This window comes from Lemur catta, chromosome 2 (assembly GCF_020740605.2).
Source record: "Lemur catta isolate mLemCat1 chromosome 2, mLemCat1.pri, whole genome shotgun sequence".
In the NCBI taxonomy this organism is placed as follows: Eukaryota; Metazoa; Chordata; class Mammalia; order Primates; family Lemuridae; genus Lemur; species Lemur catta.
Window position 1 is genome coordinate 45,242,861 of NC_059129.1, and position 538,758 is coordinate 45,781,618.

Below are 538,758 nucleotides of genomic sequence, written 5' to 3' on the forward strand. Positions count from 1 at the left end.
CCAAGTGTGAATTGCTGGGTTAAAGGGCATGTATATTTCAATTTCATTAGATACTTCCAGATTGTTTTCCAAAAAGGCTGTCATGAAACACATTTTTACATGAGAATGACATCATTTTCCCCACATTCCCATGAGCAATAGGTATCATTTGTGGGGTTTTTTTTTTTTTGAGACAGTATCTCACTCTGTCACCAGGGCTAGAGTGCAGTGGCATCATCACAGCTCACTGCGACCTCAGTGGCTCAAGCCATCCTCCTGCCTCAGCCTCCACAGTAGCTGGGACTACAGGCAGGAGCCACCACACCCGGCTAATTTTTCTATTTTTTGTAGAGACGGGGTCTCCCTCTTGCTCAGGCTGGTCTGGAGCTCCTGGCCTCAAGCTATCCTCCTGCCTTGGTCTCTCAGAGTGCTAGGATTACAGGCGTGAGCCACCGTGCCTGGCTGTGTTTGTGTTTTTTGTTGATCTCTGGGAATTTAATGATACCACGCTATTACTTTAATTTACATTTCCCTGACAACAAGTGAGTCTAAACTGTCTTTTCATTAGCTTAATAGACACATGGATTTGCTCTTCTGTGAACTATTTCTATCCTTTTCCTTTTTTCCAGTGGGTTATTTGTCTTTTTCGTACCAGTTTGTGGGAGCTGTCTGTATTCCCACAATATATAGTAGATGTGATCTCGTCTGTCGTGTGGATTGCAAATGGTTTCCCATTCCATTAATTCCCTTTTGCCTTTGGGTGAGGTATCTTCTGCCATGTACAATTTTAAATTTGTGTGTAATTAAATGTGTCTACCTTTTTTTCATAGCTCTGGCTTTCAGGTCTTGGTTTAAAAGGTCTTTCAGAATATATATTTTATATGTTTTGAATATTGTTTACTTTTATGTGTTTAAACCATCTGAAATTTATGTTCACGTAGTTTTGGCAAGATGTGGAGGTTCTGCCTCATTTTCTTCCAGCCAGTCCAATCAGCATCACTTATTAAATAAAGCGCCGTCCTCTTCTTACCGAACTGAAATTCCACCATTGTTATGTATTAACATCAACTCTGTTGGCATCTGTTCCTGTACTTTCTTCTGTTTCACTAACTTTCTTGTCATTTTCTTGACAATTCTTAGAAAGGTGCTGGCGGGAGTCCGAGTTCTGGAGATGTCAGTCTCTTACCACTCCTGGGCCAGACGGTAATCTGGCAGATTTGTGTAAGCCCCCGGCCAGCCCCCGGCTGCATACAGCGGGCGTTTCTGCACTGCATGTCAGAGGTACATCACTGCATGCCGGCTGCTCCCGCCAGCCTTGCCGGACTGGACTTGGCCGCAGACACCAGGCTAATCCCATTACTCTCTTTAGCCCTGTTTACACCGCTCACCCCAAGGAGCCCCAGATGCCCGCTCAGCCCCCTCCCTGCGTCTAATCCCCATCTGGCTCTGCTTCCCTTCTTCCAACCCCTGACTACTGAAACCCTCCACCAAGCCCTCTGGAACTTAGCCTGGGAGGGGTCCTCTTTGAACACCTCCTTCCCCTTCTAGCTCCGGGAGGACACTGACACTCACCAAGGACATGAGGACACGCTTCCTCCCCACCAGCTCAAATGCTGGCCTAGTTCTCTCCCTCTCTCCTCCTGCCACTAGGCCAGCAGATGGGGGTCGGTGCGACTCTTGCTCCACTTCCAGAATGCGACCTTCCCTCTCCCCACTTTGACTGTCATGCTGTTGACAATACCATTGCTGCAGACACTTGAGGACCTTGTGGTGACTCCTTCTCATTCCTTGAAGAGTTTAGCTCCGCACCCCCCGTCCTTCCCTCTAACACAACTCCTGCTGTAATTCTCGATGTGTTCAGCATCCACAGGTGACCCTGCCCACCCCCGGCCCCTCAGTCCCTCCTCCCATGGCCTTGCCCTTCCCCTGACCTCAGCACTGTCCCCTGTGGTCAAACCTGAGGCTTTGCTGGTGCCAAGGACAGGCCTGCCAGCCTTGAACCTAGGCTTTGCTGGGTCCACCCGAGACTGCGCAGCAGGCATCCTTCCCCATGCACCTCCCCCGTTTCTTGCTCTCCATTGCTTTGGGCACCCTTCACCCATCTTGTAGTTTGGGGCTTTAGCAATCTCCTAGTTTCATCAAAGATGGCTTTTCTGTCGCTGTCCTAGCTAGATTCATCGATCTAAGGTCACTTGCCAGGGACTCTGGGGGTGAAGTGCATCAGTTATCCATTGCTGTGTACTCAGTGACGTAGAGCAACCACCATTTTATTTGCTCATGGTTCTCTGGGCAGTGACTGGGCTTGGATCAGTGGGCAATTCTTCTGGTCTCACTTGCAGTCACTCATATGGTGACAGTGATCTGGTGGCTCGACTGGGGCTGGATGAATGACCCAAGATAGCTCGTTGGTGCTGGCCATTGGTGGGGACTGTCTCTCCATGTGACCTTCTGTCTTCCAGGGGGTCAGCCCAGGCTTTTCTCCTGGCAGTCTCAGGGCTTTGAGAGAAGGAAAGTGGAAGCTACAAGGCCTCTGGAGAGCTGGCTCAGGACACCCACAAAGTCACTTTCTGCTACATTCTGCTGGTCACAGCACATCCATCACAAGGCCAACTCTGATTTAAGTGGATGAAGTAGACCCCCACCTCCTGATGGGCATTGCAGTCCGGTCACATTGCACAGGGGCTGCATACAGAGAGGACAGGCATTTGTGGGTGTTTGATCTGCAGTCAATCACGGTATGTCAGCTTGTGTGGCTGGAAGAGGAGTGAGCAGTTTGCTTGGTTGACTGACTGTCATTTGGACTTGATGTGCCTGCCTCCAGTGAGTTGAGAGGCTAGCACTTTCCTGGAATAATGTAGACTAAGGAATCCAAAAGGAAGAGAGAAATGCAAAGTGGATTTATTGCACGTGATCTGCACGTCTCCTCCCCATTGCATCTCCTGGGATGTCCCAGGGGGCACACCCAGCCCCAGGCACTAGAAATACCTAGTGAGGGGCACCAGTATCCTCCTGCAGCTCTGCGCTGGCCAGACCCACCGCTGGATGGGCTCCCACATTTCAGTAGGAAACCTGCGATTCTAGAGTAGCAAAGGCCAAGTGTCTGCATTTAGTCAGCAGAGACACAATGGAGGCTGGAGAATGGAATCAGAATGTTTGACCGGCATGGTGGTGGCCAATTGTTCGTGGTATCCCTAGGAATAAAATAGATGAGCAGCCTACTAAAATATGACTTGATCTATAGAACTGAAAAATTCCATGTCTGGTGGCCAGAAACCTTAGTTTACATAATAATGGTCATAGTCTCTCACCCAGTTTTTGGACCCAAGGCATTTCATAGACCCAGAGCCCCTTAATTAGATTGTGGCAGGGACCCTTTGAGATAGGATCTTGCAAAGTTTCATAAGCATGCACTATACATCTTCTCTCAAAGGATGCTGCAGCCATTTACTAGGGAAACTGTCTCCTGGGGAAAGTGACAGTCTCAGACTTTTTGGAGGTTTGATTCCTGGAAACTAGACAAGCCAGTAGGGGCTTATAGTGGTCAGATGATAAGTGAAATTTTGGCTAAAGTCTAAAACACAGTGAGCCCAGTAGGACCACAGTCCCACCCTGTGATTCTGTCCCTAGTTCTTGAGTGGATTCTTGGCAGTGATGGAATCCTCACACTGGCTCTCAGAACCATTGACAAAGGCTATTATGGTATGCAGGATCCCAACAAAGGATCCAAGAACTCTCTCTCCCCTCTCTGGATAGAAAACCAAAAGCAATGCCCACACCCAGGGAAATGTCAGGGATGAGGTTGCCTGTCACATCCCCATTTATCTCACTGGCTTGGCTTGTGCAGAAGGCAGATGGTTTTTAGAGAATTTCTATAATTTATTGTAAACATAATCAGATAGGAACTTCAACAGCAGGTGCTGTACCAGATGTGATACCTTTTTTGAAGCAAATCAGCATAGCCTTGGTCCTCCAATACACCACTATAGAGCTGTCAAATGATTTTTTTCTCTGTAACAATTTGGGAGTATTACCAAAGCAGTTTAATTTCACCTGGTAGGCCCAACAGTTTACCTTCATAGCCTTGCCTCAAGGCTGAAAACCCTCTTGTTCTCTCACAATCTAGTCTGCAGGGTTTTAGTCATTTTACTGTCTCACAGAGCATCCCTGCATTACCATATATTGTTCTGACTGCACCTGGGGAGCAGGTAGTAGCAAGGCCCACGCAGGTTACAGGGTGGAGATGAGGCTGGCCTGTCCTCATTAATATAATATTCTACAGTAATAGAGTCATCGTTCTGGGGGACAGAGTGCTCTGCTGATTTCAGGGTGGACCAGCGGAGCCATTTGGCTTAGAGCAGGGCCAGGCAAACTATATCCCTTGGGCCAGATCTGGTCTGCCATCTGATTTTTCTTCAATTTAAATTGTATTTTTTGGATAGGTATTATATGCACATAGTAGAACATTCAAAAGGCAAAAACAAATATACAGTGGAAAATAATTCTCCCTCTTTTCCTCTCCCAACTACCCAGTTTCCCTCCTCAGTTACACTTACTCTTATGGAATTCTTGGTACCGTGCAGAGACGGTGAGATTTGATTCATTAAGTGTGTTTATTACCTAATCCAAGGTCATGAAGGTTTACTCCTATGTTTTCTTTTAATAGGTTTAAAAGGGCCAGGCATGGTGGTTCAGGTCTGTACTCCTAGCACTCTGGGAGGCCGAGGCAGGAGGATGGCTTGAGGTCAGGAGTTCGAGACCAGTCTGAGCAAGAGCAAGACCTCATCTCTACTAAAAATAGAAGAAACATAAGCTAGGCACTAAAAATAGAAAAAATTAGCTGGGTGTCGTGGCACGCTCCTGTAGCCCCAGCTACTCTGGAGGCTGAGGCAGGAGGATCGCTTGAGCCCAAGAGTTTGAGGTTGTTGTGAGCGAGGCTGATGCCACAGCACTCTAGCCTGGGCAACAGAGTGAGACTCTGCCTCAAAAAAAAAAAAAATAGGTTTAAAAGAAAAACATTTACCATCTGGCCCTTTACAGGAAAGTGTTTGCTCTCAAATCTAGGTCTTTGATTCATTTTGAGTTAATTTTTATATACGGTATGAGGTAGGGGTCCAACTTCATTCTTTTGCATGTGGAGATCCAGTTATTCTAGCATTATTTGTTGAAAAGTCCGTTTTTTCCCTAATGAATGGTCTTGGCATCTTTGTCAAAAATCAGATATATGGGTTTATTTCTGGCCTCTCAGTGGTATTTGATCTATATGCCTATCCTTATGTCAGTACCACACAGTCTTGCTTACTGCAGCTTTGTAGGAAGTTTTGAAGGCAGAAGTGCGAGTCCTCAGACTTTGTTCTCTTTTGCACTATTGTTTTGGCTATTCAGGGTCCCTTGCATTTCCATGTGACTTTTATTAATAGGATCAGCTTGTCCTTTTCACACACACACACACACACACACACACACACAAAAGCAGTTGAAATTTTGATAGAGATTGCATTGAATTGTAGACTAATTTGGGCAGTATTGACACCTTAATATTAAGTCTTTCAATCCATGAACACAAGATGTTTTAGTTTACTTAGGTCTTCTTTAATTTTTTTGGGTAATGTTTTGTAGTTTTTAGTGCACCTGTCTTGCACTTCTTTTGTTAAATTTACTCCTAAGTATTTTACCCTTTTTGATGCTATTGTGAATGGAATTGTTTTCTTAATTTTATTTTCATTTTGGATTGCCCATTTGCTAGTGCATAGAAATACAACTGATTTTTGCATATTGATCTTATATCTGGCAACTTTCCTGAACTTGTTTATTAGCTCTAATAGTTTCCTTGTGGCAGACACCTGATTTTTGACAGGCACATGGTTGCTGATAGTACGGCTCACACTTCCAGCTTCCTTTGCAGTTCGATATGGCCTAAGGATTAAGTTCTGGCCACTGAACATGAGTAAAAATGATGTGTGCAACTCCAATTTGTGCAGGCGCATCCCTTCTCTCCTCTTCCTCTTGACTGGAATGGAGTCAGCCAACTCGGCCTGCCTTCCAAAGATCTGCCATCTGTTTTTGCAGATGGAGTTTCAGGGGGATGTAGACACACTCACTCGTTTACGTACTGTGTATGGCTGCTCTCATGCTGCAACGGCCGTGCTGAGCATTTGCGACAGAGACCCTATGGCCTGCACAGCCTAAAACGTTTACCACCTGGTCTTTTATGGAAAAATGTTTGCTGACCCCTGGCTTCGAGGACCTCTCTGCAAACAGGATTTCATGATCTTGTCTTTCCAGCACTGGTTTTGCAGTCCCTGGTGTCGGAGGCATCACCATCTCTGGTTTTCCTTACATTCATTTCTGTTCCGGGCTGGCCAAGTGCTGCTTCTCCCCAGCAAGAGCCCTTTCGGCAGCAACAGCAGCGCACGCATTGTCCTGGGCTCTCCAATCATGGAGAACAACCGATTTCATTAGGTCTCTCTCTCTCTCCCCTCCTGTAATTCTCTTTCCTGTCCTGGAATTCTCTGCTTCGTTTTTTGTTTCCTCTGTAGCTAAGAGCTTATGTCCTCTCCTCTCATTTATTCTCTCTCTGCTGATGCAGAACTCATGTGTCTCTGTGCTCTGCCTCGAGGGTCCGAGCCCGTCCCCACCACCACTGGGCAGATTGCAGCTCCTGCCCAGCTCACGCCTCATCACCAGGTTTGCATTAGAAATGGTCTTTTTTGTAAATACAGTATATGACTTTTTTTTTTTTCTGAGACAGAGTCTCGCTCTGTTGCCCGGGCTAGAGTGAGTGCCGTGGCGTCAGCCTAGCTCACAGCAACCTCAGACTCCTGAGCTCAAGCGATCCTCCTGCCTCAGCCTCCCGAGTAGCTGGGACTACAGGCATGCGCTACTATGCCCGGCTAATTTTTTTCTATATATATTTTTAGCTGTCCAGATCATTTCTTTCTATTTTTAGTAGAGACGGGGTCTCGCTCTTGCTCAGGCTGGCAGTATATGATTTTAAATTGAGTGTAATTTACATACAAAAAACCACACTGCTATTAAGTTCCCTTTGATGAATTTTGACAATCATGTACACCTGTGTGATCGCCGCTCCAAATGAGGTAGAGAACGTGTCCATCTTGCAGCTCTTTCTGGGCAATTCCCACCTCTCCTCCCCGGAGGCAGCCGCCTTGGCTGTCGGGATTGGGATTTCTTGGCCATATTCTGCAGCATTGCTGTCCCTCAGCTTGTGAGAGGACCGCTCGCCACCCATGACAGGTGGGATCCCTTCAGGCTCATCCACCTAAGGTCTTGTTCTGCCTTCTCTGGTGGTCTGTCATTTCTCTGCTGGGCATGACCCTCATGTCCTTATTCACGGTTGTCTTCGGTTCCAGTGTCTTCCGGACGTCGTTGCTGGCTCCTGCATGCATCTCAGGAGCGGCCCGTGCAGGCGTGTCGGTGCCTGTCTGTACCTGGCCCCGGCGGCGTTACCTCCAAGCTGGTTCACACTCCTGTCTCACCTCTCAGCCTCCCAGCTGCAGATCCGGAGCAGGTGAGTTCCAGGCCAGGTAACTAGGACAGAAGCCAGGAGGAGGCCTGGGGAGATCTCATTGCTGGCCTGGGGCAGGGGCCAAAGACCATCTTTAAGGCCTGAGGAGAAGGGTGTGAAGCCAGAGAGATTGGGAGGAGGAGGAGGAGCTGAGGCCCCACCTGCATCATCAAGACCGGGTGCTGTCGTTATCTGGTTCTAGCCATCGGGCAAGTCTTTACTCAGTCACGTGCCTGCCTGAACAGTCCCTTCTCTGTCCTCTCCCCGAAGGGCACAGCCAGCCCTGTGACTCCCAGGGTAAGGGTGGCCCTCTCACCCTCTGCCCCCATTCCACTCCATCACCCTCCCTAGCTTTAGGCCACCTGCAAGCCTGCCCCATGACTATGGTTTCTTATAGTCTTAACTCAGCCAAGAGATCTCATCACCCAAAAAGGTTATACGGAATTTTTTTTTTTTTTGAGATGGGAGGGTGGGTCTCTCTTTATCACCCAGGCTGGTGGGTGATCACTCCAATTCCTAGGTTCAAGCAGTCCTCCCACCTCAGCCTCTGGCACCTTAGCTTCCTGAGTAGCTGGGACTGTTTGTGTGCCACGGGCAGGGCTCTACTATCTGAATCTTGGGGGGTTGGGTAACTAAGGGCGAGACAGTGGGCAGGTCAGCCCCAGCTGCTGGTAGTAGGGCGGTGATGGTCTGTAGAGAATTTCAGAACAATAATACAACTGATTAGCCCACCTGCTCTTTATTGTAAAACCTTATGCTGGCAACCCTACACAGTGTCAATGACAAAATGCTCCTCTCCCCAAATCTTTTGTTAGGATCTAAGTTCCATATATTTGCTTTGGTCACTGTTGAGTTTCAATTCAAAAACAAAACACTTGTTTGCTTCAAATTAGCACACTTTTATTACTTCTTATCCTTTTTTTTTTTTTTTTTTTTGAGACAGAGTCTCACTCTTTTGCCCGGGCTAGAGTGAGTGCCGTGGCGTCAGCCTAGCTCACAGCAACCTCAAACTCCTGGGCTCAAGTGATCCTCCTGCCTCAGCCTCCCGAGTAGCTGGGATGACAGGCATGTGCCACCATGCCCGGCTAATTTTTTCTGTATATATTTTTTAGTTGGCCAGATAATTTCTTTCTATTTTCAGTAGAGACGGGGTCTCGCTCTTGCCTCGGCCTCCCAGAGTGCTAGGATTACAGGCGTGAGCCACTGCGCCCGGCCATTACTTAGCCTTTGTATTCCACATGGAAGCTAATTTGGAGAATCCCCACCCCGACACACAAGCTCAGTCACTTATTTGGAAAGTAGGGCCCTAAAGTTTTGGGACCCTGTGCGCTCTCTTCAGGTGGCTTTTGTGTCTCCAGCCCTGTGGATCTACATATTCCTGCATTTAATTAGTGAAAATGAAATAAATGATGGCACACAGATTATGTAGTGGTTATATGCAGTGATTGTAAAAATAAACAGCTTGAATCCTTTCAATTCAATATTATTACTTAGAGTTTTTATTTTTGTTTTAAAAATTTAAAACAGCAAAATCGAGTGTAAACCACAAGGTCTAATTTTTTTTGTCACTGTAAATTTTAATTGGTACATATAATATTTTACTTTATTGAATAATATTTTAAATTATAAAGTAATTCTTTTTTTTTTAGTTTTATTTTTTTAGAGACCAGGTCTCACTATGTTGCTCAGGCTGTTCTTGAACTCCTGGCCTCAAGTGATCCTCCTGCCTCTGCCTCCTGAGTAGCTGGGACTACAGGTGTGCACCACCATGCCCGGCTAGTTATTCTTTTTAATTGTTTTAAAATTAAAGAATGAATAAGAAAATGTTTATTACCGATTAGAACGTGATTATTACTGAACATAATTTTCTTGCGTAGAAAAGGGGGTGTTAAATGAGCTGGCTGGGGCGTCACAGGCGTCGGCTGTGCTGCTGAGCACAGGTGTGGGAGCTCTGGGTTTGGACGTCTCAGGGCATCTGCTACACTAGACCTTTTGCTCTGGCTTCTCTTGGATGGCTGAGTTTCACCTTCTAGTGCTTTCCTCAGGAAGGGCTCACAAGATCAAAAACGCCTGGGCTGGGCATAAAGGTCTCAGGTACATTTGCTTCTTTCAGGACTTCCAGGCATTGGCTGCTCCCCAGTCCAGTGACACTGGATAATAGTCACGGGGATGTGTGAGTCTGGCCACGTTCTTTTCTTCTTATAGGTGATTTGATCTGTTTGCCTGTCACTTCGAGGGAGTCTATCTTTTTTTTTGAGACAGAGTTGCTCTGTTGCCTGGGCTAGAGAGTTCGTAGTGTCAGCCTAGCTCACAGCAACCTCAAACTCCTAGGCTAAAAGCGATCCTCCTGCCTCAGCCTCCCGAGTAGCTGGGACTACAGGTGTGCACCACCACGTCTGGCTAATTTTTCTATGTTTAATAGAGACGGGGTCTCGAACTCCTTAGCTCCAGTGATCTTCCCGCCTTGGCCTCCCAGAGTGCTAGGATTACAGGCGTGAGCCAGGGATTCTATCCTTATCTTTAGAGTTGGGTTACTTTGCTAGTATTTGGAAGTGTTGACCATTTATACTCACTTTTACTGGGATGTGGCCTTGCAAGATGTATAATACTGTATTCTCTCTGGAGAGAGAGTTGCTGAAAATGGTTTCAAGATTCTGTCTTTTAAGTCTGTTCTTTTGATTTGCTTCCTTAAGAACTACAATCATGTATCTATTAGCTCTCTTGCTGTATGTCATTTCCTTTGAACTACTTAGGAGACATAGTTTAACAGTTAAACATCCTGTTTATTTCCTTTTCACTTGCTCATTCTCCTCCTTTCAGTCCTCCAAATCCCCTTCTGCGTTTTCAGTAGCATCTGTGTTCCCTGTGATACTTGCAATTTTCTCTCTCTTCTGTGTTGCTTTAACTCCCTCCACCTCCACTCATTTCCTGGGTTTTGCCAGCTCTCTTTTTGTTCTCTTTTCTTGTCTTGCCATTCTCATTAGTCAGTTTTACTTTCTTCTTTGTGCTCTGGTTTTATGGAAGAGTTTCTTTCTTTCTTTTTTTTGGTTTAAAATGAAATATTGGATTGAATTTTTTACCTGCTCAGTGGTAACAATTTTCTAGTAAGTGTTCTTCAGCTTTTGTTTTGTTTTTCTTTTTTAAATCTAGAATATGTGGTTAGAAGGTTTCTAGGTTTAGCTTGTTCCTTTCCTCTTTTTTCTTCTAGTATCTCTACGTAGGCCCCCTACTGATTCCTCTTTGATTATTCACCTTTGACGGAAGTGAGTGGAGTAAGAGCCAGGGCCGTCTTCCAAGGAGAAATTAGACACCAAGGCAGTTGTCAGATCTCAGGCTGGTTGCTGGAGGCGTGTCCCAACACACACACACGCAGCCCCTTGGTGAAGACTGCGAGGCTCATTGGTTCCAGGTGATTAAGGAAAACTGTGCAATTATTAGCTGACCACCAAGCTAACCAAGAAAAGAGTTCATGGGTCATACACAACACGGAATACAGACTTTACAGAATTAGCTCAGAAAAGTTACTACACACACAACAATTACAATGAATAACAATTACAACAAACCCTGGGAAGGAGAAGAATCTTATTTCTAGTGTTGTCACATTATATTATTTAAAATGTTCATTTTTCAACAAAAATTATGAGATTTGTAAAGGAATAAGAAAGTATGGCCCACACACAGGGACAAAAGCAACTAATAGAAACATTGAATCTACTAGAAAAAAACACTTCAAATCAGCTATTTTAAATATGTTTAGCTGGGCTCAGTGGTATGGGCCTATAATTCCAGCTACTCAGAAGTCTGAGGCAGGAGGATTGTTTGAACTCAGGCATTTGAGACCAGCCTGGGCAAGACAGTGAGACCCTATCTGTCTCCCTCAACCCCACCCCCCAAAAAAAATAGGAAGAAAGAAAAGAAAAAAGAAAAAAATATGTTTAAAGAACTAAAGAAAACCATACATAAAAAAATAAAGTAAGAGAATGATGACTCATCAAATAGAGAATATCAACAAAGATAGAAATTATAATAAATAATACAGTAGAAATTCTGGAATTGAAAAGTACAATAACTGAAATGAAAAATTCACTGGGGGGCTCATCAATAGATTTGAGCAGACAAAAGAAAAAAATCAGTGAACTCGAAGATAGGTCAATTAAGATTATCTAGTCTGAGGAACAGAAAGAGGACAGAATGAAGAAAAGTGAACGGAGACTTAGATCTGTAGGACATCATCAAACATACCGATATACTACACAAAATGGTAGTCCCTGAAGGAGAGGAGAGGGGGAAAGGTGCAGAAGGAATATTTGAAGAAATAATAGCCAAAAATATCCCCAATTTTTGTAAAAGACATTAATCTTTTACTTTAAGCACGATAAACTCCAAGAGGTCCATATCTAGACACATCATAATCAAATTGTTGAAAGTCGGAGCCAAAGAGAATTTTTAAAGTAGCAAGAGAGAAGCAACTCATTACATACAGGGATCTGCAATAAGATTCAGAGGTAATTTCTCATCAGAGACTATGGCAGCCAGAAGGCAGAGGGATGACATATGCAAAATGCTGAAAGCAGGCCGAGCACAGTGGCTCACACCTGTAATCCTAGCACTTTGGGAGGCTGAGGTGGGAGGATTGCTTGAGGCAAAGAGTTCAAGACCAGCCAGGCAACATAGCAAGATCCTGTCTCTATAAAAAATTTTAAAAATTAGCCAGGCATGGAGTCACATGTCTGTAGTCCCAGCTACTCAGGAGGCTGAAGCAGAAGGATCAATTGAGCCCAGGAGTTTGAGGTTGTAGCAAGCTAAGAGGATCCCACTGCATGCTACTTGGGGCAACTCTGTCTCAAAAAAAAAAAAAAAATTAAGTTGACATTAATCTAAAGTATATAGTTATAAATTAAGATTATTTATAATTAAGATTATAAATAATCCTCAAGGCAACCACTAAATATATAACTAAAAAAATAAAAAGTATATATATGTAAAAAGAAAAAAATGACAAGGGAATTGAAATGTTACACTAGAAAATATTAACACTATTTAACGCAAAATAAGGCAGTAATGGAGAAATAGAGGAACAAAAAGGACAAGACATTAAGACATATAGAAAACTTACAAAATGGCAGATGTAAGCCCTACCTTACTCAAAATTACATTAAATGTAAATGGATTAACCATTTCAATTAAAAGACAAAAATTTGTAGAATAAATTAAAAACAACATATTTCAACTACATTCTGTCTTCTAGAGACACACTGTAGATTCAAAGACACAAATAGAGCTGGGTGTGGTGGTGACTGCCTGTAATGTCCCAGCTACTTGGGAGGCTGAGGTGGGAGGATTGCTTGAGGCCAGTCTAGGCAACATAGCAAGACCCTGTCTCTAAAAAAAAAAAAAAAAAAAAGAAAGAGAAAAAAGCATGGAAAGAAGATATACCAGGCAAACGGTAACCAAAAGAAAGGAAAACTGGAGTGACTATACTAATATCAGGCAAAATAGACCTTAAGATAAAAAATTATTTGAGACAAAGGACATTTTATAATGATAAAGAGGGTTAATCCGTCAAGAAGACATAACAATTATAAACATATTTGCACCAGAGACCCAAAATACATGAAGCAAAACTGATAGAATTGAAGGTAGAAATAGGCAATTCAAAAATAATAGCTAGAGACTTCATACTACATTTTCAATAATAGAACTAGACCAACAAAGCAATCCATCTAACAACATTCTTCAAGATAGTCCACATATTAGGCCATAAAACAAGTCTCAATAAATTTTAAATGATTTAACTCATACAGAGAAGCATACAAAGTAAGTTTTCCAACCATGATGGGGTGAAACTAAAAATAACCAGGAAATCTGGAAAATTCACAAATATGTGGAAATTAAATAACACACTCCTAAATAACCTATAGGTCAAAGAAGAAATCATAAGGCATATCAGAAAATACTTTGAGATGAAAGAAAACAAAAATGCAACATACCAAAGTATGTAGGCTGCAGTGAAAATAACGCTGAAAGGGAAATTTAGAGCTGTGAATGCCTATATTAAAAAAGGCAGATCTGAGCTGGAGCAGTGGTGGGCGCCTGTAGTCCCAGCTACTTGGGCGGCTGAGGCAGGAGGATCACTGGAGCCCAGGAGTTCGAGGCTGCAGTGAGCTATGATTGCACCTGTGAATAGCCACCGCACTCCAGCAGCCTGGGCAGCATAGAACCCTGTCTCTAAACAAAACAAAACAAAACAAAACAAAACAAAACAATTAACCTTCTACCTTAAGAAACTAGAAAAGGAAGATCAAACTAAACCTAAAACAAACAGAAGAAATGAAATAGTAAATATCAGAGTGGAATTAAATAAAATGGACAATAGAAAAACAATAGAGTAAATCAATGAAACCAGGAGTTGGGTTTTGAAAAGATCAATAGAAGTGACACTGCAAAGCTACTCTTCTTCTCTGATTGCACAATCTGATTTCTGCAAATACGGTGTTTCCCTTGTCTATTGCTGTGTGACAAACCATCCCAAAACTTAGTGGCTTAAAACAGCAGCGACCATTTATTTGTTCAAAATTCTGTGTTTTAGGCAGGGTTCCGTGGGTATGACTCAGCTCTGCCCTCCGTGGTGCTGGTTGGCATTGCAGTCGTGCAGAAGCTCAGCTGGGCCTGGAACTTCCAGATGGCCCACTCACCGGCTGGCCGCTGCTGCTGTTAGCTGGGGCTGTGGTTCTGGGCCTTTCCTGGTGCCATCTTAGGCTTCCTTACAGCGTGGCAACGGGTTCCAGGAAGTAGTGATAGTGGAAGCTGCTGGTGTCTTAAAAGACCAGCCTTGAGTGTCACACAGCATCATCTTGACACATTCTACTGATCAAAACTTGTCACAGAGCTAGTCCAGATTCAAGGGGAGGGGACAGACTGCAATTCTTCATGGGAGGAGTGGCAGAGAAACTGTAGCCGTCTTACTCCATCGCGTGTGGCTTGCCTGTGTGACTCCGCAATCAGCCCTTCCCCTTTGTCCCTCAGGACCAGAGCAGATCTGGGGATGTTCCTGCGGCAGCCTCTGGTCGGCTCCAGTGCCGCAAACCAGGTTTTATTTTTAGGCATTAGGGTGTGCCCCTCACCCTCAAGGCAGGCCCTGTGCTGCTTCTCGTGTGTGCGTGCACGCATGTACATGCATGTGCGTGTGTGTGACAGTGTGTAAGGAGATGGGAAACCAGGGGGCATAGGACAGAGAGATTATGAGCACAGACTCTGGGACCAGAGATGGCCTGGGTTTGAATTCTGCCTTCGCGGCCTACTGGCTGTGTGGCCTTGGGCGGTCATCCTCTTTCTGAGCCGCAGCGTCACCGTAAATGCTGCGTGGGCATTTGCTGCTGCTGTCTGGAGCCGCAGGTGCCCCGCAGTCTTCCTTCAGTGCCCCTGACTCTGCTGCTTTTGGTAGCCCACCCATTTTAGCACTCGGGATCTCAGGCAGCTTTTAGGTTTATTGGAAATGGACTTTGTGTTTCTGTATCTCATTTTCCATGTTGTTTCTGGGTGATTTTTGAGAGCAGGGAGGAAAATGCTAATTTTATTCTGCCATATGCAAACCAGAAGTCCAACAAGAACAATTCTGATTTTTTATTTTTATTAAAAAAAATTTTTTTGGAGATGGGGTCTTAGGGTGAAGTGCAGTGACATGATCATAGCTCACCGTAGCCTTGAACTCCTGGGCTCCAGCCATCCTCCTGCCTCAGCCTCCTGAGTAGCTGGGACCACAGGTGCAAGCCACCCCCCTCCATGGCACAACAAGAACCATTTTGAAGAAGAGGAATCTTGCTCCACCAGCTATCAAGACTTACTCTCAAGCTGTGGTGATCAAAACCACGGGCTTGGCACAGGGATAGCTCTGTCTCTCTCTCCATCGATCTATCCTAATTGAACAGAGCTGGCAGCCTGGAAAGAAATCCAAGAAATTTGGCTGTGGCAGAGGAGGTGTAACAGACCAGGAAGGAAAGGATGAACCAAGGAATCAGTGATGCTGAAAAGGCTAATGTCAGATCCTTCCTCCCACCATGCAAAGTGTATTCTAGGATTAAATACCTAAATAGCAGCCCTTTAAAAATGGTGGGCTGAACATACTCTTCCCCACTTTGGAGCTGTTCTAATATGAGAATAAAGGAATTTTAAAAAAGCGTAAGCCCAAAAGGATCAAGAGAATGAGCAGGACAGGAGAAAGCAGTGCACAAGAGCTGACAACATCCTGGAAGCAGGAAAGGCTGAGTGGTAACCGAGCAGGGAGAAGTGGTTCGTAACTATGCAGAGGTTAAGCCAGTGAGGGAACAGTGGGTTTGTAATACAGAATCCCAGGAAGGCGGCAGGTGTTTCTGAAGGGGGCGGGTCAGGGCAAGGCTGAAGGAGAAGGATTAGCCGAAAGTCTTCAAGAGACCCTTCCCAGTCCCACGCAGCCAGGCAGCAGCCCTTCCCAACCCCAAACGGAGGACTCGGCTCTTCTCCTCTGGCCAGGCTGTGCCTACACACTCTGGGCTGGGTGACCTTGGCCGGCTCAGACCCGGTTGGGGAGGGAGGGAGGCACAGCCCGGGAGCAGGCGGTGTGAGTGAGGCTTCTGCTTTCCAGAAAGGGAGCGGGAACGTTCCTCTCTGGGGAAACGGATGGCTCAAGAGGAAAGAGCCAGAGACTTACATGGGCTTCCCAGTGACCTTTCATATGACAAGATGCTCAGCTTTACCCACACTCAGGAACGTGCAAATCAAAACGACAGTGAGATGTAGTGTCTCATAAGATTGAAAAAATTAAAGATTTGCTAAAAGCAAATGTTGGTAATTATGTAGGAAACCTGAACTCGCAGGCACACCGGGGGTTGGTGAACCGGGACAGCTATCTGGGGGTCTGTCGATACCTGGTGAGGCTGCAGATGCTCGTACACCACAGACGCTGTCACACACGGACACCAGCAGACAGGTATACAGGGTAGGTATCGTGGCACTGTTTGTAATAGCAAAAACTGTCACCGAACTGGGTCCCAAGAATGGAATATAGTTTACAAATTGGTATAGTACGAACAGGTATAATAAATGAACTATATCCATTTGAATCTAAAAAAACAATGTTGAACAAAGAAAAGTTGCAAAGTGTCACTTTTTTTTTTTTTTTTTTGAGACAGAGTCTCACTCTGTTGCCCCGGCTAGAATGAGTGCCGTGGCGTCAGCCTAGCTCACAGCAACCTCAAACTCCTGGGCTCAAGCGATCCTTCTGCCTCAGCCTCCCAAGTAGCTGGGACTACAGGCATGCACCACCATGCCCGGCTAACTTTTTATATACATATATTTTTAGCTGTCCATATATTTCTTTCTATTTTTAGTAGAGACGGGGTCTCGCTCTTGCTCAGGCTGGTCTCAAACTCCTGAGCTCCAACGATCCGCCCGCCTCAGCCTCCCAGAGTGCTAGGATTACAGGCGTGAGCCACCGTGCCCGGCCCCAAAGTGTCACTTTTTAACAAGGTCCTTAATTGGTCCTGAACTCCTGGCCTGAAGTGATTCTCCTGCCTTGGGCTCCCGAAGCACTGGGATTACAGGTACAGAAAATGCTTCTGACTTAAGCAGAAGAAGGATTCACTGGGAGGATGTTGGGTAGTTCACAGAGTCACTGAGAGCTGAAGACCCCAGACCCAACCATCCAGGCAGTCCGGGCCCAGGCCCCCAGCTGCATGGCCATCGCTTGCTGTTTCTGGACAGTGACAGCAGAAGCTGCCCCTGGTACCGCTGCCTTTGCTACCCTGGGACCTGTCCTCACGGTTGACTCTGCCCTGGGCAGCCCCTGCTGTTCTGCAACACTAGCCCTGACTGTCAGGTTAGAGAGAGCAAGTCTGCCTGGCAGAGCCTCGGACTCGTGCCTGCCCCTCACGGCAAGGACAGGCAGGCAGCTGGCCCCTCAGACACTCAGCAGCCAAAACAATGACAAGTGGCCGCCTTGCTATCATTTATGGAGACTTCCAAATCCTCCAAGCAGCACAGTAGATTGTGGATAGATACACAGGTAGTGCAAGCACGAACATCTGTGGGGTGAGGTGTGCTGTCTCCCGGGGAGTAGGTACCGCTGAGGACAGAGGTGAAGGGAAAGGTGTGGGACTTTAGTTGTATCTGTAATATTTGTTTTCTTAAAAATAAAACCTCTGAACAAAGATGGCAAAAATGTTAACATCTGTTCGTGCTTGCTGGTAGATACATGGGTATCATTATTTTCTATGTTTATCTGTATGGTAGAAATATTTCCTAATTTCAAATGCGAAAAAATTATTTCCGTGCCAGGTAACTCAGGTCTCTGCAGGTGTCTCCTTGTGTAACTGTTGAAATGTAAATTAACCCTGTGCCACAGAGGAAGTGGAAAGCTGAGTTTGCCAGCACCCACCTGTCTTTCCAGTGATTTCCAACACCCATGTGCAGTCTCTGTCAACTGAGAGTTGGCAGGGACACTCAGCTGAAACTGTGAGACCGATTGATGCTTGGCCCAGTGCTGTTTACCGGGAAGGAGTGATTCATTTCATTATCGAAATTCCAAGCCCCTTACATGTCTCCCGAGAAGTCATCTGGTTTGGAAAATCACAAACAAAAATGGAAGAGAGAGGCCAGGCGTGGTAGCTCACGCCTGTAATTCTACTGCTCTGGGAGGCCGAGGCAGGAGGATCACTTGAGGTTAGGGGTTCGAGACCAGCCTGAGCAAGAGTGAGATGCCATTTCTACTAAAAATAGAATAATTAGCTGGTCATCGTGGTGTGTGCCTGTAGTCCCAGCTACTTAGGTGGCTGAGGCAGGAGGATCCCTTGAGCCCAGCAGTTTGAGGCTGCGGTGAGCTACAATGATGCCACTGCATTCTACCCCAGGTGACAGAGTGTGAGACTTTGTCACAAACAAAAAGGAAGCAAGAACAAGAATCTCAGAAAAGTGGGAAAGATTTTATCAAAGAAAGATTTTGTTTAGACATTGACTCTACTTGTGGCCAGTAGAAATCAATTAGTGAGTCTGTTTCTATACATAATTTCTAATAACAGGAAGCCAGTTGCCCCCATCCATCCCACCCCAAGAAATGTTTAGCAAGTATTTAAAGAGTATGGGTTTGAAAAGTTACCAAATTGTTAGCCTGCCAGGGTTACTGGTCTCAGTTTGGTCATTAGCATACTTTCTGGAATATACTCCGAACTTAATATACATTAGCTATGATTACTCAATGACAAAATAAAAAAAAGAACCCAAACAAAGAAAGGGCAAAAGACTTGAACACACATTTTTCCAGAGATGATACACAAATGGTCAACAAGCACATGAAAAGATGTTGAGCATCGCTAGCCACCAGGGAAATGCAAGTCAGAAGCACACCGTGAGGATGGCTACTACAAAAAAACGCTGAAAAGGACAAGTGTTGGTGAAGATGTGGAGAAACTGGAACCCCGGGCACCGCTGAAGGGAGTGTAAAATGATGCAGCTGCTGTGGAAAACAGTATGGTGGCTCCTCAAAAACATTAAAAATAGAATCACCATGTGATCCAGTAATTCCACTTCTGGTCATACACCCAAAAGAATTGAAAACAGGGTCTTTTTTTTTTTTTTTGAGAGTCTTGCTCTGTTGCCCGGACTAGGGTGCCGTGGCGTCAGCCTAGCTCACAGCAACCTTAAACTCCTGGGCTCAAGTGATCCTCCTGCCTCAGCCTCCCGAGTAGCTGGGACTACAGGTGTGCACCACCATGCCCGGCTAATTTTTTGTGTCTATTTTAGTTGTCCAACTAATTTCTTTCTATTTTTAGTAGAGATGGCGTCTCGCTCTTGCTCAGGCTGGTCTCGAACTCCTGAGCTCAAACGATCCACCCGCCTCGGCCTCCCAGAGTGCTAGCATTACAGGCGTGAGCCACCGCGCCCGGCCGAAAACAGGGTCTTAAGGTGATATTTGTACACTTGTGTTCATGGCAGCATTATTCACAGTGCCAAAAGGTGGAAACACCCAAGTATCCACCAACAGATGAATAAACAAAAGGTGATATGTACTACAATGGATTACTCAGCCTTCAGAAATGATATTTTTCTTGTTATAAACATCCTACAATGCATTAAAAAGGGGATTCTGACAGATGTTCCAATATGGATGAAGCTTGAGGATGTTATGCTAAGTGAAATAATCCACTGTGTCACAAAGAGACAAGTACCGTAGAGTCCACGTGTGTCAGATTCCGAGACAGCGGGATGGCGGTTGCCAGGGCTGGGGGAAGGGCAATGGGCGTAGTTTAGCGAGTACAGAGTTTCTGTTTGCAAGATGAGCAATTTTTGGAGATTGGTCACACAATAATGTGAATATACAATACTGAACCGAACATTTAAATGTTAAGATGGTAAATTTTGTTATGTTTTTTGTAATTAAAAATTCATAAAGTTATATAAATAGTAGCTGTTATTATTTTACAGGTGAGGAGGCTGAGACCCCGCATGAGGGAGACCTACTCCAGTGCTCTTGCCAAACGTTAGGGGCCCCAGGGTTCCCTGGATGGAGGAAGCCGTGTTTCGGAGCCGGCGCCCTGAGATCCGCCACAGGCACGTGCAGCACGGCCGGCATCGAGTCCGGCCTCGCCACCATCCGGCCCACTCGGTTGGTCACTTGGTTCTGAGGCCCAGACCGACAGCCCGAAGCTGGCACGGTCTGTTTGTTTACTTCCTGTCATGTTTGATAACAGCTGAAGGGTGCACAGTCTCTGCCCAGTCTCATTACAACCTGCCCCCTGTCCACAAGCCATAGCTGGGTTCAGAGAAGGCTTAGAAACCGTACAGAAGCCCGTGAGTGACATTTGCCAACCTGCTCTGCAGGGACAGTGTGCGGGGGCAGAGGCAGGGGGCTCCCCAGAATAGTCAGGGAGTTACACCTTTCTAAGAGGGGAGTCATTCTAATTGAGACACACCGAAAACACGTTTCCCTGAAACTCAATACTTCCTAGTGGCCATGCAGTAAACAAAGCGGGGCATGGCGTATCTGTCCAGTTGCCTTGTAAATAAAGGAAACTGGGCTGTTTGCAGCTGCAGTGCAGAGGGCAGTAACTGAAAAACAGACCTAAGGGCGTAGCTGCCTGCTCCAGATTTCTGCCCAGAGCGCCTCGTAAGAGAGAGGCTCTGCTCCAAGGAGACTGCAATCCTGCCACCAGAAGAAACTGGCTGGCTGGGCCCAGGGCAAGAGGGCCAGTGTAGCTCAGGGTGGGGCTGGGGTGTATTCAAAACATCAGGTTACTTTTTGCAGCCCAGATGCCAGGAGAGGCGCACGGAGGGGGAATGGTGGCCGGCTGGAAGGAAGGGCTCTCGAGGCAGAGCTGGTCTGGATGCCAGCCGTGGACTGGGCCTCCAGCGAGGCTCTGAATGGGCGGGAAGGCTGAAGAGGCAGAATTGAGTTTCCTGCCGTTCCCCAGGTTTCGCAGTTGTCAGTAGCAGATGGCAGATGCTCTGCAGTGGTACAGCCATCGCATACCTCATTTTCACTTGTCTGTGAGCCACTCAAGCCCAAAGAGCCCTCCCCTTCCCCTCAGTGGAACAGTGCCTGGTTCCCGACGGCCATAAATGCTAGGGGGCACCAGGACCAGGCGGGTGGTCCTAGAAACACTTCTAAGGAAAATGCTCCACTTCACATTTGATTAACTTTGAGTTTTAGATTTAGATCTAGATTGTTTTTTTTTTTTTTGAGACACAGCCTTGCTCTGTTGCCTAGGCTGGAATGCAGTGGCACAACCATAGCTCAGTGTAGCCTGAAATTTCTGGCCTCAAGCAATCCTCCTGCCTCAGCCTCCCGAGTACCTGGGACTACAGGTGCACATCACCATGCCCTGCTAATTCTTAAATTTTTTTTGTAGAGATGGGGTCTCACTATATTGCCCAGGCTGGTCTTGAACTCCTGGCCTTAAGCGATCTCCTACCTCAGCCTCTCAAAGTGCTGGGATTACACAGGTGAGTCACTGTGCCTGGCCTAGATCTAGATTTAAAAGATCAATATAGTCTGAAGACCACAGACTCATTTTGCAGTTATGGGCCCCCCCATCACTTGGAAAATTCGAAACACAAAATCAGGTTGCAGGGATAGCTACAGTATCATGTGGTCTGGCCTCCATGTCTCAAGAAAAGTTATAGGAATGAAGGGACGCTGAGAGAGGAGAGGCTGCCTTAAGAGAAGGGATAGGAAGCCAATTTATCAAGCACCTACTATGTTCTAGATTGGGGTTGGTGTACTAGGTGCCGAGGGTGGTGATGAGTAAGGCAATGAATGAGTTCCTGGATCCCTCAGTGGGGGGAGGGAGTCATGTTTTACTCACCACATTTGCTGGTGTCATCTTAGAAAGACTTTGGTATCTATTGAGGGTGACAGTATACATACAGGTTTAAGTTTTTATTTATTTTTTCCAGAACAACTCATGACATGTAAGGGGTTTAAGTTTTTAGACCAAAAAACTCAGGAGTCTTTAGTGTGGAAGCCTGGCTGTGAGCAAATAGAATGCAAAGTCATCAAATCATTTAGTAGGATTAGAGTAACTGCAACTCATCGCCAAATATTCATACTAATCACTAACTTTTTGTTCTTCCCACTTTATTTCCTTGGTCAGAAACTTTAAGGAGATAACTTTAAGTCAAGTCACAAGGCCTATACGAAGATAATGAAATGAAAGCACATTATCCCAAAGCAGACCCAGGCTGGAATTATTATCTATTTATTATTTGTTTATTTGAGTCTTCAGCTGAAATAGCAGGTGATTTACTGTATACTTGTTACACTTGGCCACTGCTGAGAGAACTAGTTCAGAATGTCAGGTCCAGGGCAAAGGACCAATGGGGACTGTTTTGGTATGAGCAGGATGGGTCTCTCAGAGGTGGCCTTGGCGATCGGATGGCGATGAAGTTCTAGATCCACTGAGAGGCAAGTTCTAGACAGTAGCATGCGGTCCAACAACTTGTACCAGCGTCCCCAGACTCTGGCCTTCCATGTGTCTGCTCTTGTGGCCTTCACGTGTGCAAAAGCAAGCGGTTCACTCAGACCTCTGCCTCATCTTTCTCCTTGTGCACTTTACTCTGCACATTCGCTTATTCCTCCACTTGGCTCTCATGGTGTGGAGGTTTCTAGAAAGATGGTGCTTAAGGCCGAGAGCCAGGCTGGAAATATTTAATACCTCAAGAAAGGCTTGGACACTTGGAGTATTCGTGATGTGTCAACAAAGCCACGTTAGAAATATATGCTCCAGAATTCCTTCCCTGCATAGTTATGAGTTAGCAAGGACCACATGACTGCGTGTGACTTGGAAGACTGCAGTGGCTATTCACAGGCGCGAGCACAGTGCACTACAGCCTCGAACTCCTGGCCTCAAGGAATCCTCCGGCCTCAGCCCTCTGAGCAGCTGGAACTATTGGTGTGCACCACCCCGCCCGGCCTTCCTGTATTAGGAAGGTCAGTGGAAAGAGTTAAGTGCCCAGCACAAGGGAGCACCATTTGGGTCCTCTCCATTCTTAGTACTCCAAGGCTCCCTCACCTCTAGAAGACAAGTGAATCCCAGCACCAGGGATTGCTCTGCCCTTCCCCGCCCTCCCACAGAGACCTCCACACCAGATGGGGAGGAGAGAAAACTCTGAAGGGAGGCACTGGGGGTCTCCCCAAACCTTTCAAGCCATCAGAGAATGTCCTTTTAGGTACTTTTGTCAGTCACTGTCATTCAAACGCGTAAGTAGCCGTTGATGGAAAAAATATACAGCTAAGCTGGGAAATTCTGAGTTTCAGGATTTTGATTAACCAGCTCAAATCCAACGGATTTTGCCCCTGTTGCTGGTGATAGTCTCCCAGGGTGCCGGTCTCAGGGAATACAGGGTTCTAATGCACCATGCCAACAGGAAGGAGTTCAATGTGCTGCTGAGAAGGCCAAGTAAATCTGGACGAAGCTCTGCACTGATACCCCTCATGCTCTGGAGCGTGTGCAGCTGCCTCTGAATTACCAAGATCACAAATTCACGGCTGGGAATCTCTCTCCGGCTCATCCTCAAGATCCCTAGAGTGATCGCTATTTGCTTAGGAAAAAAGCATGCAAATAAAGGGAATTATTTCATTACCAAATAATTTAACAGCAAAGAGGGAGGAATATAATTCAAATCCAGAGACGAGACAAAGAATTCAGAGGGAATAAAGGGAGCTGGAGCCTGCATCAACCTGTCTGTAGACCTCAGGGGTCCCACTGGAGCAAGGGCACCATCATCCCAGCACCGCACCCCTGCTTCCGCAGCATGAAAATCAGGATTCGCAGTATACGTGACATCATCTCCTTAGGCCTTCAGAGTCTGTGGCGATTGAGTACCCAATGGAATATGGCGCTTAAGCAAGGAAAGGCATGCTCAATACAGAACATTGCCTGGGATATGCTTACTTATGTTTTATACAGTTATTAACGGGCACCATTAAATTTTATTTAATTGAACTACCTTAAAATTAATTAAAAAGATAAAATATCCACTGGTTTATGAAAAAACAAAATCCTTTTATTTTTTGGATTGTTTGGTTCATTTTAACAAAGATGCATCATTCTACCGCCTTTACCCAAGTGTCGATTTCAAGTTGTGTGTTAAAGAGTGTGACAATATTGTCTCTTGCCAATTTTCTGATGTCTCATTTTTTCAAGTTGGCCCCCACTATAGTTTTTCAACCAAAACATCTTTCCCTGAAAATTACTTTAGTAAAACCAAAAACAATGGGAAATCACATCTGGTTTTTTTTTTTTTGGATTTATTTAAGGAACACAAAAAATTGCATCTAAATGATTTTTTTAAAAAACAATTTGTTTTTAATTCATCATGTGCTGACTCGCCAACCCATACGCAGTCTAAAAGGTGGTTCAAAGACATCTGATTTCAACACAAATTGTTTAACATTACTGAATTTGATACAAGAACATGTGAAGTTTCTTCCTGGGTGGTGACAGGCACCTTGATCTCATCTGCCTGGAACCACTCACACACCCTTCCCCACTCCCCACACACTCTTGCTAGTTCCCCCTGGTGGCCCGTAACACCCACCGGGAGACAGCTGGGATCATCTGAGTTTTGGAACAGTTTTGTTTGTTACCTGCAAAAATCTAACTGGCCTTTTTAGGATCAAATTTCAATCTTGGACTTTTTGGAATCAGGCTCTAGTCAACAGAGCTTCAAATACCAGTTTAGCACATAAGCAAAATCAACTTTTGCTTTTCATATATCCTAGGTGAGATTAAGGGCGTTTTAAAGAAATATTTCTTGAAAAAAAGACAGAAGCATAAATGAGAAATTAGAGAGGTTTTAGTGATCACTAAAGGGAAAAACTCACAATTTGATTCCATTTGTTCCAGGGAAAAGAAAACTGGTATGAAAGAAAATGACTTGGTTTTTAGGTTTTAAGGTGGATCCTAACCTAACAATGAAAGTGTTTGTCAAAACCACCACGAAAATTAAAACTAATCTAAAATATCACTGCCAGTGTTCTTTAGGATTTAAGAAAGTGAGATGTTCCAGGTTTAAGCGATTGGTGCCTAGGGTTGCCCAATGTGTTCCCACAGTGTCCTGGGCTGTGGGACAGAGTGCCATGCCCAATCTCCTTGACCCGTAAGGACTAAAATTCAACTCCATGTACGTATTTATTTTAAGACTTGCCCTAGTTCAATGCTCAAGTACTGGGGATGTAGGCTAGATGTACCTGCACGGGAAGCTGTTTTCAACTCTTTCAACTCACACCAGAACAGAGAAGGCATCAGGGCAGGAAAGAAAGCAACTGTATGTCAAACCTGCAGATAAAACCCTTAATGTAGAAGAGCAACTACTTGTTTGTCAACCCCACAGATTTTGTTTTTAAAAATTAAGCTACTTAGTAGTAAAAAGTCAAAATTTCTTTTTGCATGATAGAGGAGTGTAAATAAAGTTCCATAAACCAGTATATATTATATATGCTTACGAGCCAGTAATTTAAAAAAGAAGATAAAAAAGCTGCAACAGTCCTAAATGGATATGTAAGTAAATCCACTCCAGGTCAAAGATATTATAAGAACAAGTCTTAAATTCTTAACAGCAAGGATTAGAATGGAAGTAAGCTGAGCAGCAGCAATGCTAGCAGGAAGTACTGTGTATTCAACGTTATTTCCTAGAAGGAATAGAGGGGGAAAAGCACAATTCTGATTGTTCTTTTTGCATTTCAGCATCTCAGAACTTCATTCAAAACAGGAAAAGCTAATGCAGAAACTCCAGTCTGCTCATTATCATTGCTGCAGGGTGTTTTAGGAATGACAGAATTGCTCCCCCAGGGACAGGCTGGGCCTGGGGATCCTACTCTCCCCAGCAGGCTGCTAAGAAGGGAGTTTGGGAGGCGGCGAAGTCAGCAAGCAAGTGGCCTCTGAGGTTCTGGCTTTCAAGTCTGTGACACTGCTGTGGAACTGAGGGGATGGTAGACCCCTCTACTGTGGGTTCTGTTGGTTAAAATGCAACAGGTTGCATTCACAGCACTTTAGTCATTTAAAAAAACACAACTTCATCCTCCTTGCCCACCCCACCCACCTGTAGGAAAGGAGAAATTCATGAAGCATTTTTAAAAAGATTTCTGTAGTGCTATTAAAATTCAAATGTAAAACCTAACAGAAGCCCCAATTGTTAGGATTATCTCAAGGGACCCTGAATTGGATATTGAAAGTTGCCATAAGCTGAAATGAGCTGGACCTAAGCTGTTGGCTCCATCTCTGCGCACCGTCACTTCTGTGTTGTTCCGCTGGAGTGGTCCCACGCCACCCCCTCAATGAACCTACTGGGCAGCAGCAGGGTGGCTGTTTTGGGGAAGCTACTGGTTTTGCCATTTGCTTCCAGAATCACACAGACTATAACAAACTTTACATTAAACACTGTTCAGTCCTGAGTTGGGTGAAAGCCCGTCGAGGAGGGGCCGAGTTCATTAGGACTCTCTTCCCTCCTTGGCGTGGCGTCATACGTGGCCTTCAGGTTTCCCTTCTTCCATTGCTTGATTCTCTGTTTCTTTTTCATTGGTGACCCCTTCTAAAGGCTTCTTGCCCATGGCTCTACTGGCCTCTTCCTAAGGAAGAAACAGGAAATCAAGAGGCTTAGAGAAAAAAGAAGTGAAATAATTCTGGCTCCTCCAGACTGTCTGTCAGGTCTACGACAAGAGGACATTACAATGATTCTATTTTGGTCGCCCAGTTGGGTAGGTCAGGGCCCTGCTATCAACAGACTGTGAAGTTGAACTTTGCTTTGGTTAAAATTACTAGCTTGCTCCATGGGACAGCTGTTGAATAATTAAGTCCATATGCTAATGGGGTGTGGGGAGTGGAGGATGCAGGCAGGAGCAGAGCTGAACTAAGCTGGGGGGCCGACTCTCCGCAGACAGACGGCTCCGATCACAGTGCCCAGGCTGGCTCCCGCCCTAGAAGGTAGAGGGCACAGTGGGGGGGCTCTTATAATACCCTGTTTTTATGTCTCAAGGAATTTACTTTTCTCAGTCTCTTGCATGGACATGCCAAGGCCTCACACCTTGTACCTTTGGCCAGTGGACTGCCCTACTGAACCTCTGGATGCAAACCAGCCTCAGATCAGACTGGAAATCATGTTCCCTATTCTTGTGTCTCTTGGGCTGTTGAACTGTCCTTGTCCCCTACGCCTAATCCTCTTAGAACAAAAATCAAAGGGGCAAGGTCAGTTCTCAATCTAGCGGAAAGCAGTGGGTTCTGCACACACCTTTGCATCCTGCTCTGCAAACTTCTTGAACATGTTGGCGTATATCCTGCGGTCCCGCTCGTTGTGCTCTTTGGCCTTTTTCTGACACATAGAGATCTGCAGTCTTGCAGCCTTATTCTGAGGATTTACTTCCAACACTTTCTCGAAGTCACCCTTGGCTGACTCAAACTCATTCATGAGCAGCTGGGCCTCACCCCTCCTGTACAAGCCTTTCTCATTGGCACTGTCCAGTCCAAGGGCCTAGGAACAGATGGTCTGTAGTTTAGAAGGGATGAGTTTTAAAAGAAATTCAGTAAATAGCTTACCAAAGCTCTCTTGCCAAGTAAGATGGAAAAGGTGTATTGAAAAAATGGGGCTCAAAATAATTTTATACTACTGACGAAAATACCCTACTCAAATTAATTTCTATATTTAACATAATTTCTAGAAAGATCCCAAGGAGGCTCATGCCTGTAAAATCTTAGCATTTTGGGAGGCCAGGAGTTTATAACCAGCCTGAGCAACATATCAAGACCCTGTCTTACAAACAATAAAAAAATAAGCTGTACGTGGCATAAGTGCCTTTAAGGCAGCAGGTGTACCTCTAATTCTGCATATTGCTCAAGTGCTGCTGCTAAGTGCAAGTCAAATTGAATTGCTAGGACTTATTCTTCATTCAGGTGTTTTGTGGTAGGCTCGGGATTTAGAGTATGGTGTAGACTCTTAAGTAAGACTTAAGTGAACCTTATCACTACCACCTTGTGATACTGGACAAGATACTTAGTTTCTCTAAGCCTCAGTTTCCTCATCTATAATGTGGGGGAGGGACCAGATCAATACCTACTTCAAGGTTGTTGTGAGGAGTAAATGAAACAATACATGCAGAGCACTTAGGTCAGCGCCTGGTATGTACCTTCACTAAATATTAAATACTATCATAGTTTTATTATTAACCACTGCTGTGTTCCAGATGTTTATTAAGCTCTGTTAGGTTTTAAGTAGTGTTATAAAATAAATAGGTTATGATCCTGCTGTCAGATAGAACATGGCTGGCAATGGTGGCTTAGGCTTGTAATCCTAGCACTTCGGGAGGCTAGGCATGGATATGCATGCCTGTAGTCCCAGCTACTCAGGAGGCTAAAGCAGGAGGACCACTTGAGTCCAGGAGTTTGAGCCCAGTGAGCTAGGATGATGCCGCTGCACTGTAGCTCAGGCAACAGAGCAAGACCCTGTCTCAAAAAAACAAAAGAAAATAAAAAACTCATGACTAGAAGGATGACCTAAACAAACAAATACAATAAAAACAATGAGAGAGAGCTATATGATAGACCTATCAGATGCAAAAAGATGTCCTTACTTTATGAAACTATATATCTAAATCTATATATTCTCATTTAAAAAATATATAAACACATGTTACTCTATGTATGGAAAAAAGGAAGAAATATGAGCCACGTGTGGTGGTGCATGCCTGTAGTCCCAGCTACTCAGGAGGCTGAGGCAGGAAGATCACTTGAGCCCAGGAGTTGGAGGTTGCAGTGAGCTGTGATCACACCACTACACTCCAGCCTGGGTGACAGAACAAGACCCATCTCTTAAAAAGAAGAAGAAGAAGAAGAAAAAGAAGAAGAAATATGTATAAAATGAAATGACTGGTCCTGAGAGGGAGGGTCAACGAGAATTTTATGAATATACTTTCACTTTCTTGTATGTTTCTACAATGTTTGAATTTTGAATAACTATACTACTTCTAAATATAAAAAGCAGAAAGTTTAAAAATGTAATTAACCATAACATCCCTTTCTCAGGCAAAAATTTAGTGGGATGTGATGGCAATATACAAAATATACAAAATAGTTGCCGTTTGTTTGTTTACCTCTTTGTGTCTATGTTTAAGATGCAACAAAGATAAGGTTTTACCCATCGTGTAATACATACTGTTCACTCTAAGATATTTGAAATAAAAGCATCAGCTGGTGTATAAAAATATTAGAACAGCACATATGATAAATTGTCTAGGTATCAGAAAAATCTGACTATAATTAGAATTTTCTGAATTTCCCAATTCATACTGAGAAACAAATAATCCCAAACATACAAGTAAGTAACACAAAGCCAAATGAAAACCCTCCAACCTGTGGCTGAGAGGAAGAAAAAAGAAGACTAAATGTGGGATGGAGAAAAGACCTGGAATGTCAACATTCCATCTCTCAGGGGACAAGTTTACCTTATCGCAGCATTCCACGGCTTTGGTGTATTCTCTGAGCTTCAGGTAGCACATGGCCAGGTTGAGAAAGGCAGCGAGCAGGAACGATTCCGAAGCCTTGGACTCCTTTTCTGACAAACCATACTCCATCTCTAGCCAGGACACTATCTTCCCGTACTGAATCACCGCCTGCATGTACTTGCCTCCCTGGAAGACAAAAGCTAGTAATTACTTGTACTTGGCTCGGGACGGGCACAAAAGACAACCAGATCCTCAACCAAAGCAACCCCCCCCCCCAGCACACGAACCGGTGAGGATGGTCTATTTCTGTTCTCAGCAGCCGCAGAGGCTGCGACTGGCTCGGGACAGGGCACCAGCACTATCCAGTGCTGTTCTCCAAGCATCTCCATCCTGGCCTGTCGGCAGGTGTGCGTCAAGGCTTCTGGGCCATGTTCTTTGGTGCTAATATTCATTAGTCTTTCAAAAGGACTGTGAGCAGTGTTAGACTATACCACTAGTGCAAGCGAGGGGGAAGTTACTTTTCTCTTTTCTTCTGATGTTCAGCATTGCACAGTAAAGACTATATTCTAGCAAGTGCCACTCCCAAACACCGCGAATCTTATCTAAACCAGTCTCTGCTGCAACTAGTAAACTCTGTCATTTGTGGTACAAAAGCAGCTCTGGACAATATATAAGTAAATGAGTGTGGCTGTGTCTCAGTAAAACTTTACTTACAAAACAGGCACTGGGCCACATTTGGCCCACATGCTGTAGTTTGCTGATACCTGATCCATGGGCAATGAGAATATAAATAGTTCAATGGCAAAATCCAACATAAATAACAACTATAAAACAACATAAATCACACAGGTGTCAGGTAATTATGTGAGAGCAATCTTTTTCCCATTCATATTTTTGTTCCTATCTGATTAGTGGGATTCTGACAATTGTGATGATCACATGAATTATGTATGTGTGTGTGTACATATATGCTCTACACAAGAAACTCTGGAGTTGAACTGATATGTTTACTGCCATTTTAGACAAATGAAAGAACGCAGTGCTGGCTGGTAAATACACAAATAAAATGGGCGTGCCAGAGAGGGCTCCCTTTGCAGGGAGTGATAAGCTCAAAAACACAGATGACGCATCCTACCAGATGGCAGAAGAGCAGCCACACTTATAAGGACATTAAATTCAATGTCTAACCAACGAGCAGTGCCAAGACCATGTCATTAGGATTTACCAGAGTCACAGCAGTGACTACATCTCACTGTAGAGTTGTCTCTCCCTGTATATACTCCAACCCGCACCCAATGACTTTAAGAAGAGAAAAATCAAAGAGCAGATCTAAGAGAATGTTCTGTTCTACAGAACTTCAAGGGGGCGGCATAAGCAGTGAGGGCCGCCTGTGTGACGGGAGCCGCGATGAAGACGCCGGAGGCCTGTCCCCACTGGAGGGCTGGGGGCTAAGTGAGGCTGCACTGCATCCTCCGAACATCCTTCTCCACAAGGCACCTGTTTAAGAAAGGGGACTCACAGAGCCCATCAGTTCTGCTGCAGGAAGGCAGTGCAAAAGGATTCTGGGGTGTCATGAAGGAGAAGGGCATTAAAATCAAAATCTGTTACCCTCTGCCTCAGAAATTTGTGACACAGGTTATTTATAAGAATATGAAACCAGGCCCCTTTATTATACATGTTGAAATTCTTCTTTTTTTTGGAGACGAAGTCTCACTCTGTCACTAAGGCTGGAGTACAGTGGCGTGATTGTACTTCACTACAGCCTCCAACTCCTGGGCTCAAGCAATCCTCCTGCCTCAGCCTCCTGACTAGCTGGGACTGCAGGCGCACGCCACGACGCCCAGCTCAGTGCTGAAATTCTTGAGGAAATCATACTTGCTATGGACTGGATTGTGCCTCCCACACCAAATACATATGTTGAAGTCCTAACCCCAATGTGATGATATTTAAAGATAGGGCCTTTCGTGAGGCAATTAAGTTCAGATGAGGTCATGTGGGGCCCTCAGGATGGGATTTAGAGCCCTTGTGAGAAGAGACACTGGAGAGCTTCCTCGCCCTCCACCTGCGTGGACCTCAGGAAAGGCCTTGCGAGGACGTAGCAAGAGGGGGCTGCAAGCAGCCCAAAGAGAGGCCCTCACAAGACACTGATCCTGCTGACACCTTGATCTTGGACTTCAGTCTCCAAAAATAAATTCTGTGAGAAATAAATTCCTATTGTGTAAGCCACCCAGTCTAAGGTATTTTGCTATGGCAGCCTGAGCTGACTAAGACAATACTTATGTTCCGTCAGTCTTAGGCCTACCATCATTTTTTGGGCACTACAAAAAAATAAGAATAAAGTCCTCACGAGTTTCAGGGGTCGGCATTTTCTTTCTGTCACTGTCTTTTCTCTTGCTGGTTAATGGGCTCTTTGAGGACAGGCAGCATGTCCTATCCCTTTTGGAATATCCAGGATTTAACACAAAGAGGCTCTTAATAAAGGTTTGCTGAGTAACTATTAAAGTCAAAGGAATATAACTATGGCATCAAACCTTTTTATATCATTTGGAGCAAAAATGGAAGTGTGCATAGAAATGAAAAATGTGATTTCATTTCCATTAGGTGGGAAAGACAGGCGTTTCCCCGTCATGCCTACTTCCTTCATTTGCTCTCTCCTCCTCCATCGTTAATGTACCCATTACCTTTTCTGATCATCTCCTAATATATCGTTATAGAGAAAGAAAAGAAGACGCAGGTAGGACAAAGACCTACATCTTATCACTTCAGTAGGTTCTGAATAATCAGAATGGTAGAAGGCTATGGTTTCTAAAAATACAAATAATAGATTTAAGAGTTCTTTTACATTTATAAAGCATTTTAATTTTTTAAAAGCTCTTTCACATGTATCATATGTAACTTTATTTAAACTTCAACTTACAATGAGCTGCAGTATATCATATGTAACTTTATTTAAACTTCAACTTACAATGAGCTGCGGTATTCCTGCTTCTGAGGTACTGAAACAGTTCTCAACTGGGGGTGATTCTGCCCCCTGGGGGACTTTTGGCAATGTTTTTAGTTGTCACAACTGAGGGGAGGGGTGCTATTGGCAGAGGCCAGGGATGCTGCTAAACATCCCACAACACACAGGACAACCCATATAACAAAGAAAATCCAGCCCCAAATGTCAATCATGCTGAGGTTGAAAAATCCTGAACTAAAAGAATGAAGGCAGCCGGGCGCAGTGGCTCACGCCTGTAATCCTAGCACTCTGGGAGGCCGAGGCAGGTGGATTGTTTGAGCTCAGGAGTTTGAGAGCAGCCTGAGCAAGAGCGAGACCCCGTCTCTACTAAAAATAGAAAGAAATTATATGGACAACTAAAAATATATATAGAAAAAATTAGCCAGGCATGGTGGCGCATGCCTGTAGTCCCAGCTACTTGGGAGGCTGAGGCAGGAGGATTGTTTGAGCCCAGGAGTTTGAGGTTGCTGTGAGCGAGGCTGACGCCACGGCACTCACTCTAGCCTGGGCAACAGAGTGAGACTCTGTCTCAAAAAAAAAAAAAAAAAATGAAGGCAGGACAAAAAAGATAGGGTGGACTCTTCTTAGGAGTCTTGTTTTTAAGCCCAATTCCTTGAGTTATAGCTGGCTAAATCATATAACTGGTATCTTGGCTCAGCGAGGGTGGTCACAACATGGCAAAGCCCGGTTTGTCTGAAAAGCGTTCAGTGCATTGAATGATTCTCATTAACGAGCTTGCTTTAGAAGTGCTTTCTTCCAAGAAAAGCACAAGGGGGCGCAAGAACCCCACATCATTGCAGTGTCCTCAGACTTCTTGCCACTCTGTTGCCAAGTCAGAGAAAAGAGAAACACTCAGCAGGTGTGAAGTTAATGCTCTTGTCCTGCAGAGTACTGTCATCTGTGAGGGCAAAAACCGTGTGCGCAATGACTGGCATAATATCATGTTGTTACCTGTGCTTGATAATTATTTTCAGAGCCAAATGAAAGTCCCCTCTTATTTTTCTTCTCATTAGTGTTCAGTGGTTGAAATGAGGCTTTTACAATCTAAATGGCAAGATCATTCCCATTTAAAAGCTGAGTACAACTCAACTCTACTAAGGGGAGAGACTTTACCACTTTAGTGTAAACCAAACCAACAGGTCAATGGAGACAGAGCTCTAATATGCAGATAGCAAGAAATACAGATTTTCAATTCAGCCCATCTCTGCTCTCACCCACACATCTGGACTCTGTGCGTGCGCAAGATGTGCCAAGTCAAATACCCTGGAAGGACAGGCCTGGGAGGGCAGCATGGCAGATCAAAACCTGCCCTGGAAGTTTAAAAGGGAAGGGAATGTGTACAGAATCTATCTTCCAACCATTTTAAAGTCTTACAGCTGAAGCTAGGATCGTTGCTGGGATCTTTTACCTATAATTATAAAGGTGCCTCCAGGGATGTTTTTAGTGGTACAAAATGTTCAGAGACATTCTGGGAGAAAAGTCTTAGGTCAGTGGTTTTGAACCTTTCATTAATTTTTCCCCAATGGACTAATGTTTTGAAAGATTTCGTCTATCAAATTGCATGTTAAAAATAATTTGTTCCATATGTGTGACTGCTGATCCAGATTTTATCCAAAGATCAGTAATTTTAAGAAGGTTCATGATATTATGAAATACACAAATCACTGTTGCAGTTGTAATGCTAATAAGCAACACAGTTAAGTAACCATACAGACACTTGAGCTCTGCTTTCTGCTACTGCTCACTCATTCTCGCCATCTCTGTATGTATTCAGGACACAGCTAAGTGACACATGGCTTCAGAACAGCATTTCATTACCAACCAAGTTCTCTGAAGTTCTGTGTCATCAGCAACCAGAGCTTCTGAATAGCTAAACTGTTTTAGTTTTACTACACTGAGTTACTATAATTCTAGTCAAATGCCAAAAGCCTCAAACCCTCCCAAACTGTGAATTATTCTATTAAGAAATTTTGGAAAATGTATAAAATACAGTTAAAGATTTTTATGGATTTCATTTTCAGAAACATAAGAAACACTGTTCAGGACCGATGGTCTTAAGGGATTTTATAGAAAATTTTCTTTTTTATTCCAAGATATTGTATATTTGGGTATACAAATAAATAACACATTTGGAATCCTTCTTAGTTTAGAAGTATCCAATATGCCTCAATTAGAATTTTTTAAAAAGTCAAACTTGCTCTTGAGAGTTTAGAAATCCACAGAAATTTAGGGCTGGAAAGAAACTTGGGGATCATCTAGCCTAACTCCCTCACTTTTCATATGAAAATATAACTTTTTTGGACCTTAAATGACTTTCAGTCATTTGAAGAGCCACAAAGCCCAGTTTTTCCAATTTCTAATTCAGAACTCATTCCACCACACCCCAGTGCTTTCTGGTGATCGACACAATATTTTATAACATATAATAATTAGGGAAAAATAAATACATATAAGTATATAAATAATTACGTATTATCTAAACCTTTGATTTCAAGTTTGTTTGATTACTACCCACAGTAAGAAATATGTTCTAATTTGCAATCCAGTATCTACTCGAACACAACTAAACAAAAGTTTTACGCAACAAAACTTATCCTTATAACACATTGCAATACACTTCCACTGAATTGATTGCATGACCCAATAGTGAGTCTCAGCTCAAAGTTCGAAAAACAAAGACCATACGTGTTGCCCTCTGGCTGTGTTGATTATATACTCTCCCGTAATTCTCTAGTTGTTTCACCTGAGTTAACATTGCCACATTTACAACCTCCCGATGAGGTTGTAAACTCAATAACATGTTATATAGTAGACACTCCATAAAGACTTGCTAAGGTACATTTATGCATCACTGCGTTATACCGTTGAATAACATCACCTTATTTCTCTTCATGGATTGCAGTGGCAGAAAAGAAAAAGAAAAGACAAAAGAAAAAAGTCTTGACAAAACTCCCATTCTTCCCCTAATTCTCATCACCAAGCCCTTTCCTCTTGACATGGAGAAGGCATCTATTTAGGGGTGAGGAAGCAGTGGTTGTTCTGATTACAACTGAACGAAGTGCTGTTTCTTTTTTTCTTACATCTGGGGATTTAAGATCTAAGTGAGAAGATATTGCAGTCCTAGATGCCTACAAGAAAGGTTTTGGTTTTTTTTTTTTTTGGAGACAGTCTCACTCTGTTGCCCAGGCTACAGTGAGTGCCGTGGCTTCAGCCTAGCTCACAGCAACCTCAAACTCCTGGGCTCAAGCGATCCTACTCAGCCTCCCAAGTAGCTGGGACTACAGGCATGCGCCACCATGCCCAGCTAATTTTTTCTATATATATATTTTAGTTGGCCAGATAATTTCTTTCTATTTTTAGTAGAGATGGGGTCTCGCTCTTGCTCAGGCTGGTCTCGAACTCCTGAGCTCAAACGATCCACCCGCCTTGGCCTCCCAGAGTGCTAGGATTACAGGCATGAGCCACCATGCCCGGCCAAGAAAGGTTTTTGAGTAGAAATCTACGATGAATATCATTCAGGAATTTCTGAAGATTCCTCACAAAAGCAAGTGTGCAGGAATCATCTTGACCATTAGAAGCAATGAATACTCTCTACCTGTCAGTTTCTTTTGAAATCTGTGCATGTTTGCTTTCCTTTTGTTACATGCCCTAGTGACATCACCAAAACAGTGGAAAGGAAAATGATGTTAAACTTACCCCTGTGAATTCCATTACTGGCTAAGAATTATTCTATTCATTCCACAAACACTGAGCGCCAACTATGTACCAAGCAAGATGTTGCAGACCTTGAGCGATACTGTGATGGGTGGGTAAGCCAGACCCGTCTGCCTTTCTAGAGTAGAATGTGTAACAGACGTATTTGTATTCCTTTTTTTCACATTAATTCATTCTTTTCTCACCATTTCTTACACTGAAAATGACAGACTTATAAAAATTCTGGCTTATTCTTACCCAGAAGGGTGTTGATAGAATGCAGAGTAGGGACTATCAGCACAATTCAATGACACTTGAGTAAATTCTCTGAGGTGGAAAGGACTGTACAGGGACTCACACACCTTGAAGTATAAGGTTCCCTTCTCCTTGACAATGGCAGCCTGCTCCAATTTTTCTTTGGTATCCATCTCCCAGGATTCTTTGGCCTGTGTGTAAATTTGTGACAACAGTTAGATGAACAGAGAAGGAAAAGCATCAGTTGACGCCCATTAGAACAAAGCAACAGCTACTTCTAGAGTATAATCAAAACTAAAAACACCCTGGCTGTTGCAATTGTGTGCCACTGCCATTTGCTGCAAGGCTAATGCTCTTTATGCTGTTTTAAGAACTCACTTTCCATGATGACCAAGCTGCAGCTTGACCCATGTTGCTCAAGAGGGAGGAGGAGGCAAAAAACACAGGAAGGGACATAAACTGTTGAGCAGTGTTAAAAAATACATCTTCAGAATTATAAGGTGAAGCCACACAAAACTAGGGCTCCTTTCCCTCTTGCAAATCTCTCCACTAAGTTGTTTTTCTCTAGCCTCAGTTTTTCAACGCTAAAATAGGAACACTACTGTAGTTAAGTCACAGCTGTATATTCACACAGAATTTTCAACTTTCAGGTCAAGTGGTTCTCTTGCCACTCTAAAATAACCAGAAATACTAAAGCCTCTAAATTATATCAACCTGCAGACATATACTTGGGGAATTTCAAGTAAAACATAATTGGGAGGGTAAAGCTGATGCAAGAATCACTTCAAAGCCATAAACACATGACTGCATTATCATCTGCTAGTTTGTATAATAGTATGTGTACTATTAGTCTTCACCATTATAGATCCACATCTAGAAATAATTGCACTGCTGTATGAACAGCTGGATTTAGAAGGATCATAAAGAACCAAGAGAACTTGGGGTCCTTTAGGGAAAGAGACAAATGGGTGTGGTCAGTGCTATTTACTGCATATGAATTATTAAGTTTAAGCAGGTAACTGTAAAATTGTCCCTATTCAAGAGACAATTAGTGTGTGTTCCTGGTGTAATAGTCCTCCCCACCCGCAGCTTTTTTCTAAGTGAATAATGAGAGGGATTTTCTGGCAACCCACGTTGCTTCCTAATGTAGCAACAATTATTTAGCAACAAGGTAGCTCGATTATTTAAAAACCTAGTTACGGTTTGATCCTGGGTTTTGGCACCAACCCCCTCCCCCTGACCTAGTTCACAAGGGCCCTTTGTAATTTTTATATGCCTTCAGTCTTTATGGAGCATAATATATTCTTAACACTATAGAGCAGAGAATTTAATCACATTGCCTTCAACAACATCACACACCTTCATGTAGTTTCAGATACACCAAGCAGCATTGCATGAATATACTCTTAGAGCGATGATGGAGCACAGGCAAGTTGTGCCATACCACAGTGAGAATGCTCCTAAATAAGCAGTGTCCATTGGGTCAGGGGTGGGAAGGGGAAAGGGGTTACTTTATAAAAATGGAAATAGAGCCTGGCATGGTGTCCTACTAGCTCTTTGGGAGGCCGAGGCCAGGAGTTCGAGACCAGCCTGGGCAACCCGGCAAGACCTTGTCTCTACAAAAAATAAAAAAATTAACCAGGCATAGTGGTATGCTCCTGTAGTCCCAGCGACTTGAGAGGGTGAGGCAGGAGGATCACTTGAGCCCAGGAGTTCAAGGCTGCAGTGGGCTATGATCACACCACTGCACTCCAGTCTGGGCAACAGAATGAGACCCTATCTCCACCCCCCCACCCCCCAAAAAGTGAAAAGTCTACACAACCATATGCTAAAGATTATTTTCTCTCTCTTTAACAAAAAAAAAACACAAAATGTACGAAGACAGCATTAAAGAATCAGTGCTGAGCTAGCAGGCCTTCAGAAAATGTTACCTGAGGACAAGTGACATTCACCACCAGAGCATATGTTTGCTTTGGGGAACATGAAGTAGGAGGGGTATGACTAGGAACATTACCACTGGGGAAAATTCCAAAGCAGCTCTTCCCTCACTTTCTCAGCCCAAAGGCACAGGATCACAAGACAAAGATGTCCTTTCCAAGTCTAACAAAATATACATGGTCACATTTCTAGTCAAAAGCTTACTGCACAGAACATGAAGTATAGGAGCACTGTATGGGAAAATAAAGAAAGGAATACAAAATGCAGTCCTTGAGGAGTTCCACGAAGGGTGGGTCTGGGAACGCAGGGCCGCAGCTGAAGACAACAGCGTACCCAGCTCAGGCACGTGCTGTGTTTGTGCAGTGCAACTGTGGCTGGAGCCTCCGGAGGTGAGCCTGCGATGCAGACATGTTCAGGGAGACATACCATTTCTGGAACCCAAGGCAATTGACAAATTCTCTCTCTTCTCCACTTGGACAGGTATGAAAAAAAAAAGCCTAGGGTTGGCAGGTTTCTTTCTTGTATCACTGGGTCACAGAGCCTGGTGGCCCCCGTGGCCTTGCAATTGGGCTTGGAGCCACAGTGCAGGCTTCTTCGAGACTCCTGGGAAGGGTACAGCACATTCAGCACTGGAAAGCTGCACCCCACTCCCCCAAGGAGCTGCTTGGCAGAATGTGAACCTTTTTGTCCTCAATCCAGGAAAAAAAAAGTACAAAAAGAACAAGTCTAGGAACAAATAAGGGAACAAGTCTTGGATTCTACCCAAAAAAGTTAAAAAAAAGAAAAAAAGGCTGACACATAGGAACAAAATAAGAACACTGAGCTCCTCGGTTGTACATCAGCTGTGCTATGTCAGTTGTCCCATACTTCAGTAGCAGTGTTGGAAACAAGAGACAAACTTGGTAATGAAAAGCACAACATACAAATAAACCCCATCTACCTACACCATCTACTGATATAAAATGCTCATTCGCAGGAAGTGGACAGAGAAAAAAATCTACCATGATTTTAGAGAAGTTGGTATTTTCTCACCTTTTCGAAGCTCTTCAGTGTAACTTCATATATAAGCTCAGCATTAGGTTCAATGCCAAATTTAGGCTTCCCTGCCTCTCCAAAACCATATCTGAAATGGAGAGTAAAAAATAAAACTTTAAAAGAATTGGAGTATTTTCAGGCACTTCCTTCAGTATTTTGAGGCATCATATTAGCATAACATCATCATTTGTAAGCCACATATATCAGAGCCCTGAAGACAAACCAGATGTTGATCAGGAGATACAGTGCCAAATACCACTGCTGTGGTTTTCTTAGAAACCAGGCTAGATTTCGTTTTCTTTTCTCCTTCATATTCACGTGTAATGCAACACCTGTACTCCTTGGGACAGCTTGCTTACCATGATTTTAAATGCCACTGCCTTTTTCTCTGACTTTATATCTAGTTCTTTTTACAAAATAGCCATTATTTAGCTATGAGGAATTTCTACCTAAGCTTTATCAGCAGGAAGGACAGAGAAGACACAGCCACCGTGACTGTTACAGTGGGGTTCATTAGAGGTATGTTTTAATAAGCTTTTAACTTTAAAGTGCTGTCACCTTCCAGTCAGATAAACGTAGGGGGTGAGGCGGGGGAGTAAGACTTACACAACAGAAAAGAAATAAGTTTTTACAGTATTTCTCAGATTTTAAAAAAGCACACTAGGAAATACAAATAATATAACAGATATGGAATCAAAAATAGCAGCGCTAGCAAGCTCTAACACTATTGTGAGAAATACTCTTACGGCTCTGGACCTACCATATTATAAAATGCTACAACTTTAGCCAAAACTTATTGAATAAAATATCTGGGGATATATAAATTTGTTTTTTGGGGTCATTTAAGATCTCTAACAAATTAAATGTATTCAGGAAGCATATATTTACTAGAATGGAAGCCCTAGTGGAGCTCTGTCTCCAATTTCTCTCAGCAAAGGGACGAGAGTGGGAATACTCATATCTTGTCGCCTGTACCACTTTCTACATCCCTTGTCTGAATTTTCCAGGAAAAACAAATGCTTACTCACTCACCTCCGCTGTTACACAAGAAAATGGAAGCTGGAGCCAGAGAGAGCCAGAGACATACAATGAAAGCTGGTAGGAATGAGGTGTGGTGGTTTTAATAGCAGGGCAAAAGGTATCTTCAGCAAAGAAATAAAAAAGGACACAATTACCAGTGGCCGATTTTAGGAAGTGGTGCCTAGTTTTCTACTTTGAGCTCGTAGATCTATATATTTCCTATTTTGCTTCTGCTATCTGTTAAATAAAGACTATTTCTTAACTGCTAGAAACTAGATAGGTAGTGAGTCCTTACTTCGCACGTGTTTGAGAGCATGTTATATTTGGAGTCCTGTGCTAATAAGCAGGTATAGATGCAACAGATGATCTAGCACTTGCCTTAGACCAGTGGCTCTCAAGCAGGGTGATTTTAACACCTCCTCCCCCTAGGGAATGCCTAGAGACATTTCAGGTTGTCACAATTAGGGGGGTGCTACTGGCATCTAGTGGGTAGAGGCCAGGAACACTGCTGAATATCCTACAATGCACAGGACAGCCCCCCACAACCAAGAATTATCCAGTCCAAAACGTCAACAGTGCTGAGGATGAGAAAACCTGCCCTAGAGGAACTCACAAACAGGGCCGGTGGCTGGGGTGGGGAGTGTGAGGGTTGAGTCAAGGGAGGCATCAAAGTGCCCCGACTATTACCGATGGGATTAAAGAAGACCAACAAAGGATATTATTTCTACCATCTCTCCTGGATTAAAATGAAGCAATTCTGTCAGGATGCATGTGGAGCACATCATCCTGGAGAGGTGTCAGCTCACACCAACTGTCCTGAATTCCGTGTCATACAGAAAGCCATCCGACTTATGCCAGATCAGCCTGGGCAAAGAAGGAACCAGGGCACAAAATTCATCTAACTGAAATATAAAATACCACAAATGGAATTCTAGGACTTAACCAAAGATAAGCTGGGCTACAGTAACAGAATGAATTCAGTATTAATGTCCTTGAATTAACAATTGCCTCCAGAGGTTAGAGACACAAATAATGACTATCAATGACCATCAAGGCTTTATGTGCATACAAGAAGCACTTGTACTACAAGTTCTTACGGCTCCCTTTTTACAGATGAAGAAACTGAGGCTCAGAGAGAAGTGCTTCTTGAGAAGTCACATAAAGAGGCAGTGGCAGAGCCAGGATTTAAATTCATACCCTGTGTGTCCCCAGAAAATTGTTTAGTTTTTTGACCCACACTGCCTCCTAATTAGACACTATCGCTCTTGGCAGCCTGTGTTTTTGTTTGGGGTTGGTGCAGGACAGAAATATAAGGAAAGGAAGCAGAAGAAAAACATGAAAACTATCCACACTTTGACGGGCCAGCTAGTGCCTCTCTCAGGAAAGTAGCAACTTGGATTAAAATTGGGCATGTCTAAGGTCTTTGGAGGACAGGGGATGCTTATTTCCTCTGCCTTCCCTCAGCTGCCTACATGTGTACCACAAATCCCTTCAGGATAGATTTTGTCCTCTTATTCATATGCTGCAGTTGTTGTCTTTCTTGACATAGGCCAAAGGCATTGATGTGCAGCAGGTTTCTTCAGTCATCAGCTATGACCTTCCTACCAACAGGGAAAACAATATTCACAGAATGGGTCATGGTGGACAGTTTGGCTGTAAGGGTGTGACTATTAATATGGTGACAAAAGAAGACGAGAGGACTCTTCAAGACATTGAGACCTTCTACAACACCTCCATTGAGGAGATGCCCCTCAGTGTAGCTGATCTCATCTGAGAGGGGCTGTCCTGCTACCTAGCCCCAGCCAGGGTTCAATCCTGGGGGGCTAAGGAGCAGCAGGAGGGGGAGGGAAGGGAGCCAAGGGATGGACATCTTGTCATTTTTTTCTTTTTTTCCTTTGAATAAATGTCACTCTCTGAGACAAAAGAATGATCCATGAAAAAAAAAAAAAACAAAACTATCCACACTTTACCTAAAACAAAAAAGATTAATCAGCCACTTTATTTAAAACAACAATATAAAGAGAAGATACTGTCCCAATGAGAAGAGAGAAAAATGGGTTCTTTGGAAGTATTTTATGAATTTCTTACTACGAAAATATTCTGCCAAGGAATCTATCAGAGTGAAAGACAAGGTGTGCCTTGGAAGTTTGCTGGAGAATGAAATACAGATGACACTAAGAGCATATATTTCCAACAGTTATATTTGCAACAGTCATGTTATAGCAACACTCAGATGCAATGTTTTATGGAAGTGGGAATCTAAATAAAACAAATAAATTCATTGCATGCACTAAAAACATACTTGGTGTGTAGGAATTTTCTACATACATGTACAGTATTACACAATGCACATACAGTTTCATGGTGCAGAGGTTGTACTTTACATAATTCCTCAACATACCAACAGCTTGAGCAGAAAATATCATGTTCCTTTCTAACGTTGCTAAATTATTTCCATAAAACATGAAAAAACTTCTGTTATGAAAATTTGCTAACTAATTTTATGCCTGAAAAAATCTGAAGAATCCACCATTTATGTTAAAATGGGATTTTCAGCCAGGCACGGGGGCTCACACCTGTAATCCTAGCACTCTGGGAGGTTGAGGTGGGCAGATTGTTTGAGCTCAGGAGTTCAAGACCAGCCTGAGCAGGAGCGAGACTCCATCTCTACTAAAAATAGAAAGAAATTATATGGACAGCTAAAAAATATATATAAAGAAAAAATTAGCCGGGCATGGTGGCACATGCCTGTAGTCCCAGCTACTTGGGAGGCTGAGGCAAGAGGATTGCTCGAACCCAGGAGTTTGAGGTTGCTGTGAGCTAGGCTGATGCCACGGCACTCTAGCCTGGGCAATGGAGTGAGACTCTGTTTTGAAAAAAGAAAAAAAAAAAAAAAAAGGGATTTTCTTTTCTTGTGCTCTGAGGGTAAAATAGAAGAGAAAGACATCACAATAGCAATAACGGTTAATGTCCCAAGGGATTATGTATGCCACACACTTCGCTAAGTGCTTCATGTGCATTATTTCATTTAGTCCTTCACAACTTGACAAGGTAGATACTGTTATTCCCATTTACAGAAGGGGAAACTGAGGCTTAGAAGAGTTAAGTGACTTGCCCAAGTGCACACCACTGGTGAAAGCAGAGCAGAGTTTAACATTAATAATACAACAAATAGTTTAAAACTGCAAGGAACTATTCATGTTAAAAAATATAAGGAAAATTTCAGTTTCTCTTTGCCATTAAACTTGAGACATCTGTCTCCACAATTGCCTTCAGCTAGGTTAAAATGTAAGGAACTGAATCATAAAATACTATTTGCTCACAATACATAAAGAACTTATCCTTAAGGAGCTTAAATCTGAAAACATACATTAGACATAAGCGCTTCCCCATGAGTTTAGAACTACTGTAATTTTGGAATGCTGATTACAAGTAATTAGAGATTATATGGATACGGAGGAGATAGCCTTCTCCATGCTCTACTTGATTAAAAAAAGTTCCTTCTAGAAACAGAGAATCAGTTTCACCTGAGAATGAACTGCAACTATAGAGCAAATGTAAAGAAACACATGGAAGTGGGACTATGGTAGTGGAAAAGGAATAGGGTAGAGAAAAAAAACGTATGAAAGGTGCTTCAGTGAAGGCTTTAAAGAGCTCAATGTAGAGCATTTTGGAAGGATTTTCAAGTGGCAATGGCATGGCTAACACATCACCTCAAAAATATTCTGGATCAGGTGTCAGGGCACAGGTAAATTTGCCATTGGATTACTACAGAAGCTACACAAGGCAAAAGACTGTAGGCCCAATACTTCCTGTAGGCAAATGCAGGTCATCAAGATTCTTAATAACTCAAAATTCTACTGTCTGAAATCCATAGAGCCAGAGGGAAGGATACACTAGATAAGCAGATTTACTTTCATGCAAACAGAATCAAAATACCCTGGTTTCTCTCTGGGGTCCATTTCTCAAGATAGAAGGGTTAGATAAATGGTATAATTTTAGATCTAACAATAACACCAGACATGTTTTCACAAGAGAGAGACTGTCAGTGTCTGATAGTTCTAAGCTTGGAAGTGCTAATGGATATTCTTATAATGGGAAAAACTTAGGCAAAAAATGAGTCATCTCTGTTGTCTTCAGATCCAGGAAGAACATCCTTTTTCTTAGGCACTCTATAAGAACAGGTGGCACAAATTCAAGTGGTAGTAAATTATCCAAATGCTTCTTTGAGTCCCACCCTCCCATGTTTTACTGTTTCCTGCCTCATTTAAAGAAAAGGGAAGAAGGGTCAATAGCTGCCTGTCTTGGCAATATGGCAGACAAAACAAATAATCCCAAAAAGCAAAACTGGCCTATTCTTGACACACATCCATCAAGTAAAAATGCTCACAAACCTCCAGATTTACTTGAGGACGAACTATAGCCTGATTTAATTGTTTCCACTGTTGTATTAACTTCACTGAAAACGCCAAAACGTTGAATGAAAAACGAGCATATCCCTGTTCCTTAGGTAGCTTCACTGTGCTCTGAACTGGTATGCTGCTTACCGTGGTCCAAGATATAAAATACATTCTTCTTCCCGCTGCATTTTCTCCAGGGCTTTGTCAATTCCAATCGGAATGTCATGGTCTTCTCCTTCGCCAACAGTGAAAGCCACGTTTCTGCAATCAAACATCCTTTCACCACAGCGGCCTTCCAGGTGGACTGAGGGTGAGGAGACAGGACAGTCAGCAAAGGTGCTCCTTAGGACTCGCTAATTTAGTGAAGAGATAAATGAGTGGCCAACAATGTAGCAAATGCTATTTCCCCTTTCTCATTTCATCAAGAGACACACGTGGAATGTGGTGCTGAAGCTTAGTCCCCCCAGCCTGAAAGTTTAAGAGCAACCATATTTTCTTTCTGTTTTAAGTTAAACTTATGAGTACTGATAACTGTCTGTATCAGGAAGAAAGCCTAGGGGGTAACAGAACAAACTGGAAACATAGGTTTAATTTAAGCCTGCTATAAGACAGAGGTTTCCTCACCTATAACAAACACAAGGTCAAGAAATACTTGATTATTTACTAATAATTATTAAAATGCCACAAATTTAATATTAAGCATATAATGGCTTATAACTGCATCTTGGCTTCAGATGCTTCGGCAAGTAAAAACAACCGTGGCTATTTCCCCAATGACATACACACAAAGGTTAACTGAATACAGAAGCTCTTTAAGAGTCCTAATCTCATTCACAAATATATTTGAATAAGAATGGAAAATCCAAAGGCAACATCAATAACTAATTTAGCTATATTCCTTAGTATTAATAGAAATAATAAATGTAAAGTGTGAAAGAATCAATAGTCTACTATAACTTCACAAATCAAATTCTGCATACAGATATGCTTTCTTTCTTGATCAGTTACTTTTTTTTTTAGGAAAAGCAATTATCTGAAACTTTACAACTACTTTTAACATTAAGGATATTTATTCCTTTCCGCTTAGGTCTTTGACCCAATAAGAAAGATGGATAGGTAGGCCTGGTGCAGTGGCTCACGCTTGTAATCTTAGCACTCTGGGAGGCCAAGGTAGGAGGATCACTTGAGCTCAGGAGTTCAAGACCAGCCTGAGCAAGAGAGAGACTCCATCTCTACTAAAAATAGAAAAAATTAGTTGGGCATGGTGGCACATGCACCTGTAGTCCCAGCTACTTGGGAGGCTGAGGTAGGAGGATCGCTTGAGCCCAGGAGTTTGAGGTTGCTGTGAACTAGGCTGATGCCACAGCACTCTACCCAGGGCAAGAGTGAGACTCTGTCTCAAAAAAGAAAGAAAGAAAAACAGATGGCTTGTATGATAGCATAACAGTCACCAAGCAATATAATAATTTGTCTTTCATAAGAAAATTCTTTATTTCTATTTCTGTTATATAATGGCCTATATTCAAATCTATTTCTTAAAATGCTTCTTTTTTTAGACTGGTTGCTTTAGAGAGGCTAAAAATCACTTGTTCTGTTATACTTATTCCACATTCAGTAAGACAATTATTATTTTCCAAATAAAAGTTTGATTTCAACTTGCTCTACTTTGAACTACATGATCTCTGAAGGTCCTTGGAAGCTCTAAAATTCTGTGATTCTATGACCCGGTAATATAACTCTCAGTATAGCCGAGAAACCAGCTTCAAAGCTAATTCCTGTAGTTAATCATTTGATCGGATTACCTCTAGCCTGGGCCTGAGAAATGAGAGAAACTGAAGAGTGAAGAGCACAGGTATAGACACTAGGGCCAAAATGTCACCTGGATATTTATGCTCTACAGCTCTCTACTCTTTTCTAACTCACTAGGATTAATACCACCCTGATTTGTTCCCATCACAGACACAGAATGAAGTTTAGGAAGCCTGGGCCAAACTAGAGAGGGCCTTGACTTCCAAGTCAGCTCCTCCAAACAAGAGCTAGAGCTGGACTGGGTGGAGCTGGCATATGGCCTTTTGTTTTATGCCTCACAATCATAAATGCAGATGATTCTCTGTTATACCCACTTTTGGAAGACTCTATAGATAAAATAAAAATTAACTTGTGGCATATTAAAAGTTTGTGTGAATTACAAAATATTTTAAAAATAAATTCAACTTTATTATTTTCAAATATAGTCATGCATCACTTAAGAATGGGTATAGGTTCTGAGAAATGCATCATTAGGAGATTTCGTCATTGTGCGAACATCATAGAGTGTACTTAAATAAACTTAGATGGTACAGCCTATTGTTCCTGGGCTACAAACCTGTATAGCAGGTTCCTGTACTGAATACTGCAGGCAACTGTAACACAATGGCAAGCATTTGTGTATCTAAACATATCTAAACATAGAAATGGTATAGTAAAAATATGGTATTATAATCTTATGGGACCACTGTCATATATGTGGTCTATCATTGACCAAAATGTTGTGTGGTGCATGACTGTACATGCATACTAGAGAGGTTCTTCAGGGAGTCCAAGGTTTAAGATATTTTTACTAGAGTAAAAATGTTTCTCAAGGTGTTAAGAGTTCTTAAAAGTTTGCATTTCCAAATATTTTTAAATCTGCCCAAGAAATTTAGGCTAATGGATGACACTTGTCATTAAGAAAGACTTGCTGAGCAAAGTGAGCTTTAGTTCATATATTGTGGAATGTCTTAAGTATTGAGATGTATTATCCTAATAACTCACAACTTAGCTAAAAGGTCTTTTTGTCTGAGGTTTATTGTTAGAAGTATCATCTTCCTCCCTAAAGGAAAGTACATTTGGTGGGAGGAAATTATCAGTACATTTCTTGCGGCTTTTGGTTGATCAAGTTTGAATGTGTTTTCAAAACAGGAAATCCAGAGACTCTGCAAAGGATTCCTGCCTGTGTGTCAGTTTCCTAGGCTGGTTTTCAGCTTGATACAGGTACTTGATATTAAAATTACATAAATAATTTCAGAAGTTCTCTTTAGATGTGATAATGCATCATTAGGAAAAAAAAATTGGCTACTAATAAACATGTTGGGAAAGATAAATGAAGGAAGCAAGCAAAAAAAAAAAGGCCAAAACTATAACAAAGGCATAATTAAGAAGGCAAAACATTAATTGCAGCTAGTCTCACAGAGGCAATAAATGATAGAACCAATGTTTGTGGCCATCTAATAGGAAGGTAAAATTTTCGATGACTCTTACAAATACTTTTTAGTTTATATATGGACTCATCTGTTTTTCTGGAAAATCTAACTCTTCACAATTGGACCTGAACAAGCACTACCTCCAGTACCATAAAATCTCAAACTGATATGCATATACACACATACACCTCAGTTTATATGTGAATTTAAAAAAAAAAAAAACACCACCTTGTAATACAGACAATATCTGGAATGTCAGAGCAAAAGGAGGTTTCCTAGCCTCATGGTGTATACAGCCCATTGATTCTTTACATCTACAAATAGTAAAGGCTATTGCTGGGTTAACTGGTTTCTAAACTTGGGACACTGGTGTGACAAGTTCTACAAGACTGCTGACAAGAACTCACACCACTTGGAGCCACAGAAAGACTGCCCACTGCCACAGCAGGGCCCCCTCTGGGTGACAGAATGCAGATGTGCCTCGCTTCCACAGAGCCAGTTTTTCCTTTATATTAATCATCTTAACAATTGCTACAAAACAAAACCATGGCAGCTCTGGCTGTGGAAGACCTATGGTTACTTTTGACCTGGCATCTCTTAGTGCAAATACTCACTTAATAAATATTTAATAATAACCACCATGACTCACTGGGAGCTCAGCCTCTAGGGCTCAGGAGGTCTGCTGCTAATCCCAACCAGCATGATTTATGGGAAGTAAATCATCTATGACGTGCCCAAAGAGAATAAAAGTACATACAGGATGCTTCTACTTAGGGCTTTTCTGGTAGAGAAAGAAATAAACAAGTTAAAAAGAGACAATATTTTTTCTTGTCTTAAAGTCTATGTAACTTAAAGGGGGGAGGTCCTCCAAATTCCCCCCAAAGTCAAACCAAACCAAATTACCCAAGCTTAGCTGCGCAATCCGAGTGTAACCACATCAAGTGAGCTGCAAAACATCACTTAAACTGGAGCTCTGACTTATTGTTCTCTTACTGCCCTAGAGCAATTTTGTTTTGAAGAGCACAGAACACCCTGTTCTGAATGTGGCTGGCACATGAACTCGATGTGCTGACAGCAATTTGTACTCCGATTAAAATAGGGGGAAAAAGGAAAGAGAATGCACAGCAGTAACAAAAACTGGAATGCAAGAACCTCAAAACTGTAAAATCTGTATTTTAGGAAGCAAAACTGAGAAAGAGCCTCCATAACTTAAAAAAAAAGTGCTGTAAATGCTCCAGCCTAAAGACGTTAGCTCTGGTAAGTGTCTGTTTTTCCCTTTTCTAATTATAGTAGGTGGTGTCTGATAGCTTTGCACTCATTCTCAAAACAATTACTGGGTCATGGGGATCTGAATGGGAGTGTTGTAATGGCATTACTACTAGACAAGACTGGTCATTTGGCCAGAGAAAACCCGGTTGTGACAGGTTATTCCCACTAGGCAGGGTTTTCTCTGCTGCCTAATTCATGCCAAATGAGTTTCTCTCTGCCTGTGTCTCCTGTCTAATAGAGCAGTGCATCCAAGAGAGAGGAGGATCTTAATCACCCCCTGAAAAGGCAAGCAGAGATGGATTTCTGAAAGCAGGAGAGGCATATTAATCGCTGATTACAAGAGAAACAGTTCCCATCAGGCATGGTGGTCACACTTCCCCCAAACTGCCTATCTTCCTCCTCTGCACCATTTTGTACTACTTACAATGAACAAACACCACTCACTCTCAGATTGCTTATGGAACGGAGGGACAGATGCTAACTGAGAGCAGGTATAGAATAGAATAACATTTACGCAAATGATTTCTATTCCATAGTCCAAACAAGAAGCATATACTCAGCAATAAATTCCCCACCCAGGATGGGCATGGTAGTCCCCCAGCTACTCAAGAGGCTGAGACAGGAGGATGCCCTGACCCCAGGAGTTAGAGTCTAGCCTGAGCAACATAGTAAGACCTCAACTCTACAAATAAAATTAAAAAAAATTCTCCACTAATACAAACCCTTACCAGTCTTTCCTTCACACCAAGAAAGCACTTGAGTTAGACCTGGATGCCAGTCCCATTCTACCACTTAACAATGTGGCTTTGGGCAAGGTAATTTAAATTATCTGAAGCTCAGTTTCTTTATCTGTAGAATAGGGACACTACTACTAGCTAACTCACAATTGCTGAGAGGATTAAATTAGGTACTGAAGTAGAGCTTTTATCCCAGCCCCTGACATTCATTTGTTCATATGTTGGGGTGTCTACCATGTGAAAACACTGTGTTAAGTGTGGAGTTCACAGAGATGAACTCGAGGAATGTTAGCTATGACTATCTTCCTGTAATTAGTGGTACACTATACCAGATTAAACATGTTTTAGAATTCTGTATAATAAAACATTAATAGCTCCACACAGAAAGCTGTCAAAGTATGAATTGAATTCCTAGCAGGCAAAGACAATGTCTTCCACTTCTTTTGTGCCTCACAGTGCCCAGCACACAGTTCAGGGCCAGAAAGTAAATACTTGTTTAATGACTAATCTGAAAACACGGCTTTAAGAACAGGGTGGTAATTTTCAATAATTTATGGGAATTTTCCTTTTTGAATCTATTAGTACTCCTATTAAATTCCAGGAGGCTTTTCAAATTCTATACTGATATGAAGCTTTTGTTTTTTAATATTATTCTAAAATAAATGATCAATTGGCTGGATTTTTTTTTGTAACCAAAAAAGACTATTTTCTACTATGATTTTATTCTGCCTGAAGACTTGGAGATACCTTTTTAGAAGACAGTAACTATATAACCTCCCCCCCTTTTTTTTTTGTGAGACAAGGGTCTTACTCTGTCGCAGGGGCTAGAGTGATGTCATCATAGCTCACTGTAGCCTAAACTCCTGGGCTCAAGAGATCCTCCTATCTCAGCCTCCCAAGTAGCTAGGACTACAGGTATCCAATATGAGAATTACAACACCACACCTGGCTAAGTTTTCTATTTTTTAGAGACAGGGGTCTCATCCTTGCTCAGGCTGGTCTTGAACTCCTAGCCTTAAGTGATCCTCCCACCTCAGAGTCCCAAAGTACTAGGATTACAGGCATGAGCCACCTATACCCAAAATATGTGAAATAATAAACATGGACCATTTTAGACCAAGTGCCATACTACATTATTTTGCGAAAACACATAATAAAATGGGTTTCAAGCATTTGCGCTCTCTCCCTGGACTTATTTGCCTGGACATTCATTCATGAATACTTCAAAAGAATGTGAAAAACAAAATTTTAAAAACCTCACAGCTCGATCAGATTTTAACATGGGCATACACAGAATCTTTCCTCGATTTTCAATTTTTGGTGCCTTTTTGTTTTCGGCGTTTGATTTATAAAGAACATATAGCTAGATTTTGTTGTTCTCATTTTATGAGACCTTTTGCCTTTAATAGGTGACATTATACCATCCATATTTTTTGTAATCATTGATATGAGTAGCTTTATTCTTGTTTTAGGTTTGCTATACAGTATTTTCTTATTTTTTCTTTATAATTTTTGCTGAATTGATGAGGTTATCCTTGTTCTTCTTTTTCCTCACTCCACATAATGTGGTTTGGAAGTTCTACATGCTATTCTTAGTACTTTCCATTAAATTGTGAACAAATCACTTAAAGGTATATTTTTATCAATGTTAAGAATTAATGAACATAATCTCCCCTGGAGTAAGAAAATAATTTTAAGTAATTTTGCCTCCCCTCTTCATTTCCTTACTACTCTCACCAAATTTTGTTAAAATGACAAAGTACCTAGGTTCAGACTCTTATATTACTAATATTACTTTTAACATTACAGCTCTCCACTTCAGGGATCTTTTAGAATAAATGTATCCCATATGGGAATTACTTTTTTGCTCACTACTGTTTCTTATGCCTTCAGTTGTTACTTCTTGGCTTTTTTATGTTTTAGTATATCCTGCAGTATTTTTTTTAAAACGGGTATGAGTCTGCATAGTACAAAAAGTTAATGTTGTTCTCATACTTAAAAGAATAGTTTGAGCACAGAATTCTAGGTTCCAAATACTTATAGCTATAGACAATGCTCAAAAGCATTGTCTTCAGTATTTAGTGTCATGAAGATTCTCATTCATTTGCACCCATCTTGTTCCTCCCTGGAAGAGTTCAGAAACTTCTTTTAAGCTATGCAATATGGAAATTTTACCAGGAAGGATCTAGGTGAAAAAAAAAAAACAAACACTCCTAATTCCTACTTGCCACTATTAATTGGACCTTTCAATCTCAAGACTCTTCTATCTTCTCTAAGAAATTTTCTATTAGGTGTCTGACTAGATGCCTATTGTCTCCCCTAGATTTATCATAGATGTCTTCTAAAATTTCTTTTCCACCTTCCATCTTTTGTCCCCCTCTATGTTCTGAGATTATCCTTGATTATCTCTCAGAGCATCAATTCACATTTCAAGGATTGTCCATTTTGTTCTTCAATCTTTCCTTTGAGTTTCAATTTTGATAATCATATTCCTAATTTCCAGAAACTTTCTTGTTTTCCCTTTCCTTTTTCAGAAAAGTTGGGTTTTTGACTTATGAATTTAATATCCTGTTAACCATCTCTGAAGATAGTTATTAATAATTAGTATTTTTAAAGTTTTCTTCTATTTCTTCTGTTAGGCCATTTTAGTGCCTCTTTTCTCATGGCGTTTGCTGATGATTCTTTGTTGTCTGGCCATATTATAAAGGAAGGTTCCAGAATGATCGAACAATTATAGTTACCTGGCACCATTTCCTAAGCAGTTGGGCATGCTTCCATGGCAGGCCTCCTTGCAAAGGGAAGGCCGATTGTGGGGATCTATGGGTGAATATTCCACAAATATTGAGCACGGGCTTGCTACGAGCTGAGCATGATGTGCACAGGAGGGTTGGGACACCCTTCCCCACTGCTGACATATGAAAAAGTTTTACTTCAGGAGGAGCACACTTTAGCATTATTGACTGTTGTGAAAAGCTGCCTTTTCACTTTTTTCCCTTTAAATCTGTTTTAGAAGTTTAAAGATACTTTACATTCTCACTTTCTAGTCCTAGTCCTAACAACTGGAGTCTTCTGAGGCAGATCCCTATTTTATTTTAGAAATTGGCCGTGCTTGTTTTAGCCTGGGGTGCAAAGGTCACAATTAGATCCTAAAGTAGTAGTTTTCAGTCCTTGGCTCCAAACTAGAATCATCTCGGGAGTTTTAAAAAATACTTGTGCCTGGAGTTTCATCTTTTGAGATCTGAGATGCTTATTTAACTTATTTAACTGGACTGGGCATCAGGACTTGTTAAAGCTCCCCAGGAAATTCTAAATTCAGCCAAAGTTGACAACTACTGCGTTAGAGGTTTACTGGCCCAGCTGTTCCATATTGTTTTATAACAACCCAGATGACTGCTGCACAGTCTGCTTTGGCTCCCTTGCACCAGCCGACTGAGCTTGGAGTTCTGCCTGAGCTTGTTGAGAAGAACGGTATGTACCTCTGCAGAGGTCTTTACACCTGTTTTGGGTTGGCTTGGTGAGTCTAGTTTCCATCAGTCCAATTTCATTTACTTTGCATATTCCAGAAATTCTTCATAATTTCTGATGCACTTGTTGGATTCTTCCATATTCTAGCACTACTACTGATTTCTTCCTCTCTTTTGAAAATCCACCCCCATCCCTGCAGCATTTCAGTGGGATTTGGACAGGGAAAGGAGGTGAGGAGGAAGGGACGTATTTTAACAGATCACACTGCTGAAATTTTCACACTTAAAAATATTGCCAACTTTCTGCATTCTTTGCATTCAAATGTGGCTGAGAGCACTGAGAAGCAAGAGGACCACATATAGCCAGCATTTTGATGGGCCTTTTCCAACCACTACAGTTGACAAATCAGAAGATGTGAGAGTCTGGGAGTAGTGGGAAGAGGAAATGGTAGCTATTTAGAGACTTATGTCAGTAAGATTGGATTTTCTAAGAAAGCAAAGCTTAAAAGTAGCCATGTAGCCACGACTGGCAATTAAACTTAAGTATGATGACTAAAGCATCAGTCAGTCATAATCATGTCACTTACAGTACCTTAGAACACAGTGACTTTTTTTAATGGAAAGGACAATACTGAACAAAAATTTCAAGATGGTTATATTAATTGACACAGAAAAAGTACACTGGAACAGAGTCTAAAAATTGATTTGCAAGCATTCGGAGCCTCACATAAAGAGTAAAAATCCAAATTTCTTTGAGAAAGAATAAATCCTGTCAAACTAACATAAGTTCCCTCCTCCACACAGAGAAAAACAAATTATGAAAAGGTAGGGAAAGATCACAATTCAGTAAAAGTCTTTTTGACTCAGTCCATAATGTTACTCTTCAAAAAAACAAAAACTAGAGAAATATGCTTTAGATATTAAGAAGCTACATAATTAATTTGAAGACTGTTATTAGAAACAAATTACGTCAACTGTGGTAGAGCCAAGAGAATTTGCTGATGGCTTAGATGTACGAGGTAAGAGAAAGGGAAGAGTCAGGGATTTATTTCCTTAGATAAGTTAAAAGGAAGCAAAACAAATCATATAAATACAATATAGAGGGTAGAAAAAATAAACTAAATGCCCACCATGTGCTAGGCACCTTTCTTCATAACTGTCATAACAACCTGTGGGGGTAAAAGATTATTATTCCTATTTTACAGATAAGAAAGCTGGATGCTCAAGGTGGTTAAGTAACTTGTCTAAAGTCATAAAAATATAAGGAAGCAATTTGAAGATTCAAAACTCAAGTCTATCACTTCTAAAGCCTATCATTCCCCTCCCCCACACTACTTCATTGTATCTTTACACAGATATGACAGAAATTTAGTAACTCTTAGGTAGCTATAACAACATATTATAATGGGTGATCAGTGTCTATTATGCTCTTTCACTCTGGAGCTTGCTTTAGTTCCAGGTTTTACACTTGATTTAAAAAAATTTTTTTCTAATTTATTTTTTAATTTCAGCATATTATGGGGGTGCAAATGTTTAGGTTATATATATTGCCTTTGCCCCACCCGAGTCAGGACGGTGCACACTGCACCCATTATGTGTGAATATACCTCTTCCCTCCTCCACCCTCCCATCTGCCCAACACCCGATGAATGTTAATACTATATACTTGATTTTGAATCTAAGTGTATGCGTGATGCTATCAAGAAAAGGCAAGCCAGTAATGACTGAGAAGATTTTAAAAAGAACAAGGTGATCTTGGTTTTGGATAGGGATCACCTTTAAGGCAATCTCTATCCTCCTCCCCTACATAGCTAACTTGTTTAAAAGACAGAAAGCAGGACATCTTAACCTTGATAAATGAAGATACAATATAATAAATTTCTATAAAATTGACTTGTTCCAGAAAACCAAAAAGGGCTTTTGGGAGAAAAAGTAAAAATAAACCATTTACTCTAAAATTTCCCAGGAAAGTACATTCTAACAGGATGAGAGACAAAAGATTAGTCATTGCCCTTTCTCAATAGAGAGAGAAAAAATAAAATTACATAAAGGATTATTCAAATATATTTTAAAAATTCCATCCATTGCATGATAGCCTTCAGGAAAAAAAGAGAAGGAGATATAAAAAAATTTTTTAAAAAAATCATGTATCTGCTCATTTCTGCAAAAGGAAACATAATAACAAAATATAGGAAGAAAAAATAGAAGCTAATGATGTAAGTAATGACACTGGAGCAGGGTGGAAACAGTGGGGAAATGGGAACAGGTTAGGAGGGCTGATAGGGAATAACACTTCTGAGAATAACTTTTTTGTACAGTTTAGAATCATGGTAATGTTTCACATATTCCAAAAAAAACCAAATTAATTAAAATCAACCAGAGTGTGAGGGGAACCCCAAATGGAATACAAACAGTAACAAACAAACCCAATGGTGCTACAGTTGAACAACACAGTTACACTGACGGTGAGGAAGAAATCACCTAAGTTGCAAAAGTGTTCTGAATGTATGCTGTAAGGCTGATGACAAAAGAAATGACACACAAATATTTCCTACTTAGAAGTTTGTTTTCTACAGGGGTATGGGTTAGCAAGTCGAAAACCACTTTCGTATATACTAGGATTAAACAAGTAAGTAATATATTGTGGATAATGAGAGCCAGGTTTTTCACTGTTGATGAAAATTGTTTCAAGTGAGCAAAGGGAGAAGAAAAAACCTATGGTATTGGACTGGAATTGGAACTGTCAGTATGTATTCATGGGTGTTTTTTTTTTTTGAGACAGTCTTACTCTGTTGCCCGGGTTAGAGTGCCATGGCATCAGTGTAGCTCACAGCAACCTCTAACTCCTGGGCTCAAGCGATCCTCCTGCCTCAGCCTCCCGAGTAGCTGGGAATACAGGCATGCACCACCATGCCTGGCTAATTTTTTCTATATATATTTTTAGTTGTCCAGATAATTTCTTTCCATTTTTAGTAGAGATGGGGTCTCGCTCTTGCTCAGGCTGGTCTCGAACTCCTGACCTCGAGCAATCCTCCCACCTCAGCCTCCCAGAGTGCTAATATTACAGGCGTGAGCCACTGCACCCAGCCCATGGTTCTTTATATATATATAAATATATAAATATATATATACACACACACATACAGCTTGATATATTAATAGAAATACATATACATGTGTGTGTATGTATGCTGAGGTACATATATTTCCTAGCTCTGTCTGCTGAGAGGTTCCAGCGGCAATGATATCCATCCCGTAGCAGGAGAACACCTAGCACCCAGATCGTAGTTTCTAAATATCATTCTCCAATAAAAGGAATCAGAGCTCCTTGGAGGAATGGTTTATTCCAGACCTGGGCAGGGAAATTTTAAGATCAGCCACGAGCATCTTGTGGTACCAGAAAGTAAGAAAGTGCTAAAAAACAATGGAGGTATGTTGAAAGGACGTAAGAGCCAACTTAAAAGAGCTTTCAATGGTCAAATCTGGAACAATTTGAGCAACAATATACAAATAGTAATGAATAACTTACAAAAGAAATATCTATAAGTCCAGGTCTGTACTGAGATAAATTAACTGAATTAATATCTAGAGGAGAAGGGGCAGCTCTTCCTTACAGTGGAATTCGAATTAACAAATGTAGAAGGAACAATGGAAATAGAAAAATTACCATTAGTCAAATACCATGGTAATCGCTGTTGTACACAAAAATCATTAAAGGATGACAAGATGAGTATGTGAAAGTGTGATGTAAACCAAGAGTGTTTTTCTCCTAATGATTCTCCTAATGAGATACTTTGTAATTACAAACGGAAAATAGTAATGTTGCAGGAGAGAAACATGGCCAACCCCACCATAACCCACTGATCTAGTTAACATAATCAGTATGAGACATCAATATCAATATATCTCTTGATAATGATGAATTGAGAAGGGCACATCATCACTTGGTGGTATTTTCCCAAAATCGCATAACCTCAATCTAATAATTTAAAACATCAGGAAAACCCAAACTGAGGGATAATCTACAAAACAGTCAGTTGCCCTCAAAAGTACGAGTCATAAAAAACAAAGAAACATTGAAGAACTGTTAAAGACTGGAGGGGAATACTACGGAGACCTGACAACTAAATACAATGCTGGATCCTGAATTTGATCCTGGACCAGAAAAGGGCATTAGTGTGGTAATTGGTGAAATTCAAATTAGATCTGTAGAGTAGTTAATAGTATCAGATCAATGTTAATTTCTTGACTTTGATAAATGTACCATGGTTAGGCAAGATGTTAACATTAGGGGAAGCTGGGCAAAGCATATAAAGGAACTCTCTATACTAGTTTTGCAACTTTTCTGTAGTCTAAACTTATTTCAAGGCTGGGCACAGTGGCTCACGCCTGTAATCCTAGCACTCTGGGAGGCCGAGGTGGGAGGATTGCTCGAGGTCAGGAGTTCGAGACCAGCCTGAGCAAGAGCGAGACCCCATCTCTATAAAAAAGAAAAAAATTTTAAAATTTTAAATTAAAAATAAAAAAGAAAGGCCGGGCACGGTGGCTCACGCCTGTAATCCTAGCACTCTGGGAGGCTGAGGCAGGTTGATTGCTCAAGGTCAGGAGTTCGAGACCAGCCTGAGCAACAGCGAGACCCCGTCTCTGCTAAAAATAGAAAGAAATTATATGGCCAACTAAAAATCTATATAGAAAAAATTAGCCGGGCATAGTGGCGCATGCCTGTAGTCCCAGCTACTCGGGAGGCTGAGGCAGTAGGATCGCTTAAGCCGAGGAGTCTGAGGTTGCTGTGAGCTAGGCTGACGCCATGGCACTCATTCTAGCCTGGGCAACAAAGTGAGACTCTGTCTCAAAAAAAAAAAAAAGAAAGAAAGAAAAAGAGAAAAAAAAAGAAAATAATTTCAAAACAAGTTAAAAAAAATGACTCCCACCAAAAATATTACTAAAAGCAAGATTTGATTTAATTTAGCCTACTCCAAAGTCATCTCTACAGTGGTAGTTTTGTGGTATTGTCTATAATTGGAAAAAATTTTTCTCAATTTAGTTGGCAAAAACCTCCAGTTTTAAAATACAAATTGTTGAATCTAGGGAGTTCCTGTATCATAAGAATAAACTTTTGTATATATGCTTGAAAATTTTCATAATAAAAATTTAAAATACAAGTTATAGACAAACTTTCTAAGTACTTGTTAATATAGTGAAGACAACTGTCTATCATTCCTGTAACTTTCATAAACATTTCAAATTCTATCATGGACTTTTTAGGGCAAGTAGAACCTTAGAAATCAAGAAGTCCAACCCTCCTTCACGGCACAGGAAGGAAGCTAAAGCCCAGAGGTGAGGTCTAGTTAGAGCCAGCTAAGGCCAGAGCTGAGTCTGGGACCCAATACAGTAGTAGTATCTATAACTGCTTACAAAAACAAGAACAAAATTTGAACTAATTTGCCATACTTGTATAAATGAAATATGGAGAGAAAATAGTATGTATGTTAAGAATCTCAACTATTCTAGTTTACTGGTTTTTTAAATTTTAATTTTAACTTTTTTTTTAAGACAACGTCTTGCTCTGTCTCCCAGGCTAGAGTGCAGTGGTGTCATCTTAGCTCACTGCAACCTCCAACTCTTCAGCCCAGTGATTTTCTTGCCTCAGCCTCCTGAGTACCTGGGACTACAGGTGCGAGGCACCACGCCCAGCTAATTTTTGTTATTTTTCATAGAAACAGGGTCTTGCTTTTGCTCTCGCTGGCCTCAAACTTCTGGCCTCAAGCTATCCTCGTACCTCAGCCACTCAGAGTGGTAGGGTTCTGGGCATAAGCCACCCGGCCTAGTACTGTTTTAAATGAACTCTTTATTTTGCTCCTTTTTTTCTTTCTTTTTTGTTTACAGACAGGGTCTCACTCTGTTGCCCAGGCTGGAGTGTGCAATGGCATGATGATAGCTCACTGTAACCTTGAACTCCTGGACTCCAGTGATCCCCCTGCCTCAGCATCCTAAGTAGTGGGGACTATAGGCGCATACTACTGCGCCTGGCTGGGATTACCTTTTATTTATTTTTTAGTTTGTAGAGGCTGGTAGGGTGCCTGGCACGTAGGTGTTCAATTAGTATTTACTAAATGAAGTCATTATTAAATAAATGTTGAGTCTAAAACTATTCTTAAGATATGTTCAATATATTTATTTCTATAAACAGATTTTTAAAATCTCCATTTCATCCACATAAATGGAACCCAACTTTTAAGGACTAGTTCCCTCTCACAGCAATATTTACTTTCCACTGTTGCTCCTTCATTTGGGTTTGAGTATCCTTCTCCTTTCCGTTTTATTCTCCGGATAATGCCTCCATCTTCAAATAAATCCTCTCCTTTGAAATCAAGGAGCTCGATCTATAGAGCAAAAAGAAATTTGGCTGACAAAAGGCCAAATAAAGCCAATTTAACATATGTAAAAGCAAGGACAACCAATTCTTCCATTTTACAAAATAAAACTCTGTTTTTTAAAAAAGATATTTACCTATACATCTCAGTTATTGGAAAAGTAGGGAAAAAAGAACACTACACTTTTCAATATTTAGAAAAAATTTCATTTAATGATAATGCAAAGACAAGAAATACTAGGAAAACTGCCTTGTGGGCAAAAAGCCAGAGCTACAAGAGGCTGGTCTTGCAGAGTCAAAACCATTTCGTCTGACTCTGAGACCACCCTTTTCCCACCCCAGACTTACGGAGTTCCCTTCTTAAAATATAGGAATAAATCCTGTGAATCTGGCCTACAACTGTCTAAAGGCATATTTTACCTAGTTAGAGTGGTTCTTAAAAATCAGGTTTTTCCAATTGTGTAAATCAACACAAGACGAACAACACATTGTTACCACCGACTGCTTCTGATGAAGTGAGATCTGTGACATTTAAACACATTTATAATAGGAAAATACCTTGCAGCTTGGAATAGGCATAGTTTAACATTTATCTCTAACATTTCCATCCTGTCTTCAGGTCAGTTTTAAGTATGTCACACTCACAACACCACTAACCAGAACCGTTATTTGCAAGTCTAGTGTCTTTTGTTTATTTGGATACGATCTTTTCAAGCTAGAGACACATTTCTAAGAAAGCACTGGTACATACCCCTTGGGTTTATAGGAAACAATTCAGGAAGCCAAGCTTCAAAATAAATAAGTTGGATCTGATTCTAAATAGCAAGCTTAGCTCTCTTTCCCATTGCCTGTTGCTTCAAAGCCATTCCTACTGTAGAGCAGATGCTGACAAGGCAACATCACACACACACTTGCCTCAAAAAAGAGAGTCGCATTCGAGGGAATTTTAGGGAGACTGCCAGCTGAGCCATATGCATATTCTGGTTTGCACAGCAAATGGCAGACCTCTCCTTTCTTCATGGTGGCCACGCCAATGTCCCATGCCTTGATAACTTGGCCTAAGAGAAAGGAAAAGGTAGTTCCAAGTTATAGGCCATATTTAAAAAGACTTAACTTTCATAAAACAAAAGTTGAAACAAACTTCTAATTCTTTATACTATGTACTCAGCTAGAAAGTACGGGCTACAAGATGACAGAACTCAGTAAAAGCTACACACGAAGAAATAAGTTATGGTTTCTTTGAAGACTATCAGAGAAGATTTCCTGCTGAGGGGGATGAAAGTAATACTAATACTTTTTTTTCTTTTAAAAGCTCTGTATTTCTGCCTAAATATTAATTCTTAAACTACTCAAAGATTAAGTCTTTGAAAAGTGGCAGTAACATTATCCATGAAATGTAGCGGTGTTGCAATTGTTGCTTAATTTATCATTTTGACCACAATAATAATGAGTGCATGTTTTCTAGGCAGAGACAGAACAAAAATAGTATTGAAAAATAGAGTCTGTCCTAAGGAAGCTTATAATTTAGTTGGGTAGACAAAAACAACAAAACAAGAAACAGCCAGAAAAGTATAAATTGCATAAAAGGGTCCATGAAACAAATTCCTTCTCAAAGTTTAGAATCAGAAAAATGTTTCTTTAAACAAAAAGGTATGTGTCCTTTTGTCAAATCACAATAACTGCAGAATCAGAATATTTTATTTTTCGCCTACTTCCAGGAAACTAAAAGTTAAATTTACTGCTCAACTGCAGAACTATATTAGGCTATATAATTGTAATCTCAATATTTACAGTTCCTCTGATGTATATCATTAACTTTATCATACTGTAAGTAGTCTCAAATCCTTTGGGAAACAATAGAAAATTTAGGCAATTTAGAAGAATAAAATACAAATGAGGTGCTTTGTCAATCAAAAACAAGTATTCAAAGTGAGATCAGATAAGCAATGAACCCCAGACGAAGTGAATTTTTTTTTTTTTTTTGAGACAGAGTCTAGCTCTTTTGCCCGGGCTAGAGTGCTGTGGTATCAGCCTAGCTCACAGCAACCTCAAACTCCTGGGCTCAAGCGATCCTCGTGCCTCAGCCTCCCGGGTACCTGGGACTACAGGCATGCGCCACCATGCCCAGCTAATTTTTTCTATATATATTTTTAGCTGTCCATATAATTTCTTTCTATTTTTAATAGAGACGGGGGTCTCACTCTTGCTCAGGCTGGTCTTGAACTGCTGAACTCAAATGATCCGCCCGCCTCGGCCTCTCAGAGTGCTAGGATTATAGGCATGAGCCACCGTGCCCAGCCAATAACTATATATTACTCTATCTTTTGAATATATCATAATTTCATTATTCCCATTAATAAACACATAGGTTGTTTCTATGTTTTCACTATTATCAAGTTTTAATAAACAATTTTGTGGTCAGGCACGATGGCTCATGCCTGTAATCCCAGCAATTAGGAATTAGTGAAGCCAAGTTAGGAGGATTGCTTGAGGCCAGGAGTTCAAGACCAGCCTGGGAAACATAGTGAGACCCCATATCTACAAAAATAATAATAAAAATAATAATAATAACTTTGCACCTAAATCTCTACATGAATTTCTTTGTACAGTAAAAGTAAAGCCTCTAATCTGACATAAGCATAACTGGTTGGTAGGTTAATCAAAACTATTGCTCTAAGTGAGGAATCATAAAAAATAACATATACATACCTCAAATATTTTCGTAAAACATATTAAAGTATATTAATTCACTGTGTGTAGAAAGCCACAGCCTTGTCTTTGAGTGTGGCTCCAGTAATATGACACATCATCTTTACTATATAAATTACACTCATGATATACCATTTGCAATTTACAATGTGAGTTTCTTTACAATGAAGCAAGAACCAGAAGACACTTGTAAAACAATCAGTATGCAGAATACTTCTGGTAAAAATGTGTCCTGAATGGCCTATTTATTTTGCCTATATTTTATCCACCCACCCCTAATTCAATAGCCATTTTAAAAATGATTTTAGAATTTCACCTTAGCAAGTCTTTTCAAAACATTCAATCTGGTTTTCATAGAAATAATTCTTTCTTTTCATGCTAACTTCAGTGTTTTATATAACTAATGAAATTGTATAATTATGAAAAGTACGTGAATATAAATAGATTTCAACTGATTCTTAGTGATACTCTAAAAAAGAAAAAAGTAGCCTCCAACATCTGAAAACTGCTCAAACACTTACAGCTAGGCCTCAGTGTTGTCTGAAGCTGGCCTGGGGCTCACAGGGAGGCCATGTTATTCTCCTGTTGGACATAAACAATCTCACAAAATATCAACATCAGACAAGGTCACTCTGAGAGTGTGTTTAAGTGAGACAAAACAAGAACACTTCAAAATTTTGTCTAAGTCCAGAAAACACAAGGTCACTGTGCACCCTGCAAACACCAAACATCCCCCTCTCCTGGCTAATATGAGTGACTGCTGCTTCTCCACCTAGTTATAGCTTTAGTTTCATTCTAGTTGGCCCTCCTCCTAAGATGATTTCTTAAGATGCCCAAACACATAATCACCCCACATCCTAACAGCACTCAATCCAGAATGAAGTCCTGCTTTCTTAAAACTCCCCCAAATCACCTAACATAAGCCCCAACCCTATAAGCAGTCTCTTCCTAACACTTACCGAGACACTCAACAGTTTCCATAGTGTGCGTCCCCCCTCCAAGTAACCAACCAACTTGTGCAATACAGACATGCTCCCAGTGGTCTGTGGCTGGGAGGCATTGACAAAACCCACTCAACTGGTTGGAGTGTTGAGACCAGTAAGAAACCAGTCATCCCATTCAGTATATTTACAAATAGAATGGAGGGCATCAGTTAGTCTGGACTTGGTAAATCAAGCTTCTACCTCATATGCTTAAGCTAAATTCCTAAAAATAGAATTACTGGCCAAAAACACAAACAAATAAGAATATATATTTGTATATCATATATAATGTAGCTATCCCTAAATTAATTAATTAATTAACCTTTTTATTTATTTAATTTTGAGATAGGGTCTTGCTCTCCCTCCTGGGCTAGAGTACAGTGGCATGATCATATTAATAGCTCACTGCAGGCTGGGCACAGTGGCTCATGCCTGTAATCCTAGCCCTCTGGGAGGCCGAGGCGGGTGGATCGCTCGAGGTCAGGAGTTCGAGACCAGCCTGAGCGAGACCCCGTCTCTACTAAAAATAGAAAGAAATTATCTGGACAACTAAAAATCTATATAGAAAAAATTAGCCGGGCATGGTGGCGCATGCCTGTAGTTCCAGCTACTCGAGAGGCTGAGGCAGTAGGATCGCTTAAGCCCAGGAGTTTGAGGTTGCTGTGAGCTAGGCTGACGCCACGGCACTCACTCTAGCCCGGGCAACAGAGTGAGACTCTGTCTCAAAAAAAAAAAAAAAAAAAATAGCTCACTGCAATGTCAAACTACTGGACTCAAAGACTACTGGGCTCAAGTCATCCTCTTGCCTCAGCCTCCTGAGTAGCTGGGACTACAGGGGCATGCCACCACACCTGGCTAATTTTTTCTATTTTGGTAGAGACAGAGTCTCGCTCTTGCTCAGGCTGGTCTCAAACTCCTGAGCTCAAGCCATCCTCCTGCCTTGGCCTCCCAGAGTGCTAGGACTGCGGTGTGAGCCACCATGTCTGGCCTATGTATTTTTAAGAGACAGGGTCTCACTGTGTCTGTCACTCAAGCTGGAGTGCAGTGGCATGATCACAGCTCACTGCAGTCTCCAACTCCTGAGCTCAAGCGATCCTTCTGTCTTCGCATCCCAAGTAGCTGGTATTACAGGCATGAACTACCACACTTAGCTAATTTTTTAAAAAAAGTTTTTGTACAGACAGGGTCTTGCTATGTTGCTCAAGCTGGTCTTGAACTCCTGGCTAAAGTGATCCTCCCACCTTGGCCTCCCAAAGTACTACGATTATAGGCATAAGCCACTGTGCCCAGCCTATCCCTAAATTTAACTGCTTTTTATATCTATGCAACTGTAGACAATGGAAAAAATTTTAAAGTATACAAAGGCCAGTGTAAAAGCAGTGTACTTATACTTTTTCTTCCTTCTGTAATGTTATATCTTTTCTGATTTAAAAAATTATAAAACACACTTTAAGATATAACATTTTAATTTAATCACTTAACACTTTCATTTTTAGTAAAGACTATAGTGAATACTCTAGAACATCCTGACTATATAACTTTTTTCTTGATTTATAAAATGTTTAATTGTGGTAAAATACACATAAAATTTACCATCTCAACCATTTTTAAGTGTACAGTTCAGTACTATTAAATAAATTCACAATGTTGTGCAACAAATCTCTAGAACTTTTTCAAAATTGAAACTCTATATCCATTAAACAACTTCCCATTTCTTCCTTCCCCTGCCCCTTACAACTATCCTTCTACTTTCTGATTTTATGTATTTAACTAATCTAGATGCCTCATGTAAATAAAATCAGACAGTATTTTTCTTTTTGTGACTAGATTGTTTCACTTGGCATAATGTCCTCAAGATTCATACACGCTGTAGTATCTGTCAGAATTTCCTTCCTTAAGCCTGAATAATATTCAATTGTATGTAAATATCACATTTTGTTTATCCATGTATCTATCAATGGACTCGGGTTGCTTCCACCTTTTGGTTATTGTGAATAATGTTGCTATGAACATAAGTATACAAATATCTCTTAGAGATTCTACTTTCAATTCTTTTGGGCATATACCCAGAAGTGGAGTTGCTGGATCATATAGTAATTGTATTTTTAATTTTTTGAGGCACTGCCATACTGTTTTTCATAGCAACTGTACCATTTTACATTCCCATCAGCAATGCACAAGGGTTCCAATTTGTCTATATCCTCATCAACACTTGTTATTTTCTGTTTTTCTAATAGTACCCATTCTAATGGGTGTGAGGTTAATATCTCATTGTGGTTTTGATTTGCATTTCCTTAATGATTAGTGATGTTAAACATCTTCTCATATGCTTTTTGTCCATTTGTGTATCTTCTTTGGAGAAACGTCTATTCAAGTCTTTCGCCCATGTTTTTTTTATTTTTTTGAGACAAGAATCTCACTCTGTTGCCCCGGCTAGAGTGCTGTGGCATCAGCCTAGCTCACAGCAACCTCAAACTCCTGGGCTCAAGCAATCCTACTGCCTCACGCTTCTGAGTAGCTGGGACTACAGGCATGCACCACCATGCCTGGCTAAGTTTTTCTATATATTTTTTTTAGTTGCCCAGCTAATTTCTTTCTATTTTTAGTAGAGATGGGGTCTCGCTCTTGCTCAGGCTGGTCTCGAACTCCTGAGCTCAAGTGATCTGCCCGCCTCGACCTCCCAGAGTGCTAGGATTATAGGCGTGAGCCACCACACCCCGCCTTTTGCCCATTTTTTAATCAGGTTATTTTGTTGTTTTTGTTGAGTTGTCAGAGTTCTTTATGTATTCTGTATATTAACTCCTTATCAGATATATGACTTGCAAATCTTTCTCTCCCATTCCATAGGTAGATAACCTTTCACTCTGTTATAGTATCCTTTGATGCACAAAAGTTTTTAATTTTGATGTAGTCCAATTTATCTATGTTTACTTTTGTTGCCTGTGCTTTTTTTTTTGCCTGTGCTTTTGATGTCATATCCCAGAAATCATTGCCAAATCTAATGTCATAAAGATTTTCCTCTGTTTTTTCTATGAATTTTATAGTTTTAGGTCTTAAATTTAGGTTTTTGGTCCATTTTGAATTAATACTTGCACATGGTCTAAGATAAGAATCCAACTTTATTCTTTTACATGTGGATACCCAGTTTTTAAAATAGAATTTGTTGAAAAGACTGTCCTTTCACCACTCAATGGTCTTGGTACCCTTACTGAAAAATCGCTGACTATATAACTTTTAAACGTATGTTTGTACATGAAATATGAGTATATTTAATACACTGTAAGATGAAAGTTATGCAGTATCATACAGAAAAAAATAATTTTTCACATGGGTGTAGAAAAGGAAGGCAAGAAAGATAAATATTTTAATTGTAAAAGAATTTGCTTTCAAAATATAAAAGTTGATAAACACTTAAGGTTGATCACTAATAAACCTCAGATAAAAATGCATCTGATTTATTCCTGCTTCATTTTCATTGAGGGATTTCCAGGATCTCGATTTTAATTATTTGTATATTTGCTAATTTTTATACTTAAAAAACCAAAATAAAATCTCCTATCACTGGTAACATTGACATTCCTTCTTTTTATACTAAAGCAACTTACTTTTTCCTATATACTTTTTCTCATAAATTTTATTTAGTCTTATTTTAAAATGACTATAAAAGGGCTCTGATAATCATCCGCACTCCCTACCAACAGCATGCATCACAAATGGAACAAATTGATTAATGCATAAGATTCTTTTAGACTGTCCATATTTCTTATGTTACATTCTATTTTTGCCATTTCTCTAATTACTAAGAGAACTGATCACAGGATAATCAAACCCTATGCTCATGGCTTATAGTTTAAAAGACAGGGAAAGAAAACAGCTAAGGTGACATTATTTATCCTGGGACAGTCTTAAAGATCAATTCTGCCAGGCTAAATTGTTAGACACTTGAAGGCAGAGGTCCTGTCTTGATTACTCTCTATTTCCCTTTCCTTACAAATCCTGAATGCCCCTAAACTACATGTAAAAAAAGCAAACAGATATTAAGAATGTATTTGTGTAGCAGTAAGAGTATCAAAAGAAATTTAAAGGGAGCACATGGCTAAACCACCACCAACTCAGGTGAAGTTGGCTAGATGTTTACCCACTACTAGTAAGTGTATTTCACTAGTAGTAAAATAAGAGGCTTAAAGGTATATGACAAAAATACAATGCTTCAATTAAAAGACAACTTTTAAAATTGGAATTAAGCCCACAATATCAAATACATAATAACAACAATTTTGCTTTTGATAAACCTCATTAACCATGACATATCATTCCTGTGAGAAAAATGTCTTGTGTACAGCAGGGACTCAGTAAATACTGCTGACCAGGACCTACTTTGTTTTTGTATCTAGTTTGAGCTATGTTTTAAATCTTAAGATATAACACAACTTGAAAGAGACTGCCTGGGTTTGAATCCTGGCTCTACCACTTACTGTATATCTTTGGGCAAATTACTTAGCCTCTCTGTACCTTAGTCTCTTCATATGTAAACAAAAAACTCATACCACACCAAACCAAAACAAATACGGTTAATTATATTAATAGTAAATACCCAAACCATAAAAGAAGAAATTCATCAAATGGACTTATCAAAATAAAAACTTCTGCTCCTTGAAAGACCAATTAAGAAAAGGAAAAGGCAAGCCAGAGACTAGGAGGATATACTTACCAAACAAAGTGCTTGTCTTTTAAAGTATAATACAACTCAAAAAGACAAACGAGTGATTTTTTTTTTCCTTTTTGAAACAGAGTCTTGCTCTGTTGCCTGGGTGAGAGTGCAGTGGCATCACCATAGCTCACTGTAACCCCAAACTCCTGTGCTCAAGCAATCCTCCTGCCTCAGCCTCCCAAGTGCTGGTGCGTGCCACCACACCCAGCTAATTTTTCTATTTCTTGCAGAGACAGAGTCTTATGTTGCTCAGGCTGGTTTCGAACTCTTGGCCTCAAGTGATCCTCCTGCCTCAGACTCCCAACATGCTAGGATTATAGGTGTGAGCTACCATACCCAGCCAAATAACTGATTTTTAAAAAAGGGTAAAAGATTTGAACAGGCACTTTACAAAAGAATATATAAATGTCTGTTAAGCATAAGAAAAGATACCCTCAACATCACTAGTCATCAGGGAAATGCAAATGAAAACCAAGATGAGATACCACTTCATATGTACTAGAACAGCTCAAGTTAAAAAGACCAACTATACTAAGTGCTGGCAAGGATGTGAAAACATTAACTCTCACGCACTGCTGGTAAAGATGCAAAATTGTACAGCCACTTTGAAAATCAGCATGGCAGCATCTTATAAAATTAAACATATACTTACCAATAAGTCTACTCCTACGTGTTTATTTAACCAAAATCAATGACAACATAAATCCACACAAAGACATGTATGTGAATGTTTGTAACAACATTATTCATAGTAGCCCCAAAGTGGAAACAACCCAAATGTCCAATTTTGGAATGAACACACTGGCATTTCTATATTGTGGAACACTACTCAGCAATTCAACAGGCATAAATTTCAAAATCATTATGCTAAGTGAAAGAAGTCAAACCAAAGACAACATAAGATTCTATTTATATGAAATTCCAGAAAAGGCAAACCTATAGTAACAGAAACCAGATTAGTGACTGTCTGGGGCCCCAGGTCCAGGAAAGAGAGTGACTGCAAAAGGACATAAGAAAACTTTTTAGGGTGAAGAAACTGCTTTATATTTTGATTGTGTTGGTAGTTTCAGCACTATTACCAAAATTCATCAAATTGTATGCTTAAAAGGATGAACTTTATTATATGTAAATAATACATCAATAAAAAACATTCACAGAGGCTTAGACACAAATGTTAATATGACTAACAGTGACCAAAACTATACTAAATAAAGTGTATGAAGAATCCAAAAAGTAATTATAAGAGTGGTGTGAGGATTAAATAAAATAACACACATAAGACCCTTGGCCTGGCATTGCAAGTACTTAAAAAGTGTTAGCTATTAGTCTTCCAGCATGTATTTTCCTCCTCTGACCTCAATATTTAGTGGCTAACTAAATTAACAGGTATTTTTACTAATGATCATGGAACACAATGCAACAAAAATAAGATTATACTAATGTTACAAACAGATCACTGATATTCACTATGGTTTAATCTCAATATTAAGAGGGAAGTATAACTATGTGAAGAATCCAAAATTATTGGTTTATTTTTGTTTCTCTTACTTCTCAAATCTGGGGGGAGGAATATAATAAATAGGATTTTTATCTTCATAATTCCTAAGCATGTTAGTCACATACCAAGAGCATCGAAAACAACTTAAATGACGCAGCCTTCTATCTTTTAGAGGTGAGTGGCGGGGGGTGAGGCTTTAGTGCTCTTTGATTTACTTGTAATAACAAAGGTAGAAATATTAATAATTCCTTCATCCCCACATCTATCTCCCTCCTCCATTTTAGTGAAAATATATTTGCTGGATGGAGGGAGGGAAGGAGGCAGGGGAAAAGACCAGAACTCGTGTTACAGAAGTACATACAAAAATCCTTATCATTCTTACTTCAACTTCTTTTTAAATGCATTCGGAACAGTTCGAGGAATTCAGAACATATAATATTTAGTTAAGAAAATCTACTAAGGGAAACTATCACCTCTTCATTCTAATTTCTGTTACATATTCCACAGTTCTCTTAGATTGATTCAGTTTTGGTCTTTCCCAACTTTCTGGGACTAAAAAAGTTAAGCATTGTTTCAAAAGGTTTATATGCATGCGTAGAGTTAGGACCCAAACTGCTTACCATTCCATTATAAAGCCAGTCAATAATCCCAGTACTGTAATAACAGTAATAGACATCTGAGTGCTTACTGTGTTAGGCTGAATGCTAAGCAACAATGTGCATTATCTCAACGTAACAGTATACACTGTTATATAATAGTAAGTTATATATAATAATAGTATATTTGATTATTGTCACTTTAAATGAAGAAAGTAAAGCACAGAATTTAAAAGATGGTACAGAGGCTGGGCATGGTGGCACAGGCCTATAGTCCTAGCACTTTGGGAGGCTGAGGCATGAGGATCACTTGAGGCCAGGAGTCTGAGACCAGCCTGGGCAATAGCGAGACCCCATTTCTACAAAAAATTTTAAAATTATCTGGGTGTGGTGGGGCATGTCTGTAGTCCTAGCTACTCAGGAGGCTGAGGCAGGAGGACTGCTTGAGTCCAGGAGTTTGAGGCTATGATGATGCCACTGCACTCTTGCCCAGGCAACAGAGCAAGACCCTGGCTCAGGGAAAAAAAAAAAAAAAAAGATGATACAGAAAAAACAACAAACACATACAATGTGTGTGTAGGTATAACTTAAATTTATAGGTATACCTTATGGTATACGTATTTTTTCAATGTGATTTTCACAGACAGGCTCTTGTAACTCTATTTTAAGTACTGAAGTCATACTAGAATCACCAAATTAGCATGACTTCCCATCGCAATATTTCTCTTTATTCCCTGGGGAGAGGTACGATATAAGGGATCAAGAGACTTCAAATGCTATTTATGCTACTGTTCATTTATATTATTTTTCTTCATTTTCATACAGTAGCTACTGCTACAAAATCTAAGTATAAAATTATAAACTGCCTAACCAATACTTCTTGTTTTATAGGTAGCTGAACACATTAAGAGTTTTACCAGAGGTATATCACTCTACCCCAATATTTCTTTTGCTTTTCCTTCTTTTTTTTTTTGAGACAGAGTCTTACTCTGTTGCCCCAGATAGAGTGCAGTGGCATTATCATAGCTCACTGCAACCTCCAACTCCTGGGCTCAAGTGATCCTCCTGTCTCAGCCTCCCGAGCAGCTGGGAGTACAGGCATGCCCTGCCATGCCAGGCTCATTTTTCTATTTTTAGTAGACATGGGGTCTCGCTCTTGCTCAGGCTGGTCTCCAACTCCTGGGCTCCAGGGATCCTCCCGCCTTGGCCTCCCAGAGTGCTCGGATTATAGGCATGAGCCTGCAACTTATATTTAATATTTTAAAAAAAGGAACTCTGAAAATCTTTTTACTCTGCTCAAAATTCTAGGAAACATGAAAGACTCATTCACCATAGTGTTTTACTGAGAAAATATGTGTAGAGAAAGTGGCAATATAAATTCTTGATAATTCTTAATTGTACTTGCCAAGACAGCTGCTAAGAGATGACTTATCTTAAATCTATCAACTTCTTCAAGACAGAAATTCTAAGAGTAGAATAAAGATTTAGGGGCAGTGGGAATAAGAAGGTCTGACAAGGCCAGTCCCTCTGAGGTCATCTAAACTAAATAATGATGCCATAGCCATTCTAGTAGCCCTGGAGGTTCACATCCCTAAATCAACAAAAACGAAAAAAATTCTAAAATAACTCATAATTATCTGCTATGAGATTCTATATTTGATTTTGATTGCTATCTTATTCAAACACAAGATTAATATCACATGAGCCATTAACTCACTAAGGACCTGAAGGAGCACTGGAAGCAGCACTTGGAGCTGGAGTTTAGTCTTAAAGAACACAGCTGGATAGGAAGCAGAATTCACCACTATATGCAAATGATTATGGGTAGCAAAGAGTTTAACTCCTTAGTTCCTTGCTTGCTGTTTTCTTTCCCAGATCAATGCTTAGTTAGCAATTCACCTTGATACAGAGTCAGAAGGAGAAAGGAATTAAGTCAACACAAAGCCATAGAGGTGGTAGGGGGAGTACCTCTTTTTTTCCCACACTTAATCTAGGAATGGACTCGAAATGCTTGTTATGTCTGTGGCAGATAAGAATAAAAGATGTTATATAACTCAGCCACAGGGTTTACAAAGCTGATGTGTGGGCTATTATTCTTACAAGATTAAAAAAGTAAGAGGGCTGGGTGCAGTGGCTCACGCCTGTAATCCCAGCACTTTGGGAGGCCAAGGTGGGAGGACTGCTTGAGGCCAGAAGTCTGAGACCAGCCTGGGCAACATAGTGAGACTCTGTCTCTACAGAAAATAAAAAAATGAGTCAAGCATGGCAGTGTGCACCTGTTGTCCTACCTACTTGCGGAGGCTGAGTGGGAGGATCACTTGAGCCCAGGAGTTCAAGGTTACAGTGAACTATGACAACACTACTGTACTCCAGCCTGGGCAACAGAGCGAGACTCTTGTCTCTTAAAAAAAAACAAAAAAGGAAATAAAGTAAGAATATTAAATTAACTTATTAACTAAAGATAGTTAAAGGCATTTGAAAAGAAATTAGCAAAAATCACATTTTATATTTGAAAATATTAGTTCTCAAGCTTGTTTTCTCAGGCCTCCTTTACATCTTAAAAACTGAGGACTCTAAAGAGCTGTTGTTTATAGACATATCTATTGATACTTACCATATTAAAAATTAAAAAGTAGTTATTTAATAATTCATTTAAAAAAACAATTACCTCATGTTAACATAAACAATTTTATTTAAAAATTTTTATATTTTATATTTCCAAATGAAAAAGAGTCAGGAGAAGGATGGCATTGTTTAATAATTTTACAAATGTAACATATAATACAAGACAACCAGGTTCTCACATCTACTTCTGCATTCATCTGTTGCAATTTTGGTTGAAGTATATGGAAAATATCCAAACCCACAAAGATAGTTGGAAAAGGTAGGAACACTTTAATAGCCTTTTCAAATAATTGTGAATATACATCAAAACTGAACAAGTCATAAGTTTCATAAGGTCAGTTACAATGTGGAATCTGAAAGTATATCAATGAATTTTCATATTGTGTTACATTAAAATCCATTGGGCTAGCTTGTACTTTGAATGGACTGTTTATTCACACATGATCTTGCAACATCTTGCATTGGTCACTGGGAAAACATTGGTTCTGAGTTATAAAGATCTTCCAAATGTTGGCACATTTCACTATATAATATGTTAAAAATCACATTCATTAATACTTATTGATCTCATCAGAAAAGTCTTTTAAGTTTTGGAAAGCTGTCAAAGCTCACAATGGCAAATACAAATTCTCTAAAACTATAATTTTCACTTGAAAACTCAATGGCAGCCAGGTGTAGTGGCTCATGTCTATAATCCCAGCTACACAGAAGGCTGAGGCAGGAAGATCACTTGAGGCCAGGAGTTTGAGACCAGCCTGGGCAATATAGCAAGACACCATCTCAAACAAACAAACAAACAAACAAAAACCAACCCATCTCTATGGGAACAAACATTGTCAGTTGTTTTTCCTTGAAGTGACAGCTCACCCCATTCATTTTCAGGATAAAATACCTGCCAAATACTGCATAATCAAATGTGAATAATCAGTTCGCCCTTTCAAGTAAAAATGGTGTTTCATGAAAAAAAATGCAGCTAGTTCAGCTCTGAACTAAAACAAGCGCATAAGTGCTTTTCCTTGAGACCAGCATCATGCTTCCATATGCCAAAGAGCTCTAATGTGTGCTTCCCTTCCTGTCACAGAATATCAAAACGATGGGAAACTCAAGGATTGAGTTTTAACAAAATTAATAATTTTTACTGCCTTGTCAAGGACATTCTTAAGTGAATCTAGCTCTTTCCCCTCATGTAAACAGGGAATGAGTGGCGGTGAAAAATACCACGACTACTGGTATAGGTGGTGCCACCGCCTAGATGTGTTAAGCAGTCAGCAGGTTTTTTCTTTTTTTTTTTTGCCTTTTAATTTTTATTACTCAAAAAAGCTTTTTTTAAAATTTAGCTTTCTGACTCTGTGCTCCACCTTCAACACTTTCACAACAACTTTCTGCTCCTCAATAAGGAAAGCACACTTGATCCTGTCACGGACACATTTAGCACACATGGAACCACCACAGGCCCTGCTGACGTGCTTTTTCGTTTTGGACAACCTCATAAGAACTTTAGGTCCCACAGCACAAACTCCTTGAAGTCTGCCTGGGCACACGCCACACGCAGATTTCGGTGCTTTCCCAAACTTCTTGGTATAAAGGTAAACAATTCTATTACCAGGGGTTCGGGACAACCTAGTTCTGTGAGAGGATGTATTATAGGAATGCCTATGATGGTATGTCAAATGCTGGACCATTCTGAGTGCTTCTTGACAACAATAATTATTAAATAACTTCCTAGAAGAAGAGGGAGCAGTGTTTACCACTGTAGCTTTTGTGCCATCAGTGCAAATGTCAACACAGTAAAAAGGCAAATAACATCTCAAGTGTTTTTATGAAAATAACTGACATTATGGACCCCATAAAAAGATCTCAGGGAAAATGCAGGGACCCTTGGGCCATATTTTGAGTGCTAATACTCTCTTTTGGCAAGGATAGGATCCACTGCTCCTATATAATACAAATATAGCAATAAATCTAAGCAAAACACAACTCAAAAAATACCCTCTTACCTTTGCCAAGACTAAAGACAAATGGTTCATTTCTATCATGACTAGAATCAAACTTCTTTCCATTTGATAATTTTCCTTTGTAATGGACATAAACTTTGTCTCCAATCATTGGCATTTCCTCACTGCGCCCCACTCTTTTGACAATCTAGAAAAGACAACATCAAGAAAAAGGAAGTGAAACTTTTTACTTATAACCAGAGAATGAAAAAGTCACACAGTTCGTCCCAAGACACCCAGGCAGATCTGCAAATATACTACTATCCATCCTTTCTAGAGGCTTCCTTCATAGTTCTCACAATAACCCTCACTGTTAGAAAATTGTCCTTTACTAATATTTTTCTGTTATATTTAATTTTATTCCTGATCACACTATTTATTTCCTCAAAAGAATTAATCAATAAATCCTGCTTCATTGGGTTAATGCCCTATCCTTTTGACACTAAAATGCCTCAAAACGCAAACTTGTGAGCTAGTCCATATATAATCTGACTTAGACCAGAAAGACTGGTGGACTTTTAAAAACATTCAAAAAGAAGTATAGATTCCAAACATGTGATTTTATTTACTTCCCTCCTTTGCTAAAAATATTAGCTTCTGACTAAAGTTTGCTAGTTCGGTTTAATCTCAAAAAGTTCAATTTCCTGGTATAAAAGGTTATACTTCCTATTATTTGAAAAATACTCAATCCGTAACATTAACATCATCACACAGTTTAATATGATACTGAATAACTTGTTTTCTAGTAAAGGAAATACCAAAAAAAGCCTCAAGCTGAAAAGTATTCAGCTATCATAAAATCCAGTGTATTTACTTTGTTCTTGGCAGAGCAAACTGCTAATGCAGTTGGTCAGTTCTGGGAAAAGCAAATTAAATCCAGGCATGTGGCGGTTAATTGAGTCAGTCAATTATCTATGCCAAATGAATCATTTTTAGTAGGTAAGAAAGGATGGTAGCTAATATCCAATGTACATCTTTTTGGGGAAGTGTTTATGTTTTTATTTAAAGAATTCAATTATTTGCTCTGAAATTTTTCTTTGAATTGTGCCCCCCTCCCCCATACCCAACATAAACACTGTGGACTTAGATTCCACAACTTTCTTACTCATAAGTCCAAACACTTTTTTCTTTTTAAGAGACAGAGTCTCGCTTTGTCACCCTGGCTGGAGTATAGTGGCACAATCATAGCTTCAAACTCCTGGGCTCAAGCAATCCTCCCGTCTTAGCCTCCTTAGTAGCTAGGACTACCGGCATGCTCTATCACGGTCAGCCACTGTTTTAAAATTTTATTTTGTAGAGACTAGGTCTCACTATGTTGCCCAGGCTGGTCTCCAGAGATCCTTCCACCTTGGTCTCCCAAAGTGCTGGGATTACAGGCATGAGCCACCATGCCCAGCCCCCAAACACTCTCTAAAGGAAAAACATTCATTACTGCCCTTCTAGGACTTCAAAAGAAAAAAAAGTTTAAAAAAATTAATCTAAAAGAAATCACAAGATATTCTACAAGCACTCATGTTCATGAACTGCATGTGGTGTTTCGGAGCCTATGCCCAACTGTCAGCCTCACATGGAGGGAATCTGCATTTCCAGGACATAGACAAATAACTGGCCGTATGGGATGAATGGCTCCCAGGGAGATAGAGAGCCACCCACGTCACAAGTGGTACTGTGCTATCACTTCAGGCTTCCCCAGCAAGATGAACCTATGACTAGATCTGGAGTTGCCTTAAGTATACAATCTAGTCTCAGTTCATTTAAAAAATGTAAGCCCAAATGGTATCTTCCTATGATAGTTACTGACTTTCCACACCTACCTTAGGTTTTTATTTAAAAAAAAAAAAAAAAAAAAACTTAATAGGAGAGATTACTATAGAACAGGCACTGTGCTAAGTGCTTTACCTAATCCTGGTAAACTCTATGAGATTGGTAGTATTATTATTCTAATTTTATGAACAGGAAATTTAATCACACAGAGGTTAGACTAAATTACTCTAGATCACACAGTTACTAGACCTATTTAATCTTAATCAAAAGCCCCCATGGTGAAATTTGAGGCTCTACACAATGACAAATGATACGATTTACAGGGCTTCCAATCTCAAACGTTTCTTATGAGCCTAAGAATCCTGCTGCTAGATTTATTCCCTAGAACAAAGCAGGGTCTGAGGCAAGTTGAGGACCATGTTCTCTGGAATGGGCACTCTGAAAAGATGAAAGGGAAAGCCTTAAGTAGAGGTAGGGAGATGCTGAGGACAGCCTGCAGAATCTCCACTATCTCTAGGAGCGCCCTGGAATTTGGGATGAGTGTTGTTGGGATGAGCTACAGGCTGAGAAGACTTCTGAAAGAAGGTATCATGATATAAATCTGTAGCCTAAAACTCTTATTCTATTGATGCAAGCCTCCAAAATTTGGCTTGGCACATAGCAAGTGAATAGCAATACACATATATTCAGAAGAGATCTAGGCAAAAAAGAAAGGCTTTCAAGTAAGCAGTATTTTTTATAAGACAAAACAAACTAAAAAATTCTTATCTGTTCCTACTGACATAGGAGATGTTAAAATTCAGCATAGTGGTAATATTTAGAAAGCATACGATAATCTTTTCAGGAAAAGCAAAACAAAACTATACAAAACTTTTATGTGTAACAATAGCATAGAAGAAATAACTACTTAATGTGACTGAAGCCACTTAACCTCTCAGCTTCAGTTTATCCATTTATAAGAGGGAAGAATCAAGAGGTGCTCTGATTCTGTATTTTATTGGTATCTCACACCATTGTGAGATACGAATAAAAAAATGGGAAAATGATTAACTACAGAGTGAAAAAATACACACAATCATGCATCACTTAAGGCAGAGATACATTCTGAGAAATGTATAATTAGGCTATTTTGTCACTGTGCAAACATCATAGAGGGTACTTATACAAACCTAGATGGTACAGCCCACTAAATATCTAGGCTAGATGTATATTCTATTTATTGCTCCTAGGCTACAAACCTGTACAGCATGTTTCTATAGGCAATTGTAAATTAATATAATTGTAAGCCTTTGTGTACAAAGAAAGGTACAGTAAAAATATGGTATAAAAGGAAAAATGGTACAGCTGTATAAGGCACTTACCATGAATGGAGCTTGCAGCACTAGAAGTTGTTCTGGATAAGTCAGTGAGTGAGTGGTGAGTGAATGTGAAGGCCTAGGACATTACTGTACACTACTGTAGACTTTATAAACACTGTACTCTTAGGCTACACTACATTTATTTTTAAAATTTTCTTTAACAATAAATTAACTTTGGCTTACTGTAAATTTACTTCATAAACTTTTTAAAAACTTTTGACTCTTTTTTAATAACACTTAGCTTAAAATACAAACACACTGCACAGCTATATAAAAAATATTTTCTTTCTTTATATCCTTATTCTATAAGATTTTTCTATTTTTTAATTTTTTTTAACTTCTTAAACTTTTTTGTTAAAAATTAAAACACAAACATACACGCTAACCTAGGCCGAGGTCGATCACATAAGCAATATTTTGATCATCAATATCACTGTCTTCCACCTCCATGTCTTGTCCCACTGTAAGATCTTCAGGGACAATAAGATGCATGGAACTAGCATCTACTATGGCTTCTTCTGGAATACTTCCTGAAAAACCTGCCTGAGGCTGTCTTACAATTAACTTTTTTTTTCATAAATAGGAAATATATACTCTAAAATAATGATAAATCAAGTATAGTATAGTAAATACATAAACCAGTAACTCAGTCATTTATTATCAAGTCATTATATACTATACATAATTGCCTGTGACAGGCAGCGCACCGGGTATTTCACCAGCATCACCACAAACACGTGAGGAATGCACTGGACTGCCACACTACAACATTAGCAGGCGACAGGAATTTTTTGACTCCATTACAATCTTACGGGACCACCACTGTATATGCAGTCCGCCAACGACCAAAATGTCATTATGCCGTGCACAACTATATAGTGTTTTAATAAGTAGGAAAGCTAATTCAAAAGTAAGACATATTCACTGATGAAACCTCAAAAAATATCTTCACTGCACATAGGAACATTATTTCTATGTAAAAATAAGTCCTTCTGAACTTTGCAAGTTAGCTTTTTCCCTTTAAAAAAAGTCTTTAAAATTGTCATTAGCTAGTTTTAGCATACTAAAACGATACATTAAAATAGTAACCCATTTGTATACTCTGAGAATAGGGAGACAGAGCCCTTTAGAGTCAGCCATAACTAGGACCTGAACCCCAGGATCTGCATTAACTAGGATATATAATACTGGGCAAGTTAACTTACCTAGCCCTGCCTCAATTTCATCATCTATAATCTGAAATTAAAAATAAAAATCTCAGCCACTCGGAAAGCTGAGGTGGGAGGGCTGCTTGAGCCAGAGTGGGAAACATTGAGACACTGTCTCTAAAAAAATAATAGTAATAACAGGCCAGGTGCAGTGGCTCACACCTGTAATCCTAGCACTTTGGGAGGCTGAGGTGGGAGGACTGCTTGAGGCCAGGAATTTAAGATAAGCCTGGGCAACATAGCAAGACACCATCTCTACAAAAAAAAAAAAAAATTAGCCAGACGTGATGGCATGTACCTGTAGTCCTAGTTACTCAGGAGGCTGAGGAAGGAGGATTGCTTGAGTCCAGGAGTTCAAGGCTGTGGTGAGCTATAATCTCACCTCTGTACTCCAGCCTGAGTGACAGAACGAGACCCTGTCTCTTAAAAAAATTAATAATAATACTTGGCTGGGCGTGGTGGCTCACGCCTATAATCTTAGCACTTTAATAGGCCGAGGCAGGAGGATCGCGTGAGCTCAGGAGTTCGAGGCCAGCCTGAGCTGGCCCCATCTCTAAAAGAGCAAGACCCCATCTCTAAAAAAAATTTTAAAAATTATCCAGGCATCATGATGCACACCTGTAGTCCCAGCTACTTGGGAGGCTGAGGCAGGAGGATTGCCTGAGCGCAGGAGTTTGAGGTTGCACTGAGCTACAACGACGCCACTGCACTCTAGCCAGAGTGACAGAGCAAGACTCTGTCTCAAAAAAAAAAAAAAAAAAAAAAAGATAATAACAATGGTAATAATAAATAAAATAAATAAAAATAAAAACCTCAGAGTTATGAAGATGAAGTAAGAATTTATAGTGTTTAGCACTGAGTAAGCCTCAATAAACATTATTCATCCCCAGCTCCCCTCAAAGAAAGGTTTTATAAACAATCTTTCCAGATAGCAGATTTCCCTGTATGTCATTCAACTTTGTGGCCTCACCTTTAATACTCCTCTATCTTTTTTGGAGGTAATATCCTCTCCCTGTTCAGCAACAGTGGCTGCTGGGCTTTCTCCATTGTTCTTGGCACCTTCATCAGTAGTCATTGTCTTTTATAAGTCGGAAACCTGCCGAGAAGAAACATATTTTAGCTAGGAAAAATATCACTTCTTTATGCATCTTAAATGCCCCTAGGAACTGAGCTTTACCCAACCTAAGATTTACTTAGGGCCAATAAGGTTAGACACTGAAAATGAAAACAAAAGCATTTGCTATGAGCATGCACTGATGTCATCAGCTATGGAAATAAAACGTCATCCAATTCTTTAATTTCCCATCTAGTTCTGGTCCCAAATTAGAGAGTGGTACAAGTCAGATTTGGTACTGATTATATTCCTTAACACAAACACACAGTGACAAGCCGTCCTCTCAGAACTTTGAAAACATCCTTTTCCTACAGCCGTATTCTTGAGAGAATTAAGAACTTCTCAGGACATCTGATAAAAGAAGTGGCAATCTATTACAGTGGTCAACAGAACAGGCTACAGAAGCTGACAAACCTGAGTCTGAGTCCTAGCTCCAAGCTTCTGACATTAACTATTTATTTAACCTCACTGAGCTTTAGTTTCTCATTTGTAAAATGGACATAATACACTGTTCATAAGGTTACGGTGAAACATTAATGAGATAACATATGCTAAGAGATTAGCACAGAGTCATAACTTAAAAATATATTTATCATCATTAATGGGTCTTCTGCAGGGCCACATTTTTCATCTCCTGCCTTCCCTATGATATTCAAGGCCCTTTACAATCTGGCCCTAACCTATCTTTCAGTTCTAGCTTCCACTACTTTCTTCCATGAAACTCACGCTCTAGCCAAACTAGACCAATTCCACTCCTATAACAAGTCCAGTGCTTTCCCATATCCATGCTTTTGGTTACTCTCTCTTCTTCCCCAAAACATTCTCCCCTTTCAAATGCTACTTCCAACATGCCAACTGTGACCCTGTATTTGGAAGTCATTTTGCCCTTTTAGGTACTTCCTTAGCTCTTCCTCTATTTGTTGTCTATATTTATAAGAAGACATGCCTATGAGATTTAAAAGATTCTTCAGAGCAAGGGCCATGATTTGTTCATATTTAGATTCCCTAGAATGCCTCTTTTTGAAAGGTAAGACAGAAAGTGCAAGGAATTTGTGATAGAATTTAGGTGTTCTTTCTCTGCTCCTTCCAAGCTGTTTGTATGTTGGCTACTTTAACTTCTTTAAGACTTTGTTCCTTACCTGTGTAATTAGAATAAAAACATCTACTTTCATGGGTGACCTCCTAGATTAAGTTGTATAATGTACATTTTAAAAGTACACTATTCAAATGTTAGTTCTTATTGCTATTGTCGTCACCTGACAGACACTTTTTCATGCAAAGCAAAGCAATGTGACAAACAGACTAATCAACAGGCTAAACAAAACACACCCAGCCACTGCCATGACAAATTCCACACTGCTCCCTGATTGAGCAGGGAAGACCAAGAATCAACCACTTCTATAGCTATTCCATATTAGGCTAATAACAAACTTAAGGCTCACCTCCTGGGCCCTCTTGTCTACACTGTCAAAAAGAGCTATTTTGTACTTCTGAAAAATGTCTTATTGATACAACCAATAATTCGACAACTTAAACATATATATAGTGTTTTAACTCATTTCCAAAGGACCACTGTTGACTTCAGTGTCAACAATGAGACAAATCAAACTGCTAAGTCCAAAAATCTTCAAAGAGAACACCAAAAACCAGGGACTAAGCCCCTTTGCTTTAGTTTCTAGTACAGTTCATGCCAAACATAAGAGATCCAAATGTTTGGCTCAGGATAAGCAAAAGGCCAGAACAAATTGTTCTCAAACAAACAACAAAAATTAAGTACCTAGGCTCTACATGATGCTGGGCAAGATAATCAGGAAAATTAGATGAACAGGGATGAAACCTAATGCTTATTAACACACTTGTCTGATGCACAGAAACTTGTTGAAGGCACCTCAACAACAGAGGGAAAAGATCTTCTAAATATTTTGGGGGTATGGACTATATCCTTGAGAAAATACATGCACACAAAAAAATTTCCTGAGGCTTCACAGATATACTGACATCCATCAATAGACACCTGGGTAAATTCTGGTTTAAAGCATTGAACAAATTAAAAACACCAGGTGTAAGATTATTGGGGAAGGACAGCCACACAGTCCCAAAGTACCACCTTACAGATTACTATTAAAAATGGAAAAAGTACCTTTCCAATGAAATGATCTGACTGATATCAGCCTAACAAGCAATCCACATCACAACCAAACTCTGCAACAATAACGAGACAAATTGATTCTACTGTGTCTCCTGATGTGATGTAGTGGGAAGTATATATCACCTATGTGGTATTTCTACCAAAAACATTTAACCAGAAATTAATCAAGAAGAAAAGACAAAATCAGACTGTAGAAGATTCTACAAGACAATTTGACAGAGACTTCTGAAAAATGTTAATGTTATAAAGGACAAAAGAAATAAAAAAGGGATGGGGAAAAAAAGAGAGACAGGAGACCTGTTCTAGATTTAAGGAGACTACAGAGATATGATGACCAAGTGTAACCAGTGATATTTAGCTTGATGCTGGATTGGGGGGCAAAAACTTAATAAAAGGACATTTTTTTGAGAATTATAAAAATTTAGAAAAAACAGGCTTTATTATTAGTTTATTTTTATTGTATAATGTAAGATCTGGAGTGTTTAGAGTATTGTGGTTTTATGTAGAATAATATTCTTATTCTTCAGATACACATGCTTAAGTAGTCAGGGATGTCATGATGTCTGCCACTTGCTTTCAAATCAATCACTGAGACAGTTTGCACATGTGCACATGTCACAGAAAATTAAAAACAAAGCATTGAGCAAACATGATCACAACATATTCAAAGACAAGGCTTTCTTTCTAATGCTCATGATTTGGAGTTCAACTAAATTTTTAAATGAAAACATTATCAATAAAGAAACATTTTCTCTGGTTCTAACCTTACTGCTTTGGAAACAATGCCTTGCTTAAATTCAAATAAACAGGAAACTTGTATAAGTTGATCTGCTAGCTTTGTAAGTCCCATATGATTAAGGAACTTGCTCTTCATTTTTTGTTCCAGCACTTTAAAGGATGCAAGTAATCGTATTAATACTTAGAAAATTCAGTTCATTTCTTTATTTCTCCAGATTTATCTGCTTTTCAAAGTTCAGAAAAGTTTGTTTTCTTGTTGTTTTTATCTTTCTGTTTTAATTATTCACAGTACTTCTCTTCAGATGGACAAGAGCCATCCTCTGAGATTACTACGATTACTTGCATCCTTTAATATTTCCCCTTAATTTCAGTCAAGCCATTAGGAGTATAGGTTTTTGTAAGCAAACAAAACAAATAAGTAAAACTCTTTTTCCTTGATCGAGTGTTATGTGAAAAAGACAGTAAAAACAGATAATTCCTAAAAATCTTTAGGACACATTGAGAAAGTTTTACTGTTTTCATAAGAGAGACTTTTCTTCTTTCCCCCACCCTGGATTTAAAACCACTATGTAGCTATGGATATTAATCTATGATAAAGCTTACTGTGCTGAAGTGCCCAAAAGTGGAAAATTGCTACCTAGTACATCGGAAAGGGAACACGCAGTTTGTTCTGTTAGGGACATGCCAGATAAGCACAGACTCTCCAAAGTGCTAGTCAGCAAGCACCTGACACGTAACAGAAAAATGAGAATACGCTTGATATTTCATCAACATTGTACTAAAACCTTAAGTTAACATAACTAAATTATCAGATCTCCCCACATGAGAAGTCATCTTAAAGCCTTACCCACTAATTCCCCATGTATATTACTATGCTGTTGTTCTCTTTGTTAGAATATAGATATCTTGCATCAGATTATGTTACCGTCTAACAGGAGGGTTTTCAGAAAGACAATTCTTTGGTAAACTCACTTTTCTTCTCAGCACAAATAATCACTGAAGAAAGCAAAGCAAACAGACCAAATTTGCTTTAACTCTGACTGCTTAGTAGAATTACTGCTTTTAAATAAGCAGGAAGCGGCCGGGTGTGGTGGCTCACGCCTGTAATCCTAGCACTCTGGGAGGCCGAGGCAGGTGGATCGCTCGAGGTTAGGAGTTCGAGACCAGCCTGAGCGAGATCCCGTCTCTACTAAAAAAATAGAAATAAATTATCTGGACAACTAAAAGTATATATAGAAAAAATTGGCTGGGCATGGTGGCGCATGCCTGTAGTCCCAGCTACTCGGGAGGCTGAGGCAGGAGGATCGCTTAAGCCCAGGAGTTTGAGGTTGCTGTGAGCTAGGCTGACGCCACGGCACTCTAGCCCGGGCAACACAGCGAGACTGTGTCTCAAAAAAAAAAGAAAAAAAAAAAAAGCAGGAAGCAATGGGCTATATTATTATCAAAACAAGAAAACCTAAAAAAAATCACACAATTCAAATGTTAATGTTATGCAATAAAGAATGAACCTGAATATAGTTTTTTTCCCCTTTAATACGATTTTACCCTATTTGGCCTCAAAAAGACAGTACTAAGCCATCAACTTTCTCTAAGATGACACTGGGATGACAAGAAAAGGTTTTTAAAATCTGTAAAACCTTAACTGAGCTGGAAAACAAGAAAAGGTGTATATCACTGAACTAGAACCTGGGGGGGGGGGAATTCCTGGAAACTCGAAAGCAGATGAGATCAGGGTGCAGGAGAGAACAAAGAGCAAACTGCCTTCCAAACCCCAACTGCAGAACAGCTCTTCCCAAGGGAGCCCGGAGAAGCTCTAGGCCTGGGGTCAGCTAAGAAAGAGCAGGCATGGGCCAGGGGAATTAACTAGAGTGCCGCATTGAGGGGAACGGCAGCACTGTGCTTGGTTGGTCAGGCCAGGTATGTTTACTTCCCTCCAGAGTGCACACAGGGGCTTTCATCTTTCCTTCTCTGGAAGACATAAGAGTCTTCTTTATCCTTGGAGTTCAGACGTATCACAAGGATATGTTGAAATATTTGTCTTCTTTCCTTAGCTCCTACAGGGGTCTTGATATCCTGGCCCTTAATTGCTGAAGACAAGTCTTTGGGGAACTCCAGAAATTCTATTATTTCTTTCCCTTCAATGTCTCTGTCCTCTGCTTCTAGAAGTCTCATTAGACAGATTTTGGACATTTGGGTTTTTTTTTTTTTTTTTAATATCTGTTGGGGTTTTTTTTTCTGTGCTTCCCACTGGCCAAACCTAGGGACATTTTAGCTTTATCCTTCAGATTTCTTAAGTATTTTCCTAAACCTGGGCTAACATTAGAATCACCTGAGAGCCTTAAAAAAGCTACTGAAGTCTGGGCCCCACTCCCAGCAAGTCTGGATTTAATTGGTCTGTGGTGGGGCCAGAGCATCAGTGTTTTTAAAAAGCATGTTAGATGATTCTAGAGCACAGTCAGATATGGTGAGAACCACTGGGCTTTTCTCTCAGTTTCCCTCTTTGTCTTCCTGCTTTATATTCTGAGAGATTTTCTTTGATGAAATTTTTAGATCACCATTTGGTCATCAGCTATGTTGAATATACTGTTTAGTCTGCTCACAGGATTTTTTAAAAAAAAATTCAGTAATAATGTTTTTCATTTCTACATACTCTTTTATTATCTGATTGCTCAACTTTTCTTAACACTTAGTCTTTATTTTGTGGATGCAATTAACTCTCAAATCTTTCTGAGGACACTACTTAGAATAAAATGGGACATTTCCTAGGAATAAGGGTTTGGCTAAATGGTTTTTTTTTTTTAAGGAAAAAAACACTGACTTTTGTGTATCCTCTAGCATCTCCCAAGGGCACCAGGCAGTGGTAAACATTGAGAAGAACTGAAATTAAGAGAAAGGGAGCATATTGTGAGCACAAAAATTAAGCAGAAGAGGGATGTATAAACATTAGAAAGTGACAGGTGAGAAGTATGATACTTACCCTAGGATTATAAAGGGAAAACACAAAATTCTTTCGGTGAAAAAAACAGTGGAGAGCAAAGGCTTAAGAGGAAGTGATGAGGCCAGGTGCAGTGGCTCACGCCTGTAATCCTAGCACTCTGGGAGGCCGAGGCGGGAGGACTGTTTGAGCTCAGGAGTTCAAGACCAGCCTGAGCAAGAGTGAGACCCCTGTCTCTACTAAAAATAGAAAGAAATTAGCTGGACAACTAAAAATATATAGAAAAATTAGCCGGGCATGGTGGCGCATGCCTGTAGCCCCAGCTACTCGGGAGGCTGAGGCAGAAGGATTGCTTGATCCCGGGGGTTTGAGGTTGCTGTGAGCTAGGCTGATGCCACGGCACTCTAGCCCAGGCAAGAGAGTGAGACTCTTGTCTCAAAGAAAAAAAAAAAAAAAAAAAAAGAGGAAATAATGAGATGTGCTTAAATACATAGGGGAAAAGTCAAGAGTAGGAAGAATACATGCATAGATCTGTTCACGTAAACATTTACAGATTGCTTAGTCACAGCTAAATTAATTGTATAACTAAATAAAAGTATTTCAACGTTTTCCTCAAGAGGATGGTCATGTGAATGTTTAAATTAAATTTGGAAAATGCACACCATCAAAATATTATGTGGTCTTTGAAAAGGATGAGACAAAACCTGTATAGTAGACAATCATTTAGCTAAGAGTCTACTAAACACCAAAAACATCCAAACAATTGAATTGGGAAAGGATTTTGTAAATGTTCATCCATTAAAAAAGAATACCATTGTAATAAATGAAGTGTATTGTTATGGTGCATGGTGCCCAGTGATGAACTGGTCCTTTGGGCCATTTAAAAAAAAGTCAGTTGACGATGTCACAATGGGATAACCACATGATACAAACAGCTTGGTGTATCTTAATTATTTGAAGCAACCAACCATGGTTTCCAGTTGTGGATTTTGGTGGGTGCAATTATTTTAGAGCACTGGATTATAATTAAGAAATATCACATGCCAAAATATCTTTTTCATCATTTCCCCCTCAAGTTAAGACAGTTAAACTCTGAAAATATCACTAATATGGAACAGGTGAGGTCTTAGCCATTCCAGATAAACAATCTTCTAATACTGACATGAAAAGATGGAAAGATGTCCAAGACTTACTATTAAGTGAATGGTGAATTGCAGAACAATTTGTAATATGATCCTGTTTTCAGGAGGAGAAAAAGCATATTATGTATGTATATATTTGCTTATATATACAAGAAGTTTGCAAACATAACTCACCAAACAGATACTGTTAAAATAGTTGTTAACTCTGAAGAATGAGATTTGGGAAGAGTAGGGATAAGAAGAAATTTTTGCTTCTTAAATTTTATTTTGGTATTATTTAAATAGTTTAGTTGGGTGTGTTGGCACTTTGGGAGGTCAAGGTTGATCACTTGAGGACAGGAGTTTGAGACCAGGCTGGACAACATGGCAAGGCCTTGTCTCCACAAAAAATAAAAAATTAGCTGTGCGTGGTGGTGTGCACATGTAGTCCCAGCTACCCAGGAGGCTGAGATGGGAGGATCACTTGAGCCCTGGAGTTTGAGGTTACAGTGAGCTATGAATAGGCCACCGCACTCCAGGATGGGTGACAGAGCAAGGCCCTGCCTCTAAAAAAAATAAAAAAATAAATAGATAGGGGCTCTCTGGTCCTCCCGTTCGACAGACAGCCGCATCTTCTCGTGCAGCGCCAGCACCGTCTCCGAGACACCATGGTGAAAGTGAAGGCCGGAATCAACGGCTTTGGCTGTACTGGGCGCCTGGTCACCAGGGCTGCTTTTAACTCTGGCAAAGTGGATACTGTCGCCATCAATGACCCCTGCATTGACCTCAATTACATGGTCTACATGTTCCAGTACCACTCCACCCACGGCAAGTTCCATGGCATGGTCAAGGCAGAGAACGGGAAGCTTGTCATCAATGGCAATCCCGTAACCATCTTCCAGGAGCGAGATCCCACCAAAATCAAATGGGGTGAAGCGGGTGCTGATTATGTTGTGGAGTCCACTGGCGTCTTCACCACCCTGGAGAAGGCCGGGGCTCACCTAGATGGGGGTGCCAAAAGGGTCATCATCTCTGCCCCCTCTGCTGACGCCCCCATGTTTGTGATGGGCGTGAACACGACAAGTACCAAAACAACCTCATCATCGTCAGCAATGCCTCCTGCACCACCAACTGCTTAGCCCCCCTGGCCAAGGTCATCCATGACAACTTTGGCATTGTGGAGGGACTTATGACCACAGTCCATGCCGTCACCGCCACCCAGAAGACCGCGGATGGCCCCTCTGGCAAGATGTGGCGTGATGGCCGTGGGGCTCTCCAGAACATCATCCCTGCGTCGACTGGCGCGGCCAAGGCCGTGGGCAAGGTCATCCCCAAGCTGAACAGGAAGCTCACTGGCATGGCCTTCCGCATCCCCACTGCCAACGTGTCGGAGGTGGACCTGACCTGCCGTCTGGAGAAGCCGGCCAAGTATGACGACATCAAGAAGGCAGTGAAGCAGGTGGCGGATGGCCCCCTCAAGGGCATCCTGGGCTACACTGAGCACCAGGTTGTCTCCTGCGACTTCAACAGTGACACCCACTCTTCCATCTTTGATGCTGGGGCTGGCATCGCCCTCAACGACCACTTTGTAAAGCTCATTGCCTGGTACGACAATGAATTTGGCTACAGCAACAGGGTGGTGGACCTCATGGCCCACATGGCCACCAAGGAGTTAGAGCCCTGGACCACCAGCCCCAGCCAGAGCACAGAGAGAGGCCTCAGCTGCTGGGGTGTCCCTGCCTACTCAGTCCCCATCTCACTGAGAATCTCCCCTCCTCAAGACACAGCTTCCACGCCAGAGCCCCTGAAGCATGGGAGGGGCCTAGGGAGCCCCACCTTGTCATGAACCATCAATAAAGTTCCCTGTACTCGAAAAAATAAATAAATAAATAGATAGATAGATAGATAGATAGGTAGTTCGATATTAAACATATATTACTTTCATGATCTTTTTAAAACTTAGAAAAAAAGATGAAACATTTCATGATTCCATTCATTAGGACTTTTGATTCTTTCTCTTAATTTTAATTAAAACATTTTGGAGTACCTTTTACGGAGAGCAAGAGAACTCTAGCTGGGGCATGGTGAGCAAGGGGTGCTTGTGAAATATCCAGAAGGTAATCAGAGGGCCTGAGCTCAAGAGAGAAGTCTGGGCGACAGTTACAACTGAGGAGTCATCAGATTCTACATACTAATTAAGATCAAAGTATTGATGCAATTATGTACTACTAGGCAAATAAAACAGTGGTTCTCAAACTATTAATGTCCAAGTCTCACTTTCGATTAGGTTCAGCATCCCCAACCTGAAAATCCAAAATAAAACTTTTTTAATTCCAACATGATGCCACAAGTGGAAAATTCCACACACAACACCTTTGCTTTTAAATGGCTCAATGCACACAAACTTTGTTTCATGCACAAAATTATTTGAAATATTGTATAAATTACCTTCAGGCTGTGTGTATAAGGTGTGTGAATGAATTTTGTGTTTAGACTTGGTTCCCATCCCCAAGCTACTGCGTCTCATTATGTATATGCAATGATTCTCAAACCTGAACAAATCCAAAATCCAAAACACTTCTGGTCCCAAGGATTTTGGATAAGGAATACTTGACCTGTAGTACTTTTGGCAGCAGTTGAACAGTTTTAAAAACTCAAACCATCCCTAAGGAAATCAGCAATACTACTACTATAGATTTAAAAGATCTACTGCACTTAGAAAGTATCTGAAGTCACTGTTATATTCTTCTCACTGCCCTTCAGTACCATACTATTGTTCAAATAAAACCATTTACTGCTCTTTTATCTCCTAAGGCAAGCATCTGGATCCTGCTCTGGTACTTTCTTGACTTTATGCATTGCCTTCTATCTCTCACAAGCTGTATCTGGCTTCAAACCAAGTCATGAGACCTCAAAGGTACATCTGACAGACATCACTGTTAAAAGTTGTGGCAGACACTGCTAGTAATTAATTCTCAATATCCTTTTCTCCATTTCTTCCTTCAGTAATAAAACCTCTGCTTTTTAACTGGACACAAAGTTTCCCAGAATAAAGGCCCAGTTTCTTCCCTTGCAGTTAAGTGTGGCCACGTCACTAAATTCTGGCCAATGGGATGTAAGCCAAAAAATATCCTTAAAGGAGGAGGTGGCCAGCTCCATGAGACCGCTTTATGAAAGGAATATCTGAGTTGAAAGCTGAAGGATAAGTAGGAGCCATTCACCTATTTATTAAACAACAGAAAACAATTTCCTTCTCCGTGGAACTTACATTTTAATATGGGTAAAGACAGCAGGAATGAGCCTCTGCTTGCCCATGTTTTTGATAGAAAAGTCAAATTTCTACCTGTGATACAGTGGTAGATTATTAACTTGAGTTGATTCATTGGGGCCCAAACAATTTGGTTCCAAGTCTCCTGATGATTTGTAAGAATAGGCCAACAAGGTAACATATGACAAAAGTCTATGAATGCTGTATACACAGACAATGTGTTCCTATTCATTTTTGTACCCCCACCATCTCATATAAGTAAATGGCATATAAATAGCACTCAATAAGTGGTGAAATGAATTGTGATTTTCAAAAGCAGTCAATATAAAGATGGTAAAATATCATACACTAACAATCACTAATGAAATAACATTACAGGTTGGCTATATTCCTTTTCTAAATTTAATCTGAAAAATCTAATCTGGAGAATTACACTGTACCCAAGTGTTCAACTATAAAATAAAAATAAAATTCTCTTCTAATCAGTAGTAGTAATTAAGTAAACATAATTAAAATGTATCTCTGAAGTGTATTACATGTCTGTGCATATACAAAACAGCAGATTTATCTTACTGACTATATTTAGTTTAAACATGGACAGTCAAGAACAGAGAACCACAGCTACATGTCAATCTCTGAGTATACATCATCTAGCAACTGAAGGAAGAGATGGTTCAGAGTTGGGATGCAGATGGAAGAAACCTAAGACAAAAGTTTTGTATAATATTGCATCCTCTTGCAACAGTATTGTCTTATTAAAGCACTGTAATATAAATTGTTTCCCAAAGTCCATTATTTACCCAACAGAAAAACTGTATAAGAATAGCATTTTGGGTCTATGGATCTATTTGTTTATCTTCGTACTAATTACCACCCATACCATATTTTGAATTACTGTAGCTATAAGTTCTGGGAATCAGTGTTAAGTCTTCCATTTCTGTTCTTTATCAAAATTGTTTTGGGTATTCTAGGTCCTTTGCATTTCCACACAAATTTTACAACCAGCTATCACTTACTAAAAAGGGCCAGCTGGAACTTTTTTTTGGGGATTGCAATAAAAAAATTTCCTCTATATCTTTGGGGAAAACTGACAACAATACTGAGTCTTCCGATCTTTGAACACACTATCTCTCCATTTATTTAGGTTTTCTTTAATTTCTCTCAGCAGTGTTTTATAGCTTGCAATGTAGAGGTCTTATTTTTTATGAAATTTATCCTCAGTCATTTAATATTTTTATTTAAATGTAAATTGTATTCTTTTTAAATATCAACTTCTGGTTGCTCATTTGTTAGTATACAGAAATACAACTGACTTTTCTATATTGATCTTGTATCCTGCAACTTTGCTAAGCACACTTAATTGTTCTAGTAGCATTTTGTAGAAATCATAGGCAATCATCTATGAATAAACAGTTTTACTTCTTCTTTTCCAATCTGGAATGCCTTTTACTTCTTTTATTTATCTTAGCACACCGGCTAGAATCTCCAGTACAATGTTGAACAGAAGTGGTAATAATGGACATCTTGCCTTATTCCTCATCTTAGAGAAAAAGCCCTTCAGTCTTTCAGCATTAAGCATGATTTCAGTTATTGGTTTTTCATAGATGTTCTTTATTTAACAGACTGAGGAAGTTTCCTTCTTTTCCTAGTTTGCTGAGTTTTCATCAGCAAGGAATGTTAGATTTTATCAAATGTTTTTCTTGCTTCTACTGAGTTGATCATATGCTTTCTCTTTTTTACCTTGTTAATGTACATAACATTGATTTTCAAATGTTAAACCAACTTTGCATTCCTGGGGTAAACCCCATTTGGTCTCTATATTTTACTGTTTTTATATGTTGTTGTATTCAATTTGCTAATATTTTGTTAAGAATTTTGCAACTATGTTCATGAGGGATATTGGTCTATAATGTTTGTTTCTTGGAATGTATTTGTCTGGTTTTGGTATCTGAGTAATGCCAGTGTCACAGAATGAGTTAAGAAATATTCCCTCCTCATCAATTTTATGGAGGAGTTTGTGTAAAATTGGTATGACTTCCTAATATGTTTGGTAGAATTCATCAGGAAAACCATGTGGACCTAGGTTTTTTTGTTGGTTTTTTTTTTTGTGTGCGAATTCAATTTCATTCACAGATATAGGACTTTTCAGATTTTTTCTTCTTGAGTAAGCTTTGGCATTTTTGTATTTTCAAGGAATCTGCACATTTCATCTAAGTGTCTAATGTACGGGCTTAAAGTAATTCATAGTATTCTCTCATTTATCCTTTTAATAATTATAAGATCTGTAGCTTTGTTACCTCTTTCATTCCTGAAACTGGTAATTTGTGTCTTCTCTCTCTCTTTATGATCAGTCAGGCTAGAGGTTTATCAATGTTATTGGTCTTCTCAAAGACCCAGCTTTTGATTTCACTGATTTTCTCTACTGTTTTTCTGTTTTTTACCTAATTGATTTTGGTTTTTATCTTTAACTGATTTCCTCTATTTACTTTGGGTTTAATTTTCTCTTCTTTTTCTAGTTTCTTAAGGTGAAAGATGAGAGCACTGATTTGTGACTTTACCTCTTCTCCAATATAGGTATTTAATGCTATCAATTTTCCTCTGAGCACCTGCATTAACTACAATCCACAAATTTTGACATGAGCTTCATTCAGCACAAAATACATTCTAAATTCATCTTTGATTTTTTTCTTTGATCCATCGATTTCTTAGAAATGTGTTAGTTTCTAAATATTTAGGAGTTTTCCAGGTATCTTTCTGTTACTGAATTTTAATTTAATTCCCTTTTGGTGAGTGTATATACTTTATAATGGAAGTCACTTTAAATTTACTGGCACTGTTTTATGGACCAAAATGTGGTCTATCTTAGTAAATGTCTTACATGCAATTGAAAAGAATGTGTATTCTGCTTGTATTGGGTAGAATATTATATAAATGTCAATTAGGTTAGTTGGTTGATAGTGTTGTTCCAGTCTTCTAAATCATCTAATTTTTTTGTCTGTTTTATCATTAGTGAGAGAGAGGTGAGGCATTGAAGTTTCCAACTATAAATGTGGATCTATTTCTCCTTTCAGTTCTATCAGTTTCTGATTCATGTATTTTGAAGCCCTGTTAATTAGGTACAAGTTTAAGACTATTAATTTTATTTGATGAATTGATCCCTTTATGATATTCTTTATTCCAAGTAAGGTTCTTTGCTCTAATTTGTCTGAAATTAGTATAGCTATTCCAGCTTTCTTTTGATTGTAGTATTAGCATGGAATATCCTTTTCCAGCCTTTTACTTTTAGCCTATTTGTATTTTTATACATACGGTAGGTTTCTTGTAGGCACCATACAGTGGGTCTGGCTATTTAATTCAATCTACTAAGTTCTGTCTTTTATTTGAAGTGTTTAGACCATTTATATTAAATGTGATTATTGATATGGGTTAGTACAAATCTGCCATCTTGCTATTTTTTTCTATTCATCACATCTGTTCTTTGTTTCCTTTTCCCTCTTTTTCTTAGATCTGATGGTTTATAATTATCAAATTTAGAAAATTTTTGGCCATTTCACCAAAAAACTTTTTGTACCCTTTCTCTCTGCAAGACTATAATTACAAGTCTATTAGGCCACATGAAGTTGTCCCACAACTCACTAATGCTCTATTCATTTTTTTCCGGTCTTTTTTCTTTCCTCTTTTGAGTTTATATTGCTATGGCTTTAAGTTTTCTAATCTTTCCTCCCGCACTAATTTGCTATTAATCCTATACAGTATATTTTTCTTTTCACATATCTCTAGATTTCAATTGAGTTACATCTTTTATATCTGTATTTAACAGTCTCAATCTTTCCTCTACTTTCCAGAACATATGGAATATAGTTATAACTGTTTTAATGTCTTTGTCTAATGCCATCATCTGTGTCATTTCTGGGTCTTTTTCTATTGATTGATTTTCCTCTTTATGGGTTCTATTTTTCCCACTTTGCAGGCCTGATAATTTTGACCAGAGGCTAAATGTAAATTTTACCTTGGTAAGTGCTAGATATTTTTGTATTCCTACAAATATTGAGCTTTGTTCTGAGATGCAGTTAAGTTACTTGGAAACAGTTTGATCCTTTTGGGGCTTTCTTCTAAGTTTTGTTGGGAGGGATCAGAGTAGTCTTCAGTCTAGGGCTACATTTGCCCCACTGCAGGGGCAATACCCTTCTGAGTACTCTACCCCATGTCCTGTGACTTATGAGGTTTTTCTGATCTGGTTGGTAGAAACACAGACTATTCTTGACCCTGACAAAGAATTGGGGATTGTTCCCTCCAAGCCTTTTGGGTGATTCTTTCTCTGGTTTTGGGTAGCCTCCACACAACACATTCACTGATCAGTACCCATCTGAAAACTTAAGGAAGATCCTCTGCAGACCTCTGATGCTCTCTCTTTGTGCAGCTCTCCCCTCTCCAACCTCTCCAAACTCTAGCCATCTTAGCCTCCCTAGACTCCAGCTCCATCTCCTCAACTCAGTGAGAGTGTTGGGCTCTGCCTGGAGTCCTCCTTACCCTGGCAGCCTGGAACTCTCCCCAGGCTGTAAGCTAGTACATATAATTATAGGCTTCACCTTGTTTGTTTCTGCTTTCTCCGGACGACTGTCCTGTATTGCCTGTTGTTCAGGGCATGAAACTGTTGCTTCATCTATTCTGTCTGGGGCTTTTGTTTGTTTTGTGATTATAGCCAGGAGAGTAAATCCAATCTCTGTTATTCCATCTGTGCCAGAAGTACCAGTCCATGAGTACAAGGAAGAAACAGTAAAAAGGCACAGGTTTCGTAAGTGGAGTTTCAGTAGGGAAAACATTATCTTATAAAATAAACACTGTTTGAACAAATGTTGACAGTCTGAAATTTGAAAGGTATAGTTTTTCCATGATGCTACAAAAGTCAAAGCCTGTAACTAATAATTATAAATCTCTCTCCTGAAATGGCAGTTACTTTATTTTAAAACAGTAGTCAAAACTAAGGTTTTGTGCACATTTCTGAAAGTCTAACTGCAGCATCTTATTTTATTTCTTTAATGTATATAAAAATGTTTATTTTAAACTTTACTAGGAAATGAGAATGAAAAATTGTGATTTTACATTTCAAAAGGCCAATAATAAATACCATAATAAAAAATCTGAGTTAACCACTGTTATTCCCCTTCTTTTGATTAATTCAACTGAAAAATATGCAGCGGAAATCATCTTCAAAGCCACAATGCTAAAAAAGTTAGCTCTGGTTGACACTGGTATTAATAGACTTTAGCAAGTCTTTAAGTTTTTCTTTTGTTTTGGAACAAACCTCAAATGTCCACCTTGTTGCAGGTGCTGTCACTACAGAAAACTCTGCTTCACAAAGATAGGATGTTAGAAATGGAAGCAGGCTTTTCAGTGCTCTTGTGGCAATCTCTGGATATTCCACCCTGACTTTAATCCAGAATGTATGGAGATTTAAAAGTTGTCTCAAACATACTTTTAAGGCCACTATCATTTGCGATCTCAGGCAGTTGACCCTCTTCTAGCATAAACAAAATCAATTCACCTGGCTTATTCACAAATGGGTTGTGGGTCCATTCCTTCCCAGTTCGGGAGTCTTTTATGGTTGGGAAGTAATGCTCAAACTCTTTTTGAGCTGGGAGAAAGAAGGCCCTGGCTCAGTCTCTTTCAAAATCTCTGCTAATGTTTGAAACATGTCAAAAATCCCAATGTTCACTCGTCACCCCATAATTCCAGTTTGGCTTTGAATGCAGCCACTTCATCTGCCAATTTGAACACAGTTGTCATTCTCCCCAGAAGTGAAAGATTGAGTTCTTTGAGCAGGTTGAATATATCGCACAAGTAAGCAAGTTTTGCAACTCATTCTGTGCTGCCAGTGGTGACTATTTTTCTAAAAGAAATCTCTGGATCGGCTCTCGGAACTCAAAAACTGGCCAGCGATCTACCTTTAGAAAGTCATCTCACTTCTGTGTATAAGAGAAGATCTGTGTGCTCTGCGTCCATCTCCTCACAGAGCTGTGCGAACAGATGTGAGTTAAGGGCACGTACTTTAATGTGGTTGATAATTTTAATCACATCCTGCAAAATGTTGTATAGTTCAGGTGACATTTTTTCAGCTAGCTAGAATTTCTCTGTGGATAACATGGTGCGTTGACCCACATTCAGAAGCCACCTCCTTGACCCAAACAGTGAAACCAGAAACCTGTCCAGTCATGGCAGCCGCTCCCTCCCATGCATATACTGACACAAAATGACCAATTCAGTTTCCTGATATGTAACCATTCAAAGACTTGAATAGTTCTGCAGCTATAGTGTTGGTTGACAACAAAAGTCATATAACATATCCTCATGCACATCCTCCTGAAAAACATATTGTACAAAAACAAGCGTTGTTGCTTTGCTGTCAACACTGGTAGACTCATCAACCTGGATTACCTACCACGGTGACTCATTAATCCTCTCTAACAATTGTGCCTCAATAGCCTCTGCTATTTCATCAATTCATCTACTTATGGTGCTAGCCAAAAGAGGAACACATGCCACCTTTTGAACTGTAGCCTCTCCTAAAAGTTCACAGCAAATGTCCTTAGCAGCAGGCAGGATCAATTCTTCACCAATAGTAAAGGGCTTCTTAGCTTTAGCAATGGGGTTAGCCACTATGAATGATGCTCTCAGTGCAGACACATTTGATGAAGTGGTGGCCTTCAATAATTGCTTCTGTTCTTCATGTTCATGTTTTTTTCTTTTGAAAAACTCCAAAGGCTTGTCTTTTAATGCAGGGTGCTTGGTCTCCATGTGACAAAGCAGTTTTGAAGGTTTCATGGCTTCATTGGATAGCCAGTCACCGCATATTATACAAAGTGGGCTTGGAGAATGTGAATCACCTGTTGCAATAAACTCATAATTTAAGTAGGACTCTTGGTATTTTCTTTTAAATGCAGCTTTCATTTTGTTGGCAGTCTTAGAGTCTCCTGCTGTCTCATCATTGGGTCTTTCCCCCTTTTCAAAGAAGCTCTCCAGCGATGTCTGTTTTTTACTCATTTTTGCTAGGGTTAGCTTGTGGGCTTACCAAAACTTTGACTGAGACAAGTGCGCAGTGCGGGAAAGAGGCATGGATGGAAGTGACAAAAAAAATAATGGGCAGGCCCCTCTTGGACTAAAATAAGTGTTGGATTCTGACTTAAAGTCTGCCACCAGATATAGCTGTACAATTGAAGTACATCAACGCACGTGCCACTATAAAGCCTGCCACCGGATGTACCTTAATTGTCACTTGCCACTCACTGATAGGGTTTTTTTGTTGTTGTTGTCATTGTTTTTTAAGACAGAGTCTTGCTCTCTTTCCTGGGCTAAAGTGCTATGGTGTCAGCCTAGCTCACAGCAACCTCAAACTCCTGGGCTCAAGCGATCCTCCTGCCTCAGCCTCCTGAGTAGCTGGGACTATAGGCGTGCACCACCATGCCAGGTTAATATTTTTTTCCTATTTTTAGTTGCCTAGCTAATTTTTTTTTCTTTCTATTTTTAGTATAGACATGGTCTCACTCCTGCTCAGGCTGGTCTGAACTCCTGAGCTCAAGTGATCCTCCCGCCTCAGCCTCCCACAGTGCTAGGATTACAGGCGTGAGCCACTGAGCCTGGCCACTGATAGCGTTTTTATGAGAGTTTGCAAGCAATTGATTTATTATGGTTTCTGTGCAGTCAAACCTCTCTGCTAATAATTTGTATTTGCAGCAACTCCCCAGTGCTAGCATCACCGCCTCAGCTCCCCTTCAGATCATCGGGCATTTGATTCTCATAAGGAGCAGCAACCTAGATCCCTCGCATGCACAGTTCACAGTAGGGTTTGAGCTCCTATGAGAATCTAATGCCACCAATTGAACAGGAGGCGGAGCTCAGGCAGTGATGTAAGCAAGGGGGAGTGACTTGTAAATACAGATGAAACTTCCTCCTGCTGTGCGGCCCAGTTCCTAACAGGTCACAGACTGGTACTGGTCCTCAGCCCATGCGTTGGGGACTGCAGCCTTATCAAATATGTCTTTTGCAAATATTTTCTCTCAGTCTGTGGCTTGGCTTCTCATTCTCTTGAAAATAGTTCTTTTTAGCAACACTTTTTCATATACATTTTTCATATAGTTGCCATCAGTGTACATATTTTATATTCTGCTTCTCCCAACTTAATACTATAGGCATTTACTGCTGTCCTCATTACCGTAAGTTTAAATGACTGTATTATATTCTACTGGATGATCCCCCCAAACTGATCAATGAAATCCCTGCCAAAATCTGAGCTGGCTTTCTTGCAGAAATTAACAAGTTGATCCTAAAATTCATATGGAAGTGTAAGGGACCCAAATAGCCAAAACAACCCTGAAAAGAACAAAGTGGTAGGACTCATGCTTCATGGCTTCAAAACTTAACTACACAAAGCTACAGTACTCAAGACAGTATGATACTAGTGTAAGGACAGACACATAGAGCAATGGAATAGAACTGAGAGTCAAGAAATAAACTCTTACATGACACTGTTGTTAACATTTTTGTGCCTACCTTTTTATTATATCATATAATTAAGAGTATGGGTTCTTGAAATAGTCTGCTTGAATGACAATCAGCTTGACAACATGACCGTATGATCTTGAGCAAGTCACTTAACTTCTTTGTGCCTCAGTTTTCCCATCTAAAACACGAGGTTAATAGTATCAACACCTCTTGGGATTCTGAGAATTAAATTAAGTAATGCCCACAACCGGCTTTGCATGGTACCTGTCACATAATCAACTCTCAACATTAGTAGTAGTAGAGGCTGTTGTAATTGTCATTCTAGTTTGTATTATTTTCTTAAGATGACTTCTAGAAGTGGTATGATTGGGTCAAAAACCATGAATATTTATGCATCTGAATATATTTCACCAAACTACATCTCAAAATGGGTACACCAACTTTTCATGCCAGTAATAAGGATATGACAGAACAAGGGTTATTACTATGCTATCATCATTATATTATAGTAAATTTATTAACTTAATAGCCATCTCATTTTAAGTATGTATTCATTTTTGCTACTTTTACTCCTTAGCAGCTTGAAAGCCAATCATTTTCTAATTATCCTAATCAATCCTGCACATCCTGAATACCTACTGAATACGTTTTGTGTGCAAGACCCTCTTCTAGGGGCTCCAAAGGGAACTGAAATAAGTTAGCCCAAGGATTATTTGTGAGATAAGGCAAAGAAACATTTTAATTCAAGATAATTAGAGGCCAGGCGTGGTGGCTCACACCTGTAATCCTAGCATTCTGGGAGGCCAAGGCGGGTGGATGGCTCGAGGTCAGGAGTTCGAGACTAGCCTGAGTGAGACCCCGTCTCTACTAAAAATAGAAATAAAAAAAAAATTATCTGGACAACTAAAAATATATATAGAAAAAATTAGCTGGGCATGGTGGCGCATGCCTGTAGTTCCAGCTACTCGGGAGGCTGAGGCAGGAGGATTGCTTAAGCCCAGGAGTTTGAGGTTGCTGTGAGCTAGGGTGACGCCATGGCACTCACTCTAGCCCGGGCAACATAGTGAGACTCTGTCTCAAAAAAAAAAAAAAAAAAAGATAATTATGATTAGATACAAGAGAACAAAGTATTCATAAGGGTCTTTAAAAAAGGAAGAGATGGCAGTGTTTGAGCTGGTTCTTGAAGGGGGCATCATTTCAACCGGGAGGGGTGTGGCAAGAGTAAAATCAAGGCTGGTAAAAGGACACATTTCAAGACCACATGGCTTGAGTGCAAAGTAGCTAGGGTATGGAATGGTGAGAGAGCAAGAGCACGAAGAGGACCCTCTAAAACAGCCAGTGACCATGTGAGGGGAGGGGGAAGGTTTCTCACAGAGCAAACTGTGCCGAAAGACATGAAGACACGAATCATCATGACCCATCCAGGGAACTGAATGAGATCCAATTTGGCTAAAGTGAAGAGTACATGTGGGAAAGGAGCAGATGATGCTAAATAAATAGGCAGAGGCCTGACTGTGAAGGACCTTGTGTGCCAGAATAAAGCACTTAGACTTTATTCCAGAGGAAGCAGGGAACAAAAGCATTTTTAAGAAAAGAAGTAACAATAAGACTAGCTTCTTAAAAATTATTCTGGTAATACTGCAATGGCTTCTCACCTCACGAAGAATAAAATCCAAAGTCGTATGTTTAAAACTCCACAGATGCTGATCACTGGCTATCTCTGAAATGATTTATCACTCTCCCCTCACTCAGTGGCCTTCCTGCTGTCCCCTCCAATATGCCCCTCCTCAGGGCCTTTGCACTTGCCATCCCCTCTACATGGAACTCTTCCCCAGATAGCTGCACAGCTTGCTCCCTCACTTCCTTCAGGTCTCTGCTCAAATATTTTCTTATCAGAGAGTCTTTTCCTGTTACCTGACATAAAAGAGCAAGAAAAACTACTCTAATCAGCCCCACTGTTTTCTTCCTCCACTCTCCACCTGGCACACATATTTACAGTATTTGTCTCTTGCCTGTCTTTCCTTGCTAGAACGTAAGCTCTATGACGGACCCTTTAAATAACCCCAAAATATTGGAATTGTTATTACTGCCATGTCCAGACAGTGAAACTAAGGGACAGAGAGGTTAAGTAACTATCATGGACATACTGCAGTGAACAGTGGAACCAGACAGAATGAGTCCCGAGCCTGCACTCTAACCATTTCACATACTGACTCTCCAGCAGTGTCACAGGTCCCTGACTGTGATTCTACACAAACTTCCTGTGAACAGGCTGACAAGCACTAAGACAGCAAAAACCGAATTCACACTATGTCCTAAAAAGATTCTTATAATTTATTAGCCAAGTTTTTTAAAGCCAGGAAACATTTTTTAAACGATCAGCTAAAATGCACAAGGTATCTGGACTTTCATGTATCCAAAAATTAGCCATATTTTTGTTTTAGATCTATGATCTTCAAACGAGATGAAGAGATTTTTATGAAACTAGAAGGAATACAACATATGATACCAAAAGTACTTTTCCAAGACCCTTTTTCAAGTTTCATATTCAATTTCAAGAATACAACTTAATTATATCTTTAAAATAAACATCAACATTTTCTGAGGTGCCATTCCCAAAGAAAGAACATGGCGTCCACCAGGAAAACATCCAGTAAATACGGTATCACATGTAGAGTAAAAAAATGGAAGCGAGGTCTTGGTAACATTTCTCTTGATTCTTCCTACTCGTCAGATCACTTTCTTCCTTATCTTTCATCCCATCTTCCATTATCGTGAATATTCCCTTTTCAAAATGTTGTTCTGAATCAACAGCTTCTCCCCTGTCAACCACGTCATCTCAAAACTCATCCACTCGTAATTTCAACTACTACCGCTATTAGGATAACTCTCAAATCTAATCATAATTTCTCCCTTTCCCCTTCTCCAGTCTCTGATCTATTTCTAGTTGCCCTGGCTATAGGTAACATCAGAATCCTTTGATTTCACTATGTTTCTAAAGAAAAATTAACTTTTTCAAAATCAGCCCCTTCTCAATTTACTTTCCCTGGCTATAGGTAACATCAGAATCCTTTGATTTCACTATGTTTTTTTTTTTTTTTTTTTGAGACAGAGTGTCACTTTGTTGCCCGGGCTAGAGTGAGTGCCGTGGCGTCAGCCTAGCTCACAGCAACCTCAAACTCCTGGGCTTAAGCAATCCTACTGCCTCAGCCTCCCAAGTAGCTGGGACTACAGGCATGCGCCACCATGCCCGGCTAATTTTTTCTATATATATTTTAGTTGGCCAGCTAATTTGTTTCTATTTTTAGTAGAGATGGGGTCTCGCTCTTGCTCAGGCTGGTGATTTCACTATGTTTTTAAAGAAAAATTAACTTTTTCAAAATCAGCCCCTTCTCAATTTACTTTATAATCTGTATTTTCTGGCCATTCTCCAAGGTTTACAACTTTAATATAATTTTTATACATTTAATCAATAGGACCAACCAACTATTCACTGTGTTTCCTACTATCTTACTTTGCAATTCTATAGCTAGAACCCTATTCTGAGTTTTCTTCATTTCCTTCATGAACAGTTCTCCAGCTGACCTGCCTACCTTCAGCCTACTCACTCACTTCCACTCATCCTATACACACTGCCAGCGAAACCTCTCTCCCACAGTACACTCACCACATTATTCCCCAATTCAAGGACTTCAAAAGTTCCCCAGCACAACAAATCTAAACTTCTTGAACCAGCACTCAGGGCCTTCTGCCCCTGCATAACGTCACTAGTAAATGTTTATCTTAAATATTCTAAGATAAAGGCCTTTACAGAAAGCCAACATCTTGATCTTCCACATCTGAATCTGTGCAATGCACACTACAGGTCTGCAGAGGACACAGTATACCATCATCCACTTAATTTCAACTGATCACATCAGACAATGGAAATATAGTCCCCAACTCGCAATGGTTCACCCTAAAATTTTCAACTTTATGATGGTGTGAAAGCTAGAAACCATACTTTGAGTACCCATACAACCATTCTGTTTTTTCACTTTCAGTATTCAATAAATTATATGAGATATTCAATACTTTATTATAAAATAGACTTTGTTTTAGATGATTTTGCCCAACTGTAATGTAACACTAATGTAAGTGTTCTGAGCATGTTTAGGGCAGCTAGGCTAAGCTATGTTCTTTGTTAGGTTAGGTGTATTGAAAGCTTTTTTTTTTTTTTGAGACAGAATCTTGCTCTAGTCTTGCTAGAGTGCGGTGGCATCAGCCTAGCTCACAGCAACCTCAAACTCCTGGGCTAAAGCTATCCTCCTGCCTCAGCTTCCCGAGTAGCTGGGAATACAGGCACGTGCCACCAGGCCTGGCTAATTTTTTCTATTTTCAATAGAGACAGGGTCTCACTCTTGCTCAGACTGGTCTCAAACTCCTGATCTCAACCTATCCTCCAGCCTCAGCCTCCAAGAGTGCTAGGATTACAGGCATGAGCCACCATGCCTGGCCTTGAAAGCATTTTTGACTTAAGATATTTTCAACTTACAATGGGTTTATCAGGATGTAACCCCATTTTAAGTCGAGGAGCATCTGTATACTACTTAATCTATCATGTTCTGAGTATCTCCCTTCTAATCCACAAAATTAATGTCATCAGAAAAATAACACTATACATCCTTATGAGAGTACACATTGGTACAATATATTTTTTTTTTTTTTGAGACAGAGTCTCACTCTGTTCCCCGGGCTAGAGTGAGTGCCGTGGCATCAGCCTAGCTCACAGCAACCTCAAACTCCTAGGCTTAAGCGATCCTACTGCCTCAGCCTCCCGAGTAGCTGGGACTACAGGCATGAGCCACCATGCCCAGCTAATTTTTTCTATATATATTTTAGTTGGCCAGATAATTTCTTTCTATTTTTAGTAGAGACGGGGTCTCGCTCTTGCTCAGGCTGGTCTCGAACTCCTGACCTCGAGCGATCCACCCACCTCGGCCTCCCAGAGTGCTATGATTACAGGCGTGAGCCACCGCGCTCGGCCTGGTACAATATTTTTAAGGGTGAATTTGCCAATATCTATAAAGAGTTTAAGTACAAACATCCTTTAGCCCAATAATACCACTTTTAGGAAATGACCTGGAAGGTATTCTTACACAAGCAAGCAAAAATACATGCAGAAGGCTATGAAACACAATATTGTTGAAATAATAAAAGAAAATTTCCTTAAGAGACTGTTGTTATACATCTCTACAATGAAATATACAGCAATTAAAAATAAAGAAGCAGCTATACATGAATTGATATGGTAAGATATTTAAGAATAGCATGAAGGGGGAAAAAACGATTTCTAGAACAGAATGTAATTATTCTATTTGTATAAAGACAATGCATACGCATGTGTAAATGCAGAGAAAATACCTAGAAAGAAATATATTAAGCCATTAATAATAGCTAATTCTGGAGCATGGGATTGGGGGGGAGAAAAAAGGAATTTTCACTTTTTGTTTGATGTATGTATATACAGTTTACTACATTTTCAACAAGAAAGTAAAAAAGGCTGAGTACAGCGAAAGCTCTTAAACTTAGATGAATATAATTGATCTTCATTATCAACAGCACAGGAAACATGAGCTATTAAAAGTGTTTAACGAGGCCAGGCACAGTGGCTCACGCCTGTAATCCTAGCACTTTAGGAGGCCAAGGTGGGAGGATGGCTTGAGACTAGGGGTTCAAGACCATCCTAGGCAATAGTGAGTCCCTATCTCTAAAAAAAAAAAAACACAAAAATTAGCCTGGTGTGGTGGCACATGCCTATAGTCCCAGCTACTTGGGAGGCTGAGGCAGGAGGATCACTTAAGCCCAGGAGTTTGAGGTTGCTGTGAGCTATGACGATATTACTGCACTCTAGCCCAGGCAACAGAGCAAGACCCTACCTCAAAAAAAAAAAAAAAAAGTGCTTAATGAGAAACTCATCCATTCATTTGACAACTATTTATAGAAAACTTACTATCTGTCGAGCATTATGCCTGATAACCTAGTTCCTGCTCCCAAAGAGTTTACAGAAAGGCTTTTTGGTCTCTATTTTTCCTATTTCCCCTATAAGTCTGTGTTCTCACTATACCAATTATGCCTAAGGCTCCCATAAATACAAGTTAATAGAATTATTATATCAAAAAAAAGGCTTTAAAATGATTAATCCCTATTTCCTCCATAATTAATTTTTAAAGTTATTAGGAGCACAATTTATAGAAAGAGCAATTAAACAAGCATCCTTTCAAATAAACAAATAAAAAGAATAACCCAGATGTTAAATGAAATTTAAGGGAAATTAGCTAAAAACATTCAAAAAGGAAAAAAATTATAGGAAATTTTTATTTTCTTCACTGACATATATCTTTACTAAATTTTTCTATAATGAACATGTAATACAATAATAAAGTAAAAGTTATTCTTGAAAAGAACCCTCGATTGCAACAGCAGATCAGCTACTACATAAAGTCCAACTCCTTTTCCCACTATAACAGGCTCTTTATGGTCTGGCCTTACTGAAACTTCTTGTTTTTGTCAGCACAGAGACCATTCCCCTTTCTGCTGGAAACAGTATTCTGGGACTTTCCTCTGGGAGACCACTGCTCCTCACCTCCTGGGCCAGTGCAGCCTCCAGCTTTTGTCAGTCAGTGCTTTCTATCTCCTTGGCCAAAATAACAGTTCCAGGGGAACACATGACCCTAACAGATCCAAACCAAAGTCAACTCTGAAAAGAGACTAATTTTAATGAAGGTATTAAAATGATTTAAATTAATGACATAAAATTCCTAAAAAGAATTTTCTAATAAATAGAATTTTCACTTACTATAGCCTCTAAATGTTTTGCGTGACTATACCTTCAAATCATAACAACTGGCAGTGAAATAGTCACGTTACCTGTTTTGTTAAAATGTACAATGAAACAGCAACAAAAATACAATGAGAAAATTTCCATTTCTAAGAAGCTATTAAAACTCAATGCTTCGCCAGGCAGGTGGCTCACACCTATAATCTAACACTCTGGGAGGCTGAGGCGGGAGGATTGCTTGAGCTCAGGAGTTCAGAACAGCCTGATCAAGAGAGGTGAGACCCCCGTCTCTACTAAAAATAGAAAAATTAAGTGGGTGTTGTGGTCTGCGCCTGTAGTCCCAGCTACTTGGGTGGCTGAGGCAGGAGGATCACTTAAGCCCAGGAGTTTGAGGTTGCAGTGAACTATGATGATATGATGACGCCACTGCACTCTAGCCAGGATGACAGAGTGAGGCCCTGTCTCAAAAAAAAAAAAAAGAAAAAAAAAAAGAAATTGAAACTACTTTCCCCTTCATTAAAAAAATTTAAATCAATAAAAAACTTCATGCTTGTCCCAAAGAATAAGAATGTTAAATCCATATCTATCACATCCTATTAAAATAGATAAATATAAGCTGGACATGGTGGCTCATGTCTGTAATCCCAGTGCTTTGGGAGGCCAAGGCAGGAGGATACCTTGAAGCGAGGAGTTCAAAACCATCCTGGACAGCATACCAAGACCCTGTTTTAAAAAAATATTTTAAAAATTAGCTGGGTGTGGTGGTATGCACCTATAATCCCACCTACTCAAGAGGCTGAGGCAGGAGGATCACTTGAGCCCAGGGGCTCAAGGCTGCAGCGAGCCATCATCGTGCTACTGCATTCCAACCTGGGTGATGGAGTGAGACCCTGACTCAACCAACCAAACAAAAGAAACAGCTAAGTACAGAAACAGTAAGAAAATATAGATCTACCAGACATATATATTAATCATATCTCCTCTACCAGAAATTTTTTATAACTTCAAATATAAAGACTCATATAGTTAGTATTTTATGAGGCATCTCATGATAATGCCACAGTACCTAAGAAAACACTTGAGATCCACTTAATTTTTCAAAAAATTTTTTATCAACTAATCATTTTCTCAACACTAAGAAAACTACAGAGTATATTAATAAATCACAGGAAAACAAAGTTCAATTCAACTTAAGAAAATAAAACGTAACCATCAGAACTTCCTAAGTATGCAATGGGCTAGCTTGTACAACAGGGACCTCCCCTTCCTTGGAACTAAACTAAAATTCTGTAATTCTCTGAAAATCAGACATCCTTGAAGAATTCAACTGATGTGCCAGCTGTTTTATTTCTTGAAAGAGTATAGCTGAACACATATAATAATCTGTTCCATTTTTTTCCTAGCATTGCACAATGTTCCTGGCCTACAATGCACATACTGTATCCATTATATTTAAGCAACTGACAGCATTGTTCTAAGAATCCTTAATATTTATCTCTAATTAAATACATATATAAATTTTTCAGTCTTCAAATGATCATGGATTTCAGGAAAGAATCATATATATTTTTTCCACACAGTCTAAATACAATACATTTCCTGAACTTTTAGCTTTCAGTTTCCTGTTCGTCAATGGCTACAACTCTAGAGGCAATACATAAACACATCCTATCCATGGTATTTCCACTTTAACAGCAGTGGACATCAACTTACTATGACCAAATATAATTATAGTGCACATAATAGTACCTGATGGCTAAAACAGCAACAGCTGAAATTTTTTAATTTATAAAAATAGAAATATAAATTATGTTCCTTATATAAGAATTCATATAACAAACCTCATTAATAACTTAGGACTCAGAAAAAGTTTCTCTCTTCTGAAAAACTGATATGGTTTCTTTATCAGACAATAACCATAAAACCCATCCTGTTTCCTTTTTTCCTCTTTCTTGCCAGGAAGCTCAGAGCTAAATTTAATGTTCAAACACAAAAACTATCTTGCCTCAGATTATTGGTATAAAAATTTCTTCCCACTCCCTCATCCTCCTCATTATTTCTCAAGTGATTTATACTCATTTTCTAACTGTGTTTTTAATGTTCCTGTCCTTTTTTGTTTTAATTACAAACTATCAAATCATTTTCAATAGATTAATATTATATAAAGAAACTTAATGACTTAAATTTATATGTTCACATCACCGTATAACTTGCTTATGTAAAATGGGGGTTCTAAAATGTATTTTCCTCTTTTAAAGTTATTTCACATAATTCATGATTCACTTTTAGAAAAACCAATGACAATTTTTTAAAATAAAAGAATGAAAAAGTGACACAAGAATCAAAACTTAAATTACTAAATTAGAGGCACTCAATTAGGAAGATTAGAAATTTTTAAATGTTTTAAATCTACTCATAAAATTGGTCTGGCAAAGCTAGATAATTGTGATAAAAATTAACTCACAGAAGATGTATTAAATTCTCATGTACTGATTATCAGCATCCTTAGCTGCAAAATAGATAATAGTTACAAAAATGGTAAAATAGTCTAAAAATCTAAGAAAAAAGGGAAAAACTCAGCCATACTTGTTTAGAAATTATAAACACACACATACACATGAAAACGTTTAGTATTATGGTAGTACCAAAATGTTTGTTAAATGGAGATAAAAATGAAGTATCAATTAAGTGAACAAAAACAGTATGGAGATGAAAAGAAACTACAATCCAAGCTGACACATCTAGCCAACAAAAATATACAAATATTTTTATATACAAATATATAAATGAAAACATCATGAATTGAACAAAAAATCTAGACTATAATCATATTAAAAATTGAAAAAAATGAATATATTTTATAACAGAGACAAAAGCCTATAAGAATGCATAACATAGTATTAAAGCTCCTCACAAGCTTCAGGAGACACAAATAAAAACTAGAAAATGATAATAAATGACAGGAACAAGGTTGTCAAATAATACATATAAAATGAAAGTGACAAAAATCAACTGTCCCTTTCTCTCCCTCAAGGTATGAGAATTGTGGGGTTAATACCTAAAGAAGTTAAATCATAAAAAGCTTAATATTCTAATAATGAAGTTAACAAAATTTATTACTACATAAATTCAGAAGGACAGTAATCAACCATAAATACCCAGTTTAATATTTTTTTCCTCAAACAACAATAAAATAATTTAACATAAGAAAACACATTAAAAATAGAAACAGAAGTTCCAAAACATTACATCAAGGGGTTTAGAGAAATCTACACACACATACACACACTCACACACACACATACACACACACACACACACACATATAAATTCAGCCCTCAAAACAAAACCCCCAAATCTAATTTTGAAGCATTTCTCTTCCCTCTTAATAGTATAATTAGAAGATAAAATATGTTATAAAGGGTAATCATCCAAATACAAAACAAGTCACAGATCAGAAGAGGGGGGAAAAATCCCCTTCTCCCTTCAGAAAAATGAAGACAGGAAAAAGAAACCAAACCATGAGAAATATAAATAAGTGATCTGATACAAGGCATTGAGGATATGGAAAAAAATTTTTATATAGACATGAGCGGATTATACAACCTCACAGTGTTTAAAAATGATTTAAAAAATTAGTATTTCAGTACAAATGAATCTAATCCAAAAGCCTGTTTTGGAGGGAATGTGGCAGAATTTGCAGAGGTCTAGGGCATCTTCATGGTACTCAGGCCACTCTTTCCTTCTTTAATCATGGGGAAGAATACAGAACATGAAAAGATTACTGGCTGCAAAATAACTGCATGATGAAATTATGCTTATAAAGTGACTCAAAAGTATTTCCACACTATGCAAATTTTCAAAATGCAGAGAGGACATCTTGCCACATAAAAACAATACATTTCAAGGGAATAAAAGGAAGGGATATGATAGTGAATTGGTAATTGGGAACTAACATTTATACATGAGAAAAATTACCTACTCTGTAAAAAGGGAAAGGAAAATTTATTCAACTAGTGTAGCCAGACACTAAGCTTAGGACTTTATATATATTCTATCACATTGTATCTACATAGGAAAGTGAAGAAAATGCTTAAAGAAATTTCTCACCTTATGTGTGGCATATATTAAAATGTAAGAGACCGAAGACAGTTGGCATAAGCTCAGAGACTACCACTGCAATAGCAGAAGTGCAGGGCCAGGGACGGGGAGGTAAAGGCACAATGGTTCCCGACTTTTCATGCTAATAGGAGTATCCCATCCATAGCTCTGTAAAAGAACCTGTGTTCCATCATGATAGAAACAAAAACTCCACATTTTGGAGAATACTATTTATGTTCATAACACTATTATATTTATAATTTACAACTCCAGAAATGAAAGAAAGAAACCTTTTTCTTCTCAAAGCAGATTTTATAGTATTGGTTTTAAGCATTATTTTAAGAAAAATGATGTTCACCCAAGAAATGTAATCACGGGCTTCTCATTAATAAGGATGAATTATTATCATATTATTCCTGGTAGTAAATTTTTTTGTATTGGTGTTTAACAGCAATAGCAGAAAAATTATTGATAGTACTATAACAATTCCTACCCAGATGGCTGAGAATCATACCAAGATGACAGTAAAAAACAGCCCTATTTTAGCCCTGAAAGGTGCAGACCTGCTCATTAATTAGCCGTGGATCTTGTTGTGCATATGACTTTACTTCCTCTGCACCTCAATTTCCTCATCTGTAAAACAAGATGGCCAGACTAGGGGATATTCCCCTTGCTTCTTCCCTTTCTCCCTTTCCCTGGTCCTTTCTACTTTATGGCTTTGTGATTTAGGATCCAGACCGGAGTTTTGAGGCTACAAACAAAAACAGTAGCAGAAACCCACTAAATTTTGGAGAAAAGGAATAAGAATTATGTAAACAACCAGAATACAGAGAAAAAGAGAAAGTTAGCCAAACATGTTTACAAAAGGAAATGGACAAATTAAAGAGGTATGATGGTTCACAAGAGAACATCATGAGCTTCACTGTCAAAATTAGTTTGAATAGAGAAGTTTCAGTTATTTTGAAATCAAGAAAGATAGGGAGAAATGCTAGAGATGCAGACTTAGAAATATAATCTTTAACATGCAAGAGCCCTTGATGAATAACCCAAGAAATCTTCTCAAGTTCCCTCGGTATATGTGGAAGAGATGTCATACTCCCTGACTTAACTCTGCCCCAATATAATCATCCACTATTTTCCAACCCGTTATCCCTCTAGCCAATTTGGCTTTATCATTTCAAACAAACCTAGAATACCTCCCATTCATTATCATTCAAAGTTCTCTCTGAAATGCATTCTCCCTTCTCTCAACTTATTAATAATAATTTGCTAAGTTCTAACAGTGCTTAAGGAACCATTCCAAGTGTTTCACACGTATTAACTCATTTAATTCTCTCAACAATCCCAGGAGGGAGGTTAAGTAGCAGAGCTAGGATTTAAACACAGGCAGTCTGCCTCCAAGGAGCCTGTCAACTTGCCAACTAGTCCTTCAAAGCTCAGGTCAAGTCTGTCACCTTCCTGAAGTTCTCATCTTAGCAATTATTCCTGCCTCTTGAGCCCTTAAGTAAACCACTCATTTGCCACTTACCATGGTTTCTAGGTCATTATTTATCTTTTGTGCATATGTTTTATCTTTTCTGAGAACAGGATCGTATCCTATTTATTTTATAACATTACTTAAAACCTAACTAGAACTTAATAATTATCTGCAGCACAGCAGTACTTATTAATGAAACTGTAATAGTATTTAGTATTTATTGAAGACATGTATCAGGCGCTGACCTAAGTGCTCTACATGTATTGTCCCATTTAATCCTCACAACAACCTTGAGGTAGGTATTAATCTTGTCCCTCGCCCCATATTATAGATGAGGAAACTGAGGCTTAAGAGAAACCAAATATCTCCTCCAATATTACAAGGTGGTAGTGGTAAGATTAAGTCTTACTTAAGAGTTTATTACACCATACTCTTAATCCCCAGCCTACCACAAAACACCTTGAAGGAAGAATCAGTCCTAATAATTCCATTCAACTTGCACTTACTGAACGCTGAGGATTCAGAATGCTGACAAACACTTGCATTAGTGAACACTGAGGATTCAGAATTAGAGGTAAAGCTGCTGCCTTAAAGAAACTCACAGTCCATTAAGACTTCAGAACCAAACATATCACAGACTCATCATGATCATAACTTAAGACCTTAACTTATATTTTAGGGGTAAAATCAAAATAATCCTCGGGAATTCTCTTCCACACCATTCCTTCTCCCTGCAGGCTAGCCCACTCCCTTTTACCCTAGGATTCATCTCTCTAGTTGCTGTATTATAGAGTAGATGGGTCCCATTAATCCTAATAATTACTGGGATATCTGAATTTAAATCAGTGATAGCTTGGACTCAAGTGTCCATCTGATGAATTCCAGGCCCATAATGAAATATGGTAATGAAGGACAGCTGGAAAAAGCAGCAGCAAGAAGCAGCAGAGAAAGGAGATTAGAAAGTCACACCATAAAACAAAGATAAAATGAAAAAGCAAGAAAGTAGATACAAATAGAAGGTGAAAATAAGGGTCCAGAAAAAATTCAGTAGAGAGATATAGATAAATCCAACTCATTTTACAAATGCTGACTCCTTTAATCATTTCTTTTCCTAACCTCTAACGGAAACAGGAAAATATGTATATGAAATAGCCACTGGAAAATCATTAACTAGGAACAGCAAATAAATTAGGAGTTTTTTCCTGAGAAACCACCCATCTTATAATTTCAGAGCTGCAAAGGGACCTTAAGACACTATCTAATCCAACCCACTCGTTTTATAGAGTAAAACATACCCAATATTATACAGCTACTTAGCAGCAACACTTGTGAATCTCATTTCAGTGTCTATTCCTACCTCACCAGGCTTCCTAGAGATGGTATATTTTTCTGCTCTTTTTTCCACCCTTAATAATCATTAAGTCTATTTCTGCATAAGCATTTGGGAATCCCTGTATATTCTGTAGTTCCCTTAGAAGAAAATAATCAGATATTCTGAGTTATCTAGGGCAATATAGGATTCCATTCTCTTATCCCCAAAGTCAGTAATCTTAAATTGGGTCTTGGTTCCCATCAGGAGGAAATTCTAACATTTCCCAGAAAAGCAGAAAGAAAAAGATCTCTATAAGCTGAAACAAACAAGCCAAGTTGGTAAACAACCCCCTATCTGGAAAGGAATCGGGCCTGAGACCCCAGGAGGCTAGACACCCACTAGTGGGAAGTAGGATGGATATCATTGATTTTCTCCTTCCTATTTTATATCCTCCCAACTAACCTCAGGCTCTATCTTTCTGACAAACTTCAATTCCGGAAGCCTGTAAAGAGAAGGCAAAGTAATGAAATAGAACATCATGTCACTTTCAACAAAGGTGGATTTTTACCGGGAACTATCTTGGTCAGGAAGTATGGGCCAAGAGACAGGAGAAGAGACTTCAAGTGAACCCACAGACCTGTACTTTTGGCCATAAAAACCCTAGAAAGTCCTGAAAATGTGTTGTATACACTTACTTCAACATTTCCCCTACTACAAAGCACTTGCAGACTGGGCTGGCAGGAAGTCATCCTGGGCCTCATCTGTAGTCTAAGAAATTCTGCTGCTTAAACCCCTTGAAAAGCTGTGGGCCCTGCCAGCCACCATTCACCAGGTTACTTGAGCTGAGTGATTCAGCAACCGTCCATATCACCTTGGTTTAAATATAATTATTACCTAGGCCATAAAAATTATGCCTCTGCCTCTAAGGCTGACCGAAGCCTTCTCTAGAAGGGAAGAAATGTCCTCTTTTACTTCAGGAACATTGCTTAGTCTTAATATGTATAAAGTTTTTTACAGGTTAAGAATAACTTCCTCCTTTAATATGTTAACCAAATTAGGACAAGTATAATAGAAATGAAAGGGACAAAAAGATAAAGACACATTATAAAGTTAGAAACAAAAGGATTTAGTGACTCACTAAGCTTAAGAAGTAAAGGAAGAGTCAAAAATGACCCATAAGAACAATGGAGTCATTAATGGCTAAAGAGGGAAGTCAGGAAGAGCAGCATTTAGGCTGGGAGGTGGGGGAGGGGAGTGGGGAAGTGTTGGTATACAGATGCTACAAAGATGGTATTAATATTTAAATAAATTTCAAGACATAGGTTAAATTTTAGACCTCAAGTTTAGATAATGATGTAGATTTGGGGCCTAAAAGGAGTGACAGTTAAAGCACTGCAATGGTTGAGTTTTTAGAGAGGAAAAAAGGCAACAGAAGAATACTGAGACAACTGCATTCCTCCGATACTACACTAACCTAACTTTCCAGATGAATAAGTACCTTATTCTACAAATATAGAGTATTTGAACTAACTTATTCTAATGAAAAGCTTAAAAATTAATATTTCTTTTTCTTTTCCAGGCTATGAATTGACAAAAAGAAAATAAAGATAAAATAGTTTCATAATTACCATTTGTCCCAAGTCAATTCTCTGAGCTAAAACACACTGCTTTTTAAGTTTCTGTTTATAAAAAAACTTTTGAAAAAAAGAAAACAGAAAAATCTGGTACACCAATATTACCACTATTTTACAACATTTGTGAGAATTCAATAGTTTAAAAATCACACTAACCAAAATGTCAATAATTAATGAATCTGGGGAATGGGTACATGGCTGTCTCATTAATAAATCTGGAAAGCAGGGACATGGAGGTTCATTACACTATTTTCTCCAGTTCTATGTGTGAAACTTTCAAGATAAAAAGTCTAAAAGGCTACCTACAAGTATTTTAAAATTCTATCTTTATTTAAGGCTGACAATTCACAACAAAATTCTAGCAGACAAGTATTAACACATTTGATATGTTTTCTTCATTCTTTTTTTTTTTTTTTTACAGAGTCTCACTCTGTTGCCCAGGTTAGAGTGCCGTGGCGTCAGCCTAGCTCACAGCAACCTCAAACTCCTGGGCTCAGGCGATCCTCCTGCCTCAGCCTCCTGGGTAGCTGGGACTGCAGGCATGAGCCACCATGCCCGGCTAATTTTTTCTACATATTTTTAGTAGTCTGGACAATTTCTTGCTATTTTTTTTAGTAGAGATGGAGTCTCACTCTTGCTCTGGCTGGTTTCAAACTCCTGACCTCAAGCAGTCCTCCCGCCTCAGCCTCCCAGAGTGTTAGGATTACAGACGTCAGCCACCTTGCCTGGTCTGTTTTCTTCATTCTTGACAGACCAATGAAATCCATAATGAAATAGACTGTAAAGGGGAGAAAAGCCTAGTATGTCCTTTCAGTGAAACATGAACATGTTCATTAAATGAAAAAAGTTAGTACTTTTATTTGCATTCACTGGTATTAGACATCTGTCATTCTTCTCTTCAATGAAATTATGTTTTTGTTGAAAAATATATAGGCCATATAAATGTATGGTTTTGTTTAGTAAAAGCAAAATAAATGTTTATCTTGAATATCAATGATTAATTTGTGGTTTTTTGTTTGTTTTTTGAGAAATGGTCTTGCTCCGTTGCCCAGGCCTAGAATGTAGTGGCACAATCATAGCTCACTGCAACCTCCAATTCCTGGGCTCAAGCGATCCTCTTGCCTCAGCCTCCCAAGTAGGTAGCTCTACAAGCACAAGTCAGTATACTCAGAAAATTTTTCTATTTTTTTTTTTTTTGTAGAGACAGGGTCTTGCTATATTCAAGAATAGTCTTGAATTCCCGGCCTCAAGTGATCCTCCCACCTGGGCCTCCCAAAGGGCTTGGATTACAGGAGTGAGCCACTGCTGGCCTCTCAATGATTAATTTGTTGCAACATCTGATTAGCCTTCCAATTACTTCAAACATCTTTCACTGTACTAAATAAATAAACCACTTTCTGACATATATGAAGAAGAAGATTTAAAAAAAATGAACTAATATCCATTAATTATACCTAATCCTAAATTGTTAACAATACATATTAAAAATTATATAAAATAATAAGTAGAGGGGAAAAGTTGAATTTTTTTAAACAATTATCATTGTTTAAGCTATGATCTAAATAGATTTAATTTAAATCAAATCACACTATGGAGGCTATAGGAACACCAAAACTAGCAGACAGTGACAGATTCACTTTAGATTACCACTTACCGATGATCAAGAATAGTTTACATGTTAACAAGAACCAAACTTTCCTCTCTATGATAAACAGCACCACCCAAAAACAAAAACCTGATTTGTTTCCCTCTTCTTCTGTCTGGTAAGTCCCAGGATGGTAAAAACTATACATGTCTGTGCAAAACCTAGCACACTGTAGGTGTGCAACTCTTAACCGGAATAATCACCACCTTCAATTCCCAGAAAGCTATTGCTAGGTTTCAGTCTCATTCCCTAGGTGACATGCACAGGATAACAAAACAGCATTTCCTTGCTGGTAGTTCTACCTTGAATCATTTTCAGGTTCCTGTTTCTTCTAACAGAAATATGCTGTCATGAAACTTATGTATGTGGAAACAAATGACAGTCAACGATTCTCTTTTTCTGCATCATTGTCAAACCATTGGTTAATTCCTAATTGAGGTATTTCACTTTCTTCAGATAACAAGATCATTCTCACTTTAAACAAATTTAGCTTTTTTCCTTTATTAAAGTAAAATTTACATGCTGTAAAATACACAGATCTTAAGTATTCAATAAGTTTGAACAAATGTATAGAACAATTGGTAAGTCTGCATAGAGGTATATGGAAGTTCCTTGTACTAGTCTTGTAAATTTTCTGTAAGTTAAAAATTATATGAAAATAGGCCGGGCGCGGTGGCTCACGCTTGTAATCCTAGCCCTCTGGAAGGCCGAGGCGGGTGGATCACTGGAGGTCAGGAGTTCGAGACCAGCCTGAGCGAGACCCCGTCTCCACTAAAAAAACAGAAATAAATTATCTGGAAAACTGAAAAAATATGTATAGAAAAAATTAGCTGGGCATGGTGGCACATGCCTGTAGTCCCAGCTACTCGGGAGGCTGAGGCAGTAGGATCGCTTAAGCCCAGGAGTATGAAGTTGCTGTGAGCTAGGCTGACGCCATGGCACTCACTCTAGCCCGGGCAACAAAGTGAGACTCTATCTAAAAAAAAAAAAAGAAAAAAAAAATTATATGAAAATAAAGTTACCTGAAAAGTGTATAATTGAATTACTATTCCCCAGTTCAAGCTACAGAATATTCCATCACTCCAGAAAGTTCCCTTGTGCCCCCTTCCAGTCAACTGCAGTCCCTACCCAGAGGTAACTACTGTCCTGATTTCTATCACCATACCTTAAAGTTTTGCCTGTTCTTGTATTTTTCATAAATGGCATGATATAGTACATACTCATCTGTGTCTGATTTCTCTTGCTCCAAACCATATTTCTGAGCTCATCTATGTCGTCATGTGAAAGTTTTTCCTACTGTGAAAAAAAACCATGAACATTCTGTACTAGACTTTTTGTGGACATATAGTTTATTCCTCTTGGTGCAATAGTATTTCACTGGGAAAAAAAATAGTTTCACATATAAATAAGCCTGGGAAATAAGGCAGTATAGACAGATACGGTTATATACATACATACATACATAGCAACTATATATACAGTTATATAAAAATAGGTATTTGATATTTTTATATATACGGATATTTGTATGTATATATGTTCACACATGTATGAGCTTGAATAATTCTGATAAGTCTACTTAGGGCCAATAAAAATACTTTTAAAAAACTTATAAAAGTTCATAGTGAAAATAAATCTAAAATGGGAAAGATGATCATCCCAATTTTTCTTAGCAAGTTTATGTTGTAACCTAAGAATAATTCAAAAGAAACACAAATTTCTCTCCATGTAAATTACCATTATGCTTCAATGAAACACCTTTTTATAACAAATATCTCCTACCAAACGAGAATTTCAGAACATTAAATGTAACCATCTACTATATAATTTTTTGTGCTAGCAACAAAACCTAAAATATATATTAAGATTATAAGACTATTTTATTGTCTTGCTTTTTTAAAAAAAAGTTAAATATGAAAATAATTTCATTGGTTAATATTTAACATGGGTAAAGAACATTCCATGCTCACTCAGAATATATTCTGATAAAGACTCAATCTCTAGGATGTTTCCTCCATTCCAAAATGTAACTTACTGCAGCATTAAGTCTATGATTGAGATATGGTGACTTTCAAATTCCACTGTGTAACATTCAGCTGACAATAGAGGAGGTACTTTAATTTCCAGAGATAGGAACATTAAGAAACCACACATAAATCTGATTTTTGAAGAGATCAATTTGAAATTTGCAACCCTGCTTTTGATAATCAGATGACCACTGTCATTTAGCATTATCTATAAATTGCCAAGATTGAAGCAGAATGCTCCAAATGATTCTGGAAATTTACCATTGCCCACTTAGGAAGGGTTTGCAACTACAAATGGGAAAAAAACAACCCTCCTCTAGTCTTGATCTTTCTTCCTCTTCTAATCCTCCTTCCAAAAAAATGTGCAGTTTCAAAAACATACAATTCAAATGTACTACATTTTTAATCTTAAAAAACATTCTTAACATTTGGATGTTCCCTTACCTTCACCGACATGAGACTGTTTACTTAAACACCCACTATTTCACTCTGAAAATACATCATTTTCATTTTTCTAATAATTGTACCTTTTTCTAAAAGAAAAACAGCCTTGATTAAGCCTGGATTTTGATTATAAAAATGACTGGAACTCTAAACAGTTACAATCACCAACTTCAATATCTTTTGCCAGACTGTTTTTAAGAACTAAAATAAAATTTTATTCTTATTTTTAAAACATTTTGCTTCCAGACCAAGGGTAAAAAACAAGTACACCAAACGTATAAACCCCACACTCCCTCTGGTGGTCCTTTACTCTCATTAACCAAAAGTTTTCCAAAAGACTAGAAGTAAATACTAAATTAAGCATAAAATGTAGGTCAGTTCTCATAATAAACTACTCTAAGAGGTGCAAATTATTTTGAGTAATGGAATTTGAGTGTTCTAAATATTGCTAAAATATCCTTGTTAATCTGTTAGCTACAACCTGTTGGTAAATATAGCCCTACTATAAATTATTTTAACCTGTCTCATTTGGCAGAAATGTCTTTTACACATAAACACCTTATTTAAAAATTAAATCACTTAAGTGGTTATTTTTTAAGTCAATAGTCATGTAATTTACATACCATCATCCACCCAGTCTCTGATGAGTATAGACTTAATTTTCTTTACACTTCTGGGGAAACAACGTAAGAATTTTAAAATGTACTAAAATGTAGCGTAGAAAAGTTCGGAAATATAAAAAATACTAAAAGAACAAAATCTAATTACTAACCAGCTAGATTAGAAAGTTCACACAGTTTCAAAATTATAAAATGTAGATATTTAATTGTTCAGCATAAATTTATTACAGAATTGAGTGTGCCAAAAAATGCACAATACAGATTCTTCTTTAGGAATTGTGAAGCATTACATTAAAGGCCTATAGAGGATATTCTTAATGCCAGGTACAATATACATATTACAATTAAAGCAGTAATGTTTACAACAGTGTCATTTGATCTCTCCTCGAATTTAGCTGTTTTAATACGTCTTTGGGTTTTGTACCTTTATTCATTTAAAAATATTTACCACCACCACCATCCCTACATTCAAAAGGTCCCATACCTGAGGGTAAATGACTTAAAAACACTCCCAATGTTTATTGTGTAGTGTGAGAATTCAGCCTATGCTTAATTTTGAAACTGAAATGTGGTTGATAATTTTATGATATGATCTACCACAAGTTAAAGTACATAAAAACCAGTAATTAAAATATCTAAAAACTGAAGTTTAAAATGGGCTTTTGTGTACATAAATTTACACAAAAATATAACTTTATGATATGTGGCATGCTTACTCATCATCAAAAGATAAGGATCATAAACTCCCTAATTACAAATAGTAGTAGTTAATATATTCCTGTACGCTAAAGAGCAATTATATAAATGATCTAAAACAATGAAAGCCCCAGACTTATAAGATTCCTTACAACTATTTATATAGAATAAACCCACTCTACATGACGATGAGTCATTGTTCAACCAATGTACCCTCTCACTAAGCATCAAAAAGCCAACTCAGCTTTTAACAGCAATTAACTTCTACAGCTATACAAAGAGGATGTTCTTTCTTCCCTGGACTAATTCATTCTAAGATGAGAAGCCCTTAGAAAACTAAACTAAACCCAAAATACACATTCTTTTCCAAACCAAGAATAAACAGATAATTGAAGATTTAATCAGTTGCCTAATTCAATATTTTTAAATTTTTCATGTTAAACTGATCAAAATTATGTCTAAAAAAAATTCACCCCAAAGTTCAGTAACTAAAAAATGAAACATTTGTAAACATACTTGTTTTGTTAAATGTTGGAAAGAGAAAGGCCTCATAACACAAGCTTGTTGTTTTAGAGAAATAAAATAATTTTTAAGGTCATCTTTGATTTAAAGAAAAATCTCAAATAGTCACAACTACTCGTTCAAGAGTTCACCTTTCAACGGTGAACTCTTATTAGCTATTAGCTAACTTTAATTAGCAAAATAAATAAAATAACCATTCAATGAGCCACTAGTAATTAGCATAATTAAGTCAAAATGAGCAACTATGTTCTTAAGTTAAACTTACATCTCTGAAGTATAAATCATATCCAATACAGATATCAAACAACAACTCAGAAGAAAAAAATTTAGTACACTAAATCAAATGTTTCTCACAAATGATGTGTTATTAATAACTTTCATCTTTAAAATGTATTTTAAAAATATAGAATCCCTATATCTTTCTATAGAGTCCCTAAATTGGTCAGGGCCATAATTGTAGATTGTTAAGCAGAGGTAAGCTGGGAGAGAGACAAACAGAAAATGGTAAATGAAAGTAGACAGAATAAAAATTTCCCACCAGAATAAGAGTATCTGCAAGTCAATCCTTGATTTTTAATCCAAGCAGCTACTATAATTCTGCAAAAACCCGTATGAGGGGAGGGGGACAGAACTCCCAGACTATTAAAAATACTTAACCAAAGTATGGTTTAACTTTTCCCTTGGCCACAATCTAACAAAATGGTAAAACAATGAAAATAAACACTCCTGTCTACCCTCAGAGAGGCGAAGAAAGCTCCCATTCAATGCTAAGCCTTATTCCACTGGAAAACATACTCCTGAAAAGTAAATCCAAAACCACCAGCTCAAACTGCTTCATGCAGAATTTACTGAATGGCGGCCAAACGCTGTACACACTGTCCTGAACCACACTGAAGGATATCTAGAGTTCTGCATTCTCCACTTACAACTTGTACCTTGCCATGCTTTTGCCAGCACTGCAGAAAATGATTTTGGCAATGAGACTAAAATGTTCCTCCTGGTTCGTTAATTGAAAAAGGGCGATCTACACCCTGACCCTCCAATTTTTTTTTTTTTTTAGCAATATTGGTTTTTGACTCATATATTGTCGCCAGCACACCTTTTTAGACGATCAGTAAAGCAGCAGCTGTTTTAACGTCCCAAGACTAAACTGGGAACCCTAAAACAACTTTCGGCCGACTTTTATCTGGCACTGGAATAATTACAGAATGGCGCTGCACGGACGCCCTCAACAAGTGGCCGAGAGCGGCGATGCTGTTCCCAGTCCCAGGGCGGCAGGTGAAGGCGGGGAACGCCCATCCACACCCAGCAGGCGGCCACCCCGAGCGAGGCGGGCAGCGGCCGGTGGCTCCGTTATCCTCGCCCTCCACCGGCCCGCCAGGTGAGCACGTCCGCCCCGCGCCCGCGGCGTCCCGGCGCTCGGCGCACCCCGGGACCGAGTTCTCCTGCCGCCCGGGCCCTGGGAAGCGAAGTTTCGCTCCCGCCCGCGGCAGTGCTGCTCACACGTCGCCCGGCTCTCCGAGAGTCCCGCCGCCTGCTCCGGGCGGCCGCGGTCCCCGAGCAGCCGGGCCTCAGGCGAGGCGGGGGCCGCGGACGAGAGCCCGAGCGGGACCTGTCACCCGGGCGGGAAACAAAAGCCGAGTGAGGACGAGCGGGCGCGACCGACCTCGCCTCCGCGAGGGGGAGCGCGGCGGGGGCGGGAGCGGCTCCCGCGGCCACCCGGCTCCGCGCCTCCCGCAGGGAGGACTAGCCCCGCGGCCCAGGCGGCGCGGCGAGAGGCTCCACAGAGGGTCTGGGGCCCCCGACGCGCCCACCGCTGGGCATCCGAGCCCCACGCGCCCCGACGCGCCGCTCCGGGGCAGAGGAGCCGCGTGAGGGGGCGGGGAGGCGGCGCGGCCACGGCGGGACCGGGAAGGAGGGAATTCGATTCCCGGGACACGCGGCCCGCCGCCCCATCCCTGTGGCCATGGCGCCGGTACCTGTCGCCGTGGGGCTCGCCGGCTCTGTCTCTCTCCGCCTAGCCCGCCCAGCAGGCCGCCCGCGCGCCGGACACCGCCGCCCAAGACTGGCAGCGCCCGTGTGCCGGCCCGAATCCCCCGGGCAGCGCCCGGCGCTGTCCCGCCCCCACCGGCCGCAGGACCCGCTTTCCATAGGGCCCCGGGGCTGTCAGTCCGCCCCCAAAAGGCGCGCGGGCTGTCGCTCTGCCTGTCCGGATTGGTGGCCGCGCGCCGTCCATGGAAATAAGGCCCCGCCCCCGTTCATTTGCTTCTCCGCCTCTCCACGCCTGCCCACGTGTCTGGCCCTTGCCCTTTGTGGGGGCCTTAGAAAAGAGATGGAGGAAGCTGAGCGACATCCCCTCACAACACCCCTTACCTCCAGAGAAACTAATACTTAAACAAGCTAGTTGACTTCACATCAGTATCGTCCCTCTGAAGGCTCTGCCCCTCTTGTCTGCCCACCAGGCCTGCCCTGAGGCTGCAGAGGGGCAGGCCGGGCTGTTTGTGCTGCTGGGTTAGCCCTAGGAAGCAACCCCGGGACGTCAGAGATGCCCAGTCGGGACTGCGGAAATCCCAGGACCAATTTAGCACATAGCACCTCCCTCTGGACACCCAGTGACTGTGAAGACCATGTTTTCCCATGGCTTTCTACCTTTCAAATATGAGAGCCCAGGCGATTAAGACAGGAAAGGGCCTTGAAAATGGCTGCGTTCTCCTTCAACCCCAAAGGGGACACTGCTGAGCGAATGCAACTTCAAGACGAGCCCCCCGCCTCCAACTAGATGGCCACCTTTGAGTCACTCCCACCTGGGAGCACCAGGGCCTTAGGGAACCTCTAGCTCAACCCTTTCATTTTTGAGGAAACAGAAACCTAAAATCCCATAGCTAGTTAACTGTGGGACATCATAGTTACCTGTGGAAACCTGGTGTCCCATAGCCAGATTGGAACCCATGTCTCGTGGCTGCAGATCTGCTCTCTTTGCACTGTATCATATTTAAGTATTTATGAAGAGCCTCTCCCACAAATCACCATGCTGCCTTCAAGAGGTGGTGTCTGCAGAAAAGACAAATAAAGCCAACACTGAAGGGCAGGGGCTCTGTCTCAGTCATTTGTCTATTCTCAGTGCCTAGAAGCCTCCCTTTTTACCAGCTGCCAGGGAGAGTCACTGAAACAATTTATTCATGCATTAATTCAGCAAGACAACATAGATCAAAACTACTCTGCATACTAATGCCAGTTGATTAAGCATCAACCATGCCTAATAACAGGAGGTATTAAGCACTATGCTATGTACAGGGTATACAGAGGTGAGAAGACATTGTCCCAGCCCTCAAAAGATTCAGCCTAGGAGACAGTAACATCCACATAATATGTCAGTTTTCCTCAAGTTATAGGGGTTGTGACAGATGTCTGCATAGGGAAGGCAGGGAAGGCTTCATTGAAGAGGTCACCTGGCAGTAGAGCTGAGTTTTAAAAGATGGAGTAGGTCAGACATAAGGGTGGATGAGGAAGGAAAGGGACTCCTGGGTGGGAGGCAGTAGCATGAGCACAAAGCATGCAGACCTGGAAAAGCCTAGTAATTGAGGGAACATCAGGGAGCAGTGTGGGCAAACTGCAGAGAGCTGTGTGGACAAGTCACATGCTCTGGGACCAGGCTCTTCCAGGAGGAAGACAGAAAGGCAGGGGAGGCTGCCAGGCTGTGTTGTAACACACCGCAGCAACAACAGGCCCTGTAGATACAGCTACAGGCTTTTTTTTTCCCTGCACCAGAGTCTGTGGGGAACAGTCAGTTCCACAGTTCCAATGGCAGCCTGGCTAGCCCCACTCACTCCCCCAGAAAACCACTCGAGTCACTACACTTGCCCTTCTTGGCATTTGGAAACGCATGTGCTTGCATTTTCCCCAAACATTGCTGCCCTTCAGAATTCAAAGATGATGTGGGCCAAGGCTGTGGACACCTGGGTGTGGGATGAGCAGCCCTTTCCTAACATACAGAACAGTTCCTTGCAGGGCCTGTCACCAAGGCTGGCTTCATGGGCGTGTAACCTAAGCAGCTACACAGGGCCCCACACTTACAAGGGCCCTGTGCTTGGTTTAATGCTCTGCTGTCCCTGTTTTAATAATTTTTCAATAAGGTGCCCTGCATTTTCGTTTTGCACTGGGCCCTGCAAATTATGTGACCCTGAGCATGCTTGTGGTACTGCTCAAACCACATCTCATTTTTAAAGCATGTGGCATTCACTAGGTTTGTTCACATGCATTTCATCACATTTTCTCACAATGGCAATGAGGGGTAGGTCCATTTTACTCTTTATCCTCATTTGTTGAAAACTGAAGTTTGGCAACTTTGTCCAGGTGGCGCAGCTAGGAAGGGGTGGAGCTTGTTCTGGAACCCAGACCACCCAAGCCCTTTTCCACCCACTGTGAAGCCACCTCCATCTCGGCTCCTGAGTCCTTTCACAGGCCGCTTTGTATGTTCCAGATATACTGTTTTAGGAGTCAGAGCACATGGTAGAGTGGACATCTGTCATTTCATGGCTTTCTATCACCTTTTGAATAGTTTTTCATCAGTTTTGAACAATTCTCAGCCAATATATGTTCAAATACTGTTTCTGTCTGTTTTCCTCTTTCTTTCTGGGGCTCCAAATGAAACACATTAGACCTTCTCACTTCATCCCTTTCTTCTATATTTTCTATCTTTTGTCCTTCCATGCTTTGCTCTAATAAAGTTTCTTCTTCTGGTTTTTTTTTTTTTTTTTTTTTTTGTAGTTCACTAATTCTGTTTTCAGCTTTAAAAAAATTCTCTTCTTGAACTCAACCATTGAGCTCCATTTGGTTATTCTATTTTTTAGTCCTAGAATTTGTATTTGGTTCTTTTTCAAATCTGCTATGCCACTTCTTATATCCCCTAGTGCTCTGCCATAATTCTCAAGGTTCTCTCTTCTCTCCTTAAACATGCTAAGTGCGGTTGTTTTATGATCTGTGTCTGAAAGTTCTAACCTGGAGTCCTGTGGGTCTGCTGCCATTGTCAGTTTTTACTCCTGGTTCTTCCTCATGTTTTATCTCCTCATGTACCTGGCTATGTTTTGGACATTGTATTTAAAAAGTTACTTGAGGTAACAATGATAATATCTTCCTCTGGAAGGATTTCCATTTGCTTCTGCCAGGCATCTAGGGACGCTAGCAGTCTGCGATCACCATTATCCAATTGCAGGACTCCAGACTTTCTGAGCCACCCAAATGATTTGAAGCTGGGCTACAGCCTATGGACGAGTTTGTTTATTTATGGTTCTTCCTTACTCTCTTTGGGGTTCCAGTCTAAGACTGGGCATTCTTTTAGTTATAGATTGCTCCATAGCAAACTATCCCAAAATTTAGTGGCTAAAAACAGATGTCAGCAGACTTTTTCTTAAAGGGCCAGATAATAAATATTTTAGATTTACATGCCATGCTATCTCTGTCACAACTCCTCAAGTCTGTCACTATAGCACAAAGCAGCCATAGGCAATGCATAAACAAATAGCATGGCTGTGTTCCAATAAAACTTTATTTACAAAGCAGGCAGCCTGTCGGGTGGAGGATGTCAACCTGATAAAGAGCATCTATGAAAAACCCACAGCTAACATCACACTTGACAGTGAAAGGCTCGATGCTTCCCCCAGGAAACAAGACAAAGACAAGATAAGGATGTCCACTCTAACAACTCCTATTTAACATTGTACTGGAGGTCTTATCCAGGGCAGTTAACCAAGAAATACAGATAAAAGGAATCCAGACTGGAAAGGAAGACACAAATTGTCTCTTCATAGATGCATGATCTTGTGTAGGCAAAATCCTAAGGAATCCACTGAAAACTATTAGAACTAATAAACAATCTCAGCAAGGATGCAGGATATAAGATCAATAAAAAATCAATTGTATTTCTATACATTTGCAATGAACAATCCAAAAATGAAATTCAGAAAACAATTCCTTTTATGATAGTATCAAAAAGAATAAAATACTTAGGAATACATTTAAGAAAAGAAGTGTAAAATTTATGCTCAGAAAACTACTAAACGTTGTTGAAAGAAATTAAAGAAGATCTAAATAATTGGGAAAACATCCTATGTTTGTGGATCAAAAAAACTAACATTGTTAAGATGGCAATATATCCAAATTGATCTTCTAATTCGATGCAATCCCCATCAGAATCCCAGATGACTTCCTTATAGAAATTGACAAGCCGATTCTAAAGTTCATATGGAATTGCAAGGGACCCAGAATAGTCAAAACAATCTTTAAAAAAATAAAAATTAAGAAAAACAAAGTAGGAAGACTGCAAAGCAGTAGTAATCAACACAGTGTGGTATTGGCACAAGGATAGACATATAGATTAATAGAATAGAATTGAGAGTCCAGAAATAATCTCATACATCTATGGTCAACTGATTTTTGACAAGGGTCCCAAGTGTTGGTGAAATTAGAATTCTCATGTATCGCTGGTAGGAATGTAAAATGATGTGGCCTCTGTGGAAAATAGTTTGGCAGTTCATAAAATGTTAAATATAGAATTACCATATGTTCCAGCAAATCCACTCCTAGACATTTACCTAAAAGAATTAAAAATGAAACTTGGGCTGGGCACAGTGGCTCAAGCCTGTAATCCCAGCACTTTAGGAGGCCGAGGCAAGAGAATCACTTGAGAGCAGGAGTTCCAGGCCAGCCTGGGCAACATAGTGAGACTCCATTTCTACAAAAAAATAAAAGAAAAGAAAAATTAGTCAAGTGTCGTGGTGCATGCCTGTAGTCTTAGCTACCTGAGAGGCTGAGGCAGGAGGATCTTTCGAGCCCAGGAATTTGAGGTTACAATGAGCTTTCACTGGGCCACTGCACTCCAGACTGGGTGAAAGAGCGGGACCCTGTCTCTAAAACAAAACAAAACAAAAATAACCAGGGACTTAAACAGATACTTGTATACCAATGTATACATCAGCATTATTCATAATAGCCAAAAGGTGGAAAAGAATCCAAATATCCACCACCTGATGAATGGCTAAACAAAATGTGTATCCACACAGTGGAACATTATTACATTTTTAGCCGTAACAAAGAATGAAGTACTAATAGATGCTACAACATGGATTAACCTTGAAAACATTATACTAAGTAAAAGGAGTCAGTCATGAAAGACCACATATTTAGATGATTACAGTCATATGAAATGTCCAGAACAAGAAGACAGGAAACAATAAGTAGATTAGCGAGTGCTTAGGGGTGGGGGTGGAGGGGAAGGGAGGAGATAGGAAGGTGATAAGTAAAGGACACAGAATTTCTTTTTGTGGTGATAAAAATGTTACAAAGTTGACTGTGGTGATGCTTGCACATATCTGTGAACATACTAAAAACCACTGAGTTGTACACTTTAAATGAATGACTTGTATGGTATGTGAATTATGTCTTAATAAAGCTGTTAATAAAAATAAAAGTACGGGTAATCAGCCATGGGCTATAGTTTGCTTCCTGGCTTAAAAAAACAACTATTATAGTTATTTGCTCATGATGCTGAAATTTGGACAGAATTCAGCGGGGACACCTGGTGTTCAGTCTATGTGGCATTGGTTGGAGCAGCCAGGGCTGAATGATCCACTTCCAAGGTAGCCTTACCCACATGGAAAACAGGTGATGGTGGCCAGAGCCCTCAGCTCTTCCCCACGTCTCTCCATGAGGCTAGGTTGGGTTTCTCACAACGTGGTGGTCTCAAGGTAGTTGAACTTCTGAACTAGGTCCCTGGTTTCTCCCAAAGGTCAAATATAGAAACTGCCAGGACTTCTTAAGGTTTAGGTCTATAACTGACAGCATCACTTCTACCACATTCTTTTCGTTAAAGCAGGTCACAACCCGGTCCAGGTTCAAGAGGAGGGAACTAACAGTGGTGTGAATACTCAGATACATGGTTGACTGGAGGCCACCAAAGCAACCATCTGTCACAGTCCACCCCCTGTCTCCTAGTGATTCACTTGATCTCACATGTGAAATACACTCACTGGCCTTTAAGACCCCCCAAATCTCACCCTATTGCTGCACCAGGTTGAGCTTAAAGTCCATACTTGCCTCATCTAAATCAGATCGAGGTATGAATGAGGCTTCTCAATCTGAAGACCTTTGAACTAAAGAGACAAGTTATCTGCTCCCCACACACAATGGTGAGGCAGGGAAAGGAAAATCCCAACAGACTTTCCCATTACAAAGGAAATGGCAGCTACAGGTCCATGGCAATTCTGAAATCCACTTGGACACAAATCCTTAGTTAGGTCCCAGTTCTCAGGGTAGCTGGACTTATTGCATAGCATTTGGCTTTCACCAGAGCCAAAATGTAGACACTGCCTTCTTAAGGCTTAAGCCAGAACTGGCAAAACATCACTTCCAGTATGTTCTATTGATTGAAGCAGGTCACAGGGGCAGCCCAGAGTCAAGGGGAGTACATAGGGCATGAGTACCGGTAGCCATGGCTCATTTGGGACATTCAAAGTAACAGGCTACCATGAGGGAGGTTTATCTGGGTCTCCAACCTCAGTAGGCCCTGAACTTTAATTTCGTACCCCTTAATCTCAAGAAGCTTTGAAAAGTACAGCTCAGCCTCTCCGATGGCTCATTTAGATTGGCACATGCTCTTGGGCAAAAGCAGCCCCAAGCCCCGAGCTCGCCTCCCTGGTAGGGTTGTCAGATTTAACAAATAAAAATACAGGACATCCAGTTAAATTTGAATTTCAAATAAGCAATAAATACTTTTTAGTATAAATGTGTCCCAAATATTGCATGAGCATACTTTGAATGTGAAGAAAGTATTTGCTGTTTATCTGAAATTCAAATTTAACTGAGACAAACAGTTAAAAAATTATTCATTGCTTATCTGAAATTCAGACAAGAATTTAACTGGGAGTACAGTATTTTATCTGGGAACTCTAACCTCTCTGGACTCCTAGAATTTCCTGTATCTTGATACAATAATTCCTATCTCGTTAGGTTTTTGATACTTTTGAGATTTAAATCCCTAACATTCATCAGATGTTGGGCAGGAGGGAGGGGAGAGAAGCAGATGGATATATTCACACCTAATGGGTGTGGTGTGCACTGTCTGGGGGATGGACATGCTTGTACCTCTGACTTGGGCAGTGCAAAGGCAATATATGTAACCAAAGTGTTTGTACCCTTGTAACATTCTGAAATTAAAATATAAATTTAAAAAAATCAACAGGAAGGCCGGGCTTGGTGGCTCACGCCTGTAATCCTAGCACTCTGGGAGGCCGAGGTGGGTGGATTGCTGAAGCTCAGGAGTTGGAGACCAGCCTGAGCAAGAGTGAGACCCCGTCTCTACTAAAAAAACAGAAAGAAATTATCTGGCCAACTAAAAATATATATAGAAAAAATTAGCCAGGCATGGTGGCGCATGCCTGTAGTCCCAGCTACTCGGGAGGCTGAGGCAGTAGGATCACTTAAGCCTAGGAGTTTGAGGTTGCTATGAGCTAGGCTGATGCCACGGCACTCACTCTAGCCTGGGCAACAGAGCAAGACTCTGTCTCAAAAAAAAAAAAAAATAAATAAATAAAACTAAAAAATAAATAAATAAATAAATAATCAACAGGAAAAAAAAGATTTAAATCCCAACACATAGAAATGATAAATACTCTTGGTGATGGATACCCTAAATACCCTGACTTGATCATTATACATTCTATGTATGTGACAAAATATCACACATACCCTATAAATATGTATTAATATAAATATTATGTATCAATAAAAAAGATTTAAAAATATTTATCTAGAAGATGTAGTTGTCTTTGACTAGAATATTGGTCCAAATTCTGAATGGCTTTTCTATACTTGGGGAAATTCCCTTTTTGCCTCTCAACCTAGAAGTCAGAACTCAAATTCCCAGCCTCCCTTGCAGCTAGAACATTGACATGTGACCTAGCTCTACCAATCACACACCCAAAGGAGACTTTAATTCCAAAGTGCACAGCAGGAGGCTTGGTGGTCACAGTGGCAACAGAGTTGGTTTCTCAGGGGTTGTAAAGTCAAGTTCCTGAGGCAGAATTTGGCATTGGTGCTGGAGGCAGGAGTGGCTGTGCTAACACTAAGTTATTGGCATCAGTGTTCAACAGTGGTGGTAGCTACCATTTTCTCTGCAGTGTGGCTTTAGGCATTGTCCCTGGAAGCTTCACCTGGAATCTGTTTCTCTTATCCCTCCTTGTGATTCTGTGGGTTACCTAATAAGCTGAAATAAGCCCCTTTCTGCTCAACCTGGTCAGATAGGATTCTGTTGTTTGCAACTAAGATCCACTAATGATACGCCTGAGTTCTGAGTTCTGATCTTTCACTAAATAGCTGTGCTAATTTGAGAAATCCCTCTCTGTACCTCAGTTTCTACCTCTGTGGCGTGTGTGTATGGGGAAGGGCCATCTGGAAAAGTCCTCCAGGCTCAAAGAGTCTAGAGCTCAAGGATGAGTGAGGGCCCAGAGAGGCCTGTTGGCTACTGTGGTTTCCCAAGTGACCACTACCAGATCTGAAGCTGCTTCTTCTTTTTCTTCCTAAGGTGCTCAACTCTAGGGTAACACCTGCTGCCTTCACTTGGTTGTACCATTCCTGACAATCCAGTGATTGCTCAAGAGGAAAGAATGATTTCCCATCCTTATTGCTCAAAAAACTAGGAACGTGTCTGGGTGGCTGGATTTAGCTCCTGAGACAACCTCCCAATTGCAGAAGCTGCTTTGAGATACCAAGATCATTGATAGCCTCAGGAGGAGGGTTGACAGCTTGTCAGCATGTTTTTAAGACTTACTTAAATATCATATATCAGTTATAGTTCTTTGTTTAGAAACTGTATATTTTTGTAGACTGAGGTACAAAAATATTTACTGTTTGCAATCCCAATAGCAATATGATTTTTTTTTTGCCTTGACAAACTGATTCTAAAACTCATTTGAAAAAATTAGCATGTAAAAATTGCTAGGAAAATTCTGAAAAAGAATAGCATTGTAGTTCTAGCAAATATCAAAACACAGTATAAAACTATCACTAAAACAGCTTGACTCTGGCATATAAAATATAAATATATTTTAATGAAATCATATAAATGAAATAATATAAAATATAGAAATAGTCCCTAGCACTTTGGGAGGCCAAAGAGGGAGGATCACTTGCGGTCAGGAGTTGGAGACCAGCCTGAGCAACAGCAAGACCCCGTCTCTACCAAAAATAGAAAAAATTAGCCAGGTGCATGCATGTAGCTCCAGCTACTCAGGAGGCTGAGGCAGGAGGATCACTGGAACCCAGTAGTTTGAGGCTGCAGTGAGCTATGATGATGTTACCGCACTTTATCCCAGGCAACAGAGCAAGACACTGTCTCAAAAACAAAAGAAAAAGAAATAGTCCTATCTATGAACACTTCAGAGCACTGGGGAAACGTTTAAATATATTTATATTTAATAAATAATGTTGGGAAAACTGATTAGCCATCTTGGGAGCAGAGGATTTGGGGAGCTAGATCCTCACCTCATTTCTTACAACAAAAATATTCCAGATGTATCAAAGATCTGAAGGTAAAAGAGGAAACTATAAAGATAATATAAGAAAACATGGGTGAGTTTACTTCTTTTTTTTTTTGAGACACAGTCTCGCTCTGTTGCCTAGCCTAGAGTGCCGTGGCATCAGGCTAGCTCACAGCAACCTCAAACTCCTGGGCTCAAGCGATCCTTCTGCCTTAGCCTCCCGAGTAGCTGGGACTACAGGCATGTGCCACCATGCCTGGCTAATTTTTCTACATATTTTTAGTTGTCCAGATAATTTCTTTCTATTTTTTTTAGTAGAGATGGGGTCATGCTCTTGCTCAGGCTAGTTTCAAACTCCTGAGCTCAAACGATCCACCCGCCTCGGCCTCCCAGAGTGCTAGGATTACAGGCGTGAGCCACCGTGCCCAGCTGTGAGTTTACTTCTGAAAGCTTGTAGTGGGCAAGGCTTTTATAAGCAAGACATAGGAGGTCATAGAGGAAAAGATTGACAAATTTGGCTTCCTAAAAATGTAACACACCATAAACAAAGTCCAAAGACAAATTACAACCTTGGAAAATATTTCTAATACATATAACAGAGGGTCAATTCATTAATATATGAAGAACTCTTATAACTCAAGATAAACAATTCAAAAGAAAATGGGGCCGGACACGGTGGCTCACACCTGTAATCCTAGCACTCTGGGAGGCCAAGGCAGGAGAATCGCTTGAGCTCAGTAGTTCGAGACCAGCCTGAGCAAGAGCAAGACCCCGTCTCTACTAAAATAGGAAGAAATTATTTGGACAGCTAAAAAATATATATATATACACATATATACGTATATATGTGTGTATGTATATATATATATATATATATATAAGAAATTAGCTGGGCATGGTGGTGCATGCCTTAGTCCCAGCTACTCGGGAGGCTAAGGCAGTAGGATTGCTTGACCCCAAGAGTTTGAGGTTGCTGTGAGCTAGGCTGATGCCACTCACTCTAGCCCGGGCAACAGAGTGAGACTCTGTCTCAAAAAAAAAAAAAAAAAAAAAGAAAGAAAAGAAAATGGGAAGAAGATATAAAAAGGCAGTTCCCAGAGATAAAAACAAATGATTTGGAAATACATAAAAGGATACTTAGCCTCAGTCATAATAAAAATAATGCAATTTAATATTATGATACACCACTTTTATCTATTTGATTATTTAAAAGTTTGATAATATACAGTGCAGGTAAGGATGTGGGAAATAGGGCATAACCATTTTCATTTGTGGAAGTGAGGATTGTATAACCTCTTTGGCAGGCAATTTAGCAATGTTTATCAAATTTTAAAACCCACATACTCAATGACCCAATATTTCATTTCCAGGAATTTATTTTATAGCTACACTCCTACATGTTGGCAATGCTACATATACAAGGATGTTCACTGAAGTATTTGTAACAGCAAGAAACTAAAGACAATTCAATCATCCGTAGCAGAAGATTGTCTTTTTTTTTTTTTTTTTTTGAGACAGAGTGTCACTTTGTTGCCCTGGCTAGAGTGAGTGCCGTGGCGTCAGCCTAGCTCACAGCAACCTCAAACTCCTGGGCTCAAGCAATCCTACTGCCTCAGCCTCCCAAGTAGCTGGGACTACAGGCATGCGCCACTGTGCCCAGCTAATTTTTTCTATATATATTTTAGTTGGCCAGATCATTTCTTTCTATTTTTAGTAGAGACGGGGTCTCACTCTTGCTCAGGCGGGTCTCGAACTCCTGACCTCGAGCGATCCACCTGCCTCGGCCTCCCAGAGTGCTAGGATTACAGGCGTGAGCCACTGCGCCCGGCCTAGGAGATTGTCTTAATGAATTTTGGTTTTTCCATGCAACATATGAAACAATTTAAAAGAATAAAATATATTTCTATGTACTGACATGAAAGATCTACAAAATATATTATTAGGTGAAAAAACAAAGTATACAACAGAGTATAATGGAGACTCCTATTTTTAAAAAATTATATACAGAGAATAATATAATTAAAAAGTAGATACATACATGTATTGATACATTCCAATGGAACTATATGGAAGGATGTACAAGAAACTTTTTATTTTTGCAGACAGAATCTCACTCTTTTGCCCAGGCTGGAGTGCAGTGGCCCAATTATAGCTCTCTGTAACCTCGAACTCCTGGCTCAAGTGATCCTCCCACCTCAGCGTCCCAAGCAGCTAGGACTACAGGTACAGGCCACCATGCCTGGATAACTTTTCCATTTTTTGTAGAGATGGTGTCTCATTCTTGCTCAGGCTGATCTCAAACTCCTGGCCTCAATCCATCCTCCCTCCTCAGTCTCCCAAAGATCTAGGATTACAGGTGTGAGCCACTGCAGCCAGCCCCAAGGAACTCTTAATGGTGGTTCCTCCTAAGATGATGGGACCTGGCAACCTGGGGTAGGAAGAACTAGTTTTTATTGTATTTCTCTTTATATTGTTGTAATGTTTTGCCAGATACTTGAATTACATTCATAATTTAAATCACTGGTGAATATGAAAAGACACTCGACCTAATCTGTAATAAGAGAAATGTAAACTAAAAGCATTTTACACTTATCAGAAAGAGATATCATTTTCTCACTAAGAAACTGCTAAAGTTTTGTAACACAGTGGGTTGGTCAGGGTGCAGGAAAAAATATTATTGGTAAGAGCAAAAATTGATGAAACCTCTTCAGAAGAAAACTTGGCAATAACTCACATAGTCTTTGTTGCAATAATTCCACTTCTGGGAATTTAAACTACAGAAATACACCCATATATTCTAAGCAAGTATGTAGATATAAAGATATAGTTCATTGCAGAATCATTTGTAATGAGTACAAACAACTTAACATCTGCCAACTGGTTACATAAGTTATGCTTTTCGATGTAGTGGTCAGGAAAAAAAATACATAAATTATAGTACATTTATACAATGGAATTCTGTGTAGCATTTTGTAAAATGAGGCAAATCTATATATAATGTAACTGAGATTGTTTGTCATCCCCTAATGTCCATGTTCCTCTTCCCCTCTGATTTTTGAGTTGGGTACATGACTATCAGGAAAAAAGAATAAATTTCCTAGCCTCCCTTGCAGTTAGGTGTGCCCCTGTGTTCTGGCCAATGGGCGGTGAGCAGAAATGTCATAGGAATTGTCCTTAAGTGGAGGAAGCTCATATGCCTCTCTTTCTTTTTCTCTTTCTGCTGGCTAGATGCAGATATAATGACAAGAGATCAGAAAGCCATATTGGACCAGGAGGTAGAAGCCCCATATTGAGGATGACATAACAAAACCTGGGTCCCTAACAACTGTGGAATCCCAGTATTGCCTGGCTACTTACCTCTGGACTTCATTAGAGAGAGAAATCAGTGTCTAATTTTGCAAGGCACTGATATTCTGAATTTTCTGTCATTTGCAGCTGAACCTACTCTTAACTAATACATATAATAATGCGGAATGAGTCCTGAGATAAATGGTTAAATGAAAAAAGCAAGGTGCAGAGCAATGTATACAATACAGTACTATTTTTGGAAAAAAATACAGAAAGATATATCCATGTTTGTATATGGCAGCTTTTTCCACAAGGAGATACTGTTTGAATTTTTTGCCATGTGCAAATGTACTTATTCAAAAGCTAACTTTAAAAATAATCAAAAATTTAAAACCAATAATAAAAATGATTTATATTTTTAAGTCATAATAATTTGATGAAACTATGGTTGATTTTCTCTTTCTTTCTTGTTTTCCTTACACTTTTCATTTTCTAAGATAGTTACATGTAAAACAGAACAGCTCCAGATGATAAAAATAATTTATGCTTTAAATATTTCTGTTTTGATGATATGCATCCCCTTTCATTCCCAGGACCCCCACAGATTCAATATATTGAACATAACTCTTTGGACTTGCAAATCCATTCAACAATATATTGAGCACCTACCATCTATCAAGCACTGTTCTAGGTAAACAAAACATTCAGGATGCATTTGTTCATGGAGCTGATGTTCTCATGGGGCAGACAGGGTAATGTGAACGGTGTTGAGGACACCATTAGAGAGGGCAGTGAGGGAAGACCTCTGACGAGGTGACACTTGTGCTGAGACCTGAATGATGAGAATTCCAGAAAATGCTCCTAGCACGTTGTGCAGAAACAGGGCTGGTCAGAGTGAATGGGGAAGAGCATATGGCAGGGAGAGTAACTCAAAAAGGGTAGGAGGGACCAGTACTGTGTGCTTCAGGGAGAGATCAATACACGCCTCACCAGAAGTGCCAAAAATAAAAACACTGACAATATCAAGAGCTGGCCAAGATGTGGAACAATTGGAACTCTCGTACTTTGCTGGTGGGAACATACAGCTATTTTGGAACACAGTTTAGCAGTTTCTTTTGAAGTTCAGCATACACACATTTACCATACAACTTAGCAATTCTGCTCCCAAGACAAATAAAAACATGTGTTCACAAAAGAGTTGTATTAACACAAGAGCATTCATAGCAACTTTTTCATACTAGCCCCAAATGACAAACATAATTTCCATCAACAGTAGAATGGATAAACAAATTTTGGTATGGCCACACAGTGGAATAAAGCACAACAATAAAAATGAACAAACTACTAATACACGCAAAAACATGGACAAATCTCAAAAATATTATGTTGAGGCCATGGTTCACACCTATAATCCCAGCGCTTTGGGAGGCCGAGGCAGGAGGATTGCTTGAGCTCAGGAGTTCGAGACCAGCCTGAGCAAGAGCAAGACCCTGTCTCTACAAAAATTAGAAAATTAGCCAGGCATGGGTGGCACGTGCATGTTGTCCCAGCTACTTGGGAGGCTGAGGCAGGAGGATCACTTGAGCCCAGGAGCTTGAGGCTCTAGTGAGCTGATTGCACCACTGCACTCCAGCCTGAGTGACAGAGTGAGACCCTGTCTCTAAAAAAACAAAACAAAACAAAAAAAACATTATGCATTATATTGAGCAAAAGAAACCACATACAAAAGAATACATCCTGTATTATTTCATTTATCTGAAGTTCTAGAAAATCCAGATCTAATCCATATCGACAGAAAGCAGGTTAGGGGTTACCTGGGCCAGGCGGGGATTGATTGTTGAAAGGAACAAGGAAACTTTTAGAGGGAAGGTACTGATGTAAATTGTGATAGAGGTTACACAGGCAAACACATTTGTCATAACTCATCAAACTGTACACTCAAATGCATGCAATGTACTGTATGTAAATTATGTCTCTGTGCAGTTGATCTAAAACACGCAGTGTGTGTGCATACTTACTAGTCTGGTGCATTATCTTTTTGCTTCTTTCTGTATTTTCTAGAAAGTAGCTTTCAAATAATAGTTTCTTACCTGCTAATTTTTTCCCTTGATCCCCTGCACCAAAGTAAATTAAGCCTGTCTCTCAGAATTTTCAACTCTTAAGGCTGACTCCATCACCTCAGCCCTTGCCACAGGGGGATCTAAGAAAAGGCTTTTGCAGGATGGCGGGTATTAGAAGAAAGCCCCAGAAGTGGGTAAGAAGGGCAAGATTGGTGTGTATGGGGGGTGAACCTGGAAGTTCAAAGAGAATCGTTCAGGTCCTCACTGTTCGCCCAGGAGCAGCTAGCTGGGCCTGGGACCAGGAAAGGGCCAGGCTCTGTTCTGTAAGTCAGTCCCCTCACCACCCGCCCCTTCCTTGCAAGGAGCCAGATTTGTGTCCCGTCCCAGCCTAGTTCTCAAAGATCTGGGGGTGTCATGGCATAGCTGGATGCTGCTCTCACCCTATCGCGCAAACAACCAACGGGTCTTTCCCAAGCCTGGCAACATGCAGGGCAGTGAGCTGGCCACCCCTGGGGACATGCGGGGACACCGGTGCCTGCTCTTCCGGGACTCAGCTCTGGTGTCAGGAATCTGGCTGACCCTGGAGCTGAAGTTGGCCCAGTGCACTCCCCAGCACTATTTAGTCAGGTTTCATCACAGCTTCACTTTCCTGTCCTGGCCCTGCGGGCACAAAGCAAAACTAGTCTTATCCAGAGAAGCCAGTATCAGCATAACAGGCATAAGTGGGCAGTGGTGGGTGTGGAGGGTATTGCTCAGGTCAACAGGAACCACACCTGTGGGGAGAACCCTGGGACTAGAGAGGGGCAGCAGCCAAGGCCACACCTGTGCCCTGGAGGAGGGATAGCCTCGTGAAATTTTGCCACATTATGAAGACCCTTGGTTAAAGTGACCACATTAGCCAGTGTTGGAAGCTGGACCACGTTCTATATGTTTTGAGCGCCTTAACTAATTTAATCTTCAACAACAACCTTAGGAGGTAGATGCTATCACCCTTTGACAGTTGAGGAAGTCGAGGCACAGAGATTAGATGACCTGCCCGGCTAGTAAGCGGCGGAGCTGTGGCTCACTGTCACCGCCACGCCGCCTCACAGAAGTGGGCTTCGGAGGCTGAAGCTGCTAGTTGGTGGGTGGGGGACCGAGCGTTAGACTGGAGGATCAGCAAGCCTCCTGCCCTGAGGGTTCTCATTTGAGCGTTGCTCAGACTTAAATGCTCAATTTGCATAAAGGGTAGCAGAGAATAGGTAGGAGAAATCAGCCGCTTGTCCAAAACCGTGTGGCCGCCCAACGTGGAAATGAAGGCGATTTCAGCCACTGCCACTCCACCACGTGACTGGTACCTGCCTCTCTGACCTCACCACCCTCTCATCTTCCCTCTGTCTCTCTCCTGCCTTCCCACCCTGCCCTTCTTACCACCAAATCCTGGGGACCAAATATTTTGAGGACTTCCCTACCCTTCTCCCTTTCCTCTGATTATCAAAGTCTTTCAGGATTCAACCCAAATCTCACCTCTTCCTGAAAGCTCTCACGGACATGGTTAGAACGACTCTGTCCCTGGCCCAGGTTCTGAGGTGTGCTGCTCCCTTGGCATCAGTCAGAATTCACCTTGCCGGAGGTCACTTCTTGGGGGTCTGTCTCCCCAGGGGCCTAACGCAGGGATTGCTCAGTAGGTAGATGACAGTCCGTGGTTCAACAGGTTATTGGGGGGTTATGAGGACATCTCTCTTCCTTGATTTAAAACAACTTAGGCTTGGAAATTCATATAAATTCCATTTAAAAAGCCAGAAGATGTATGAGATTTTACTCTCAAGATTTATTTTCTTTAAAACATTCCATGTTCTATAAAAATAAAATAGCTTTGGCATGGCAGACATCTTACATAAATGAAGATGAGCCCTACTTTTTCATTCTATTCAATTTTGATGAGGTCATTCATTCATTCGTCAGACACTAACTAATACTGGTTGCTCAAAGCCACGTGAGTGGGCAAATACTTAGAAAAGTGAGGGGGCAGCACAGCTCAGGGGTTAATGGCACAGACTCTTGGGCCAAACTGGCCGTGAGCAAATCTCGCTCCACAACGCACTAGGTATGTCACCTTCGGTGAATTACTCACTTCAACTCTTCGTGTATCAGTTTTCCCATTTATAAGATGGAGATGATGATGATAGTAGCTATCAAGGTTGTTACTCGGATTTAACAAGCATATATGTATTTAAAAGCCAGCATTTCTACAGGCACACACCCTGCGCTGTCTGGCTGTCTTGCATATACAAATCATTATTACCAGCACTGTTATTAAATGAACTCTAACTGAGACCAAGAAGGACCCCCTCAATCTAGAAAGATGAGGTTTTTGCTAGGTGAAGGAGGGAAGGGCAATCCGGGAAACAGGAACAGCACCTACGAAGGCTCGGAGGCGTGCGACGGCGTGGCAAGGTGGGGGGACCGGGAGGAATTACATGAGGCTGGAACACAATGTGCAGTTGGGGGCAGGCTGAGAGTTGCATGCTGTGTGTGCCGTGCCAGGCATTTGGGCCTCCGTTCTGATCTTAAGGGGGAGCCAGAGAAGGGCTCTGAGTTACAGATGAGCTGCATGTTTGAGGCAGATGATTCTGGCAGCAGTGTGGAAGATGGCGAGGGGAGGATGGTATAAACCTGGAGATGGGATTCTCCCCTCTCCTCTGCCACTGGAATCCCTGGGAGGGAGGTGGTGAGGCCTGAGAGGAGGGGTTGGATGGGAGGAATGGGACAAGAATAGCCCGTGGGACATGAGGACTGATTGGATGGGGTGGGAGAGGGCAGATCTGGGGTGGCCCTCAGGTTTCTGCCCTGGGCTGCCATGTGGTGTTAGTAACCAAATAGAGAAGCAGGAAGATCAGGCATGTCTTTGTGCCCTGGGCACAGGTGACAGCCTCATTGTCTAGCCTGCTGTGTTTGAGTTCCACTCTTGGGGACTCTGCCTGTGAGATGTTCCCCAAGACACACACGCTCTCAGAGGACAGTTCCTGGGTCTTCCTCCTTTCTGTGTCCTCCCTCAGCCTCCCCGTCTGCCCCAGGACCACCCGGGCACAGGCTCTATGCTCAGGGACTGCAGCTGCATTGGGTTTAATGGAATCCAAGCTTCCTCCCTGCCCAACCCTCGAGATCTGGGTCACAACCCCTTTACCTGACTGGACTCTGGATTGCTGCTGCCCTGGAGGAGTCCGACAGAGGCTGCCCTTCCACTGGAGAGGGCCAGACTGCTTGGGACCCTGCTGTCAGCCCCAGGGCTGCCGCATCAACACTGTGACTGGGCCCCTTCTAAGCCTTCCCACCTCCCCATGGTGAAGAACCCGGGTCTGGGGCCTCTGCAGCGACGGGAAGAATGGATGGGATGGAGGGAGGAGTGTGGTGGTGAGAACAAAGAGAAGACCAGCCACACATTTACTGGTCTCACCAGACCACCCCTCCTTGGAGACATTTGTTCACAGAAATGATGGAATCCTTACCCCGCTCCGTCCACCGCCCAGACAGGGTGCTGCCCCAGAGTGCACCCACAGCTCTTGAGGCTTTTGCTTATTCCCAGAGGGCCATCTGTAAGGAAATTAATAGAAAAGACCCCATTCTGATATAAATCCAGAGGCAGCCAGGAGCCAGAACTGAGCGCTCTCCTCTTGCCACGTTCCCTGGAGCAGCCTCAGCTTGCTGAGCATGAGCTGGGCTCACCTGAACACCGAGCATGGAGGGGACCCCATATCATGGGAGAGCTTGTGGGTGTGTATGCATGTGCACCCGTGTGTGTCCGTGTGTCTGCGCGCCCGTGTGTTCATGCATGTGTGCGTGTGCTCAGTGTGCGTGTGTCTGTGGGGCTGCATGCCCAGGCATGCACTCGGGTTTCCTATGATGTACCCACGTGCATGTCTGTGTGCACCGTGTGTGTATGTGCAATGAATGTGCTTGCGAGGGTGGTGCCTGCCCAAGGGAGGGGCAGGGGAGCCATGGGAGCAGTGAGGTACATTTTTGCAAATGTGCTGGTCTGTTTGCGGGCAGGTAGCTAGGAGTGGGTTTGGGTGTGGCTGTGGGAGCGGGAGCCATGTGTTTGTCGTGAGGGAGGATTTCTGCCCAGGTGTTTGTGAATGAGGGCGGGACAGGTGAGGTGGGGCAGCCACTGGCTGGGGCTCTGCCTTCTCAGCCCTCCTGGGGTCACCTCCTGGGGCAGAAGTGCCCCAGTTTGATGCTCTAGCCTGGACTGGCGGGCCCAGCAGGGAGGCACAATGTCTTGGAGGCCCTGTGGAAGGATGATATCAGTCTCTGAAAGTTGAATAGGGGCATGTGGAAGTGTGGGGGTAGGGGGAAGAAATCCCTACAATTCCTCTACCAGTGGCCAAGCAGACCCCTTCCCTGTGGAAGGCCCCGCCCTGGGATGGGAGGCCTGCAAAAGGGGGGAGGCTCTGTCTGTTCTGGCAGTGGAGACCTGGGTGACACTCCCCACCAGATCCCCAAAGACTGCAGGGGGGGGCGGGTCTGGGGCTAGCATTTGAAAGTCCTAAATGATTAGGAGGATGTCAGAGGAAGGAAGTGGGAGGGGAGTGGGGCATACCAGGTGGCAGAAACAACTGAGCCAAGGCACCAGGCACCGAGGCAGGAAAATGCGGGGGATGCTCAAGAAGTTCGAGTACAAAGGACCCTTGAAGATCCCCTGGAAGCTGCCTCCTTCATGCTCACTAGAGAAAACCAAGGCCCAGAGCGAGGAAGTGCTTCTAAGACCTCGCGGCAGAAATGAGGTCTTCTGACTCAAGGTCAGTGCTCTTTCTGCTACTCCAGAAAGCTTGCAAGGGAGCCAGGCCATTGATTTTGCTTCCTTTGCTTTCGTATCCCCAGCTAGGGCTGAATCAGGAGTCCCTGTTCTTTGCCTACCTCTGCCAGCAGCTAGCTGTGTGATTCTGGATAAGTCACTTCCCTCTCTGGGCCCCTCATCTCCAATAGGAAGGAGGTATAAGGCCTTGCCTCACCTGGGAATGCCAACTCGGACTCCACAGTGAGCTAAAACTTGTCTTAGTCATCCTCCTATCCCCTGCACCTGGCAGAGCACCCACAGCCCAACATAGGTGCTTAAATAAGTGTTTGTGAAGGAAGGAAGGAAGGAATGGTGAGCTCTGTGATCTTCCCTACCCTCTACTGTGAGAGCCTCAGCCTCCCCCTTCCCCAGGCAGGACAAAGGGTGAAGGAGACTCAGAATCACAAAGACCTTGAAGGGGAAGGCAGGAAAACAAATAACCTAACTGGGAAGGGGCCCTGACTTCTCCCTGCCTCCCGTGCATGCCCTTGAGAGCACCCTTCCACTAGCCTTGGCCTTGCTGAAAACCGCTCACTGGTGAGGGGTTGCAGGAGGCCCTGGCTGGCTCCCTCCTTCTCCCTCCCCACTCACAGCCTCTCTGCTCCCAACCCTCAGGATCTGGGCTGGCTCTGAAACCTCCCGTTTCCCAGGCCAAGCATACATTAGTTTTTTCCAGTTCGAATAACCCTCCTTTTTTGAGGCTCCCTTTTCACGTTAAGAGTTTTATTGCCACGTCCCTTGTCTATGATAGCAGCTGTATTTCTTTTATCTTTGTAACACACATGCGCAAGCACGTGTGCGAAACTAATCTATGGTGATAGAAATCGGGATCAGTCACCTCTGGGGTGCGGACTGACTGGGAGGGAGCACGAGGGAACTTGGAAGTGATGACAACATCCAGCATCTTGATCTAGGTGGGGGTCACATGGGTATATACATTTGTCAAAATTCACCAAGCTGTACCCCTGAATCGTGCGTTTTACTGTATGGAGAATGTATGTAGATTATACCTGAATAAAGTACTGCTAGCATCTAAAAGACACACGTAGAGAACAATACCAGGAAGGTGTATGCTCAGTTTAATGAATCATATAGCCAGCGCCCATGTGAACACCACTCACAGTGCCGGTGCCCCACGTAGTCCACAGTGCCCATACAGCCACGCCGCTCCCAGGGGCTCCTCGACTCCAGACATCATGTGCCTCTTGCTCCCCAAGAACAGGGATGGGGCAGGGCCCATGGGCTTTGGAACCTAGAATTTCCCATCAGTCCAACCCCACGCTTGACTGAGTCTCCTGGTGAACTGAAGGAACAGAAAACACACCAGTTTCCCCTTTCTGGGAGGGGGGTTTCCGTACCGCCTCCCCCAGCGAGTCTTGGCTGGGGAGTGGGGGTTGTCTGCAGCGAAAGTCAAGGAGAAATGTGCCTTCCCTGCATCCCTGCTAAAAATAACCCCAGGCGGTGCTGCCTCGGAGCAGCAGGAAAGAGAGAGTCATGCTTTGCTTTAAACCTAGAAGCAGCTCAGCAGTTGGGGGCTAGGGCAGGGTGGGAGAGGAGCTAGGGATGTGAGAACCAGGGCAGTACTCAGCGCACCCCACCCCCAGCTGCAGCTGGTCTTCTCAGAGGTGCCTGGGAGGGGTGTGCGTGTTGCCTGCCTGCGATTGTGTGGTGACAGGGCCTCCCAGCACCAGAGCAGGAAGCAGGGGAAGGCTGGGGACGGGTGGGGAGGGGTCTCTGTCCTGCTAACTGGAGCATGCAGCTGGAGGGGCAGCAGTCACGTACTTCACGAGGTCCCTACCTCCTCTGAGAAGCGTTCTGTCCCTGCAGCCCACACCAGGCTCCCTGGGGGGGAGGCCCTAGTGCCTCCTGCAGCATGGCCGTCTGCCCCTCAGGGCCTCCTGGCACACACAGGGCTGGGGACTGTGGCTTCATAGTCCCTGTCTCTGTCTGGCTTCCGCTCTGCCCAAAGAGATCGGAGGTCCTCAAGGGCGGGTGCGGTCCAGCGTGAGGAATTTCCCTGGAAACGGGAAGTACAAGATGTGTCAATGTGGGATCCTAGCAGAGGAGCGAGAGAGGCTGAGTAAAGGGAAGGGAAGAGGCCCTCCTGGCCGCCCTCTCCTGCTCTCTCCCCCACTGCTCTCCCGCCTGTCTTGTGGTCTGGGCCTCACGTTGTTGGTCTCTCTCTCTCTACATGTCTTGGGTCCCCCACTCCTTGGGGACAGGATCGTTCTGCAGGTGGCCTCTATTTCCAAGGAAACAATAAAGAAGAAGCACCATTAATTGAATTTGCATCATGCTCTAGGCACTGTGCTGACTCTTACCAGGACCATCTCATTTAATCCTCCCAGCAAGCCTATCATATTGGAATTACTACTCTCCCTATGTACAGATGAGGAAACCGAGGCTTACAGTGGTGAAGTGCTAGCCTAGGATCCCACTGGTAGTACCTGATGAAGACAGGGCTTGAAGGCATGGTTTGGAACACAGAGAATGTCCAAGATAACTGTCCAGGGGACAATGAGACAGAATTTAAAAATTGGACTTTTGTAGATCATTTAGGATACATGGTTGCTATACTTGCTACTTTGGTAGAAAAAAGAACAATGGCTTTAGAACCAAAATTTGTACTACCAGTTGGCCAAGGAACTTGACCATTCTGAGCCTCAGTTTCCATTTGTACAAAATGGGTATAATAATGCTTGCATAGGATTGCTGGGGGTTAATGGATTTGAACCCAGCCTTTTTTCTAAACCTGGAAAACACCAAGCTCTTTTATGCCTTGAGGCCTTTGCATGTGCTGTTTCCTGTGCCTGAGACCCTCAGCCTCCAGATGTCCACGTGACTGGTTTGTTCTGTTCCTGTCATCCACGTCTTAGCTCAGAGCAGCCTTCCCCGACTACTCAGAGCACCCCGTCATGCTCAATTACCTCCCTGTTTTGTTTGCTTCTTTCACTTATCATGATCTGAGATTATCTTGCTAATTTATTTGTTTCATTTTTTTTATGGCCTGTCCCTCTTCCAACTGCCAAGGGTGTAAGTTTCTTGAGAGCTGGGACCTCTGTGGGGTTCAATGACCCATTAATGGTGCTCAGAGCAGTACCTGGCTAACATAGAGCTTGCTAAACATTATTCTTTTTTATGAATGAATGAAGGACTGTGCTTTGGAAATAGCATTATATTTAAGTGACTGACTCTTCCACAGGCCTTGCTGAGCCAAAGGGCAGTAAATGTGGGTTAATGGGGGATCAGAGGAGAGTGCGCTGGACCTGGCCCCGGCCCCAGCCCAGCCCTGAAGCTCCCGGGCTGCAGGGAGCCATGAGGCTGCCTGGGCTTCCAGCTGCTCCAGGATAAAGGTCAACTCTTTTGCTGGAACATGAGGTTCTGCACCATCTGGGCTGGCCTGCCTCTGGCCTCATCTCCCCGGCTCCCCAACCTGTACTCCATGTCCAGCCAGGCCAAACAACTCCGAGTGCCCGTCAGAGGACACGGGGCTGCTTCACGCCTGTGTGCCTTTATACACACTGTTCCTTCTACCTGGAACACCCTGCACCCCTGCTCTGCCTGGCGAGCGCCTCTCCAGCTGAAAGACTGGCCTCCTCCTCAGAGTCCTCCCTGAGCCTTCTGCTCTGGCCACACCCAGTCCCCAGCTTCCCACGCCATTAGAATGGTCTGGTTTTGTGCATTTTCCCGGTAGCCCAGGGGTCCCAAGGGCAGCAGCCACCTTTTGTGTCCTCAGGTTGTAGCACAATGCCTGGTGCTTAATAAAGGCTCAGGCACAGCTTTTGGACTTTGGTTCTCAAGACATTAACACAATTCCTGGGGCACACAGTAGGTGCTCAGTAAGTGCCCACTGAATTCATGAACCTGAACAAGCTGACACTGGCAGAAGCTTGGGGCAAGGTGAGGAGTGGAGAGTGTGGGTAGGAATGGAAGACACTTCCTGGAAACAAGATGGGGCCAGAGTGAAGAGGCAGAGGGGACCTCGGGAAATTTCCCAGGAGACTGGAAACACAAAAAACAAAAATAAAAAGTTAACACAGAAGCCTGGCAATGGTGAGACCCCAGCTCCACAAAAAATAAAATAAGTTAGCCAGGCATGGTGGTGCACACCTGTAGTCTCAGCTACTCAGGAGGCTGAGGCAGGATTGCGGGGAGTTTGAGGTTGCAGTGAGCTGTGATCATGTCACTGCATTCCAGCCGGGTCACTGAGTGAGACCCTATCTCAAAAAAAAAAAAAAAAAAGGAAAGAAAAGTAAACACAGTTGGATGGAGGCATATGAACAGACTCTCAGACAGCAAGGAGAGAGAAAGAGAGAAGGAAGGGTAAAAGAGGAAGAAGAAAGAACTTAGAGGAAGCAGCAGCAGCTCAGAAAGACAGAATGTGCCCATGAGAACCGTAGAGGACAGGAAGCCAGAGAACAGGACGGGCGACTAAATACAGGATGTCTGGTGCCCTTGCTTCATCCCCTGGGGGTAGATAAGGGTGGCATGGGCAGTGTGGGGCCGTGATCCTTCCTAGGGTGACAGCCGTGTGAAAGGCCACATGTTACCAGGTTTCAGGACATCTTGGAAAATTTTCCTCTCTTAGCTCGGGAGAGACCCTGTGACAGGAAACAAAGCACCCCAGAGAGCAACCACAAGCCAGTTTCTTGCCTTCGGGGAGCAACTGAGCTACTCTTGCCTCAGTTTTCCCAGCAGGAAAGTGGGTACTATTCCCCTTCAGAGGAACATTCTGATCATACTGAGTTTGATTTCTCTCAAAGCCCTGCTGTGAGCAGGTCCTAAGAGAGGCATGTTGCCATGTCACTGCGTGCCGCAGTCAGACCTGACTTCGGAGCCCTGGACCCAGGCTCCGCCTCTGGCGTTTGGATCCCAGTGCCAAATCAATACGAGGCAGTTGATTCCTGGGGGGAGGTGAGGGGGAGCAGGCATGCCAGCCAGCCAAAAACAAGCAGCACACACAGCCCGTGGGCCTGCCCCTCCAGCTCCACTGCTGACCGTGTCCTCTGGGGCCTTGCGAGCAGCTGGATTTCAGCCCCTCAAATGGGCTAAAAACGGTTTTCTAGCTGTCAGATCACACCTCAAGGCACATATGGGCTCCAAGAAGGCGGAGTTCCTGGAGTCACTTGAAGGGAGAAGGGAGTAAGACTCTGAGGCTTGAGAAATGGAGGATTTACGTTTTGAGTACATAATCTCAGCAATCTAGCAGACCATTTAGAAATGCTGGCTTCTAAATGCCAGCAGACAGACCTGAGTGTGAATCTCAGCTCTGTCTCTTCTCTGAGCCTCAGTTTCCCTGTCAAAGGGGGTTAAGAATAGCACCCACCCCAGAGTTGCTGCGAAGAGTAAATGAGCTTCTGTATATAAAGCCCTGAGCCCAAACCTTGGTCCCCAGTAGTGGGTCTCCAGCCTCCACAGTGTTTGGATTCTAAACTCTCACAGGGTGCAGAGAAAGCCCCCCATAAGCTGTCAAACTGAGCTATTGTTATGAATGATAATATCACATGCTCCTGGGGGAGGAAGGCCAGATCGTAAACGTAATGATCTCTGAATATCTAAGCCACTTTGAGGAGCTTCTATTAGGAACATGTAACTCCTGGGGCGAAAGGGTAGGTAGATTTAGCACCTGCCCCCACCACCAGGCCCCCACCCCTGCCTGTGTCCTCTGTGACTGAGGGGGAAGGGCCCCTGATTACTAGGTCTGCCAAGCTTTTGGAGGAGACTTACATAGAGCTGTCACTTGTCTGGGCTCAAGAATACTGCTGAAGTGCTTGGGAAACAAGGATGGCAAGGAGAGAGGGATCAACGTCAAGGGCCCAGAGGACCTTCAGACCCAATCTGGAGGCTCCATAGCTGTGGAGGCAGCCTCAGGGCTGGATGATGGCAGAGAGAAAGGGGCCTGGGGGACTCACCCTTCTGGAGTCCAACCTCTCCCCTCCAGAGCTCTCTCTGCACCCCACCCTCCCGTCCCCCACAAGCCTTTAGAACCCAAGGACTTGGGGGGGGTGGCAGTGGCAGGAGACTCGTTTCTTGACCCATGAGGGGGCAGGGGGCCCCAGAGGCGGTGGGCAGATGAGAGCAGGGGTAGCTGACAGCAGGACGCCACGGCTGGAGAAGGAAGTATAAATATAAAGCCGCCAGTGTAGGACTGGACAGAGGCCATATGAAACACACGGTACATTCCGGCCCCGGCGTAACAAACTGTACCAGCCTTTTTGAGAGCTGGGAGCACTGAGGAGGGGAGGGAAGAGAGCAGAGGTTCCTTCGAGGTTGGCCCTGCCTCTCCTCCCCCACTTCTCCCACAGCGCGGGCACCGCAGGGAAAGTCCCGATGTTCCTTTTGCAACCACAGGAAACCTACCATCCCTGCTCACACTCTGTACCCAGCGTTCCTCTCCGCAGCTCCAGACTGGGAGGGAGCATGGGTGTGTGTGCGTGGGGTGCAGACAGCCACAGCAGCCCAGGTAACACCAAGGGAGGTGGCAAAGATCACTTGGACACAGACTTACAGACTCACAGCCTGCAAGGGCTGCAAGGGAGGTATAGGTGACAGTAAGGAAGTGCCTTGCCCAAGGTCACACAGCCAGTTGTTCACCAGGGTGGGACCAGAGTGCATCCAGAACTGGGTAGTGCTGGGCAGCTCTCTTGGGTGTAGTATGTAGGAGTGGCAGGCCAGGGAACACGCAGTGCCCAGGGACTGGGGTGGGGAGCCCAGACCCAAGGCTGCCTCTGTGCTCTGATTGGCTCTGGGTGGGGCTGTCTTGGGCACTGTCCCTTTCAACCCTCCTAATCCTTTCCCCCCCCTTAAATAGTAGAGATAATGCATGTAAAGTGCCTAGCATGGAGGCTGTTTTGTGGTGATGTCAACCAGAATGAGTCACCTCTACCCCTCCCCTCTCCTCCTCCACAGACACACAGCTCAAGGCCCAGAACCTCCTGGGATCTTTCTCCCAAATCACCACCTCCTTCCTTCTGAGTCCTATAGCTGTTGCACACATTTGGTACTCACCACCTGCTGGCTTGGGTTATTATTTAACCTCACACCATGTGTTTGTCTCTTCAACCAGCCTGCAAACTGCCCAAGGGCAGGAAATCATTTCAATACACCCAATATTTATTGAACATCAATTCCCGGGCCAAGCTTGGCCTGTGGCGGATGAGTTGGAGGGGTGGGGGGAGGCCTCAAAGAAGAAGCAGACTTTGTTTCTGCCTCAAGGATTTTCTAATCTGGTTAGAAGAACAGGATTAGTAAACAGATCACTAGAATATGAGACAGGCCACACGCTGTGCCGTGAGAAAGGTACAAACCAAGTGTGCCGGGTGTTGAGAGCAGAGAGGAATCAGATTTGGCTGGCACTGTTTCAAGGCGGCTTTGTGAGCTGGAGCTCGAGAGATGCGTAGACAGGGAAGACTGGCACTCCTGGCTCGGTGGAGGTCGGAAGGAGGGAGAACAAAGGACCTCAGGAACTGTGCCTCACACTTCTAATGACACCCTTAGCAGCACCCCACACCGAACTTTCCATGTTGTAGGTGCTCAGTTTATAAATCCTTTGTCCCCTCCTTGGTTTGGAGAGGGTGGGACCTTCAGGATCAGCACTCAGTGATGTGTTTCTGCAGAAGGTTGGGTAAGGAGAAACCGTGGCTCTTAAATAAACCAGGCTTTGGGGCTAAAGGGAAGGGTCAGGTTCCAGGGGGAGATTGGGGTCGTCTTCCTTCACCCTGTCCTTCTTTCACTCGGCTGTCCACACCCACCCACCAGTGTCCAGGCTCTCTCTGCCCCTGGCGTCCTGCCAGGGGTTTCCCAAGCTGTCCAAAAGGGCTGGGCTTGGTCTGCCAGCCCCGGGAATCCCTGGAGTCTCCGTGCTCCAAGGCTTCTGTGAAGGATCAGGAAATGGGGGCTAGGAAAGGGGAGGCTCCTGGGGATGCTTGAATTGGCCCCCTCAACACAGTCTTCCGTTGTCACATGACTGCGTCCCATGTCTTGCAAGTCTGGGGCTGTCGTGCTCCCAGCTTCCTCCTCCCGACTCCTGGACTGAGAGCTTAGGGGACCTGGGCGGCATCCTGGGTGGTTCCTTCTCCTCCTAGAGCTCCCCAAACGTGCCCCTCCTCCCCAACTGTGCAAATCCAGACCCCGGCAAGCCTGGGGGTCCAAACCTGGGGGCAGATGGGGGATGGATAAGTCTGGGTGCTCCAAGGCGGGTGAGTGGGCAAGGCTGCGGGGGCTCACCCGCGCCGGGCGCGCGTCCCTGAGGTTGGGCGCCAGTCCCTGCCCCAGCGCACACTCGCAGGGTTGTGGCTGCCGGCCGGGAGGCTGCGACGGCGGGGAGGCTGCGCGCCGAGCGCAAGCCGCGAGCACAAACAGGGCGAGGAGGCTGGTGTGAGCGCTTGGGCCCGCTGCCAGCGCGCCGGGGCTGGAACACAATGTCCCGAGCGGGCGGGCGGGCGAGCGCGAGCGAGAACAGCCTGACTCAGCAGCTGGGTAAGTGGGTGTGCTCGCTCACCAGATCAACCGCTCCTGCAGCCTGCGGTCGGCGACGACCCGACACTCGGCGGCTCCCTGCAACGGGAGGGGCGAGCGCACCGCCCGCTCCTCGGCTCGCGCCCCAGCCTGCCGCGCGGGACCTCCACGTGGCCCGTTGGCGCACCCCGCAGCCTTCCTGCCCCTCCGTTAAAGTGTCTCCCGGCCCCCAGCCTGAGTAGAGCAGGCTCTGCCCACCTGACAGGGGCGCTCTCCTCACCCCACCAGACAGGTGTGGCCAGGCACACAGCTGCTGCATACGTGTGCCATTTCCCCCAAACCTCACCACTCTGGGACACCTCTGGAGGTCTCGGAATGGGAAGTGCAACTCTTAGTTGCAGACAGAGGTAGGAGTTTGTCCTGGGGTGGTGGTGGTGGGGTGTAGATTGTAGGGGAAGAGGATCCCAGAAGTGGATTATAGGGCAAGAAGATCTCCCTATCTCTGTCCTCAGCTGACCCAGGGTTCAGAGTCTCTTCCTGTCCCCTCCCCTCAAAACCACTAGGCCCCTAAAGATTTCCTCCTCTGAGGCAGGGAGACGCAGATGGCATGGTGCTTTGAAGCCTGAGACCCTGCTTTTTGCCTCACACACCCTCCCACCTGAAGCCACAGCAAAGACCCACGAATCCTGCCACCCAGCCGCAGAGTTCCTCCCTGGCCCTCTGCTGCAGCCTCCTGGGGTCTGGTGGGTCTGTGAGGATGACAGCAGCTCAGAGTAGGGCTCTTCCTGCAGGCGGGGGCCTGTCTTATGCCCCCGCCTCCTAGGGTGTCTGCAAGGTGCCCTGAGGGACGCTTTGTGCCTGGAGAGTGCCAGGGCAGGCAGGGAGGGGCTCGGTCCTCTGTGGTTCCAGTTCCGGGAAAGGCCCTGGCAGGCAGCACAGGCCTGGGCTCCAGGGCCTTTGAGGGTGGGACTGGGGGAGGGACCCCAGGCTGCTGAAGTACCTCCTCTGGGCCTCATGCCCCCAGGCTCATCAGACGGCATCTCTGGCACCTTCTGTAGGAGATGGAGGCCAACATAGGCCTGGGCCATGGACCACCTTCCCACACATACAGCACACTTCCCACACAGGCTGTCACTCAGCCAACACCCACCCCATCTCCCAGTCTGGAGGTACCTTCCCTACCATCTACTCCCACCTTGTACCTGACGCATGAAATCTGTCCATGATATCCCAGGTCAGTGACTGCTCTGAAACTGTGACAGGGACACTCTCTCAGAAGGCAGCCTACTACCCTTCTGGACTTCCCTATCTCCAAGTCCAGTCACCTACAGGACACCTGCCCTTAGATGTCCTAGAAGTGACTGAGCTCATCCTCAAGCCCATCACACCAGCCCCTCCCTCTTGCCCAAAGTGACGCTCCCAGTCCCTGAAACTCACTACAAAGGTGGATTTATTTTTAACTACTCTTTCTCCTCCACCATCCTATGTCTGATATGTTACCAAATTCTGCAGATTCTTCCCTTTGTTGCTGTTATTTCAAAACAACAGTATTATTTGTTCATTACTTTTCTCATTCATTCCTTCATCTCCAGCCCCATAGATTCTACGTTTGGCCCAAATTCCCACAGCCGCTGCCACACTGTCTTTTCTGACTCAGATTTTTCCTTCCTCCTACACACCCTACTGGAATAATCTTTCTCACACACCATTTATTGTGCATGTTATCAATGTCAGACTCCTCAACCAACACACTGGGTACACCAGCTACTAACCTGTGTGTTCTGTATGAAGGGAACCAAATTCATTCATAGCATGGCCAGGCTGCAGAGTCTAGCACAGTGCCTGCTGCACAGCAGGAAGGCAGCAAATGTTCCTCAAGTGACATCAACATCCGGTGGTGTGCCTTTCTCATCCTTCCAGTTCTCTCTGCTGACTTGGTCTCTCTGTTCCCATCAAGCCTATTGGCTTCCTGATGCTCACTCGGGCCCTTTTTGTTTTGAAGAGCCACTATCTTTCATTTCCCCAAAATCTTCAGAGAGGGATGGGGAACAGAGAAGCTGACATCCAAGTTGATATCAAGGAGTTTGTGCCAAATATCATACCAACTGCAAAGACCTGAGTGCAGAGTGGAATGAGTGCAGCTGCCTGCTAGGAGCCTCTGCTCCAATAAAACCACGGAGGAGGGTAGAAGGCAGAAAAGAGAGCAGCGAAGCAGTGGCTTTGGGGTTTACAAAGGGATCTTCTTGCCATTGAGAGATTCCAACCTGCCTAGCTCTGTCCCTGGTCTGATGCTCAAGACTGTTCTCCTACTTGGCACCACAGCTCATGTAGACACACACAAATACCCAGTGGTCCTGGCCTCATCACCACTTTATGATCCAGCTCAAAATCCACCTCCTGCAGGAAGGCTCTGATAACCACCCCACGGTGATCATTTGGTCATCAGTTTCCCTCTGAGCCTTATAAGCTACCTTCAATCTTTTCTATATTTTATTGCTTAGTCATGCCCTATAGTATTTTAACTACATATGGGACAGGTCCTCCTAGTTTATAAGCTCTTTCGTGGCAGGGACAGTGTCTTTTATTTATTTGATATCATCTATTTATTTTGAGTAGTAGGAATGAGGTACTTTGGAGGCCACACAACTTGGGTCTGGATCCCGGTTCCAAAACTTAGCTGTTTGGTTTTGGGTAAGTCTCTTAATCTCTCTGAGCCAGTTTCATCTCTGAAAAAGGAGCTAATGATACTTGCCTTGCAGAATGAGGGGCAAAGATTACAGAGAATACAAAGTGCCAGGAAAGTGTTTGTTGCATGGTGAGCATACAATAGTTTGTATTCTTTCCACGTACAGGAATTGGGGGGCGGGAGGGGGGCAAGGCCTTCTTTATCTACCGCCCATACCGGGAAACTTTAAGCGTGAAAAGGGACACTTAATAATTACGCCAGTTCCAGGGATGTAACCCGGACGCATGGCTACCCTCCCCTAGTTCACGATTACCAGCAGGGTTCGGATCGAGCACTGTATCCAAGTATCCAAGCATGGAGCCAAACATAGTTAAAACTCAATAAACGTTTGTTGAATGAACGAGCAAACATAAACTGTGCCTCACCCGGTTTCTTGGACATCAGTGAGTGAACTAGCGAAGATTGAAAAGCCCGCCCCCGGCGCGCCCCCACCCCCACCGCGTCCCAGAGCATCCGGCAGTCTCTATTCCCTAAGGTCTGTCCCTCTCCAGCCCACCGCCCCGCCCCCGGTTGCCTTGGAAGCAGTGACGTGCAGGCGAGGGGCGTGGCCTCTCTCCATCCTCTCCGCGAACCCTGGGCCCCTCCTTCTCGGAACCTGGGGGGAGGATGAGATGCAGGGCCCGGACCCTGGCCGCCCCCCGCGGGTCCCGGAGCTAATGCGCACAGCTCGCTGGAGCGCGGGCACCCCGCCCGCACCCGGGTGAGCTGGCGGGGGCTCCGGAGAGAGCCGCCTTGGTCGCTGTGAGCCCCTCCACCCCTCCGCCCGCCAACTGACCCTGAGAACCCGGGCCCCGCGCTCAGCGCAGGCCCACCCCTTCCCGGGCAGCCCTCGCGCTCTCTCCGCTTCCTGGGGGGGCGGGCGGGAAGGGAGGGCCCCCCAGGAGGCGCGCAGGCGCCGCAGGGCGAGGCAGAGAAGGAGTTAAACTAGGTGCCGGCGCCGGGCGCGGCGGGAGTGGGGGAGGGGAGCGAAGAGAAAGTGAGAGCGGGGGCGGAGGGGGGGGACGGGAGCGAAAGAACATCCTGTGCCCGTCGCCGGATGCGCGCGGGGGGAGGAGGTAGTCCGGGGAGGGAGAGCTAGATGGGGGGAGGCCCGCGGCGGGGAAAAGCGTCCTCCTCCTCTAGGGGCGCTGGCCCCCTCCGCTCTCGGTGCTTTCGCCCGGTGCCTCCGGTCCCCACGCCTTCGCCGGAGTTCCGAGCTACCCGGGGGCCCCAGAACCTGGTTCCCGGGCCGGGGTGAGCGCTAGCTGGGGAGGGGGTGACCTCGGGGATGCGGGATCCACGTCAGGCGGGGGCGGCCCCAGCCTTTCATCTCTGGGCGCTCCGGCTGTCTGCGGCTGAAGCTCGCACGTGTCGCGTCCCCTGTGCGCCGGGAGTCACAGCACATTCTCTCAGACCTGGCAGCAGGACTGCCAGGTAGTAGGTAGGTATTAATAGACTCTGGAGGAGGAAACTGAGACTCAGATTATGGAATTTGTTCAAACCCCAAGCTGCTGGGTTTTGAACCCAACCCGGTCGGACTCCAAAGGGCTTTTCATTGGAGTATAGAGTAGGCTAATTTCTCTTCGTCTGTGCGCACAAGTGCTGGGCGCCTGCAGGGTCGCCCTGGTAATGGCCCAGCAGGGTGTCTTTCTTAGCAGGCCCCCGACTGCTGGAGCTTCTCTAATTAACTAGGCTGCTACACCCATCGCCAGGGTACTAGTAAAGAGAATGAGGAAGTCGCCTTAGAGTGTCACAGGTGGTTGGTTGGTTTTTAAGAACAAAGTAGCTCAGGGGAATGGGTTGGGGTATTCGTGGGGACTTCAGACTGGGCTCCAAAAGAGCAGTTAAATGGGTTACAGGAGGAAGACAGGGTGAGAGGTACTGGGAGAGTGGAAGGGGCTGAATAATCCACTTTTCAGGCCAGGGATGCGCGGAGACCTACCATCTGTGCTCACTGCCTTCCCACAACCAACTTTTTCGTCCAGGTGAAAACTGCATAATGATTATGATTACGGTCAACAGTTGTTGAGCTCTGTGTGCTGGGCACTGCTCCAAGTGCTTAATCCTCACAGCACCATAAAGTAAGTTTTATTAGTGCTGTTTTACAGATGGGGAAAATGAGGCACAAAGAGATCTCTAGGTTGAACTGGTTGTGAACCCTGGTGGTCTGTCTGGAATCAACAGTCATTCACTAAACTACACTGCACCTAACACGGGGGGAACTTCAGCCTTGAAGGCAAAAAGCTGGTGCAAGTGGCACAGAGGTGTGTGCTTGGGCAGCCCACATCCTTCTCCCTGGTGAGGCCAGGTAAGAAGCTCATGGCTGTGTGTGTATCAACTCGACTTCTGTCTGGCCAATGGTTCCAGATTTCTGGATTTGACAGAAAAACAAAAGAGGAAAACAAATGAAGGCCAGGTTCCCATAAAGGGTTGCAGCTTTTCATTTATGCTCCCTAAGAACATTCAAACCACACCATGTATTATCGTCATTTCATAAAAAAATTTTAATTCTCCTCTAAACAGGAATGACATCTGAATTGAAAACAGTTATTCCCAAGGACAGTCATTGACTTTATACCGACAAATAGACATTCCTCTGTCTTAATTTTTTTGTGCTGTCGTCTAGTGAAAATGTCACCCTGGAGATGATGATGACTCTCCCTCTACTCTGAATCATCTGAGGGCAGAACCAGAAGAAATGGGCTTTAGATGTACCAGGAGGATGTTAGGTTACAGCCAAGAAAGAACTGTCTTTGGAGGTCTTTAAAGGACAGATGTCACCACATTTGCTTCGGGTGTGAGGGTTGCAGAATCAACTCCATGAGATGGAGGGGCTGGTGACTCTGGGTCCCACTTTGTAGAAGGGCAGAGCAGGGACCTTGTCCTGTGGGATTTAGTCTCAGCTCTGCCAGGAAGCCTTGGAACCTAAAACGACAGTTCCCATCAGGCAGCCGTTTCCTGCCCAGAGTTCGTGGGCTGTGAGCGTGGTTGCATGGCAATGGCGAGGCCTCCGTGGGCCTGTGCTCACCCCTCACTGCAGGCAGTCCCTGCAGTCACTCACCTTGGGGCTGAGTAGAGTGGAAGGAAAGACCCTTGAGGAGGGCTGAGGATGGAAGAGAGGATGGGAAGAGAACAACCACCCAGGAGTGTTGCCCATTTTCTGCTGCCACCTACGCGTGATGGGCCAAGGCTCTGACTGGGCAGGCCTGGCTGGCCACAGCATTGTTGGAGATACTATTTCCCTGTTTCCCCACTTCCCTCCAGCCCAGGTGCGGCCTAGGACCCAGAGCCTTCCGTCCCAGCTATCCCAAAAGGAGCTCAAAGCCAGGCTGGTGAAGCCTTGTTCTGGTACAACCATGCTCAACACCTGCTCTGAGCCTACCCCTAGCTTGGGGCTTGTGACTTTGCCATTCTGTGCCAGAGTGGGGCCGGGGGCAGAGGGTGGGTGGAAGGGTCTGGTCTCACCTGCCTCATCCTAGTGGTGGAGATCAAGGCCTCCGAAGGTGGGCTCCCATCCTCTGGGGTGGTGGCATTTTCTGACTCCAGAGGGGGTCTCGGGCCTCATCCCACTTGTGGGGAGGCTGAGAGGTGGTGCTCCCAGTTTTAGACCCACAATGGCTGAAAGGCACAGACCTACTCATATTTCCATCATGGAGTTTTAGAGCGGCAAGTCTGGATCCCTTCAGGTTACAAATGCAGAAACGGAGACCCAGGCAAGGGCAGTCCCTTCCTCCTCCAGGGTCGCTCTGGTTAGAGGAGCTTGGAGCCCCAGTTTCTAGACTCTGTCATCATTCTGCTCCCAGTCCTCAAAGAATGACAGAACATGCCTTAAGTACCTACTAAGTGCAGGAGTCTTTGCAGGCTGCTGGAGTTGCAAAACAGCTGCCCTCAAGAGCTTTTTGCCAAACATGTGAACTCCAGGGCAGCAGGCAGTTGCTGGCTTTGTCTCCAGACTCTGTGTACTTGATAAGATGCTCCCCTCTTCATCATCCAGTGGGGGCAAGGAGCCCTGCGGGAGGAAGCAGGGTCCAAGTGTAGCTCTGTGGTGGAAAGATCACAGATGAGAAGGCCAGAGAACCTGTGTCCCCTAAAGAAAAGGGGGTGCGAAGGACCCTCCTTCCCCCTGCCTTTTGATTCCCCTTGAGGTCTTGAGCTTCATCTCGTACAGCCTCTAAAGCTGAACCTTCTCTCTTTTTAAAAGGACCCCTGACTGCCCCATTTCCTGACCACCACCCTCCATCCCATGGTCTCCCCAGTTTCCTTTGTTGCTTCAGTTCCGATTCCGGTACCCTGGTTCCTGGCCCTGCCAGAGTTCTGGTTCCAGAAGGCACCTCCCAGGTGCCTTGGGCCTGCCTCCCACCCGGGCACAAGGCAACGCTGAAGACATGGGCAAGAGCATCCCCCAATACCTGAGGCAACTGGACATCCGCAAATGCGTAGTGAGCCTGGCCACAGGCGCCGGGGCCATCTACCTTATCTACAAGGCCATCAGGGAATGCATAAAATGCCAACCACCCCTCTGTTCCAACTCGCCTGTCTGTATCGCTCGTGAGTGTCCGGGCCCTGGGGAGAGGGCTCTACCCCAGGAGGCACCTGTTCCCGAGGCCTCCGATGTGGGAGAGCCCAAAGGTGACTCCTCCAAGTTCCTCTCCTTCCTGTTTCTCTTCTTCATCTTCCTTAGGCCCACCCTGCAGTGCCCTAGGCAAAGCCCTGCTAGAGATGCTAGTTCAGGGTCTCTGGATCTCATGCAAGTGGATCCTCAGACTCATCTGGCAAGTCTCCAAGCACTACATTTACTCTGGCTCCCAGGATTCCACTTCTTGGAAACTTGGCATCAGCAGCTCCCCCCATCCCTTTCTTGCCCCAGGAACTCGAGACTTTAAGGAAAGGGAAAATTGGAGGACCTACATGCCCAGAGCTTCCACTAAGTCCATATGGTTCTTTTGTGCAAGCAGGAAAATTCGCCCCTTCTGCAAGACTCTCTATTGCCATCTGCTGGAACATCGTGGCCATATACTTGTAGTGGTGAAAAGCTGCTTGTTACAGCCATATGCCAGAAAATTGTTAGATAGACAAGACTATGACGATATGCTCTGGACGATATAACATTAGACATGGTGCCCTTGTGTAGTACACGCCCTAGTCAACTGTGCATGGTGGTCCTGCATATAGGGAGGAGGTTTCTCTTCAGCAGAGGCAAGGCAGCCTTATCCCCAGGTCCCTGTCCCCTGCTTCCCAACCCCATTCTTTCATTGCTTCTGAGTCTACAGCCTGAACTGGGCTGGGTGGCTGTCTAGGCCTGGCAATCGAGCGAGAGCGGCATGGGCGGGACTCAGGTGAGCTCCGGAGGCTTCTCAACTCTTTGGAGTGCAAACACGATGAGTACGCCAAGAGCATGATCCTGCACAGTATCACGCGCTGTGTGTACTTGCTGGAGGCTGAGGTGAGGGAAGGGAAGCAGGAGGTCCCTCTTCGCTAGCCTGGCCCCTGGGGCTTACAGCTGATCCCTGTCCCTTGACTGGCCAGACAGCGTCCTGGGACCTGTCTCTCTCTGGCTGATGGTGGGAGGGGTGTGCTGAGGGATGGTGGTGACATGGGGGACAGTGGGCCCAGGACACCCGCTTTTCCTGCCTCTGCCGTCTCTCCCCACATACTCCAGGCCTCTGCTTGTACTACCGATGACATCATGTTGGTGGGCAGCATGCTGGATGACGAGGACAACAGTGTCAAAATCCAAGCTCTGAACTCACTTAAAGCTTTCTCTGGCATCAGAAAATTCAGGCTCAAAATCCAGGTGAGCCCAGGGCCAAGTGGTGGGGCAGAGCACACAGGATGTCCGTAGAATTTGAGTCCCTTAATTGGCACAGGATAAGTGCTCGTGTTCCAGAAGTTTGTTTGGATCTAAGTTTGTAACCCAGAAACAAGTGGGAAGATGGTAGTCAGATTCCCAGCAGAGTCATGAAAGCCTCTGAAGCTCGGGAGGAGACTGAACCTGGGGCACTGGTGATATCTCTGAACCTCACATAGCAGAAAGCCCCCTTGCGGTTCTTTCTGACACCAACCCATTCTCAACGCCGGCTGGGAATCCAACAACTCAGTTCTGACACTAACTACCCATAGTCCGCGCGGACGCCCAGGTTAAGGGCTCAGTCCCGCAAGACTGCCCCGACTACGTCAGACACCAGTCACAAGTCTGACTTCTGACTGACCAGCTATAAATTCAGGGGTTCCCACAACTGCCTCTTTAGGTTTGATAACTTGCTAACATGACCCACTGAACTTGGGAAGATGCTTTACTTTTACCAGTTTATTATAAAGGACACAAATTAGGAACAGCCAGATGCATGGGGCAAAGGGTTGGGGAAGGGGAATGGAGCTTCCAGGCCCTCTCTGGGCACCCCCCACTCCCAGCATCTCTTGGGTTCAGCAACCTGGAAACTCTGAACCTCATTGGCTAGAGGTTTTAATGGCAATGTTGATTAAATCACCAGCCATTGGTGATTGACCTCAATCTCCAGCCCTTCTCCCCTCCCAAAGGTTGGTGGTTGAAAATCCCAAACCTCTCATCATACCTTGGTCTTTCTGTTGAGCAGCCCTCACCCTGAAGCTACCCAAGGGCCCTCCAATGAGCTACCTCATTGGCATAAACTCTTGGTGTGACCAAAAGGGTTAAGAATAACAAAAGACATTTGTATCACTCAGGAAATTTTTAAGATGGCTGGACCACAGAAGCCTTCACCACCACCCTGTAGAGAAAACATTAAACCATCAGATGTCACCTCCCCCCATTTCCCACCGTAATGCCCCCGGCTCACCTGTTTCCGCACCTGTCCTCCCTGTTTTCCCGCTGGTGCCACGCAAACATGGCTTTCTCCCTGTCTGTGGTCGTGCTGATCTCAGGCCTGCACACAGCACCCCTCCTTGCTCAGCCCCTCTGCCCCAGTGGCCTCCAGGCTCCTTCCCATCCGCATCCAGCGTGCTCCAATCCCTCCTGTCTTCCAAAGAAAGCCAGAAAATCCTCTTCCTTGACCTCCTAGTTTCCCCCTAGCAAAATGTCTATCTCTCCCAAATTAAAAATAAGTAAAACATTTAAAACTTGCAAATACTATATACATGTAAGGTAGAAAGAATAACAATAAAACAAAACATGTACCACCAGACCCAGGCTAAGAGGGAGAACGTGGCCAATATGTTAGACGCCCCCAGATGTGGCCCCCTCCATTTCAACTGCCTCCCCCACCAGAGACAATCATTGGTCTGCATTTTGCGTATCAGTTCCGGGGTATAGTTTTACCATATATGCACGTAGCCCTGCATATTCTAGCAGGGCAAGGCAGATGATAAATAGGTTAAATATAGTCTGGGATGTTTTTAAGCTTTGTGTACACGGAAGTAGGTGGTTTGTATTCTTCTTCTGTGGTTTGCCTTTTTTTCCTCCAGCATTGAAAGATTCACCTTACTGGGCAGCTCTGTTTCCTTCTTTTTCACCACTCGCCCTATCCTATATTGTTTTACAAGTAACCATACCATTTGCCCATTGGTAGGCATCTGAGTTGTTTCCAGGTACTTGCTGCACGCACACCATGCCGTGAACATTCTCATGTACATCTCCCTCATGCCTGGGAGAGTTTCTCTAGGTGTGCAGGAGTGGAATGGCTGGGTCAGAGGCTATGCCCAACTTTTCCAGAAGGGTTGTATCAATCTACACCCCACTGTCCGAGTGTTCCTATTGTGTCATACCCTCACCAACACTTGGCAATTTCACACTTAAAAATTTTTTGCAATAAACTATTTTTGGAGAAAAAAAGTTTCTTTACATGTGCCCCCCCAAATACGTACAACTATGACATATCAATTAGAAAATACCAAAAAAATAAAAACAGATTGAGAAACACACAAAAAGTCTCTAGGTCTGCACTCGCTGGCTACATCCCTCAGCCCCTCTGTTTCCCTAAGGCTGTGGCCCGCAATCATGTCAGAATTGCCTGAAGAGCTGCTTAAAAGCAAAGAGTTGGGGGCCCACATCTAGAGAGTTAAGTTCAACAGGGAAGCTATGTTTTTCACAAGCCCCCCAGGAAATCCTGATGCCAGTGGCCTCATCTGCACTGTTCCCTTTGCTCCAGGGTAGTGTCCTGAGGACCTGACTCCCTTCTCTTTCCAGGTTAGTTACTCCCTGATCTCAATTTCCATCTAGATGTGTTCTTCTGGATCTCTGCAGCCTGGGGGCTCCCCTGATGTCTTCCCCGTGGCCAGCTGCTATTGGACGTATCCACTTAGATGCCCTAGAAGCCCTCTGACCCAACACATCCAAAGTGGAGCTCACGCCATTCCCTAAGCCACACCACACTCCCCATCTGCCTGCTGTCTTTCTGCCCCCGAGGCTGTCAGCATGAAGTGCATGGTTGTTGGTGGACTACACTTCCCTGCCCTAACCCCGGCCACTTACACTGTGTGCTTTATGCTCTCCCATGCCCTGGCCCTGGCACCTGCGGCTCCCTGCTCCTGAAACCCTGCCCCGGACCTACTAACTCCAAACTGTCCTTCAGGTCTCAGCAGACAGGGATGGGGGCAGGGAGAGCAGGGTACTAATGGGACACTTACTTCCAACCCTGGATTCTTGCTATTTCTTCCATAGCTCACAAAGGTACAGCTTGTGAGGTTCCCTGTCTTTGGCAATACCTGTAGGTCCAAGCAGATTGCATCTCAGGACCCAGGATCCATTCATTCGTTCAACAAATGTACATTGAACACTTACCTTGTGCCAGCACACTGTTCTAGGCACTAGAGAGAAAGCAGTAAACAACAGGAAAGACGCCTGCCCTTGTAGGATGTATATTCTAACAGGGTGAGGCATGCAATATACAAATAAGTACAACATACAGTGTGTTTCATGTAAGTGCTACAGAGAAAAAAGAGGGAGGCTAAGGAAGGCTGAGTGGGGGTAGGGAGAGCAGTTTTGAGTAAGAAAATCTTTTGGGACCTTGGGCTTGGTAAATAGCTCGTGGCACCAAAAGCATGATCTATAAAAGAAAAAAAATAAATTGGACTTCATTAAAATTGAAAACATTTGCTCCCAGAAAGACCCAGTTAAGAAGATGAAAAGACAAACTGCAGACTGGGAGAAAATATTTGCAAACCACGTATCTGATAAAGGACTTGTCTGTATTATGTAAAGTGCTCTCCAAATTCAACATTAAAGAAAACATGCAATCCAATTAGGAAATGAGCAAAAGACATGAAGAGATATTTCACTGAAGAAGATATATGGATTGCAAATAAGCACATGAAAATATTTAATGTCACTAGCTGTTAGGGAAATGCAAATTGAGACCACAGTAAGATATTACTATACAGCTATCAGAAGATCCAAAATCAAAATTAGTGACAATACCAAATGCTGGCAAAGATTCAAAGAAATTGAATTCTTTCATACATTGCCAGTGGGAATGTAAAATGGTACAGCAGCCACTCTGGAAAATTGGCAGTTTCTTTCAAAACTAAATATTCATTTACCCGCCAGCAATTGCACTCCTAGACATTTATCCTAGAAAAATTAAAACTTACATCTGCATAAAAACCTGTACATAATTGTTCATAGTGGTCTTATTTGGAATAGCCAAAAACTGTGGAAACAACCAAAGTGTCTCTCAACAGGTGAATGGGCCAGCACATGGTGGTGCCCCATAGCACAGAGTACGACTTGGTGATACCAAACAACTTGGGTAGATCCCAAGGGCATTATGCTAAGTGAAAAAAGCCAATCTCAGAAGTTCACATAAAGTTTGATTCCTTTTATATAGCATTCTCAAAATGAAAAAACTCAGAGAGAGGCCGGGCGCGGTGGCTCACGCCTGTAATCCTAGCTCTGGGAGGCCGAGGCGGGTGGATCGCTCGAGGTCAGGAGTTCGAGACCAGCCTGAGCAAGAGTGAGACCCCGTCTCTACTAAAAATAGAAAGAAATTATCTGGCCAACTAAAAATATATATACAAAAAAAATTAGCCGGGCATGGTGGCTCATGCCTGTAGTCCCAGCTACTCGGGAGGCTGAGACAGTAGGATCGCTTAAGCCCAGGAGTCTGAGGTTGCTGTGAGCTAGGCTGATGCCACGGCACTCACTCTAGCCGGGGCAACAAAGTGAGACTCTGTCTCAAAAAAAAAAAAAAAAAAGAAAAAACTCAGAGAGATGGAAAACAGATTAGTGGCTGCCAAGGGTCCGGGCTGGGGGAGTAGGAGGGAGTGACCCTAAAGGCGTCCCACGGGGGAGATCTCTGTAGAGGTGGGACAGTTCTGCGGGAATAATCTGTTGATCATAGTGGTGGTTACACACATCTGTCCATGTGATTAAAAGAACCTAGAACTAGGCACACGTACCAATACCAGTTTCCTAGTTTCAGTTATTGTGCTATGATTATGTAAGACGTAACCATCAAGGGAAACTGAGTGAAGGGCGCACTGGACCTCTCTGTGTTATTTTCGCAACTTCCTGTGAATCTATGTTAATAATTATTTCAAAATAAAAAGTTTACAGATGGAAAGTGTGTTACATGTGACAATGCTATGCAGGAATATAAAATAAAGATGGGGTATAAGGAAGGCTGGAATGGGGGTGGTTGAGGAAAAGCCTCCTTGAAAAGGTGATGTTTAAGCGAAGCCTTGCAGGAGATAAGCATGAAGTTGTGAGTCTCTGGGGGAAGGGTGTTCTGAGCAGAGGGAACAGCCTGTGCGAACGCCCTGAGACAGGTGTGTACCTGGCACGTTCAAGGAATAGCTAAGGAGGCCGTTGTGGAAACCACAGCAGCAAAGGAGAGAACAGGAGATGAGATCAAAGAAGCAGTGGAGGGAGGTGTAGATCATGGGGGACAATATGCCACCGTAAGGACTTTCACTTTTACCCTGAATGAAATAGGGGCTCGTAAGCGGATGAGTGACATGTCTGACATGTCTGCTGTTGTGAAAATAGATGCAGGGGGGCAAGGACGGCAGCAGGGAGACAAGAGGCTATTGCAGAAATCCAGGGGAGAGAGGATGTGGCTCAGAAGAGGGTGGTAGCAGTGGGGGTGGTGAGAAGTGGCTTGATTTTTGATCAAGTGGCTAGACGTTGAAGGGAGTGCCGACAGGATTTTCTGAAGGATTGGAAAAGGGGGTGTTGAGAGAAAGAAAGGGGTCAAGAATACCACAGATTTTTGGTCTGAGCAGCTGGAGGAAATGCATAACCAATCGCTGAGACGGGGAAGGCTGTGGAAGAAGCGGGTGTGGGGTGGGGAGAGCGTGGTGACTCTGAGAGGTCTATCAGACCTTCAGGGAGAAAAGTGCAGTTGGCAGCTGAATATATGAGTCTGGAGTTCAAGGAGAGGCTTGGGCTGGAGGCATGAACTTGAAAGGCATCACCATGTGGATGGTATTTAATACTGTGGGTCTGAGGATATCCCTACAGGAGTGCTGTAGGTAGGGAAGAGCAGGTTAGGCAGAAGAAGAACTAGGCAGAAGCCTGTGAAAGAGAAGCCAAATGAAGACAGATGTCCAGGGGGGTGGGAGTGGTCAACTAGGTCAGACGATGTTGAGAGCTCAAGTCTGGGGAACTGTCTGTTGGTTTGGCCCAGGGGTCACGGGTGGGGTAGTGAGGCGTGAAGTCAGAGGCTAGGGTAGTGGTGGGGATCACCGCATAAAAGCTGACCCTTCTTTCCCCCTCACCCCAGGAACACACCATCAAAGTCCTGGAACTGATCTCCACCATCTGGGACACGGAGCTGCACATTGCGGGCCTCAGACTGCTCAACAACCTCCCGCTGCCTGACTATGTGCATCCGCAGTTGCGACGGGTGATGCCCGCCTTGATGGAGATCCTGCAGTCAGACTGCATCCTGGCACAGGTGCCTGAGGACCGTGGCCACGGCCCTGCCTTCCTGACCAGCCCCAGCACAGCACACAGCACCAAGCAGGAGGAGCAGAAGTTTGTCTTCCCTGCTTGGGCCCAGACTCACCTTCCTCCCCATGCTTTACTCTTTCCTCTGTGCAGGTGCAAGCCGTACGGTTGCTGAGCTACCTGGCACAGAAGAACGACCTCCTCTATGATATTCTCAACTGCCAGGTGAGAAAGACACTGAAGAGGGGCTAATGGATACACCTCAGTTATTGGGGAGGGAAGAATCATGGCTTCTTCATCCAGAATTAGCCTTGATAAATTGTCTTATTCTTCCTGTCTCTGCACTAAATGCATTAAAAACCATCCCCTTGCTGGGCAGAGCGGCTCATGCCTATAATCCCAGCTACTTGCTCAAGAGGCTGAGGTGGGAGGATTGATTGAGGCCAGGAGTTCAAGACCAGCCTGGGCAACATAGTGAGACCCTGTCTGTACAGAAAATTTAAAAATTAGCCAAGCATGGTGGTGTGCATCTGTAGTCCCAGCTGCTTGGGAGGCTGAGATGGGAGGATCATTTGAGCCCAGGAGTTCAAGGATGCAGTAAGCTATGATTGTGCCACTGTACTTCAGGCTGGGTGACAGAGTGAGACCTCATCTCTAAAAAAAAAAAAAAGAAAAAGAAAAAGAAAAAGAAAACCATCCGCTCTCTTCTGTTCTCCCAATACGATGAGGATCCATTTTGTTGGGAGGAGGACTCTCCCTTGGGGGGGGCGAGCTTTCTGAACTCCTAGAGTTAGGAACATGAGACAAAACAAAAGTTAGTGTAGGTTATTTTAATATTAGTAAAAAATGACTTATGGTAAAGAACAGTATTAGGGATAGAAAGAGTTACTATGTAATAATCAGTGGTTCAGTTTACCAGAACGATAAAGCAACTCTAAACTTAGACGCACTTAATAACATAATCTCAAGTTACATATATGGCAAAACTTGATGGAATTATAAAGAGCTATTAACAAATCTACCGCCACAGTGGGAGATTTGGAAGATTTTAACTATTCTTTCAGCAATTGACAGATAAAAAAACTAAAACTAGTAAGGGTTTACTTGGTATAAATAACACAAATAAGCTTGAGCCATTATATTTACCTAGAATACTATACAGTTATTAAATGCACATTTAGCCAGGTATAGTGGTTCATGCTTGTAATCCCAGCAACTCAGGAGGCTAAGATGGGAGGATTACTTGAGCCCAGGAGTTCAAGACCAGCCTGGACAACATAGTGAGACACCATCTCTAAAGAAAATTAAATAAATATTAGCTGGGTGCAATGGCACATACCTGTAGTTCTAGCTACTGGGGAGGCAGAGGTGGGAGGATTGCTTAAGCCCAGCTGTGATAATGAAAGGAAAACTAAAAAATTCCTGTACAGTTGAGTCTGAAACTTGAGTATATTGGGCAGTTGAGGCACTAGGAGGATGAAAGAATAGGAATTTTAGAACTTGCCTCTCTCACCATTCCCATCACAGGTGCACCCCAACTTCCTGAATCTGTTCCAGTCCACCCAGCCAGGGAGTCTCCTGTTTGAGGTACTGGTGTTTGCTGAGCGGCTGAGTGAGGGCCGGAATGCATCCCATTACCGCGCCGTGAAATGGCATTACAACGAGCAGTCTCTGCACGAAGCCCTCTTCGGGAATGAGTCACGCCTGGCAGACCGACTGCTTGCTCTGGTCATCCACCCCGAGGAGGATGTTCAGATCCAGGCCTGCAAGGTCATAGTCAGCCTGCAGTGCCCTCCGAACTTGGGAGTCCGGCCCTCCTGCCAGGCCAGTCATTCCTACTTTAAAATCGGGGAATAAAATTATGGAGAGCCAATAAATGAGTATGGACAGAAGCTTGAAGCTTCTTAAAGCTTGTGTGTCTGTCCGTGGTCTTCCAGGGCTGGGTGGAGATTTCATTCAGCATAACCTCAGCCCCAGAGCACGGGCATATCTCCCAAAACACATCCCCACTTCCATATTTGGAGGACTGACTCCCCTCTTCTCTTGCTGCTTTTCAAACCTGAATGAGGAGCCAAAGCTTTCAGGTGATTGGGAGAAGGCAGCTTGGGCACTGATGCCAAACGTAATCAACAGGAGACACTTGGCCTTGGACTGGTCAGCATAGGCTGGGGTGTGCCACGGTCACAACCCCCATGTCTCCATGGCTTAAAAATGGCAAAGGTTATTTCTTATTCACACTGCATGCCCATTGCAGGTCAGCTAGGGGGTGGACGGGCAGGCTTTATGTCATCCTCACTCAGGGACCCAGGCCCAGGGAGGCTCCTTCACTGTGTTTCTACAACTATTAGAGAAGGAAAAAGAATGTGGCAATGATAACTGGCTCTTAAAATTTCCACCAAAAATGACACCACTTTTGCTCACATTTCATTGGCCAGAATAGGTAGGGAAGATCAGTGTTACCATCTGTCCAAGGAGAACTGAAAATATTTGGTGACAGCATTAATGACAGAGACATGCAGGCGTACTGGGTAAGAGTCAGAGCTCTGGAATCAGACTGCTAGGTTCAAATCCCAGCTCTGTCACTTACTAGCTGTGACCTTGGGGGAGCCTATTGGAGCCTTAGTTCCTTCATCTGTAAAATGAATGTAATGAGAGGACTTATCTCATGAGGCTGTTGGGAGAGTTACGTGGAGATTGCATGAGTTCGTGAACGGAAGGCAGGGTGCTCTGCATGCATTCCCACAGATGGGCTGTGAATGCTTCATTGAGAAAATGAAAGATAGCACTGGAGAGGTCCTTGGAGAGTGTTGAGTCCAGTGTTTCTCCAGTCTCTTCAGGTTACGGGCTCTGGGGAGTCCTAGAGTCCTTTATGAAGCTTCCTGAAATGCCACTGGAACTTAGCTTTGGAGACCAGAGCGATTGTGTGAGTCACATAAAACCATAATCATGAAGTCTCTCAGAACAAGAAGACTGTCGAACCAAATATGGTCACCCATTTTCTGATGTTCCCGTTCATTTGCATTTCCCACTTATTCATTCACTGCGTTATCTGTGAGTCCTTGCCGGCAAACACACAGTAGTGGCTGTTAATGGTTTAAGAAAATGTTATGGGAGAAAAGCCTAATGTTGGAGCTACTCACAGTCTGCCGCTGCTCTGTCTAGGGGGCAGAACGCGGTCCCACCGTGGGACCCCAGCATTCTTCAGAGCAGGGTTTGAAAGCCGCAATCTCATCCAGGGCCAACCCTGGCGTTTTATTGAAAGGTAAACAAACCCAGAGAAGAAAAATGACTTGCTCAAGGTCACAGGACCGGTCTGGGGCAGAAACAGGATTATAACCTACTAGTATTGGGCTTTTGTTCTTTCATATTCTTTGGCCTGAGCCTCGTGAGAGTGGGCCATGGATTCTAAGCCCAACATGTGGTAGTTGAGAAAGATCTTGATGCTTCTGGCTTTTACAGGCCAGTTTAGGACTGAACTACCTAAGGAAATCTGTCCCCACTTAATCCCTGACCCAGGGTCACGTCACTTGTGTGGGGTGAGGACCGTGGCTGCTGGTGAGGATGGGCTGATCAGAGAGAGCTGGTTTCTACAGGGGGACCAACTTCATAGCTATCTCCCAAAGTCGGATTTGTCACCCCTGAGTGGACAGTCACTACTGGATCTGAATCAACATTCTTTGTCTCTCTCTTGGGTTCAGGACTGAGGCTTCTTCTTCCTGTTACTTGGATACACTGCAGCCACCCCAGTGGAACTTGTCAAATGCCAACAGCACCCTACCCCCGCCCCCCCAACCAGCTCCCTGTGTGCCCACATCACCAGCAAGGGATTGGGCATCACGTTCAAATTCTCCTCCCCACTAATCCGCCCAGTCCTCCCATTTCTACTGCCAGTACCTGTCGCCCCACATCAGGACTTTTCCTACGTCTGGTCTCCATCCTCTCCAGCCCTACACATTCCAGGTGAACCTTAGAATCCCACATTGCACCATCCTCAAAAACCTTCAGGGACTCCCTATTACCATAGGGAAATTTTTCTCAGCCTCTAAGCAAAGTCACATGATCTAACAAGTAGAAACATACTCTCAGCAAAAGCAGGTTGAGTTTTGTCCTCAAAGATGTGGTCACTGGACCCCTTCTTCACATGATAGAGCCAAATGAATTAGCTTTGCATTCAAGGCCCTTTACAATGTGATCCTTTTGCCTGCCGCAAGCCTACTGTGCCAAAGTTACGCTCCAGCCAAACTAGAGTGAACTAATCATTGCTGCCTTAATCATACCATGTGTCGCCTTGCTTCCAAACTTCCCACACAACCTCCCCTGCCTACAATGCTAAAATGGCCTTCCTTCTCCTTTCTACTGGGCTGTGACTTCGAGAGTCATCAAAGTTGAACCATGCCCTACTGCAGCCTAGATCTTTCTTCCACTATACCAGCCTTTGGTACTTCCTATAGCACTTCTCATCTGAACCTCTCACTTGGCATTTGGCAAACTAAAGCTTGGATCCTATAAACCTTGTTTGTTTTTGTTTTGATTTTGCAGTAAAGCATATCTGACTGCTTATCAAAGCCTGAAGGAAGAGCCTGCTCAGGGTAGGCACATAGTAGCAACCGGCTGACGGTAGTGAAAGGAGAGTTAGAAGTGGGCAGAGGAGATGGGAGTGCTGCATTAGTTATCTGTTGCTGTGTGACAAGCTACACGAAAACATAGAGTGTCTGGGTCTGAGTCTGATTGAGAGAAAACCACGCAGTAATTTGAACAGAAAATTCTAAATTAATAATTAAAACAAGGGATTGGAGTAACAAAGAATTGGTTAGCAAGGAGTAATGAGAACCCTACAGAACACATGAATAGCAGACGTAAGGGGCAGCTCCTCCCTCTGGGGCTGAGCCAGAGCACCTGAGGAAGAAATACCACCCCCCCCTCACCTGGGGCTGAGATCCAGACCTTGTTGAGGAGAGCATCTAGTGGCTCACTAGATGGCAGAAAAGTCATGCCGGTGGAACTTGCCAGAAATATGCACTCTAGGATGCCAGGGAAAGCTCTTTGTGGAGAGACATGGAACCAAAGGCACTCCACTACAAAACCGCCTGAGTGGGGACACCCACTGGGTGTTGCTGGCCTCCATGTACCATAGGAGCTGGCACTGGAGAACCAGTGGGTGCTGCAGGAGCCTCATGTGGGAAAAGCCATATGCACACAGGTGCTGGGTGCTGGAGAAGGTGCAAAGGCTGCAGGAGGTGGAGGCATTCTGCTTACACTACAGCCCAGGGTGGGGCTGTGCCAGGAGGAGCTGCTAGCCACTGGGTGTCGCTGGAAAAGGTGTTTGGGCTGTAGAAGCCTATCAATCAAGCACATTGGAACCAGGAAGCAAAAACTTGTCCTCCTGCAATGTCCCTCCAGCTCCCATCCTCTTAGCAATTTAAAATATCAATAAGCATATGTTATCTCTTATAGGAATTCAGGAACGTCTTGGCTGGCTGGTTCTGGCTCAGTGTAGCTGCAGTTAGTAAAGCTTTTGCCTGAGGCTGCCGTTATCTGAAGACTTGACTAGGGCTGGAGGGTCCCCTTCCAAGATGGCGCATGTATGGGGCTTCCAAGTTGGTGCTGGCTGTTGGTAGGAGGCCTCAGTTTCTCTACATGTGGGCATCCCACACAGGTGTTTGAGAGTCCTCATGACATAGTAGGTGGCTTTCCCAGAGTGAATCCTCCAAGAGAGAGCAGAGCAGAAGCTGCAATGCCTTTTCTGACCTAACCTCAGAAGTCCTAGTTGCCACTTCCAACACATTCCATTCATTCTAATGGTGAGTGCAGCCCCCATTCAAAGGAAAGGGAATTAGGCTCTACATTTTGAAGTGAAGAGTGTCAGAGATTTGTCAATACTTAAAAACCGTCACAGGGAGCATGAATCAACAAGGACTAATTGAACACCTACTGTGTGCTCTGCAGCTAGATGCATCTGTCTCCCCATAGAGAGGTTCCCGGCCACGGAGAAGAGAAAGTTTTTAACCAATAGTTGCCGCCCCATCCCCTCCCTCTGTCTTCCTTGCAGCTGGTTAGCTGGTTTTCTTACCTACAGACTTGATTTACCTTCAGGAGATTATATTTCCAAGGAAACATCCTTTCAGTTGATTTGGAGAAAGCTTCAGAGAAGAGGGGCTTGAATTGGTTCTCCAGAGAGGAGAGAGAAAAGCTCTCCAGAATGGACGACTAGCTGGACTTTCCCAACAGGGAAACCAATCAGTGTTTCCCTCCGATGGGACGATGATGGGGGTAGGGCACTGGAACATGGCATTGGCCAGGCAGATGCCAGTTACACTGTAACTGATTGCTTGAAGGAGATAAATGAGAGACAGAGACAAAGGGAACTCCGAGCCCCCTGCACGGCTTCCACTAGGAGCCCAGCACAGAGTACTCAAGCAGACTGGGCTGGGGGTCTCTGGTTTGCCTTAAAACTTAAAGCAGGGCCTTCCCTCTTCTCTAAACTCACATGCTACCACCAACTGCCCTCTGAGCCCAAAGCAATAAGAACTCTAGAGTTGCTCTTATGAGTGAAAAAGCAGAGAGAGACAGAGAGAGAGAGAGAGAGAGAGAGAGAGAGGAAAAAGAGGAAAGAGATTGATTTAATTTTTATGAAACAAGAACCCTTTTATCATCAGCAAGTACAACTTTTACACATCTCTGATAATAATAGATGGCAGATGTGGCAGGCAGCCTTCTGAAATTATGCCACTTCCTAAATATGCCCTATTTAATTTGCTTCCTTTGAATGTGAGCTAGGCTTAGTGACTTGCTTCTAACCAATATGATATGGCAAAGTGAGAGAATGTTACTTTGGAGACTAAATTACAAAAGACTGTGACTTCCATCTTTCTCCCGTTCTCTCTGGCCCCTTCATCTGCTTATGCCGATGAAGGCAGCTGCCGTGCTGTCCGCTTCCCTGTGGAGAGGACTGCAGGGTGTGGAACCCAGAGGGTCTCAGGCCAACAGCCTGTGCAGAACCGAGACTGACAGTCCAGCAGCCTGCAAGGCCCTGAGACCTGCCAGTGACCACATGAATAAGCTTAGAAGCAGATCCTTCCCCAGTGGAGCCCAAAGATGACTCTTAAGATGACCGCAGCCCCAGCCAACACCTTTTTTTTTTCTTTTTGGAGACAGGGTCTAGCTCTGTCACCCAGGCTGGAGTGCCATGGCATCATCGTAGCTCACTGCAACCTCAAACTCCTGGGCTCGAGCGATCCTCCCACCTTGGCCTCCCAGAGTGTTAGGATGACAGGCGTGAGCCACCGCGCCTGGTCCCCAGTCTTGTGAGAAACCCAGCCTTGACTGCAGCCTTGTGAGAAACCCAGAGCCGGGGGCCCCAGCTCGGCTGTGACTGGACTCCCAACACACAGAAAGTGTGAGATGATAGTGATTTGTTAAGCTGCTAGGTTTGGGGGTAATTTGTTATGCAACAGAAGGTAATTAATGCAACAGGTGACTATTCCAAGGGTCCACGCACTGGGTCAGTTCTCTTCTTCCACTCAAGGATGAAAAGAAAAATAGCCAGTACTACATTCAAATGTGGGACCTTTAATGCCTGTGACCCCTGCCCAAAAGTAGCTATGGCCATCCACGCGTCCTGGCACAGGACAAGGATTCCTTTGAGAGAAACAAGAAAGGCATGGAGAGTGGGCTTCCCCTCAACAGCACCTCCTGCCACTGAGCCGAAGGATGAGCCAAAGCCCCGGCCAGGAGGTCCCCTCCTCTTCACTTTGCCTTTCCTCGAAAGCCTCTCCTTGCTCCTGAGCTTCTCAGCCACTGACACCTTAGAGTGCCTCTTTTCCATGGGCTGGCCAAGGAGTCCTACGGTCAAAACTAAGTGACACTTCTTTCCTTAATTGGCAGGAACAAGTTAAGTGAATAGATGATTTTCCCCACGTTTCCCCTAAGCAGCCGGCACTTGCTGCGGCGTATCTTCTGATGAGTAACAGAGGGCAAAACGAATGAGCAGGGAGCAAAAAGTCACAGAAAAACATACAAATGTGATTCCTTCAAATAGTTATGTATTATTATTGTTTGAGACGCAGTGACCTCGTTACACAGAATAGAGTGAGAAGAGGGAAGGAAGGCAGAGGAAGAGAGCTGAGTTCTCGAAGTGGGATTAAACCTCCTGCTGTTTCCTAGTGTTCTACCGAGCCACCCAGACAACTGCGAGAATCTCAGCTGCTTCCAAGGGTGTGAGCTGATTCTACAGACTTGACCCTGGGTGGAACCTCAGGGAAGATTCCCCAAGGCCAAAGGTGCCCCAGGTCACATCACTGGACAGTGGAGAGGAGGTGCTGTGTAATGTATCCTGCCTGCTAAGGCTGGAAACTATCAAAGCTGACTGCTGAGCATCGGTGACATCCTGTGGGCACATGGCTGGCACGTTTTTGGTGTATATAAGAGCTGTAAATGTGGGCCACTGTGTCTGGCACAGCCCTGCCGGTCAGGTGATGCAGGATGACAGAGGGAAATGAATTCTTACTATAGGATCTCTCCATAGTCATATCACCCTGGATGCTTGTATTTTAGGGGATGTTGGAGTGAAATGTGAGCCCAGGAGACAGAGAGGCCATGGAACGGAGATTGCATGGTTAAGGAGCTTAGAGACTCTTGGGCATAGATGGGAGTGTGGCTTGTGAAATTAGAAAACATACCCCGTACTACTCAAAGTGATCCGCCGATTCAATGCAATTCCTATCAAAAATGATATTTTTCATAGAAATAGAAAAAGTCATAAAATTTGTATAGAACCACAAAAGACCCCAAATAGCCAAAGCAATCCTGAGTGAAAAGAACAAAGCTGGAGGCATCACACTACCAGACTTCAAAATATATTACAAAGCCGTAGTAACCAAAACAGCATGGTACTGGCATAAAAACAGACACATAGACCAATGGAACAGGATACAGAATCCAGAAATTAATCCACATATATCCAGCCAACTGATTTTTGACAAAGGTGCGAAGAACATCCATTGGGGAAAGGACAGTGCTGGGAAAACTGGATATCCATATGCAGAATAATGAAATTAGACCCCCACCTCTCACCCTATACAAAAATCAACTCAAAATTAATCAAGGCTGGGCATGGGGGCTCACACCTGTAATTGCTTGAGGCCAGGAGATCAAGACCAGCCTGGGAGCTCATTTCTGTAAAACAATTTATAAAACGTAGCTGGGCATGGTGGTGCATGCCTGTAGTCCTAGCTACCTGGGAGGCTGAGGTGGCAGATCACTTGAGCCCAGGAGTTCAAGGCTGCAGTGAGCTATGATCATGCCACTGCGGCCCAGCCTGGGTGACAGAGCTAGACTCTGTCTCTATAAAACAAACAAACAAACAAATAAACAGAGAAAAAACCCAAAATGGACCAAAGACATAAATGTAAGACCCAAAACTATAAAACTACTAGAAGAAAATAGGAGAAATGCTTCAGTACATTGGTCTGGGAAAAGATTTTATGAGTAAGACCTCAAAAGTGCAGGCAACAAAAGCAAAAATAAACAAATGGCATTACATCAAACTAAAAAGCTTCTACACAGTAAAGGAAACAATCAACAGAGTGAAAAGACAATCTACAGAATGGGAGAAAATATTTGCAAACTATTCATCTGACAGGGGATTAATATCCAGAACATACAAGGATCTTAAATATCTCAACAACAACAATGCAAGCCAGGTGTGGTGGCACAGGCCTGTAGTCCCAGCTACTCAGGAGGCTCAGGCAGGAGGATCGCTTGAGTTCAGGAGTTCAAATCCAGCCTGGGCAACATAAAAAGACCCCATCTCTAAAATGAGAACAAGAAGAAGAAAGATGAAAGGAGGAGGAGGAGGAGGAGAAGAAGAATTCTATTAAAAAATGTACAAATGATCTGAACAGACATTTCTCAAAAGAAGACATACAAATGGCCAAAAATATATGAAAAATGCTCAACATTTGTAATCATCAGGAAAATGCAAATCAAAACCACAGTGAGGTGTCATCTCACCCCAGTTAGGATGGCTATTAACAAAAAGGGAAAAAATAAATGCTGGTGAGGATGTAGAGAAAAGAGAACTCTTAGATACTGTTGGCAGAAATATAAAGTAGCACAGCCACCATGGAGAGCAGTATAGAGGTTCCTCACAATATTACAAATAGAACTGTCATATGATCCAGCAATCCCACTACTGGGCATTTATCCAAAGGAAAGGAAATCAGTCTATCAAAGAGACCTCTGCGCCCGCATGTTTATTGGCACTAGTCGCAATAGTCAAGATGTAGAACCAGCCTAGATATCCAACAACAGATGAGTGGATAAAGAAACGGTGGTATATATACACCATGGAATACTATTCAGCCATAAAAAAGAATGAAATCCTGTCATTTCTGGAAACAAACATGGATGGAAGTGGAGAACATTATGCTAAGTGAAATAAGTCAGGAACAGGAAGTTAAACACCACATGTTCTCATTCATATGTGGAAGCTAAAACAAGTTGATCTCATAGAAGTAAAAAGTAGAACAGAGGACTCGAGAGGCTGGGAATGGTAGGGGAAAGCGGGGATAGGGAGAGATTTGTTAAAAGATACAAAATTATAGCTAGATAAGAGGAATAAATTCTAGTGTTCTATATCTTTGTAGGATGACTATAGTTAACAATGATATATAGTTTCAAATAGCTGGAAGGAGGATATTAAATGTTCCCAACACAAATTTTTGAGATGATGGATGTGCTAATTACCCTGATCTGATCACTATACATTGTAAGTATTGAAACTTCACTATGTACTCCCAAATATGTACAATTATTATGTGTCAATTTAAAAAATAAAATAAAATAAAGGAAGCATACCCCACCTCACCCTACATATTGTATTTATTTGCCCCCTACCCAAAACATGGCACAGACTGCTAGACTCTGGCCCGTGCCTGATTTTTATCTGGGCACATGGCCGCCTGGAATACACACCACATTGCCCAGCTTTCCTTGCAGCTAGGTGTGGCCACGTGACTATGACCAGTCAATGGAGTGGAAACGTCCTTAAAGGCTGCCCCTTCTTCCAGGTCCTCCATTTCACTGCGTGAAATGTGAGCAGGTTGGTAAGCAATCTTGGACCACGTTGAAGATGGCAACACCTGTAGATGCCAGGGCAACAAAATTAAAGAAGCCTGGACTGCCGAGGCTATGGAGCTGCCACATCCTCCCTGGACTGTGTGTGCTCAGAATGTTAGAATGTTACATGAAAGAGAAATAAACTTTTATCTTATATTAAGACATTTATTCTGTCACCCAAACTGGTGTGTGCAGTGGCGTGATCATAGCCAAACCTATTTGTATATCCTACAGCCCTGCCTTAGTAAATGAGATTCCATGATTAGTGATTTATTTATTTTATAATTTATTTATTTGACAGATATTTACTGAGTTTTGAGTACTCTCATTGCATCCTCTCTAAGAGGAGCTGGCAGGTGAGCAGGGAGCAGAGGTACCAGGGAAGGGAGTGAGTTTGGTCCATCAGAGGACTTGGAGAGGGGAGGTGAGTTCATGTATCTGCCGGTCTTTCCCGGAGCCATCTCTTGCCTTGGTTTCCCCAAACAGCAATTATTTTGTTTGTGAAGTTACTGATTTTAGGGAGAAGTACTACAATTACTATGGAGGTCTGGGAAGGGATGAGCAAGTTCCAGTTACCAGCGACTGAGAGAGGACAGAGAAGCGTATTCGTACTTCCTGGTCCCTGGGCACACTTTATTCAACAAAAGCTGGTGCCACAGAGTGGATGATCATTCTCTCTTGATTGTTGCTAGAAGAGGGTGACAAAGGATTCAGTAAGTGGAAGCTTACATACCAGACAGTGGACCAAGGTGGGTGCAAAAGTGCAGTGCAATTGGTGAGGGGCAAGGTTCCAATTCCCAGAGAGGACTGGAACCCTTGACCCTTGACCACTGGAAATTTGATTTGTGAAAAATCAACATATTCGATCTATATGAAAGAGAAGCATAGAAATAAAAAGCATAAGTTGGCACTCAAAGCTGTAAAAATTGAAAAGTTTTCAGACAGGAAGTAGAAACCTAACTTTACCCCATCCAGGTAACCTGTGCCACCTCCACACATTTATTTTGTTCCAGTGGCGGCTGCTGTGGCTGGGCTTGTTGAGCTGTTTTTTTTCCTTTGAGACTTTTTTTTTTCCTTTCTCTCACCCAAACTGGGCTGCAGTGGTGTGATCACAGCTCACTGCAATCTCAAACTCCTGGGCTCAAGCAATCCTCCTGCCTCAGCCTCCCGAGTAGCTGGGACTACAGGTGCATGCTACCATGCCCAGATAATTTTTCTATTTTTTTGTAGAGATAAGGTCTCACTCTTGCTCAGGCTGGTCTCGAACTCCTGGGCTCAAGTGATCCTTCTGCCTTGGCTTGTGAGCCACTGGGCCCAGAAGCATTTTTTTTTCCTCCCTTTCTCACTAACCAGCATTTTTATTTAATAAAAGATGAAATAGAATAGAAAATCTCAGAGAAGATCACATGTAGTAAATGTAAGTATTGCTTTGTGAAACTTTAGTTCCATACACACATCAACACATTGTGTAATTGTACACATACATGCACACACACATTTGCAGTGATAATAATCAAAATATCCAGCAACCAGCACGGCACAGATACCAACTAATTGAAACAGATGACAATAACAAATACTAGTTGTATGACACCTATATAAAATGTATCCTTTACTGTGTTTTGTAGTACAAAAGTGATTGAAATGCATTGGTCTGTAAAAGGTAGCTTAAGGCTTCTTGGGGTTGGGGGCTGGTTAGCACAAGTTTCCAGTGCCTTTCCTTTGGTGTTGCCCTGGCTAAAGGCTCATGTCCATGGCTCCTTCCTGCCTTCAAGGAGTCGTTCCTGAATCCAGGTCTGGTTCTTTTTTTTTTTTTTTTTTTTGAGGCAGAGTCCCGCTCTGTCACCCTGGCTAGAGTGCCGTGGCGTCAGTCTAGCTCACAGCAACCTCAAACTCCTGGGCTCAAGCAATCCTTCTGCCTCAGCCTCCTGAGTAGCTGGGACTACAGGAATGCACCACCATGCCCAGCTAATTTTTTCTACATATTTTTAGTTGTCCAGCTAATTTCTTTCTATTTTTAGTAGTGATGGGGGCTCTCGCTCTTGTTCAGGCTGGTCTCGAACTCCTGAGCTCAAAGGATCCACCCGTCTCAGCCTCCCAGAGTGCTAGGATTACAGGCCTGAACCACTGCACCTGGCCCAGGTGTGGTCTTAAAGCAGAACAATCCTCAGTGTGGCAAGTTGGGATGTCACAGACACCTGTAATTCTATTTGGCATCCACTTCCCATCTCCCTGGCTTTGGGAACCTGCCCTGTTCAGGCTCCATGAGGTTCTGCCAATAAAAGTCCCTGGTCCCCCCGTCTTCTAGGGTTTTCTATATGGGCTCTGAAGGGAGGTGCGTGGAGCTTTGTACAGCTTAGCCTCCCTTCCCCTCACTGTCCACAGAGAGGCAGTCTCCCTCCCAGAGAGGAAATGAGGCTGCCACAAAAGCCGGAGCTGCAGAGAGAGACACCTAGTGTCAACGTGTGTGTCTTTGGACTCCCGAGGCCAGCCTTGCATAGCTACTGACATAACACCGCTCCTTTTGGCTTTTACTTTTTAAATAACTTAGTTTGGCTTGTGTTTCTTTCACTGGCACCTAAAGGAGTTGAGATTACCCCACGGCTCCCTGAGGGGACCAAGGGGCCCTTACTGCCAGAGTGACCGGTACTAATGTGGCTCAGACTCAAGGAATGGGAGAAGGAAGAGCCTTGGGTCACCTGGTGCCAGGGAGTCTATGCATCCTTCCTGCACGTAGGCAGTGTGGGCAGAACGCCAGGTCAGGGCATCCTCCTGCTATGTCCTCCCTGGGGACATCTCTGCTGCACGAACGTTTCACCTGAACACAGAGGTTGAGGGGAGCCCTGCTCTGAGGAAGGCCTCGTCCTAGGCTAACCTGCTTGAGAAGCTCCATCACCTCCACGGGTGGAAGGCAAGGGGGCCGCACACCGGGCCGCCAGGTATAACTGCCCACTTCTGTCCTCTAGGGCCCAGGGCCTAAGGGCACAGCCAGGCCTGGGAAGAGGCTCCCCGGGGCCCTCCTCTCCTTCCAGGCCTGTCTTCCTGCCAAGCTGAGCTGATAGCCCCTCGCCAGGGCCAGCCTGTCCCGGGAAGAAATAAAATGAGAACTGTGTGTTCCGAGTGTGCGCGTGGGTGAGGAGGGGTGACCGGAGGCCGGGTGTGAGTTGACCTCCCTCAGGGCGTGCTGGGCCGCTCAGGCTCACAGACGGAGCAGGGCAACCCCCCTCCCCCTCCGCCTGGCTCACAGGCTAGGGTCCCCCTGCCCTGACTCCAGCACTGCCACCACCAGCCCAGTTTTCCTCTGAGGAGCCACCTCCACTGGGGTTACTCTCACGGTGCCCCAGGTTCCCTGGGGCACTGACTGCCCCGAGTCTGCGTCCCTCCACAAGTAGACACCCTCTCCTCGCTGTCCCATCCGCACACTCTGGTCACTGTCACTCGGTACCCCTGCTTGGAAGCCCTGAGCCTCTGCTTGCCCCAAGCCCAGGCCCCCTCGAGGCTTAGCAAAAGAGCATGGCCCTCCTGCTCAGCCCCAGGACATCCTGGGCGCCCTGCGTGGGAGCTCGGTGCCTCCACCTCTGCACCCCCCCACGTTTCCTCCCGCGGCTCCTCTTCTTAGGAAGCCTTTGCTGATCTGCCCGGCATTTCAAACTCTCAGGGCACTGACTTGTCCGTCACGCTTCCCAGGGGCCTCTGAGAGATCCTGCAGGAATGAACTGAGTCATGGGCAATTGCCACTAGGTCATTTGCCTCCAGAATTTTATCTTGGATTTCACAGACTTATAAAACTTCCAAAAAATTATGGGGAATGACAGAATTTGTATATTTGGCCAAATCGCAACATAGAAAATGAAACAGAGCTATAGTATCATTGCCATTATTTCCTAAAAGTGCATTTTAACACCAAAAATGGATGTAATTTCAGAAGGAAGAATTGCTCTTAAACTAAATATACTTACCTTTAACAAAAACACTACTGCATTACCTTTATTTTTTTCATTTTGCTGCAGACCAGTGAGAACACTGCCATGGAAACCACCACTTGGGCCACCAGGAAGATGCAGGAGTGACGAAGACACCAGAGAATGTCAGGGAGGGGAGGTGAAGGGACAGAGAGTGGGGGGCAGAGGTCCACCCTCGAGGTGCTCCTCCGCCCTCAACTGACCCTTGTTCTCCTCCTTGATGTCTGAGGTGGCCAGTTTCGGGGTCTGGCCAAGAGGCAGAGCTGGGGCCAGGCTCAGAGGTCAGGTGGTTCAGTGACCCCTCCCAGCCCCCACCCTGGACATCCTGGTGAGCTGGCTCCCACCCTGCACACCGCACAGGCGTCCTGGACCGGTGCCTGTGACCAGGGCAGGGCTGGATTTTGGAGACAGGCCATTGGTACAGAAGAACGAGCACAGGACTTGGAGTCAGGAGCCTGGGGTCTGGGCCTGGCTCTCCTACTAGCAGCTGAGTCACCTGGCGACGTCCCTTCTCTCTCTGGGCTGCAGTTTCCTCGCCTTAAAATAAAGGTTCTGCACCAGTCATTTCTGAGGAAAACTGCACCTCTCTGGCTTAAAGGGTGGGGGGAAGCCGTGCACACAATATTTTGCATAGAATTTCAGGGGCTTCACTATGCCCTCGGGCCTTCAGTGGACTTGCCAGGGGCTGCCAGCCCTGACACACAGCTGCCGGCCTCGTGCCCTCAAATTCGCCCTTTTCCTAGGCTGTCAGCAATACTCACCAAATATCCAACACTGGCAAGGGGATGGGCAAGGGACAGTGGTAAATGACACAAGGAAGTATTCACCCCGGGGTTCCTCTCCAGTTCTCAAGGGACACTGCACCAGCGTAAGTGGCTCTGACTGGGCCGGGAACTGGCCAATCAAGGTGGCTAAACACATATCTGAAGAGAGTTTAGACCGTGACTGCCGTAGGCAGGGGACACAGTAATGACAGGAATCCCACTGCGGGGGACAAAGACTTCTGGCTGCCCAAAGCTGTGTAGAACACTGGTGAGAGCTTGGACTCCATAGCTCGAATGCCTGGGATTTACCTTTGACTCTGCCATTTAGTCATGGTACGTGGACAAGGGACCTTACCTTGAGCTTTCAGGCTCCTTGTCTGTAAGCTAGAGGTGACAGTTACACAGCAGAAGCAATAGCACACATCAAATATTCTAAGAATCCCTTGAATTGTTCAGTCTGCCTTGCAGAAGTTTGGGTTCATGTGACTCGTTCTGGCTGATGGTCTGTTTGGAAAGGAAGTGCCACCTGGCTCAGGCACGTAGCGTGTCTGTGTGCTCCCTCCGTCTGTCTCGGCCCCTTCCACAGCAACCCTGGGGCCAGGCCTGCAGACAGCACCGCCACCAGGCGGAAGAAGGGTCTCTTGCCCCTAATCAGACTTTACATGAGTGGTAAATGAAGCGCTATTGCCACGGATTCTACAGTCTAGAGTCCTGCCTGCGGGAGGCCAGAGCCCTTCCTCCTCCCACCCTCCCCGAGGCGTGGGGGCCGCGGGCCGTGGCCGGGCGGGCGGTGCGAGCGCCAGACGTCCCGTCCCGCCTTCCTCCGCCTCCTCCCGAGGGCGGCGGGCGGGTCACTGGTCACGCGGCAGGGAAAGGGGCTTTCGCCCGCGGCCCCTGCGGATCCCGCCCGCCCTCTGCCACTCAGGCCCATGGCCGCTGCCTTCGTGCTCCTGGCGGGGGTCCTGCTCCCCTGCTGGGGCGGGCTTGCGCGGGATAAAAAGGTGAGCCAAAAGAGCGCTTCCCGAACCTTCTGCCGTGCGACAGGAGTGGCAGCCGGGGCATCCCAGGCAGTGGAGCCGAAGCGTGGGGTAGCTTTGGAGGGAGAGGTGGGGACCGGAACCACCCCCAAACTGGGGAGTTATGCCCAGGCTGGAAGCTTGGGGGTTCCCAAAGGGACTTCAAAGGCCATGTCACCTTCCCCTGAGGGCCTTGGGGGTGAGAGAAATTGGCCTATGACCAGCACCGTCTCTTCCCGACTCCCCCCACCCAGCGCCCTCCGGACGGTCTCAGCCCTGGGCTCACTTCCAAATCCTCCCCACCTGCTCCTGTTTCTCCCCCTCGTCCCTCTGTCCTCCCCCCACTGCCTAGTGACCCTGGGCACGAGGACTCTTTCTTCTCTTCCCCTTTCCCTCCCTCCCTTTCTGCCCCCGCAAAGTGTGACCTGAGAGTATCTGCTTCCCCCCACCCCAGCACAGGACACTCTTGGGACCCATGGAAGTGAGGGGGGCCCCAGCCCCGTTTTCTCATCTTCCCTGCTCCCCTGAGCCCTGCTGGGGGAGGGGTGTCGGGTGTGACCTGCGGGTGACAATCCTATGGCTTCTCTGGGATTGTCTCCAGCCTGGCAGACATCCTGCCTATCCCCACAGATAACCGGGGACAAGTGCTCCCACTACGCTGAGTGCTACACTGGCTGCTGCCTCATGGACTTGGAGGCTGGTGGAGCCTTCTGTGCCCCCAGGGCCAGAAAAACTATGGTCTGTTTGCCCCAGGTGAGGCGGGGGTGGGGCAGCTCCTTCTGGCCAGTAGGGAAGGGGTGGGGGAGGTTAAAAAAAAATGTGTCCCCACCTGCTTTTGTGCCTTCTACCTGGAGTGCTCCTCCCCTCTTTCCACCTGGCAAACTCCTACTCATCCTGAGTTACAACTCCAGCCACCTCCTCTGAGAAGCCTTCTCTCCTCAGAGCGCCCATGTGTTGGGCTCATCTCAGCGGAGCATGTGTCTCCCTGATTTGCCATGCCTCCCGTCCGCCAGCCCAATGGTTCGTGCTCTCTAAGGGGAGGGATTGCATCCTATTCATCTATGAAGCCCCTGCCCCCAGCTAAGTGCCTTCACATAGTAGATGCTCAACAAATGCTTGTTGAATGAATGACTATCTTTCCCTAACGTCACTGAGGAAAGGTAGGTGGGAAAAAACCTTCTTACTACCAGTCCTCATCTCCCTGCCAAAATGGCCTAATTTCTTGAGAGGAGTATGGCCTTGCAGCAGCAGGACCTTAAGCTTTGGAGTTGGACTTGAGTTTAAATCCTGGCTATTCTACCTCCTGTCTTTATGACTTCAGACAGGTCACCTGGGCTCTCTGAGCCTCAGTTTCCTCATCTGCAAGGTGGGGCTAAACTACCTACCACACCAGGTTACTGGGACCAGCACAGGTCCTGGCGAGGACAGTGCTCAATCAAGCATTGAGGTTAGTAGCTGGTAGAAACGCCGAGAGCAGAAGGCACAGTTCTTGTTCCTGCTCACCTGGCCCTGGGCCCAAACCTCTCTAAGGAAGATGGGCCCAGCCTCCGTGTTCCTGTCTGGGGAGCTGCCAGTGCCCTAAGGAATCAGCAGGGTCCCTGCCGTGGCCTGACCCTACAGCTGAAGTGGCTAGAGGCTCTTTGCATTACGGGCACTTATTTATCTCATGTCGTCTTCAGAACAACCCTGTGAGATATGTCACGCTTATTATCCCTGTTTCACAGATGAGGACACTGAGTTGGAGCCGCTCATTAACTTGCCTGAGCCCATGCAATTATAAGCTATAGAACCACAGACCCCGGGTCTGGCTCACTCCAACACTGGGCTCCTGCTCCTGGTCTCCAACAAATTTAATCCTCCTTCCTTCCTGCATACTGCTGACTCCCAACTCTCATACCCACTTCCTGCAGACCAAGGGAGCCACCAACATCATCTGCCCCTGCCTACTGGGCTTGAATTGCGTATCCAAGGACCTGATGTGTCCCCGTCGGTGCCATATGTTATAGAGGAGGACACAGACTGGTCACGGCTGCCCCTTCCTCCCTCCCTTGGGGCAGAGGCCCTGGGCGCCCCCCAGCTTGCTCCTGTGACATTAAAATCACTTCCTGGCTCTGGCGTCTGACTGCACTTTCTGGGAGAGGAGCCCTGGGGGCGGGGGGGGGGGGGTGTTCCAGTCTGTGGGAGGCAGAAGGGGAAACTGGAGACATGAAAGAGCTTCTCATGGAGTCTGGCCCCGTGGGAGCTCAGGGGGGAACTGCAGGAAGGGACTGGGGCAGGGAGGGTGTGGGGGACAGGGGGGTGGGTCCAGGCCAACTCCTGGCTTGGAGGGCTTCGGGGGAGGGCAGGGTTGAGCGTGCCTGGAGGGCGTATGTTGTGGTGTGGTGGATGGGTGTGTGGTGGGGAAGGACTGAGTGGGGGTATCTGAATGTTTTGTGGGGGAAACAAGGGTGGAGGTCCTTAGGGGAGTGTGAGAATGTGTGGAGCATAAGTGCAGAGCTCTGCCTGTGGTGGGGAAGGGACTTGGCGCATTGATGTCTCCGCTCTCTGGGGTATCATCAGTTCGGTTGTGTGGATAAAGAACGGAGGCTCAGAGGAGCTCCTGCCTTGCCCCAGGTCACGCTGTTGGGGGATCAGTGGGGATCTGCTTTAAGTACATGAAACACCAACCCAAACTGCCCAGGGATAAGAGAGTTATTGGTGGTCAGACATGGAAGTCCAGAGGCAGGGCAGCTCCACGGCCCTCGGGCTGAGTTCCTTCCCAGTAGCTACGAAAGTTCCAGGTGTCACCTAATAGCAGCTAAGGTTTATTGAGCACTTCCCATGTTCCAGACACTGTGCTTTCTTAACTGTCTTAACTCGTCTTACTGTCACAATGAGGTTGCAGCAGATATTATATTTATCCCTATTTTACAGGCAGAGTGTTGAGGCTTCCAGAGTACGGGGTGAAGCTGGGACCCGAGGCCAGGCTCTTACCCACAATCCCCCTCATACATCCACACCAGGCCTTCCAGAGAGAAAACATGTGTTCCGGAATTGTCATTGCTGACTCAGGAGGGCACCTATCTACATCTAGGTCCGCGACCAAGTCATGGCTTTCTTTTCTGCAAGAAGTGAAAAATGGCAAAATTTTCATGGAGAGTGAAAATAAAAAACAAAGGAAAATTATGAGTTTCTTCTCACAGAGCGACGTGTCTCCCCCTCCAAACATTTAAATCATACTACTCCCGGGCTTAATTGGTGGCAGGTATGACTGGCCCCCATTCCCCAAACCCCCGACAAGTTAAGCACCCTGAAGCCAGACCTGAGGAGTGGGAGGGGACAGAAGTGGGAAGAGACAGAAGCCAGGTGGGTGGGGAAGGAAGGTGTGCCAGTCCTCTCCCGTTCGCCCCACTCCTGCTCTGCACCTTATCCCGGGGAACTACGTTTCCCAGCCTCCCGTGTCCTCTGGTTTCTCTGTCTGGCTGAAGATTGCAGGGCAGGATAAGGGGGATGCCACATAATTCACCGCCCCCTTTGGTGATGTCACCAGCAGTCTCCTTGTCTCCTCCATGGCTCCTGCTCCTTTAGGACAGCCCCTCCTCTACACTGTGCCCCACCCCCAACTTCATGCACGTGGCCTCTCACATTGCTCCTCAAGCCATAGGTCATCGGGTGTCTGCCAGTGTCACTAATCTCCCAGTCGCCTCACCCTCCTGTCTAGTTTCTCAGCTCCTCTGTCACCCGTGTGATTGATTCCCTGTGGTAAATCCTCTGTGTTTAAATACCTGGAGTAGATGCTGTTTTCCTCACTGGCAGAGAAGAAAACCTTCCAAGGGTAGGCAAAACTGCTTCTAGAATACTAAGTCCTCCTTAAATGTGTAGAATTCATTTGAAACACAATTGTCTTGTAAAGAGAGCTGAGGCTGGTAGTGAATTATGAAAGGTCTTGTAAGTACTCTTTTATAAAATTAAAAACCAAGAAAGACTGAATATATGATAAAAGTTGTCAAGGGAAAAGAACCCTGTAAAATAATTTAAAGAGGTTGATTCTGAGCTGCATATGTGTGACCATGGCCCAGGGAGCCACGCCCAAAAGGCCTTGAGCAAGCGGCCTCGCCGCGGTTGGGTTACAGTTTGCTTTTATACATTTCAGAGAGACAAGATTACACGTAAAGTCATAAATCGATACATGGAAGGTGTACATTGGTTTGGCCCATAAAGGCAGGACATCTTGAAGTGGGGCATTACAGGTTATGGTGGGTTTAAAGATTGTTTAATTTGTAATTTGTTAAAGAAATGAAGCTTTGTCTAAAGGCTTGGAATGTTTTAAGATAAGGAAGTCTGTTAATCAGAGACAAGCCAGCTGACATGTACCCAGACTCAGTGATCTGTTCAGTAAACTGATAACCTGCAGGTGTGGTTTAAGCTTTGCCTTAGGCCTGTTAATGAGTTACGAAGGATATCGCCAAGAAGAGAGGGGGCATGTCGGGGCATGTTGAGGCATGTCTGACCTCTCTTCTCATGGCCAGCAACTCAGCTTTATGGTATTTCTGGAGTCCCCTTGGCCGAGAGGGTGTCCATTCAGTCAGCTGGGGGGGCTTAAATTTTTATTTTAGTTCACAAAGTTGTGCCAATGACACTTTACATTGCTTTAAATTAAACATAATGGTTAGTCCCTTTAAAATTCCCATTTGCCATATCATTTATGGATTTTGCAGGCCAAAGATCCACTGCTCCCTTTCTCTTGGTAACCCCGAATTTCCTGTAGGGAGACCATCCCTTCCATTCCTGGTCCATGGGGCTGAGTAGAGCTCTATTCACATCAGAACTCCGAATCCTCCAGACGCAAGGACTGATTCATTTTGTTGCCCTGAGCTTAACAATCGGTTTGGAGGGGCACATGACCAGTTTGTCCAATCAGATTGAAGCCTAGGATTTGTACAGGAGCTGGACTTGAACGTGGGAGAACATGGATCTGTGGTTATCAGCAGCCGTCTTATTACCACGTGGACTCAGAATGAAGCTAAGGCAGAGGAGAATAGGGCCAACAGGTTATAGTGTCTTTCTTTTAACTCCTGGAACAAGCTGTGCCTTAAGCCAGATAGCTCTATGCCTGCACTTTTAAGTTACACAAGCCAGTAAATTCACATTTTTCCTCAACCAGTTTGGGTTGAGTTCCTGTGACCTGCAATCAAGTCAGTCCTGACTGATTCTGTCCCTTGAAGACGTGAAGCTTCCCAGCATCCCCCTTTCTTGCTGTGGTGACAAATGCTTGTTTTGGTTTGTTTGTTACCCTGCAGATTCAGCAGCAGCATGCTTTTCTGCAGCCATGCATGCAAATGCCACTGTGTTCCCCTGGGTGTTAGAGATGTGGAGTGGTCTTGAAGTTGAAAAGGCAAAAGCTTAATATGTGTAATTATTATGTGCCAATAAAACAAACAAAAAAGACAAAAGTTCCAAGCCACCTTAACCAAATCTCCCTCCCCCATTCTGATGAGCCTTATTTCTGCCCAAAGGACTCTCTGCCCCTCCCTCAGAAGCCTATTTCTGAGGTGAGGTCTCCACCCCTTTGGCTTCCTTCCCGCCCCCCCCCCCCCCCCGAGGCAGAGGCTGTGGATTCACCAAGTCTCATTTCCTTTTCTTCTTCCTGGGCACCAGAAAGACTGACCGTCTTTCTGCAGGTGGCTTGGGCTAGTGTGAGTATTTCTGGCCAGCACGTAGAAGCGACGCGTAACTTCTGGGCTGAAGCAGAGAAGAGCAAATGTGATGTAACAATGAAGACTCCATTTTTGATGTTTGACCACTGACGCTTTCAAGCCCCACCGCTCCCCTTTGCCCCACATCTAGGCAAACCCAGGAGAAAACCACACGCTCCCTCCCTTGGCACTGGTGGGAAGTTCAAACCATACAAACCACACAAACTCCAGGCTACTCACGGGAACCTCAGCCTGGCCTCACCTCCTAGCCACAGTGAAAGTCAAAGCCACCTGTCCCTCCAACTCTTGCCACTCACACCTCCTTGCACCTGCCCTGTTCTCCCTGGAAAGTTCCATCCTGGGATTCATAAGCCTTTCATGTCTTCTTGGTATGTGTGGCATCTTCAGTCTCAATATCCAAACCAATTTTGGGTGGGGATTGATTTCACCCTCTGTGGAGCATCCAGAAAACCTTCAGTTCTCCAATTCTCTTCCCTTGCCTGGGCCAGGTGGTGAGATGAGGAACTGTGAGATGAGGGGTGCCTGGATCACCAAGTCCCTGCATGGAGGACAGCTGCTCTGTCCTCACAGCGTCAACAAGAAATCCGCGTTTCCTGTGCTCAGCCCCCACGATCTCCGGGTAGGTTGCGAGCACTGCGTCACCTGGCCTGCCCTGACTAACATAGAAATGTCTCTGTGTTACTGCCCATTCTTGCTCCTGAAACCCAGTTACTTTGTCCCGATCATCTGTTAGCACAACCGACTTGGCTGTTGTAGTTCTTGTGTTTGTAATTCTTGGGCCTGCCAGAAAGACCTACAGAAACGCATCCAGGCACATTTTCTCCAGAGAAGGAGTTATTGAAATTGTGATTGAAGGCCTCTAGAGGAAGGGAGTGGAAAGATGAAAACTAGAATGGAATCTTCTCTTACTTAAATGCCTTTGTGACCTTGGGGAAGTTTTCCAACTTCTCAGAGTCTTAGTCGCCTCATCTGAAAACCAAAATATTCATAATGCTGTTTACTAACAATAATCAACAATTGGATGGGATGAGAGACTCTTTTGAAATCCTTCCAACTCTGAGACCCTCTAATTCTAAAGGTAATGATAACAAAGCCTGGGCCACGTAGTGAGACCCTGTCTCTACAAAATATAGAAAAATCACCCAGGTATGGTGGCGTGCACTTGTTGTCCCAGCTACTTGAGAGGCTGAGGCAGAAGGATCACTTGAGGCCAGGAATTTGAGGTTGCTGTAAGCTATGATGACCCACTGCACTCTAGCCCAGGTGACAGAGCGAGGCCCTGTCTCAAAAAAAGAAAAAAAAGATGATAACAGCTTCCATTTATTGGGCACCTACTGTATGCAAAGCACAATACATGCTATCTAATTTAAGCACTACGTCATCCTGGTGCTGTATTATTCTTATCCTCTGTTTTGGAGATGGGGAAACAAAGGCTCAAAGAGATTAAGAAGTCTGCCCGAGATCACATAGCCAGTAGGCAACGGAGCTGGGATTTGAACGCAGATCTTGCTTGTACCAGAGCCCAAGTGCATAGATTGGGCTGTTCTGCTGGCAGCCAGAGGAGCAGAGCAATCAGTCTAGGATGTAGCAGCCATTCTTGGAAAATTTCCATTTCACCGGCACTGCTTGTTCCTCTTGGCTGAGAGCAGGAACTTGGGGCCTCTCTTGTTAACCCTAAGACTGGGCATTCACACCTCATTACCTCCCCTCCAGGCCTTGGTCAAGCCACTTGGAAGTCACATGGCAGGTGCTGGGTATGTACCTGGACCTCAGAAAAGCCACCACCACCTCTGGGCTAAGATGCTGTGGCAGCTGCTGCTGCTGCTCCTCCTCTCCTTTTTCTTCCTCCTCACCGGGGGCTCATTTTCCCAGGAATGAAAGAGAACTTTGGTAAGGAAGCCGGAGGGCCAGTCACTTCCTCCTTCCCTGTCCTAAGGCCTGTTCTGTTGGGGCAGAGCGAGTGGGTGTGGGAGCTAGTGTGGGAGGAAGCGGAAGTGGGCGGCAGCAGGGAGTGTTGAGTGCAGGGTGTCCCAGAGAAAAGAGAAAACACCCTCGTCCTGGGAGCTGCGCTGGGGCAGTGCCGGCTGCCGCAGCCCCAGAGGTGAATGTGACCCAGCTCCCCTGCCCATGCTCACATGTGGTAAGGGAGACACACATTCACTCATGCAGCAAATTTTACTGAGCACCTACTATACGTACGTTACTTTTCTACTTGTTAGGGATAGGGCCGTGGGCAAGACAGGTGAAAATCCTTGCCCTTGTGGAGCTGTCACTTTAATGTATGAGGCAAACAAGTAAAATGTAGAATATATCCCAGGTGATAAAACCTAGGGTGAGAAAAAATAAGGAAGGGGCGTCAGAAGTGGGGGTGTGGGAAAAGGTTGCAGTTTTAAATAGGGTGCTCGGGGAAACCTTACCAAGAAAGTGAATTTTCAGCAAAGACCTAAAGGGAGCAAAGTCTTTCCTCCATTGCAGGTGGAGGGGCCAGCCAGGGCAAAGGTCCAGGGGTGGGAATGTGCTGGCATATTTAAGGAATCGCAAAGAGGATGAGGGAGAGTGGAAATAACAGGCGATGATGTCACAGAGAGAAATGGAACAGAGTATTACAATGTCCGCATTCATTCAGCAGTTGTGCATTCGGCACCTTCAATGTCCTTGGGGCTAAAGACACAGTGAACAAGAGAGCAGAAGATCCTTGCCCTCCCAGAGCTGAGGTTCTAGCAGGGTGAGATGGATGTTTAAAAAAACTGCGGATAATTTCAGAGAGTCCTGAGTGTTGTGAATACAGTAGAACCAGGTGAAGGGGCCTGCTGTCGCTGTCGCTGGCGAGGTCTTCTGCCTGGGGCAGGAGAGGGAGGCAGCCAGGCAGAGATCACAGGCAGGGTGTTCCGGGCAGAGGGCCAGCCAGCGCAAATGCCCTGGTGTCAGGAAAGTAGTGGATTCAGAGACCCAGCAGTGGCTTTGAATCTGGGGAATGACATTGTAGGAGTTAACTATTAAAAAGACTCCTCCAGCTGTTCAGGGAAGAATTGACGGGAGGGGGCTGAGGAGGTGAGGGGTGGGAAAGTGGAGGTGAGAATGGGGGTATGGGTGGCTGGAGGGGGTCACTGGCTAGAGTGGAAAAGCAGGGAGACCAGGAAGAGGCTATAGCACTGAATCATACATACTAAATATGATTATACATAATATAAATAATTATTAATAATATCTATTTTATGTTAAGCAAAAATTGCATACAGTAAGGTGTCCAGATCTTGAGTTTCCATGAAGATCAATGGATTTTAATTACCCTGTGCAAACACCCTCACCACCACTATGAGAACAAGATACAGAGCATTTCTACACCCTGGAAGGCTCACTCATGCTCCCCGGCGAATAGCCCGAGAGGCGACGCTTTCCGACCTCCATTAAAGATTACTTTTGCACTTCGTATGATGGCATCACCAAGTACGTCTATTTTTGAACCTGGCTTCTTTTGCTCAACGTTTTTTCTGTGACACCTATCATTTCACTTCTGTCTTTCTTGTTTGTCCCCCCGCCCCGCGCCGCAGAGCTGTGCTTGTCTAACAGCGCAGTCGCCGGCCACGCGGACATCCCCGTTCACTGCACAGCGCGGCTCCGGCGCGTCGGCTCCGCCAGGGCAGGGGTTCCTTTCGTTGAATGAGGTGCTCAGTATTTGCTTGTTGAATGACTATTGAAGTTGTCCAGCAGAGCTGATGGGTGGCCATGATAGATAATTAATGTCTTAAGCCCCAATATTGGGGGTTATTGATGTGTGTGCGGGAGGGTGGCTGGGGACGTGTAGGTGACAGTCAAGCTGGGCTGAAAGGGTAGGTAGGAGTTTGCGGGAGAGAAAGGTGCCGCAGGAGGCAGTGCCCACCCCGGTGTGTGTGAGAAGCAACCCCTTTTGGGGACACAAAAAGTACACCTTTAAAAACTGTTCAGTCCCCTCTAGGCACCCTCCATCCGCACAGATGTACCCCGTCCCAGCTAGACACCGCCCTGCAGGCGAGGGTGCCGCTGGGGGAGCTGAGCTGGGGGAAAGCTCGGAGGGCCGCGGGGCGGAGGGGGGCGGTGGAGCCGGCGGGAGGGGCGTCTCTTGGCAGGATCTCAGGGAGTTTTGCGTCCAGAACAAGTCGTGCAAAAGTCAATGCTGCTGCCGGGAGCCCCATGGCTGCAAGTTCCACTGCGCCGAGAAGGGGTCCGAGGGCAGCTTGTGTCACACGCAGGTGGGTGTCCGCGCCTCGGGGGAGCTCACAGGGAGCCAGGGGAAGGGGGGGACCAGGGCAGGCCCAGTTCCTGGCAAAGGAGGAAGGGTAGGTGGGCGGAAATGACCCGGAGCTGGGGCTGCACCTCCAAGGGTATGGGGAGCCTTCCTGGGGGCTTGGAATCCCGAGTGGGGGGCGGGGGAGGTGATGCTTGACTTTGTAATGTGGGATCTCATTCTCCAGGGGTCTTCTCAGCAAACCCCGAAAGTAGTTTAGAAAATGGGTACAGTTAGGTGCAACCTCTGCCCTGGACGCCCCCTCTCCACCCAGCCCCAGGAGTTCTGCTGGGGCCTCAGGTGTTCCTGGAGGGAGATGGGCTGAGGCAGCCCCTGAGCCGGGTGTGCAGAGAGAGGAGTTGATTTGCCCTTGGAAGGATTTAAGGAGAAGAGATGGGGGCCTACCACAGTGTGTTCATGGATTTGGGACAGGCAGATGAGTCCATGACAGGCAGGGTAGAGCTGGGGGGGACACTGAGCAACTCCAGCATGGAGAAGGCAACCGGAGGTGCTACTCTGAGCAGCTGGGCTGCGGCCTTTTATCCCCAGCCTCCCAGCTGTGGGCAAGCAGATGGCCTTGGAGCTGGGCTAGGTGGGCCTGGGGCTGCCCATGGGGCTGAGGGGAGAGCAGCCCCCAAGGGCAAGGTCATAGTCCTGCCTTTCCCAGACTTTCGTAGGCCTGTATAACGAGTGTCCCTGCAAGCTGAATCTGACTTGTGTGTTTCCGAAGAATGAGAAATCATTTGGAATCATCAGAAAATTGAAAAAAAGAAGCCAGCTAAGAAAATGTTCTTCTAATGCCTTCTCTTTCTTGCTGCCTCTGCCACCCACCATCCTACCTACCCAGAACTATGTGTCCCTGCCCCTGGTCCCCAGAGCCTCCACCAACAGTGTACCATCATTGAAATAAAGAACTTTCAATGTTTGCTGCCCACAGAGCTGGGGCCTGGGTGGGCTGGGCTGGGTGGGTATGGTACAGGCTGCTGGGGGAGTGGGGTGGGGATGAGGGAGTGTTGGGTCGAAGTCTGAAATGTCTGTTCTTGGTGTGCTCTTGGCTGAAGAATGACCAGGCACACTGAAAGCAAGGTAAGCATGAAAATGAGGTTTACTGAGGAGAGAAAGATAGGGTTATAGAGCAGGAGCAAGATATAGGTTTACAGAGCAAGATAGATATGCCACAGATGACGACCAGACCCATTGTCGTAGCGAAAAAGAGACCTTGGTTATGGTCTGGGTCTTGTTTTATAGTGTCTGGATTGGACCCTCCTCATGGCTCAGACATCACCATGGAACCACTTTGACTGGGCAGTTGGGAGATATATGACCTGAGTCTTACTACGCTTGCAGATCTGCCATGAGCCTCTCTGAAAGCCCCTTTTGGGGGTGGACCGCAACGGCACCCACTTTCATCCCTAGGAGACCCGGAATCCCTCGCTGTCTACTTAACAGGAGGAAGTAGGAGGGGACACTGTTGGGCTTGAGGTATTTCCCCAGTTGGGGCATGAATGAAAGTCCCCCGAGGAGACCTAAGCTCCCCTCCCAACCCAACCCCTTTCTGGCTTCAGCCCACTCCGTAATCTACCCTCTGAAAACCCAGTTTATACCTGACCTCTCAGTTCCCCTGACCTTAAATTTCAGAAATGTGAAAGCAGGCGTACAAAACATACACGTGTACACAGCATTGTGGTGCTTACTGAGCACTTGCTAGACGCCAGGGGCAGCTCTAGATGCCTTACACACATGGCCTCATTATCCTACAACAAACTATGAGACTATGAGGGGCCTGTATTGTTATCGCCTGTATTTTATAGGTGGAGAAACTGAGAGGGATTGAGTAACTTGCTCAAGGTCACACAGTTTGAAAGTCATAAATCTGAATTTTCTTTTTTTGTTTTTTGAGACAGTCTCGCTCTGTTGCCTGGGCTAGAGTAGAGTGCTGTGGCATCAGCCTAGCTCACAGCAACCTCAAACTCCTGGGCTCAGCCTCCCGAGTACCTGGGACTACAGGTGTGCACCACCACGCCTGGCTAATTTTTTCTATTTTTAATAGAGATGAGGTCTTGCTGTTGCTCAGGCTGGTCTCCAACTCCTGGGCTCAAGCGATCCTCTCGCCTCGGTCTCCCAGAGTGCTAGGATTACAGGCGTAAGCCACTACACTGGTCCAAAATCTGGATCTTCTGGGAGGCAGGAAGAGAAGGGAAAGGAGAGTGAAGGAAAGAGAGTGAGGAAAGAAAGATTGGAGCACGATTGCGCAGGGTGGGCATGGGGCAGAGGGAGTCCAGAGGAGTTTTAGGAAGTTTTTCTGTATGTGGTGAGGCTTTTAGAGCCCGACGCCGGCCTGCTTATTTGTGTGCAGTTCACTCTCAGCAGAGGCAGGCCTCAAGGCAGCCCTGTTATATTCTGGTTACATATTGGAGTCAACTGTTTCAGATTTTGCACCTAAGGTTCCATACTCAACCATACCATTGATTAAAAGATAAGCCCCTAGAACTGAGCCAAGAGTGCCCTCCAGGATGTTGGGCTTATAATGCAAGAGCTCAGGAGTTCAGATATAAGCTGCGGTTGTGGCTGGGCACAGTGGCTCACACCTGTATTCCCAGCACTTTGGGAGGCTTAGGTGGGAGGATCACTTGAAGTCAGGAATTGAAGACCAGCCTGAGCAACATAGTGAGATCCTGATTCTACAAAAATTTTAAAAATTAAAAGAATTTAGCTGGACATGGTGGCGCACGCTGGTGGTCCTAGCTACTTGGGAGGTTGAGATGGGAGGATCACTTGAGCCCAGGAGTTCAAGGCTGCAGTGAGCTATGGATCATGCCACTGCACTTCAGCCTGGGCCATAGAGTGAGACCCTATCTCTAAAAAAAAGAAAAGAAAAAAAAAGCCATGGTTGTACTTAGAACAGCCCCTTGTAAGTCACAGCAAAACTGTGTAAACCATACCTTGGTAGAATACATTATCCTGTATTAAATGTATCAGACAGACAACCAGACTTCCATAGTGTTATGTGAGCTCCCCCTTTCAGAGAAAGTCTGTGAAACAGCCTTGCTAGGGGAGGTGGCAGTCTGGAAACTAACCTCCAAGGATACCCGATGTCTGGAGATGGGGTTGTTTCCCTGTCTATGTGGCTCAAGCTAGTCTCAGCCTCTGGGGCTCAGTCAAACTTCCCACCTCAGCCTCTCAAGTAGCTGGGACTACAGGCCAGCCACGGAGCCTGGCCCAATGTCTTAAGAAGTTAGAAGGGGGCCAGGTGCGGTGGCTCACGCCTGTAATCCTAGCACTCAGGGAGGCTGAGGAGGGCAAATCATTTGAGCTCAGGAGTTTGAGACCAGCCTGAACAAGAGCAAGACCCCATCTCTACTAAAAATAGAAAGAAATTATATGGACAGCTAAAAATATATATAGAAAAAATTAGCCGGGCATGGTGGCGCATGCCTGTAGTCCCAGCTACTCTGGAGGCTGAGGCAGTAGGATCGCTTGAGCCCAGGAGTTTGAGGTTGCTGTGAGCTAGCCTGATGCCACAGCACTCTAGCCCGGGCAACAGAGTGAGACTTTGTCTCAAAAAAAAAAAAAAAAAAAAAAAAAGAAGAAGAAGTTAGAAGCGGACTGGGAGAACAGAGAGCCCAGAAATAAACCCAAGTTTATATAGTCAACTAATTTCCAGTAAGGGCACCAAGAAGTCACCATGAGGAAAGGATAGTTACCTCAATAAATGATGTTTGGAAAACTGAATATCCACATGAAAAAGATGAAATTGGACCCTTATGTTATACTGTATACAAAAATTATTAATAACTCCTAATGGATTAAAGACTTAAATGTATGACCTGAAACCATAAAACTCCTAGAAGAAAATGGGGAAAACTACATGACACTGGTCTTGGCAATGATTTTTTGGATAGGACACCAAAAGCACAGGTAACAAAAGCAAAAAAAAAACAAGTGGGATTACATTAAACTAAAAGGCTCCTGCACAGCAAAGGAAACAATCAACAAAATGAAAAGATAGCCAACAGACTAGGAGAAAATATTTGCAAGCCATCTATCTGATAAAGGGTTAATATCCAAAATATATAAGGAACTCACACAACTCAATAGCAAAAAAAAAAAAAAAACAACAAAACCCTAAAAAACAAAACAACCTGATTAAAAAATGGGCAAAGGACCTGAATAGACATTCCTTCAAAGAAGACATAAAAATGGCCAACTGGCGTATGAAAAGGTATTCAACATCATTAATCATTAGGGAAATGCAAATAAAAACCATAATGAGATATCATCTCACAGCTGTTAGGATGGCTATTATAAAAGCAAAAACAAAAAAGCAACCCGAGAAATAACAAGTGCAGGCAGAGTGTGGAGAAAAGGGAACACTTGTACACTATGGGTGAGAATGTAGATTTGGTATAGCCATTATGGAAAACAGTAGGAGGGGCCTAAATAAATTAAAAATAGAACTACCATATGATGCAGCAATCCCTCTTCTGTGTATATCCCCAAAGGAGATGAAATCACCACCTTGTGCAGATGTCTGCACCCCCGTGTTCATTGCAGCACTTTTTGTACTAGCCAAGATGTGGAAACATCCAAACTGTCCATTGGCAGATGAATGGATAAAGAAATTGTGGTATACATACACACACACACACACACACACACACACACACAATGGTATTTACTTATTTTTTAATTTTTTAAGAGACAGGGTCTCACTCTGTTGCCTGAGCTAGGAGTGCAGTGGCACAATTATAACTCATTGCAGCCTTGAACTCCTGGGCTCAAGCGATCCTCCTGCCTCAACCTCCCAAGCAGCTGGGACTACAGGCACAAGCCACTGTACCTGGCTCTATACAATGGGACATTATTCAGCGTACAAAATAGGGAGATCCTGCCATTTGCAACAACATGGATGAAATTATAGGACATTATGTTTAGTGAAGTAAGCCAGACACACAAAGAAAAATGCTGCATGAGCTCACTTACATACGGAATCTCAAAAAAAAAAAATCGAGTACATAGAAACAGTAAAGTGGTGGTTACTAGAGGTGTGGAAAGTGGAGGGTGGGGTAGGTGGGAAGGGAAGATGTAGGTCAAAGGGTACAAAGTTGCAGTTATGTAGAAGGGAGAAGTCTAAGGAATCTAACATACAACATGAGACAGTGGTCAATTATATTGTATTGTATACTGACTGGTAATTTGCCACAAGAGTGGATTTCAGGTACTCTTAACCACTCACACACACAAAAACATAGGTAACCACATGCGATCATATTAATTTGCTTGACTGTAATATTCACTCTATGTATGTATGGCAAGGCAAATATATCAAAACGTCATGTGGTATACCTTAATTATAAACAATAAAAAAAAGATTGACTTGGGGAAGTTGTTTGCCATATTGAATGTTTTCATGTGGGAAAATAATAAGCCTTCTTTAAAAAAAAAAACTCAAGTTGTCGTTAATGTCCTTTAATGAAAAAGAAACAAAAACAAAGAGGAGCGGGGAAAGATATGTTGCTGACATGACGAAACTGGTTCCAGCGTCAGGGAGGAAAGGCTTTTCCTCTCCCCTGTTAGGTTCGGTAGTTGGAGGCCTGAGAATTAAACTGATGAAAGCCACAGTAGCAAGAGAAATGAGAGACTTTTATTGAGAATGTAGGGGAGTTCAGAGAAAACTGCGACTCTAGGAGGAAATTTCAATTTGGGGCTTAAATGCCATCTTAATAGAGGAAGGGGAGGAGGAGAAAGGACACTTACAGGAAAGCAATTTTGAGGGAAGATAAACGGGCCCATAGGAGAAGAGGTGGGAGATGCGACAGTTTCACGACTGTGACTGTTTAGTGTGGGGCCAACTTCTCTCCTCTCCTGTGAGTCAATCTTCCCTGGTTTTGAGAAACGCCAGGGGAGAGGGTTTATGACAATTGAGTTCTTCTGTAGGGCTCTGCTTTTAGGCAGATAAAGGAGTTCAGAAAAAAGCCTATTCTCAAATACCTTCGGCTCAAAATAATTTTTGTGCCACGGTGGCATATTTTGGATCCCTTCACCAGCCATGGAGATTCAGCTGCCCTTCTGGGACAAGTGGCCACTGATAGAGGGCACTGCTGCTAGAATCTAGAAAAAAGTGTGGGGAGGAAAGTACAGGTGTTCCTCAACTTACCATAGTGTTTCATCCCAACTAACCCATCGTAAGTTGAAAATATCTTAAGTGGAAAATGCATGTAATGCTCCTAACCTGCCGAACATCATAGCCTGGCCTAGCTTCAGTGTGCTCCGAATGCTTACGTCAGCCTACAATGGGGCAAACCATCTAACACAAAGCCTATTTTATAATAAAGTGTTGAAAATCTCATGTAATTTACCATTCTACTGAATGCATATTGATCTTGTACCATAGTAGGGTCAAACAATTGTAAGTCAAACCATTGTGAGTCAGGGGTCACTTGTGGGAAGATTGTCTCTGCCGTCCTGAAAGGCAGGTCTCCGATGCTGAAAAGCAGCAGAAACCGAGAGTCTACAGCAGCGCTGTCCAGTGGAGAACAAATGTGAGCTACGCATGTTATTTTAAATTTTCTAATAGCCATATTAAAAAAGTAAAACTAAAAAACAGGTGGAATCAATTTTGATAATCTATTTTGTTTATAACCCAATAAAAATATCATGTCAACATATGAAAATATTTGAAATATTACCTTTTTTTTTTTTGTGGTAATAAGTTTTCAAAACCCAGTTTGTAGGCCGGGCACGGTGGCTCACGCCTGTAATCCTAGCTCTCTGGGAGGCCGAGGTGGGCGGATCGTTTGAGTTCAGGAGTTCGAGACCAGCCTGAGGAAGTGCGAGAACCCATCTCTACTAAAAAAATAGAAGGAAATTACCTGGACAACTAAATATATATATATATATATATATATATATATATATATATAGAAAAAATTAGCCGGGCATGTTGACACATGCCTGTAGTCCCAGCTACTCGGGAGGCTGAGGCAGGAGGATTGCTTGAGCCCAGGAGTTCAAGGCTGCAATGAGTTATAATTGTGCCACTGCACTCCTAGCTCAGGCAACAGAGTGAGACTCTGTCTCAAAAACCCCCCCAAAAAACCCAGTTTGTATTTTACATTTATCTCGATTCAGATAAGCCATATTTCAAGTGGTCAACAGCCACATGTGGCTGGCTAAGAGCTACCACACCAGCGTATCAGACGGTGTGGGTCTACGGGGCCCAGCGTTAGGAATTTTTATGGACTCGAGGCTGCAAACACCCCTCCTTCTATAGCTGAATAGCTAGCAGATCTAGAAAGAAGTTACAAGAAGACAGGGAACTCCTGGGATTAGGATGTTAAGGTGGAAAGTGTCCGTGGCGAGGCTACAGCCCATAGGACATCCTTATGTGCATTAGGAAAGGTGACTCTGGGCTCAAGGCTTAGTGAGGAAGGTGCTTTTGAACAACAGCCACAACATAACAAAATGCTCCCCTTCTTCAGGCAGACTTGCATTAGCTGCAGTGTAGAAAAACAATCGCTCTAGGTATTTCAAGTAGAAAGGATTTAATACAAGGGAACAGATGATTGGGGTTTTGGCCACTTGCTTCTGCAAAGCCCAGCTCAATGCTCACTTCTGGAAACCAGGGACATTTTCCTTGTGTCCCCAGCAGTCTAACACACAGTGCTGGGCACACTATGGTCACTCAGTAGATATACCAAGACATGAATGCAGATTTCCCCCAGGCCTGAACCTGGGAACCAGGAAATATGACCCACCCCTGCCTTGGGGCCTGAATCCCCGACTGGGTTAAGGTACTGTGAGTCCCTCTCATCGAGCACTAACTCACTGGCGGACACTGTTACCTGCTTTCCCAACAGCCATATAGGGCTGGGAAACCTGTGGCCTTCTGATTTCAAGATTGCTCTTTTTTAAGCACCAAGGGAAGCAGAAAAGTTCATCTTTCTCTGCTTCACTCCTTTTAATAAAAGGATTTGCTCTGTAAAATTTGGATTCAGTCAAAAGGCCGCACTTAAGGACCTAGAAGGCCACATGTGGCCTTAAGGCCGCAGGTTCCCAGCCCTGCTGGGTGCTTTCCCAGCCTCCTTTGCAGGTCGGGTGGTCAGATGACCCAGTTCTGGCCACTGAAATAGGAAGAGAAGTCCACCTGGCGGATGTGGGGGAAATCTAAGAGGGTATGCAAGAAGAAACGCTCTGCCCCTCATGCCCCCATCCCACCTGCTCCCTGCCTTAGACTATGGCGAGAGCATGTAAGAGCAGGAGTGATTCCATGACAGGCTGGACCTCCTGGAATAGGCCTAAGTTTCGGTTTCCCCAACGCGGGTCCTCCCCTTCCCCGAAATGAGGCTGATAACAACTAAAAGGTCCCAAGACTTGGAACCAACCAATCAGAAGCCAACATGACCTTGGAGCCAACCAATCAGGAGCCGACATGATCAGCCACTCTTGAAGGAGCAAATGAACTAAGGGAGGGAGGGGGGATGGTGTGCCCAGCGTATGTAACCTACTGAAAAGTATCAAAGCTTAATTTTTACCCCAGGGCGGGGTCCTGGTTGGTGGAGAGGCCACTGCGTTGGTGCTCTGGGACTTGGACCCTAGCCCGAGCTAGCCAATAAACTCCTTTGCCTTTTGCAGCCTCGGTGACTCTGCCTCTCTGTTCCTGGGGCCAAGGGAAACCGGTTCTAACAAGCACACGATGTTGGGAGCTGCTGCTACGGCATCTGGCAACCGTGAAGAGGTCAGGAGAACTGCAGAGCCACCAGCCACCAAGCCACCAGACAAATACCCATCTCTAGACTTCTTGATTTGTGAGAAATACACAGTCCTATTTGTTTCAGCCGTAATCACTTGGGTTTTCGGCAACTTGTAACTGAATGCAGTCCTAACACATAAGCCTGTGGTTACTAAGGGTTCATCCATCACAGACCCGCAGAGCCCTGGGGCTGGGAGGACAGCAAATTTCATTCAGTGCACTCCCCGGCCCCCTTTGTGTGAATCTCCAGTCTCGCCAGGGGGTCGGCGAGCTTCCACCTGCACACCTTGACTGTGGGGGCCGCACGACTGCCTCAGGTAACTCATGTTTGATAGCTCCAGGGGGTATAACACTCTTATATTAAGCCAAAATTAAATTTCTTACAATTTCCACCCATTTTTCTAGGTGTGAATAATTGGGCAAAGAACAGGGACTCATAGAAAGGGTAGGGGGTGGAGTCAGATGAGTATTGTGGCAGCTTTTTCTGATCGTGTGCTATTGGGCAAGTTCCTTAACCTCTATGAAACTTAGTTTATCTGTGAAGCGGAGATGATGAATTCTCCCTCCTGGGATCACTGTGAGGATCGGGTGGCACACAGTAAGCCCACAGCAGTTGCTAACGGTCTGACCCGTAAGGCATGGGTGTGTCAGCTGGCTCTTACATCTGAAGCCTGGGCCCAGGGAAGGGGTGAGAGCCCAAGACCGAGACTGGTAAATTCTGATGCAGGGCAATGAAGACGAGTCATTATAATTCCCTACCAGAGGGTGTGTGTGTGTGTGTGTGTGTGTGTGTGTGTGTGTGAGTGTGAGCATATACGTACCTGCCTGTCCCTCTCCGAACGTGAGGGACAAGGAAGGGCATCCCAGGAGGTCTGACTGCTCCTCAGAAATGGAGGAGGTTCCAGACTGGCTGGGCCTCTTTCCCAACCTTGTCTCTATTCTCCAGTCTGTTCGGCCACACCCTCCCTGGCCCCAGACGCATCCCTGTTCTTCCCGCCCATTTGAAGCCTGCCCTGGTGGCAAAGGCTTGATGCAACCTCAAGGAGGATGCTGACGCAGCAAGGACATGCGGGAGGCCGGGCAAGGTGTGCAGGCGGGCTTTAATTGCCAAGAGCCCAATCAGAAAACAGAGATGCTGGTCAGGGAGGTGGCCAGCCAGGGAGAGGCGGTAGAGGAGGACAGAGGTGGCCCTGGACCTAGTGTCCCGCAGTGCGCTGGGCTGGGTGCAGGAGTGGGCGGGTGGTCTCACTGCTTGGAGCCCCCAGCATCAAGGCAGAGGCCGAAGTTGGTGTTGGTGATGGCGCCCACGATGGTCTTGTCCGCCTCACAGGTCAGGCCCCGTTCACAGGGACACTTGTAGTAAACCCCATAGAGTGACTGCAGAGACACAGGGGCAGTAGAGTTACAGGCTATCCGGGTCCACTCTGGGCAACACTTGCCCCCTGCCTGACCCAGAGAACCAGCAGACCCGCGTCTTGTCAGCGTCTCTCCCGATGGCTTCCCTGGGGGCACTGTGCGCCTGGGAGACCTTGGTTCTGGTCTCCACTCTGGCTCATTGCTCTCACTAACTTGATCTCTTTGTGGAGCCTCTATTTGCCCATCCATGAAATGGGGACAACAATCCCTGCCCCACCCATCTCACTGCTCAGCTGTGAGGGGCCAGAGAGCTGACGGGATGGGAAAGTACCCTGACGCCCTCTCTCCTCCACATTCCTCGTCCAGGCTGCCCCTCCTCCCTGATCCCATCCCCCACCCCAAGGGCCTCCTCCTCTGAGCTACCCCTCCCCGTGCTTCCCCACCCAGGCCAACTGCTCCGGCACCCACCTCGACGGAGCACTCGCTGTTCTCGGGGGCCTTGTGTGCGCAGCGGGCCAGGCTCAGCCCGCTCGTGCGGTGACAACACTGGCTCTTGCACTGGGCGCTGTTCAAGCAGAGCTCACCCTCATCCTGCGGGGCGCAGGGGCAGCCCGTCAGCCCAGGACCCCTCCTCTAGGCCCCTTCTCCACCCAGACCTCCACCCCACCACCCACGGCCGCTGACAGTGCCTCCCCTGCTGGGGGTGTGTGTGAACGAGTCCAGCCCCCGGGGTCTGGTGGCCTCTCTCCCTGCCACCTGTGTGAGAAGTGGGCATGTGGTGACAGAGGAGCAGCCCTAGGCTGGGTGCGGGTCAGGACCCTCGGGTTCTAGTACCGGCTGTACCACCAACTCCCCGGTGACCCTGGGCAAGGCACTGTCCCCCTCGGCCTCAGTGTTCCCATCTGGAATGTGCACATGTGGCCCCCAAATAGGCTTCCAAATCTCTCTGGGTCCCGCACTCCTTTGAGGAGCCTGTGAAAGTTGAGGATCATCTCCCTGCAAGACCCCTCCCTCCCGCACAGACTTTTCCCTGGAATCTCAAGGGGGTCCTGGACCCTCCAAACCCAGCATGGCCCTGAGTTAAGAACCTTTGTCCTGGGGGGCTGGCCGGGAGAGGCTTTCCCGGGAGCGGCGGGAGCGCCCACTGGGCCCGGCCCGCCCCCCGCCGCCCTGAGCCGCTTCCCTGCCGCCCTGAGCCGCTTCCCCGCCAACCACCCCCCCCACCCCCGCAGCTGTGAGGACCGAGTGCGTGAACATGCCCGAGGCATTCACAACTCTGTCTGGCACACAGTAAGGAAGGTGCGCGCGCTGGAATCCTTGGTGGAGCATTTTAAACCGCGGGACCTTCTGAAGCAGGGTTTCCAGGGCGGAGCCCAGGCCTCTGCATTTTTGCGTAGCTCCCTGGGCCGGCCTGAACCACTGCTCTGCCCATGCGCCGGTTGGCTCTGCGCCCATCAGTCCTTCGCAGCGCAGGCAGTGAAGGCAGAGACGCAGGTGCTGCTCCTCCCAGCCCGCAGGCAGCCCGGGTGGGGACGTCGGAGGTCAGGGGCCACGCTTACAGCATCCCCACCTGGGGACTCAGACAGCATCCCCCCGTTCCTGAAGACCCTCTTACCAGGTTGATGAGGATCCCCCGAGGGTCGGGAGCTGCATGGGCCACTGTCAGGGCAATGAGCAGGAGGACCAAGACCTTCTCCATGGCGAGCGGGACAGCTGGTGTGGGTGGCAGTGGCAGGTCAGATGGCAGAAGACGATGCCAGCTGGGGTGGGGGGCTATAAAAAGGCTCCTGTCCACATGTGACCCACCTTCTGCATCCCACAGGGCCCGCCGTGAGCAGAGGCACAGCTGTGGCCAATCTGCTTGGGGTCCTGATAAGGTCGCTGGGCAGGCACCTGGTGGCCTTTGGCACGCATGTGTGTCTGTGTGTGTACAATAACCATATGTTGTATCATGACTAAGTATGGACTCTCTGGTAATACAAACACACTAAAAAAGAGTGTGGACTCCAGAGCACTGGTAGCTGTACAAGTCACTAGCTGGGCAAACTTTCTAACTGTTCTCATTGTTCTCTCAGTCTCATCTGTCAACTGAGGATAATTTCAAGAGTTGAATTAGCACACATATATGTGTGTTACATGTATATTAACATAATGATGTACAATTATAAGAATATAGTTGTATCAGGTGTTCCCAGGTGCACACTGTCAGCTGAGTGGAGCTGCCCTGCCTCCTCACGCTTTGTGCACTAGGCACCTCTCTGCGGCACCACAGTTTGGGCCCTGCCTTTGGCCCCAGCCAAACCCAGGTGTGTAGCAGTATCAGGCTCAGGTCAGGAGGGGTCTCAGCCTCCCACCCCTCAGCCTTCCTTCTAGGCCCCTCGGGGGATTCTAGAGCAGGCCCAGGTCCCCAGGGGAGACCAGCTGTGCAGCTCCTGGCCGGAGGTGTGTGTTCTCACTCTGGTGACTCCCTCTCCCTCACAGCAGGGCGCTGCCCACAGGAGTGATTCAGGGACTCTTAGGGGGTCCTCCCCAAGTGATCCTCTCCCCTCTCCTTTCCACCTCATTCGGTACCTGCAGTTCCAGTGTCAAAGACGCAGCCCTTCAGTTAAGGCTTCCACTCGCCCTGCCCTCTACCCAAGGCCACGTGTGAGCATGAGCAGTTGCTAGTCCTGGCGGAGAATGAGGAGGGCTCATGAGCCTCGGAGGGCCCAGGGGCTGGAGGCTGGGAAGGGGACAGCTGCCGGAGTGTGCTCAGGCCTGGGAACAGAGCAGCTTGCCCTGAAGGTCTGGGCCCTGCAGCCAGTGTCCTCCCTCCCCCTCATCCCAGGAGGTAGAAGACAGCCCCACTGTGCGGCCCCAGATTGGGGTGCCCCAACCACAGCTCTGATCCAGACCAGCCTAGCTACATGACCTTGGACAAGGAATTTAAACTTCTTAAGCTCCCTGAGCCTCAGTTTCCTTATCTACCCAAGGAGATGACGGTTCCTATGTCATAAGGTCAGGACTGAATAAGACAATGTATGTGGAGCCCATGTGGAAGTGCCTGGCACATAGTGTAGAGGATGTTAGCAAAGGCATAAAGGCCTGGGTGAAGGGACTGTGAGAAAGACCGAATGACAGTCCTGCCAACAGGACTTGGGATATGATTGTCATCAGCCGGCTGCATACAGCAGGCTTTGGAATGTATGGAAGCATGACAGGTGTTGGGTCCCTGCCCTTTTCTTTATGGCCTTAAGGAACAACAAGGAAATAGCAAGATAATTGTAAGTTTAATGTATGTCACTAAATAGACTTGTTTGGAACAATATGTTTACTGCCACCAAAGATTTTATCTATATGTTCTTTACTGTAAACACATGTACCTTTCCCTATGCCTCCTTCAGCCTGAGATTGTGGTCTGGAGCATTTTTTGTTGTGCTGTGACACTGGTAGAGACGATCTCTACACATAGTAGGTGCTCAGCCCACATAATGCCACTCCCTTCCCCTCACCCTTGCATCCCTGGGTGTGGAATATAGCGGATCAGCTGGAGGATCCAGCCAAGAGACTCTCAAAATGAGAGAAACCCATCCTGCTCTAGGGATGCAGAAATACCGCTACTAAAAGAACGCTTTCCTCTCTGACTTTTATGGAAGTCAGCGTTTGAAACCACGTTTCCCCACGAGCTCGCTCTCATCTCTCCTCTTTCCTCCGCCCCAGTGAAAGGGCAGCCTTGCTGAAATAACAGGAAGATATCTGATCCCGCAATTTCCTAACAGCATCTAAGGACCAATCACGAGCTCCTCCTACTCTGTTGGTTCTCTCCCAAGCTGGCAGGCACCCTGCAGGGACTCTGTTTTCACACACATCTGGAAAGAGCCCAAAGACAGAAGGAAATGTAAATCTTTCTCTTTACATCCACCAGAAATGGCTTTTACAATCTGTTTCACAGCCTCGAGGTGTTCCTGAGAAGCTCGGGACAGACAGCGGGGAGGCAAACTCCAGGCCTTAGTTTCCTGCCCCAAACCATAGCTCAGGGGCAAAATCACATCCCCTGTGATAGGCCTGACTGCATCTCAGAGATAACCACGTCTCCAGGAGCAGAGAAAGCAAGAAAGACGGACAACCCACTGCCTGCTAATGACTCCACAACAATTACTACTTTTTCTCTTTCCCTTTGTCCCCATAAAAGCAGCAAGCCACTTGGCCTCTGCTGGCATCTCCCTTTTCTTTCTTTGGGCTGCCACCCTGTCTCCATGCTCTCTTCCCCCACCTTCCCTTCTCTCTCTCTCTCCCCTAAGAAGATAATGTAAACTTTTTTACTTTTATACCTTAATTTCTGCATGAGAAATCATTCTCCACCCACGACATAAGCACCTGCTAGGCTTTCCACCCTAACACCCAGGACCTCTGCGAGGCGAGCCACAGGAGAGTGAGCACTGTCCCATTCTCCCAGGTCAAGAGGGAGGCTGGGGGTGGAATCAATTTACAGAGTTGTGCTTTGAGTTTTTCTTTTTTTTTTTTTTTTTTTTTTGAGACAGAGTCTCACTTTGTTGCCCGGGCTAGAGTGAGTGCCGTGGCATCAGCCTAGCTCACAGCAACCTCAGACTCCTGGGCTTAAGCGATTCTACTGCCTCAGCCTCCCGAGTAGCTGGGACTACAGGCATGAGCCACCATGCCCAGCTAATTTTTTTTTTTTTTGTATATATATTTTTAGTTGGCCAGATAATTTCTTTCTATTTTTAGTAGAGACGGGGTCTCACTCTTGCTCAGGCTGGTCTCGAACTCCTGACCTCGAGCGATCCACCCGCCTCGGCCTCCCAGAGCTAGGATTACAGGCGTGAGCCACCGCGCCCGGCCTCTTTTTTTTTTTAATTTTTTATTTCAGCATATTACAGGGGCTTCATATATTGTCTTTGCCCCACCCGAGTCAGAGCTTCAAGCATGTCCATCCCCCAGACGGTGCGCACTGCACCCATTAGGTGTGAATATACCCATCCCCTCCCCCCTCCCACCTGCCTGACCCCCGGTGAAAATTACTACTATATGTGCACATAAGTGTTGATCAGTTAATACCAATTTCATGGTGAGTACATGTGGTGCTTGTTTTTCCATTCTTGGGATACGTCACTTAGGATGGGCTCTAGCTCTATCCAGAAAAATACAAGAGGTGCTAGATCACCATTGTTTATTGTGGCTGAGTAGAACTCCATGGTATACATATACCACATTTTATTAATCCACTCACATATTGATGGGCACTTGGGTTGTTTCCACATCTTTGCAATTGTGAATTGTGCTGCTATACACATTCTAGTCTTTTTTATAGAATGTCTTTTTTCCTTTGGGTAGGTGCCCAGTAATGGGATTGGTGTATCAAATGGTACTTCTACTTGTAGCTCTTTGAGACATCTCCATATTGCTTTCCACAGAGGTTGAACTAGTTTGTATTCTCATGCTTTGGGTTTTTTCCCTCAAAAAAGAGCCGAGTTGTGGTTCCTACATGCAACCATACAGGTAAATCTCACAGGCATAAAACAACACAGACAGAAGAACACGATTCCATTTACATGAGGTTCAAGAAGAGGCAAAATTAACCTACGGTGATAAAAGAGAGTGATTACTCCAAGAGGGTTATTGACTAGAAGGGGGCGCGAGGGAGCCTTCTAGAGTGTTGGAATTATTCTAAATCTTGATCTGGTGTATTGATAACATGTAAAAATCCAACTAACTGTGCACTTAAGATTTGAATACTCTACTGTATATCTTGTAGCTACTGTACCATAAAAGAAAAAGACAATTCTCCCTAGTCAAGTCCTACCACCTGGAATGGGGGTTGGGGTGGTGTCATGCCTCCCACTGAATAGGGCTGAGGCACAGTGGCTGTAGAACTCCTCTCGTGTGTCTCCCCGTCTCCCTTCTCCAAGATCTGCCCCAGATGCAGAGGATGAGCCACTGGTAGCCTTGCAGCCGTGTTAGTAAATGAGCTGTCTTTGCTGCCCACTGCAGTGGACTGAACAAGAGACGGACATCTGACCCAAGCCCCTCTCCTGGGCGGTAGACTTGTACCCAACAGCCTGCCTTCAAGCTGGTCTGAAACATGGAACTAAGGAAGCCCCACAAGACACTTTTTTTCGTGCTGGTGAAGAAATGGAGAAAGCTGATCTGTCGAGGGGAAGAAGAGTGGATCAGCCAGTCAGAGAGAAGCAGCCACAGCCATGTCCTAACTTCCTGATGGATTTGCAGGTCCTGGGGAGACACACACACACACACACACACCCTCCCTATAGTCAGCTGCATTCCTGACCCTGTGGGGCCTGAAACTCCCCTGCATTCCTGCAACACATCTCCCTTGCTTAGCCATAAACATAGACATCTCAGTTCTGCAAAGGGGATCACAACCCTGGAGTCAGAGCAGAGAGCAGCCAGAGAATCAAGTCAGAGATGCAAGTTCCCCTCCAGAGAGTCAGAGACTTAGCTGTGACACACAAACCCCTGCCCGTGACCTGCTCTGGGTGGAGCTCTGAGGTGGACAGCCCTCCGCTGCCCCCCTCCAGGCCTCGTGGAATAGGGAAGGGCACTTGTCCAAATAGAGTGGATTTTGTTACTCAAGAGGGAGGAAGGGACCAGGCGAGGTGGTTTGTAATGCTAGCACGCTGGGAGGCCCAGGCAGGAGGATCCTTTGAGCTCAGGAGTTCGAGACCAGCCTGAGCAAGAGCAAGACTCCGCCTCTACTAAAAAATAAAAAAACATTAGCTGGCATGATGGCTCAAGCCTGTAGTCCCAGCTACTCGGGAGGCTGAGGCAGGAGGATCACTGGAGCCCAGGAGCTTGAGGTTGCTCTTGTGAGCTATGATGATGCCACAGCACTCTAGCCCTGGGGTGAAAGAGTGAGACTGTGGACTGTGTCTCAAAAAAAAAAAAAAAAAAAGAAGAAGGAGGAAGGGTTCTGCGCAAAAACAACAATAGGTACACCCTCCATTCCATTTCTGGCTGCCCAGCCCATAAATACCTTTCCTTCTCCAAGAAGTAGGTTCATAGTATAAATTGGGGTGTGCGATAATTGTAACTTTTAAATTTTCTCTGACTATCCAATCTCCGTCTTGTTTAGGTGAAGGTAGAAAAGGAGATACGTAGCGACTTTCAGGTTGCCAGTCTGTTTAGTTCCACACTCAGCCTCGAGGGGTCCTCCCTCCTCCCTGTTCTCCGGACCAAGACTGATGAGTGTGGAGTGGAGCTTAGGTGGCTTCAAGGCAGCAGGGAGAGGGGTCTCTATGATTTTCTGGGCCCTCAGTGGCTGCTTTGAAGGTGTCCCTTATCCCACCTCATCCTTCTGGACCTGCTGGAATTATGGATGCTGAAATCTGTGCTCTGTCCTCTTAGTGCACTTCCTCCCTTTGGCTGGTCAGCACACACATGGACTCTTTTTCCCCGTACTTATAAACCCCACTCCGTGCCAGCGTTCCCTCCAAACACTGCGATCCTCTGTAAGACCTGAACACTAGGGACAGGGCTCAGTGTCTCATCAGTCACGGCCCCACCTCTAAGTCTAGGGTCTCTGTGTGAAGTCACCCTCTTCTACTTGGTCATGATCACATCTCAGTATGCTGTACCTTAAGGTTAAATTGTAAAGTTAGTCACCAGCAAAGAGGAAAGAAAAGAGACTTAGTAAGATAGATAAACACACCTGGTATATGTGTCCTGGGCCTGAGGCGGCAGGGAAGAGAATGTGGGCAGCGGCGAGAGGCCTGGTTTTTGCAGACACCACCTGGCTGCCCACGGCACTCACAGCCGTCATCCTCCATCCCCAGCCCAGGTTGCTTTCGCCTCCCCAGCATCTCTGATGATTGGGGTTCTTTACGCCTTAGAGTGACCCAGACCTATTCCCGAGCTCTCTGGGCCCTTCAAGGTTCTGTCTCTGTGTTGGTTTACTGACGTCTTCCACTATGTTTTACTCTGGACGTGGCAGTAACAAGAGTCAGTCTGGGCATCTCCTGAGTTCCGGACGTACCCCCGCCTGCCCCGCTGTGGGTCAGCATCCTTCCTGCCCTGACAGTCAGGATGAGGCCCCCACCAACACCAGTAGCCCCTCTTGTTGACATTAAGGCATCATCGGCACAGTGAAATTCACCCTTCTGGATGTGCACTCCAGTGAGTTTTGACAAATGCATCCATCACGTAACCACGATAACCACCACAGTCAAGATACAGAACACATCTGTCACTCTAAAAGTTCCCTCATACTGCCCCTTTGTCATCAACCCTGCCACCAGACCCTGGCAAGTACACATTTGTTTTCCCTCCCTATAGTTTAGCCTTTTCCATATGTAGTGTGGGTGAAGTCACACGCGCGTGCTGTTTCCTGTGGCCTGGCTCCTTTCACTGGGCGTGACGCATTTGAGGCTCATGCGTGTTGCAGGTCTCAGTAGCTGTCACTTCGTATTGCTGAGTCCATTGTACAGATGGAACCACAGTGTGTTACCCATTCACCACTTGAAAGACTTTTGATTGTTTCTGAGAGTTTTGGTAAATTTTCAATAAAGTGGCTATACACATTAGTGTGTACACATGTACAGATGTTTGTGTGAACACAAGTTTTCATTTCCTTGGGACAAATGCCTAGGAGTGAGATGACTGGGTCATGTGACAAATGCTTGTTTCAATTTCTAAGAGGCTGTGAAGAGGTTTTCCAAAGTGGCTGAACCAATACACATTCCTGCCAGCAACGTGTGAGTTCCAGTTTCTTCACATCCTCGCCGTACTTGGTGTGGCCAGTTTTGTTTTTTTTTTAATTTAGCCTTTCTAGGAGGTGTATAATGGTGTGTCATTGTGTTTCTTCTGCATTGCCCAACTGACTAATGATGTTGCACATTTTTCACGTTTTCATATTTGCCATCTACATATTTTCTTTGATAAAGTGTTTGTTCAAATCTTTTGCTTGTTGTTAAAATTGAGTTGTTTCCTTATTATGAAATGTTGAGAGTTACATTTTTTGGCTAGGGGGGGAACAGAGTCTCACTCTCTTGCCCGGGCTAGAGTGCCGTGGCATCAGCCTAGCTCACAGCAACCTCCAACTCCTGGGCTCAAGTGATCCTCCTGCCTCAGCCTCCCGAGTAGCTGGGACTACAGGTATGCGCCACCATGCCCGGCTAATTTTTTCTACATATTTTTTAGTTGTCCAGCTAATTTTCTTTCTATTTTTAGTAGAGACGGGGTCTCACTCTTGCTCAGGCTGATCTCGAGCTCCTGAGCTCAAACAATCCGCCCGCCTCGGCCTCCCAGAGTGCTAGGATTATAGGCGTAAGCCACCGCGCCCGGCCGAGAGTTGCACTGATGTCATAGCAGTGGGCTCAAGGTTTATTGGTATTGTTGGGAGCCAGTAGTGACTGTGGCTGTGTCAGTGTTGGTGGAAAATCCATACATAGTCTCCATCTGTCCCCAAGGGACACCCTGTTATGAGTCTCTGAGCCGGCACAGGGTGAGGGTGAGGTGGGCTGTGAAGAAGGGGGCTGACTACTTTGCACAGAGTGAGTGGCCACGTCATCCTGATCTCTCTGCCTTCATGGTCACATCGCCTTTTCTTCTGTGTCTATCTTCTCCTCTGTGTGTTTCTTTTTTTTTTTTTTTTTTTTTTGAGACAGAGTCTCACTTTGTTACCTGGGCTAGAGTGAGTGCCGTGGCATCAGCCTAGCTCACAGCAACCTCAAACTCCTGGGCTTAAGCGATCCTACTGCCTCAGCCTCCCGAGTAGCTGGGACTACAGGCATGAGCCACCATGCCCGGCTAATTTTTTTGTATATATATTTTTAGTTGGCCAGATAATTTCTTTCTATTTTTAGTAGAGACGGGGTCTCACTCTTGCTCAGGCTGGTCTCGAACTCCTGACCTCGAGCGATCCACCCGCCTCGGCCTCCCAGAGCTAGGATTACAGGCGTGAGCCACCGCGCCCGGCCATCTGTGTGTTTCTTATGACAGCACCTGTTGTCATTGATTTAGGGCCTACCCTGATAATCTGGCAAGATCTCCTTATTGGAGATCCTTAACTACATTTGCAAAGAACTTTTTTCCGAATAAGATAGCATTCGCAGGTTCTTGGGATTAGGATGTGGATCTTTTGGGGGTAGATAGTTATAGCATTTGAAGTCCTGCCCTCCATGAAGATTTCCCTTCCCCACTGTCCTCTCTGCAGCAGTCCACTGCCACCTGGTGCCAGCGTGCCAACCGAGCTCCCTCTAGAGCAGGCAGAGGAAGGGACCTCTGGCCCATTTGGCTTCCACAGTGAGAGACGAGGCCCTGGCAGGACTCTCACATAGCAGAGTGTCACCCCCAAATAAGAAGGGTTAAGATGCTGGTCAGCCAAAACCAAAACCAAACAAATGGCCACTAGGGACAGGAGTCTCTACCCTGCATCCTTTGTGTCATTGATAGTGGCTAATTCCTACAGCTCCCCTTGGGACATAATACTGTTTTTGATTTATGATTTGGGAAGTGAGAGGGAGCACTGGGGGCATTGGTTTAGCTCTTCATAGTATGTTAACTTTTAGCTCCAGGGTTGAAGAACAGGGTGAAGATTCTACCCATTCCCATGGTGATCTGGTCTGATCACTCAGGAGCACGGGATGGGTTCAGGCCTCACACACTCCCCGAATCTTATTCTAATGCTCTTCTGTCCTATAGCAACAACCCCCAACAGATTCTGTGAGCCATATCACATAACGGTCTTGAATTTTGTCTTATTCCTTGAATCAATAATCTAGACATTTGGTCTTATCTTGCCTGACATTATTCAATGTCATTAGAAGCAGCCACCCCACTCAGTGTTCATTTCTTCATTCCTTTAAATCTGTGTATGGCCGAAGCTACTCAGTTCCCCAGACCTTGACCCTCAGAGGGAACATGGTTATGGCGCTCACAGCTGATAATTTGATTAGCTGCTTTGTGTACTGCTGTTTTCCCAATTCTAAACATAAACAGGAGTCTCAGAGCCTTTTGCCCAGGCTGGAAACCCCCTTTTTTGTGCCAATATTTGGATCAGTTAGGGCTCTTTGGTGCCGATAGACAAAACCTACTCTGGTTAAGGAAAGCAAAAGGGAAAGAAATGGAAGGCTACTTGGTGGGTTGCAGAGTTGAAGAAGAAATAGGGCGACCTGTCTTCGGTGGGGCAGGAATCAGGGTGGCTCAGCAGTAGGAGCTCATGGATTGTTTCTTGAGGATATTGTATGGTCCAACTAAGCAACAACACTCTTTTCCCTCCTACCAATCCACCACCGATTCAGATTCCCCAGCAAGCTACGGAAGGCCTAGCCTGGGTGACCCACCAGCTCTGTGTCAAGGGTCTACATTCCCCATGATTGGCTGTTCCACCAGAACCCCAGGAAGGAGGGGAAGCTACTCTCGGAGGCAGGGGAAAGGTGTGCTGGGCAGGCCAAACAAGGAAAATCCACCAGCTCCTAGCCTAAGGCCTTTTCTGAGTGGAGGAAGATACAGCCCCTGCTCTGGGGAAGCTCCCACTCTGATGGCGACACAGGCTGTGCCCTCCATGAAGTCCCAGTCTAATGGTTAAGACTGGTCACAAAATCAAAGAAGAGATTTAAGAGAAAGAAGAAACACAGGAAATGGCACAAATATGTTCAAGGCGGGATTATTTTTAATAGTGAAAATGTGGAAACTACCAAAATACACCAAAGGGGAAATGATTATGATACGTACATACTCTGCATCATTACAGAAGCATTAAGATCATGTTTTTGAAAAAAGTAATATAAGACAATATTAATGGTATAATGCCAAGTGAAAAAAATGCATTCAAAACTGTATCTACATTATTATCTAACTGTGTAAAGCAGAATGCGCAGAAGGGAAATTCACCAAAATGTTAACAGAGGTTAGCACCATCATCAACATTTTTGAGCATTTTTATATGTGATATCCTAGGCCACATATGTTATTTTACATTTTACATGTGTTATTTTACCCAACATTTATGTGGTAGATACTGTAATTACCCACATTTTGTTAGCGAAGAAACAGGCTCAGGAAGGTTAAGTCCGGGGATGGTAACTTAGCTAGTAAGTACCTGACTCAGATCCAGGTCTGTTGAAAGCCAAAGTCCATGTTTTTAACATGATCTTGTCTCTCTTTAACTCTTGGTGTTGGGGTTATGAAGGATTTTCATTCTTTTATGTATACTTTTGTGAATTTTCCTAGTTCTCTATACTAGCCATGAATTTACCTATAAAATCAGGAGAAATATTTATATGTTTGGAAGGGAAAAAGAAATATGCAACTAATACATACAAATAAAGGAAGAAAGGCATTAGACAAAGTGGATGTTAAGGACTGAGAAGGCTCATAAAAATGTTCTTTGCTGTGCTTTGTAGTCGCTTCTGTCCCACTCTCAGTCTGCATGTAGAGGTACTACACATATGTTACATATTTACACATACATCATATATGTAAGTATCTCACTGTCTTTCAGCGCAGGGGCCTTGTTTTTATCTCTGTGGTCTTGCTTAGAAGACATCCTCCAACATAGGCTTAACACAGAGGATCTTAGTAGTTGTTGACTGAATGGCAGGGATGAGAAACCAGTGACCAGAAGACACAATCAGTGATGGCTTTGCTGTCCTCCGGGGTGCGGGGGGAGGGCGCGGGGCGGTGGCGTTGGAGGTTTCTGGAGGGCGACTGGGGAGCCAGGGAGGAGTGGGGTGTGGACACTTTTTTAAGAGGAAGCGGGTTTGCGACTGGAATTGAGAGGGGGGAATGTGACAGCCACACAATTCTTGTCATCCCCGCTCAAGAGGGTGAGGAGAGGTCCAGTTCCCTGCGGCGGGGGCGTGCGGTGGGCGGGCGGGCTGCTCCCGCGCCTCCGGGCCCGGCCGGCCCTCCCCCTCCCCTCCCCTCCCCCGGCCCTCCCCCCGGGCCCTCCTCGGCCCCTCCCCCGGCCCTCCCCCTCCCCTCCTCCGGGCCCGCCCCCGGCCCTCCCCCGGCCCCTCCCCTGCCCCTCCCCCGGGCCCTCCCCCTCCCCTCCCCCGGGCCCTCCCCCTCCCCTCCTCCGGGCCCGCCCCCGGCCCCCCCGGCCCCTCCCCCCGGCCACCGCAGGCCCCGCCCCGCCCCGCGCAGCCCCGGGCGCTGGCCGCGGTGCTGAAACGGCCTCTGCGCCCGGGGAGGAGGCGGCCGCGCGAAGGGGCGGGCTCTCCGCGGCCGGGAGCCGGCGACCCGGAGGGAGCAGGGCGGCACCGCGGGCCGAGACCCTGGCCGGCTTGGGAGGAGGCAAGAGACGAGACAGGCCCGGCCAGCGCGGACACAGGCCAGCTTCCCCTGACGAAGCCAAAGATGTCCTTGTGCTATTAAGCCCCTTCCCCTCACCTTGTCCCCTGACCTCCCCTCCTCCCCAACCCGGCTGGGGAGTGACCCACTTCTGGGCCTCCCTCCACGAAGCCAGGGACTTGCAGCCCACAGGCCCCCAGCCCGGGGCCTGCTGCCCTCACCATGGTGAAGTTGCTGCCCGCCCAGGAGGCCGCCAAGATCTACCACACCAACTACGTGCGCAACTCGCGGGCCGTCGGGGTGATGTGGGGCACGCTCACCATCTGCTTCTCTGTGCTGGTCATGGCCCTCTTCATCCAGCCCTACTGGATCGGTGACAGCGTCAACACACCGCAGGCGGGCTACTTCGGCCTTTTCTCCTACTGCGTGGGCAACGTGCTGTCCTCCGAGCTCATCTGCAAAGGCGGTCCCCTGGACTTCTCCTCCATACCCTCCAGAGCCTTCAAGACTGCCATGTTCTTTGTGGCCTTGGGCATGTTCCTCATCATTGGCTCCATCATCTGCTTCAGCCTGTTCTTCGTCTGCAACACCGCCACCGTCTACAAGATCTGCGCGTGGATGCAGCTGGCTGCGGGTGAGCAGGGATGGCGGGAGGGCAGGCAGGGGCCCAGCTGTGGCTGCAACGTGTCCCCTCTGTAGAGGCTCTGGGTGTTGTACTCAGCTGTCCTCCTGGAGCCCAGCTCTACTCAATACTCTGCAGAAGATTCTGAGGAGTAGAGAGTCTTAGAATGGCTGAAGCAGAAAGGACCTTACATGAAACCATTCAACCCCCTCGTCTTACAGATGAGGTACCGATCCCAGAGAGGGAAAGTGACTTGCCCAGGGGCACACAGCTCCTGGTCCTGACTCCCAGGCCACCACACCAGTTGTTGCAGCTCTGGGAGACAGAAATAAGGAAGAGTCCTCTATCAGCCGTGTGAGAATAGGACCCAACCCCAGAGCAAAATAGTGACGCCAGCCAGGCACATTCTAGATGCCTTCATTTCCCACTTCTGGGTATTTGTTCTTTCTCCTTTAAAAGTGCCTAGAACCCTGCCCTCACTCCTTCCTCCCACCTCAAACTGCTCTCAAGGAAGGTTCTAAGGTTACTCATTGATTTTGGAATGTTATTATTATCCTGGGTACGAATAGAAATTTGCATCTGAAGTCCCCGCTTTCATCAAGGAGTGAAAATCTATGTTCCTGATTATGGGATTCCACAGTTGAAGTAGCAAATGGAGTGATATTTTGTGAGGTGGGAGAAGCCACTCGGGGTCCTTTAAAACTAAGCAGAGCAGGCAGGACTTGTGTTGCCCTCAGGCAAGGCCTGCCTGCTCCATTTCCTGCTCCTGGCCCAGGCAGTCCTCTTGGTCCTCGGGCAAGTTGGTCCAGCTCTTTTCTGGAGCCCAGGAAAAGATGGCCCAAGACCTTGTCCTGCAACCTCTGGTACCTTGGTCCCTGCCCACCCCAAGAACCACACACAAACTGTCCGTGTGGGTAAGATGTCCAGTAGCAGTGCTGGGGACCAGAGACTAGAGTGAAATCGTCTTGACGTCATTGGTTAGGATGAGAAATAGTTCTCCTGAACACAGGGAAACAAGGATCTGAATCCCAGATTGACAAACACAGACTCAGGACTGCAGGGTTCAAGGTGACTCCAGAGAACTGTACCTCCCCCCAGCTAAGGATACGGCATCCGGGGCTGAGAGAGAGGATCAGCTGGCTGCTGAGGACCTAGAGAATTAAAGCAGCAGGTCCCAAGAGACTAGACGTCTTCCCAAGACATTTTTATTGAGCTGTCTATTTATATAAGTATAGTGATTTACAAAATACCTTTACATATGTTACCTGGAGGAGCTGCATCACAACCCAGCGAGGTGGATATTTCTTCATTTTACAGATGAGGTCCCCAGTGGGTAACTTGTCTTTGGGCACATAGGTAGCGAGGGACACACCTTTGATTCCGAGTCTTGCACCCAGTCCACTTACCTGGCTTCAGAGCCCCCCACAGAGCCCCTCGCTATCTGCCTCTTCCCTGCAGTCTCTCTGTACGGTACAGGGAGGGTGAGGCAGGGGTAAGGCAAGGCTTGCTGGGCAGTGGGCAGAAAGGGAGAGGACAGGCATATCGAGAAAGAAGGGGGGACGAAGATTTACCAGTTTTGTGCCGAGGAGGAGTAGAACAGACCCTGACATGCTTGCCAGCTGACTCTCTGTGTCAGGGTTGTGGGATACCAGAGACACAACGATCCCTCTCTCGTTCTCAGTGCCAACTGCCCCCCAAACACCCCCCAGCAGGTGCCATTTGTGAGCAAGGCAGTGCCAGGAGGGCCTGGGTGGGGCAGAGATGACACGCCATCTGTGTCAGACACTATCTAGGTCACAGAGCCGGAGACACTGAGAGCAGAGGTGGCCAGTTGCCATCCCATGAAACATTGATGTTGGGGGAGGCCAGGGTGGTGTCATGTTCCATCTTGCTGCACTGGGGAAGGAAGAATGAGCCAAAGGGAGTGATGAGGAGGGGGTGGGCCCCACATCCAGCAGCTGGGACATGCATACATTTCAAGAGGCCCAAACCAGTTAGCTGAACCTTGCCAAGAAGCCTGGGAGCAGGGAAAGGGCAGAGGGTGGGGAGAGGGGAGGATGGGTGAAAGGACAACGTGGGGCTGTGGCTTAACTTAACGCTATTAACTGAGCTTCTGGGTGCCAGGGGTAGGCTGAGTGTGGTCCCAGCTCCTAAAAACACAGGGAGAGCAAGTTGCTTGTCTGACTTTTGGTAACCTTACGTCTTCATCAGTTCTACCTACTTCTATTTCAGCAGGGCTGCTGTAACAAATTCCCACAAACCAGGGGTTTAAACAACAGAAATCTATTTCTCACAGTTCAGGAGGCTGGAAGTCTGAAATCACGGTGCCAGCATGGCATGGGAGCTGTGCACACTAGAGCTCTGGTGACAGCCCTCTTCTGGGCTGTAGACTGCTGACTCCTCGCGGTGTCCTGGCAGGGTGGGAAGAGGGCAAGGGAGCTCTCTGGAGTCCCTTTTATTCATTGATTTGTTAGCTTTTATTATTATTAATTGACACATAATAATTGTACATATTTATAGGATACAATGTGATACTTGATACATGTGTACAATGTGTAATGATCAAATCAAAGTAACTCGCATATGCATCACCTCAAACATTTATCATTTCTTTGTGTTGGGAACATTTAGATGAGATCAGGTGTGTTCAGGCAGGTATGGCTACAGACTGTGTTGGAAACATTCCAAATTCACTCTTCAAACTATTTGAAAATATACAATAAATTATTGTTAACTATAGTCACCATACAATGCTACAGAACACTAGAACTTATTCCTCTATCTAGCTGTAATTTTGTATCCACTAACCAACCTTTGGCTACCCTACCCGCTCTGGGGTCCCTTTTATAAGGGCACCAATCCCATTCATGAGGGCCCCACCCCTTGACCTAATCACCTCCCAAAGGCTCCACCTCCTAACACCATCACATTGGGGCCGAGGCTTCAACATCTGAGTTTTGGGGGAAACAAAAATTCAGTCCATTGTACCTCCCCTGTAGAATGTGGCAACAGTACCCTGTTTTGTGGGGTTCGTATAAAGATGGGATGGTATGATGCATGGAAAACACCTTGCACAGTGCCCGGCACGTGGTGAGTGCTCAGTAAATGTGAAAAACAGAAAACAACTTTACCTGTCAGGATGGGAAGTGATGCGACAGTAAGGTTTATTTATTTCTTGCTTATGGTACATGCCCATGGGGTCACCTGAGGGCTCTGCTCTCACTGCTCTCTCCCAGGACCCACACTGAGGGAGCATCAGCTGTCCTTGGCTGTCCTCAGTGCAGAGAGAAAGGAGCTCTTGAGTCTTCCACTGGCCTTTAGATGCTCCGGCCTGGGAGTACACGCATCTCTGCTCCCACCTGTTGGCCAAAGGAACATGGCCTTGTCCAACCTCAGGGGCAGGTGTGGGGCAAAGAGCAATCCTGCCGCGTACCCAGAATATTTGTGAGCAGTTCTAACAGCAGCCATGCCACCAAGATGGCTTCCATCTGACCCCAGCGTCAGGAATAATAGCAATGACTAACATTAATTGGCCACTCCCCATGTACAAGACCGTAGTAAGCAGTTTCTATAAACGATCACACTTAATCCTCGCAAGCCTTTGTGGGTCAGGTCTCTCACAGACAACACAATGGAGTCAGAAAGGGTAAGTGAACTGGTCTGAGGACATGGTGATGGCCGTAGGCCCTCGAGACACCACAGATGGGGTAGACTCCCACCATACCCAGCGCCATGGGCGATGGGTGGGGCGTTGACAGGGGACTGTGGTACCCACAGCCTGTTTCTAAGTCAGAGGCCCTGGGCTCTTTGCTGGAATCCCCTAGGAACACGCTGTGGAACCCCTTCGCAGGGGCCAGAGGGAGGCGCGATGGGGAGAATGGCGAGTCCTGAAGGGTAGGCAGCTCCTCTCCATGTCCACCTGTGTCCCCTTTAAGCTAGGGGCCACCTCAGGCACCGGAGGGCTGGACCGCACCAAGTGGGGAAGGGCCTGGCTACACAAGTTTTACCAAAGAGCTGTGGGAGGTTCCCGAACACTTCTCAGTTTGTCTCCAAGTCTGAGGTGTCACCACCAAATACTTTCAGCCCCTCGGAGAGATGTCCTTGTTTGGAGATGGAGGGAATGGACTTTGAAGTCAGAAAAGTCGGGAACAGAGAGTTCAGGTCTTGGCTCTGACATAGCAGGATGATGGGCAAGTCATTTGGTTCCTTTGAGCCCTCAGTTTTCTAATCTGTAAAATGGGGATAATGAATATCTGGCCTACTTCACAGAACTGTTGTACACGAAGTATTTTATGATCTATAAGAGAACTATATAAATGAGTTCCTCCCATAAAAATCAAAGGAAGTTGATAAACTGAGGCGGGGAGGTGGACCCTGATCTTCACATGTTACTGTGCCTTTGTTTGATCTACTCACCTTCCTTACAAGAACGAGCTGGGTCCAGGGAAGGTCATTTGAGGTCCTGTGAGGTGCTTTTCTGAGGGGTTCCTGGATAGGGCACAGCCTTGGGGCTAGAAAACCTCCCGGCCTGTGGAAGGAGGGCCAAGGGTGGGACGGGGCACAGGTAACGGGAAGGACTCCTGCCTGCATGGCAGTGGTGCTTGGGGTCACCCAGTCACATCCTGGGGTTATGTCATCTGTCTGTGCTTCACTCTAGTGCGGCTAAGGTGGGGGATGTGGTTTGATGGGAGGGATGGAAGAAGTAGGGGGAAGCAGGGATAGTAGAAATTGTAGCTGTAAATACCAAGTCAATGCAGGCGCGGGTGGGATGATAAGAGCTGACACTCACGAAGTGCCAAGTATGTGCCAGGCACTGTTCTAAGTACTTGTCCAATGTCAGCTCATTTGACCCTCACTGTAGCCATGACAGGTAGGGTTGTTACCTCCGCTTTATAGATGAGGAAACCGAGGCAGAGAAAGCTTAGGTAACCTGCTCCCGCTCACACAGCTAGTTAACGAAGAGCTGGGCTTGAGATCCCGGCAGCCTGGTCTAGTGTGTTCCCAGCTTTTCCTATTGAGAGAACCACCTGGAAGAGTGCTTTGCAAGACAGGGATTTCTGAGCCCAACCCTGGCCTGGGAACCAGTATTTTATTCTATTTTGGTGCATGTTATATGCAAAGAAAATGGCATTTTAAATAAATATTCTAGGGGATTCTTAAATTCAGGGACGTGTAGGCAACCACACCGTGCCGTGTGGTAACAGTGGGGAGGAAACTTGTTTGCTTAAGTGGAAGGTTCATGAAGGAAACAGCCAGGCATGGGGCTAGAAAGCCTTCCTGTATCCACCAAATCTAAGATACCTAAGTGGAAGGACACACCATTATACTACGTATTATAAAAAGAAAAAATACTGCTAATCAAACAATGGCCTGACATGTTCTTATCACACTTGTTTCAGAGGTGTCGACATTATGAACAGATGCACATGTTAAGAGAGACAGGTTCTCTGTGCTGGGACCAGGTACCGGAGGTCTTCGAAGCCAGGAGAGGCAGTGCCTCAATGAGTCTGAGGCGAGGGGAATGGCTGCGGGCCTGGGAGGACCGCCTGGTGCCGTGGCAGAATCTGCCCTGGGCTGAAAAACTCAGCCCTCTGTGCCTGCCCCGACTGCCAGGTACCAGAGGCCAGTTGTTTTAGCTTTTGGAGCCTCGGTTTCTCACCTGTGTTCTGCAAGAAGGATGGTAGGAGCTGCCTCTTATGCCCCTCGAGGCTACTATCACAAGGAGAAAGGAGGTGACAAGATAGCGTAGTGCCAGGTGGGAGTAGTGGGCTGGGCACAGCAGGCCTGACACCATCTGCTCCCCGTCCTGCCCTCTCAGCCACAGGCCTAATGATTGGCTGCCTGGTCTACCCCGACGGCTGGGACTCAAGCGAGGTGCGACGCATGTGTGGGGAGCAGACGGGCAAGTACACCCTGGGCCACTGCACCATCCGCTGGGCCTTCATGCTGGCCATCCTCAGCATCGGCGACGCCCTCATTCTCTCCTTCTTGGCCTTCGTGTTGGGTTACCGGCAGGACAAGCTCCTCCCCGATGACTACAAGGCAGATGGAAAAGGTAACCTGCCCTTCTCCATAATGACGTCCCCTGCCTGGAGAACCGGGGGATGAGAGTGGCGGCTCATCTTAGCCAGTCCCCTGAGTCTCCCCGACCCAAGGGATGGGGACACCAAGACCACTCAGACAGAGGCCAAAGGCCAGGGGAGGGTTGAAGCCGGCAGCAGTACGGCGACGTGTGGCGGGGCTGTCTGCGGTAGAGTCCCCCGGCCCCCTACACTCTCAGGGTCTACAGGGGAGAGAGCCCTAACCCAGCCTGGGGCCTAAGCGTGGGCTCCTCTAGAAGGAGGCACTAGGCTGGCCTTGAAGTAACGCTGGGAGTCTGCCCGTGCAGAGAGGAGCGGCAGGGCAGCAGAGGGGCTGAGCTGTTGGGGAAGGAGGGGGAAGGCAGGTTAATGCGTGGGACAGCCTGAGAACCCAGTGAGGGCACAGAAGTGACAGACCTTGGCGTGCAAGCAGTGGAGCCTGTGCCCCTGGGGTTAGGGCAGCCCGGGGTTGTCTGAATGTCCACCCTGTTTCAACTCCTCGCACCCAAGTCCCACCCACCGGTCACAAAGTGCAGCTGCAGCCCACCCTCGAGGCCCAACAAACCCTCCGGGAAGCCTCCCTGATGGCTTCCCACGACCTCGCTCCTTCCTAAGGCGCCTTCTGCTCCTGTTTCTCATTAGCCTCTTCCCCTGTCTGTCCTGAGGGGTTAATGTTTTCAGAGCATAAACTTCATCTCCTAGGCAGAGGGCAGGGCCTGTCTCACACCCCTGCGAATCCCACAACAAACCCTGTAAGAGGGCGAGGGAAGAAAGACATCTCAGCAGGGGCTGCCATGAGGGACCTGTTATACCTCAGGGACCTTGCCAGTCTCCCTTCCCCATGGTTGTCTTAACAGTGGCCCTTGCACCTGGACTAGAAGCAGCAGCCAACCTCCCCTACCCTCCATGACCAAGGACCCTTCCCACGTGAGGAACCTGAAGCCCAGACAGGAGACTTGCCCAGAGGGTCACAGGAAGGTGGTGGCAGAGAGTAGCCCAGAGCTCAGGTCTTCTCTGGCTGAGCCCAGGGCCCGCTTCCCCATGGGGAAGCATCTGAAACATTTCACCCTTCTTTGGGTGGAGCATGGAAGAAAAGAGACTCACACACTTGTTATGTGGTTAAAGATGGAAGCCAAATTACTGGAAAGATGTGGGCCAAGGAGGAGAGAAGAGGGAAGTTTCTTTTTTTTTTTTTTTTTTTGAGACAGAGTCTCACTCTGTTGCCCGGGCTAGAGTGAGTGCCGTGGCGTCAGCCTAGCTCACAGCAACCTCAAACTCCTGAGCTCAAGCGATCCTCCTGCCTCAGCCTCCCGAGTAGCTGGGACTACAGGCATGCGCTACTATGCCCGGCTAATTTTTTCTATATGTATTTTTAGTTGGCCAGATAATTTATTTCTATTTTTGGTAGAGACGGGGGGTCTCGCTCTTGCTCAGGCTGGTCTCGAACTCCTGACCTCGAGCGATCCACCCGCCTCGGCCTCCCAGAGTGCTAGGATTACAGGCATGAGCCACCGCGCCCAGCCGAAGAGGGAAGTTTCTTTCCATTGCAGTAGATTCCTGCAGCTCCTGGGCCAGGGGGATGCTTAGAGCCTGGGTCCCTTGAGGACCCCGTAAAGGGAAGAAGGACGGAGCTAGTATTTACTGAGCCTCTCGTATGTGCGAGAGTGATGGGAGGTTTTTTCATGCGGGCTGATTTTATTTAATCTTATGTATTGAAGCTGTGTGCGGAAGTGCCGGAGCGGGCCTTTTCAGCAGCAACCTGCACAGCCAGGGCTTTCTCCAGCGATGGAGTTTTCTCCAGGGGGGACGCGGTGGGAGCCGCTGGAGACATTTTGTCCAGCTCTCAGCCTCAGGTCAGGCAGGGCCACCTTAATATGTCTGGCTACACGCACCGAGTATTGTTATACTACTCATTTGCATTCTTCTTTTTCAGAAGAGATTCTTTAGTCAAAAGGAAATTTTATTCCCAAAAATCCTCTAAAGTTTTTTTTTTTTTAATAAAGAGATGGTTTTGTTCTGTTGACATTTTCTTTACTAACAAAATGTCAATTCCCTTTCCCTTCCTTCCTTGTCCCACTGCCTTCATGTCCCCTGCACCTTGTCTCAGCCTTTCCAGGGTCTTGTCTCCCCTCACTATTGCCCAGGGCTTGTTTTATCCTTCCTGTTTATTACCTTTGAGGAAACATCCACAAAACCTTTATAAATACATCTAGTTACTCAATAAAGGTCCATATTTCTTCTTTCAAAGCACAACATTGGGGTCAGGAGAGCCAAGTTCAAGTCCCAGTTCTTCCAGGTCTTTCCAGTAAAAAGGAGAACACTAACCCTGTGCTGCCACCTCCTCTATGTGTGGCATGACTGGACAAATGAAAGAAGAAGTGAAGGATGTAGTTGCTGGTTCTCTCTTTGGGGGTTAAGAAGGCAGAGGGGAATGAGTATGGGCTCCGGAGTCAAAACTGGGTTTAAGTTTTGGCTCCATTTTTAACTAGCGGTATGACCTTGCAGAGGCCACTTAACTTCTCTGAGCCTCAGTTTCCTCCAGCTTCATGGGGGAGCAGGCAGGTTTTTTTTTTTTTTCCATTTGTAAAAAAAATCCCTACTTTAAAAGGTTGTGCTTAGGAATAAGATAAGGGTGTCTGCTCTTGTCACTTCTATTGAACATCATACTGGAGGTTACAGCTAGGGCAATTAGGCAAGAAAAAGAAATTTTAAATATCCAGTTTGGAAAGAAAAAAGGAAAGCTATCTGTATTAGCAGATGACATGATCTTGTATATTGAAAATCCTAAATAATCAACTAAAAAACTATTAAAGCTAAACACGACTTCACCAAGTTTGCAGGATACAAGAGCAATATACAAAAATCAACTATATATGCATACACTAGCAATGAACAATCCAAAAATGAAATTAAGAAAACAATTTCATTTACAACAGCATCAAGAAGAATAAAATTAGGAATAAATTTAACAAATAAAGTGCAAAACTTGTACATAAAAATTACAAAACATTATTGAAAGAAATTAAAGGCTTAAGGGCCAGGTACAGTGGCTCACACCTGCAATCCTAGCACTTTGGGAGGCTGAGGTGGGAGGATTGCTTGAGGCCAGGAATTCGAGACCAGCCTGAGCAAGAGCAACATCCCATCTCTATCAAAAATAGAAAAATCAGCTGAGTGTGGTGTTACAGGCCTGTAATCCCAGCTACTTGGGAGGCTGAGGCAGGGGGATCACTTGAACCCAGGAGTTCAAAGTTGCAGTGAGCTATGATGATGCCATTGCACTCTAGCCTGGGCAACAAGCAAGACCTTGTCTCAAAAAGAAAAGAAAAGAAACAAAAAGAAAAGAAAGAAATAAATGGAAAGCCATCTCACATTTGTGACTGGGAAGACTTACTATTGTTAAGAAGGCAATAATCTCCAAGCTGATCTACAGATTCAATGCGATCTCTATCAGAATCCTAGCTGGCTTTTTGCAGAAGTGATGAGCTGATCCTAAAATTCACATGGACATACAAAGCACCCAGAGTAGTCAACAATCTGAAGAACAACACAGTTGGAGGACTCACATGTCCCAATTTTAAAACTGACTACACAGCTACAGTAATCAAGATGGTGTAGTGTCGGCATAAAATTGACAGTACAGAAATAAACCCAAGCATTTATGGCCAGCTGATTTTCAACAAGGGTACTAAGACCATTCAATGGAGGAAAGAATAGTCTTTCCAACTAATGGTGCTGGAACAACCAGATATCTACATGCAAAAGAATGTAGTTGGACCCCTACATCACACCATATACAAAAATTAACTCAAAGACCTAAATGATCAAAAACTAAATATAATATATAAAAATATTAAAAGAAAACATAGGTATAAATCTTCCTGAACTTGGATTAGGCAATGGTTTCTTAGGTATGACACCTAATATACAAGCAACCAAAAGAAAGAAAACAGATAAATTGGACTTCATCAAAATTAAAAACTTTTGTGTTTCAAAGGACACCATCAAGACAGTGAAAAAGGCTGGGCACAGCGGCTCACACCAGTAAACCCAGCACTTTGGGAGGCCAAGGCAGGAGAATCGCTTGCGGCTAGGAGTCCCAGACCAGCCTGGGTAACATGGTTTGACCTCATCTCTACAAAAAAATTTTTTTAAAAATTAGCCAGGTGGGCGTGGTGGCATGCACCTATAGTCCTAGCTACTTGGGAGGCTGAGGTGGGAGGATTACTTGAGCCAGGAGTTTGAGGTTACAGTGAGCTATGATGGGGCCACTGCACTCCAGCGTGGGTGACAAAGCAAGATCCTGTTTCTAAAAAAAAAAAAAATTAAAGAAAGAGAAAAAGACAACCCATAGATTGGGAGAAAATATTTGCAAATCATAATCTGCTAAGAATCTAGTATCTAGAATGTATTAAGAACTCCCACAACAATAAAAAGAGAAATTATGTAATTTTTTAAATGGGCAAAGGATTTAAATAAACATTTTCCCAAAGAAGATATACAAATGGCCAATTAGCACATGAAAAGATGCTCCATATTGTTAGTCATTAGGAAAATGCCAGTTGAATCCACAATATGTACAACTTCATGCCCACTAGGATGTCTGCCATAAAGGAGATGAACAATAGCAAGTGTTGGTGGAGCATGTGGAGAAATTGGAACCCTCACACACTGCTGGTGAAAATGTAAAATCGTGCAGCTGCTCTGGGAAACAGCCTGGTGGTTCCTCAAATGGTCAATCATAGAGTTCCCTCATGGGCAGCAATTCCACTCCTAGGTGTATACACAAGAAAATGGAAAACAAGTGTTCACGCAAAAACTTATACACAAATGTTTATAGCAGCATAATAGCCCCCAAAATGGAAACCACCCAAAGTCCATCTGCCGATGAAGGGATAAACAAAAGGTGTATGTCTGTACAACGAAATATCATCCAGCCATAAAAAGAAATGAAGTACTGATAATTGCTACAAGGTGGATGGACCTTGAAAACACATTAAGTGAAAAAAGCCAGACACAAAAAACTGGCTTCCATCTGTGCGTGTGTGATTCTATGTATGTAAAACGTTCAGCACAGGCAAATCCATGGAGACAGAAAGTAGATGAGTAGTTGTCTGCTACTGGGGCTGGGGGGAGGGGGAATTGAGGGTGATGGCTAATGGCCAGTTTCTCTTTGAAGTGATGAAAATGGTTTAGAACGAGACAGCCGTGATGGCTGCACAATCTAGTGAATATACTAAAATCCACGGAGTTGTATACTTTAAATCGGTAAATTTTATGTTAGCCAATTATATTAATAAAGAAATAAAAGATCGTGCTGAGGATCCCATAAAGCACTAACAATGTCTGCACATTAGAGGCGATTCATAAATGTTAGTTCTCCCCCTATTCTCTTTCCAGTATCTCTGCTTTTTGCATCACCCACCTGCCCAACCAGTAACAGCTCCTGTGCCCCAGACACCCGCCAACACCTTTAGGGGCTGGGGGTACAGTGGGGATCGAGGTCTAAATTGGAGCTTATGGTCTGATAAGGGAGACAATCGTGCAGTACAGAACTACAAGCCAATAAACGGTATGAAAGCTTTCTTGAGAGCAAATCAGGGGGATCTGATCTAGCTTGGCGATGGCGTAGTGTGCAGGCAGCTACCAAAAACAAGGCTTGGTTGTAAACACACACTTTTCTCCTTCCTTACAGAGGAAGTCTGAAGCAGCTGGAGGATTGGTGAGTAATTCTGCTGGAGAGTGGTCTGTGCGCCTTTGGAGGGTGTGGGGCGTCTCTGCTCCCTGTGGAATCCTCGGAGTTTGGAGTTTCGGGGATGACTGAAGGGGCTGGGGCTACATGCTGCCTGGGGAAACAGGAGCAAAACCCCCAGGGACAGGAGCTATCTGGCATCTGGGACCTTCACTGGGGAGCAAACAGGAAGCAAGAACAGGGAGACAAGAAATAACTTAAAACAGGCAGGTGGTTAGTTTCAGAAACGTATTTTTTTAGAGCCTGGCAAATAGGAACAGATTGTTTTTTAAAAGTCATTACCTGCAGATGCTGTGCGCTAAACTAAATAGAAAATAAGAAAAAAAAAATAAAAAAAAAAAGAATTAGAAAAATAAAAATAAAATAAAATAAAAGTCATTACTGTAATTTGGACCCTTATTTTCAGAGAGAATTGTAAGTGATTTGTAAGAAACACACTGGAAAACCTAATAAAATAGAAAATAAAAGTTATGGAGAGAAAAACAAATATTCAGGAAAGCTAGGCTAACAGTGTTACTGTATTGAGCATTAAATTTAGCTGTGCTTCCTGACAGCCAAAGCAAAAAGAAAAATAATGAGTTAACCAGTTTTAATGCTGGTTCAAAAAGAAGTGCGGCACATTAGTTTCTTTATTGTCCTTTATGTTTCCAAAATGTGACTTAACAAGAACATTAACAACTGCATTAAAAAAAGAAAAAGAAACCCCCCCAACAGTGTCACCTCCCTAACAGCTGTCATTTATTGAGGACCTATAGCGGGCCAGGCACTTTGTGTGGGTAGGAGGGTTTATCTCCATTTAAATGGTATTTATTTTTATAAAATACCTTCCAATTCCTGACCACAAAAATATACCTTTTTGAGTAATTATAAATAAAATTGTTACCCCTCCCCCTCCAGTTACGAGAGCATGATTCTCAAACTTCCACGTGCTGCAATCACCTGGGGCCCCGTTAAAGTGCAGCCTCTGATTCGGTGCCTGGAGTGGGACCGCAGATGCCTGGGGATGGGCTGCTAGAGCGCCGATCACACTGTGAATAGCAACGTTTCCGAGCACGACCTTTCTCCTCATGTTTTTGCAACGCTCATTACCACAGTTTGTTAAAGCCACAAATTCCACAGCGCTGATGTATCACTTTTTCTTAAACCAAACCTTGATTATTAGACATTTAGGGTTGCCATTATACATATTAACTTTTTGCTTCTGTTGATAAAATCCTGAGTGGCATTACCAAATCAAAGGGCAGCTGTACCTCTATGTCTGCCTTGTTATTATTATTATTGGCACTACATTTTAAAAGGCGTAAGTTTTTACTTGAGGGACAGTGAATACTACCTGACACATGAATGAGGAAATTCACGTCTGAGTAAAACCAAAGTGAAAACGTGAGCGTACATGGGGCTGTGGGGTTTTTTAATTGGTTTTTAAAATGTCAAATTTTATATTATTGTAATCTTCTGTTATTTTGCTTTTCTTATCTACAGGTCGCCTATGTCTCAGACATGGAAAATTAGGGAATCTAATTCTTCAGAGATTAAGAACTTGTTCCTCCCAAGCTTCCTTGTCCCTGGCTACCACAGGCCTGAAGCTTGAAGCCTTTTATGACAGGATGAAAACCGGACAGTCTCCTAAGACGAGACCTCCTTCTATATACTCTTTCAGGTGACGCAGAACTTCAGTGGCCCGCACGGAATAAGTATGTCCAGAGGCTGCATGGTGTGGGAGCGCTCACCGACTGGGGGCCCAAGTTCTCTTCGTAGCGCCTCACACCAGCAAACCACTTTGCCCTCTTGAGGCGTCTCCTCAGTCAAATGACAGCACAGTGCGAGTCAATCTCAAGGCGTCTCTGACAGCTGACACAGGCAGACATGCCCAGCTGCAGTGAGACGGCGCTGAAGAGGTGGCTGGAAGTGTGTGGGGTCATTTTACGTTCAGGTGTAGGGGGTCCTTTGCTTCTCCCTTCTCACATTTTGACAGCCATCAGAAAGTTTTATAAATATTGGGTGATAGGAGACTAATTACTCTTGGGACTAATTTGACGTTTTCCTCCTGGGAATCAAATATCACATTTCCTTATAAGTGTCCACACTGACTCAACCAAAACTGACTGCCGGCTTCAGAAATTTGTTACTTATGTTCAATAATTTGTTATAGGAATAGATGACATCTCTTGTCAAAAATTTTAGAGGATGCTGGTACTTTGAGACGGCAATCTGCCAACCTCCTCATTTGCCGGCAAATTAATAAACTCCTCTTTGGCCGGGCGCGGTGGCTCACGCCTGTCATCCTAGCCCTCTGGGAGGCTGAGGCGGGTGGATCGCTCGAGGTCAGGAGTTCGAGACCAGCCTGAGCAAGAGCGAGACCCCGTCTCTACCAAAAATAGAAAGAAATGATTTGGACAGCTAAAAATCTATACAGAAAAAATTAGCCGGGCATGGTGGCACATGCCTGTAGTCCCAGCTACTCGGGAGGCTGAGGCAGGAGGATCGCTTGAGCCCAGGAGTTGGAGGTTGCTGTGAGCTAGGCTGACGCCACGGCACTCACTCTAGCCCGGGCAACAAAGTGAGACTCTGTCTCAAAACAAAAAACAAACAAACAAAAAACAAAAAAACCCTCCTCTTTTTCCTCAAAAAAACACAAAAATTGGATTTGGCATACCTATCTCCCAGTATCTGTGGGGGATTGGGTCCAGAACCACCCTCAGGTAGCAAAATCCATGGATGCCCAAGTCCCTGATACAAAATGTGTGGTATTTTCATAAAACCTATGCATATCCTACCATATACTTTGAATCACCTCTAGATTTCTTATAATACCTAATACAATGTAAATGCTATATAAATAAGTTGTTATACTGTATTATTTGTATTTTTATTGTAATTTTCTCGAAGTATTTTCATTTGTGGTTGGTTGAATCTGTGGATGCAGAACCTGCAGATATGGAGGGCTGGCTACTAAATAGTGAATCTTCTGCCAGGTTGGAGAACTCAGCATTTCATCACAGCAAAAGCCAAGATAAAGATAGGTCCTTCAGGCTGTTCCTGCCTGGAGGATGGTGCATAGAAGTCTTGCTGACTGTCTGCAGTGAATGATCCTGAGGAGCAGGTGTTTTTTCTGGTGTCTTTCCATTTATAGTTACTCGGTAAAGAACTACTTGGGTGCACTGTACTCTTACAGGTGGAGAGAGGGTAAATGCTGAACAAAACTGTAATGAATCTTGTTGCTTGAGCAAGCAGCAATAACATGGGAACAATTTTCTTATCCGTGGCTGTGTGTGTTTGGCCAATGCACCCAAACAACACGCCCAGTGTGCCGTTTCCTCTTAAGTTCCGATTGGCTAGGAGTATCCTAGACTGTCACAGTTAAATCGTTGGTGGTGGGAACTGTTAGGAGATTTGACCTTGTCACTTGGTCCACAGTAACTGTTTTGCAAGAATGATCACATTCATATTTTCTTTTGCTGATAAAAAGTATTTAATTCATAGTCAGCTATCTTCTTTAGGCAAGCTTGATGAATGACAGAATTTGACAAATTCATTCTGCAGCTTAGTGACTTTTCTATCTATATTTGTTTGGTTATTTCTCACAACTTACTTTTTAAAGAGGTACAAGTTTCTAAAAGTCTCTCTACCCTCAAAACATTTCTCACTGAACTGGCAACTGGAGTGGTCCACAGAAGTTGCTCGGGTAGTACGGGGCTTAAGCCCTACATCTACAGCCCACACCTTGCTCTTGCCAGAAGCAGTGAGTTCACCAAAGCAGGATTGATGTTTGCTAATGACCAGTGCTGGGGAGGGACCTGCAAACCTGTCGGGCAGATGACCCAGCATTTCAGGTTTTTGGCTTTATCTTCAAAGAAACTCAATATTCAACCTAATAACAGTAATGATTTTTGTTCAGATACCTAGTAACTGTTCATCAGCTCTTTTAAAGTTATTTTACCTTTAAATTCTTAAAGGTATCTCAAATCTCATTCATCTTTGAAAGTACATAGAACAAAAATCAATAAAATCAGCACTCCTCTTACCAAGTCACCTCATTCCTTTCTCACTTCTGGCTTGCCTCTGACTTGGGCTAGGGCATAGAGTTGGTTGTGGCGCCCAAGTTTCACTGATAATAACTAGCCCTGAACAGAGATGGTTGAGAGAGTAAGGACCAGTCATTTATAGCTGAAATGTGGGCTTGGAGAGTATCTTAAATGCTTTCACTACTTTTCAACATTGTATTAGTGACCTATTGTTGCATAACAGATTACCCAGAACTCAATGGTTTAAGACAACATACATATATATATATATATATATATATATACACATATATATGTATATACATATATATATATAATCAGTTTCTGTGAATTAGGAATCCCAGTAGGGCTAAGTGTCTTTGCCTCAAGGTTTCTCATAAGGCTGCAATTTTGTTGTATCCATTTCTAAGCTCAGTAGTTTGCAGGATTATTTCTCACAGGTTGTTGGGACTAAGGGTCTCAGTTCTTTGCTGGCTGTTGGCCTTTCTGTAGGGCTACTCAGATGGCAGCTTGCTTCCCTAGAACAACGGTTCCAAAACAGCAAGACTGAACAAAAGAGTGTGCACACACAGAAGCCACAGCCCCTTTGTAACTGTCTCTCAAGTGACATTCCATCACTTTTGCCCTATTCTGTTAGGACACTCACAAAGCCCAGCCCACGTTCAAGGCAAGTGCGTTACTTGAATACCAGGAGATGGGAATCATTAGGGCCCTTTTAAAAGTTTCCAGCCAGGTGCGCTGGCTCATACCTCTGGAAGGCTGAGGGGGAGGATTGCTTGAGGTCAAGAGTTCGAGACCAGCCTGAGTAAGAGCAAGACCCTGTATCTACAAAAAAATAGAAAAATTAGCAGGGCGTGGTGGCACAGGCCTATAGTCCCAGCTACTCAGGAGGCTGAGGCAGGAGGCTCACTTGAGCCCAGGAGTTTGAGGTTACAGTGAGCTACCATGATGCCACTGCACTATAGCCTGGGTGACAGAGTGAAAAGTTGTTTTTCGGCTGGGGGTGGTAACTCATGCCTATAATCTCCTCACTTTGGGAGGCCAGGAGTTTGAGACCCCTGGGCAGCATAGCAAGACCCTGTCTCTACAAAAAATAAATAAAAAAAATTTAGCTGGAAATCCCAGCTACTCAGGAGGCTGAGGCAGGAAGATCACCTGAGCCCAGAAGTTGGACGCTGCAGTGAGCTATGATGAAGCCACTGCATTCCAGCCTGGGCAGCAAAGTTAGACCCTGTCTCAAAAGAAAAAGTTGCCTTTTGTAGTTATTTATAATTAATTTTCTGCTGAAATAGAGATTTATCAGAATCCACTCCTGGAACAAAGAGTAGATTCTGGCAGCTTTACATGCTGATGGATACATGGATACATGTTTGTTTTGTAAGTTGATGAAGATCAACTTACAAAACAAAAGCAGGACTCCAACCCTGAAAACTCATCCCACTTTTGTTATCAATCCTCAGAGGATTTATAGTAGGGGCCACTAAATTTATTTCCAACAACAACCACACTCCCTCCGTCTATACCTAGTGAATCCAAAGCAACCAATGCAAAAACAATGTCTTAGTGGCACAACTTGCAGGCAGCTAAAGGGCTTCTGTAAATAGTCCAGTTCTGCTATTTTGGAGGGCAAGTCTTGTTACTGTATTACAACGGGCAAAAACTAGATCTGAATTAAGGACAGAAGGGAGAGATTATGATAAAAAGCAAACTTGGAAGAATATAAATCAAATTGAACATCTATGTCTTAGAAACCCTCCTCCCTTTACAAGAAATGGGCCAGTCTATAAACTAGGTACTAAAGTAAACTTGCTTAATTCCTTGGTTAAAATTTCTAAACACTTAACACTATCTCAAATTGTTTGGCTTTTTAACTGGGGTATATCTCTGGTATCACAAGGATTTCATAGTAGGGATTAGTTTCTGTAAAGACTTAAATGCATATTATACATGTAGTTTTTTAAAACTCAACTTTAAAAAATGTCTTTAGGGCCACCAAATTAAGAATTAAAGGCCAGGCGCGGTGGCTCACGCCTGTAATCCTAGCACTCTGGGAGGCTGAGGCGGGTGGATTGCTCGAGGTCAGGAGTTCGAGATCAGCCTGAGCAAGAATGAGACCCCGTCTCTACTAAAAATAGAAAGAAATTATATGGCCAACTAAAAATCTATATAGAAAAAATTAGCCGGGCATGGTGGTGCATGCCTGTAGTCCCAGCTACTCGGGAGGCTGAGGCAGTAGTATTGCTTAAGCCCAGGAGTTTGAGGTTGCTGTGAGCTAGGCTGACGCCACGACACTCATTCTAGCCTGGGCAACAAAGCGAGATTCTGTCTCAAAAAAAAAAAAAAAAAAAAGAATTAAAGGTGGGGTTGTGACTCCATCTCAGTTTGTTGGTTCTTTTGAGATAGCTAGAAGCTCTCCTACAAGAGCATTAAGGTTTCCCCAAACGCTGGGAATTTTAGGTCCATACATTTAACACAAGGCTTGGAGGGCCTGCCTATGTCGCTCAGTCTGGTGAACATATTGATTTGATGAATCCCAATAGGTTGCATTTCGGTCAAAATTGTGAAAACACTGCTTATCTTAAGTATTACACAACTAAAACAAATCAACTAGAACAGTTTACATAGTTCAAGGGCAGGTGGGGAAAGGCTTTCTATGAATAACACTAAAACATCACAAATAAAAATGAAAAGCAAATTAAAAACTGCACGATATATGAAGCAAAAATGAACAAAATTCATTACCTTTAACACGTAACAAGTCCTGACCAAGTCCGCAAATCAGGAACTACTCCAAAAGAAAGCTGGGTGATTTTGGCAAATAACCAAAAAATACAAATGGCCGATAGAATCCATGTAACAAATCTCTGACCTCACAAGTAATCCAATACGAAAATTAAAACACGATACTTCCCTTTTTGGGGCAAACTGGCTATTAGGAACAAAATGAGATTACAACAGGCTCACTTGAACATTGTTGGTACACAGGAAAATAGTCCAGCTGTTCTAAAGGTAAGTTAGGCTATACTTGTTAAAAGCCTTAAAAATGTGCTTACTCTCTGGCTCAGACATTCCAAGAATTTATCCTAAGAAATAAATCAGACAGGTGTATGAAAACCTGTGTGTAATAGTGTTCACAATGCCAGTGCCTTATTAAGAGCTTACATTTCCAAGTCATCTGCATTTTACACACGCTGTATTCATAATTTGAGGGAAAAAAACCCCAAATGTACTTTAATTCCACCCAATCCCAATTCAAACCTAGTAGCAAAACTACAAACCCCACAAAATGGCAAGTGTTCAATTTGTAGTTTCATTGCATCTTTCAGTTCAAAAAGCATACTCAACCACCAATCCTTTCCTCCAACTGCTGGGGCAGACCAACTTGGGCAACAAATGAATAAAAATCTTCTGGACACATGTAAGTTATTAAATAATTTGTTTATTGTACTGCATTTACAAAGAAAACAGACAATGCATTCAGTAGAAAGAATAAAAATGTATTCAGGGTTTTATTTCTGACAGCAAATAGAAATCCTTTAGTGAGATAATGGCAATTTGACAGTATTATGATCAAGCTCAGTAAAGGTACTTGGGGTACTTGGAAGATCAAGTTTTACAGCTGCCTCTTCTACATCTTGTAATTCATCTGGCTCCTTTAGAGGAAAAGCCCTTATTTGGTTTGGAAACATTTTCAAAATAAAGTTACAGGTTCCCTCTATTAAAATTTCCTATCATGTCAATTGTTAAAATAGGGCCTTTTGTTTGTTGGTGTTTTTTGGTTATTTCACCTTAGTATCATCACCAGAATTCCTGTAATCCCACAGTTGTGATTTTACAATGCAGAAGAGAATTCAGTTCTAGTCTATTGCTTTAGATATAAATACAGCTGAAAACCCAAAGTGGATTAGAATTGCTAAAGGATTTCCCTGCCGTTCTTTGATAAAATCTATTCTCTATATTCTTGATAGGTGCATAGACAGCCTAGACGTAACATTCTTTCTACAGAAACATGTCTGATTTCAGGAGTACCCAATCAAGGATCCGATGAATGGCTGGCCAGTTACTCAGGGTAACATGCTCATGAGTTAAATGGACTGCATAATGGCACCACTTTTCCTTTGTTGCTGTTGGTGGATAAGCGACAAACTAGATTCCAATCTCCCACACAGAGAGGTGGCTACCCAACAGTCTCACTGGTAGCTTGCTAGCAGAGCCTCCAGTTGCACCTCCTTGGCTTTCTGTGCATTAGAGTCCTGTAGCTGCTTCTGGAGAATGCTGTCATCCCCAAGGCTCACTTGGTCCATGCTGAACAAGCAGCTGTGACCCCAATCCTGCCCCTTTTTTGCTTTTCAATATTATGAGGAATATGTAATGTCTACAGCAAGTCTAGGAGAGGCCCATCCTAAAATAAAATTCACAAAGCCTTTTCTCATTAAAAAAAAAAAGTCTCAAGTACATCTCAATCATCTCAAAATTGCAGTTAAGAAACTGACAATATACAAGGAAATAGCAGCAGAGAATGGCTAATCTTAAAAACAAATAAAACAACCAAAACAAAATCAACCCAAAGAGTGCCACCCCACCCCTCCCCTTGGTTTTTTAATCTGAGGTTTCACTAGAGACCCCAAATCTCTGAGAACATGAGAAAGGCAAAGCCACAGAGGGAAATTGCTTCAAGCCAGAATTTTGGGCAAGGTAAAGTAAAAGCTGTAAATAAAAGCAGGGACTATTTGGAAAAGAATCAGAACCCTAGGACATATTCTTAAACAGGAAAGCTCTGAAACCCAGATCTCTTTTCTAGAGTCATTCTGATTCTTTAGTTATGAGGCAAAAAACTCAAGTACAATGAGTAAAGTGCCAGCCAGGGATTAAAAAAACAAAAAACAAAACACAAACAAAACAGCCAATCAAAGTAACTGTGCTCTTAGGGTAACAGAAGACACATAGGAAAGGACTGTTTACAGAACACCTGAGGTTCTCAAGAAATTACTAGTCAATGGTTCCATTTTTGTTTACATTAAAAATCAGACTGAAGATTCAAGGATCTTAAAGTTATTAAAGAAATTCGACAGTGCTTTGAACAGTGATAAAATGGTACCCAAATTCGGTGTTTATATAGCTCATTAAAAAAGACAGTAGCTTAAAAGTTGCAGGGAAAAATGTGAACACAGAGAACAACAGAAACAATCCAGGAAGATGTTGCAGCCTGGATACAGCCAGTTTAATGTCTCTGCTGTACAAAGAATTAACACCCTTTCCCCTCCTCATCCTTATGCTGGCAATAAGATATGCATTACAAAATTTGACTCTTAGAGTCAGTGAATAAAAGGATGGGCTCATAGATCTTCATAGCTCTTTTTAAAAAGGACGCTTATCATTTAAAGGATGTCCTAGTGGAAAGGCAAGGGTACAGGGTGAGAGGCTGTTTCACATTTTAGTCCATTAGTCTTTGGCAGAGCCCAACCAAGGCCAAATTCACCTAGGATGCCCAGTGGCTGTGGGGATCTCCACATGGTCAAGTAAGCAAACCCAAATGAACATGTTGGATTAAAAAAAAATCTAGAAACCCTTGAAGGAAGAGCTTCACCCTGAAAAGGGAAGAGAAAAATGCTTGGAGGGGGGATGGTTAGAGGGTCAGTGTGTGATCTCTGCTGCAGTGCTGGGCAGGGGCTTAGGAGTTCAGCCAAGGGTGCCTAAGACACTCCGCAGCAGTGGCTCTCTTCTCAGGGATCAGCTCCAACATGGGTAGTAAGAAATCCGTGAAGCCAGCTGCCTCTTCCTGAGACCACTCATACTTCTCCACTAGAACCTCAAAAAGGCCCCAAGGTTTCAGCTTCGTGATATGTTTCAGGTCACCTGCAGTGAAGACAGTATAAAGAAAAATTTGACCAACATTGACAAGTGACAATTTCCTACTGTGGAAATCCAGGAACTAATCCAGGTAGTCTATAGGGAATCAAATTTGGTAAATCAGAATCTAATCCTCCATTCACAAAGCACTTCTTTTCTGATGTATTCCTCAGAAAGAAGTACCTCTATTTTTCATAAGGCTCTAAAAATTTAAGGTAATTTGTTGTCTCCCCATTCCAGGACTTTTTTTTTTTGTCCCAGTCAAACTGAGTATGCCAGTCAGGAACTAGGTATTCTATAAAATACAATTAAACGCCTGACTCAGCATGGTCTCATATGATGTGCAGACGCAGTCTAGCATCACATATTGAGAATAATTTGCTGGCCGGGTGCGGTGGCTCACGCCTGTAATCCTAGCACTCTGGGAGGCCGAGGCGGGTGGATCGCTCGAGGTCAGGAGTTCGAGACCAGGCTGAGCGAGACCCCGTCTCTACTAAAAATAGAAATAAATTATCTGGACAACTAAAAATCTATATATAGAAAAAATTAGCCGGGCATGGTGGCACATGCCTGTAGTCCCAGCTACTTGGGAGGCTGAGGCAGTAGGATAGCTTAAGCCCAGGAGTTTGAGGTTGCTGTGAGCTAGGCTGACGCCACGGCACTCACTCTAGCCCGGGCAACAAAGTGAGACTCTGTCTCAAAAAAAAAAAAAAAAAAAGAGAGAGAGAATAATTTGCTTGTACTCTTTTATCTGCTCCCCCCTCAATAGTCTAGTAAATGTTGCTTCAAAATTAGGCACTAATTTAAAAATAAAGAACTAATATCATGTCAAACATGTAATAAAAGCAACAAAACTGAAAGAACAAACCCTATACAGTTTTCCAATATGGCAGCACCAAACTCTACTATTCTGAAATGGTAACCTAATTGCTTCTTTAAAGGGGCAATTTTAAAAATATGGCCTATTATCAATGGCTTATTAAGGCAAATGCTGCTTAAATTTTTTTTCATATATGACACTTATCTGAAGTCTCTCCAGTGGGCTTTGAATGCCTATTAAATGAGCTACTTGGTAAACATGCATGCCTTAACCTGACTTTGCACTCTAGGAGGAACTCCTATGAAGCACTTCACCATTTTCTTGCTCTAAAAAAGGTTTAAGGGTAATGGTTCTGAGGATGCTCCTGTTAAGAGTTGAGAAAATTCATTTTTCTTTACACTTGTGCAGAGGTTGTGAGGAAAAGGGGAACCATGGCACAATGTGGAAAAAAAGGCCAGTTTTCTAGATCCTTCTTGGTCAGGTTTTCACATTTCAGTTTTATTTGGAATGCATAAGAAACACATTATTCCAGTCAAATGGCTGAAGTGGGAGTTTTATCTTTGTTCCTTTCATTAGTAACTAATAACATAAAGTTATAAAACTGAAAAGTGTAAAGTTACTTTGTGTGACTCATATGTTTTGAGTGATTGGTGACTGTTAGGTGTCACCGGGATACAAAGATGAGTGAGAAGTAGTCCTTGCCCATAAGAACCTTAAATTAAACTTCTTGCCCTTTGGTAGAGGCAGTTCTTAGACCTAATGCCATTTGCAAAAATTTGCCCATTTTTCAAAAGTGCTATAGTTGAAGCAATCAACCAACTATGTGTCAGACACTATACGCATATTAATAATTTAATATGAAATATACCTTCTTATCATCCCCATTTAGAAATGAACAAATTGAGGCACAGTGAGCTTATGTCAAAGGTTATACAGCTAGTGAAGCAGGCAGGATTTGACAGCCTGGGCTCCAGTCCCTGCTCTTGACCATACTCTTTGACCTCTCTGCTAAGTCACGCTTCAACATTCAAGGCAGGTATCCTTCTGGAGGAAGTTGGGAACGTGTAACTCACCTCTTTATTTTTAAACACCTTTGCACCCCTAATGTCTGGGAACAAACACATTTATTTTACCTTTTTTGGTGAAAAATTCCTTGGAATATTTTCCTGCCACAATGAGCTTGCGAGGCACCTTCCCCAGAAGTTCTATGATCAATGCAATGTGATCTGTATTTTTCAAACATTTCAAGAGAAGGGAAAAAAAGACATACGTAACAGGAGTAACAAATGCAGCTTTAGACAATGGCAGAAAGAGTAGCATGCACAACTCTTTGTAAAGCATCTCAGGCTTGCTTTCTGTCCTAAATGGGAAAGGAGGACTCCATCCTACTACTGGAAAAGCCACAAAATCATAAAAAATCAGGCGTCCACTCCAGTGGGACTTTCAGTGGTAACTAAAAACAATCTTGGTGTGAATGCTCTGCTTCCTGAAGTTGTATCTCTGGAGCCTAGATGAAAACTCATGTTAACAATACTACCTCTGCGATTGAAGAAGTCCTGTGAATACTTCCCACCGAGGGCAAAGCGTCTTGGAATTCTGCCTATCAGCTCTATAATGTATGCAATGTGGTCTAAAATAGAATGGTAAGAAGAACAGGATCAAGGACAAGCTGTAAAAGAGGTTTTTCTATGAATAGCTTTTTCAAGGACTAGCTGTTTAAAAGTAACTACAAATAAAACCCAGGATACTCAAGAGAAGACTGGGAAGGCCAAGCGTTATTTCAGATGGTGGATCACCTGATGGTAGCTGGCAAGTCCCATTTTGGATTATGGAGGCTTATTTACACCTTTACTTCTATTTTGTCTATATATCTGGGTTTAGGTATGTTTTTTAGGTAAGGCAAAAAACATCCCAATATGCTTTAGTCATTCTAGAACTCTTATTTATTTATGATACTGTTCTGGACTTCAAGCAATAAAAGTATCATCTTACATAAGAATGTTCATGACAAAGCATTCACATATGACTATTTGAGTTTTTATAATCACTCTGTAAAACAGGCCAAAGATTAAAACCCCTTTTTAAAGATGAGAAAATGGAACCTGAGAATAAATGGCCTACTTGAAACTTCAGGGCTAATATAAGATAGAACTCAAATGTAAACCAACACCTATCATGTCTTGTCTGGAGCTTTTTTTCTAAAATCACTTTTTAAAAGGTAAAAATTAACACAAAGATTTAAAAGTATAGCTACTTGACTATCTGTAAGCCATCAAAATGTCCAAGTCATATAATGACATAACTGTCATAGCATGAATATGGACTGTGAGCACTGCCAGGGAAGTGAGTCTCTTAGTCAGGAGGGAAGCCTGGGTCAGCCAGTACTCACACCTCCAGGCAGCTCTTCTGCCTTTTTCACTCTGCTGGTGATTCTATCAACTAAGAATATGAAGAGGTTTTTTTAAAAAAAATGGCTTCTAACCATTAAAAAAGCTTTATTAAAAAAAAACCTTTAATAATGTAGTTAGAGAATCATTAAGGTTAAAAGGAGTCATTTAAATATTTCCAGTTATGTATCTCACAGGGGAAATAACGTGCTAGAGACATCCATATTATCTGGGAATTTGTGAAGCTCTCAGCTAGTATCTCCTTTTCATGTAAAAATGCCAGTGATGTAATTTAAAAAGGACTTTATATTCATGACTTCACTACAACCTTTCAGCAGTTTTGACTGAATTTATGGTTTGGTAACAAGTACCTGGATGCTAAGAAATTTCTGCCAATTTTAGGCATGACCTGCAAATAAATGTCTTCATATAAATTACCATTAACAACAACCAAAATGAGAATATCAAGGAATAAAAATTAGACTATAGCTTCTCTTACTATAAATTTCTAAGTATAGTATTGGTTCTTTTAATATTTTTCTTATATCATGGAATTCCCTTGAAATCATTATTTTATATTTAATTGTAGCAACCTAACTCTGGCTTATCAATTAATTACAGGATTAATATACTTCATAACCAAAATTATTAAGTGTTATCCCAGTAGTTAGGGCTATGGAATGTTAACAATAGAGGACATTCTACTCCGGCTCCAGTACTACTATGACTTATAACAAACTATGCGTACATTTGTCAGGAGGTAAGGGTTTGCTTTTTCCTGCTCCTACAGGCCAAACTGCAGTAGAATAGAACAGGGAGGTTAAGGTTTGCTCTAAGGACTATTAGTATTGACTGGGACACGAAGGATTAAATTAGGATTTAAATCTCTACAGAAGACGGTTCTCCCATGTCCCCTTATTTGGGACTTTTCATATATATTTCAATTTTCAGGTTTGGTAGCATGAGGTCCTATTTTATACAAATCTAGCCACTATATGTGTTCTGTACCATACACTAATATTTATGGAAAGTCTAGGGAAGTATAGAGAAAAAAATTAATTACCTTCTAAACAAATATAGTACAGCATTTCTAAAACATTGTAAGCCTATAACCTCAAACTTATAATCCAAAAAGATAAGAAGCAGAGAATAGGGAAAATCAAGTATGTACACGGGAAGTAATTATAATATCTTCTAACATAGGGCTTATACATATGAAACATGTCTAAACTACACCTATCAAAATAGGCAATCATAGGAATTAGTTAGCATAGCATTTTCCAAACAGTATTTGTGAGGAATATTAGCACACCCTACTAACACTGCCTATTAATACCCCAGGGGACCACATTTTTGAGAGAGAACACTCTTGATTCCACAGAGCACAAAACCTAATTTTCCAAAGACTCAAGGAAAGCAAGGAAAGAACAGAACATATTCTCCACATTGGGAAGGCATGCTGCTAGTGATCTTTCAAAATAATCCTCATTAATCCTACAAACAAAACAAAAGCTGCCTCAACCGTACAGAAAAGGTAAAACATTTTTTCATTCAAAATATTAACTCATCTAGTTATTCAGACGCCACCATGACAGAACGATCACACATGTACAGCTGTCTGTTTTCACAGCTACTCAGCTGAAGTAACTGACACCTTGGGCTTTTCTATTGGCTACCACAAAATGTAAATCTATTGTACTTTGTTTTAAAATGAAATTCTAAATGTCAGTATCATTTAAAAAGGAAACTATTACAGCTTTAATTTTCAGAAAGAGGAAAAAGAATGCTAAATGTTGCAGAATTTATATAAATAAGATATAGTCTCTGCATTCAAGTAGTGTTTGGATATTAAAATTATTGACTTCCAAATGAAGTTGAAAGCATAACTAAGCAATAAGTTGATAAGCAAGTAAATTCAAACTGGATAATGAATGAATCATTGATATATACAGAAAGGAGGATAACTGATGTTGAAGAAAAAACTGCCTGGCAGATGGAAGTTTTAGTTCAACCAACTGTGGCCTTTTCTTTAAATACTCTCATAGAGCTCTTTAATAACCTTTATAAACCATCTAGTTAGTATATCTAAATGCCTAGTATAAAATACCTTTTATATTTCTATCTTTTTTGGGATTTATATATACTCCGCACACCAGTAGGACTAAGGCTCTTCAGTACTAACAAATGATGTTAGCCGCATGTGGGACGTTAACTACCACACACAAACATCCGTGGTGGTCAAGGGACTTACCTTCATCTCGAGTGTATTCTTCCCCTGAATGAGGTTCAAACAAATAATCACCTGTGGCCAGTTCAAAGGCCTAAGCAAAAGAGAACAGCATATGAAAGCATCAAAGAAAAGGACTTTGGAAAGCTTTTAACTAAATATTAAGTAATTTTTTTCCCTTAGGAAAACCTTCCGATTATTTTTTTAAATGTCTAAGATTATTCCTAAAGAGCTTTCCTTCCTCATCTGTATCTTAATAAAATGGAGAAAACAGCAAAAACTCAGTTGATACCAACATATGGGTTATTCCACGCCAAAACAAAACAAAACAAAACAAACAAACAAAAAAAAAAACCCACTCTAAAACTCAGCAATTTAGCCCTTTCGAGTTTCTCTTTTTGGTCAGAAAGGGGCACACCTGGATATTAAGGTGATTCTAAGTTATTATTCATGAAAAAAACCAAATCTTTCTTACATTATAATTTAACATGGCTAGAAACTGAGATTCTGTACCCAAAATCAAAACCAAAAAGTCGGGTATCCACCTGTAACTCTTTAGTGTTGGACAACAAGTACACTCTTAATTCTTACGTGGAAAGTACTCTCTAAACTGTCCCAGATGGAGAAGTCCCAATTCCTAGGTCTACAGGAAATCAAAAAAGATTAAGTGTAAATGGAGTCAAGAGTCACTCTATTCCATATGACCAGCAGCTCAGCAGCCCCCAACCAGGAAAAGAAAAGAACATGTCTCCTACAAGAGAAAAACCTCTTGCAAACAGTCAGTGTTTGAGAGGGTCTTAAGAGATGATTTCCTTTGGAATTAATGCCAAGCAGTATGGAAGGATAGTATCCAGGAAATGGGGCTACATAAATATCTCACTGATTACAGATAGAATTTTCAAAACTGATATGGCAGTTTTAAAAATGACCTTATTGACATGAAAGTACATTTATAAGCTAGTCATAGGTCATTTTGATTGAATCAATAGTACCAAGTAGTCCAGAAAATCTCAAGAACTACAGGATGAAGGATTTATAGTCAGGGCATATTCTCAATTTAGACCTAAGTTTAGGTCTTGGTGGCTCACCAATGTCAGTTTCTATAGTTTCATGATATAACAGCCTTTCTCAAAACTGTATTACCTGGCTGTACTATCATTCAAAGTGAAGCTATAAAACCAGAAGTTTCAGGGTAGTTACAGGAATCAAATACTTACTTGTAAAATGTCAGGGATGCTAGGCATAGCTTGTTTTATACTCCATAACTTCATTATGAAATTGAACCACACTGATAGAGCAAATACTTATTCTACTCTGAACTATCCTGAGGTTTATAGTACCAGAACAGCACAGAAAGAAATTATTCTTATTCATCAAAATTTATTAATCTTCTCTGAAACCAATACTTGTAAAAAATGTCAAGGTCTCATATATGGAAGTTTAGTAAAGATACTGAAATTAAAGCTTAAAAAACTACAGAGCCAGGCACAGTGGTGTGTGCCTGTAGTCCCAACTACTTGGGAGGCTGAGGCAAGAGGATTTCTTGAGGCTAGGCAGTTGAGGCTCTGGTGTACCATGATGGTGCCAGTGAATAGCCACTGTACTCTAGCCCAGGCAACATAGCAAGACTCCGTCTCTTTAAAAAAAAGTATACAGATATTATACAATTCAGAGTGATTCCTAAATTTCTAAAATTTTTTAGGCAGGTACTTACATCTCTTAGAGAACTTGGTAGTTCCTAGTGGTTAAAATTTTACAAGTAATAGAAAAAAACTACTGAAAATGAGCAGGAGCTCTAGATTAGAAAACACCTAGTTGGAACACCCTCTTTTTACACATGAGAAAACTGTAGCCAAAAGGAAAGGCAGGCCGGGCGGCGGTGGCTCACGCCTGTAATCCTAGCACTCTGGGAGGCCGAGGCGGGCGGATCGCTCGAGGTCAGGAGTTCGAGACCAGCCTGAGCAAGAGCGAGACCTCGTCTATACTAAAAATAGAAAGAAATTATACGGACAGCTAAAAACATATATATATATAGAAAAAATTAACCGGGCATGGTGGTACATGCCTGTAGTCCCAGCTACTCGGGAGGCTGAGGCAGGAGGATTGCTCGAGCCCAGGAGTTTGAGGTTGCTGTGAGCTAGGCTGACGCCACAGCACTCTAGCCTGGGCAACAGAGTGAGACTCTGTCCCAAAAAAAATAAAATAAAAATAAAAATGCCAGTGTAGTAAAACATCAAGACAATGGAATATTCTTCAGAGCTAAAAAGAAATGAGCTGTTAAGCCATGAAAAGACATGAAGAACCTTAAATGCCTATTACTAAGTTAAAGACGCCAATCTATAAAGGCTACATACTATATGATTCCAACTATACGACATTATGGAGATAGTAAAAAGATCCGTGGCTGCCAGGGGCTGGGGGAGGGGAGGGATGAATAGGCAGAGCAAAGAGGAGTTTTAGGGCAGTGAAACTACTCTCTGTGATGCTGTAATAGCAGATATGTGTCATCAATTTGTCGAACCCATAAAAGGTACAAAACCAAGAATTAACCCAAACATAAACTATGGACTTTGGGTGATGATGTGTCAATACAGGCTCATCGTTTGAAACAAACGTACCACTCTGGAGCAGTATATTAATAGTGGGGAAGGCTCTGTGTGTTGCGCGGGGTGGGGGGTGGTGGTGGTACATGAGAACTCTATGTACTTTTTGTTCAATGTTGCTGTGAACCTAAAACCACTTTAAAAACAAAGTCTATTAAAAAAAAAAATCCAGTGTACCATCTTTCCTCAACTTTCTCAATAGTATCACCTTTGAGAAAAATAGCTCCAGAAAATAGCATGAAATGCATGGAAAAATTTAAAAAATGACAACTTAAACAGACTAATATATTCAGATCCAGGAATAACTTGTAAAAGCTAGGTAGCAGAAAGGAATACTAACACAGCTTAAAAGGCAACCTAGCATTTCATGGCAACATGGATGTGTGGTCAAAGTGCCATGCAGTGATTACCCAACAGAAAATGAGGACTTCTTGGTAAGAGCTGTTTCTCTAAGATAACCTATCCCTCATCTGTATCAATGGGCTGGCCATTTTGTTGTCTTACACAGTGAGGAAGACAAGTCGGCGCGGAGTCCTGTTGCTTCCTCCCCTGCAGAGACCTGAAGCTGCAGATGTGCTCAGTGTACTAACTTAAGGGCCCTTATCTTGATCTCAGGTCTGACAACATTAGGAAGGGCTGAAGTGCTGAGAGTGTTATTCTGGAGAAAAGGTATTAAAAGACAATTCAAATTTCCTATCTTCAACAATTTCTATCAGAGGGAAGCAAAATTCCGGAGTAGAGCTAGATGCTGGAACAATAAAGTCTGTTTAAAAGAAAGGAAAGAAGTTGCCAGGGACTGGGAGAAAAGGGAAATGAGGATTCGTTCAATGGGTGTAGAGTTTCAGTTTTGGAAGATAAAGTTTTAAAGATATATTGTGCAAAAATGCAAATATAGTTAACAGTACTAAACTGTACACTTAAAAATATTCCATTCTCAACAAGCTGTGGAAAACAGCTTTGGCAATTTGATAGCCACTTGCTCTCCAGGCTTGTTTCCTGCTGACATAAACAAGTTACCGTTAAGATGGCAAAACTATGTCAATAGTTTAGGCGCATACTTTGATTAACTGGATTGCTTCTTGTTTGAAATATAATAAACTATACTTCTGATTCGAAATAGGACATTTCATATTTAATGATCTAATAAAATTTGGCTGGACACGGTGGCTCATGCCTGTAACTCCAGCCCCTTTGGGAGGCAGGAGGATTGCTTGAGGCTAAGAGTTCGTGACCAGCCTGGACAACTTGACAAGATCTTGTCTCCACAAAAAATTAAAACATTAGCCAGGTATGATGCCACGTGCCTGTATTCCTAGCCACTCAGGAGGCTGAGGTGGGAAGATCACCTGAGTCCAGGACTTTGAGGTTACAGTGAGCTCCAATTGTGTCACTGCACTCCAGCCTGGATGACAAAGTGACCCTGTCTCTAAAACAAATAAAAAAATCAACAATCTTTAGCCAGACTAAGGGAAGACTCAAATAAAATCAGAAATCAAAGAGGAGACATTGCAACTGATACCACAGAAACATAAAGGATCATGAGACTACTATGAATAATTACATGCCAACAAATTGGATAACCTAGGAGGAATGGAAAAATTCCTAGACAATGTAACCTGCCAAGGCTGAATCACAAAGAAATAGAAAAACCTGAACAGACCAATAACAAGTAAGGAGATTAAATCAATAATAAAAAGTCTTCCATCAAGGAAAAGCCCAGAACCTGGGATGGAGCTTCACTGCTGAATTCTACCAAACATCTAAAGAAGAACTAATACCAATCCTTCTCAAACTCTTCAAAAAAAAAAAGGAAGCGAATACTTCTAAATTCTTTTTATGAGGCCAGGATTACCCTGATACCAAAGCCAGACAAGGACACTATAAGGAAAGAAAACTGTAGGTCAATATCCTTGATAAACACAGATGCAAAAATCCTCAACAAAACACTAGCAAACCCAATTTGACAACACATTAGCAGGATCATCCACATGACCAAGTGGAATTTATCCCTGGGATGTAAGGATGGTTCAATACATGCAAATCAATACATGACATATCACATTAAGAGAATGAAGGACAAAAACCATATGATCATCTCATTAGATGTAGAAAATCCATGTAACAAAATTCAATATCCTTCTATGATAAAAACTCTTACCAAATTAGGCATAGAAGGAATGTGCCCTCAACACAATAAAGGCCACATACGACAAGACCACCGCTAACATTATACTCATTGGTGAAAAACTGAAAGCTTTTCCTCTAATATCTGGACAAAGACAAGGATGCCCACTCTCTCCACTTCTATTCAACATCATGTTAAAAGCCTTTGACAGAGTGATTAGGCAAGAGAAAGAAATAAAAGGCATCCAAATAGGAAAGGAAGAAGTGAAACTATCACTGTTTGCTGATAACATAATATCATACATAGAAAACCCTATAGACTCCACCAACAAACCATCTGAATAAACAAATAAAGTTGCAGGATTAAAAAAACAAAATCAACACACAAAAATCAGCCGCATTTTTATGTGCTAACAAGAAACTATCCAAAAAAGTCAAGAGAACAATCCCATTTACAATAGCTACCAAAAAATAAAATGCTTAAGACACAAAACTATAAAGCAATGATGAAAGAAACTGAAGACGGCACAAATAAATGAAAAGATAGCCTGTGTTCATGCACTGGAAGATTTAATACTTTTAAAATGTCCATACTACCCAAACAGGTCTACAGATTCAATGTAATTCCTATCAGAATTCACGTCATTTTTCACAGAAATAGAAAAAACAACCCTGAGATTCATATGGAACCACAAAAAAACAAAAAAACAACCCCCCGCCCTCCCCCCCAAATCCCAAATAGCAAAGGCAATCATGAGCAAAAAGAACAAAGCTGAAGGCATGAGCATCATACTACCTAATTTCAAACTATACTAGAAAGCTATAGTAATTTAAACAGCATGGTACTGGCAAAAAATAGACACAAAATAATATAGCCCAGAAATGAAGCCACACATGTACGGTCAATTGATTTTTGACAAAAGTGGCCAAGAATACACAATGGGAGAAGGATAGTCTTTTCAACAGATGGTGTAAGGGCAGGTGTGGTGGCTCACGCCTGTAATCCTAGCACTCTGGGAGGCCAAGGTGGGAGGATGGCTCAAGGTCAGGAGTTCAAGACCAGCCTGAGCAAGAGCGAGACCTCGTCTATACTAAAAATAGAAAGAAATTAGCTGGACAACTAAAAATATATATAGAAAAAATTAGCCGGGCATGGTGGCACATGCCTGTAGTCCCAGCTACTCGGGAGGCTGAGGGCAGGAGGATCACTTGACCCCGGAATTTGAGGTTGCAGTGAGCGAGGCTGACACCACGGCACTCTAGCCTGGGCAACAGAGTGAGACTCTGTCTCAAAAAAAAAAAAAAAAAAAACCAACCAACCAACCAACCAAACAAACAAAAAACAGATGGTGTTGGATATACACATGCAGAAGAAAGAAATTTGACCCTCATATTACCCCATATACTAAAACCAACTCAAAATGGATTAAAGACTTAAATGTAAGATCTGATACTGAAAAACTACTAGAAGAAAACAGAAGGGGAAAATCACAAGTCATTGGTAGGGGCAATGAGTTTTTGGATTTGACCCCAAAAGCTCAGGCAAATAAAGCAAATATAGACAAATGGGATTACATCAAACTAAAAAGCTCTGCACAACAAAAGAAACAATAGTGTGAAGAGATAACCTATAGATTGGGAGAAAATATTTGCATGCTATACATCCAGTAGGGGTTGATATCTGAAATATATAAGGAACTGAAAGAACTCAATAACAAGAAAAAAGAAACAATTAAAAATGGGCAAGGGTTTCAGGCTGCAGAAGATGGTGGTCTCCATGGGAGTTAGAGTTACTCATAATGGTCACTTGTTGGAAGAAGTTGAAGGAACAAAAGGAGTAGGCGACAGTACAGTTAGCTGGGGCCTTGAAGATGATGAAGATATGACATTTACAAGGTGGACAGGTATGATTATTGGGCCACCAAGGACAAATTATGAAAACAGAATACATAGCCTGAAAATAGAATGTGGACCTAAATACACAGAAGCTCCTCCATCAGTTAGATTTGTAACAAAAATTAACATTAATGGAATAAATAATTCCAGTGGGATGACGGATGGATGCATGGAGCATACCAGTGAGAGCAAAATGGCAAAATTCATACAGCATTAAAGTCGTATTTCAAGAGTTAAAATGTCTAATGATGTCCAAAGAAAATATGAAGTTTCCACAGCCACCAGAAAGACAAACGTACAACAATTAATTTTAGTGGATCTCAAACTTGTCTTAAATCAACAATCTTCTACTCATGTTAATGTCTTGATTAAATATCACACAACAAAATATCCACATATTAAGAAAAGAATTCCAGCTGGTAAACACAACCTGGACATTTGTAAGAACAGACTTAATATACGTATATCCATTATGTTTTCAGGTAACAGGAGGAACACCGCAGTATAATTTTTTCCGTCTTGTTAAGGCACTGTCATTTAAACGTAAATCTGGAGTACTTGAAATAAAATTCAGGTTTACAAGATGAAACCATGTTGAAAAGTGTCAGATGGTAGTGGAAGCATGTGTATTTATGAAAAGTAAAAATCTCAAGAAGGAAAACCAGAAATGGCATGCTTTATCCATCTTGCTTAGCCAAAGAGCTGCAGCTGAAATTGTTTAAAGTAGCAGGTACAATGAATGTTGTCATAAATTGTGTTAATTTTTGAAGTGATATGGGTGCTTGACTACTAGTAGTACCAAAAATATGTTCAGGATTGTTTTGATACCTTTATTTATAAGAAAAAATGTTGGGGAAGGGATGATGAGCTTCTGTTAAAAGCTATTCCTATGTATTACATTTAACACACATAGTAAATATCTGTTTACAGTCTTTGTTTAACAAATCATGCATTTAAGTTTAAGTGAAGTCAACAAAAGGGAATAGGTATATGGACATGTGATTTTGAGATTAAAGTTAGGTTTTTTTTGGGGGGGGGGGGAAGATATAAGGTCTTGTATTGCCCAGGCTGGACCTGAACTTCAGGTCTCAAACAATCCTCCCGCCTTGGCCTCCTGAAGTGCTGGGGTTATAGGCATGAGCTACCATATCCGGCCTAAATTTAGTTTTAAAATGTAAATAAAATGTGGAACATGGAAAAAAAAAATGAGCAAGGGACTTGAATAAAATTTTCTAAAAGACATACAAATGGCAAACAGATCTATTAAAAAATGTTCAATATCACTAATCAATATGGAAATGCAAATTAAAGCCACAATGAGATATCATTTCACAACTGTCAGAATGGCTTTCACCAAAAAGATGAAAGATTCAGTGTTGATGAGGATGTGAAGAAAAGGGAACACTTATACACTGTTGGTGGAAATGTAAATTTGTACAGCCATTATGGAAAACTATATGAAAGTTCTTCAAAAAACTAAAAATAGTTACCATATGATCCAGCAATCCCACTTTTGGGTATTTACCCAAAGATTTAAAATCACTTTGTCTGCATTTACATGTTCATTGCAGCATTACTCACAATAGCCAAGTTATGGAATCAACCTAACTGTCCATCAATACATAAATGGATTTTTAAAAAAGGTGGCATATATAAATTGTGCAGCCCTAATCTGAAAATCTGAAATCAGAAATGCTCCAAAATGTGAAACTTTTTGAGCACTGACATGATGCTCCAAGTAAATGCTCACTGGGGCATTTCCAATTTTGGATTTTAAGATTAGGGATGCTTAACCAGTATGTATTCTGCAAATATTCCAAAATCTGAAAAAAATCCAAAATCTGAAATACTTCTGGTCCCAAGTATTTCAGGTAAGGGATACTCAACCTCTAAACACACTGGAAATACCATTCAGACTGAAGAAGGAAATTCAGTCATTTGTGACAATATGGACAGAACTGGAAAACCTTATGCTAAGTGAAATAAGCCAGGTACAGAAAGACAAATACTGCATATTCTCACTTGTACATGTAATCTGAAACAATTGCACTCATAGGAGCAGAGGGTAGAATGGTGGTTACTGAGGCTGGGGGAAATCAGGAGACGACTGATCAAAGGGTTAAAAAAAAAGGGGGGGGGGAGGATTTGAGTTTTTCACTATAACAGTGTTTACAAGGCCGGCACAGCGGCTCATGCCTGTAATCCTAGCACCAGAGGAGGCCGAGGTGGGAAGATCGCTCAAGGTCAGGAATTCCAGACCAGCCTGAGCAAGAGCGAGACCCCCGTTTGTACTAAAAATAGAAAGAAATGATCTGGACAGCTAAAATTATATATATAGAAAAAAAAATTAGCCAGGCATGGTGGTGCATGCCTGTAGTCCCAGCTACTCAGGAGGCTGAGGCAGAAGGATTGCTTAAGCCCAGGAGTTCGAGGTTGCTGTGAGCTTGACGCCACGGCACTCTAGCCCGGGCAACAGAGTGAGACTCTGTCTCAAAAACAAACACAAAAAAACAGTGTTTACAGAAACATTAGAAGAGTACCTTATTGTTAGTGGTGAACCATACACTATCATGTCTCATTTCTGTTATGATCTTACATTAGCTATATGGTTAAATATGTTATACACAAATACTACATCATTTATATAAGGTACTTGAGCATCCATGGATTCTATATTCACAGAGGGTGCTGGAACCAATGCCCCAGGACACTGGGGACAACTATATATTCTCTAGTTTTTTTCCCCCTAATCATACTCTCTATTAGTTATGGGCCAACTTCTGGGGTGGACAAGGATATGCAATTCACCCCATTTCCTATGTATGTGTAGCTGCATTCACAGAGCCTCTCACAAGTACGAGTGGGAGTCCCATAAATCCTGCCCTGAATTTCAGAGAGCAAAAGATAAAAAAGGAAAAGAACAAGTCCCAGAAAGCAATCATTTCAAGAAAGGAATTTACCAGAAAAGGAAGACAACTGGGGATTATAAATATATTTCTCCACAGGGGGAGATAGAGGATGTTAAAAGGCCAGAGAGGAAAATATTCTCATCCTGCCAGTTACAGTCCTACCTGTCCTGACCCCGATGTTTGGTGACTATTAATTCTTAATGTTTTTCACAGATATTTTCCCCTTTCCCTTTTCATAACTGTCCTTCTAACTTTGATTGAATCACTAATGTGGTAGGCAATCTGTCAACTTGTCTCTGTACCTTGTAGAGTCTCAATCTTTCCATCAATTAATTAAATCAAATGTGGAATGGTTAATCTTTCCAGGCACTTCTGATACTCCAGTATTTATTTTTACTCTGAGTTTGACCAGATTTAAAGCAACATTTTTTAAGTCTCTTATCAAAATAGGAGAAATCTGGAGAACAATAGGGGTTCAAGTTTTTATGATATTGTCTCATGTCAGATAAGTGCTTGGTCAAGAAAATTCTGACACGTGAGTGAGTTCAGAACTACAAGGCAAGATTAATTTCCCCTTTATCTTTTTGCCGTACTTCTTAAGCTTGAGCTTAGAAATACTATGTTAAATACCAAGTAGGATCTACTGCCTTTAAACAAAATAGGAATATGGAATAACAAAAAGAAACCAAGGTCCTCATTTTCTTGTAGCAAACTAACACACTTCTAAGAACCACATCTTAAAGAATCCACATTTTCATAAATTAGATGCCATCTATGAACTAGCTATATTTGTAACTGGTGGCACCTCTATCACTTATGATTTTCTCTAGTAAATCAACTCCAATCACATTCCTCAAAATACAAATCTTTAAAGTGTGGCAAGAAAGAAGTCTGAGATTTTATTTCAATATTCTTTCATTTTCTGCAACAATACCAAAAAAAACCTTAATCTGTTTATTTATTTATTTGGAGACAGGGTCTCACTTTGTCACCCAAGCTGGAGTGCAGCGCTGTGATAGTAGCTCACTGCAGCCCCGAACTCCTGGGCTCAAGCAATCCACTTGCCTCAGCCTCCCAAACAGCTGGGACAATAGGCATGTGCCTAGCTAATTTTTTTTATTTTTTGTAGAGATGAGGTCTTGCTATGTTGTCCGGGCTGGTCTCGAACTCCTGGGCTCAACCAATCGTCCTGCCTTGGCCTCCCAAAGTGCTAGATTACAGGCATAAGCCACCTCGCCTGACCCAAAGTGCTTTATTAATCATGTCACATTAACAATATGGTTTTAACTCTACTACTTTTGAAGACAAGGTTTTTCAGAATATAGGTATCAAGAAATCCATGACCTAAAACAGGTTGGAACTGTTATCTAACCTCTCTTTCTCAACTTTCTCCCAGAGTTGCCTGTGAATAGTAAATGTTAATTGAAATGAGAATATACGTTTCTCTCATTCAATTGATGGCCCACAAATATTTACTGAGCACTACTGTATCATAAAGAAATTGTTTGGTCTCTGTCCTTGTTTCCTGGAAGGAAGCCTCTAAATCTTTGAAATTTCCAAGCCACAGGACTGTTTTTCTTATTCATAATGGGCCTTTGGACCATACCTGTTTATACTAACAAGGTGACTCATGGTGGGCCCCCAGATAGTTCCAGGATGGAAGCTGGACATGCACATGCTGCAGAGACCAACCATGTGAATAGAGGGTTGGGGATTTCCAACCTCCCAACCTCTAGGCAAGGGAGAGGGGCTGAAGATCCAGCTCAACCACATGGCAAATGATTCAATCAATGATGCCAAATTAATGAAATCTCAATAAAATAAAATAAATCCTGGGCACCTGAAGCTTGGTGAACTTCCCTGGTTGGTGATACACATCAGTGTGCCAGGGAGTAATGAGTCCTGAGGACACAGAAGCTTCACGTTTGGTACCTTCTCAGTTATAATACAATATAGTAAGCTTAGCACTTTCTGAGGAGGTACTGGAAACCCGCCATTTATAGTCAGTTGGTTAGAAGTGCAGGTGGCTTGTAGACCCCGAGACTTGTGGCTGGTATCTACAGAGAGGGCAACTGTGGGGAACTATGCCCTTAAGCTATGAAGTCTGTGGTAACTCTGGGCAGTCAGTCAGCCTAAGAAATGCACTGCAAGCACCCACGAAAATGTGTCAGGCAATGAATCCAGACACTTAGCTATACATACAGACATGATTCGTGACAGCATGGTGCTTATAACATAGTAAAAGAGAAACAAGTGAACAAATAAACACACTATTACAGATTGTGATAAAAGAAAGGAAAGATCTTAAAGAGTATACTCCATTTCAAGAAACAATGTAACACATTCTAACATGAGGCTATTAGCAAAAAATCATTTAGTATCAACTAAATCTGACCACTTAAGTAGTTGCTTGCCAGGGACAAAGCAGCAATTTATGAATCTCTGGATGATTGGGCTTCCCATCTCATGAGTCTCAAGGACGTCTGAGGAGCTGCTGAATTGTTCAGAATGAAGCAGTTTTTAAGGGTTTCTTGGTCTGAAAATAAATCAGTGCCAAAAGGGCAAGGAAACTTGTATGCTCCTAATCAAAACCAACACCACCTCATAGTAGTTGTTTTTAATTTTTCCTCCCAACAACCTGCAATAAGAAATATTTGGTTCCTTCAACTAACAGGAACTTGGCAGTAACCAAATGGAATGCCAGATGTTTATAACAGATTTTTGAATTTAGACCTCTCCAGACATAGGATTGAGAGTACCTGTGATGAATCACCTGCAATAAGTTTTTTCTGCTTGTTAATTTGCTGGCCTACTGAAATTGGCAAACAGGGTGAGATATGTAGCCACCACCTAACAAGGAAAGGTTAAGGGGAAAAATACATTACCATGCATGCCGTGCTCCAAATATCAGCAGGGGTATTATAGCCAGATCCTATTAGGACTTCCAGGGAGCGATACTGCCTTGTTTGAATATCTTCAGTGAAATGCTTGTGCTGAGTAAATGGAGAAGAAAATAGTATTCAAAAATTCACTCACTCTAAAAAGTAACAAGATTGCTTAATAAATGGAGATGAAAATAAATTCTCTGAAGCTTTTCCCAAACCAAAGTTACCATTTAGCTTATTTCATAAATATAATTTTGATGCTACTGGCTCCAAACAAGCCTTTGCTTTACACATGGCTATTCAAATTATTTTTGCAAACAAATGATTCTAAACTTAATATAGTACACAGATTTAGAAAAAAACAATAGCTTTTAAAGAAATGGACAACTATTACCCTAAACAAAAATTAAGTTGTTCATTTGTCTAAAATTAATAAATTGCACTTCAACAAATAAATGACACTAATTTAGGTTCAATTCAAACTTTTCCTTGCTATGTGCTCACTATGAGGAAATAAAAGATGTAGGTTTCAAGTTTAAAAAATCTTATAACCACTACCACCATCTACATAGAATTCTTGTCCTCATTCTCTCCTGCCCACCTTACTCCCTTTGAACTAATATCAAACAAGAATCTTTGGGAAACAGAGGACATTTTAAGCACCATGGTGATACAATCAGAAAAACAATCAGAGTTTTGTTAATAAATAAAATATATAAAGAGAGAAAAACTTTCATAGTATAAGCAATTCTGCATTCATGGATTTTGTTTGGATTCTGTTTCAAAGATACAAAATTAAGAAAATGTTTATGAAGATAACTGGAGAAACTGAATATTTGACACTAGAGAACTGCCAATTTTTTAAGGTGTGATAATTGTGTCACAGTTAAAAAAAATCATTTCTCAGAAAGCCATATTTATGAATGACAATAAAATACCCAGGACATACTTTAAAATAATCTGGGGTAGGTGGGCAGGATTGGGATACAGATGAAAATAGACTGGCAATAAGCTGACTACTGCTAGGTGACACTAATATAATGGCATGGGATTTCATTATTCTATTCCTCTATTTTCTTTTTAAGAAAATTAGAACATTATTCTGTTCTACTTCTGTATATATTTGAAATCTATAACAAAAAATAAATGAATAATAAAGGAAAAAAGAATCTATAGGATTCATATACAGGAAAAAATTCAAATAATATTAAAACATGTATAGAAAAGCATAGAAGACAATTCTCTAATGCTGTTGAAATTCAAAAACAAGGAACAATATTTGTGAAGAGGCGAAATTAGGCAGAGAAAGCTTCAGGTTGAAAACCAGTATAGACTAGGGCTCCAAAGTGTACTAAACTAAGTTTGACCAAAAGAGCAAAAATACTCCAGGTAGAGAGAACACCACCAATAAAGGCACAGAATGATGTATGTTTGTTGAAAGACAAATACAGCTAATTGCTAGGTTAAAGTGTTTGGATTTCATTTAGCAGGAATAACAGTACCACTGCATGTTACTGAATAAGAGAATGTACTCTTAACAAGACTGATATGACATCTGAGAACATCATTCTTATAATCTTTTTGCTGGTTGCCAGATTTAGGTTTGGCAATAAAAATATGAACAATGGTTGTGGAAACAGGAAAAGGAAGAGTTAAATCCAAGGACATTCACTGCAAGAATAAGCAGAATTTTAAAAATTCAATAGTTATGTGGGAGACAATGGGAAGATCCAAAAGCAACTTTTAAGGCAGAGGTCTAAAGAGTTGGCTGTCTACTGACACACACACACACACACACACACACCCCAACCCCCGCCACCCCCCCCCAAAAAGAGATGGAGAGACTTGGGGAGACTTGGTTTTACAGGAAAACAATGGGCTCAGATACCGAGTTTGAAGTGACTTAAACTGACAAAACAAAGAATGGCCAAGAAGTTGGAACAATAACATTTAGAAGTTGGAAAGCAGAAGGATCACTGGTAAATGTTTTAGTGGACCCATGAAAGCTGCTGTTGATGAAAGCTGAGAAGCACTTTGATTTATACCACAGTACTCCTCCCCGCAAGGGTCAGGATTTGGTGGGACCAGGTATCTCTGGAAGTAGGGGTAAGAGTGGGATTCAACACAGGAATATTGTTTCAAAACATCTTTTTAAGAAACAGAGCTCTAGGATACAAGGCACGATGCTGGCTAATAGCCCTTTTTCCCTGGCTCCACCAACCATTTCTCTGGAGTGGATAAAATAGGGTCTTTGGAGGACACTGACACACTTGAGGGAAAAACACCATTCTAAAAACAAAGAAATTAAGTGACCTTACTATATTTTGAAACACCCAATCTTCTTGTCTAACTTAGCTCCCAGAACACTGGTAGCCAGGCATTTACTTCCTGGGTAGGATATTGAGGAAGACTATATGGCAAATCTAAGAGAAAAGATCCAAAGATCTAGACATCTGAGGATGAAATTAAAGTGCTGAAATAGATCATTCTATAGTGAATAATCAACAAGATCCACCCAGGCACAGACGTTCCAAATAGCATTTTAGTACTTCATTCACATGGTCATTCTTCTATTTAGTGATCCTAAACAGAAAGAAGGCAATAAACACCATATAAGAACAGAATGTCAAAAAAGGAAAAATAATATCCTCTGAAAAACTTTAAAAAAAGATGTTTTTATGAAACAAGAACAGGATGCTATTTTTAAGAAACCAGAGAACCAAAGAGTGCTTGGAAAGTAAAAATATAATAGGAGAAATGAGAAATGATGAGGGCTACAAGTTGAGAACTCTCCCAGAAAATAAAGCAAAAAGGAAATGTTTAAAAAATAGAAGAGAAAGGTAAAGAAGACAACAGGACCTAACATTTGGAATAATGAGATTTCAGTACAGAGGGGAGACCAAAGAGAATTAAAAAAAAAACCAACCAAGAAAGATTCAAAACCAAAGAATCAGAGTTTCAATAGCGAGAGTACACAGTGAATCTTTAGTATAATAGACAAGAATAGACCTAGCTAGGCACATCACTGTGAAATGATGATCCTACAGACTTCCACAAGGGGAAAACACCCAAATTCTTTATGATACAAAGATAAAGAGTCAGAATGGCATCGGTCTTTAGGAGCATCAAGACTAGAAACTAAAAGATAAGGGTGCAATAACAAACATTCTAAAGGAAAATAATTTTTAACCTAGAACTCTACACACAGCCAGCACACAGAATAAAGACTATCAGACATGCAAGGTCCTCCCCAAATCTCATAGACCCTTTCACAGGAAGCTTCTGCAGGCTGCATATACTCCACAAAAACGATAAAGTAAAGTGAGAAAGAAGATAGGAAACAAAGAAAATGGGATATAAAGGGAGAGAGAAAATAATAATCTCCAGAATGATGGTGAAGGGAAATCCCAAATGGCAGTAATGTAGCAGACCTACAGGGCAACCTAATCAGATGAACACAGAGGAGAAGACTCTGGGTTCAAGGAGAGAGCTGTTTAGGAAGATGAAGTTGAAAGAATACCCAATGTATATGTATACATTAAAGTGCATGTATTTACACCACTGGGTAAAAGTATGGGGTTGAATTAAGTGATAAATAGTACAAAGCAAATGAAACATGATGTTATGTAGAAAGGAAAAGGAATCCTACTACAATATATGTTTTGTTCAGCTGAAGATAGCATTAGAGTCTCAATAATGTAAACATAGAATAATAATCATCTAGCCAAAAATTAGTATGATTGGGGAGGATGGGGAATTGGTGCAGTGATGGTTGATAAGTCCTATTTTCCAGGAGGAAGAAATAATACATAAAATTGAAAAAAAAAATAGGAATACAACAACCATGTTATTTATTAGCGATATGAAGGTAAATACCATCATGGGGAATGAAAAATTGGCAAAGGGAGGCAGATTTTTAAATTAAAATCTATATAACTGTCTATGTACATATGTTGTTTCATTATACCATTCTTTCTACTTTCATAAATATATTTGAACTTTTAAATAATGGTTAATAGAAAAAAGCAAAAAAACATGTACTAAAATATGAAGGGTCAATTTGGGCAAAGGATTACAAATGTTTTATTTTAGCGTAACTAGGTCCAAATTCTCTTTAATTCCCAGCCACTTCAATGCATAGCACTGAGACAAGTTTAACTTACCACCCAACAGGCATTTCCAAGATCAGCAATCTTCACCTTTAGCTTTTCTGCATTTTTTGGCTCAAGGGGATTAACAAGAAAATTTCCAGCAGTGGATTTTCCTACAGACAACAGGTACCATCAGTAAGACTATTCAATGAACACAGAAATATTCAAAGGGTAGTAAAGCTTTCTAAGGTAAGAGTAATACAGTCAGGTCCCCAACTGGCAACCTACAATAATTTTCTAAGGCTAGGCACAGTGGCTGATGCATGTAATTCCAGCCAGCACTTTGGGAAGCTGAGGCAGGGGGATCACTTGAGTCCAGGAGTTCGAGACCTCATCCCTACCAAAAAAAAAAAAAAAAAAAACCACAACCCTCTAATGATACAAAGAGCAAAGTAACACCTTGAATTTCTAGAATTAAATAATAGCACAAGTTCCTCATGGCAACAAGTGAAATGCTGTGCTCCTAGTACACAAGTAAAATTTAAAGTTAGCTACAGATCTACATATTGAAAGTAATTTGAGACACCTGGTGTAAAGCTATAGTTAAAAAAACAATGATACTTTTGGTTTAGATATTTGTGAATGTGTTGTGCGGGAAATGTTGGGGAAGTATATCTGCACAGGTACCTTTGTTGTCCAGTGGTCCATTATGTTCTTGCTCTTGTTCATCTTCACAGGGTAGCTCTGCCCGAATGCTTTCCTGAAGCTGGCTGATGTCCTGTTCACTGAATGACTGATCTACAGTTGAGGAAGACTGGCATAACATGGTATCTGACACCTCAGAGGTTATAGGTGTACAAGAGTCTGTTTCTTGAGATGTGCTGCTATCTCCATTTTGGGAGCTTAGGAAACTAGGTTCCTGCTTCAAATTTTGGATATCACAGTCATTAGCATTATGCAGATCCTCTTTAAGCCTCAATGTTTCATTCTTACTGTTCTCAGTATAATTAACGATTTCAATTACTCCATTGCAATTAATTTCTGCTGCACCACCCTCTACACCACGTTCCATAAGTGTTTGATCCTGGCCCATGGTACTTGATTCTTCTAAAGAACAAACAAACAAAAAAGGATGTATGTGTATATATGTGAGTGAAAGAACAGAAAAATCTCACAAGATTAAAACATTTTCTAGAACTTATACTTAGTGACATAAAAACATGACTGAACATCAAACAACTATTTATGGAAGGACAAAAATCTTTTTATCCTTAACCAATTAGTAATGAAGACTATGTTCCAATTCCTGAGAAAAGTTAGAAATTACATTCGAATGTTACCTGCCTAACATTTATGACAAGATCTGTATTCTTATAAGGACACCCCCAGAGATATGCTGTATGCATGAAACCACTATATTATATAACAATGATAAATTAATGTCAAAGTGTGTCATAAAGTAATTTTTGTGATGCTCTATTTATACCACGTTTTTCTTGGGTCATTTTATTAGGTGGGTTCTCTTTCAAGGGTCTTTCAACAGGACTCTCTGATTCTTCTTGCTTGTTTGGTCTTTTTTGCCCAGGGCCCGACTCTTTCTCCATTTCCTCAATTTCCTGCATTCGCTTCTCTAGTAATTCTGCCTGGCGCTTCTGCTTCTTCTTCAATTTCTTCTTCTTATTCTTTGACATTTTGTCAGCCTGGGCGGAGATTACAAACAGATTAAGCCTTCAGGTGGCTAATCCATTACCCCTAGTTGGAGATAACTGTTAATTTTAATTACTTCCTAATTAAATTTCACTATTTCCCTAACATAGCACTTAAGTTTTTCATTAATTTAAAAGATGCAAATACTCTTAAGAAACCAAATAAAAACAGAATCAACAGTCTTGGTCTTCTGAGCAGTCTGTGGGGCTGGTTTAAATTCAGACTAACTCAAATTTATAGAAGCTTCACCAGTACAAACTTGCTGAAGATGCATGGAAATTTATCGGAGAAAATTACAGAAGCGCAGGAATTTTTTCTTTTGGTTTCCAAACTCAAAAACCGTGATCATCCATAATAGAAGAACCCATGCTCACAGCCCACAGATCAGAATTAAATATATAAACACCTTATACTTACTGGTTTAGGTTGTGGAGCAGTACTGACTGAAAAGAAAAGAAAACCAAGTAAGAATCCTGGCATTCAGCAGGCAATATAAACTACAGCTCAGTTAAGACACCCTACCAGAATGAAAAGTCTATCTTATACAGCCTACATTGTAGAGAAAACTATAGTTTTTAAATGATTTTGGTAGAAGCACATTAGTAGTAGTAGCGGAGATGGTGTCTCACTATATTGCCCAGGCTGGTCTCAAAATCCTGGGCTCATGCAATCCTCCTGCTTCAGCCTCCTGAGTAGCTGGTTCAATAGGCATGTGCCACCATGCCTGGCCTATTACTATTTTTTAAGAAAATAATGCACATGTAAGTTGTCAAACTTAAAAAAAATTTAAATTAAATTGATGCCCAGGTAGCACCAGTATGTGTAACAGAATCCAGTTCCCATTTCTGGTTTTTACTATTAGTGCTGCTAAAATCACCTACTTCTAATTTCCATGTACTGCTTAAAATAGAAAGGGACAAGCAACAATCTCCTCATCCCTACCCAGGACACCCATCTCTAACTCTTCCCCTGTGCATTTGTCAGTTAAAGGGGGAATTTAGGTGACATCAAGAGCTATAGTAGTTCAGTCAGGTACAGTGTCTTGTGTATGTAGTCCCAAGTACTTGGGAGGCTGAGGATGGCTTTAGCCCAGGAGTTGGAGACTAGCCTGGGCAACATAGTGAGACCCAGTTTCTAAAGGGAAAAAAAAGTTATATTAATTTGCTGTACAGCAAGTCATGGATAATAGTTTAGCTCAGGTGGAAGGTGGGAATTTTCAGTCTTCCTTTCTTTTTAAAATATTTGTAACTGAGGTAAAAAACACACAGTATAAAATTTATCCTCTTAACCATTCTTAAAGGTACAGTTTAGTGGTAGTAACTATATTCACATTGTTGTGTAACAGATCTCTAGAACTATTACATCTTGCAAAACAAAAACTACACCCATCGAATAACTCTCCATTTTTGCCTTCTCCAGCCTTCCTTTTAAAAAGAAGTCTGATAACTGATATTTCAACTTGAGGATCAAGAAAGTTCCTCAAATGTGATTCAACTACCAAAATTAAAATCTGCATCTCAAATGGGAAAAAAATTCATCATAATCAAAGCAGCCATAATTGATTTAGCACACAATACTGTGTGGCACACTACTAACTGCTTTACCATGATATTTAATCCAAATAACTCCTACATGAAGGAAAATGAAGTCAAGTAATCCTCTCAGTCAATGACAAAGCCAGGATTCAAACTCAGGTCTGCGTACTACACTGCTTAAACCCGAGCTCTTAACAGCAACCCAGACTCTTAACAGCAATGTTATCTTGCCCCTCTGCAGATTGCTAATCCATAAGCAAGCATGTGTGATCATAGTAAGAGGTAAAAGCATCAAAAATGGTCATCAAATCACAAGAAAAAAACATTTAAAACAATACAAACTGGCTTTTATAATATACAACATATATGTACCTGAAAGACACAATATCTAGTTTTCTCCTCCCCATATGGGAAGAATAAAGAGAATAAAATAAGTCTCTTAAAGGTTGCTAATATTTCTTAAAATATTATGTTGTTAAATGAGTAGTATTTATTTAACTCCCTGGTAATAGAAGAAAAATAGAAATTTCTCTTAACTTCTAATGAGAGAAAAGTCTCCAAAAGAAAATATACCTGCAGATCCGGAAGGTGGAGGAGCTCCAGATCGCTGCCATTCTGTTGCTTCTGCAGCCAGCCTTCGAATGTACTGTTCATTCACTGACAGCAAGATGTTTTCTGGTTTAATGTCAGTGTGGATGATACGGCACTTGGTGTGTAAATAATCCAGACCCTGTAACACCTGAATGGAAATAGAGCAGAAGACTTATAAACACAAAATACAAGTCTTTGTGAAGAAAGAAGAAATCACAACACAACATTTTAAAAACCAATATGATAATGTTTTCTACAGAGAATAAAGCACTTTGTAAAGCACAAAGAAACTTTCCTAGAAAGAATTTATTGTAAACTATGAACAAAGGCAAGAATTTTAAAGTTCTTCTAAGTTCTACAAACCTAATTCTATTTGGAAATGTTCTTTATGTACATTATAAAGACTGAGAATAAATGTTCAACATACCCTTTAAGTGTTGAAATGTAGGTGACAATAGAGATTTAGATATCTTTTAATGCAAATTTCCTCATTGATTAAGAACTGAGGTCTCCTGCTGCCCAGTTTGGAGCTCTTTCCAAGCCACATTATTCAAACAAATTATCTGTCCCTTGAAGTATTAATAGTTTCCCTGATGGTAAAATTCTATGCTGTATATTGAAGGCTATTTAGAAAATGCCCATGAATAATGCGATATAAAGAGATGGTAATAATTTGACATAGCAATTCTCTATTAATATATAATTAATATTTTGCAACCAGAACTTTTGGAGCTCCAATTTTCCAAAGTCAGGTACCTTACATAGCTTCCTCTTCTAATAATTATTACAGGAGATGAACCTGGGGGAAATGGTTATGCTAAAATATTTAAAAACAAAATAAACACAATAAACCCTAACCCTAAGCATTGAACAACATATTAAACAATTTAAAAAATCTAGTTTTTAAAATAAAAATTCTATTGGAAGTAGGAAACTCCTAACACCTTGAGAATGTTAAAAAATTATCATATAGCAAAGACCAAGATACATACTTGCTGAATTATTTTTTTGACACAAGGCAGTGGAAGCCCCTGGTAGTTGGACTTGATGATCCACTTGAGCAGATGATGACCCAAAACTTCAAATACCATGCAGATATCTAGGAGTTCATTAAGGAGAGGAAAAAGAAGGCACAAAAGAAGAACAGGGCAAGACAAAAGGTGGATTCCACACCAATGAAAATGTTATGTATTATTTTCTTTTAGGATACAAAGATAGCGCTTGACTAAATAAATATGTAGCTATCAATATTATGAAATTCCAAAGTCTAATGCTATAGTCAATGATAGCATCCATGAAACAAAATTGTGGGGGTCTGGTTTATCAGTGAAATTATGTACACAGTGGTAAGAGGAAAAATGAAAACTATACATGCAAATAGTGAAAACACTAGGCTCAAGCTGTTGATTAAATTCAGATAAATTAGTTTCTTCCCTAATTATCAAAATTAATGTCCAAGGTAAAAACTCCCACTCTCACAGTCTCAAAACAAGAATAACAAATTCTTCCCTACATAGAAGACAATGTACAAAACTTAACCCAAAAATTGCAAATGCCAACATTTTTAAAAAATAGGAAGCTGACTTGCTTTATGCTCTATAGTTTACAAAACTAATCTTGATTCTACTGCCATCATGTGTTCTTTTTATGTATGAAAGTTCTGATCACACCACACAAGAATACTCTTTGAGCCTACTACTAGTGTGCAGGGCACTGCGGGGATGTTAGTAGTGTGTTGATGTCTTCTACCCCATAAGCTTCTACATATACTAGAAAGTTAAGACATACATACATAGTAACAATCTAGTACCCAGACTTTTTTGTTTGTCTGATTTTTAGAGATAGCATCTCGTTCTGTCACTTAGGCTGGAGTGCAGTGGCGTGATCACAGCTCACTACTCCTGGGCTCAAGTGATCCTTCTGCCTCAGCCTCCTGAGTAGCTGGGACTACAGGCACGCACCACCATGACTGGCTAATTTTTAAATTTTTTGTAAAGACAGGGTCTCACTATGTTGCTGAGGCTGGGCTCAAACTCCTGAGCTCAAGCAATCCTCCCAACTCAGCCTCCCCAAAGTTCTGGGATTATAGGTGTGAGCCACTGTGCCTGGTCAGACTTTTGTTTTAAATAAGATTCTCCACTAAAAGAAAGCCTGGGCTCCTTGGGAAAATGGCCAAATCCAAGGCTACTGGACAGGGAAAATACAGGGTGCAGTTGGAACACCTTAGTGTGCCAACACATAAGAGAACATGTCAAGAAGAAATAGGTAAAGAGAATGCCAGTGATCAAAGTGGAGACCATCTTAAAGAGTAAGTTATGAGTTAATATATGAATTAAAAACAGAAAGAGGGCCAGGTACAGTGTGGCTCATGCCTGTAAACCCAGCACTTTGGGAGGATAAGGTAGAAGGATTGCTTAGACCCAGGAGTTCAGGACCAGTCTGGGCAACGTAGGCAATAACCATCTAATACATGAATTAAAAACAGAATGAAGGCCAGGTACAGTGTAGGCACATGCCTGTAGTCCCAGCTACTTGGGAGGATAAGGCAGGAGGATCAATTGAGTGCAGGAGTTTGAGGTTGCAGTGAGCTATGATCACACCACTGTACTCCAACCTAGGTGACAACAATGAGACCCTGTCTCTAAAAAACAAAACAAAAAACCAAAAACCAGAATGAGTCCATACTGAATAAATATACAAGGTATGACAAACAGAAAAATCACCATTTTGCAATCCCTATAGTAATAGCTGATTCAGGTAAAAATCAGTAAAATATTAAAACCACTGTGTGAAAGACTTAAGGATTGTCACAGTGTCAAAAATATCACTCTGCAGATTGCTTACTAATTACAAAAAGAATAAGGTACTTTTACAACAGGGAAATCTGGAAGACAATGCCTTATTCAAATGATTGAACTTATTATTACCAATGATAAGAACAAATTCATGTGCTCTCTGATGCAATACATAGAACAAAACATCATCATGTAGTATATTTGACAAAATTGATTAATCTGAATTTAATCATAAAGAAATAATCAGACAAATCCAAATTAAAGCACAAAACTAGCCTGGATTCTTAAATAAACAAACAAAAAGAAAAAGGAAAGAAAAAATGAAAAGAAAAAGGTCAATGCCATGAAAATAACTGTTCTAAATTAAAGAAGATTGAAGGGACATAATAACCTCAATGAAACACAAATCAAAATTATAATATGTGGCTGGGCGTGGTGGCTTGTGTCTGTAATCCTAGCACTCTGGGAGGCTGAGGCAGGAGGATAGCTTACAGTCAGGAGTTCAAGACCAGCCTGAGCAAGAGCGAGACCCTGTCTCTACAAAAAATAGAAAAATTAGCCAGGAGTGGTAGTGCATGTCTATAGTCCAGCTCCTCGGGAGGCTAAGGCAGAAGGATTGTTTGAGCCCAGGAGTTTGAGGTTGCTGTGAACTATTATTGTATTATTGAGTCACTACACTCTAGCTGGGTGACAGAGCAAGAACTTGTCTCAAAATCATAAATAAAATTTAAAAAATCAGAATATGATACCATCTCAAACTCACCAGCAATGACTAAAATAAAAAAGACTAACATCATCAAGTATAGATTAGGATGTAGAACAATTAGAACTCATATTATGCTGGTATAAAATGGTACAACCACTTTGGAAAACTGGTTAACAATTTCTTAGAGTTAAATATAAAACCTGTGAACTTCTGCTTCAGCCAAGATTGAATAACAGGGGCTGGATTTACCCTCTTGCTTGAAAAATAAGACAAAATACATAAAACAACAGAAGACCCTGGACATCGGGCAACAGGGGCAGTGATTCCTGAAAAATAGCAACAAATGAGTTGAACCCTAAGATTGCCCCGCCTTATTGTCTTCAGACTTTCCAGGCAGACTCCGTAAATTGAAGAAATGGAGCTGAGTGTCTGGAGACAGCCAGGCAGCTACAGTAAATACAACAAGGTACCAGAGAAGACAGCACTGCAGAAAGAGAGAACTGGAGATCTGCAGAGGGTCCCCTGCAAGTATTCAGCATAGTATCAATAAGCACATGTATGTGAAGAAGCTGGCAGAGGCACAGGAAAAAAAAACCGTCTGAAAAGATTAGAGGGAACAGAACCCAGCATTTGCATAGGGCGTGGAACAGTATCTGTTCCCACGAAAAAGACTAGAAAAATTTGGTCACAGGAGACTGGATAGGATATTCAGAAAGGTCTTGCCTCAGAAGAGGGGAATGATTAGACCTACATACACCAAGCATTACTTTGGATCCACCTAACAAAACATAAAAGTATAATCTGAAAGGATCAGTTTCCAAGTAATTCCATCCCAGAACAAAGCTCAAGAAGATTTTTTATAGGATTACAAAACATCCAGCAGCAAACAAGGTAAAATTCACAATGTGATTACCAGGCAGCAAAATTCACATCCAAAATTAGAATAGTCAATCATCTGAAACTGACCCAGAACCAACATAGATGTTAGAATTAGCAGACAAGGATATTAAATGATTACGATAACTGTATTTAATATGTTGAAAAAGTTAAGTAGAGACATGGAAGATATTTTTAAAAAAGACTGAAAACTTCTAGAGATGAAAAAAGTACACTAAGAAAGATGAAAACACACTGGATGAAATAAATGGCAGATTAGACACTGTAGAATAGTTAACTTGAAGGCATAGCAATAGAAATAATCCAAAATGAAACACATGGAGGAAAAATAATCCAAACAAACAAACCTACCCAACCTACAAGAGGAAGCTGTAGGGGCAACTCGAGGGACTCAAAAAAAGGGAGGACAGGAAGGAGGTGGAAGTATCTGCTTTTTGCCATGAAATCAACAAATCATAAAAGGCAATGATCAACCCAGTAGCAAACCATACCTCTAGTGTTTAGATTCTTGATGCCATTTCCAACTAAAAAGAATTAGGGCTTCTTAGAGAAATGGATGACTCTAGGTTAAGTACAGGAAATTTATAAGATAAGCCTGTAACATCTTGATGTCAGATAATAAAGAAACTGCCAAAATTTCATGTGGATCCTGACTCAAATAAGAATAAACAACTAGAGAGGATTCCAAGAAGACAGTGGAGTATGAAGCCACCAGAAATCTGTTTCCCCACCTAGGCAGCCAATACACTGGGGCAGAATCTATCTAATGTGATTATTTTTGAACTCGAGAATCTATCAAAGGCTCACAACTTCCAGGGAAGGGTTGGGTAATAACTTGTTCTTAATTTCAGGTCAATCTCAGCTCTTAGCACAGTAGCAACTACCTACTCGTCAACCCCAAACCTACACGTAGCTTGCCAGAGACAGAGTGGGCAAAAAGGAGCCTGTCTTAATATCAGAGATCTGTGCTCTCTGATCCCCCATTGCTGTGAATCAAAGAAGTGCAAACAGGGGGGTGGCCATTTGTATACCTCCCCTCACATTGTTTCAAGCCCTTCCTCCTTTGGCTAAAGTGACTTCCAGAAGATTTAAAGGGCTGGTGCCTTTTTTCCTCTCCTTCGTTTTCTCTTTTTCCCCTTTGGGAGCCAGACATTAAAGACCAGGACATTCAAAAGCAACTGCATATACAGGGAAAATTAGAAAGTGACTGTGAATGCCCAGGGGGAAAGGCTCAAAAAAGATCTCAGAAGACTTTTAGGCTGGGTGCAGTGGCTCATGCCTGTAATCCTAGCACTCTGGGAGGTCGAGGCGGGATGATCACTCCAGGTCAGAAGTTTGAGACCAGCCTGAGCAAGAGTGAGATCCGGTTTCTACTAAAAATAGAAAGAAATTAGCTGGAGAACTAAAAAATATATATGTAGAAAAAATTAGCCGGGCATGGTGGCGCATGCCTATAGATAGTCCCAGCTACTCAGGAGGCCGAGGCAGGAGATCACTTGAGCCCAGGAGTTTGAGGTTGCTGTGAGCTAGGCTGACCCCACGGCACTCTAGCCCGGGCAATAGAGCGAGACTCTGTCTCAAAAAAAAAAAAAAAAAAGACTTTCAGTTTACATCTCAGGCAGATCCTTGGAAGAAACAGCTTATAACAACCCAAAAATTGCAAAACAATTTAAAAAAATAATGAAAACCAGCAAATGCTAGCAGAATCTGATTTCTAGAAATACTATATTAGATTCAAATGCCCAGTTTTCAACAAAAAGATCATAAGGCATACAAAGAAAAGAATGACACATTCAAAGGAAAAAACCAAATCAACAGAAACTGTCCCTGAAAAGACCTGATAGAAACCTATTAGACAAAGACTTTAAAACAACTGTCTTAAAGATGCTAAAAGAACTAAAAGAAAATTGGAGAAAGTCAGGAAAATGATGTATGGACAAAACAGAAATACCAATAAAGAATTAGAAAACCTAAAAAGAAACCACAAAGAAATTCTTGAGCTGAAAAGTACAATAACCGAAATGAAAAATTCAGTGGAGGGATTCAAAGGCAGATTTGAGCATGAAGAAGAAAGATCAACAAACTTGAAGTTAGGATAATAGAAATTATTGAATCTGAGAAACAGAAGGAAAAAAAATTGAAGAAAAGTGAACAGAGCTTAAGGAACCTGTGGGATACCATCAAGCCTACCAAACACATATTGTGGCAGTCCCAGAAGAAGAGAAAGAGGCAGAGAGACTATCTGAGGAAATAATGGCTGAAAACTTTCCAAATTTTATGAAAGACATACATATAAATACCCAAGAAGCTCAATGAGCTTCAAGTAAGATGAACTCAAAGAGACCTACACTGAGACACATTGTAATTAAACTTTTGAAGACAAAGAAGAAATTTTGAAAGCATCAAGAGAGAAGTGACTCATCATATACAAGGGATCCTCAATTGAGATTATCAGCAAATTTTTCATCAGAAACTTTGGAGGCCAAAAGCCAGTGGGCCAATATATTCAAAGTGCTAAAAGAAAAAGAATGTCAACCAAGAATCCTATATTTAGCAAAATTCTCCTTCAAAAGTGAGGAAGGAATTCAGACATTACCACTGGACATGTCCTGCAAGAAATGCTCAAGTGAGTCCTGCAAGGTAAAACTAAAGGACACTAGACTGTAACTCAAAGCCATATGAAGAAATAAAGGTAAACACATGCACAATTATAAAGCTAGTATTATTTTAACAATGGTTTGTAATTCTACTTTTTGTTTTTTACATGATTTAAGAGACTAATACATTTGAAAAACTATTAGTCTAAAAGCTAGTATTACTGTAACTTTGATTTGTGACTCCACAATTTGTTTTCTACATAATTTAAGAGTCTTACTTTTTGAAAGAATTGTTACTTTATGTTTTGTGGCACACAATTTATAAAGATATAACTTTGTAACATCAATAACCGAAAAGGATGGCTTACAGAGCTGCTAAAGGAGCAGAGTTTTTGTATGATACTGAAGTTGAGCTGGTATAAATTCAAATTACAGAGTGTTACAACCTTAGAATGGTAAATGTAATCCCCATGGTAAAAACAAAGACTACAGCAATAGAATACATACAAAAAAGGCTGGGTGCAATGGCTCACACCTATAATCCCAGCACTTTGGGAGGCTGACATGGGAGGATCACTTGAGACCAGATGTTTGAGAGTAGCCTGGGCAATATAAGACCCCCATCTCTACAAAAAAGAAAAAAGTGGCCAGGCATGGTGGCACACACCTGTAGTCCCAGCTACTTGGGAGGCTGAGATAAGAGGATAGCCTGAGCCTAGGAGTTTGAAGTTGCAGTGAGCTATGATCATGCCAGTGCATTTAAACCCAGGCAACAGAGTGAGACACAGTCTCAAAAAAAACAAACAAACCAAAAAAAAAAAAAAACCATCCAGGCATGGTGGCGCACACCTGTAGTCCCAGTTACTGAGGTTGGAAGATCACTTGAGCTCAGGAATTCGGGACTGCAGTGAGTTATGATCGCACCACTGCATGTCAGCCTGAGTGACAGACTGAAGCCTTGTCTTAAAAAAAAAAAAAAAAATATATATATATACACACACACACACACACACAGACACACACACACAAAATACACACACACAAAATACACACACACACGCAAAAGAAAATGAGCAAGATCAACTCAGCAAAGAAGATCATGATACAGGAAGTGAGACAAAAAAGCTACAAGCATACAGAAAACAAATAGCAAAATGAAAGATGTCAGCATCTCCTTAACAGTAATTACTTTAAATGTAAATGGATTATATCCTCCAGTCAAAGGAAAGAGATTTGCAGAATGGATAAAAAAAATATGATCCAACTATATGCTGTCTACAAGATACTCACTTTGTTTTGTTTCTTAGTTGTTTTTGGAGACAGTCTCACTGTTGCCTGGGCTAGAGTGCAGTGGTATCATCAGAGCTCACTACAACCTCAAACTCCTGGGCTTAAGTGATCCTTATGCCTCAGCCTCCCAACTAGCTAGGACTACAGGTGTGCACCACCATACTTGGCTAATTTTTTCTATTTTTTGTAGATAGGAGGTCTCACTATGTTGCTCAGTGTGGTCCTGACCTGCTGGCCTCAAGCGATCCTCTTGTCTTGACCTCCCAAAGTGCTAGGATTACAAGCATGAAGCCACTGTGTCTGGCCAAAAGACTCACTTTAGATCCCAAGACACAAACAAAGTGAAAGTGAAAGGATGGATAAAGAAATTCCATGCAAATAATAACCAAAAGAAATCAAGGGTCACTATATGAATAATAGACAAAATAGACTTTAAATAAAAAGTTACAAGAGACAAAGATATTATATATTAATAAAAGGCTCAATACAATAAGATGATAATGAGACATTTACTCTTAATTTACATACCACCAAAACATATGAAACAAAAACTGACAGAACTGAGGAGAGAAATAGACAGTTATAACTAACGGTAGTTGGAGACTTTAATACCATACTCTCAATGATGGATAGAACAAGCAGACAGAAATAAGGAAATAGAAGACTTAAACAATATAATAAACCAATGAGATCTGAAACACATTTTATGGGTATTAAGTCTCAGTTTTATAAGATGAAAAGTTATGAAGATGATGGTACTGGTCACTACAAAACATTATGAGTATATTTAATTTCACTGAACTGTACACTTCAAAATATTTAAGATGGTAAATTTTATGTTATGTGTATTTTACTACAAAAAAATATTAGATCAAAAAAAAAAAAAAACCTTAAAAGAAAAAAAAAAGCATGAGACACTTAGGGAGTCTTAAACATTGACTATAGAAACTTGTAACTAAAAAACTGGTCCCAAAAGCTGGGCGCAGTGGCTCATCCCTATAATCCTAGCACTCTGGGAGGCTAAGGCAGGAGGATCGCTTGAGGTCAGGAGTTCAAGACCAGCCTCAGCAAAAGTGAGACCCTGTCTCTACTTAAAATAGAAAAAAATTAGCCAGACTTGGTGGTGTGCGCCTGTAGTCCTAGCTACTCGGGAGGCTGAGGCAGGAGGATTCCTTGAGCCCAGGAGTTTGAGGTTGCTGTGAGCTAGGCTGCCACCATGGCACTCCAGCCTGGGCGACAGAGCAAGACTGTCTCAAAAAAAAAAAAGAAAAAAGAAAAAAGAAACAAAAAAAGAAACTGGTCCGAATTTTTATTTTTAGGTATAATAACTGTATTGAGAGTCTTTGTCTTTTAAAAATATATTTCAAAATAAATATGAATGAAATTATGTATCTACCATTAGCTACAAAATTATCAGGAGGTATAGACAAAATAAGATTCGTTATAGTTGATATCTCCTGAAATGGGTAATGGGGAGTCATTAAACTCTTCTACTTTTTTACAATTGAAACTTACCAAAACAAGATTTTTTAAAAATGCAGATTGCTTTAAAAAGGTAAACAAAAATTTTGAGCTATTCTTTTATCTTTCTAGCTTCAATCTGCTTAACTTTTATTTGTTGAGAGAAGCATTACAATTTGATGATGTTGTTTTAAATTTGTAAGCAGTGATATAAAAATGATCACATACTTAGTAGCTTAAATATGAAAAAGAACTGGACAAAATACCATAATCAATTAGTTACAGAGTAAAAAGGAAGAGCCAAATAGCTTGGGTGAAAGAGGACTGACAAATAAAAATCAGAAGGAGGAGTAATAATTAAAATCAAAAGGATACATGAAAAAAAAATCTATTGGGGAGATGAAGTAAAGAAAATAACAAAGCGCTGAAAACATTCTTGAGTAAGCAGATGTAGGGCACACAATGAATAAAGGAGCTAGCAAAAAAGAAAGTACAGAGTAGGGGAAAAAAGTATCCTAAAGACACAGGATAACATACAGGTTGCCAATCATTATTGGCATTACTTGTTGGCTAATGTCAACATTATATAGAGACCAGCTATCCCTTCTTAATCACTGTTCCCCCTCATCCCTCAAGGAATTAGAGCGAATCAGTTTATATTGAAGCCTACAGTAACTAACCTTCTAGTTCAGGGTCCTTATGTTTTAATATAAGATAAGACTGAGGTCCAGATAAAAAGCAGTATGACCAGACACACACAAAAATGTGGATGTAGAGCTCTGTGCAGGTATGTTGTATTGTGAAAAGGTACAGGTAGGGCAGGAGAATGACATAAACCATTAACCTTTAACAGTGAGCGCTCTGAGTTACATCCTTTTCAATCTCTAATGATAGCAAATAATGCAGTAGCTAAGACAGCTGGGAGACTAATACGATGAAGGGCAGGGAGAAATGGTTAAGGACAAGGTGAGAAAAGAATAACATAGGGAATCAATGGAGGGAAACAACAGAGACCATCTAGTAATGTTTGGAAAATATCTTGGAACTTGAAATTCAAACCTACTAAGATATTTTAATAGCAAAAAAAAAGCCTTCTTACTTAGGGTCAAATAAAGGTACTCAGCATTACTGAGGAGATTATTTAGGATAGTTCTACAGCTTTACTTATAACTTTCCTGAATTAGTAAAGAAATTTGGCACGACAAATATGACAAGATTAAATAATATGGAAACAGAATCTAATGACCATTATGATATTCTGTGTGGGATTTTTAAAATTTCTTGGTTAGCCACCTTCTTAAAACTTAGAAAACACACACATATACACACAGAGTAAACCATCTAGAAAGTGACCACAATAGGCACAAGATGCTGTATTAAGAAGGATATAGCAGTTTTCCTTAGAGATCTGGGGGTCTGTGATTTGTACCTCTCCAAGAAATGATTTAGAACTAACTTCAGAACAATAAATAGTCTTTTCACATCATCACTGGTTCTCTTTCCTTTCTCATCCTTTCTTCCTGTTTTTCTGTTCAAATCTCTTCCCATAGTCCACATGAAACTATAGGGCCATATGTACCCTGCCTCCTTAAAAAAAAAAAATCATCAATGGCAATTAGGAATGGGTGCTAAAAGAAGCTAAACATGCACAGAAAGTAGAATGATACACAGAATGTCTGTCTGTCTTTATTCTTTTTTAAATAGCTTATGAACAGGTAATTTTAGATACTCCAATCTGAGTAAGATTCTACTTCATCTTTTACTGAAAAGTCTGATAGGCCTTTATAAGCACAGTTGTTGCAATAACCTTTCAATTAGTTCATTGAATGTCACTTTGATGGTAACGTGTGAAGTAAATCAGCTTTCTACCAACTGTACAATTCTAAAAATCCAGATAAAAACATAAAACAAGTCAGTTTTTTCATGATAGAATGTGAACAATCATACCTATTTAGATTCCAAACCTAACCTACATTCACAGCCTCTTTAATATTGAGGCCTGATGAATAATAAAATCATACCTCAAATTCTTGTTTATCCAGTATTTTTCATAAAAAATTACTTCCCTTAGAATTTCTGTGCTAACTGAAAGATCACAGAACCTTTACTTATTAAATGAGGCTATTCTCTACAAGTTTCTTTTCACTTCAGTTTAATCTGCCTGGAAAGGGGACAAAAAGCCTAAAGCAACATCCTGGGGAAAAAAAAAAAAAACACACCACACAAAGTAGACATAATTCAGATCCATGGTTCAGAAGTGTACAAGAGAAGAAGGTAATTTTATTATAGTTTGTCTTGAGAAAAGACACCCCTATTCATACAAATCTGGTTCCTTTGTATGGGACAAAGTTATCTCATGATTTATTCTCAAAGAAGTTCTTAAAAGGATACGTGTTCCATTAACTCCTGATATTTTAAAGTCATCTAGTAGTTGAACAACCATTTCTCTATTTGGATCATTAGGGTCTGAATTGCGAACCTGTAGTGGGGAAGAGACAGTATTTAGCAAAAGACAAAGCCAAATGGGGGAGGAATACCTGCAGCAAATTAACTACAAGGAAAAGCTCATACAAATCTATTTTTAAAACATACTAAAATTTCAGTACCTCAAATATGGAAAGAACTTACATAGTTAGTTCACAAGAGAAAATACAACCAACAGAGACTTTTCTAATTCAACCATTTTGCTACTCAAAGTGTGGCCTCCAAATTAACTGTTGGTTACCAGACTATGAGGAATTCAGAGGCTTTTGCAGGATGCAAATCAACTACAGCATTAACCACACTGTTTATTCAGCTTTTCTTTTTCTTTAAGTAGGAAAACTTTCTCAATGAAGGAAGCAGTATGTCAATTTACTTTGGAGCACAAGGCTCCTTATCTTGACATTTTGAAAAACACTGCCTTAGAGATCTTCTGGTCCTACACTCTCACTTTAGGAATGAAAAATCTAAGGCTCTGGAGGAAAAAAATGATGAGACAGAGGACACACTGAAGTAAAGCTGGACCTAACCAGGTTTTCTAACTCTGAGTTTAAGCCTTCTAATGCAAGTCATGACATCTTCCTAATTTATAACAAAACTGAAAACAAATTTGACAAAATTTACCCAAGTTTCCAAGAATAAATGGGATCAATATATATAGTATTTTTACATTATGTATTTTATAACACATTTTAAAACATAAAATAGATGCTATATATTTACTTACACAACTTTCCTTTTAACTACAGTAGGAAAGAAAAACATTTATGGCAGTACTATCTGATGATGCACAAAACATGCTCAATGAACATTTTTGTTCATTTGAAGGGGTTTTTTTGGGTACATGTGTATAAGAATTCTAATTACAGCATATCCCACTAGTTCCCTACTATATTACATGCATAGAATGTGTAAATATTGTCTTCTTCCTTTAACTCTTTAAGGATATTAGAAATTAACAGAAAAAATTAGTCATGCTAAAGAATCTATCATTTTTCCAAGTGTCTTAATTCAATAAAACTTTATTATGCTTTGCAGTTCACACATATGACCATAATACTCACTGATTTCAGCAACCGGATTTCATCTAGTGCAGTTTCAGTATAATGTTCAGCACTTTTAACTACTTTCATTGCCACAAATTTCTTCCCCCTAAGAAACAAACATAAGCAATTAAGACTAAATATCCTACTTTTACTTTAGGAAGCTAAGATTTAGCTATAACGAAGAGACAGTGAGAAAGGACAAATATTTCATGTTTCCCTGTAGCCAAATAAGCTACTTCTAAGGAATCACTTGCATCTGTTAATGGCACTAACTGGCCAGATTTCATTTACAGGAAGAAGAAAATCTGTTCTCAGATAATCTCAGTTGCTGAACATTTATTTTCTCTAAGTTAAAATCCATCTTCTGCATATCTCCCTGAATCCTAAGCAAAACTGCGAAATAAATAAGAGGAAAGACCCCACCAACTCAGAAGTATCCTGTATATCTGTATGGCAAAAGCTAAAATGTTAAAAGCTATTAGGTTATTAAGTATGAAATAGTCCCATTTCCTTAAGCACTAAGTTTGACGGTTGATTATCTTTGACATTTCACTTTGTCACTTCTTGTTTTATTTTTATTGTGAAGGTACATCCTCAGTCTTTCAAACACATTTTGACTTGTGATTATCTTTCAAATTTTTTTTGAGAGAAATTTTTGTGAAACCATGTATAAGTCAAAAATCTGTGTTATTTTCAAATATGAGTTCCGTCATGGAACCAATGCAGTGCAGACAGCTCATAATATCAACAAAGTATTTGGGAAAGATGTGGCTAACGAATATACACAGTAAGTCAATAGTTTGAGAAATTCCGTTCTGGTGATTTTCATCTTGAAAATTAGCCATGTAGGCGACCAGAGACCAAGGTGGATAATGATGAGCTGAAAGCTGTAGTGGAAGCAAATCCATCTCAACATACGTATGAATTAGCAGCAAGGTTTGATGTTACTATTCCAACAATATTGGACCTTTTGAAACAAATGGACAAGGTAAAGAAGCTGGATAGGTGGGTACCGCATGAATTAAATGAGCATCAGAAAAGAAATCAGATCGAAGCTTGCCTTTTTCTTTGCTGTCACGACATACAGGCGAACATTTCTACACTATATTGTTACGTGTGATGAACAATGGATTGTTTTTGACAATCGCAAGAATTCGGCACAATGGCTAGATAAAGATGAAGGGCCAAAACACAGTCCAAAACCAAATAGTCATCAAAGCTAATGGTGTCTGTTCAGTGGTCCAAACAGACTGGCATTATTCAGTACAGCCTCATGAAACCTAGTCAATTGATTACAGTGGATGTCTACTGCAACCAGTTGGACAAAATGAGGATGCTTGTGATTAAGCAACCGAGATGGTCAACAGAGACAGGATAATCCTCTTGCAAGACAATGCTTGACCACATGTCACACAAACAATGCTGCTCAAACTAAAGCAGTTGGACTAAGAAACTGTCATCCACCATATTCACCAGACCTTGCACCAACTGACTACCACTTCTTTCAGGCTTTGGACCACTTCTTGCCAGGAAAAATATTCAATTCTTAACCAGCTGTGGAAAACACCTTTGGTGATTTCATCACCACCCTCTCTCCAGGCTTCTTCGCTGCTGGCATAAACAACTTACTGTTAAGATGGCAAAACTGTGTCGATTGTTTAGGCACATACTTTGATTAATTGGACTGCTTCTTGTTTGAGATATAATAAACTACACTTTTTGACTCAAAATAGGACATTTCATGTTTAATGACCTAATACTATACTTTCCTATAAGTAATCAGAAAAAATATCTGGGTGAAAACAAAATGACAAAAATCACAAAAAAAATCAAATGAAAAACCCTGAAGTGCATAGTTACCAATTACTGTTTCATCAAAGAGAGACAGAACATTTTTAGGTAAACATTCAGTTTTAAAGAGGTATTTTTATTGTCTATAATTTTTACGTACAGAAAAATTTTAGACTAAATGGTAAAACAAATCTGTTACAAAAATAAATAATTTCACATAGGTTTGTCTATGACATTATTTACTCCAGTGAGACAATGACTATTAATTTACATATCATTCTTCCACTGAATATACTTGGAATGCTTTGAATTTGGGAGTTCCAAGTGCTTTATTGATAATAATTTAATTAATCTTTTGTCCCTAAGGTGGAGAGGTAGACATTATTACTGATTCTGCATGAGAGAAAAATGATTTGTCCAGGAACACAGAGATTATTGTCAACCCCAAAATCCTGATCAAGTAATCAGGCTAGAGACAGACTAGATCATCTCTGGAAAATCAGACAAAAACATACAGGCATCATCTTACTAATTATTTTTCAGGACCACTAAAACTTACTGAATATCCCATGATAACCACACTGTTGAAAAGTGTCCCCAGCCCAACTTTCGGATCACATGATATCTCCCATTGAACAGATCTCCGATTTTCACAAGATGATAACCTCCTGGAAGAAACAACAGGAGGAATATAATCAGAAGGACCAGGATAAGAAATAATCACTTAAATAGTAAGAAAAGGTATACTACGTCCAATTTTCCAACATCTATAGACCTTTTATCAAATAAAGTTTCTTCTATAAAAATCAACAAAAGAAAATCTTTGATTGCTATTATCAAATAAAGTTTCTTCTATAAAATCAACAAAAGAAAATCTCTGATTGCTATCAAATCAACCAGAGTATTACTAAGCCCCTCACAAAAAAACCTGAATTAGAGTAATGAAAACTTGAATAAGATTAATGATTTAGATTAAGCAAGTGATGCTTCGTACGACAGCCTTAGCCACAAACAAAAATAAGGTTACATGTCACAATATTTTTGTCACTCAATAATCTAATAGATTTATTTTAAACCTATAAATCTATTTATAGTTCCAGTCTCAGGATGTTTTTAAGAGAATAATGAATCCTATTTATTTAGCTTAAAAAAACCAGGAAGATTTGGTTCTCTAAATAAAAACAAAAAAACAGAGAAAGGCCTGAAAAGGCTGCCTACAGTGCCAGGAATCCAGGTATTTTAGTATTTATCTTTGCCTGCTGAGAATAGGAAGGACCAAGTTTTTCTCCCAGATGGTACAATACATTCTGTTATATGTTCCTACCCAAGAAAAGATAACAGGCAACCTGATGACACAGTTTAAGTACCTGTAGTTTCAGTTTAACTTATCTTAGCAGCTGTCACTATGAGAAAAAATAAGAAGGTATTTTGCAAAAATCTACATACCAAGATGTTGTCACTGGTTACTTGTGGGTGACAGCATTGCAGATAGCTTTTATTTTCATTACTGTTTAATACAGTTCTGAAATTTTCTAAAGTAAACATGTACTATCATTTTTAAGGAAGAAGGTAAAAACATTTAATATAAAATTAGGCTTCAATAAATTAAGTCAAACTAAGAGCAAATACTATTTCCTGTATCTCAGAGAAAAGGAAACAACAAGCAAAACCATCAAAACTGTTTTTATGCTGATAGATCAAATAGCCAAATGAGAAACTGCAAATAAACAGATCATATCTTACTTAGTATCTCCTTCCAAACTTACCTTTACAATAATCATTGGGATCTTCCTGCTCATCATCATCAGATCCCAGAATCTCCTCTTCCTGCTCTGGCAGATCACTCTCAGAGTGGGGGGCAGAGCCTCGGTGTTGTGTTTCAGATCTACGAAATGATGCAAAAATACTCAGTCCACTTGGACAGAAGAAAATAGGACTTTAAGGAAACGTCATTATCAAATTCCACTCCCCCAACTAAACTTTCAGATAATATAAACAGAGTATTACCATGTGGCAGCCTACAAAAACATTAGGTATAGCTTTACCTCACGTTAGGAAAATACTACTTTTTAAAAAGTCAGTGATGATAGTTAAAACCTGAAAAAATATATAAAAATTAAAAGGGAAAAATTATTTGAATCTCAATAGCCAAACATAATCACTGATAAAATTACTTGATTTTCTTCCAGTATTTTGTTGTATCTATATAAAAACACTTATCCATAATCATACTTTTTATAAAACAAATTTATATCCTGCTTTTTCTATTATAAACTTTTTTCATTTCTATGAAATCTCTTAAATCTTAACATGCTTCCCTTAGAAATATCGCCACTTACTTTGGCACATTCTGCTCAGCAGGACACTTGAGATGTTTCTAATTTTTCACCACTAAAAAAATAAAGCTGTTGAATATTTTTGGGTAGTCTTTATTCTGTATTTAGGATTACTCCTCTAAAGTTAAACTATTAGATAGGAGTCAAAATATTCTCCCTATTTATAAAAATAACATGTTAAAATGTAGAAAATTTGGAAAGCACATGATTTAAGATACTCTCAATTTGAACAACTATTAACATTTTGGACTATTTCATTCCAGTGTCTGGTCATGAATGCTTTTAAGGATTGTTATGTAGTATGATTGTTTTCTAAAGGGGTTGTACTGTGTTATCTCCCCACCAGCCACACATGTGCTTCTGGTATTTAAGTACTACCAAGTTCAGAAAACTCACTTATTAGTTGCCTGTCTTCTAAGGGCTGTAAGCAAAAAAGGCAGGGTACATAGATAGCATGCTTTCAATAGTTATAGGAGAAGAAATTTCAATTTTTCATTTTTTGATATATATACATTTTCATCAACCTGTTTCATCAGATTTTCCCCCTAAAAGATTCAATGTAACAAAAAAAAATGTTAATAGCAAAACCTGTTACATGGTATTACTGAGCTATTGAAACGTAAGTAATATCTTGGTATGACTAATGATATAGATTTGTATTTTTGGTGGCCATTCCAACCTTCCTCAATTCTTGGTAGGTTTTTTTGTCCCCCAGGGTATAAAAATAGCTAAAAAACTGCATGATTTCAATGTTAAGTGAATTTTAAGTGAAAACATGTCTTTGGGAAACTTATTTAGCAAAGAACTGGTCTACTTTGCTAAGTGGAAATAATAAGTCTGAATAAACAACAGTACCAATTTTGATAGTAAGAACTACAACTGTGAAATTTTTGAAAAGCAGTGAAACACAGTACTGAAAAACAGATTTGGCAATGCTGGAATATTAGAATTCCTTAGTATCATGGGGATTGTAACATTAAAAACTATTTTTTATCCCCTGGTGTAACAGATTCAGGAAAAAAGGATAAAAAATAGGGAAAATATTAAAACCAAATAGAAGAAAACATAAATGAAGAGAAAAAATTATTTTTTAAAGATTCAAACCATTTTTGAAAGCAAATACTTTTGTGAAAAGTTGTTTGTCCTTATAAAACTGAACATAAGTAACTATCATTCTCAGTTAAGGGATTCAAGATTGAATTATAAATTGCAAGTCACAATGTGAAGTACAAGTCTCCATCCTGACATATGTTGGTACAGGAGAAAACCTCTTCTTATTCCAAACTGATTATCTAAACATTTGATTACCTTCAATATTTATTCTGAATAGATTAAAGGGAAAAAAGTCCTATTTTTAACTTTCACTTTAAATATAATAGTCCCAGTACTTTGAGAGGCCAAGGGAGGATCACTTGAGGCCAGGAGTTTGAGACCAGCCTGGACAACATAGTGAGACCCCATCTCTACCAAAAAAAATTAAAAAATCAGCCAGTCTTGGTGGCACGTGCCCATAGCCCCAGTTACTCTGGAGGCTGAGATAGGAAGATCACTTGAGCCCAGGATCACGAGGCTGCAGTGAGCTATGATGTGCCACTGCACTCCAGCCTTGGCAACAAAGTGAGACCCTGTCTCTAAAAAAACAAACAAACATATATAACAGCCCCCCACTTCCATGGTTTCCGTTACCTGCAGTCAATTGCAGTCTGAAAATATTACAATATTTTGAGAGAAACATCACATTCACATAACTTTTATTACAGTGTATTGTTATAATTGCTGTATTTTATTAGTTGTTACCAATCTCTTACTGTGCCTAATTTATAAATTAAACTTTATCATAGGTATGTATGTATAGAAAAAAAATACAGTGTATGTACATATATATATATATATATATATATATATATATATATATATATATATATATATATATATATAGGGTTTGGTACTATCCTTGGTTTCAGACATCCACAGGGAATCTTCGAAGGCATCCCCCACAGATAAGGGGGGTACCTGCTGTATATACTTAGTGTTGTAAGTGTCCACATTGCTTCTGTCTACATTACCATTAGTCATCTCTTTCACATGCTGCATGGTCCTGTTTCCTCAATCCCATAATCTCCCTCTTGATTTAATCATTTACACAGTACACATTTATCAATAACTTCTGGAGAAGAGTACATAGGAGGTAAATTTATTAAGACCTCTCAAATCTTTATTTTGGGTATAAAATACATTGCTCTGTTGCATTCTAGCTTCCAGTGTTACTGTGATAAGCCAGATCAATGCCTTCTGATTCCTGAGCCTTAAAATAGGGATTATTTTCTCTCTGGAAGGTTACTGTTTTACTTTTTTAGTATCTTCTTTTATCCCCATGTTCTGAAATTTCCTAAATGGTTTTTTTAAAAGTCTATCTTCCCAGGTACTTCATACAGTCTTGCAAATTAGAGACATTTAGTTTAGAAAAATTTCCTATATTTCACTGAAAATTTAATCTTTGTCTATTCTCTCTGGAACTATCTTTTCAGATACTGGACCCTGCAGCATACTCCATTAATTTTCTTACATTTTCTCTGTTTTTTGGTTCTACTTTTTAGATTTATCTTCCTAACTTGTGTTGTCTTATAAATTTCTAATATATTTTAAATTTCTCTTTTTTTTTTTTTTTGCTTTTGAATGGTTCCCATTTTATAGACTCCTATGTTGTTTCAATGATGTATTGTCTCCTTTTATGTGAAGGATATGATTTATAGTAACAGTTTTATGTTTCCTTCTGATCCTCGTATTGTTTCGGCTTTCTCAAACTACCCAGGCTTTTTACTAATGCCTCACTTTTATACATGATGCCCATCAGACAAGAAAAGCCTCTGTCATAAAAAGACAAAACTAAAAACAAAAAGAGAAATTTTGAGGAAATAGAGACAGTTACACTATTAGATCCTAAAAGTAATGAGAAAGAAAAGATGACATGATTAAAGAATTCAAGACCACTGTAACTTTGATGAGTGTTAAAAGGACTTAGTATAAAAAAATCTGAAGAATGCTATAGAATTTTCAGTTAATTAACATAATAAACTCAAGACCATTTTTTCCTAGAACAAAAAAGTAGAGTTCTAAAATAGTTTCAGTTTGTGCTTTTAGACTCTTCATACCTATTTCATGTCTCAAGTATTTGCTCTTTATGTTCAAAAGAAAAAACTGGGTATCAGCATCTTAATGTTCTCAAAGCATATAAAACTTAACCCAAGTACATCTACAAAATCTCTCTATAACAAACTGAAATGAACACAGATCAAATATTAATAGTGGTATGCTTTTAAAAGAGTCAAAACAATTTATAACCTGGTCAAAATTCCAGTAGTGTTGGAAAGAGAACTATACTTGGCTAGGTACAAAATGGGGCCATGGCAAATATCTGGGAGGAGGGCAGAAAGTTGTAGAAAAGCTTGCCATTCATTGCCAGTTTTTGCTTTAATTTTTTTTTTTTTTTTTGAGACAAAGTCTTGCTTTGTTGCCTGGGCTAGAGTGAGTGTCGTGGTGTCAGCCTAGCTCACAGCAACCTCCAACTCCTGGGCTTAAGCTATCCTACTGCCTCAGCTTCCCGAGTAGCTGGGACTACAGGCACGCGCCACAATGCCCCGCTAATTTTTTTTCTATATATATTTTTAGTTGTCCAGCTAATTTGTTTCCATTTTTAGTAGAGACGGGGTCTCGCTCTTGCTCAGGCTGGTCTCAAACTCCTGACCTCGAGCGATCCACCCGCCTTGGCCTCCCAGAGGGCTAGGATTACAGGTGTGAGACACCGCGCCTCATGCCTGTAATCCTAGGACTTTGGGAGGCTAAGGCGGGAGGATTCCTTAAGGCCAGGAGTTCAAGACCAGCCTGGGCAAGAGCAAGACCCCCATCTCTACAAAATATAGAAAAATTAACCCATCATGGTAGCACACACCTGTAGTCTCAGCTACTTTGAAGGCTGAGGTGGGAGAATGCCTTGAGCCTAGGAGTTTGAGGCTGCAAGTGAGCTATGATGAAGCCACTGTACTCTAGCCTGGGAGATAGAAAGATCCTATCTCAAAACACAAACCAAAAAAACCCCAATACAAAACAAACAAACAAACACTTGACACAGAAACTCTCAAGTATGAACAGAGAGATGATAGAGCCAAATTAGAGTGTTTCCCTTTTATCTTTAAAGTTTCTTTCAACTCAGAGTCCATTTCTGGTATAATCTTCAATCCTAACCACCCTTCATCCCAATCATCAATAACCCAAAAAAATAGTAAAGCCAAAGTATCAAACACAAACTTACCGAGAGCTGTTTGTGTGTAAATACTGTCTACTTATAATCACCATGAGGAATATGCCATTTATAATTTTTCACATAGGTTTCATGAATTTATACATTTAAATTAGCTATGTGAGCTACTCCCGCTCCCATTTTTTTAAATAAGTCTGTTAGTGATTCTCTAAATTGGTTTATAACCTACTAGTGAGTTGCTTTTGAAAAATGCTGTTTGGAAATTATTTTTAACATTTTTATTGAGATACAATCTATATATTATAAATTCACTCATCTAAAGTATATAATACAATGGTTTTCATACATTTACAGAGTTGTGTAACCTCATCATCATCTAAATTTAGAAAACTTTCCTTACCCCCTTAAAAAACCCAAACCCATTCGTAAACCCCAAACTCATTACCCACTTCTCCCAGACTCTGGCAACCACTAATCTACTTTCTTTTTCAATTGATTTGCCTATTCTGGACATTTAACATAAATGAGAAATATGTAGTCTTTTGTAACTGACTTCTTTCACTTAGCAAAATGTTTTCAAGGTTCATTTATGTTGTAGTATCAGCACACACTTTATTCCCTTTTCATAGCTGAATAATATTTCATTATATGATGTACCATATTTTACTTGTCCATTCATCAGTCAATGGGCTTTTGGGTTATTTTCACTTTGAGTTATCATGAATATGCTATGAATATTCTGTATTGTAAGTATGTGCAATCATGTTCACAGCAGCATTGTCTGTAATAACCAAAAGCCTGAAAACGGCTAAATGACCATCAATAGGAGAATGGATAAGTACATTATGGCAATTTGAAACAATCAAATATTATACCCAAGGTGAAAATAAATGAATGAGCTAGATGCATCAGCATGAATAAACTGCATAAACATAAAATGAAGGAAAAATAGAGAACTGCAGAATATGTACAGTATACCACTTAAATCAATTTTAAGAAACATACAAACTTTTATCTGTTGTTTAGGAAAAGCCAATATACAGTTAAAATTTAAAGAAATACAGAACAAATTTCAGGATAAGTATTAATTCTATAGGGGAACTATAATGTAGGAATATGATCAAAGAGGGGGTCCACATGAGCATCACCTATACGGTAATTTAGAAGCTATTTAAGTGTTTATTATATTATTCTTTATTCTTTTTCTGTACATCTCAAATATTTTGTTTTAAAAATATTGGCTATGATTGTTTTCAGGTTTAAGTAGGAATTCAACCTATGCCTGGCTCGTTAAGATTTCATCCTTGGATGTTTATAGCAGCACAATTCACAATTGCAAAGATGTGGAAACAACCCAAGTGCCCATCAATACATGAATGGATTAATAAAATGTAGTATAGTATACCATAGAGTATTACTCAGCTATAAGAAACAATGGTGATATAGCACCTCTTATATTTTCCTGGATAGAGCTGGAACCCATTCTACTAAGTGAAATATCCCAAGAATGGAAAAATAAGCACCACATGTACTCACCAGCAAATTGGTTTCACTGATCATCACCTAAGAGCACATTTAGGAATAACATTAATTGGGTGTCTGGCAGATGTGGGGGTGGGGTGGGCATATACATACATAATAAGCGTGATGCGCACCGTCTAGGGGATGGACATGCTTGAAGCTCTGATTGGGGGCGCGGGGCAAGGGCAATATACATAACCTAAACTTTTTTTTTTTTTTTGAGACAGAGTCTCGCTTTGTTGCCCGAGCTACAGTGAGTGTCGTGCGTCAGCCTAGCTCACAGCAACCTCAAATTCCTGGGCTTAAGCGATCCTACTGCCTCAGCCTCCCGAGTAGCTGGGACTACAGGCATGCGCCACCATGCCCAGCTAATTTTTTCTATATATATTTTTAGTTGGCCAGATAATTTCTTTCTATTTTTAGTAGAGACGGGGTCTTGCTCTTGCTCAGGCTGGTCTCGAACTCCTGAGCTCAAACAATCCACCCGCCTCGGCCTCCCAGAGTGCTAGGATTACAGGCGTAAGCCACCGTGCCCGGCTATAACCTAAACTTTTGTACCCCCATAATATGCTGAAATAAAAAAAAAAAAATATTTCATCCTTGGGAATCTTATTAACCGTATCTATCAAGTTATCTCAAAAGGTGGCTTCGTATTGCCTCTCTGAGGTTAATCACATAGTTCCCCTAAAATGCAAATGGAGGGGAAGCAATGCAGCTGCATGTTTTGTACAAATTCATTAAGAAATTTGTACCTGTACAAAAATTTTCTATAATCTACTTCTGCTTTATGGTCAATAACAATTCAAATAAATTAAAAGTATATACAGACAATGTGAATAACAAACAAGCTTGATCTAAATTGATTTATTTGTATGTATAACTTTGTATTTATTCTTCCCAACATAGAAAAAAAAATAACACAAAAATTCTATGCAGGAACTTGTACAGTGCCTTGGACATGATGCTATGATGTCACACATCATCTAGATTCCTTGATCTTTTAGTTAAACAAGAAATAAATACTAAAGCAAAAAAATTGTTAATCACTTTGTTAGTGTAAAATAAATGAACATAATTTGTAATAAATAGTAGCAATTAAGTAAATTATGGTATATTCTAATGAAAAGTTACTAATATGTAAAGCTCTCCAAAATACACCATTAAAATGAAAAAGACAAGTAGCTGAATAATGTATACAGAGTGATTCATTTATCATTCCCCCCCAAAAAATGTATATAGGTACATAAAGTTTTCATATTTTTATTGTATAATACAATTCTGAACAGCTGGAATCTTTTCCAATTAGAACTACTCATGAAATATTCACATCATTTAAAAAATAGAAAGGCCAGGCACGGCGGCTCACATCTGTAATCCTAGCACTCTGGGAGGCCGAGGTGGGTGGATTGCTCGAGGTCAGGGGTTTGAGACAAGCCTGAGCAAGAGCGAGACCCCGTCTCTACTAAAAATAGAGAGAAATTATATGAACAATTAAAAATATATATAGAAAAACTTAGCCGGGCATGGTGGTGCATGCCTGTAGTCCTAGCTACTCGGGAGGCTGAGGCAGGAGTATGGCTTGAGCCCAGGAGTTTGAGGTTGCTGTGAGCGAGGCTGATGCCACGGCACTCTAGCCAGGGCAACAGAGTGAGACTTTGCCTCAAAAAAAAAAAAAAGAAAGAAAATTTTTTAAAATATTATGCAACTTGTTGGGTTGGGAAGAGTGCAGGAAAACCCAACTGCTACTATTGAGTTTTGTCTTCTGCCTGGCATTATTTCATTTCAGGAATTGCCCTTCTACAACCTGGCAAGGCTGTCAACCACATGGCCTTGCCCACTTCATCCCCCATAGGGACAGACACATGATCCAACAAGATCAACCAGAATCTTTCTGGGGAAAAATGATGAATGCTGGGAGAAGCTCTATTTCTGAAATCTTAAGCAATCAGAGCAAAAGAGTTGCCAGAAGTTAATGATTGCTGCCAAGTAGGGAAAGGGAATGTCTGAGAATAAAGTCAAAATACAGGAAAATAAAGCTAAGACATTTATTGGCTAGAGGTGGAGAAAGACAGGTAAATCTACAGAGATACATTCAGAGCTCCCTACTACTTAATCTCCAGATATAGCCTAAGTGAGTTTGAATCTGGTTACATTCTAAATAAGACATATAGATAATTTGGCAATAATCACAATTTTGAATTATTTCACTTCTAAATATTTACCCTAAAAACTAAGATAACTATTTACGTAACTTATACCAATGCCAATTTCCTGGTTTTAATATTGCACTATATTACAACAGAAGTAACCAGTGGGGAAAATTCTTTGCAATTTCCTGTGAATCCTAAATTATTTCAAGATACAAAAAATTTTTTTAATCGTGGAAAAAATTAAGATATGCAAAAAGAAATCCACAAGGATATACAGAAATTCACAAGGATATATAGAAATCCACAAGGACAGGAAAGGAGTGCAAAGTTCTGGCAACCAAGAAAAAAGGGCAGGTGAGCTGAAGTAGAGGAAGGAGACAGGAAACATGTGTTGCCTGATAAAACTCTGGATATATAGGTATGATGGAATGCAGGTGTGAAAAGAGGGAGGGTAAAAAGGGAGATAACTGGTTTGTTGTTGTTTTCCGTAAGAGACGGGGTCTCACTGTCACCTAGGCTGGGGTATAGTGGCAGGATCACAGCTCACTGAACTTCTGGGCTCAAGTAATCCTCCTGTTTCAGCTAAGACTACAGGGCAGCACTACCATGTCTGGCTAATTTTTCTTATTTTTTTAGAGACATGGTCTTACTATGTTGCCCAGGCTGGTCTCAAAGTCCTGGCCTCAAACAATCCTCTCGCCTCAGCCTCCCCAAAGTACTGGGATTACAGGTGTGAGCCAACACACTTGGCCAACTTTATTCTTATCATGTGATTTTTTTCTCCTTTATTATTCCATTTAGAGATATTTAACTCATTCATGACTGTGCTATAATTTCAAAGTACAACAATCTTAAATAATCCCTTGACTTCAAATTATTACATTTTGCCTAAAACCTCACGGAAAAGGCAAGTGACAGATCCCATGTAGGACAGTTTCTGTATTCCAAGGAAAATACAGTTTAGAAATTTCCATGTATACACCATGTTATACTCCCCCTCCCCAAAGGCAGATCACCTTGAAAATAAGCAGTATCTTTAAACAAAAATATCAACTTTAAAAACTGCATACATCTAAATACTTTCCAAATTAGTGTAATACCAAAAAGATCAAGCTTCCTTGCCTTAGTCTAATTAAAAACCACAAAGATATTAAAAGTCTACTACTGCTTTACGTAATGATTATGTAACTGAGGAAAATTTGAGTATTCTACCCAAGTATGTGGGAATACAGAACAAAATTGCATTGCTGATCCAGAAATAAAGCCATTACTTCTCTCTACTTCTTTATGTGCCACAGTACTGAGAATCGCAGCCCAGGAAGAGAAAGTACACAACAAACGCAAAATCTGTTCTCCCATTTGGGGAATAGAAAAGCCATTAGGTCCAATACATTCACAAATTTTATCAAAAGGGATATGCACTGTAACAGAAAGTTTTACCTTAAACTATTTAAATCGCACGATCAAACTTCCCATTATAAATATAACATATAAAATACATATACGCTATATGAAGTACACAGCATCATCTTGAATATTCTTACCAAAACCTTTAACTGCAATCCAATCTATGTAAAATAGAGAAACAAGTTAAGCAAAGCTGTGATGATACAGACAAATCCAGGGTGTGAGATATTCTTTCTTTTTTTTTTTGAGACAGCGTCTCACTCTGTTGCCTGGGCTAGAGTGCCGTGGCCTCAGCCTAGCTCACAGCAACCTCAAACTCCTAGGCTCAAGCCATCCTCCTGCCTCAGCCTCCCGAGTAGCTGGGACTACAGGCATGAGCCACCATGCCTGGCTAATTTTTTCTATATATTTTTGGTTGTCCAGCTAATTTGTTTCTATTTTTTTTAGTAGAGACAGGGTCTCGCTCTTGCTCAGGCTGGTCTCAAACTCCTGAGCTCAAGTGATCTGCCCGCCTCGACCTCCCAGAGTGCTAGGATTACAGGTGTGAGCCACCACGTCCGGCCCCCCTTGCCTCTTAAACATTGACTTTTTGAAGAGATCAGACCAATTGTCTTGTAGAAAGAATATCTCAGCCACGCCATGGCACTCTAGCCTGGGTAACAGAGTGAGACTCTGTCTCAAAAAAAAAAAAAAAAGGCAAGGGGGAAAAGGGCAGGAGGCCTATTTCAGAGATAAGGAAACAAACAAACAAAAAACCTAAATATAACACGGGAACCTCGATTGCATCATGACTTTTAAAACACAAAAGATATTTGTGGCTGGGCATGGTGGCTCATGCCTGTAATCCTAGCACTTTGGGAGGCTGAGGTGGGAGGACTGCTTGAGGCCAGCAAGACCAGCCTGGGGAATAGCTACCTTTTTTGTAGAGATACAACCTACCTTTACAAAAAAAAAAAAAAAAAAAAAATCACAAAAATTAGCTGGGTGTGGTGTTGCAGGTCTCTAGTCCCAGCTACTATGGAAGCTAAGGCTGTAGGATCGCTTGAGCCCAGGAGTTTGGGGTTGCAGTGAGCTATGATGATGCCACTGCACTCTTGCCCAGGCAACAGAGTGAGACTCTGTTTCCAAAAAAAAAAAAAAAAAAGACATTTACAAGGCGACTGGAGATATATGAATATAAATTGTAAGATGATATTAAACAATTATTGTTAACCATAATACATTATTACAGCTAAGAAAAACATTCTTAAGAGGAGCAAGCTGAAGTATTTTGGGATAAGGTACCATGATACATGCAACTTCCTTTCAAGTTCAGCCAAAAGTATTAATACACATACATCTAACTAATACATCTGGATGGCTGAGTATACAAGTGCTTATTATTTATTATGGTATCAACTTTACTTTTGAGGTTTCTCATAATAAAAAATTGTGGAAAAGGATTAGGATTGAATCAAACTGTCTTTTGGGCTTTATATATATGTTTAATAAAAATATATATATATAAAACACAAAAATATATACAGCACAAAAAGACAAATATTCCACATATAAATGCATAAAATTTATTGCTACTTTGTTAGAAATTTAGATTATTTCCACTATTTCATAAGTAATTCTGTGACCAACAACTTTAAACATAAGAATTTGAAAAATAACTTTTCTATCACTGATCTGAAACTAGGCTATAATTTTCACAAGAACAGGAACTGTGTCTTTGTTTTTGTTTGCATACTGCCTTGTATTTCACAGGCATTCAAACGTTTACTGAATTCTACTGACTCATGTCTTTTGCCACATTAATAAATTATAAGCATCCTTCAACTTTACGTTAAGGCTTCATTTTATCTACTGATTCTATGAAAAGAAATGCTTTCTTCTCATTGACTGCAAGAAAAGAAATCTGATGTTTTGTCTAGTGCCCGCCATCTCTTCTCTACCTAATTTTTCTTGTCCACCACTGAATAGGTGCTTCGGCCTTGGAGGCTGCTTTCTAATTCTGCCAGTCACTGCTGCAGCTGCTCATTCCTGCAACCACCTCCCATCATCTGGGTCTGGTTTTCCTGGGTCAGGGGAATAGCCTTGTTGACCAACAACAAACTCACGAAACATCCACAACAAACATATCAGGTTAGGTTTTATACCATTTTTATTAGGAGAAGAAACTATATATACTAATGTGGACATGTTTTTACGTACATATTATAAAAAGCACATGTTAACCAACCTATCGCTTCTCAAGGGAATAGACCTGGAAGTTGAAGATTTTTTTAAAACCTTTATATATATATATATATATATATATACACACACACACACATATATATATGTATATATATGTGTATATACATATATTGTTTGTATTGTATGAGGAAAAAAAATCAAAAACAAAAGACACAGTATCCCCCTCACTTGCCCCAGACCTAAATGTAAATGCTAAAACTACAAAACTTATAGAAGAAACCATGAAAGAGTAATCTTCACAAACTTAGAGTAGGCTAAGACTTCTTAAAACACAAAAAACACAATGACAGGAGAAAAAATTGATAAACTAGACTTTGTCAAAATAAAAAACCTTTGTTCTTCAAAAGATACCCTTCAGATAGAGGAAAGGCAAACCACAGACTGAGAAAATACAATACATAGTATCTGACAAAGGAGTTGCATTCAGAATATAAAAAGAACTTACAACTTAATAAGACACAAACCTAATAAACAAATGGGCAAAAAAATTGGAAAGTTCAGTGAAGAAAACATACAAGTAGCCAGTAAGCATTCCAAGCACTTGGTCATCATGAAAAAAGAATTTAAATAGAAAAACCAAATTTGGAGGAATTGGAATTCCACATACACAAAGTTGTTGAACAGCCAAACCAATCTACAGTGACAGAAAGAAGATTTACGGTTGTCCAGGGCCAGGATGGGGAGAGGGAGACTGAATGCAAAGGGATAAATACACACACTGGAAGTCCCTGGAGTGATGAAAATGTTCTAGCCTTCAGTGGGGTGTTGGTTGCATGGATGCATACATCTGTCAAAATATAATGAACTGCAATCTTAAACTGAGCTCATTTTATTGCTTGTAAATTTTGCCTCAATAAAGTTGATTTTTCTCCCTTCCTATCTTTCTTTCTTTTTCTTAAAGAGACGGGGTATCACTATGTTGCCCAGGCTGGAGTGCAGTAGCTCTTCACAGGTGCAACCATTGTAGCATACTACAGCCTCTCAAACTCCTGACCTCCAGTGATTCTCCCACCTCAGCCTCAGGAATAGCTGGGATTACAGGCACACAACACTGCACCTGGCTGATGTTAAAATAAGGCACAACAGTCCCTCCCACTTCCCCCAGAAAAAATTAAAGCTATCCCTGGATTCATCCAAAGCCAAGGAACTAAAGGATTCTCCTTGCTTATTTAAAGTTTTTGCCATATGGCCAATGGCAGGAACCAACAGCTCTTCATAAGAAAGAGGCAATAACAGAAGCAGATCCGGGGACAAGTACTTAATTTGTAAGGAGCCCCTGAGAGAGCACAAAGTATGGGACACTAACTACGAGACCAGTAAAGAGCAAAAAAATGGGTTAGCCTAAGGTCCTGCAAAAACACCTTCAGGAGGATACATCACAGAACGCTTTTTCATTATCTTGTTTGGAAAAATTCCTAAGTTTGATATTCTGCTGTGTTTCTACGATTTCAGCGATTCCTTTCAATGAAAGCCACTTGAAAAACTTTCTATACCTAATAATTTTTAAAAATCCAAAATTTAGTGTCCTTTGGTCATTTGAAATCTCCCTGTCATCTCAGATGGATTCAAGCAGCAGCAATTCAAAGGAACTGTGGTATATCTGAATGTTTTTTTTTTAAAGAGACAGTGTCTCACTCTGTTGCCCAGGCTGGAGTACGGTGACATGATCATAGCTCACTGCAACCTCAAATTTCTGGGCTCAAGTGATCCTCTCACCTCAGCCACCCAAGTAGCTAGGACTACAGGCACACCCCACCATGCCTGGCTAATTTATTTTTTGTAGAGATGGGGTCTTGCTATGTTGCCCAAGCTAAAAAATGTTATATATCACTTAAGTATTTACTATAACCTAAAAGTGAACAGGCCATTTCTTTGCATGAGTGTACTGATTCATGTTCCTAGTTACCTTACTTGCATAAATCATACTTATGAAAATGTATCACCTATAATTTCCAGTTGGGGGTTTCATTTAAGTGAAGTAAGAACTCGAAAATACCTGGGAATCCGTAAAAAATAATGAAGATCTATAAGAACTCACATGGAGTGACTTCCAAGATATATTGTTTAGAGAAAAAAAGCATTATGCAAAAGAATATATGTGGAATGCCCAGTATCTTATGTATAAGAAAGATGTAAAAATAATACCCATATATACTTGCTTATTTTTACAAAAAAGGATAAATCAGAATTGAATGAAATCGTTACCTTTAGGTAGTAGGTAAGAACAGGGTAATGGAGACAAGGAAGACTTCTTGAACCATGTACACACGTTAATTAATGAAAGAAAAAATAATGAAAAAAGTAAACCCTAAAATTGAATACACATTAAAATATAAACCTAACTGTACTTTAAATTAGTAAGATAAACACCAAAAAAACTAATTCATTCATTTTGGACACCATTCTCTGACTGTGTACCCTTATGTGGGCTATAACCTGATGACTTAAAAGAACTACAAAGAAATCTTGAACTTAGTAGATTTGGTGTTGATATTGGCATGTAATCTTGAAACTATTTTGTATATATGATAGGAGAGAAAATGGAACTATTTTGTATATATGATAGGAGAGAAAATGGAATAAATATATAGTCACTGAGAGGCAAGAAGGATATACAAATGTGGAATGGGGGAAGAAGGTGAAGAAACTCTATAGTATATTTGAATTGGAAATACTGTGAACTATACATATATATTAAAAATATATACATTTTCTAGCTCTGTCCTCTAGGCCTGCAGAAAGGGCCTAGAAGCAATAGAACCCTAGCACCCAGACCTTGGTTTCCAAATATCATTCCTCCTTAAAAAGCAAAAAGGAGACTCTTTGGAGAAATGGGCAATTACAGTCTGGGATAGGGAAAGCATGTAGTAAGCCTGCAGTATTTCCTTGTACAGAAAGCTAAGAAGAGTTCGAAGGCTAAAGAGACAGAATCAAATTTAATGCAATATTAAATTTAATGACTAAATTCTGGATCCAGAAAAAGAAAAAAGAAGGTACAAAAGACATATTTTGGAACAATGGGGAAAAAAATCAAAATATGGTCTTAATATTAAATGATATTGAATTAATATTCATTTTCTTAAGTGTGACAATGGTATTGTTCTTAAAGGAAAATGTTATTCTTAGGAGATGTCTGCTTAAGTATTTAGGATGATGTGTAATGATATCTGAAACTTTCAAATGGTTCAGCAACAAAATTACTATATTGACAGCTTTATTCATAAAGGCCAAAAACTGGATACAACCCAAATGATAACCAAAAGGTGAAAACATAAACAAATTGTAGTATATCCACATACTGCAATACTATACCTTAATAAAAATAAGCTACTGATACAAATGAAACATGAAAGCATCTCAAAATCTGAGGGACAGAAGCCAAATTCAAAAGAACTGTAGGCCGGGCAAGGTGGCTCATGCCTGTAATCCTAAGCAATCTGGGAGGCCGAGGCGGGTGATCGCTCGAGGTCAGGAGTTCGAGACCAGCCTGAGCAAGAGTGAGACCCCGTGTCTCTACTAAAAATAGAAAGAAATTATCTGGCCAACTAAAATATATATAGAAAAAAATTAGCCGGGCATGGTGGCACATGCCTGTAGTCCCAGCTACTCCAGAGGCTGAGGCAGGAGGATCGCTTAAGCCCAGGAGTTTGAGGTTGCTGTGAGCTAGGCTGATGCCACGGCACTCACTCTAGCCTGGGCAACAAAATGAGACTCTGTCTCAAAAAAAAAAAAAAAATTGCATATTTCAAATGTATATAGAGGATGGGCACAGTGGCTCATGCCTGTAATCCAAGCACTTTGTGAGGCTGAGACACAAGGATTGCTTGAGACCAGGAGTTCTAGACCAGCTTGGGTAACATTGGGAGACCCTGTCTCTACAAAAAATTTTAAAAAATTAGCCAGGCGCAATGCCATGTACCTGTAGTACTAGCTACTGGGGAGGCTGAGGCAGGAGGATTGCTTGAGTCCAGGAATTGAAAACTATAGTTGTACTGCTGCACTCCAGCTTGGGTGACGGAGACCCCATCTCGATATATAAATAAATATTTTTTAAAAATGGAAAAGAATATTGTTAGTAGAATGTGAAATTAATGGTGGCACATGCCTGTAGTCCCAGCTACTCGGGAGGCTGAAGCAGGAGGATGGCTTGAGCCCAGGAGTTTGAGGTTGCTGTGAGCTAGGCTGATGCCACGGCACTCTAGCCCAGGCAACAGAGTGAGACTCTGTCTCAAAAAAAAAAAAAAAAAAAAAAAAAAAAGAATGTGAAATTAATAGATTAATTTAGGAAGAACTAATTATCATATAAATCTGTATCTTCCAAACCAGTGTATATCTTCACATATTCAAATGTTTTAAATTATTTATTACTCACATACGCTACAATAGGATTATTTTAAAAAATGGAAATATAGAGTTTCACTACAACAGTAATTACCATTGCTCCAGTATCCTACTCAGTGTAGGGCAATGCCAGAGGATGGGCCCAAGAATAATTATTATAGGTTCTGCCACCTAAGATTTTCATCAGAAATAAATCAGATGTCACAGAAACCCATTACAATGACCATGTATTGCCCAACATAAAATTTTAACTTAAAATCATACCAAATATTGGTTTCTAAATACCAATCTCATCTAAAAGGAGTCAGGGTTTCTTAGAGAATGAGATTCCAGGGCTTGGACAGGCAAAGCACAAGATAGAACCCAGACCATCTTGTGCCAGAAAGTACAACAGTGCGAAAAGAATGGAGACATGTCAAAAGGTCAAGGAGCCAGCTTGAAGGGACTCTCAACATCCAAATATGGAAGAATTTGAGCACCAAAATAATGAGAGCAATGGATTAAAACTCACTGAATAAAATAGACTCCATAAATTCATATTGACGATAATGACTATGATGATGAATAAACTAATGAGGCAAAGGGAAAGTTCTTTCTAATAATACAATGCTGATAATAACTATATAAGAAAATGGTAGAATAATCACCATTTTGAGTCACCACCTTAACTATGTGATCAAATGTAACATCACCAATACTGGGCCAAGTATCAAGTGACATGATGCACCAAGGATGGTACCATTTATTCCAGGCAGTGCTAACTTGCATAACCTGAATCACAAGGAAACAGACAAACCCAAATTGAGGGACACTATAAAATAAATGGTCTATAGTCTTTAAAAATATCAATGTCAGGAGAGACAAAGGCAGGCTATGGAACTGTTCTAGATTTAAGACACAAAAACTAAATGCGATGTGTGATCCTGGTTGGATACCGGACTAAAAAAAAAACCTTTCTATAAAGGGCAATGGGACAATTAGGTTGAATAAGATCTAGATTAAACATTTTATTGATTGATTGATTACGACAGGATCTTGCTCTGTCACCTGGGCTACAGTGCAGTGGCATCATCATAACTCACTGCAACCTCAAACTCCTGGCTCAAGTGATCCTCCTGGCTCAGCCTCTTAAGTAGCTGGGACTACAGGCAAGTGCCACCACGCCCCACTAATTTTTCTACTTTCTGTAGAGACGGGGTCTTACTCTTGCTCAGGCTGATCTCAAACTCCTGGCCTCATTTTCCCTTTGCCTCATTAATTTATTCATCGTAGCAATCCTCCTGCCTCAGCCTCCCACAGTACTAGGATTAGAGGCGTGAGCCACTGCATGCCCCAGCCTAAGAGCTAGAGTAAATAACATAGTATCAAAGTTTCATTTCCTATTTTGATAATTATATTGTGGTTATATAAGTGAATGCCCTTGTTCTAAGGGAATACATTAAGTATTTGAAGGTAAAGGGACATGACGTTTGTAACTTACTCTCAAATTGTTCATAAACTACGGTTTTTTCAGGCATCCGCATTTTCCATTTATAGGACTTAGCTGGCAACACTCTTTGGAGAGCCTGCTTGTTCGCTGGAAGGCTCACTGCCTGCATTTTTGATAAATAACCACTAGATGGCACTCTGTTTGTGATCTCTAATTCCAGCAGCCTAGGTTTCCACAGACAACTTATATACTTTTTTTAAAAATGGTGATTTTTAATAAAGCACAAATAGTAGGCAACCACTACACTCAAAACACTTTTTTTCCACAATGTCCTACAAGGCCTTACATGATCTGACTCTTCATTGCCCGCTCCAAACCCACTTCTTCACACTTATCTCCTTAGGCCTGTTCAACTGTCACCTTTTCAGAGAACTTCCATGACCTTCCTACATAAGACCATAGTCTTTGTCACATGCCCTCTGCCACTCCCCTTACCATGCTATTTTTCTTCAGTACTTGGCATTTTATTGTCTTCCTCTCAACACTCGCAGAATGTAAGTTTTATGAGGGCAGACTTTATTTTGTTCACTGCCACATCCTAAATAACTACAACAGGGATACATGCAAGGTATTCCTCTTTAGTTCTACTCCTCATTCTTCAATTAAAGTCCATTACACCCTGGCCCGTATTATCTCCTAATGGAACTAGATTGTGAAAGGCCTTAAATGTCAAGCATTGAAGCATTCTACATGGAAAGAAGTGGAGTCATCACAGTAACCCTACAAAAGGAGTGCTTTAGAAAGATTTCTTTGGCAAGAGGGTTTGGTAAAACATAGCCAAACCATATAGGAGAGACACAAGAGACATTGGTAGAGATAGTAGTTACAGCCAAAGTCTCTGGAGTCAGGAGACTTGGGTTTGATCCTGGCTCTGTAGTTTACCAGAGTTCCATGACTTTAGAGAAATTGCTAATTTAAGAAGCTCTTTGTGCCTCTGTTGCTTCATGTGTAAAATGAGGGTAGTAATTACATCTACTTCATAGGGAATTTACGAGGATATGTTAATCCTATGGTTAGTACAGTGCCTGAACATAAATGTTAGCAGTACATGTAGAAAATAAGGGAAAAGGAACTAGCAAATATGTGTTCTTTATTCAACTTAGTTTTACTGATTCCCAATAATAAGTATACCAGGCACTTTTCTAGGCACTGGAAATGTAGCTGAGGGAAAAAAAAATCTGAAAGACTCCCTGCCTTCATTGTGTTTACATTCGGGCATAAGGTGACAAAAAATAGCCCTAATTTATCTGAACCTACCTGGTTCTTGAGTTTAGGTGGTCAACAGCAAAAGTTGTTAGCAAAGTCCTATCTCACTGTCTCTTCAGGAGACACATGCTCTATAATATCAGGGTATAAAAGGGGCTATAGAGAAGAATTAAGTAGGGTGAGGGGACAGAATGTGCTCATGCTATTTTAAATAGTGTTGTGACATCTAAGGAAGGAGGCAAGAGATGCTGGAGTTTATCTGGAATGATTCAAAATGGTGGTTTCAAAGGTAAAATTGAAATTCAGGAGGGACTAATTTGTAGATGTTTGGGGTCTTAGAAATAATTTAGCAATGGCTTTAAAAGACAGACTAAAAGCTAACCAGAAAAAGTACCTTAAAAAGCTTAGTTTATTTACATGTAAACTTTAGTCTCTTCTTTCTGTCTTGGGAATGAGAAATTGTAAGATCTCCTAATGCAGAGGACTGTCTTCTGGGGCCTGTGTTATGGGTTGAATTGTGTTCCTCCTGAAAAGGTATGTTGGAGTCCTAACCTCCAGTAACCCAGAATGTGGCACTTTATGGAGACAGGGTCTTCAGAGATAATCAAGTTAAAATGAGGTTATTACGATGAGCCCTAATCCAATATGACTGGTGTCCTTATAAAAAGGGGAAATGTGGGTCTAAAGAGAGACACACAAATAAAGTGAAAACGATGTAAAGAGACACAGGGAAAACACGGCCATCTCTAAGGCAAGGAGAGAGGCCTGAAACAGATTCTCCCTGACAGCCCTCAGAAGAAACCAACTCTGCCAACACCTTAATTTGAGACATCTAGCCTCCAGAATTGAGAGAATAAATTTCTGTTGCTTAAGCTACCCAGTTTGTGGTACTTTGTTATGACAGATTGGAGAAAATCATTTTTGTATACTTATTTCCCTTAAGAAATAAGTCCCTTGAGGGAAAGGAATGTGTTCTAGTCATCTTTGTATCCTTTCTAGAGTATCACACTTAGATCTCTTGCAGAAATTTAACAAGATACTACTTTTAACTTCTAGCACCTACACACAATGAAACTCAGTAAATGCTAAATTTCTCCCACTACCTTTTCCATATATATATATTTTTTCTTTTGCAAATTGACATAATCCTTTACATTTCTAATTTTATCTCATCTTCTGAGACATACTCAAGTACTCTTAAGTTTCTCAACACAGAAATCCTAAATTGGAGGTAGGGTTTAGCAACAACAAAACAAAAATTTGGGTGCCTAATAGGTATTACACACAAACAGTTAAATATAATCCATTCCTGATCTTTAGGTGACTATACTCTAAACTAGACCTGATATATATACATATATAAAAATATATATGTATGAGATACCAACAGATGAGTTTCCATCTAAGGTAAGGAAAGCAGCACAAGGAAGAGAGCAGTCACCAGGGCACTTTACCTAGAGCTTAGTACTGGGTGGGGTAGGCACTCAAATGCAGTTGCATCCCCAGTAGCTCACCATCTATGGATAAAGCAACCCAGATTCAAAGAATTCAAAAGACATTGTCCACGTTCACCTAACAATGGTGTTAGAGGCAGGCTAAAATCCAGGACTGTGTGACTCAAAAGGACAAGCTTTTTTTTGGTAAACAGCATAAAAGCATATACCTGTATAATCTATCCTTCCACGTAGAAACATGAGTTATCTAATTTATCCCATTACATTTTTTCATACTGGCAAGGAAAAATGCAAAATACAATTCCTGTTAAATCTATTCTGAAAGGCCTAAGAACTTATAGAAGGGAGCTTGCCATCAAACTCATATGTTGACAGAATGAAAAGAACCTGGCATGTTTGATCAAACTGCTTGGTGAAAACATATCCAAGAAACATTCACAGGCTGAAGAGCAACATTAAAATTAAAAGCAAAGTGAATGACAGGATATGGTTGCCCATAAGGTACATTTATAATCAGTTACAAAATAAGGCTATCCTAATATTTCAAGACACAAAAGTTCATAAGACTAGTCCCAAAAGGACTGTTAGCCTTGTTTAAAATGCCTAGACACTCAATTTGAGTAAATTAAATAATATATAAAGGTTACCAATATGACTGATTGTACCAGTACCAAACTTTGCGGCATTAATGTTTGTTCATCACTACTGGTGACAATTCTTACGTGGCAATTAAAATATATATTAAATTTTCTGAAACTTCTTGAAATTTTACCCTAAAATACTCATCAATACTGTCCAAGACATTTAAGCCAATAAACTCATTATCCAGTAACAATGAATTACACCTGGACTTAATCTTCATCTACACAAATAAAGGCATGTCATGATACAAATGAACATGATACGTATGTGTGTGTGTATGTATATAGATATAGATATAGACTGAGACAGAGTCTTGCCCTAGGTAGAGTGAAGTGGCATCGTCATAGCTCACTGCAACCTCGAACTCCTGGGCTCAAGCAATCCTCCTGCCGCAGCCTCTCGAGTAGCTGCGACTACAAGGCACACACCACACCACACCTGACTAATTTTTCTATTTTTTGTTGAGATCGGGTCTCACTCTTGCTCAGGCTGGTCTTGAACTTCTGGCCTCAAGCAATCCTCCCGCCTCGGCCTCCCAAAGATTTGGAATCTTTAAAGATAACAAAGATGATATAAAATGAAAACAAAATGAAACAAATCAATCTGAGAAACCAGGTGGTAACATAATCACATAGCAAGGAACTAGTCCATGTAACTGTTATATAAAAGTCAGTAATTTGACTCTACATTCCTAGTGAAATATACCCTAAGAATAACAACAACAACAACAAAAAAAAAATCGTTAGCTGAAGTAATCATATTGTTGATGGTACTGCTGGCATTGTCATTCTGAGACTATTGTGAGTACACTGGAGGGAAAAAAAGAAAATGAGGAATCGTGGTTGAGAACTGGGATTTTCAGCACAGGAGAAAAGAAGAGTGATACGTATAAAAAAATCCCTGGGCCCTGTAACTTGATTTTTAAGTATAACACAAACTCATGGTTTCTTAAAAAACAACAACAACAACAACAAAAAAAAAAAACCACAACTTATTCCCTAGCTCTAAATCACAGAAAAGACCTAGAAACAATGACTAACTCCTTAGTAATAAGCTCCTTAAGCACTCAGATTATGGTCTCCAAATGCCATTTCCCACTAAAAGCCTTCTTGAGAAAGGGCTGTTTCCTGGCCTGGGGCATAAAATGTGCAAGATAAGTCTGGGCATACTGTCATACCAGATAGTAAAAAAGCTATCAAAGATGCCTCAGGCTGAGTCAAATAGACTCAAGACTCATCATGAAGAAACTCCAGCTGGCCAAAGAGAGGACATCAATAAAAACAACTACACATGCTACAACGTGCATGAAGATTAAAAACATTATGCTAAGTGAAAGAAGCTAGTCACAAAAGACCACATATTATATGATTCCATTTATATGAGATGTCCAGAATAGGAAAATCTATACAGACAGAAAGATTAGTGGTTGCCTAGGGTTGGAGGTGAGGTAGCATTGGGGAATAACTGCTAATGGGTATGTGGTTTCTTTTGAGGTGATGAAAACGTTCTAAACTTAGACTATAGTGAGGGCTGCACAACACTATAAACATACTAAAAACCATTGAAATGCACACTTAAAATGGGTGAGTTTTATGGTATGTAAGTTATATCTCCAGAAAACTGTAAGGGAGAAAAGCCTACTACAATGGATCCAACCACAAATAAGCTTAAAATCTTCAAGTTTATAATCAAATAAATCTTTGTCATTTTGGAGGCTGCTAGAAATCTATGAACTGCACCTCTGACTAACCAAAGTTATGAAGTGAAGTTTCTCTTTATAAAAGTATTACAATTAATAAATTAGGGAATAATAAAACATTACCATTTTGAAACCCTAAATAAATGAATGGATCTGTGCAATGATCAATAGTCATTAACATCACAAAAGAAGAGACAACCAGACAGTAGGTGCCTCCTGATGAAGTATACACCACCACCTATGAATTAAGCAGTTTGGTAAAAACAAATTTAGAAGGAAAAGAACCACAGAGAACCTGTAAATTAAAATACTAGGGGAACTTTTCAAACTAAGGACCTTATGAATCCTGATTTAAACAAAATTAGTAGGGAAATTAGAACCCTGATTGGATATTTTTAAAAAATTAAGAGTCCATATCTTATGAAATTATATGATGTCTGGGACTTGCTTTAAAATAAGATGGGGAAGGAAATGAAAGCAGAAGATACGGATGAAATAACATTGGCCAAAGTTGAATCGCTGAAGGTAAGAGGTGGATATATGAAAGTTTACCATGTTCTCTATAATTATTCTATAATAAAGCTTTTTAAAAGACAGTGCTGCCAATTCTACACATCATTGGAATTACTGCATTTCATGAATTCAATATAAATGTCTCCCATTATTTCACATCACCGAAATTATAATATAACACAGTTAATGGTGTGTCAGTTTACTTAGAAGGATTCTTTTCTTAGTGGTACAAAAAAATGGCATCTTTTAAAACTGACAGCACCTTAAAATAAATGAGAAACTTTAAGATTATAAGTCTACCTAGATGCATACTTTTCCTTAATTAAACTATTATTTGGGTAGTGTCTAAAGGGCTTCTAAAAAGCTGTCTTAGCTCTCTGGATTTTCTTACTTGCTTGGAATTAATTCAGTTACAGTGAGAGGAGCATTAAAAACACTGGTGTACCTTTTTTATTGTACTTTGTTTCATTGCACCTCGAAGATACTGCATTTTTTAAAACAAATTGAAGGTTTATGAGAACCCTGCATTGAGCAAGTCTGTAAAAGCCATTTTTCCAACAGCCTGTGCTCACTTTGTGTCTGTGTCACACTTTGGTAATTCTCATAATATTTCAAATTTTTTCATTATTATTATGTCTGTGATCACTGATCTTTGATATTACTACTTTAATTGTTTTGGGGCACCACAAACCGTGGCCAGTGAACTTAGATGTGTTTTGACTGTTCCACCAACTGGCTATTTCCCCCCATCTTTCTCCCTTCCCTTGGGCCTCCCTATTCCCTGAGACACAACAATATTGAAATTAGGCCAATTAATACCCCTACAATGGCCTCAAAGTGTTCAAGTGCAAGGAATAATTAAACATCTTTCAATTTAAATCGAAAGCTGGATTTAAAAAAAAATTTAAGATGGGATCTTACTATGTTGCCCAGGATGGCCTCAAACACTGAATGCTAGGGCTCTAGTGCCAGACAATTTTTTTGGGGCGGGGGGAGACGGTCTCACTCTTACTACACCCTGGGTAGAGTGCAGTGGCATCAACATGTCACCTAGCTAATTTTTCTATTTTTAGTAGAGACAGGTCGCACCACACCCAGCCCCAAATATCCAAACTTGTGAATACAAAGGAAAAGTTCCTTAAGGAAATTAAAAGTGTTACTCCAACTGGCCGGGTCAGGCCACTCATGCCTGTAATCCTAGCACTCTGGGAGGCCTGGGCAAGAGGATCGCTTGAGCTCAGGAGTTCAAGACCTGAGCAAGAGCGAGACCCCATCTCTACTAAAAAAAAATACAAAGAAATTAGCTGGACAACTAAAAATACATAAAAAAAATTAGCTGGGCATGGTGGCGCATGCCTGTAGTCCCAGCTACTAGGGAGGCTGAGGCAGGAGGATGGCTTGAGCCCAGGAGTTTGAGGTTGCTGTGAGCTAGGCTGACGCCATGGCACTCTAGCCCAGGCAACAGAAGAGTCTCAAAAAATATATAAAATAAATAAATAAATAAATGAAAATGCTACTCCAGTGAACACACAAAAAAGCAAAATACAAGACAAGAGAACAGAACAATGGTTATCAGAAGCTGGGAAGGGTAGCAGGGAGGGGAGGATAAAGTGGGAATGGTTAACGGGTACAAAAATGTAGTTAGATAGAATGAACAAAAAAGTGACTATAGTCAACAGTAAGTTACGGTATATTTTAAAACTAAAACAATGGAATTGAATATTCCTAACACAAAGAAATGATAAATGCTTGAGGTTATGGATACCCTAATTACCCTGATTTGATTAATAAACATTGTATGCCTGTATCAAAACATCACATGTACCCTATACCATTATGTACCCATAATAATAAAAAATAATTTAAATTAAAAAAAAATAAGGAAGCCAAAGAATCTTATTACTAAGAGAAAATTTTAGTGGTCTAAATGGGGGCTGGGGGAATCAAACTAGCCACAACATTCCCTTAAGCCAAAGTCTAATCCAGAGCAAGGCCTTAATTCTCTTCAATTCTAGGAAGGCTCAGAGAGTTGAGGAAGCTGCAGAAGAAAAATCTGAAGTTAGCAGAGGTTGGATCATGAGTTTTAACATAAGAAGCCATCTCAATAGCATAACATCACAGCATAAAAGTATAAAGTGAAGCAGCAAGCACTGACGTAGAAGCTGCAGCAAGTTTTCCAGAAGATCTAGCTAAGATCATTGATGAAGGTGGCTATACTAAACTGATTTGCAATGTAGATGAAACAGCCTTCTATTGAAAGAAGACTCTATCTTGGACTTTCCTAGCTAGAGAGAAGTCAATGCTTGGTTTCAAAACTTCAAAGGACAGGCTGATTCTCTTGTTAGAGGCAAATGCAGCTGGTGACTTTAAGTTGAAGTCAGTGCTCATTTACCATTCCCAAAAATTCCAGGGCCCTTAAGAATTATGCTAAATCTACTCTGCCTGTGCTCTATAAATGGAACAACAAAGCCTGGATGACAGCACATCTGTTTACAGCATGGTTTACTGAATAATTTAAGCCCACTGTTGAGACCTGCTGTTCAGCAAAAAAAGATTCCTTTCAAAATATTCCTGCTCATTGACAATGTATCTCATCACCCAAGAGCTCTGATGGAGATGTATAAAGAAATCAATGCTAACACGATGTCCATTTTGTAGCCCATGGATCAAGGAGTAATTTTCACTTTCAAGACTTATTATTTAAGAAATACATTTTGTGGCCGGGCATGGTGGCTCGCGCCTATAATCCTAGCAGTCTGGGAGGCCGAGGCGGGCGGATCGTTCAAGACTAGCCTGAGCAAGAGTGAGACACCATCTCTACTAAAAAAATAGAAACAAATTAGCTGGACAACTAAAAATACACAGAAAAAATTAGCCGGGCATGGTGGCGCATGCCTATAGTCCCAGGTACTTGGGAGACTGAGGCAGAAGGATTGCATGAGCCCAGGAGTCTGAGGTTGCTATGAGCTAGGCTGACACCACGGCCCCTTAGCCTGGGCAACAGAGTAAGACTTTGTCTAAAAAAAAAAGAAAGAAATACATTTTGTAAGGCCACGGCTGCCACAAACAGTGACACCTCTGAAGATCTGGGCCAAGTGTGGGGAACCTGCGGCCTTAAGGCCACATGTGGCCTTCTAGAACCTTAAGTGTGCCTTTTGACTGAACCCAAAATTTTACAGAACAAATCCTTTTATTAAAAGGTGGTACTTAAGGATCTAGAAGGCCACAAGTTCCCCACCCCTGGTCTAGGCAAAGTAAATAGAAAGCTTCTGGAAAGGATTTGCCATTCTAAATGCCATTCAGAACATTTGTGATTCATGGGAAAAGGTCAAAATATCGACACTGATACAAGTTTGGAAGAAGTTGATTCCAACCCTGATGGATGACTTTGAGGGGGTCCAAGACTTCAGGGGATAAAGTAATTGCAGATGTGGTAGATATAGCAAGAAGAACTAGAATTAGACCCTAAAGATGTGACTGAATCCCTGCAATCTCATAATGAAACATTAATGAATAAGGAGTTGTTTCTTATGGATGAGCAAAGAAAGTGGTCCAAAGCAACTTCCTAGGCTAAGTAATAAATTATTAGGTATGAAATCCCTTCTGGAATTGTGTTCCATAGAAACAATGTCAAAAGTAGACATAAACTGCTCAATTACAAAAGCTTATGACAAACAGATAAAGGCTCACAGCTGTTGGCATAAATACTGAAAACCAAATGCTCAAAGGGAGATAGATACAGCATTGTGTTCCTTCAGAGACATAAGACAGGGGGTCATGAAAGGGTACCCAAACCCCTAGGCATGCTGAGGTCCCTCATTCAGAAGCCTCTTTTCACCCAGCTTTTACCTTATTTGTCCTCAGACACACCTAAAGGAGCTGTTCTTTGGAGAGAGCATAACCAGTAACCAGGGATTTGGAGTATGTTAGACCTTGGCTAGCTTTTTAATTTTCTAGGGGAGTAATCTGATGAACCTCAATTTCCTTATCTGTAAAGTAAAACAGAGATGTCATGAACCAGTTAATGTTACTAAATAAAAGGACAGTGTCTGAAAAAGCGAAATGAAGAAGGAATTGTTCAAATAAGGGAAATAAAAATCCCAAGTCAAATCTTTGAGCACACTGAAAGAACCCAAAAGAAGCCCACTCTAAAGAATAAAGAACACTGAGCTGGAAGGCAGGAATTGTGGATTCCATGTTGGCTTCACTGCAACCAGCTCTATGATTCAGGGCACGTTATTTCATGTATGTGAGTTCTAGTTTTAAGATCTACAAAGTCAGAGGACTGAAAATCCCTCTGCCTGTACCATACTACGTATGACTAAATTATTAGGGATGCCATTTATTGTTATGCTTCCAAAATTTTCTAAAATTTTTCATTTAAATGTTTGGTTTTCGTACCTTTAGGTCCTGATCAGTTTTCATTATGACTGAGCCGCCAGTCATAATATAAAAAACTGTTTTCTTAACTAACTTGTCTAAGGTCAGATTGCTAAAAAGTAGCAAAATCAGAATTCAAAACCACATCTGTCTAGAAATATCAAACTCTTTGGCCTGCTTCTTCCTCAGACCTTCTTCCTGACCAATCTGGTAACTAGCAGTTTTGCCTCTGCAAAATAACCAGAAGTCATCAGGAGTGTACTCAACGGAACAGAGTCAAGTTACCTGAGTCAGGTGGGGCTTGAACTTCTGACACAGTACTCTAACCAAATTAATTAATTAGATATTTAAGCTACTTAAAAAGGAGGCTGGAGAAACAAAAAGGTAGGTAAAATTATAAAGAAAAACTATTAATTGATGACAAAAACAAAAATAAAGCACCTCTGAAATTACAAGTAAACAGGGCAGTTCATTCATATATATTTTCAGGAGATAAAGTTGTATAAAACGAAATATTCAATAAAATAACTGCTAGATTATCTGTAATTCATATTTGCAAATAATTAAGAACACAAATAATGCTAGGTTACCCATAGTAGTAAACGGAAGAGTAACAGATAATCCAAAGTATGCATACCTAACTTTAGAAATAAACCATATGGTCTAAAGAGATAATCTAAAATAATGAATATCTGGTGTTAAAAAGAAAGTATATAATCATCTATATACATTTACCTCCCAAATTATAGCTTGATTCAGGCTAATATCAAGATCAATTTCCAAGTAATAAGAGAGACCAAGACAGTCTGAGAAACCAAGACTTCTAAAACATATAGCGAATAAAATCACCACTTCCTTGTATCAGTAGAAAATGTTTTATAACACATTCATACCGGTTCTATAAGGAATAACAAAACTAAAGCACAGAAAAAAGTAACATTTAAATTTGTACTGCACACCAGAACCCAGTTAGCTCCCTGCTGTTTCCATTAAACAATCTAGGGTTAAAAACAGGTTTTGACCAATCCATGTATGGTTAATCAAGGGGTAAAAATACATGCACACAAACACATAAACTCACACTTACATGCCTTGGTCATCAAGCACTTACCAAATAAAAAAATTTCATAAGACATAATAGAAAATGGAGCAAGAGGTGAGGTCACCTACCACTTTAGTTCTATTGAAAGAAGTCATTATGTGCTCTCCCCAAACATTAGGCAGCCTCCAAAAAGAACACATACACACCCCAATCTGGTATTGTCATTCAGTAGGGTACCTAGGAAAACCTTTGAAATGTGTTTGTTATATCAGCTCAGAGAGAATTAGGCTATACACAACACCACAAAACATCAAATAAATGGAAAAGTATAAAGAAAATAACGCATCTAAAATAAGAACTAGATGTATAAGTTTGTCCTCAATACAAATTGTCTGAGAGCTGATTTCCAAGAGCCTTTGCAATTAAACATTAGTACAAGATCAAAATTCTTAAGTCTACGCCTCACTTGCCAAAACCAGCCACCTGCATTTCTACTAGGCTGTGCCCAACTTTTGTGCTCCCCACATTAGGGCTACACCAGTTATGCATCCCGCTGATGAAACTGGACCTCGGCACTTAATACACCAAACCAGAATCACCAAAGTTAGCTAAAGAACTCTCTCGTCACTACTGTGATGCCCGCTCCAGAAGGTTATCTGCATTTAGTGTGAGGACTTGAGGTTTAGGCAGAAGAGCAGTTAACAGACGCCGTCTGTATACACAGTAGTCAGCACCGACAGTGTAAGGAAGGCGATGCGCCTTGCAGGCTCAGGAAGTTGACTAACCAGGGGAAATCTCTATGCCCTCCTCTGTGAAAGGGAGCATGTAGTTGGTAGAACCAAAAGTAAACACGGAAAAATTCATTCAAGAATTTCCTGAAGGCCTACCGTGCAGACGTAGGAGGCAAGTTAAGACGCTGGGAGGCAGGTAAGGAAAAGAGACCAGAGTTCACAGACAGACTGATAATGATCTACCAGCTCCGGTGGGGGCCCCAACCAAGGGCCGCTGTGCCTCCTCTGTGGACTTGGGGAGGAAAGGTACCGGGCGGGCTCTGGTCCTCCTCCAACAGCCCTTTCCAGCAGGCCTGGGGCTAAGACCCAGGCCTGGCGTTCAGCAACAGAAGCTCTCTTCCACATGGTTGCTGGAGAGCGACCCTCCAGGCCGCCCAGAGGCCATGTGGCTGGGGCCGCAGGGTGCCCAAACCCGGTGCACGTTCAAGACAAGAAACCAGAGCAGGGAAGGTGCCGCAGGAAATCCAAAGAATGGGATGTTGGGGTACAAGACTCACTTCCTTTGGGCTTTGTCCTTCTTGGCCTTGGTCCTTTTCTTTCGGGCCTGGAGCGCAAGCACTGCAGGAGAGAGAGATGGATGAAGGGCGAATGTGGAGGAAAGGAGGCGACCAAGGTGAGGGTGGAGACCCAGCAGGGGCGCCAGGCCCGGCTGTGGGGCCTTCCCGAGGGGCAGCCGCGGGGCGAGCGCCCTGGGTCCGGCGAGGCGGCCGGCTGGGGGGCTGGCGGCCCAGGGGGCTACGAGCAGCGCCCAGGCGGGATGCGCCAGAGGGGGCTCGGGCCGCGTCAGGGAGCGGACGGGCGGGGGTCTGCTTCGCCCGCCGAAGGCCGGGCCCTGGAGTGGCCCCGAGGCGCGAGCCGGCCCGACGGAGAACAAGGGGCGGTGACCGCCGGCGCCGGAGGACGCCCGGGCTGAGGGGCGCGGACCGGCAGCCCAGAGGCGCGGGGTGAGGGGCGGCGCCACTTCACTGGAGAGACGCCGCACGCCCGGGGACCGGACGGCGGCGGTTAGGCAAAGCGCCCAGCGCTAACCGGGCCTCGCCCCGGCGGCCGTTGCCCCTCGTGGCGGAGGCCGCTGCACTGCTCACCTTTCCGCTCCATGGTGAGACCGGTAACCACCAGGCGCCTGCGCACTCAAGTGGCTGCGACTCCGGCTCCCGCCGCGGCCCAAAACCGAGCCCGCGCTCACCCCGCCCCCAGCTGCGGCCCCGCCCCCGCCCCACGCCGCCGCGCCTGCGCGCTGAGCGCGGAGCCTACCACCTGCTCCCGAGACGGGGGCGGGAAAGACGGGAGGGCAGTGGGAGGCAGGGTCGCCGGCAGAGAACGCCAGAGGGGTTTTAAGATGCAGGCTTGGAAGGCCAGCAGGGTTGGTTTTGCTCCACTTGCTGGACGATAGTCCCTCAGGAAAGGCGCAGAGCACGGGGTCTAGGGCTTCCCGCGTGCTGAGTCAGAGCTCCGGAATCAGCGGGGATCTGCCTCAGTTTCCTGGTCTATAAAATGGATTAACCTGGCACGTCCCATTTCTTTCCCTGAGCTATTGTGAGGACCAATTGAGATCCTATTTAAAGAAAAGCGGGGGGAGGGGGCGGCGGAATTACATCTGAAAAAGAAAAGGAAGTGAGAGCAACACAAAAAAATTGGAAGAAAGGAACCTGAAGCCCGATCAGCACTTTAAAAGTAAAAACTTCAAAATTGAATTTCCTCTTAAAATTTCAAGTTTAAATGAAAGCTGTAAAGGAAAGAAAGGAAAGGGAGGAAAAAACGGTTAGTGTTTTCTCATTTTGCCACTTTATCATTTCAATACATGATAAAATTGTCTTTATTTGTGTGATATTTTTGTACTTTCCTAAGTGCATTATCTCATTTAATATTCAGGACAACTTAAAGGCAAGGTAGTTACTACCTCATTACACAAAGAAACTAAAACTTGGAGGGATTGTATACTCGGAATCTTGGTGTGCAGACCCAGTGATTCAATCATCAGGCCCTTGTTGTATAGCAGTCAGCAAAGTTTTTCTGTGAAGGGCTATATAGTAAATATTTAGGTTTTGTAGATCATAAGATCTCTTTCTCAATTACTCTGACATTGAAGCTCAAAAGCAGTCACAGAAACTATGGGCTGTGTTCCTGTAAAGATTTATTTATGGGCACTGAAATTTAATTTATTTTTTATTTTTATTTTATTTTATTTTATTTTATTTTTGAGATAGGGTCTTGCTCAGTCACCCAGGCTGCAGTGCATGGAGTTTGGCGGTGCATTCATACCTCACTGTAACCCAGAACTTCCGGCCTCAAGCATCCTCTCTCTCACCTCAGCTTCCCAAGGCGCTGGGATTACAGGCATGAGCTACTGTGCCGGGCTTGAAATTTAAATTTCATATAATTTTCACATGTCATGAAATATTTTTCTTTTGATCTTTTTTCAACTATTTCAACCATTCTTAGCTCAGACCCTAGTTTGCCAATCCCTGCTGCAAAGTACTTGCAGCTGGACAGGGCAGAAGCTCTGAAGACCCTTGCTCTAAAAGTGGGACTCCAGTGGGGAAGAAAGACAAGTAATCAATTGACTGGAAAGGGAAGATGAGAGTGCAATAGTGCAGCACCATGGGGGCTTGGGCAGGACTTTTTTTTTTTTTTTAAATGGAACGCTCCACGAATTTGTGTGTCATCCTTGCGCAGGGGGCCATAGCTAATCTCTGTATCGTTCCAATTTTAGTACATGTGCTGCCAAAGCGAGCACAGGCAGGACTTATTGAGCAAAGTAATTACGTCCAGCCAGGGAGGAGGCAGCTTTTGAGCTGCGTCTTGGGAAATGTGTAGGATTTCCATAGGTGGAGAAGGGAGATGTCAGGCATTCCTGAATGAGAAAATCAATTGAGCAAAAAGGCACAGACGTGGAGACTTGTGGGTGGGGGCTGGGATTGGGGCTGGTAATGACTGAAGGGATGAAATGGAAGGTGAGGCAGGAAAGGTAGGTTTGCCAAATTTGAAATTTAGATAATTAATATCTGTTGCATGGAACCTGAATGATAACATGCTTCTGGGCATGTTGCAAAAGAGGACAGCACCCATTGGCCAAGGAAGACTGCAGCCCAGTCTCTTCCCTGCTCTAAACTAGAAAACAAAAGGAGAGGTGGGCAGACAGTGAAGCCTTTGAGTCAGAGGATTGTGCTAGCCCAGGAAAACCACATGTGGTTTAGAAAAGACAGGAGAGAGCTGGTGGCTAGGAAGAATCCCAGAATTGGGGAAGTACTGTCCACCAAAAAGTAAACTCTATGAGGGTAGGGACTCTGTCTAGGTTTTCCTTGATGTATTCTCAGTGCCTACAGTGTCTGGCACTTAGGAGGTGTTCACATATTTGCCTAATAAAAGAATAAATGGTCTGTAATTTATGAGAAACGTCAGGATGACAAAGAGAAAACAATGAGAGACAATATGAGAGCTGTGCTAAATCCAAATGGATTACCGCAGATGCGTCAAAAAGGAAATATGTTCAGCTTGGCATGATTCGGTCATACCCATTCTGACTCTGAGTGACTATTGCTTCTTTTTCTAAGAGCTTCCTAATGATCTGTTTAATGACTTATTTTAGAATTTTCCTAGAATCAATGTTAAGCTCACTGGACTGAGTTCCTAGAATTGACCATTTTTCCTCTTTTTCATGTTTTTCTCAATTCTCCCATCATGCTTAGGTTTTCCATACTTTTTCTAAGATCTCTGCAATTGTTCATGTAAATAAGTTTGTCTTTTCCCCCAAATTCACAGAGCTTGGCCTATTCGGGACTATACCCTTCCAGAAATTATTCTTAAAAGTGGTAGCTATTCTTTGGTATTCATTCTTACATACACACTCCTCCCCCAGCTGTTTTCTACAAGTCTTTTTTTTTTTTAAAAGACAAGCCCTCACCCTGTTACTCAGGCTAGAGTGCAGTGGCAAGATCATAGCACACTGCAGCCTTGAACTCCTGGGCTCAAGCAATCCTCCCACCTCAGCCTCCCAAGTAGCTGGGACTACAGGCATGTGCCACCATGCCTGGCATACTTTTCTTATATTTTTTGTAGAGATGAGGTCTCACTATGTTGCCCAGGCTGGTCTTGAACTCCCGGCATCAAGTGATCCTCCTGCTTCAGCCTTTCAAAGTGCTGGGATTAGAAGTGTGAGCCACCACATCCAGCCCTACAAGTCCTTCTAAAAGTGGAATTATTCAGAAAGCCTGAGATAAATTATATTTATGGCTGCTCATGCTGATTAATTCAGTGTCAGAATTTAATTTCTGAAAAGATCTCATTCCTCTTGAGGTAACTTACTTTTCTTTTTCTTTTTAAAACCAAACAATGCTGAAAAACAACTTACTTTTTAGACTGCCTTGGGATCTTCCCTAATGCTTCTTTGACATGCTTGAAATCTGAATGCCTAAAGTTGAGTTCACATGCTTCCTTGCACTCCACATTCTCTGCCTTGATTATCACAAACTGTTATGCTGTGTCCAGAGTTTTGTTCTGAATTAAATCCAAAGTAGCACATCCGTTTATGGCTTCCCCTACGTCCTATGAGATGAAATGGACAATAGGAGAAAGTGAAAATACATCAGATGCTTTATTTTGAATGATTTCAGATTTCCATGGATCTTAAATTCCACTGATTGAAAAAAAAAAAAAAGATTTCCAGTAGCTGTCTGCATAGTTGGAGAACCCCAACAAACTTTCTCTTGCCTTTTTGGTACATAGTTTTGTGAAGTGTATCAGGAAAATATATTTTAGGTCTGAGTATCGGGAAAACATGGCACATTCAAAAGGATAATTGACAAGAATTGAATGAACGGTGCAGGTGTGGATAGAGGTAAGGGAAACCAACGTGGGGTGGGGAGGCACCCAGGGCCTGGAGTTTCACCACCCATAGGCCTGACGGGACAGGGGGAGGGAGGCGTTACCAGAACCCAGTGAGAGCTTGTATTAGTGTGGCAGGGCTGCCATGATAAAGTGTTAATACCACAAACTGGGGGGCTTGAACAACAGCAATTTCTTGTGTCGCCAGCTAGAAGTCTGAAATCAAGATGTTGGCAGGGTTGGTTCCTTCTTAGGGCTGTGGGGAAGAATCTGTTTCAGGCCTCTCTCCTTGCCGTATAGATAGCCATCTTCTCCCTGTCTCTTCACATCACCTTTCCTCTATATGTGTGTCTATGTCCAAATGTTTCCCTTTTATAAGGACACTGGTTATACTGGATAAGGTAGATAAAGGCTTGTCCTAATAACCTCATTTTAACTTAATCACCTCTGCAAAGACCGTGTCTCCAAGTAAGGAGACGTTCTGAGGTACTGGGGGTTAGGACTCCAACATCTCTTTCTGGAACTGTAGCAGTGAGGAAGGGGGCTGCCGACTAGCTGTGTGCTTTGATGAGCCCTGCAGGAGAGAGCAGGGAAATAAAGTCCCAACATCCTCCTCTCCTCCTCTCAGGCCAGTGCCTCCCACTGACAAACCCAGCTGGAAGTTAAATGACAAAGAGGCCGCCCAGGACACAGATCAGGGAGGAGAAGGGCGGGAGAGTGGATTTGGAGGGCTGCACTGAGCATATCCAGCACAGCCTGTCTGGGCAGTGGATACACCCAAAGCAGCTAGCACTTTCCAAGCAGGTAAGTCCACCTACTGGGCTCCCTGATGCCTGGAGAAGCTTGAGAACCAAAACTGCTTGGAGATAACCCCTATTCTGGCTTCGTTCCATAAAAGCGTTAAGTTTCACAAGGAAGTTGTGCTTGGGCAAAAGGTTGGGGGGAATAGGTGGAGGAGATAAATGAATAAATGCCTCAGCTTGGTAGGGTGGGAAGAGAGGCTGTAGCTAGGAGGAACAAGGAAGTTGCAGAGATTGGTGATTCCCGAGGCAAGTAGGGGCCCTTGCTCTGCTCTCTGGAAGTGCTCTGGGGAAGCAGCAAGGTGTTGCAAACTGACCTAAACTGATCATGCCCGGCTCTTCATTCTTTTTGGCTGGGAACGATGACAAGGTGAGGATTTGCTTCCCCCACAAGCTCACCCCCAGGATATAAAGAAAACAAATTTTGTCTAAAATCTGCCACACACGCACATTTGTTCAACATTCATTAGCAGGCAAGAATGAAATGGCTCCTGTGGTCTGTTCTGTAAGTTCTATGGGGTCCCTACTTTCTGTCCTTTTGGATGCTACAGCTACAGCATGAATGAAAGGTCCACTCAAGGCAAGGGCAACAACATCCCAGCGTCAGGATTTGGTCACCCTCATAGTAGACATCAGGCAACCAGAAACGAGTCTCCCTTATACTTTGTTATTTTGTTCCAACCCGGATTCATGCCACAGGTTTTATCAGAAACAGGTTTTCACTGGTAAAAAGAGTTGCTTGTTAATTTGAAAAGGGCTGTCACTGGCAACATTTGTGGTAGTCAATTACTCTAAAATACTTTGTTGTAGCCACTTTGTGGCTAGAATATTTGCTAACCACTCTGGGCAGGGGAATTGCTGATCAGAACACATGGTACAGCTGGGTATAACTTTCAGTAACTGGCACCTATCTACAAGTGTCATTCTGTCTTTGCCAAAAGTTTTCATATGCCCAAATATTAAGAATTTTTTTTTTTTTTTGTAGAGACAGAGTCTTGCTCTGTCATCCCGGCTGGAGTGCAGTGCCAATCATAGCTCACTTACAACCTAAAACTCCTGGGTTCAGGCAATCCTCCCGGCTCAGCCTCCCATGTAGCTGAGACTATAGGCGTGCACCACCACACCTGGCTAATTTTTTTGTTTGTTTTTTTGTAGAGCCAGGATCTCACTTTGTTGCCCAGGCTGGTCTTGAACTCCTGGGCTCAAGTGATCCTGTTGCCTGGGCCTCCCAAAGTGCTGGGATTACAGGCATGTGCCACCACGCTCAGCTAATTTTTTTTATTAGAGATAAGTTCTTACTATGTTGTCTAGGCTGTTCTTGAACTCCTGGGCTCAAGTGATCCTCCCACCTCAGCCTTCCAAATTGCTGGCATTATAGATGTGAGCCACCATATCTGTCAATTATTTTTTTAAGAAGTAAATTTATTTCTTTAAAATGACAATTTTAAGAAAAGATAGAAGCAATTTTGGGATCCAACATTAGGGGAAAGTAAGAAAATTTTAAAGCACATCGCCTCTTGTGAGTTGTCAAAACAGAAACACACTGGATCCTACCTAAGGTACTACAAGTACCAGAAGAGCTTGCTCAAACATCCTTTCCTAGAATATGCTTCCCTTGCCTTGATTTGAAGAACGAATGCCAAAATATGTTAAAGTAAATTGTAAACGTCATGAGACGGTGTGCCCCTAGGAGCCCCCAGGCCAGGCAAAGATGCTCTACTATCCTTGGCATGTCCAAAGGGTCATGTACACTTGGACAATAAAAATAACATCTCACTTGATCTTTTCGATTTGATCTTATCAAAAGTCTTTTCCTTGTCTTCTGAGCAGTGTGTAAATCCCCCAGACTCTGATGTGAACCTAGAGAGAGGAACTCTATAATGACTGGGATTTAATTTTTCCAGTTTGGCAGGCTCAGGGTCACAGTGAAGTCAACTTAGGAAGCATATGGAAAATGGACAACATGGCTTACACATTTGAGATCTGATTTCTACCTGCTATGCAATGTTGAATCCATTTTTTCTTTTCCTTCTTTCAAATACTTTCCACCATGTTCACCCTCATGACAAGCATTTACACTCCAGGCATTGGACTAAATGCTGTGAGAAGCAGAGAAGGAAAAGGGTAGAACTGTAGGACTTAGCTAACTTTTATACAATAATTACAGTTTACTAGACACTGTTGTCCCTCAAACCCTATGAGATAGGTACTGTTATTGTCATCTGTGTTTGACAGATGAGAAAACTGAGGTACAACCAAGATCATACAGGCTAGTAAGAGGCAGTTTTGAATCTGGGCAGTTGGCCTATAGAATTCATACTCTTAACCACACATTATATTACCTATCTAGTTGGAGGATGAATATATAAATAAATAAACACAATGCACAATGGTAGATGCACAAGGTACCATGGGAGCGTGAAAAAGAGGCCCACTCAGCTCAGGAATTAAGGAGAGGTGAAGAGAGAGGCATCTCCTGGATGAGGTGACACCTGGGCAGAGTTGGAAAGTATGAATAGGCATTGGCTGCACACAGAAGGGAGGAAGGAAGACTCCAGGCAGAGAACACAGCATGGTATGTGGGGGAAACTGTAGACAGCATAATATCACTGCAGTATAAAATGCCTGGGAGGAGTGGTAGGAGATAGTTTGTTCTACAGATGTTTTCTGGGCTCCTTCTTTGTGCAGGCAGTGTGTTTGGTGCCGGGGGTACCAAATATCAGGGAAAGGGCATATAAGGAACTTGACCTTTCAAACATTTTGCTCCCTTACCCACTAAATTCTTTTTTTTTTTTTTTGAGACAGGGTCTCGCTCTGTCACCCAGGCTAGGTAAAATAATTGTTTAAAACTACCCCTATGCAAAACACTCAACAAACTAGGAATAGAAGGGGATTTCTCATCCTATTAAAAGGCATCTATAAAACACCCACAGCTCACATCGTATTTAATGATGAAAGACTGAATGCTTTCCCCCTAAGATCAGGAACAAGAGAAGCAGGTCCGCTCTCCCCACTCCTATTCAGTATTGTATTGGAGGTTCTAGCCAGGGCCACTAGGCAAGAAAATTAAATAAAAGATGCCAGGTGTGGTGGCTCACACCTGTAATCCTAGATCTCTGGGAAGCCAAGGTGGGAGGATCCCTTGAGGTCAGGAGTTCAAGACCAACCTGAGCAAGACTGAGACCCTGTCTCTACAAAAAATGGAAAAATTAGCTGGATGTGGTGATGCGTGCCTGTAGTCCCAGCTACTTTTGAGGCTGAGGCAGAAGGATCACTTGAGCCCAGGAGTTTGAGGCTACAATGAGCTGTGATGACACCACTGCACTCTATCTCAGGTGACAGTGAGACTCTGTCAAAAAAAAAAAAAGCATACAGATTGGAAAGGAATTTGAAATTTTAAAATAAATAAAACTGTTATATTACAGTTTTGAATGCCATCCAATGGAATTTAAATATTACAGCAATTTGTTATACACCATCCATTTCTATACATATATGAAGTAAAAGCACTCTTTTTAACTGTAAGGAATTTTACATTACTCCTTTTTCTCCTTGAACTTGTATTTCTATTCCATTTTACCCTCACAGAAGTTTATCCTCAGGTAATATGATTTATGCTTGAAAGTCTTTTATCAATCTTCCTATCATACTTCTGTGCCACACAAATGTACATTTACATAGAAATCTAGTTTATAAAATCGTTTCCTGGGATCCTAATCCTCTAAAAAATCCTTACCTATCATTATAAGTATTATTATTACATGATTAATCAAAGTAACATATAGCATCATGCAAATGAAAGTTTAAATGCATTTCAGTAAGTGATTTTTCTTGAGTCTTAAATCATTCCATTCCTATTTTTTTGGCTATGAAAAATTATTCACAGAAAATAAGTAGATGGGAATGGAAAGGGTTTTGCTATAGCAATACCATTCTGTTCTTTTGGAATTCCTTCCAAATAATGTGCCACAAATCACATAGTAATAGTCAAAATTCATTTTAATGACCCATCAGCTGACAACTCCAGGGGTCCTTATTTAATTTTGTTGAAATCAAATAATTGGAAGCCATCTGACTTACAAAAAGACTTGTTACCCAGTCATTAAATTTACTTTCCTCATTGAAACACCAGTATTTCAGTATGTTCCTTTGTTTAGACCCCTTGGAGATTTTGGTGCCCCCTGGCAATGCACCTGAGATGCGCTGGAGTGAGGGGGGAGAGGCCTTCGTTTTCCTTTGCCTGCTTGCTTGCTAGTTTTGTCTGCCCCACCACACCTTGGAATAATAGCTCCATAAAGACTGGGATGTTTGACTTTTGCTCAGTGCTATATCTCCAGGGCCTAGAAAGGTGTCAGATACATACTAGGTGCTCAATGAATACATGTGGGATGTTATGAACCGATGTAAAAACTGCCAGTCTCTGAGTGTGTACACTGGGGGGAAAGGAGAGGAGGCAAAGAGACAGAGGTGCCCAGGACACTGATGGGGATTTCTGGGTCCAAAAGCACCAAAAGGCCACCTTTCCCAGATCAAAGAAAGAGCACGGGGTAAAGGCCTAATCTTTGAGATCCGACGTGGGTTTGCATTCTGACAGTGACACTGAATAGCTGTGACTTTGGGCAAACTTCTGGTCTTAGATTTTTCTCCTGGATAAAAAGAATAATTGTCCCTACCTCAAGGAGAGGCAGTAGAGGAAGTGAGGATTAAATATGGTAATGCCTCTCAAGTATCTGCACCACCTTATGCACTCAGTAAATATGAGTTGTCCTTCATTCCATTTCTGCCAGCAAAATTGAATTTTCTTTTTAGTTTTGCATAAACTAATAATAAACCTCTAAATCCTGCCCAGCTGAAGTGTGGATTTTTTTAAAATACAGAAACAAAATTGGCAAAAATTGAACTAAGATTTACTTCTTTTCCACTTCTGGGATATAGTATGCAGCCATAGTTGAACAAGCAGTCTTTAAAAGCTGCTGTGAAACAAGCCAGCAGGTAAAAATAAAAGCTGCACCGTTATACTAAATTAGAGGTTTTTGAAAAATCCAACTAGTTTTCACCCTGGGCAGAGGTTGCCTAAATGTTATAGAATCTGATAAATTCCAAGAAAGTTTACCTTTGCTTTAGATTCTAAGTTCCTTATGTGATTTCTATATATGAATACATAGATGTTTGTAATGTTCTTTATTTGGAAATTTGAGATAATCAAAATACCAATATCCTGGCAATTTAAAGGTACATTGTAGAGCGGAACTTTGAGTTACTGTGCAAGATTTTTTTTTTCCCATGCTGTCATTTATAATATGTTTTGTGAGAATCCTTGGGATTAAAGTTTTGGTTATAAAAAAAATATAACAGAGAGAAAGTGCAAGTAAAATAAAAAGGAAAAATGAAAAAATAAATAGAGCATCAGTTTGCTATGGGACAACTTCAAGGGGACTACTATACATATTAGTGGAGTTCCTGAAGGAGAAGAGAGATAGAATAAATATTTGAAGAATGGCCAAAACTTTTACCAATTTGATGAAAACTATAAACCAAAAGATCCAAAAATGGTCCTTCCAAGTACTGAGATTCTATGACCCCAAGATTATTAACAACCTAGGATCATGCCATCACTTTCTATTTCTGCTGATAAATGAGAGTTGAATCTAGATCCAATATAGTCAAGTCCTTGGGCTTTGTGACACCTAACATATTTAGAGACAGCTACATTGGGTCACTTTATTTTTTGACTAGTCTTTTCCAAACCTACTTTTCTGCAGTTCCAAAGTTCTATGAATCAACTTAGATCTTCACGTATAAAAATCATACCCAGGGGAAGCTGCTTTGAGGGTTTTTTTTGTTTTGTTTTTTGTTTTTGTTTGTTTTAGTAATGGGGGAATATTTGTGCTAAGACATTTACTTTCAGATTCTGTCTTTGCCTGTTTTTAAGTCTTTAGACTTTTTAATTAGGAAGATAAAACCATGATGACCATGCTGTAAAAAGTGAGCTAACTAATTCAAACTGTACCATTTTGTAAAGTTTGAAAAATCTCTTAGAATTTCAGGTGATCTGCATTTTGAAAGAAGACTTAGCCTTTGAATTGTTCATCACTTTATCCTTTTTTTAATGCCATACTATTTATAATTGGTTAACCATTTTTCTTTATACTTTAGGAGGGGTTGGATGCTATGGGTTTATACCAGAATATATATAAATATATGGTGTGTGTGTGTGTGTGTGTGTGTATTTTTTTTTTTTTTGAGATAGAGTCTTGCTCTGTCACCCCAACTAGAGTTCAGTGGTGTCATCATAACTCACTGCAACCTCAAACTCCTGCACTCAAGCAATACTCCTGCCTCAGCCTCCTGACTAGCTGGGACTACAGACATGCACCACCAAGCCCAACTATTTTTTTCTAATTTTAGTAGAGATGGCATCTCACTCTTGCTCAGGTTGGTCTCGAACTCCTGACCTCAAGTGATCCTCCCGCCTTGGCCTCCCAGAGTGCTAGGATTACAGGTATGAGCCACTGCGCCCTGCTTAAGATTTGTTTTTATCCATGGTCACCACTCTTGGTTTCCCATTTGGCTCTGCCCTCCTAGTAGTCATTGGAACTTGGTTTAAGCCTAACTCCTACTCATCCTTCAGATCCCAGGTCATATGTCATTGCCACAGGAAGAACTTGTTGGACACCAAAGACTAGGTCAAGTCATCCCAAAGTATGCTCTCAGAGTTTCTTGTAATTTACCTTCAAGGTACTTTTCACAATTATTTTTGTCATTTGTTGTGTCTTTTTGTTGTGCATCTTCAGCACCTGGGACAGTGCCTGGCACATAGTAGGAGTTCCATAAATGTGTTCAGTGAACATGAAAAAAAAGAAGCTTGTGATCCGGAAGGATTCTTACTTCTTTTTGTAAATATGAGGTCACGTTGTATATGACTTTGGCCTAGTTACAAAACTTCTGAGTCTCAGTTTACGTATGTGTAAATTGGGATAATATTGTTGTATCTACCTCATAGTTTGAAGTGCTATGCATGTAGCAGATGCTTAACAAAAATTCTTGTAGAATGAGTGAATACATATGCTATCTCTATGATAAGAGACATCTATATTTTGACAAAGATTTCTTTCATTTAACAAACAAGAGAAATTGAGTACCCAAGCAGGAGGAGTCATGTTTATTGTGTTGGAAATAAAATTCGGATTTCATGTACTTTTGCTCAGAGGTCTGTATTTTTCTTCTGGTCATAGTTCATTACTAATACTATCCCTGGTGATCTAGTGGTTAGGATAAAAAAAAAGAAAAAATAATACTAGACATTTTTTAATGGGGGAGGGGGGAATTTTTTGAATGGATTTGGACAAAATTAGTAGTGATTGACTTTTCCAGCTCCTAGGGGGTTTGTGGCTGTCATAGATTTTAACTAAGTTTGTTCCACTAAAAATACAGATTCCAGATTGCCTATATCTTAAACACCTGCAAGAAAGAAGCAGTGGTGGATGCGGATCTGAAGACAAGAGAGGGTTCCATCAAGCTACCATCCCCATAAGTTGGCAAAGCTAATTGGCCTTATGAAACCACAGCAGGATAAGATCTTGATTTCTGGGAATAACAGCAAAAGTGCTTTCAGCTTAGCAGGTCCTCATACTACAAGCCTCACAGGCTGCCTTACCTTTGGCCTGGCTTAACCTGCCTATTTCCTCCCTGTCTCCATCAATGCAGTGAAGATACCTTGCATATAAAATACAAATGCTACTCAGTTTTCCTTTTTCTTGCTCATCTCTTCTCCACTATGTCCACTCCCTTCTGGAATCCCTCCCATTTAACATTTCCTTAGGGATACAGAATACAGAGAAGAGAGGAGATGCAAGAAGGATCCGAATGTAACTAAAGTTATATATTTTATTCGAGTCTCATCTCTCTGAAGAAAGGGGAACAGAGATGAGAGGTGTAAGTTAGAGATGGTCTGGCACAAACCCCAGAGATACAAGGTATGTGAAGAAGGAAACCCATCACTAGAATATATGCTGAAGGTGAAATGAGGGGAGCCTGGATAGGGAATTCAGAGATAATTTCTGGCAGTAATGGGATCTGGGAGGACGATCCCAGAGCCAAGCAAGGAAGAAGGCCACCAGGTGGAGGAGTCACAACGCAAGTACCGCCAGTTTGTATCTAGTCTAGGTCTCTTGAGTGAGCCACCCTTTTGGGTGGGAGGATTGGCCAAGGTTATCTGACCCCTTATTTTCAGTTCATCTGCCAGGCATCCTCATTGCTGTTGCCCTGAGATGAGTATGGATCCATATGGTGATGTCTCTTCTTCCCTGACCGTGTCTGAGGCTGAGACGGCGGGGAGGGAGCCATAGGCTGATACACAGGCCAGTATTGCTGCTGAGGCAAAGTATGAGCCCTTGCCCTGGATTTGGGCTCCAGCTCCAACTCCAGATCAGTCTTGGTCTCAATCGGGGGCCCGGTTTCGGGCTCTGGCTCTGGTTCCAGCTCCTGATCTAGGTAAAAGTCTAGATCCAGCTCAGTCTGCTGTTCTGACTCCATCATGCGGTCCAGCTGCAAATCTAGCTCCGACTCCTCTTCTGCTGGCTCCCGGGTCTTGGCAAAGCCTGGATTTGAATATTTTGAGCTTTCTAAAACACTCCTGCTCATTTTATGTCTTGATTGGTCAATCTGAAATACACACAATCAGATGGGTTAAAATTTCTAACTTTTGAGCAGTCAAAGAATTTCAGAATACAACAGGGCTTAAAGTATAAGAACTACGGGTTCCATGGGAGGCTGAGGCAGTAGGATCGCTTAAGCCCAGGAGTTTGAGGTTGCTGTGAGCTAGGCTGACGCCACAGCACTGTAGCCCGGGCAACAAAGCGAGACTCTGTCTCAAAAAAAAAAAAAAAAGAACTACGGGTTCCTGACAAAGTAGAAAATATTACTTGCCTAAATCCTCAATCAGTACCTAACTTAGATCTCTCTGGCTTTTCTAGCTAGGTTGGATTTTATGACAGAAATGGTCTCTCTTTTTTTTTTTTGGAGACAGAGTCTCACTCTGTCACCCAGGCTAGAGTGCAATGGTGCCATCATAGCTCACTGTAACCTCTAACTTCAAGGCTCAGGTGATCCTCCTGCCTCAGCCTCCTGAGTAGCTGGGACTACAGGCGCATGCCACCACAGCTGGCTAATTTTTCTATTTTTAGTAGAGACAGGGTCTCACTCTTGCTCAGGCTGGTCTCAGACTCCTGAGCTCAAGTGATCCTCCCACCTCGTCCTCCCAGAGTGCTAGGATTACAGGCGTGAGCTACCATGCCCGGCCAGCAATGGTCTTAACGTTCTTAAACATCTTGTCTTCTTGATCTTGTCTTGCCAATCCCCAGTGCAATCCTTGACAGGACATGTAACGCATTTGTGACCTGGCCTTTTGCCATCTTCTTTAGTTTTATCTCCAACTGTGGTCCCCACCCTTTATTTTAGCCATAAAGTTACCCACAGTTGCCTGGCTCCTGCTTACCTTTGCTGGTGCTGCTCTCTTTGCCTGCCTTGTCCTTCTCCATCTCGTCCACATACACTTATTCATCATTCCAGATCCAGATCAAAGATGACCAGCCAGGATCACAGCTTCCTCACTCACACTTCTATCAAAATATCAGTAGTGCATTGCCTTATTTATTCACAAACCTGCCTCTTACTAGCCTCTAAGCTCCTTGAGGTAGGGCAGTGCAGTTCTGGATGTCCCCAGTACCAGCCACTGAGCCTGTCACATAGCAGGTGCTCACAAACCTTGGTGGGTAACTCAGCCTTGCAGCAGCATTCCACAAAATTCACCATTTTCACCCTTCCTGAAACGTTTTCTTGTCATCCACCAGATGCCACTCTGCTTTTCCTTCTTCCTTCCTGGTTGCTCCTTCTTGGTCTCTTTGCTATCTCTTCTACTTCTGCCAGACTTCTAAAAGTTGGTATGGCCCAGGGCTTGATCCCGGGCCCCCTTTCTTCTCCATTTACACTCTACCCACTGCCCCTCACCTGTAGGTAATTTTATTTAGACCCATATTTTCATTACTATCTATATGCTGATGACTCTTTGGTTATAATGCTTCCCCTGATCTACAGCTTCATATATTCACCTCCATTCTTTTTTTTTTTTTTTTGAGATAGGGTTTTGCTCTCTTGCCCAGGCTGGAGTGCAGTGTCATGAGCATAGCTCACCTCAGCCTTGAACTCCTGGGCTCAAGCGATCCTCCTGCCTCATCATCCCAAGTAGTTGGGACTGCAGGCATGCACTACCACACCCAGCTAATTTTTAAATTTTTTGTAGAGATGAGGTCTCACTATGTTGCCCAGGTTAGTCTTGAACTCCAGGCCTCAAGCGATCCTCCCACCTTGGCCTCCCAAAGTGCTAGGATTACAGGTGTAAGCCACCACACCCAGCCCATACTTCCATTCTAGACATCTCCACTCTTACATGTTTCATGGGTGATCTTGAATTTAATACATACAAAATAGAACTTGCTCCTTTCCTAGTCTTCCCTATCTTAAATGCCAGAAAAAAAATTGACATATTTGATACCAGGTCTCAATATAAGTCCTGATAAGAATGTTGGTAAACTAGAAAAATGTTTTTTAAAAACAGAGTAAATAATGTCAATCTTAAACCATCACTACTAACCTTAATAGAACAAAAGCAGATTTTTTCGTTGAATTCAGGAATAAGATAAGACTCATCGCTATTACCTAAATTATTCTGGGAGGCCCAGCTAATACAATAATACATTGAAATAAGAATTCTAGCAGTTAGAAAATAAGAGATTAGTATTATTTTTAGAAAATATTTTCCTGCCTAAAAAACTCAGAAGAATTGACAATGAAACTTCTTAGGACTAGTAAACTAACTCACAAGGTGGCTAAATAATTTAATAAAAAAATCAGTAAGTTTCCTATTTGCTAGCAATTGTCAGTTAGAAAATATAATGGAAAAGAAGATTCATTTTAAAAAGAAATAAAAATGTAAAACATATAAAATATCTAGGATTTATTTATATGGAGAAGGTCACAAAACCTTACTATGAATAAAACATTTAAAAAGACAGTATATGTGGAGACAGTTCATGTTTCTGGATAAGAAGAATGAATACTATGAAGATATGAATTCTCAAGTTACTTTATATTTTTAATCTAATTCTAACAGAATTCCAAGATTTTTTGGGGGGATGGGGGTCTGACAAAAGATTTAAATGTTGGTTTGGAAGAATAAATTAGTGAGAATGACTTAGCAAATTTTGAAATAGAGCACTGATGACACAGGACTTCTTAACCAAATGTTAAAGTGTATTATAAAGCCACAGTGATCAAAACAGTGTGATACTGAAGCTATGCAGAACAATGAAACCAAAAACTGAGCTAGAAATAGACTTTAGTTTTCATAAGAATATAATATTTTATGAAAATAACATATCAAATCAGTGGGGGAAAAGAGGTTTATTCAATAAATGGTTAGATGGTGCCATGGTTTGAACGTGTGGCCTCCAAAATTCACATTGAAACTTACTCCCCATTGCGGTGGTATTAAGAGGTGAGGTCTTTTGGGAAGTGATAGGAATGGATGTGGGAAGGGATCGATGCCTTATAAAAGGGCTGGAGGGAACTAGTTCAGGTCCCTTTGCCCTTCTGCCTTCGCCATGGGAGGATGCTGCTGAGACAAGATGGAATAGCCCTCACCAGACACCGAACCAGCAGGCACCTTGATCATAGACTTCCCAGCCTCTAAAACTGTGAGAAATAAATATCTATTATTATAAATTACTCAGTCTCAGATATTTTTTATAGAGCACTAATGGACTATTAATAAGATAGATGGTATATAGCTTGAAATGATTAGCTATATAGATAAAAAAGCATGCACTGAACTACATTCTAACTAGGGTAAAGAGTATAACATATAAAAAATGAAAACATAAAAATCTAGAGGAAAATATGTCATTTTGTATTTACTTTCTAAATGGAAATGACTTTCTTTCTCCCCCCCTGTCCCGCCCCCCACCCCGAGATGGGAGGTTTTGCTCTGTCATCCAGGCTGGAGTGCAGTGGCGCAATCATAGCTCACCACAGCCTTCAACTTCTGGGCTCAAGGGATCCTCCTGCATCAGCCTCCCAAGTAGCTAGTACTAGAGGTGCACGCCACCATGCCAGGCTAACTTTTTTTTCATTTTTTGTAGAGACAGGGTCTAGCTATGTTGCTCAGGCTGGTCTCGAACTCCTGGACTCAAGCAATCCTCCCACCTTGGCCTCCTAAAGTGCCAGGATTACAGGCATGAGCCACCGCGCCTGGCCGGGAGTGACTTTCTAAATAAAAAGCAAATGGAGGCTGGGTGTGGTGGCTCATGCCTGTAATCCTAACACTCTGGGAGGCCAAGGCGGGTGGATCGCTCGAGGTCAGGAGTTCGGGACCAGCCTGAGCAAGAGCGAGACCCCGTCTCTACTAAAAATAGAAAGAAATTATATGAACAACTAAAAATATATATAGAAAAAGTTAGCCGGGCATGGTGGCGCATGCCTGTAGTCCCTCCCAGCTACTCGGGAGGCTGAAGCAGGAGGATCGCTTAAGCCCAGGAGTTTGAGGTTGCTGTGAGCTAGGCTGATGCCATGGCACCCACTCTAGCCGGGCAACAGAGCGAGACTGTCTCAAAAAAAAAAAAAAAAAAAAGCAAATGGAAAATAGAAAAGGAAAGATTAATAGACATAAGTTTATAATATGTAAAAACAAATATGTCAAGGTATCATACTCACAGATTAAAATAGAGAAACTTCCATTTATAGTAAAAACCAGACTATATAATTCAGACCAACCCTCTCACTAAGGACAACTAGAAGAGCTGGGTAAATTACTTAAAAAAGAATTTCTGCTTGAAGGTGCAGTAATGCTAAAAAGGTCATCAAGAATTATCAGGTCAAGGCCGGGCGCAGTGGCTCACGCCTGTAATCCTAGCACTCTGGGAGGCCGAGGCGGGTGGATCGCTCGAGGTCAGGAGTTCGAGACCAGCCTGAGCAAGAGCGAGACCCCGTCTCTACTAAAAATAGAAAGAAATTATCTGTCCAACTAAAATATATATTAAAAAAAAATTAGCCGGGCATGGTGGCACATGCCTGTAGTCCCAGCTACTCGGGAGGCTGAGGCAGGAGGATTGCTTAAGCCCAGGAGTTTGAGGTTGCTGTGAGCTAGGCTGACGCCACGGCACTCACTCTAGCCCGGGCAACAGAGCGAGACTCTGTCTCCGAAAGAAAAAAAAAAAAAAAAAAAGAATTATCAGGTCAAGATTTGGGAAAAGGCAAAATCTAAAGAGGTGAATCGGGCATGTGGGGCCACTTTTTGTCCTGGGGGCTATTTAATGATCTAGAAGTGGCACATATATGCTGAGCAATGGTTTTGACAGCTTTAAGGTTTGCAAAAATTGGGTTCCAGGGCCCGACAAAGGAGGGGCTATGGTGAACCTTCCCACAGACTGCAACTGGGCTTTGGGTCATCTGGATGGCCTGGAAACCTCAGCTCCTGAAATCAGATCAAAGAGGCCCTGGATTGCTAGTGCCTCCAGGTACCTGGCAGAATAATCAAATTCTTTCTAGAAGAAAAATATCATCCTAGGCCTCAAATTATTTCTATAAACATTTTCCAAATTCAGTGTCAGGCACACATCCAAAGATTACCAGGCACACAAGACTTTGATAGTGGGGGATGCATGTTGAACCACTAAGGCAGTAGTTCTCAAAGTGGGGTTCCTGTACCTGTAGCATCAACGTTACTTGGTAACTTGTTAGAAGTGCAAATTCTCAGGTCCCACTGAATGAGAAATTCAGGGGATTGGGACACAGAAGGGTCCAGCACTCTGTGTTTTAACAGCACATTTAGATGATTCTGATGTTTACTCAAATTTAAAAATCCGTGGAAGTCTCTAAGCACAAAAAGTTCCACTTCTGGTCAGAAAGATTGACAAAAGATTGCTCCACGAGGGGGTGAACCTAATGAGCCTTGAGGTTCCTGCCAGCTCAAAGGTTTTATGATTCTATGATTTTATAAATGGGAATGTAGTGTAGAGCTGAATGGAAAAAATATGTTCAAATGTAGCTAACAGGGAAAAAGTTGTTCTGGAAAAGCAGAGGCACAATAACGTGAGAATTTTCAACAAAGCAAGGGAAATAGTAATACATTAGTTTTTTTAAAAAAAGAAAAATAAAAAGGCTGTGTTTTATAAGCCTGGGTATCTTTTACTTCTTGGAATTTTTTAAAGACACATTACTGTGGTAATGCTTTTCTTGTCATAAAAAGTTCAAATGTTATTGAAATGTAGTAAGTCAAGGAATCAAGTGTTTAATTAAAAATGATTTCTAGTTATTAGACAATATTTTGGTGCCCATCTGTGTTTTCATTTACTTTTTGGGGGAAACCTTTAAACCTACACAGAGACTGATTTAAAATGCTAAAGTAGGCCTGAGTCTTAGTATTATTAAATGACTAAAAATTCTGATTCATATATCATTCTCCTTTGCATTTAGTCAGGTTGAGTAAACCTCTTACAATCCCAATATAAAAGTCTTACCCTCGCAGATATAAAGCTCTGCTAGTTCATCAGTGTTATTTTTCATCACAAGGGTGGGGTGGGGGTGGTTCGAAAGGTATAGCTAGGGGACATTTAAAATATTCAGCAATGGGTATGGCACAGGCACTAGCCAAGATTGCTGTAAAAGGATCCCTGAGGCCTCCACTTGGTTGGGTAAACCCACTCTTCAGCAGGGGAAGTGACCTGAATGGACCCAGATGCCATGGCAGTGGGGGCACTTGGTGGTTCAGGCCCACGGCTGTTTACCAACTGGTAAGGGAGCATTTCAACATCCCCAATTCTGGCACAGCTACACTAAAATACCTTTCGTGGACCTTGTTCATCTCTATGTGACTAGGCGTCTGCCCCCCCCATCCACCCCAACCCCACCTCAACCCCTGCCCCGAGCCCCGTGCTTTGTCTGTTTGTCCAACCTTGTCTGATTCTGAGTAGGTTTCCTGTATCACTGTCTCAGATTCGTCCACGCTTAAATCGGAGGGCTCTAGAAACTTCCTTGACAGGGCAAACAGCACGGCGTCATGGATGCTGAGGAACAGCTGGGCCTTGGTGATGCCAGCGTCAAAGAAATCATTCCTCTCAAATGCCCTGACCACAGAAGCTACAAACCAGACCCAGAACACACACAGTGTCAGACACCTGGGGAGCTGAGGACCCAGGGTGCAAAACATCCCTCTTATAGGGTGACGGATACTCACGGTGACACCCTGCAATGAGCACCAAAATGTTGGCGTTTTGGAAAGCATTGCACATCTGCAAGGAGAGAGTAAATCAGTGTCAGAGAGCTTCACACTCACTAGGAAAGGGCATTCTAAGTAGTTGAGTTTTAAAATCCCTTTGGCCATTCACTTGTCCAGGGTATGTGTACCTTTGCATCCCAATTCAGCCCTACAAACATTTGATGAGTGGATTTCTTTATGCCAGAAAATGTCTGAAGTGCTAGAATACACAAGAGAATCAGACCGTCTCACGTAGGGGTGGGGGTGAGAGAGGGCTGCTCATTGTCTCAGGGGGGAAACAGTTCACATCAAGAGATGTTCACGTGGGGAAAGCCCTAGGCTAGGGACAGGCACGGATGTGATGGAGATGTCTGGAGAGTTGTCAGGAGCAACGACATCGTCGTGTTATTGCTCAGGGTCTGCAAGTGACCCCCTTCTCGCTCGTATTCACTGAGCGGAGGAGGCAAGATGTGGCCCAGACATGGTCAGGGGATCCAATAGGGACTGGAATTCAGAAACCCTGAGGGTCACATCCAGAGCTAGTCTGCAAAGTTGAGTTTGACTTTAGTAAAACATCAGGTATTTGGCATCAGATTAGTAAAAATCAGATGCTGACCGCAAGTTTACCTCAGCCAGTAGATATGCTCTGGGGCAATAAATCCTGATGTTCAGTTCAAAGCCAGTCAATATCAGCCTTAACACTCCAAGACTGAGTGAACACCAACCCTGAGCAGTAAGTTAAAGCATCAAAAGAAACAAAACAGACTGCGCTTTTTTCAGTATTAAGTGGAAATAAGAAAGCCATTTTTGATCATGTGGTAAATCATACAGTCATTTTGTTAAGGCCACAATAGACACGTTCTAAATGACAAGCAGTGGGAAAGGGAAAGCCCATGAATTAGGAAGAAGCTTAATCTGAGTGGTGGTTTCCAATTAGAATAGACTGCTGGGGTTTTTCTTAGTAGATTTAAGTTTTCGATTATAAAGTAAACAAAACATAACAATTTCCTCCAATAACGCAATGTTCAGAATGCAGTGTATGGAACAATCACAAAGGGAATGAAGCAACCTGTATTTCTAGAGTGCAAATGTGCACCATGAATCTCTGAAGGCCGTAAGGCAGAGGTGTCTGGCATTGCCTCCATTTGGAGATGGAACACAAAGTCATCAACATGGGCCAGGGGTGGATGGGTGATGCCAAGGACCAGAACATAGGGTGCCTCTACAAAAAGGGGAGGCAGGACAGGAGAGAGAGCAGAGGAGGGCATAAATGTACTATGCAACGGAGGGAAAGAGTGATTAAAGTCAGATGCTTGAAGTTCAAATGCCAGACAGGCCACTTATGAGCTGTGAGCCTTAGACTCTTAGGAGAAAATATGGCTTATTTCTCAAGGCTGTTGTGAAAATTAAATGAGATAGTGTATATACACGTGCCCAACTCAGTCTGGCATGTAGCAGGTATTTGACAATGTGGGTTGGATGAAATCTAAAGTAACAACTACAATACAAGACTGGGAAAAGAGAACACAGCCGAGGACAATGACCTAAAATGGAAAAGTCCAAATGACAAGAGATTATCAAGATATTTGAGTCTGAAAATGGGATGGGAAAAAAGGATCTCATGGATGGGAGAGATCTTAATATTAATCTCTTCCAAACTTCTCATTTTATAGATGAGGAAACCGAGACCCAGTGCAATTTAGTAACTTGCTTTGGGTCAGACAGACAGTGAACAGCAAAGCCAGGACAAAGCACACATCCCAGACCACCAACCAGAGTTCTTTCTGCTATGAAAAGCTTCCTATTGCCTCAGACCAAAGAGGAGCTGGACTCAACTAAGAGATAATCATATTCCCCTAGGAATAAGAAAGTATGATAGAATAGGATCTGAGGCTAAAAGAAGGAAAGCCAGTCAAAAGAGTGTATCTCATACAAAAGTGGACATAGAGCAGAAGTGAGTGTTAGTGTTCAGGTGTTTAAACCTGAGCCACTGCCAACATGTGCAAGAGTGAGAGACAGAGTGCTGTAAACTGAAACAAGCTGGCTGAAAAGAAATATTGTATCTATGAGACATTAAACGATGAAATCGATATGATTAGTTGTGCACCTAAACGGTACTGCATAAGGAGAGAAATGAGAACTGTCATAGAAACAGTTCTCAGGGACACAGCTGTTGAAGGGAAATTCTTGTCTGTTCTTTTTGCCTGAAGACGCAGGCAATGAACAGGGAAGTGGGGAAGTCCCTACAGGTACTAGACAGGCAGCCCCAGGTTTGAGGTGTCACTTCATCACAACTTCTTCACATTTGAGTACAAGATAGCCCAGTGTCTTTCACAGTGCTTGGCACATAGCAGCTGAACAGTGGAGAATTCTGGTAGGAGGGGAGCTCCTGCTAAAGCCTCCCTAGGACTTACCTGTCTTAATATGACCAAAGCCCATGGATCCACATAATGCACCATGGAGAAATCCAGGATGATGGTGTGGGTGGGTGGCAGAAACTCATCTGAGCAAGGGATAAGCGATCTGCTCCTCCCCTGACTTTCAGCAGTGTCGTCCACTGGCAGGGAGCTGAGTCTGGGGAGTTCCTTCTCAAGGCAAACGTCCTCCACATCCCCATAGTTTTGCCCTTGATTTCTTTGAGATGAAGCAGAGACCGTGTATGGGACTTGGTCATCGGATGTACTTTGGCTCGTGTTCCGGCTATTGAAACGCGAGCAGCGAATCAGGTTAACGGAGGATGAATCGCGACCTGCTTTATTTTCAAATCGTTCTGTGTAAGCAATCTGGGACAACAGAGTTAAGGGAAGACTGTGATGAGACTCAAACAAGGGCTGGAAGTACTTGGCAACTATGCTGTTTCTGCTAGTTGACTTCCCTCTCTCTTAGGAACCCTCTCTCCAGGCTAGGCACTGTGCATGTTTTACTTGGCTATCTCACCACCACTTCAAGCTCATGACTAAAGCCACGTGCATCCTTCCTCCCCTTACACTCACAGCATCCCCCTCCCAACTTCCTATGTCCATCAATGACATTATCATTGTCCCAGTGAGCCAGACTTAACATCATCTTTGACTTATTCCTTTTCTTCATCCCTGGGTCTTAGTCTCTGGTGCCTACTAATACTTTGTATGAAGTATTCTTTTCCATCAATCTCTTTTCCCGGCACCTCCTTCTTTTATCAGTACAGCAGTCCTGTGTCCAACTTCCTTAAGAAGACAAAAACCACTCAAGCAAGGCTGTCTTTACCTCTCAAGCTCCTAATAGGCCTAGAGTGCCTGCTATAGCTTAAGGACAGTACCAAGGACCAGGAAGACCATGACATGCAAGATGTGAAATTGGACTCTGCATTCAAAGGAACCAGACTCTACCTAGGGAGAGTGCACATGTTCAGTAAAAGGATAAATATGGCTGGGCCTGGGGGCTCAATGCCTGTAATCCCAGTGCTTTGGGAGGCTGAGGCAGGAGGATTGCTTGAGACCAGGAATTCGAGACCAGCCTGGGAAATACAGTGAGACTTCATCTCTACAAAAAATAAAAGAAAAATTAACTGGCGTGGTGACGCATGCCTGTAGTGCCTGCTATTGAGGAGGCTGAGGCAGGAGGATCACTTGAGCCCAGGAATTGGAGGCTGCACTGAGCTATAATCACACCACTATACTCTAGCTAGGGTGACAGAGTGAGACCTGGTCTCTCAAAAAAAAAAATAATAATAATAATAGTAATAAACAAAAGGATCAATAATAATATATACGGACAAGAACTGTAAGGCACATGGAAAAATGAAAAGAATTTATTTGCTAGAGTGGTATAATTCTAGGTGATTTTTTTTTAAAAAAAATCTGTTATCAAACAATGTTCCTTGTGAAATAAATTTTAAAACTTTAAAAATAAAACTATACAATGTAGTATATATTGTACAGCAAAAAAAAAAAAAAAGAAAAGAAAAGAAAAGAAAGAAATAGTGGTGTGGACAGATGATCATAGTATAATTCAAAGGAGAGAGCTGTTCCCAAGGCTCCAAGATTACTGAGGCCAGGCCTTTGGGGAACCAGCGAAGGTTGGCCCAGTGGCAGGGTGTGAGCCCCTCCAGGCAGAGCGAATTCTCTGTGAGCTCTCCTTTTCTCTCTTTCATCTACTGCACATTCTTGTCTTTCTTGTAATCCCCTCTTGACGTGTCTGCCTGACTTTACTTCCTAGGCCAAGCCTCTTAACCTGAGAACACCACAAATTTCCACCTTGGTGTCTTTGTCCAAACCTATCCCTGGACTGGGAATCCTGTTTTTCCTACCCAACATCAAGTTTCTCTTTCCAGCTCAGCACAAGTCCATTGCTACCATGAATTTTTTTTGTTTGTTTTTTTAATGCCAGTAAGTGTCAATAAATTTCTCTGACTTTTGAGCTCTTGCCAATCTCCCCTTACCTGAAGTCTGAGAGTTGTTAGAATCTAAACACACAATTTAGAAGATAGCAATATACTGTATTGTATGGTTCACTGTCCTATTTTGTCCATTTTAAGATGCACCACTATTTTTTGTACTATCAAGGATGAAAGAAAAACGCTCTGAAAATTAAACTCTTGATATGTCATGGATTATGTGATGTATCCAAATTTCAGTGATATGAAAAAAATGTATATCTCAGAATTGATAAAACATAATAGCCTTATATGTCACATTAAGGCTACAGTACTGAACTGTATACTTCCTAAATTGATTTAAAACTCTATGAATTATTAGCCAGGTGTGGTGATAATGTGTCTGTAGTACCAGCTACTTGGGAGGCTGAGGCAGGAGGATCATTTGAGCTCAGAAGTTCCAGGTTATATTAATAGTAAGCTATAATCATGCCACTGCACTCCACCCTGGGCAACAGAGTGAGATGCTGTTTCTTAAGGAAAAAAAACTAACTAAAAACAGTCCATGAATTACTTCAAAGTAATCTTGTGATTTTGAGTGGTTATAAGTAGGTGGGGATCTAGATGAAACAAGATTGACTATGAGCTGATTAAGCTGATGTGGGACAGAGGTTCTCATTATATTACATATTGTCTCTACTTTTGTATATGTTCAAACTTTTCCATGAAAAAAAATTTTTTTTAAGAACTACCTGGATGAGGCCGGGTGCAGTGGCTAATGCCTATGATTCCAGCACTTTGGGAGGCTGAAGTGGGAGGATTGCTTGAGGCCAGGAGTTCAAGATCAGCCTAGGCAACACAGCAAGGCCTCATCTCTACAAAAAATGAAAAAATTAGCCAGGCGTGGTGCCCACCTGTAGTCCCAGTTACTGGGAAGGCTGAGCCAGGAGTATTGCTTGAGCCTGGGAGTTGGAGGTGGTTGTAGTGAGCTATGATGACGCCACTGCACTCCAGCCTGGGCAGCAGAGCAAGACTCTGTCTCACAAAAACCCCTACTTGGATGAACCTTGAGAATATTATGCTAAGTAAAATAATCCAGTCACAAAAAGACAAGACTGTAATCCTGTAGGATTCCACTTATACGAGGTATTTAGAATAGTCAAATTCATAGAAACAGAAAGTGGAAGGGAATGGTGGGTTGCCAGGGGCTGGGAGGAAGGAAAAAAGGGGAGTCACTGTTTAATGGGTATAGAGTTTCAGTTTCGTAAGGTGAAATGTTCTAGAGATGGATGATGGTGATGATTGTGCACCAACGTGAATATACTTAACAGTAATGAACTGTACACTTAAAAAGGGTAAATATGGTATATTTTGTTATCTAGTTTTTTTTAACTTCAATGAAAAAAAAAACAATGGAAAAAAAAAAAAGAATTACCTGAAGGCAGAGATCCTAAAACCCTCTTTTCCTTTTTCATAGTGTCATAGTTCTGGGCACATAGTTGGAGCTCAATGAATACTGGGTGACCCTATTCCATACTCTAAAGTGTATTTGCTAATGTCCCGTGAATGTTCTCTACAATACTCAGCACAGTGTAGATGTGAAATCAAATTAGATATAGTGTTTTGTTTTTTGGTTTTTGGGTTTTTTTTTCCTTAGATAGAGTCTTGCTCTGTTGCCCAGGCTAGAGTGTCGCGGCATCAGCCTAGCTCACAGCAACCTCAAATTCCTGAGCTCAAGCGATCCTTCTGCCTCAGCCTCCCTAGTTGCTGGGACTACAGGTACATGCCACCATGCCTGGCTAATTTTTTCTATTTTTAGTAGAGACGGAGTCTCACTCTTGCTCAGGCTGGTCTCAAACTCCTGAGCTCAAGCGATCTTCCCTCCTTGGCCTCCCAGAGTGCTAGGATTACAGGCATGAGCCACCACACCAGGCCTAGATATAGCATTAATTCTATCCTCTTGGCTGGGAAGTTGGTAATTTCAGGGAGCTCAGTAGAACCTATGCTGCATTATAAGGTGTTGGAAGAAGAGTGGACGCTCAGTATTTTGCAGGCAACTGCGTGGCGGGGAAGAGCAGGTGTTTGTGTGTATGTTGGGGTTGGGGGGGACTTCTCTGTGTGTATAGATAGAGCTTAGACTAGGTGATCACTGAAAGGACCTGGAGCTAGAAATGAGCAGTCTTGCTCTGGGGGAAAGAACTATTTAGACCAAGTCAAGGTTGGAAATAATGACCACTTTGTAACTCTCATCAGCTAAAATAACCTTCAGATTCTGTAAAATCCCCATCTGGAATAGCAACCTGTACTTGTCCCCACCCCACCCCCACTTTTGTCATCATTTCCTTGCTCATAGGCAGAAATCAGAAGACCCTGGCTTATCCTGGAGAAGCCCAGCAACCATGATTCTGCTTTAGTTGGAATCAGAAACAAATCTTTTAGTCACTTATTTTCAGAAATCTAAAGCTAGACAGCTAAAAGCCAAGGAAATAGGTACAACTATGGAATTACTGACAGTCTCAACAGGCAAACTGTACTCTTGTCACTGGCCATCCAGTAGAATTCAGAACATCTCTTCCTACCTATTTTCATGTCCAAATTTGAAGCTCAAAGGAGAACCTTGTGTCTTCATATCTGAGTAGAAATCTTTGATTTCCAATTCTCCATGGTTCATCTAAAACTCAAAATCCCTTAGAGGTTTTGATTTTTTGTTGTTGTTTTGTTTGCTTTTTTAAGAAACTACTAGTGCACTTCTTTATAAAGGATGGAGAGAAATGCAGGAAAGAAAAAGCATTTCTAACCCTGGGTGGTGGCTCCTGTTCATCACAGTCGCAGAAACACCTACAGATCTTTTCTTCCCGTAGGTTGGCATCACTTTGATTGAACAAGGCAAAAATTTCTTCTTCTTTAAGAGGCACCCTTTGCATATCAACCTGAAAGATACAAGAGGTGTCTCACACAGAGGATGAGCAGTGGAGAAGGCAAAAGGTGGACAGGATGCTTGTAGGGAGAGGGGCCAGGTAGAGGAAGGCAGGGCAGAAGAGCAGTGACCTCTTTTAGCAGCTTGTGTTTTAGGTGGTAAACATTCACAAATGTAACAGCATTGCAGCACTGGAAGACTTTTACCCCAGGAATGCTGATAATCTATAAGACAAAATGTGAAGTTGAAGGAAACTTCTCAGTTCTTTTATGGAGTAAGAATAATAAATCTTTAGAACCTCCTAGAAAATCTGAATTCTTCTGTATTAGAGATATGAACTAGAAAATTCTTTCCTCACATTTTCACCCCCTGCTTTTCCTGCTTTCTTCTTTTCCCCTTCATTTCCTCACTCCTCTTTCTTGGCCTTCCTCTCCTTAAAGGACATTTAAAAATTATCTTTAACTGGCTGCAGTACTATAAGGATTTGGCTACTTAAGAACCCACCTCTACCTTTGTGCTTTACTTCCCCCACCTTTGCTAATGTGTATCTGCAGTGCAGGAAACAAGAGCAAAGGGATTCTGTAGAAAAACTAAACTCCAGGCTTGGTCCACCCCAGCCCTTAGGCAGAGGAGTGGCACTGATTTGGATTCTTACCTCGCCATAGTCCAGGTTGCTTCTGTAAATGTTGGTATTAGGGATTTGACCCAGGAGAAGAATCTGAGTTCTGAAAGAAAACGCACTTGCCTTTAGGTCAGGGTTGCCTTACCTTGCCATGCCTAACCTCAGCCTCCTCTTACCTGAGACTAAGTACCTGTGTGAACGAACAGTGATGATGAAGAAAGTAAAAACTAATGAAATAAGTAGTCCAACGTCCAGTCCCAGGAAAATAGCAGATAAGAATGTCACTATCCAAATAGCCTAAGGGAAAAGGGAATGAGGGGGAAAGCAAGATCATGAAAATAAGCAAATTTGAGAAAATTACCAGTCCTGTCTCTCAGCTTGCCTTCCCTCTCTCCCTTCCTATACCTGGGATTTAGAGAAAAAATTCCTCAGTCACATGGACTGGTGCCATCACAAATAGCTGGGCCCTCAAGGCTGCCTAGCAAATCTTTTGTATATCCCTGGTTATCTCTCTCTTTAATTTTCTGTCAAAACTTCAGTCTCCTCATGTGCAAAATGAACATAATAATATCTACCTTATAGGCTTTGTTGAGATTAGAAGTACCATTCATACACCAGCCAGAACAGTTTGCCAAATGGTAGTTGCTATCTGAAGACCTATAGTAGTTGTTGCAAACGTTTACCACCCCCTACCCCACCACCCTCTCCATCATTCTCAGTAGGTAACCTTATCTTCCTCTTCACAGAAAAAAATAGGCTGAAATTCCCTTAAATATTTACTTCCCCCACCTCCTGCCACTTGTCAGTGTCTACACTCAACCCTTCCCCATTCTCTCCAGCCCCGTTGGAAGTGCTGTCCCTCTCCTGGGCAAGAGACTCTATCTGTGCACTGGGCCACAGCCCCTCCGAGCTCCTCAGGGATCTACCTCCACACGTTACACCCTTTTGTATTTCTCTCCTCTCCTGGGTCCTTCTCCTCTTATCACTTTTGTTTCTTGCTGTTTTCCGTTTCTGACAGCTGGTTTTGTGCCCTGGAGAGGAGGAGGGTGCTCCAGCAGTTATTCTGCCTGGCAAGACACCTCCTTCTCTAATTAGGATTGGTGTCTTCTTTCCTAAAATGTATTTACATTAATTGGATTAAAAGTCATTCAAATATGCAATGAAAGGCAAACCCTTTTTACTAGATTTGCATGTAGCAGTAGCCACTTAACTAATCCCTTTTATTTAATTTTGCATAGTTGGAATGAGGTCTCCATGTGTTCATGTGCCAACAACCTTGACTTTCCTTTTTTAAAAAAAAATAAGAGTCCTTGGCATCAAAGAGTTGCTAGTATTCTCCAGGTCCATGGCTGCCCTTTTGCTTTTTCTCCCTCTCTCCAACTTTCCCTCTGTGCTCCCCTTCCTCAGCCAGGGCATCTACACTCACACAGTCATATTGGTCCTTCCTCCATAGACTGGGTAGGTGGTAAATGGTTTCAAGGTAGGGAAGGACGTTGCTCAGAATAATACCAGCCAGCAAAGCCTGTGGGGGAAAAATTAACCCTGCTTCATTTACCCTTGGAGGGGTGGGGGAGAGTAAAACTCCCAAATCCCCACAAAGGAACCACAAAAAGTTAGCAAGCCTTGCCACCCAGAGATATTATGTGTTTTTATTTTATATGAATACCATGTCCATGTCCCAACTCACTGTTCAATCAAATAAATATTCTCTATATTTTTCTTTGCTCTCCTCCATAACTTGTCAGACTCACAAGGCAAGGTCAAGGCAAGGCCAAGACCTGACTGATTTAGCCAGTAGCACTACAACAGCTCCCTTTTAGATTCAGAGAGTTTATTACTCACATAGACAGTGAGAGGAAGATTAGCCCAAGTTACAGTCATCTACCCCCTTCCATTTCAGTGTTGTCACTTTTGGTGTGCAGGGCACCACCCACAGGGAGCTGACACCTTTGGCTACATGGCCTTGCCTTGTCTAGTTTGCTTGTCATGTCTCTGTTTCCTACATTGTCTGGAAACCATTCTCAGATGAGATGATGAGTTAAGAGAACTTCCACTCACAGAAACCCTAAAATAGTTTCTACTGGGCTTTTATTCAAGTTTAATCATGATATACTGTAATGATTTCACTAATGAGATACGATTTTTTGTTCATCAAGTTAAATGAGCAAATTAAAAACATTGGTAATAGCTCATAAACATGGTTGTTGAGTATAATAGGGCACTGTCCTTCTGGAATATCATCTGGCCATATATCAAAAAATGCTGATGTGGGCCCTGACTTCACCGTAATGCAATATAATAATGTAACAAAATTGCACTTGTACCCCATGAAGAGATACAAATAAAAAATAAATGGGAGTTCTCCTGCCTTCACCTTGGCTCATGGTCATCCCACCATGGCGCTGTCATGGGTGCTGCCCCAGAGAACTGGCTGAGGCTGTGGCTGGAGGCCAGGTGCTGGCGGTGGGCACTGACTTCTCCCACATCCATCTGACTGATCTGGATACTATTGATCTCAGCAATCTAAATAGGCAGTTTTTGTTTCAAAAGAAACATATTGGAAGATCAAAGGCATAGGTGGCAGTTTTACCCAAAAGCTAGTGTCATGCCTACCATGACAGCACTATGAACCCCAACTATAATATGGAATTTTCCACAGTTTATATCGGTTATGAATGCTTTAGATAACAGAGCTGTCTGAAACCATGTCAATAGGATGTGTCTGACAGCTGATGTCCCTCTTATTGAGAGTAGACCTGCTGGTTATCTTGGGTGGGTAACTACTATCGAAAAGGGTATGACCAAGTGTTATGAATGTCATCCTAAGCCAACCCAGAGAACTTTTCCTGGCTGCACAATTCGTAACACACCTTCAGAACCTATTCATTGTATCATTTGGGAAAAGTATTTGTTCAGCTAGTTGTCTGGGGAAGAAGATGCTGATCAAGAAGAGTGTCTTGATAGAGCTGACCCTGAAGCTGCCTGGGAACCAATAGAAGCCAAAGCCAGAGCCAAAGCATCCACTGAAGATGGTGACATTGAATGTATTTCCATTGAGGAATGCACTAAATCAACTGGGTATGATCCAGTTAAACTTTGTACCAAGCTTTTTAAAGATGGTATCAGATATCTATTAACAATGGACAAACTATGGCAGAAAAGGAAACCTCCAGTTCCACTGGACTGGGCTGAAGTACAAAGTCAAGGAGAAGAAACCAATGCATCAGATCCACAAAATGAACCCCAGTTAGGCCTGAAAGCACAGCAGGTTCTAGATGTAAACAGCTGTACAAGTCTTTTTTCAAAGAGAACTGAGGCATTGAGAATTCCTTTAGCAGAATAGGGGGGTGGAGCTGAGCTCATGTGGGATAGGGATTACCCATCTGCAATGGATTTTGTCACCTCTGCTGCAAACTTCAGGATGCATATTTTCAGTATGAATACAAAGAATAGATGTGATATAAAATCAATGGCAGGGAACATTATTCCTGCAATCACTACTGCTAATGTAGTGATTGCTAGGTGGATGGGGTTGGAAGGAAAATTGAAGATTTTATCAGGAAAAATAGACTAGTGCAGAACAAATTTTTTGAATAAACCACCAAGCCCTAGGCCAGGCACGGTGGCTCACACCTATAATCCTAGCACTCTGGGAGACCGAGGTGGGAGGATGGCTCGAGGTCAGGAGTTTGAGACCACCAAGCCCATGGAAGAAGCTCCTTGTGCCTTGTGCACTGGATCCTCCCAACGCCAGTTGTTATGTATGTGCCAGCAAGCCAGAGGTGACTGTACAGCCAAATGTCCATAAAATGACTGTTCTCACCTTACAGGATAAGATAGTGAAAGAAAAATTTGCTATGATAGCACCAGATGTCCAAATGGAAGATAGGAAAGGAACAATCTTAATATCTTCAGGAGAGAGACAGAAGCTAATAATCACAAGAAGTTGTCAGAATTTGGAATTAGAAATGGCAGCTGACTTCCTTCAGAACTACATTTATTGATTCACGTCCTTCATAGTGAAGACCTAAGAAAGGATGTTTAATTTGAAATTGTTGGTGATGCCTCAGAAAAAGTGGGGCCCAAACAAGCTGAAGATTCTGCCAAAAGCATAACCAATGGCAGTGGTGACAGAGCTCAGCCTTCTACCTCCACAGCACAAAAGCAAGATGACGTGCTCATAGTTGATTCAGACGAAGAAGGTTCTTCAAATAATGCTGATATCAGTGAAGAAGAACGAAGTTGCAAGAGGAAATTAGATAAGAAGGAGAATGTCAGTGCAAAGAGATCAGGTGTAGAATAGACAGAAGAGCTTGATGATGTTATAGCATTACATTGAATAGAAACGCCTCTTGACAGAGCCTCTTATTACATTGGTTTATCTGGGCAGAAAGATTGTTTATTATGTTCTTTGTTCCAAAGGAAAAAAACTGACACCAGTGACTTGAAAATGATTTCGCTCCCTTTGAAAGCATTCATTTTGCTAGAACTATTAGAAACATTGCAGTATGCTGTATTGAAAGTAGGAATATATTATAGTTTTAAAACCCTTTGAACAAAGTGATTGCATAACTAGTCATGAGATGAAACAACATGATACATGTTGCCTTTTTAATGTAAATATTCTTATGTATCATTTAATGGTTTCAAAATATTGTGGTTTGGGAAAGTTGATATGTGGTCATAAATATTATGCCTTTAGTTTTGGCTAGAAGAATAATTATTTTTAGCTTAGATCTAACCATTTCATACTCTCAACTGACTGAAACAGATTCAAAGAAGTAAATGTTAACTGGCACTAAGTATATTAATGTATAACAATGTTAATTTACTCAAGTTTTTGGCTTGTACTACCTGGTGTTCTGTGTAAGAAGCCAATTTTTGTGTATTGTTACAGTTTCAGGTTATTTATATTTGATGTTTTATAAAACTCAAATAAGACTATATTGTACTTATGGACTAAATAAATGGCATCTGCATACTTGTTAAAATAAATAAATAGATAGGAATTTCTTTTTTAATTCTAAAAATAAAGACATAGAACCCACCTCTCCCCCATGCTAGTATTCTTTCACACAAAAATTTTGTTTTACTTTTAGAAACTTTTCCTAAATAAAGAGAAGGGTAGATATACAAAATTACTTATTGTTGTATTATTTATAATAACACAAATGCAGACAACCTAGTTTTCCTATAATAAGAAAATGACTAAATGTTATAGCAAGAAATATTATGCTATGTATTAAATAAGACCAAGAATACAAAATTGTGTGTGCAGTTAGGTTACAGCTATTCAAAGTGGTATCCTTTCATAGAGAATTATATTGGTTGAATAGATGCTAAAATGTTAATAGTCATTTATTTGTGATTGTGAATGACATTTTTATCTATTATGGATTTTCCAAGGTTTTAAAAATGAGCATGTCTATTCTTCTATTGGAAAGCAAGCTTCCTAAATACAGAAAGTAATGATCTATACTCATAACAATATAAAAATTATCAGGGCTTCCAAGTAGAATCTAACCTACCTTAAGAAACATTTTTCTTGTGTTCATGAAGTCCCTGCATTGGTTTAATATTTCTTAGCCTATGCCTAGCTGTCCTCTCCTCTATAAAGTCTGCCTGGGAATTAGAACTCATCCTACCATCAGGAATGGCTGGGTCCAAGCTCACTCTGTCTTTCTGAGGATACCCAGTGACCAGTGGGACACAACAGTTAGTAGAGGAAGGAGGAGCAAAGACGAAGGCAGCAGAAATTACTTCCTTCCCACCATACCATCTTCTTTCCCATGATACCATCTTATTTCTAGTCAAGACTCTCCAAACTTCCTGCAATCTGCAGAGACAACTTCCTAGGGTTTTCAAAAGATTTTTTTTTTTTTTTTGAGATGGAGTCTTGCTGTGTTGCCCGGGCTAGAGTGAGTGCCGTGGCATCAGCCTAGCTCACAGCAACCTCAAACTCCTGGGCTTAAGCTATCCTCCTGCCTCAGCCTCCCGAGTAGCTGGGACTACAGGCATGCGCCACCATGCCCGGCTAATTTTTTCTATATATATATATTTTAGTTGGTCAGATAATTTCTTTCTATTTTTAGTAGAGATGGGGTCTCGCTCTTGCTGAGGCTGGTCTCGAACTCCTGACCTCGAGCAATCCACCCGCCTCGGCCTCCCAGAGTGCTAGGATTACAGGCGTGAGCCACCTCGCCCGGCCTCAAAAGATTTTTGACTTGAACCAGGGAGTATGGAGAGGAAACAAATCTTTTCATAAAACAATATATGACAAAATTTTTACTTTTCTGAATATTAAGGTAAAACATGCTCATTGTATAAAAAAGAATTAAACTTATACATAATTTCTGTCATCCAAGAGATAACCATTATTAAAATTTTGATATGTTCTCTATATTTTTTCCACACACAATTGGAATAATATTGAGTGTATTATTTTGTATCATGTTTTTCAAAATTTGTGTTGGTCCTCTTGTAATTAGTTGAGCTCTTAGCCTGGATACTTCATTAATGACTCCAATAAGGATTTTGCAACAAGCTATCTGCAATTTTTTAAAGAAGGAAGAAGTAATTCATAGTTTAATACTCATAGAACCTTATTGTTACAGTAACTCAGATATTCCATTGATCAGATTATAGTCATATCTGCTCACCCAGACACACATAGTAACTAACACTTACAAAATTAATATGACGTAGAATGGCTAGCCAAAAGCAAGGGCTATTCTGTCCCCAACACCTTTATAATAAAGGAGTGCTACCACTTTTATCATTACCCTTCAATGAATCCTGACAGTTTTTGTTTGTTTGTTTGGAATTTTTAAAATTCTGCTTCTTCTAGCTGTTAAGAAAAAATATCAGTGTTCAAAGTAAGTTAGTAAGTGGCCCTTCTAAAATAGATTCCTAGAGTTATAGCATCCAAAGTGCTATATAAACCACGTTTTAGAGATGATTTCTGCCGGGAATCTGAGGACAGCTTGTGTGTTCAACACAGCTTATTAATTGCACACTCCTTGCAGAAGATTCCATGCCTGGACTCCAAGGTCCTTAATTCATAAGAGCAGAAGGCAGCAGCAACCTTGTGGTGGTCCTGCTCTATGAAACCTTGTATCAACCAGGTGGAAGGGAAGTGTTTAGAAGGATGGGGACAACATTTACAGCCACTCCAGCTTCAGGGACAGCCACCTCAATGTGTAAGCAAGCTGCTATATCAGCAAAGAAACCTCCCACTTCCCTAAGTACTAGATAAAAATAGCTAAAGGGAACATGAAGAAAACTTCAAAAGGAAATGATGGTCTCTGAGTATGGATCTATACTATAACTTAGAACAAATTGATTACAGCCAGTAATTAACATACCTGGCATCTCTAAGTTCAGGGTGATCAATTTCACATAAAGGGAAGAAATGTCACATTCATATATAGAGGCATCCTAGCTGAATACTGAGTTAAAACTCAACTTTCAGACCTACATTCCAGTGTTGTGAACTAACCAAGAGGCAGTGCTGTAGTAATGGGAGGACTGAGTTCACACAAATGCAGAACAAGGCCTTCTGGAAGCAGCGTGGGAAACCAGATGGTATGAATGCACAGTGAGTTTCCAAGCCTGTGTTGGAACCGGGGTCTGGCATCTGAAATCTATTTTGGTCATTTTTCACTGAATACTTACTTATAAAGTTTACTTTAGAGCTTAAGCAATAAAACAAGATTAATGAGAATGATAATAATAATAACTAATGTTTCTTGAGCACTTACTAAAAGTCCAACACTGTTATATCATTTTATATACATATGTTTTTAATATATATTTTTTGTGCACCCAAATTGGATTTTTATTTTTTTATTTATGAGGACAAAAATCATATACCATGAACTCAATGTTTTTAAATAAAAGCATTATGTTAGTTACAATAGCATCTATGTTTCAAAAATAATTAATGCAACATCAGTGAAGCAGTATTAATTAAGAAAATATTGGGTACATAGAAGAACTCACAGATACCTGCTGGCAAGTCCACATGACCTTATAGTTTAAAATACAGGGCTTTTGATTGAAATTTGCTTTTTTTCTAAATTTCGAAGTCATATATATTATTATATACCTTATATATAAATATACATATATTTCTCTGTCATTTAACTCCCAACCCTGTAATGTAGATACTGTTATTTTAAATGAAAGGAACTAAAGATAGGTTGGAACAACCCCTGGGGACAAGCCTAATGCAATTCTCCTTAGAGATGCCCTGCAAGGTGCAATCTGGAGATTAGGTCTCTCTTGACTTAGTTATTTATTTGATCAGTTCTACTTACATTTGGCAGTTCTTGGAATAAGTGTCTCACCTTCACCATCAGGAGCAGCATCACACCTGCGCCTACCAGAGATGCAAACTGAGGAGACAGAGCCGGTTGGAGAGAAACCATCAGGAACATATTGGTCCCTGTCTGCAAGCAAGGCCTTCTGCTTGATGAGAAGCATGTCATTTTTTCTTAAAAGGAGGTGGGTGCAGCATAGGTGCATTTTTGTTGAACTAACATTTTCGGGTCTTATTGAGTGCCAAACATATACTAGTTACTCAATAAATATTTGTTGAATGAATGCATGAATGCTCTTTGAAAAGCTCCACATTGTCCTGGATGTCTGAATCTTTATTGCCACAGCTCTGTGCTGTGAATCTGAAGTCTCCTATAATCTCATTTGCATTCCCTCCTAATTTTAACCTCTCCTTGCACAACTTAGAAAAGCCCTAGTAGACTCCTCACTGACAGCCCTAAAATCCCAACCATCCTGCTTTGGGTATAAATATCCCACCCGTCACCCTCCTGTTTGGAGCTTGGATAACTTTCCATCTAACTGCTTCAGTGGTGCTTCATCTTAAAAAATACAATGATAATCATATCCCGTTTTCCTGCTTCAGTTTCCCTCTGCTTCAGTGTAAAAAAAAAAAAAAAAAAAAAGCTACAAACATGATACCAGGCTGTATATAGCAGCTCTGGATCCTATCCCAGCTGGGTTCACTACTCTGGGCTCAGTGTCACTTGGTAAGCAGTGATTCTCACTTGGCAAATAAAGGTGGAAAGCTCCCGCTATGAGCCCAAGGCTCTCTGGACATAGTCTTCAACTCACTGTATCCTTTATTGGTAAATTTCTATTTTTTAAGCTCCTAGTAGTAAAATAATATAAAGCAATATCATTTGCCACTGTGATGGGGAGTGGGGGATGGGGTAAAACTGTAAGCACAAATCAAAATAATGGCATATACTAGTAAGAACTGAGGGAGTCTCACAAATCCAATCTATTAAAGGACCACTCAGCAATGATTCCCTAATTTTCTCTTTATTTTTTATGTGGGGGAAAAATACCTTCCTACTGGGTTCTCTGTCACTACTCATTTCTATTTGCCATATAAATGTGTTGCTGAAAATAACAGCAGTGCATATCAATGTCCTACTTCCTTCTTTCCCCATCCCAGCCGACTTCCAGCTACTGTGTGTGGCCTGACGTGGACAAGCTGAGGCACACGAGAATAGTGCAAGCAGAAGGATTCAGGAAACGCATCAACTGAAACTTAGGAAGCTCCGATGGCAAACATTTCATACACTGTGGAACCGAAACAGGTAACTGAGCGCATCAGCCCCTCCAGCCGGTTCACACCAGCCTGTTTCTGGATCTAATTTACCGCTCTGGCTTCAGTTGGTCTTTGCTGGCACTATGTAAAAAAACTACTTTGATAAATGCAGGAAAATAAATCAGGCCTTTTCTTTCCTACTACTTCTTTTCTCCAACATTCTTCTGATTATTTTTAAGAAAATAAAGACAGGCAGGCAGCAAAATGAGTTATATAAAATCTAGATTAAAATGAGTACAAACTAGATACTGAATCCCATAAAAGTAGCTGCTCAGAGAGGGTTGGAGGCCTGCCAAGAGTTGCGTATTCCTCTCGGCTGCACATTCATGGGAGTGGGCTTTGGGATCCGAGGACCACCCTCAGTGGCATTAAGCCTCGGGAAGATGCTTGGTAGATCTCAGAAGCTCAGTCTCAGTGCCTGAACAGGGTCTAAAAACAGCAAGCGCTGTAGAACTGTATCTCATGCATGTTTTGCTTTCTTCTCTAATTTTCTATCACTTTTCCAGGCTTTCTCGAACAAAGACTGCCTTCTCTCCAGGGATTCAAAACCAATGGGAGTTCCCACAGCCATGGCCACTGTCGACATGCAGACCCTCAGACACCCCTTGCTCCGTATGTGGTGGGTTCCATGAAGTAGGACAGCAGATTGTTGAATGCCTGCCGGAGAACTAGGGACCTGGGGTAGAAGCTATGATTTTTGAATATCTCTTAAGTAACAGGCACTGTGTGGACACTATTAGTGTCTATTAAATCTCACGACGGAAAGGTTGGTTTTATCCCCATTTTACAGACGAGAACTGGAGCCTCAGAGAGCAAAAGTAATTTGCCCAAGATCATGCACATCGAGGAGGCATGGAATCAGGTTTTAAAGCCCCTGATCATCTGACTCCAAAATCCAGGTACTCTCCACTGCCCCATTTGCTTCCTCTCTCAAAAGAACATAACAAATTTCTCTCTTTTATAATAACCCATTTTTAAAGCAATTCTAGGGGCCTGGGCAAAAAAGCCAGTCCAAGGAAGGAACCCAGTCATGGAGAACAGAGAAGCACAGTAGTCAAAAATGGATGAGCAGGAGGATGGAGTGGGGGGCAATCCAGCTGGCCACAGGCCTAGGGCTTGTCACACCCCCCTGCTATGGGCCAAGCCTGCCTATGCCTCAGGCTGAGGCTGTGGCTAGAAGGGCCAGTAGGTTTTGTTGCAACCAGTAGAGAGAAATGAGTTCTAGCCAAGGAAAATTAAAGTGAAATCCAGACACATATACACAATTTGTACCTATGCCAGATAAAAAATAAAAATAAACTGACTGGTCATTTTTGAGAGGTTCAGAGCCAGCTCCCTACTTTTCTTTCCTGTAGTCCTGAAGAAATTTGAGGAAGTGGGGGCATTCTTAGGCAGACTAAATAGAAAGCCCTCAGAGAGAAGGAAGGAGTGGAGAGAACACGCCACTGCTATGAGAAAAAGAAGGCTGAAGGAGTCTCAGAGGCCTTTTCTGGTCCAGATCAGAAAATCAGGAGTGGAGTCTGGGCAGCTGCAGTGTGTAGGGCCAGGGGCCAGCGGCCAGCAGCATTCTCTGCTTACGCAGGGATTTGCTCTGGGCATATCAAGGTCTCAGGGAAGGGCTTATCAGCATCCCTAGGGACATGCCTCCCCGTGGAAGGCACTGCACTTCATTGACAGGTGTCACTAGTAGGAAATGTACTGCACAGGTGAATAAGGTGGCAGCAGGAAGCAGAATGAGAGCCATAGGCTGCCTTTGAGACAGGCCCTTGTCCAACAGGCTAAAATGGTAAAAAAGGGCTTGCTCAGAGGTTAGAAAGCCAATCATCTGCTGAGGCCCTCCCCAAACTTGGCCTTTCTATTCCCAGAATCAGTGAGTACAGTTGGTAAAGCTATTCTTCCTCCAGTCCACATTGCACGCACAGGATGGAGTCCTGCCTTTAGGCAACTCTGAAGTTGAACTGCAACCCTTCTTTCGCCTTTCATCTATACATATCCTAACCTCCTTTCGGAACTCCATGCAAGTCCCACTCCTCCATTGTTCTCCTGCTAGAAAAACTTATGGCGCTTTTTGTTCATTGCCCTCATTCTGCACTGAGTTTTCCTTGCACTTTGATTTAGGTTTTTCCACTTGTGTGCATCTTGTCTCCCAAATTTATGTTATGCTTATATACTGAACAAAGCAAGAGTGTCATAAAAAATTAGTAGAACTAAATCTCTGGAACTGCCATTTCCATTTCTTCTTATTGTAAAAGCTTCTCATTTTGACTGCGAAGTTTTTGCATGTTTGTATGGAACATCTTTCTTTTTAACATAGCCCAAATTCCTTCTGTCTGTCAAGCAGTAATGGAAAAGGCCAGTGGGTCTGGAAGAAGCTCTGTGACAAAACTCAGTCCATGTAAAAGTATATGATGTAGTCTTACTCTAGACCTGTGCTCTAGCCCCTGCCTAATCTTTCTGACTTTCACTAGCATTTACCTTATACTTCATCATAAATTCGCCCATGGACTGTGACACTTTATCTTTCCCCATTGAAATTTAGTGTCCATTCTTCTGACACATCAGACCTGCTACCTTCTTACTATGCTTCTGCAGCATAAGCTTGTCTTTGACTGCTGCCATTGCTTCCCTGCTAGCTGAACTAGTTTCAATTCTGATGGCTCTGTGACGTTTCATCACACTGCACAGCTGAGATGGGACACCTCTCTTGTTGTTATGTTGTAACTTTTGTATAAGCAGTTCAAAACTCATGGACATTGGACTTACAAAATCTCATGCCTGCAACTGGAGTTTGCCTGTAGTCTTCTCTGCTACCATCTGCCTTGCCCCCACCCCCTCCTCACCTAAACATTTAGGTTACTAATTCAGAATACCTGAAGAGAGGCTGACCTAGATAATTTTCTCTTACACAAAAGTGGAACAGTCATAAATTCCCTAGGCTCTCATAGACAAAGACCTGACTCCCTATCATGAAAGCCCTTTGCCATGCCCTTTGAGGAAGCCAGGAAAATTTTTAGTTTGCTGCCAGGGTGGAGAGAGTTGTATTAGTGCTTTCCTAGACTAGGTATGAGAATGCATCTTCCCATAGGAAAAAAAAAAAACAACAACGATGTTAATAGATGATAAGTTTAACTGAAATACTGTTATCCTTTAAATATGTTACATGGAAAATGATTTTTTTGTGGGCTAATATATGGAGACCTCTCACATATAATATTTCTATAGAAAATGACTTTTAAGCTTCACATTGATATGTAACTTTTAAGATAAAATCTGAGCAAAAATTAAGGCAAGCATGAAATCCAAATTCTTCCAAGAAGTCTTTCCCATCAAGCCTATCACTAAAACAGCAACAAGATTAAATGCATATAATCCCTTCAACAAATATACATACGAATTGACATAGCTTTTATATATTAGAGATCAAATCCTATTTCAACACACCTGTTGTCTTCCTCCAGATTTATTCTGAATAATAGTCCTGGCAGCAGCACCAGTAAACACACAAGATTTGAAAAATGAACTGACGACATTGCAAAGTCCAATGGCTAGTAAATCCTGTAAAGAAATGGCAGGCATTTTCAGCCCATTCTTTGTTAAAGAATGATGATTTGATTTTTTTTTTTTTTGAGACAGAGTCTCACTTTGTTGCCCAGGCTAGAATGAGTGCCGTGGCGTCAGCCTAGCTCACAGCAACCTCAGACTCCTGGGCTTAAGCGATCCTCCTGCCTCAGCCTCCCGAGTAGCTGGGACTACAGGCATGCGCCACCATGCCTGGCTAATTTTTTTTTTCTATATAGATTTTTAGTTGGCCAGATAATTTCTTTCTATTTTTTTAGTAGAGATGGGGTCTCACTCTTGCTCAGGCTGGTCTCGAACTCCTGACCTCGAGCAATCCACCCACCACGGCCTCCCAGAGTGCTAGGATTACAGGCGTGAGCCACCGTGCCCGGCCTGATGATTTGATTTTGAGCTAAAGGTATACTGTTCATTTCTTGTGTATGAAGACAGGGTTTACATCACTTTAAATAACAGATTGAAATATTCTTAGAAACAACAAAAGGATGGCAAATCTGATGTTCTAGATTAAACTGAATCTTCATTTCAGCTAGTGATCATTAGGAAAGCACTTTTTCAAGGTGAGAGGATGAGATTCTTGCCTTTTTCTTCTCTTTCACATGATCACAAGGACTTAGAATGACAGGGAGAAGCACAGTGCTCTTCTTCTGCCTTCCTTCCATACCATCCTAAGAGTCAAACTGGACACCTATTGCTTTCGTATTTCCCTCCTGAGTTCTAGGGAAAAGGCTGAACTCAGAGAAGTTGAAGATTTTCCCTAAAAAAAAAAACCAAAACCAAAAGACAAAGAGTATTTCTGGGAGGCCAACTTAATATATTAGTAGCCTTGGTTTTATATAAAATAGTCCACAGCATTTCTTATTGTACCTCAGTACGTGGTTGACTTCTAAGGCCTTGGTGGAAAGAAAGATAAAATTAAGAAAAGTAGAACTTTCCTAGATTTACAACATGATGCCAAATGTTATCTTCTTGCCTTGCTGCACCATGTCTGTTCCAGGGGAATAACCTCATGTTAATTCAAGTGGCTTCAAAGTTAAGTATCCCTCCCCTCTCAAAAATCCTTTTGTGATTATAGTCCAAATTATGGTCCAAGTGACTATCTGAGTAAAGAAGAATCCAGCCTTCATGTTGGCCGGAGACTCAGATTAGAGAACAAAAGGCTTAAGGGCCAGAGGAAGTAACAGTCCTCTTACCTGGTTGGAATTGACTCTGTAGTTATGAGTACTGGAAATCTTCTTGCCCAGAAAAATGAGCAGAAAGGAGCTCACCAAAGATAAAGAGATGGCTTCTAAAATGATCTTGGGAAGAATGCTGAAATCTGGCGTTCCAGGAAACACGAAGCTGGAATAAAATAGTGGAATTATTCCTAGAGAGCAGGAATCTTTTATTGGCACTTCACCCACTCCATTCTTCTCATATGGGGCAGGCCTGGCCTCCCTTTAAAAAAAAAATGACAATAAGGAACCAGTAGAGCAACTGAGGCAGCAGCCTGCCAAAATCGCCAGCAAATCAAGCCAAGTGATAAAAGCCGTTAAGAGAACATGCTCTGCTGTCTTCTAGTTTCAGGTTTCTGCCATGTAGCAACAGCAATAAACAGAGCAGGTAAGCCACAAGGATTCGTGGAAGGTGGTTTCTTGATACTGTCTGAGACCATATCAGTGGGTAAACAACAGATATCATATCTCATATGTTTTAGAGCTAAAAGGCTCCGTGAATTCCCTTCTATTCGCACTCAAATTCTTCATGGTATAACTTTAGTCATTGTCCTTTATACAGATTACTTCCAAATTCTACCCACACCTTCCCTCCTGTAGTTTTGAGGTCACCAGAATGTTGAGACGTTCATATTTTGCTGATAGACATGGTCATCTAATTCTAATCCAATACATTCTATTTCTACTAAGATCAGATCATATGCAAAACATTGCCAAACACCTATAAACCATGATCAAAATCTCTTTTCAGACATATCTCCCACCCTATTGTTAGCTAGGAAATTCTACTTGTTTAACACAATAAACTTTCTTCTTTGTCGTTTTTGTCATCGGATTGCTGTCCAGAGAATTGAGGTGTGTCCGGATTCTCACAGGAATGAATACTTGTCTATTCATGCATTGGTTTAGTAATTTTACTCTGTTGTCCAGAGCAATTTTTTTTTTTTTTTCGGAGACAGAGTCTTACTTGGTCGCTCTGGCTGCAGTGCAGTGGCATCATCATAGCTCACTGCAACCTCACTGCAAACTCCTGGGCTCAAGCCATCCTCCTGCCTCAGCCTCCTGAGTAGCTGGGACTATAGGAACATACCATGATGCCTAGGCTGATCGTTCTATTTTTTGCAGAAATGGGTCCTGCTCTTGCTCAGGCTGGTCTCGAACTCCTGAGCTCAAGCGATTCTCCTACCTTGGCCTCCCAGAGTGCTAGGATTACAGGCATGAGCCACTGAGCCCGTCCAGAGCATCTGTTGAGTCAACTCCTGTGTGATCAGTTTCAGGCTGTGACTTCTTAGAAGTCAGAGACTATGTTTGTGGTTCCATTTATATGCATGCAGCATAGAACCACCTGTAAATGTTTGATATTTTATTTTTAAAGTAAAAAATTTCCAAACAGTTACAAAAGAAGAAAAGATTGTATAATGAGCCCTTGTGTACTCCTCACTCACCTTTGACACTTAAGAATTCATGACCAATCTAATTTATCTGTATCCCTACCCAATGCCTATTCCAAGATTATTTTGAATCCAATTCTAGGCATTATATCATTTCAATTATAAATACTTTAGTGTACTTCTCTAAAAGAAGTACATCAAAAATTATTTCCAATTCTTAATATTATCTAATATCTAGTGTTCAAGCTTTTCCAAATATCATAAACATATATTTTACAATTTGTTCAAATCAGAATCCAAATAAGGTCCATACGTTACAATTGGTTGCTATGTCTCTTATATCTCTTTTAGGCTAGAGGTTCCTCCTCCATATCTTTTTTTTCTTCCTTGCAATTTTTTGGTTAAAGAAATCTGGTCATTGGTCTTACAGTGTTTCCCACAGTCTGGATTTTGCTGATTACATCCCTGTGTTGTCATTTAACATATTCCTCTGTTCCTTGTATTTTCTGCAAATTGGTAGTTAGCCCTTCAGGTTTGGTCAGCTATGGGACTGGTTTTTTTTAAACAGAAATACTTCATAGCTTTGCACAGTGGCAGTATCGTAGCCAATGAGGTTTATCCAAGGCACGATTGTTGCTAATTGAAACCTTTCCCAATACCCTACCATGATGACTTGCAATATAATTGGCATTGGCAATTTTTGGCGGTTCCTACGGGGACTGGATACAAATAAATAAATAAATAAATAAATAAAAGTTAAAGACAAAAATACTTCATAGGTGGTGATGTGTACTTCTATCAGGAAACACACAATGATTGACTCTTTTTGTGTTGTTAGCAGATGATATCCTAATATTCCTTAATGGTGATATTCTAATTCTGTAATTCCTTCTCTTCACATTGGCTGGAATATGTCTATAAAGTAAAATGTCTTGTTATCAACTATTTGGATGCCCAAAAGAGCAGTTCTTTTTTTAAATTTTAATTTATCTCTTGAGACAGAGTCTCACTCTGTTGCCCAGGATGAAGGATCATAGCTCACTGTAACCTTGACTACCACTCAGCCTCCCAAGTAGCTCAGACTCTGCAAGTGTGCATCACCACGCCCAGCTAATTTTTTGGGGGTGGTGGTGGTTAGATATAGGGTCTTGCTATGTTGTCCAGGTTAGTCTCAAACTCCTGGCTTCAAGCAATCCTCTCACCTTGGCATTCCAAAGTGCTAGGATTACAGGCATGAGCAGCCACCACGCTCAGCCTCAAAGAGCAGTTCCTGTAGGAAAGGCATGATAAATGCTTGATTCTTTCCCTTTATCGAACAATTTTCAAAATAATGAGTTTGTTCCCTACCATTTTCCAAGAGTGAAAAAATGAGTTTATTATCTTAGTATTTTTATATATTCATGTATTTAAACATATTTTATATATTTGGCCAGTAAGAGCATCAAAATGATCTACAGATTCAAATGCAATCCCTATTAAAATCCCAATGGTTCTTTTTGCAAATATGGAGAAGCCAATTCTAAAATTCATATGGAATTGCATGGTACCCTGAACAGCCAAAATAATCTCGAAAAAGAAGGACAAAGTTGGAGGATTTACATTTCCTGATTTTAAAACTTAAAAGCTACAGTAATCAAGACTGGTCTAAGGTACTGGCATAAGGATAGACATACAGATCAATGGAGGTCAGAAATAAACCTAGACATTTATGGCAAACTGATTTTCAACAAGGGTCTCAAGACAGTTCAATCAGGAAAGAACAGTCTCTTGACCAAATGATGCTGGGACAACAGGATATTCACATGTAAAAAAATGAAGTTGGACCCCTACCTCATAATATATACAACAATTAATTCAAAAAGGATCACACACCAAATTTAAAAGCTAAAATTATAAAACTCTTAGAAGAGAACATGGGGGTAAATCTTCATGACCTTAGATTAGGTATAGGTTTCTTAGAGATGACACGAAAAGCACAAATGACAAAAGAAAAAATAAATTCGACTTCATCAAAATTAAAAACTTTTGTGTTTCAGAGAATATATCAAGAAAATAAAAAGACAACCCACAGAATGGAAGAAAATACTTGCAAATAATATATCTGATAAGGATCTGGTGTCCAGAATATATAAAGAACTCCTACAACTCAACAACAAAAAGACAAACAGTTAAATTTTCTTTTTATGTGTGTTCATTTATTGATTGCTGGGAATACAGCCTATTGAGAATACATGACATGCATTTGGGGGAGAAATTAACTAAATCTGAAATGAAGCCATTCAAGAAGCCTGCTGTGAGTTAATAAGGTAGCACAGATTAGATCTAAGGACATGGTGGGGGCAACTCAAAGAACCACTTAAAGTTGTTATTAAGATGCTGGCAGCAAATTGTTTTTGAACTTATTTATTCTTAATTACTTAGGAATTACCAGGAAAGAGAGAAGATCAGTCTGCCTCTTTAGCTTAAACTAATGCTAAGAGGGATGCTGTGAGTCATTTAAGTACCCCCTCCAAATTATGCTCTTATTTCATGTTAAGGAAATTCCATTTTTACAAATTCTCCCATATCAATTTGTATGCCTCAGAATTATAAGCAGCTATGGAGACTTGGAAAAGGTTAATACAAACAGTTAAGTTTTTAACCCAGTTAAAAATAAGCAAAGGACTTAGACATTTCTCCAAAGAAGATATACAAATGGCTAACAACAGCCAGAATGATATACTATTTCTTAGTAGGAGGGCTATAATAAAAGAAGGAAAAAAACCCAGAAAATAAGTATTAGTGAGGATGTGGAGAAATTGGAATCCTTGTGCATCATTGTTGGGAATGTAAAATTGTGCAGCTGCTGTGGAGAACAGTTTGGTAGTTCCTCAAAAAGTTCAACACAGAATTACCATATGACCCAGCAATGCTACTCCTAGGTGTATACCTCAAAGAAGTAAGAATAGGTGCTCAAAAAAAACTTGCACATAAATGTTCATAGTAGCACCGTTCACAAAAGCCAAAAGATGGAAACAACTGAAATGTCCTTCAACTGATGAATGGATAAATAAAATATGTAGATCCATACAATGGAATGTTATGTAGGCATAAATAGGAGTGCACTGATACATGATACATGGATGAATTGTCAAAACATTATGCTAAGTGAAAGAAGCCAGACACAGAAGGCCACATATTGTATCATTATATTTATACGAAATGTCCAGAATAAGCAAATCTGGAGAGACAGAAAGTAGATATGTGGTGGCAAAGGGCTGTGGGGAGGAGCAATAGGGTATGACTACTAATGAGTTCAAGGTTTCTTTTTAGAGTAATAAAATGTTTTAAAATTAGATGGTGGTAATAGTTAAAAGAATACACTAAAATCCACTGAACTGCACATTTTCAAAGGGTGAATTTTATGGTATGTGAACTAGAATAGTTAGACAATATTATAAATAACCTTATGCCAATACATTTGACAACTTAGATTAAATGGGTAAATTCTTTGAATTACCAAAACTAAGGGAGTAGTCTCAAGAAGAAATAGACAACCTGAATCATAGATAATGATTATGTAATTTATTAATAGTTTTATTTAATAAATTACAAACTAAAAATTGATTTATACTTCAGAACCTTCCCACAATGAAAACTTCAGACCCAAATATCTTCATTGATGAATTCTACCAAATATTTAAGGAAGAAATAATGCCAATGTTAGAGAAACTCTTCCAGAAGTTGAAAATGAGGAAATACTTCCCAAATCCTTCTATTATGGCAATATACTCTCATGCCAAGCCAGACACAAATATTAGAAGAAAAGAAAACCTCAGGCCAACATCCTTCATGAATATAAGTGCAAAAATTCTTATCATTTTTGCAAATCAGTATGTAAAATACTGATAACCCCACCATGACCAAGTGGGGTTATCCTAGGATGCAGCATTGGTTTTACTTCAAAAATCAATCACAATATTAACAGACCAAAAAAGGAAAAGAAATCTAGGGGGGAGTGTTATTTTTCCACAGATCCATACTGGCATAATCCTTTAAACCTAATTTGGAAACACAAATATACTTTCTTTTACATTTCTCTAGTTTACTTTCTAAGTCAGAAAAAAAAATCTTCTAAATGTTTTAGATAAGGTTTGCTATTTGAAATGTTCATTCTTTTGGTCATCTTTTATCATTTCATCAAAGACAAATAGATATCACAATAGTTGATTTACTTCTGAAAAATTATGTAAAAATCCAAATTCAGTAAAATCCATACACTTGGAAAAAATTATTTTTAAAGAAATTTTGTGATATATTTTTCTGCAAATCAAATAATCCCTTATCTAATTATAATTTTGTATTAGTTCATGTATTTTAAATTTCTTTTTCCTGTAAGTAGAAAAAAATCTACTTTTGGCACCTTGAAGAGTTATCTCCTTCTATCTTCCCATTTCTCACCATTATTATGTGCATGAATCTAAATTCCTATTTTTTGAATATCATTTTCTTTACCACCCAATTATATCTAGTTTAATTCCCTATTTATAACTTGCTTTCCAGGTAATGAGCTAAATAGAAACATTAATGAATGCTCAAAGACAGATATTTAACTTTATGTCAAATTTCCCCTTCTTGTCCTTTTAAGAAGCTGGTAAGAATGTGTATGCAAAGTGGTACATGGTAAATGTAATTTATTACCCAATCTGTATTAGTAAAGCTTAAATATTTAGTATGATAACAACAGAAACTACTGTTTTTCCTTCTTATTGACCTCTGTAACATTTAATTCTTGTTAGCAAATTAGGTTAAAAGGGGACTGGGACACAGCAGGAGATAATTAAAATTGTTCAATTTTACCAGTTCCTCACAACTCTGGATAAATACATAATAATAATAAAAAAAGGAAGTTCAGGCTGGGTGCAGTGGCTCACACCTCTAATCCCAGAACTTTGGGAGGTCGAGGTGGGAGGATGCTTGAGGCCAGGAGTTCAAGACCAATCTGGGCAACATAGCAAGACCCTGTCTCTACAGAAAAATAAGAAAATTAGCTGGATGTAGTCCCAACTACTCAGGAGGCTGAGGTGGGAGGATTGCTTGAGCCCAGGAGTTCAACGCTGCAGTGAGCTATGATTGTGCCACTATATTCCAATCTGGGCAACAGAGTGAGACCCTGTCTCCAAAAAAAAAAGGAAGTTCAAAGCAATGTTTAAAATTGGATTTTTGAAATGCTCACTTGTCTATCTATACCCTTGAATCTTATGATAAAAGATAAGCAAATCTTGGCTGTGTGGTTTTTAAGTCATTAATAACAGAAGCACATAAGCCTAATACAGTGGTTATAATCATAGACTTTGTAATTAAGGAGAAATGAGTTCAAATGGTAGCTCTGCCACTGAGAAGCTATGTGATCTTGAATAAATCACTTAAACTTAGTAAGCCTTAGTTTCCTGAGCCATTAAAAAAAAAAGATATCTCACTCATGGTATTACTGTGAGGAGTAAATGAAATAAGGTAAATATATGGCGCACCCATCCCATTGTTGTTCTTGTTATTTTTTTCTGAGGACAGAGACCATGTCTTGTTTAGCTTCGTCTTCCCTGGTACTTAGGTGGTGTCTGCTCACACTTTTTAATTGACTGGAATTTCAGATTTCATTGAGAACTGGTAGGGTATGAGACTGATTTAATCTGACTGTGCCAAAGTAGCCCATGTTTTGTTACCCTGGAGTTTCGCCAGCATTCTTGACTCTGCAGGATTCCCCATTCTACAACACTACAAAATCGGCAATGCTCTTCAAAAGCCTGCCTATGATTCAAGAAACTGCAGTAAATTGCTTTTCTTAGCTAATGTGATTCATCTGATCAAGGTTAAAAAAGTTGTATTAATTTCCTAGCGGAAGCAAGAGTGACACCCCACAGTCACTGGTAGGGATTATAATTTAAATTGTGAGTCCCTAAGAACTCCATATGCCAATCTATTTCGAGCCAGAGTAAGAAAACGTTGTTGCTCAAGGGCACTGATTCAGTCTAAGTGGGTGAAGGCAGAAGGAACATGTATCTCCTGAACACTGAGCCACAGGACAGAGGCTAGGAAAACAGAGACGTCTCTTGTCCAACTCTTGAAAGTCAGACAGGTGCAGAGGTTGAGAAGGCCTGTCACGCACCATGAGAAAAACTGGAGTCTGTATGTGCTGTGTGTAGCGCATCCAGCAGTTTTCTTGGGTGAGGGGATTGGCTCAACTATGAAAAGAGAGACAGAGGCTGACCAGAGAGGAAACAAGGAGTTGTCCTAGCCCTTCTCCTTTCAGGAGCCTCTGTGCTCCAAAATAAATTTGGCCAGAGACTGCCAGTAGAAAATATCAATCAGGCTATGTGGTCGGAGGCTAGGAGAGGGTATCAGAAAGAGAAAAGCAGGTGTCCGTTGGGCGGTACACGGGGGAGAGGGGTACGGGTCCGCACCCCTTCTCTGCGCGCCTCGTCACCATGCCTCGGAAAATTGAGGAAATCAAGGACTTTCTGCTCACAGCCAGGCAAAAGGATGCCAAGTCTGTCAAGATTAAGAAAAATAAGGATAATGTGAAGTTTAAAGTTCGATGCAGCAGATACCTTTATACCTTTGGTCATCACCGACAAAGAGAAGGCAGAGAAACTGAAGCAGTCTCTGCCCCCGGGTTTGGCAGTGAAGGAGCTGAAATGAACCAGATATGCTGATTTGAACTGTATTAAAATTTTTAAAAATTAAAAAAAAAAAAAGAAAGAGAAAAGCAATATTGAAAAGTGGAATTACTGACCTGTATGGAATCATGTCAATGAGTGTCTTGCTGGTTTCTGTGGCCATGCTTATCCTGTTTGCAAATGCAGTGAAGCCAAGAATCTATAGGGGGTTAAAAAAAAGGCATATGATTATCTAAATATTATGCATCATTGCTTTCAGGGGTAGAAATGCCCTGTCTCAAAAAAACGAAACAAATCTTCTACATAGAGAAAGATGGAAATTCACAAACACTTAGCATAGACCTGTCATATGTTTGTCAGAAAGAAGAAAGGAGTAAATAACTGACAGTGTAGAAGTATTAATAGTAGTTGACTTTGGATGGTGCAACTATAGGAATTTCTTTTTCTTCCTTCCCCCTTTTTAAAAATATTAATGTTTTTCAAAATTTCTAGAATGAGCCTGTATTACTTTCATAAGGGGAAAAACCCCATATTTTTGAAATATTATGAGAAAGAGGCAACAGATAAATGTACTTAGAAAATAAGCATGTTTTGGGGGGAGATCTATTGTATAGTATGGTGATGGTTAATAAAGTATTGTAAACTTTGAAAATTGCTAAGAGAGTAGATCTTAAATGTTGTCACAACAAAAAATGATAAGTATGTGAGGTGATGGATATGTTAATTAGCTTGAATTAAACATCTTACAATGTATACACACATAAAAATATGTACACCATAAATATATATAATTTTTATTTGTTAACTATACCTTACTTTAAAAATGTTTTAAAAAAGGAAAATAAGCATGTTTTACAAATATAAGCATACATTAATATTTAAAACCAAATGCACTCAGCTTTCACATATTCAACATATGCTTTGTAAATGTTAACATTCTAATGTCATCTAAACCATGAATTCTGGGCATCAAAAACACCTACCAGAAATAATTCCATGGGAAACTCAATGGGATATTGATTGAAAGAAATTCTGATACATTTGTTGATTCTCAGAGCAACAATAGCAGTTAAAAATAGCAGAATGCTGGTGGAATTAGCTTTTGGGAGTCCCATACAATAATTAATAATGTTCTGAAAGAAAAATTACAGAGGCTTAGGATGGGGTATAATAATTGCCTAAATCTAGCAAATTGTCACTCTTTCTAGATTAGTTTAGAAAGAAGTCCCTAGGTAGAGTAGCTGGGAGGTCTTTATGGGCATTACTAGAACAGTGAGGGGGGGGTGGAGGGCCTTTTTTTAAGTTGAAAAAGGGATTAAAAGAGGCAGTAATGTTCAATAAGGATAGAATATACGCTTTGTATGTCTCAGTGTAACGGAAAGGACATAGGAGTTCTGTTTATGATAAGTACAGCATCTTCAAGGCCAAATTTTAATGTATATCATGTAAGTTTAAAAGGTTGGGCTGAAATGGTTAATGCAACTGAAAGCATGGTCTAAGTGGCATCTGCAATTAACCAAAACGCTACATCTACGAGACAGCGAGAGAGAGAGAGAGAGAGAGAGAGAGAGAGAGAGAGAGAGAGAGGGAGAGGGAGAGGGAGAGAGGGAGAGAAAGAGAGAAACTATTCCTAGGACCCTCTGGACTGAGCTGCCTACGGGCTGTGTCTCCTTTCAGAACAGGCAGGAGTTTCTCTACTGGGCCCACTTTCCTTTGGAGGCAAGGGGTGGGGCGCTTGTAACTCCGGGTGAGGGTTGAAATTACTCACGTAGAAGAAGGAGATGGGACCAGCGTGGAAACTAATCATAATCCCCAAGACGCAAGTCAGCTGGGACAGCATGATGTGCAGCGCCGTAGCGGCCAGGTAAGCACTGATTGTAGCCTCCGGAAGGTAAGTGCTAATTAAGCCCAAACCCATCATGCCCATTGATAGCTGCAGGGGGTTGAGATGGAAAAGAAAAACAGACCGGGGCAGAATGTCTTCAAACCAGCAACGACACCAATGGCGCTCGCCAGGGGTCCCATAGCCCCTTCTCAGAAGGGCTTCCAACAAAAAAAACGTTAGGGTAGGCCTTTGATAACTCCTGTGTCTCTCCTTCCCTAATGAACAGCAGTGGATGGGAGAAGGCGGGTCCTGGCGCGTTGCTCACCGGCTCCCGACGAGCACGGGCCCCCGTCTCTCCCTCCTCCCTCCCCAAGCCCGGTCCTCTAGGGAAATTAAATTCTTGCCCTGGAATCTACTGCCCTCTAGGTTGCTATGAAGGAAACAGCAACAGGCTGATCAGAACAAGCCTTTGCCTTTTTAAAGGCCTTTCATTAGAAATGTTCAATTTTTGTAATAAAAAACACGGTTGTTAGAGTGGGCAGATTAGTTAGGTGTGAGCGGGAGCAGGGGAGGCAAGGGACCTGCGCGCCTAAGACAGGGGAGGGGACTTTTCTTGGGACTCTCCTGATGCATCCTGAGATCTCAAGGTGACCTCAAGAGAATTAACATGTCATTAGCTTTGCATGTTTCCCCCCTAGCAGGGGATGGACGCCGTGACATCATGACATTTCCAGATTGAGGCCCTAAAAGGAGAAAATCTAGCCCCCACCCCCTCCCGTCACTAGGGCGGAGACAAGCCCTCCATTGGACAATTCAAATAACGCGGTCCTGCCTCACCAGGTGAAAACAATAAAAGTCCAGCGACAAAGAGCGCAGGGCCCAGAGTCCTGGTGGGCAAAGGTCTGCTCCTGCGCTGTGAAGTGTACTTTCTCTTCCTTTCAGCTTGCAATAAAGTCCTTTTTCTACCTATTTTCACTTTGCTGGTCGTTTTTCTCTACCTTTGCTTTGTCACCTGCTATCATTCCTTGGGGACAGGTAGTCAAGAACCAACCGATTCGGCCACAGCCGTAACACAGTTAGAAAGTTGATGGTTAGAGGATGAGTCCTCCTCCCCTTAAGAGGGGAGGTTAAGAAAATTGGCACAGCCCAGCGAAGGTAATTCAGTAAGTGGGGAAAGAAGAACAAAACGGTAGCCTTAGAGCCTACGATTGTCACACTTCACTCCCCACCGCACTAGAAGCTCTCAGAAAACAAACAAACTAGTTTGGACCTGCGAATCTTTTGGCTTTGAAAGCCTTTTATTTCAAAGCTTGTCATCAGCCAGGCACCACATCTCCCTGAATCTCCGGTCATAACTGCCGACACACCCTGTTACTGCAGTCAGGCCCATCTGCTTCCCATTTTTTGTGTGATTGGCTGAGTCCTACCTCTATGCTTGTGCATGAAGCCCTCTCTTTTCCATTGCTTCCAGTCCATGTGTCTCCTCTTTTTCAAGAGCTCTATAAAATTCCTCTCCTTGGAAAGGTGTGCAGAAAGAGCATGGTTCCCAGGGTTGGAGAACCTGGCTTTGGCCCTGGCCCTGCCTCTCACTGGCTGTTGAGTGTCAAGGTAACTAACTCTCTGAGCTTCAGTTCCCTCATCTTTAAAATGTGAATAATACTTGATACACAGTTTTGTATGGATTAAATTACCCAACACATAAAACACCTAGCTCAAATGTGAGAATAGTGACAGATGCAAATACGTGTTAGTCATTCTTCATGCCATCGTTTCCTTCCACCTTGTAAATGGCAAATGTCCTCAATTACCGCAGAGCTCTCTTCCCCGCAGTGGGGTGGCAGCAGATGCAGTGTTAATGTTAACATAACATTCCAGGCGGAGCTGACCTGTGAGGGGAAACCTACCTGCCCCTCTTACAGAAACCTTGCACTAAATGTTGAAGGAATCAAAGAAAGGACTCAATAAATCGTTTCTTTCCTAGACAACTCCAATTCAACTTAAGGTTGTTTTTTTACTTCATGTTCTTTCAGCACTGAACTCTTCACTTTTATGAATATTATCTTGTACTTTAGTAGAAAATAGAGCACAGATTCTGGAGGCAGACAACCCTGAACTGAATCCAGTTTGGTATCTTACTGGCTGTATGGCCTTGGGCAATTTACTTAACCTCTCTGTGCTTTTGTTTCCTTAAAGTACAGACCATAGTAATACCTAACTCATAGAGAGAGTCATTGTGAGGATCAAATGAGGTAATGCATGTAAAGTGCCTAGAATAGTGACTAGCACATGGCAATAAATGTTAGCTATTATCTAGTTCAGACTTTTCTTTTTCTTTTTTCTTTGAGACAGGGTCTTGCTCTGTCACCCAGGCTAGAGTACAGTGGCATCATCATAGCTCACTGCAGCCTCAAACACCTGGGCTCAAGTGATCCTCCTGCTGCACCCTCCCGAATACCTGGGACTACAGGTGCGCGCCACCATGCCCCAATAATTTTAAAAAATGTTTTTGTACAGATGGGGATCTCACTATGTTGCCCATGCTGATCTCGAACTGCTGGCCTCAAGTGATCCTCCTGCCTCAGCCTCCCAAAGTGCTGGGATTACAGGCATGAGCCACAGCACCCTGCCTGCTAGCTTATTTTATGACAAAGCTGTGGCAGAAGGGGAGGATGCCACCTTGTTACTTCTGGGTAGAGGTAGAAGTTCAGGTTCCCCACTTGGCCCGTACTGACACCTGAGGCAGTAGGGACTTTTGATGACTGCTGAGCAAGGCTGAGTGTTCTGGCTCCCAACTAGGCCTCCCATTGGTACCACCCTGGCTGAGAGAGGCAGGAATGCCTTTACTTCTTCCCACATGGCCTCCACTGACACCATAGCAGAGGGAGGTTAGCCTTTTTTTTTTTTCCTGAGAGAGAGTCTCACTCTGTCCCTGAGCTAGAGTGCCGTGGCGTCAGCCTAGCTCACAGCAACCTCAAACTCCTGGGTTCAGGCAATCCTCCTGCCTCAGCCTCCCGAGAAGCTGGGACTACAGGCATGCCCCACCATGCTCGGCTAATTTTTTCTATTTTTAGTGGAGACAAGGTCTCGCTTTTGCTCAGGCTGGTCTCGAGCTCCTGAGCTCGAGGAATCCTCCCACCTCGGCCTCCCAGAGTGCTAGGATTACAGGTGTGAGCCACCATGCCTGGCCAAGATTGAACTTTTTAACCACAGGAATTACATCTTATTTTAAATTTTTGGTCTCTTTTTAAGTATCAAATTCATTTCTCTGTGCTCAGTAATTATAACTTATTGATGCTTACTATGTAACAGGTTCTGGGCTAAGTACTTTGCATGCGTTTTCTCACTTAATTCTCATAAGAACCCTGAAAAACAAATATTCCCACCTTACAAATGAGAAAACTGAGGCCCACAAAGGCCTAAAAGTACTGAAGTTCATACAGCTCATAAGCATCAGGGCTGGAGTCCGTCCACTATGATATCCTGCCTTTGTAGACGCCCAATGAATCCTTACCCAATGAAAGACAGTCCCAGGGGATCAATGAAAAATCAATGAGAGAGTGGGTTAGTTGGGAAGAAAGAGAAATAAAGCTGGAAGTTGTGCCTTTAGTTTAGCTGGTGGTAGACTCTCAGAGGAAAATTAAAGACACTTCCAAAATAAGTTTTGGATTTTAATAAGTCATCATATTGTTGTCCTTTAGCTGTGGTCCTTGTCAATGCAGGTCTGACACTAATGCTTACTAACCCAAAGCATACTAGGTGGGCCTCTGAGCATATTCTTGTTGAAAGAATATAAAGTAATTTTTAAAAAGGTAAAATCAGGGATGGAACTCTGGACCCTCATCCCTAGGACCCTTCTTTGTCTTAGAGGAGAAGGACTGACAAGAATGTTCACCCAGTGGTGTGTGATTTCTGAGGAGAGAGACGTTTTGTCACTGAGGAGACATCCTATTCCATACATTCTATAAATTTTCAAAGAAAGACATCACAGAAGTTCCAAAAGTACCACAGTGGATCACGGGAGCAATTAAAGGAAGGGGCCCATTTATAGCCCCTTTATTCGGTTCTTTTTCAGGGGTTCCGAGGTTCAGAGCCTACCTGAATAATCCCAGCCAGAAAAGTTGTGGTTGCCACCACGCTCAAGGATTTATTATAGTTCGTAAGGAGGAAGGGGACAGAAAAGTCTTCCTTGACGAAAGTCCCCATAACCAGGTGACCACTGCTGAATGGGCTCACTTTCAGAACATTGATCATCAGAGCGCTCACGAGGGAGAAGGTACCTATAGGAGAAGATGTTAGAGGCAGGAGGTGAAGTTTCCAGTCCAGGTAACTGACAGATATTGACAAAAGCCAGCCATGGTCTGATTTGGTATTGTCCTTGATCTGAAGAACTTTTCTTATTTGAAAGTGGCCATTGGGAAGTAAGAAAGCAGGAGACAGAACTGTGGCTCCACATATCATGACCAATTCACAGAATTTAGATGTTGGCGGGCCAGGTATTTAGTCTCTTTGCATTATGGGCATATGGAGTGGGCTCGAAAGAGAAATTGACTGGAAATGGGTGTCAGGTTCAGCCACTGTGCCTGGTCTTTGAGAAGGTTGAAAGTGAGATGGTAATGAAAGGATCAGAAAACAAAGCTAATCAATAGCAATAGGAAGAAAAATAATACCCCACACTTCTGAAGGATTTACTATGTGCAAGATGACACTGAGCTAAACCTGTCTCAAACATTATTTCATTACATCCTCGTATTGACATACATACATAGAGGACCAAAGGCAAATCTTACCTTTAAACTTACTAAGACAAACAAAACTCTAACAGCCTTATTATCAGTATTTGGAAATAACTGTGAGGTGCCCTAGGAACTTAGAAATATGGGAATAAAACTGTTCTCTTGGAGCTCAAATGTAAAATCAACAAGTAATGGATTTGAGTAAAGATATATGATATTGCTCTTAAAAAAGGCAAAGTAGCATGCCACATCTAGAAGGATGCAATGCTAACCAGAACTGAATACACAAAACATATCAGGAGAAAGAGTGTGTTAGTCAGAATGGTCAATGTTGGTCAATTGGTCAGTTGTTCGGTGGGGAAGCCCAGGAAAAGGTACCTCGTTGAGTAAATGTTGGCAATGACCTTCCAAGCCTATTGGGGCATTGTGTGATTTGGTTTCTAGTCAGATTCACCTAGGTGAGGTAATTGTGCTGATTAGATGACTTTTAATGAGTCTGGTCCCTGTAAAAGTCATTCCTAATTATGAATTAGTAGATAGACTTTTGCCTCAGGGAAGAGAAGTACTTATCTTGTGGACTTCAGTGTTTTGATTATTAGGACAGCCTTTTCTCATTGTAAATTAATAAATCAGCCCCATGCATTATATTATAAATCAGCCCCATGGAGTTTGGTTATTATGGGTCCAGCTGAAAGAGCTACTCTAGGGGTACTGGTAAAATCATTTCTGGATCTTCTGTGTTGAGGGCACTCAGATTCCAATGTGTGGCAATTTCACCAAGGAAAGTATAATACCTCTGCCCTCTAATTCCTCTGGGAAATATCTTGCTGGCCTATTTTTCTGGTAGTGACATTAATAGTGACACACTAGGAGAAGTGGAGAAGTATTCATTTCTACAATCTGACCACTAACCATGTGGATAGAATGTCCATCTTCTGCCTCCTTTCTATCTTTTTTTTTTTTCCTTGAAACAGAGTCTTGCTCTGTTGTCCCAGGTAGAGTGCAATGGCGTTGATCATAGCTCACTGCAACCTCAAACTCCTGGGCTCAAGCAATCCTCCTGTCTCAGCCTCCCAGGTAGCTGGGACCACAGGTGTGCGCTACCACACCCAGCTAATTTTTCTATTTTTTTGTGGAGATGGGGTCTCCTATGTTGCTCAGGCTGGTCTTGAATTCTTGACCTCAACCTTGGTCTCCCAAAGTGCTGGGATTACAGGCATGAACCACTGTGCCCAGCCTAAAGATACTTTTATATTGGGTTCCTTAGCAGTAAAGTAAATGACTGAGGTGGAAACATCATCTACCTTCTGTGTATTTCAGCACTTAACTTACCAATGGACATTTGATGACATGATCCAAAGATTACATAAATTACCGAAGAACAGAAAGCTGCATAAGCGACATTGAGAGGAGGAATCAGTTGCCTTGCCAGCAAACTAAACGTCAGGCCTGAAAAGCAAGATAATTTAAGAAAAGGTAGCTTGGATTTTAAAAGTCATCTTAAATACAAACTGCAAAGAATATTTAAAATATAAATGATCCATGCATATAGCCGACTGAGTGTGGTAATAGCATCCCTTGACATACAGCCCTTCATTCATACTTTTTATCTCCTTTGGTTCCTATAATAGCTTCTCTTCCTATTTTGCCACATGCTTTTATACCTCAGTTCTGTATCATAGGCTGAAACACCTTTCACTGGGGCATCTTAATGCTAAACATGGAAAGCAAATACTGCAGCCATAGACCTCTAATTCCAACAGCCCAGAAGCGGGCCCATCCCTTTCCCTGGTCTAGCACAAGAAGGCCCTGGGAATTCACCAGGCCTGAAGGTAAAACTGAAGAGCAAGGCAAGAATCACACTTAAACTACTTGGCTCAAAGTTGATGTGTGTTTTTTCGCTTCCATATGCCAGGTACTCCAACCTCTTCCTTCAGCTCCTTCTTCAATACATACTTTCTTTCCTAAGAAGCACCATGAGAATTTGGAAATTTTGAAGCAAATGGATTAATGTGCATGGTGTCATCTTTGTTTTTTTTTTTCTTCCTTTTTTTGAGATAGGGTCTTGCTCTGCCACCCAGGCTAGAGTGCAGTGGTGTCATCATAGCCCACAGCAACCTCAAGCTCCTGAATTCAAGCAATCATTCTGCCTCAGCCTCCCAAGTAGCTGGACTACAGGCGCATGTCACCATGGCTGATTTTTTCTGTTTTTAGCAGAGGCAGAGGTCTCACTCTTGCTCAGGCTGGTCTCGAACTCCTGAGCTCAAGCGATCTTCCCTCCTCAGCCTCCCAGAGTGCTAGGATTACAGGCATGAGCCACTGTGCCCAGCCCCTTTACCACATATTTTCCTAAGCAAGGCTCTACTGATTGCAAGAAACAGGAAACCTGCTCAAATTAGCTTATGCAAAATAGGAAATTTATTAAAAGGGTGCACAGGGCAGTTGGGCCTCTTCAGAGACTGGAACCAGAACTAAAAAGCCATCAGGATCCAAGGTGGCTATTTCCCCATTTTTTTTTTTTGTCTCTAAAGTTGCATGGCATCCTGTCTTTGTTTCCAGCTTGGAGCCATTATGAACAATAGTGCTGTGAATATTCTTGTACATGTCTCCTGGTGCACTGATTTACAAGTTCCTCAAGATTATATACCCCGAATTATAACTTCTGGGCATTTACTAGATAATACCAAACTATTTTCCAAATGCTTGTACAATTTATACTTCCACCAGCAATGTATGACAGTTCCCATTGTCCACATATATGCTAGCACATGATGCCGTCAGATTTTTAATTTTAGTGTGTATGGTAACAACTCATTTCAATTTTATTTCCCATTCCATTAATTTCTAATAATGTTTACTATACTTATCTAATTTTTTTAAAAAATAGAGATAGGGTCTCACTTTGTTGCCCAGGCTGGAGTACAGTGGCCCAATCAATCATAGCCTCCAACTCCTGGGCTCAAGCAATCCTCCCACCTCAGCGAATTTTTAAAAAAATTTTTGTACAGGTGGGGTCTCGCTATGTTGCCCAGGCTGATCTTGAACTTCTGGCCTTAATCCTCTTACCTCAACCTCCCAAAATGCTGCCCCTCCCATCTAGTTGGTTTTTTTTTTATGGATTTCCAGGAGTATATATATTATAAATAACCCCTTTGTTGTGTATATGTATTACGAATATCTTCTCCCATTCTGTGATTTGCTTTTCAATCTTTGTAGTGGCTTTGAATGGACAGAAGTTCTTAAATTTACTTACTTCAAATATGTCAGTCTTTTCCCCTGGGCATTTCTTTTCATTTTTTGTGTTTTGTTTAAGAAATCTTTTTCTACCTCAAGATCATGAAGATATTCTGTATTATTCCAAAAAATCTTTGTTGATTTACCTTTTACGTTTAAGTCTTTAATCTACCAGGAATAGATTTTTGTGTATGGTGTGAGGTAGGGGGCTAAAATGTTTTCTCCATATAAAGACCCAATTGTGTCACATCATTTGTCATTAAAAATCCTGTCTCTGAAATGTTGGCATGGATGCAGAGAGATAGAAACATTCATACACTGCTGGTCAGACTGCAAACTAGTACAACCTCTGTGGAAAGTGATATGGGGATACCTCAAAGAGCTACAAGTAGAATTACCATTTGATCCAGCAATCGCATTACTGGGCAACTACCCAAAAGAAAAAAAGACATTCTATAAAAAAGACATCTGCACTTGAATGTTTATAGCCACACAATTCGCAATTGCAAAGATGTGGAAACAACCCATAAATGGATGAATAAAATGTGGAATGTGTATACCATGGAGTACTACTCAGTCACAAAAAACAATGGTGATCTAGCACCTCTTGTATGACCCTGGATAGAGCTGGAGACCATTCTACTAAGTGAAGTATCACAAGAATGGAAAAAAACAAGCACCACATGCACTCACCATCAAATTGGTATTAATTGATCAACACTTATGTGCACATATACATTGACTGTTCGGCAGGTGGGAGGGGGGAGGAGAGGATGGGTATATTCACACCTAATGGGTGAGGTGCACACACTCTGGGGGATGGGCATGCTTGAAGCTCTGCTGACTCAGGCGTGGCAAAGACAATATATATAACCTAAACATTTGTACCCCTATAATATGCTGAAATAAAAAAAATTAAAAGGCTGGGCGCAGTGGCTCATGCCTGTAATCCTAGCACTCTGGGAGGCCGAGGCGGGTGGATCGTTCGAGGTCAGGAGTTCGAGACCAGCCTGAGCAAGAGCAAGACCTCGTGTCTACTAAAAATAGAAACAAATTATCTGGCCAACTAAAAATATATATAGAAAAAATTAGCTGGGCATGGTGACGCATGCCTGTAGTCCCAGCTACTCGGGAGGCTGAGGCAGGAGGATCACTTAAGCCCAGGAGTTTGAGGTTTCTGTGAGCTAGGCTGACGCCACGGCACTCACTCTAGCCCGGGCAACAGAGCGAGACTCTGTCTCAAAAAAAAAAAAAAAAAAAAAAAAATTAAAAAATCCTGTCCTGTTTTGACATATATGATACAAATCATGTGATTCATACATGTGTGACTTTCTTCTGTTCCATTGGCCTAATTATCTGTCTCTGCAATACTACACTATCTTAATTACTTTTCTTAGTAATTAATTTAGTAATCCCCATTTTTATTGTGAAATATAACATACATACAGAAAATGCATTAAAATAGATGTTGAACTTAGTAAATATTTATAAAACAAACATCCATGTAACTACCACCCAGGTCTTTGATCACAGCTCCCTCTCTCCCTACAGAGGTATTCACTATTTTGACTTTTGTGATAATTTATTTCCTTTCTTTATATACCACTTGTGTACATATCCCTAGACAATATAGTTTAGTTTGGCCCACATTTGGACTTCATGTTAATGGAGTTATACTGTATACAATTTTACTTCTGCTTCTTTAGCTCAATATTATCTATTTATGAGTCACCCTCGTTGTGAGGAGTTGCTTTAGATTGCTCATTTTCATTCCCTGTAGTATTCTAACATGAATATATGAACACTTATTCATTCCACTTTTTTGGGGGGCAGGGAGACAGAGTCTCGCTCTGCTACCCTGGGTAGAGTGCAGTGGTGTTATCGTAGCTCACTGCAACCTCAAACTCCTGGGCTCAACTGATCCTCCTGCTTTAGCCTCTCTAGTAGCTGGGACTACAGGTGCACACCATGAGGCCTGGCTAATTTTTCTATATTTCGTAGAGATGGAATCTTGTACTTGCTAAGGCTGGTCTCAAACGCGTGGCCTCAAGCGATTCTCCCACCTCAGCCTCCCAAAATGCTAGGATTACAGGTGTGAACCATGCATCCAGCCCCAGGTTCTCTATTATGAAGTAGTGGAGCAGTTAATAAATATCTTGAGGGAGATACTTTGAAAATATGCAATCCTGTTTTATAATTTGCAAACTTTCACCCACTAATTTTAGCATCCATTCTTATGGATCTTATGGCCTAATAATTACTACTGTAGTTTGCCTAATGGTGAGTTTCTATTTTCTTCTTTAATTCTACATTTATACTGGAATTCTATTGTAAGGAAGATCTAGTACCTTTTTAATAAGGTCTTCACTGTATAGAATTTTTGTTTCACTTGAAGAAAATTATTAAATCATTAGGTACTACCTATTCAAATGTAAGTAAAACTTTTGAATTATTCACACTACACATTATTTCATTATTCTTAGTACTTAAAATAATATACAATCCCTTAGTCAGGTATCAAGAGTTGCTTGGATTCATTCATTCATATAGTTATGCAATCATTATTATTCAACAAATATCTTTTGAGTACCTACTATGTGCTAGGTGCTGTGGTGGATGCTAGATATACATCCTAATGCCATTCTTGTTTTGATATCAAATTATACTGATGACTCAGTAATTTAGCAATGTGATGTCCTCCAGCTTTGGCCATAACTGAAACATACGTAGGAATCAGTAGCGGACTCATAGTTAAAGCATCAATGCTAAGAGTTCAGCTTTCTCGTTGTAGCACCACAGGAATGCTCTACAGATTTTATTCATATAAATAAAGTGGCTATATTCATACAAATAGATCATTTTGGTTTGTAGTTGCCACATGGAAATTTCTTTTTTTTGCAGGAATACTGCTAGCACATATGGTGCCTTAGTGTGGATTTTAAAAGATACTGCTTTATTCTGGGAATGCAAGACTGGTTCAATATTCAAAAAATCAATTAATGGCCAGGCGCAGTGGCTCACGCCTATAATCCTAGCACTCTGGGAGGCCGAGACCGGAGGATTGCTCGAGGTCAGGAGTTCGAGACCAGCCTGAGCAAGAGCGAGACCACATCTCTACTAAAAATAGAAAGAAATTATCTGGCCAACTAAAAATATGTATGGAAAAAATTAGCCGGGCATGGTGGCGCATGCCTGTAGTCCCAGCTACTGGGGAGGCTGAGGCAGTAGGATCGGTTAAGCCCAGGAGTTTGAGGTTGCTGTGAGCTAGGCTGACACCACGGCACTCACTCTAGCCCAGGCAACGAAGCCAGACTCTGTCTTAAAAAAAAAAAATCAATTAATGTAACCTACCATATTAGCCAACTAAACAGAAAAACCACATGGTCATATCAATAGATGCAGAAAAATCACAAAATACAATATCTACCCATGATAAAAATTCTAAGCAAACTAGAATAGATGAAAACTTCCTCCACCTAATGAAGGGTATCTACAAAAATCCTATAGCTAACATCATACTTAGCGGTGAGAAACTGAATGCTTTCCCCCTAAGATCAGGAATAAGGCAAGAATGTCTATTCTCACCACTCTTAACCTCTAACTCCTGGCTGCAAGCAGACCTCCCACCTTGGCCTCCCAATGTGCTGGGATTACAGGTGTGAGCCACCACACCTAGCCTCACCCTCTGATTCAACACAGTATTGGGTATCTTAGCCAGTAAAATAAGCAAGAGAAAGTTAGAAAAACCATCTATATTAGAAAGAAATGGGCCAGGCGCGGCGGCTCACGCCTGTAATCCTAGCACTCCGGGAGGCCGAGGTGGGAGGATCGCTCGAGGTAAGGAGTTTGAGACCAGCCTGAGAAAGAACGAGACCCCGTCGCCACTAAAAATGGAAAGAAATGACCTGGACAGCTAAAAATATATAGAAAAAAAAATTAGCCGGGCATGGTGGCACATGACTGTAGTCCCAGCTACTCAGGAGGCTGAGGCAGGAGGATTGCTTGAGCCCAGGAGTTTGAGGTTGCTGTGAGCTAGGCTTACACCACAGCACTCTAGCCCGGGCAACAGAGCGAGACTCTGTCTCAAAAAAAAAAAAAAAAAGAAAGAAACAAAGAAATGTAACTGTCCCTATTCACAGATGATATGGTTGTCAATGTAGTTAATCCCAAGGAATCTGCAAAAGATTCTTAGAACTAATAAATGAGTTTTAGGATAAAGGATGAACACATAAATATCAATTTCTATATATAAACAATGAACAATGAGAAACTGAATTCCCATTGAAAACCCCAAAATGAAACACTTAACCATAAATCTAACAAGACATGTAGGATCTGTACCCTGAAAACTACAAAAGGCTTATGAAAGAAATTAAGAAACTTAAATAAATAGAAAGACATACAATAATCATGGATTGGAAGATTTAACATAATAAAGATACAAATTTTCCCTGAAATTTATCTATAGATTTAATGCAGCAGGATTTTTTATAGATATAGATAAGCTGATTCTAAAATTTATATGGAAGAACAGCTAAAACAATTTTGAAAACAAAAGTTGGAGGAATCACACTACCCAATTTTAAGACTCACTATAAAGATACAGTAATCAAGACGTGGTATTTGCAAAGGGATAGACACATAGACCAATGGAACAGAATAGAGAAAGTTCAGAAATAAATCCACAACAAATACGTCTATTTGATCTTCGACAAAGGTGCAAAAACAATTCAGTGGAGGATAGTCTCCTTTTAAAATGATGTTGAAAGTACAACAAAAAATCTTACATTAATTTCACATTAGTGAGAAACCTTGACCTAAACTTTACACCTTGTATAAAGATTAAACTAAAAATGGATCATAGATCTAAATATAAAACATAAAACTATAAGATGTTCAGAAAAAACCCTTTGTGACCTAGAAGCTAGTGGAAGAGGCCTTATATATGATAGCAAAAGTGCTTTTATGGATATAAAAGAAAAAATAATTGACAAACTGGACTTTATAAAAATTAAAATATTTTGCTCTGCCAAAGACACTGTCAAGAGAATGAAAATATAAGCTATAGACTGAGAGAAAATATTTACAAATCACATATCTGACAAGGGACTTATTTCTAGACTGCATAAAGAATTCTCACAAATCAACTATAAGAAAACAAAAATCTCAATGAAAAAATAGGCAAAGTGCTTGAATAGGCACCTCAACAAAGAAGACATGTGGATAGCAAATAGCACATGAAAAGATGTTCAACCTCATTAACCATTAGGGAAATCCAAATTAAAACAATGATGAGATACTACACTTCTTAGAATGGCTAAAATAAAAAAAATACTAAAAACTAGACTTTATCAAAATCAAAAACTTTTACATTGCAAGGATGCTATTAAGAGGATGAAAAGACAGGCTATAGACTGGGAGAAAATATTTGCAAAACACAAAAGACAAAAGGACTAGTATTCAGAATATATAAAGAATTCTTAAAACTCAATAGTAAAAATGCAAACAATTCAACTAGAACAAAAGCTATGAAGAGCCATTTTATGAAAATATTCAGATGACAAATTAGCACATGAAAAGATGTTAAATATTAATGTAATTAGCCATTAAGGAAATGCAAACTAAAACCACCATGAGATATCACTACATGCCTATCAGATGGCTAAAATAAAAAATAGTGACAACACCAAATGCTGGTGAGGATACACAGCAGCTGGATCAGTCATTAATTGCTAGTGGAAATGTAAAATGAGACAGCCACTCTGGAAAATAGGTTGGCAAGTTTCTTAAAAAGCTATACATGTAACTCCTATATACTCCAGTAATTGCATTCTTGGACATTTATCCCAGAGAAATGAAGATATAACATTCATTTAAACAACCTGCACATGAATATTCATAGCACCTATATTTGTAATAGCCCCAAACTGGAAACAACCCAGATATCCTTCAATGGGTAAATGTTTAAATAAACTGTGGTACATCCATACCATAAAATACTGCTCAACAATAAAATGTTATGAACAATTGATAAACACAACAACTTGGATGAATGTCCTGAGAATTATGATGAGTGAAAAAAGCCAGTCCCAATGGGCTATACACTGTATGCCATTTATATAACTTTCTTGAAATGACAAAATTATAGAAGTTAAGAATAGACTAGTGGTTGCCAGGGATTAAGGAAGGGATGGGGACAGGAGGCAGGTGGAGGTGGCTATAAAAAGACAACATGAGGGATCCTTGTGGTGGTAGAAATGTTCTGTATCTTGACTGTAGCAATGTTAATATCCTGGTTGTGAGACTGAACTATAGTTTTGCAAGACATTACCACTGGGGAAACTGAGTAAAGGGTACATGGGTTCTATCAATATCTGTAGTTTCTTACAAATACATGTGAATCTATAATTATCTCAAAATAGAAAGTTTAATTTAAAAAATACTGACAATACCAAGTGCTGATGAGGATGTGGGAGAAATGGAATTCCCATGCATTCCTGGTGGGAATGTAAAATGGCAGGTAAGCTACTCTGGAAAAGAGTTTGGCAGTTTCTTATAAAGTTAAACATATACTTATCATATGACCAGCAATCCAATTCCACCCTAGTGAAATGAAAAATATGTTCACGCAAAAACCTGTACATGAATGTTCATAGCAACTTCATTTGTGATAGCCCAAAACTGGAAACAAAATGTCCATCAACAACTGAATGGATAAACAAACTATGGTATACGTATATGATAGAATATTACTCAATAAAAATAAATAAACTGCTCATACACACAATAATTTGCATGAATTTCAGAGGTATAATGCTAAATGAAAGAAGCCAGCCTTCAAAATTTACATGTGTATGGTTCCATTTATATGATGTTCTCAAAAAGACAAAGCTATGGTGATGGAGAACAGATCAGTGGTTGCTAGGGGTTACAGATCAGGGGAGAATGTGACCAAAAAGGGATGGTGCAAGACAGTTTTTGTGATGCTGGAACAGTTCTGTATCCAGATTGTGGTGGCGGTTACACAAACCTATGCATGTGTTAAAATTCATAGACCTGTACACCAAAAGGAAAAAAAAAGCCAATTTTACTGTATAATTTATAAATAAATAAAAATTTAAAAAGTCATCCCTTTCCCCCAATTAACAGCCATGTGCCAGAGTTGGATTTCAGCCACGACTTGCCCATTTGGTTGACCTCTTTTGTGCCATGTACAACCTGCATGATCACAAACTTTCATCTGCCTGGTGGGCCCCAGAAGAATAGAGGAATGGAGGAGTTTAACGACTGTCTGAGGAACTATAAACTACTATGAGTAAAGGATTAGTAAAACCTTTTCTCTTTCTCTTAGACAAATTTGATTTTGGATTAATTTTCTAGCTTTGTTTCCCTGGAAACCTAATAATGGTAGAATGTCAGCTGTGTTACCAGTCAGAATTGCTTATGGTAAAAATGAGCCCAAATAGTACACGCCATCTGGACCAAGAGGACTGTGAAGGAATGATGACTATCCAGTTGGAAGGCCTACCTTTGGGTTTCTCTGAACATAGTGACTCTTGTAACTGGGCACGTCCCTTGTAGACTCTGGAACCAACACTTATGGGACTATTACAAGAGTTGTTGATTCTTATTTGGAAAATGAGTTTTCTAAAGCCCAGATAGCTCCCGCTCCTATCTGTGTGATCTTGTCTTACATCTGAACTGCCACTTGGGAGACTGCAGAGAAGACACTGGATTGCTTGTCACCCGCTGGAGAGACACTGGCATGCTGTTTCCCATCCTTCCCCTTAGCATTATACCTCTGAAATTCATGCAAATTATTGTGTGTATGAGCAGTTTATTTATTTTTATTGAGTAATATTCTATCATATACGTATACCATAGTTTGTTTATCCATTCAGTTGTTGATGGACATTTTGTTTCCAGTTTTGGGCTATCACAAATGAAGTTGCTATGAACATTCATGTACAGGTTTTTGCATGAACATATTTTTCATTTCACTAGGGTGGAATTGGATTGCTGGTCATATGATAAGTATATGATAAGTATATATACATATGTTATATGTAAAAGCAATGACAAGTGAGATGCATTGTAGTCATGAATATGAAATGACTAATGTAGGAAGAAATGACCAAGAGTGGGTGTTGCAAATACTCTGGAAAGCATTCAGGGGTCTAAACTAAACAAAGACTTTTAGAACCACTCTGGAGGGTTTAGAAATCTGACAGGTGAGGGAACAAATGGGAATGATGTGAACGAAATTCACATTTTTCTTTGTTCATCTAGCACAAGTAATTGTTTACCCTGGGCAAATGGACAGGGTCTGATATATTGTCTTTGGATGAAAAAAGCAGTTTTGTATCTTCCTTACCTTGGGGAACTTGCACAAGGCCAACACTTAAACCAGCAAGTAAGTCTCCAAGAAGCCAATCCTTGAATCGATACATACACATCCATTCTAGGAAGGGAAAGATTGTAAGCATGCAACTTAGGAACCTGTGCCATGAACAGCTGTGAGAGAGAAAAGCAGAGACTTGATTAGGTTCTCAAAAGAAAATGCCCATGTAGCCAAGAAAAGGCACGGTACATAATCCTTCTTCCCATACGGCAGTTTCTCATCAGTACTACTGACATTTTGCCATATTAGCCCGGATAATTCTTTGTTGTGGGCTGTCCTGTGCATGGTGGGATATTTAGCAGCATCCTGGTCTATACTCACTGGATATTAGTAACACCCCCACCCCCAGACATTCCCTGGGGGGAAATCACCTAAGGTTCAGAACCAGTGCTATGTGTACGGCGAGAACTAAGCCTTATACATCCAGCACACAATCAGTTGTATGTTTTTACAGGATGTTTGGAAAGAATTAAACCTACCAATTTTCCAGTAGAAAATGGATTGTTATTGCTTTCTTTTGTTAAGGACAGTGTTTTGAGATGTGATACTGATGGGTGGTGAGGTGGTTAACATATTTAAATCATTCCCATACACTAAAATTTTTACGAAACATTAACTCTGTCTGGCTTTGACCTGTGATATGTAGAAATTTATATAAAATATGGAATATGAAGTTCTGTGCTTAAGTAGTCATGTAAAGAAATAGCTTTATAAAATATTATCCTTGAACCCAATGAATCTGAACCAGGTGCAGTTTTGTTCCCCAGCAGACATTTGGCAATGGCCAAAGACATTTTTGATTCTCATGACTGTCATCTAGTGGGTAGAAACTAAACAACCCGTAATGCACAGGACATTTCTCCACAAGAAAGAATTTTCTGGTCTAAAATGTCAATGGTGCAGAGATTAAGAAAACCTGCTTCAACTTTTAGGTTATCTAAGACAGCAGAATCACCATCAATCAATCAGTAAAAACAATTTAGTTCTAAACTGCTTTTTGTTCTTTGTCCTTTAGCATGGGTTGAAAGCAGACGATGAAGATTTTTCATGTAGGAGCTGAGCTAGATAATTGGGATTTGACTATAACAACAAATATAACTGTAATATGCAGGGCTAAGATACGTGTTCAGAAAAGAAGTTATATCATGTATGTTTGACTCTCACAACTAGGAGCATTACTATCCCTAAAGTAATTAAGGCTAAATAAATGTGACTGTGCCAAGGTCACGGGAATAAGTGTGAGAAGAGCTGGGGCTAGAAACCAGGTCTTCTGATTTCTAGTTCAATGATCTATCCACTCTACTATCTCCACAATTCCTCTTAGCAGCTGATAAATTCTGCTCAGGAGCCAGGAGCGAGACCATTGGTTTGGAAGGAACTGTCACATTGCTATTCTTAGGAGAGTCCCCGGTGTGAGGCAGGTAAGCTATTCAACAGTAGGGTCATACAAAGTGTGTTCTTTCTAATTATGACCCTCTATGCAGCAGAGTAGAGCATGGCACGGGGACAATTTGTTCCTTCACCTGGTTCAGTTTCCCCTCCTCTCCATGTGTCACTTGGGCAGCAACTCGAGGCAGAGTCATCAAAGCTCCTAGGCATGGTTGAAAAATACAATGCACATGGAGTGATAAGGCTCTAATAGGAATAGGGAAATGGAGGAATAGAAGTTGAAGCTTATGGGGGAACAGTATTAGCATGTAGACACGAATCTGGACTTTAGTTGAGCCTTCTTAAAAGTGAGGAACATAAGAGTCAATATGAAAGCACAGGGGAGATTTTGATAAGAAAGGGAGTCTTTGTAGTTAGTTGCTAACTAAGAGGAAGAAAATGAGGAAAGAGATAAAAGGTTTTCTGCAGAAAGGAAGAGATGGAGTTAAAAGATTATTTACTAAAAAAAAAACCACAACCATTTATTTAGTGCTTTCTATTTCCTAGGTGCTTTACAAATACGTACTCTTTAAATCTTCACAGTCACTTGCTGAGGTAGGTGCCATAATCATGCTCATTTTACGGGTGAGGAAACTGAGACACAGTAGGATTGAAGAGTTTACCTAAGGTCATGCAGCTGGGAAGCAGCAGAACTGGGATTCAAAACCAGACAGCCTGGCTTCAGTGTGCTGTGCTACCTTTCTGGTTAAAATTCAGAAGTGGAGAAAACTGTATGATTTATTTGTTGATTTATTGTAGAGACAGGGTCTCACTATTATGCCCAGGCTGGTCTTGAACTCCTGGCCTCAAGCAATCCTCCTATCTCAGCCTCCCCAAGTGCTAGGATTATAGGCGTGAGCCGCTGTGCCAGCTGAGAACTGTATGTTTTAGAAGTAGGGAATAAGAACTGCTATAAAGCCCACAGGAGGCCGAATGGATGAGATTTAAGTGTCCAAGTGGCGAGGCTAAGGAAGGTAGAGGGGAGTTAGGTTGAAATTTCTATGTGAATACTTATTTATAATGAGGGTGAAGTTAGAAAAGTAAAGTAGTAAAGTTAGTAAAGTTTGTAGAGACAAAGCCAATGTGATCCCCAAATTCCCTCTCTGGCACAGGTCCTCTTACTTACCCTGCAGCAGAGGAAATGAGAGGACTGGGGAGGGACATCCAAGACCACAACTTGCAAAAGGCAGAATATGGACAAAGGAGAAAGCCTTAGGGAGGGGAAGGTCTGTGTGGAGGCCTTCCTCACTGTCACCAACACATGCCAATTGGGTGGCAGACCAGGGGACAAGAGGAACTAATAAATCAGTTAGTAAGGACAACTTGAGTAATTAGGGTTAGTGCCATGATGTAAGTCACAAAGGATTCTTAACCCAAGGAATCTGTAGATAGAATTCGGGGATGCATGTGAACTTAGATGGGAAAAGATATCTTTATTTTCTCTAACCTCTAACAGATATTTAGCATTTCCTTCAATTATGAATGTTGACAACAAACCACAGCGGTATCAGCAGAACTTGACTTTGTCACCAGTAGAAATCACAAATATTTTTTGTATTACATTACAATTGCTACAGATATCTTGAAATATTATTTATATTCATCACTACTTTTAAATTATGGTAGTTATTAGATCTACATTATTAAGCAACATAATTTGGGGATTTTCATATTTTGATAACTATATTTTAATGTAACTGGTTTCCCTTATAATACTATTTATTTTATGTATTAAAAAATTATTCTGGCCAAGACCATTTTAAAGGTAAAGAATAGTCTCTTCAACCAATTGTGCTGGGAAAACAGAATATCCAAAGGCAAAAGAATGAAGCTGGACCATTACCTTATACTATATACAAAAATTAATTCAAGATAGGTCAAAAAGCTAAACTTAAGAGCTAAAACTATAAAATTCTTAGAAGAAAACAGAGATGAAAATATGCATGATCTTGAATTTGACAAGTTTATTAAATATGACACCAAAGTCCAGGCAACAAGAGAAAATATAAATTAGATTTCATCAAAATGTAAAACATTTTTACATACAAAGGACACAATCAACGGAGTGACAAGACAGCCTACAGAATGGGAGAAAATATTTACACATCATATAAGATTTACAAACTCATATAACTGGTAAGAGTTTAACATCCAGAATATATAAAGAACTACAACTCAATAATTAGAAAGACGAAGTTAATTTTAAAAAAAGGCAAAGGAAATGAATAGACATTTCTCCAAAGAAGATATATGAGTGACCACTAAACCACATGAAAAGATGCTCATTTAGTCATTAGGAAAATGCAAAACAAAAACAAAAGCAAAAAACCACAATGAGAAACAGTTTCATACCTACTGGATTGGTGACAATAAAAAAAATGGAAAGTAAATGCTGGAGAGCATGTGGAGAAATTGTCAATTGCCAATAGGAAAGTAAAATGGTACAGCTGCTGTGGAAAATAGTTTGGCAGCTCCCCCAAAAATTATACATTGAATTACCACGATTCAACAATTTCACTCCCTAATCCTTTCAGGTGTATCCCAAAAAGAATTGAAAATGGATTCAAACAGATGTCCTATGCCAATGTCCATAGCGGCATTATTCACAGTTTCTAAAAGGTAGCAGCAACCTATGTGTCCACTAACAAATGAATGGATAAACAAAATATGGTATATAAATACAATGGAATATTATTCAGCCATAAAATGAAAGGAAGTACTGCCACATGCTAAAATGTGGATAAACCTTGAAAATGTTATGCTAAGTGAAAGAAGCCAGACACAAAAAGACAAACATTGTGTGATTCCACTTAAAATGAAATAGCTAGAATAGGCAAATTCACAGAGACAGAAAGCAGAAGAGAGGTTACTAGGGGATGAGGGGAGGGGGAAATGGGGAATTATTGCTTAACAGAGTTTCTGTTAGAGGTGATGAAAACATTTTGGAAATAGATAGTGGTGATGGTTGCACAACATTGTGAATGTCAATAATGTCACTGAACTGGATACTTAAAAATGGTCAAAATAGCCAATTTTATTTTACATATATTTTACCACAATAAAAAATAGTAATTAAAATTATTCTGAAAAGAGGTTCATTAGCTTCATCAGACTGCTGAAACTTCATAGCACAAAAACAGGTTAAGAGCCCCCGAACTTAGGCCCTAGCTAGTCACAGTGAGTATAAGAGGGGGTGGTGGTAAGTTCTACGTTTATGACCATGAATGCTCTGTGGGCACTGCTGAGATGTGTGGTTAGAAGAATTCTCTTTCTGCTACCATTAATTAATCCATCATGGCTGTCTTATTTTTGTCAGGAGACTGCTAATGGTGGTTAATTAAACAATGTATTTATGAAATTTCATCCCTAGATATTGTGGGGATAGCCAAGGTCTTTATGCCCAAGAAGTTACAATCAAAAAAGTGCTACAATGGCCGGGCGCGGTGGCCCACGCCTGTAATCCTAGCACTCTGGGAGGCCGAGGCGGGTGGATCGCTCGAGGTCAGGAGTTCGAGACCAGCCTGAGTGAGACCCCGTCTCTACTAAAAATAGAAATAAATTATCTGGCCAACTAAAATATATATAGAAAAAAAAATTAGCTGGGCATGGTGGCGCATGCCTGTAGTCCCAGCTACTCGGGAGGCTGAGGCAGTAGGATCGCTTAAGCCCAGGAGTTTGAGGTTGCTGTGAGCTAGGCTGATGCCACGGCACTCACTCTAGCCCGGGCAACAAAGTGAGACTCTGTCTCAAAAAAAAAAAAAAAAAAAAAAGTGCTACAAGACAAACCACAAAAAACAACTGAAGAAAAAAATTACACAATAAACTGCAGGGTTTGGATGACATGAGTTCAGAGAAAGAAGACAGAAGTGGGCACCAAAGGAGTCAAGTTGGGTTTCGGTCCTGCCTAGCTTGGTGGCAGCTGAATGATTGGACACACGTACCGGCACTGGACATGGTGTTTCAGGGTGGTGATGTTGATGTCCACGTTCCCAGAGGAGAAGGGCCTCCTTTTGTGTTCCTGTTGAAAGGTCTCCTCATTGTATACGTCTCGCTTAACATCATATATAAAAGAATTTTGCCTGTATTTAGAGCTGAGACCAGAAATGGCACTCCTCTCTCCTTGCATCGTTCCTGAATAAATGGAAAGAGGTCAAATAAAAACAATTTTGAAAAATCTAGATCCTTAGCACATTTTTAAGGAAATAAAATTTCTATGTAATGATTTGTGTGTGTGTGTGTAAGACAGAGTCTTGCTCTGTTGTCCAGGCTAGAGCGTAGTGGTGTCATCATAGCTCACCGCAACCTCAAACTCCTGGTCTCAAGCAATTGATCCTCCTGACTCAGCCTCCCAAGTAGCTGGGACTACCATACCCAGCTAATTTTTGTACAGACAGGGTCTTACTATGCTGCTCAGGCTGGTCTTGAACTCCTGGCCTCAAGCAATCCTCCCACCTCAGCCTCCCAAAGTGCTAGGATTACAAGAGTGAGCCACTGCACCTGGCCTAATATTTTACACTTGTATAGCATGTTTCAGTTTTACAAAACTCTTTCTCAATGCTGTACAATTTTCTGTGTATTATTCTCATTTTCCAAATGGAGAAATCAAAGCCCATAAATTTAAACAGTCTTGGCTGTCTATTATTGTAATAATTAGAGCCAAGACTAGAACCCAGCTGTCCTGCTGTGAAGCTTAGTTTTCTTTATATTTAACTGTGTTGTTGTTAGGTTGCAGGAAAATGATTAAGAGGTAAAAGTCAGTATTAATTACCAATTTTCACTGAAAATGCTAAGTGTTAAGTGCTCAATACAGAGTCTTCTAACTCCTTCTCTATCTAAAATGGCATCCATCATTATCCCTTAACCTTTTACTTTTCTTCACAGCACTTGCCAGCACCTGATTCAATATTTATCTGTTTGTCCACTGTCTGATTCCCCCATGAAATGTAAGCTTAGGAGGCAGGACTTTGACTGTTCATGGCTGTATTCCCAGGGCCCAGAACAGGGCCTTCTGCTTAGCAGGCCCTCAACAAATATTTCTTGAATGACTGTCAAGTATCCAGTTAGTGGTGCAAGGGTGTAGCAGAAAAAGCAGTGTATAGGACGTCAGGCTTATTTTCTGACTAGCTATATAATTGAGGGCAAGTTTCTTAGAAACTGAATTTCAGTTTCCTTGTCCGTGAAATGACATGGTTGGACAGCATCATCTCTAAGGGTCACTTTAAGCCTTTTCTTTCTTTCTTTTTTTTTTGGACAGGTCTCACTCTGTTGCCCTGGCTAGAGTACAGTGGTGTTACCATAGCTCACTGTAATCTCCAACTCCCAGGCTCGAGTGATCCTCCTGCCTCAGCCTCCCAAGTGGCTGGGGCTACAGGCATGTGCCACCACACCTGGCTAATTTTTCTGTTTTTTTGTAGAGATGGGGTCTTGTTCATGCTCAAGCTAGTCTCAAACTCTTGACCTCAAGCAATCCTCCCACTTTGGCCTCCCAATGTGCTAGGATTACAGGCATGAGTCACCTGGCCTCACTTAAAGCTTTAAAGATCTTTATTGTCTTGTTCTTTTAAAAGAATGATAAGGTAGAGTTAATGAGAGTATACAGGGATCCATCTCTGGGACACAGTAAAATCATTCTTAATAATCTGTGTTTTTGAATAATAAAAAAGGCATAAACTCTAAAATTCTTCCACATAAATATAAAAAAGTATATATATATCAAATACTTGTAAAATATATTGGTAAACACCCAAATTACATAGATTATACAAATAGTTCTTTTATGGGTGATGCTGGAAATAAGTTTAATGTGTTAGCAACTTTGTTTTCCTTCAGAATGATCATGTATCATCATCAGCATCATCATCACCACTGTTTATTGAGCACTTATATGCCAAGCATTGTGCTAGATTTTTTTCATGAATTTATTTGAATTTATGACTTTACTTCATTAAACCTTCACAATTAATCCCCCCCCCCATTTTACAGGTGATGAAACTGAGGTTTTAGACAAGTTAAGTAATTGGGCCATACTTACATATTTTATTTTTATCCTCAAAGCACTGGGTAGCAGTAGTATGCTGTATAACATCAATTAACTAAGGATCACAAATTCACTAAAGCAATGAGGAGGTGATTGGGGAACACAGAATAGGAAGGGAAAGGCATTTTACAATATATCACTTAAGAGAGTTAGTACCTTATGTCTTTTACAAAAAGAAAAAGAGGTAGAACTTTTTAAAAGAATTATAAGGAATAGTTTCTCCTTTCTTCCTCCATTCATAAGAATATTGATCTAATCTTCCTTACTTTCCCCATGTCATCTTCTAATGCACTTCCATTACTAGAGTGTATTTGTTCCTGGCAACCTAAAAGAGCCTAATTAACCTCCTAATTATAAAATTGCTGGCCAGACTCGGTGGCTCACACCTGTAATCCTAGCACTCTGGGAGGCTGAGGCAGGAGGACTACTTGAGGCCAGGAGTTTAAGACCAGCCTGAGCAAGAGTAAAACCCATCTCTACAAAAAATAAAAAAATTAGCCCCAGGTGGTGGAATGTGCCTGTAGTTCCAGCTACGCTGGAGGGTGAGGTGAGAAGATTGTTTGAACCCAGAGGTTTGAGGCTGCAGTTAGCTATGATCATGCCACTGCACTCTAGCCTGGGTGACAGAGTGAGAATCTGTCTCAAAAAAAAAAAAAAATGCTATCCTGGGTCAGATTGACGGTCTAGAATGCAGCATTTTGTTCTGAAAATGGCACGAAGGCAGGGTTGGTGTGAAACAGGCAACATATGAATTGAGGAGTGGCAGGAACAGTGGGGATTGGCAAAGGTGGCAGCAGCTACTTAGCTCCAGCCATTGTTACCCCAGTATGGCCAGACCTGGTCTTTTCTAAGGGAAGCCATAATGCTAGATTTTTATGTGGAATCTTATGACTTTTAAACATTGTTGGTGACTTCATATGTTTTTAAAAACACAGTACACAACTAACAAAACACCTCTCCAGGCTGGATTTGGTCTGAGGACCAGCAGTGTTTGACCTCCGTATCAAGGGACTTGTTGAAGACACAAAAATATCCTCATTTCCTCCCATTACAAATTATAGTTTAACTCCTAAGAATTTCTCTCTTTTGAAGTTGAAGTATTTATATTTTCTGTTGTTGTGCCCTTTGGAAGTATTATATCCCATTTGTTCACTTATAGAAAGTAGCATTTTGTTTTATTATCTTTAATTTACATTGTTTATATTTCAAGAGGTGGCCCCCACCTACTAGAGTAGGATTTGGTGAGTCTGCTTTTATTTTCACAATTTTATAAATTTCTATCATATCCACTCTTGGCCTTCATTTGTTTCAGACTGAAGAATGCTACTTCCCCTGTGGTCAATTAATTTAGTGTTCCACAACATTTGTTGAATGCTATGTATTCTAGGGATACAAAAGAACAAGGACTCTACAATTTGGTAAAATAAAAATACCAAAATATTATATAGTGCTGTAAGAGTTTAGAGGTGGGAAAGATAGGAATTAACATTTATTGCTGGCCTGCCATCTACTAGTTTTTTTCCATGCATCATCTATCTCCAGAGGTAGGTACCATCTTCCTAATTATGATTATATTCATTTTACCGATGACTTTAATGAGTTCCTCTGAGTCATACTGAAATTAAATAGGAGAGCTAGAATTTGGATATGGTCTTTCTGATTCCAAAATAGATGCCACATCCAAATACCATGTGACCTCCTACAGAGTGGGATTAATAAGTCCAGCCTGGAGGGATGGAGAAGGCCTACTGGGGGAGGTATGATTTGACCTTCATCTCAACTGGGGGCAAGGAAGAAGAACAGGTATTTCAGGGAGAGAACAGAATAAAATTACAGAGATAATGTAAGGCAAATAATTCAACAGACCTGAGTAAAGTTAGTGTTAAGCCCAAAAAAGAAGGTTGAGACCTATTCCTGGAGGACCTTGAATACTGGGTTGAACCTGGACTTTTGAGCTATTTGAAGTCTTTGAGCAGGAGCAGCAATATGCACAGAGATGCACTTTGGGAAATGAATTGTGTCAGTGCTATGGTCTAGAGCTGTGTTGTCCAGTGTGATAGCCATTGGCTACATGTGGCTATTTAAAGTTAACTTAATTAAAATAAAGCATAATAAAAAATTCCGTTCCTCACTTGCACTAGCTACATTTCAAATGCTCAATAGCCACATGGGCCTAGTGGTTACCTTACTGGACAGCACAGATATAAAACATTTCCATCATCACAGAAAGTTCTATTGCACAGTGCTGGAACTAGGAGAGACAGGGGCAAAAAGAACAGTTAAAGACCATTAGTGTTAACAGTAGTCTAGGGGAGAGGTTATCAAGTCATAAACTTCTGGCTCTAGAATGAGAATGCTAGGAGATGCAGGTGGAAACCTGTCCTTAAAGGACTTATCAAATGTCTGGGTAAAGGCAGCAAGGGAAAACACATGATTTCCTTATAATTTTTTTTTAGTAGTCTTCTCTAGAGTTTCTCCAATTCCACTATGTCTTTGTTGACTTCATAGAAACCCCAGTGGCTCATTTTCAGGTACTAGAAGGACCCTTCCCAACATGATGCAATGACCAGAAGCTCCTGCTGTCAAGTAGGCCCCACCTATCAAGACCTACTGAATTAGAAACTCCCGGGGGTGGGCCCCACAGTCTGTTTTAAGAAGCTCTCCAAGCTGGGCATGGTGGCTCACACCTGTAATTCCAGCACTTTGGGAGGCTGAGGTGGCAGGATCGCTTGAGGCCAGAAATTCAAGACCAGCCTAGAAAACAATTTGAGACCTTGTCCCTCAAAAAAAAATTTTTTTTTTTTTTTTTTTTTAACTGGGCATTGTGGTGAGCCTGTAGTCCCAGCTATTTGGGAGGCTGAGGCAGGAGGGTTGCTTGAGCTCACCGGGTTTGAGATTGCAGTGAGCTATGATGATGCCACTGCACTCTAGCCTGGGCAAAAGAACAAGACCCTGTCTCAAACAAACAAACAAAAAGCTCTCCAGGTAATTCTGATACAAAATAAAGTATGAGGAGCTCTTTCACCACTCTCCCCCCCAACTACCGTTATCTATCCATCCATCCATCCATCCAGATTCATTTAGAATATTTTAAAAACTAAGAAGAAAAAGGTTAAATATAATCCAATTTTCTGACATGACCCAATAGATGTGAAATTCTGAAAACTAAACTAATGTAGTTGCAAGAATATCTTTCTCTGATATTATCTTTCATATGTTTTCTGTAATCATGGAAAGGCAAAATTCACTTCCAAAATTTCAAAATAAGCATTTGTAATTCCATCAGAAACAACCCTTAGCCTGTTACTACATAGGTTTTTTATGGAGGATGTATTGGGAGTATAGAAAAGGCATAAGCAAAGAGCAATGCCTTTAGTATCTTTTAGTCACTGCCTAGTGGCTGGGGACGACTAATAAGGAGATAGTCCTCTAGCCGATGACCATAGGATACGTAAACACAGGAAAACTACCTTCAATGCAACGCAGTGACAGTAATGTCAACAAGGTGTGTTGGAGAGATGTTCATTATTGGGATGGGATGTTGGAGAAGGTTTCACAAGGGGACACGGGCTCATAAATAGCATTTGACCCGAAAAGAAAGGGGCAAGGGGATGAGGGGTGGGGGTTCGGTCAGAGGGAAGGGAATGACCAAAAAGCAGTGAGGTCTGAAAGGACAGGGAGCAGCTGGGCAGTCAGGCCTCAGGAGATGGGTGGGGTAGGTAGTGGGGCACGGGGTCCAGACCGTTCTGGGGCTTTTTACAACATAGACAAGCGAATGTGAAAGAATTCAGCTTGCAAAATGCACACACTGTCTCTTGTCATTGCCATTCCACAGGGCCTTTCAAAGTAGAGACAATACCTGAGAGAGAAGCTCTCAGGGACGACTGTCATTCATTCATTCTACAATATTGACCGAGCACCGTGCCTGGCCCTGCCCTAGGGCCCGCGCCGGAGGGAGCCGGGGACCCGCCGGGATCGCAGCTCACACCCCGCAGCTCCCGGCTCCCAGACGTGTCCCGGCAGTGGCTCACCTCTTTCCCCGACCGGGTCGGGACTGCGGGCGCTGGGGTCTCACAGGGCTCGGGTCAGGCTGGCAGCTCTGCGACGCGGACGCCGGCGGTTCCCGAGAGCCGTTGCAGCCGAACCTGTGGGCGTTCCTGGCCGGGCGGGAGGCAAGAGTTGGGAGGGGGCGGTGAGGAAGGGGAGCATGAGGAGTTGGGGTGGAGATCGGGGAGAGGGGTACCTGGGCGTCCTCCCCATTCCTGGGACATCGGAACCCCTTGGTACCTTGTGGTATACCTGGGTACCTGTGCCACCAGGCCCCTACTCTCTCTGAGGTTTTACCATTGATTGAGGGCCTATTTGGTCCCAGGCCTCGTGCCTGCACTGCTCCTAAGGCAATTCTGTTAAGTTTCCCGACACCCAGTCAGATCAGAAGAGGCGTGAAGAAATGGAAGCTAGGAGGATCACCGAGATTTCCAGCCCTAGGGTTTCTGCCCCACAAGCCTGGCTCTCCCCACTGGATGACACCCTCCTGCCCAGGTCTCCTGCTCTGTAGGCACACATACTCTGCATCCACCCCCTTTGTCCTCCTCAGGGAGGCTCAGTCCCTATCATTGTCTCTCCTTACATCCCGTAGTCCTGCTTGGCCTAGTTGCAGTTTTACACTCGTTTGTTTGACTAGTGTATTAATGTCTAACTTACTATTCACTTTATGTATCCCTTTTCGTAAATTGTCTCACCCCCATGAGGGCAGGGATGTTTATTTCTTGCATTAACTGTTATATCATCTGTGCCTAGAACAGTGTGGAAATATTCAATAAATTTGAGTTGAATGATTGCCCTCCTGTCGCTGGTAAACTCCACACAGGCAGCAATTTGTGGTTTTTACTCTTTTTTTTTTTTGAGACAGAGTCTCATTCTGTTGCCCAGTCTAGAGGGTGGCGTCAGACTAGCTCACAGCAACCTCAAACTCCTGGGCTCAAGCAATCCTTCTGCCTCAGCCTCCCAAGTAGCTGGGACTACAGGCATACGCCACCAGGCCTGGCACTTTTTTCTATGTATTTTTAGTTGTCCAGCTAATTTCTTTCTATTTTTAGTAGAGACGGGGGTCTCACTCTTGCTCAGGCTGGTCTCGAACTGCTGAGGTCAAACAATCCGCCCACCTTGGCCTCCCAGAGTGCTAGGATTACAGACGTGAGCCATCACGACCAGCCCAATTTGTGGTTTTTAATCACCTTTTTATCAGAAGTGCCTGGCACATAATAAAGTATTTAATATACATTGGTTGAATGAGTGAATGAATGTACTACATATTTCATCTTTACGCTTTCATTCACCCTCACCTCATCATCCTAATTTGTTGGATAAATATGTACATTTTTTAGGATTCCTACTTTTTTTTCTTTTTATTTATTTATTTTGAGACAGAGTCTCACTCTGCTGCTGGGGCTAGAGTGCCGTGGCGTCAGCCTAGCTCACAGCAACCTCAAACTCCTGGGCTCAGGCAATCCTCCTCCCTCAGCCTCCCAGGTAGCCGGGACTATAGGCATGTGCCACCATGCCCGGCTAATTTTTTCTATTTTTAGTTGTTTGGCTAATTTCTTTCTATTTATAGTAGAGGCGGGGTCTCGCTCTTGCTAAGGCTGGTCTTGAACTCCTGAGCTCAAGCAATCCTCCCACCTTGGCCTCCCAGAGGGCTAGTGGATTCCTACTTTCAGGCTTCCTCCTCACCCCTTGTATCCATCTACTCATTTCCTTGATTCCCCACTCCCACCCCTCATTTCTCCATAGTCATGTTTTTGCTCTCATGTGCCCCTTCACCCTCCATTACTTCTTAGAAAGTTCCCTAACCCACAAGTTGGCTTGGAACATTCTCAAGTAGCATGTCTTTCTAGGCAAGAGAATCCAGGCTAGGCCGGGCAAGGTGGCTCCCGCCTGTAATCCTAGCACTCTGGGAGGCTGAGGTGGGAGAATCAATAGAGCCCAGGAGTTTGAGGTTGCAGTGAGCTATGATGATGCCACTGCATTCCAGCCCGGGTGACAGAGACTTTGTCTCAAAAAAAAAAAAAAAAAAGAGAATCCAGGCTAAGTTACATTGAATCCCAAATCACCCATGGTGCTGTTTTTTGGTTTTATATTGTTTTCCTTGAGGAGAACCGAGGATTCTGTACTACCTCTTAAATTGAGATCATGGTCATTGTTCATAATTTTTTCAACAAATATTTATGGGGTACATTTCATATTCTAAACACCATGCTAGATGCTGGGACAAGATAGGCAAAGTCTGAGCCCTCCAAGGAATGTATAGCACAAAAGAGAATAATCATGGGAAGTGATGAGAAGTGTCTTGGCATTGGACCTATCTATTCCAGTAAGACAGAATCCAGTTCTGTTCATTGTGACAAGCTGTAGCATAGGCATGGATTGATAACAGTGGGTGCAGGTATGGGGTTATAATACCCTACCCATTCACATTTATTGTCTTGTTCAGTTTTTACAAATTACCCCATTAGGTGGAAATGTAGGGCAGGAATTCTCTTGCAGAAGCTGGAACTAAAGTCTAAGAAAGGTCAATTGATTTGCCTAAATGCGACATTGCAAGAGCACTCCCTGCCCTGTTCTCCTTACTCAGGCATGAGTTAAATGGTTAAGATCCTCTTCACTGGATGGCTCTTCAGGGCAGGAATCAGTTTCCAACTTTCAGTGTAATGGTTTTTAAAATGCTTCTCAAAGGGAGATACCAGAGATTTTCCTGAATTAGAACCATCTGGGACGTATTCTAAAAATACATTCTTGATGTCCACCTACCCAATTAGACTCCCTGTGGGTCTTGGGAATCTGCATCTTAAAGTCCCAGGGTTATTCTTCACATAAAAGTTTAAGAACTGCTAGGAGAGTTTGCGTGGAAAAACTCAGCTTTGATGCAGGGTTAATATTTTCCTTTGGGACATATTTCGTCAGAATTCCGAAGAGTAAGCAACAGCTTTCTGGCCGGAACCTGTTTCTTTTTTATGCAAGCGTTATTTGGAAATTGGGGGTTCCGCTGAGCAGGGGCTCCGCTGATGGTGAATACTCGCAGTTGAAAGATCTTTTGACTCTTTTCTTAACACCGTATTTGTCACTGTCGCTTTCCACCACGGAGCCAGGCATTAGCCCCGCCGACCACGGTGGGGCGCACGCGATGCGTGTAGCCCTCTTATCCCTTCCTTTCCCTGTCTGCCTTCGCGCCCTTAAGAACAGTTCCTGGGAGTTTCTGCCTCTGGTCTCCAGTTGTTGCTCTCTTCTCGCGAGAACTGTTTCTCCCATTCTCCACACAAACCCCCTCCCGTGGGCAGGTTCCATATTGGGTAAAATCTCGGCTCGCGGGGAGTCTCGGGAGCTGTTATCGCGAGAGTACGGCGGGAGGCTCCTGGTCGGGGCTCTGCAACCGAGACCACTGGAGCCTCGGCGGGTGCAGCAGCTAGAGGACGGGTCCAGCGACGCGGCCCGGGGCCCGGAGTCGGCCTGGTGGGAAGAGGGTGCAGGGGGGTTGCAGCGGGCGCAGCCTTGCGCCCCGGAGCGCGCCCCTGTCCCTAGCCGGGCTCGCCCGCCTCGCTGAGGCTAGTCCAGCAGCTGCAGCTGTCAGGGGCCGCGCGCGCGGGACTGTGCGGGGTCGCGGCAGCCGCACCTGCGCGGGCGACCAGCGCTAGGTCTCCGCCCGGCCGGGCGGGCATCGCGAGCCGGGGAACGGGTGCGGGTGCAGGCGGGGGCCCCGCAGGGCCACCTCCTTGCCCCGCAGCTGCCGCTGGAAAATGTCTCAGGAGAGGCCCACGTTCTACCGGCAGGAGCTGAACAAGACAATCTGGGAGGTGCCCGAGCGTTACCAGAATCTGTCCCCGGTGGGCTCCGGCGCCTATGGCTCGGTGTGGTGAGTGTCGTCGGGCCGGGGGCCGGAGTGGGCAGGGGTGGTACCTCGCGCCCGAAGCCCAGGCCTGCCCCCGCTCTGCGATGCGCCAAGCGGCAGGAATTTTCCTCGGGGGAGGGCACTGCTACCCGTTCCAGCCCTGCCTGTCCTGCACCCTTGCAGCCCTTAGACCCCTCACCCTGCACACGCAGGTGTGGTCCACCGGGTGCAAGGCTCAGGTCTGCTGTGGGAGGTAGATGGAGGTGCTGGAGTTCGGCTCTGGCTCCTACCCTGCACGTTCCCTTCTCGGAGGGTTGCTGCTCCGGGGGCAGGCACGGGGGAGGGACGGCTTCCTTGGGGGGTCTCCCTATCGGCGTGGAGCAGAGGGTCCCTCTCCCCGGGTGCGCCCACCGTGGGGCTCCGGAGCCTGCTCTCTGAGCAGACAATCCCGGCGAGTTGCCGGAAGAAGTAGAAGGGCAAAGCGGACCAGGGGACTGCGGGTCATCTGAACAAAACTGACCAGGAAGGACGCTCTCTCCGGGCTTTTTTGCAGACCTCTGTCGAAATCCCGTTTTGAGAAGCGTTCTTTTTGAATTCGCACTTGAATTAGCAGCGACCCATAGAGCTTAAAATACAGACTTTATCTCGGTTAGCACTGTGCCAGCTTGAGTGGTGTGTTTCCGATTCGGTTGAAAGCGTATTTCCTTTCCGTGGAGGGAGGGCGGTGGTAGTGCCTGCAAGAACACTGTAGCTTGAGAAACTGGCGGCCTCACTGATTAGTCACATACCACTGCTCATTTAAGTATTGTTTGACAAAACAATTTTCTCATTTGAAGCAAGAGAGATTCAGATCCGTTGGGCGCCTTCAAGATCAAAAAGTTATTAACAGTGCTGGGAGATATTATAATATTTTTTAATTGAGATAATTCCTGCGACTACTGTGTTTTTAAAGTCCCTTAGAGAGTTTGTAGGGAATTATTTACATTTGTGGCCTGAGGTACACGATGGTTTTCATAAGGATATGGAACAAGGAAGGGAAGAGATACTTTTCAGCTTTAATTTACGCTGTGTGTTTTAAATGAAATCGGTGTCATAAAATTTCCAGGCCTGGAATATTTGACTGTTCTCTAATTTGCAAGGTTTTACATACTGCATTTTAGCTTGTATATAATTTGAGAGCTCTTGATCTGAAACTAAATATCAGACTTAACTGTTAGCTTTTTCTGTATTTTAGTCATTTATGTTGTATGCATTGTGTGAAAAGGGGCCTGTGAAATGATTGTTTTGGAACAAATTCCAGGCTTTTGGATGAGTTAATCTTTAAATATGATTCCTGTGTTCTTTAAAGTCACATCATGAATTTCCTGTTTGGTAGAATCTTCTGGGTAACTGAGATTGTGCAATTGTGTCCAGCAATGGATCATATTGCACTTTCTAGTTCAGGCTGCTCAAGTTATGTTGCAGATGGCACCATACTTGACATCTTTCTCTCATTTTACAGTATGGCTGTTTACAAAAGGAATTTGTAGCATTTTACATTCATTTTATACATTATTGATTTGCTAATTTTCAAAGATGTATTTGGATCATTGTTCTTTTAATATTTAATAGCTCATTAATATCTTTCCATTTTTCTTTCTTGAATTGACACATTAATTTCTGTAGTATCAAGGTTTTTTCCCAGTGCTTTTTAAACTTTAATGGAGTGATACAGCAGAATAACCCTGAGGAGTTTGAGTGAACTTGAACAGAACTGCTTGCAAGGTTTCCCTATTCTTAGTGTGACTAGCTCTGCACTGGAACAGGAGATCCAGATTTGTAGTAAAATGCCATTAAAATTAACTCCACATTTCTTTCGTGCTATACTTTTCTGTGGTATGGACGCTAGTAGTAGTATCTGACACTTGACAGTACTTTTGTTAAACAGATTTTTAAGAATAGGTAATACATTGACATTGTATAAATTACACATGTGTAAAAGGATATTCAGGCTGGGCGTGGTGGCTCACGCCTGTAATCCTAGCACTCTGGGAGGCCAAGGCGGGCAGATCCTTTGAGCTCAGGAGTTCGAGAGCAGCCTGAGCAAGAGCAAGACCCCATCTCAACTAAAAAGTAGAAAGAAATTAGCTGGACAACTAAAAATATATAGAAAAAATTAGCCGGGCATGGTGGCACATGCCTGTAGTCCCAGCTACTCGGGAGACTGAGGCAGAAGAATTGCTTCAGCCCAGGAGTTTGAGGTTGCTGTGAGCTGGGCTGATGCCACGGCAGTCTAGCCAGGGTGACAGAGCGGGACTCTGCCTCAAAAAAAAAAAAGGATATTCAGTAAAAGTCTCCTTTCCTTTCTGTTCTCCAGCCACACTACTCTCTTCCTCAGACACAACCACTCTTAAGTATCTTGTATGTCTTTCCAGGGAGGCAGAGTTTTTATTTGCTTGTTTGTTCAGTAGTATTTTTACTAAAGGGATTTAAGATGTAAGCTGTAACATATTGCTGAAGGAAAATACAACTGAAATTATGTGGTAGTTGACTATAAACAAATGTAACCTATATTGGAATGAAAATACCAGAATTTAGATTTACAAGTAAGGGTTATTCAGAGCATTTAAGTTCTTTCAATTACCACCTTTTCAGCAGTGGCAGAAAAAATTTTTGGGAACTTCTGTTAGAATCCACTTTGAAGAATGTGTTACTTTTCTCCATCTTCATTCTTTGAGGCACATTTAATTTTAGGGAATAACAAAGTCAATTTGAATCTAAATAATTTAGGGAATTTAGACTCAAGTCTGATGAAAAAGTTTAGGCAATAAGATTGGTGATACTGTTTTAGGTCAGATAGGAGTTGTAACTATAAAGTAATGACAATTTTTTGTGTGACTTGTTGAACTTGACCTGAAGTCTATTCCAAAAAACCTGAATTTTAGTTGAAGAAATGCAACATTATTGAAATGTATTTTAGATTCTTAATTGTATTCCTTTAATTTGTGGCATAATTGGGTGTGTAACTTTTAAAAACATTTTATTTTAAGCCTATTTTATTAATTGTTACTAAGTGTAGTAAGAAAAGCAAGTAGCTGCCTGTGTAATAACCAACTATGAATCAGAGATCAAGCAATCAGACCAGAAATTTGAGAGTTGATAGTGTTTTACAGATAAGCCTTTCCTTTTGTAAAGAGTAAAGGGAACTAAACTGTCTTGCAGTTTTAAGGAACTTTATGCATTGTTTGTGAGGGGAAATGAAGCAAAATTGTTTAAGAATACATTGTTGCAAAGCATTGATTTTGTGGTTTTGGGACAGAGGGGAGAATCTTTGTGGTGAGTTAAAGGAAATATAAACAGGAACTTAAGTGCCTTTCCTCTGGGGTATGGTTTTTCCAGCCTTTTTTTTTTGCTGTTGATCAGAGGAGATGGGGCACTGGTAACTGTAAATGGGAATGAGAGTTGAGAATTACTTAGATCATATTCCACCATCAATTCAACAGTATTTAAATCCAACTCTGGGCCAGATAGTGGGCTAGGTTCTGGTACCTAGTGCTGAACAAGACAGACCAAGACAATCCATTCCCTCATAGAGCTTATAGCCTAGTGTGTTTAATAACTATATTTTGTGGGTTGCTTACTGTGTTTTAGGCATTTTGCTGCACTTTATATTTATCATCAACATATAAAGTATATAACAAAACCTTTAGTAAGAAGATGGCAAAATTTACGAAGAAATCAAATCCAACTTCCTAAATGTTTTGTGGCACAAGATTGTTCCAATAAATATAATACAAATAAATGAAGCTAATTTTTTTTTAGTATTAATGGCCATTCACCATTTTAAATCTTTTTTTTTTTTTTGAGAATGAGCCAGGGCACAATAAATAAAAATAAGTCATTAAGTTTACAAAGATGACTTTCTTGACTCCTAAACAGTGAGAAACACATGCCCTTTACTTTTCTAGTGGTGACAGTAGGTCCATGCTGATCTTTCTTCCCATTTACTTTTCTTTGTAATCAAAAGCAAGGTAGTTGACTGTGTTATCAGTGCCAGTCAATAAGAAGTTTTAAACATAATTAATGGCAAATATTTGTGTTATTGATGTATAAAGACTGTTTTAAGAATGGGTTCAGGTTGGGTACGGTGGCTCATGTCTGTACTCCCAGCACTTTGGAAGGCCAAGGGTAGAGAATTGCTATAGGCTAGGAGTTTGAGATTAGCCTGGACAACAGAGCAAGATCCTATCTCTACAAAAAATAAAAAAAATTAGCCAGGCATGGTGGCATGTGTCTGTAGTCCCAGCTACTTGGGAGGCTGAGGCAGGAGGATCTCTTGAACCTGGGAGTTTGAGGTTACAGTGAGCTATGACAGTGCCACTGCACTCTAGCCAAGGTGACAGAGTAAGGTTATGTCTAAAAAAAAAAACAAGCAAAAGGAAGAGTTCAGTCAAGTTGGCTATAAAGCCATAGTTTATTTATCAAATCCCATTTTTTTCACTAACAGTTTTCCACTGTTTCCCATTCAAAGTAAGAGTGTCCTGGACCTCCAGCTTTTCAATTCTGCCAGTTTAATTTCTTGACACTGATAAGTACTCTGCTTTTGATTTCCCTCTAGCTCAGCCTCCTAGATGATCTCTGTTGACTTTGCCTTTCACAGGGCAACAGTGCAAATGTCGCTGAGCCCCTGGGGCTTAGGATTCAAAGGCAGAAGAATTCATTGGGCTAGATCACTCTCACTTTAATATTAACTGACATTTTTATGGGTTTTTGCAGTTTATAAAGTGTTTTCATTCAAAGCATTATCAATTAGTCCTCACTAGCTCCATGAAGGCCAGTCTTTATTAACCCAGTTTTATAGATGAAGAGCTGTACTCATTCCTTAAAGGAATGGCATACTTGTCAGTGCTACTTTGGTTCTGGGGTTTCAACACTAGTAGTCTCCTTTTCTGTAGATGTGGGCTGCTGAGGTTGTGTGGTGGCACCTTCTTTGTACAGTTTGCCTCCTTTTGTGAAGAAAGGGGTTACTGAGTCACCTGCAATAGAACTGTGACTGTAGGAAAGCAATCCCACCAGTGTCATTGCCCAGCTAATCTGAAGGGTAATGGTTTAACCCATTAAAGCAATGTCTCTTCCTCAGAATTGATAAAACAAAAATGAACTCATTGCCCAGATTAAAATTTTTTTTCCAAAATAATTATTAGGCAGTGCAAATAGTTCATTCCTGAATTTATGAATCCTATTGGATTTTGAAATTCTTCAGTGTACATTTACGTAAACTTGAGACTGTATATATACATATATATTTGTATTATATAAGTATAGGATGTAAATGGAAATAACTGCCTCTCTAGGCCTTTGCAAATACATTAGATTTTTGCTCTTTTGTAGTAAAATTTTGTATAAAGCTTATTTGTTCCTATCCAAGAGGCAACTATAATGCTCAAAAAAACCTCATTATAAGGTGGATTCCCCTGACTTGGAACCTAGGGATTTCTTCTCTTGGTTGCCATGTACCTGGAAGTCATGCACATGTTTCTTCAGAAAATAAAAACACAACCCCTCTTTAAACTTGAAATGTTTTTAGTTAAAAGAAACTTTCAGTATTAGAAATAATTTGCCTTTCACAGTGCTTCCATAAATTAAGTACAGGCATACCTCGTTTTATTGCACTTCATTTTATTGTGTGCAATTCGCAGGTAATTGTGTTTTTTACAAGTTGAAGGGTTGTGGCAACCCTGTGTTCTAGCAAGTCTGTTGGCATCATTTTTCCAACAACATGTGCTTACTTCATGTCTCTGTGTCACAGTTTGGTAATTCTGGAAATATTTCAAACTTTTTAATTATTATTATATTTGTTATGGTGATCTGTGATCAGTGATCTTTGATGTTACTATTGTAATTGTTTTGGGGCACCTCGAACCATGCCCATATAAGATAGCAAACTTAATTGGTAAATGTTGTGTGTATTCTGATTGCTCTAAGTGACAAGCTGTTCCCCTGTCTCTCTCCCTCTCCTGGGGCCTCCCTATTTTTTGAGACACAACAATATTGAAATTAGGCCAGTTAATAACATTACAATGGCCTCTAAGTGACCAAGTGAAGGGAACAGTCACGTGTCTCTTTAAATCAAAAGCAAGAAATGATTAAGCTTAGTGAGAAAGGCATGTCAAAAGGTGAGATGAGCTGAAAGGTAGGCGTCTTGTTTCAAACAGCTAAGTTGTTAATACAAAGGAAAAGTTTTTGAAGGAAATTAAAAGTGCTACTCCAGTGAACACATGAATGATAAGAAAGTGAAACAGCCTTATTGCTGAAATGGAGACAGTTTTAGTGGTCTGGATAGAAGATCAAATCAGCTACAACATTTCCTTAAGCCAAAGCCTAATCCAGCAAGGCCCTAACTATCTTCAATTTTATGAAGGCTGAGAGAGGTGAGGAAGCTACAGAAGAGAAGTTTGAAGCTAGCAGAGGGTGGTTAATGAGGTTGGGTTAAGGATACAGGCTGTCTGTATAACATAAATGTGTAAAGTAAAGCAACAAGAGCTGAGCTGGTGGAGAAACTGTAGCAAGTTATCCAGAAGATCTAGCTAAGATAATCGATGACGGTGACTACACTAAGCAACAGATCTTCAGCGTAGACGAAACAGCCTTCTACTGGAAGAAGATGCCAACTAGGACTTTCATAGCTAAAAAGGAGAAGTCATTCATTGCTTGGCTTCAGAGCTTCAAAGGACAGGCTGACTCTTTTTTTTTTTTTTTTTGAGACAGAGTCTCCTCTGTTGCCCAGGCTAGAGTGCTGTGGCATCAGCCTAGCTCACAGCAACCTCAAACTCTTGGGCTCAAGTGATCCTCCTGCCGCAGCTTCCCAAGTAGCTGGGACTACAGGTGTGTGCCACCACGCCCAGCTAATTTTTTTTCTATTTTAGTAGAGATGGGGTGTGGCTCTTGCTCAGACTGGTCTCAAACTCCTGAACTCAAAGCGATCCTCCCACCTCAGCCTCCCAGAGTGCTAGGATTACAGGCATGAGCCACCTTGCCTGGCCAGGCTGACTTTTGTGAGGGGCTCATGTACCTGGTGACTTTAAGTTGAAGCCAGTGTTCGTTTACCATTCCAAAAATCCTAGGGCCCTTAAAAATTATGCTAAATCTATTCTGGTCTATAAATGGAACAACAAAGCACATCTGTTTACACATGGTTTACTGAATATTTTAAGCCCACTGTTGAGACCTACTGCTCAGAAAAAAAGATTCCTTTCAAAATATTAGTGCTTATTAACCTAGTCACCCAAGAGCTGTGAGGAGATATACGAGGAGATCAATGTTGTTTTAAAGCCTGCTAACACACGTTCATTCTGCAGCCCATGGATCGAGGAGTAATTTCAACTATAAGGCTATAACTGCAGTAGATGTAGATAGTTACTTCTCTGAACAATCTGGGCAAAGTCAATAGAAAACCTTCTGGAAAGAATTCACCATTCTAGATGACATTAAGAACATTTGTTCTTCATGGGTGGAGGTTAGAGTATCAACATTAACGAGAATTTGGAAGAAGTTGATTCCAACCCTCATGGATGACTTGGAGAGGTTCAAGACTTCAGTAGAAGGAAGTAGCTGCAGATGTGGTAAAAATAGCAAGAGAACTGGAATTAGAAGCAGAGCCTGAATTGTTTTAATCTTATGATAAAACTTTAACAGATGAGAAGTTGCTTCTTATGGTGAACAAAGAAAGTAGTTTCTTGAGTTGGAGTTTATTCTGGTGAACATGGGTGGGGAGGTGAGTACATTCCAAGGTGGGGGATTAGCAAGTACAAAGGCCCTGGTTTAACTAGGAGACCAGTATAGCCAGAGCTAAATGAACCAGGGGCCAAATATCGGGGGTGGGGTGGGGCGAAGTAGGTGAAGGGCTGTAGATGTTCGGGGGGGTCATGCAGGGTCTTATTTGTCTTTGTAAGGACTGTGACTTTTCCTCTGAGTGAGAGGAGAAACCATGGAGAGACATGGTCTAACTTATGTTTTAATAGATCACTGCCCTGGGGTCCCTGTGTTTTCATTTCTATTCTTTCCCTATTAGAGACATATTGTGGTTTAGGATAGAATGGGGGAGTTAGGTAAATTGGTGCAGAGCCCTGCCCCATACCCACAACTCAGATTCCAGCAGGCCCAGAGTGCCAGATCCAGTATTTTTGTTGGGCCCCAGAAATTCAGGGTACTCCAATCCAGTTCTTTAAATAACAAGGACTTACTTCATTTTTTCAGGTTTTTGTTACCAAAAGGAAGGGAGCAAAGAGATTAACTCTAGAGTTCAGCTGAAAAAGGAAGATTGACCTGCTGGCAGATTGAGTGTTTTTTAACTTCTTTGGCTTTGGGGGTTTTTCTTACTATTGGGTCATATTTTAAAAGTCATTTTTACATTCCTTCAACATTTAAGCATTTAAGATCTCATTTATTTTCTGTTTTATTTGGCCCTTTGTCTGCTTTACATTCCTATCCCTTTCCTCCATTATAATAATTTTAATAGGGGTTGGACTGTTGTTACCTGTCACTAATGTCCTGGCTACGAGGCCCCAGGGACTTCTCTGTTAACTTGAATAATTTTTAGATTTGAAAGATTCCATAGAAATGTCACCTTATAAAAGCCCACACTGTTTATTGTCCTCCCTGTCTTTATAGATGTAAACTCTTCTCCTCTTTCATCAAAGCTTTTCCCCTTTTACTGCTCTATCATCTGGTTGCAGAAAATAAGTTTTCCTGCAAATAACAGATTCCATGGCAACATAATAAAAAGGTAATAGAACAAATGTTTATTTTGTCTGGACCTGCTGAGTAATGTTAGACCCTGAACATGTTGGCTCCCGTTACTTTGAATGATGTGGTTACGGATTTCCTTGTTTTCCTACTCTTAGGCCTTGGTGGTATTGTCACCGTGCCTGTGACATGAGGGAAGCTGTATATGTGTGCCTTATTGTCAGTGTACCCCAAAGTATGCATTGATGGTGTTTGCAAGCTTATGGTTCAGACTGTAGACACCACACAACGCATGACCATGCCCAAAAGGAAAGCATACCAGTTGTCCCCTTTGTTTTTATAAATTCATTACTTTAGTATTTCCAGCACACTGTACTAGTTGTTATGTTTATGAGATTAAAGCAGCAAAAAAGCAGGAAAGCTCCTTGCTTTTGAAAATATCAGTCTAGAGGGGACATATTTATGTTTCCTCATAGATTGCTTTGGAAGTCCTTTGTAGCTTTTTCTTTTCTGCATTCGTTCAGCTTAAGTTGCCATCTCAAATCTGCCTTAATATTGCTAATCCTCTTGGAATCTTTTTAGATTCTTCTCTCTCTCTCTCTCTCTCTCTTTCTCTCTCTCTCTCTCTCTGTCAGATTTAGTGACTGCTATGGTTTGAATGTATCCCATGTGTTGGAACCTTAATCTCTAATTCAACAGTGCTGGGAAATGGGGGCTAATAAGAATTGATTAGATCATGAGGCTCTGCCCTCTTGGGAGGATTAATGTCCTTGTCAAGGGAGTGAGTGAGTTATCATGAGAGTAGCTTTGTTATAATAGTGAGTTCAGTTCCCTCTTGCTCTCACCCTCTCTCACCCTCTTGCCTTTCACCACTGGATGATGTAGCAAGAAGGTCCTTACCAGATGCCAGCACCTTGATAATGGACTTCCCAGCTTCCAGGACTGTGAGAAATAATTTTCTTTTTCTTTATTAATTACCCAGTCTGTGGTATTCTGTGATAGCAATACAAAATGGACCAAAACAGTGACAGACTGGCCACTCTTTACATCTAGGGCAATTTTTTTTGGAAGGATATATATTGGAAATCTGTGTCAGATAAGCCTTCCTGTCTGATGATTCAGATCTAGAAAGTGATGACTTCAGCATGTGCCCCACAAGAAGTCAAAACTTCTTCTTTTGATCAGCCAAGGGCTCAGGGAGGCTATTTTAAGAGAAAAAAGGGACTATGATGTTAAGGGTCCTCTAGATCCGTAACCCGTTCCTATACTTCCACTTGGGTAATGCCTCTGCTGTGACGGTCTTCTCACCTTCAATTATGTGCCCCTAATCATGCCCTTGCTCTTTACTGTGACACTCAGCTTGAGGTGTCTGGCTTATGCAAGTGTATATTGAACTCACCTTTCTTGTATTTCCGCATCTCTGTGGTAGGTCTAACTTGATTCCCAGAAACAACTGCTTTATTCTTAATATCTCTAATAGCTATTTCCTTTTTTCTCCCCTGTCAAATCCTTCATCTAGAGCTTTAACTGGCTTGAACCTTCTTGAACTTAGGCTTTTGAATAAATAGTTTATGGTTATGTTTTTTTTTTCTAGGCTACCAAATGCTGGTGACAATCTTAGTTCTTAGTTATCTTTCTCATTCAGTATTATAAAATATGACTCCCTCATGATCATAGTATTAAGTTGAAGTGGAATATTGATGGTGGCATCTTATATTGATATACTTCTTATATAATTCTCTCATTTGACATTATAAGATTGGCTTGCCTCATTTTCTTATTGTTAGTTTAGTACTCTAAGTACCGTATGCTTTGGGTGATCTGCTTTGAAATGAGCAATCTCAATATTGTATTGATGCTAGAGCAAAAGGAAAAAATATTAGCAAATTGAGAGAACAGGCAGTAAGTACTGTGAGCATCTATCTAGCTGTGTTACCTTCCCAAATATAGGAAAGGTTGAGCGTCCCTCATTCAAAATGTTTGAGACCAGAAGCGTTTCAGATTTTGGATTTTGAAATATTCATATTATACTTACCAGTTAAGCATCCTTTATTCGAAAATTTGAAATCTGAAATGCTTCAGTGAGCATTTCCTTTGAGTGTCATGTTGTCATTCAAAAAGTTTTGGATTTTGGAACATTTCAGATTAGGGATGTTCAACCTGTATAACCTGGGGTTATTCAACCTATTGATATTTTGGATGGGATAATATTTTGTTGTGGGCGACTGACTTATGCATTGTAGTATGTTTAGTAGCATCCCCATCTCCTACTAACTGGATACTAATAGCAATTCCCAGTTGTGACAACCAAAAATGTCTCTAGACATTGCCACATATCCTATGAGCTGGGGAGGGGGATCACTCTTAGTTGAGAACCACTTATATAGCCCTATGTATTTGGATTGATTGGCTCTGAGTAAAAACTGTATAGGATAACTTGAACCTTCTACCTGCAAAAAGATAGAAATGCTATATTTTCTGCTTTATACATTGCGGCCTCTGTAAACATGATTTTCATTATTTCTTGGAGAGTGACAGCAATCCTAATGGTCAAGGTCTGAGCGATAACCTGGGAGATTAATGGATGGGAGAACTTGCACAACATGTTTGTGAAAGGCCAAGTATACCACTGGCACAATTGAGAAACAACTAATGATAGTAAGGGAGACCTGATTTTCATCAATAGTTGATTTTTGCCATTGTCATAGCCCAACTTAGGGCACTGAAGGTTTCTGGAAATGAAAATTGTTTTAGGATATAGTATATAGTCCAAATTGGTAGGTAGCATTTTCCCCAGTGTCTCTTGTGGTATTCTGTTCTGTGTCCTTTGTCTCCTACCTTCTTTGGGTATTTAGCCTTTTTAAACTACCAGAAATACAATGCTGTTTAGGAAATCACAAAGAGCTGCAAATAAACTAAGGAGCAAGAAGTAGTATATTGCAAATTCATTTTTTCTACATTTTTTTTTTTTTTTTTTTTTTTGAGACAGAGTCTCGCTCTGTTGCCCAGGCTAGAGTGAGTGCCGTGGCGTCAGCCTAGCTCACAGCAACCTCAAACTCCTGGGCTCAAGCAATCCTACTGCCTCAGCCTCCCGGGTAGCTGGGACTACAGGCATGAGCCACCATGCCCGGCTAATTTTTTCTATATATATATTTTAGTTGGCCAGATAATTTATTTCTATTTTTAGTAGAGACAGGGTCTTGCTCTTGCTCAGGATGGTCTTGAACTCCTGAGCTCAAGCAATCCACCCGCCTCGGCCTCCCAGAGTGCTAGGATTACAGGCGTGAGCCACCACGCCCGGCCCATTTTTTCTACATTTTTAAAGGTTCTTGCATCTGGGAAGGCTTTTCTTAGTTTTTAAAGTAGACTGAATTTTTGAAGAATCTTGTGGATCCCAGGTACAATAACTCAGGAAGATCAGCCTTATTTGATTCAGAATGTGTCATTTAGATACATTATGTATGCTATTCTAATACCTTATAAGATATAAAATTTCCTGAATTATCTGTGGTACTATGTTAATAACTTTGAGGTTGTGAGGCAATGATTTTAGTGTCACCATATGCAAATTTTAATATTTAATGTGCTTTATATTTTTTTCAGCTCATGAATCACTGAGTATGTGCTCTTTTTTTTTTTTATAAACACCTCCTTAAAGAACTTTGCTGTTCAGATTTTTCCTTGTGTTTCTCTAATTCTCTTATTTCATCCTTTGGTCAGTTTTTTCTTCCTTTTTCTGCTCCATGATCTGTTCTTAAATTCTCTTTTCTCTTTCTGGGCATATTCTTTTTGAATTCATTATCTGATACAGTCTCAACAGTGGCCTTGTTCATATACTGTACTTTCAAATTTGTACTTTCAAACCTAATCCCAGGAATAGTTACCCTTTGGATTACAAATCTATTGAAATGTAATGTTTCCAGGGTTTCCTTGATTAGTTTCCTATACATTTCTTGAGGATACTCTTAGAGATGTAGCGCTAACTTCCCTTGGAATTGATTCATATTAAACACTTGTATGGTTCATCCTTAGATACATGGAGTTGGTATCATCATTAGTACTGAGAATGACAGTGATCATGAAAATTGCAATCAGGGAATGAGCCTAAAGATTTCTATAACTCTAGGTATTAAAGCAAAATGATTTTGAAAGTTTGAAATATATCTGTATATATATTGATGCTTATGTTTTAGATTTACTTTCGTGAAAGAAATTTGTTAGTGATCCATTAGACAGTGTTAAGTGCCCACCAATGTGTAAAAAAAGACATAAAATATTAGTGAACAGTATTAATAAGAAGGTGTTGATGTGTATAGTGTTGTAGGTTACAGTGGTTAGTATGGTTTCATGGAGGAGGAAGGATTTTAAGATTATTTAGAGGGATGAGTAGTATTTGGAGAGGAGAAAGGGAAAGATTTTTGGATAACAGGAAAAAACATAAACTAAGAGAATAGATATAAAAATGACTGGCCTAATAAGAGGAACATCTCAGATAGGGTGAACCCAATTGTGATTGTCATTCAGGTTGTGCTTCAGAATCACTTGTGGAACTTTTAAACAGACAGATACTTAGGCCCTACCCCTGGAAATTAAGAATGAGATCTGGAGTGTGACTCAGGCAACTGCATTTCTAAAAAGTTTACAAGAGGTTCTGCACTACAAGTTGTTCTGATTTGCAGAACCACTTTAGTCAGTAGAGAGCTGTTAGAGTTTCTTGAGTTGTGAAGTGGCAAGAAGTATTTTAAAATTGGTCTGGCTAGAGTGTACAAAATGGATAGGAGGAAGCAAATGTGTTGCTTTGTAAAAGTCTTTGGTAATTTGTTTATGTGTGCCTCTGTTCATTCTGGCTCCTCAGGTAGATTTCTCAGTTCCTCAAGGTCAGGAACTATCTATTTTTTGTTATATGTTTATTATTCTTGCATTATGTGCTAGTCACTGGGCTAGATTCTGAGAATAAAAACATAAATGTTAACTATAGCTTCTGCTCTCCCTCACAGTCAAAATTGGGAAACAAATACATAAAGGAATAATTGTTTTCAGTTGCATGTCTAAAGTACTGGCTACATTATGTTACTGATTGGTAGTGGTTCTTAGGTCCTATTAATTGGTGAATAAATGTGCATTTTAACCTATAGAAACTGTATTTTAGTTATCCACAGATTGACAACAAATGATCATGGATTTGGACCCTCAATATTTTTTTAAATGATCTGTCCTCTTTTACTATTATTTTAGAGAGATGCTCAACCTCAAATTTGAAAGTAAGAGTTCTAAAAATATATTTGAGGATTTACTATGTGACAAGCCCCCATGCTGGAAGTTGCAGGTATAGCATTGACCATGGAGTTATTTTGTAATAGTACTGTGTGATCATTTTGACTTGGAATATTGAAAGCTACCTGCCTTTTATAGTTTATAAGGTGCTTTCACATGATTACCTTGTTTGAGCCTCAAAAGAACATTGTAATATAGGCAGGGCTGGTGACACCCTCATTTTATTGATTTGGAAACAGGCTCATAGAAGCTTTGCCAAGATCACCTGCTAGAAAGTGCCAAAATCAAAACTAGAACTGAAATCTTTTGAATACTGGTCTATTCTTCTCCATGCCACACTGCATATGTTTATGCTTAATAGAATTTGTTGAGATCAGGTCACCAAAATGCAGAAAACAGAGACTGTTCGCTGGGATGCAAGGGGGTAATTGCCCTCTGTTGAGAACTGCTGCTTTAGGGGAAGCCAGCTGTCATGTTGGAAAGATACTGAAGTAGTCCACATGCGGAAAACAGGCCTTTTGCCAACAGCCACGTGAGTAAGCCATCTTGGGAATGGAGCCTCCAGCATCGGTCAAGCCTTCAGATGACTGTTGCTGTGGCCAACATCTGGACTGCAACCTCGTGGGAGACTATGAGCCAGAACCACTGAGCTAAACTGCTCCTGAATTCTTGACCCACAAAAACTGTAAGATGATAAATCTTGGTTAAGCCATCAAATTTTGGGGTAATTTGTTATCCAGCATAGGTAACTTAGCATTACCATGAAAATGTATGTATAATACATTAAGATGGAGTTACAGGCTGACAAAATAGCAAATCTTGTGAAGACCTGTTATGTACATACATAGTCATGTTCACAGCATGTATTTGAAGAGTGCTTTTCTGGATATGAAGCCTATAAACACTAGTACTATAAAAGCCTTTTAATTGTAGCAGCAAGGCAAAGTTGATTGATGGTAATACTAAGTAGTCACGATGTAAGATATGATTAGTCTATTTAATATTTCAGATTTGCTTGAAAGGAGTTAAAAATTATTTTGAAGTGGTAACTTCAAAAATGTTTGTTGCTGGGCATTGTGGCTCGTGCCTGTAGTCCCAGCTACTCAGGAGGCTGAGGCAGGAGGATTGCTTGAGGCCAGGATTGCTTGAGGCCAGCCTGGGCAACATAGTGAGACCCTCATTTCTAAAAAATATACATATATTTTTTAATTAGCTGGGTGTGGTGATACGTGCCTGTAGTCCCATCTATTGTGGAGGCTGAGGTGGGAGGATTGCTTGAGCCCAGGAGTTTGAGACCAGTCTGGGATATATATGAAACCTCATCTCAAAAAAAGGGCAAAAAAACCCCAAAAAACATTTGTTATTAAAATTTTCAAACACACAAAAGTAGAAAAGGTGTACCCATGGTGGCAACATTCTAATGAGGCTTTGGAAAATAATTCCTTTTAAAAGAGAAATACACATGTGATATTTTTGCAATCAATATAGGATAGCCATTGCTCTTGATGCAGAAATGTATCACTTCACATGGAAATCCAAAGAAATATGTTAACTAACATGGACAGAGAGTTCATGCAGTTAAAAAAAATAAGAAATATATTAACTGACACTACTGTAGCTTTTAAAGCTTTAATGAAGAAATATCATATAAAATCATTCTCCTTTCCAATGAAACTTGCAGCAAATAAAAATTAATTGCATTTTACATTTTGATTAAAATGGCTTTAGATTTTTAGATTGCAAATCTAGGTGAATTTCCACATTGTTCGAATATCAGTTTTCATGAGCCTTAGTAAAAATTGAAGCAGTTATGAAAAACAGTTTTGCTTCAGTAGCTTAGAAGCTTTTGCAGCAGAAATTGGACCAGATCAGGAATGGCAAGTATCATTCCCTGAGTCCCAGTCCTATGACTAATGTCCCTAATAAATCTTATCACAAGTATTTTTTCCTATTTGAATGATATTTTCCTGAAAATACTTAATTTGCATAAATGTTCTTGAATTATAAGTTCTGCAAAAATAAGTATTGATTGTATTTTCCATTCTATGCTACTTATTTATGGATAAGATTTGTCTTATGTCATTTAGGTTTTAAGCCTCTTTGAGGGGAAGTTTTGGAAACTGACAGACTAGAGATTGGTCATATTGTATGTACTTGTAACAATTGTATTAATAACATCTTATGTTCTTCCCATAGAGTGAAAAATTTATAGTAAGAAACAAAGTTCCATTAAGAAATATTACTTGAGCTCAGGAGTTGGAGACCAGTCTGAGCAAGAATGAGACCCCATCTCTACTAAAAATAGAAAAAATTGGCTGGGCATGGTGGCGCATGCCTGTAGTCCCAGCTACTTGGGAGGCTGAGGCAGGAGGATTGCTTGAGCCCAGGAGTTTGAGGTTGCTGTGAGCTAGGCTGACGCCACGGCACTCTAGCTGGGGCAGCAGAACAAGACTCTTGTCTCAAAAAAAAAAATAAGTCGTTGGTCGGCGCGGTGGCTCATGCTGTAATCCTAGCCCTCTGGGAGGCCGAGGCGGGTGGATCGCTCGAGGTCAGGAGTTCGAGACCAGCCTGAGCGAGACCCCCCGTCTCTGCTAAAAATAGAAATAAAAATTATCTGGACAACTAAAAATATATATAGAAAAAATTAGCCGGGCATGGTGGTGCATGCCTGTAGTCCCAGCTATTCGGGAGGCTGAGGCAGGAGGATCACTTAAACCCAGGAGTTTGAGGTTGCTGTGAGCTAGGCTGACGCCACGGCACTCTAGCCTGGGCAACAAAGTGAGACTCTGTCTCAAAAAAAAAAAAGGTCATTGATTAGGACATTTTTACCATATTATTTAATGTCTCCTTCATGAACATACACAGAAGGAACTTTTCCCTGGTTTTATTACAGGAATAATTATTCCTCTCTTCAGTTCTCCTGAATACCTGGTTTGTTTTTATGATATGGCTCCTGTGACTCATGTCCTAACTGGTTGTATTCTCTTTGTTGATGGCTTTAGTGGACTTAAAGCCAAATTTGAGGCCCACCTGTAATGGGTATGTAGAAAGGACCTCATGATCTATGCTAATGTCACATGTAGAGACTTTATTATTTATTTTCCCTTAATTAGTAATATTACTGTTTTTTAAGGTTACATATATACAATTCCAGTCTGCTTTAAATCCACTGTGGAATAGGGTATACATAAATAAATTTAGAAGTTAAAAAATTATATTAGGATATATTAAGAATCCAGTAAGCCAGTTTTTTTGATGGTGCAGAGGGAGGCAGGTGTGAATGTGTAACAGAACACTCAACTTTATTTGATGATTATTATTGTGTGCGAGACCCTGAATTCACAGCAGTAGATATGACAGTGACATCCTAATATTGTAATATTAATGATTGCTTTTAATGAATCATATATTTCTTCTAGTAATTTTTAAACGATATCAATGATTTTATAAAATGTGTATTAATTTTATAACTTTGAAAGACTTTAAATGTGAATTTACAATTGGGGAAAAACTTGTTAAACAATATATAATGAATTTTAGTTTGGACAACCTGCTTATCATAAAGATAATTGCATTTCATAATGATGTTCGTGAAAATGAGGTTTTACTTAATTAGCTCTAGTTTTTAAAATGTGATTGGTTGGGCATGATGGCTCACACCTGTAATCCCAGCACTCTGAGAGGCCAAGGTGGGAGGATCACTTGAGCCCAGGAGTTTGAGGCTGCAGTGAGCTATGATCATGCCACTGCACTCCAGCTTGAGTGACAGAGCAAGACCTGCAGGACCTTGCCTCAAAAAATAAATAAGTAAGTGATGATGAAGACTCTTCCCAACTGGTAATACTGGATAAGTGAATCATTATAATAAAGACAAAACCAGTAGCCATTCCTAGTGTTTTCCTCATCCATGGCACCAGTGTGGCATCCTGGGAGAAGAGTGAGCATTGAAATTAGACAGATATGGGTTTGAATCCCAACTGCATACTAGTTATATGACCTTGAGTGTGTTGTTAATTTTCTGACCTTTGGTTTCTTTTTGGGGGAAGTAAATATAGCTACCTCATGGAAAAATTGTAAGGATTAAATTAAATAACAGATATATGATATAATCAGGTATTCAGTAAATTTGAATTTCTTCTCTCTGAGCATTCTATTGGTTTTATCAAGTGATTTATGTTTTTTTTAAAATACATTTTTTAAAAATTTAAAATATTTCTGCTTTTGATAATTATAATTTGCAATGTAGGACATAATGTAATTTCCCTTCTCTCCAATTACTGCTTTGTTCAGTGGTATATGCAGGAAGCTAGGGAAGAGCATTTAAAATGCTTAAAGAGGTGAGGGCAGGGATGGATCATATATTCCTTGCTTTAGCAACTTTTGCTGTAGGGATTACTAACCAGTAAGTAGAGAGCAGTTTCTTTGAACAGTTCCTGCTTATTCTCTTATGCAAGTAAAAGAGTGTTTTGAAAATGAGAGTATGTGTCTTTTGAAGTAAAAATTAGTCTCTTTTGAGGAAATCATGCAGTTATGGAAGAAGCAGTGTGCATGAAGATATCCGTTTGTAATGGTATTTATATTATGTGTGTGTGAATGAATGGAATAGCCATAATATCCATCAATAAGAGAATGATTGAATAGATTATGGTACATATAGGTAATGAAATTATTATAAGTGACGGAATTGAAAATTGTTTAGTAAAGTGGAAAATGCTTATGATTTAGAGAGGAGGATACAAATTTATATACTATACTCAATAGCCATGTGTCATTTCAAAAAAATATGTTAATAGCAGTTAAATTTAGAGTACCTCTTTTTGTTTTGTTTTAGAATGACAGAACATCACAGATGACTTATGCTTCTAACTTTACTAATGGCCTTATTAAAGGATGTAAGCTCATATTTTTAAAAAAACAAAGGACACAAATAACTATATATAAAAGGCAAAAATGTTAAAAGTCTGATGTATATTAGGCAATACATGTATGAGTATACATTTGAATCACTATTTCTGAAATGTACTCTTTTTACCATCAATAATAAAATGTACATATAAGTATGTGGAGATTCTTGTTAATGAATGCAATATATGGGACATGAGATTGTACCATTATTTATTTCAAACACTCCCTATTGGATGTTCAGGTAGTTTCTGGTTTTGTTCTTGTGAACAGGCTGCAATGAACATTTATGTATTTTGAACCCAACTTATACAAAATAGATATAAATTTTAAACCCAATTTCTATATTTTTGAACCTAACTTTTTACATGTTGTTATATGATTTTATTGGGCATTCCTTGCTTCATGTATATTTTATCGTCCCAATTAGATGGTGAGTTCTGTGACATCAGGTACTATGTTTAATATTTCTTTTGTATCCACAAAGAATCACATGAAGGTGTTACTTCAGGAAATACTTACGAAGTTATATTTTGGTATTTGTGAGAAACCTGTATGACATCATTGATTCTTTCAGTGTTTTAGATTCACAGGGAATAGTAGAACTTTAGGGAGTGACAACTTACGTTTAATAAAGTTATATATGTAGAGTCAAAGTTCTTTCTTATTAAGTCCTTTTCATTGATACTATCCTGGGTTCAGTATAAGATCGCAGGGAAAATCTTTTTCCCTCTGAAGTGCAATTAATTGTAGTAGGAAGCATTTTAGAAAAGAAGCAGAGTTCATACAGTTAGAATATTTTTAAAATGGACTGAACTGTTAGTGAAGTTGAACTTGTTTATCCATTATGGTGTAGTGGTTAAAAATTCATGTTTAAAACATATTACCTGGATATGAACCTCAGCTCTGCCATTTTCTGTCTATACCCTGGGCACATTACTTAACCTCTTTGTGCCTCAGTTTGCTTGTCTGTAAAATGGGAATTATAATAATGTCTTCTCGTAAGCTGGTTGTGATAATTAAAGGTGTTCATATATGTAAAGATTTAAAACAGTGCCTGTGGGAGGCTGAGGCAGAAGGATCGCTTGATCCCTGCAGTCAGAGGTTGCAGTGAGCTATGATTACACCACTCCACTCTAGCCTGGGTGACAGAGCGAGACCCTGTCTCAACGCAAAACAAAACAAAAAACAGTGCTAGCAATAAGTACTCAATAAATATTAATTTTTAACATTAATATCACTTTCATGTTGGATGCTATGGAATTTATAAAATTTGAGAGCCAAGTGATGTAGTTGAATTTTTCTTTCATATTTTGAGATAGCCACATTATAAAATACTCTGTTATGCTTTTGTTAAGCATTTATTGAGAATGTATTATGTGCCATGCATTATGCAAAGTCCTATGTAATATAGTGTTGAATAAAACACACTTTCTTCCTTCAAGATGCTTAGGATAAGTGGGAAAGGCAGACATTATTAATGTTGGATATTTGAGCTTTACCATGGACCAGGCTCTTTGCTAAACCCACTATAAAAGTTATTACATTTAATACTAACAAATACCCTGCAGATTAGATATAAACATAATCCTCATTACATATATGAGGCTGAAAGTACTTAATTAATTTCCTTGAGATTATATAGCTATTAAGTGAAAAACTGGAATTAAAATCCAGGTAGTCTAATTCCAAAGCCCCAGTCCTTATTTAATCATTCTGCTGAATGGTAAATAAATATGATAGTAAATTGTGATTGTTGGAGTCTCTAGGATACTGATTAATCCTAGCCTGCTTTTTGCTGAATAGATTCAGGAGTCAAATAGAGATTTAAAAAAATATGTACTTTATTACTAGTAAGGCTGGCATGGAGAATAGCTTGGTTGAGTAAGTCAAATGGGCTTCTTATTTCGTCCCTAGTGAATTGAACTTACACATTCAGACATAGGCAGATCAGTTAGAAAACTGCTGGCATTCCTTGCTGCCTGGCAGGTTTACCATGGAGGAGAAGAGACAGTGCTCAGCCTGCAGATGGCAGGCAGACTCTGACGTGGAGAGTTGAAGAAGCTGGGTCACACAGGAGCAATGGCAATATTTCCAGTCTCACCAGAGCTAGTTTAAAATAGAGTATAAATTTACTTGCTGCTTCTGAGAAGGAAGAAGTTACTAATTTATGGGTTTGTAGGAGTAAGGGGAGTAGAAGAGAAGAGAACCTACTTTTCTTTATGTGGGATGAGGAAGGAGTCAATGAAGGTGTTGTGACAAAAAGTAACTGCTTGGGACCTCTTAGATACATCTCTAAGGAGGAGACTATTTAAGCTAATACTTGAAGGATAAGGATTTAGCAATGGGGTGAAATGGGTTGAAGAAGAGAATCCTAGGAACCAGAAACAGCCTGTCTGAGTAGTTAAAGGAACTGAAAGGAGCAGTATGTTGAGAGCGTGGTGGCTGAGAGAAGGAAGGAGCACAGGGGCAGGTTGAAGTGATCAGTGGTGGTCAGATCACCTGGGCCTTGTAGGCCATGATAAGAAATTTTCATTTTATTCTATATACCAAGGAAATTTTTTGAAGGACTTTAAGCAGGGGAGTAGTGTGACCTAATTTTTATTTTTATTTTTTTGTCTAATTTGTATTTTTAAAAGACTGTTTTGGATGTTTGTGGAGAGTATATCAGAAGGGGGCAAAATAGGAGGCAGGGGAGACCAGTATAAGAATGTAGGCTGATGATGAGGGAGGATGACATGGACTAATATGGTAGCAGTGAAATGAAGAGAAAAGTTGACTTTGAGATGTATTTTGGAGGTGGGAACCACAAGACTGGCTGACAGATTTGGTTAGGGCCCAGAAGACTGAAGGAAATGGAGAAATCCAGGATGAAAATCAAGTGTCTGGCTTGAGCAACTGTCCATTTATTGAGATAACAGAGACAGGGAGAGGATAGTTCTGGGTGTGGTGAACTTGCTGAGTTTAAGGTGCTTGTGTGTCTTTCATATGGTGATGTCAGATAGGACTCAGTGAGAGACATAGATTTGGGAGTTTTCAATATATGGATGGCATTTAATTTAATGTCATAGGTATAGATGAGATTATTTAGAAAGAGAATTTTTTTTTTTTTTTTTTTGAGACAGAGTCTCACTCTGTTGCCCGGGCTAGAGTGAGTACCGTGGCGTCAGCCTAGCTCACAGCAACCTCAAACTCCTGGGCTCAAGCGATCCTCCTGCCTCAGCCTCCTGAGTAGCTGGGACTACAGGCATGCGCCACCATGCCCGGCTAATTTTTGCTATATATATTTTTTAGTTGTCCAGATAATTTCTTTCTATTTTTAGTAGAGACGGGGTCTCGCTCTCGTTCAGGCTGGTCTCGAACTCCTGACCTTGAGCGATCCACCCGCCTCGGCCTCCCAGAGGGCTGGGATTACAAGCGTGAGCCACCGTGCCCGGCCTAGAAGGAGAATTTGGGAGAGAGAAGGAGGCCCAGTGCCATGCACTGAAGATCTCCAACATTCAGAGCTTGAGTAGAGGAAGCACATGCAATGGAGACAGAGACGGGGCTGCCAGAGAGGTCTTAGAAAACCAATAAAAGTGTTGATACAGACTCCAGGATGGAGAGGGTTTAGAGAAAGGGGAATTAACCATGTCAATTACTAAGTGGCTGTGGATTTGGTAATAGCAGTCATTCATGACCTTGAGAAGAACAATTTCAGTGGAATGGATTGAGGAGAGAATGGGACTTGTGTAGATCTGTGCTTCTCAAACCTATAGAGAAGTATATAAATCACCTGGAGATCTTGTCAAAATGGCCCAAGGTCCTGCATTTCTAATGACCTCCCAGGTAATGCCATTGCTGCTCGTCCAGGGAGCACACTTTGAGTAGCAAAGGTACAGATTAGTGGTTCTGAAACTTTAGTGGGTGTTGGAATTACTTGAAGGGCTTGATATAATACAGATCACAGGACCCACCTCAGAGTTTCTGATTCAGTAGCTCTGGGGTGGTACCTGAGAATTTGCATTTCTTATAAACTCCCTGGTGATACTGATGCTGCTGATCTGGGAACTACACTTTGGGAACCCCTGGTGTAAATGATAATTTGGAGAACTTTAACTGTGATAGAACACAAGAACATCAAGGGAAGTCTTCTGTTTGTTTGTTGAAGATGGGAAATAACTAGAGCATATTTATACTGGGAAGAATGATCCAGTAGATAGGAAGAAACTGATGATCCAAGAGAGAAGGGGAATGAAGAAGTGAAATTCTTGAGAAGATGAGAGGGCAGCTCCAAAGCATATACTGAGGTCTTGGATTTTGATAAGGAAGGGGCATGTGTCTTTAGTTACAGCAAGAAGGAAGGTGGAGAAGATGGGTCCAAGTGCAGATGGATTTATAGATTTGGTGGTAGGCAGATGGAGCTCCCCTTTGATGGTTTATGTTTTCTCAGTGAAGGCAAGGGCAACTCTTGAGACAGGAGGATGAGTTGGAGATTTCAGAGATAACATGCAAAACGATCATTTTGGAGTAGGAAAATGAACTTACCAGAAAAAAGTGGCAGCATTGAGAGCCAGTTTGAGGGTAAGGTCAGAAATTAAAAGTGAAACCAATCTGTCTGATTTTGCATTCATTTTTCTTCAACAAGTTAGGTCCATGGATTCATACATGGAGAATTAAATGGTCAAGATCAACCAAGGTTAGTCTTTATCCAGCTGAGTACATCAGAGACAGAGGGTGCAAGGGAGTGATTATAGTCATGGAACATGAAGGGAAATCAAGACCAGAGAGGGCTGAGGGATAGACACAAGCAATGATGATGAGGTCAACACATCAACTTGTCACGGTCCAAGTAAACTAGAAGTAAACTAGGTTTGTGATGGAAAGTGAGTGCTGGCATTCAAAATTATTTAGGTGGGGCAGTTTTTGGTGGGGATAAAGGTCTAGGGTGTGACTGTGAAGGTAGCTGGATATGGTGGAGTTTCCAGAGAAGTCGGGAAATGAGGATGTTGGATATGCCCTTCAGCTGGACGTTGAAGTTGCCAAAAACGATGACAGAAGTTGGGAGTGGAGTCAGATAGGAACTAACTTTTCAGTGATTGATGAAAAATTCCACGTCAGTGGATGACAGCAGCAGAGAGGGAGAGAGAGTTTATCAGGGTTGTGAGCAGGGGCTTTTATAGAACAGATGGAAAGTATGGTCTTGAAGTGGTAATGGTTGGCAAGGATTCCTACCCGACCTACTGGCAGTGAGGTACCTGGGCTATGAGAGAGAGGTGCCTTCTAATGGCAGGGCTGTGAGAGAAGCAGTGTCTTCTAGGTGTGACCTAGTTTCCCAGAGATGGAGGGAAGGTTTGGAAAGGAGGTTGAAAATTTATAGGAGTTTATAAAAAATTGGGAGTTGAGAGTGAGGGCATAGCGTAAGGGTTTGGGAAAAGAGGGGAACTGGAGTAGGTACAGAGCCGTAAAAGAGGCTTTGCTGAGGGAAAGAGAGTTTGGTAATAAGAGATGACCAGAAAGCCTTAGTTGTTCATTAGAGACTGAGATAAACAGGAGGATGAGACGTGATGGAATTTGCCTCAGACAGTTTCTAAAAATAAATAAAACACACATCAAATTTTTTGTGGTAGATGTCCTACATCGGGGATCCCCAGCCTTTTTGGCACCAGGGACCGGCTTCGTGGAAGACAGTTTTTCCATGGATGGGGAGGTGGGGTGGGGGTGGGGTGGAAGATGGTTTTGGGCTGATTCAAGCACATTACATTTATTGTGTACTTTTTTCCTATTGTTATTACATTGGAATATATAATGAAATAATTCTACAACTCCCCGTAATGTAGAATCAGTGGGAGCTCTGAGCTTGTTTTCCCACAACTAGATGGTCCCATCTGGGGGTGATGGGAGACAGTGACTGATCTGACAGGAGGCGGAGTTTATGTAGTGATGCGAGCCATGGGGAGCCATGGGAAGCAGCTGTAAATAGAGATGAAGCTCACCTGCTGTGCAGCTCTGTCCCTAACCCTAGTCCTACATGATCTAGCCGCTGCCTGCGTCTCTGACCTCATCCCTTTCTCCTCTCCCTTTGCTCCCTGTGCCTTACTCACATAGGCCAGCTTACTTTCTCTCACTCACTCCAGCATGCCATACTTCTCCTTCTTCTGCTGCTTTTTCCTTTGTTTGTTTGCACTTATTGTTCTGAGAGATAGCAGAGCCAGGCAGTTAATAGCACAAGCTCTGGATCGAGACTCTCTGCTTTGCCACATTTAGCTCTGTGACCATGGGCAAGTTTATTAACCTCTCTCTGCTTCAATTTCTTTGTGTGTAAATGGGGGAATGATAATAGTACTTATTTCATAGGGATGTTGTAGGATTAAAATAGCTAAATTAAGAAAAATTAATGTAAAGGGCTTAGAACTGTTCCTTGTATGTGGTAAAGACTCAATGAATGTTAATATTAACCATTATTATTTCTTCTGCCTGAAACATTTGCCCCTGTATCTTTACATAGTTAAGACTTTCACCATTCAGTTCTCTACTCAAATATATGTCCTCAAGACATCCTAGCTAAAGTAGCACAACTCTATTAGCTTTCTGTCACTCTTCATTCCATTACTCTGTTTTATTTAATCATAGCGTTCATTCATCAGAATTAGAAATAATTTTATTATTTTACTCTTCCCCTCTCCCCCCCTTTCCCTGAGGGTAGGGATTTGTTGACTTTTTTCCTACTGCATCTCAGCGTCTAGAAACTGCCACATACTTTGTAGATGCTCAAGAAATATTTGAACCAACTCACTGTCCTGAGAATATGGTGGTTTCCAAGGCCTCTGCTCTGTTCAGGCAGCATGTGGTGGTAAGGTGATAGTGAGTCTACTCTAGCCAGGGCAAACAGACTCCAACTCTATGTTTATCAATCTATTGGCTCATCTAGATCAGGCAGCTGCCTGTTTTTGTAAATTTTCTTAGAACTCGGCCACACTGATTTTTAAACTTTTTATCTGGTTGCTCTCCTGCTACAACCACAGAGTTGAGTAGTTCTGACAGAGAGCTTAGGGCTTGCAAAATCTGAAATATTACTATCTGGCTCTTTACAGAAGAAATTTGCCAACTTCTGATTTAGAAAAGTCTAGGAGGAAACACCAAAAGTAGTAACAGAGGCTTTATTTAGATAGTGGGATTATAAGTCATTTGGTTTTTATCTTTATACCTTTTTTGTATTTTGTTATAGACCCACTTATTAGTCATTTGGAAATGAACTAGCCTTCTAAATACTCAAAAATGGTATTTGAAGCACTTTATTTTTATTTTTTTTAAAATTTATTTTTCTTTTTTTTTTTCCTTTTAGTGCTGCTTTTGACACAAAAACTGGGTTACGTGTGGCAGTGAAGAAGCTATCCAGACCATTTCAGTCCATCATTCATGCCAAAAGAACCTACAGAGAACTGCGGTTACTTAAACATATGAAACATGAAAATGTAAGTTATTTATGCAAGGAAGAATACATTTTGTTTTTGAATAAACTGGAAAAAAAGTGTTTTAATTAATTACTATAAATGGAAATACATTGGAGTTTGTCAAACTTTGGTCCTTGCTTCTTGTACTGGGTACATCTTGGAATAAAATGGTACATCTTCCTGAAGTTCTAGTTTTACTCAAAGATTTTTAGAAGGGAAACATTCTTTAAAATTTTAAAATAAAAAAGAGTATTTTATGCAGTATAATACAAAATTCATAAGAATTCTCAAGAGAAAATATTAAAGTAGTAAAAAGAAATTTTGTATTCTTTGCCTAATTTGCCTGTGTTACAAGTTATTTCAGTGGAAAAATTTGGGGAAGAGTGCCTTAGGCTCATTGAAAATCCTATCAAAGATGGCTATTATTTTATGTTTACTTTAATAATAATTTTTCTTTTTAACCTTCTTGAAGAGACAGCTTTTCCAGATTCAGGTATTTTATTAAAATATTTATTAAACATATCAGAGGCATTGTTTAAGTTAAATATAACTTTTTCTTTCTTTGAGACCCCACCTGTACATCAGTGGATACACATATACATGCAGGCTTTCATTCCTAGCTCTGCATAATATCAAGATGACCTGGCAGCTAACTGATATGTCCATTAATTTGGTAATTTAAGAGCAATGCTATTCTGCAAAGGACTACTTACAAATCCTAATATGGTAAATAAATGATATAATTGGAATATTAATTCAAAGTAAAAAAACAATTGACTAAAAACACTGATCTTTCTGAATTTCAAAATGAAGTTAAGAAGAATTTCTGTGACTGCTGTATGAAAGGTACTGTGCAATTTGTAGCATTATAGAAACAGTGGCCTTAGAGATTTTTGAGTCCCTTGGTCCTACTGATTGTTACTGTGTAGAAGAAAATTCAAAATCTGTGTACTAATTACTTGACTATTCAAAGTTGTTCTTTTTTTTTTTTTTTGGAAACAGAGTCTCGCTCTTTTGCCCTGGCTAGAGTGCCGTGGCGTCAGCCTAGCTCACAGCAACCTCAAACTCCTGGGCTCAAGCGATCCTCCTGCCTCAGCCTCCCGAGTAGCTGGGACTACAGGCATGCGCCACCATGCCCAGCTAATTTTTTCTATATATTTTTAGTTGTCCAGATAATGTCTTTCAATTTTTTTTTTTTTTTAAATAAAGACGGGGTCTTGCTCTTGCTCAGGCTGGTTTCGAACTCCTGACCTCAAGCAATCTGCCTCAGCCTCCCAGAGTGCTAGGATTACAGGCGTGAGCCACCGCGCCCGGCCCACCCTTGTTCCTTTTTAATAATTGAACGTTTTTCCTCCATAGTAAGAAAAGAAATCACAGATTCGTGTTTATTAGTGTAATTAGTTTAGTGCAAGTTTCTTCTAGTTTGAGAACATTAAAACTTAAATTTGTAATTGGATAATGGATATTATAATCGTAGCTACACCTTTTTATTTGTGTTTTATTTTGATTGCATACTGCTGAGAAAGTCCGTTTTCTACAGATAATTTCTATTCCCAAGTGTAATTTTACGTGAGCAGCTATGTGTAAACCTAATTTTTTGGTTTTTTTTTCTTTTGAGACGGGATCTCACTAGATGGAACTCCTGGGCTCAAGCAATCCTCCTGCCTCAGCCTACGGAGTAGCTGGGATTACGGGTGTGAGCCACCTTGGCCGGCCAAACTGAGTTTTAGAAAAGTGCAGTGCAGAGCTGCAGCCTTCCTAATCAGTGACATGTTGACAAGAAGTTGAGAGTTGAGTTATGTGGAAAGAGCGGGCAGGAGAAACTTCATTCCTAGGTCTGCGTAAAATCAAGGTGGCCTGGCAATTATTATAAATGATGTGTTTGCACTTGATTTTTAACACATCTGAATGCGTATGCTGTTTTTCATTAATAGATGTGACAGGCATTGTCACTGCTTTTTAAATATAAAGAATATTTTCAAAACGGAATGCAAGCCAAACATTTATGGAACCCCAAAGCACCTACACTGTATTGTTTTGTTTCTCTTCATTAACAATTTAAGCAAATATATTCATCAAAATTATTTTGAGTCACCTGAATCCATGCTTTGGCTTTTCTAAACAACCATGTTTAGTTTTCTGTGCTTTAAGTTCCTGTAATGAGATATTTTGAGATGTCTTATATGGTATTGGGCTGGTTACATTTGGGCCATTCTGTGCTTGTAGAGCTGAGCAGGATGCAGAATGATGAATACAGTTGTTTCAATTTAGGAAAGGCTATAGGACTGTTTTAAAAGAAGGATAATGGTATTAGGAAAAAATAGTATTTTAATTTACATAAACAGTTTTTTAAATAGCTTGCTTACTAGCAGTCCATCTTTTCTTATATTATTATTAGATGTTTTGGTGCTAACGGTAGAGGGTCACCTAGATATTAATGATTTATTTGAACAAAAGAAGGCACATGGCTGAAATCTCTGTTGGCAAATGTTTGAAGAGGGAATGAGAAGGGGCCAAAAGGCTTGACTCGATGTAGAAAAATCCATACATTTCATCCTATTCTATGAACATTTGTTAGGTGCTTACAATGTAAAAGTAGTTTTACGCAATAAAGAACCAAGACTTCCAGTAAGTTTAATTGCCGATTTTCAGAGGAATTCCTCTATTTTATTGTCCTCTTGCTCTTCTTTTTTAAAAAATGATTTTTTGGGGGTCACCATCCAATGTTTAGCTAGCTGCCAGGGCTCCAAAGGCAGCAACAACATTAACTTAAAACTCTTGATGAAAATTTTAAAATGTTGGTAACAGAATTTTTAGGTGCCAGACTGCACATATGCTCTTTTACGCAAAAATGCCTCTGATGCACAATCAGTAGTTCATCTTGTTATTTCTTCTATTAATGATAATGAATGATAGATACACATTCATTAGGTGGGTGACTGGAGCTAGGGGATGTCCTCTGTGACTGTGAGAGTTACACTGGCCCATTCCTGATCGAACTAGTGACCTTGATCTCATTAACCCTGCTCTAAGGAAAGATTGAAGGGAGGCTGCCGGCTGCATCCTTTTGCTGTCGGGTAGGCGCTGCAAAGATCCCCAACTTACAGGTCTGGAGATCTGCATATTTTGAAATTAAAAAATGATTAAGGGAATTCTTTCATAAATTTTATTTGGGAGCCTTGGATTTAACTTTACCATGACAGACCAAGTGGTTGTTTTACAGTGCTTGTGTTAAAGACATTAAATATTGTCTTTAATTGCTTACTGAGTTAAAGTGGTTTTTTTGGTGTGTGGCAATTTAATAAAAATGTATTACTGATATTTGTCAGCCTTTGGACCATTGTAGGAAAATTATTGGAGATATTTGCTGCTTATTTGTCTTATAAATGTCTTTTCTAAAAATTTGATTCTTGGGTTACTTTTAGGTGACTGAAATCATATAATGGCAGAAGGAGTAAGGAAATAGATTAAAATATGACTTAAATTAAAAGGAAATTTCCTAAGAAATGAATAGATTATGGAATATTCCTAAAATATTCCCCAGATCTATTTTAATGCTGAGAAATATTTATTTTATAGTATTTTCCTTATGATTAATATTCCATAAATGTGATTAATGGAGGTAAGGGTATTTTGTAAAAGCCCACAAAAAATTTAAAAATACTTTTATGTAACATGGGTGGTTTTAATCTCATAAAATTTTGGGTTTTGGTGTGCTTATGTTAAATACATTAAATTTTGCAAATATTTCCCTTTTTAGGAAATTAAAATTTGGTAGGGTCTTTACTAGTTTGCTTTTCTCTATTTATCTCCCAAGTTAATTTATTGTTCTTCTTGTGCCATGCTTTTTAATCATTTGAATAATTTAGTTTAGCTTTATGTCTCAAATTCTGCTATTGGAAGTAGCTGCTTCAAATGTTATAGTTTGCTTATGTGCATTGTAATTTATAATTCTTTATAAAACTCTACTGGCTATGGTCACACTTCTTTTGGTGATCCACAGTGGGTTAGTCCTTCGTGTTAGACGTCTTCAGGTACATTATCTGTTCAATCTTCCCCACAGTACTTTGAAAATAAGCAATGATATCCCTGTGTTTTTCATACAAGGAAAATGGAGCTCAGAGAAGATACCAAATTTATTTGCCAAATATAATTTATATACCAAACATTAATTGAACTCCTGCTGTATGCCAGGCACCATTCCAAGTGCTGGTGTTATTGGAGTAAAGAAGATAAAAGCTCACGGATCGAAGAAATCACAAACTGATAGTGGGGTTCAAACTTACAGTTGTTTGATTCTAAAATGTCTGTTGTGTTTTCAAATTGAAATTGGAGCTTTTATTTGAAAATGCTTTTGACTTGTTTTGCTTTTCTTGTCTTTGAGGTAACTCTTGCATGTGTAAATCACATTTCTAATAATTTAATTTTGATATCAAGATGATTTTCACAATGAAAAGTGAAATAATGTAAAACAGGGTAACTTGTTTTAGACTTTTCTTGTTATATTGAGGTGATGGGGCACTTCAGATAACAAGAATGATTGGTTAGAAAATATTGGAACAGGGAAATAAAATTGGCTTCTAGATCTCAGCTACCTTAAGTAGAAGTGGGCATAGGGGAGAGTGAATGAAAGACCAGAGATCTTAAGCTGGAAGTGTACCAAACTGAAGGGAAACAATTATGGTTTAGATGGAGGAGGAAAAAGAAAATGGATTTGATTTAAATTTAAAGCACTATTCATTGGGCCCCATTATGAGGTCACAGATACACTATTGGCGTGATTGTCGGTTAGTCTCACCTCTATGCAGGACAGTTTGACAATACTAAGATCCTTAAATATATTGGTGTCCTTTGATACTATAATTCTATTTCTTGGAATTTATTTTTTGGAAGAAAACATGAGATGTGCAAAATATATATATATGTGTGTGTGTGTGTGTGTGTATGTGTATATCTTACTGTATTCCTTAAATGTCTAAAGATAGGCAATTAGTTAAATTATGGTATACACAAATGATAGATATGATATATACAGATATTACTGAAAAAAATAGCTAAAGACAGGGTAATAGTCGTTATATGTTAAGTGAAACGTCAGGATGTAAAACTGTATGCACAGTATAACCCCAATTTAATTTATGTGCATCAGAAGAATCAAAGGAAATATAACTCAAAACGTTAATGATAGTTATAATAATGGGTGGTATAATTATGGGTAGCTTTCGTTTTCTTCTATATGGTTGTCTGGGTAAGGATCTGAAGGCTGACTGTCTCTTCCCTTTGGAACAATTTGCATGGACCTGAAAAGCTATTCTTGAATTCCATCCCACACCTCCCAGCTTTCTTTTCAAATTCAGGCTGTATAATTGAAGTTGCTTTTAAAAGTCTGATATTTGGATAAGCGGAGTCATATCCTAATTAGGAGATCTCTTTTTCATGATAATGTTTTGAGAGTTAATATATCTTACTTTTAGAGCTGTGTGTTTAACTTGTTTAGAGCAGCATGTTAGTGAGGCCATAGTCATGGGCTCAGTTTCCATGAAGGTCATCTAGCTTTTGCTTGTTTCATATCCAGATACCCTTAAATCGGGCTAGCCATATTATAAATGAATTATAATATTTCTTATTTGCCTTTTTAATGTGTAACTTTGTAGAAATGTATGGTCTAGATTTTAAGGGGAACTGGGCAGAAGGTGGGGCAAGGAGGGTGCTATATGTGGATAAACTGGTATCAATTCATGATCAGAAAAGCTGCTCAAAGACCATAGATTACTGAGTATTAAGGGGCTCTTTGCTTTATCCTTGTGTAAAGATAGGCTTTTTTTAATTTTATTTTTAAATCATCTAGTTTAAATACCTTATAATGACTAAGAAAATTATCTTAACGACTTTTAAGAGAATAATATAAAGAATGTACTGTGAGAATATTTGGAGGCTTTAAAAACCATCAGTTTTGAAAGCTGTGCAGTAATATGGAAGTTTTTCCTGGAATACATTTTAAAAGCAAAATACTATGTAGAAGTGTGACTTTTGTTTTTTCCTTTTTGTTAATTCATTAGACCATTAGTGCACACATATGAATTAGGCAGAAACTCTAAATCTTTTTGCCTTCTGGTTAACTATTGGCTTTATATGACCAAATTCTAAAGAGATAAAGAATTTTAATAGTAAAGCAGGTTATTATGAGAATTGATGTTAACAAGTAAAAAACGAAAGCATAATTTGGGTAGAAAATCAGTTGGAATTATTAAGTATTTGATGTTGTAATGTTATTATATGGAAGTAGCTGGATTTGTAATTAGTTCCTATTAAAATGATTAAGGCCTGATGGGTACTGCAGTAAGTTCAGTATTTATTTACTGTTTGATTTTTTATGTTTTCTTATAGGTGATTGGTCTGTTGGACGTTTTTACACCTGCAAGGTCTCTGGAGGAATTCAATGATGTGTGAGTAAATCTTTTGCATTTGTCTTCCTGAGCTAGAGGATGAAGATTAGCAGCCTGTTTATATTCCTGAATCATTTAGCAGCATACAGACTTCAAAAGATTCCTTATTCCTATTGTCCAACTCTTGGGGGTGGGGATGGATAAGGAAGTTGTATATTGTGGATGGTACATGTTAGTATTTCCATCATTTCAGGCACATTATACCCCATTTGAAGTCAGTGTTGAGTCCCTACAAGAGTTCCATGGGGAAGAGAGTAGAGAGAGTTTTGACTATGGTTTTCTTCTCCACCCCATGCTTCTGGGAAATGATACTAGAACTACATGCTTATCCTTGAAGTATTAGATTTTTGCACTAGGACAAGGGTAAGCCCTATATGTTGAGAAAGGCTTCTTCTCACAGCTTTGTGACCACCTCTATTGTTTTAGCCCGGGATTTTTAGGAACCAGCAGTGGGGGGCTAGGGAAAATGAAATGGGGAAGGAGAGAAAACTACTACAAGCGTTTGTTACTGAGTTGGTCTCCACTGTGGGCAACTGGACTGAAAGCTGCTGAGATCTAAGAAGCTGTACAGAATGCACCCTGGATGGGAAGCATTTATCCACTGGCTCATGATCCCACTGGGATCGTTCCCCATGGGTCACTAATGCCTTCACATGTCCAGGTTGCACATGTGTGAGTGCAAGACATATTCCAGCAGGTGTTTCTGTGCATGTATGAGCCCTCTGCTGTAGTAGCTTTTCTAATACCTAATTAACATAGCTCCCCCCCCTCCTAATTCACAGATACACTATAGCATAAAAGAGAAAGAGCACTGTAAATACAGAGTTATACATTTGGTCCTGTTGAAGTTTTGTCATTCCAAGTGGAAAGGGTTGCTATTATGAAAGACAGAATGGCTCTGTATACCGTGGGTGTTCTTCCTTAACCTCCACCTCCACTCCCCATTGTCCCCAGTGCTGTACCTAACCAGTTCCTCCCCACCCTTATCCTGGGTTTAGTTTCTGTTACCCTTATCCTGTGCTGAGGGCAAACACCATTTGCTGCTTTCTCATAGAACACTCATGGGGATATGTTTGAGTTTGTATGTTCTGCCTAAAGGAAAGGGGAGGGAAGAAATAAATGAAGAAACTTAAACAGAAAGAGACGGAGAAAGGTAGCAGAGACTTTCCCTACCATGTGAATTTAGTTGAAACATGGTATGGCTGAGAGTGGAAGTTGGGAGAGGAGATTTGGTCCAAGTACAAGAACTCCTTGGCCACATTAACCTTGATCTTGCTAATGAAAGTTTTAAGAAACAAGAAACAAGCAAAGGAAAAAAATAGGCAATAGCTAAGAACAACTGTGCTTCCTGCATTCCTACTTGGTACTAGAATGTGGAGGCTTGTAGATTACTGGATGCTACCCAGGGGCATGTGTATTGTAAGTTGTTGAGCCTTACTGTAGGCTGTGCTTGGAAAAGAGAATATTGCAGAATGATGGTTTTTGACACACAAAGCCATTTCTTCCTAAATGTAGAAGAAATGCCGAAATAACTTATTTGTGAATTACTTTGGAAAACGTTTGAGTAAAGTCTGAGCTATATCCCAAAACTTTGGGTATAATGAAGATGGATTTCTTTAACAAAAGAAATGATGATTTGCCAACTTGGGCAAATGCTGTATTTTGGCTTAATTGGGAGTTCTGGAACTGGATTACAAACCTATTTTTCCAATGTGAAAAATGCCTTAATGAAGGCTAGTGTCTGTTTAAAAGGTCAAGTGTTATTGATTGTAGTGCCTTTGGCATCTTCATTCATATGAGGACTCACCAACTACAAGTCTACCCACAGAACTAAAGTTGCATTTATTTCTTCATTCATTCATTCATTCTACAAATACAGTGGCTGTTGAGCAGGAATCTGTTCTTTCTACTTAACTCTAGCTGGTTTAATTTTTAATAAATAAGAACTGAGTTCATCTCTTGGAAGCCAATCTCAGTACTATTTGTTGACTACTTACTGAGTACAGAACACCCAGCAGAGTATTAGAACAGGCTCAGAATAATTAGAAACACTAGCCTTCTCTTTGATGAAATCACAATCTGGTTGGGGGAAACAAATCCAAGACACTTTTGTATCCAAGTTATCGATTGGTTGTATGACCTTGGATAAGTCACTTTACCACTGTAGGGCAAGTCAACTTCCTGTAAAATGATGAAAATTGAGGTAGTTGACTTCATAGAAAGTCTCAGTAAACAGAGTGATGAACCTAAGTATGCTCTTAGGAAAATGTTTCATTGTTTGCTTTTTTGTGATGTGTGTGTTACTGAAAAAATCAGCACATGTTCAGGACTATAGTTATTTCAGTGTTTTCCAAATTCATTTTGGAATATGCGTGAGAGACTAACATCTTCACCTGCAATTGCAGGGTTTGCAAATTTAAATACCTGCAGAGTCACACAAGTAGCATAAATGAAGTTCAGTGTTATACAACTGGGAGTGGCGGAGTCTGTGGTAAAACATATCTGCACCTCCTAAAAGCATTCAAATTCACATTAAAACAAAACAAACAAAAAACCCGTTCTTCTGGCCAAACCAAACGTGGTGAAGGCTAGGGTGTTTTTTTATAGGCTGCCATGATTAGAGCATGCTGTAATTTTGAACATGAATTTTTCATGGTAATTAGCAAAATCTCTATTTTTCAGATTTACAGATGACATTTAATCGTGTGTTATGCATATTTGTGCAATTAATTAGTTTATTTTAAGGCAACTGTTTACAAGCCATGTGCCTTTGTGTTTCATTAACACTTTTCATTTATCATATACAGTCATGCATTGCTTAATGACCGGGATACCTTCTGAGAAGTGTTTCAGTAGGCAATTTTGTCATTGTGCTAATATCATAGAGTGTACTTCCACAAACCTAAATGGTATATCCTACTACATACCTAGGCTACGTGGTACAGCCTATTGCTCCTAGGCTACAAACCTGTACAGCAGGTTACTGTACTGAATACTGTAGGCAGTTGTAACCCAATGGTAAGTATGTTGCATATGTGTGCATATGTCTGCTGCAAATATTTAGTTACAAATAGAAATGCAAAAGTCTTAAATAGCCAGTATTTGAACCTAACCCCAGAGCAAGCTGCAACTTAGTGCTACTATGGTATTGCCTTTTCTTAACTATAGTGGTTCTCTGATCAAGCTTTGTGCGCAATGAGGAATTTTTGAACCCTTCCTGGGAACTATTTCCTCAAATTTCAGGAAACTGAATTGTTCTGGGTTAAGTCGAAATTAGTCTTCTGACACTTTTTCCTTTATTTTACAACTTCCCATGCTGGGTTTCTTACACTGAATTACTTAACTCTGCTTCATTCTTGAAGATGGACATGGAAGTGGGGTTTTGGATTCTACTGTGATCTAGCGGGAGACCTGCAACAGGGTCAGTCAGCAGCCTTTGTTTTAATGAAAGCCAGTGGGCAAATGATCAGCTAGCTTAGCCTTCCATTTACTAACAGTGATTGTTTAACTAAGTTTCACCTTTTATTTCAACATAAAAGGAGCTGAAGACACTGAATTGGTAAAGAGAATTTCTGGATTTACTTTTAACCTGACTTTGTTCAATAAAATGAATCTCCACCCTGTGCTAGGCACAGTACTAGTCTCTGAGGAATACAACAATAAATACGATAAACATGATCCCTGATTGTTGGGTTGAGACTCTTAATGGCAGAGAAGAACAATTTAAATGATCAAACAAAATACAGCGTGGTAAGATCTGAGAGGTCCTGCATGATTTGGTCCTGTGCACTGTCTCGTCCAGCCTCACCCAGCCCTTTTTCACACTCTCTTTTCATCCCAGTCCATTGCTCTGGCCTCTTGTTCTTCCTTGAATACAAACAGCCACTTTCCCAATCTGACCTTTGCACTGGTTTCTGATGATTGACCTGGAACACTTTCCCCACATACCCACGTGACTGGCCTCTTCATTTCCTTCAGGGCTCCACTCAAGGCTTTTCTCATCAGAAGCTCTTTTCCGTTTAGCCCCATAAGGGAAATAGTACCCCCACTGCCACTCTCTGCTCCATACCCTGCTTTGTTCTTAGCAAATTTTACCATCATGTATTTGTTATTGTCCGTCTTCTCCCTTTATTTGTAAGCTCTATTATAGCACAAAGTTTGTCTTCTTCTTTGCTAAGTTGTTAGTACTTAGGATAGTAATGTGGAGTCAGTTGTTTGTTAAACAGGTGAACATAAGACTTGCGATGATAGGGCAGGTACATAGTGCTAAAATACCACATAGAATGGCCACCTAACCCAGACGTGGGGCGTCTTCAGAGAAGGCTTTGCATAAAAAGAGATGTGTACACGCAGCGCTTGAAGGATGAGTGTGAGTTGGGAAAGTGGAGAAAATGCAAGTTCATCCAGGGGCTGAGAGAGAGCTGAGGGCAGAGGTGGTGTGGTTGGTGTGAATAGAGGTGTGTATGGCAAAGGATGAAGCTGGAATGGGGAGGAACTAGGTCATTTGGGACTTTAGAAGCTAAGCCTTAATAGGTGGTTGCCAGAGAGAAGAGTTCAAAGAGTATTGGACACTGAGGTGGGATTGGAAAAAGGATGAAAGGTTTTCCTTTTATGTGGGATGGACATATTTACAACTGTCTTTCCCTTTCTCCCCATCCAAACACATTCCATAATGTGTGAGAAAAAGATTTTGTTTTATCAGAGGCAGTTTTTCTCCTGGATCCTTACACTTTTAGGCAGTGTTTTAGATGAGCATACTAGTTGAAAATCTGAAAAGAATTTAAGACTTTTCCAGGAACTTAAATTTATGTAATGATGCTTCTCATTATTAATATCTGACTTTAATTTTCTTTTGGTTTGAATTCTTGCCAACGTTACAACCACATCCTTTGTTTAAAAATATGGCCTTATGCATGTGATTGAAACTAAAAAAAAAAAATGTGGGTGGGCAGCTCTATAATACTAACTTCATTTCTTTTTTTGGTAGCATTTTACAATGTACAAAGGACTTTCACATAAATTTTCTCATTTAACACAATGACCCTGTGGAATAGATATTATTATCTCTAATTTTCAGATGAGGAAACTGAAGTAAAGAGAGGTGAACTTAATTGTATAATATCACACATAAAATTGCATCTCTCCCAGGTATTTTGACTCTAAATCTGTTTCTCATCACATTTTTCTTGATCCAAGGCTATGATTATTATTTGAAAGTCTGCTAATCCTTCTTGCTGAGTAAATACTGTGTTAGGTCCTATGTAAGATGCCAAAGCTAAAGGCCTGCCTCTGTCTTCCAGTTGCATATGGTCTTATTAAAGAGAGAAAACATAAATGCTTACCCAAAATAACTAAAGAACTGAGTCAAATCTATAATGTCTAGACAACATACAGGGTGCCGAGTGAACTCAGAATACTGGAGAAGCTTAGTGGAAGAAAGCCTCTAAAGAAGGTAATAACTGTGTCCAAAGAAACAGATAGGGATGGGACGTGGAGGTTATTTATTGCAGATGGTCAAAGAATGAAGAAAATATATAAAGCGTATAGAAAAGAGGTTTATATGGAATGGAAAGTGTTAAATGGATAGATAACCATTGATTCTTCTTTTATATGTGGATAAAAATAGTACATTAATGAATTCTCGTTTTTTTGGTGTGTGTATGTGTAGGGTTGTTTTCCTAATTTAGTTAATAAACATCATCTGCTTGGAAATAATGCCTTCCAGCATCACTGAAAGAAATACCCAGCCCAGTTTGGGCTTACAGAAGTATTTCTGTTCTTTGAAACTAGGATGAGTGCTCAAGATAGGGAATACGGGAGGAGACACAGTCTTGGAGAAAGATGAATGAGTTAACTGTATTAACATTTATGTTTATAATTTATTTTCTTATCAGAGAGGTCTGCTGAAATGGGGATGGGTGGGTGGTGAAGCTCCTTGTAGATGTCTTCACAGACTCACATTTGAAATCTAAGTACATTACACATCATTTAAGAAAACACCATTTAGTTTTTGTCTGACATGATAAGATGCCACCTTTTTCTCAGATCATCTGATTAGAAAAGGTAAAGAAGCTTCAAGGCCTAGCTTAGAGTTTGAGTGCTTTAAGCAATCCCTAATTCGTTCCTTCTTAAGTCTGTGCTGGGGCCCTACCCTGTGTGTTCTCCAGCACGCTGGTATCCCCCTCTGATCATGCTCTGTTGTGATTATATATTCACATATGCCTTGCTCTCATCTAAGTGCTGCATCTGTCTGTTCCACAGCGTCCCCTGTGCCCAACAATAAATATTTGTTGATGGAGTGGTAGAATGACCTTGTACTATCGCTGTATATAACTGGTTGATGAGTTGTTTGATAGCATGTTCTGTGCTTTCTCTCTTGACTAATTTTTTGTTTTCATCCTGTAATGTAGACCACATGGTAAAATGCTGAGTCTAGTTTGGTTGATACAAGTAATGCTGAGGGCACCTTTTAGTAATCTTTGCTTCAAGTGGCAATAGTTTATTGTGAAATAAGCTTGCTAAGCTGCCTGCGTGGCTGCTGAATCCTTCTTCTACCCCTTACATTAGAACAGTCTGCCTGCTTACTAGGTAAGATCTTTGGCATGCATATTTCAATACAGTGTGCCCTTGCCTTGTCTTACCAGTAGTGCTACATGAGTTGTCCTGAGTCATTCAGTTCAATTCAGCAATGAGTGCCCACTGTCTGTCACACACTGTTCTAAGTATTTTAAATACCATAGGGAACTAAAAACTAGCCCTGTCGTCCATGAACACTGTACAGGTAGATAACAATAAACAATGAACATACAAAAAAGGAAACTATATAGTATATTAGCAGGCAATAATGCTAGAGATGAAAAGAAAAGGTACAACAAGGGAAGAAGAAGTAGGAGTACAAGGGTAGGGGAGATGGAATTTTAAATGGAGTGGTAAGGATAGGCCTCATTGAGAAGATAAATTTTGAGCAAAAATTTGAAGGAATAGAGGAATTAGACCACGGATATCTAAAGGAGGAGCATTACGGGCAGAAGGAACAGTCAGTACAAAGGTCCTGAGGTGGAAGGACTGCATGCTGTATTGGAACTAGAGCAGTGAGGCCATTGTGGAGCTGAGTAAGAGCAGGGGAGAGAGAGTAGTAGACGATAAAGTCAGAGCAATAATTGGGGCCAGGGCACTGGATTATATAGGGTTTTATTGGCCATTGAAAGGATTTTTATATTTTACTCTGAGTGAAATAAGGAGCCTTTTGAGGAAAGGAGTGACATGCTCTGATTTTTACTTTTAAAGAATCACTCTGTCTCCTGTGTTGAGAATAGTCTGTAATACGTCCCAAGGATCACTGGATAAGCTGCAGAAGCTTGTGGTTACAAATTGGTTACAAATCGTCAATCCCTGTGATTGTTTTAAATACCCTGTTTAAATATGGAAGAAATACTCTTTGCCTTTTGATAATTGCTTTGAATAGGGCTGATAGTAGTAGAGATGCTAATCTATAGGTATAGAAGAAATTTTTTTCTACATGGGTTCTTTCTGATTGTCTTAATGCTTTAAGAAGCAGGAAGTTGGGGGGGGAGTGTCTTGACAGTTGGGTGTTATCCAAGAAGTTCTTAATAAATGAAGCTCTAGAATGGGGTGCTGTCTAGAGTACTGAAAACCACTTATTGCAGAGTTCTGCCTTCTTGCCAGTATAGTACATTTTACTTACAACAGTTACTTTGAGAAATGTGATTGATTTATGCTCTTTCCATTTTGATTAAATTTACCTTCACAAGAAAAGTGAAAGAGATTTGTATCAGACCATGAAATTATCTTTTCAGCCTTTAGTCTAATAAAGTTTGACTGACTTAATTTCTTTTTAAAGATGGGAGAACTAGATAGCTTTCCAACTGTACTCATGTCAAATCTCCCTTATTTTAGGCATTATGTATATTGACAATATTATGTGTGTCTTTACTAAAATGTAATTAAATATTGCTTCGCAGAAACACAGTAGAAATTCTGTGACTCTCCATTAATGCCCCTTTGGGAATTGACTTATTTGAAAAATTTGCTTATCTATGTTCCCAACCCCCATCCTTTTCACTATTTTTAGAAGTTGGTGTGTCTTCCATAAACAGGCAATAATTTTTAGTGATGCTTGCTTTTGTCCCCTGTTGCAAGATTTATTTTGGAAATCTTCCTATATGGGAGTAAGAATTTGACAATTAGTGCTCATAAATGGGTTTTTGGGCCTCATGGAAACAACATACGGTGATTAGGTTAGTACCTGCAAGACACTTCGGCATACATAATGCCTTTTCAGTCCGTCTCATTGTAGCCTAGTAGCAATGCTTGATAGTTATTACTCTATAGATTAATTAAATCTTATATACTTAAATAATGTTTTGGCAGTCTCACTCTAATTCTGGAAATTTTAGTGATAAAATGGATGTGACCTCTGATGGGGAAGGGATTTGAGAGGAATTACACAGTGGTGGAATATTCTGACTAAAAGCACACTCTTTTCCTTAGGCTGTGCCATCAGTTGTCTTCTGCCTGTGTAAGATTTTTTAAGATTTCTTCTATTTTTAGAAGTTGGTGTGTCTTCCATAAACAGGCAGTAGTTTTTAATGATGCTTGCTTTGGTACTGGTAACCATTAAAACACAACAGTTGTACTTGAAATTGCTATGGTTTCATTAGTACTATTGACTAATGCCTTTGTGAACTAGCTCAGACATATTAGGACTTTTAGGTTTTATTTCAAGACAAATTATGTTTACTTCTTCTCCTTAAAATTATTTAGAAAAGTTGAAAGAATAACTCTTTTATTATCCAATGTCATAAAATATAATTATTTACAAAGCAGTCTTAAAAGACTGAAATTGGATTCTCTCTTCCTCAGCTTATGTGCCACTTTGGTGTTAAAAAATATGGTGACTATGATGAGGACAGGATATTGTTATGCTCTTGACAGCAAAAAAAGTTCTTCATTAGTTCAGGATTAACTTTGATAACAAATACAATATTGAGAATTTAAGGAAATTATCAGAGATAATGCTTCCCTGATGATTGTGTCATTTATAAAACTTTTTTTAAAAGGTCATTCTCTTTATGTAAATTATGTGTCAACTGGAAGAGTTTTTGGACACAATATGTGCTATGATTAAGATCTTAGTCTCTGAGATCAAACAGTTTTAGATTCAACTCCTGACATTACTACTCCTTTTGGCCTTGAGCAGATTACTTATCCTTGTTCTGTCTGTTTCCTCATCAATGAAATGGGAAACTTACAGAGTTGTTGGGAAGAGTATATGAGACGTGAACATAGTGAACTGCTTACTGCAGTGCATGGCGCAGAATAAGAACTCCCTGCCTCTGATTATGTTATATTGACACTGGAACATCTCTGACATCCCAACTACCTTTACGAAAAGTCTAATTTACTCTTTAAATTACATTTAGAGTCCACCCTTTCCTCAAGGCAACATAAACATGCAAGTTTTAAAAATATAAAGTGCCAAAAGCTTACTTAACGGTTACAATGAGGCTAAGCCCTATTGGTCTTCAGAAATTGAGAACTGATCATGGCAGCCTTACATGGAAATTGTGATAGATGAAAAAAATTTAATTCCTTTTGGAGGAAAGAAAGTAACAAATATAGTGTGATGGCTTGGTGTGTGTGTGCTTGTGCGTGCGTGTGTGTGTGTGTGTGTGTGTGTAAAGAAAAGCCACATTTATTCATATAGTACTTTAATAATAGATCTAAATTTACTGGTCTGCTTTTCCCCAAATTTATAAAAAATAAAAATAGGAATGAAATGAAATCAGCTTTCTTTATAGCTTAACTGATACTCAGCCTCAAGAATGGGAATGATTCTTAGTAGATGAAATCTACCCTAATTTTAAAAAATTCAACCTCTTTAATACTGATCTAGTTTTTATGTTTCCATGGCTGTGTAGTACAGTAATGAGTTGGGTTAAGGCATTCTATCTAGAATATCTGTGTTGAACCTGTTGGACTGGAATGTAATCCTCCCCTAATCTTAGCATGTAAGGATGAGATTAATAGCCAGCACCACACCCATGAGGAGAAGTTCTGGAATGCCTCATCTTGCGTAGAGATAAAACATGTCCCTCCTTCCTTTAAGGTAAATGCAGGAATATTGTCAAAGAACAATATTCTTTTACCAGTCATTCTTAAAAATGAAGAATTACAGTTTGAAAATCTAAAGATACTCCTATTTTAGAACCTACACTGTGGAAGGTTTATATTAATAATGAGGTGAAAATACAATGGTGGATTTAAAAATACAACATACTTTATTATGGCCATGCACTAAGTTATGCTGTATATTTCTCATGCAAGAATAACATTTTAAAGAAAACTAATAATGACACATACGTCTTTCTAATCTCCATCTTTGCTTTTTTGTTTTCTTTTTTTCTTGAGCAAACCTGAGAAAAGGTATATCAAGTAAGAATGAGTGTAGAAATTTTTAGAACAGATGGCAGGTAGTAAAGTTAGGATAACGTTGAAAATGAGGTGTCCCCAGCCCCACAAATGAGTAGTTGAGCTTTTAGCCATCATTGTGGTATTTACTAGGTGGCCTTTCCTTTAAAAACTTTGAAAGTCTTATGAAGATAAGAGGTTTTTTAGGGATTCTGAATTATTGAATAACTTTTCATTAATTTCTAGGTATCTGGTGACCCATCTCATGGGGGCAGATCTGAACAACATTGTGAAATGTCAGAAGCTTACCGATGACCATGTTCAGTTCCTTATCTACCAAATTCTCCGAGGTCTAAAGGTACAGACAATACCACTAATATTTTGAGAAATAAATTCTCCCTTTCCCTCCCCACCCTTTTAAAAGGACTTAGAACAAACAAGCAAACTACTTACAGAAAATTCAAACACAAAATCACAGGTAAAGATCATAGTACAATAAACCATCATGTTTACTTAGTGACCACAATTACCAGCATGTGGCCAATCATGTTTCTTTTGATTTCCCAAGCCCTGCATTATTTTAAAGCAAGTCTAGGCATCATATCATTACCGCCCATAGTTACGTTAGTATGCAAATCTGAGAGATGAGGACTCTCCACTATTACATCTAAAAATTAGTAATTTCTGATATAATCTGAAACCTGATCAGTGTAATGTTGAGATTTTTAAAAAATCCTTAAGGAAGGCTAATTTATTTGTGGGAGGGGCAGATAAACAGTGTTTTAAAATTAAATCATCTTAGATGTTTAGCAGCTTTGAGTCCTTACTGAGTGCCAACAAGAAAATAGATTCAAATCTCAAGTGAGGGGAGTCAATGGCTGTGGAAATTATAGTTATGGTAAATGTGCAGAATCCCGACAGTTACTTGTTCTGATTCTATTCCCACTGTTAACACTAGCAGTTCTTACTGATTGATGAAAATATACAACAAATGTATAATATGATAGTGGGAGGTTGGAAACAACTTTCGTTTAACTGGCTTTTTTCTCTTTCACAGTATATACATTCAGCTGACATAATTCACAGGGTATGTGTATCATGACTTTGGTTAAATTATTTTGGGGAAACGGCAGGGAGGTGGAAGAATGGCATTTAGCCAAGATCCTAATAATGTAGACTTGCTTTAGCCATTGAAATATTGATTGATTGCAACTTTGTTGTATATTTAGACTGATTAAAGAAAGAAGATGTATAGTTTATTCTATTTAAGGCTAATTTGGACTAGATACTGCATATAGGATGGAGATTGTCTGTTGCTGGCTGGATGAAATCTTACTATTATGTCTGGATCCTCATTATTAACTGTAGGGAGGGAATCATCATGCATCATAAGGTTGATCCTGTCTTCTCTGTGTTTGCTTCCTAGGACCTAAAACCTAGTAATCTAGCTGTGAACGAAGACTGTGAGCTGAAGGTAAAATGAAGAGACAGTAGTAATTGTTTGCTTCACCCTGAGATTACATGTTTGACTAATCAGCCAAACTTTATAGGGAATAGATTTATATTTATAAGCTATGACTTTTTGTCTGAAAATTCACATTGTCCTTAGGAATATCAGACTTTGAAATTTAAGCTATTTCTGAGTAAGCTGAGTGACACTGAAAGTGGCATCAGTTGTCTTGTTTTCATTTAAAAATAAAATTAGAAAATTAATATATTAATCACAGTAAAAAGAAAATTATAGTCTGAATATCAAATAAGCAATCCTGAAGAGGTAATTAGTAGATTAAATAGATTCTTAAGAGGAAAAATGGCAGAAACCAGCTCACTCAAAATAATTCAAATAAAAGATAAGTGAACTAATTGTCTATAAAGAGCAAGAAGCTCTGGAACATTTTTTGTTTAATTTCATTCTTTTTACTCAACTTAAAAAAAAAAACGTAATTTACATCTATGTAACCACCACATTTATGATAAAGAACATTTCCTTCACTTCAAGCAGTTCCCTACGCCTGGTCCTAGTCAATCCCTACCCCTCCACCCCTAATTCTGACTCCAGGCAACTGCCAATCTGCTTCTGACACTCTAGATTAGATTTCTCTCTTCTGGAGTTTCATATAAATGGAATCATACAATGTATATTTTTTGTGTCTGGTTTTTGTTTAGTATAATGTTTTTCATTTGTATTGTGTATCAATAGTTTCTTCCTTTTTATTGCTGAGTAGTAGTATTTTCTTTTATGAATATACCAGAATTTGTTTATCTGTTGATGGACATTTGCTTCAGTTCGGGTTTGAGGCTATGTAAAGCTGCTATGAATATTCATTTGCAAACCTTTGTGTGGACATAGTTTTCATTGCTCTTGATTAAATACCTAGGAGGGGCTTTTTTGTTTTACTTTTTGTAGTTTTAAAGTTCTTGTTGTGTGTTTACCATGTATTCTATGCATGGACCAGGAAATCTGTTTATGAAAGTACTATATTGTTCTCCTTTTTAAGGCAATGGAGCTTTTTTCCTGCCTGCTTTCTAAGTCTTAGCAGGTTGTTCCAGTGCCTGATTTCTCTTCTCTCCCTTAGATCCTGGACTTTGGACTGGCTCGGCATACAGATGATGAAATGACAGGCTACGTGGCCACTAGGTGGTACAGGGCACCTGAGATCATGCTGAACTGGATGCATTACAACCAGACAGGTATTGCTTGCTTTGGCTATTTAGGACCTTATTAATACCATGCTGGATGTATTTGGGATTCTCAGAAGTAGACATGGTGGGAGTGGGAGGAAATATCTTTTCTTCCCTCAATGATCCTTTTAGAGCCTACAGATAGAAAATATTTCTCTTGCTCAGATGGGTAAGTGGAATTTTTATACATAGCTTTTAAACTTTGTGATTTAGCAGTTGTATTTTTATTTATTTAGATTTTCAACATATTCTCCGAGTACTTCTACCTGAAGACAATGGATTCATAATCTTAACCCCTCAAAATATTACTTGGATATAATCCACCATTCTACCAATAAGAAACTTTTGCCCCTTTTTAAACAGCTTATTTTTCTTAATTTGTGTTTTGACTTATCCCACCTATGAACAGCCTTTTAGGGGATTGAAGGGCTTCCTTATTTTTATAAAAATGAGTGTGATTGTTGAGCTGCAGATGACTTAAATATTCATTTGACTATTTCACCCCTTGTTATGGTTCCATTTGTGGCCAAGTACAATAATAGTGACATTCCATGTACTTTTATTTCTCTTTAATTTTGCCAGTTGATATTTGGTCAGTGGGATGCATAATGGCGGAGCTGTTGACTGGAAGAACATTGTTTCCTGGTACAGACCGTATCCTTTAACAAGTTTTGGATTCTTGTTTCTTATTTGTATTCCAGTGTCCATGGATGTATACTACCTTTACTTATCTCTAGGGAAGGCTCCCAGTTACTTGCTTTGATAGATCAGATGTGCATTATGAGGTCTTTCTTTTTGCTGAGTATCTTGCCTTGCCAAGAAAGTGGCTTCAGTTTACTTTTGTGAGTTGGAAAAATTCCTCATAAGCTGAAAAACACTTTAACTCTTTCATCTGTCATCTTTTTGCAGTGAGTCCCTTGTTACATTAATCTTCTCACAGCACTTCTGAGACCCAAGCATACCCATGAGAAGCTCCAGATCCCAATGACACGTTTAGTCTACTTGTACAAACACTTAATGAGCACAAGATACCCATTTATAAATCAAGGGCATCTTGCCGTTACGTTTGTTTTATGTATTAAAAAGGCTATGTTTGGTCCTTGTAATGATGTAACTGCTCACTCTTGTTATGTTTGTTGTTTAACAGCAACTGGTAAAAGCAAGAAGTGATAAGGTCACCCTGTCATGTACCTTTTTTTTCCGGCACAACTTTATCCTTGATTGCAGCCAAACCTGACTTTACTCCGAGACTCACTGTCTAGTTTATGGTTTATCATAACCCCTGTATTTTAGCCCCTTTCCTATCTGCTGTATGCTTGTCTCATAGCTTAATAATAATGTCATCAATTGTGGTTTGTTAGAACTCTCATCAGTTCCACTTGGGGAACATGTTTTAGGTGAGAAGGAATGTTAAATTATTGTGTCTAGAATTAGTTTGGGGGATTTTTATAGAATTCAGCTGACTAGCCTTTGAATGGCTTTGGTTGGGCTTTTAGATATACTTCTGTTCTATCATGCTTAGAGATCTAAACACAGTTTTAGCCCCTCACCTAAACAAACTCATTGAGTTTATAAGCCAGAATGTCAGTTCACTTGCTTATAGTTTGGGATATACTTTTACGGTGACTGTGATGTTCATGCTATCTATCCGTGTATTCTGTCTTTTGCTAGAGTGAATGTACTTGCCTTGTGAACTGAAAAACATCTCTTAGGTAAAGCTGTTTGTTTCTCCCTGAATATTGCTGGATTGATACTGAGTTCAGTCTCTCTATACTTAGTTCATTTTATTACTCCCTATCTCTGGATTTTAAGTTTGTTTAATACCTAGCATTTCTCCTTTGTCCTTTCATTCACCTTTTATCTGTTTCTTAGAAATTTGGCATATATATTACAGACCCAGTTAAGAGAATTAGGGAAAATTTATGATTCCCCCTTTCTTCAGGTACAGATCTCAGAGTCCCATCTTCGATTTTCCCTCTGGAGCAGATGCTATCCTGGTACTGTTCTCTGTTCTCCCTCCCCTTCCTCTTCTTGTTATCTGCATCTCCAGCTATCAGTCAGTCAGTCACAGACACTCATGTCTCCATAGATACACAAAGTAGCAGAGAGAGACAGACAATATAGCCCACTGGTTAAGAGCACATACTCTGGGATCAGACTTTCTGGGTTTAGATCTTAGCTCCTTTACTTCCAGGTGTGTAACTTTGAGCAAGTTTCCTTCCTCCCCCCTCTCTCCTACCACCTCCCTCCTCTCCCCTCTCCCCTCTCCCCTCTCCTTTTCCCTTTCCCCTTTCCCCTTCCCCTTCCCTTTCCTTTCCTTTCTTCATCAGGCGAGATCTTGCTCTGTTGCCCAGGCTGAAATGCAGTGGCCTCATCATAGCTCACTATAAGCTCAAACTCCTAGCCTCAGGCAATCCTCCTGCCTCAGCCTCCTGAGTAACTGGGACAACAGGTATGCGCCACCACACCTGGCTAATTTTTTTCTATTTTTTGTAAAGACACAGTCTCAGTCTTCCTCAGGCTGGTCTTGAACTCCTGGCCTCCCAGAGTGCCAGCGTTACAGGTGTGAGCCACTGTGCTTGGCTGAGCAAGTTTGTAACATCTGTGTTTCAGTTTCCTTAACTATGAAATGATAATAATAGTGTATACCTCATAAGGTTATTGTGAGAATTCAGCAAGATAATATCTTGAAAGTACTGAGATTGGAGCCTACCAGTAAATATTAGCCATCACCTTTAATAATGGCCTTTGGGAGACAGTTTCCCACTTTACCCTCCCCCTTTATTGTCTACCTATGAATCAGTAATGGTTATTTTTTTTTTTTTTTTAAATTCTGTCACAGGTAGTAAAGGATAAATCTCCTTGGCAGGCTAGTGGTAGAAAGTTTTCAAAGCAGCGTAGGTTTAGTGTCCTCATGGTTCCATCTCAGATAGCTGTCTACCCTTGATGGCATGATCCTTTAGACTGCTTCAGCCTGCAGGAAATCTTCCCTTTGTGCTTATCTCTTTTTCTGCTGTGTACTTTAGATAAGCAACCTAGCATTTAAACATTTTAATAGGGGATTCATTTTTTATTAGTAATATATGAGAATTCATTTTAAAATTTTGATTTTAGTAATGCACTGTTTCTTTTCTGTTTGGCTCTTTTTTTAGAAAAGATGTTCTCCTGGATTGTAAAAACCAAATGCAAAGGATTTATATTTGTAAAATACTTAACCTTCCTCTTGTCAGTGCCTGTCTGTATAGATGTACCTTTGGTTGCCTGGCAGGAAGAAAAGAGGGAAGTGTTCCCCATTGTTTTTTGGTGGTTTTTTTTGCCTGAACTGTACAATCACTCATGTTGTAGCATAGTGGTTTGTAACCCTCATTATGTGTCAGAATCACTTTGGGAAGCTTTTAAAAACTAGATGCCTGGACACCACTCTAAAGACTCAGCTTTGTTGGTGTGGGTCAGAGCACAGGCTTTGGTATATTTTTAAGTCTCCAGGTGATTCTGGTGTACAGCCAGTGTTGAATACAACTAGAGTTTTAACCATGGCTGACCCTGAAAGTTATTTAGTTAACAGTCTTTCCTCATTTTTTTAAAGGTACCAATGAAATCAGAAAGTTAAGAATTAGAAAGCATCTGGTTGAATTCTCTGTTTTATAGATGAGGAAACCAAGAACCAGAGAAGATAGATCCAAAACTGTCCCTTAGGCCACAGTTTCTTTTGAATATTCTATTCTTTACTATTCCTCTAATTTCTAGAATTCCTCTTTTTAAAACCTTTGGAGAATGTGCTGGCCCCATACCCTCTTCCTTTGGCCTGAAGGGCATGCAGCTACTACTCATTTGTGACTTTTAAATGGAACTGATTGCTGAGGCAGCCCGTAAAGGGTATTCTTTATTTGAATTAATCACTTTCCGTTTGGAATTGGTGGCTTTAGCTTCTAAATAAGAACTATCTACTAGAATACTTTGCAGATGTTTTATATCTGTGCTAGTGTATCTAGCTGGTTTTATATCTGTAGCTAGTATAACTTAGAAACTGAATTGAAAAACATTTCATGAAAAACATAAAATTTATTAATACCATTTTAATTTTTTTATTGTCATAAAATACATGTAACATAAAATTTATCATTTTAACTATTTTTAAGTATGCAGTTCAGTGGCATTAATTACATTCAGTGTTGTACAATCATCACCACTTTCTATTTCCAAAATTTTTCATCACCACGGACAGAAACTCTCAACCTATTAAACAGTAACTTCCCATTCTCCTCTCCTCTGAACTTCTATTCTTTCTATTTCATCTAAGTGGAATCATACTATATTTGTCCTTTTGTGTCTGGATTGTTTCAGTTAGTATTAATGTTTTCAAGGTTCATCACATTGTAGCATGTATCAGAACTTCATTCTTTTTGTGGCTGGATACTATTCCATTGTATGTCTATATCACATTTTGTTTATCCATTCATCTGTTGGTGGACAGTTGGGTTGTTTCCACCTTTTGGCTGTTGTGAATAATGTTGCAGTGAACATTGGTATACAAGTATCTGTTTGAGTTCCTGCTTTTGATACTTTTGGGTATATACCTAGGAGGGGATTGTTGGATCATATAATAATTCCATGTTTAGCTTTTTGAAGAGCTGCCAAACTGTTTTCCATAGTAGCTGCACCATTTTACATGCCTACCAGTGATGTATGAGGGTTCCAGTTTTTCCACATTTTTGTCAACACTTAGTTCTTTCCTTTGTATTATTATAGCCATCCTAGTAGGTATGAAGTGGTATCTCATAGTGGTTTTGATTTGCATTTCTCTCATGACTAATGATGTTGAGCATCTTTTCATATGCTGATTGGCCCTTTGTATATCTTCTTTGGAGAAATGTCTATTCAAGTCTTTTGCGTATTCTTAATTGGGTTGTCTTTTTGTTGTTGAATGGTAGGAGTTCTTTATATGTCTTGGATACCAGACCTGTATCAGATACGTAATTTGTTAAGTATTTTAACTTGTTCTGTGTGTTGTCTTTTTTTCTTAATAATACAGTCCTTTGATACACAAAAATTTTTAATTTTGATGACGTTCCAATTTATCTGGGTTTTTTCTTTTGTTTCTCATGCTTTTGGTGTCATAGCTGAGAATATATTGCTAAATTCAAGGCCATGCAGATTTACCCCTGTGTTTTCTACTAAGAGTTTTACAACTCCCAGGAGTACAAGAGTGTTAAGCAAAGAGTTAGGTCTTTGATCCATTTTGAATTAACTTTTATATATGATATGAGGTAGGGTTCCAACTTCACTCTTTGCATGTGGAAATCCATTTGTGTCAACACCATAAGTTGAAGAGACTATTCTTTCCCCCATTGAATGAACTTGGTACCCTCTTAATTCTCCTTTGTTTTTTGTTTTATTTACTTTCTGTTTCTTAGAAATCTGTTGTATATAATTAGCAATAAATGGATGGGTTTAATTCTGGACTCTCAGTTCTGTTCCATTGGTTTATATATCTGTCCTTATGGCAGTGCCACACTGTTTTGATTACTGTAGCTTTATAGTAAGTTTTGAAATCGGGAAATGTGAGTCCCCCAACTTTGTTCTTCTCTTTCAAGATTGTTTTGGCTACTTGGGGTCCCTTGTAATTCCATATGAATTTGATGATTGACATTTCCACTTCTGCAAAAAAGGCTGTTGAAATTTTGGTAGGGATTGTGTCAGATTTTTAGATCACTTTGAGTATGTTGACATCTTAATAATACCAAGTCATCCTCTCCATGAACACAAGATATAAAATCTCTTTCCATTTGTTTAGGTTTTTAATTTCTTTCAGCAGTGATTTATAGTTGTCAGTTGTCCAGTCTTTCACCTCCTTGGTGATATTTATTCCTAGGTATTTTATTCTCGTAGCTGCTATTGTAAATGGAATTGCTTTCTTAATTTCATTTTGGTGTGTTCATTGTTGGTATAGAAATGCACAACTAATTTTTATTTGTTGATCTTGCACCCTGCAAATTTGTCCACTTTATTTATTAGCTCTACAAGCTTTCTTGTGGATTCTTTGGGATTTTCCATATGTAGGATCATGTCATCTGCAAATATAGTTTTATTTTTTCTTTCCAATTTAGATGCTTTTATTTCTTTCTCTTGTCCAGTGGTTCTGTCTAGAACTTCCAGTATAGTGCTGAATAGCAGCAGTGAAAGTGGGGATTCTTGTCTTCTTCCTGTCTTAGAGGGAACACTTTCAGTCTCTTTGCATTGAGTATGATGTTATCTGTTGTTTTTTCATAAATGCTCTTTATCGTGTTGGGGAAGTTCCCTTTTATTCAAATAGTTTTCTGGTGGTTTTATCTGAATTTTAAATGTCATTAAAATTTTATTTAGATTAGTTTTTTGTTGTTGTTTTTTTGAGTCAAGGTCTTGCTATGTTGCCCAGGCTGGAGTGCAGTGGCGTCATCATAGCTCACTGCAACCTCCAGCTCCAGTGTTAAGTGATTTTCCTGCCTCAACCTCCTGAGTCGGTGGGACTACAGGTGTGAGCCACCTCATCAGGCCTTTAGATTACATTTAAATTTAATTACCTGTGGCTAGTGTTATGGATTGGATTGCCCATTTTTAGATCTCTGCAAGTTGTCTTCCTGTTCTACCTTTTTCTCGGGTTTTTGATTAGTCTGCTTGAGAGATTCTTTTGGTATTGGTTGTTAATAATCCCTGGAGTTCCTTTAAAGATAAAAGACATACTGATTTTTGTTTTAAAGCTAATTATAAATTATTCTTGTTTGTGACTTTGCATAACTCTTCCATCTGGCTTAATAATAGTATTGTTATTTTTTTAAAGAATGAAGCCCTCACTTCTAAGCCTAGTTGACTAGGTATATCAAGTGGACACAGCTGACAGAACTTTATATTAGAAGGGAGAAAGGACACAGAATATCTCTTCAGGTATAGTACTAACTTATTTCAAATACTATTGATTTTGAAATGAGTGAGCCAGTTAGAAAATGTTATTACTGTTGCTTAACATTCTGCAACTTTAAGAAGAGAGAAAGTGAGTTTCATAGCCCTGTTATGTGTCAGTTACTGTTTTTTCTACCAGAGAGCACAGTCTTGGCTTGCTATTGTTTTTCTTTCCTGCATGATCAAGTACATTTACTTTGTGCTTTTTAAAACGTCCCTCTTTTTAATAGAAGTGGTTCTCTTGAGACATGAACTAGGGGATGATGGGGCTGCTGAGTTACAGTCCACTTGCTACCAGCTGCTACCCTGCTCCATATGAATTTTCTTAGCATATTACATTTGCTCCTTAGTTCTACTTTTATTCATTTCTTCTTTTGATCTTTTTCAAACATGTCATGAATATTTGAGACATACTACAAGGCAAAGAATAATACAATGGACACCTATGTTCATACCACCCAGATTGTGAGATAAAACTGACAATAGAGCTAAAGTTTCTGGAAGACCCTTCTTGTCACATCTGCTGCTCACTTTCAGTCACGGGTACAAATATTCTCTCTCATGTTTAAAAAGCAGTCTTACTTTAGACACTAAAAGCAAGTGCCCTAATAAATGTTGAAGAAGAAAAATATCTTATTAGATTATTTGCCCTTTCTTCCGTAACTTGAAAATATATTTTCCCAGAGAAGGCAGAATTCCCAGATTTGTTCACAAACCGAGGGAACCTTAAGAAATTTTCTTTGTGTGAGAGTGAAAATGACTATTTTGACAGCCTGGAAGAGAAAGAAGTGGGCTAAATCCCATTCTCATCCATCATGGCTGTCAGTGTTCTGCTTTGCCTGTGTGTGGATTTTTTTCATTGAAAACTGCTGCTCATAGGCAGGTAGGTCCTGCAACTGGTCCTTTATTCATCTTCGACTCTCTGGTCTGTGGAGGTGGTCTAGGAGTTGGCTAGAGCACTTAGGAGTGACTAGAATATCCCTCTTTTACTTTCCCTCTAATTATCCCATTACCCTTGTTTTTTTTTCCTTGCCTGTTCAGCCTGACTGCCTTTTGCTTCTATTAAAGAGGACTTGGTCTAAAGAGTAACCTTAGACTTAAGTTGTCCTTTCCTTTGTTTTAGAACAGTTCAGAAGATTTATGATTTAAATTTTGACATTATGATCATTACAATGAAAACATTTTAAACTAATAGTAAAAGTATCTTCTACCTAAGAGGATAAAGAGGTTAAACTTATTGTGAAGGATGGCTCGCTGTGGAAACTAATTGTCATGATATGGTAAATTTTGCTTTGTTCTGCTTATCTAGCTACTTGAAGGTCCTTCTGGTCTTAACTGCCGGGACAGATTGTAGTGGTCTTAAGGTAGCTAGTACTGTTGGAGGACTGGCCTGTATTTCAGTGGATTTGCCAGCTTTTGGAGAACCTGTGGTGATTTGCATGCTTTGATTTCCTTCATGCAAATGCTTTTAGCTACTAAGTAGATTTTTATTTCATATTATGTGGTTTTCCATAGAGTATAGTTATTCTGGGTTTTGAGGGCAAGGTGGAGGGATGGAGCTGAATTGAAAAGCATATTACAACTACTAGTCTTTTCAAGCTACTACGTGGAAGGTGCTAGGGATAAGATGGTACCTGTCCTTAAAACCAGAATGATCAGACTCAATGAGTTATAGGGGTTACTTGAACAAGTGTCTACCTCTGATTATAAATAAGATAGAATGATAAAAAACACTGTAATAGAGGTATAAATAAGTTATTGAAAAAAAAGTAGAGAATTAATTTGAACTCAAGATATCCAGGAAGACTTCATGGAAGAGTTCTTGTTTGAGCAGGACTTCGAAGGGTAAATAGGAAGAGAGAAAAAAGGCTTAGTAGGAGGGGAGAAGAAAGGTATTCCCGTTTGTGATTTGCATAAATAAGAACTTGAAAGCTTAGAAGTGTCTGGAATATTTGGTGTGAGCCGAAGCATTGAGTGCATTAGGAATAAAAATTTGAGGCAGAGTCAGAAAAGCAGCTTGATGTCAAATCATGGAGGGCTGTGAATGTGAGGCTGGGAATTAGGGCTTGATTCTTTATAGGCCTGAGATGATTGGATATGGGCGCGGGGAGAAAGACAAGGAGTCCGCAGCCTGTTGTAAGCCCCTGGCTAGTGAGAGTTGCGTGTTCTTTAGATAGGTTGGGGTGCAGTTAGGGCAGTTGAGAAAGTCACAGCTCAGAGAGTCTTTTGTCTTTCTTGGAGTATAAAACTTGACTCTAATTTTCAGTAGTCAGGAAAAAAGTCTCTTAAGAGTACCGAGTCTCAACAACTTTTACCGATTAGTTTTGATACATATGTTATAAATCCACCTGTTAGAGAGTTGAAGTAGTCTAGTTTTTCTCATATGTGATATACTTTATTTTGTGGTAACTACCCAGTTAAATATGATCTGGAAGAGAGTGGGTGTGAGGGAACTAAATTTTTATAAATTGAGTCATTTTAAGTGAGCAAAGAGGACTTTTACTGATTTCTATTATAATGTAATCTGGTTATTTTAGATGAAAATAGTATCCATCCTATTCCCACTCCTGCTCTGTCCCCATAAACATGCTTTAAATTTTTTTTTTCTTGTCACTATCTTGAACTAAGAAACCAGTATTAAAATTTTAACTTTCAGGATACTGATTTTGTCATTTGCAGATGACAAAATTCGCTACTATTCTTACAAATAACTTATGTGAGTGGACTTGTTTCTAATTTATCTTTGTTTTCTATAGAACACAAGTTAAACAACTTGGATGGAGTTCACACCTTTTCTTAAAGGACCAGGTAGTAAATATTTTAGGCTTTAATCACGGTTTCTGTTGTAACTCTGCTTGTTGGGAAAGCAGCTATAGACAGTACATAAATTAATGGGCATGGCTATGTTCTAATAAAACTTTATTTATAAAATTGGCAGTGGCTGGTATTTGCTGACTCCTGTCTAGAATTTTCTTCCACTTAAGCCAGTTTCATATCTGAAAAAAAAAAAGAAAGGCAAGATGCCAGTCATATTGTATAAGTAATTCCTATAACTTAGGCAACTACGGCTTGCAGAAGGCATTATTTTTAAACTATGCTGTATTGCCTTTATATATCTAATCATAAGCAAAAATCTGTTCTCTTCATCCTGTTCTACGTTTTCCTCAAATATTAATCTTTTGAGCGCCATTTACCAGATACTAGGCTAAGCACTGGGGATAAGTGATGAACAGGCAGAGTGGCACCTGCCCTCCTAGAGATACAGATGAGGCGAGGTAACAGACAATAAGCAAAGTAATTCTAGCTTGTGATAAAGCACTATGATGTTATCAAGCGTGGTGCTGAGAGAGAGAATAAGGGAGCGGGGTGTTATGTGTGTACAGTGTTGGGGGAGGCCTCTCCTAGGAGGTGAAGTTGAAGTTGAGACCTGAAGGATTATAGTGAAAAACCTGACAGGGGTCAGAAGACAGTCATCCTTCCCCCCCCCCGAGTATCGGTATAGTGCATAAACTATTTTATAACATTTTTTCTCTCTTTTTAACTTCCCTTTTTAGGTTAGCACTAAAAGCAATTAGAACACATGGGAATTATTTTGTCTTCTGGTTAATAGACAAAAATACATTCTGAGTTGAAGTATTGGCTATCGGAATAAAGGTTTGGGCATTGTGGCCTGTTATTTAGAGCCTTTGGGATGTGTGGAGTTTGTTAAGCATTCTGTATCCATTTTGCATTTGTAAGGTCTAAGCCTCCTATGTTTTGCTTTATTGTGGTGCTCCTGAAAGAACATGCAGAGGGAGAGTGCCCTCTGCTGGCCGACTCTCACTCACACTTCTCTACCTTCAGAAGCCCGTGTAAGAGGGAGAGGTTTGCGAGAGGGCACGCTCAGCTGTTCAGGCTTTGGGATCTAGGCAGGCCTCCCTCTGTGATATTACAAGCTCTTTAGGTCAAGCCTTAGGGGAACATTCACAGATAGCCTTGTACACTTCCAGTTACTACGCTCTGCTGCTTTTTTCTTATTTGTGGCCTTCTGACTACCAGTGCTCTTTGCTTGACTGGCTACTGCTGCTTTGGTGGAAGGTCAGGAGGTGTAGACTGAGCATATGGACTGAGTGAAGCTTTTGTATTTTCATCTGCTGTCTTTGGCAGCTAAGAAGCCAGCTAAAGTTGTTTCACTTTACTGATGATATGTGACAGATGCACATAAATGGGATATGTGTGTGGTAGCATTTTGAATCTTTGTACAGGAGGAGCATGTCCTGCTTGAAGTGACCATCCTACAGATGCCTTGACCTAGATGAATTCACCATGTTAGCTAGGTTTGGGGTTTTTAATTTTTGTTCTTGGGATGTTTTGTTTGTTTTTGTTTTGTTTTGTTTGTATCGTTTGTTTTTCATTTTTATTTTGTCCCAACATTTTCCTTTATAGTCCACCATTAGATATTGATCAGTTGAAGCTCATTTTAAGACTCGTTGGAACCCCAGGGGCTGAGCTTTTGAAGAAAATCTCCTCAGAGTCTGTGAGTTGATGCTTTGATTGTAATTATCTGCCCTGTTGGGAGCCTCTGCCACTTTTCTTCTATCAATCTGTACTTTGTCCCGAGTATGTGTGTGAGCATGCATGCCCTTTGTGTGCTGGCTTCCGGGATGAGGGGTGTGTGTGCGTGCACACATGTGCCTGCTTGCATGCGTGAGCGTGTTTTGTTCTCTCTTTATCTGGGGACATAGATCACGGGATCCTTTACTGGGCAGTAGCATCCCAGTAAAACAATGAGATTTGAGATTCTAATTCATTCCAAGAGATTAATGGAAATTTGCTTCTCTGTTTCACATATACTTAAGATTTCTTTTCACTTTTTTTAGTGTTTGTTCTCAAAGCATGAGCTTCACCATTTAATAATCTAACTTCACTAAAGGAATGAAAAGTGCATTGTCTGCACGCTATTACCCTTTTCCAGAAGTCACTTGCTTTTTATTGCTTTAGAATAGACAACTGACACATCCTATGTAAGGTACCTGTTTCCTACAGAGGCACCTTTCTACTCCGTCCCCATTCCACTCAGAGGAAACACCTCCACTTCTGATACCTCAATCCACAGGAGTGTGGTTATAAATCCTTCCTCCCACAGCCTGCCTTTCTCATTACAAGTTGAATAACTTGAGAAAAGACTTTGGAGCTACTGCTTTCCTGGAGGGATTTAGACAGAAGCCTTGGAAATGTGACTCTGGCTTTCTTTGGCTATGATTCCCTGCTGTTGATCATTTTCTTGAGCTAGAGGCATGAGAGAAACCATGAAAGCCAGCTTTTCTACCTTTTTTCCTCTATCTGCCGCTAGGCAGGTGGACAAAAGGGAAAAAGCTATGGAGCCAAGCTCTAGTTGTGCCTTCCTGGATTCTCTTCCCAGCATTTCTGACCAAAGGGGCCTTTGCCCAATTGGGAAGACTGCTTGGTAGCTGGAGGCAGGCATGAGCAGGTGAGTTTGAACTGTTTATCATCTTCCTGACAAAATAAATACCGTGATCTAGTATGTATATGGTACATTTCTTAAAAGGACCACAAAGTCCAGTATATTTCTGAATTTCCACTGTGAGGGTTATATAATGCTGGTCCTATTTCATTTTGTATTGTTTACTTATTTAAGATGAGGAAGCAAAAGCACAGAAAGGCAGGGCTGAATATAGATCCCAGATGTTCTGATAGCATGATCTAAAGTGTAATCTCATGTGATTACACACTGTTTTGAAAGTCATTGTCAGAATTACTGACCACAACGTCAACCTGAAGAAGTGTTTCCTTTTGCATCATGTTATGAAGAAACTGGATTAGAGTGAACCAAAGAAGATATCAGATGATGCTTAGAAAGGACAGTGCTTTTTTAAAAAAATGCATTTGCCTAAAAAGATTGGCTAGTAAGAGGACATGCGGGCAGGGAAAAAGCCCCATGGAGGGCTGGGAAAAAGCTCAGTTAATTAATGAATAGTGATAATGAGACTAAGATAGTAAATTCATTTCCTGTCTGGGAATGACTGCTAGCAGCCCCTTCTCAGTTCCCTCTTCCATCCCAACCATCTGCCCTGTAGATATATGCTATTAGTCACAAGAGTTTCTAAAAGACAAAGTGTGGGTAAAATAGTATTTATCACTAATCCGTCTTTTTTTTTTTTTTTTTTGAGACAGTCTTGCTGTGTCACCCTGGTTAGAGTGCAGTAGTGTCATCATAGCTCACTCTTGGGCTCAAGCGATCCTCCTACTTCAGCCTCCTGAGTGGCTGGGACTACAGACCCGTGCCATGACACCCAGCTAATTTTTCTGTTTTTAGCAGAGATGGGGTCTCGCTCTTGCTCAGGCTGGTCTTGAACTCCTGAGCCCAAGCAATTCTCCCTGCCTGGGCCTCCCAGAGTGCTAGGATTACAGGTGTGAGCCACTGTGCTTGGCCAATCATTTATTTTTAAGAAAGAAACTATCCGGGCTGGGTGTAGTGGCTCACGCCTGTAATCCTAGCACTTTGGGAGGCCGAGGCAGGAAGCCTGCTTGAGGCCAGGAGTTTGAGACCATCCTGGGCAATAGTGAGACCCGATCTCTACAAAAAATAAGAAAAATTAGCTGGATGTGGTGGCACACACCTGTAGTCCCAGCTACTTAGGAGGTTGAGGCAGGAGGATAGTGTGAGCCCAGGAGTTTGAGGTTGTGGTGAGCTATGATGATGCCACTGCACTCTAGCCAAGGTAACAGAGTGAGACACTATCTCAAAAAAAGAAAGAATGAATGAATGAATGAACATTGGGTGCACATCATACATTTCAGCAGCTCTGCTATAGCATTGGGCATGATGAAATTGAATATCAGAATATAGAACTTAAAGAAAGGATTTTTTTCTACATAATTGTGGTGAGTGGACAAAAGTAGTTTAAATATTCTAAAGGGTAGACAAGCTGAATTTGATGTTAGTGACACTGCCCAAGTACCTGTTTATCTTAAAAGCACGTGGTGTGTGAAGTACAGAATGGAAAAGTAACAAAGACAGGTGAGTAAAATCGTTTGAAGATTTTAAAAATTGGAAACAAGGCTTTAGTGAAGGAATTAGTAAACAGAAAGCCAACAACTATTTTCATTACTCCTGAAAAGTAGTAGTGATGCCAGCATTTATGAAGAAGTTTAATCAGCAAATTATAGGACGTTCTAAGTAAGAGAACGCAATAATGGATTGAGAACATACTAGGGTTGCCATAGAAAGAGGATAAATGGGTCACGGATGGAGGCCTAAGGATAGAGAATTTATTTGGTTGATAGCACAGTACCTATAGTAGTAATCAGTGAAAGTACCAAAAAATCACATTAAGAAAGCAAAAGCCTGGCTCATTCACACTTTTTTCTAGAAATACCAACTCCCTAACTTCCTGACAGGAAGGGGATTGTTTTACTAAAGGAGACACAAACAGAAAATGTGCAGGCCAGGTATTATTCACAGAAGGTAAGGGAGAGGCGGCAGAATTTTAACACTTTAAAACCCCACTGGTATTTTGCTATTGGTGGTTTACTTTGTGATCCCGTTTTGTTATTTCTCTTGGCATGCAAAGTGCCATTTATTATGTAATTTGTTAAAGGTAAATCTAAACTCTGTTGTGAGAATGTTAAAAGAACTTCATTCCACCTTTTGGATTTGCTGGCCTCTGTCTTCAGCTGTGTGGGGCTCCTGGCCCCGGCTCTCTCCCATGGCCGGCCTTAAACGTGCATTAAACAGATGCTTGCTAGGTAGTCTGACTACTGGGGAGCTCAGTTCAGAGAATGAGCTAAAGTAAACAAATAATTCAGCGACGTCACAAAGAAGTGAAATTACTTGGCCACAGTGCTTATTGAAAATGATGCTTCAACTGAAGGAGGGAATTAATAGTTAACAGGAAAGGGAACAGAAAAGGGTTTACTGAATTATGTTGAGGATTTTAAAAATGCCATCACTTCTGCTTTTTGTAGGTACATATGATAAACTAACAGTCCTCATAGTATTTTAGAAGAGAGGGAATTGTGTTAAATTGATCGGACAGTTAAAAGAGAGAAGTTGGGAGTACAACTTATATATATGCTTGCACATATGGAAAACCTCATAGTTTTGCCCTTGTCAGGTAATTGCAGTGTTTCAAAAATGTCCTCCCAGCTGTTTGTCAAGTGAATTTAGTCTGTTTACTTGTTAAAGGGACTAGTAGAAGAAACTGTGGCATGCCATAATACTAACTGCAGACTGTGACTTCTGTTTTGCCTTTGCCATTAGCCTCTAACTTTCTCCCCATCTCCCCTTTCTTCATTTACCAGTTTGTGCTTATGGCAAGTATTTTCAATGTACCACTACTAATGTCTTTGAAGTTTAGCATTGCTTATCAACCCACATGCCCACCTGTGTCTTAATTTGGAGGGCTGGTGCCTTAGAGAAACCTGTGCCGCAAAAGTCTAGACTCTTCCTTGAATGGATATACTGGATATTTTATTTTGTTCAGAGTTGAGTCACAATTTTTGAGTCATTTATATTTACCCCATTGGCAAACAGGTTTTGGCCATCAATACTTGAAAACAGTTCTCTGGCTGGCATCCTGGATCAAGGGGCAGTCTATTTCCAGGGAACCTAAAATATTTAATGTTAAAGATGATGCTAAAACCAAGAAAATCAATTTTTCTTACCTGCATGGCCAGTCACTGGCTACATGCCTGATAACTCATGCCATACACTGAAGTGTACTTTAACATGCAACCTCGGGCTCTTGGGTAGGGTGGGGAGAAGGTTTTTTGTTTGTTTGGGGGTGGGTTTTTAACCTTTTTAAAAACTTGACTTGAAAATTACTTTTTGCACTGTATGTTTAATAATGCCCTTGACTAGGCATCTAAGATATTAACCAGCTTCAGCAGATTATGCGTCTGACGGGGACACCCCCTGCTTATCTCATTAACAGGATGCCAAGCCATGAGGTGAGAACGAATAGACTGTACAGGGATGTCTGAATCAGAAGGCCGCATTCTCATTTTATTGCCACTGTATAACTGACACAGTTGTTAATATCACTGAATGCCTGCATGTGCCTTGAGGCCTGCTAAGGCAATGACTGCCGACGTTCTGTTGGAAGATGTTGACATTTGGGATAAAATGTCATCCAGTCCTGTGAGATCAAGAATATAATTTATAGGGTTGTAAATAGAAATAATGTAACTTTTATATTTGGTTTTGTGAATTTAGCGTTCATGTAGCTGTTTCTTTCTTTCTAGGAACTCTGCCGGTAGCTAGGGTATGCTACCCTCTGATGACCTTCATCAGAGGTGTGGTTAACTGAAGTCCATCAGCATGCTTTCCTTTTCACCTATTCTTTTTAATGACCAAAAGAGGATTCTTCATTTAAAAAAACTATAAAATACCCAGCTATAGTTTTTTTCAAGTACTATATTTAAAAGGAAATACACAGATAATATAAAATAAATATGAACACTTAGGTAGAGTTAGGTGCCACCTTTACCGGTTTTAACTATTTAATCTAACTCTTCTGTTATCATTCAGAGGTGATTGGGGCACTTCTTCCTAAGGTAGCCTTAATTATTTGAGGGAACGGGTGGCATCACAAACGGCCCTTCCAGCAGCTTTGTTTCTACTTCAGCGATATTCAGGTAGGCTTTTTATTTCTCCTCACTGAAGGTGGGATGGCTGTTTCCTGGATGAGGCAGTTCTCTTACCTCTCCTTTCCCTTCATCTTTTTATTTATGTGTTCAGATAGAAAGTGAGTACAGCCATGCATATATGTAATTCCTAGAACTTTCTTTTTAAATCAAAAGGATTCTTAACTGCTTTTCAAAGCAGACCTCTCCTGCTCACTCCACATACAATGAATAAGAAGATAAAGTTGCCCCAGCAACCAGAACTTTTTATAACCTTGTGTGTGTGTATGTGTGTACATCCATAAACATACATACACACTTCACTGTTGAACTGTATTGACACAGGACTTGTGAGGAGGTGGTTAAGATAGAAAGCGCACTTTGCTTTCTAAAGGCGACAGTGATAGCAGATGATATTTACTGAACTCTCACTTGGAACCAAGTACTGTGCTAAGAAAGTACTTAATTTGTTATCTCTAATCTTCAACCCTGTGAGGTAGACACTTATTAATCCCATTTTACAGATGGGGAACCCAAGGATTCAGGACAATAATAACAAGTAACTTGCCCAGAGTGATAAAGTCAAGATTCAAACTCAAGGCTGTTCCACTCCAGAGACCAAACTTATAACAACTATGCTGGTGATATAAATGTTGCTTATATCAGAATTTTAGTTTGAGATGCCATCATGAGTTTTATCTTGCCTAAATATCACAATAACCATATGACATAGGCAAGCCAAATATTAATATCTAACACTAATATTTTACAGATGAGGTATTGATATGCTCCTTGAGACTTTCCTAACATAGATGTAACTTACAAGTGGTAGGGAAAAGATTTCTGGCTAGGCCATGTAATCCACTATTTTCACTGCCCTTATTAGATTGTTTTTAATACTTTTAAAATATGTTTGAGTCTCTTAGAATAATATGTTAAGCTTTATGTTTACTTTTTTGTTACCAATATTACTTTGCTAGCAAGGCTTAATATTGATACCCTCTTGATGTACTAAGAACACCTACTGAAGTTGGCACCATCAAAAGACTGCTGGTCCTAGCCTTTCTTCAGGAATACCAACCCCCTATGCTACTTTTAGCTGTTTAGGAAGACTGTCTCAGAAAGGGCACATCTTAGACATCTTGACCTCAATTTTTAAAATTCTGATCCTACGAATAGAAAGCTAATGAAGGAGAACTTGATTGGTAAGCATTCTCATTTACTTGAAATTAAACTGTGAGAAGCCAGGCATGGTGGCTCACGCTTGTGATCCTGGCACTCTGGGAGACTGAAGTGGAAGGATCACTTGAGGTCAGGAGCTCGAGACCAGCCTGAGCAAGAGTGAGACCCCGTCTCTACTAAAAAATATATATATATATTTTAAAAAATTAGACCACTAAAAATAGAAAAAAATTAGCCAGGCACAGTGGCGTGTGCCTGTAGTCCCAGCTACTCGGGAGGCCGAGGCAGGAGGATCTCTTGAGCTCAGGAGTTTGAAACCAACCTGAACAAGAGCGAGGCCCTGTCTGTACTAAAAATAGAAAAATTAGCAGGGCATGGTGTCGCATGCCTGTAGTCCCAGCTACTCGGGAGGCTGAGGCAGGAGGATTGCTTGAGCCCAGGAGTTTGAGGTTGCTGTGAGCTAGGCTGATGCCACGGCACTCTAGCTGGGGCAGCAGAACGAGACTCTGTCTCAAAAAAGAAAAAAAAAAAAGGAAAAAAAATATATATATAAACTGTGAGAGATGGCAGTAATAAAGATGATAATCATAAATAGGGAAGTTAAGATGGCAATAAGAGAAGTCTTTAATGAATATCAGACAGTCATAAACTTTGGACTGAGTGGACTTTGTCAGTTCATACTTGTTTCTTAACAGGACCGGAACACTTTGAGGGCAGTAATGTTATGGAACAAAGTCATTCTGAAAACCCTTGTTTTTACAGGCAAGAAACTATATTCAGTCTTTGACCCAGATGCCGAAGATGAACTTTGCAAACGTATTTATTGGTGCCAATCCTTTGGGTAAGTTGACCATATCCTCATCTCATGGATATTGAATTGATTATAACATCAATTAGAGATTTTAAGAAGAGTTTTCATTTTGACCAAATAGGGTATCATTAATTAAATCTTGGAAGGTGATAAATATGGCATTTATTATCTGTGTTTGTATTGCCAGGTTTTAAGAATATCTCATGACATGCTCATATATTTATATGATCACAGAATTTGGTAGGGGAAATGGACTGGTCCAGTGAAGAAAAGAGAGAGAGTAATGAGAATGTTGGGAGGAGAGATTGGGCGGCAGGAAGAAAGAGGTTCAGAAGAAAGCCTGTGACTTGTTCACAGCTGCGGCTGATTTATGGTGTCCCAAGCTGAGGGTAGAAACAACTGAAGGACGGATGGGTGTTTAGAGGACCCGCCGGGGAGCTCCCTGCAGTGTGCTCTGCTCTGCCTGTAACTGCCCAGTGAGTCCTACACACTCGCATACTTCCTGCCCCTGTTCTTCCCCTGCCTCTCAGAGGCTTAACCATCCTCTCTTCTTTGTGGAGCTAATTTGCTACCTTGGACTGTAAGGAATGGCACCATTCCTTCCTGCTACCATCACCTGCAGGATCCTTGACAGAGGGAAGTGACAGTGGCAGCTGAGGATATGCATTGCCTTGACTGAAAAAGAAGCTGCTTTATTCTTGAAAGCTGGGGGCTGAAGAGTGCTTCACATGGCCCTGAAGCTGCTTTGCCCGGGGCTCCAATGCCCTGACTCTAGGAGGGTGCAGTGAACGGTGCTACTTCACAGCAGACACAGAAGGTTCAGACCAAGGCCTCCCTCCAGGCAGGAAGGGATGCGATGATAACTAGCATAATCAGCCTTCTCGCTTTTTGAAGACTGTATTGTAGTAGCATGTTGTGAAATCTCATTGCATTTCTTTTAATCTGTGTGGGTCATCTCTCTGCTTATGAGTCCCGGCATCTGTGCCTCAGGTCTAGTTTTTTCCCTTTTGAGGGCCGACAGCCATGGTGAACTCTTCAGATGCTGAGGTGAAGGCTTAGGTGGTTTTACCTTTTTAAGTGCTTGATCCATAATGCTTATGGAGAGGAGTTTTGGTGTTGCCGTGCGCTCATTCTTGTAATAGCAGAGATGGTCGCGCTCTTTGAAGTATTGGGCAGTTATGGATGAGTTCATGTCAGGTCTCAGCTGGGTCACTCTCATGTCCACGGATGAATCCACAAGCTCCTCAGGGGGTATGTAGGATTCTCCTGGTGTTGGTTTCGGTTTGTGTCTTCCCTGGCATGCTCTCATTGGCTTTCTGTGATTTATTTGAGCTGTATTATCTAGTTCAAGGATCTGTGAGAAGCTCTCTATGAACCTAAGTATTACAGGATGTTGGGAAAATATGTTGTATGCTGGTAGCTTTCTCGTCTGTCATTCTGTTCTGAATTTTCTTCATCTTAGCCCTAAGTTTTAGACATGACAGTGTTTGACTCTCTGTTAAGAGACACAAAAAGATTTGTTAATTCATTTTTATTGGGGGAGGGGAGATGTGTGTGTCCCAGCAGCGTATTTAGGCTGCATACTTCCTGATAGGTGTCTCCGTTCTCTGGAATCGTGACATATAAACATTCTAAAAAACTAGGTACCACTTAGCAGTAGACTGCTGATGAGTTGAATGGAGGCTTTGGTCCAGCTGACGTTCAGCACTGTGCTTCTCAGAGCTTAGACGTGGCTAACAGGCTGTTGCCAAACAATGATGTCATATAAAGAAGACTCTCCTCTTGCTTGGCAGACAGAAACGGTGTTACTGATCCTGAGCTCGTGCTTAGCATACTAACTGAGCAGGAGTGCACCAGCAATATAAATATTAACAGCTCTGTTTTGTCAGCCACTAACTTTGCTTCACTGCTATTCCAAAAACGTGAATTAAAACTAAAATTACCCTTTTATGTTAGTGTATATATTTATATCGGCCAACATCTTTGAGGAATCTTCTTCTTACCTCTGACCTTATTCCTCATCAAGTTATTGGTTATAAGGACATGGTACTTTTTACTCTAAGGGTGGCAAAGGCTTATATAATCCATGTTCTATTATAAAACTAAGAGCTGATAAGATTTCATTTTCTAAGAAGAGAAGACCATCAGAGGAATGTATATCCAGGCAGTTCGCCCAATACTGTACTTTAAAGCTACAGTCCCCAATCCCTGGGCTGTGGCCCAGCACCAGTCTGTGATCTGCTGGCAACCTGGCCACGCGTCACAGCCTGAGCTCTGCCCCGCCCCCCCACAACCCCATCCCATGGGAAAATTGTCTTCCATGAAACTTAGGAACTTAGCCTCACAGCAGGAGGTGAGCAGCAAGCAAGCGAGGAAAGCTTCATCTGGACTTATGGCTGCTCCCCATTGCTCACATCGCCACCTGAACTCCAACTTTCTTTCCTGTAGCCACACTCCACCCAACCCCCGTCCGTGGAAAAATTGTCTTCCATGAATCTGGTTCCTGCTGCCAAAAATGTTGGGGACCACTGCTTTAAAGTGTAAACTTATGAAATTGAATCGACACATGAATATTCATTTTGTTTCCATGTCCCCATGAAACCTGTATTTCTCCTGTGGATTGCTTTAAAATTCAGGTTGCAAGACAGGAGTTTTTTACAGCTTTCAGTGTACACCGCAGTAGATCTCTTCTGGAAGCCGTTCTCTTCACTACATGTTCCCCACCCCTCCACATTTAAGAAAGAATTTGCAGGCCAGGGGCTCACACCTGTAATCCTAGCACTCTGGGAGGCTGAGGTGGGTGGATTGTTTGAGCTCAGGAGTTCAAGACCAGCCTGAGCAAGAGCAAGACCCCGTCTCTACTAAAAATAGAAAGAAATTGGCTGGACAACTAAAAACATATATAGAAAAAATGAGCCAGGTATGGTGGTGCATGCCTGTAGTCCCAGCTTCTCAGGAGGCTGAGGCAGAAGGATCACTTGAGCCCAGGAGTTTGAGGTTGCTGTGAGCTAGGCTGATGCACGGCATTCTAGTGGTGAGACTCTGTCTCAAAGTGAGACACTGTCTCAAAAAAAAGAAAAGGGAAAAAAAGAAAGAATTTGCAAAGTCTCAAAAGCCTTTCTATTTCACCACAGTGGTAACTATGGTCATGGCACAGTTCATGGCAAACTTCCCAAATGTTACCATGCTAAAACTCAAAACATCCTCCTTTGAAAGATGGAATTAGAAAAATCACCATTTTATAACCCCTAATGAAATAATTGCTTTTGGGAAAGAAAATCAATGGATGTGAAAAGCTGTAAGTGAGAGGAACTAATACTCACTTGGTGCCAAAATATCCCACAGATAACTGGCTTGGGGCAAAGGGGAAATGGCCCAGTGATCAAATTTAGCATCATTAATAGTGGAACAAATGGCTTTAATGCACTAACAAGTACACAGCATTACCTATGAAATATTTTTGCCAAAAATGCTTAACCTGATTCTTACAAAAGTTTCAGATCTAACTTCTGTTTTTTGGGAAGTACAGAGGATGGAGGAAAGCAAGGGTGTAGATACATAATAGCACAAAGAAGCCTCAGACAGGTTCCTAATGATGGGCATTCTCAAGACAACTGGCAGGTCTTTTCAGGTCAAAACTAGGAAAAAACAGGGGTTAGAGGTTATTCTAGATTAAGAGAGATAAAAGAAACCCGATCAAATGCAATGCATGGCCCATAATTGAATCTTGATTTGCACAAAACATTTCTAAAAGACAACTTTGGAATAATTGGAAAAGTTTTAACATGAACTGTATTTTAGATGATATTTGGAAATTATTTGTCAGATATGATAACATTATGATTGGGAAGGTGTCTTTGTGCTGAAATAATTTGGGGGGTAAAGTGTCATGTCTATAATTTTATTTTTAAATGATTCAGAAGAAAAGACACACAAAGAATTGTAAAATGTTGAATCTGCATGGTGGGCATATGAGTGTTCACTTTAGTATTGTTTTTATTTTTCTGTTTCTGTATATTTGAAATTTTTCATAGTGAAAAATTTAAAAATTTCTTTCTTCCAAATACTATGTCTTACCCTCATCCCCATGCAAAACCCTGAATTTGTTCATTATTTACAGACCTTTTTGTCGAATACTAATTGCCTTATGTTAATAAATAAACAGTGAGGGGGGACAAAAAAAAACCCGGAGTGAAAAACCAGCCCTACATACCTCTTCTAGATTACTTTCTCTGTAAGCTTTCACTTTGGTACAGTTTGACTACAGTGCTAGCAGCTTGACATTGATATTCCATAAAAGCTTGTTCAAACAGAATCCCAGTTATTTTTTAAATTCTTTTTTAGTAATGTATTCTTAAAATATACAAAATATATGTACATACACACGTATAAAGGAGAAAAAATAACATCCTAGAGTAGATATTTTGGAGGAGAATTCTTTGGGTACGAAGGGTCAAAACTGTGTTTTCTTGATAAGGCTTAATTTTTTGTAACATGTTAAAAAACTCTCCTTCTTTCCTTTGGCTGTGTAATACTGATAGCTGTCGACTTGCTGGAGAAGATGCTTGTACTGGACTCAGATAAGAGAATTACAGCAGCCCAAGCCCTCGCACATGCCTACTTTGCTCAGTACCATGACCCTGATGATGAGCCAGTGGCCGACCCTTACGATCAGTCCTTTGAAAGCAGGGACCTTCTCATAGATGAGTGGAAAAGTAAGTCCTAAGGTCAATTAGCATCTATCTTGAGAACTTAGGTTTTAAAATCTGGCCTAGGTGAACTGCTAACCAAAAGCTGTGGGAAAAATAAAAACTCAATGGTTGTAACTTGCTAAAACTTGTAGTTGTGGTCTCTAATGCAGAATGAACATGTTCCTCTGATAGAAACTATCTGTTGTAGATTATATACTTTCTGGGCCTTTGAGGTGCTTATGCCTGGTCTGGTTTCGTGTACAGCCCCTCATAAATATGCATAAAGCTTTGAGGTTCTCAGAGTCTTTGCATTTACAACACCCCTCTGAGATAAGTAGGGAATCAGGGCATTTTTACAGTTTTACAATTGACAGAACCAGGGCAGAGAAAGTTTGTATCTTATCTATTACCTTACACCTAGTTAGGGACACAGCCAGGAATGGAACCCACGTCTCCTATGTCCAGTCTCATCATACTCTTTGCGTAAAACGCAAGTTCAGAGCTCCAGTCACGTCCCAGAAGACTATTTGTTGAAATTGGGAAGCGAGAGTGCTCTGTTATTCTTGAGCACCTTCTCCAGAGGGCTTTAAAGAGAGGCACTCAGCAATGAAAGAAATGGGAAAAAATGTCTTTTGTATGTATCCTTGAACTTCTGTGTAATCCTATGTTCCGTTAGGATATCCCACCCAAGCAACGAGGCAGTTATTTGAAGTAGCCCATCGTAGCATGATCTGGACAGGCAGGAAGGTTCTTGAGCTGAGAAGTCAGAGTACTTGCCAGCAAAGAGAATCGTCTAAACTCTCACATCTTACCTTTCCTTCCCAATGTCTAGGCCTGACCTACGATGAAGTCATCAGCTTTGTGCCGCCACCCCTTGACCAAGAAGAGATGGAGTCCTGAACACCTGGTGTCTGTTCTGTTGATCCCACTTCACTGTGAGGGGAAGGCCTTTCCATGGGAACTCTCCAAATATCATTCAAGTGCCTCTGTTGCGAAGATTTCCTCCATGGTGGAAGGGGTGTGTGTGTGTGTGAGTGTGTGTGTACGTGTATGTATCTGTCTTTGTGGGAAGGTGAGAGAATAATATGAGTAAACTATGATCACCGTGACTTTACATGGAATTGCAGATGCTCCATGGCAGCCTCCACTTCTCCATTCTGAGAGTCAGCTCAGGCAGACGAGAACTGCCGTCTTGTTAGGACAATGTTAAATGCAAAGCAAAAAAAAATTAAACATCCCTATCGCAGTCATGCTTTTGCCACTTTGGCTTCTCCTGTGGCCCCACCTTGACGGTAGACAGTGGCATAGAGCGGAGGCTCACACCTTCCGGTTGCTTCCGACTGGAAGCCGCCCCTCAGCGATGCGTACAGCCGGAACGGACCAACTGGCCTGTTAACTTGCTTAGTGTGGTTCTCAGAACTTGACAGGTGTATTTGAAACTGTAAATATGTTTGTGCCTTAAAAGGAGAGAAGAAAGTGGCGGCAGTTAAAAGACTGCCGCTGCTGAAGCTCTGAGCTGGGCAAGGAGACAGGGCTGTCGCATGGCTGCTGTGGGCCCGGCGTAGCCAGGCAGCCCTCAGAGGCCGCCATGTGTGCAGTGTGCGCATGCATATATGTGCATTTCTCTCTCTCTCTCTCCCCCCTCACCTCTAGGTGTTGTTGCCATTTCTCTGCTTACCCCTCACCTTCAGTGCAGAAGTTTCATGCGTATTGGCCGCAGTAGTCAGAACCAGGTTCTTGCTGTCGGTATACTTCCTGTGTGCTCTTTATTTCTAGCAGAGTGGGGATGTGTGCTGCACGTCTTGCTATCTGAGCATGCACAGCTGCTTGTCCTGTTCTCTTCGGGAGGCCCTGGTGCCAGGCAAGTCTGCCAGCGATGACTTCTTGGATAGTTCAGATCCTGTGTCACGTCAGCTGATGTTATGGGCAAGTGACATCATCCTCTCTTCAGCCCCCAGTGCTATTTTGTGTTGAACACAATTGATATACTCCAGGTGCTTTTGATGTGAAAACCATGCAAAAATGGAACAGATGGATGTATAGCATTTTCATTCTTGCCATCTTTCAACAAACTATTCTGGGGAAGCTAACATGGGAAAGATCAGGGCTTTCCCCAAGAATATCCCAAACTTTGGAAAACAAGTTGTTCTCTTTTCTCCCACTAACCAATGCCAAGAAATGCTGAAAATAAATGTGAAAAATAAATATCATGAGGCCAGAAACTCCTTTTGCTATCTTTCTCTAAATGTGGTTTTAAAAAAGAATTGTAACAAGGTGTCTTTTCCACTCCTCTATGGAAAAGAGTCTTCTTGGCAGCTTAACATTGACTTTTGGGTCTTGGTTTGGGGAGAAATAAGTTTTGTTTCAGAATTTTATATAGCATAGGAATCCTTTGAGAATGTGATTCCTTTTGATGGGGAGAAAGGGCAAATTATTTTAATATTTTGTATTTTCAACTTTGTAAAGATGAAATATCCTCAGGGGTGGAGAAGAGTTGTTTTCATAATTTTCTGAATTTTAGGCATTTTGTGCTACATGAGGGCCCACATATTTAAGTCTTTGTGTAATAAGAAAGTGTAAAGCCACTTCCAGTGTTGGCTGTGTGACAGAAATCACGTATTTGGGCCAATGTGTTTCCATTTCTTTATCAGTGCAGTGATGCATGCACTCCAGAAGGCCAGGGTAGGACCCCTGAATCAACTGGAGCAAGAAGGAAGGAGGCAGGCTGATGGTGAGCCCACCTCACCTGGGATTCTTCCCTCTTTCAAGGAAAGTGAACGTAAAGGCCTCATCTCCTTTATATGCACTTCAAATCCTCACCATCCACAGCAAGATGAATTTTATCAGCTATGTTTGGTTGTAAATGCTAGTGTGATTTCCTATAGAAATACTGCTCTGAATATTTTTTAATAAAGGTCTTTGCACATGTGACCACATACGTGTTAGGAGGCTGCGTGCTCCAGGAGCCTGGACTCTAAGCTGGAGCTCTCGGAAGAGCTCTTTGGTTTCTGAGCACAATGCTCCCATCTCCTGATTTCTCTGAACAGACAACAAAGGAGAGAATGAGGGAAACTGCTATTTTATTTGTATTCATGAACTTGGCTGTAATCAGGTATGCCATATAGGATGTCAGACAATACCACTGGTTAAAATAAAGCCTATTTTTCAAAATCAGTGAGTTTCTCTCATTTGTTGTATTTTTCTCTTGATTGTTTTTATTTAATGCGCAATGTGGCATCGTATCAATGTTCTTTCAGTTGTGGCCTGGCATGTTTCTGACAGATCTTGATACTACTCTTAAAATTTAGAAGACGTTTGTAATGCTCCTTACTTGTACATTTTATGGTGAGGAGAATCTGGGTCTGTGATGTGAATGGGTAAAGCAAAGAGCAAATAAACAAGGTGTCATGTGGCAGGGTCTGTATCGCCACATGTGGGTGTGAGAGTGGCCTAGGACAGGTGTCGGCAAGCTGTGGCCCGAGAGCAAAATCCCAGCTACCACCTGTTTTGTGTAGCCTGCTAAGAATGGTTTTTACATTTTTTAATGGTTGGGGGAAAAAAAAAACAAAAGATGAATAGTATTTTTGTAGCATATGAAAAATAATGTAAAACTCAAATTCCCATGTTCATGAATAAAGTTTCATCAGAACATAACCACACTTATTTGTTTATGTATTGTCTGTGGCTGCTTTTGTGCTACAGTAACAGAGTTGTAGCCTCAACAGAGACCATAGGACCTACAATATGTAAACTATTTACCATTTGGCCCCTTAAAGAAAAAGTTTGCCGACCCTTGACCTAGGGCTTCAGTTTCTTCATCTATAAAGTGAAGTTCAAGTTCTTTTCAGCTTTGGCATTCTAGACTATCTATAAGCAGTGTATTTTTATTTTAAAATTGCCAAAGAGAAGGTCGGGTGTATACGTATATGTGTGCATTGTTTATAGGCTTATAAGCAAATGTATTTGATGACTGTTTTGCCTTAGCTGGCTATGGCCTTCGAAAATGCTCTTCAAAACTGCTGAATTACATCCTGAGATTAAGGAGCCATGAGGTCTCCCAGCTCAGCTCAGAGGAATGTTGTGCTGGTGTGCTTCCTTTCTCAGTGCCCTGGGAATGACACCTGACAGGTGTCCCAGCGTAGATTGTGAGGCCCAGCCTGTGAGGATATTCAGAGCACGCAACTGGGGTTTTGTCCCGTGTTGGCTGGTCCCTGGCTGGCAGCTGGGAATGATGAGAGTGATAGAAGGCAAACCAAGCACAGGCTTCTTTCGTGTTGTGACTTCTTAACAGGGTGAGAGAAAGGGGCCCCAGTTGTCACATGGGGTACTTTAGCTCCTGCAAGGATCACACAGTTGCAGGGAATGTTTTGCTTTCACATACCAGACTTGAGCGCAGCCTTCCTCCTGGGTTTCTGAGTGGAGGACCTGCTTAGCTCAAGGAGAGTTGACACCAGATAAAGCTCACCTAAGGCAAATCCACTTAAAATGGGGACCAAAATTTCATAGTATGTCGTGGGGATGGAGGGATCGGGAAAGTCTAATTGGGGCTTTAATCACAAAAATGGAACAAAATATTATAAAAGCATGTTCATAATTTCAAATGTATATGCTTAAAATGAACAAAGAATAAATCAAGTTTGTTTTTCAAGTGAAACTGTGATTTGGTATCTTACAATATCCTTTTCATTTGATCTCTGCAGTGTAATCATAGAGGGGACTTCAGTGAAAAATATTTGAGGGCTTCATCAGTTTTCCAGGGGCTTCTCAGTATTTTCATAGTCATCTTCATAAATATCTATTGTGGATATAAATATCACCTTATCACCTTTCCTTTCATTGTTAAGTGGCCTCAGTCTGCCAGATCCACATTTCTCAGTGGCTTTGCTTGCGATTTGAGCAGTTTTCTAGTCTTTATTAGCTTCATCAAATCCACCATCATTTGCAAGATTTGTGATTATTGCAGTTATTCTGCATTCTGTTTTATCATTTGCCATATGCTTACAATGTAACATTAGAGACTAACAGAAGACTAGAATACAGCAGTCAGGAGAGATACTTCGGGTTCAGATACTTGGGAAGCAAGGAGGGACTGATTTTATAAGTAATCAGCTCATTAGGGAATGTTTTCATGTGGTGACTTTCACTTCTCTCTACAGTCTGGTAGCTGCAAGGACTTAGGTAATGAATATGCAAATAATGAAGACCGCTTTTACTTACAATAGAGATACATTTTAGTAATATACATACCCTTTGAACTTAGCATTTACACTTCTCAGAAGTCCTCACAGGTACACAAACAAAAGAGTAAAAGGTTGCTCAGTGCCACATTCTTTGTAATAGCAAGACATTGGAAGTACCCCACACATCTATCAATAAGGACTTGATTAAGATGGCCATCTGTGCAGTGCAGTGCCATATAGCTAGGCATGGATAGATGTGCAACATACATTGTGACGGAGGAAAAGTGGCAGGCTGTTAGTATACTGTCCCCATTTAAGGATAGATAATATATGGCTGGGAGAAACCTAGAGGAACACACTAAACTGTTGGCAAACAACTCTGGGAAGTGGGATTGTGGGCTCTAACTTTTTGTGCTATTTCTATAATGTTTACCTTTTTTATGCAGTAATTTTTTTTTATAATCAGAAACTTTGTGGTTGATGATGAGAAAGATTTTTAAAGTCTCTGTGCCCTGGGGAACCATTCTCGAATTTCAGCTTTGCCGGGGGTAGAGCCCAACTTTTCAAGGCAGGAGAACATTTGTTGGAAAGAGATTGCACCCAGCTGTCCGGCCTCTGGCAAGCAGAGCTCCGCCACTACTTTGTAGCAGGATCTCCACCCACCAGGACTTGGTAGTTTCTCCCCCCCAAGAAGGGTATATTTTAAGGATCTGAAGCAGGATTTTTCAACTTTGCCGCTACGGACATTTTGGGCCACATAATTCTTTGTTGTGGAAGCTGTGCTGTGCATTGTAGAGTGTTAAGCAGCGTCCCTGGCCTTTACCCACTAGCTGCCAGTAGCACACATGCTCCCTTCCCCCAGTAGTGACAGCCAAAGATGTCTCCAGATGTTGCTGAATGCCCCCTGGGGGGCAAAATCATCTTGGGTTGAAAACCTCACTAATCTAAAACTGTCGCTCCCAATATTGCAGAATACCAAAGCCTCTTCTCTTAAAAGAAATAAAGGTTAACACTTACTAACCTGTTGTAACTTAAAGACGTGGCTTTGTTTCTCAGAGGGAAGGTATACGTTTGAAAGGCTTTCTTAGAGTCGTGCATATCCTGCAGGGGAAAAGGAAAATATGAGGTAGTTGAGAAGAAAATAAGTTCAGGACTGGATTAACACTATTTCATTTCTCAAAAAACAAAACAGAACAGTGGAGGTGGACGTTAAGTGAATTAAGTTATCCTTTGTTCAGAAGCTCTGGCTATTATCCACAACCAGAAAATCTAGTGATGATGTAGGTAAGGCTACAAGATTTTTTTTTTTTTTTTAATAGAGTCTCGCTTTGTTGCCCTGGCTGGAGTGCAGTGGTGTGATCACAGCTCACTACAACCTTGAACTCCTGAGCCCAAGCGATCCTCCCACATCAGGCTCCCAAGTAGCTGGGACTGCAGGCATGTACCACCATGCCTGGCTAATTTTTCTCTCTTTCCTTTTTTTTTTTTTTTTTAGAGGTGGGGTCTTCCTGTGTTGCCCAGGCTGGTCTCAAACTCCTGGCATCAAGGGATCCTCCTGCCTCAGCCTCCCAAAGTGCTGGGATTAAAGGCGTGAGCCACGGTGCCCAGACTCTGAGTAGTTCAATTTAGGAAAAGTCCTTTGTTTAGAAGTTACTGAGAATGAAATGAGGAAATAACTTTAAGCTCAATTTTGCAACTAAAAAAAAAAAATTATACCACCACCTTTTGAGTGTCAGTTGCAGCAAAAAATAAAAAGATATAAAACCATAGGCACAGCCTAGATCCTTGACAAAGACGAGTAGTTTTAAACTCTTACCAGATCCAATACCCTTTGCATAATTAATATTTAATAGCATCCCTTTTATAATCCTCAAGTGAAATCCATAGATAATTCACATACACACAATTTCAAAGAAAGTCTAATAACCTAATATAAATGATGAATAAAGGAAAAATTCAAATACATTTCAATATGTAAATGCTCAATCATAACTACATAAAAGACATACTGAAGCAGTTAGATGCTTGCACCTATACATAGAATCACCTTGAAGGTGACAGTTGCAAACGCAGACTGATATGGTTGTGTTGTCTTGGCAACTCAAATACCATGACTGCTGCCAATCATGATTTTCTGAAAGTGGTATACAATTCTTGGTAAAATTTCAAAAAAAAATATTTTGATTTATTCAGTTGTGATCCTGGGAAATTTAAGTATATTAATATGCAAAAAAAGTAGTTGTGTTTTATTTGTAAAACCAAGTTACAGTCTAGGCTCAGATGATCATAAACAGGGTTTTCCACCTCTCTGAATGTTCAGCAGGGTGTTTGTGATAGGAAACGATTCTTGTTGAGAATCCCACTCTGTACGGTAGCCCCTGTGTGGGAAATATCAGTAATACCCCTGGCCTTTGTGACAACCAAAAACAACCCTACATATTTCCAAAGTGCACCTGTTGAGGACTCACAGCCTAAACGACTCAAGTGATATATGGGGCTCTAAAAAGTAAAACCTCCACACTGAAGGACAGACCTGACTTCCCATTGTCCTTCCTTCACCCCCTTCCCCCACTTTCCCTCACTCCCTCCTGAAGCGCAGTCACGTCACTGTCACATCTCTGGACTGCTACTGTACGTTAGGCAGTTCACATCCGTGCATATCGATACGAGTAATGTCTCATTCTCGTACAGAGTCACGTTACAACTGAGGCTGGATTCAACAGACCATCCTGCTATCAACGTTGAAAGAATTCTGGTTCCAGAGAGTTTTATAGCATTGACATTAAGACATACTTCTCTTGGTTTTCCAAAGAAAATCAAGAAAAATATTCATTCAGCGTAATTTCTCTATGGACTTTCTAGCTACTGCCGGCCAAAGAGGGGAGGCGTCCATGGCAGCCACAGCTGGGCGCTTGGTGCCGTCTGTCATCACACACACGGGGCCCCTCTCCCTCTCCCCTCTGTACTCCTCTGGGATGCAAGTGCTCCTGCAGTCTTCTGGAGAAGCCACTTTTTCCCTCCCTTCAGCCAACAGGGCTTAAGCCAACATTCTTACTGTGTCTCCTAGAACAGGGGTCCCAAACCTATGCTGAGTTGTATAATTGTATATTACAATGTATTAATAATGGAAACAAAGTGCACAATAAACATATTGCATTTGAATCATCCCAAAACCATCCTCCTCTCCCCAGTCCGTGGAAAAATTGTCTTCCATGAAAACGGTCCCTGGTGCCAAAAAGGTTGGGGACCACTGTCCTAGCAGATTAGCATGCTTCCCTCTGGTTCTCTGTGGCGCTACTTGAAATGTACGAGGTCACTATGTGCTCTTATTTTCTCTCCTGGCCTTTGCGTGTGATAGTCCCTCCACCTAGAACCCTTTTCTCCTTCCCTGTTCCTCTGAGCTAACTTATGTGTCCTTCCATTCAGCCTTGACATCGCGCCCTCTGTAAATCCTCCCTGACCATCCCCAAGCCTGGAGTAGGTATGTCTTCTGCGTGCACCCTGTGCTCTGCTGGGTTGATCAGTGGTGGCCCCGATTGCTTTGTCATTGCCTGCTGTTTGTACCACCTGCTCAAAAGGAAAAACAAAGGTTAAGGATGCAGGCTGTGGAACCAGTCTGCCTGCCTAAGTTCAGATCATAGCCGAACTACCTCCTATTGATGCCATCTTGAGCAAATTGTTAAATATTTCAGAGCCTATCTCACAAGGTTGTTGTGAGACTAAATGAGTTAAACATGTAAAGCCCTTGGCATATAATAAACGCTCAATAAATATCAGCATAAGGCTGCATGTCCTTGAGGGTATAGGTTGTGTCTTGTTCACTATGTGTCCCTATCACCTAGCGTGGCACCTGGCACACAACAGACATTCAGTCTCTATTGACCAAGTCAGTAAGTGACTATCATCTTTTAATCCCTTGCAAATCATCTTGTCTTCTGCTTCTTGGTTTTACAATCGGCAGTCTTTAGATGTAAACACCATCTAAAGAAAGCAACCAAATATGTACAGATTATCTGCCCTGCCTAAGAAACGGCACTGTGTGGAAGTTCCTTGTTTAAGAAAAGACAGTGTTAAAATTGGGTTCTGATTCTCTTTGCAATGCCTTGCTGTGCAATTCAAGTTGGATGCACAGCAATTTAGTGAATTAGAACTGGAATCAACAGACTATTGAAGGTAGCTGATGCCATGACCCAGATAATTCCTACTGTTTCCCTATCTATCTGCCCACTTTAAAATGAAAATATCAAGGAAAAAGAAAGGGAATTGGAAGTCATTATGGTATCTTGTACTCTGATTCAACCATTCTGCAAATGTCTATTATGTACTTCCCTTGTGTCAGGCACTGGGAAGATGGGAAAGAATAAAAATCAAATTCCTGCCCCATGGAGTTGATGTTCTGATGGGGGGAGACTGGTAAACAATGCACCATCTCCCTGGTACCCCAAGAACAGAAGTTGTGAGCGCCTGTTGCTGGAGGCCATTTCTGGGCCAGGTGTACCTTTGATCCCCCTCCCTGGTGCTCAGCTGACAACGGGATTGTGCGTGGGAGTCCAGGCCTGCGTGTCCTCTTAGGTTACCCTTGACCTGACCAGCTGGCTCCACCATCTATCTCCAACGTGAGGTGTGAGGTCGTCATCTGCTGCCATTACATGACGACCCATTTCCCCTGGGCCATTGCTCAGGCATGACAGAGCTGCTCGTCCCGTATGGAAAGCGCAGCCGCCCACAGCTCTGCCCAGTGACACAGAGGCAATGACTATCTCATAATGGTTGCTGACAAAGTGCTGTGGCAGGGAGTGTCCCATCTGGAGGCAAACAGCCGTGTGGCTGCTTTGCCCCCAGTGAGCCCCACCCTGCTCCACGGTTAGGAAACGTCCCCCCACCCCACTGATGTCCCCAGCCTCTGGCCGAGCCAGGTGTTTTTGTAACTTACACTGAGCTTACTAGTGTCAAAGCACAAACCACATTACTTTTTCTATTATTAATCCTTCATGACACAAATAAAACTTGTTTGTTGTTGAAAAAAATTTAAATGTAACTAGATAACATCCATTATCTCACCACCTAGAAATAACAGCTGTTGACAGGTTGATGTAAGCCCTAGAAAATTTCGTAAATCTGTAAAAATACATAACTTTAAAAATGAATGCATAAAAATGCATATTTATTCGATGATCTGTGTTGATATAAATGGTGCTGAAACAACTGGCTAGCCACTGTTCTTCAGCTACAGTCATTCCCAGACAGACCAAAGATGTAAGTGGAAGACAGCTTTCAAAGCATGTCACAAAACCAGAAACCACACAGGAAAAGGCTCATCAATGATTTTGCCTACACAAAAATTACAGAACTTCCATACACTGGAAGCAGATTGGCAGGATTTGGTAAGGGTAGAAGCTGCACATAGCCTGTGACCCTGCACTTCTACTCTTAGGTAATTACTCTAGAGAAACTTTCTCATATGGTGACAAGGAACTGAGTACAGAGACTTTTCTCTCTAATATTCCACTGCAATAGCAGGAAAAAATGGGAACAAACCTCAAAGTCCATCAAAGGAGAACAGGAAATAAATTGTAATGCCTTCATACAACCAAATGTTATACAGCATGAAAACAAATGAACTAGAATGATTTTGCCTCCTCCCTGCCCCCAATTTTATCTGTGCCCCAGAGGCAACTGCCAACATCTGGAGACATTTTTGGTTGTCACACTTGGGTGACGGGGCAGCGGTGACCATCTACTGGGCAGAGGCCAGGGATGCTGTTAAGCATGCTGCAATGTGCAGGATGTCTCCCACAACAAAAGAATTGTCTAACCCAACATGTCAGGGGTGCGGAGATTGAGAAACCCTGAGTTAGATGACTCAACGTGGGCAGACCTTACCAACGATCTTAAGTGAAGAAGGAAGTTGCAGAATGACCCAGTCTGATGGTGTTTACAGATACGTCCTGATATGGTACAACTAGAAAGCAGATATGGGACCAAAGCACACCAACCTGAGGGCAGCAGGCACCTCCAGGGAGGGCGAGCGGGCAAGGGGTCAGGGAGGGGTATAAAAGGGCTTCCGTGGGCACAAGCCAGATGAATCCCAGTTCCACCACGTCCTTGCTGTATAACCTCGGCAACTTGCTTAATCATTCAGGGCCTCCATTATCACATCTGTAAAGTGGGATGATACTAATCATAGTACCTTCTTCACAGGGTTGCGGTGAGTTAACTGATGTAGAACAGTGTGTGGCTCATAGTAAGAACTACGTAAGTTTTGGCACTATTTTCATAATGATTCTCAGTATCTATAATGTTTTGCTTTGAAAATATCAAAAGCAGATATGGCCTATGTATGAAAGAGCTCAGTGGCCTGCCTGGAAGAGGACCTTCACCCCTCCTGCCGCCCCCCAGCCAAGTGCATTTCTTCCTCCACACTTATTCTGTATTTTTAAAGCCACGCCATCCCAAACATACCCTCCAGATCTGGGACAACCCATCTAGGCATTTCTCCCTTTTCCTTTTTTACCCCTGATGCTGGCAACTCTCTTTATTGATACAGATGATGAACAATACGGTAACAAGTATGTGTTTCAATTTGTGTCATTAATTAGATAGCTATGGAATTATCAGGGTACATGAGGTGCACATTGCTACCACTTTGGGTTGCCCAACGGCTCTCCTAAAAGCTGGCACCAGTCTACGCCCCCACCTGCAGGTGACAGTGTGATTTTTCATTTCCTTTTGCCTCGCCGACTAGGGTATGAGCTTCTTGAGCATGGAGACTGTGACATTTGTCCATGTATTTTCAACGTCTTGATAGGTGCTCAGCAAAATGTGGTTGAATAGACTAAGGCTTTACAACACATTGCTAAGGAGGTACAGAGGGTAGAGAAAAATAAGACACTCATGCCCTCAAGAAACAATTTATGTTGGTTTGAAAATTGCAAGTCTAAGGGCCTGCTATGCCACAGATCCTCCAGGAGTCTGAGGAGGGGGGAGATGCTAGAGTGCCCGGCAAAGCCGGCTGTGGCCAGTTGTGAGGAATGAGGGTCCTCCCCGTCCTTGGCAAGGCAGAGGAATGGCTTCCCGGGCAGGCAGCAAACAGCTCCAGCAATGCGTGGCGATGGGGATGAGTAAGGACATTTGTGGGGTGGTTAGAGTGGAGGTCGCCAGTGTGTAGACACCGTGGAGGATCTGATTAGCAAGAAAGGCAGGGCCTGGCCGGGGCAAGGCTTGTCCAACAGGCTAAGACGTTTAAACTTTATCCCGGAGGCAACGGGGAGCTCCCAGGGGTGCAGCCAGGAGGAAAGACCGCTCTAGACGGGAAGGTTAATCATAGCCGGTTGCTGCCGGCTGCCTGTCACACCAGAGCTGTGCTGCTCTCCTGCTGCCTAGCTGGTACACCCTCTTTCCGGGTGACCAAAGCTGGATCCGGATGCCCTCTTTGCTTAGGAAGGGCGGCCTCAGGCCCGGGTGAGGGAGTGGAGACAGGCAGGGCCTGTGAGGCAGGGAGAAGCTGTGTGTAATGGAAGCGTGGTCACCAGGTTCGGGGGACCAGCTAGTGGTTTGTACCCACCACGGCCCCTTACTCATCCCTGCTGCCACACCTTTGCTTGGGCTCTCTGGTGACTCTGGAGATCTGACTTTGTGCATCTCTGTGCAGCTGTGTGCTCAGTGACGTCAGGCTGGCAGCCTCAAGTCGGCCATGGTAGGACTATTTACACCACAGCAATCGAGACACACTCTGCGGCAGGGTCCCCATCCCCAGAGCCAGTTTTCCAGCACACCACTGGCTGTTTCCTTCTGGAAGTCGGAGATTCCATGATTAGTTTTGGAGAAGGGTGGGGAGGATCTTGTTTAGGAAAGCCAGATGGAACTTTCAGGAAGGCAAGTGTGTGGCTAAGTAATGGAGGCACTGTCAGGAGAAGTAAATCCCGATTCCTAAAAGGCAAGGGCTGGCCTTCCACGGGCACCATCCAGTACAGCCCGGCACAGTGTTACCGACGCTGACTCTGGGCAAGATCGTCTGGGCTTGAATCCCAGCTCTAGTACCTACTAGCTGTGTGGCCTTGGGCAAGTCGCTTTACCTCTCCGTGCCTCATTTTTGTTATATGTAAAGTGGGGGAATACTATTAACTCAACTCAGCATTCTTAGGAGGATTAAATGTAAAGCTCTTAGGACAGTTTTTGGTAAGTCGCTAATGCTCTGTCAATGTTTGTTAAATACATATAATAGAAAACTGATGTATCCAGAGAGGCGATCTGACTTACCCAAGGTCACACAGCAGATTAGAGGCAGAGCTGGAATCACAGCCCAAGCCTCTGCCATGGCAGGTAGCCCTGTGGGTTTTGTTTGGATGTCTCTGATCCTGACAAGGGTCTGTGCGGCTCCTGGGGATGACCCATGTGTCCTGACATTGGAAGTTTACAAAGGAGGGGTGGGACAGGCAGACCTAGTGGCCTCTTCCCTGAAAGGGCAGGTTGGTAAGGTGGCCTCCAGGGAGCATAGCCTCCCCTGCCTGGGGCAGGCCACACAGAAGCCCAGGCGGGACTGTGGCCCATGGAGTTAGGCAGGTCATTTCAGCTGGGAACTCCTCCAGGAACGAAGATGAGTTGGGCCTACTTATCGGGGCAACGACAGCTTCCATTTACAAAGCCCCTGCTACATCTCTGCTACTCAGTCACCATCTGCCAGGCACTGTTCTAAATACCTGGAATTCAGTGACCAGTAATATAGATGAAATCCCTACCTTCATCCACTTCATGACATTCTAGCAGAGGGGGACAGATGATGAGCAAGTATATCAAGAGATATGTGTGCATGCTTAGGCAGCACATATACTAAAATTGGAATGACACAGAGAAGATTAGCATGGCCCCTGCGCAAGGATGACTTGCAAATTAGTGAAGAATTCCATTAAGAGAGAGAGAGAGAGAAAGATAAGGGCTTGAAGGAGGACATGGCCAGGGAAGGCAGGTGGGGCATGGCTTGTGATGAAGTCAGGGAGCACTCTCAGAGGAGGTGACTTAGGAGCAGTCCTGAAGGGCTACGGGAAGCATTGTGCACAATGCCTGCAACCGTGCATGTGTCCTTTCATTGAATCCTCCTGCTGTCCCTGGTTAGGTGGCTGGTATTCTATCTGCCTGATAAGGAAGCTCAGAGCACACACGCACCTGCTCACGTGCTTCCACTCACAGTCAGGCAGCGTGACATTCAAACTCAGCTCTGTCTCCCCATCCTCAGCTACCCCCCACTGGCTCACGGAAGCACCAGCAACCCAAGAACGTGGACACCGCGAAGCCTGGGTGTGTGGAGGGTGCAGTCTGGGTCTTGGGGAAGGGAGGGCGTGCCTAGGGGTCTTGGGGTACGGGTCTGGCGTTCACTCTGGAACAAACACCTTGAAGAGGTGAATGTAGAGTTGAACTTGGAAAGAAGGGATGCAGGGAGGGAGGAAGGGACGGAGGGAGGGCAACTCCAAAGGGAGAGGGTCTGGCTTACCCACAACTTCAGTGGGAGCGGGGAGGGTCCTGCTTTGGAATGGAAGTTTGACGCAAATTCAGGGTGAGAGAAGAGACCCCAAATTCAGGTTGTACACCCTGGTTCTCTTACCACCACGACACACAGGTCCAGCCTCCTACGAGCTGGAGGGACACAAGCATAACACCGTAGGCCTTGCCTCAGGGAGCGCGGGAAGAACAGAGCAAAGCCAAAAATACCCAAAGACGTATTGTACCAGAGTGAACAGCGACCACATCCCAGACACCCCCCCCCCCGCCCCGGTAGACCTGATTTCGAGCATATTCCCTCTGCTATTGCTCCCTCAATTCCGCCATTTGGGTCTTCAAGCCACCTCTCCCTCCTGCCTCGTGCGCCCATTCATTCATTCCGAGTCTGTGTCGAGCAGCGCCCGTGCGCCCGGCGCGGTGCGGATGGCTCAGCCGTGGGCAGAGCGCTGCCCGCAGCCGCGCAGAGGCATGTGTGGTGGGGGGGATGGACATGTCACAGGGGCAACGCAAACTAATTAATGTGATGATGAGTGCCACCAAAGACCAGGCAGACAGCAAACGGAGCAGAGGCCTGGGCTCCACACCTTCCCCCGGCCACATCGTCACAGGACGGGGTCGAGGGCCCGTCCCTGGGCTGGGTGCGGGGAGGGGTGCCGGGGTGGAGTGGAAATGGGAGCGCGGCCGGAGTGGGTGTCGGGCGTGGAGAGGACAGGCCTGTCCCCCAGCCCCGGAAGACTGGCTGGGAGGCGCTGGGAGGCAGAGCTGTCCCCGCCCCGGCCGCCAGCAGGGGGCGCCAACGCCGAGGGCGGGGGCGGGGGGCGAGGCCGCGTCGTTCCCTCCCGGGATGCGCGTTCTGCTCAGGCCCCAGGTCTGCTGACCAGCCCCGGCCCCAAGAAGGGGAAGAGGCACTGGGGAGAGCAGGAGGGGACGACGGCCGCGCGGGTTTCCAGGGGCCGGGAAGGCGTCCCCGGCTCCGAGCTGGGCCCTGAGGGACTTCCGGAGGCCGCTGGCCTGGGGGAAGGGACGGGCACCGGGCAATGACGCGGGGGACACCCTGGTCTGCAGGGTCGTGTGTCCCTGTGGGGCGGGCTTTGGAAGGCAGACGCCTGCTCTTTCCACAGATGCCGTCGGGCTAACTCCCTGCCCATCCAGGGTTGTCCAATTGTCTCCTCGGAGAGACCTTCCCTGACCGCCCCGTCTAAAATAGCACTGACAGTCCTTCTTTAGAGCCTTCCTGCGCCCTATTTTCTTCTTAGCACTTAATACCATCTGCCGTTACCTTGGGTTAACCACATGAAATGATTAAATTTCACAATTTTATATGGTTCAGCCTGGTTCTATACAGTTGTTCATGGGTTTTTCCTCTGTCTCCCCGCTAGAATGTCTTTTTTTATCTGTACCTTTTGTTACATTCCTCATACCCAGACCAGTCCCTGGCACATAGTAGACACCCAATAAATAAATGTTGAATGAACGGGCGAATGAATCTGTGGGTATTTGGCAAAAAACTTAATAAAGGAGCTAGATGTGAGTTGGAGTGGATTCCACCCAGGGGAGCCGCTTCTGGTTAGGCTGACTACATGCCAGGCACCAAATTACACACTTCTCCTGTCATCTCTTTTAGTCTTCGTGGTGGCCCTGTGAGCTGGGTATTATCACCCACTCCCATTTTACAGATGAAGAAACTGAGGCTTAGGCCAACTAACGGGCTGCCTTGCCTGTTCCACCCCCGGGGACTCCAGGTGTGTCGTGCTTTCTCATTTTTGTGGCAGACTCGTGGCCAATGGTGGTGAGGATGTGAGTGCTGGCCCTGCTGTTTGGGACGGAGAGGGCAGCTTATCATTTGAGGAGCTGCTGTATTCCTGAGGCAAGATGGAGTCCAGGGGGCTGGGATGGGGGACATGACAGCCTCATACTCATGTGGGACTTTTGTCTCAATCTCAAAGAAGTCCTCAATTCCCAAACCAGGCGACTGCCCTCCAGAGGCTCACAGCCTAGCTAGGAAGACACACTACAGCGACAAGCCACTTGCAGGTACTCGTTGGGCATCAGGCATTCTAGTCGGTGGTTGTATGTGCAGACTCAGGAGGCAGACACGTGGTTTGAAGGTCATATTCATCACCTTCTTAGTTATGTGTGACCTTGGGCAAATTACTTAACCTCTCTGAGCCTCAGTCTCTCCATCTATACTAGGATATAATAATATTGGGACAGACCAAAGTAGCCCTGACACATGGGAGCTGCCCGGTTCTACCAGCCAGGACGTGCTTGCTAAGAGCTGGCCCTGCACAGCTCAGTCTCCGTGTGCTTCTGTTGAACGCAGACGATTTCAAAGACATCAGCATCAGACAAGGCCATCTGTGACCAGCGTGGATCAAGACAAAAACCAGACTACTAGATAATCACATCTGAACACAGAAAAAACATGAATATTGTTCAAACCACAAAAATGACCCCACATCCCCTGTACAGCTAATCTGAGTGAAGGCTGCTTATTTAGTAGTTGTAGCTTTTGCCTAGTTCTAGTCTGCCCTCCTTCTGGGTAAGATTTATTAAGATACGCATAGTATCACCTTCACTTCCTGACAGCACGGGATCCAGAACAAAGCCCCGCTTCCTTAAGCCCTGCCCAGGTCACCTAACACAAGTGCAAACCTTGTAAGTTCTTTCTGATACCCCCGTCCTGAGACACCCATGAGCCCCACGGTGCACGCTCGCCCTCACCGCAGCGAGCAGTAAACTCAGTGTGTTCCCCACGGGTGTGTTTCCAGTGCTCTCTGACGGGAGGCATTGAAGTCCCTCCCTCACGGGGTTGTGGTGAGGAATATACTTATACTGTACTTGGATTGATACATTCCTCAGACTCTCTAAATACACTTGTCATACTTAAATATTTTCTGCATTTTACAAAGAGGACACTGAAGCTCAGAGAGGGGAAGGAACTTTGCTCAACATCACGTAGCAGGTGGTAGCAAGAGCCAGGAGGGAAATTCAGGTCTCATTCCAAAGTTGGTTTCTGGAACCCCTGCCTCGATGTTAATAGGGCAGAAACCAACAGGCAACACTGGGTCAGGGGCTGGGGAGGAGAAGAGCAAGGTGACCTTGAAGCTCTGAGAGAAGAGTGGGAGCCGGGGGAGGCAGGGCATCCAGGACTGCTGAGCGATCCCCTCCTCCCACTCTCCCGTTTCATGACTTCCCTGACTGAATCCTCCGAGGCTGCCTGGCAGCTGAGTAAACACAGACTCAAGGTAGGGGTCAGTGTCAGCAGCTGAGCCCTGAGTCACTTCCTGACTCAAGAGGCATCCAGAGCCACAGCCAGAGTGACCAGCTCGTGCCCTCGAAGGATTGCACCCACCTGGGCAGTGAGCATTTCCTTGGTATTCCTCACGCCCTGGGCTCACCTCTGCCACGCACAGGTGTTAGAGACACACAGTAGAGGCTCCAGCCCTGACCTGGTGTCTGGCTCAAATCCCAGCCCCTTTCCTTTCTAGATCCTCAACCCAGAAGGAAACTCGAATCTCTTGGACAACTCTCTCTTGCCTGCGCCCAGCCCTAAAATCTGGCCTTCTGATTCTGAAGTTGAAGGACTCTGCTTCAACTTCAGAATCAGGGTAACTTCCACTGGTGCCACCAACCCCAAAGGACCAAAACTCCTGCAGGGCTCCCAGGCATGTAAACCCTTCCCTTCTCCTCTCACGGAGTGTCAGGGCCGGAGTAGGGGTGAGGCAGGGAAAAGGGTGGGGAATGCGTCAGATACCCCAGGGCAGGATGTACTGAGGGACACAGGGTTTGATCATGGACACAGGGTAGACATGTCCTTATGATGTGGGCAAGGCCATGTCCTTTAAGGAGCAATGCCCGTCAATTTGGAGACACTGCGCATCCTCGCAGCCAAGAGCACGGACTCCAGAACCAGGCTGTATTAACTTCTTCACCCAGCTCTGCCCTTACCAGCTGTGCGACCTTGGACAAATTACTTAACCTCTCTGTACTTCAGGTTCCTCATCTCTAAAATGAGGATAATAATAGTACTGATTCACAGGCTTCTTACTGGGATTAAGTGAGTTGTACATGTCAAGCACTTAGAATAATGGCAGGCACATGGCAAACACAAGTGTTTATTAAATAAATATTTTTTCACTTCTAATGGGCTGACTCTTCCATTCATTCTCCACACATGTATTGATATCCTACTTGTGCTAGAGATGAATAAGACTGATTCCCTGCCTGAAATCCCTGTTGGGCATTTTTGTATGATCCTGCACCCTACCCCCACTCCAGAATGGTCTTCTAGGCTGTGCCTGATGCCGCAGGACTGCGTGGGAGGGACTGGGGTCTGCAGACGCCCTAGTGCAGACCCCCAGCTTGTTGCAGGCCCCTCGCAAGTTCCTTTCCTTGTTCAAGACACCTTTTCTGGCTTTGACAAAGTGAAGCAAGAGGTCCCCCCCCCCTCCACAGCCCCATCCCCAGGCCAGAAAGGGGTTAGATAAGTCAGGAAGAGCATCCAGTGCCCTTGCAGCCATTTTCTGCCCCTCACCTTGTTCCTCAAGGGCCTTTGCGATTTAATTTGAGCACAGAATCTGCTTCAGGCTGCATGAGCCACCAGACTCACGGGTCAGAGGGCCCTGATTTGCCGTTGGCCTCACAGGGCATTAGGAAGGCAGCAAAAACTGCGTTTAAAAGTGAACATTTAAACCTGCGTGGATATTTGGTGTTGTAGAATTAGTGCTATTAATTTTAGGTTTAAGAATGGTATTGTGGTTATTTTTTAAAAATCTTTATTTTTTAGAGATACAAAAATATTTATGGATGAAATTATATGATGGTTGGGTTTTCCTTTAAAATAATATGGGGAGAAGAATGCAGATGAAATAAAATTGACTATGAGTTGCTGCAATTGCCGAACTGAGGAGTTGGGGTCATGGGGTTCATCAGAACCGCCCATTAAAGTGTGGTCCAGAGGCCTCTGAGCCTCGGAGCTGGTTAGAAATGCAGACTCTAGGCTCCACCTACTGAATCCGAATCTGCATTTGAATCAGCTAAAATTCTCAGGGGATTCCTGTGCATTTTCTTTTTAAAATTTTCTTATTTATTTTATTTTACGATTTTATGTATATATATTATTTCAGAATATTATGGGGGTACAAACTTTTTGGTTACATAAATTGCTTTTGTACCATTTGAATCAAAGTTATTAGTGTACCCATCTCCCAGATAGTGGGCATTGTACCCAATGTGTGAATTTACCCCCCCACCTGCTTGATTTCTGATGAATGTTATTTCCACGTGTGCACTTAAGTGTTGATTGATTAGTTCCAATTTAATGGTGAGTGCATGTGGTGCTTGTTTTTCCATTCTTGTGCTACTTCTCTTAGAAGAATGGTCTCCGGTTTCATCCAAGTTAATACAAGAGGCGTTAGTTCACCATGTTTTTGTGGCTGAGTAGTACTCCATGGTATACATACACATGTTATTACTCCACTCATGTATTGATGGGCACTTGGGTTGTTTCCACGTCTTTGCAATTGTGAATTATGCTGCCTGTGCGTTTTCACGTGTGAGAAGCACTGAGCTATTCTGTTTTCCTCTGCTTGAAATTTTCCATGATACAAAAGTTACGGGGTTTGTTTTGTTTTCCTAGATTGTCTTCAAAATCCCTGCTCATCCTATGGAGCCCAGGGCTGGAGGGGCTGGGAGGCCGCGTCCTCCGTCTCCGCCGTGGGTCTCAGCGGCCCCACCGCCCGCGGGCACGCGGCCGGGCGGCTCCCCGTTCCCGCAGGGCGGCCTCTGTTCCGGGCCCGCACTCGCGGCCGCGTCGCCGTCGGCTCTCGGGGCCAGGCACTGGGGCCGGGCGGAGACGGGCAGCGCCGGCTGCCGGGCGGGGCGGCCGGGGCGCACCTGGGCGAGCCGCAGGTGGGAGCGCCGCGCGCCGGGTCCGCCCTCGCGCAGGGGAGGAGCGGGCGGCGCGGGGCGGGCACGGCCGGGGCGCGAGTGTCGGGGCTTCCAGCCGCCGCGCCGGGGCCGCCGAGACTGGGTGCCCGGGATGAGCCTCAGCCGGAAAAAGGGCTTCTACAAGCAGGAGGTCAACAAGACCGCCTGGGAGCTGCCCAAGACCTACGTGTCCCCGACGCACGTCGGCAGCGGGGCCTATGGCGCCGTGTGGTGAGGCCGGGCCGCGCGGCCGCTGGGGGGCGCGGGGGGCGCCGGGCGCTTGGGCCGCCCCTGGCCGGCCCCTCTCCAGCACCACCTTGACCCGGGTCCGAAAGGCCCAGCGCCCTGCCCTGGGCTTGTCCTGGGCCGCCGTGGAGCTGGGAGCGAAGCGGAGTCCGAGTCAGGAGCCTCCAGTCGCGGCGGAGCTGGCCCGGGCCACTTGGGCGCCATCTCGCTTTTATCGCTGGGTGGCTGTGGGGGGTCCTGGGGGTTGAAGTGGGACTGGGTTTGGTGCTCCAGGACGGTAACCTTGCAGGGACCCCAGGGTTCGTTGGGCAAATCCCCACTGTTACGGATGAGTACACTGAGGCCCAAGAGGGGGAAGTGACTCGCCAAACTGCACAGAGAACGAGACTCCTGCCCTGCTGTGGGTCCTGGGCATTCAAACGTCCCTGCCCTGCTGCAGGGCTCCGCTCTCAGGGTCTGCCTGGCTCCCCACCCTCCCGCGGCTCTCCCGCGGCTCTCCCACGGTCCAGGCGGTGGGCGTCCCTGGGCTGGCCCCTGCGCCTGGGGTTACCAGCCAGCGCCTGGAGTGGGCGCCGCCCGGGAGGAAAGCCGTTGCCTGCTGACCAGCCTGTGCCCCTACAGCTCGGCCATCGACAAGCGGTCCGGGGAGAAGGTGGCCATCAAGAAGCTGAGCCGGCCCTTCCAGTCGGAGATCTTCGCCAAGCGCGCGTGCCGGGAGCTGCTGCTGCTGAAGCACATGCAGCATGAGAACGTAGGCCGGGACGCGGGGAGGGGGCCCAGGGGCCCTGACCAGGCCTCTCCCAGGACAGAGAGCTCAGGACAGGGGCAGGAGGAGGAGAATCTCCTCCCTGCCCCACCCATCGGGCTTCTCACCTCATTATTAAAAGGAGGGGGTGCCAGAACCTGCCCTGCCCACCTTCCAGGAAAGGTACAAAGGAGTATTTCTGGCAGCTTGAGTTTTGTGAGATACAAACTTACCGTAATCTCATTGTTAAGAGGAAATAGGCACCGAGGAACTTTGTAATTTGTTCCATATCCAAGAGCTTATGGTACTAGAATCCTGGTTAATGTTGTTTCCACATGTGACCCTGGTAATAATAACAGTGGCAATAACAGATACTTAATTGAGCACTTACTATGTGCCAGGTACTGTTCTAAGAGCTTTGCATAAACTAACTTTAGTTCTCACAATATCACATGAGGTTAGTATGACCGCCCCCATGTCACAGAGGAGGAAACTGAGACACAGCAAGGCTCCCAGGTTATGTGGTTAGTCAGTAGCGGAGCTAGGGTTTGAATCTAGGCAGCCTGGAAGCATGACCATTACAGACTGTCCTGCCCGACAGAAACAGCCGGGAAAACCAGGGACCCTGCTCTGGGCCAGGCAACCAGGCTTTGCTCCAGGACACCTAGATTGGAGGGGAAACATTTTAAATAATGATTTCAAAATATTCTGCACATTTTAAGCCCCAGTGGTGTGGCAGGCAAGGATGGATGTGGCTAGAGACTCAAGGTCAAGGGCAGGGAGCCTGCCAGCTGGAAAGCTCCCTCCCTGTTCCCTCCTTTTTCCCCTTCGACCCTCCCCTCATGGTTCCCTGTTACGGCTTGAGTTGAGAGTGGGTTTGTGCTGCTTGCCCTGAACACCAGACTTGGGAGCAATGAGCACACCCCTGTCTCCGCCTCCCCTTCTCCCCAGCCTGATTCTCCATCACTGTTTGTTGCAAGCTCCCTCCCAATTGTGGGGGTTCCTCTGCCCCTTTAACTGCTTCCAAGTAGGCTGGGGACCTGCCTCCTGCTGGAAGTGGTGTATTAGGAAAGGGTGGGTGGTCCTGCGCATGGCTGGAGCCCCAGAGGAGGTGGGAGGAGGGGGCAGTGTCTGTCTAGGCCTCACTGGTGACCTCTTCCCCAGGTCATCGGGCTCCTGGATGTCTTTACCCCAGCTTCCTCTCTGCGCAACTTCCATGACTTGTGAGTCGGGCAGCACTGGCTTCTGGGGCATTTGCAGGCCTTACTTGCCACTCAGGAGCCAGTTGGGGAGGGTCCAGATTCTCTCTTCTGGGTAGGAGGGCCCCCCTTCCCTGGCAGTCCCTGTGCCTTTGATCTGTCAAGGTATGATTCTCTCTGGAGAGATGCTTTCAGCCAAGGGTGGAGAGAAAGACAGGAAGAGGCGGGATGGGCTTCGTGGGGTGTGCTTGCCTGGCAGGGAACTGTCTGCACAGCTGCTTCGCTCTTTGCCCAGCTTGAACACCGCCAAGACATGCCTATCAGTGCTCACGGGGTTTACACCAACGCCCCTCACCTTTCCCTAGAGGCCCAGGTGTGGCTCTGGACCTTGGGGCTCTTTCGAGCGTAAAGCAAGGATCAGGAAGCCTTGGCTGCCTGTGGCCAGTGGAGTGTTTGATAGACTTACATAGAACCAGAAAACACAGTCACTAAATGTAGGGCTTCGCCAGAGTGGCACCTAAGCCACTGGACTGTGTGCACATTTCAGGAAGTTCAGGTTGGTGAGTGGAGGCCAGCAGCTGGTTTGGTCGAGCTAAGAGTCTGGACTTGATCCTACAAGTAGCCCCAAGTCCATGGGGGTTTTGAGCAGGGAGGTGATGTGGTCAAATGGGATTTTGGGGGTGCACTCTGGCAGCTGTGAGAAAGGAGCACGGAGCAGCTCTGGGGAGGAGGGAAACCCCGAGGGCCAGTGTTAGTGACCCAGACCTTGATCTAAAGTAGAGGTGGCTGGGCCTGGTAGCACATGCCTATAATCCCAGCTACTTGGAAGGCTGAGGTGGGACGATCACTTGAAGTCAGGAGTTCAAGACCAACCTGGAGGCCGGGCATGGTGGCTCATGCCTGTAATCCTAGCACTCTGGGAGGCAGAGGCGGGTAGATCGTTTGAGCTCAGGAGTTCGAGACCAGCCTGAGCAAGAGGGAGACCCTGTCTCTACTAAAAATAGAAATTATATGGACAGCTAAAAATATATATAGAAAAAATTAGCCGGGCATGGTGGCTCATGCCTGTAGTCCCAGCTACTCGGGAGGCTGAGGCAGTAGATCGCTTGAGCCCAGGAGTTTGAGGTTGCTGTGAGCTAGGCTGACACCATGGCACTCTAGCCAGGGCAACAGAGTGAGACTCTGTCTCAAAAAAAAAAAAAGAAAAAGAAAAAGAAAAAAAGACCAGCCTGGGAAACATAGCAAGACCCTGTCCCTAAACAAAAATAAATTTAAAAAATAAAAAATAAGTAGAGGTGACAGACTGCTGAGAGCAGACTTGAGACCCACTTGGGAGGCAGGACCCACAGAACGTTGTGTCTGTTGGGAGGCAGGGGCTGAGTGAGGTGGCAGAGGTGGGGGATGCTCAGGTTCCTGCTGGGAATACGAGGTGAAGGGAGAACAGATCTTGGGGGAAAGACAGCTCCATTTTGGACACTTCATTTTTGAAAGAGTGTTCACGCATTCAGTCAGCAGTTGCAAATATAAACGAACCTCAGCAGAAGGAGGTCGAGGTGAGGGATCTGGGCTGAATCATCACCTCTGGGTGACAGCTGAATCCGGGAACAGGGAATTGTAGAATGTGACAAGATCGTGTTGATTCGGACGTCCACACATCCACCTTAAGGAGAAGGTACAAGAGGATGAGCAGCTGAAGAAAACTGAGAGCCTGATCAGGGGCAGAGGAGTCTGGCAGGGAATTTTAAGGGAGTGTCAGATTTTGCAAAAGGCCAAGAAAGGGAGTAGTGCTGTTTGTCATGTGGTTGCCGGTGACCTTGAGCCAAGCAGTTTGGCGGTAGGACGGAAGCAGAGACCAGGTTATGGGGACCTGGGAGCTTAAGGCAGTGGAGTCAAGGAGCGTGGGTTACCCTTTCCAGAAGTTTGGTAGTGAGAGGCTGGAGTGGCCACTTGAAGAAACCAAGTCAAGGGAAGGCAGTTCTAGCACAGCGAGGCTTCCAGAAGTTTGTCTGCCAAGAAGAAAGAACTGAGGTCCATGTAGGGGTGAAAGACACAGGAGGGGACTGTGCATGGAGTGGGCCCGGGTGGCGGGGGATGGTGTGCTTGGGCAGAAGGCTTCTGGAATTCAGAGACTCACAGAGATGGCCCCCACCACATCCTTTTTTTATAAAAAATATTTATTTTATACTCTTTATTAGTTTTTGTTCTGGATTTCGGCGTTACTACCTTGAGTAACAGTTACATTCGCTGACCTCGACCTGTTTTGCAATCCCGTAAGAGGGTGCAATAGCCCAGCCTCCTCCTCTACCCTCCTGGAAATTGTTTTATTGTATCCTTCTTGGAAGGGCAGGCCTGTTGTCTGTTTCTGGCGGAGCCTCGCAGCCAGGCGTGACCCTCTGGGGGAGAAAATCTTTGGACAGAAGCAGAAGGAAATACTGGCAGATGTTCCTACCTCCCAGCTGTGGCCCTCCCAAGTGAGGGCAAGGAGAGGGTATTTTTGAAGAGCAAACACAGCTCCATGCGGTTTTCCTAAGCACGCGACAGCTGAAGTGCTTACCCTGAGCTCTGCCGACTGGGCAGCCTGCCGTGGGGAGGCGGGCAGCCAGGAGCCTGGAGGCCCATGGGGGCGCCGGCTGGCTGGGTGGGGCTGGTTTTTGCACACTTGAGGTCAGCTCTGAAGCCTCTGTTCTGCCCCACCCCCACACCCCTCCTCTGAGTGCAGACCTGACCTGGGCTGGGTGGGGCTGGGGACTGTTCCAAGAAGCCCTGTGCCTTCCAGCTACCTGGTGATGCCCTTCATGCAGACGGACCTGCAGAAGATCATGGGGATGGAGTTCAGTGAGGAGAAGATCCAGTACCTCGTGTATCAGATGCTCAAAGGCCTCAAAGTGGGTGGGGGCTTGGAGGGCGGCAGAGGAGGTGCCTTGGTGTTGAGACCTGAGGTTTGGGGGAGGGTTGAGGGGAGTGTGTGGTGACAGGACCGAGGTTCTCGGCCCCGAGCCAGGCTGAAATGCCTGGTGTAGAAGCTGGGCGATGAATTCACCCTCTCTCTCCCCCGACAGTACATCCACTCAGCTGGGGTCGTGCACAGGGTGAGTGTTTTCTCTGCCACAGTCCTCAGAGGCCCTGTCCCACTCCTGGGTTGGGGGTTCTTTGGCAGTCAAGGAGTGGGGAGAGGTGGAGGAAGGGGACAATTCCAGGAGCATGGAATGTGGATTTCTGAGACCCGGCCTTGGCCCAGGGAGGCCTGCTCAGACGAATCTCTGTGTTCTGGGGAACTTTCCAGGGAATTGCTGCAGACAGAGTGGGCCCTGAGCTGGGTGTTTTGGGCTTCAAGAATCAAGAACATTTAGACCCGGATGGGCCTGAAAGGACACCTGGTCCAACCCTCATTTTACACATGAGGAAACTGAGGCCCAGAGAGGGAAGGGGCCTGGCCGAGGGCACACTGCTGGCAGGGCAGGACAAGCTCCTATGTCTGCCTCTCAGCCCAGCTGCTCGCTCTCTGTCCTCCCACCCAGGACCTGAAGCCGGGCAACCTGGCCGTGAATGAGGACTGCGAACTGAAGGTGAGTGGGCCGCAGTGGGCTCGGCCGGGGCAGGGTGGACCCTCGGCCTCCGGAGCCCTCCAAGCACTGCAGGAGCCTCTTTTCAGCGAGCTCCTTCTCCCCATGTTTTCTGAGCCATAGATCCTGGATTTTGGGCTGGCACGGCACGCGGATGCTGAGATGACCGGCTATGTGGTGACCCGCTGGTACCGGGCCCCCGAGGTGATCCTCAGCTGGATGCACTACAACCAGACTGGTCAGTGGCCGGCTGCCCCAGAGGCCGGGGGCTGGGCACTGCTCGGGCAGCTTCTCTGGGGCCCCCTGGTTATTCCGTGCTGACTGATCGCCAGGTCCCAGACAGCCTGGGTGACACTCCCCTCCCTCTGCAGTGGACATCTGGTCTGTTGGCTGCATCATGGCGGAGATGCTGACGGGGAAGACTCTGTTCAAGGGGAAAGATTGTATCCTTTGCCAGAAAAGCAGACTCCACCTAGGGATTCATTCCTTCAACAGACTTTTTATTTAAAAACTCTTTCTTTTTAATGTGAGAGTGATACATGCTCCCTGTAGAATAATTTTTAAATGCAGGTAAGCAAAATGGTGAAAATGAGTCAACTGTTAAGTCTACACCGTGAAGACCATGCTTCGCCTTTGGGCACCGCACACGTTAACTGAGCTGAGTGCGGGGTACTGTGAGGGTGGGAGGGGGATGAGGAAACAGGAAGAGGACAGTGGGGTGCGAGGGCCAGAAGTGCACACGCCGGGAGCGTTTGTCAGGGAGGCGTGTTGGAAAGGCCTCCCGAGAACGAGTCCTGCAGGAGCAGCCTCCTCTCCTGAACGCAGGAGGTGGCTGGTCACCACGGTACCTGGGTAGAGTGACGGTGGGGCCGAGGGACAGGCAGCCTGAGACCCACCAGCAGAGAGTAAGGCCAACCCTTAGCCTGCTGCCAAGACCTGGACCAGTTGACCCAGATCCTGAAAGTGACGGGGGTGCCGGGCACGGAGTTTGTGCAGAAGCTGAACGACAAAGCGGTGGGTGGCAAATGGGGCCTAGGCTGGCTCAGGCCATGTGCTCGGCCAACCAGGGCCCAGGTGGGCTGGGGGCCTTTGGGAGCAGGGCCCACCGGCACCTTCCCACAGTGTCCCTCTGCCCTGGCAGGTGCTGTTGACTTGTCCTGCCTCGGACTCTGACCTGAGCCTTCAGCCCGGCTCTGTACTCTGAGGCCGGAGCCCTGAGGGGCTACGATGCTTTTCTGTCTTCCAGGCCAAAGCCTACATCCAGTCCCTGCCACAGAGTCCCAAGAAGGATTTCACTCAGCTCTTCCCACGGGCCAGTCCCCAGGGTGAGTCTGAGGGCCTGCGCCCCGGGGCCTCTGGGTCCCTGCCAGCGGGCGGGCTCCCTGGGCCCGGACTGAGGCTCACGCTCTGCTATGCAGCCGTAGACCTCCTGGAGAAGATGCTGGAGCTGGATGTGGACAGGCGCCTGACAGCCTCCCAGGCCCTCGCCCACCCCTTCTTTGAACCCTTCCGGGACCCTGAGGAGGAGACGGAGGCCCAGCAGCCATTCGATGATTCCTTGGAACACGAGAAACTTACAGTGGACGAATGGAAGCGTAAGAGCCGGGCCCTGGGCTCCTCCCCTGTCTGCCTCCTTCGCCTCCCGCCTGGCCCTGGCCGCCCGAGCTGGAGACTTCTGCTCCCTCTCTCTGAGTGGGGCTTATCTCCTGTGTATTTTTTCTCCTGGAACTGACTTCCCGCTCCACGTTATGTCTGAAGCAGGGGTGGGCTCTCTCTTGCCCTCAGCACCCCCTTGCCCACCTTGAACCTCTTTGCCTTCCTTAGAGCACATCTACAAGGAGATCGTGAACTTCAGCCCCATTGCCCGGAAGGACTCGCGGCGCCGGAGTGGCATGAAGCTGTAGTGACTTGTGCAGCCCGACCCCGACTGACTCTGGGAACTGCCACCTGGCACCACTGGCCAGACACTGTCCAGGGGCCAGTATTCATTTGTCATTACCAAAGTCTCAACCCTTCTCCAAATACAGCCTTTCAAGCAGAGGACAGAAGGGTCCTTCTCCTTGTGTAGGAAATGGGCCTGGTAGGTGCAGAACTCAAAGCTGTTGGTTGGGAGAAAATTAGCTCTGATCATACGGCCGTATTAAAATGCACATCTGGAGAATCACCCAAGTGTGGGGAATCCTTTCCTTCCTGGCTGTGGTGGGGCTGACAGGGGTGCTGAGCTGGGCCAGGGGTCTGTGGCAGTGATGGTGTGTTAGTGTCCTAGAGCTGCTGTAACAAGTTACCACAAACTGGATGGCTTACAGCAGAAATCATTCTCTCTCCATTCTGGAGGCTAGAAATCTGAGATCGAGGTGTTGTTGGCAGGGCTATGTCCCTTTTGAAGGCTCTAGGAGAGAATCCTTCCTTACCTCTTTGTAGCTTCTGGTGCATTCCTGGTGCTGCTGCATCACTGCAGTCCCTGTAACTGTATTCACGTGGCCTTCCTGTGTGTATCTGTCCTCCTCCTAAAAGAGCACCAGTCATTGGGTTCAGGCCCCACCCTGACCTGGTAGGATCTCACCTCGATCCTTACTGCTTCCATCTGCATATACTCTATTTCCAAATAACGTCACATTCTCAGCTTCCAGGTGGACATGCATTTTGAGGGGACATTATTCAACCCCCTGCAGATGGCCATGAGGGGGCCCTTTCCTGGGCCCTGTGCTCAGGCCTCGTGGGCTGTTATGGAGCCAAATGTGTTTGGCTGCTAAATTAAGAGAGCTGCAGAGAGAGCTGCAGCTGGTGAGACATTGCGCTCAGGTTATTTTGGGTGAGTGATAAGCAATCAAGATAGGAAACGCCAGCAGGCTTGTCGCTGGGGAGCTGCACGAGGCAGAAGTGGGCTTGTTCCCGGCTTTGTGGCAAACTGTTCGCGCCTTTCCCGGAGATGGCAAGCTCTCCAGAGCTTTCACCTGACAGTGGTTAGGATCCTTCTGTTTGGATTTGTGGTCGAATTTCCATTTGCACAAGCAGCCAGGGGCATAGGGGGTCTCAAACAGCCCCGTGTACCAGGGGACTTGTTAGTTAGGTCAGATTCCTGGCCCCACCCCAGGGATTCTGATTCTGCAGGTCTTGAGTTGAGACCCTAGAATGTGCATTTGAATGAGGACCTTTCTCCCTGACCCAAACCCTGTGGTTCTGATGGATATTGGACTGTATTTAGAGACATTTTGCTGATTTCAGCACTACTAAATTTGTCAGGAGGCCTAAATCAGAAACCTCTAGTGGAAGACCGAGGGGCTGCAGATGAGAATCACACTCGTTTTACAGCTGTTAAAACTGAGGCTCGGCCGGGCGCGGTGGCTCACGCCTGTAATCCTAGCATTCTGGGGGGCCGAGGCGGGTGGATTGCTCGAGGTCAGGAGTTTGAGAACAGCCTCAGCAAGAGCGAGACCCCGTCTCTACTAAAAATAGGAAGAAATTATCTGGCCAACTAAAATATATATATAGAAAAAAATTAGCCAGGCATGGTGGCGCATGCCTACAGTCCCAGCTACTGGGGAGGCTGAGGCAGTAGGATCGCTTAAGTCCAGGAGTTTGAGGTTGCTGTGAGCTAGGCTGACGCCACGGCACTCACTCTAGTCCGGGCAAGACAGAGAAACTCTGTCTCAAAAAACAAAACCAAACAAAACAAAAAACTGAGGCTCAAATGGCATTTTGAAGGCAGCAAAACTCTTCTGTATGATGCTACAATGGTGGACGCAGGACTGTGCGTTTGTTAAAATCTGTAGAGCTGTACAACACAAATAGTGAACCCTTGAGCAAACTATGGACTTTAGTTAGTAATAACATATCAGCGTTGGTTCATCAGTTGTAACAAATGTACCACTAGTCTAAGAGTTAGTAATAGGGGAAGGGGGGAAGTAGATGGGAACCCACTGTGCTTTCTGCAAACCTAAAACTGCCCTAAAAACAATGACAACAAATACCCTGAGACCCCAAAAGACTCGGTGAGATGCCCACAGCTAGGGAGTGGTGGAATGGGGATTTGAACCCAGGCAGGCTTGACCACTGTGCCCAAGGCTCTTACCCCAAACTTGGATTCAAGGGTTGTCCGGCCTTTTCTCTCCTCTTGTGTATCTCTCTGAGCTTCTTTACTACTGTCCATGGACTCTGTTTTCTGTCCCACAGAGGGGCCCTGCTGCCAAGGAGTGGGGGAGTCCTTGACCAGGACTGGCCCTGACCTTGCTGATTACTAAACTGCCCCAGGCTCCCTGCATCTAAATCCTTCTAAGTCTCCTTTGAGATTCCTCGCTGGCCCCAAGGAAAGAGTCTAGCCTTCTTGGCCTGGCATTCAAAGCCTCTTGCAGTCTCTCTAGCCTCGTCAACCCCCGTGCCTCCCACATCCCTGACTCCGGCATGGCCTGCATGGGACTCCAGTCCTGGGATCCACCCTGGGGCTTGTTCTGTGCAAAAGCAGGTTAAAAGCTCTGATGAGTCCTGCAGTAAAGAGACCTGTTCAATATTGTTTAGTCCACAACTTCCCAAATGTACTAAATGGGACCCCATTTCCCCCCAACAGTGTCACACACAGCCCTCTTTGCCCCGTGCACCCCAGTGCCTCCGCCTAGAAGGCCCTGGGCCTTCCGTCCCTCTCCACTCAGGAAAACCCGCCTCATCCTTCAAGACTACCTCAGGCCTCCCTCCAGGAAGCAGTTCTCCATCATCCTCCCTCAGGGAATGAATGGCTTCCTCCCCTGTCCCAGGCCCTCTGTGGGCAGCACTCCCTCCCCACTGCCCACCGTGGGCCCCTGTTGGGACAGGTATCTGTGAGTGAATGAACGACTGATGACCCGAGGTCCTACCGGTCATTTCCACGCCCCGACCAGACCAGCATGGCCTCGAAGGCAGCAGAGAGCACAGGAAGCAGAAGAGGGTGGCCCTGGGCTGCACCTTCGTTTTGTTCCCCTGAAAACCTCTAGGCTCTCAGACTCCCAGGCCTCACCCCGTCACCCCTCAGTGTCCCTCCAGATCATCCCCCAGCCCGGAATTAAATGTCAGTCCCTTCCCTTACAGTTGCTCAGACCTGGGAACTTTCTTCAAAGGGAGGCGAAGGAGCTCTGCAGTGTGAAGGGGTCGCAGGCCGGGCCTTAACGAGTTGGGTACGTGGCCTGGGTGACCGGAAACCAGCCCATTCTCTGGCTGGGGGCAGGAGGGCTGATCTTGGGGGATTTGGGCTCAGCTGCTCTCACTGTTGGCCTGCAGGACCTGGGGCAGGTCTCGTGTCCCCGGACCACGGGGGATGAGGTTGGGCTTTGCCCTGCAGTGCTGGGGTGGCTCGGAAGGTCTTAACAGAGATGAGAAAGCCAGACTCGGAGATGGGGGACAGTTCCGTAGCAGCATTTGTGCCCTGAATTTGCTCCGCTTGAAATGAAGGGTGTGCTTGAACATGGTGCAGCTCCTCTCCCAAGGCCGCTGGGTCATGCATGACAACAGTAGGCGTGTTGTCCCAGGACAGGGCTTGCCTGGCGTGAGTAGGGCATGGCACCGCTCCCAGTGAGGGGCAGCACACGGCGGGGCAGACATCGAGGAGCTGCTCTTACAGGGACAGCCCGCCGTGCACCGGCGCCCCCAGCAACCTGCAAGGCTGGAGGTGAGTTTGAACAGGGGTGTGGCTCAGCTCTCACCTGGCACATGGAAATAGCTTTTGCTGTCCCCTAGGGTGTGGGGAACTGTCCCTTAAGGGCCCAGAGTAGCACTGCAGCCACAGCTGAGGAGGAGGGAGTCTCCCCTGCCTCTTCTCCCACTCTTGGCTTTTGCGTCCCTAAGTTCAGCTGAAGCAGATCTTAAGAACCAATGCCGGATGCTCCCCTTGCTTTGTCTGCAGTGCCCCTGGTGCTCTATGCTCATTCTCCCTAAATCCTCCTGTGATTTAAGGGAGGAGGCCGGTGACTTCTCCTTTTTCACAATGGGCAGCAGAGGCCCAACGCCATTCAATCAAACTGAGGATCCCAGTGAGTTGCGGCTGTCTCTGTCGAGCCCCCGGGGATGTCCTGGGGTGGGGGTGCTGCCAGCTGGAATCCTGCTGAGGTCCTGCTGTCAGAGCCTCTGCCCCCCAGGCCGCTCCCTCTCGCTGGGCAGGCCACACCTGAGTGTCAACAGGGCCCTTCAGCCGGGGCCCCTTGACCATTTTGTGTGCCATGGATCACTTCTCAAAATAATATTTTCATATGCATAAAATAAAATGCACAGGATTACAAAGTAAGCTAGTTGTATTGCTATATAGTTGTCAAAAGACTTTTTAAATGTGTAATGTGGTAATATGTCATGGGTTTCTTTATTAACATATTAAATAAGGTCTAGGAGTGGGCCACTTAACCTACTGTAAATTGAAATGGAGATGCGTGTAAAGGACATTTCAGGACATCTGCAGCACACTGCACAGGGATAGGAACAGCTCTGTGAGTCCCACTGGTGCTGCAAATACAACTGCAGTTTGGTACCTTTACTCATGACTTAGGAAATAGAAGTGACTAAAAATGAAGTCATATTTTGCAATCCAAGTTCAGAGACCCCTGAATTCTCTGGTTTGTGGACCCCACCTAAGAGCTCCTGTTCTAGCTAATAAAATATGACTTTCAGTATCCTCTATTTTTTAACTCCGTATGATCACAGAGGCAGATTGGAAACTCCCAGCTCTGCACCTGATGCCTACAGCACGTATTACCCCTATTCCTCTGGGCCTCCCAACCTCACCAGCCCGGGCGGAACGGGTTTGATGGGGGCATCTTGCCAGGGAATTGGTGGAGGCCTCTATATCTAGTTTGCAAAATGGGTGGGATCTCCCATCCCTGTCCCACTGTGTTCCCTTTAAACGATTTTACTGATGACATTTAGGCCCAGAGCAGGGACTGGGGCCCAGGTCTCCGACTTACCAAGGCACCGTTCTTCCTGTGCAGCAGCGGCCTAGTCACTTACAGAGATTAATTTTTGTTGTTTTCTTCTTCCCTGTGTTACTGCCCCTGTGACCCCAACCACCACAGGCACAGAGGTAGCCAGGCCTTGGGACAGGTTTTTGTTAACTGTCAAAGAAAAGAAGCTGCCAGCAAGACACTGTTTTCCCGAAGGTCTCACCATCGAGAACATTTTGCTAGGACTCCAGGATGGGAAAGGGGGGGAGGAGGCTGTTAGGTGCACCCAGGGAGGCTGGACCCTAAGCACAGAGCTCCTGGTCTTGGCTGAAATTTCTGTGGCCTGGGGCAGAACAGCCATGGACCCCTAAGAGTCCTGTGGACTGGGAAAGTGGTCTTCTGTGACAGACACAGTGGTTACTTATCTATCAGCCATTACCCTGTTTTCTTAGAGAACCCATATTTTGTTCAGGCTACAACTTGCTCAGAAAGGTGGGCCCTTCCTCCAGCTCCAGGGAGTGACCCATGATTGCTATAAACCAGGTATGCTAATTTTCCCTTTGGTGGTGAGTGATTTAGGACTCAGTTTTGGCCAAGAGCAAGGAAGGAGATACAAATGGTCTGCACCTGCCCTGAGTGAGGATGGCTTTTGTGAACTCTGCAGCTCTGGCAGCCATTGTGTGACCATGAGGTAGCAAGCTTAGGGTAAAACATCCACACATTGAGGATGATAGAATGGAAGGATGGAAAGATCCTGAATGCCTGGATACATCAGGGAGCTGTGAAACTACTCTGGGGACTGCCTGCCTCTAGACCTCTTGTTACGTGAAATAACTAAATAGCTTTTTTAGCTTAAGCTACTATCAGGCAGGGTTTCTCCTATATATAGCCCCCACATTCTTTTTTTTTAAAATCCCCACCCTATTTCACAGCCCCCACATTCTTAACTGGCACAACATCCAGTGATTTTTAAGTACAGACTGACCAACAGAGGGGCTTTCTGCAGGTTGTGGGGTCCATAAGATTGTAGAACTTTTGTAAAATTTCCAGGAGGAGCCCCAGTGAAACAGCAGTTGGATTTCCTCCAGCCCAGCAGGATGGGGCATTGGCTTTAGAAACCCAGGCTTAGTTTGGCCTTTCCTTTTTATACTCTGGTGAGAAAGTGGAACCTGTCGCTAGCCTTGTTCCCTCCCTGTATGGTATATTATAGCAGTTAGGTGTCGGGCTCTGGGGACACCTCTGCTCACTTAATTACTAAGTTGTCTTACAAGAGGAGTCTGTCTGTCACCTCTGTTTCCTTACCGCTGCCTAGTGAGCACCCTTACACCTGCCTTCAGGATCTCCCACATTCTCCCGCTGTCTCTGATCAGCAAGTCCCAGCGTCCTCAGGCCCGTGCCCACACTGTGCCCACCATCACCTTCTACCTCTGCCTTGGCAGCATGACTTCCTCCCCCTTACCCCCTATGGTCTTTCAGCCGGATCTCCCCAATTCTGGCTGCTGGTCTGCCTTCTCCCCACTTCTCACCTAGCTTGGAGAGCCAGGTCCTCAGCCTGCTGCTTTCCCCTCTCTGCCAGCCTGCCAGCCCCTCTCTGGAGCCTGGATCCAACTCCATCGTCTTTCTGTGGAATCCTTCCACTGGGTCACCCCATCTCTTCCCACTTGACCTTCCCAGGGTAATGCCCTGGGCCAGCTCTCCCACCAGGTTCCCCAACTCCAGCCCACGATGCCCTCTCTCTCTTGGCCATTTGGCTGAGCCACCTTACTGGCCTCCCCCTGATTCCTCCTTACTTCCTTGTTCACCCCATGTCTTAGGGATCTCTCCGTGATAATGTTCCTTGCAGCTATTCCATGCTGACCATCGTAGGCCCCTTCACACCTGTACCGTTATAATAGTGTCCACCATAATTTCCTCCCTTTTCTTAACCATTTTGCTGCCAGATTCTTCTTTTTTTTCTTTTTGAGACAGAATCTCACTCCATTGCCCTGAGTAGAGTGCTGTGGTGTCAGTCTAGCTCACTGCAACATCAAACTCTTGGGCTCAAGCCATCCTCCTGCCTCAGCCTCCCGAGTAGCTGGGACTACAGGTGTGCACCACCATGCCTGGCTAATTTTTATATTTTTAGTAGAGACAGGATCTCGCTCTTTCTCAGGCTGGTCCCAAACTCCTGACCTCAAGCGATCCTCCCAGCTTAGCTTCCCAGAGTGCTGGGATTACAGGCGTGAGCCACTGCACCTGGCAGATTCTTCTTTCTTAATGCAGCTGAGACAGCTCATCCTCCTGCTCAAAAGCCAAAGATAGCCCCCTCTTGCCTGCAGGAGCAAGTACCATAAGCTGCCTGACTGTGTTAGTTTCCACAGTAAGAACACTGCCCGGTCTTAGCTGCACTTGCTTATGTACAACTCTAGTATTTGCAGCCTCTTGTGCAGGGTCTAGGGTGGCAGCTGAGTGTGGAGTATGGAGTTAAGAGCCTGAGCTTTGCAACCAAAAATACCTGGAGCTGAGTCCTGGCTTTGCCATTTTTTAGCCACATGTATCAGCCAGAGAAACAGAACCAAGAGGATATTCACAGAACCTATGGAAATCTATCTATCTGTCTATCAACCAAGAGATTTATTTTAAGGAATTGGCCCACATGATTGTGGAGAATTGGCAAGTCTGAAATTTGTAGGGCAGGCTTGCTGGCTGGCAATTCAGGTGAGAGTTGATGTTGCAGTCCTGAGTCCGAAATTCACAGGACAGATCAGGCAGGCTAGGAACTCAGGAAGGATATCTATGTTATAGTCTTGAGTCAGAATTCCTTCCGGAAACCTCAGCCTTTGCTCTTAAGGCCTTCAACTGATTGGATGAGGCCCACCCACTTTATGGAGGGTAATCTGCTTTACTTAAAGTCAACCAATTATAAATGTTAATCACATCTACAAAATTTCTTCACAGCAACATCTAGATTATTGTTTAACCAAATAACTGAGCATGTAGCCTGGCCAAGTCAACACGTAAAATTAACACCATGTGTTTGGGGCAGGGTATTTCAATCATCTGAGCCTTATTTTCCTTCTCTAAAACGGGACCTTAGAACTGAGTGTAGCTTGCAGGACTGGTGAGTGTGAAGTGCACGCCCAGAGTGCATAGCATATGTCAGCTATTTCACTGTCGCTGTGGCTGTATCAGTAGGTGCTCAAAAACCCCTGTGGACAGTGGTGACACTCTTGGGAGGACCGAGGAACGCAAAACCCGGCTGCTGCTCTCCAGCTTTCAGAGGAGCCGTGTGGGCAGGACACACACCCAGGGAGGTGAACCGCGCTCATGCCAACTGACTCCCCGCCCCAGCAGACTGGTTCCGAACCTTTGGTTCGTGTAAAAACTCCCCAGGAAATGAAATCTTCCAGAATTCTTCATGTTCTTTGTGGAGTGAGAAAGAAAGTTTTGCCACTGGTTCTCTTCATCTTGGAGACAGGGGTGGGGGAAACTTGGATCAATGTGTCAAAACGAATTAAATTTCTGTTTTTCAGCAGCCATTTCACGTTTTGTAAGAACTGCATATTCATGCCAGTAAACAGCCAAGTAGGAACCAGATGATAGCTCAGTTTTCCTGGAAATCAGGCAATCAATCAAGCTGAGATGTCTGCATTGTGAAATACTGCTTGACATCCCCAAAAGCTGTTTCAAATAAGCATAATTTTTATAAATGGAAATATTCTCTTCCTCTCTCTTTCTCCCTCCCTGCCTCCTTCCCTCCCTCCCTTTCTTTTTTCAAACCAGTGTTGCCCACCGTTTGACTACGTCTAATGTGTTCAAGCTCAGGCACCAGTTTTTAAAAATAGGTGGGATGGGATTCGGGTTTCTCTGCTTCTCTCGAGACCCGGCCATTGTTTTTGCCCAACTACGTGGCACCTCCTCTGCCTGTCCCGGGGTTTCGTGCCCCTGCCGGTGCCGGCCTCTCTTGTTTTCCTGCCCTTTTTTTACAGTGAAATCATTACTTCAGCTGCCTCTTTCTGAACCAGGAATAAAATGATTTCAAAAAACCTCTATGTACAGTATTAAGATTATATATACATTTTTAATAAACCTTTAATTTTATGTTTATAGAATAGCTGCCAGGAGGATGCAGAGGATTTCCGTATGCCCTGCACCCAGTTTCCTGGTTATCAACATCTAACATTGGTGTGCTACATTCGTCAATTAATGAACCAATTCGATACATTATTATTAACTAAAGCCCATACTTTGTTCGGATTTCCTTAGTTTTTACTTAAGTTCTAAGGTAAAACTTACTTCCTAAGTTTCCACCTGATGTCCTTTTTCTGTTCCAGGATGCCACCTAGGATGCCACGTTACATTTAGTCATCATGTGTCCTTAGGCTCCTGTTTGGCTACAACAGTTTCTCTGACTTTCCTTGTTTTTGATGACCTTGACAGTTTTGGGGATTATGCTCAAGGATTTTGTAAAATGTCCCTCAATTGAGGATTGTCTAATGTTTTTCTCAGACCCGGACTGTGGTAGTGTGTTTTGGGATGAAGACTAAAGAGGTAAAGTGCCATTCTCATCACACCATATCGAGGGAATATCCCATCAACAGGATTTAGCACTGTTGATGTTAACCTTGATCCTGTGGCTAAGGTGGTATTTGCCAGATTTCTCCTCTGGAAAGTTATTTTTCCTCCTTTCCATGCTACAGTCTTTGGAAACAAGTCCTTAAGCACAGCCCATCCTTAAGAAGGGGGAGTTACACTCTACTTCCTTGAGGAGGGAATATCCAGATAAATTATTTGAAATATTTTTGTATGGGAGTTTTTTAAAAAATAATTTATATCTATGGGCTCATGGGTGTTTATTTTATACTTTCGGTATAATCCAATAAATAATATGATAAAGTAATAATAATGAAAAGCTTTGTCTTTTGACTTGATTTGTAGGTTTTCTTCCTTTTGTGTGGCTTCAGTCCGTATCCCTGAAAGGACCTGGAGGTGCTGCCCACAGCCAGAGAGTCCACCATGCAAACACTTGGCATCCTGGGCTGGGTGGGGACGGTTTTCACTTACCCCATTTGGATGTTGGTCAATCCAGAGTCCACTTTGGATGAGCATCCCAAAGGCCCTTGCCTGTCTCATGTATCTTCTTCCTCATCCACCCTCTCTGTCTTCTCCATCTCTACTCAATCCACTCCTGGTAAAAAAGGTGGGGGATCTTCATTCTCTTTGCATGGAATAATAAAGCTAAATATAATAAATATCATTCATAGATAGTATAGCTATCCTTTTGTTGCATATTTTTTTTTTATGTATACTCTTCTGGGTACTTAAAATATATCATTTCTAATCTTCCCACTAAGCAAAAGGTAATTATTGTTTCCATTTCACAGATATGGAAACTGAATCTTTGACAATTTAAAAAAATTCCTCCTCCTACCTCTTAGTGTTTTTCTCTCAGTCTCCTCCACCAGCTCCTCTTCTCATCCTGGTCCTAATGGTGGAGTCCCCGTTGCTCTGTCCTTGGTTCCCTTTTCTGTTCATGCTCCCCTCTTAATGGTCTCTTCTATTCTCACAGCTTTACATACCATCTACATGTTGATGAATACCAAATGTATATCGCTACCTTGGATCTTTTCATTAAATTTTCAGACAAGTCAACATCTTCACTTGAGTGTTTTAAAACAAAAGTTAGAGGTCTGCTTCCAATAGTGGTGGAGTAGCTTGTATTATGTATTATAATAATTACAGACTATGGACAAAATAAAAAACAACTATTTGAAGGCACTGGAGAGAATAAAAACAGGCAAGAGGGAAGTCAACCACTGAAAGAAGGGAAGTGCAATGGAGAAGATTTGCACTTTATAAGGCTTTTGCCTGAGGGTACTCTTCAGACCTGGTAGCATAGGATGGCCAGAATTTAAGCATAAAGGTGCTAGGCTTACTGGTTTGACAAGTCAGAGATGGGATTTAGAAAGAAAATCCAAGAAAGCAAAAAGCCACAGCGGCTTCTTAAAAGGGCATATAAAATTTGACCATACCCTTGGCTGACTGCTGACCTGTACATGGGTAGGGAATCCTTCAAGGAACCCAACAGAAAACAAGCAGGAAAAAAACAAAAACAAAAACTGCTGGAAGTTGAAAGACCTGAACAGAAATTTTAGCTACTGTCCATCTCAGGGGACACAGAATTTGGAATTTTATGTCTGCCAAGTTAACTGCTTGGGAAGAAATACTCTTTAGAGAAAGATAACAGAATTCAGATTCTCGACATTATATCATCTACAATCCTCAGTATAAAAACAAATCTAATTCTAAACTTGAAAATAAGCAGGAAAATGTGATTCATAGTCCAAAGAAAAGCAGTGGAAACCAATCCTGAAGTATCTCATATGCTGGAATTAGTAGACAAAGATTTCAGAGCAAATGTAAATATGTTCAAGGACTTAGAAAATATTAATACATTCATAATAAATGAAAAGATGGGCAGTTTCAACAGAGAGCTAGAAACTATAAAAAAAAAAAACAAATGGCAATTCTAGAATTAAAAAGCACAATATCTGAAGTTAAAAACTCACTAGATAGGCTTAACAGAATATTGAAGACAGAAGAAGAAAGAGTGAATATGAATAAAAATCAATAAAATTTATAACAATCTGAAGAACAGACTGAAAAAAGTTTGAAAACATAAGCAAAGCTTCAGTGACTTGTAGGATAATATAAAATCATCTAACACACACAACTCAATTCCTAGAAGAGATAAACAATGAGACAGGAAAATTATTTAAAGAAATAATGGCCAAAAATTTGACAAGCTTGATGATAAATATAAACTTACAGATCCAAGAAGTTTGACAAACCAACAACAATTTAATAAATACAAAGAAAACTAATCCTGAAACACATCATAATTAAACTACTAAAAATTGGAAAATCTAGAAAGTGACCAAGAAAAACAACACAGTACATACAGGGAATCAATGGTAGAAAAATTAGCTGACTTCTCATCAGAAATAATGGAGGCCAAAAGACAATGGAATACTCTATTTAATGTGTTAAAAGTAAAACCCTCTAAGGCCAGAATTACATATAAAGTAAAAATATTCTTCAAAGATAAAGATGAAGTGGAGATATTTTCAGATAAGAAAGAAACTAGAAAAGTTATTGCTAGTGGATATGCACTACAAGATACATTAAAGCTAGTTCTTGAAGGGGAAGTGCCAACAAGTGCCAACATTTGAATCTATAGGAAGGAATTAAGAACATTGGAAATGGTAAAATGTGGGGCATATTTAGAAATATATATTTTTTTCTATAAAATTATATAGAGATATATTCATATAATTTCTTTAAAAGTCATATGTATATTTAAAGAATATACTACTACATTATGGAGTTTATAACATATATTTATAGAATATATATGAAATAATAGCATAAAAACAGGTTGGGATAAATGGAACCGCACTGTTGCAAGATTCTTATATTTTATGTGACCTGACACAATATTAAACCTAAGCAGGCCGGGTGCGGTGGCTCACGCCTGTACTCCTAGCACTCTGGGAGGCCAAGGCGAGTGGATCGCTCAAGGTCAGGAGTTCGAGACCAGCCTGAGCAAGAGCAAGACCCCGTCTCTACTAAAAATAGAAAGAAATTATCTGGCCAACTAAAAATATATGTAGAAAAAAAATTAGCTGGGCATGGTGGCACATGCCTGTAGTCCCAGCTACTCGGGAGGCTGAGGCAGGAGGATTGCTTAAGTCCAGGAGTGTGAGGTTGCTGTGAGCTAAGCTGACGCCACGGCACTCTAGTCCAGGCAACAGAGTGAGACTCTGTCTCAAAAAAAAAAAAAAAGCCTAAGCAGGCTATCATAAGTTTAGGAAGCATATTGTAACCCCTAGAGCAACCACCATGAAATAATATAAAAGAAGAATTGAAATAGAATGATTAAAACATTCAGTTAACCTAAATGAAGGCAAGAAAGGAGAAAAGTAAGTGGCACTGTTACGGAAAGCTTAGCACTTGTCCACAAGGCCACATCAGAACCAGGAGAAGTGGTTGAGGAGAAGGAAAGAGAAGTTTATTACTTTACCAGCAAAGGAGGAAAATGGCAGACTCTATCATCTCAAACTCTAAATTCCTGTCCATAAGCAAAAATACAGAACTTTTCAAGGGAGGGCCCTCAGTTCTAGGCTACTGTTGTTAATGATCCTAATCATCCCATCTGCTGAAGACAAAGCCTGTGGCCTCTGCCTGCCTGGGAGGCCCACCCAGACCTCCACAGACCAGGCACAGGGGATGGAGCCGATAGTTCAGCTGAGCCATCTCCTGTAACACTAGGAACAAAAGACATTCTCCTGCCCCTCCCGACCACCCGCCCCTGAAGCAGGGATGCAGGCCTCAGTTCCTAAAAAGAGTGGGAGAAGTTTTAATGAGATGAAAATCATCTTTTGCCATTTTTTCCCCATGCCATTCCCACTGTTACATATTCCTCACTCTCAATTTTATACTTCCATATCTATGGGAGGAAGGGCTCTACTCTGTTACAGAACAAATAGAAAATAAACAGAAAATAATAGACCTAAATCCAATCATTAATAGTTCCCTTAAATGTGAACGACCTAAACACTTCCAATTAAAGGCAGAGATAACCAGAAAGAATATAAAAATAAGACACACCATATGCTGTTTCCATGAGAAGCAATTTAAGCAAAAAGGCACAGAGAAATTGAAAGTAAAAGGATGAAAAATTATACACTGTGAAAACAGTAAGCATGATATAGCTTGTGTGGCTAGAGTTAATCCAACAAAAAAGATTTCAGGTCTAGAAGTTATTGGAGATAAATGGGAATGTTCATAAGATGAAAGAGTTTTCATCAGGAAGACATAATAATCATAAATATGTATGTGCCTAGTAACAGTTTTAAAATGCATTATTAAATATATGTGCACTATATATTGATCTCATTTTTCTACTTTTCATATTGCTAATATCATCCCTTAGGTATTTCAAGAGAAAGTGGCAATGAAATTGTGAAAGGCATTTTCTACAAATTGTTGAGAATTGAATATTTTTCCTTGCAAGAAGTGGTCCAAAGCCTGGGAGAAGTGGGAGTCAGTTGATGCAAGGTGTGGTGAATAGGGTGGATGACAGAGAATTTCCAAGTCCAGCTGCTGCAGTTTGAGCAGTGTTGTTTGTGCAACATGTGGTTGAGTGCTGTCTTGCAAGAGCATTGGCCTGTCTCTATTGACCAATCTTGGCTGCTTAATCGCAAGCATCCTCATCATTTTGTCCAATTGGTTGTAGACATCCACTGTAATTGATTGAGCAGGTTTCATGAAGCTGTAGTGGATAATACCAGCGCTGGACCACCAAGCACACACTATTAGCTTTTTTTGATTAATATTTGGTTTTGGACTGTGTTTTGGCACTTCATCTTTGTCCAACCATTGTGCAGAATGCTTGTGATTGTCAAAAAGAATCCATTTTTCATCACATGTAACAATACAGTGTAGAAATTGTTCACCTTTATGCCGTGACAGCAAAGAAAGGCAAGCTTTGAGATGATTTCTCTTCTGACACTCATTTAATTCATGCAGAACCCACCTATCCAGCTTCTGTACCTTGCCTGTTTATTTCAAATGGTCCAATATTGTTGGAATAGTTGGAATAGTAAGGTCAAACCTTGCTGCTAATGCACACATAGGTTAAGATGGATTCACTTCTACAGCTTTCAACTCATCATTATCCACCTTGGTCTCAGGTTGCCCATGTGGCTCATTTTCAAGACTAAAATCACTAGAACTTCTCAAATCATTGATGTATGATGTGTTCATTAGCCACACCCTTTCCAAACACTTCATTGAAATTTTGAGGTGTCTGCACTGCACTGGTTCGGTGACGGAACTCATATTCAAAAATAACACAAATTTTTGACTTATCCATGGTTTCACAAAAATTGCTCTAAAAAATTTTGAAAGATAATCACAAGCCAAAATGTGCATTTGAAAGACTGAGAATGTATCTTCACAATAAAAATAAAGCAAGAGGTGCCAAAATGAAATGTCAGTGGTATCAACTGTCAAACTTAGTACTTAAGGAAATTGGACATTTCATATTTAATAAGCTAATATTTATTATGCTTATTCTAAATTCTTGGTTCATCTATTCTAATACATCTCCTGATGGTATTGTGTAACTATTTTAAATACAGTATACTTTATTTAAAAATACAGTATAACAATTATTTATATGATATTTATATGATATTATGTATTATAAATAATCTAGAGATGATTTAAAGTGTACAGGAGGATATGTGTAGATTATATGCAAATACTATGCAATTTGATCTAAGGTATTTGAGCATCCACAGAGTTTGGTATCCACAGGGGTCCTGAAACTAATCCTCTGTAGATACCAAGGAATCACTGTATGAATAATATATATATATATATACATATATATAAAATACAGATATCCCTCAGTATCCATAGGATGTGTGTGTGTGTGTGTGTGTGTGTGTGTGTGTGTATGATCTAAAATTTCAACACATCACACAAAGATTTTCATAGTTTTAGGATTTTTTAAATCTTGGCTCTATCTCTAGTTAAGTCTCTCTTTTTCTTTCCTAATGTTGCTCTAGGGAGTTTCTCTCTGTCTCTCAGTCAATCAATTTCAGTCAAGCTTTGCCAGAGCTTTTCAATTTTATTAGTCTTTTTGGAGAATCAACTTTTAGCTTTATTGATTCTTTCTACTATATATTTATTTTTTGTTTTCTTTTTTTTATTAGTTTGTGTTCTTAGCTTTAGTTCTTTTTATTCTACTGTCTTTTTTCTAACTTGTTAAGTTGGATGCTTAGCTCATTAATTTTCAGTTTTTCTCCTTTTCTAATATATAAATTAAAAGCCATGAATTCACTTCTAAGCTGCATCCCATAAGAGTTGATATGTGATACATTAATTATTGGTTCCTATTAAACATTTCATTGAAATCTTCATCATGATTTGGGGAGGTCCATAAATTATTTATAATCATCTTTTACATCTCCAAACATTTAAGATTTAAAATTTATACTTTTGTTATTCATTTCTAATTCAATTGCATTGTGTCAAAGAACACGATATGTATGCTAATAAGTTTTTTAAATAGACTTTATTTTTCAGAGAAGTTTTAGGTCTACAGAAAAATTGAGCAGAAAGTACAGAGGGTTCCCTGTCTCCTATCCCCCATCCTCCTACTCACACAGTTTCCCCTATTATTAACACGTTGCATCGGTGTGGTACACTTCTTACACTATATGAACCAATACTGATACATTATCATTAACAAAAGTTCATAGTTTACATTAGGATTAATTCTTTGTGTTGTACAGTTCTATGGGTTTTGACAAACGCTAATGTCATGTATCCACCATTGCAGTATCATACAGAATAATTTTGCCACCCTAAAAATCCCCTGTGCTCTACCTAGTCATCCTTCTCCCCCCATGAAACCATGGCAACCATTGATCTTTTTACTGTTTCTATAGTTTTGCCTTTTCCAGAATGTCACATAGTTAGAATCATACAGTATGTAAAATTTTCATACTTTTTTTTCATTTAACATAATGCATTTAAAGAAGTTTCTCAATATCTTTTTGTGGCTTGATAGCTTATTTCTTTTTGACACTGAATAATATTCCATTGTATGGATGCTCTACAGTTTGTTTATCCCATTCATCTGTTGAAGGACATCTTGGCTGCTTCTAGTTTGGGGTAATTATGAATAAAGCTGCTATAAACATTTATGTACAGGTTTCTGAGTGCACATAAGTTTCTTTTAACTTATTTGGGTAAATACTAAGAGTGCAATTGCCGGATTGTATGGTAAGCCTTTGTTTAATCTCATAAGAAATTGTCAAACTGTCTTTCAAAGGGTCTGCATCATTTTTCATTCCCACCAGCAATAAATGAGGGTTCTTGTCCCACATCCTTGCCAGCATTGACTATTCTCAGCATTTTGTATTTTAGTAATCTAATAGGTGTATAGCTGTGTCTTGTTTTAATTTGCAATTTTCTAATGACATTCTGTTGAGCATCTTTTCATGTGCCTAACTGCCATCTGTATATCTTCTTTGGTGAGGTTTCTGTTCAGATCTTTTGCTCATTTTTTAATTGGGTTGTTCATTTTCTTATTGTTCAATATTAAAGAGTCCTTTACATATTTTAGATACATGTTCTTTATCAGATATGTGTTTTGCAAATATTTTCTCCAAGTCTGTGACTTGTCTTTTCATTCTCTTAACAATGTCTTTCTCAGAACAGATGTTTTCACTTTTAATGATGTCCAACTAATCTCTCTTTTCTTTTATGGATCATGCTTTCGGTGTTGTATCTAAAACTCACTGCCAAACTCAAAGTCGCCTAGATTTTCTCCTATGTGACATATTCACCTGACTTGAAATGTTTGGCAAATTTTTCATTCTTTTTCATAGTATAACGTTCTTTTAACTTCATTTCAGAAATTTATAGGCAATTCATTCCAGTGTGTCCTATGTTAGCAGTCACGTTACTAAACCTCATATGTCTCAGGTATCAGTTTCTTCCCTCTCGGGCAGTCATCTCCCCGAGTCAGTAAAGGCCCATTACTTTTTCAGTTTTCTAGTCTCTCTGGTCTCATAGCTGATTTCTCTGACTTTTGGACAGCCTTCACTCCATTCTTTAATGCTCAAAACATTGAGCATTAAGGGAATTGTCAGAGACAGTAAATAAAATAATCATCACTGAACACGAGGGGCTGGGTGATATGAGAACCTCATAGCCGGCCACCAGTTGAGTATCAACAACAAAGGGCAACGTACCTCCTGTACCGTAGTATTCGTTTCATTTTGTTCCTTGTTTCTGTTTTGCTCAAAACATTGCCATGGTGTTCTAAAAGGAAGGAAGGCAAATGATATGGAAGTAGCAGCTGCTAGTTTCCTGAACCAACCTTGGGAGATAAGTGAGCACATACTCTCCAAACTTTGTGATTCCAGTCTGTTTGACCCCAATTTATATGCAGTGCTCATTTGTTAACAACAGCTTCTTTACTGATTTTCCTTGTAGCCTGAGCAAGAGAATTCCTATAAGGAAAGGTTTCTGTTACCAAATTTAAACTGATAACATCTCGTGTACCAGAAAGGAAAATGTAACTGATTTCTTCCCATTTGCTTTTTCTTGCTGTAAAGGACTAATGTGAGTTCCTAACAGTTATAACAATCACACTTTTATTTCATTTGAACACAATGTTAGCAAGAAATGTATTTGATGGACTTGTTAGGTAATTGGTTCTGTAAATGACGACTGGTTCTGATTAAGTACGCTTCTTACAAAGATAACCCACTAAATCATTCATGTAATTTCTGTCTGACATGTTCAACTTACACAAGCTAAGGCAAAGAATGTGTATGAGTTTCCTAGGGCTTCCATAACAAATTACCACAAACTGAGTGGCTTAAAATAGTAGAAATTTGATCTCTCATGGTCCTGGGGATCCGGAAGTCTGAAATCAGGTGTTAGCAGAGCTGTGCTCCTTCTGAAGGCTTTCAGGGAGAAAGAATCCTTTGCTTCTTCCTAGCTGGTGTTGTTGGCAATCCTTGGCGTTTCTTGGCTCATAGCTGCATCTTTCCAATTTTTGCCTGTTTTCACATGGCTGGCTTCCCTCTATGTGTCTGTCTTCAGATCTCCTTTGCTGTCTGGGCGCCATGCCTCATGCCTATAATCCAGCACTTTGGGAGGCTGAGATGGGAGGATCGCTTGAACCCAGGAGTTCAAGGCTGTAGTGAGCTATGATCATGCCAAAACAAAAACAAAAGAACCCCCGAAAACCCCACAACACTCTTTCTCCTTGTAAGAACACCAGTCACTGGGTTTAAGGCCCATCCTATTCCAGTAATACCTCATTTACATTGATTACAACTGCAAGGACCCTATTTTCAAATAAGGTCACAGCCACATGTATTAGGATTTAGGACTTGAACCTACCTTTTTAGGGGGAGACAATTCAACCCACAACAGGGTGATGCTATAGGCCTAGGGTAGAAAAATAAAATTCAGAGGAGATATGCTAAAGAGAGAACAGTACAGAGTAAAACATGCTTCAGGAGGAACAGCTGGAGGTGGGTGTGGTTCCAGCTTTGAAGACTGGCTGCTTCAGATGGAGGCAGTGCCAATCCAAAGCTTCAGAGAAAAGCAGAGTCTAAATATCCTTGGCTTTAGCCTCGGAAAGAATAGTTAGGAAAATGGAAAACACAAATCCTTAATATTAACCTAAGGGAATTATCAGAGACAGTAAATAAAATAATTGTCACTGAACACGGGGGCTGGGCGATGTGAGGGCCTCATAGCTGGCCACCAGTCGAGTATCAACAACAAACGGCAATGTATTTGTTTCATTTTGTTCCTTGTTCCTGTTTTGCTTCATTATTGATTGATCAGGTAGCTGAAAAACATTTCTCATCTATATTATTGATTGGCATTTCCCTCACCCGTTTGCTCAAGTCTCAGAAGTTATTGGCTGTGCCGTCAGGCCACACCAGGCACACGGCAGTCGGGTGGCGGGGAAGACCTCAGAGTGCCCTGAGTACTGTCTGGAAGGAAAGTGTTAACAGTGGCTCCGTGGGCCTTTTCCTCAGGAACCCTTGAGGAGAGTTTGACCCTTAGTCGAGCTTCTTACATTAGCAAGTGGAATGTTGTACCCACTGGAGAAAAATGAGCGTCTTGCTGTGGTTGCCGTGTACTGATTGCCGATCCAAGAACAACAGTCCAGGCCCACTGTCCCCGCGTGTCAGGACTGCTTTATGTCTCACTGGTAATTGAAGATGGCAGCTGCACTAAGGAATGGGAATTAGGCCCACCCCCCAGATGCTAGGTGACTGAAAGGTAGTTAGGCTGAGGTGCCCAGGACTCCATGGCTTCCCTAATTTAGCGTGACTCGCATACATACCAACCTCTGTCACTCTGCATGACTAAAAAACATGCTGTGCAGTGACTGGAGCCCTCAGGTGTCGCAGGTGTCTGTGATGCCATCGTTGTAAAGGTGCTGCCTTCTCTGCTCAGCAAACTTTCTGCACACTAGTAATGCTGCGTCTGCACGAGCACTTTGTGTCTCCTGAGTGTGACCGAGCAGGTGAAGCTAAAACCCTCTGGTCTTGCAACATGTCGCTCTCTAACAGTGCTGGAGATTACAATGGCTGGTTTTAAATATCCAATATTATTGATTAAATATAATATCAAAAAAAATCATCCCTTAAATTGACAGATTTTTCAAATTCATGTATTAGTTCTAAAACGTTTTTTTTTTTTTGGTCCCTCTATACCCATTCCCACCCACCCCTCACCTACCTACCATTTTATTGTGAAGACTTCCTGAGCTTCCTTTTGCAAATAAAAACAAATACTATTATGTATTCTTATTCTCCCCTTGACAATGCAAAATGTAGCATTATGGTTTACCCACTGACACATACTGCTAACCTGACCTTAGGGAGGGGCATACCAAATAAATCACTTCTTATTATGCTTTGCCAAATGCCTTTTCCTTCAAATCTTCACCAAAATACTGAGAATTATTATTTTTGGAAAAAATCAAACCCAGAAAACACGACAGGTATCCCTTTTCATTTGTTCAAGTCTTCTTTTATGCCATTCAGCAAATAGCACATTTCTTGTTAAACTCATTCCCTAGAAATTTGATCTTTTTGCTTACTATTGTAAATAAGACTCTTTTCCCTTAATCTGTTGATTTCTGAATATTAATTTTGTATTCAGGCACCCAACTATTTACAGTAGTTTTAAAATTCGTTCCCTTAGGTTTTCTAGTTGAACAATTATCATTTACAAATAATGATGAATTTTCCTTTTCCTTTCCAATTTTTATACCCCTTGGTTCTCCCTCTTAAGACAATGGTCCCTCCTTCTCCCGGCTGCACTTTGCATGCCGTTCCCCAAGCTCAACAGTGGTCTGAAAATATGAAATGGAAAATTCCAAGAATCACCAATTCATACAGTTTAAATTTCATGCTGTTCGGAGTAGCATGATGAAATCTCTTGCTGACCGCCATCGCCCTGGATGTGAATGGTGCTTTGGTCCAGCGATCCTTGCCGTCTTGGTTATCAGATCAACCGGCAGGCACCACAGCGCTTCCGTTCGAGTAACACTTATTTTACTTAATAATGGCCCCGAAGCGCAAGAGTAGTAAAGCTGGCAATTTGGATATGCCAACGAGATGCTGTAAAAATGCTTCCTTTAAGTGGAAAGGTGAAAGTTCTTGACTTCATAAGAAAAGAAAAAAAAATCATATGCTGAGGTTGCCAAGATCTATAGTAACAGTGAATCTTTTATCCATGAAATTGTGAACAGTATGTTGTTATAATTGTTCTATTATATTATTGGTTATTGTGTTAATCTCCTACTGTGCTTAATTTATAAATTAAATGTTATCATAGGGATGTATACACAGGAAATACATAGTGTGTATAGAGTCTGGTACTATCTATTGACAGTCTCGGGCACCCACTGGGAGTCCTGGAATGGACCCCCTACAGGTAACAGGGACGACTGTAATTGTTATTTAACAGGCACAGAAGAATTGCTCAGTCAGAAACGTGGTTCCATGTCCTCACGGGGGTCTTGGTCATTATTCAGCAAAGTATTTAATACCCTTTCTATTTTGGGCCTTCCCTCATGATTACCTCAGAAATGAATATTCTTTTTTAGAGGTATAAAGAACATCTTTGAGACACAGTTGAACTCTGCAGAGAGATTTTTATTTCTTTTTCTTTTTTTTTAGAACCAGAAAATGTGCTATGCAGAGAGATTTTTAAAGGTGAAATTCATATAACATAAAATTAACCATTTTAATGTGAACAATTCAGTGGCATTTAGTACATTCAGTGTTACGCAACCGCCACCTCCCTCGAGACACAAAACATTTTCATCACCCCACACCCATTAAGCTGTTACTCCCCATTCCTCCGTAGCCCTGTCCCTTGGCAACCCCACGTTTTCTACGGATTTATCTATTCTGGATATTTCATATAAATGGAATCATACAGTATGTGAGCTTTTGTGTCTGGCTTCACTTACTTAGCACGATGCTTTTAAGATTCTTGCACACTGTAGCATGTATCAGTACTTCATTCTCTTTTACAGCTGAGCAGCATTCCACCTTGTGCATATACCACAAATTGTCCACTTATCTATCCATTGATGGACATTTGGGTTACTTCTACGTTTTGGCTATTGTAAATAGTTCTGTTATTAATATTTGTTTACAAGCATTTGAGCACCTATTTTCAATTCTTATGAGAATACAGCTAGGAGTAGAATTGCTAGGTCATATGCTAATTTTATGTTTAATTTTTTGAGGAAATGACAAACCCTAAGAGTTAAATTTTAAAGGTATTTGTCTCAAATTAAGAGACAGCAAATGCAGGCTGAAAGGACAGGGGTGACTGGACATTTCTTTAGACAGAGAAGTTTCAATGTGGTTTCCTAGGAATCAATGCAGATATATTTATATTTATTATTTTTCTAAATCTTGGAGAAGAGGTGCAAAATTAAGTGAGTTTAGAAATGACATTAGACAAAGTGCCAAAGAATAGGAGACAAACTTCAGGAAGGTGTCATGAAGCTCTATAATTGGTCAGAACATTAGCAAATGTACTACAGTATGAGCAAATATGAGGGAAAACAACACCAAGAAAGTATGAGGATATGAACCTGTTACTGATGATGAGAAAACAGCTCTCAGTCATATTTCCCATAAGAAATAACTTTAGTGAATGCAAATCATTGTACATGACCAGGAAAAACACTGGACAAAAGAAAAAGACATCCTCCTGTATTGTAGCACGTTGAAAATTCAGTCATGACTCAGGTATACAAAAAAATGTAACTTTATTTTTATTTGTTGTATAAATGTATGGCATGCAAGTGCAATTTTGTTACATGCATAGATTGCATGGCGGTCAAATCAGGACATGTAGGTACCCATCACCTGTATAACATGCATTGTATCCATTAAGTAATTTCTCATCATTTATTCCCCTCCCAACACCAGTAACTTTATTTGTATTCTTTTAACTGATTTCAGCCTTGCTAAGGAGTAACCGTTTTACCCAGTGCCAATAAATACGAATTCTTCCCAACTAAATGTTACTCTGGACTACAAATTAGTCTCTCCAGGTTCCCCAGGCTCTTGTGTGTGTATCCCAGTGTGGCAATTCTTATGGTAAAAAACACAGCCAGTGGATTTGCCTGCTCTGTCAGCTAGTTCATATCTAAACAAAGGCACTCAAGATAAAAGGACGGGAAACATGACAGTCTTTCAGCCGTTTTAAATATGGACCGCTACTAGCAGGAAGAGGGTCCTCCGTGTTATCTCTGGCTCATCTGATAGCCCCTTTGTAAGTGTCAGAGGGCAGAGGCCCAAACACAGAGGGTAAAGGCCTTTGAAACTCCAACGCCAAATATTTTTTTAAGATATCCATTCTTTTGGCTAATGCGTACTATTTTCTTCACCATGATTGAGAATATATTTATTATCATAATTTTTTTAAATTTAAGATCTTTTTTTCTAACAAAATGTTGTCATAATATTAATTATTTACTAGATTAGGGCAAAAAATGTTCCTGATATAATTATGGCAGCCATGTAAACGTAATAGGGTGATGCTTTATTCACTTCTCATACCTCCTTGTACTGTAACAAATGGGATTTCTCTCTCTAATAGCAACTGATACAAAATTCATTACCTTTACAAAAATCACAAAATTCATTACCTTTTATTCATTTAATAATGATAGATTGCTGAGTATTGTGCCAGATAAAGAGGAGCTGAAGACAAAAATGACAAATTCATGCTGTGGAATACTGACGGTCAGGGGCAGGAGATGGACACAGTCAACAAGCATATAATTATATAATAGCTTCATGTATGAAAATGCAATAGACATAGCTCTGAAAACATATTTACAGGGTGTTATAACAGCACACAGGAGGGTGTGTGACCCAGAACTGGGGATGGGTTGGGGAAAGAGAATTTGGGAAATACATTATGGCAAAAGTGATGTTGGAATTGAGTTTTGAGGGACACATTGTACTGTGCCAAGTGAAGAAATGGGGAAAGATATTTTAGGCATAGGACTGACTTGAGCAATGACACACAGGCATGATTATAAAGCATATTTCTGGAATTTCAGAGTGTTCAGTAATATGCAACATAGAACATAAGGGTTGGACAAGGTACAAGAAGAGGATGGAGAAATTGGTTCTTTCAACATGCAGTTTTAAATCTTTTTATTAAAAGATAAGGAATATTTTGTTGAATTATATTATAGTTTTTAGTATTTGTTCTATTTGCGAATTTTTTTTTAAAGCCTGGAACTCCTATTACATATATGTTGGTTCTTCCTTTTCTATACTCAATATTTGCTATTTTCTCTCAACTTTTTTTTTATCTTTTTCTTCTTCTTTTATTTATAAGTGATCTTTATTTTCACCTTATATTTCTCTTTAGTCATCCTCTGTTGTATTTATTTATTTTTATGGATTTTGTTTTTTTATTTAAATAGATTTTGGGGTACAAATGGTTTTTTTGTTACATGGATGAATTGCATAGTGGGGAAGTCTAGGCTTTTAATATACTGGTCACCGGAATAGTATACATTGTACCCAATAGGTAATTTTTCATTCCACTTCCCCTCCCACCCTTCCTCTTCTGAGTCTCTGGTGTCCATTAAGTATCTCTGTATAACCATGCACACACATTGCCCAGCTCGCACTTGTAAGTGAGAACATGCAGTATTTGGTTTTTTGTTCCTGGATTACTTCACTTGGAATAATGGCCTCCAGGCCAGGCACAGTGGCTCATGTCTGTAATCCTAGCACTCTGGGAGGCCGAGGCAGGTGGATCGCTCGAGGTCAGGAGTTTGAGACCAGCCTGAGCAAGAGTGAGACCCCGTCTCTACTAAAAATAGAAATAAATTATCTGGCCAACTAAAAAAAAAAAAAATATATATATATATATATATATATATATATGTATATATACACAAAAAATTAGCCGGGCATGGTGGCACATGCCTGTAGTCCCAGCTACTCGAGAGGCTGAGGCAGTAGGATCGCTTAAGCCCAGGAGTTTGAGGTTGCTGTGAGCTAGGCTGACGCCACAGCACTCACTCTAGCCTGGGCAACAAAGCGAGACTCTGTCTCAAAAAAAATAAAAAGAAAAAAGAAAAAAAGAATAATGGCCTCCAGTTCCATCCAAGTTGTGCAAAAAACATCATTTCATTCTTTTTGATGGCTGAGCAGTGTTCCATGATACACACATTTCCTTTATCCACTCATCAGTTGATGCGCACTTAGGTTGGTTCCACATCTTGTGTTTCTTTTAATTTCGTCTTCATTTATGAAATGATCTTTTCTTTTATTTCTAACTATTTTTTGAATTTTTTTCACTCATGTTGAGTTTTTCTAATTGTGATTTAGTTTTTTAATGCTATGTATTATTTATTTTATGTCTTTTTGCTTGTTTTAAAATAATAGATTACAGTTTTGATCTACTGTGTGGGCTCATCCTGGCATGTGTTCATTAGCTGTGGGCATGTTATTCTACATATTATTCTCTTTTTATTATAATAATTTTGTCCAGGATTGAGCTTGATATTTTCAGTTGCTCATTTTTATGTGAAATTAGTTTCTCTGAACTCCGAGAAGGGAGTCTGGTTCAAGTGAGTTTTTCTCGAACTCCTGACCTTGGGCGATCCACCCACCTTGGCCTCCCAGAGTGCTAGGATTACAGGCGTGAGCCACTGTGCCCGGCCTGAAGTGAGTTTTTCTAACTTCACAGAATTCTCTCGTCTATTTTTGTGTAGTGTTCAAATAAATGGCAGCTTATTTTCTGGGATTTCCTGACTCTATCTCCCCCTCTCTCCAAATTTGATTTTGCCCTTATTCTCCTTTGGTCCTTTGATTCAACTCCTCAGTTTCTCCCCAGTGTGGAGGCCCTGGGAGGCCAATTTCCCAAGAACACAGCTATACTTCTCCAGCCCCCACCCCGACTTGTCTGGGGATGGCCGTGTGCTTGCCAGCTGCTGAGAGAGCAGAGCTCCTCACGGTCTCTGTGGATGCTCTCAGAATGCCCTAGTTCACTTTCCAGTAATACTTTTTTGGGCTATTTTGGTGTTCTCCTTTTCCCAGGTCCTCCACACACACCATTCTTCCCTCTCCTTCCTCTCACAACAGATGCTGATGCCACTGTGCAACAGTGGGGCTGTTCTCGTGGCCCTACTTCCTGGTATTTCTGGGTTTGTCACCTCATTTTGTTGTAAGTATCATCTATGATGTTTTGGTTTCGCTATCTAGCTACTCTGTCTTTATTTCAGCATTAGGGGAAACTCATTATGCCAATCTCTAGAGGTCACACAGTGTGTGCGTAAGGTTTTTGGATGGTCGGCGCCAGAGAAAGAAAGACGAGCAGAGTAGAAAGGGGTAAGCAACGAGGCTTTATTTGAGCGCTCCCGGGCGAGGGTAACGGGTCGCAAGAGAGGGGCCTGGGCAAGGTTCACGGGTCCCGAGAGAGGGGGCCCAGAAGTCGCACGGCCCCAAAGTCTTGTGTGAGCTTATATATGTTTTAGAGCTGGGGGATGGGGGTCTTTTGGCACGAAGTTAAGAATTTTCTGTTATGGTTTTAGGGTGGGTATTGAGAACTAGGAGGGGCTGGTGGTATGTATGGATTCCAGGAACCGAGATCCTTATCAGGGTAGCCATCCAGGTGTGGCTATTCTTTAATTTAGCTGGGCCCTGCAGGCATTGTTTTTGGCAGGTCTCATGGGCTTCTTCTTTTTTCATCAGGGAGGGGAGGGGTGCCCGCCACCAGGCTTACAGTGTGATTCCATTTATATAACATTCTTGAAATGACAAAATTATAAATACGAAGATCAGATTAGTGGTTGCCAGGGCTGAGGGATATTGGGCAGGGCAGTGATGAGGGAGATCATTATGGAGAGGGAGTAGTGCTGTATGTTTTTTTTTTTTTTGAGACAGAGTCTCGCTTTGTTGCCTGAGCTAGAGTGAGTGCCATGGCGGCAGCCTAGCTCACAGCAACCTCAAACTCCTGGGCTCAAGTGATCCTCCTGCCTCAGCCTCCCGAGTAGCTGGGACTACAGGCATGCACCACCATGCCCGGCTAATTTTTTCTATGTATATTTTTAGTTGGCCAGATAATTTCTTTTCTATTTTTAGTAGAGACAGGTCTCGCTCTTGCTCAGGCCAGTCTCAAACTCCTGACCTTGAGTGATCCACCTGCCTCAGCCTCCCAGAGTGCTAGGATTACAGGCGTGAGACACCGCACCTGGCCTAGTGGTGTATCTTGAGTACAATGGTGGTTATATGAATCTACATGTGTGATAAAATGGTGAACACATGGTATCAATGTCAAATTCCTGGTTTTGATGTTGTACTATAATTATGTAAGATGTAACCAGTGGCAGAAACTGGGTGAAGGGTGCATGGGACTTCTTTGCACTAGCTTTGCGACTTTCCATGTATCTATAATTATTTCAAAATGTAAAATTTTTAAAAAGAGGAATGAAGTATTGATACATTCAACAACATGGGTGAACCTTAAAAACATTAGGCTATATGGAAGAAGCCAGTCACAAAAGACCACATACTGTATGATTCAATTTACATGAAATGTCCAAAATAGGCAGATCCAGACATAAAATAGACTAGAGATTGCCTAGAATGGGGGATGGGGTTAGGGAGAGGGGGAGAGAGAGAGAGTAGGGAGTGAGCGCTAATGGGTATCAGGCTTCTTTCTAAAATTCTGAAATTAGGTGGTCATGATGATTGCACAACTCTGTCAATATTCTAAAAATCACTGCATTGTAAACTTTAAATGGGTGAAAATTGTGGTATGTAAGTTATATCTCAATAAAGTTGTTTTAAAAATTAAAAAGATTGACCTTACCAAGTATTCATGAAGATACAGACAAATTAGAACCTTCATACACTGTTGGTGAGAATGCAAAATGGTACAACCACTTCGGAAAACAATTTGGTAGTTTTTACAAAGTTAAACATAAGCCTGTCATGTGATCTAGCCATTCCACTCCTAGGAATTTAACCAAGAGAAACAGAATATGTGTCCATAAAGACTTGTTCTTGAATGTTCATAGCAGCTTTATTTGTAACGGTCAAAAAATGAAAACAATCCAAATGTCCTTCCACAGATAAATGCATAAACAAACTGTGGCATAACATATACCACATTACTACTAAGCAAAGAAAAGGAATGAATTATTGATATACACCACAATATGGATAAATCTCAAAATAATTATGCTCAGTAAAATAAGCCAGACAAAACAGTATATACTTTATCATTCTATTTGCGTACCATTGGTTGCCTAGGAGAGGATGCAGGGGAATGAGAGAAAGGAATTATAAAGAAACCTGAGCAAACTTTTGGAGGTGATGGACATGTTCATTATCTTGATCGTGGTGATGGTTTCATTGGTATATATAATACATATGTCAAAACCTGTGAATTGTATACTTTGAACATGTGCAGTTTATTTTATATCAAGTGTACCTCAATAAAGCTGCTTTTATTTTTTTTACTTTTTTTTTTTTTTTTGAGACAGAGTCTCTGTTGCCCGGGCTACAGTGAGTGCCGTGGCGTCAGCCTAGCTCACAGCAACCTCAAACTCCTGGGCTCAAGCGATCCTCCTGCCTCAGCCTCCCGAGTAGCTGGGACTACAGGCATGCGCCACTATGCCCGGCTAATTTTTTCTATATATTTTAGTTGTCCAGCTAATTTCTTTCTATTTTTAGTAGAGACGGGGTCTCGATCTTTCTCAGGCTGGTCTCGAACTCCTGATCTCAAATGATCTGCCTGCCTCAGCCTCCCAGAGTGCTAGGATTACAGGTGTGAGCCACTGCGCCTGCCAAAGCTGTTTTTATAAAAGTTATGCTACCATCATATCTTCCTAAAATCAGCCATCATGTTTTTTATTTTCCAAAATTCTTTCTTGTTCTTTGTTCCTTTTTCATAATATTATGACTTGGGTTTTTTTTTAATTAAAAAAGCTGTATCTCTGAGAATATGAATTATTTTGTTATTTTTTCTATTTTATTTTCTGAATTGTCTCAGGTGTCAGATTCTTTTCCCCTATTTTTTTATCTCAGTTTTCCACTTGCATGCTATATAGGCCTTTCTCAATGTCTGGTGATCTTTGGTTTTCTGCTCATATTGTAAAAATAGAAAAAGGGCCACTGAGGGCCATGTATGCTAGAGGCTTGTATTGCTTTGGGTAAGGGGTAGGGATCTTGCTTTAGAATGAAATTCTTAAATTCCAGAATGAGGAGGGCTTTATGTGGGGTGCCAAAACCACACTAGATGCCCTAGATCCCTCCAGACTTTGTGTTGAATTTTTTTTTTCTTTTTTTTTTTTTGGGACAGAATGTCGCTCTGTCACCCAGGCTAGAGCACAGTGGTGTCATCATGGCTCACTGCAACCCCCAACTCCCGGGCCCAACTGACCCTCCTTTCCCAGCCTCCCAAGTAACTGGGACTACAGGCACGTGCCACGACGACTGGCTAATTTTTCTATTTTTAGTAGAGAAGGGGTCTCACTCTTGCTCAGGCTGGTCTCGAACTCCTGAGCTCAAGCGATCCTCCCACCTCAGCCTCCCAGAGTGCTGGGATTACCGGTGTGAGCCACCGCGCCTGGCCAATGTTCAATTTTCTTTTAGAAAAATATTCTGTGCTCTTTGTGCTAGGACTTAGGTGGAAGGGATTGTCATTGCAATTACCCACCTGTGTTAGCCTCAATACTCACTTCTACTTCCATTACCAAATAAAGCAGTCTCTCCTCCCTTATCTGATGAACTGTCTCTCCCTTGCTTGGAAACACATCTATTCCCTTTCCTTGCAAGAGAAATCCAATCCTCTAAAACTAAAGGCAGAGCTCAGCAAGCTCTGAGAGAGAGAAGTTCAAGTCAAATCTAGAAGAAGGCTTATACACAAAAATAAATATAAGGATTTTGCTCATTTATAGCAGAACTGGATTCTGTGCCTGCCCACCAAATGAAGAGGAATGTAATTTTAGTTTAGGACTGAATTTACTGATGTGGGAGTCCTTATGATTTTGGACTCATTATGCTAGCAGCTGGGAATAATTCTAACAATTTGCTCAGCTGGTTAACTAAAACCCATACCGACCCTGGTCTTCATTTAACAATGGACCACGCTAAGTTGAGGTGCCAGAAGTTTCTTGAAAAAAGGCAGAAGAAATATCAAGACTTGGGAAGACAGAAACATTAGAAGGATTTATCCTACATAATCTCCACCCCTCATTATGTGCATAGAGTTTTGAGCCTAGAAGATATTCCCCTCACCAAAGGCTTAAGACATCGTTGGTGAGGGGTCTTTGAAAAGCACTTTAATGGCTCCTCTTTGGAGGCTACTGATGCTGCTGGAACATAGAAATGAGATGGAATGTCTAAATTTAATGGGATTGGGAGCTTCCAGGGTGGCAGAGGCTGTAGAGTAGGAGTTAACCATGAGAAGCAAAGAGGTGTGGTTACCAAAACAGTCAGTAGAGATTTTCAAGGTCTTTAGTTTGAGTCTGTAGTGGTCATGGTGGTTGACCTTACGTCTATTTCACTCCAAGCCAATTATGGTACTTTTATTCTTTCTGCCAGTGATTGGTTTAGGGCTGCACATGTCATCGATTCTGGCCAAGAAAATATGAAGGGAATTCTCCTGGAGGCTTCTAGGAAATGTTTCCTTAATTCTAAAACAAACCATCCACACCCACACAGGAGGAGGGAATGGGAGGGAACCTCTCTTCTTCCTTTGGACTTTGTTGTGTCTGGATATGTGACACACAGAATTGCTGTGGTCACTTTGTGACTTTGGAGGAAGCCAGCCTGAGAGCAAAGCCACCAAGCAGAAGGATGGAAAATAGAGAAACAGAAAGACCCTCTTTGATGATAGTACTGACCACGTGATCATAATGAATCTACAGTCCTACCTCTAGACTTCCAGTAATGTAATATGGTAGCTTTTTGTATCACCTAAGACAGTTCGAGTTGGGATTTTTCTTGTAGCAAAAAGCATCCTGATGAGTCCCTTGGGTGGAAGAAGGTGGGCAATACATTCAAGTCATACTCGTGAAGCACAGAGGGAGCTCGTTCACTTGCCTTTACCACCCAGTGGATCCAATGATGTTCCACGAATGGGTGGCAATTGTGAATGTGATGTGCAGTCTGTGGTATGCCTCACTGGGAATCATAGCGGGGGGGCCCTAGAGCAAAGCCATGGCCTTAAGAGAAGTTATTTTCATTTTGAAAAATTGCTCTAGTCTTGCTTCTGAGTTCTGGGGGAGCCCAAATGCTAGTATCAAAGCTGCCCACTGTGAGTTATGTGAGCTACTTAGCCATCAAGTTGGGCATTCCAAGCAACACTTTATCATTAGCTCTAGGAAGTATAAATACAGGATCAGGCTCCAGCCATTTCTGAAGACACAGTAAGCTGAGCATGAGTAACACATACTCTACCACGCCTAGTCCAGCAGCTTGCCTCATGCAACAGCAGATTGCCCTACTGAAGATCCACTTATGCCTCCAACTGGACCAACACCTCATGAGGTTGGGGTGTTGGCATGCAGGATGTATTATATGTTCTGAATCATGAACCAATATATGTGTATGTGTTGCTTCTTCTGTAATTAGAATATATAGGTATGGAAACAATGGGGTGGAAGTGGGAGAGGCCCTTTCATGATTAAATCCAATGATTTACTCATCAAATTATTGCTTCTCCTCTCCATGACTTGGGGCTCTGCTGACTTGGGGATCCAAGAGATTATTGCTTCTATAAGTAAGACAAAACAATGTTTCCACTGCTGGTCATTTTGGGCTTTTATACCACATATGTTTAGGCAAAGAATCAGGTCATGGTGTTGACTGGAAAGATTGATCCTGAATAATGTTGACCATCAGAGCGAAAGAAGGTTGCTGCTTCAAAATGGGGATAGGGGAATCTTAACAGAACTCAGCCGTGTTGCTCTGGTGCTGGTCTTATACTACCGCATCCAATGGAAAAAGTTAATGGAAGACCACTGTACCCCTGTAGTCCTTAGAATTACCGAGGATCTAGATCCCTTATGAAGGTAAGCTTGGTCAGTAACTCAAACTCACTGAGTTTCTGTGTGAAGGAAAAGGGAACATAGCACAAGTTGCAGAGGACAGAAAGTCATACATACCAACTATAGCTTCATAAGCAATTACAGAAAAGGGACTGTCACCTCTATCCGTATTTTTTCCCTTGGTGAGTGTATGTTTATGCATTTTAGTGAATTTTAAAAATTTTCTTCACTGGATTCCACTATTTATATTTGGTGTATAATCATAGTTAACTATACAATTTCTTTCTTTTTTAAAAATATCAGGTTTATTGAGGAATAATCTTGTTATTTTTTATTTTTTTTAGAGACAGGGTCTTGCTCTGTCTCCCAGGCTGGAGTGCAGTGGCTTGATTATAGCTCAGTGTAAATATTGAGATGTAATTTATTTTATTTTAATTTTTTGGAGACAAGGTCTCTCACTCTGTTGCTCAGGCTAGAGTGCAGTGGCATCATCATAGCTCAAAGCAATCTCAAACTCCTGGACTCAAGTGATCCTCCTGCCTCAGCTTCCTCAGTAGCTAGAACTGCAGGTATACACCACCATGCCCAGCTAATTTTTATTTTTCTTTCTTTCTTTCTTTCTTTCTTTCTTTTTTTTTTTTTTTTTTTTGTTGAGACGGGGTCTTGCTATGTTGCTCAGGCTAGTCTCAAACTCCTAGACCTCAAATTATCCTCCCACCTTGGCCTCTGAAAGTGCTAAGATTACACATGTGAGCTGCCATGACAGCCTGAGGTATAATTTAATACAATGAAATTCATCCTTTTTGGGTGTACAGCTCAATGAGTTTTGACAAGCGTATAGTCACGTAACCACTACCACAATCAAGATATCAACAGCTTCCTTTACGTTCAAAATTCCCTAATGTCCCTTTGAAGTCTGATTTTTGTACCCTATACTTCTGTCTTTTACAGAATGTTATATGAATAGAATTATAAAGTATATAATCCATATGATGAAATATGACTATTTTTTAAAACAAGAATAAGGATGAGCTTCATCTACTGATATGGAAAGATCTCCAAGATACACCAAGTGAAAAAAGCAAGGTAGCCAAGCAGATAATGCTGTGTGCTATCTTTTTCATTAAAAGGGTGGGGGGGGCGTTGAGTGCTAAAAATCTATGTTCATATTTGCTTGTGCCTAATAAAATTCTGGAAGGATACATAATAAACTAAGAACAGCGTTTTCCTATAAGAGAGAACTGAGCAGATGGGGGACAAATGGAGACTTTTTGCTATATACCATTTTATATTTCTGGCTTTTGAACCATGTGAATGTATCACTTAGTGACAAAATTAAATTCAAAAAGAGGACTAAAATGCTGGAAAATTATAGTATGTAATCAGAAGGCTGAGTAGTTGGAGTGGAAGAGTTCTAAGTTCTTTGTACAATTTCCCTCAGTATTCAAAGGGAATTGGTTCCAGGACCCCTGTGGATACCCAAATCCATGGATGCTCAAGTCCCTTATATAAAATGGCATAGGATTTGCATATAACCCATGCACATCCTCCTGTATACTTTCAATCACCTCTAGATTACTTATACCTAATATAATGTAAATGCTACATAAGTAATTGTCATACTGTATTGTTTTTTTGTATTATTTTTAATTTAAATTTTTTTTTCAATTAGCAGTTGGCTGAATCTGTAGATTTGGAACTGTGCATACAGAGGGTGGCTGCACTGTTCAGAACACTTACAGTATTGTTTAGCTCAAGATACCATTAAGTATGTATAGTAAAACTTCCAAACCAGTTGAGAGAGGAAACATGGAAAAGAGAAGGAAGAAACAATCAATTGGAAAAACTCCAAAATGAGGCAAGAAACGTGTGGGGGGGAGGACTATAAGGAAAGTGGACACAAAGGAAGCACAGAGTAAGAGGATGGAAAGAAGGTCAAAGATATCATAATTACAATAAAATTAATGAGCTAAAAGTGCCAGTTAGGACAGAGATGCTTAAATTAAATTTAAAATAAAAACAAAATCCAATAATAGACTGTTTATAATAGGCTCACCTAAAACATAAGGCCCCAGAGAAGATGAAAGTAAAAAGATAGAAAAGACTAACTCACATACTAACAAAAGAAAGCTGAGGTAGTTATATGAAGATCAGAGAAAATGGATTTTAATACAAAAGCATTATTAGGGAGGAAGAAGTTTGTTATATAATTTAAATACTATGCCAAGGAGCTATAAGTACACAAAACTTGGAAAAAATATAGAAGATTTGAAGAACACAATTAATTGTTGGTCACACAATAGAACACAATAGAACCCTGAACCTAAAAATTAGGAAATATTCAATCTTCTCAAGCATATGTGGAAAATTTATAAAAATTAAATACTAGTTCATAAAGCAAGTCTCAGCAAATTTCTAAGAATTGCTATAATATTGATAACATTCTCTGATGACAGTGGAATTAGATTAGTTGTTAATAACAAAGAAATAAAGAAAAAATTCTCCATGTATTTAGAAATTTAAAAACACACTTCTAAAGATGTCAGTTCTCCCCAAACTGACATACAGGTTTAATTAAATTTCTACGAAAATTCCAGAAAGGTTTTATGTAGAATAGACAAGATTATTCTAAAATGTATATGAAAAGACAAAGGAACTAGAATAGCCAAAATAATTTTGAAAAAAGAATAAAGTAGAAGAACCAGTCTATTCAATTTCAAGAATTTTTATAGGGCTACACTAATCATGACTGTGTGGTACTGGCAGAGGGATAGATACATACATAGATCAAAAGAAAAGGACAGAGAACTCAAAAAGAGACCTGCACAAAAATGCCCAACTGCTTTTTGACAAAGGTGCAAAAGCAATTCAATGGAGGAAAGATAGCCTTTTCAACAAATGGTGCTGGAGTAACTGGACATCCATAGGCAACCCCTCCGCCTCCCCCACCCGCCCGCCCCGCGAACCTTGACCTAAGCCTCATACTTTCTACATATATTAACTCAAAATAGATCACAGACTTAAATGTAAAGCATAAAAGTATAAAACTTTTAGGAAAAAATATGAGAGAAAATATTTGAGATGTAGCACTAGGCAAAGATTTCTTAGACTTAACACCAAAAACATGATCCATAGAAGGAAAAATTGACAAACTGGATTCTATAAAAATAAAAAATTTTTGATGTAAAAAATTCTGTTAAGAGGATAAAAAGACAGGATACAAACTGAAAAAAATATTTGCAAGCCACAAAGGACTAATATTCAGAATATATAAAGAACTGTTAAAACTCAACAGCAAAAAACAATCCAATTAGAAAATGGAATAAAAGATATTAACAGTTTACTGAAGACTATATACAGATGGCATATGAGCACATATAAAGATGTTTAATATTATTAGCCATTAGGGAAATATAATTAAAACCACAATAAAATATTAAAATACACTTCTAGTTTTCAATAAAACTTATGAGACATGCAAATAAACAAGAAAAAAATGGTCTATAAATGGGGGGAGGGTAGGTAATTGAAACTGTCACTCAGGAAGCCCAGATGTTGGACTTACTAGATAGAGACTTTAAACCAGCTATTATAAATAGGGTCAAAAAACTAAAGGAAACAATATCTAAAGAACTAAACGAGAGCATGATAATGATGTCTCACTAAGTAAAGAATATTAGTAAAGAGACAGAATTATAAAAGAAGGCCAAATAGAAATTCCAGAGTTGAAAGTACAATAACTGAAATGAAAAATTCACTAGAGAGGTTCAGCAGTAGATTCAAGCTGCCAGAAAGAAGAATCAGCAAACTTGAAGATAGGCCAACTGAGATATCCCAGTCTGAGAAACAGAGAGAAAAAGGATACAGAAAAATGAATAGGGCTTCAGAGATCTGTGAAACATCACAAAGTGTACCATTGTACACATAATGGAAGTCCTAGAAGCAGAGGATAGAGAGAAAGGAACAAAAAGAATATTTGAAGAAAAAATGGTCCCAAACTCCCCAAATTTAGTGAAAAAAATTAATCTACACATTCAAGAAGCTCAACAAACTCTAATTATGATAAACTCAAAGAGATCCACACCTAGACACATCATACTTACACTGTTGAAAGCCAAGAATGAAGAATCTTGAAAGCAGTGAGAGAGAAGTGACTGATCATATAAGGGATGCTCAGTAAAATTAACAGCCAATTTCTCATCAGTGTCAACATCCTGGTTGTGATATTTTCGATAGTTTTACAAATGTTGCCACTGGTAGAAACTGGCAAAGTGTACAGAGAATCTCTTTCCATCATTTCTTACAACTGCATGTGAATCTATAATTATCTCAAGAATTTAAACACAATTCTAAAACAGCACTTGAGTCTAAGATGAAACACTAATAAAGGCATAAAAATGTTAGAAATGAGCAATAATAAAAAATATTATGTATGAAGACTTGAGAAACAATAGTGGTAATTTAGGGTAAACTTATAACCTTGAATACTTATATTGGAAATTAAGAAAGCCTGAAAATTAAAGAATTAAGCATTCAACTTAAGACATTAGAAAAATAATGAATTCAAAGAAAGTGGAAGGAAGAGGATAAAAGCTATTAAAGCAACTATCAAGAAAATACAATACAGAGGATCAACAAATCAAAAAGCTTGTTATCTAAGAGGAGAAACTAATAAAATTGACAAATTGAGAGAGAGGAGGGGGGAAGAGAGAGGGAGAACAAAAAATAATATTATTAATCCAAAGGGGGACATAACTACAGATGGAGCAGAAAGTAAAAAGGTAATGGTTTTCAAAACTTAGATGAACAAAATTCTAGAAAAATATACCTCAAAAAAAAATCCCATATAATCCTGTGCCTACTAAAGAAATTGAAAATAGTAAAAATCTTCTAAAAATAAACCATCAGGCTGGTATGGTGGCTCATGCCTGTAATCCTAGCACTCCAGGAGACTGAGGCAGGAGGATTGCTTGAGATCAGGAGTTTGAGACCAGCCTGAGCAAGAGGAAGACCCCATCTCTACAAAAAATAGAAAAATTAGCCAGGCATGGTAGCACATACCTGTAGTCCCAGCTACTTGGGAGGCTGAGGGAGGAGGATAGCATGAGCCCAGGAGCTGGAGGTTGCAGTGAACTATGATGATGCCACTGCACTCTAGCCTGGGTAACAGAGTGAGACCTTGTCTCGAATAAATAAATAAATTTTAAAAAATAAAATAAAAAGAAACTGTCAAGGTTAAATAATTTATTAAGTGACTGCTATGGTCTGAAAGTCCCCTAAAATTCATTAAGTTCCATGTTGAAATTTAATCACCAGTGTAATAATATTAAGAGTTAGAGCCTTCAGGTAGTAAATAAGTCATGATGGTATAGCTTTCATGAAGGGAATAAGTGACCTTATAAAAGGGACCAATGAAACTAGCTAGTCCCCTTTTGTCCTTTTGTCTCTTCTGTCATGTGATGACATGGTGTTCACCACCTCTGGAGGATGCTGCAACAAGGCACCATTTTGAAAGCACAGACTGGGTCCTCACCAGACACTGAACCTACTGGCACCTTGATTTTGGACCTCCCAGTCCCCAGAACTGTGAGAAAACAAATTTCTGTTCTTTATAAATTACTCAGGTTCAAGTATCTTGTTATAGCAGCAGGAACAAAGACAGGAGTTCTACCTACTTTTTAAGAAACAGTTCCTTCCAATCTTATACAAACTCTTCCAGATAGTAAAAGAGAAAATATTCCCAACTCATTCTATGAGGTCAATAAAATTCGATTCCCAAATCAATCAAATGATAGTTGATCTCACTCACTTCAGAGCCTATATGCAAAAATATAAAACTATTAGCAAACCAAATTGGTGATGCATAAAAAAAGATAAGAAATCATGACAAAGTCAGGCTAATCTGGGATGCAAGATTTTTTTTTTTTTTTTAAAGACAGGGTCTCACTTAGTTGCCAAGGCTGGTCTTGAACTCCTGGCCTCAAGCAATCCTCTCACCTTGGCCTCCCAAAGTGCTAGGATTACAGGTGTGAGCCACTGTGCCCAGCCAAGAATGGTTTGATATTAGAGAGCCAATTCTTCACATTATTAGATTAAAGCAGTGTTTGATATAGGAAAAAACAAACTCAGTTTCTCCTATAATTCTGTAGCAGACACCAGCTTAGTGTCTTCTAATTCAATTTGATTTTGACACTATCTATCTAGAGTTATCAGACACCACAGGTTGAGAGCTCAGTCCCGCAAGACTTCCTCCCATTTCAGATAACAGTCACAAGCACAGGTTGTGCTTGTGTTGTGCAGCCTGAACTGATTAACTAGCTATAAATCAGAGGTTCCCATGACCCACTCCTTGGGTTCAATTAATTTGCTAGAATGACTCACAGAACTCAGGGAAATACTTGACTTACATTTACCCATTTATCATAAAGGATATTACAAAGGATACAGGTAATAGCTAGATGGAAGAGATGCATAGGGTAAGGTATGGGAGAAAGGACACGGAGCTCACATGCCCTCTATGGGCCTGTCAACTTCCAGGAATCTCCATGTGTTCAGCTATGTGGAAGATCCTCAAACTCAGTCTTTTTGGATTTTTATGGAAGCTTGATTGCATAGGCACAATTGATTAAATCATTGGCCATTGGTGAGTGATGTAACCTTCAGCTTTGCTCCCCTCCTTGGAGGTTGGGAGGTGAGGCTGAATGTCCCAACTCTCTAATCATGCCTTGGTCTTTCTTGTGACCAGCCTCCATTCCAAAGCTACCTATTGGCTCTCAGCCACCAGTCATCTCATTAGCATACAAAGGACCCTCTTATAACTCCAGAGCTTCCAAGGGTTTTAGGGGTTGTATGCTAGGAAGAAGGAATGAAGACCAAATACATATTTCATAATGTCACATGGAGAAAATAAATTACCATCTTTATAGATGCAGAGAAAGCATTTGATAAAATTCAGCACCCATGATGATAAAGCAATTAAAAACAGAAATTATTTTCCATAATCTGTTAAAGGGTATCTAACATACCTTTACAGCAAATACTATTCTTAAGAGGGAAAAGCCAGAAACATTCCCTTTAAATAAGTAACAAGATAAGAATGTCTACTATAACTGTTTCTATCAAACATTATTATGCTAAATGTCAGTAAAAAAAAAAAAAGACAGGAAAAAAAGTGACACTACATACACCCCACTGTACCCCCAGGCTGGCCCCTGCACACCCAGGCACCAGCACTGCCCACCCAGTGACCCAGGTGCCAGGCCATCCTACCCAAGAACTCCAACAGCAAGACCACTGGTAGACCCCAATAGCTAGCTTGCCCAGAACGTCTGGACAAATTTTCTGGTGAAGGGCTTTCCATGCTGAAGCTGGTCTGTAAAGACTGGAAGAGAGGCCTCCTTCTTCAAATGCACAAACACCAACATAAGGCCACAGGAATCAAGGATAATCAGGAAAACATGACACCATCAAAAGAACAAAATAAAGCACCAGTGACTGATGCTCAATAAACAGAGATAAATGAACTGCCTGACAAAGAATTCAAAATAATCATTTTAAAGAACCTCAGTGAACTACAAGAGAACACAGATAACTAAGCAAAATCAGGAAAACAATACATAAACAAAATGAGAAGTTCAACAAAGAGATAGAAACCATAAAATAGAACGAAACAAATTCTGGAGCTGAAGAATATAATGATTGAACTGAAAAACTCCATAAAGATCTTCAATAGTAGATTCAATCAATCAGAAGTTCAGTGAATTCAAAAACAGGACATTTGAAATGACCAGTCAGAGGAACAAAAAGAAAAAAGAATAAAAAAGAGTAAAAAAGCATGAGGGACTTGTAGGACACCATCTAGTGAACCAATCAATGTATGCATTATGGAGAAGGAGAAGAGAAAGATAAAGGGACAGAAAACTTATTTAAAGAAATAATGACAATTAGCCAGGCATGGTGGCACACACGTGCCTGTGGTCCCAGCTACTGGGGAGGCTGAGGCAGAAGGAGCGCTTAAGCACAGGAGTTTGAGGTTGCAGTGAGAGACGATGATGCCACTGCATTCTAGCCCAGGTAATAGAGTGAAACTCTATCTCTCAATAAATAAATAAATAAATAAATAAAAAGAAAAGGAAAAGGAAAAAAAAAAAAAAAAAGGAAAGAAATAGTCACAGAAAACTTCCTAAGTCCCAAATATAAAGAGGAAAATGAACATTCAGATTCATGAATCCCAAAGAACCTCAAATAGTTAAACACAGGGTGAATTTTTACCAAGACATATTATAATCAAATTCTCAAAAGTGAAAAACAAAGAAAAGTTTGAAAGGAGCAAAAAGAGAAAGAAGAAAAAAAGGACTTGTCACATACAAGGGAGCCATCATAAGACTATAAGCAGATTTCTCAGCAGAAACTTTGCAGACCACAAGAGACTATGAAGATATTCAAAATTCTGAAAGAAAACCAAAACCTGGCAACCAAGAATACTATACTCAGCAAATGTGTCCTTCAGAAACAAAGAAGATATAAACACTTTCCCAGACAAACAGAAGTTGAGGGAGTTCATCACCATCAGAACTGCCTTACAAGAAATGCTAAGGGAAGTTCATCAAGCTGAAACAAAAGGATGTGTATATTGAAGAGTTATCTGCATTTCCATATTTATTGCTGCACTATTTACAATAGCTGAGATAAGGAATAAAATGAAGAATCCATCAATGGATAAATGGATAAAGAAAATGTGATACACACACACAGAATGGAATGCTATTCAGCCTTAAAACGAAGGAAATCCTAGCTGGGCATGGTGTTGTATGCCTGTAGTCCCAGCTACTCAGGAGGCTGAGGCAGGAGGATTGCTTGAGCCCAAGAGTTTGAGTCCAGTCTGGGCAACATAGCGAGACCCTAAAAAAAAAAAAAAAAGAAAGAAAGAAGGAAATCCTGTCATTTGTGACAAAATGGATGAAACTTGCAGGTCCCCAGTTCCTCTACTTTCTTTGTTTTGACTGAGAAACACAGAGTGACTTGACCACTCTATGACTCAGCCAGCTGCATGTCTTCCCCTATATGCTCGAACCCTAGCTTGGGCCTTGAACATTCCTAGGCACTGATAAACGTCTTTAAGTTGTTGTCCAAAACACTGAAAGATCAAACATGTTGCTAAACATGTAGAAAATAGCCCTGGCCCTGAACCAAACTCCTTACCCCACATAAACTCCATAATCCAACTCCCTTATGGTGGACATACCTAGGTAAAACATCTCTTTTCTTGCTGCCCATCACAAGAACTGCTGAAGCATTCTGTTATGTAAGTTCCCCTAATAAATGCTTTGTACTGATCACTTGGGTGGTTACAGTGTTTCTTTGAAATCCCAACCGGCTCCATCTTAGGATGGTTTGTGCAGTCCCTTGCAATAACTTCCCTGCTGCCACTTTTGGGGCAACTTCAGCAGTGGGTTTGAAAGGATGGAGCAAATGTGGAGAATATTATGCTAAGTGAAATAAGCCAGGGGCAAGCTTGTGGTAATCATTTCACTCTGTACACATGTATGAAAACATCACATTATACACTCTAAATATATACAATTTTTATTTATCAATTATATCTATTTTTCTTTTTTAGAGATGGGGTCTTACTATATTGCCCAGTCTGGAGTGCAGTGGCTATTCATGGGCATGATCCCACTACTGATTAGCACAGGAGTTTTACCTGCTCCATTTCCGACCTGGGCTGGTTCACCCCTCCTTAGGCAACCTGGTGGTCCCCCCTCCCAAGAGGTCACCATATTGATGCCAAACTTAGTGAGGACACCTGATTGGCATAGCACACCATAGCCCAGAAGTCCTGAGCTCTAGTGATCCTCCTGCCTCAGCCTCCCGAGTAGCTGGGACTACAGGAGTGTGCCACTGTGTCTGGCTGTCAATTGTATCTAGTAAAGCTGGGAGAAAAAGAAATTAATGTTTGAAATGAGAGAATTGAAAGTATTATTAACAGATAATATAATTATAGAGAAAACCCTTAAGAAGCTACCAATTATTAGAAATAATAAGTTTAGCAAGGTGGTTAAATATAACTATGCAAGAATAAATTGTATTTTCAATACTAGCAACTAAAAAGGAAAAAATTAAGATACTACTTACCATATAGGCAGTGGTGACAATGACATGGCTAGATTATATTTGATTTATAGCTTGCTTCTCCAGTCTGTTGTCAATTCTCACAGAAACTATTCCAATAAATTACCTGTTTGTTTAAGACAGAATTGGTTTTTGTTGCTTGCAAGCACATATCTTGTGATAACACTATTATTTTAATGGGATCTTTGGATTAAAATATGTGTATTTGGAGATCCTCAAGATCATCCCCAAGTCCAGTGATTTTCTAGGAGGAATTGCAGAATTCAGTATACAGGTATACTCATGGCTATGATTTATTATTTGGAAAGGATATAGAAAAAATTCAGCAAAGGGAAACGGCCCATGGGGTGAAGTCCAGAGGAAACCAGCCTAAGCTTATGTAAGTCCTCTCCCAGTGGAGTCACACAGGACACATGTAATTCCCTCAGCAATGAGTTATAACAACACACGCTAAGTGGTGTCTATCAGGGAAACTCATTAGAGAGTCTCTCCAGGGTTTTTATTGGGGGCTGGTCATGTAGGAACCCTCTGCTTAGTATGTACCAAAATTCCAGGCTTCCAGAAGGAAAGTAGATGTTCAGTATAAACCGTATTGTTTGCACAAAGAGTTTAGGCACAGTGAGCGAGCCACTCTTACCAGTTAGGGTACTAAGAACCCTCCCCAAATCCAAGTTTCCAGATAGCCATGTGCCAATCTTGTAGGCAAGTCTTTAAAGGATGGTAGTCAGCCCTGCTATGTTAACTCTTTACTGAATACTGTGCATTCTTTCTGCCATATTGAATTGAAAAGCTAATTTGTTATAGCCACTTTTTAATCCATTCTCTTAATTTTGGAATAATATCATTAAAGTTTAAATATATTTCATATTAATGTTTATGAAATTACATATTAAAAAGTCAAATAATACAAGGCTTAAAAATAAAACCAGACTCCTACTTCACCCTAATTTCTGCTCCCCTAATCTGAAAGCAACTATTTCAATCTCTTTAGTAGTTTCTTCCAGTATATGTTTTCTGTTTCCAAACAATGTGAATTTACTGTTAGTTCTTGATTTTTTGATTTTATACATTATCTTTTAACTATAGGCAATGAGGATTTAACTGTTATATCTCCTACCAATATTATTTATTTTATTTTATTTTTTAATTTTGTTAAGAGACAGGGCCTTACTCTGTTGTCCAGGCTGGCGTGCAGTGGCATGATCATAGCTCACTGCAACCTCAAGTCAAGCAATCTTCTTGCCTCAGCCTCCCCAGTAGCTGGGACTACAAGTGTGCACCACCAGGCTTGGCTAATTTTTTTACTTCTTGTGGAGACAGGGTCTCACTATGTTGCCCAGGCTGGTCTTGAACTCCTGGCCTCAAGCAATCCTCCTGCTTCAGCCTCCCAAAGTGCTGGGATTACAGGTGTGAGCCACTACACCTGTCCCCAGTATTGTTGTATAACTTTTAGTTAAATCCCTATTCTATTTTTTCATTATTATGATTATTAAATGTTTATGAATGAGCCACAGGGCACCATAATTATATTTCTTTTACAAGTGAGTTGTTGACTTTCCTGGAATTAACAACTGCCTATTTGAAAATTTTTATTTTCTATGTACATATTATTAAATCCATCTCCAAACTCTTCATCAGTATTGAAAAGCCTCCTCTCATGTGGCCAAATGGATCTGGTAATCTATCCATTTCAATTGTTTCTGGAGTCCTCTGTCTTTCTACTCTATGGTTTCACTCCAGGCTGCCACACAACTCTCTTCTCGGAACTTCCCTTCACCATAATCCTGGGAATATCTTTTGCTTCTTTCTTGCACTGAATCTCATTTCCCAGATCCCATGTCTTTTATTTTTCTTGGTTTTTTCTCCCTTTTTTGTGAAAAATGTTATCCAGTTACATCCTTAGAAAGTATAGGTCTTGGATGTCTGAAACTCTTTTACTATTCTCACACTTGATCAATATTTTGGCTGGGCATAGACGTCTATATTGGAAACAATGTTCTCTCAGCATTTGAAGGGGTTGTTCTATTGTCTTGCAGCTTTTTTATATCATTCTGATTCCTAATCCTTTGTATCTGACCTGTTTTTTCTCTCCAGAAGCTATTAGGATTCTCTGTTTTTCTACCGCTAGCGTTCTTGGTTTAGGCCGTTTTGCATTCATCGTACCAGAGCACTGGGGGGCGAGGGGGGGGGCTGGCTTTCACTCTGGAAACTCACTACCTGCACTTCCAGGAGAAATTCTCATTTCTCTTTCTAGAACTACTATATATGGGATGTTAAGCTTCCTGAATTCATCCTTAAATTCTCTTGTTTCTTTTCTTTTCTGTCCTATTTTCCATCTCCTTTCCTCTCTGGGAGAGTTCAACTTCACCTTCTAACTCTTTCATTATAGACTTTTTGAATTTTTTGTATTTTTAATTTTCAAGACTTTACTCTTTTCTGACTTGTTTCCCTTCCTTCGTTCCTTCCCCTCTGTCTCTCTAACGGTATCATGTTCCTATTTCATGAATGCTATTGTTTGAGACTATTACAGATTTTTGTTTGTTTAAGAATTTTTTGGTTCTCTATATTGCCTGTTTTCATTCCTCACATATCTGTTGGTCCTTGATTGTCTACTCAATGTTAACAGGTTTTTTTTTTTTTTTTTTTTTTTGAGACAGAGTCTCGCTCTGTTGCCCAGGCTAGAGTGCTGTGGCGTCAGCCTCGCTCACAGCAACCTCAAACTCCTGGGCTCAAGTAATCCTCCTGCCTCAGCCTCCCGAGTAGCTAGGACTACAGGCATGTGCCACCATGCTTGGCTAATTTTTTCTATATATATTTTTAGTTGTCCATATAATTTCTTTCTATTTTTAGTAGAGACGGGGTCTCAAGCTTGTTCAGGCTGGTCTGGAACTCCTGAGCTCAAACAATCCACCCGCCTCGGCCTCCCAGAGCGCTAGGATTACAGATGTGAGCCACCATGCCCCACCAACAGGTAATTTTTTAAAAGTTGTTTAAAAATCTATGTGTGTTGGGGAAGGGCTGAGAAATGCTTGATATCTGGTGGGCTTCAGTACGAGGCAAAAGGTGACAAGGTGGATTTCTTTTTTTTTTTTTTAGACAGGGTTTTGCTCTGTTGCCCAGGCTAGAGTGCAGTTGCATCATCATAGCTGTCTACAACCTCAAACTCCTGGGCTCAGGAGATCCTCCTGCCCCAGCCTTCTGAGTAGCTGGAACTACAGATGTATGCCACTACACCCAGCTGATTTTTAAATTTTTTTTTTAAGAGATGGGGTCTTGCTATGTTGCTCAGGCTGGTCTCAAACTCCTGGCCTCAAGCAATCCTTAAGCCTCCCAAAGTGCTAGGATTACAGGTGTGAGCCACCATGCCCAGTGAAATCAAATTTTTTATTGAAGATGTTCCATTATCAGTATTCATAAATAGGTCTTTTCTACATCTTCAGAGAGAAATCCTGATATTCTCTAATATCCTCTATTTCACTGCCTCTCAAACTCTAATATGTAAATAAATCACCCAGGGAAAGCTTATTAAAATGCAGATTCTGGTTTGGGAGGTCTGGGGTGGGGCCTGAGATTCTGCATTTTTAACCAGCTCCCAGGGATGTCAGTGCTACTGGTTCTTGGTCAACAATCTGAGCAGCCAAGTTCTAATATAAACCTGGCTTCCAACGTTCTGTAACATGATTGGGGAAAGGGGCCAGACCATTAGGGATTTTGATCCACGAAAACATTTTTTTTCAACTCTACACTTAAAGGATGGACTAGAAATGTTTTTGTGAGGTTTTCTCTCAGTCCATGGAGACCATCAGATCCCAGCAATTTGTATCAGCTTTCCCATCCCTCCTTATCAGCCTGAGAACGGAAATGTGGTAGTGTTGGGTGAGGTGAGAGAGGAAGCAGGTATCTTACTATTCAGTATGCAGAGTTTCCCTTAAATTTCCATTTTCAGTATGGCACTTTGTCTCTGCCCTCATTGGTGCCTGGTGTCCCCAAGTCCAGAACCTCTTTAGTTCAATTTCCTGAGATGGTAGATTTCATCTTCTGTTGTATTGCCTCATTCTCTTTGTTCTTATGGATTCTATTATCGTGTGGATTTTTTATCCTTTACTAATATATAAGTGAAGTTTGGGGAGGAAGTGGGGGATGAGTTCATGTGTTCCAGCCACATATTTTTACCATCTAGTGTTGAACTTTTCCAGGAAGTGTCCCATTCACTGTGGACTACTCTTTCTACAGTGTAGAATG

The 538,758-nt window shown here is 41.9% G+C and overlaps 12 protein-coding genes, 1 long non-coding RNA gene, 4 other non-coding genes and 4 pseudogenes across 22 annotated transcripts; 14 read left to right on the top strand and 7 right to left on the bottom strand.

The window, feature by feature from the left end:
• Nucleotides 1-24,015: 24,015 nt before the first annotated feature.
• FKBP5 (FKBP prolyl isomerase 5) lies at nucleotides 24,016-122,527 on the bottom strand. The gene is made up of 11 exons (XM_045543584.1): nucleotides 122,419-122,527; nucleotides 80,288-80,413; nucleotides 74,991-75,135; nucleotides 60,787-60,929; nucleotides 59,767-59,881; nucleotides 44,955-45,111; nucleotides 39,385-39,475; nucleotides 36,522-36,605; nucleotides 29,466-29,651; nucleotides 27,260-27,499; nucleotides 24,016-26,600 (listed from the first exon to the last, which is right to left on the bottom strand). The coding sequence occupies exons 2-11, from the start codon at nucleotides 80,390-80,392 to the stop codon at nucleotides 26,493-26,495; spliced, it is 1,374 nt and encodes a 457-aa protein (XP_045399540.1). The 5' UTR covers nucleotides 80,393-80,413; nucleotides 122,419-122,527; the 3' UTR covers nucleotides 24,016-26,492.
• Nucleotides 41,752-41,883, top strand: LOC123633751. The gene has a single exon (XR_006733758.1). It is a non-coding gene; the product is annotated as a small nucleolar RNA SNORA67 (small nucleolar RNA).
• LOC123632859 (60S ribosomal protein L34-like) lies at nucleotides 73,727-74,984 on the bottom strand. Its single transcript, XM_045543586.1, has one exon. The coding sequence runs from the start codon at nucleotides 74,673-74,675 to the stop codon at nucleotides 74,301-74,303; it is 375 nt and encodes a 124-aa protein (XP_045399542.1). The 5' UTR covers nucleotides 74,676-74,984; the 3' UTR covers nucleotides 73,727-74,300.
• Nucleotides 87,966-89,233, top strand: LOC123632858 (annotated as a pseudogene). The gene has a single exon (XR_006733491.1). The product of XR_006733491.1 is annotated as a glyceraldehyde-3-phosphate dehydrogenase-like (transcript).
• Nucleotides 122,528-143,196: 20,669 nt separating the features above from the next.
• On the bottom strand, nucleotides 143,197-151,679 carry LOC123632076 (transcription initiation factor TFIID subunit 4-like). Its single transcript, XM_045542199.1, has 6 exons — nucleotides 151,592-151,679; nucleotides 151,273-151,340; nucleotides 150,635-150,741; nucleotides 150,288-150,596; nucleotides 143,933-144,151; nucleotides 143,197-143,437 (listed from the first exon to the last, which is right to left on the bottom strand). The coding sequence occupies exons 1-6, from the start codon at nucleotides 151,677-151,679 to the stop codon at nucleotides 143,329-143,331; spliced, it is 900 nt and encodes a 299-aa protein (XP_045398155.1). The 3' UTR covers nucleotides 143,197-143,328.
• Nucleotides 151,680-155,839: 4,160 nt separating this feature from the next.
• Nucleotides 155,840-167,088, top strand: ARMC12 (armadillo repeat containing 12). Its single transcript, XM_045543587.1, has 6 exons — nucleotides 155,840-157,945; nucleotides 158,614-158,759; nucleotides 158,976-159,110; nucleotides 165,013-165,186; nucleotides 165,333-165,404; nucleotides 166,707-167,088. The coding sequence occupies exons 1-6, from the start codon at nucleotides 157,702-157,704 to the stop codon at nucleotides 167,034-167,036; spliced, it is 1,101 nt and encodes a 366-aa protein (XP_045399543.1). The 5' UTR covers nucleotides 155,840-157,701; the 3' UTR covers nucleotides 167,037-167,088.
• A 14,797-nt stretch (nucleotides 167,089-181,885) lies between these two features.
• On the top strand, nucleotides 181,886-184,149 carry CLPSL2 (colipase like 2). 2 transcript variants are annotated; one of them, XM_045543588.1, is made up of 3 exons: nucleotides 181,886-182,024; nucleotides 182,670-182,792; nucleotides 183,950-184,149. In XM_045543588.1, the coding sequence occupies exons 1-3, from the start codon at nucleotides 181,953-181,955 to the stop codon at nucleotides 184,043-184,045; spliced, it is 291 nt and encodes a 96-aa protein (XP_045399544.1). In that variant the 5' UTR covers nucleotides 181,886-181,952; the 3' UTR covers nucleotides 184,046-184,149. The 2 variants fall into 2 exon arrangements, with proteins under 2 accessions (XP_045399544.1, XP_045399545.1); XM_045543589.1 differs by having other exon boundaries at nucleotides 182,670-182,777.
• Nucleotides 184,150-191,546: 7,397 nt separating this feature from the next.
• On the top strand, nucleotides 191,547-192,924 carry CLPSL1 (colipase like 1). The gene is made up of 2 exons (XM_045543590.1): nucleotides 191,547-191,964; nucleotides 192,667-192,924. The coding sequence occupies exons 1-2, from the start codon at nucleotides 191,710-191,712 to the stop codon at nucleotides 192,907-192,909; spliced, it is 498 nt and encodes a 165-aa protein (XP_045399546.1). The 5' UTR covers nucleotides 191,547-191,709; the 3' UTR covers nucleotides 192,910-192,924.
• A 9,072-nt stretch (nucleotides 192,925-201,996) lies between these two features.
• On the bottom strand, nucleotides 201,997-203,806 carry CLPS (colipase). 2 transcript variants are annotated; one of them, XM_045543591.1, is made up of 3 exons: nucleotides 203,723-203,806; nucleotides 202,576-202,698; nucleotides 201,997-202,128 (listed from the first exon to the last, which is right to left on the bottom strand). In XM_045543591.1, exons 1-3 carry the CDS (start codon nucleotides 203,804-203,806, stop codon nucleotides 201,997-201,999), a joined length of 339 nt encoding a protein of 112 aa, XP_045399547.1. The 2 variants fall into 2 exon arrangements, with proteins under 2 accessions (XP_045399547.1, XP_045399548.1); XM_045543592.1 differs by lacking the exon at nucleotides 202,576-202,698.
• An 11,771-nt stretch (nucleotides 203,807-215,577) lies between these two features.
• Nucleotides 215,578-222,085, top strand: LHFPL5 (LHFPL tetraspan subfamily member 5). The gene is made up of 2 exons (XM_045542201.1): nucleotides 215,578-215,989; nucleotides 221,796-222,085. Exons 1-2 carry the CDS (start codon nucleotides 215,578-215,580, stop codon nucleotides 222,083-222,085), a joined length of 702 nt encoding a protein of 233 aa, XP_045398157.1.
• Nucleotides 222,086-235,256: 13,171 nt separating this feature from the next.
• On the bottom strand, nucleotides 235,257-311,183 carry SRPK1 (SRSF protein kinase 1). The gene is given in 16 exon segments (XM_045543593.1): nucleotides 235,257-237,690; nucleotides 239,638-239,730; nucleotides 243,143-243,212; nucleotides 255,536-255,643; nucleotides 259,699-259,799; nucleotides 260,314-260,733; nucleotides 261,113-261,326; nucleotides 261,751-261,776; nucleotides 263,442-263,607; nucleotides 264,452-264,558; nucleotides 275,597-275,684; nucleotides 276,751-276,838; nucleotides 279,083-279,191; nucleotides 280,290-280,408; nucleotides 310,494-311,022; nucleotides 311,025-311,183. Coding segments are annotated over 16 exon segments (2,493 nt in total). The 5' UTR covers nucleotides 311,095-311,183; the 3' UTR covers nucleotides 235,257-237,505.
• LOC123632866 lies at nucleotides 249,611-250,049 on the top strand (annotated as a pseudogene).
• A 1,444-nt stretch (nucleotides 311,184-312,627) lies between the features above and the next one.
• On the bottom strand, nucleotides 312,628-312,733 carry LOC123633696. The gene has a single exon (XR_006733718.1). It is a non-coding gene; the product is annotated as a U6 spliceosomal RNA (small nuclear RNA).
• A 10,727-nt stretch (nucleotides 312,734-323,460) lies between these two features.
• SLC26A8 (solute carrier family 26 member 8) lies at nucleotides 323,461-382,113 on the bottom strand. The gene is made up of 18 exons (XM_045543595.1): nucleotides 382,042-382,113; nucleotides 379,461-379,600; nucleotides 369,185-369,301; nucleotides 367,215-367,396; nucleotides 363,063-363,227; nucleotides 362,278-362,427; nucleotides 361,411-361,493; nucleotides 353,227-353,374; nucleotides 351,899-352,012; nucleotides 347,142-347,219; nucleotides 340,250-340,345; nucleotides 339,014-339,120; nucleotides 338,857-338,926; nucleotides 338,333-338,425; nucleotides 338,083-338,214; nucleotides 333,345-333,713; nucleotides 330,912-330,964; nucleotides 323,461-323,731 (listed from the first exon to the last, which is right to left on the bottom strand). The coding sequence occupies exons 1-18, from the start codon at nucleotides 382,077-382,079 to the stop codon at nucleotides 323,668-323,670; spliced, it is 2,199 nt and encodes a 732-aa protein (XP_045399551.1). The 5' UTR covers nucleotides 382,080-382,113; the 3' UTR covers nucleotides 323,461-323,667.
• Nucleotides 341,434-343,162, top strand: LOC123633479 (annotated as a pseudogene).
• LOC123633607 lies at nucleotides 355,218-355,357 on the top strand. Its single transcript, XR_006733640.1, has one exon. It is a non-coding gene; the product is annotated as a U4 spliceosomal RNA (small nuclear RNA).
• LOC123632868 lies at nucleotides 361,040-361,364 on the top strand (annotated as a pseudogene).
• A 12,181-nt stretch (nucleotides 382,114-394,294) lies between the features above and the next one.
• On the top strand, nucleotides 394,295-467,150 carry MAPK14 (mitogen-activated protein kinase 14). 3 transcript variants are annotated; one of them, XM_045543598.1, is made up of 13 exons: nucleotides 394,356-394,461; nucleotides 394,779-394,861; nucleotides 421,062-421,191; nucleotides 427,558-427,616; nucleotides 438,294-438,405; nucleotides 439,105-439,134; nucleotides 439,474-439,521; nucleotides 440,624-440,738; nucleotides 441,312-441,383; nucleotides 452,102-452,181; nucleotides 459,237-459,315; nucleotides 463,827-464,000; nucleotides 464,809-467,150. In XM_045543598.1, exons 3-13 carry the CDS (start codon nucleotides 421,177-421,179, stop codon nucleotides 464,874-464,876), a joined length of 852 nt encoding a protein of 283 aa, XP_045399554.1. In that variant the 5' UTR covers nucleotides 394,356-394,461; nucleotides 394,779-394,861; nucleotides 421,062-421,176; the 3' UTR covers nucleotides 464,877-467,150. The 3 variants fall into 3 exon arrangements, with proteins under 3 accessions (XP_045399553.1, XP_045399552.1, XP_045399554.1); XM_045543597.1 differs by having other exon boundaries at nucleotides 394,295-394,861; XM_045543596.1 differs by lacking the exon at nucleotides 452,102-452,181 and adding an exon at nucleotides 456,538-456,617 and having other exon boundaries at nucleotides 394,337-394,861.
• On the top strand, nucleotides 450,457-452,102 carry LOC123632870. The gene is made up of 3 exons (XR_006733492.1): nucleotides 450,457-450,473; nucleotides 451,910-451,981; nucleotides 452,091-452,102. It is a non-coding gene; the product is annotated as an uncharacterized LOC123632870 (long non-coding RNA).
• A 10,811-nt stretch (nucleotides 467,151-477,961) lies between the features above and the next one.
• LOC123633661 lies at nucleotides 477,962-478,068 on the top strand. Its single transcript, XR_006733688.1, has one exon. It is a non-coding gene; the product is annotated as a U6 spliceosomal RNA (small nuclear RNA).
• Nucleotides 478,069-484,605: 6,537 nt separating this feature from the next.
• Nucleotides 484,606-492,499, top strand: MAPK13 (mitogen-activated protein kinase 13). The gene is made up of 12 exons (XM_045543599.1): nucleotides 484,606-484,813; nucleotides 485,450-485,579; nucleotides 486,738-486,796; nucleotides 489,549-489,657; nucleotides 489,832-489,861; nucleotides 490,291-490,338; nucleotides 490,459-490,573; nucleotides 490,707-490,778; nucleotides 491,270-491,349; nucleotides 491,582-491,660; nucleotides 491,754-491,930; nucleotides 492,160-492,499. Exons 1-12 carry the CDS (start codon nucleotides 484,695-484,697, stop codon nucleotides 492,237-492,239), a joined length of 1,098 nt encoding a protein of 365 aa, XP_045399555.1. The 5' UTR covers nucleotides 484,606-484,694; the 3' UTR covers nucleotides 492,240-492,499.
• The last annotated feature ends 46,259 nt before the right edge of the window (nucleotides 492,500-538,758 follow it).

Bases quoted from the DNA above. Each gene is read 5' to 3' on its own strand.
- MAPK13 (XM_045543599.1), top strand. From the start codon at position 484,695: ATGAGCCTCAGCCGGAAAAAGGGCTTCTACAAGCAGGAGGTCAACAAG. The intron at 484,814-485,449 runs GTGAGGCCGGGC...GTGCCCCTACAG, and splicing joins GGGGCCTATGGCGCCGTGTG to CTCGGCCATCGACAAGCGGT. The intron at 486,797-489,548 runs GTGAGTCGGGCA...TGTGCCTTCCAG, and splicing joins CTGCGCAACTTCCATGACTT to CTACCTGGTGATGCCCTTCA.
- LOC123632076 (XM_045542199.1), bottom strand. From the start codon at position 151,679: ATGGCCCAGGCCTATGTTGGCCTCCATCTCCTACAGAAGGTGCCAGAG. The intron at 150,742-151,272 runs GTGGGTCTTTGC...CCCGCGCGGCAG, and splicing joins GCGGCTGGGTGGCAGGATTC to GCTGGGGCGCGAGCCGAGGA. The intron at 143,438-143,932 runs GTAGGGACCTCG...CTGTTCCTTCAG, and splicing joins CAGAACGCTTCTCAGAGGAG to TTCACCAGGAGACTCAGTCA.
- CLPSL2 (XM_045543588.1), top strand. From the start codon at position 181,953: ATGGCCGCTGCCTTCGTGCTCCTGGCGGGGGTCCTGCTCCCCTGCTGG. The intron at 182,025-182,669 runs GTGAGCCAAAAG...CTATCCCCACAG, and splicing joins GGCTTGCGCGGGATAAAAAG to ATAACCGGGGACAAGTGCTC. The intron at 182,793-183,949 runs GTGAGGCGGGGG...CACTTCCTGCAG, and splicing joins CTATGGTCTGTTTGCCCCAG to ACCAAGGGAGCCACCAACAT.
- MAPK14 (XM_045543597.1), top strand. From the start codon at position 394,746: ATGTCTCAGGAGAGGCCCACGTTCTACCGGCAGGAGCTGAACAAGACA. The intron at 452,182-459,236 runs GTGAGTTGATGC...TTGTTTTTACAG, and splicing joins AGAAAATCTCCTCAGAGTCT to GCAAGAAACTATATTCAGTC. The intron at 464,001-464,808 runs GTAAGTCCTAAG...CCCAATGTCTAG, and splicing joins TCTCATAGATGAGTGGAAAA to GCCTGACCTACGATGAAGTC.
- CLPS (XM_045543591.1), bottom strand. From the start codon at position 203,806: ATGGAGAAGGTCTTGGTCCTCCTGCTCATTGCCCTGACAGTGGCCCAT. The intron at 202,699-203,722 runs GTAAGAGGGTCT...TGCGCCCCGCAG, and splicing joins GGGGGATCCTCATCAACCTG to GATGAGGGTGAGCTCTGCTT. The intron at 202,129-202,575 runs GTGGGTGCCGGA...GTGTCTCTGCAG, and splicing joins ACAGCGAGTGCTCCGTCGAG to TCACTCTATGGGGTTTACTA.
- SLC26A8 (XM_045543595.1), bottom strand. From the start codon at position 382,079: ATGTCCCTCCCCAGTCCTCTCATTTCCTCTGCTGCAGG. The intron at 340,346-347,141 runs GTAAGTAGAACT...TTTCCCCCACAG, and splicing joins TATTCCAAGAACTGCCAAAT to GCTTTGCTGGCTGGTATTAT. The intron at 338,215-338,332 runs GTCACTGCTCTT...TGTATCTTTCAG, and splicing joins AACACAAGCTGCTAAAAGAG to GTTGATATGCAAAGGGTGCC.
- FKBP5 (XM_045543584.1), bottom strand. From the start codon at position 80,392: ATGACTACTGATGAAGGTGCCAAGAACAATGGAGAAAGCCCAGCAGCC. The intron at 45,112-59,766 runs GTAAATATTGCT...CCTCACCCTCAG, and splicing joins TGAAGGAGCAACAGTGGAAA to TCCACCTGGAAGGCCGCTGT. The intron at 36,606-39,384 runs GTGAGAAAATAC...ATTTACACACAG, and splicing joins CACTGAAGAGCTTCGAAAAG to GCCAAAGAATCCTGGGAGAT.
- LHFPL5 (XM_045542201.1), top strand. From the start codon at position 215,578: ATGGTGAAGTTGCTGCCCGCCCAGGAGGCCGCCAAGATCTACCACACC. The intron at 215,990-221,795 runs GTGAGCAGGGAT...CTGCCCTCTCAG, and splicing joins GTGGATGCAGCTGGCTGCGG to CCACAGGCCTAATGATTGGC.
- ARMC12 (XM_045543587.1), top strand. From the start codon at position 157,702: ATGGGCAAGAGCATCCCCCAATACCTGAGGCAACTGGACATCCGCAAA. The intron at 157,946-158,613 runs GTGACTCCTCCA...GTGGCTGTCTAG, and splicing joins CGATGTGGGAGAGCCCAAAG to GCCTGGCAATCGAGCGAGAG. The intron at 158,760-158,975 runs GTGAGGGAAGGG...CACATACTCCAG, and splicing joins TGTACTTGCTGGAGGCTGAG to GCCTCTGCTTGTACTACCGA.
- LOC123632859 (XM_045543586.1), bottom strand. From the start codon at position 74,675: ATGGTCCAGCATTTGACATACCATCATAGGCATTCCTATAATACATCC.
- CLPSL1 (XM_045543590.1), top strand. From the start codon at position 191,710: ATGTACCCCGTCCCAGCTAGACACCGCCCTGCAGGCGAGGGTGCCGCT. The intron at 191,965-192,666 runs GTGGGTGTCCGC...TGCCTTTCCCAG, and splicing joins GCAGCTTGTGTCACACGCAG to ACTTTCGTAGGCCTGTATAA.